Consider the following 452,783-nt stretch of genomic DNA (forward strand, 5'->3'; position numbering starts at 1 on the left):
CAGAAGTAGTCTTACACTCACCACAGATTACAACTGCAAAAAATATGTGAGGTTATCATTTTCAAAAACTGCATTAGAACATTTTACCTAAAGAAAGGGCACACCATTGGGAAGCCTTGTATATGGTTTAATTAAAAATAAGAAACAGGGAAAGGCTTGCAGAGGACAGGGAGCTGACACTCAGGATGAGGGCGCGGTCTTAGTGCAGGTAGTCTCCAGGCTCCATTGAATCCTGTGTAGCTCTTTTGCTGAAAGAGGGAGGGAGAAAAGGACAGGAGAGAGGGTTAAACATACCTTAATAGGCCTGGATGGGCTTCAATTATGGAACTTTGTTAGTTGTGTTAAGTTTGTTCTTATCATAGTGAATTACTCGCTTGGAAATAAGCTTTTGCTGTGCTAACCTCAGCATTTTTCTATTGTGTTTATATGAAAGGCCTACAAATATTGATCCTTTTTAAATAATTTATCAGACTTTGATCCTTTGTCAGCTTGCCCGTCCCTGTGTCCAAGCTTTTCCCTTTGTTTAAAAAGGTCTAGGCTACTTCATTGTTCTATGTCGTCACACTACTGTGAATATAAAGGAGTGATTTCAATACAAAATGTAAACCACTGCATGTGAATGCGTGAATTAGTCGGATCTACGCTCCAGAGGAGAGCCTTCATTAAGCTGTGTAATACTGCCCTCTACTGGATTTATACGTTAATAAACTGCATTAAACTAGAGCCTTCTGCGTTTTTATAACCCGCTTTGAAATAGTTCCTCAAGCACCCAGTACGCCTTTTCTAAGTTACCAATATACAATAACAAGATTACAACACCATAAAAAAATAACATAATACAGTAGTGTTACAGTGTCAGTGTTTAGAATAATTCCCCATTAAGCCTAGTCTGTTTTATTTTTCTAAATGATTTACCCTGTGATCTCATTCAAGTCTTTCAGCTTCCCTCCCTTTGCCATCAATGGAAAATCAGCTGAGCTGTAACATAAAAAAAAAAACCAAACAAATGGAGTCAACAGAATCACAAAGCTAAAAACATTCACCCTTAAATTACGTTTCCGTTTACAGTAATATTTTTTTTTACCTTCTGTCTAGATGTCTGAAATATGCACTCTTAATCCATATCAATACCTATGTACCACAAAATAGCACTCTGCTATCAAGCAGTTATCTCTAACAAAGCTGACATGTAACTCACAATGACCTGTAAAATAAATCACACAAGCCTTTTCTCCCCTTTAAATCCTTAATGTTAGATGAAATTACTCAAGAGCAGGACATTTTAAATTAACAGGCTGTTAGCGGCTAACAAAATGTGTTCAGTATATACAGTACATTGTACTAACATTAGCTTACTCTGTTGGCATATCTGTTATTGCTTCGTAAATCTACTAATTTAGTGGCAGATTATCCAATATCAGCCCTGCGATGGTCTTGCGAACTGTCCAGGGTGTTCCCCGCCTTCCGCCCAATGACAGCTGGGATTGGCTCCAGCCCCCCCGCGACCCTTAAGAGGACAAGCGGTTCCGGAAAATGACTGACTGACTGATTATCTAATATCATGCTTTAATGCACATTTTAATTAGCTAAGATATGCTGATAATATAAAGAACGACTCTTTTGACGTCTTACCCTGTTAAAGCCCATTACAGTCTTTTCTGCTGTAATTACTAAGCAATTAATGCTACTTCTGGGAACTATTGAGATGCTCCATGTTCCGCCATTGCTGTGAAAAAAACGGTCCATTGGAGCGAATGGAGATGACACCACTCTCTCTTAAAGGGCTCTGATTCTGACCAAGCAATCTGATTTGTCAACTAGACATTTAGAATTTGATCAAATCAGCATGACAGCACATCTTCCTCATCACCACAAATATTACTCCAGTATTTTATCCACTGCAGCGGTGGATAAAATCGATAATACATTTATATGGTGGGGAACATGGAGCAGGGCAGAGAAGTATCAGGCATTTCACGTCACATATATAAGAAGCTCAATAGATGAGTGCTTGACGAATAGCTTTGACTATTATATATATACAACCAACTCACTAATGTTGTAAACTATAAATTAACATAAAGATGATAGTAACTAGCATAAATCCTCATTTTCTGAACAGACACATTTTAAACAAAGACCAAAAGTGCCATTTGCGTTTTGGAACACTAAACAGTAAACATAACTGCAGCCTACAAAGTCCACCACAAGCCATAATAGGAAATGTGGACTTTGTTACAACACTTATAAAGGCTAACTGATTGTGACCACCATGAAAAAAATGTTTTGTGTCATCAAATATGGATTGAAGCAGAATATTTCATTAGGTAATATGTTGTAAATTAATTTTAAATTTTGGACTCCACCATGCTCTTGAGTTATTGGAAATGTTTGGCATGCGTTGGCATCCTCGATCTGTGCCAGTGACATGGCACTACTAGCTTCAAAATACGGGTAAGGTCTACAGATATAATACCTAAATCTGGACACTGAAAATTTATTTTTTTCAGCAGATATCTTAGTTATAACAAGACTAAGCTAGCAAGGCAATTTGGTGTTTAAATCTGGTGTATTTATTCAGTTTGGGAAACCCCACAATCTCTACAAAGTGTAAGCTCAAATTGGCCGGCACTCTCAACCAAGACTAGAAAATGTGTCGGTAGGATATTACTAAGGTTCTACCTACTTGCTGGAGTAGTAAAATTGATGTCATTGCATATAAGATTCTACTGGTGTAATTGATTGTAACCCTTGTAATTCACATTTTTGCATGGAGTCTGAGACGACAGTCGCAAAAAACCTTTTATTCTGAGATCCATTAATATCAATACATTTTTTTTACGTTTTATGTTTTATTTTGTTGGTAATAGTTATATCATCACAATATTACACTCACAGGTGTGCTTTACCATCATCTGTGGCACGTCAGTGATGCTTACGGACATCGGTGCTGACCACATCACTGTTGTGCTACAAATGATGTTAAAGCGCACCCTTTTGTATATCATTTATGCTAAATTATATTATATTGTGTGATGTGCGATTGTTGTTGAATGGAAGTTGAGATAGACAGATGTAGGAAGTGCATTACTTATGTTTTCTGAACTTAAATGCATCACATAATGTTTAATACTGGGCCTTGTTTCAAAGCAGCATCATAAAGTATCTTAGAAATGATCATAGATTAACTAGTGACTCCTTGACTTTGTGAGAGGCTAAGAGTGTCGTAGGAAGCTTCCAGACCTGCAGGAGTAACCAAAAACTATATGATGATATTTTTGTTTTTACTATTTTTGTTCATTTTTTAGTCTACACTTTTATTGTATCAAGCTATCTTGAAACTGCATGCTATCCATCTTATACATATCTCTTTGCTGCTGTAATAATGCAAATTAAAGCTGCAAGCAGCGATGAACTGGCCCTCACACCCCCACATATGTTGGGGTACTGGTGGGACTCCAGCTGAAGCGGTTGTTTATTTCTGTGAAAGTCGGATAATGTACAGAGAGAGTTTGGACCCTGGAATTAGCTATATCCCATGGTGTAATACTTGCAGCGGTGGCAGTGGAAAGGACCGAAATTCCATGTTACCTTTGTGGACATCAATTGTAGACCAAACCATGTAAATCTCATGTAAATCCAAAGATCATTATCCTTCAAGACTTACTGGCTCTTGCCAGTAGGGGGCACTATTACAAATAGTGAATATTGTCGTACAGACAATTCAGGGTGGGACCCATATAAATGTTTGATGATAACTTTCAATTGGGAAGGTCTTAAGACCATTCAGACAGAATTTCAACTAGATCCTATTAATTGTGCAGGCCGAGTTCATAAAAGTATAAATAATCGATATTTCCTGTGGCCACTAGGTGGTGCTATCACGACTAGCGAATATTGTCATACTGATGTGTTCAGGGCGGGACCCTTACTAAACTTATGAAGTTTCAGGCAGATTGGACAATGTACCTCAAAGTTACAACAATTTCCTTTTTTATGGCGAGACATCAAAATTCTATGCCACATAAGGGGAAAACCATAAAAGTTTTGCGCAGACCTGTGACAATTTTTAATCATGAAGGGGTTGAGAATGGACACACCACAACTGAAGTTGATCGGATGAATCCTGTAGGACAAGATGGCAAAAGCTTGGGGCCCGAAATCGCCAAAAAAGAGCACAAAATTCAAAACCCCCGACTTCTTGTTAGGTTTGGGGGGTGAGTCCAAGAGGCTTTTTTGTGCATCTGGGCATGATACATAAGTGTACTGAATTTCATAATTGTAGGTGAAATCTGCCAGTGGGGCTATACGTTAGGGGGCACTGTGGAGCCATTTTGCCACCCTCATTTCCAAAACCACCAAAATATGAAATTCTTCACCAGGCCTGACGTGTGTACCAACTTAAATGAGTTTTTGATCATGTTTAGACATCCAAAAATGCAATTAATTTGATGGAAAAATAATAATAATTCCTTGCATTCGAAGAGGGTCCTTGCATTCCAAGAGGGTCCTTGCAGTCGTAGGTGCTCGAGCACTAATTACCCCACTGAGGGACTAATAAATGCCTTTGATGAAAATAGCAAGAACAAGACAGGGCCACGGCTACAAGAACACTGAGGTCATGTTTTCCGTATTTTTATTTGTTTTTTGTCAGAGTTTTAGTTTGACATCTAAGATTAATTTTACAAGGAGTTTAACAACTCCTCAAAAATAACACTAATAATAACAGACAAGCCTCACACACACACACACACACACACACACTCACAGAGCTGTACATCTCAAACCTGACCATGGACGTAGACAACAGGCACTGATGAATTATTTATCAAAACACTGTTGGTTTTTTATCTCTACAGGGTATCCTGGGTGCTCAGGTCAGAGGGATGCATTCCCCAGCAACCAGTGTCCAGCTACATTCAGTCAGCCTGTGTGTGAGGACTAGTGGTCCATGCTTAGGGACAGGCCTCTTTATTTGATTTTTACAAATCAAACAAAGACCATGCAAATTAATGTTTGCATATTTTCCCAACAAGGACCCTTGTGGATGTGCAAGTGGAGGACTCTTATAAATTCAGATTTTACAGATTTCCGACAACGCCACCTAGAGGAAATTTCACTCCCAGGAAATTTAGACAATCTAGTAATCAACAGCTCTAATAAACGTGAAAGGTCACACAGGTTGGAAAAATCCCTGAGCAAAGACGTCGTTCCAAAAATACGCAATAATTTATGAACAGCTTTTTCTTAAAAAATTTTTTTTTTTTAAATTAGACAATGAATAGTAAAATGCCTACATGCTGAAATATGAATAGGAAGCGTAGGGCACAGCCTGTTTGTAATATCAACCACCAGGAGCAGGGCTGTTGGCTGACCGATGAGAAGGGCTAGCTGAGGGAGAGGAGGAGGGGTCCTGATGCTACACATGACACATGAAAAACCGCACCATCTGGACAACACCTTAATGCACTATTGCAAAGGGAAGCGAAGGGACCACCACTGAAGGGAACAACCAGCACCTTGCTCGGTCCAACAGCTCTTGTCCAATGAGAGAAGAGACGTGTGGTTAGTGATAGCTAGTAGTGTGGGGGGCACACAATGAAGATGCTGATGACATAACCAAAACGTCACCCTAACACCACGCTTGCACTGAGCCCAATGCTACCATGATTACTGTGCCCAAAATGTCTTCTTACACACACACACACACACAACAATTTGCTAAATTACACTAGAAAACACACCATTTCGCAACTGCACAGACAGCGCGTAAGCAGTACAATCCTGATGACCTGTTTTTTCAAATTAACCGACCCTCCAGATATGTCCCTTTAATGACTGGGATGCTTAATTCATATTATCATCTGGGCTGGATAAACGTGGTCCAGCCGCGATGTAGGTGATTCACCAGCCAAACCTTACAGAGCAGTGTGTGCCTGGAGGAAAACATCATATGAGGACAAAAGAGCGGAGACAGAACAGCAGAAGACAGATCGGAGGCTGGGCTTGACAATGAGCCTCGTGCCGCTATGTGTAGCCTGTCTTCAAGTGGAGGCACAGGTTCCCAGTTAACAGGAGGAGAGACAGAGAGAGAGTGAGGGATGCAGCAACTTAATGGCTCAGCAAAGCAGTGCCGTATGTCACGCATGGATTGTTACACCCAGGCTCCAAGCTTCCACCTCAGCACTCCAGCTGGCCAACCTGCCTGCGCTGCTGCAAAGCAAGAGAGCACATGCCGGCATAATGCCAACAACGTCATATAAACCCACTGCCACTGCTACATGATTGTCGGAGTTTATCTTTCAAATTACTAAAGAAACACAATCCAGGGCCCACAGCGTCTGTAACAGCCATGCCTACCATGGACCCGCCAACCGCGCCAAACATAGGCCACGCTGCTGACACGTAAACCAAGCTTCCACACGAGGAAGAGGAGAATGCACATCTGAGGCAGTGGACACCTACCTAGATATAACTTTGCGCAGCGCTGCCCCGTAATCAGGATTAACATCCAGAGGAGAAAAAGAGGCATCTTGCCATACAAGCTTATCTACTTGTACAGTATATCTTGTACCACAGAAGAAAGTAGACATTATAAAAGTGTAGACAATATCAACTTTCCTGCAATCTAGTGTAATTCTCTACAGCAGAGGGAAGATCACACTTAAGTTAATCAAGTAAAGTTAATCAACGTGCTTACTCCCATATATGAAGACACTAATGTGATGTTGTCATGTCTTGAATTAAACATCATAAATACTATGTGACAACACCCCTGGATGGTATACATAGTGTCAGTGTCTAACAGCAGCTGTTGTGATGTCAAGTCAAGTCAATTTTATTTATAAAACTCATAATCGTAAATTTAAATTTTTAAATAAATTTTTCGGCGTCTGTTTGAGACAGGATAATTTTTACAATGTTACGCAAGTGAAAGAAAGCAGTCCTTGAAGTTTGTTTTATATAGAAGGCAAAAGATACATCTTGATCCAATATAACTCCAAGGTAATGCCATCTAAAGAAATTATATCCTAAGAAAATGAGTTTCTGAGCTGTTTGGGGCAAAGAACAATAACTTCAGTTTTGTCTGTATTTAACATAAGGAAATTGTGGCTCATCCAGGATTTTATGTCCTTAAGACGTGCTCGTAGTCTAGGTAACTGATCAGTTTCATCTGACTTCATAAACAGATACAAGTTACAATGTCATTGTGCTGTCAGTTTGTTTAGTGACCATATGATGTTGCAAGACCCCAGTAGTTTACAGCTGGAATCACCAATACTTATATGTTACAAAAAGTCATTTCATGTCAGTTAAACCTATTTTTCATCATGTGATGCTGCATGACATTGTCATATGGTAAATTCAATTAATTAGTTTTGCAGTAGATATCGCTGCAATACAATACATTGGCATTTCGGACATGACATCAAAAATGTGATTTCTTCACACTGTACTGATAGGGTTAGTTAATTTTTTTATGTTTTAAGTTAAAATTTTGCCCAGATCTTGCACTTTTAACCATGGCTCTGTTAAGATGTGCACAGAGCAGTCTCTGATTTTCCGTTGCTGAGTGAGCCTCAATCACATTGCATCCACTTGATCCTCCTGTGAACAGACATTAGCCAGAAGAAGGCTTGATAGAGGAACAGCTCTCAGTCCAAGTCAGGTCAGCCTTGCCCTGATGCTGGCTCTCCTCCCTCTCATCCGGCAATTTTGGTGTCTTTTCTCCCCTCTGGTCTGACTGGCCGTTTGGTGTATGCCGTTTGGATCCTCACGCTGTCTGCAGCATTCAGTCCAAGCCCCACACAATTTTCCCTGAAGTTGATAAGTGCTTCTCTATCATGGAAAAGTCGTGCTTCCGCAGATGCGGCCAAGGTGTCAAAAAAATAGCTGATGCTTGTTATTTTTTTATTTTGGACAATTAATAAATAATAATCATAGGTAAACCCATGAATATTAGTACCCAAGACTATTATAAATATAATTTTTTTTTTGTTACATCCTCTCCTTAAGATACACTGAGACATTGTAATCATTTCTGTCTGCTCATAGAGGAATTTCAGCTTCCTGAACCTGTCTGTTATGATGCCCCGACTCATGACTGCACTGATGATGGCTGCTTTGTCAACAGAGGTCTACACCATCAGCCTTTTGAAATCCACCTACCACAGTGAAGGTACAGTCAGAGCTCTGGAGGCTTTAAAATAATTCTGCAAATGAAGAACACATAAAAACTTGGGTTACACAGTTGCAGTTAGTCATCAGTGTCTACACTGACTGTCTCCAGATACTGGTGCCACAGCCAGTGTTGACAGTTGCTGTGGGTAAAGTAGAAGTGTAAGGATCAGAACTGGACATGCTGTCCGACCAGTTGAGAGGTGTTTTCAGTTGTTTCACACAGCCACACTCATAGCAAGATGAGGCTAATTGTCATAGAGAGAGGGGAGATGCAATATACAACATAGTTCAAATGTAGGAGTACATTTTTGGTCTCCCCTCAAAGGCATTGACATAGAATAAAAATATTTAAATGCAATATTTTTGTTTTTGCTTCCATTTTTCATAGGTGTAAGTTAAATATCTAAGACTTTTTATATGCACTCATGGCTATATGTCTCTTAAATACTGGTTGCAAATCTGACATAACACCACTGTAAACATAGGCCACAATGTTGGCAGTAGCCAACTACTCGCCCACAAAACAGTTGATGTCTGCCAAGTACAGAGTAAACTGGGATTCATTTGTGAAAAGAACACTTCTCTCAAGTGCCAGATGCTATCAAAGGAGAGCAGTTGCCCACTCAAGTCAGTTAAGACAATGCTCAGGTCAAGAGCCTGGTGAAAATGATGAGCAAACAGGTGTGCTTCTCTGAGATGGTTTCTGATGGTTGGCACAGAATTTCTTCAGTTGTGCATCCGATTATTGCATTAGCTGTTTGGATGACTGCTCTCAGCCAATCTTACAGGCGAAGTGCTGGATATGGTGCTGTGGTTTGGTTCACAGTTGCATGCATTATAAGGTATTATGAACATACTTATAATGCACTATAATGCCTCTCAGTGTTATATAATCATAGTTATAAGCACTCATGATAATTTATAATGCTTTATAAAAATTATCGAAACTCAGCAACTCTACATTGCTAAGACTTACAGGCCAATGTGTGATTTAACATTACAGATTCTAAAGCTCGGTACATCTCATACATCGCCAGGTGTATGATGCCCAACATGTTTGTTTTGTGGACAAACAGCAGATAGGATAAAACACAAGTGCAAACTTTGACTGAATTCACACTAAATCCGGCAGTAAGGCAGCTTCATAGAATTATTTTTGTGCTCTAGAATTTTAGAATTTTACTGTTGAGATACAGTAAGAAAACACAGTCTTCAGAGTTTTGCCTCTGAATCAAAGTTAAATAATACAGAAGACACTCTTCTGACACACTCTCCAAATTGAGACAATGAATGTTGTTTGGGATGTTCATCATCACAAAGTTTATACTGTATGTTAGTTCCTGTTCAAAACAATACATTTTACAGAATATTATGGGCTGTTCTTGCATTGACTCAATCTTATTCTTTGTCACTTTATTTAAGGCTACTTAAAGTGATTTATAATCACAGGGATTTCATTACTTTACTTACTTTAGCATTACTTTAGCACCCAGTGACCACTTACAATGTGTTATACTCACATTATAATACATTATAATAGGGATTATAATGTATTAAAAAAATATGCACCACAGCTGTGAGAATTTTAATACATTTTAAGCTTTGCAAATACAGTGAGCGAAGATCAAATATGTAGTATGGACACCTGACCTGTTTTAGTCATTTTATAATGATTTATAGTGTGATGACTATTGTTAAAAAGTATTCTAAATATGTGTTAATAAGTAAGTATTATATGAATTTATAATTCATTCAAGACATTGGTATAATGACGACTGTAATGACATACAGCAATATAAAGGCATTATAACACATCATAAGCATGTTCATAATGTGTTACAATGCATTTTAGACGTGGGCTTCATAAAACGTGTTACCAAATTTTTGTGTGGTGAAAGTGACAGACAAAGATCTTAACCATTATAGCTGTAGCGGCAACTTTGTGTTCAAGTCCTTTCTTGGCCAACACAATGTAGCTTCATTGCCAAAAAACACAAGCAGCAGCAAACAGGTTTTGGGCTTCATAAGCCTGAGAAAAGTGGCTTCAACTGGTTTAATTTTGTCTCATGAAGGGGTGAGACCAAAAACACACCTGTGTTATCATAACAATGTATGCAGTGACTGCACACTCAAAGGCCTGCCCTTTGGTCCTAGGCAACCTGAGTTATGGCCAATTTCCTGATAAGCCCTCATCTCTGTGAAGGGTTTTGATTGATGGCTTCCATAACCCTTTTTTACCAATATTGCTCATTTGTAGAGTGATTGTATCTTAGTCTCACAATGCTGTAAATTAAATTTGTTGTTGAAAAGTAAAATAAAAAAAGTGTAATGTTTTTTTCAAATTCTGCAAATTACAAAAGAATATATTATGTTTTTAATACAAGGTCGCATCATGGGGACTTTCTGTGGCCTTGACTGTAAAAGAGATGTTTCTGTGGAGCACCCTGACATTAAGATTTGTGTTAAATTTCAAGTTAGGTTTGGTGTTTGATTTGGTGTCAAGGGCATGGCCGGTTAAAGTTTTTACTCTTTTGGCTGAATATGGCATTACCCTCAGGTTGATTGAGATCAAAGAGATTTAAAGCACTTAGACATCACTTTCAGTTATGGTGCCAAGTTTTTAGTCTCTAGGTTATTACAAATCTCGTCTCATCATGACCACATGCACCAATCATTATGACACTTCAGATCTTGGTTAAAACCAAATATGATGAAAATCTGTCTGCCACATTTTGAGGTACACATTTGTGGCTTTTGTGGTGTTTGCTATTGGTTAAACTCAAAATGCTTTAGTGCATCAGTATAAGGCATCCAAAACCACTGGTTCCTTAACTTCTTGTCATGCAATTTGATAGTCTTTTATGAAACTAACCAAGTAAGGTCGCATCATGGGGACTTTCTGTCAGAGTCCAAATCTCCAGTTTGAAACAGATTATCTGTGACAGTGTTCACGCCTTAGGTATGAAAACTCTGATTACATTGCTTCGGCATCATCAGGTTTATTTAGTCAGACTTGACCAAGCTCTCCCAGAGCCATAGAAGACATTCTACATTTTTTTACAGGCTGTAGTACAGGCTCTTGTGCACTAATGGGGAAACAGGGAAAATAGGACACTGGGAAAATAGGGCCCATAAAATGCTAAAGTTATCCTTACAGTAAAACTTTGGAATATTTTAACCTGGACCCTATTTTCCCATGCATGCCTTCCCATGTGTCTAAGAGACTGATGTGAACAAGAATTTCTAAAACTGGTCCAGTATTGAGCGACAGGGCAGCAGCCGGCAGCTGTGAAACAGGTTGCAATGTAAGCATATGGGTCAATTTAACACCGTCATTCTATCTCTATTAGAAAATGTTTGTTTTTTTGTCACAGGCAGGCCAGATTGTTATAAGTTTCTAAAGTCTCTTTACCTTCACTCGATCCTTTCTGTTTGCTGTTGTCTCTGCAAATGGATGCCTTATTATAAAATCTCACTTGTTGCAGAAAGACAACAGTAGAAAGAGTTTAGAGTCATCTTAATAAATTAAATGTCATAGATGATTATTAACCTAATTTCAACGATGTGGATGAGGAGGATCACGCAGCGTATTCAAAGTCCCTGCCACACTAAAGGTCTCACATTGGATCTTGTATGCTCCACTGGCATTACTCCCCTTCAGCTACAACGCCTTGACCTCACTGTCTCTGATCATCATGCTGTCCTCCTCAGTTTTCCTTGTCAGAAGCTACCACACCTACCACCACTTTTGAAGAAAGCTTGCAAGAATAGCTAAATTAGATCTAAGTTTGAGTTGAGTCTTCAGAGGTGTTTCCCACAACACTACCCACCTGGCCTCTAAACCCCTCATGACTACGGTGGACGCCCTGGCAGCTTATTACAACATTGCACTGTCCTTAGCTTCAACTCTCTGCCCCTCTTAAAACCCGCTCTGTCTCCCTCACCTGTCCAGCTCCTGAACTCTGCTCCATGAAAGCCTCTGGTCATCAGCTGGAGAGACTATGAAAAATCTGGCCTCTCCATACACCTGCAGGCCTACAAAGACAATGTGAACTCCTACAAGGAAGCTCTCTCTAAAACCAAGACCCAGTGCTACTGTACTCTCATCGATAACCAACAAAACCATCCCAGAATGCTGTTTTCAACCATCAACCGCCTACTTTGTCCCATTGAAGTAGCGTCTCCAGAAAAGGGCGGAGAGTCCCCAGAATCTCCAAAAGAGTATAAAAGCGAGCATTTGGAAAGTGTTATTTCAGTCTAATCCCGGGGTTGACTCGAGTTTGTTGTTGTGTATTGAAGACCTCAATAAAGCTCTTCTTTGCAACTGACTTTGCTCATCTCCAGTGCTCCTTGGCAGAGGTTTCCACACCTACCACCACTTTTGAAGAAAGCTTGCAAGAACAGCTAAATTAGATCTTAGAGGTGTTTTCCACATTTCCTGGTGAGCCAGCCAGGAGAGTGACGTGAAGGTACCAGAGTGACCACGGTGGACCTGAAGCTGTATCTCAGAAAAAAGGTGATCAACAGAAAAAGTCCAAAGACATGCATGTCAGGTTAATTGGTGACTCTAAAACTGCCCGTAGGTGTGCATGTGAGCGTGACTAGTTGTTGACTGCAGAAAAGTTTGGGAGGAAGAAAAAAGGAACAGTTATGCATTAATCGCTGTACATGTAGCTGTAAATATTGCTAACTGAGCTTATATGTATTGTGTAAATACAGGGAAATAAAAAGGTTGTGTAAGAAGGCAAAATATTAAGGGAAATATAGTCATTAAAATAACTCTTAAGATAAATGATTAATGTAGAAGGTGACAATCGTGAGGACAAGTGACTTACACCAGAACATATAGCTGAAGGAGGTGATGTATGCAATAAGGACACATTTTTCGTTACAGCGAACATACATTGACAAGGAAGGTGTGGAGCAGTGGCAAGACCAGCAACTGATTAATTACAAATTGTGGCAATTAACAAAATTCCTTAATTTGAAAGACAAGAAAGAACAGTTTCCGCACATATGATTGTATAGGCTGCTGCATGAGATCTGGTGGCAAAAGATAGCTCACTGGTTGGAGCCATTGTCCAAATCACCCAATGAAGAAATTGTAATCCCTCTACATCCATTTATAGAAGTGAGAGGAGAAAAAGGAGAGAATTTACAGCCATGGCTGTGCGTGTTCATCGTTCCCAGGAGAATGAATTGGGAAACAGGCAAATTAGCTATCTAGTAAAAGAAAAATACAGTGACGGATGGGATAACTATAAACTGAATCCCTCCAGAGAGAAACAATACAAAGACTAAAACTGATTTAAAAAAATATATATAATTATAAAAACTAATTGTATTAAGGGTGGCACGGTGGCGTTGTAGTTAGCACTATTGCCTTACAGCAAGAGGGTCCCTGGTTCGAAACCCAGTTGGAACGGGGGTTCGATCCATGTTTGCATGTTCTCCCCATGTCTGCATGGGTTCTCTCCGGTCTTCTCCGGCTTCTTCCCACAGTCCAAAGACATGCTGCTCAGGTTGATTGGTGGCTTAAAATTGGCTTGAGTGTGTATGGTTGTCTGTCTATGTGTCAGCCTTGCGATAGTCTGGCAACCTGTCCAGGGTGTCCCCGCCTTCCGCCCGATGACAGCTGGGATTGGCTCCAGCCCCCCCGCAACCCTTACGAAGACAAGTGGTTACAGAAAATGACTGACTGACTAATTGTATTAATATGAACAGGACCAGATCACGCTGAAATTCCTAGAATAACCAGTGCCAGACAAGTCTACATGGGGGCTGCAGTGAGCAGAAAGTGTGGTGATGGTGCAAGGCCAGTCAAGCGGATTATGCAACAACATCCGGATCATGCTCCGAATGCTCCGGATCGAGCATTGCATGCGAATGTAGCAGTATGGCTGTAGCTGTGCGGTGCCTTAATTAATGCCGCAGGATCAGCATGTCTCTGCTGGGGGCGCAGTCTATAAAGGTGGGTGGTTGTGCCCTGGGAGCTCTCTTGCCTCGAAGCTTCCAGGTGCTCCGCTTCCACCAGTAGCTTCACCTGATCACCTCACGGCCGGATCGCTCAGCTCGCCGATCCCGCGTATGTGCAGTGCTGCATGGTTCTGTGTGCTTTTCATAAAGTTTCGCGGTCATCATCAACATTGGCTTTTGTCTCTCATACAGTGCCTGAACTTGGGTCTTCCTCTCCCTTGTCGGCGTTAATCGCCGGGCGGTGAGTGTCTCTCCCCTGCACCTCATCTCATGTGCTGCAGCATGGGAGAGTGATCTGCGGTCTGCCACGTTTGTAATTATGCTGCTGTGGCGCAGAGTGCTTCTCTTCCTCACTTTGTCATGCTCATTCAACTCCTGATGGTATGTAGACATCGTGATGCCAAGTTACCGGCATAGTTAATTTTTAGATCCTAAAATATGTCTTTCAATGGCAGGGTACATGTGTGTGCGACCCTTTCCACCAGCTCTAACTCTGCCTCCCTCGCACGCCGCATCGGCTGGCTGCTGTTTTGCGTGCCTGTTTGTGTGGCGATTGTTTATTTCCATTCATCCGACTTTACATCTCCAACCATGCTGTTGCTGGCACTCATTAAGGTGATTGCTGTCCCTACCCTGGGCTGTGCATATCTCAACCTTTTCCTAAGCATGGACTGAAGTTTATTAGTAATAGTTTCTTTTTCTTTACTATTGTGTTGCATGTGTACTGGGGTTTAGTTACTTTTGATAGTTGTTATTTTATTTCTTTGCTTATTGTTTGGGTTGTTTTGCATGTTTGTTTTGGCTTACTTATTCCTGATTATTTTTCTTTGGTTGCCTTGCATGTTTATTTGGGTTTATCAGTTTTGATGAATTCAAGATTATTTCTGATTATCTTTATTTGCTTTGGGTTGTTTGACAGTTTTCTTTTGCTTGCATGTGTTGGGTTTTGTTAAGCTATGTGGGTTCATTAATTTAACCCTGATGTAAAACCCAATTTAGTTATTTGTCCCTTCTTTGTGTATTTTGTGTGCGGTTTTGTTAATTTATATGTGGTTCATTAATTTAACCCTGATGTAAAACCTAATTTAATTATTTGTCTTTCTCTTTGTGTATTTTGTGGGATTTGTTTAGGGGTGAGTGCATGCGTGGTGTGTGTGTGTGTATAACGATTTTACTAAACTGTGTTAAGTAAAATAATATATTGTTAAATAAAATTAACTTAATTTTTTACGCTGGACCCGGTCTCAAGCTTTCATCAGTAAATGAACTTGTGTGCTTTAACTACTGTGGAAAGGGTTAGTACAATTCTCCAGGTGAAATTCCTGGGGTGGCGTTGTCGGTAACTGATAATTAATTTGTCAAATATTAATTCCTCTAATAGCGGTTTGGGTGTCTTTAAAAGAATTATTAAACTCTGTCCATTATTCATCCTAACACCCCACCCCCGTGTCGCAACACATAAATGGCACCAAAAAACAACAGGTAAGACTCATTGGCCCAAATAAGGCACCTTTGATATGGCATGTTGTGATGAGGTAGACAGATGGCTTTGCAGGGATGTGACACGACGTCAAAAAAACACATGAAAAAGAAGTGTGAACGTTTCAAAGAGAAAGAGGAGCTAGGATGGTTCAAGCAGGAAGGATATCGACAAATGATGAAACAAGAACAACCACAGACAACAGAGACGACAGTCATTCTCACATCCCCCACATGGAGACCAGAACCTCCCCCATACAATACAAACAAGACTGCTGAGGGGGCGGGCCTGTATCCAGTTCCGACAGCCACAGATGGGCTGGAACTGAAATGGAATGAGGAAGGCCAACTTCAAGGGAAGATCAAGCTAACATGAACACAGACAGAAGAAACTGAAGGTGATGGAGGTGAAGAGGATGTGAGAAGTGTAAACAGTAATACTCAACGAAGAAAAGACAAAGAACATGCAAAGAGAAGACAGGGAATTAAAGCTTATGTTCGACAAGAACAAAAGAGATATAAAGAAACAGGACATATAAGAAGTAGCTCTAAAAGTGAACAGGGAAGCGACTCAGACTGAGAAGACTTTGAGAGAAGTGATGCCTTAGGAAGAGAGGATATAAGGAAATACCAATACAAATCAGCCACAAAAGGAAAGAAACCAAAGATGCAGAAAAGGGCACTGCACTACAAAATTCAGCAACTGCTGAAACAACAGAGACGGGAAACAGAGGAGCTGGAAGCTGCCCATCAACAAGTGAGACAAGAGTCAGCAAAAAGAAGGATGGCGTTTGAAAGATCCCTCTCAATGCCGGACACATCCACTCCCCATCCATCCCATTCCACCTATCTGACAATTACTGAAGGAAAAGGGACCAGAGGTAGACAACACCCCTCATGCCTAAGCAAAGCACAAAGTCAAGTCAAGTCAATTTTATTTATAGAGTCCATTATCACAAAACATGGTTTGCCTCAGAGGGCTTTATAGTGTACGACATCCCTCTGCCCTTAGACCCTCACCTCACCCAAAGAAAAACTCCCGAAAAAGAAGCCCTGTAACGGGGAGAAACCTCAGGAAGAGCGGTAGAGGATGATGAGGGATCCCTCTTCCAGGACAGACAGATGTGCAATAGATGTCCTAATTAACAAATTAAATACAATCATGGCAAAAAAGGAAAGAGGAAGAGAGAGGGGAGGAGAGGGGGAGAGAGGTTGAGAGAGGGGGAGAGAGGCACAGTAATAGTAGAAACAGATGCATGTCCTATTACAATAACGATAGTTGTGAAATTATTAATTGCACTCTATGATGATGTTGAGGGTAATGATAAGAGTCTCATGCACAGGTTGATAGGTGTCCAAAGGCAAGATCACAGCATCGGCGCAGCCAGGACCAGACCACAATCAGGGCGAGCGGGGGGCACAGTATCAGTACAGCCACAGCACGAGCACAGCCAAAGGCAGGGTCGCAGCATCAGCACAGCTATCAGGCACAGTCAAGGTTACGGCCAGGATCCAGGAAAACTAGGAAACAAGGGAGTAGGAATGCTCCCGAGAGGCAACAGGGTTAGCGTAGTGCAGTTCAAAAGACCCAGGCTAAGCTAAACTACTGAGGCTAAGCTAAGCTTGCAAATGGCAAGGCAGTTAACAGACATGCATTTTCCAATGGCAGCATTGAGAGAAGGAAAACGAGCTCAGCGTATCATAGAAAGTCCCCCAGTAGGTTAAACCTATGTCAGCCTAACTATGGGCTGGTCCAGGCAATCTGAGCCAGCCCTAATTATAAGCTTTATCAAAGAGGAAGGACTTAAGTCTACCCTTAAAAGTTGAAACGGTGTCTGCCTCCCTGACCGAAACTGGAAGATGGTTCCATAGGAGAGGAGCGTGGTAGCTGAAGGTTCTGGTTCCTATCCTACTTTTGGAAACTTTGGGAACCACAAGTAACCCTGCATTTTCAGAGCGCAGTGATCTTGAGGGTTGGTAAGGAACTATGAGCTGTGACAGATAGGATGGAGCCTGACCATTTAGAGCTTTGTAAATTAGGTGGAGGATTTTAAATTCAATCCTGGATTTTACAGGGAGCCAGTGCAAAGAAACTAAAACAGGAGAAATATGATCCCTTGTTGCTTCCTGTTAGAACACGAGCAGTGGCGTTCTGCACCAGTTGGAGAGACCTAAGAGATTTGTTGGGGCAACCAAATAATAGGGAGTTACAGTAATCCAGCCTAGAGGTGACAAATGCATGTACTAAGTTTTCAGCATCTTTTTGGGACAGAATATGTCTAATTTTTGCGATGTTATGCAAGTGGAAGAAAGCCGTCCTTGAAGTTTGTTTTATATGGGAGGCAAAAGATAAATCTTGATCAAATAAAACTCAGAGGTTCCGTACAGTAGTGCTAGAGGCCAAGGTAATGCCAGCTAGAGAAATTACACTGTTGGAAAAGGAGCTTCTGAGGTGTTTGGGGCCAAGAACAATAACTTCAGTTTTGTCTGAATTCAACATCAGGAAATTACGGCTCATCCAGGCTTTTACATCCTTAAGACATGTTTGAAGTCTAGATAGCTGATCAGTTTCATCTGGTTTCATAGATAGATATAATTGCGTATCATCAGCATAACAATGAAAGTTTATAGAGTGTTTTCTAATTATGTTGCCTAGAGGAAGCATATATAAAGTAAAAAGGATTGGTCCAAGCAACGAACCTTGTGGCACTCCAAAGCAGACCTTAGTATGTGCAGAGGGTTGATCGTTGATGTGAACAAATTGGGAACCATCTGATAAGTATGACTTAAACCAGGCTAGTGACGTTCCTTTAAGGCCAATTAGGTTTTCCAGTCTGTGCAGTAAGATTTGATGGTCAATGGTGTCAGAAACCAGACCTGTATCAGAAGCGATAAATAAGTCATTATTAATTTTTGCAAGTGCCGTCTCTGTACTATGATGAACTCTGAAGCCTGACTGAAAGTCCTTGAATACACTATTATCTTGGAGAAAGTCACAGAGTTGATGAGCAACCACTCTCTCAAGGATTTTAGAAATAAAGGGGAGATTAGATATCGGTCTATAGTTAGCTAAAATCTCAGGATGGAGAGTGGGCTTCTTTAGAAGAGGTTTAATGACAGCTACTTTAAAAGACTGTGGTACGTAGCCTGTTAATAAAGACGCATTGATATCTAATAGATATTATTAGATAAGTTGTCTAATAAGGGCAAAACTTCCTTAAGGAGCTTAGTTGGGACGGGGTCTAGCAGGCATGTTGATGGCTTTGATGCAGAAATCAGAGTGTAGAGTCGATAAAGGTCAATGGGGGAGAAATGGTCCAAATAAATTTCAGGCCTTGCTGCCATATCCAGGCTATCTGTGTCTGGGTCCAAGTCAGGTAAGGGCAAGAGGTGATGGATTTTATCTCGAAAAGTTTTAATTTTATTATTAAAGAAAGTCATAAAGTCGTCACTGCTTTGGGCCGAAGGAATACAAGGATCTATGGAGCTGTGACTCTGAGTCAGCCTGGCTACAGTGCTGAAAAGAAACCTGGGATTGTTTTTGTTTTCCTCAATTAATGATGAGTAATAGTTTGCCCTGTCATGGTGGAGGGCCTTCTTATACACTTTAAGACTGTCCAGCCAGACTAAACGGGACTCTCCCAGTTTGGTTGAACGCCAGTGTCTTTCAGATTTTCGCGATGTTTGTTTCAATTTGCGGATCTGGAGGTTAAACCAAGGAGCCAATTTTCTTTGTTTCATTATTTTCTTCTTGAAGGGTGCAGCAGTGTCGAGAGCTGATCGCAGTGAGCCAGTAGCATTATTGACGAGACAGTCAATTTGAGAATGACTTAAGTTAGTAGGAGTATTGTCAGTCGCTGTAAGACATTGTAATGATGTCAATGCAGAAGGAATCAGTTTCTTAAATTTAGCCACTGCTGAATCAGATAGACAACTAGAATAGTAACTCTTACTGAGAGGCTTGTAGTCGAGTAATAAAAAATTGAAAGTTATTAAATAATGGTCTGACAGAGCAGGAATCTCAGGAAAGACTAATAAATCATCAATATCGATGCCGTATGCAAGGATTAGATCGAGGGTGTGATTGTAGCGGTGGGTGGGTTTATGTACACACTGACTGAAGCCAATTGAATCCAAAAGCGTGGAGAAAGCAGAACTAAGGCCATCATTATTAATATCCATGTGAATGTTAAAATCCCCAACAATAATAATTTTGTCTGATTTAAGCACTAAACTTGATATAAGCTCAGAGAATTCAGATAGAAATTCAGAGTAAGGGCCGGGGGGGGGGGGCGTACACTATGACAAATAGAATTGGCTAAAGAGTTTTCCAGGATGGGTGAGAAAGACTAAGAAAAAGGCTTTCAAATGAACTATAGTTTAGCTTAGCCTTAGTGTGATTGCTAAGCTTGGATCAAAGTAGCAGCGACTCCCCCTCCTCGGCCAGTGTCCCGCGCAACGTGACTATTTATATGACCAGGAGGAGTGGATTCATTCAAGCTAACGTACTCATCAGGATAAAGCCAGGTCTCAGTGAGGCATAATAAATCAATATGGTTATCCGATATTAAATCAGTGACTAAATGAGCCTTGGTTGATAAGGACCTAACGTTCAAGAGTCCGCATTTAATTCTCCTGTTATGATGCTGTTGACAGGAGATGATTTACTCTTTATGAGATTTTCTTGTACAACTCCTCTTTTGTTTATTTTAGCTTTAAACAAATGAAGTGGTCGGGGGACAGACACTGTTTTTTATAACATTTACATTATGGGTGTGTGACTGTGCTAGAGGAAGCTCAGAGAAGCGTGTAAGACTGCGACTCTGCACCCTGGTCCCAACTCTGGGATGTCATGGCTTTTGGGCCTCTAATAAACTTGGCCAGATTTCTAGAGAGTAGAGTAGCTCCATCCAAAGTGGGATGGATGCCGTCCCTCCGGATAAGACCAGGTTTCACCCAAAAGGAGTGCCAATTATTAACAAAGCCCACATCATTTGCTGGACACCACCACAACAACCAGCAGTTGAGTGATGACATGCGGCTAAACCTGTCATCACTGGTCACATTGGGGAGGGGTCCAAAGAAGATTACGGTGTCCGACATCTTCTTTGCATATTCACACACTGACTCTATGTTAATTTTAGTGACCTCCGATTGACGTAACCGGGTGTCATTGCCGCCGACGTGAATAACAATCTTACCATATTTACGTTTAGCCTTAGCCAGCAGCTTCAAATTTGACTCAACGTCGCCCGCTCTGGCCCCAGGGATACATTTGACTATGGCTGCTGGTGTCACTAACTTCACCTTTTTGCAAAATAGAGCTACCAATGACCAGGGTTGTGTCCTTGGTAGCTCCAAGGACACAACCCTGGTAGTCCTTGGGGGTGTCCTTGGTAGTCCTTGGGGGTGGGAGGTGTACCGTGGGCTTCAGCTTACTACTTCGCTCGGACAGTCACCTGGCTGCACGGGGTTGCCAGGGGATGGCTATCAGAGGCTATGCTATGTCGGTCCGCACTGGCTACAGTGGGCTTGCTAACTATCACAGCTAAAGAGGGATTATTCACGGTGCGGAGCCGTGCTTCCAGATCCCTAAGCCTCGCCTCCAGCGCAGCAAATAAACTACACTTGTTACAGGTACCACTATCACTAAAGGAGGCAGAGGAGTAACTAAACATCTGACACACTGAACAGGAGAGAGCAGAAGAGGGAGAGGAGCAGGGAGAAGCCATCGCTAACCAGAGCTAATGCTAAAGTAGCTAACGGGCTAACAGTGAGTGAGAGGGCTGTTTCAGAGCCGAGAACGGCCAAGGCAGGGTTCTAACCCAGAGGCATTGTTTACACTGGAGTCAGAGCTTGAGGACGGAACCATTGAAACATGCAATGGCCAGGAAATGCCAAGAAGAAAATGTAAAATGGGCAGAGGAAAGCAACTGGCACCTAGAAGAAGAAAAGACTGAGTTGGATAAGAGCACTGAGCCTGTAAGACAACTCACAATGCTTGAAAAAGAACATAACATGAGGCTTACAGGAACAACACGCTTGAGAAGAAGCTACAGGCCTCCAGAATCCCTTGTAGGCCAGAACCTCGTCACACAGACAGTGAGGATGTTGACCAGTCATATGATCTCACCCAATCAGATATCCAGTTACTAGCACAACTCAGGACAAGGACAAGACCGTTATGTCCCATTGTTATTTATGGTTATGGCTGGGCTGGCTGACAGACTGCCTGATCTCTCCGCTGGAGATAACAAATGGATCACAGCACTGGAAGAAAGTACGGCCAGCATCAGACTTGCGCTGAGACACATCAAGGTGCTCCTGAGGCACATAGCAGGAAAACATGTGACTGAAGAAGTTCTCACAAACGCAAGTCTGCATTAAAGGTCTGTGGATGATAAGGGATTTGGAGGACATCGAAATGCAGTTTGGCTGCAGTTGAGAAAACACTATCCAGAAAAAATGGACCCATCCACACTAGAAGGTAAACCACTGGGTGATGATGAAATTTCTATACACCTTCCAACACATGGAAAGAGGAAACTGGAAGTGTCTGGAATGCAAATGAGATGACACAAAGCCTTTTTAAACTAATGGTTAAAAAGGCTATGCCACTCGAGGTACAGTACCAACTTGACAACGTCATGGGACTGATGAAGATGGAGTGGTGTTGATCAAAGGTAAAAGCCCATACAACAGGCCCATATTTCCCATAAAAAAGCCACATTCACCAGAGTATTGACTAGTGTGTGACTTAAGAGCAATCAATGCTATTGTCAACTCAGAGACTGCGGTTGATCCAGATCCACACACTCTGCTTTCTAACATACCCCCAGAGGCCAAATGTTACACGTTGTTGTGTTTGATGATCTGTTGGTTTGCAGCTCCACCTGGGAGCAGTGTGAAAAAGACTTTGTCACTGTGCTGACAGCCCTTGCAAATGGGGGTCACATCACAGCTTGAGGTGATCACCAAAGCCCCACAACCGCAAACGATTGGGCAAATGTCTGTGATCATGCTTTGAAAACCGTTCCGTTGAGAGCTTTAATAGGGCAGCAGGACAGATCAATAACTCTGTGCAACTTTCCTGGACATAGGAGGCTGCTTGTGTGTTCCAGGCCTTAAAAAATGACATGCAATAAGCTCCAGCACTCTGCAATCCAGATTACACCAAGCCGTTCCATCTCTATGTAGCGGAAAAAATCAGGGTTTGCATGTGCAGGTCTAATGCATCTTTCGCATACCAAAAAGCTGCATCATTGACCATGGGTCATCCAGTAGTCTTGCACACATCACATCAGCTGCATGCCTTGTCACGAGCCCACGGTTTGTTCTGACACAGGCTTGACGGACGGGTTATGAAGTAATACTGTCTGCTCCAGAACTCACTATTCAAACATGTAATGTTCTGAATCCAGCTACCAAAGTGGTGTTGCTCACAGAAGGCATCCTGCATGATTGTGTGACTGAAACAGACAGGTTTAATGCGTGCTTGAGAAGATCTCCACAAACAGCCTATTCAAGCAGACCTTACCCTATTTCTTGATGGTTCATGTTTCCATGATGTTGCAGGTCTTCTTGCAGGGTATGATATTGTGCAATTGAATAATGATGGGCAAACCTTCACAACGATCCAGTTGCAAAGAATTGATCTACCATGTTCTGCACAATTGACAGAAATAAAAGCCTTTACAGCCGCGTGTAAACTATCACATGGTAAACAACTAAATGTATACACTGACTCAGTGTATACTCATGGTGTCTGCCACATTCATGCTAACACATGGAAACAAAGAGGTTTCCTGAGGGCTGACGGCACTCCTTTCACTCATGGAGAAGCCATGTCACAGTTGATATAGGCCCTACATCTTCCTACTGCCATCGCCATCATAAAATGTCCAGCTCATCAAAAAGAAAACACATTGGTAGCCAAAGGAAATAATCTAGTAGATGAAGCTGTGAAGAAGGCAGCGTTGGGTGAAATAATGGCTCCAATATTGACAATCCAAAATTGTGCCCCCCTTTCTACTCTAGACTCCCTCATAACAGCAGAAGATAGAGTAGAAGAAGCTGAAAAGCGCCTTTGGTTGCAAAGAGGAACGATATGCATCCAGCGTCAGGGTCTGGCAAATGGCTTATGGAAAAGTAGCCATGGACATTTTGTATTGCCACTTTCACTGTTGTATCGTGCCATCATCTGGGCACATGGAAGTGACCACTGTTCTAAGGGACAGATTTTGAAAAAACTCCAAGCAGTATGGTGGTCACCTTACATGGCAGCGACTGTAGATAGGGTGCTAAGTGAATGTGATGTGTGTGCTCACTATAATGTAAGAAAGACTCTCACACCCCCATTAGTGCACATCCCAATGCCGGACGGCCCCTTTCAAAATCTCATGATGGACTTCATTGATATAGGCACTGATTCTCGAGTGAGACAAATGAGATATGTTCTTGTTGTAATCTGTAGATTTAGCAGGTGGATTGAGGTGGTCCCATCAACTAAGGAATATCATCGCACAGCTGCGAAATTTTTGTGTTGGGAAGTTTTTCCCAGATTTGGCATACCAGATACCATCTTATCAGACAGTAGTTCAGCCTTTGTCACATGTATTGAGAGAGACAATTATACAGGTTGGCGTCAAACAGAGGTTTGGGTGTGTGTACAGCCCCATCACATGGTGTTGTTGAGAGCGCAAATGGCATCATGAAAACCAAACTAGCCAAGTTCATAGCTGACAGTCAGGGAAAGCTTACTTGGTTGGACACTCTGCCACTAGCACTGATGTCTATCAGATCACAAAATAACAAAATAACATCTAACCCCGCATGAAATACTCACGGGTTGACTGTTGCCGCTTCCTTATCTCAGAGGTCCAAGTGAGGGACCTAGCTTTGAGCAGTTGGAAAGAGAAATAGGTGAATACTTGAGACAGCTAACCCGAATACACAAAACAATTTTCCAACAGGTGAAAGGTGCCACTGAGGACAGGGAGGAGCAAATACCTGACGAGGTACAAAGGGTACAACTGGGTTATCTGGTATACGTCAAATTGTTTAAAAAGAAGTGGCATCAACCAAGCAGAGAGGGTCCTTTTAAGGTTGTGTTGGCTACTAGAATTGCACTCAAAGTTGATGGTAAGGACGTTTGGTTTCATCTCAACCACTGCAGAAGGGCTAACGGCCAGAGGGACCTGCACCTCGCCAGAGAGCTGGGTGTCGGGTGATTTCCACTGGGCCGATAAGGGACGGTGAGGCCGCCCCAAGAGGACCAACACAACGTGACGGGGCATGTAATACCGCACCACAGGGACAGACACCATGAAGATCAAAGTGGGTGGCAGACAGACAAGTGGACAGAACAGAAGAGGCGGAGCTAGAAAGTGACAGTACCCCAGGCAGCACCCCCAGCAGCCACTCCACTGAGCAGTCACCAGAACAACCAGCGATTGCTAAGTCCCATAGCACTGGAACCAACCTTAAGTACTGGTTCCAACCCCAGCCTTACTGATTCCAACAGAAGCTCAGGCTCCAGCCCATCAAACTCTAGTCCAGCTACAGAGGCAACACCCAGAGAAACAGAAACAGGGATAGAACAGCCAACAGGGGTGGAGACACTAAAATGACAGGATCCATCGTTAGAAACTAAAATGTGCCTACCACTCGAGTGGAGGCAGTCCCCAGCCAGGTGCAGGTAGGTTGAGAGGAGCTTCTGCAGTTGAAGACGAGGCAGAGGCAGGTACCGCTGATGCAGCTGAAGAAGGGAGGGAGGTTAACAGCCTTGTGAAGTTTGTCACTGAGTGCAAACCTGAAACTGACAGACCTTTTGATCCCTTTGACTTAGAGTTTCAACCAACATCCGGAGTCCAGACAACTCCGGTCAATAGAGCCATGGCTACCAAATGCCAAAAGTCTTCCAGAAATTAAAATGGGGCTAGATCCAATTTTGAATGAACTATCATATGGACCAATAACCCAAATCATCTCTAAGATATGGCTCCACTGTGTGAACTGGTCAGTCCAATCAGAACATCACCCCCTGCTTTCCCCACCCTGTGACATTTGAATGTTGACCATCCATTGTGATCAATGGCTCATAAAATCCTACATGCTGAGGAATGGACTGACCCTCGAATGGCGCACTATGTACCTTCGTTATGAGTATGACATGGTTACACCACCCGCAGACCAACGATCACCACTATGAAGTTGGGACAAGCTGTGTTGTTTTATACTCACAATACTCAATTGGCACGAGTACACAAGCATACCGTACTGGACAGAGCCCATGAGACCTGGACATTTTCCATGCACAGGGACAGTATAAGATTTATGGTGTCAACCCAACAGACATAGTGTCCACTGGTCCTGCGTAAATTGTCATTGTTTAGCTTCAAATCTCATGGTCCAGATATGAATGAATGGTCCAATTTTTTGAATGCACCTGTCAGGGCTAGTTTCTGGACCCAAATGCAGCACACAGGCAGGACAGAGTCTTTTAGGGGCTTTATTGGCACAAACGAAGATAATCTCAGTCTCAACAATGTCTACGGGAATGAAAGTCCACTTCGGTGATCCACCGAGCCGAACCTTAGAGCTGGCCGAACTGGTGACGTGGTTCGGGCAGGGAACCCACTGGAAGAACAGAGCAGGTGAGTCAAGCTGAGCAGTGGAATCAACCCCAACGATGGCGGATCTCACCAGAGAGCAGGCTTGCTGAATTCCTCCCCGTCTCAGGGAGCAGGAGGGAGGAAGGCGCAGATCAGACTTCAGACTTCAGTGTCAGGAATCGGAAGGCAGGTCGGATCACCGGGACAGAGACGAATCAGGTTAGTCGGGAATCGGAAGGCAGGTCGGATCACCGGGACAGAGACGAAGCAGGTTAGTCGGGGACGGACAGAGTCAGTCAGTCAGTCAGGAATGGTATGCTGGAAAGTCTCTCATCACGGAGAACAATCTGGCACTGAGAGTGAGACACAGGGCAGGTTATGTAGGCTGAGACAGGAAATAAGCAACAGGGGGAGGTGGTTACTGCTGACGAGGGTGCAGCCAGGCAGAGGGAGAGAGAGAGGGAAGCACTAAAGGTGGAAGAAATCAGGCTGATTAGGAGAGAGGTGAGTGAGGAGAGGCTGCAGAGGAGCAGACATGACAGCACCTTGGATAGCTGACCATGAAATGATGTTTCAATATCAGTTGTTTGATGGATACAGTTCTTTGAAGAGTTGGTAATAAGGTGCTTTAAATCCACAGTCATCCCTTCAGTAAAGCAGAAGGAGAACACAATGTTTAAAATGTTAAGCAACAAGAGCAACAAGTGCCAGTGCAAATCATCCTCCTCCACAAGCTTACCAAATATCAAAGGTATGTTTGTGATCAAACAAAGTGTTTGTGACGCAATCAACCCTATTCCATGTCCCGCACACAGTCGAGGTTAATATCTGTTGGACTGTTGAAAAGTATACACTCTATTTAACAAGCTTTCTTTTGAGATGAAATGTTTAATCAAATATCCAAATAGCAATTGGACCTCATATTGACCTACTCCTTCCAAAATATCATGCATGATGTCAACAGCATAATTTTCTGCAGTATTAAAATATTGCAATGTATTAAGTATGCTCTTTCACTTGATGCCAAATGAGGAGGTTAATGTCAGGTTATTTACAAACTAGTATAATGTTCGAAATTCAGAACTGCTGATCTTAGAGTTAAATGTGGGTCATCTTCTGAAAAAACTGACTGAGTTGAAGATTTATCAGTTAAACAAAATCTACAGAAATAATTTGCGCTAAATGACTCCAAGAAACCAAGAATGCCATGCAAACCCAAGTTATCACCAGTAATTTGTGCAAGAGTGCAAATTTGTACATAGTAATTGAATTTGTAGGGCAAACATCATATTCATATTTGTCAGTCTAAGTACATGTTTGCATCATCTCACAAATATTTTCATTCTTGAAAGTGAACTTGAGTGTTTTCAGTATGGATATATATATGAACTTGTCATTGATTGGAACTTGCTCATAGGTTCTAGTTTTGGCATTTTTTCTGGTATCATACCTCACTCCTAGATGCAGTCCAACTGGCTTTACTATATCCCATTTTTATCTGAAATTTTTCTTCCATTTGCTATCAGTATTCAACTGGCTAAAAGGGTTTTCCATACTTTTGAATAACTCTTCTATGGCTGATCTGGAGGGATTGCCACCTGGAAGTAATTTTAATACTTTGTCCTGAATATTAGACTGCAAATCTCCAACAAATTCCTCTAAATTCTCAATTGTAGGACTACAGTATTTGGTACACTGCTTCCCAAAAGTTTGGTAGTAATGAAGGCACACTTATCTTCCTGCTTCAACATTTAGTAGAAGGTGTTTCATCATTTAAGCACTGAGAATGACTGTGCTGTTGGGTGTCATGGTCATAAGTTTCATGATGCACACACGTGTTATCAGTGGTAGCATGTATCTTAATTAGATGTCTTCTAAATCCAGAATAACTTTTAACAGTTTCTTCTGTTGTACCCATGTCAATGTTATACAGAGTAGTCTGCAAAAATGTGTACAGACTGGACAGATCATCATCATATTTCACACTGAAAACAAAATGTGTCTTGAACAACCCTCCTTGACGTGCTGACATACTGCAGGTAAGCGTGTTACATCACTTCTGGTGCATCTTTGTCTGTGCCTCTGGTAGCGTCTCTGAACTGCTCCTACGAGCGATTCCCAGCTAATCTTATTACTTGTTCCTTACTTCGACTGCTTTTTATTTGTCTGTGACTGAAAACTCACATAAAATTTACTTAATCACTCACAGCTGTCTCCTCCTCTCCGCAGTTTTTCCCGTGTATTCACAGCCGCTCACTCACTGTTAGCCCGTTAGCTACTTTAGCATTAGCTCTGGTTAGCGATGGCTTCTCCCTGCTCCTCTCCCTCTTCTGCTCTCTCCTGCTCAGTGTGTCAGATGTTTAGTTACTCCTCTGCCTCCTTTAGTGATAGTGGTACCTGTAACAAGTGTAGTTTATTTGCTGCGCTGGAGGCGAGGCTTAGGGATCTGGAAGCACGGCTCCGCACCGTGAATAATCCCTCTTTAGCTGTGATAGCAAGCCCACTGTAGCCAGTGCGGACCGACATAGCATAGCCTCTGATAGCCATCCCCTGGCAACCCCGTGCAGCCAGGTGACTGTCCGAGCGAAGTAGTAAGCTGAAGCCCACGGTACACCACCCACCCCCCTTAACGTTTCAAATACTAGTACTCCTCGCTCAGCAACACACCAGCCAAGGACACAACCCTGGTCATTGGTAGCTCTATTTTGCAAAAAGGTGAAGTTAATGACACCAGCGGCCATAGTCAAATGTATCCCTGGGGCCAGAGCGGGTGACATCGAGTCAAATTTGAAGCTGCTGGCTAAGGCTAAATGTAAATACGGTAAGATTGTTATCCACGTCGGCGGCAATGACACCCAGTTACGCCAATCGGAGGTCACTAAAATTAACATAGAGTCGGTGTGTGAATATGCAAAGAAGCTGTCGGACACCGTAATCTTCTTTGGACCCCTCCCCAATGTGACCAGTGATGACAGGTTTAGCCGCATGTCATCACTCAACTGCTGGTTGTTGTGGTGGTGTCCAGCAAATGATGTGGGCTTTGTTAATAATTGGCACTCCTTTTGGGTGAAACCTGGTCTTATCCGGAGGGACGGCATCCATCCCACTTTGGATGGAGCTACTCTACTCTCTAGAAATCTGGCCAAGTTTATTAGAGGCCCAAAAGCCATGACAAACCAGAGTTGGGACCAGGGTTCAGAGTCGCAGTCTTACACGCTTCTCTGAGCTTCCTCTAGCACAGTCACACACCCATAATGTAAATGTCATAAAAATGGTATCTGTCCCCCGACCACTTCATTTGTTTAAAGCTAAAATAAACAAAAGGGGAGTTGTACATGAAAATCTCATAAAAAATAACTCATCTCCTGTCAAACAGCATCATAACAGAAGAATTAAATGTGGACTCTTGATCGTTAGACCGTTATCAACCAAAGCTCATTTAGTCACTGATTTAATATTGGATAACCATATTGATTTATTATGGCTTTTATTATGACCTGGCTTTGTCCTGATGAGTGATTAGCCTGAATGAATCCACTCCTCCTGGTCATATAAATAGTCACGTTACGTGGGACACTGGCCAAGGAGGGGATAGACCCTCTATCTAGTCCTTGCATACGGCATCGATATTGAAGATTTATTAGTCTTTCCTGAGATTCCTGCTTTGTCAGACCATTATTTAATAACTTTCAATTTTTTATTACTCGACTACAAGCCTCTCAGTAAGAGTTACTATTCCAGATGTCTATCTGATTCAGCAGTGGCTAAATTTAAGAAACGGATTCCTTCTGCTTTGACATCATTACCATGTCTTACAGCGACTGACAACACTTCTACTAACTTAAGTCATTCTCAAATTGACTCTCATCGATAATGCTACTGGCTCACTGCGATCAGCTATCGACACTGTTGCACCCTTGAAAAAGAAAATAATGAAACAAAGAAAATTAGCTCCATGGTTTAACCTCCAGATTCGCAAATTGAAACAAACATCGCAAAAATTTGAAAGACACTAGCGTTCAACCAAACTGGAAGAGTCCCGTTTAGTCTGGCTGGACAGTCTTAAAGTGTATAAGAAGGCCCTCCGCCATGCCAGGGCAAACTATTATTCATCATTAATTGAGGAAAACAAAAACAATCCCAGGTTCCTTTTAACACCATAGCCAGGCTGACTCAGAGTCACAGCTCCATAGAGCCTTGTATTCCTTCGGCCCTAAGCAGTGACGACTTTATGACTTTCTTTAATGATAAAATTATAACTATTCGAGATAAAATTCGTCCCCTCTTGCCCTTACCTGACTTGGACCCGGACACAGATAGCCTGAATATGGCAGCAAGGCCTGAAATTTATTTCGACCATTTCTCCCCCATTGACCTTTATGGACTCTAAACTTTGATGTGCTTTGATGTGCTAGACCCCATCCCAGCTAAGCTCCTTAAGGAAGTTTTGCCCTTATTAGACAACTTTTTATTAGATATAATCAATGCGTCTTTATTAACAGGCTATGTACCTCAGTCCTTTAAAGTAGCTGTCATTAAACCTCTTCTAAAGAAGCCCACTCTCGATCCTGAGATTTTAGCTAACTATAGACCGATATCTAATCTCCCCTTTATTTCTAAAATCCTTGAGAGAGTGGTTGCTCATCAACTCTGTGACTTTCTCCAAGATAACAGTTTATTTGACGACTTTCATTTAGGCTTCAGAGTTCATCATAGCACAGAGACGGCACTTGCAAAAATTAATAACGACTTATTTATCGCTTCTGACACAGGTCTGGTCTCTGTTTTAATCCTATTAGATCTCAGTGCAGCATTTGACACCATTGACCATCAAATCTTACTGTACAGACTGGAAAACTTAATTGGCCTTAACGGAATGTCAATAGCCTGGTTTAAGTCATACTTATCAGATCGTTCCCAATTTGTTCACATCAATGATCAACCCTCTGCACATGCTAAGGTCTGCTTTGGAGTGCCACAAGGTTCGGTGCTTGGACCAATCCTTTTTACTTTATATATGCTTCCTCTAGGCAACATAATTAGAAAACACTCTATAAATTTCCATTGTTATGCTGACGATACGCAATTATATATATCTATGAAACCAGATGAAACTGATCAGCTATCTAGACTTCAAACATGTCTTAAGGATGTAAAAGCCTGGATGAGCCATAATTTCCTGATGTTGAATTCAGACAAGACTGAAGTCATTGTTCTTGGCCCCAAACACCTCAGAAGCTCCTTTTCCAACAATGTAATTTCTCTAGATGGCATTACCTTGGCCTCTAGCACTACTGTACGGAACCTCTGAGTTTTATTTGATCAAGATTTATCTTTTGCCTCCCATATAAAACAAACTTCAAGGATGGCTTTCTTTCACTTGCGTAACATCGCAAAAATTAGACATGTCCTGTCCCAAAAAGATGCTGAAAAATTAGTACATGCATTTGTCACCTCTAGGCTGGACTACTATAACTCCCTATTATTTGGTTGCCCCAACAAATTTCTTAGGTCTCTCCAACGCCACTGCTCTTGTTTTAACGGGAAGCAAGAAAAGGGATCATATTTCTCCTGTTTTAGCTTTGTTGCACAGGCTCCCTGTGAAATCCAGGATGGAATTTAAAATCCTCCTCCTTACTTACAAAGCTCTAAATGGTCAGGCTCCATCCTATCTGTCGCAGCTCATAGTTCCTTACCATCCCTTAAGATCACTGCGCTCTGAAAATACAGGGTTACTTGTGGTTTCCAAAGTTTCCAAAAGTAGGATAGGAGCCAGAGCCTTTAGCTACCATGCTCCTCTTCTATGGAACCATCTTCCAGTTTCGGTTAGGGGGGCAGACACCGTTTCAACTTTTAAGGGTAGACTTAAGACCTTCCTCTTTGATAAAGCTTATAATTAGGGCTGGCTCAGGTTGCCTGGACCAGCCCATAGTTAGGCTGACATAGGTTTAACTTGCCGGGGGACTTCCTCTGATACGCTGAGCTCGTTTTCCTTCTCTCAGTGCCGCCATCGGAAAATCATGCATGTCTGTTAACTGCATTGCCATTTGCAAGCTTAGCTTAGCCTCAGTAGTTTAGCTTAGCCTTACATCTGTGATAGCCATGTGGTACTCTCACTACCTGGGGCTCACGATCACAGAGCCTGGGTCTGTTGAATTGCACTACGCTAATCCTGTTGCCTCTCAGGAGCATTCCTGCTCTCTTGTTTCCTAGTTGTCCTGGATCCTGGCCGTAACCTTGACTGTGCCTGACCGTGGTGATAGCTGTGCTGATGCTGCGACCCTGCCTTTGGTTGTGTTCGTGCTGTGGCTTGACTGATTCTGTGCCCCCTGCTCGCCCTGATTGTGGTCTGGTCCTGGTTGCACCTATGTTGTGATCTTGCCTTTGGACACCTCCCTATCAGCATATGCATGAGACTGTTATCATCACCCTCAACATCATCATAGAGTGCAATTAATAGTTTCACCCTTACTGTTATTGTAATATGACTTGCATCTGTTTCTATTATTGCTGTGCCTCTCCCCCCCTCTCTCTTTCTCTTTCCTTTTTTGCCATGATTGTATTTCATTTGTTATTTACGACATCTGTTCCTCGTCTGTCCGTCCTGGAAGAGGGATCCCTCATCATCCTCTACCGCTCTTCCTGAGGTTTCCTCCTTTTTTTTTCCCCATTTCAGGGGTTCTTTTTTGGGAGTTTTTCCTTGGGTGATGTGAGAGTCTAAGGGCAGAGGGATGTCGTACACTGTAAAGCCCTCTGAGGCAAACCATGTTTTGTGATAATGGGCTCTATAAATAAAATTGACTTGACTTGACTTGAACAACTCATCAAATGCACCAAAGGATGTACATGACTGACATGGAAGAAGCTTTCTATCCAATACTATGTAGAAGCTGAAAACCTGAGCTTTTGAATGGCCTGTGGCCAGAAGATATGGCTGGACGTTTCCGTCAATAGTCTTGAGGTGATCTTCAAGGCTGTGGCAGGACTGAAACACAAAGAAAAGCATCTCCACATAAGTCTTTTTTTTTTTTTTAAATATTGCATTAACCACAATATTTGGGATTGGATGGTATTGTCTTCACAAACCTTATGAAATTCCACAAGATGATCTGTTGCCTCTCCAACACTAATCTTCTTGGGCCGCTTCCTTCCAGCTGGTTGTGGAGTGAGAAGATACAGCAAGACAAGAAGAGGAGCAATGTTGGTGTTCAACTCTGAGTGGAAAGTAAATCAAGTAGTTTTAACAGATGTTTTTAAAATTCAAATGTGTTACCCACCAGTCCCTTAATGTCAAAGAAACAAGGAAACCTTTGAAGTATGCGACTGATTGCTGTGGATCATGGAGCATCTGTTGATGAAAGTGGAATGTTTCTCTCATCCTCTGGAAGACTAAGTCACAGTCAGTGGTATGGTGAAGGAGAGACACAGCCGCATGCATGTATCTCCTATTTGCTGGTCATCTGTGGGACCGTATGTTCTTGATGATGTGGGACCCCTTCTAGCTCCTTTCTGTTATGAGATGTAGATGTGGTTTTGGATAAATGCTGCATAGTCTTGACATGCCACTGAAGAAAGCCTTTGTTGCTCTGGCTGTCATAGAAATGATCCTGAAAATATAATATAAAAAAGAAAAAAAAAACATCTGGTTGGAGTGCAGACAACATCAAGTTTTTGATGGATTAAGTGCATATATTCTGCTTATACATAAATAATCAATGAACCAGTCTGTAACTGTCATCATTATTTCACACCACAGCAACAATGCAAACTCACATATCCCTTTCTTGAGTATGGGTCATTTAGAGATGGGAAGAGTGACACAATCCCAAGGGCATGAAACTCCTTTGTTGCTTTACTTACACCTCTCCTCCAAAAGCAAAAGAATTCTGTGTGTTAAAATTCATCTACAAATGAGAATGTCATGTCATTAACATCTAGCTTTTTGCTCTTCCTTTTCATGCATGTGAGCTACAATGATGTTCACCATTAATCGCCTTGTGGAATCTTTCAAACTCCCAGGCTCATCATACTCTTTGATAGCAGTCATCCCTGCTGGCACAGAAGTGAGAATCTGCTCCACTGTCTAGATACAAATGATATAATATACAAAACAACAATTACCAACAAAAATACAAATTTTAAACAAAACAACAATCTCCAGATCATCATTTACAATGCTTTTTCTATATAAATTGTTTAAAAATGGTTTTGAAGTCTGACCAACTGACAAAGAATGTGCAAAGTATGTAAGCAATAAAACTGCATTTCTTGCATGGGTGCTCTGCATGACAGGTTGAACCATTTGACATCCAGAATCACTTATGTCACTGCTTAGACAACGTATCTGTAAGACTTGAGGATGAAGTCCCTTCACCATCTTGCTGCAGGACAGTTAAATCTGAGGATCACAAATAAACATTGGGATAGAGGGCACAAGGTTCTAAAATCACTTGATCAGGAGAGATTTTTTGCACAAGCAAAATGTGGCAGGGACTTATTTTACCCACATATTAACTTCCCCATTAGAACAGATGGCTATTTTGTATTACATTATGAGCATAACCCTGCCCACCAAGTGTTACAAAGGATACATTACGCTAGCTAGTTTGACCTCTTAAGCTCAAAAAGTGAGGAAGCCAAATGGATTTGTATCTAATATTAAACTAACTTTATCTCTACAGTAAAACAATCAGCACTTCAAATTATTACTTCTCGTTTAATAACTTCGTAGATAACACACATTACTCACCTGCACTAATAAATTCTGAGAAGCTTGTTTCTTCCACCTTCACCCATTTCTTTATCTGTCCATAATTCACCTATAGCAACATCTTGACGACTGAAGAAAAATAGATCACTTTAACCAGTAATTAAACCAACATGTGGCCTGTCACTGTAACAAAATAGTCTTCATGGGTACCTTAGCTGTTGAATATATGTTAACATATAGCATAACCTTAGTCAAAATTAGCATGACATTGTCATAACCTTGTCAACATTGCTTTATTGCTGATCCCATGTTCCATTGTCATCATAGCGGTGTCTACCATTTCATCTAAAGGAACCAGCAGAGGTTCAGTTAATATGTTGATAGAACTACAAACAGAGTAAGCTAACGTTAACTAACTTACATACACACAAAAAGAGAAGTTATGATGAGTATAGGTGTAATTTTATGCATGAAGTGCCTGTAACTACAATGCGGGAAGCTGTCGAGCTATATTTAGCATGTTAAACAAGTTTGTGGCAAGCATTAACTTTAGCAGCTAGTTAGCAAGTTGGTCCAAGCAAAAAATTTACAAATGTAACATTATGACCCTGACAGAGAAACTAAGAAACTCACTCACCCTAAAAATGCCCTAATTTGAGAAGTAAAATGGTACTTTTACCTACCTTGGACGAAGTCTGAGTGAAGACTGATCTTCTTTGTTGCCGCGCCCACTAACCACCACCAGGTGAGGTCCTCATTCATATTCCTCAACACCCATGGAATGAACAGCAAAATATTACACCATCAAAGAGTATCCCTGAACACAAACAGGAGTTAATCTTACCAAATGAACTCCAGAAATCTAACTCTTTCACTCTTTTTTGTCTCACTCCAGATTTTTCAACTCCACAAATTTGCTGTGTACTCATTCTACTCGACCCTACTTCAGGCATCGACACAATCTCCCATACCATCCTCCTCAACCACCTGTCTCACCACCTTGCTGTCAACCTCTCAAACAGGAAACAGTTTGTCACCCCTCCCCTCAGTACATCCACAACTCTGCCTCCAGGGTTCTCATCTGCACCAAGTCCTTGGAGCACATCACCCTTACTCTCATCCACCTTCACTGGCTTCTGATCATGTTCAGCATTAACTACAAAATCCTCCTCCTTACCTACAAATCCCTCCATGGCTTTGCCCCTCAGTACCTCTCAGGCCTCCTTCTCCCATACACCCCATCCCAGAACATTCGGTCCTGAGACACAGGCCTGCTTTGCATTACCTCATCAGACTCCGTACTTTCGGAGACAGAGCCTTCAGTATCACAGCTCCGACCCTCTGGAACGTTCTCCAGACAGTTGTTTGCAACACCAGATCTCTGGACTTTAAAACAATCCTCAAACACCAACTCTCTACCACAGCCTCACTTACGTCACTTAATTCTGCCTCCCTGCCAGTCACTCATCTCGTACCTCTGTTCTGTTTGCTGTTTGTCCATTTTAGTTTAACATGTTCTCTTGTACTGTGTACAGCATCCTTGGGTATCATGAAAGGCACTATATAAATCTAAGATTATCATTATTTTTGTATTATTATTATAGAATAAGTGATATCAACAAGCCAATATTATCTATGCCAGTGTGTGTGATGTTTGTGCTTCGGTATTATACAAACTGTAAGACCAATTTTATGCCTAAAGTTGTCCTTCCTATATATGAGGAGATACCAAAGAGAAAACTACAAATTAATTAAGATGATAATGTTAGTTATTGTGAGAGCCCTTAAACATGATCTTTTCTAATAATAATAATAATAATAATAATAAAATAAATAATAATTTATTATTCCCATTGTGGTGGAAATTTGCTGTTACAGCAGCAGAGTATAGTACAACACAAGAAGCATCAGAAATATAAAAAATATGTGAACAGTAAAATAAAAGATTGAATGGCTGGCTTCATATTGCTGCACAAAGGAAATATTGATATTTGGGCATTGCAGCAGCAACTCTAAGTCCCAATTGTCCTATATTATCTACATCAGGTAAATAATCATCAGTGAATTAACACTATAACAGCTATATTCTCTGTACACCAACAAAACAAACTATTACCCTTGCTACTTTCTCCAAATCTTGCAAGGATTTTAAGACAAGACATCCTCATGAGGAGACAGTAACAAAAAGACGTGATCAGATGAAAGAGACACCTTGGATGCTTATAACAGTCTCAGGCTATGGAAGTCTGACAGTCTGTGGAAAAAAAGACCACTTTCAATGAAGATACAGTGATGGTGTCCAAATGTCCCATATGCTTACATCGTGGTTGTCTTGCAGCTGCTGGCTGCTGCCCTATCTCTCAATACTGGACCAATTTCATCTTGTTCACATCAGTATTAGACACATGGGAATATAAGGTCCAGATTAAAAATGCTTAAGTTTTCTTTTAAGTGCCAAAGCTTAAAGAAAAGTAAGGTTGAGTGGCTCATGCCATAAATAAACAAAAGCAAATGTTTTTGTTTTTTTTTTTAAAAAGCAAACCATTTCATGTATTTATCTTGCTGAATTACTTCTTTTGTGTTTTGAGTTTACATTTTGACTTATCAGCTTACAATCCTTGTCATATAAGCCTTTATGAATAAGATAATGAAGTCAAACAGGTTTGAAGTAAAAAATCTTTGTCTTGTATATTTTTCAGATCAGGAAGTCTTCAAAGCTCTCAGAGATGTAAGCCATGCATCAGTACCACCATCAGCAAAGAGTATGGGGTACTTACCTGCTGACAAGTTCCATTTAGCTGATGGAAAGTTTCCCAGGGCAGGATGGTGGATCTCAAAGGTGGTCTTCCCTCGGACAATTAAACAACGTCAAGATGTGTCCTCATACAACCTCAACTCCTTTGGTCTACGTTACGGAAAATGACAGAAAGCTTGATGTCTCTTGTTGTTCTGTTTTAGATCTGAAATATTCACTGATGTATTTTAATTTAGCTTTTACATCCAGAGAGGGGGAGGAGAAAATGTAACTGCAAAGGCTTAATACAAAAAAAAAAGATCAAATAAATCAATATCAATTAGAATGTGAGTGAATCAGTACATCTTTGTTTTTCAAATTCTTGTCAGAGAATTTTTTTAGCAAAAATTCCCAGGATTGGGAAAAATATACACCAATGTAGTATTTTGTATAATGAAGACAATAACAAATAATTATATTTGTAAGTGCTTACTCTGGGCTTCAAGGCAGCTTGGACAAAAATCTGATACATGAACAAATAAGTAAAATACATATATGGCTTTTATATACATGTATGCTTCACAAATAAATGCATATAGATGTGTATATATGTGATAAGTCACATATATACAGATGCCACATATATTTTGAAATATAGCAAAAATGGCTGATTTCAAGTATGTCTTATATATCTCCCACATATATAAGTATATTCGTAATCCATATATATTCATATATATGATATTTATGAAGTGCCAAAACATATCACAATAGGTGGTGAATAATGTAGACTAGAACTTTTTTTGTTTTTAAAGATTTTTTTTTTGGCTTTTGCCTTTATTTCAGACAGGACAGATATAGCGTGAAAGGGGGAGAGAGAGTAGGGGATGACTTGCAGCAAAGGGCCGAGGCTGGAAACGAACCTGCGACCACTGCAGTGAGGACACTGCCTCTGTACATGGGGCGCCCGCCCTAAGAACTAAGCTACTGGGCACCCCAGACTAGAGCTTTATTTTCATTATGCAAGCATAACAACATTTCATAGATGTCATTCTCAGTCGTGCATACTAGTAAGAAAGAAAGTAAAACCTCACATTTATTCACTTATAAAATAAGACACAAATGTAAGTGATAAATGCTGAGCATCCATATCTAAACAGCAGAGGAAAAATTAAAAGTAAAAAAAAGTTCAAGTGTGCAAACATCATCATCAGCAGCAAAGCTCACTAAGGTGAAGTATGTCAGGAATGAGGTGGTAACAGAACAATGATATGACAAGAGCAGAGTGCCCCTTTGGAGTGCCTTGACCTTGACCCTCCCCTGACCCTCTAGTCCCTAAAGAATTCTGTGAAAAGGGCAGATCTTCAAGCACCACATAAATTAATTTGGAAGGGATGTGACTAAAGGCACATGGCTCACATCAGAAAAAGCACCCATATACAACTCTCACATTATAATAGGTAATAAATTATATTGTATACTTGTATGATAAGGTCACAGTAATCACTTTACATAATTGTGTAAACAGGTGAGCTGAAAATATGTTATTACATATGTTAAAGAGTAAAAAATAAACAAAACAAAAAAGAAAGCTGTCCATAAAAAACATATTGGGGTTATTGAGAGCAAACAGATGTTGTCATTGACATAATTTTCTCAATCAAAGATATACATCAGAGTATTATTATTATTATTTTCTTATTTTTGCTTTCACCTTACCCTGCCACTCAAGGCCTCAGTTAATATCTTTTTTCAGGACAGGACAGCATAAAATACATCAGTAAATACCCCGCTTGCAAAAACTTTTATGTGTCTTAAAAAAGACAGTTGTTAACAAGTGGCTAAATAAAAAAGTGGCCAAATCATGCCGAACCTTGTAGTGGTGATGAAGCAACAGCAGTGTAGTTCGTTGTAGCCTAGCAATAGCTTCTTACTTCAGGCAACTGCATTTAGGCTTCATCAACCCTGAAAGTTGTATCCATTTAAGATTATCTTGCTGAACAAAACATATAAGTATCATACATTTTATTTACCACGGAGCTTATTTCCTGCAATCATCCAAAATCCATTGGAAAAACTCCATAGGCTTTTTGACAAGGGAACCAGAGACACTTTTGCAGGCCTAAAAAAAAAAAAAACATCATCCCTGGGCACTCTATGTTACATGACAGCATTGGAAGAAATGCAGACTAAGGGTACATTAATTACAATTAGTAAATGCAGTAATCAACCAATCAAACCATTAACTAACAATTAACTAATGTGTTAACTTATCATTAACTTATGGTGATCATGTTAACTGAGGTGTTAATTCATGCATTATTTAATAGTCTATTAACAGTTAACGATAACAAGGACACATCAACTAACATGAGTTAATGTAGTAATAACCCTCAACTGACAATTAATTTATGTGCCAAGCAGTCATTTATTAGTGATATTCATGTTAATTAAGGTGTTATTCCATACAGTAATAAATACTTTATTAATATTAACAGCGATAACAACTACACATTAATTAACGTAAATGGAGTAATAACCATTAACTAACAGTTAACTAGTGTGTAATGTTATCGTTGATTTTAATGGTGTTCATTTAAATTAAGGTGGTAATTTATACATAACCCAGTAATTTTGGTAAAAAACCATAACAAGGACACCTTAATTAATAATATGATGATATGAAAATGATGTACTGATAATTATACACTAATAGTTAACTGATGTGTCAAGTTATCATTTATTAAAAGTGTTCAAGTTAATTTAACTGGTAATGCATACATTTTTTAATAGTCTATTAACAGTAATGCCCATAAAAGGACACATTTATTAACAGCTGATCTTCTAGGCAACTATCAGGAGTAGAAGAATATCATCTTAATACACAAACACAAATCTATTCAACATATCTCTTAAGAGATCATTGATCAAGTCCTAAAAGACAGCAGGGGCATTAGTCAAACCAAAAGGCATTACTAGATACTCAAAATGTCCAAATTGTGTGTTGAAAGCTGTCTTCCACTTATCCCCCTCCTTTATTCGCAAATGTTAAGAGTTACGCAGGTCCAACTTGGAAAAAATGGTGGCTTCGTGGAGAGGGCCAAAAGCTGAATCAAGGAAGGGGAGAGGGTACCTGATTGTAATAGTGATGTCGTTAAGGCCCTTGTAGTCTATGCAGGGGCGCAGAGATCTGTACTTCTTTTCCACAAAGAAGAGGTGAGGAGAAGGGACCTGCTGCCAGAGAGTCTGTAATGTAGGTCTCCATAGCCTCTTTTTGAGGCTTGAAGATATTGTAGAGTCTGCTGGTTGGAAGTGGGGCACCAGGAAGTAGGTCATTACCATAGTCATACGGTCTATGAGGGGGGGAGTGACAGGGCTCCTTGTTGCAGACCTCTCCCAACTCATGGTACTTGGCAGGAACAGATGAGAGATCGACAGGCTTAGGAGGTTTAGTTTAATTTATTAATGGAATGCTCCTTGAGATGAGCCACCTCGCTTTCGAGGGGATCCATAAACACAGAAAACGTAAATTACAAAGAACAGAATACATACATAAGACAAAAAACACAAACCTTGACAATCACACAGACAAACTTGCTCCATATTTCCCATCTTCCCCAATCCTTCTCAAGCAGGGATCTTCAACCAACAGCTCGGTAGCAGCTAGAAGCTTTCAGCCTTTTATCCAAGCAGCTGCCAAAGGCTCTTCACATAGGCAGGAGGATTTTAAATTCAATTCTGGATTTTACAGGCTAAAACGAAAAGAAATTGCCATAAAACTGGAAGCACTTTTTGAGGGGCAAAGCATGCACCAAAACTCACCAAACGTGGCACACACATCAGAAGTCCTACTATGTGATGTCTGATATGATGTTTTTTGCACTGATGTGCCAAAATGGCTCTGTATTGCCCACTACAGATTTCAACGAAATTTTTTGATCTTCTGTTACAGATTTCATCCGACTGACTTTAAAATTTAAACATCCTCTCAGAAGGCCTGGGACATCAAAAGTTATTACATTTGTGAGTTTTTGTCACACTGTGTGGCCATTACTGGGCCAAACATTTCCATGTCTAGCCATTAACCAGGGTGTATTATATAACTCTGATGGACATTGTCCAATCTGTACCAAATGTCACATGTTTGATGACAGTCTTGCCCTGAACTCATCTACATGACAACCAAAGCATTACTTATAGCGCCCCCTACTGGCAATGTGAAATTTACATGTTTTGGTCTGTTACGGCTGGTACCAGGACCCAAAAGCAACACACGAATTGGACAAAGTCTTACAGAGTCTTTAATAAGAATGGCTGAATTAATCACAGTTCCAACACAGTCCACAGAGCTGTATGTCGGTGCCGATGATCCACCGGAACGATCCCCGAGCTGGGTCGGATTAACAAGGAGGTTCAGATAGGAAACCCTCCAAGGGGGCGGAGCAGGTAAGCCGCGGAGACCAGCCGATCTCACCCCAGCAATGGTGGATCTCACAGACAGGCAGGCTCACACAATTCCTCCTCTTCTCTGTGACCAAGGATCAGGAAAACACAGACCGAACTCAGAACCAGGAGACGGAAGGCAGGTCGGATCACCAGGACGGAGACAGAGCAGGTTGGTCAGGGACGAGCAGATTCAGCAACAGGAAGGCTGACAGGAAAGGAACGCTGGAGAGTCTTGCATGGCAAAGAAAAAAACTAAACAAACAAAAAAGCCTCTTGAACCCATACCCTAAACCCAAAAGGAAGTCAGCAATTTTGAATTGAATTAAATTACCTGTCCAACTTACTGCACTGCTCCTGGCAACAGGAAGTGTCTTTACTGTGTAAAGGAATTATCCTTTGATTTTACATAAAATTGCATGGTTTGGTTTAGAAATTATGTGCACTAAGATGAAGAAGAAATTTGGTGTCCATCCGTCCCACCTAGTGGCCACAATAAAAGTAATGCCTTGTACTTTATGTTTAGTACAGGCCCACAAGTAGTGATGGCGAAATTGAAGCTTTCTGAAGCACTGAAACACTTTGAGACAATTGGCCTGAAAACGACACTGCTTCGAAGCATTTGATTCAATCAGAAGAGTGAAATCTGCTCGATGTCTTTGAGAACTGCATCTGAGTGGACATCCTGATAAAGCTTTGTTGCTTCATGGCTGTAGTGGATTTCATCATTCCATCTTTCTCTTAGTCTTTAATAAAAGTTATTTTGTCAAAGGTGTGTCATTGTATTGGTCTGTAGCTAATATAATATATATAACATGTACAATATATTTTAAATATATATACAATATATAAATGAGTTTGCATAACAGGCAGTCTTGATAAGGCAAATATGTTTAATAGTTAGTGCACTTATTGTGGGCTAAATGTATTTGTATTGTGCAATCATACAATAAACTAAGCAGCAGCTGCTGCAGCAGCTGAAATTAGGTGTGGTATCTGGGTGTTTGGACCGCAGGTTTCGCAGCATGGAGGACATGTTGCTGCTGTACATCCACTCCTGGGCACAAATCAAGCACTTGACCTTTTTGGGGCTGATCAGTTCAAAGTGCTCCCAGGCATATGATCGTGCTGTTTTTGGCGCTTACTCTTCCTCCATATCCATTCCTCACTGCTTCACTCACTCACTCACCTTTCACCCACACACAATCTTATAGAGCTCTTTCAGTCACTCAACTCACTCTCTGACTTACCAATCTTTTACTAAACCTATTGTATTTCAATGTCTGTCCGGTGTGTGAATAAATGTGTGTTGTAAGCCTATGAATGTATGCTTGTGAGGTGTGTGTATGTGTCATTCAGTGTATGTAACTAAACTAAATATAAATGGCAATAATAACAATGTAGCAACAATCTCCTCAAAAATTCTCAAAAAAACCATGGTTTGAACAGAGATTCAGACCCCTTTTAAAGTCTTGACATATTCAAACCCGATTAAAACACCCAGCCCTGACAAAATTCCCGCAAAGCAGCTCAACACATGATGTGAGGTAACAAGGCAGCGGTCACGTGATTTGAGGCATGTAGAAGCAGGAATCGAAACACTGCTCAGTGACACTTCCGCTTCAAAATATCAATACTGTGTCGACCAGACGGGCTCAAGCATAACATCACTACCCACAAGTACTGCCATTTGTTAGACAATTAGTTGAGTTCAAATAATGTTTGCTTTCATGTTATTGTCAAAAAAAAAAATCAGCAGGACACTGCAGGATATTGAATCCAATCCCAGTAAACCAGGAGTACCATTACCAGTGCCTTTTGCTTTTTGTGGCTACATGGAAGGCAAAGCCAAACTTGCATTAGCAACAGCATTTCAGACTGTTGTATCATTGTAGTATGCTGTGGATGTCATCTGTTGATAGTTGTTTGATAAGACAATAAGGGGAGGGGAGAACTATGAAAACTATAACCATCAGGTTTTACCATTTCTAAAGAGAAAGCAGCATGTAGCCACATTTCTGTGACAGCAATACAGTTAGGCTGTAAAAGCGGTGTACACTTTGCTAAGAAGAAAATAATGAAACAAAGAAAATTAGCTCCATGGTTTAACCTCCAGATTCGCAAATTGAAACAAACATCGCGAAAATTTGAAAGACATTGGCGTTCGACCAAACTGGAAGAGTCCCGTTTAGTCTGGCTGGACAGTCTTAAAGTCTATAAGAAGGCCCTCCGCCATGCCAGGGCAAACTATTATTCATCATTAATTGAGGAAAACAAAAACAATCCCAGGTTTCTTTTCAACACTGTAGCCAGGTTGACTCAGAGTCACAGCTCCATAGAGCCCTGTATTCCTTCGGCCCTAAGCAGTGACGACTTTATGAATTTCTTTAATAATAAAATCATAACTATTCGAGATAAAATCCATCACCTCTTACCCTCAACTGACCTGACCCCGAACTCAGATAGCCTGGATATGGCAGCAAGGCCCGAAATTTATCTAGACCATTTCTCCCCCATTGACCTTCATCAACTCTATACTTTGGTTTCTGCATCTAAGCCATCAACATGCCTGCTAGACCCCATCCCAACTAAGCTCCTTAAGGAAGTTTTGCCTTTATTAGACAACTTTTTATTAGATATAATCAACGCGTCTTTGTTAACAGGTTATGTACCTCAGTCTTTTAAAGTAGCTGTCATTAAACCTCTTCTAAAGAAGCCCACTCTCGATCCTGAGATTTTAGCTAACTATAGACCGATATCTAATCTCCCCTTTATTTCTAAAATCCTTGAGAGAGTGGTTGCTCATCAGCTCTGTGACTTTCTCCAAGACAACAGTTTATTCGAGGACTTTCAGTCAGGCTTCAGAGTTCACCATAGTACAGAGACGGCACTAGTAAAAATTAATAACGACTTATTTATCGCTTCTGACACTGGTATGGTCTCTGTTTTAATCCTATTAGATCTCAGTGCTGCATTTGACACCATTGACCATCAAATCTTACTGCACAGACTTGAAACCTCAATTGGCCTTAAAGGAACGTCACTAGCCTGGTTTAAGTCATACTTATCAGATCGTTCCCAATTTGTTCACATCAATGATCAACCCTCCGCACATACAAAGGTCTGCTTTGGAGTGCCACAAAGTTCGGTGCTTGGACCAGTCCTTTTCACTTTATATATGCTTCCTCTAGGCAACATAATTAGAAAACATTCCTTAAATTTCCATTGTTATGCTGATGATACGCAATTATATCTATCTATGAAACCAGATGAAACTGATCAGCTATCTAGACTTCAAACATGTCTTAAGGATGTAAAAGCCTGGATGAGCCGTAATTTCCTGATGTTGAATTCAGACAAAACTGAAGTTATTGTTCTTGGCCCAAAACACCTCAGAAGCTCCTTTTCCAACAATGTAATTTCTCTAGATGGCATTACCTTGGCCTCTAGCACAACTGTAAGGAACCTCTGAGTTTATTTGACCAGGATTTATCCTTTGCCTCCCATATAAAACAAACTTCAAGGACGGCTTTCTTTCACTTGCGTAACATCGCAAAAATTAGACATATCCTTTCCCAAACAGATGCTGAAAAATTAGTACATGCATTTGTCACCTCTAGGCTGGATTACTGTAACTCCCTATTATTTGGTTGCCCCAACAAATCTCTTAGGTCTCTCCAACTGGTGCAGAACACTGCTGCTCGTGTTTTAACGGGAAGCAAGAAAAGGGATCATATTTCTCCTGTTTTAGCTTCTCTGCACTGGCTCCCTGTGAAATCCAGGATTGAATTTAAAATCCTCCTCCTTACTTACAAAGCTCTAAATGGTCAGGCTCCATCCTACCTGTCACAGCTCATAGTTCGTTACCAACCTTCAAGATCACTGCGCTCTGAAAACGCAGGGTTACTTGTGGTTCCCAAAATTTCCAAAAGTAGGTTAGGAACCAGAGCCTTCAGCTACCATGCTCCTCCCCTATGGAACCATCTTCCATTTTCGGTCAGGGAGGCAGACACCGTTTCAACTTTTAAGGGTAGACTTAAGACCTTCCTCTTTGATAAAGCTTATAATTAGGGCTGGCTCAGGCTGCCTGGACCAGCCCATAGTTAGGCTGACATAGGTTAACCTGCTGGGGGACTTCCTCTGATACACTGAGCTCCTTTTCCTTCTCTCAATGCCGCCATCAGAAATCATGCATGTCTGTTAACTGCATTGCCATTTGCAAGCTTAGCTTAGCTCTGTGATAGCCATGTGGTACTCTCACTACCTGGGGCTCGCGATTACAGAGCCTGGGTCTGTTGAACTGCACTACGCTAATCCTGTTGCCTCTCGGGAGCGTTCCTGCTCCCTTGTTTCCTAGTTTCCCTGGATCCTGGCCATAACCTTGACTGTGCCTGACCGTGGTGATAGCTGTGCTGATGCTGCGACCCTGCCTTTGGTTGTGCTTGTGCTGTGGCTTGACTGATACTGTGCCCCTCGCTCGCCCTGATTGTGGTCTGGTCCAGGTTGCGCCGATGCTGTGATCTTGCCTTTGGACAACTCACTTTCAACATATGCATGAGACTGTTATCATCTCTCTCAACATCATCATAGAGTGCAATTACTAATTTCACACCTACCATTATTGTAATATGACATGCATCTGTTTCTATTATTTCTGTGCCTGCCCCCCCAACTGACTTGACTTTGCTAAATCAGATAAGATCATATAAGTGTTGAGTCAAATTTTGCACATTAAGCAAAAACACAGTAAAAGTATTTGTATCGAATTTGTGCCGTCTTACATTTTCAATCAGGAATGGGAGCATTTTCTGAACTGCATCCTTTATATCATCCTTGCAATGTATGGACTTATCTTGGAAGTCTTGGATTATCAACCCAGACAAAGTTCTAACGTTGCAATCCACCTTTATGTGTTACTCTTTCTTCCTCTGGTCCAATAGCTGTGGACCCCATTAAATCTACTTTTTGAGGAGTTCTTAGTTCTTATTTTCTGTACTTACTATGTGTTACAGTACTACAAACACCATTAACTAAACCATCCATAACATCAACATTATTACACAACTTGACACGAGCATTTTGTCCCAATAACAGCTGTTCTGCCAAATGCTTCATAAGTTTTGCAATGAGATCCACTTTTCAATTTAAGTCTACTTGTTTTCTTATTATTTACAAAATCCTGAGCTTGTATCTCAACATAGTCAGGGCAAATCTTAAATAGCTGCTGAACATTGCGCTCATTTACTTGTCTATTTGTTGGATATGTAAAGCTGAGCTGGCGTCACCTGTTTCACAACGTTTCAGTTTTGCAATGTCACCTTGGGGTGCCTTTGGAACGTGTTCTTATCCTGTTCAACAGCTCTGCAAACACATTATCTTTCTGCCTAACTATGTCTTTCAATTCCACAACCCAAAACAAACTTGACCACAAATTCACACTGACATCATCTACATACAAGGATTTAACTTTTACTGGAGGCAACTGCAAGAAATCACCCACGGCAACCAGACTCACATTTCTGAATGGGGACCAGTCACCAGTCTATATAATTTGTCTTTATCTACCATGAATATAACAGTTTGTTATCAAGCAGGGATATTTCACAATGATTAATATCCGCAAATTGCTGTATTTAGCATGCAAAGAATTAAGCTTTTCTTCACCTAAAGGCGTGTAAGGTAACATCTTTTCCAATGCCAAATGTGCTGTGAATTGTGGATGCATGCAAGTTGTATGCTGCAATCCCTGTAGGAGCTGTTAACAAAACAGAAATGTTGTCCGGATGACGACATACAGTTGACAGTAACCTCACTGCCTCATATTGAATCGCTTTGATCAAATGACTTTTGCCTGTTCCTGCACCGCTTGTGATATACACATGTAAAGGATTGGGGATTTTCACTATGCCTAAGCACCATTGTCGAATCTGATATAACAGACAACTGTGTCTCATTTAGAGAGCTAATTAAAGCCAAACCCTTACTTCGACACATTATGTTATTTTTCTTTTCCAAATGTGCAACTTGCTGTGTGCTACCTACTACTAAATCTCGAATATTTTCCACATCTTGTTCCACAATCTGTTCCTTGTCTTTCCTTTCTTGTTCACACTGTAATCGCTCCAGCTCTTGCTCTGGGCACAGCTCACACCAGGCATCTTCCGTTACCCCATTACTGTCAATCATATTCTGAATATTATCCAATTCATGTGCTTCAATTTCAAACTTGCTTCTATTCAATCAACAACTGACTTCACACAGTGTCTTGAGCCATCGCTAAATCTCACATGACCATTCTTACAAAACTTAAAAAGTTTCACAATTTGAGGCTTAAGTTGCACATCTTCACGGTATGGAAGGAACAACTCCATGATACTTTGATAAAATGATTCTGGATTTTTTTGTCTCAGAAAAACACATGTAACGAACAACTGCAGGTTGTGTTTGTGTTCTTTTTGTGACAAAACCAGAATTACTGTTTAATGAAATCCTGCTCTTGCATTATTCATTCTTAATCAAGACACGATATTGAGATGCAAATGTTGCCATACACATATCATTGAAAACACTATCATTTGGTCTGTTCTTATACCTGTCAACAAAACTGGCCATCCACATGTCTTCTGTTTTAAGAACATTTGATGTTGCCTTTTGCCTCAACACATTTAAAGGCAAGCTCATTTTAACTTTAACTTTGAGATGCATATACATTAACCTGAGAACAGCCTCTTGAGCACTGACATCCGTTATGCAAATAAACAGTACCTAGATTTTTCAGAGCCTCTTTTGCACTAGCATTTTCATGTTTTGCTGCTTCTCTTTGGGCATTGCCCAACAACCATCCCATGTCCCTTTGTGCCTTTGAAATATAAGAAATTATGTATACTACACATGCATATGCATCAACTACATACTGGATGTCCATGTTTGCATTCCAACATTTTTATAATGGCTTGCTATACTGATTTACCCAAACTTCAATAACCTGCCTTTTCAACACAACATGGGTATTTTTACCAAAAGATTTTTATGCAGCCTCAAATGTCACTTGATTTATATCTAAGCTCTAAAATAAATGTTCAACACTATCATAACTAATGTTGTCATTGGAAAGAGCCTTCTTAAATGTTTGCATAATCTTGGTTGCATGTGTAGAATCTTTGTGACTATGATTTGCACATACACATTGTGGTGAATTATCTGAATTATGTACCTCAGACTTATAAAAGGCATATAAAAGCTTAGTGGATGCTGGCCTGTGAAAACTGAAATGACAAACAGTGTTCTTCTTTTTACAAGTCTTTGAATGTCGCTTTGAATGCTGCTGTTCTGATGTGACCATTTCCAATAATGTGTCATCATCTGATGGTAGTTCACATGTTACCAGAGGTGGAAAAAATACTGAAAAATTGTAATTGAGTAAAAGTATCTTTACTTTGCTTAAATCCTACTCAAAGTAAAAGTAAAAGTATCCATCTAAAAATTTACTCGAGTAAAAGTACAAAAGTACTTCATTTAAAATGTAATTTGAGTAAAAATTACTTAGTTACTTTCAGTTATTTAATGCAAAAAAAAGGATTCATGAAAGGAGTCATGAATCAAATCCAGCAAGTTGTTTTAATCAACTGTTGTTTTAATCAGGCATATTAAAGTGCACATCCACACTTGTAAAAGCTCACCTGAGCTCAGTAACATGATCCTCTTACTTCCTCACAATACAAGGACAACAAGGACAGTCACAACCTGTACTGTAAAGTGCAAACTATTTTCAGTCATATTGGTCAACCGACAACACTACAATAAGAATAAAGAAAATTAAACCAGAATCAAAGTATTCAAAACACAAAATGCACACAAAATAAAGTGCCCACAGGATCTCACAATTCAAAATGAAATGCCCGCAGGATCCTGCTATTCACAATAAACCAAAATAAAATGCCCACAGGATCCCACAATTCTGCCCACAATCTACAACTTTAGACTGGAAAAGCTCTTGTTTAATTTCAGCATCAGCTAATTTTCAAAGTTTTTTGCTGTAAGTCTTGCTCTCTTTGCTGTGAAGAGCAACCCGGCAGAACTAAAAAGCCTCTCGCAGGCGGCTGAGGCTGGAAGGCCTGTGTTGAGTTTCAGAGACAGTTTCTTAATGTTTGGGAAGGAGTTCAGCAGGTCCATGCTCTCTGACACACAGGCAAGGTACCCTTCCAATTCCCCAGAACCCTCTGACCTGCGGGACTTCATCGTGGAGAAGTAGTCCTCTTCGTCCGACGAATGCTGCTTGAGCGCGCCTTGCTCCACCTCAGCTTCAGCCATCTGGTCAAGGTGATGCCTCACATACAGTAGTCCTGTTTAATGACAGACAGCGTAGGGAAATTAAGTACTGAGCTATTTGTTCTTAAAGAGTACTATGGACAGTTAAGTCAGATGACATATTGCAGTATGCACTTTGGCACTATTGCACTTTAATACCCCAGCTCCCACTAACAAACACGCCTGCACAGTACAGATGGTTAACTGTAATTTCACCTCATGTTATGCTTTTTTAGTATTTCTATGCATGTGGCAAATAAATCTCCTTGTATTCTGTATTGAAATGTTGTTAATATGTATTTGTTGATAGAAAACAAATGAACAAGACTAAAATAAATTACTGATCGCTGTGATATTGAACAATGGAGTCATACCTGCTTCAATGACTTCAGCTTTGTCAGTCCAGCCCGTCTTAAATTTGGGTAGGAGGATTGCTGCTGAGATAAGCTCTCGGTCCTCCATCATGACTCTGAAGTGCATCTGGACCCCTTGCTGCAGTGCCGAGATGAGTGGGAGGCACATCTTGACCGGCGCTTCCTGCCTTCTCAGTTTGAACTGTAATTCAGAGATCACTGGGAGCAGCCACCCAAGGTGTGTGTTGCTCTCTGACTGAAGAATATTCAAGGCCTTTACCACTGGTCTCATCACACAGCAGAACTCATCCAGAAAGGCAATTTCTGGCTGACTCAACCCGCACAAGATAAATAAATGAAAAAACAATAATTAAGTTTTGTTTATTAACATAGAAGGATTTGGACTTTGTAACCATAAACAACAAAATAACATTTACATCATATAATATTGTATTGTATTATATATTGTGTATTTTATACTCTTGAATCAGCACTGTTTATTCATCATGAATTATGACAAATGTTAAGTTATATATGCTAATTAAATATTTTAAAATGTAAAAACAAAAACTCACATTTTCAGTTTCAGTTCTTCGCAGACACGCCTGATGGCATCCTCCCCTTGTTCTATTATGATGCGTAGGATTCTCTCCACAGCCATGTATGTTGAATTCCACCGTGTCTTGTTGGGTCGAATGAGCTGAAGACCACATTTGTCTTCCACAGCTTCTGCTGCAGTGCGCGAGCGACCTGACTTATTCCACAGACCTTGGCATTTGCCAAAGGCGGCACGTGAAAGCCTCTTGTAGGTGTCGTTCTTCAGTTCTTTGTTTTCAGCAAGGTCAGCATCTGTCGTGGCAACTAAGTTCAGTAGGTGGCATGCACATCTCTGGTGTTTGGGGAGCTGGTACTCCAGGCCGTTGTCTTGCTCTAGGATGCTGAATGTGTCTTGGAACTCAACATCATCATCCGATTCTGACCCTTCTTGGTCTGTATCTGATCCGGCATCCTCATCCTCCGATTGGCTCTGCTCACCAAACATAGAGAAGGCCTTCACAAAATTAGAGCCACTATCTGTGGTGGTTCTAACCACTTTCCCTCTTATTCTGTATTGGCAGTGGATATCATCCAGCACACCTGCAAGCACATCAAAGGTGTGTGACCCTTTTAACCTCTTGCATGCCAACACGACAGATCTTCTCTCGAAAGTCTCCCCATCAATCCAATGGCACGTGACACCTATGTAGCTTTTTTGGTGTGCAGACCAATAATCTGTGGTAGTAGCGACATGATTGATGTTACTAAGGTGTGATATCAACTTTGTCTTCATTTCAGCAGCAGCTTCTGCGATTCCTCTCTTAACTGTGGGCCTGGAGAGCATTTTGTATTGAGGATTGAGAGCAGCAGCAAACTCTTTGAATGCTGGCTGTTCCACCAAAGAGAAGGGGTGGTGACCTTCGCAAATAAGCCTGATGAGGAACTGGTCAACTGTCCCTTGAGACACATGGATGGCACCACCCACCGCAAGTTTGGCCTGGTTGTCTGGGAGCTTGCTCTGCTTACCTTTGCCTCCTTGTTCCTGTGGTGACTTCCGTGAACATGCACTAAAAGCAGCAAGCTTTGATGGATGCTTTCTCTGTGAATACACACAATACAAGAGGGTACAGAGTAGTTATGTATTCGTAGGCACACTCATATTTAGAAAATACTATTTAAGAACTAGAACATTTATTAAGCTAGAACAATCTCATCCTTATGAAAAAAATGTGTTGTACTGTCACTGTTATATTAAAAAAAATGCAGAATTTAATAGGCCTACTGTAGGATTGCTGCAGTTAGCTAGGCATTAAATTCATTAAATTATTAAATCCTTAAATTAAATACAGAAATTCTACTAAGAATCCCCCGCCCACTGTCCCCCAACGTCCGCGATCCGTACTACAACACCCCCACCCCCCCGTTTCTGGCAGCACTGTGTTATCTGGGATTTTTAAACCAAACAACAAAAAAAACGTTTGGGATGTAAGAGACAAAAACACATGCGCTAACTTACCACCACATGCTTTCGTAAATTAGATGTTGATGTCTTGAATGCTGAAAGCTCCGTTCTGCTGGGCAGGCACATTTTACACTGCATTATAATGTTGTTGCCTTTTGTGCGTTTGAACGCGAATAAGTCTTCCAAGTTTGGCCAAGGGTTTTTGTGGCTTTCCTCTTCAGAATTTCTATCTTCGTCGGGCCCTTCCTCCTCCATGATCTCCTTATCTTGGTCAGCAACAGCCATCTTCCAACGCGTAGATCCAATTATGAGACAGGGCGCGCACAAGGCAAGGTCACGCAATTGACTTTCACTTCCGGGACACAGGGGTGTTCTGCCTGCATTTAATTTTTTCACTATCAATATTGTACTCAGTAACATGAGGGGGTTCAAATGTAGCGAAGTAAAATACTTGGGTCAAAATGTACTAGAGTAAAAGTAAAAATGACATATTTCAAAAACTACTTAGAAAATTACAAATTACTCATAAAAAGTACTCAATTACAGTAATGTGAGTAAATGTAATTCATTACTTTCCACCCCTGCATGTTACATATTTATCTATGAAATGAACTACTTCCTCATCTGTGGTCCTATCAATTTGTGGAAATTTTCTATCCAAAACACACAACATGAGGTGAATCACGCCTCTGGAATTCCACTCCATAGAAGTAATTTTATTTTACCACCTGGATGTGATGAGGACACCAGTACTTCCCTCAAAAAACAATGCCAGCGAAAATCAAACATTCATGCTACAGTGACAGGGTTGTAATGCAACAAGTCACACCTTGAAACGGGTGGTGGTAGGACCCAGATGCAGTACAACAATAGCCTCTTGCAGTTGGTAATAACTTTTATTGTCACCAACACAGAAATAGCTCAGCTTACAGACAAAGAGTTCGTTCTTCGTGCCGGAAGCACTAGCAGTGTCTCTGGGATTGTCACTGAATGAAGAAACGAAGCTTGTACCCACAGTGGCTGGCGGGGAGGAAACCCCGTAGCTCCACGAGCCGTCTCCACGTGCTGGAACGCCGACTGGGATCGAGCTGAGGGATGGTCTGGAACAAGCAGGGGTTCGGTAACCGGGAAGTCCGTCCGCGGGAGCAACAGTACCGACAGGGATCAGGCAGGTGGATCGTCTTAGCTGAGCGAAGGAGTCTTTACCAGTGGAGCCGTCAGTTTTCCGGAACGCCGAAACTGGAAACGTGGTCGAGAACAAAGAGCAGGTAGGTCCGGGGGGAGTCAGGCGAGGAGGGCAGGTCAGGAACAGGCAGAGTCGGCAACGGGTGATCTGACGGAGAAACGCTGGAAAGACATGCATAATGCAGAGGAACAATCTGGCAATGTGTGTGTGTCCTGGAGTGTCTTAAATACTGCATTGATTGGTGATGAGCTGCAGCTGAGGGGAGAGCAGGCTGCAGCAGTGGGCGTGGTCAGCAGGTAGAGTGGAGCAGAGAGAGGGTGTGTGTGTGTGTGGAAAAGTACTGGCAGCAGGTAGGAGGAAACAGACAGCAGGTCCATGACAGAACCCCCCCCTCAAGGGACGGCCCCCGACGTCCCAAAACAGGAACACCCAAGCCGGGCGGGAGGAGGGGGTCAGGAGGAGGGACCGAAGTCCCCCGAAACACCGGAACCCACGTCGTCATCGTCGGAGGAAGGAACGACCAGCGGCTGTGAAGCAGGAACCCCCGAGCAGGATCTCAGCCCAGACGTCCCGGGAACAGGAGAGGAAGGGACCGGAACAGGAGCAGAGGAACGCCGTCTCCGGACGGCACGAGAGGGCTGATCAGGATGCAGGCGGTGGAAATCCCTCACCAGCTGGTCGTCCAGGATCTGACGAGCCGGCACCCACGACCTCTCCTCAGGACCGTACCCCTCCCAGTCCACCAGGTACTGGAGGCCCCTCCCCCGGCGTCGGGAACGGAGCAGACGACGTACGGTGTATGCTGGAGCCCCGTCGATGATCCAAGGAGGGGGAGGTGGCTGGGAAACGGGCTGGAGAGGACTGTCCTTAACCGGCTTGATCCGGGAGACGTGGAATGTGGGGTGAATCCGCATCGAACGGGGTAACCGGAGCCGGACCGCCATGGGGTTCACGATGTGATCGACCGGAAATGGACCCACATATTTGGGGGCCAATTTCCGGGAGTCCACCTGAAGGGGGAGGTCCTTGGTGGAGAGCCATACCTTCTGCCCCACCCGGTAGGATGGAGCTTGGGAGCGGCGGCGGTTGGCAGCAGCAGCATAGCGATCGGTGGCCCGGAGCAGAGCGGTTCTGGCCTGCGACCAGGTTTGGCGGCATCGCCGGATGAATGCCTCCACTGACGGGTACGCCGTGTCTTCTTCCTGTTCAGGAAACAGAGGGGGCTGGAAGCCATAAGCGCACTGGAAAGGGGAGAGTCCTGTGGCAGAGCTGACCAGGGTGTTATGCGCATATTCCACCCACATGAGCTGGGAGGACCAGGAGGCCGGATGAGAGGAGGCCATACACCGGAGAGCCGTCTCCATCTCCTGATTCATCCTCTCGGCTTGACCGTTGGATTGGGGATGATAACCCGAGGACAGACTGGTGGAGGCTCCCAGGAGACGGCAAAACTCCCTCCAAAACGCCGACGTGAATTGGGGACCACGATCAGACACCACGTCGGTGGGGAGTCCGTGGAGTCTGAAAACATGGTCGAGCAGTAAACTGGCGGTCTCTTTGGCGGAGGGGAGTTTTGGCAGAGGCACCAAATGTGCCATTTTACTGAAGCGATCTACCACTGTCAGGATGGCAGTGTTCCCTCCTGACAGTGGCAGACCGGTGACAAAGTCCAGAGCAATATGGGACCAAGGACGATGAGGAACAGGGAGGGGCCTCAGGAAGCCGGCCGGGGCTTGGCGAGGAGTCTTGTTCCGACTGCAGACTGGACAAGCGTTGACGAAACCCCTGGTATCCTCATCCAGGGTGGCCCACCAGAATCGTCGTTGTAGGACCTCCTTGGTCCGAGCTATCCCCGGGTGACAGGTAAGTCGAGAGTTGTGGGCCCACTGCAAAACCTCCGACCGGAACTCCCGAGGGACGAACAGGCGATCCTGAGGACATGAGCTGGGCCCCGGCTGATCCTCCAGAGCGGCCTTGATCCGCTCCTCGATCTCCCAGGTGAGTGTGGCCAGGAGACGAGATGAGGGAAGGATATTGTCCGTGTGAGGAGAGTCTTCCTCTCCCACCAGAAACTGTCGAGACAAGGCGTCTGGCTTGACATTTCGGGAACCGGGGCGATAGGAGAGCGTGAAGTTGAAGCGGGCGAAGAAGAGGGCCCACCGGGCTTGGCGAGTTCATTCGTTTGGCTGAGCGGATGTATTCGAGATTCTTATGATCAGTCCAGACGAGGAAGGGATCCCTGGTTCCCTCCAGCCAGTGTCGCCACTCTTCCAACGCTAGCTTGACAGCCAACAGTTCCCGGTTCCCGATGTCGTAATTCCTCTCTGCTGGAGACAGACGCCGGGAGAAGAAGGCACAGGGGTGCAGTTTCCCATCCTCAGCAGAGCGTTGTGACAGCACTGCCCCCACTCCCACATCAGAAGCATCCACCTCCACCACGAACTGCCGGTCTGGGTCAGGGATGAGCAGGATCGGAGCCGAACTGAATCGGTCCTTCAGGTGCTGGAAGGCCTCGCCCGCAGCTGTGGTCCAGCGGAACTGGATCTTGGAAGAGGTGAGGGCGGTGAGAGGAGCGGCTATCGTGCTGTAGCCTCTGATGAAACGCCTGTAGAAGTTGGCGAACCCCAGGAACCGCTGCAACTGCTTGCGGGAGTCAGGAACGGGCCAGGAGGACACAGCGGAAACCTTGGTGGGGTCCATCTCCATGTGGTTGTGGCTGATGATGTAACCCAGGAAGGCGACGGAAGAGGTGTGGAATTCACATTTTTCAGCCTTCACGAACAGAGAGTTTTCGAGGAGGCGCTGCAGAACCCTCTGTACATGGTGGATATGTTCAGGCATGGATCGGGAGAAGATCAGAATATCGTCAAGATAGACGAAAACGAATTTATTCAACATGTCTCTGAGCACGTCGTTGATGAGGCCCTGAAACACGGCGGGAGCGTTAGTTAGTCCAAAAGGCATCACCAGATACTCATAATGTCCTGTGGGGGTATTAAACGCCGTTTTCCATTCATCCCCCTCTCGGATGCGGACCAGGTGGTAGGCGTTGCGGAGATCAAGTTTCGTGAATACGGTAGAACCTTGCAATAGCTCGAAAGCAGAGGCGATGAGGGGAAGAGGATATCGGTTCTTTACCGTAATGTCATTCAGGCCTCTGTAGTCAATGCATGGCCTGAGTGATCCATCTTTCTTCCCCACGAAGAAGAATCCGGCCCCGGCAGGAGGCGAGGAGGGTCGGATGATTCCAGACGCCAGTGACTCGGAGATGTAGGTCTCCATGGCCTCCCTCTCCGGTGCAGATAGCGAGAAAAGACGGCCCTTGGGAGGAGCAGACCCAGGCAGGAGATCGATGGCGCAGTCATATGGTCTATGGGGTGGCAGAGATGTGGCCCTGGACTTGTTGAAGACCTCCCGAAAGTCGTGGTAATCTGATGGCACCCCAGAGAGGTCTGGAGGAGAACCGGCACTGGCAGGCGGTGTGGGCGTGATCTGTTGATGGAGGCAGATGTGCTGACAGGAAGGACTCCATGACAGAATCACCCCTGTGGCCCAGTCTATATGTGGATTGTGGCGCCTCAACCATGGATATCCAAGAATCAGCGGGACTTTGGGAGAATCCATAACGTGAAACTGGATGGTCTCACGATGTTCTCCAGCCAGGATCATGGAGACAGGAACGGTCTGATGGATGACCGTTCCCAGAAGATGTCCATCTAAGGCGTGTGCCGGAACGGGACGTGGAAGGGGAACCTGCTCGATCCCCAGCTGACGGGCGAGTTCTTGGTCGATGAGGTTGACGTCGGCCCCGGAGTCAACGAAGGTGGCGAGAGTGTGGGACCCTTCGTTAACCAGGAGCTGAACGTGGAACAGCGGACGAGGACGTGGGACAGAGTTCTGGGATCGGCTCAGCAGGATGCCCCTCTCGACTGCTGAGCCCTGCCTTTTACCGGACACTTGGTGACAAAATGGCCGGCCTGACCACAATACAGGCAGAGATTTCCTCGCCGGCGTCTCTCCCGCTCCTCCGAAGAAAGCCGGGTCTGGCCCACCTGCATGGGCTCTGGCCCCCCTGGAGCTGACACTGAAGGTGGCCCAGAACTCATTGGAAACCCGGGTTGACAAACCGGAACACGATGAGCCCCCTCCTCCTGGCGTCACTCCCTTTTCCTCGCCTGAATGCGTTTGTCAAGCCTCGTGGTGATCTCAATGAGTCCATCCAGGGAATGAGGTAGATCAAACGACACCAGTTCGTCTTTTATATATGGGGCTAGACCGTTGAGAAAGGCATCACATTGCGCGACCGAATTCCAGTCGCTCTGTCGAGCTTGAGTTCTGAATTCGATCGCGTAGTCTGCCACTGTCCTGTCCCCCTGCCGTTGATTCAGAAGACCCCCAGTAACATCGGGGCCCAAAGAGACGGGACCAAACACCTTGCGAAGCTCCTCAGAAAAGGCTTGAAACGACGCACAGGCTGGCGTGCCCCTCTCCCACTCCGCCGTTCCCCACAAGCGTGCTCTGCCCGTGAGGTGATTTATGGCGAAGGCGACCCGAGCCCCCTCCGTGGCGAACGTGCGAGGCTGCAGGGCAAACAGGATCGAACAGTTTGTGAGAAATGGGTTGCACCCCTCCGGATCCCCGGCATAGCGTTCTGGCGCTCCCACACGCGGTTCTGATGCCATGCTGGGTGGTGGGGTCGGAGGAGGAACAGGAGCGGCGTGCTGGGTCAGTGACGTAGCCATCTGTTGTACCTGGTTGGCTAGTAGAGTTAGCGCTCGCTCCAGGGCTGATGCGGACTGTCGTGCCTCTGCCGCGTTGGAGGTTAGCTTAGCCTCGTGTTGCTGAAGCATTCCCTCCACGCGGGTTAGGCGGGATTGCAGAGCATTGGAGTCTGCTGGGTCCATGTCTGGCCAGATTGTACTGAAACGGGTGGTGGTAGGACCCAGATGCAGTACAACAATAGCCTCTTGCAGTTGGTAATAACTTTTATTGTCACCAACACAGAAATAGCTCAGCTTACAGACAAAGAGTTCGTTCTTCGTGCCGGAAGCACTAGCAGTGTCTCTGGGATTGTCACTGAATGAAGAAACGAAGCTTGTACCCTCAGTGGCTGGCGGGGAGGAAACCCCGTAGCTCCACGAGCCGTCTCCACGTGCTGGAACGCCGACTGGGATCGAGCTGAGGGATGGTCTGGAACAAGCAGGGGTTCGGTAACCGGGAAGTCCGTCCGCGGGAGCAACAGTACCGACAGGGATCAGGCAGGTGGATCGTCTTAGCTGAGCGAAGGAGTCTTTACCAGTGGAGCCGTCAGTTTTCCGGAACGCCGAAACTGGAAACGTGGTCGAGAACAAAGAGCAGGTAGGTCCGGGGGGAGTCAGGCGAGGAGGGCAGGTCAGGAACAGGCAGAGTCGGCAACGGGTGATCTGACGGAGAAACGCTGGAAAGACATGCATAATGCAGAGGAACAATCTGGCAATGTGTGTGTGTCCTGGAGTGTCTTAAATACTGCATTGATTGGTGATGAGCTGCAGCTGAGGGGAGAGCAGGCTGCAGCAGTGGGCGTGGTCAGCAGGTAGAGTGGAGCAGAGAGAGGGTGTGTGTGTGTGTGTGGAAAAGTACTGGCAGCAGGTAGGAGGAAACAGACAGCAGGTCCATGACACACCTCTCTGCCCACTGTAAGTCTTCAACCGTTCTACCTTCTTGTTTTAAAATACTAGACAGAGGGTTTTGTCAACGCATATCAGTAGAAGAAAAACAACAGAACCAGGAAGGAATACCCAACTGACGAACACAAGCCAACAGTACTGGCCAACAGTAGGCTGTATCTAACCAATGACAAGGTTTTACACACTCTTTAAAACATTTGTGTAAATAAACTTCACTCATACATTTATCTGCAAATGAAGCCATTGCTTTACTCTTCTTATAATAATCTCTTATACAATTTAAAACCTGGTGTCTAAACAACAATCTCTGGCAGACACAACACATAAAATCAGGTCTACTTTTACTTTTTCCAAAAACTGTTTCATGACAAATTCAAACTGCCTAGATTTTTCTTTTTGTTGTTGCATCCTCAGTTGGTATCTTGCTTTAACACACCTTTTATGCTCATCATTACCATAATACTTCTGTGTACTTTACAGAATGTAGCTTTAACATTCTGCCTGTGCAATTTATTGTCACGGTATTTACTAATACTCAGGGCTTTGACATTCTGCCTATTTAAACCAAATAGCATTAGTGTATGTAAATATATCCACACACAAAATTGCTGTTACCTGAAATTCTTTTTCTGTGGCACAATTGTTAACAAGCTTCATCTGTGAAGTCTTAATATACTGTGACATTGAGGCATATCCTTTTTCTCTGTCTTTCTTCTGTCTCCTGTACACCATGATTCTCTATGTATTTTACAACAGCAAGTCTTATGTTACAATGATTCTTTTCAGTACCACATGCGCAACTGCTCTAAAAACAATTTTCAATTTTTTTCAAATTTTCAATTTTTTTTTAATTTAATATGTCTGACAAACAGCACCTAAAGATCCAGACACCAATGGTACTTCTACATCTTGTTTTACAAAATCTACATTACACTTTCTACATAGTGTTTTTGCAACTTCTGTGCATAAAGGAATAAATTTTTTTTTTTTTTTTTTTTTTTTTTTTAACCTGTCCTGTTCGGCAGCTTAGGCATGCAGTATGAGAGGTCTGGGTGCCTTGAGGTGCCATAACAGATTTGCTCTGCAAAGGAGGAGTCTGATATACTTCTTCCTGTTGCAGTCTGCACTGAGATTTATTGGCAAGGCTACCGGACAGTACAACGTTTGAGTGAATAGGGAGAGAGAAAAGAGAGAGGTTGGGGGACACAGAAGGAAGGGGAAGACACAAGAAACAGGAAAAACAACAACAACAACGACAATGAAAATGATGACAACAATGCTAACTACAATAATGATAGCTGCAAATATTTACAACAGTATTAACGGTGGAAGCAGGAAGAAAATGAATAAGTAAAAAAGAGAAAAAAATAAATTAATAAAAATAAAAAACAAACAAAAACAAACAAAAAAACAGATTGCATAAATATCCATCCATCCATCCATCCATTTTCTTCCGCTTATCCGGGGTCGGGTCGCGGATTGCATAAATACTTACCCAAAATAACCTTGACATGGATAACATCAACATTTGTAACTGTTGTACGTGTGTGATTGTATAACAGTTGTGTGCTGTGTGTGTGTGTGTGTGTGTGTGTGAGGGTTTGTCATTGGATGTGGTTTGTAGTTGACGGGGGGGCTGCAAAAACACCCCCCAAACTCCCAGGGGCAAGCAGGCCAAGTCCCAAGCCACCAGACCACCCACCAGCCCCCCAGAACATGACCATGATCCAGCGCCACGTGCCCCAGAGACAACCACACACACCACCCAAGGGAGAAGCAGAGGCAACATCCTCCCGGCCGGGGGAAGCCCACAGAGGGACAAGGGACAGGAAGCCCCCTGACCCAGCGCAAAGCCACCAACCCCAGCACGATCTGAGCCCACAGCCACAGGGCCCCACCAACCAGAGACCCTCCCAGAGCCCGCCACGCACCAGAGAGGCCAGAGCCCTCCCAACACCCAGCCCCAATGGGGCGGGCCACGGCCCACCACAACGACCCAGCCCACTGCCCCCGGGCCAAACCATATACCCTGTAGGGAAGATGGCAGGAGGCCGCAGCCCCCCACACACACACACACACACACACACACACACCAGGCCAGAGGCCAAACCCTCCACAGGCGCAGACAGAGCCCAGAGCTACCCAAACCACCGGCAGGGAGACCGCCACACAGCAGCAGGGTCCAAGCCACCACCCAGCCCAGTCCCGCACAGAAAGGCCGACCACCAACCCAGAGCCACCGGTGACACCCCCGCAGCGGAACTGACGCCTCTCCCCCAGAACACAGGGACAGAGGCAGTGGGAGACACCCAACATGCCCCCCCACCCCCATTCCCCTGAGTACCCGAGGGAATGCCTTTTCCACCGCCACAGCAGGCACCGACCTGCACCCCCAGGGCCGGGCCCAGACAGGCATGGCCCCCCTGCATGCGCACGACCCCCCCAACGGGGGACAGCACGGGCCCCAAGCCACCAGGGCCCAAAGCCCCAGACCCACCCGCACCAGCAAGGCAGCCCAGACAGGGCCCAAGGGCCACCAACCCCCCAACCACCCACAGCACCCCCCACACCGAGGGGGCAGAGCCCCTGCACCCCCGCCGACTTTGTAGAATTCTGCAGGAAAACCATCTGGTCCTGGGGCTTTCTTGTTGGGTATATGCTTGTAGATGTATTAAATTTCCAATGTCTAGATGGTGGTGTGACTGTTTTTTTAGTGATTGTCAGAGTGACTGGTGCGTGGTTGCGGATGGTGATAGGGTGAATCTGTGTGTCAGAGATGTCCATCATAATTGAGTTACTTGTTAAAAAGTAGTCTAAACGGGAATAAGAGTGGTGGAATGGTGAGAAGAAGGTGTATTCTTTGAGCGTGGGGTGACAAGAGCGCCAAGCATCGCAGAGACCACACTCACTCATGTATTGTTTTATTATATCACTTGATTGCCAGTGGCGATAACTACCTGCTCTGCTAAGTTTGTCAAATTCTGGATAGAATACCAAGTTGAAGTCCCCTCCCACTATAAACCGTAATGTGTTCATATCTAAACTAACTTATTGAGAATAAATTGTAATTTAAATAAGTAGAGGTGTGCGCGCGCATGTGTGTGTGTGTGTGTGTGTGTGTGTGTGTGTTTGATGTGTGCAGCTGCCTTTCTGAGGAACCTGCATAGACAAGTTGTTGTATATGTGTTTTCTTGTGTGTGTGCGTGTGTATGTCTGTGACAAGTGGATCCTTGTAAAATATGTGGTAGGACTGAACATCATTGAAACACAATAGATTTAAGCATAAGTGGTGACCCATTACAACAACTACAACAGGAAACAAAACAAACAGAACAGGTAACACAAATGCACAGATTAACAGTCTGGGAGGAAAACAGTACATTATGAGACGTGAACTGTGATTTTAGTTAATAAAGGCCCAAAAGGAAATTAGTGGAGAAATTGTTCTGTAACAATGTTCTGTATTACTTTATTTGGAGACTACCTTTAAGTGCGGGAGAAGACGTGCGTTCAGTAGAGCCAAGGAGTGACTACTGGATCACGGCACAGCTGTCCATTAATGTAGAGTTTGTCCACAGTGATGATAGCCTGGGATCCTCCGTCGATAAATTTTTTTCTGATTGGGAACAGGCATCTGCGGCGCTCCAGGATTTCCTTGGGGAATTGATCGTTCATGCTGAAGTCCTTTCCTCTCGGCTCCCTGCCTCGGCTCTTCACCAGCTCCTTTTGTTTGAAGTGTTCAAACTTCGCAACAATGGGTCTCGGGCGCCGGCCGTCCAGTCTCTTCCCTTCAAGGCGATGGATCCGATGGGAGGTGATGTTCTTCACAGTATCCGTTGGGAGTTTCAGTTGTTTCTGGAGAAGCTCCTTGATGGACGCTTCGGGATCTTTCTCTGCCTGCTCTGGGATCCCGGAGAAAACCAGGTTGTCTTGCATACTGCGCGCCTGAATATCGAGGATGGACTCCTTCATTCGTTTGTTATCCTCTGAAAGCTTCGTCATACGCTCGGTGAGCGATTTGACTGAGCCCATCAGGGTCTCGTTTTCAGCCGCTAGCGAGGCCACCTGTTGCTGGCTAAATTCCAGAGACTCACGTAGCGCCTGAAACTCTGTGATGGACTTCCACCAGAGCCAGTCGGGCGTCAAAGCTGCTTAGCTTTCTGTCTATTGAGTCTAGGATGTCTCCGTAGTCTCTTTTGGGCGATGAAGCGGCACTTGGAGATTTCTCCGAGTGGTTTCTCTTTGAGGAGGGAGTCGGCACGTTGGTTGTCTTCCCCATGACGAGTTTGTAATAGCACTCGTCGACGTAATCCTACAGGCTTTCCACGGTCTCCTCGTCCAGAATTTATCAGACAGATTTATTGCTGAAAGGGGAAAATGTGTAACAATAAGTTCAACTGAATTATTGGGCTTGAATAAGGTGGCGTTTGGGGTTGAGCTGAGCTGTTTACATTCTGAAGGGTGCTGCCATGTTGAATCACACACAAATCTCGCAACGTGTCACGCTAGCATCCTCCCGTCTCACGCTAGCATCCTCCCGTCTCACGCTAGGAAGGATTAAATTCTAATGTAATTTTACTTACATCACTTAACATTACAAGACAATGACTCTCCACAGCAGACAGTGTACCATGCTGCTGTTCTGTAATGTCATCAACATGCTCAATTACACAACTTTTAAGTGAAGTCACTGTTTCCAAATAAACACAACTGTCATCTTTACTTTGTTGTCTGCTATTGGACCTTTTGGCTAAAGAACTGTCCACTTTGCAGTAACGATAACAACTCTGCATTTGAGGCTGATGAACACAAACAACAGTTTCATAATGGTTACCGGTGCAATTTTCAAGATAGGTTCCCTAATTTGACAGTGGTTTATTGCATTTATATTCTAGCCATCATGTATCATGATATGTGAATATACTTTTTCCTAAACAATCTGCTGCTGCTTGAATCTCCACTTCTGTTGCCCAACTGCCAACACAGCACACTTTTGACCTGATGAGGTATTCTCTATTGATGAATACTGATTTCTTAAAAGACTCTCATATGCCACAATATTAGTTTCTATTTGCGACTATGGCTAGTCGAATTTTTCTAAAATGCTTCTGTGTACCAGACACAGCTTGACTGATTGCTCTAAAGAAACAGTTGCCATCATCAACTATTTTGTCATTCATACATTCATAGATGAGTCCTCAGCACACCAACTTTTGTGGACACAGCATCAGCTTTCTGTGATTCGACATTTAACTGTCTGCACAAAGCTCTTGCAACATCATTACTAAGAGGATTAAATTGCAAACATTTACTTGTGACCTCATTGACATAAAAAACATTAGAATTTACTGCATACACATCCCTTATTTTTGTCTTCTTTAATGTGCACATTTCTGTTGACATTTTACATTTAGCACCTCTTTGACTATTACTGCAGTTGAGTGCTGGCTGAACAGAGGTTTTCTGAAGTCAACTACAACCTTTACCAGTATCTTTACTTTGAAGACTCATTAAAATCAGGTGTTCTTTGATGTGTATTTCCTACAGATATCACCCAATTAACTTCAAAGTGGTCTATGACACCTTAAGACATGTGACATAAAAACTGATTTAAAAAATTGAGTTTTTGTCACACTATATGGGCGTGGCTTGGTTTCCATCTTTGATGTTTTGCCATGAAACAGGAAGTTGTTTTAACTCAGCCAAACATCATCTGATCTGCCCAAAACATACCTGCATGGCTAAGTTGAGTAATCATCAAAGTACCACCTACTGGAAAGAGGGAGTTATATGTTCTATATTTCGATGGGCATCTCCTTACAGGAGCTCAAACTTGGTAAGGAAAGCTTTGAGACCTTTGCGACCTCCTTGTGATTTTCACAGCTTTTTCATGAATATTGTTGTCATGACAACATGGTCTTCGCTGCCAAACAGGAAGTTGTTGTAACTTCACTTTGCATCAACCGATTGGTCCCAAATTTTACAGATGTGATCAAGGTGCAGCCCTGAACACATCAACATGTCAATTAAATAACATGTCAAATAAATAATAATAATATGATACTCTCAGTGCCACCAACTGGCAAAAGGAAGTAAGCCTCTTAACAACTATACTTTGATTTACATGACATTTACATGGTTTGGTTTACAAATGATGTAGACAAGGATGACTTACATTTTGTGTTGTCTCCAGTGCTACCTACTGGTCATAGGAAGTACTACATCTTGTGAAATATCTCACTCAATGACCCAAAATCTCTGCTTGCTCTCCCCGGCCTCCCTGGGGTCTCGTCCCTGTCCTTGTCCCTCTGTGGGCTCCCTTGGGTCGGGCGCATGGCTGTCTCTGGGGCACGTGGTGTTGGATCTGTCGTGTTCTGGGGGGCTGTTGGGTGCTCTGGTGGCTTGGGTCTTGGCCTGCTTGCCCCTGGGAGTTTGGGGCATGTTGTTGCGGCCCCCTCGTCAACTACAAACCATATCCAATGACAAACCCTCACACACACACACACACACACACACACACAGCACACAACTGTTATACAATCACACACGTACAACAGTTACAAATGTTGACATCATCCATGTCAAGGTTATTTTGGGTAAATATTTATGCAATCTGTTTTTTGTTTGTTTATTTACTCATTTTCTTCCTGCTTCCACCATTAATACTGTTGTAAATATTTGTAGCTATCATTATTGTAGTTAGCATTGTTGTCATCATTTTCATTGTTGTTGTTGTTGCTGTTGTTTTTGTTGTCTCTTGTGTCTTCCCCTCCCTTCTGTGTCCCCCAACCTCTCTCTTTTCTCTCTCCCTATCCACTCAAACGTTGTACTGTCTGGTAGCCTTGCCAATAAATCTCAGTGCAGACTGCAACAGGAAGAAGTATATCAGACTGGATGCCTTGAGGTGCCATAACAGATTTGCTCTGCAAAGGAGAGCAAATCTGTTATGGCACCTCAAGGCATCCAGACCTCTCATACTGCATGCCTAAGCTGCCAAATAGGACAGGTTAAAAAAAAAAAAAAAGGTATTCATGTGACAGAGGATAAAGATAAAGCTTAAAGATAACAGCTTGATGTCCTTTCAGCAACTTCAAGATGAATCTCCCTAAAAATCACTTCTTCGGATATTTACAACTGAGGCATTTTATTAAGTCACTTGTAAAGCCTACAGAAGACACCTCCATTTATAGTGAGGCAGAAAAGTTCATCCTTGCGCAGGACTTAAATCATGTAATATCCCTTTTCTACTCAATAATTTATGCACATGATAAAAATGACACAACCAAATTCACACGAAACTGGGAGGCTGACAGAGGTAATGATTACAATGAAGAGGACTGGAAAAAGACAGTATGTCTAGTTCAGTCAACCTACACTTGCAATAGACTTGCAGAAATTCAATACAAAATATTGCTCCATATAGCTTCTGTTACCCTTTGCAGAATATCTCAGACTGTCTCTCCCATTTGCCGAAAGTGTAAAACAGACCATGGGACCAAGCCCGGATCTACCATATGGGCAACCTGGGCAGTTGCCCAGGGGCCCTTGAGCCAAGAGGGGCCCTTTGCGATTGGGTATATATTTTTTTTTTTCCTCATGACTCAATCTAAACGCGAGTCACGGCGGCTGGCACTTCTCCTACAGCCCCTGAACACAGCACTCGTGCTCCTGCATCCAATCAGAATAAAATAAAAGTTGTTTACAATAAATGAGGTCTCATGATTGTCTGTTCTATATGTCATTGTGATGATTTCACAGGTAGTGATTGGCAGCCGATCACAATGCACTGCTGATTGGCTAAAAATAAATCGGGGCGGGACGATCAATATTATCGATTCCAGATCAGTTTTTCAACAGCGAATTACACAGTTTGTGTTTGTAACCGATCCATGATCAGATATGTTACGTGTTCGAGTAGAGCAGGGAAAATAATTTTAAACCAGCGTTAACAGAAAATGGAGAGCAGCAATAAGCCGAGTGGGGCCGCCAAGCGAAAGAAAAAAAAGGAAAAGGAGGAAAAAGAAGCGGCAGCCAAAAAAAAGGTACCGCTAATAAGCAGCTTTTTCAAAAAAGCTGAGAATAATGAAGAGGAAGAAGACGTTAGCTTTGAAGCATCGGCCGACCACAGTGAGCCTCACCTAACGGTAGCTAGCTCCGATGACAGAGACAGAGACACAGCAGCACAACCACAGCAAACAGAGGGAGAGCAAGGTGCCAGTTCCGGCTATGCGGCCGTGGCAGCGGCAAGTGCCGTCATCCCCGAAGACCCTGCGCTATGGGGATCCATAACAGAGAGCGCTCGGGAGGAAATTTTGTGCAAAGGACTTGCAGCCTTTCAGCATCGGGCGGCAAAGTATCCCGCTTCCCGCAGGGAGGAGAAGAAAGGAAACACACGGTCTCTGACCAACGATGCTCTGACCCGACACCTCGACAATGGTGAATGTGTACCATGAGAATGGATCATTTATTCACGGTCCACCGGGGAAATCTATTGCTTTGCATGTAAAGTTTTCTCAACACACCACGGCGCATTTATTGTCGGGTTTAGCGACTGGAAACACCCAGAGAGAATAACGGAGCATGAAATGAGTGGTGAGCACAGAAAATGCATGCTATCACTTACCTGTCGAAGTAAACATCTGGGCACTGTGGATGCTTCTCTTGGGAGACAGATCGCAGCAGAAGGTCAGTACTGGAAGGACGTTTTAAAGCGTGTAGTTGCTGTCATTAAGTTTCTCAGTGAAAGGGGGCTCCCTTTCCGGGGAGATAATGAACATTTGGGATCCCCACACAATGGTAATTACCTGGGAATTCTCGAGCTGCTTGCGCAATTTGATCCGTTTTTAATGGATCATTTTCAGAAGTACGGTCAAAAAGGTCGTGGCAGCACTTCTTATTTATCTTCAACTATCTGTGAAGAATTCATCTGCCTGATGGGTGAAAAAACAAAGCAAGCCATTGCTACAGAGACTCCACACCCGACATGTCACACGTGGACCAGCTAACTTTTGTATTCCGATTTGTGAGTGAGACAGGAAAAGTAGCTGAGCGCTTTATTGGATTTGAACCCATCCACAGTCACACTGGATCAAGTCTGGCTGACTGTGTGATCAAGATGATCAGCGATTTGGGACTGGATCTCTCCAACTGTCGTGGACAAGCGTACGACAATGCATCAAACATGTCAGGGAAATATAATGGGCTGCAAGCTCAACTCAAGAAAAACAACCCACTGATTCATTACATTCCATGCGCAGCACATTCTTTGAACTTGGTTGGTGTGAATTATGTGGAAAATTGCTGCCAGGAAGCAAGCCAGTTTTTTGACTTACTTCAAGCACTGTATGCCTTTTGCTCTGCTTCCACCCACAGATGGAATAAGGTGTTCATAGGTAACATCACACTGACACTGAAATAACTCTCCAGCACTAGATGGAGCTGCCGCGGAGACTCCACGAGAGCTCTTCGCGAAAAATTATGCTGAAATAAGAGGCGCTTTACAGATGTTAGCTTCCGACAATGAAGAGGCGCGAGGCTGCTGCGCTGTGTAACAAGCTTGGGAAGCTGGAGACTGCGCTCATGGCCGTATTTTGGGACACTGTGCTGCATAGATTCAAGCTTACAAGCAATGGTTTGCAACAGAGGGATATGGACTTAAAGACTGCTGTGTGCCTTTTGGAATCATTGCACACCTACATTGCATCGCTAAGAGGGCAATTTGCTGACTTTGAGACATCTGCCCGGGCTGTCACAGGTGTGACACAGACCTACCAGTCAGAGACCCACCGCACAAGTAAGAGAAAAGTCTTTGATGATGAAACAGGAGACAATGAAGTCGTTCTCACTGGGAGCAAAAAGTTCCAAGTTGAGACTTTCAATGTGATCATTGACAGTTTGCTGTCAGGACTGAACAGACGCCTTGATGCATACAGGGACATAAATGGCTGCTTTGGTGTCCTGTTTGACATGGTCTGTGATGACATTGATCTTCGCAAAAGGGCCAGTGCTCTCTCATCGTCATATCCAGGTGACTTGGATACTGCCTTAGCTGATGAGCTGATCCAGTTCAGGTCTTTTGTCAGCACTGAGCAAGATAAGACTCCTGCAAACTTGTTGCAGGTTGTGCTGAAGAATGGACTCCAGACAACATTCCCCAATGTTTTTGTGGCACTCAGGCTCTTTCTCACACTTCCTGTATCCAACTGTGAAGGTGAGAGGACATTTTCAAAACTGAAACAAATAAAAAATGAACTCAGGAGAACCATGGGTCAGACGAGGCTGACATCACTGTCCTTGATGGCCATTGAGTCGGACCTGGTGAGGGAGCTGGACTTTGAAGACTTGATCTTGGAGTTTGCAATGAAAAAGTCAAGAAAGAAGAACTTCTGAAGGTAAGAACTATGTTATTAGTGTATTTGGTTGGCTAGATCACACAATATACACACCATGTACATCACCAAAAACACAAATATCACACACATACGAAGAGAGGTCTGTATAACAGGTTACAGTGGGAGTTTGTTGAGTGCACTGATTGCAGAGGGGACGAAGCTCTTGCTGAATCGAGCAGAGTCCTGTACAGTATGTGCATCCTGATGGCAGCAGTGTGAAGTGTGGGTTGAGGGGGTGATCCAGGTCATTTGTTATTGGCTGTGTAAGGTGTGTGATAACTCTGTGATTGAGCTTCTGGAAGCTTTGATGTGGGATGGTTTGTGATTTTGGATTCATTCATTCATTTTATCATTGTCACTTGTATTATTGAGTGAGATGGTAATATTTGGTTTACTGAACTGGACAGAGATTTGCTCCGTCCTCAGCTGGACCAGTCATTCAGCTTTGGACCAATAGATGTGTAATTTGACATGCTCCTATAATTGAAGTCGGCTGTAGCACACTGTGTGTGTGTGTGTGTGTGTGTGTGTGTGTGTGTCAAGTCAAGTCAGTTTTATTTATATAGCCCATTATCACAAAACATGGTTTGCCTTAGAGGGCTTTACAGTGTACGACATCCCTCTGCCCTTAGACCCTAGAGAGAGATATAGGGGTACACTTCATGTCAAACTAATTTTGACAGGTGTGACGAATCGTCATCCAATGATATGTCGCCACGTCATCATGTCCCCTCCCCTTTCCCCGCCCCCTTTTCCCATTGGCCGTTCCTTTTTTTCCCACGCTTTCCCCGCCCATTTTTCCCACGGTACCCCCCTGCCATAACCTAACCAATGAGAAGCGAGTAAGCGCGTGAAGTTTTTGGAGAGACGAATAAATGGTGCGGCTTTGCGGTATTGCTGTGTACAGTGTACAGATCTTGAGAGAAAGAAAGGATTTGAAGAAAACAGGAAACTAAAAGCTGAAAAAAAAAAAAAAAAAAAAGGCGTATGAATTTATAAAAGCAGTTTTAACGAACATGTTGTGTAACTTGACGAAAGCGCAGTATAGCAACTTTTTGTTTTATCTTCTGGACGGATGAGCCTAAGGTTAGAAGAAACATGGTGGAGGATCTAGATCGTTTGCACATGGCCGAGTTCCTGATTACATTTTTTACTGATCGTGGGGCTATGGAGGTGGCTGCGCAGACGTTGAATGCGATCGGTTGCAACTATCAAGCGCAGCTGATTAGGATGGAAGATTTGAAGTGGAAAAGGAAGGAAGATGAGTGGACGCCCGGGGTGGAGAGTCAGATGCAGAGTAAATGGAAAGAGTAGGTATTTGTTCATTCAAACTCTTTAAGACGAACCAATGAGAGGGGAGGGGGTGGGGTTAAGGATGAGCCTATGAGAACAGTGGGGAGGTGTTTGGAGATGTTGAGAAGCGGTTAAAAAAGGGGTTTCTGTTCATTCTTTCATTTTACTTTGTACTCAGCATGGATCCGCAATTACTGGAATCGGTTCGAATGGACGACGCGGTTTCTAGACCGTTGGATGAAGATGAGGAGCAGCCTGCCAATTGGTCCTTGTCGTTGCTCAGTCATACGCCTGTAACGGTCTATCAAGACGTTACTGAGGTACCGGGCGCTCCAAAGAAGAAGAAGAGGTGTCTGATGTATCTGTGCCGTACTCAGATGCCTCCGTCAGGAGCTCTGCATGAAGAATGGTCTTTACGACCACGGATGTCTGGATCCTGGGGTTATGTGTTCAAGTACGAGGTGGGCGAGTTGTGTTTGTACCAGTTGGGTGACGGGGAAAGTCTGAGTCCTTCAACCAACATGACGGTGTTGACCGTCGAGGATTGGGCGGTGATGAAGACGATGTTAAGGATGGCGATTGCTACGAACAACAAAGATGTGAGTGTGGAGAAGCGTGATGAAGAGGATGCGTCTGATAAAGAGAACGTGGATGTTGATGCGCTGGGGGTGTCTGATAAAGAGAACGAGGATGTCGATGAGATGATGTCTGAGACAGGGTATGGTTCAGAGGAAGAGGAAGAGGAGGAGGAGGAGGAGGAAAAGGGGGAGGAAGAGGATGATGAAGATTTTTCAACGCGGGAGATGGGAAAGAGACTGCGTAGCGAGAGTGAGAGTGCCGGTGAGACTCCTGTTTGGGTAAAGCGTCCGAGGATGGGCATTCAGTTTAACGATAACGAACTGTCTAAGACGAAAATCATCTTGGGGTCATTGTGGCAATCCAAAACCACACTCTCGGGCAAATGGATGACTCATCCCAGTGTGCGTTCAGACAATCCTGAAGGGAGGAGATCGGCCGACATTTTTGTTTTGGAGAGATTTAATCCCGACTGCGGACTATTTCGCACCGTTTTAGTCATACCTGCGTCAGAATGGCTCGACAGGATGCTGGAGATAAAGGAGAGGATTTCAACCCTTTTTCAGAGTTGTCGCATTTGGAAAGAAGCGGTGGTGGTGAGAAAATCTCTAAAGTTTTGAGCCCTTTATTTTCTCTGAGAGAAAAAAACTCACACGAAACTCATACTTCCGAACCACGCCTTCCACTTTCAAGCCACACCCTCCTTCTGGTTTTATAAAGAACGCGGTCATTGCCGAGGCAGTGTTTGAGATGGACAGCACTGGACAGAAGCACTCCCTCCGTCCTCGCGTGCTCTTCCGTTCTTCTTCTTTTTCCGAATTTACTTACCTCGGCTCAATGGACTCTACGAGCATAAGTCTACAGACTTCTGACGAGGTCGGGAAGGACGATCAGACTTCTGACGAGGTCGGGAAGGACGAGCGGACTTCTGTGGAGGTTGGGAAGGACGAGCACATGATGCCTGAGACGCCCCCGTGTTCGGAGAAGGAGGAAGAGGAGGAGGACAAAATTGAGGAGGACAAAAACAATGAGGACGCTGTTGATGGATGGATGGCTGATTGGGTCGTTGATACCATCAACTCTGCCGTTTATCATTTGCTCAACCTGACTATTCGCAAGTACCGCATCGATCAGTGCTATGGGTGTATGATCAATCATCCTAGCCAGAGACAGCACAAATGCTTGGAGGTGTTGGAGGACGATTTTTTTCTGGAACACTATCACCATTTAAAGAAAAGACTCATCACCCCTCGCTTTATTCCTTCCATTCAACGTTTGCTGATGAACCAACAAGTCCACATGACTGATTTTAGAGTCCAGGCCGTGGCAGAGACTTTCCTGCATGAGTTGAGATCGGTCAAGAAGATCTACGCCACTTTCTCTGATATGTACGAAAATCTGACTAAAGAGGATCCAGCGAAAATCAATCAACTGCAGATCATCGGTGACTGTTTTTCCGGAGCTTGTTAAACCTAAATGAACTTTTGGAAACTTTAGGATTTTGGAAAACAAAAAAAAAAAAAACCTTAAAAAAAAAAATAATAATAATAATTTAATCATGTAATCAGTTTGTAACTTGATTTCTAGAGTTTGTAACTTTTTTTTATTTTTTTTTTTTAAAAAAGTTTTTTAATCATGTAATTGAGTGTTTTTTTAATCATGTAACCGAATGTTTTTTAATCATGTAATCCATTTGTAACTTCATTTCTAGAGTTTGTAACTTTGTTTTATTTAAAAAAAAAAAAAAAGTTTTTTAATCATGTAACCGAGTGGTTTTTTTTCAATCACGTAACCGAGTGTTTTTTCAATCATGTAACCGAGTGTTTTTTCAATCATGTAACCTAATGTTTTTAAAATCATGTAATCCGTTTGTCACTCGCGGACGTATTCGTAACGATTAAAAATAAAATACGTAAGTAAAACGTGTCTGTTTTATGTCTTTTTTTAAAGGTTTAAAAGTTAGCTCACACAGAGCATTAGAGCAGATGGTGTTTGAATGTTTTAGAAGACAGGATGGCTGAGGAAGAGGTGATGAAAAAATTGTATTACGACCCAGTTCACCCGGGTAGTTTTGGAGGGGTAGAACGACTTCGTAAGGGTGTAGAAGATGAAAGGGGTGAAAAAGTCAGTGTCGAGGATGTTAAAGATTTTTTATCAGAGCAGGACGCTTATACCCTGCATAAACCAGCCCGAGTACATTTCAAGAGAAACAGAGTCTTTGTAACAAAACCGTTAAAACAATTTCAAGCTGACCTGTGCGACATGCAATCCTTGGCTGAACATAATGACGGATTCAATTATTTATTGACCGTTATAGACGTATTTTCAAAAAAAGCCTATGCGCGCGTCTTGAAGAAGAAGACGGCTGCTGAAGTGGTTAAAGCTTTCGAATCTGTGTTACTAGAGAGTCAAATACCTGAAAAGCTACAAACAGACGCTGGCAAAGAATTTTTCAACAAGAGTTTTGAGGCTCTGATGCGGAAATACGGTATCGTACATTTTAAGACGGCGAGCGACTTAAAGGCCTCGGTGGTGGAGAGATTTAATCGTACGTTAAAAACGAGAATGTGGAGATATTTTACGGCCCACAACACCAGACGTTACCTCGAGGTCTTACCCGACCTGCTGAGCAGCTACAACAACAGTTACCATAAAAGTATAAAAATGACTCCTATGGAGGTGACCTTTGAGAATGCCGTTCAAGCGTTTCATAACCTGTACGGTACAATCTCCTCGCGTCATAAAATAAAGATGAAATTTAAGAAAGGGGATCTGGTCAGAATATCCAAGTTGAGAGGAGTGTTAAAATATGAACAGAGTTTTACGGATGAAGTGTTTACAGTGACGCGTAGCATTCCACGCACACCTCCTGTATACAAACTCCAAGATTATGACGGGGAACCTATCGAGGGCTCCTTTTATGAACCCGAGCTGCAGAAAGTAAAAATGAGAGGAGACAGATTGTTTCACGTGGAGAAAATCTTAAAACGACGCGTTGTCAGAGGCGAAAAACAGTTTTTTGTAAAATGGAAAAATTGGCCGGAGAAGTTCAACAGCTGGGTTAAAGCCTCAGAGGTGGTTGGTATATAAAAAAAAAAAACCTTATACAAAGCTCACGGGATCATTCAGACAAAATCATAATCACAAAAATTATCATGGAGCATACCTCGTCAGAGGGGTTTTACGTGACCCTACCTTCCAACGCTAGCAAGGAAATATTTAAAAATAATACCAGTAGTTGTTTCACAGTAGATTTAGCTAAACCTATTGAACTGAGTGGAGAATGGATGGTGGGTCTGTGTGAGTTCATTTATCCCCGAACCTGGTACAATTTACCCAAGGACTTGGGCTACGTTGAACTGAACCAAACGATCGACGAACCTCAACCCTTGGTGAGTGTTAAATTCGTTCGAGGAGGAGGGTATTACCAGCGTCCTAAAGATCTCCTGGATCAGTTGGTCCCGGCGGTCAAAAAGTACGACCCCTCCTTCGAAGCTTCTTTCAACAATTTGACCAAATGCCTGGATGTCAAAGGCGAAGGCCGATATAAAATCCGAGCCTATCCCCCTCTGGCTTATATGTTGGGAATAAAAGTCAACGAATGGTGGACTCTGTCAGGGCGCTCTAGTCCCTTCCCCTGCGACTTGAACGCCGGCACTTATAGCCTCTTCCTCTACACCGACTGCGTCCAGTTTCAAACGGTCGGTGATAGTTACTCACCCCTGCTGGGTGTAGTGAACGTGAAAGGAGAATTCGGAGACGTGGTCAGTCTCAGGTATAATAAGGTGCATTACCTGCCTGTTTCAAAAAACTACCTCAAAACCATCCACATTGAAATTAAAACGGATCGCAACAAGTACGTGGACTTTGTTTACGGGAAAACGATCGTCAAGCTGCACTTCAAACCCGTTCAGCGTTCTCTGCCGGTTCAATAAAAAGATGGCTACGCTACGCCTCAAAGAGGATCCTCATCGTTTTGTCAGATATTATGAAAGTCAAGCGGGAGGGTCTCTACCCGGTTTTTACGGAGCCCCGGTCATGTACGGGAGAGGTATAGGTTCTATCTTTTCAAAATTGTTTCGTTTCGTATCTCCTCTACTGAAGACGGGTTTTGCCGTGGCAAAACCTCATCTTAAAACAGCCGCCACAAACATAGCGGCCGACGCGGTCAAAAGAGTGATGGGAAAACTGACGGAACAGAAAAATCAAGAGGGCTCGGGAGGTATTATGGTCTTATCTCGTAGGACGAAGAAACGCCCGCCGGGCGATAGAGTTTTTTCCTCTAAAAAACGAGCAAAACGTAAAAGAGGCAAATCAGTCAAGGGTGACGGTGTCGAGAGAAGGAAGTCTGCTCAGAGCTCCGATATCTTTTAAGAACTTTTTAAGAAGGAAGAAAGAAAAACATGGCTCTTTTACACCAGAAATCACCCGAGTGCACCCTGGCTGAACTGGATCTATTTTCTGCTCCTATGACACAATTATCCATAGAGGATAAAAAATATCAAGAATGTCAACCCCTCTCAGCGCTGAGTGACAACTCTCCCATCGAATTCTTCATCCCCGGAGACGGTGAAAAGTATCTTGATCTGAACGATACCTTGCTACATCTCAGAGTGAAAATTACAGAGAAGGATGGAGCCGAGATCCCCGCTGATACGGCCGTAGGACTCATTAATTATCCTCTGAATACGATTTTCAGCCAATGCGACGTTATTCTGGGAGATAGATTGATTTCACAGTCCAGCTCCACACATCCTTACAGAGCCATGATCGAGACTCTGCTCAACTATTCTGAAGATACGTTAAAGAGTCAATTCAGCGCCGGTCTATTTTACAAAGACACTGCGGGTGCTATAGATTCGATAGTCACGTCAAACGGGCCTAATAGAGGTCTTACTCAGAGAGCCGTATTCACGGATCAGTCTAAAGAAGTGGATCTGCTGGGCCCCCTTCACGCCGACATATTTTTCTGCGAGAGACTTTTGCCAAACTCGGTAGATTTGAGAATTAAACTGATACGCAGCAACGATGCCTTCTGTCTGATGGGAACACGCATCTCAGAGTTTGCCCTGAAGATAATGGCCGCCTCCCTGTTTGTCAAAAAGGTCACAGTTTCTCCGGCCATCAGGTTGGGTCATGAGACAGCCCTGTTGAAAGGAAATGCCCTCTACCCCCTCTCACGCGTTACAGTGAAAACCTACTCCATCCCTGAGAATTCCAGGATCTGTAACCAAGAGAACCTCTTTCTCGGAGCGATCCCCAAATACGTCGTTCTCGGCATGGTTCACCACGACGCCTTCACAGGCAGGAGGGACCTGTCACCCTTTAATTTCAAACATTATGATGTGGAGTACCTGGCGCTCTGTCAGGACGGTCGACAGATTCCTGCTAAAGCCTTTCAACCCAAGTTTGATAGAGGGAATTCAGTCAGAGAGTTTTACCACATGTTTACAGCCACGGGGAGACACCTCAAAGATTTACCTCTGAGTATCGATCGCAGGGAATTTAACGAGGGGTATGCTCTGTTTGCTTTCAATCTCGAACCGACCGATGACACAGATGCCCTGTCTCCCGTTTCCAACGGAAATTTGAGGCTGGAGATGAGATTCAGGGTCCCCCTGCCTCAGACCACCACACTCATCGTCTATACTTGTTACAATTCCATTCTGGAGATCAATGCTAAAAGACAGGTGCTGGTGGATTATTATTAAAATAAAATAAACTGAAATGGATAATCGTCAGCTGGAACATCTTTTGCATCAACTGCTAGGAGATGTATTCTGCGGGGTGTGGGCTTCTGACCAGCTACCCTTACTGAATCCTGAGTTTCGAGCTCCCGCCTACTTCATCGTCAACACTCACCCCTCACACCTGCCTGGAGAACACTGGTTAGCTCTGACTCTGGAACAGGATGGCTCTGCCACCTTTTTTGACTCTTACGGACACCCCCCTGATTTTCCACACTACCCCTCCAGCATCTTGGAGTTTCTGGAAAATCGTTCAGAGAAAATACTGCACCATGACCGTCAGCTTCAACACCCTCTGTCCATCGTTTGCGGGCAGCATTGTGTTTTTTATCTCTGCCATAGGGCCTGCGGATTATCTTATAAAGAAATATTGTCTCTCTATGAGGACGACGTCTTAAGAAACGATCGTAAGGTATCTCATTTTGTGAATAATTATCGAAGCTGCCTGGCTCAACGTCAAAGAGGTCTGAATTTTCATCACGGGGCCTGCTCTTTACAAATGTTTAGAGATGTGTGTAAAACGCTTGTAAAACGCATGTAGAACGCATGTAAAAAAAAAAATCAAAGAACAATAAACATTTTAACGAAAAACATTTTTTATTTATTTATTCTGCAGAAACGTATACCACTGTGTGTGTGTGTGTGTGTGTGTGTGTGTGTGTGAAAATAAAACAATAAAAAAAATTTTTTTAAAATCAATCCAACGTCGTCCATCTGGGGGATAAAATTATTCTTCTCTTTGAACGTAGACGGGGTGTTTTTTCTCCAAATTCCTCTTCATCTTTATCTTCGATCGTTTTGAGACGCCTGTATTGCTCACGTGCAAAACGGTTACTCAGCATAGATAAGGGGATGTTTACTTCAGCCAAGGTATTTAGGAAACTTATCCATCCTTTTGGAGGAGATTGAGGTTTTTTATAAGTCTGCGAGAGGTTTTTGAATAAATCCATGATATGAGAACCTTTTACTACGTTCCCCCTATAAACAAATTCACCCCTCGAGGTCCAGTCCACATCGCCTTCCGATGATTTCTGCATAATGTACCGTGCATTTTTACGGGAGCGTGGGGGTAGATTTTTTATGACCTCGCTCGCCGCATCTCCTGATGATTCCAATACGGGATCCGGTGTCTGGGCAGATGCAGACACAGTCCTGTCAGGCCCGTCAGTCCCGTCAGATGTTTGGACGGATGTGGACGTAGATTCAGGAGGGTGATCAAGCGGGTGTTCATGCTGCAGACGCTGCAGACGCAGAGTAACCCTACGTTCATCATTCTGACCTTGTCTCATAAGAGTGAGATATCTGTGCAGCAAAGCTTCATACCTCTTCAGTTTTTCATAGGAACTTATCCCCTTCTCATTGAGTATCCTTCTCATTCTTTCATCCAAATCATCTTCAGCCGTCTGTCTGATGGAGGAGGAGGATTCTGTTCGGGTGAGCCTGTTCATCTCATGGGGTGAAATGAGAAACATTTTGTTCACCTTGGCCATCTTTTCTTTTCCTTCTATTTTCTCTGAATCAAGCCTCCTAAAAGATTCCCTATAAGAGGTACGGCTGCTGACAGCAGAGGAAAAATAAATCCCCCCGTCTGTTTCTTCAAAACCAGATGTTTGCGTTTCAAACTAGTTTTCTTATCGGCCAGCAGTCTGATGATTTTTTTTTGACGTTTCAGTTTTTTGTATTGAGAAGTAGAGAGGGGAATGTTCCCCTTTAAAAGATTTAAAGCAATCTCACACAACGCCTGGAGAAAGTCGGGGGAGCAGTGGGCTATGATATCTTTACGTTTCTGAGGCGTGGCGTGGTACAAAGCTTTTAGTAAGACGGCGTTCCTTTTTATACGCTGTGACATGATGACCTACTTGGCTTTAGGCAGGTAGACGACGGGCCACTGGTCAGGAAGTAAACCACTCCTCAGTCTGTATCTTTCTAGACAGGATGGTGTGAGATCCAGGATTAAATACCCGTAGGGTTCTTTGGTGGCATCTTCAAAACTTGCCAAGAAAAAAGCTTTTTGTGAAGGAAAAATTTGACGAGCTAGAATATTCATCTGTAATTTGTCTCTGGGGTTTTTAAACAACACCATATAATTGCTGTTTAAACTGATAGTACGGCTGTATTTACCCTGATGAAATACATTCTGAGTCAACATCATGACCGACATATTTTTATGATGTCGGTATTGTGTGAAAATTTTAACCACCTCAGGATGATCAGAGGCTTGAAAAATAACATCGTCCAGGATGACCAGAGTATCTTCAAATTCCTCAAAAGAATCAGGCAACCCTTCGATGAATTTAATCTTTTTATTCATTTTCCGCAGTTCATCGTACATAGGCTGGAATGAAGTAAAAATCCACACAATTTTCTGAGGTACAGTATTCATCACACGTTCACAGTTTTCCAGTACAGTTTTTACAAAATAACTTTTCCCACAGCTGCTGGGTCCCACTATAAGACATGAAAATGGCACTTTCAGTCTAGGATCAAATTCAACCTCCTCCATCATGGCATGGTGTGACATTTTTTCTTTTCTTTTTTTCTGTGAAAAAAATAAAAATAAAAATCTAATAACCAAAAGGCAGAGTCTTCCCGTCAGGGAAGAGACGTCTTTTATCATAAACCACTCGAAACTTTTTTTTCGAGTGGTTTTTCAACAGAAACCCTTTTTTATCCCTTCTAATGCTGTGCTGAGGGGTCTCAAGCACCGCCTCCCCCTTCATACCATCCAGGTACCCTTCCACCAACCCCCTCACACTGTCAAAGTTGATCTGTTCACAGCACTCCCTAGTTTGGGTTATACCTTTAATTTTCATTACACTGTAAAAAATTTAACTGTAAATTTACGGTAATTTACTGGCAGCAGAGTAGCCAGCTAATTGCTGTAAATTTACAGCAGTATTACTGTAAATATCATTTACAAAATAGTACTGTAATTTTAATTACAGTACTATTCTGTGATTTTCATTTCCATTTACAGCAATTTCATGTTAATATCTACTATTACTGTAATTTTAATTACAGTACTATTCTGTGAGTTTCATTTCCATTTACAGCAATTTCATGTTAATATCTACTATTACTGTAATTTTAATTACAGCACTTTTCTGTGATTTTATTTCCATTTACAGCAATTTCATATTGATATCTATTATTACTGTAATTTTTATTACACTACTATTCTGTGATTTTCATTTCCATTTACAGCCCTGTCTTGTAAATTTAATTCACAGTATTTGGCTTTCAATATAGCAATCTAATGGCAGCACTACATTTGATCTAGCTACTTAAAAACAGAGCAAATGCAATTTAGTATAAAACATTTTATTTGACTGACCAAACATTTTTTGAACAGACAATGTTCTAGCATTTTAGAACAAATGCAAAAAGGGATTTCAGCTGGGACATATGAAGACCAACAAAACATTCCTCACACTGCCGTCCCTCTCCTCCCTCTCTTCCCACTCCACCTTTTCCTGCTGCTCTGTCCCTTTTACTATAAAACATTATATTAGAACATATTAAGATATAATTATAAGATATCTTTCTCTCCATTTTCCTGCTCCTCCGCCCCTTTTAATATAAAACATTCTATTAGAACATTTTTAGACGAACTAAACATTCCTCACACCACCATCCCTTTCTTCTTTCTCTCCCCTTTCCTGCTCCTCTGTCCCTCTCACCTCCTTCCCTGTGTGTGTGTGTGTGTGTGTGTGTGTGTGTGTGTGTGAGAGGGGGCACGTGTTGACTAATTTACAAAGTCCCACTTGTAATCCATAAGCTTGCGCAGAAGTGTGGCAACGTGTGGATTGACATTGTGTGGCTTCTTTTGCACTTCTCTTCCAGTCTTCTTTGAGACCACTTTTCCTTGTTTGGCTCTCGTACCCCTCTCAGGATTTATATCGATGAACCGTCTGAAATTTTTAGATGGAAAACACAAAAAAATGCACTAAATAAATACATGCACTTAGCAATCCGATATCCTCTACTGCCTCTGACATTGTGTGTGTTATGAAGTTCCATACATATCAAAATGCGTGTACAACTATCAACTGAGCGTGTCACAAGTGCATGCTTTGACTGCGCAGAATGCCAGGGTTTGTTTTCCCAATTAAAGCTGGAGTCAGTAAGATGGAGAGGAGAGCGGACTTCGCCAGAAAATTTGAATGAGCACAACTGCCAGGTCCCTCCCACTCCCCCTCCGCTGCCAGTGACAGAGCATTTGCGGGGGAGCGGAGCTGCAAAGCGTCTGCACAAGCAATGATTGACAGTTGACGTTGATTCTCCTCTGGCTCTGATTGGTTGTTTGAGTCGGGAGCGGTGGATTTGCTGATGGTTTTCTGTATAAACCATCAGCAGCTTCACATTACAGTAGCGGAGTGATTAGGCTACCCCCACCCCCAGTCTCCCTGCAGGAGGAGATCCCTTAGTGCTGATGATTTTATTGCAGAGATCAGTTCATCTCTGCTTGTGGGTTTGGCCTCACAGCAAATGTGGCGATCGTATCATTCTTTAAAGTTATTTTTCTTCATACTATTATTTTTCTTTGGCTGCCTGTGTTCCACGAGCGCATATTCATAATTGATCTTTACATAATTTTATTATTTTTGATAAGTGTAGTACCTATATAAATTTTCACGCAGCTAGTGAAAGATCTTCTTCAGCTAAGAGTTACTCTTGGAAACACATTCTTCTTTCACATCGCTCTTAAGAGGCTCCTAAGAAGATATTAGCACTGACGGCGTGTACCCACCAAACGCGACGCGGCGTGTACCCACCAAATTTGGAGGCGCGATGAAATAATTTTCATCGCGCCTCAAATGAAATCGTGTCGCGCCGGACGCTCCAGTTTTGACGCTCGTACAAAAACCCCAAAATGAGCTCGACGCGCGATTTCGTCGCGCGTCGAGCCCGCCCAAAGAACAACATTTCTTCTGCCATTTCATTCTCTCGTTGACCATGCCTGAGATAACCACGATCGCTGCACTGTACCTGCTCTGGAGAAGTTCCCAGCGTTGTCTGCGGGAACACCAGGACGTCCATACGTCAGCACGTCGATGACGATCTCAACGCTGATAGGCTGTCGCGGCGCGTCTTCACGCGACAACGCCGCAAAAGTTCAATTATTTCAACACGAGCGTTGGACGCGACGCGAATTTCGCATCCAACGCGCCGCACAATCGCGTCCATCGCGTCGCCCGGCAAAATGACGCGTCAAATCGCGTCTTTGCATTGACTTTGTATGTAATCTTGAGGCGCGATCATTTTTCATCGCGTTTGGTGGGTACACGCCGTTAGGTGAATACACAGAGCAGAGGAGCAGAGAAATGAGAGGGCTGATACTTTGTGTATGCTTTTCGGGGGATTTTTCCGCTACGGCAGATAATTTTGTCAACTTGTAGAATCTGTAAAATTTTGATTTCAGGGGACAAGACATTTATTTGTGGGGCGCTGCCCCAACGTAGAGTGGCCTCGGCCGCGAGCGATTGCGTCAAACCGGAGCGGAAATCAAACAAAGAAACAACGTAAGAATCCGGTCAAATTTCATAATAAAACGACAGCTCCGAGCACTGACCTGGTGGAGCCAGAGAAAAATAATACCTTGAAAATAAAACAATTAAAAATCGTCACAGTGACACAGTGTTACATGATTCCGATCAAAGACAAGGGACGGGTGCTGACCGGTGCGTAACGAGTCAGGAATGACCCGGTGTGAAAAAAACGGTGTTCGTTGCCGTGCAGTTGAGAACAGCGGAGTTTCCTCCTGTGGTCAAGACGTACTGTACATAGCCAACTGTAAACTTGCCACCTTCTCATGGTGCATTTCATTATTATAAACTTCAACCTAAAGCTGTCTGTCCTCAGACTGTCCTGACCTGTCCGTCTACATCACACCGGGACATGGAGCTGCTTGTGTCATTGGTTACTGAGTTTTATTAATCAGGATGATTACATCAGGGTGCATCAAATCAGTTTATGTTATGTGATTTAAGAACAGTAGTTAAATAGCCTAGAGTTTACTACAGTACTGTATATTGTATGTCCTCCTGCTCACAGATACCACCTGGTGGCTGTTTGAGCACATTGCGGCTTCTCAGGAAAATGCAATTGAGCCTACACTAAAAAGGCACGGGATTCACAGGTGAATCTCCTGAGAGTCATGCATGAAACAGGCAACGTGGAAGTAGTACCATCTGTATGTAGGTGAAAGTGTGAGAGCTGCTGACCTTTGAATGAACTCCAGCGTACAAGCCGCCTCATCCTGGTACTGCAGGTTAAAATTGTAATATGACGCAAAAAGCACTGCAAGGCCAGACACAAATGTGGTCCCCTCACACACCACCTGGCCCTCAATGCTCAGCATCCAGTGCCGAGTATCACCTGAAACAAATAATTTAGGATTTCATATATTTCCAATAAAGAACAATGAAAGATTAATGGTTATGACTGGTAGCATTTGATACAATATACTTAGAGCACATACCAACCAGTATCAACCGAGGACTGGCAGGCAGGGTAAGTGCCTCTTCGACATCAGCAGCTGATGCACCTGCCTGCAGAAAAAAAACCCCAATTATTTGTGAATTCTTACCTTGCTCACAACATTGACCTAGTCTAGTAGAGATGGCTGTGGAATCCCACAAACTGACACATTTCCTACTGAACAGGAAAAGTCCATTCCATTTCATCAGCTTACAGATATAAACAAAACAATAACATGATACAAAAGTCAAAAAATAAAGAAATCTTCCCAACCTGATTTGACTAATTTGATGACCTGCCCGTTTGATAATGTTCCAATTACATTCAAAACAAAAACTGTCCTGCCCTAGGATTCCACAACCATTTCACCTGGACTTAAACGCAACAGACTCTTAAAAAAGCATGACACACATGCAAGATGTCAGCCACATGCATCCAGCATGTCTTTGGACTATTGCCTGTGTCTTGGCTGTGCATGTCCTAAGAAACGAACATGGTGAAGTAATTATTGATAATCACTGAGTACCTACAAGCAGAAATACACACAGGCAATGCAAGCAATGTCACACAACAAGCATTAATAAAAGACAAGTGCACTTAAGAGAAAGGAACTTACATCAGCTTGAAGGAGAAGTCCTTCCTTGTCCTCCTTGAAGTGGGCCAAGAGAAGTGGCACAGTGGAGGAGGCTACATCAGCTCCCTCTCCTGGCAGGGCAGACTGGACATCTTTGTTGCTTGCCTTCCGCTTCAACAACTCAACAAGTGGTGCACCCCACTCAGCGAGTGACTGCTCCAGCTGTCTGCGGGCATCTTTCTCCGTCAGAAGTTTGAAATGTGTCAGCATGCCGCTTGGAATGAAAAGAAAAGGCCAAGCTTTTTTCAAATCCCCAATGGTAGGGGCTGGGGTGGCATTTATCATGTGACGTTGCAGACTGTACGTTGACTTCATCAGTTGATTCACTTCTCCTCTTTCTCCACCGGCTACACCCTCTTGTAAGAAGAGCTCCACCATCCTGTTCCTTTCTTCTTCAAGATGCTCACGGGTATCACCAGGCGCTATATCTGGTTGCCACATTCTACAGCCGTACATGTCAGTGTACCCTCTCTTTCGTGTGCTACTTTCTGCTCTAGAAGAACGGCGGTGTGCCAAGTAGTTGCCCCTATTCAGGTGCTCTATGCGGCTTTTCAGCTGCGCCAGAAGTGATGCATACTTAACGCCTGATTCTTCTGTATCTGTATCTGTATCTTGAAAGCTCTTTGGATACTGCCTGACTATGTTACGACAGATTGATTGACACTGTGCTCTGGTGGGGTTGGCCTCAATCTTTCGTATTTCATCAGCAAGAATTCGAATCATTTGCCGGCGATGAGCAGGGAGTGGTCTCTGTTCCTTTTCAAGGGCCAATTGAAGTGCTTCTGGCATATTGCCCCACTGAACCTCAAATGTCTCTGACCAGGTGATGGATGCGAGAGACCTTGTGGTGGAACTTGATGTGGTGGAACGACTTGGGGTGGTTGAGGCTGAGGAGCTTGATAGTGAGCTGGAGTCATTGGCGGGGCTCAATGACAGGACAGACGGGTTTGGAGTGTGGTCCTCTGGCTCTGAAATACAAGGCACTAAGTACAGAAAAGTACACAAAATTTTAATAGGATAAAAATATCACGAGGCAAACCGACTCTCCAAAACATATCTAAGGATATATACTAGTACTAGTCCAAGTAGTTCTTGTTCAAACCTTAACCAACTGTATAATAGTTGGATAATAGGTGGATTTTGTGCAAAATTGTTACGCAGCAGATAAAAGAACCAAATTTGTTACACATGTCCATTAAGGGTGGTCAGAAAAGTGATCCCAAATGACTTAAAAAAAATAATAATAAAAAAAAGTTTGATTGAAAAGATTGAAATTGGCCTATGTTTTTTAAGCTACAGTGGCACACCTGAAGTACACAGTCCAACACCAGTCACATTTGTTAATATTTTAGTATGTCCTTTCATGGGAAAACACAAGAAATGACACTTTGGAACAATGTGAAGTGGTCAGTGTACAGTGTAACAGGGCAAATTTACTGTCCTGGAAAATAACTCAGAGCCACTGGCAACAAAAGCGAGTACACTAAAAAAGCTGCAGTGCGCCGATGGGTTACGACTAGCAGTGACTGTTTAAAAATGTATTTAATATGTTTAGTCAGTATACTCTCTAGCCGGTGTTGTCAAAAGTTTATTACTCTGTGGGGAAAATGCCACACCATGGCCTCCCTACTTAATACTCAGTTTTTTTTTCTTATATTTTCATTATTTTTGCTAGACTATTATCTTTTTGCACACACAGTATCACATTTTGGACTACATATTTTCGTGTACACTATAATTTGTTGTTTCCACTTGTTTTTTCTGCCACGTAACAATTGAGCTTTCTATCAAGGATAAGTCCCCTTCAATTAATGGCAACTAGCCTTTAGTCTGATCTTAGTGATCTGTCAGTGATCTGAGACATTAATGAACATCTTCCAAAGAGTCCATGTACTTAGACACATTACCTAATTTCCAAGCACTGAGGATTTTCCTGCACTGAATTGGCCTGAGCAATTCCGAGATGTCCTCCTCTCTTACATATTGTAGATCCTCTGTACTTTCCACACCACAGTGTTCTATTAGCCTCTTCAACAACTGGTCCACTGTCTCCCTGGGAAGATTTGGCAAAATCTGTAGAACATCTCCCCTGATCTGCTCCTCTACGCTGGACATTACTCTAGTGAGGGGAAAGAGTGGTGAAGAACCACGACAGTTAAGTCACACATGCAATACTCTGGTAAAGGGAAATAGTCTAATAGCTTGTCCTGACTAATGCAGAGGTATTTTTTTGTGGATTCCAGACAATAAACACCTTGATCAGGCAAGCACACTGATAGACATCGCTCTGTGATAAAATGCACTGCGGATTCCTGATGAACAAGAATCATCTTGATTCTACCAAACACAATACCCTCATGTACTCTTTCTATAGCGACAAACATGTTTTTCTTGTAACATGTACCTTTCACGGTGACGCTATGTGCCATGACTGTGTTCTCAGAATGAAAGTCAAAATGGGCAACTGACTCTCTGATTTCATCATTGTAATCAACTGAATAAAACACAGTCCCCCTTTCCACTACCACGTCTGGTGGGAAGAGGCTCCCCGCACCCAAGAAAGCTTGGAGGAGCTGATGTCTTTCTGCAAGAGTTAAGCACAAGTTTTTGAAGTTATGTAACTTTCTTGCACACTGTTTGAAATATGTGTGCTTGCTCTCAAACCTGAGCGTCCAGAGACAGATGAGGGGCCCACAGCAGACTATGAGTTCTGGATAGTGCATGATATAGTGATGCTTGGGTTTTAGTGGCTGGTCAGGAAAGGTCAACATTCTAATATGTAAATATTCCTCAATCAAGACCCTCAAGTAGGCTATCTGACCTGTGGTTATAGCTGGAGCGCAAATGAGCTCAACAATCTGGCGGAGTTGTAATACCAGTTGCCATACCTCATTCTCAGCTGGGCAATCAATTCTGTCTCCCACTAAAAGAGGCAAAACTCGAAGGAAACACCAGTTCTGTATAGCATGACCACTAAGCTTTTCACTACCAGGGTTAACCTCACAAGGTTTGTCATTTGCATCATTACCAAGGTATTTGAATTTATTTATCCTTCTGTTCAACTCTAAATAGCTGAAGTGCTTCTCCTTGGTGATGAGATGTTTTAGGTATAGCGCCAGGTCATAAGAAACAACACCCTCAAAAAGGTCATGACCGAGGCATGGTGGTAAGCCTGGCTGAGCAACATGAAAGTAAGTGAGGTCATTAAAGAGAGAGTCAAATTTGATTCCAAATTGTACATTTGATTCATCATCTTTGTTCTGTAAATGTTCATTGTAAGACTGTGGTGTCCTGGTCGGCGCTTTGGAAAGAGGTTCTGACTGAAAAGTCTGTCTATCAATTTCACAGAATCTGCAAAAGTGCACACTTCTGCTGAAATTTTCCACAAATCCCCCAATGTTGTGTGATCCAAGATTGTCACCGCAAATGGCACACAATGTTCCTTTACGCACCTGACCATCAGGCATTGTAACACCGTTGATCTCAAGGTCCTTCAAGTCATTGACCAGCCTGCCAAAGACCAAGTCTTGGCCAAAGTACTTGAAATCCTGCTCTCTACAAAGGAGCACAAGTTGCATTTGATCAGTCCTGGAGCGATTATGAGGCAACACATCTGCAAGGTTAAGATAGACTCCAAGGACTTTGTGTTTTCTCTTTCCAGATCCTAGTGGATTCACCACTTCAAATGCATCCTGATAGAGGATTAAGCCTAATGACGAGGTCTCCGCTTTGAACAATGGATTGTCTGAAACAGTCCGACCATCCCAAACATCCTGAATGATGTCTTTGTTTTGGACGCGGGCATGGACTTGTGCGTGCTGTTGCCTCACTGACTCAGAGTGGAAAAGAGAAACCAAAGTGTCTTTGATGGGAACATATTGAGCAAAGCATTCTTTACCAGACTCATTTTGTCCCAGACATATGGGCACTGGCTCTACATAGTTAAAGCTCCTCTTAAATAGAGTTTTTCGTCTCTGGTCGGTTTTCAAAGCATTAGTATTGGTTTCCCGAAATAGATCTTCATTTTTTAGCACATCAGTCACTTTCTTAACATCAGCTTCTGGTAACCCAAGAGTCACTAACTTTTCATTGAGTTTGTAAAGCAAGTGAGACTGATTGACATCATGTATGTCCTGAATATCTTCTATTATCATTTGAATGACAGAGGCTGGCAGAAGAAACTTTGCCTGCAACTTAAGGTAAAACAGTGACAGATTTTGCAAGAAAAGGGTTTCATCTGCAATCTCTGGGCAAACCTCTATTTCTTCAGCATCATCAAGAAAAGACTCAGATAAGCCACCAGAGGGCTGGTCCTTTTCATTGATCTGTTGGGAGCTGCCTGGATTCACAACAGGTGCCTCTATTATGGAACCAAGTAGATTCCCCTCAGTGCAGCTTTTATGATTTCTTGACAAATGTGATGTAAAAGTGGATTTCACCGTAAATGTCTTCTCACACAATCTAAATGGGCAAGTAACCATTGCACCCTCTGTGATATGAGTCTTCAAATGCCTGAAAAAACTACTCAAACCGTCACACTGGACATCACAAAAATCAACATGACATATTAAACTTATGTCAGAACACACACTTTGTCCTTTTTCTTTCTGTCTGTGATGTCTATAAACATGGGACTTCAAAACCGTAACCTGTTTGAAAGCACTCTTACAATCAGGAAAACCACATTTGTAAAGAGAGTTTGCAATGTTTCTGTGGAGTTTTATGTGCCTTAAAAATCCTGGAATATCATTGCTTACATGTGCACAAAACTGGCAGTGGAACATGTTGGTAAGATGTTTAATCTTGTCAATCAATCAATATGTTTAAGCACTCAAGAAAAACCAATACAGGAGCTTGGTTCCTTATCACAGAAAAAGTGCACTACACAGTGCACTTGTCATTGTGAGTGAGTGATGACCACAATGTCAGTACCATGTGTACTCACTCTGCCTCTAAAGTAGAGTCTGACACACTGAAACTGATGGGATGTTGGTGAACTTGCGCTCTCTGTTTGAAGTGTCTTGGATAGCTGCTCACACAGGATCCACTAGGCTCTGTGGGAAGACACAAACACAGAGAATAAAAACTTGACCAACATCACAGGACATTTACATAAGATTGGACAACACTGAACTGCAGTGTGTGTGTACTTACAGTCACTAAAAACACCACAGGCATTACATCCTGGGGAAAAAAAGGAACATGTTAATGAATGATCTGACAAAATCCAAAGATACCTAACCCCACTGAAATACATTGAAATAAGCAGACCCGGAAACGACCCGTATACAGTCATTTTAACAACATTATCAGCGTTTATTAACGTCGTATCTTGTTTACAAACATTGACACACTTCCGGTATGCTTTTCAAATTAAAAGCCCTCGCAAATACGGACTGAGTCGCTTCAATTGTTTCAACAAGGCTTTAAAATGTAGAAATATTTCCCGATATGTGTGCTGAATTCTTCGAAAGCTTCAAACAACAGCCATTTTATGGGTCTCATTTCATTTTAAGGGCAAATGCTATGAGGACCAATACCTTTCAGTGCTTCCCTGCCAACCCCACACTCTCTCCTGTCTCTCTCCTCTCTGTCTGTGTTTGTGTGTCTTGGTCACGTGACTACTTTGCCAGGGTCCGACAATTGTCCTCACTTGACAGACAGTTTAGGGATAGACGATACGAAACTCATTGTGGGGGTGCAAAATAATCCTGACGTCTGTGACCCACAAAATAAGTATAAAGATGCAAAGTAATTGTAATTATGTGTGGGTTTACTACACCCATTAAATGTCTAAATTAAATATAAATCACGGTTATAGTGATATATTATATAAATGTGGTGATTTTCAAGTGGAGACTTCAGTAAAAGGACCTGCTCTGCAGGCACAGCGCTTCTCTGCCACGCAGCTGAGACGCAGCTGAGACGCAGTATATGTGGACAGGAACACGCGCGAGAGACGCAGCAGCTCTGCAACGCCACGCACACGTTCTGCTCAAGCGGGCTGTGTTGCCCGGCATTACAGTATAACGAGACGCGACGTGAATGAAGCGTCGAAGCCACTAGAAAGTCTGTCGCGAGCGTAAAAGCGTTAGCATAAAGCGGGAAGTCGCGCTAGCCTTATGCTAATAACTAGCATAAGGCTAGCGGCTTCCTACATTCCCGAATGAACATAGCATAAGGCTCGCCTTTATGCTGGCTGTTGTCAACATTAGTCTGGTTCTTACCTGAATTGAAACTTCATTCGAGCAAGGAAGTGTCTCTGTCGGAGGTGAGCCAGGTTGGAGACCGAACGCCAAAGCAAAGGGGAGGAGGGAAATGCGTTCCTTGAGACTGGATTGGCTACACGGCTTTCAGCAGCTGTGACGTTGCAATTCATTACAGCATTCTGCTGTGGATTCAAATATCGGCGCGGTTGTCCACACAAGGCTCCCAGAATGCAATTTTCCTTGCAGCAAGTTGCTGTATTCCACAGAAACGGGAGTGGGCTGTAGAATTTCACCGTAAATATACAGCAATCGTTAACAGTGTACGACTTTTTTCTCTGTTTTGGTTTGGTAGGCATAACTTTTGGGACCCGCCGCTGCAAATTCCTGAATTGTGTCACCCCCCAACTCGTCCGTCAAATCCCCCAAATAATTACCCAACTCCAGAGGGGTCTCTCCATCTTTCAATGCATAGATCAGACTGTCTGTGTCAGTATATAATACGTTTTGTTGCAACCTTTCTAAATAATTGTACAACTTTAAACGTCCGTAGGCGGTGGTAAATGCAGCTATAAAGATGTTGTTTCACCTACCGGAGGGTACGACGCTGTGTTCGTTATAACTCCACTGAATCAGAGCTACATCAACCTCTTTTTTCGTCGGTAAGAAAGACACGTGTCTGAGATCATACTGACCCGAAAATGCATAGTTGAAAAACTGATCGGGGGTTCTGATGAGACTGGTTTGTACCAGATTGGTTCTCTGTGCAAACTTACCCCAGAAGCTGTTAAGACACAGCTTAGACACCTGCCTCTTGGCAGGGTTTACCTGAATTTTTTCAGGATCTAACCAAATGCCTTGACGCTTCTCGTACTCTGCGATGTATTGTTTTTTCTTTGCCTCATCATTCTGTACGTCGGGAGGGTATCCTGAAGCTTCCTGCTTACCTTTTAGAAAGGAGTGTATGTAGTCAACAAAGATGCCGCTGCTACTCTGCTCAAAATGCCACACCTCTGTGATTTTACCCAGCCTGTAACCCAGCTCTAAGGCTTTGTTTAACTCGACGGTCACCCAGACCCCCGTCAGAGCTCTGGCCTCTTCATCGTGAGTGCAAGAGCCGCTCTGATAATTGATTTCAGCGCAGGTTCGGCAGAGGGTAAACACTAATTTACCTCGAGATGTTTTATAAGGTAAAACGGGAAAAAAGAGCCCCCGAGGCGGATACACAGTGACGCGTATCAGACCAAAATACTTGCGGGGGTCATCAAAATCCTCGTGGATTATGACGGGGTGATGTAAAGGATAAGAACGGGTGGCATTGACATACGGATAGAGGGAGGTTACATCTAATGCACGCTTTCGTCGGGTTGTGTACTGTACCTTAACCTTATGGCTGAAGTTCGACCTCCGTAAAGAGCCGAGCGAGGGGAGAGGGGTTCGGGAGAAACGTAGCTCTTCATGAACGTTTTTACCGCCTCGTTTGATTTTTTCATTTCCGTCCACACGTGCTCCCTCATCACTGTTGTACGGACACCGTAAACGTTCCTCAACTCCTGCAATCTCGCCTCACTAGAGGCGTGCAGATCTCCAAAGGGAGCCTCTGTCAGAGGACAGATTTCATCGGGCCTGTAGCACGTGGGGCAGCCGTGAAAAAAGCACCCCTGGAACTCCCAGACCCATTGCTCATTATCTCTCAACGCATAACCGTCTACAAAGTACGGACCGATCTGACGTTCCCCCCGGTTTAAAGCATGATCGATGGAGATTTTTTGAGAATGCGCTACCCACTCCAACCACTGTATGGATGCGTTTGAGTATGTTTTGGATCGACGTCTGTAGTTGTCTGGCGAAGGTACGGCCAGAGTTTTTTCAGGCAGGAAATTGGTGAGAAACACCTTCATACACGCCGAGGCTATGGTAACGCAGCTAAAAGGATCGACACGCGTTTCACTGATAAATTGGTCTCTGAATTTCACGCAACCCTCCCTCAGAATATCAACGTCGTTTTGACAGTAGTACAGAGACTCCTTTTCAAAGTTAAAAACACCTTGAGAGACCTCTCTGTACCAATTGTAAAACTCTTCCTGCTCAGCAGAGGACATGCGTTTTACGTCGTAATCGGAGGGAGGCGGGTAAGGACCCGTGTAGTTTAACCTCTCCTGCGAGCTGAATTTGTGAGGAAAATGACCCTTGGATTTATCCTCAAAACCTAACGCCTTGGGCATAGCTCTGAGACGCATGGTGAGGAAAGACAGAGAGTCGATGAATCTTAACTGGAAATCAGATTCTGTGAAGCTGATAATTTTACTACCTTGCATGATTATAGTGGGAGTCATACCCTCTCCCACCAGGTAACTAAGAATCAAGTAACTGTCAAATCCTTTAGCATTGTGTGCTATAAACGTAGCCTCTCTGTATTTGACCCGCCTGAAATGTTTGACAAACTTTTCAACGCAGTCTAGACCATAGGCGTTCCACTCTTCACCGCCAAGCGATTTTGTACATACCAGATACAGTACATGTACACCTTGCGGGGAGACGTATGTTTCAAAATCGTAGAAGAATATAGCGTCTGTGTATTCTTCTTCAGCCTTCAGAGGTCGCATGTAACAGGTGCCTGCCTGAGGGAATTTCAGAGTCCTTGAGCTTCCCCCAGCAGGTTCTACATCTATCAGCTTTGCACTTGTGCTGCTCCTCGCGGCGTGAGATGAGATGTTTACAGCCGAGGCATTTGTACATCTGTCGGCACATACTGAGATTAGAATTAGAGAAAGGTCTAGGCTGTTTGTGTTTCAAGTAACAGGCTCGTGTACGACAAGTCCTGTTGCAGTCTGTGCAGAATACAGCGTCAGAATAATGAGTAGCGCAGTCGGGGTTGAGACAGAACGTTCGTGGGCTTGACTATCTGTAAAATTGGGATTTGTGAGATGAGCCAAATTGACGGCAAAGCAGAGACGGTCATTTTCATTGTTTACCACATACAGGTGAGATCGTTTCAGGTTTATGATTTCGCTATCTAACAGTTTATGCTGCTTTCGTCTAGCACCGCCTTGTGGATTTTGCATTATTTGAACTACTATTTCTAGACGGGAACCTTCGTTAATCTGACCGTTTGATTGTATCAACCTCGCTAACAAGCCTTCAAAAGCCGTCACTATGTTATTATCGTCTTGATCATTGTATTTAATGATAATGTGATCTCGCACGTTTTCACCGATTATCTCTAGCTGTATGATGTCATTACGTCTAACCTCGGGTCTGACTCTCTCTGCTAGATCTGTAAGGTTTTGCACAACGTCTAAATAAAATTGAGCAAGATCAGGTACATCTCCGAGGGGAGGAATGTTAAAGACGCTTCATATTTCCAAATTGTTAAAACCCTCGCGACGCGTTACAGTTTCATTCTGATTTTGTGAAGGATTTTGAAACTCTGTCCCTACCAGAGACCCCCCATTCTGATTTTGAGAATCTGACTCTAACAAAGGATCAGACTGCAGCAGCTGCTGCTGCTGCTGCTGCTGCTGCAGCTGTTGTTGTTGCTGTTGCTGTTGCTGTTGAAAAGACTCTGTCTCAACACTTTGACGGGTGTGATGAACGTAATGGAGAGCATCTTCTATAAGTCGGACTGGGTCAGGGATAGAGTTATGTTCATTTGGTTGTTCAACATGTTGTACAGCTTCACGCAATGCAAACGGAATTATACCTTGCTGTTCAGAGTCACGATTTAATTCATTAATAGCTTCAAGTAACTCTTCAGGAATACTGCGTTGGTCAGAGTCGTGATTTAATTCATTAATAGCTTCAAGTAACGCTTCAGGAATACTGCGTTGGTCAGAGTCGTGATTTAATTCATTAATAGCATCAAATAACACTTCTGGAATACTGTGCTGGTCAGACATGATTTTTTCCCACAGGAAAAAAAAGAAAAGAAAAGAGAAATGTCACACCTTACGTGTCTTGAGCTATTGTCACTCATGCCTGAATGGTTGCATTATACATATCAACGATTCCTTGAAGAAATAACTGCTTGCGGTCCTTGTTGTGGTCGTTGTTGTTTGCTCTAGACAGTCTCCTTCCCAGTCTCCTTCCCAGTCTCCTTTGATGTTGTTTGATCAACGACAATCTCTGACGACGTCTTCGTACTGCTTCTGTTGTAAAACAGAAAAAAAAAAAGAAAATATATATTAATATATATATAAATATATGTATAAATATATATAGCTAAAAATATTTAAAAGATGACTCATTAAAAAAATCACCTCCGGCTCTTCTATCAGGCTGATGTCCACGCACTGCTAGTTCAGGCTCTGCAATTCTTTCTAAAATTCTTTCTAAAAACAGAGAGAGAGAAAAAATAAGAAAAAACAAAACATTTTATTGTTAAAACCGCCGTTGTTTAAAACTTCTACTTCTTCTTCTCCTCCAACCCTTAAGGGGCGCTGTATCGTGGATGTATTACGGGTCTAGAAACGTCATATCCGGACTTTTAAAAATGACGGCGGTAGGACGAGACGTGATAAGACAAGATCATTTCTTTTATTTAATAGCATTTTATTTACCTTCACGTTCCTCCGTAGACGGTTCGGGATCCGTGGTTGGTATGAAAGAGGGGGTGCTTGAGGAATGTTTTTCCAGTGTTGAAGCAGACATCGATCGGATGTTTTCCTCGTACGGAGCCGTCGCGGCTTGAGGGATACTTTCACCGGCTGGAGCGACTGGAACCACCGCGGCTTGAGGGATACTTTCACGGGACAAAGCGGCTGGAACCACCGCGGGTTGAGGGATACTTTCACGGGACAAAGCGGCTGGAACCACCGCGGCTTGAGGGATACTTTCAGCGGCTGGACCGGCTGGAGCCACAGCAGTTTGGAACGTTACGTGAATTCGCTCAGGATTATTTTGTCCGTCTTCAGTGGCGTGAATTTCTCCTCCTGTTTCTTGACGTCTTGCAGGGAGAATGCCTCCCGCTACAGGGACCCTTTCTGCTTCATACGGCCCCTCCTCGGCGTCTGAAATGTCGCTGAAATCTCCAAAATACACGGCCGGGTTCCTGTTTTTGCTCTGATAATAGTTTGCGGAAGATTGGTCCATGGAATCTGTAAGTAAATAGTCTGTCAGTAAGTGTTTTACAAACGTAATGCTTTACTCAAACATACATCGACAAAAAAAAAACTACTTCAAAAGTCATGTCAGAATACTTCAATGGCTCTTTAACCGTACTTTAAAAAAGAAATAAATAAATAACGGTTTAAAAAACGTCAAAACATACCGTAGTCCGATTGTGTAAAATTTATGTCAGTAAATTCCTCCGGAGTAACTTGGGAGAAAGAGAGAGAGAGAAAGCATTAACAGAGTGTCATAAATATCATAAATATCATAATTAACTCTTACATTTAAAACTTTAAAATGTAAATAGAAATAAATATCATAAATACTTACCGGGGCACGCTGAGGGTTGTCCCGAGCGCACGAGCCGCTGGTGCTGCTGATGATGATTTGATTGCATAGTTCTCAACAGTAGTTACTAATCTCCAACTGTGAACCTCATGCTGTGTGCTTACACATAAACATGAAAAAAGCGGTATTTTGTTTTAAAATGATACCTCACACCTGTTGGAGACACGTCCGCGGTTGTACAAATTTTTGATTTATTTATTTTGCTTAAATGTATACCTCTGTGTGTGTGTGTGTGTGTGTGTGTGTGTGTGTGTCTGTCTGTGTGTGTGCGCGCACCCGCGGATGTGCGGATGTGCATGTGTGTGTGTGTGTGTGTGCGTGTGTGTGTGCACATATAGTTTGGACCCAATGACCTGTAGTGGACTGTGTCATGGAATGTAGTGGACTGTAGTGGACTGTAGTGGACTGAAAGGGTGTATGGACATCTGATACGGTAACCTCTCACATAAGATGTTTTACGATCCCCGCACCTGTACCTAAATGTTAAAAAAAAGAGTCTACAAACACTTCACGCGCTTACTCGCTTCTCATTGGTTACCGTGGGAAAATAGGCGGAAAAAAAAGGGAACGGCCAATGGGAAAAGGGGGCGGGGAAAGGGGAGGGGACATGATGACGTGGCGACATATCATTGGATGACGATTCGTCACACCTGTCAAAATTAGTTTGACATGAAGTGTACCCCTATATCTCTCTGACCCTCACATCACCCAAGGAAAAACTCCCCAAAAAGAACCCCTGTAACGGGGAAAAAAAAAGAGGAAGAAACCTCAGGAAGAGCGGTAGAGGATAGTGAGGGATCCCTCTTCCAGGACGGACAGACGAGCAATAGATGTCGTAAATAGCAAGTGAAATACAATCATGGCAAAAAAGGAAAGAGAAAGAGAGGGGAGAGGGGAGAGAGGAGGAGGGGGGGGCACAGAATAATAGAAACAGATGCATGTCATATTACAATAATGGTAGATGTGAAATTAGTAATTGCTCTCTATGATGATGTTGATAGAGATGATAACAGTCTCATGCATATGTGAAAGGGAGTTGTCCAAAGGCAAGATCACAGCATCGGCGCAACCAGGACCAGACCACGATCAGGGCGGCGGGGGCACAGAATCAGTACAGCCACAGCACGAGCACAACCAGAGGCAGGGTCGCGGCATCAGCACAGCTATCACCACGGTCAGGCACAGTCAAGGTTACGGCCAGGATCCAGGGAAACTAGGAAACAAGGGAGCAGGAACGCTCCCGAGAGGCAACAGGATTAGCGTAGTGCAGTTCAACAGACCCAGGCTCTGTAATCGCGAGCCCCAGGTAGTGAGAGTACCACATGGCTATCACAGAGCTAAGCTAAGCTTGCACATGGCAATGCAGTAAACAGACATGCATGATTTCTGATGGCGGCATTGAGAGAAGGAAAGGAGCTCAGCGTATCAGAGGAAGTCCCCCGGCAGGTTAAACCTATGTCAGCCTAACTATGGGCTGGTCCAGGCAGCCTGAGCCAGCCCTAATTATAAGCTTTATCAAAGAGGAAGGTCTTAAGTCTACCCTTAAAAGTTGAAACGGTGTCTGCCTCCCTGACCGAAAATGGAAGATGGTTCCATAGGAGAGGAGCATGGTAACTGAAGGCTCTGGTTCCTAACCTACTTTTGGAAATTTTGGGAATCACAAGTAACCCTGCGTTTTCAGAGCGCAGTGATCTTGAGGGTTGGTAAGGAACTATGAGCTGTGACAGATAGGATGGAGCCTGACCATTTAGAGCTTTGTAAGTAAGGAGGAGGATTTTAAATTCCATCCTGGATTTCACAGGGAGCCAGTGCAGAGAAGCTAAAACAGGAGAAATATGATCCCTTTTCTTGCTTCCCGTAAAAACACGAGCAGCAGCGTTCTGCACCAGTTGGAGAGACCTAAGAAATTTGTTTGGGCAACCAAATAATAGGGAATTACAGTAATCCAGCCTAGAGGTGACAAATGCATGTACTAATTTTTCAGCATCTGTTTGGGATAGGATATGTCTAATTTTTGCGATGTTACGCAAGTGAAAGAAAGCCGTCCTTGAAGTTTGTTTTATATGGGAGGCAAAGGATAAATCCTGGTCAAATAAAACTCCGAGGTTCCTTACAGTTGTGCTAGAGGCCAAGGTAATGCCATCTAGAGAAATTAAATTGTTGGAAAAGGAGCTTCTGAGGTGTTTCGGGCCAAGAACAATAACTTCAGTTTTGTCTGAATTCAACATCAGGAAATTACGGCTCATCCAGGCTTTTACATCCTTAAGACATGTTTGAAGTCTAGATAGCTGATCAGTTTCATCTGGTTTCATAGATAGATATAACTGCGTATCATCAGCATAACAATGGAAATTTAAGGAATGTTTTCTAATTATGTTGCCTAGAGGAAGCATATATAAAGTGAAAAGGACTGGTCCAAGCACCGAACCTTGTGGCACTCCAAAGCAGACCTTTGTATGTGCGGAGTGTGTGTGTGTGTGTGTAGTCAGCGTGTCTGGTGGTGGCTTGAGTTGCCTGGGTGTAAATGTGGCCTCCTTAACGGTGTGGATGTTGGTGGGGGGGCCCTCTGGGCTGACATGGCCCAGGGGCCCCTGGGGGTACTGATCCGGCCCTGCATGGGACTCATCCCCATTACTTTTGGGACTGCAATCTGATTTCTAGATACTGGAGGCACATAGCTCGCGAATTGTGCGGTATTTTTAAGACTGTGATAAGACAGGATCCAGGGCTATTCTTACTTGGCTTGCCTTCTAGGAAAGTTGCACTCTCCCATAACCATCATAAATTACAAGACAAACTATTGCTTCTTGCACGCAAATGCATATTGCTGAAATGGATCAAAGATACTCCACCCATAGTGACAGCTTGGTACAGGGAGATTTTAAGTGTCCTACCTCATGAAAGGATAAGTGCAGTACTTAGAGATAATGAGGACTCATTTCGCAAGATTTGGAGCCCTTTGCTTAATTATTTGCCATCTGAACTGAAAAGACCTATATTAAAACGTCAATATCCTTCAGATTGGAAGCAAACTACACCTCGGGCCACATGAGGTTTCCAAGACCATTTTCTTTGACACAGGCTGCTGATGTGGGTCAGATGACATTGTAACCTGTCTCTCAGGATACATTTTTTTTCAGTATTTTTATTTATTTAATTTTCATTTCCCTCTTTTTTTATAACATCCAAATTATTATCTAAACCATGTTTTTACATTCATATTTTGCCACTGTATATTATTTTACATCAAACGCCCTTAATATAATAATACTGTAAGCCTTTTGTTATGAAAATAATTAAAATGTTTATTAAAAAAAGAGGAACCATTTATTTATTTAGATATTATAATAGATAAAGCCTCGAGATCTAAACTGACCTTGGTTATATTACAAGAGAAACGTCAAAAGAGAGAAAGAATATCTGTTAATTTGTTTGTAGGGGAGGGTATGGGGTGGCTGTGGGAATGTATGCTTCTGTCTGTGTGTGGTTGTAATGTTAAAACCTGCAGTATGATGTCCTAAATTACAATGCTGATTGTATTGTAAAAAATAATCCGTACATTGTTAAAAAAAAGAAGATGATTGGCTTTAGTTTTATTATTACAGTAGCCCTGGAAAAAAAAAGGTGGCATCCGATTAATTAGGAAATGCTCCTGTCGATTGGATCATTCAAAAGAAAAATGCAAAGATATGTAAGTTGATCTTTTCTTTACTGTAGTCTGCTACAGGAAAGAAAATATCAGCACTTTTACCCCTCTTTGTTTTCAGCACACTTCTATATAAGAAATGCACAAACACAAATGTGCAAATGTCCTCTTTAGTCAGTCCTTACTACAGCAGCCATGCTCATTGTCTATATTTATTCTCTTGACCGCACAGCTGTTCAGTAAACCAATCCCTTATAAGTAGAGGAGGCAGCTGCCATTCCACAGATAGAGAGAGAGCTTAGTCAAACCATGAGAAAGAGACTGTGACAGAGACTACTGAGATAAGCTGATAAGGGGTAACAATGAGTGGACAGACCTAGACAAGACAATTTCTTCATTCTGAAAAAAATTTCAACAGACCTTTTTGGACCACCACCTCCCATTCAAAGTAAACTTGGTACAAATACCCTTCTGAAGCTGCAATGGCAGACAGCAGCAGTCTCCCATTGTCATCCTACATCATGGATGAGGAAACTCTGAAGAGAAAACAAAAAGAGAAGCTAAAGAAGTTGATGGCTACAGGAGGCAATCCAAGGCCTACACGCTCTCTCCTCTTCTTGACACTGAGGAATCCCTTTCGCAAGGCTTGCATCAGTATTGTGGAGTGGAAGTATCCTTCTGTAGTAAAGGGTTCTAAAGGGACTAGAGGGACAGCTGAATCAAACATAAGATAACATTTTATGTGGTTGTTTTTACGACAGACCATATTTGTTTCAGTAATTGTTAAATGTCATACATTCAGTGTTCTATTTGTGACACAGCTGTGTGTGTTTATCTGTGTCAAGGTGTTTGCAGTTTAATGTGTGACGTGGAAATATCTATATCTGAACTACTATGGTTGGTAGCTTCCTATAAATCACTTGCAGACCTTTTGAAATCATAATCTTACTGGCCATTTTTGCCAACTGTGTGGCTCTGGCTGTGTACTTGCCCATGCCTGAGGAAGACAGCAACAACACCAACAGCAACTTGGTGCGTCAGCATGTTTGTGTTTGTAAAAAAATTTTTAAAAAAATGATATTATAATATATACAGATGGTGGTTTAAAACAGTAATTCCAGGAGGTTGTGCTGCAGCATCTGATGACTTAAAGACAAGCCATATAATTGTTCACATTTGTCTACATGTTATGTTACATTGTAACATAATGTTACAATGTAATGCCTTCTAATGTAATGTTACGTTACACAAGTGAAGCTATATAGCAGAGTTTCAGGAGCAGGACCACACCTTTACCGCACCTCAACCGCGCCTCTTCCGGCTTAAATATCCTCCTAACCCGATCTCCCCCTTTCGTTCTTGTTATTCTGCACGAGCGCATAACGATACACCACGTAGCGTTCCGCTCTCAGTCGACTGCGGTTCGCTCACTCACCCCTATTATGGATTCTATCTCTCTGTCCCCGTCGGATGACGACCTGTTCGGTCAAAGCTGTGATGATGGCCCTCACCGTCTCCATCTGGCCGTGCAGGCGTCCTCAGGGTCCGACGCCGACAACTTCTCTGTCGCATCCGTGCCGGGGACGCCGACCTCGGCAGTGCAACCGACCGCCGGCCCCTCAGTTCCCTCCATGGTCCATGTTCCACCCGGCTCCTCTCTGCTCACCATCCAGATGTACGGCTTGGCCGATGGTTCCTCTGCATCTCCTGGTCCGCCACCCTCAGCGGAAAGAAGAGGACGCGGTAGCCCCAGTGCAGCCCTGTGCCGCCGCGGTTCTCCTACTCCATCGCCGCGGAGGATGGTGAAGGCCTCCCGCCGTTGTCTCCCCTGTCTGCCAGCTCGCCGTCAAGCGATGAGCGCTGGAGCACAGCGTCACCACGCTCCAGCAAGGTCTCCCAATTGCCGGCTGCCTTTGAAGACCGGGGAATACTGTTTCGCAGAACTGACAACAAAGCTTTTTGACATCCTGACATCTGAGTGCCGCTCTGTCAACATCAGCGCTCTTCCGGGTGACGTCATGGCGGCGGCTCCTGTCGTGCGCCATGACGTCAGCACCTCTGTTAAAGGGCCGGTTCGTCTTCAACCACTTCCGGCAGACCATGCTGAATGGGAAGCGGGGACATGCTGCCTCAGGCGAGTCAAGTCAAGTCTAGTCAAGTCAATTTTATTTCTTGAGCCTCAGTGGGCTGTACAGTTTACGACATCCCTCTGCCCTTAGACCCTCATGTCACCCAAGGAAAAACTCCCAAAAAAAAAAATAAAAAAGGAAGAAACCTTAGCAAGAGCGGGGTGCTAGGGCTGCGGCAGTCGCTTCACCTCAGTCCCGCTGGCCGCGGAGGTCAGGTTTGCCTGAGGCGTCAGATGTGTCGGTGGCGCCCTCCCACTCCCACCAGCTCACCTCACCTGGGATTCTTGACGCCGCATTGCCTGCACCCTCGACTGTTCTCCCTGCCGGCCACTTCCTGCTCTTCCTGGCTGTCCACAGCAGCTCTGTCCCCTTGGGGCACCTGGCACCGGGCTGCCGGTGCCCTCTACTGCTCAACCTCAGCAACTGCAGCATTCGTTTCATGATGGGATTTCTGGCACCGAGGTATCGGTGCCCCCGGCCGTGTATGATCAACAATCGCGCCACTTCACTCTCGCTGGGGCACCCTGCACCGGGATGCTGTTGTCCTCAGTCGTACACCCACAGCTTCCTGGTCAGTTGGGTTGTTGTCGCTCCCGGCCGTGCAATCCCAGCCACTGCACCAGTTCACTCTCGCTAGGGCATCTGGCACTGGGTTGTCAGTGCCCCCCACCGTGCCTCCGCACGACCCGCAGCAGCCAGCCTTGGTTGAGACTCCCGCCTACGCCTCCCAACCCATCAGGGCCAGGGTCGTTGGCACCGGGTTGCCACCAAATTTTCCCTCTCATCCTGTGCACCATGTCGTTCAGTCCCCTGCTTCTGGTCTCCTTTCTGATCATTTTCCGTCGCAGTGGCCTTTGCCTACTTTCACCCTGGCCATGGCTGATCCTCCCATCCGCCCTCCTGGCGCTTTCGTCTCTTGTCCATCTCCGGTTCCCCCCAATCTTCGTACCCAGATTCTTGACTGCACCATGTCTCCGGCGGCCATTTCTCCTAGGTCCCGTTGGCCACGGTGGTCAGGTTTGCCCGGGGTGCCAGCGATGTTGGCAGCACCCTCCAACTCCCACCAGCTTGCCTCACCCTGCAACCTCGGCAGCAGGATGCCTGTGCCCTCGACCATTCTCCCACCTCCATTTGAGTGGCCCGCTTGTGTTGGCTCATCTGGCACCGAGATGCTGGCCCCGCTTACTGCCCAACCGTTGCATCTGCGGCAGCTCACTCTCCTTGGGGCGTCAGGCACAAGGCTGCCGGTGCCGGGTGGGCATCTGGCAGTGGGATGCCGATCCCCCTGGCCATCCACTCAGCAACCACACCACTTCAACCCTTTGCCCTGGGGCTTTTGGCGCCAGGGTGCCGTTGCCCCCAGTTCACCTGCAACAGCCTTGACGTTTCACTCTCGTTGGGGCTTCTGGCACTGAAATGCCGGTGCCCCAGCTGTACGACCTCTTGAGGCATCCGGCACCGGGCTGCTAGTGCCTTCTACTGTCCATCATGATCTGCCTGCAGCAGATAGCTTTGCTGGGGAGTCCGGCATTGGGATGCCATTGCCCCCGGCTGTACACGCTCGGCAGCCGCACCACTTCACTCTCGCTGGGGCATCCGGCACCAGGATGTTGCTGCCCCCAGTTATACATCCACAGTGACCTCGACAGTTCGCTCCCTCTGGGGCATCTGGCACCGAGATGTCAGGGCCCCCGCTGAACAGCATCGGCTACTGCACCGGATCACTCTCCTTGGGGCATCTGATGCCAGACCGCCAGTGCCCTCTACTGCTTGACCTCCATGCCTGCAGTGGATAGCTTTTGCTGTGGAGTCTGGCATTGAGATGCCATTGCCCCCGGCTGTACACACTCGGCCACCGCGCCACTTCACTCTCACTGGGGCATCTGGCACCATGTTGCTGCTGCCCCCTGTTGTACATCCGCAGTGACCTCGACGGTTTGCTCTCGCTGGGGCATCTGGCACCGGGATGTCGGGGCATCTGGCACCGGGATGTCGGGGCCCCCAGCTGCATGACATCGGCTACTGCAGTGGTTCGCTTTCATTGGGGAGTCTGGCATAGGGATGCCATTGCTCCCTGGCCGTCCGCTCTCTGCAACTGCATCAATTCACCCCTCTCGCTGGGGCATCTGGCGCCGGGGTGCGGTTGCCCCCAGTTGTACACCCGCAGCAACCTTGACAGTTCGCTCTCGTTGGGGCTTCTGGCACCAAGAGGCCATGCCCCCGGCCGTACGACCTCGCCTACTGCGCTGTTTCTCTCTTCTTGAGGCATCTGGCACCGGGCTCCCAGTGCCCTCTATTGCTTAACATCGACGCCTGCAGCGGTTCGCTTTTGCTGGGGAGTCTGGCATTGGGATGCCATTGCCCCCGGCTGTGCCCGCTTGGCAACCGCACCACTTCGCTCTTGCTGGGGCATCTGGCACCAGGATGCTGCTGCCCCCAGTTGTATGTCCACAGTGACTTCGACAGTTCACTCTCGTTGGGGCTTCTGGCACCGAGATGACGTGCACCCGGCCGTATGACCTTGGCTACTGCACCGGTTCTCTCTTCTTGGGGCTTCTGGCACCAGGCTACCAGTGCCCCCTACTGCTTAACCTTGAAGCCTGCATCTGCATTGTTCCCCAGGGGCGGGCTTTCCTTTCTCACCTGTTGCCTGTCGCTTCTTCCGTCCTGTCGCTCATGACCTCCGTCTCTCTCGTTGCGCTGAGCCGTGCCGAGCTCTGGTTCTGGCTCTATCTGCTTGGCAATTGGAACGAATCTCCTTCTATTATGACGATCACCTGTCTCATCCTCAGGACATCAACCTTTTCGATGACGCGGCTCCATCAGCCGGTTTTGGGGTTTTTTTTACGATGGAAGATGGTTCGTAGGCAAATGGCCCCAAGAGTTGGAAGGAGATTGCCAGGTCATTTTATCTGCTCTCTTTGAGATCTACCCCATCATCGTCACCACCATGTTATGGGGCCATGAATGGAGTCGCTTATCTGTCCTCATCTACTCAGACAATCTCGTAGTAGTTTGACATCATAAATAAAGAAGTTCAGAAGCTTGGCTCCTTATGTAGACGCACACCCGACTCCGGTTCCTCCATATTCGGCCTTGCCTTTCAACATCTAAACCCAGCTTTCATGCCCCTGATCTGGAATCTCAGAACACCATCATCAATAGCCTGTCCCCTGCAACTCTCTCTCCATATTGGTCTGCTTGGAATTGTTTCCACAAATTTCACGACATGCATGCACGCCTCAACATAACTTTTCCTTTATTTGATCTCATCACCTTAACCTGCTTCATCACCCACACCCATTCTGTCTTGGGAATTTAAAACCCAGACAATCAAAGTCTACCTCAGCGGCATTTCGTTCATCTCTAAACTCCTAACTGGTAGTCATGGCCAGCTCATGGTCATCCCCAGATCACCTCACTGCTCAGAGGCCTCTCACGCTAAGAACCAGCCCAAAATCCTCGTAGACTCCCTTTAACCACGGATCTGCTGTCACGCTGTATCCACACCATCCACTCCAGATATAGCATACCTCGCGTCAACCAAACTCTAGAGGCAGTGTTCATTCTTGCCTTCTTCGGTTTCCTCAGATGCTCAGAATTCACTGCCTCGACCCTTCAATACGATCCACGTCGGCACGCCTGCCTCTCGGACCTTTCTTTTTCTCCGACACCATAGTTTATTATTTAAAAAGAACCAAAACCAACCAATCTAGCCAACCCACTCCCGTCTTCTACTTTAACATTCAATCAGTTCTAAACCCCTTCCTTATTCTCTCCAACTACTTACATTTCCAGACGTCACAAAGCAAATCCCAAGATGACCCTCTGTTTGCATCTGAATCCGGCTAGGTGGTTACCCGCTTCTGGTTCCACCAACACTTCCGTCAGGTCCTGTCATTGTCAGGCATCTCTCCCATGCATTACTCCGGACATTCTTTCAGAATTGGAGCTGCCACCTAGGCTTCCCGCAGCAGTATACCGGAACACTTTATTCAGATCATGGGCAGATGGTCCTCCCAAGCTTATCACCGACCTAAGAGATCTCAAATCGTCTTTTTCCTCTCTCATATAATGCACGCTTTTGGGGGTCTGTCGTGCCCGGGAGCCAGGGCGGATTCCCACCAAAGCTTCCCCACACCGCACTCAACCATCCATTCCAATAATTCAACATCAATGTTTATACCAAATCTACATTCACGTCAATAAATTGTTAAAATTAATTCCGATTGAGGTGTGGTCCTTGCTAGTGAAACATACCAAAATAGAAAGAGCAATAAATGTGGGTATGACCGCAAGTGGCAATTCAAGGGTTCTATTCAGCATGCATCAGTTAGGAGCTGAAAGCTGCTAAGAGTCAAGACCTTTGATATTTTACTTCACCCATATTAAAGATAACTTACAAGTTTTGTGATCATCAGATAGATGCACATTAACTTTTGTACAAATCTCTGCTGGACCTTGCTCTGTTGGTCAGTTGGAGGAACATTTTGGGAACATTCTTCAATATCTTAATTAAAACATCCACCAAGGTTGGTTATGTTTGGATAAACTGTTATTGATTATTTAATAATCATAAAGTTAATTAGTTACATCTTAAAAACACAAGATAACAAGATTTTGACACCTTTTGATGAGCCTGTTTCAATAACTTTCCACAGAAAACTTCAAAACTTCAAAATCAGACCTCAGTTAAGAAAGCAATGTCAGAATGGGTTTTACAAAAAAAATAAGATGGCATATTTAAAATGGCAATCCTCAATTCAGCAATTTCAAAACAGTTTTCCACGTGTAATTCAACTTTGTAATGAAACATATTCCACAAGTTTTGCAATGATTGGAGGAACATTTTTTAATTTTTTTTATTAATAGTCAGGTTTAGTATTTGTAGTGCCCCAAGTGGTTGATTTGAATAAACCCCTCAGACTATGTTTCATTTAGGTACTTTTATGAATATGTCCTGCAAATTGGGTGACGATTTGCCCAATGTTTGCAAACTAAGTTGGCTTTATTTGCTGAGCTAAATCCCCTTTAAGTGTTGGGTCGGTATCTGCACAATTAGATATCAAAAAGCTTTATTGATAGTTAGTCTTGATATGATCTACAGATATTTGGTACAAATCTGAGCTATGGTTTCAGAGATTTAAAAAAGCCCCCCCTTTTGCCTTTCCAAAATTGGATATTTGGCCCCTAATTTTGGTGAAATCATCAGGCCGATAGGGGGCATATTTCTTGAGCAGCATTTGTACACACCTTCCTCAAACAAACCCCCAAAAAACAGGTAACTCTGGGGTTCAAGCTACCATGGTCTGCTTAAAGTTGAAAGTTGCCAAGGAATAAGACCTTAAACCATTTATAACACCTGCAATATAAGATACAGAGCAAATTTGATCACAATCGGACATTCATGTACATCAAAATCTGTGTCTAAACATACTTTTCTTTGGCAACACTCCACCACCCCTGATTGGTCTGCAATAGAAACCTTTTGGGTACATGTCTCCCCTGCTTAATTAAAAAACTCATTGAAATTGGTGGTTTGGACTATCTGTCTCTAATTTGTGGCCAAATTTTGCAAAAGGCCAGTGCACTTGCTGGAAGCGATGGTGCCCCTTATGTAACAGTTTTTAAAAAAATGTTATACACATAGGTAAATGTTTCTATGGAACATATCCTGCAAGTTTTGGGCTCATTTGACAAACAATTTTTAATTTATAGTCTGATTTGTGTTATGCCACATCCAAGTCTTGCATTTGTAATGCTGTGTAGAAGTTGGTTTGACCAAAATGCAGACTCAGACACAATGGGGGAAATTAACAACCAGTCCTTTAATCGCAATACCAGGATTGTAAATAGGAGATCCCAAAAAAATCAGGCAGAAGTACAAAAACCAGCAGGCCAAAAGCAGAGTACAAAAGCAGAAATTGGTCTAAATCTCAAATGTACACAAAACTCACCAACCTGTTTTCAACTCACCAAATAGTGCCATTCTGTCAGTGTTTTCAGCATATGAATGTGATGCCAAAAGCCATCCTCTGTCATGTCATGCAATGCGCAAAATGTTATGAAGTTAGGTCTATTCACATGCAAAATCAGGCTCCCTCTATTGTTCATTGGTCAATAAGAGTTGACTTGGGAAAAAAATACAAGTTGCTTTGTGGCATCCCTATTAACTTTATTTCACACACATGGTTCAACATTATTGTTAAACATTTCCTGCAAGTTTGTTAATGACTGGTTTGATGATTTACAGTCTGATTTGTGTTATGCCACAACCATTTTTAAATTTGAATTTAAAAATTTTAAATTTGTAAATAAAAGTTCAGGATGTGTTGTACTTATGTAGACATTTCCTGCAAGTTTGTTTGATGATAGGCTCAAAGGTTATGGGGGTAGGCCTGTTTATGTGCTGAGCCACGCCCCATCTATTTTTCATTGATCATTATACAACATTTAGTTCCAACCAAGCAATTTTTGAATTTACATCAGAGTCTTGTGTCCTTATGGCTCCCATCAGGGTCTGCCCATCCAGTGCAATAGCTTGATGTTAGGGGTCAACCGTGTCTGTGTGCGCAGAGCAGTCTCTGATCTCCTGTTCTGAGTGAGCCTCAATCGCATCTCATCCATTTTATTCTCCTGTGACTGGACATCAGCCAGAAGAAAACTTCTCCTTCCTCTTTCTGGGCGGGTCTTTAGGTTTCATTTCTCCCCTCTGGTCTGACCAGCTGCTTGGTGTATGCCGTTGGTGGGGATCCTCTCATGGTCGACTGCATTCAGTCCAAAGCCCACACAACTTTTCCAGATGAAAAGTTGTGCTTTGGCAAAAGGGGCCATGGTGTAAAAAAAAAAAAAAAAAAAGCAAAATATAGAAAAAGAGTAGCAAGGATTTGAGGAACTACAGGCTGCTGCATCTACATGCTCTGCCATAAAAGCATACATACATAGCAATAAAATTTGATATCAATCAGATTTATGTGACAGCTTAAGTTGTTTTACAGATTCAGATTATTAATGCAAAATATATATAACCAATAAATTATGATGTATTATTAAAGATTCATCTACCCAGCAGTAGACCCATAAAAAATGAGATCCACTTTTACCAGCCTCTACATTAAACTGATGAACACATGAATGCATCAATAAATACAGTATAATATACAGGCTATATTACTCTCAAGTGGGCCATTCTTTAGAATAAATAACGTTATGTAAGAAATGTCTTCCAGTAGGTCTTAGTTTTGTTTATGATGCACACGTGGTTGGCATTAGTGGCAGTAATAAACCAATAAATGTAGTAAAAAATAGTAAGTAAGTAGTTAACATATTGTGAGATCAAGTGATCAATTGTTCAACAATTTGCAATTGTTTAATGCGGAGAAAAATGCACTCAACTCGTTTTTTAAGACATAAAGGATGCAAATGCTGAATGTAAACATCGCTCTATTTACAAAAAAGCTCCACAAAGCACCTTCAGAAATCCAGAGTTTACTTTCATCCTAGTTTTCAGCAAAACTCAAACTGCCACACTAATCATTAGTTTTTGCCTCATATAATGTGTTTCTTTTGTTTATCTAGCCTTTTATTTCTTTAAAATATGTTCAACATCTTTTGACAATAACTGAGCTGTCCTCACAGTTTAACAGAGCAACCTTGTCATTGCAGCATGCGCAGTTGAGTATGGCCAGGGTCGAGCCAAGGACCTTTGCTTCACTGAAATGGCTGCACTATTTCCTATCTAATATTATTTTTAGATTTTAGTCCTGGGTGGGGACAAAAGTCTGTAATGAAGAACCACGTTTCAGATTGTGGTGATTAGTAAATTTAAATTATTGAGATTAATTTTGAATAATATTTAAGAAATCAAGCAGAATTTTAGACTTACATATCAGTTTTATACTCCTGAAGGGCACAGTCTGTGCACTTAAAATAGACATTCACTGCATGCCTCTGCTGAAACGTGAGAGGGCATAAAACATTCCATTGGTGTGTGAGTTTGTCAGTGACATGAATAGACATAAGTAGATGAGTGTGATGTGTAAATTTAAACATTCATGAAGAAATGTGCATGGGTGGTGAATTTGCTCCTTAACTAAAAGCTGAGTGAAAAACAAACAAACCACAAAAACAAACAAAAAGGGACTGAGCCTTATTTTGATTTAAAAAAAACAAACTGTTATACATTTCCATAAAGCACATATACTACATGGCCGTAACTCGAGATCCTAATCACTTACCTAATCACACTTGAATAAAATGATACTAATAGTAATTATTTAAGGCTATTGTGCATGTATGAATAACAGATTCACACAAAAATCATTGCTGTCGTTTTACAGGAAAGCCTGGAGTACATTTTCCTCATCATCTTCTCTGTTGAGTGTTTCCTGAAGATTGTTGCCTATGGATTTCTTTTCCATGCAGATGCATACTTAAGGAATTGCTGGAACATTCTGGACTTTGTCTGTGTATCTGTTGGGTAAGTTGATAAGTTTTTAGTTGAATCAACTTATTTTGTCATTTAATATTCTGCCAAAAGGGTCAAAGTTAGATGCTTGGCCCTAGTCTATTCTCTCATGGATTTTGTATGTTCTTCCTGCATAGTTTCCTTGCAAGCGCTCCTGTTTTACCTGTCCTCTGATGAGGCCCAAACACAAAAATATAGGCTATATGATTTAAACAACAAGGTAATGAGGCAGGTTTAGGACATCATCTCAATAGGGTGTCCTCAGTGGTATTTAAATAGCGGTCTTACAGACATGGCATGCTGAAAGCAATATTTTAATTCAGCAGGAGCAGGTCACTGTTTATTGAGTGTAGATAACACATCAATTACATTTTAAAGCCCCCTTACAATGTATTTTTGTAATTTTATTACATTTCATATTTTTTACTGCCATTTCATAGTCAGAGGTGCATGGACTGGGGGGGGGCACTGCATGTTAATTGTAGTTTGATTGTATATGTGTGACCATGTCGCTTGTGGACTTAAGACTTGAGTGAGCTAACAATATGGCTGGAGTTAGCAAAGATCATGGATCTTTAGCCACTCTTCAACAAACATACGATGATGAAGATAATGCTCTGATAGAACTACAAGAAGGAGATGATGTAGAAGTGGCCTCGCAACCAGAAAGGCAACATACCCCGCTGAAGAGCCTGAACCTGAAGAAAGCAAAAAAAGTTATTGCTCAGGAGGAAATTTCCAATGGTATCCTATTCAACGCCATTTAAAATCTCACTCGTGAGGGTTGTCAATTTGGGGAATGTTGAGCAAGAATAATTTAGGTTATTTTGGGAAGGAGAAATCAGTGTGAGTTGGTGTAGAGAGGAATTGCTAAGAGGGTGATAGAATGCTGCCATATTGTATTTTGTGGTAGATGTAAGCTTTTCTAAGTCGGAGTGTTTTTTTTTTTTTTTTTTTTTTTTCAGAATCAGAATCAGAAAAAGATTTATTGCCAGGTATAGTTAACACAATACGAGGAATTTGTTCTGGTGGGTTGGTGCAACATAAATATAGAAAAGAAAACAGATAAAATAGAAGATACAAATATAAAATATAAAATATAAAATATAAAAAGTACGAGTCTTACAGTGCAAAACAAAACAAGTAACACAAGTAACAGTGCAAGAAACAGAACCATGGAATTAAAGTATATACAAGAATGGTTGGAGTGCAAGATATATATTGATATTTACATTGAAATTCACATTTATACAGGTTTGAGTGCAATTTTATGGTGTGGATGTGCCGCATGACCAGCAGCAGTGCCGGTGATGTGCATTAATGAACACGTTAATGTAATGTACAGTCTATGAGGAGAGTGCGTCAGTGGGGGACCTGGGCCTTGTTTATGAGGCCGGTGGCAGACGGGAAGAAACTGTTCTTGTGGCGTGAGGTTCTGGTCTTGATGGACCGAAGCCTCCTGCCAGAGGGGAGTGATTGAAAGAGTTTGTGTCCAGGGTGGGAGGGATCGGCCACAATCTTACCTGCACGCCTCACCTCCACATCATCGGTTCAGCCCCTTCTGAGGTTCAGGTGTACAGGTCCTGGAGGGAGGGCAGACTGCGGCCGATGACCTTTTCAGCAGAGCGGATGATACGCTGCAGCCTGCGCTTGTCCTTGGCAGTAGCTGCAGCGTACCAGATGGTGATGGAGGAGGTGAGGATGGACTCGATGATGGAGGTGTAGAAGAGCACCATCATCTTCACTGGCAGGTTGAACTTCCTCAGCTGCCGCAGGAAGTACATCCTCTGTTGGGCTTTTTTGGTCAGAGAGCTGATGTTCAGCTCCCACTTGAGGTCCTGGGTAATGATGGTGCCCAGGAAGCAGAAGGACTCCACCGTGACCACTGGAGAGTCTCTCAGGGTGATGGGGGTGAGTGGGGCTGTGTTCCTTCTGTAGTCTACTATCATCTCCACTGTCTTTAGAGCGTTGAGCTCCAGATTGTTCAAGCTGCACCAGGACACCAGACGGTCTGTCTCCCTCCTGTAGGCGGACTCATCTCCATCAGAGATGAGCCCAATGAGGGTCGTGTCGTCCATGAACTTCAGGAGCTTGACAGACTGGTGACTGGAGGTGCAGCTGTTGGTGTACAGGGAGAATAGCAGAGGGGAAAGAACACAGCCCTGAGGGGATCCAGTGCTGATAGTCCGGGAGTCAGAGATGTGTTTTCCCAGCTTTACATGCTGCCTCCTGTCAGACAGGAAGTCTGTGATCCACCTGCAAGTGGAGTCTGGCACGTTCAGCTGGGAGAGCTTGTCCTGCAGGAGAGCTGGGATGATTGTGTTGAAGGCAGAGCTGAAATCCACAAACAGGATCCTGGCATAGGATCCTGGGGAGTCCAGGTGCTGGAGGATGAAATGCAAGGCCAGGTTAACTGCATCATCTACAGACCTGTTGGCTCTGTAGGCAAACTGTAGGGGGTCCAGGTGTGAGTCAGTAATGTCTTTGATGTGTGGAAGCATGAGGCGCTCAAATGACTTCATAACCACAGAGGTCAAGGCGACGGGTCTGTAGTCATTGAGTCCTGTTGTCCTCAGCTTCTTGGGAACAGGGATGATTGTGGAGGCCTTGAAGCAGGCCGGTACGTGGCATGTCTCCAGTGAGGTGTTGAAAATGTCTGTGAACACTGGAGACAGCTGATCAGCATAGTGCTTCAGGGTGGATGGAGAGACAGAGTCCGGCCCACTTGCTTTGCGGGGGTTCTGCCTCTTGAACAGTCTGTTGACATCCTTCTCCTGGATGGAGAAAGGTGTCACTGGGGGGGAGGGGGAGGATGAGTTGGGAGCTTCTGAGGTGGGCAGCTGTGGTGAAGCTCCTGCTGAGATGGGGGAGGTGCAGGTGGAGGGTTGTGGCTGGTCAGAGGTGTGATGAGGGATGGAGTCAGGACTGTCCCATTGTGTTTTGTTTGGAGATTGTACCAGTGGCTGACTGATAGTTTTTTTCTGTCTTTCAAGTTGAGTAAAATTATTTTCTTTGCCACAGCTACTGCTATTAAGATGAATTTTTCGAGATGTTTGGGGATTGTGAGTGACGAAAGGTCACCTAACAGGGCTATGAAAGGGGAGAGTGGGATGCGGAGGTTGAGGATCTTGGATAGCTCTTTCCAACCAAAACAGTTCAACTGTCCTCCATGAACTCTGTGGTTGTCTATTGCAGTTGGACAGTGTGTGCAGGTGTTGTTGTCTGTCAGGCCCATGAGGTGCATTTTGTGAATGATGATGTGTGCTGTGTGGTACTTTATATTGAATTAGCTGGATTTTCGAGTCCGATGACATGGTGAATGTGTTATTGCATATGGTTTGCCAGTCGATGTCGGATTGATGCATATCCAAGTCTGATGTCCATTTGTCTGTTGGTACTGAAATAGTATTATCATGGTGAGAAAGGAGTTTGCATATCTGGGATGGCATTTTTTTGTGTGAGTTTAATTTTAATATTAAGGGAGGCGTGGAGTTGTGGAAGTTATAGAATCGATTACCTTTTTTATGGTCTCTTTCAACTGTAGGTACTGGAATTGACAATTGTGTGGTAGTTTGTATATTTGTTTCAGAAGGTCGAAAGTCATAAGAGAGCTTCTGCTAAAGAGGTGCCCCAGGTTGGTTACTAGCCTCTGTTTCCATGCAGGGAAATTGATGGTTTCCTTGATTTTTAACATGCCAGAGTGGGGTGAGATTAGAAGGCTAGTTTGAGGTTGAATATGTCATTAGCTTTCCACCATGCAGTGGGGGTAGTGTTTATTGTGCTAAATTTGAAGCAGTTGTGGGTTCTGTTTGACTTATCTATGAAAATAATGTGTTGAATGGGGAGATCTTTACAAATGGTTTGTTCACTATCTAGCCTATCTAGGTGGGATTGGAGTTGCTCGTTCATTGACAGATATACTGAATCTATTGAGAGAGATAATAAAGATAAAAGCTTGGTACATCAAGTCGGCCATAATGTTTGGGTTTTTGGAGTGTGGATAGAGAACCAGACCAGGGGGATAATTTATTTTTGGGAGAATGTTTCTTAAACAGCGGAAATGCAAGCAGTTAATGACATCGGGAGTTTGTTCCATGTTTGTGTCATTTAAATTCGATGAAATATGGATTCAAAGGTATTTGATGGGTTGACTTGTGTACTTATAGGGCAATTCCACAACCTGAGGAAGGGCAATAGGGCCCAAAACATCACACGTGTGAAGGTATACTAATAAACGTTCATAGGAGCATTTTCTAGTATTCCGACTTCATCTATTTTCTGATATCAATTCCCCAACCCCAGCATCCCAGTCAGAATTACTTGGAGGCAGAATCTTGGACTTAGACCAGTTGATGGAGTAGCCAGAAACCCTGCCAAAACTGTTTATCAGCTTATGGAGTGACGGAAGAGAGATAGATTGAGTTGTTAGATATAACAAAATGCATAGAAACTTATTTTATGATGATGTGAGTTGGTTTTCATCCCTGAAATGCTGTTGTTCTGTCGATGAGACAAGTATAGATGAGGCAAGTGCTGAAGTGCAGATGCTGAAGGTGTGTTATAAAGAATCTTTATCCAGTTCAATCTTATCCATTTTTCCTTTTTTTCAAGAGAAATCATCTCATTCCTGTTCCACCAACAGTCACTTAAAATTGATGGCCCTTTGCCTGTCAAGAATTTGGTGATTCAACCACGAGAGGACCATCACCAGGACTGCCTGGGTCAAGTATAGAAAGAGGAATTCCGGTTTGAGGCCTAAAATAAAATAAAATTAAATAAGATTAACATATAAAAATGACATTTAGTACAATTACTTTGTGATGCACCTTGTGTATACTGAGGGTCTAAGATGGTGGTGCCGGGAAGTTCGGCTGTAGAAAAGCGTTACGGTCAGACTGATCCCACCCTAAATATATATAAGTGGCACTTACGTTCTAAGGAGGGTCTAAGGACAAAGGGATGTTGTATGCTGTAAAGCCCTCTAAGGCAAATTGTGATTTGTGGTAATGGGCTTTACAAATAAAATTGACTTGACTTGACCCAATCCACTGCTCCAATCCCGACAGCTTCTATTAATGCTTGGCTCACCTTTCAATCAGCGTGGCAGGATTTCATGTGAACAGGCTGCCATGTTCATCGTTTTTGTTTAGATTGTTAGCTTGTGTTTGTGAAGCTATGAAGTACTAGATAACTGCTGTGCCTCTCATTAAGATGTTAGAAATCTACTGTTGTGAAATTGAACTGAGGGACTAGTTTGATTGTGAGATTGTTAGAAATGATTTTTTATGAAACATGAATGCAGCATTCGTAAAACTACCTGGGTCATAGTCTGATATAGTTTGTGGATGATTATTACACTGAGAAGCCCCCTGTTAGAAACAAGAGATGCAGTGGTGCATGCTTGTAATAATGGATATTTAACGTGGTTATCTCAAAGATTTACATTTAATTTTTTCTCGCAACATCTTATGGTGAAAGCAATCATCGCAGGCGTGTTTGTGGTCACTGATATTGCCAAACTGCCCCAAAAGTCTTGCTTGTATGACATTATCACTTACTGCTGATGCTTTTGACCATGCGCTGGCAGAAACTGGTGACAAATGGCATAAAGAAAGAAGGAGAGGAGCGACTCTGTTGCATTTTGATTTTTCTGCTAAAGTCAACTCAAGATTTTTCATCAGTGGACCAATGATAGATAGTGACTTAACACACATTTATTTAAAGAAAATCTCTAAGATTACAATGAACTTGAGCTTTCAATGCAAAAGCTTTTATCAAAACCTCTCCTGCATTTAGTCGTTTTGCCAATCAAACTCAGTGAAGTCACTGATAAAGGTAATCAAGTGGTGGGTCATGTCTGAGGTCTTCTGCTGCAACAGTCTCCCAGTTCTCTGGCTCATCTGCCCCTTGGCACTGCACTTGGAAGAATCAGAATAAAATTAATTAATTGTCACTAAAAACCTATAAAAATGAGAAAAGATGAAATAACAGAAAAGTGATTTTCAAAACTTACCGTCTGACTGTTCTAAAAGGTTTTCTGTACTTCGAAAAAAAGGAAAAAAATAGTAGACCTGTAACATTACTTTGTAGTAGCAGCCTATAATTTGATAAGTGATAAATCAAACTAAGTGGCTGCACCCATATTGGGCAGTGTGATCTGGTAGGATTAAATAATATTATTTAAATATAGTGCCCAACCTCCTACTTGTACCAAAATGGGAAAATCCACCCGCAGAGGCAGGAAATCATGCAGGAAATGCAGGTTTAGTGAGTGCACAACAATTTCTGATAATAATTAATACCTCTGAACAAACTCCAGCGTTATGGCTGCTTCCACCTGATATTCGATGTTGAACACATAGCAACAGGTGAAGAGAACGGCTAAGGCAGTGGTGACAGTGGTGTCAGTTAGGTGAGCAGCAGATAGGATTAAATCTCTCTCCTCGATCAACAGCATCCATTTAGTTGTACTCAGGGCTTTATCTCCTTGAGAAAGAGTCAGACATTGCAACAATTATATTTCATAAATCAGTGGTTGGAAACGTCCGGCCTGCAGGCCAACATTGGCCCTCCAGCAATAATATCTGGCCCGCCAGATTATTTTGATAATCAGATTTTTTTTTCAGACTGAGAGTCCCACAAATGTAGTGTCCAAAAAAAAAATCTACCCCCATCTGTCACGTCTGCTCCTCTGCAGCCTCTCCTCACACACCTCTCTCCTAATCAGCCTGATTTCTTCCACCTGCAGTGCTTCCCTCTCTCTCTCCCTCTGCCTGGCTGCATCCTCCTCAGCAGTAACCACCTCCACCTGTTGCTCTTTTCCTGTCTCAGCCTACATAACCTGCCCTGTGTCTCACCCTCAGTGTCAGATTGTTCTCCCTGATTAGAGACTTTCCAGCATTCTGTTCCTGCCTGCCTGCCTGTTGGCAACTCTGTCCGTCCCCGACTAACCTGCTCTGTCTCTGCCCCGGTGATCTGACCTGCCTTCTGATTCTCAACACCGAGTTTGATCCAGCCTTCCACCTTCCTTCTCCCTGAGGAAAAAAGGTACTCAGCGAGCCTGCTCTCCAGAGAGTTCCACAGGCAAAGGTGGCTTTCACCATCAACCACCTGACCAGACGGGCACGGCTGTGGGGAACCGCTGAGTGGGAACGATGTTCGCCTGCTTGCGCCTCCTTTCTGCTCTTCTCCGAGGAGATGCGCAAGGTCTTAGGCCAGGGAGCGCCACATTCTCAGACTGCTCGGGAATTGATCGCCATGCGGCAGGGAGATCGGAGAGTGGTGGACTACTCTATAGACTTTCGGACAAAAGCCTGTCTGAGTAACTGGAACACAGCCGCCCTGGTTGATGCTTTCATCCATGGGTTGGCTGATTATATAAAGGACGAGTTGGTGTCTCACGACGTGCCTGCGACCCTGGACGGGATCATTGAACTTGCCACCCGGATCGATCTCCGTGTCCAGGCTCGCAGGCGGGAGAGGCATTTGGAGGCATCCCGTTTTCCGCAGCAGACCCATTCCCGTGGGATGTCCAGCGCTCCGCACACCACCCAGCCCACTGAGGATCTGGTCCCTATGCAGCTGGACCGGGCATCGCTGACTCCTGAGGAGAGGGAACGTCGGAGAAGGGGTCGTCTGTGTATGTACTGTGGTGGAGCTGGTCACTTTGTGTCAGGGTGTCCGGTAAAAGCCAAAGCTCACTAGTAGCCGGAGAGATACCAGTGAGCGTGACCACCCTCCCTCTCCGCCCGATTGTTGCTGCAGACCCAACTCCTTCTCCAGAGTAGCTCCCATTCCCTCGCTGCTCTGGTGGATTCGGGAGCAGAGGCCAACATCGTCAGCGAGGACCTGGTTCGTCAGCTGGGGCTCGGGCGGGAGCACCTGCCTGTACCCGTTCCTGTCCGGGCCCTGGATGGCCACCGCCTGGGTACTATAACCCACCATACCCAACCTGTGTCCATGCTGCTGTCCGGCAACCACCATGAGACCATCCGCTTCCACATCTTAGCACACACCAACCTGCAGCTGATCCTGGGCCATCCTTGGCTCTGTCGTCATAACCCCCACATCAATTGGCAGACCGGTACCATCCATGAGTGGGGGCCAACCTGTCACCTCACCTGCTTCAGATATGCTGCGGTCCCGCAGCATCTCCCATCCACCGTTCCTGCACCTGACTGCAACAGTGCAGACTGCAAGGCTACCGGCAAGGCTACCGGACAGTACAACATTTGAGTGGATAGGGAGAGAGAAAAGAGAGAGGTTGGGGGACACAGAAGGGAGGGGAAGACACAAGAGACAACAAAAACAACAGCAACAACAATAACAACAACGACAATGAGAACGATGACAACGACGCTAACTACAATAATGATAGCTGCAAATATTTACAACAGTATTAACAGTGGCAGCAGGAAGAAAATGAGTAAGTAAAAAAGGAAAAGAAAAAAAAATAAATAAATTAATTTAAAAAAGTAAACAAAAATAAACAAACAAAAAACAGATTGCATAAATACTTACCCAAAATAACCTTGACATGGATAACATCAACATGTGTAACTGTTGTACATGTGTGATTGTATAACAGTTGTGTGCTGTGTGTGTGTGTGTGTGTGTGTGTGTGTGAGGGTTTGTCATTGGATGTGGACACCCCCCAAACTCCCAGGGGCAAGCAGGCCAAGACACAAGCCACCAGAGCACCCAACAGCCCCCCAAAACACGACAGACCCAGCACCACGTGCCCCAGAGACAGGCACGCACCCCACCCAAGTGAGAACAAGCAAGGGAGCACAGAGGCGACACCCCCGACCACCCCCAGACACCTAACATACCCCCCCACCCCCATCCCCCAGAGGAACGCCTGTTCCAAGACACCACAGCAGGCACCGCCCGGCCCCCCCGCATGCGCGCAACCCCCCCACGGGGGGACAGCACGGGCCCCAAGCCACCAGGGCCCAAAGCCCCAGACCCACCCACACCAGCGAGGCAGCCCAGACAGGGCCCAAGGGCCACCAACCCCCCCATCCCCCCAGAGCACCCCCCACACCGAGGGTGGAGGCAGGTATGGGGTGTCCTAGACGTGTCGATAGGTCTTCACAAATCTTTTGCCAAAATTTCTTGACCGGTGTACAAAGCCAAACATATGATATATATGATATATATGATATATAACATACATATATATAACTGTGTAATGAGCCACCCGTGCAGTTCTAACAGATGTTTCTACATGTAAGGCCCATTTTGAACATCCTTTGTCCTGTGTAGTGTGTTCTGTGAAGAACCTTGTACTGTATGAGTTGTAAGTTGGCATTTTGGGTCATTTTGAAGGTATTTGAACAAATTTGCATCCAAAAATTTGGGTCTGTGTTGATGGATAAATCTTTCTCCCATTTGGAGATTGGAGACTGTTAGATCTGTTTTAGACAATAATAAATTAATTTTGGAAAGTAATTTTGGAGGTGAAAGCTTTAGAAAATTTGTTATTATTGGTGGTAGCTCTAAGTCCAATTGGCTAAGGTTAAACCTTGTCTGAATTATGGATTTAAGCTGAAGATATTCCAGAAATTTGTTTTTGTTAATACCATGTAGTGCTACCAGCTCATTAAATGGAATGATGTTACTGCCTTGGAGGATATGCTCCAGATGTCTTATCCCTTTGTCGTACCAGGTTGTGAAGTTTATTGTTTTTTTATTTCGCAGGATATCAGAATTGTTCCAGATGGGTGTGTGTCTGCATGGCATGGGTGAAGACCTATTTATTTTAAGAAATTCCCACCAGGCTGTTAGGGAAGTGCTAATATTAATGCTCCTAAAGCAGCTATGTCTTTTGATAATGAGACTGATAAATGGCAGGTCAGGGATTTGGGTTTCTTCAAAATGTCTGTTCAATATCTAACCATGCTTGATCTAATGGACTATTTGTAATACATTTTAAGAGATATTGCAGTCTATTGGTAAGGTAGTTATTATAAAAATCTGGTAGCTCCAAACCACCATGGTCCTTCGCCTTTTGAAGAGTTTTTAAACTTACACGTGGTGGTTTAGTTTTCCATAGAAATTTGGAAATGCTTGAGTCTAATGAATCGAACCAAGTGAGGGGGGGTTGGGATGGAACCATTGAGAAAATATAATTTATTTTTGGCAGGACCATCATTTTAACTGTTGCCACTCTTCCCATAAGCGATATGGGCAGATTCCTCCACCGAGTGAGGTCATCCTCTATTGTTTTAAGTAGGGGAATGTGATTTAGCCGTGTCAGGTCCGACAGCCTGGCGGAGATGTTGATACCTAGGTATCTAATGTTTCCCGATTGTAGTGGGGTGGTTGACCTACTCTTGTAGTCAGAGTTTATAGGTAGGACTGTTGATTTGTTCCAATTAATAGAGTTGTCTGAAATAGAGGAGAATTTGTCTATAAGTGCTGTTGTCTCAGAGAGAGAAGCTTGTGCATTTTGAAGGAAAAGTAGTACATCATCAGCATAAAGGCTTATCTTATGGTTCACATTTGCTGTTTGAATCCCTTTGATATTATTATTTTGCCGAATTGCAGCTGCGAGTGGTTTGATAAATATGGCAAAAAGGGATGGAGAGTGTGGGCAACCCTGCCTGGTGCCCCTTTGGAGATTGAAGCTTGGAGAAGTCTGATCATTTGTTCTGACACAAGCACTGGGTGAACTGTATAATGTTTTGATCCAGAATAGAAAGTTATCCCCGAACCCAAATTTTTGTAATGCAGCAAAGAGAAATTTCCAATTCACCCGGTCAAAAGCTTTTTTCAGCATCTAGTGAGACTATTATGGCTTCCTTATTCTGAATATTACAGTAGTCTATCAAATTGATTAGTCTGCGTGTGTTATTTGTAGAGTGTCTGCCCTTGATAAATCCAGTTTGGTCAGGGTGTATTATGTGAGGTGTTATTTTTTCAAGTCCTTTAGCCAGCGCCTTGCAAATGATGATGATGAATGAATTTTAGATCTGCATTTATAAGTGATATTGGATGATAGCTAGATGGGAGTAATGGGTCTTTATCTGGTTTAAGGAGGAGACTAATGTTTGCACGGTTCATATTAGGAGGGAGTATGGAAGTTTCCTTAATTTCAGCAACCATTCTGTTGAATATTGGTGCGAGCATTGGCCAGAATTCTTTGTAGAATTCTGCAGAAAAACCATCGGGTCCTGGGGCTTTCTTGTTGGGCATATGCTGGAGAGCTTCATGAAGTTCCTCCATTGAAATAGGTGACTCCAAAACCATGATCTGTTCATTATTTAATTTTGGTAGTTCGATCATACTTAAAAATGCATCTATGCTAGAGTTTGATGGATTCATTTGTGATGAATACAAGTTTTTATAAAAAACCCTAAATGTATTATTTATTTCTTCTGGGATGTGGGTTGTTTTCCCAGCAGAGTTCTTTACTGAGGAAACTGTTACTTTTTCTTTATTCTGTTTTGATTGGTTTGTCAAGAGTCTACTGGATTTGTTGCTGTGTTCAAAGTTCTCCAGGCGTAATCTCTATAGCTGAAATTGTGTTTTTATGTCAAGTAATTCATTTAATTTCAGTTTTAATTTTCTCAATTCACTTAACAAATGTTTATCTTGGGAAGTGGCATGAGCTGTCTCCAAAGCTTTAATTTGCTGTTCTAATTCTATTTCAAGTGCTTTCTCCTTTTTTTTTTCTTGTATGCGGACTAAGAAATTATTTTACCTTGCATGCTTTTGCCGCCTCCCAAAGAACACAGGGGGAGATGTCAGGCAGGTCATTTGTTTCAGAGAATATTGTCCACTCTTTTTTAAAGAATTTAATAAAGTCTTGGTCCTTAAGCAACGATGTATTAAATTTCCAATGTCTAGATGGTGGTGTGACTGTTTTCTTAGTGACTGTCAGAGTGACTGCTGCGTGGTCACTGATGGTGATAGGGTGTGTGTGTGTGTGTGTGTGTGTGTGTGTGTGTGTGTTAGATGTGTGCAGCTGCCTTTCTGAAGAACCTGCACAAACAAGTTGTTGTATATGTGTTTTCTTGCGTGTGTGCGTGTATATGTCTGTGACAAGTGTATCCTTGTAAAATATGTGGTCGAACTGAACATCATTGAAACATGATAGATTTAAGCATAGGTGGTGACCCATTACAGCAACTACCACAGGAAACAAAACAAACAGAGCAGGTAACACAAATACACAGATTAACAGTCTAAAAGGAAAACAGTACATTATGAGACGTGCACTGTGATTTTAGTTAATAAAGGCCCAAAAGGAGGTTAGCTGAGTAATGTCCTCTGACTTTGAACCCCTCCAGGGGGCCACCATTTTCACAAAACTGGACCTCCGCAACGCTTATCACCTGGTCCGTGTCCGAGAGGGAGATGAATGGAAGATGGCTTTTAACACTCCCATCGGACATTATGAATAACTGGTAATGCCCTTTGGCCTTACCAACGCCCCAGCCGTCTTCCAGGCTCTCGTGAATGATGTTTTGAGGGACATGCTCAGTAAGTTTGTGTTTGTTTACCTAGATGACATCCTGATTTTTTCCCGGTCCCATGACGAACATGTGGGTCACGTCCAGTCTGTCCTTCAAAGGCTCCTAGAGAACTCGCTCTTCGTTAAAGCCGAGAAGTGCGAGTTTCATGTCTCCTCAGTGCCATTCCTTGGTTTTATTGTGGGTGAGGGCAGCCTTGAAATGGATCCATCCAAGGTTTCTGCTGTTGCCTCCTGGCCTGTCCCTGAGATCCGCAAACAGTTACAGTGGTTCCTGGGTTTCGCCAACTTTTACCGCCGGTTCATCAGGAACTACAGTTCTGTGGCTGCTCCCCTCTCCGCCTTTACCAGCTCCAAGGTCCCGTTACGGTGATCTTCTGCAGCCGGGGAGGCATTCTAGAACCTGAAGGCCAGGTTCACCTCTGCCCCCATCCTCCAGACTCCTGACCCAGACCGGCAGTTCGTGGTGGAGGTGGACGCCTCGGACACAGGGATTGGGGCCGTCCTCTCTCAACGGGCTGCGTTGGACCAAAAGCTCCATCCCTGTGCCTTCTTCTCTCGTCGCCTGTCCCCTGCCGAGAGAAACTACGACATTGGGAACCGCGAACTGCTGGCGGTGAAGGAGGCCTTGGAGGAGTGGCGTCACTGGCTGGAGGGAGCCAAGAAACCATTCCTGGTGTGGACAGACCACAAAAACCTAGAATACATCCGTTTTGCCAAGAGACTCAACTCCAGTCAGGCCCGCTGGGCCCTCTTCTTCACCCGGTTCTGCTTCACCCTCTCCTACTGCCCAAGCTCCCGCAAAGTCAAGCCCGACGCTCTGTCCCGACAATTCCAGAGAGAGGAAGAACCCGCCGATGGTCCTGCATCAATTCTTCCGTCCCCGTGTGTTGTCGGCTCCCTCACCTGGGACATCGAGGAGAGGGTGAAGTCAGCCGCTTGAGGCCCAGCCGGGCCCCAGTTCCTGCCCCTCCGACTGTCTGTACATCCCTGAAAACCTGTGGTCAGAGGTCCTCCAATGGTCCCATGCCTCCCGCTTCGCCTGTCACCCTGGCACCAGACGCACTCTGGATATTATCCGTCGGCGGTTCTGGTGGGCTTCTATGGAGGAGAACACTCGAGACTTTGTGAAAGCTTGTCAAGTCTGCAATCAACACAAGAGCTCCCACCAGGCCCCGGCGGGTCTCCTCCAGCCCCTTCCCATTCCGCACCGTCCTTGGTCCCATATTGCCCTGGACTTTGTCACTGGTCTACCCCCCTCTCTCGGCCATACCACCATCCTCACTGTTGTTGACCGTTTCAGCAAAATGGTCCACTTCATCCCGCTCCCCAAGTTACCCTTCGCCAAGGAAACAGCCCAGCTGGTACTCCTCCACATCTTTCACATCCATGGCATCCCTGTTGATGTGGTCTTGGACCAGAGACCACAATTCTCCTCAGTTTTCTGGAGGGAGTTCTGCCACCTTCTGGGGGCCTCTGGCAGTCTGTCTACCATCCCCAGTCCAACGGGCAGACAAAGAGGGCCAATCAGAACCTGGAGACGGCCCTTTGGTGCATGGCCTCACAGGATCCATCCTCCTGGTCACAGCAGCTCCCCTGGATCGAGTACGCCCACAACACTCTACCCAGCTCTGCCACAGGCCTCTCTCCATTCCAGTGTGCGCTTACAGCTACCAGCCCACCTTGTTTCCCACCTTGGAGAGGGAGTCTGCCTGCCTGTCTGTTCAGACCTTCATCCGCTGTTGCCGGCAAACCTGGGTATGAGCGCGTGCCGCCCTCCAACACTCTGTCCAGTGGTATGCCTCTGCTGCCAACCGTCGGCGATCCCCAGCTCCGGACTACCAGGTGGGCCAGAGGGTCTGGCTTTCGACCCAAGATCTTCCTCTCCGAGTCGACTCCCGAAAGCTGGCACCCAGGTTTGTCGGTCCATTCCCCATTCAACGGATCATCAGCCCGACTGCAGTCCATCTCTGACTTCCCCGCACCATGCGGATCCATCCCACCTTCCACATGTCCAAGCTCAAGCCAGTGCATGAAAGCCTGCTGTCCCCTGTGGTGCCACCTCCTTCTCCTCGCCTGGTCGACGGGTCCCCAGCGTACACAGTTCCTGGTCCGGTCTCAACGCCGTGGGAGGGGTCTCCAGTACCTTGTTGATTGGGAGGGATACGGCCCTGAGGAAAGGTCCTGGGTCCCTTCCCGTCACATCCTGGATCCGGACCTCATCGCTGACTTCCATCGGCGCCACCCTGACATGCCTGCTGCTCCGGCTGCTCCGCCACCGGGTCATCGCCCTCCTGCAGATGCTTTATCCCTGCCTGACGTTCCTGAGGGGGAGGTCGTCGATGACGCTTGTGCCGCCCCGGCGCCTGCCTTGGCCAGGTCGGACTCTCTGGGGTCCTGATCCCTCCGTCCTGTCTTTTCCCCTTGCTCCCGCCCAGCTTGGGTTTTTCTTCGCTTTGTTGTTGGTGGTGGTTTTGTTTTATGTTTTTTTTTCTCTCTCTCCTTTTGGGACGTCAGGGGCCATCCCTTGAGGGGCGGGTTCTGTCACGTCTGCTCCTCTGCAGCCTCTCCTCACACAACTCTCTCCAAATCAGCCTGATTTCTTCCACCTGCAGTGCTTCCCTCTCTCTCTCCCTCTGCCTGGCTGCATCCTCCTCAGCAGTAACCACCTCCACCTGTTGCTCATTTCCTGTTTCAGCCTACATAACCTGCCCTATGTCTCACCCTCAGTGCCAGATTGTTCTACCTGATGACAGACTTTCCAGCATTCTGTTCCTGCCTGCCTGCCTGTTGGCAACTCTGTGACTTGTTATTCTTAAGTTTAAGGATGGATTCTTTTATTTCTGTTTCTGTGATTGCCCTAACCTAACCAATTCAGCTGCCTTGTCAGTGGATAATTCAGTCATATTAAGGGGTCCCAAAAATTCTTGTATCTTTTCAGTCTTTTCATCTGATTATCATATAGGTTTGTAGAGTAAGCCACAAAGGCATCTGCAATTTCTTTAGGTTGTGAGACTAACTGGTTATGGGATGTCTAATCTTAGGAACCACTCAACTTGGCTGAACTTTACGTAATTGAAAGGCAAGCAACGTACTTGCTCTGTTGCCGAATTTATAACATTTTCTGCTTGTGAATATTCTGTCCTCAATGTGTGTGTGTCTTTACACAAATTACCAGATAGCTCACAAGCTTCACGAGAAAGTCAGAGGCTGGAGTAAAGCTGAATGCTATTAACTGCTGTCGTTATTCTCATGAAGGCGTTCGTTGTAAAACTGAAATAATACAGAAAAATAGCACCAATTAGTGCATGCTGTTTAAATGACAACATATATGCACACACATAAAATAATGCAAATGACAGCTATGTCATTATAACACAAAATACCACAGTCAAATGATGCACTATATGGTTTACATAACTTGTAAATATCTTGGAAATGATGTACATGAAATTCACCAGCAGAAAATGATTGCTTATACATGCAGCAAGAAAACCAAAATCAAAAAGCTGTCACAACAGCTTATGTCATACATACTCATAGCTACCATAACTTCAGCAGCATTCACGTGTAAATAAACCAAAATACATTATATGACATTACAATCAAATGTACAATGTACATTGAACTTACAAGCGGTGTTTTCCTGGACACAGCAATGAATGGAAAAGAAAAGAATTGGAGCTGCAAGCTGACCACATGTCACACATCAACTGAAGGACTTTCTGATTGGAATGACTGAACTATCACCTAAGTCACATGACTAAAACAACCAATAGAAACAACAGCAGCAATTAAAGAAAGACGAGGATGATTTACTCACAAAAGCCACAAGAGGGCAGAGTTCTCACAGAACATAACAGTGAATCTAAGTGCACCCTCTGCCTCATAGGTAAATAGCACATCTAAATCTTGTTTGGCTTCTTGGAGTAGTTTGTGTGTTGTTTTTATCCTGTCTTCCCATCTTCATTTATGCTCTTGTTGTAATTTATTAATTTTTGGGTCAAGGTTCTGTTGTTCCTCTGACCTTTGTTTCTTTATCCTGGAGGATATGGCTATCATCTTTACTCTCATCACAGCTTTAGCCCATTTAGAGTGACAGACACTCTCATTATTTAAAGACAAATAATCAGTCAGGTCCTTCTGCATTTCCTGTTGGAGCAAAAGGTCAGTCAGTAGTGAGACATTAAGTCTCTGATATTTAAAGTGCTCATATGATGCCAAGCATATTTTGAGAGTGACTGGATCATGATCTGAGATTGTGATAGGCTCTATTTTACTGTCCTCAACACTGTATAGATCTTTTTTTGAGATGCAGAAAAAAGTCTATTCTAGAATAGCTCCCATGTACATGAGACATAAATTCAAATTTTCTTTCTCTGGGGTGATGGGAGTACCTAACATCTACTAATCCCAATTCCTTCATCAACCACTCTACAAGCAGTCTGTCCAGTTTTCTGTCCAATATACAATTTAAATCTTCCCATATTAGGATTGTCCTTTACCTTTATCAGCCAGGAGAGAGGCAAGTTTCTTAAAAAAATTGAGTACAGTCTTCATTGGGAGCATATAGAATCAGCTCTTCATTATGGTAAACACTGATTTATTAAAAAGGATAGCAACCACTCTTTTTTCCCCATTTTTATATAAGGCAAATCCACCCACTCACCCTTTAGTTTTCAGTGTTCTTTCTCTGTTAAGTGTGTTTCTTGAACTAGAGCGACGGAACACTTTAGGCTATTAAACTGACTAAAGAGTTTTTCACTCTAGATGGGATTATTTATCTCATTTATATCATAGTTTACACAGTTTAAAATGACAATATTTGGTTCTGACCGTGTGCTTTTCACCCAGATTTTTTATTTAAGTTTAGTCAGTGACAACAACTTATTATCTATTTGCCTTTCTTTTACCAACTGTGTGCCCAGAACATCTGTCAAGGAGAAACAAACAAAGGAACTTAAAATGTTTAGCACAAAAACAAAGAGAACTTCCACATTACCAGCTGGTCTTACAGGACCAGTTCCCAATAACAACAGGGCAGGGACATGTGAAAGCCATAATTGCCATGACCCCTAAATGCCACCAAGTCCGTCAGTTGCATGTTATGGCCATGGCACAGCCTCTGGAGCCGATTAAGGACGTTCTAGTCAATGCTCACACAGAAAAAAACAAGAATAAACAATCGGAAGACGTGGTAAGAAACAAGATATAGTTGTGTAACTATGTTCCATAGTTTTGGAGTGTAGTCAACAAAAGCTGTGCTGCCTATTTTCTTGTGCGTATGATCGTGTGTAAATTTTAAGTCACATTTAATTTGACTAAAATATTACATCAACCACATCTGCTGCTTCTCTGTCCAGCAGCCCTCTGTATTCTGTCCAGAAGGAGAATTAATGCTCCTGATAACAGTAACTGTACATGAAATAGACAAAAAGTAAATCGTAATTAACAGCAGCACTATATTGTTATGATGCATTATAATGCCTCTGTGGTGCTGTGTAATAATAGTTTTAAACACTCATAGCTATTTATAATGCTTTATAAAAATAATCATAATTCATTATGATGTCATTGTCTATTATTATGAACATGGTGATCATGTGTTATAGAGTGCATATAGTTATTAGCATGTACAAATTATATATATATATATATATATATATATATATATATATATATATATATATATATATATATATATAAAGTATATAAAGTTGTGATGCACTATAATCATTTTATAATACATTATAATCCCTATTGTAATGTATTATAATGTGAGTATAACTCACTGTAGGTTAATTGGCTGCTTTCAGTACAGTAATTAAATCCCTATGATTATAAGTCATTATGAGTAGCCTTTGTTTGCCTTAAGTAAAGTGAGGAATAAGATTGGGTCAATGCAAGAACAGCACATGATATGCTATAAAATGTATCATTTTGAAAAGGAACTAACATACAGTACAAACTTTGTGATGATGAACAGTCTGAACAACACCTAAGTCTCAATTTGGAGATAATAATATAGAGATGAGCATGAAGGTGGATGATTGTCCTTTGTATTATTCAACTTTGATTTAGAGGCATAACTTCTCCCAAGCTCATAAAGGGAGACAGTGAGAAAGACAGGGGTTGAGCAGGCAGCAGAATGAATGAAGAGAGTGAACTGCGGTAATGTCAATTAAGCAGTTTTTTTCTGATTGTGTCACAGCAGTAAATCTCTAAAGCACACAAAAAATAATCCTGTTTGAAGCTGCCTTACTGCCTGATTTATAGTTGTGAGCTGGGGTCAAATACATGCTTTTCAGAATACAAGCTTGAATTTTTGGGATTTGGAAACATAAAAAACACTACTTTTAAGCTACAGAATTATGACAAGTATTGAGTATTCTGAATATGTATAAATGGTTATAACTATATATGCACACCATAACACATTAAAAATCCAAGATGGCAGCACATATGTGTGTGTGAGAGTGAAGTTTGATTTGTTTTTTAAGTTACAATCACCTGTGTGAACCAGTGGTACTCAAGTTTTATCTTCAGTCTTTACACTAGGCTGTTTTATTTACTCATGTTTATATCATCCAGAGGACAAATGGCTGTTCACCAGGTGCTGTGCAGTGTAGCAATGGGGTTCAGAGGCTGATCTGCTATAGTTTTTTTTTTCTGAGACTGTTTGGGTCAGTTTTGCTCTGATCGACCAATCCTGTGAATCCACTTCGGCATTCACTCCTTGTCGCTATACCGGTGTGGTGGATTGCTGTTGGCAGATGCCGGTAATAGCGAGACTCATCTTGGATCACCTGTCCCACTGGCGCTTGTGTTTCTCTGTTTGGATTTGCCTGACCAAACCCAACACCGGTGACGCCGGGCTTCTCTCAGTGAGTAGACTCACTGTGGATCCTTGGGTCTCCTGCTTCCGACAGACATTAGTCTAAGTCTTCAGGAATGCTTTTTCTGTGTTGGATTTTCCTTGGATATCCCTGTCATGCTGCTCACGGTACTGTGTTTTTTAACTTTGCAGTATTTTACGGACTGTCCTCCTGAATTCTGGTAACCCTCAGGCACATGCGGTGCTACTGCAGGACGTGCTACAGTGTGGTGGGACTGGGAGTACTTCATTTGTCAATTTAACCCTCTCACATATTCGTATGAGTGTTACCTGTACTCCTCTCTACCAGGTTGTATATTATTGACAGTGAATGTTTCCAAATGGCTGCTCAATGGCGAGGAGTCACTTCACTCTTATTGTCTTCTTATTTTAAAAAATCATTTTATATTTTCTACTGCTCCTGCAGTCAACACATTCTCCACCGTGATGACAATCAACTTAAAAAAACAATAACATCAAGCACTAAGTTTAATAATGTTGCTATTATTGCTCTAAGGGAATGTGGAATCTAATCCAGGACCAGACATTCCTGCAAAATTTCTTACTCCTGCTGATTTTAAAGCAAGATCTGGTCTTGGAATTATACACATTAACGTCAGGAGTTAGCTCCCTAAAATGGATATGATAAAGATTTGGATAAACTCAACAAATGCTAAAATTGTTTTATCAGAGACATGGCAGACAAAAACTGTTCCAGATAAGGATATTTTCAATAATAAATCTAATGTGTATCGTTCAGACTGTCAAAGAAAAGGCAGTGGGGTGGCAATCTATGAAAAGTGCAATTTTGGTGTTAAACTATTGATCACTGAATCTTTAAGCAAGGAGCTTGAGTTTTTAGCCCTTGATGTGGAGGTATCCCAAAATCACAACATTTTGCTTGTTGGATGTTATAGGCCCCCATCAGCCCCTCATAGCTCATTGAGCACTCTGGTAAAACTCCTTTCCCAACTACAATTGAGTAAGTCTTGGTTGGTGACTTAAACTAGGACTGGCTATACCAGCTTCTGATGCACAGTGTGATTTTTTTAATCCTCACACAGTTAAGTAGTTTCCCTACTTGTCCTAATTTGAAATGTCAGTGATCATTGGGTGATAGCTGTTGTATGAGATACAAGGATACCTACGACTGTGGATCAGAGGTAGAGTGGCTGTCCGCTAATTGGAAGGTCAATGGTTCAATCCCTGGCTCCTTATGTTGAAGTATCCTTGGGCAAGATACTGAATCCCAATTTGCTCCCTGCCGCTTCATCGGAGTGTGCATGCGTATGAATGATTACTACCTAGTAAGTGGCACCTTGTACGGTAGCCTCTGCTAGTACTGTGTTAATGTGTGTGTGAATGGGTAAATGTGTCGTGTCCTGTGGAAGCACTTAGAGTAGTCGAAAAGACTAGAAAAGCGCTATACAAGTACGGTCCATTTACCATTTTACCTAAAACTATGCCTCGCTTTGTTGAAAAAAGCAATATTAAATATTTTGTAGAGCAGGCTTTCTCACATGATCTAAACCATCTTGATTGGAATATAATCTCCTTATTTGACAATGTTGAACTTGCTTGGAAATTTTTCCACAAATCCTTTATTGACACTGTAAACAAACACGCTCCCATGTGTAAATTTAGAGTTAAAGGGTGTGATAACCCCTGGTTCTCAAGTGAACTCTCCGACTTGCTCCATGAGCGAAACTCAGCTTGGGCCAGAGCATGCAAAACCAGATTAGAGTCTGAATGGCTTTATTTTAGACAGCTGAGAAATAAATGAACCTCTCAAAAAGATGAATTTAAAAACAAAAGCTGAATTTTATCTGTAGTCAACAACTGAAAATTTAAAAGACCTGAAGAAATTTTGGCAAACAATCAAGTCACTATCTAACCACTGTAAATCTCTTCCACCTAACATTGTCATTAATGGTCACAGTGTAACAAATAACAGATAAATTCAACTCTTTTAATAATCACTTCATATCCTCAGGTTTTTGATTCAAGTCGAAGAAGCTCCCTCTGGTGTCTCCAGTTCTTGACAAGTCCAGACTTTTACCTTCTGTCCTTTTACTACACCAGATGTTTCTATGGCTCTGAAAAATCTCAATCTGAGATAACCGGCAGGCCCAGACAATTAAGAGCCCTTCTTTTCAAAGCTTGATGCGAATTTTATAGCTAAGCCACTGTGCCACATTTTTAACCTTGCTTTGACTTCAAATAAAATCCCTGAGGACTGGAAATCGGCCATTTTACTGGATTGCCTTAAAGTTGCTGGGTTTTCAGACCATGCTGTTGGATGGTTTGCCAACTATCTTTCTGGTAGAACCCAGGCTGTTCACTCAGAGTGTGTAATCTCTGAGGTACTACAAATTCAGAAGGGGTTACTGTTGTGGCAAAAACACCTCTGAAGACTTCTCTAAAATTAACTCAAACGCATATCTAATGTAACTATTCTTGCAGGCTTTCATCAAAAGTGATGATGGATGTTGTAGCTCCAGCGAAGGATCACTTGAGATGAGCAAAGTCAGTTGCAAAGTAGAGTTTTATTGTGGTCTATGACAACACAACAACAAACCCGAGCCAATCCCGGGATTAGACTAAACATGACTTTTGAAACACTCATTTTTATACTCATATGGAGATTCTGGGGTCTCTCCCCCCTCTTCTGAGGACCCAGGAAAATCCTCCTTCCTGCTTTCATCTTTTGGCTCTGATTTTAATAGTGTCAGCATTCACTGGGGTTCTAGGTACTTTGCCACACCCCAGACCTATCTCTCTCGTGACACCATTATTTCCAAGACCTTTAATACTTTATTTTTAAAAATAATGCAACTTAGTTTACTTATAATATCACACCCAGGTTACAGACTGGTTATTCATACAGAATAAATGTTCACCCTGTTTCAAACTACAGCATAATAGACCACTCAGTAGAAACACAAAATCAAGATTCAATTTACTGTTGTGGAAATCATATTCAGTTACTTTAAAAGAGTGTGTGTGTGTGTGTGTGTGTGTGTGTGTGTGTGTCGTTGAATGTTTAACCTCTGCTGTGTGTGCTGTTAAACTTTTCTCCTCCTGTTTTTTCTCACACAGCGGAGATGCAGCTGGTCAAGGCCTCATGCCAAAAAGTTACTATGACCTTGGACGACATCATTATACCTAATCATTATACCTTGGTTTTGCACTCTTCATTCGTTTTTCCCACCTTTCTTATCTTGCAGCTGCTCCTTTTGTCTTTCTCCCAGGCTACTGAACTTTTTACCCAATTCTCTGATTTTTATCACTAAAGTACCTCAAGGTTCAGTTTTAGGACCACTACTATTTACTTTGTATATTAATTGTCTCGGACAAAATATCCCAAATTCTTCTTTTCATTTTTATGCTGATGACTGCTGTGCACCTATGCCTGCACGACACAAGACTGTGTCGTATTTTTAATGCGTACTGTATGAGATTGTTTTTGTTGTTGTAACTATGTGTTGCTGCCACTTTTGGCCAGGTCTCTTGTGAAAAAGAGATCTTTGATCTCAATGGGATTAAATAAAGGCTAAGTAAAAAATAAATAAAAATGTTCATTATTAATTAAATACACTGGCATCATAATGAGTTATGATTAGTTTTACAAAGCATTTTAAATGACCATGAGTGCTTATAACTGTGTTATAAAGCACTAAAGAGGCATTGTGATGCATTATAAGTACGTTTTTATATTGCGTTATAATGCATTATAGACATGGGTTTCATACAAAGTGTGACCAAAATGAATATATAAACCATATATCAAAACTGTGCATGTCTGCAAACACATATGCACCTATTCATAGTTTTCAGTCACATGACTGGCATGGTGCCGGTGGCCAACAGTGGAAACTTCTTTGAGCTGCAGCACAAACCCACCAAATTTTCATGTCATGCAATAAATGTTTAGATTGCACCTCCAAAATAGAAAAACAAAGAGAGGGGGACGTGGGCATGTCATAGCACAAATCCACAATCTCTTCCTCTTTGGGTTTTCTTTCTCAGATGGAATTCTATTAGCGGCTTTTCTCTTCATCGGTTTGTGCACCTGATTTAACAGCAACTGTCTGGCATACTAGCAAAGCTAACCACAAACCTGCCAAAAACATACAGGCAGGCAGTGGCAGAAGGCATTGCCCTCATGTTCCTATAAGGATGTGACGTCACGTACACTTGCATAAAACCATGCATCTATTTAAAATGCATCATGTACTGACATACAACTATGCATACATATAAAACAGCCATTAAAACAGCAATATACAACACCACAACATGATACAGCCAAACAGCCCCAAATGCTTCAGCTATATTTTCTTTATTTGTGGTTACTGGAGCCAAGCAGGGGAAGAGCAGTGTAAGACCTGTTGAGGTTGGAACAATCCAATCCAGATTTGCCCCAGATTTGTCTTTAACAACCTTCATTTCTGGATGGAAATCATGAAATGAAGCAGGTAGTTTTTCTGCATTTCTTTCTCACACACATCCTCAGGAGGTAGAACATAGATCTGAGGATAATATGCACAATGATGGAAATGTGGATGCAGTTAAAGTGACTGAGCTTGACCAAGGGAGAAGCAGCAGTCATTAAGCATAGTCAGAAAGACTCTCACTGCTTTCAACTGTGTATTCCTAAAACTTTAAATGTGCTAAACAACCATTTGTTATTTCAGTTTTAGAAAAACATAATCTTCTCTTTTTTTTTTTTATCTCTCCAGGCTTTTCACTGTGGTTGTGGATGCCATTAATCACATCAGTGGGGTGGAGGCTCCAGTAGGAGAAAAAGGTGGTGGCTTTGACATGAAAGCTCTGCGGGCATTCAGAGTTCTCCGACCACTTAGACTGGTCTCTGGAGTACCCAGTGAGTAAATGGTCTGCCTTTGAATCAGATACTTTGTAAAACTGAATTATAGAACTTGCTCACGCTGTAACTGAATTTGATCTTGCTATCATTGTTATTTTATTATTAGTGTAATAAGTAACACTAATGCTAAAATTTGTATTGTTGGTATTCTTTGTATGAATATTTTATTAGTAGTAATGCAGGTTTATACCGGTGTTTACAGTCATGTACCAACATTAGGGGCATTTAATTTATTCAGTAACAATTACACACATACACATACACATACACACTGTGTTGTCAGATCATTTCTTAGGAATATTGGTTTGAATTATTCCTGTTTTCCCCCGTAGGCCTGCAAGTGGTGATGAACTCCATTCTAAAATCGATGCTTCCTCTTTTTCACATCACCCTACTGGTCCTTTTTATGGTCACCATCTACTCAATCATGGGATTGGAGCTTTTCAAATGCAAAATGCACAAAACCTGCTACTACATTGGCACAGGTACTGTTTTCAGCACAACAGAGTTACATATGGCAGTACTACTAGAGATGCACCAGTATGATTTGTGGATTTTGCCAGTAATGACCTAATTTATCAGTTACTGGCAAGAAATAGTCTTTGTCTTTCTATAGTGTGGTGTCTTTGCTGTCAATAACAGTTTATTTACTTTGCAACTCAACAGATTATTGACACAGCGGTAATCTTTCTTAATCTAAAATTATGTAATATTTGACAATGCAACTAGAGTTTGAGAAAAATCCATAAGTTAAAAAAAACACACAAGTTACATGGTTCGAAGAGGAGATGCAGAAACTTTTCACTCACCATGTAGCTCCTCTGTTGACATACAGAGAATGGGTTGGTCTGATCATTTTTACTCACTCCAGCACAGTGCTATTTGTGAGGTCTGTATTTTAACATAAACACTATTCATGCTATATCAGGAACTGTGAGTGTTAAATGAGATTTACAAGAACTGGCAATGTGTCTGCCATAAGGTCAGATGAGAAAAAGAAAAAAAGTAGTAATGGACTGTGGTAATGTAGTTAATTGAGCCGTAGTAGAAAAGGTACCTCTACTGGACTCTATGGATAATACTCTCCACCATCCATGAGCACACATTTGCCCAACGACATTTGCATAAATGTAGCTGGCCAATTAGGATGTGCCTATCCAAATGCATTTGGACTACACAGTATATGAGGCAGTACAATAAGCTGTCTGCCATCCCTTTTCTTTTAATCTACGATGATTTGCCAACTTAACAGTGTGCTCCATGGATGCATTCAAGAATATAATCAGTGCCTCAGCGCAGACCACTCAAAGAGTGGTGTTCAGCAGCAACCAGAATGCCACTGCCCAAGTTTAGATCCCAACAGTGTTAGCATCACTTTAGATGCGTCAACGTGATGCTTTGCTGCCATGACAGTGACAGTGACAGTTTTTTTTTTAATTTCAAGTACACCAAGGCTGGATGAAGTTTATGGTGGACACAACAGTTTTCATCACATCATTTAGCTTCAGGGATTGGGCACACAGACTCTCCTGATGTATGATACAGTGGCATGCAACTAAGTCACTTGGATTCAGACTCAGACGGCTCATTTCTTTCTTGACTAATGCAGTCAATCCTTTCTGTGCGCCAACCATCGCGAGGGCACCATCAGTGGCGATGCCACTCAACTTTTCAAATGGCAGTTCAAACTTCTTCATGGCCACAATGACTTCTTTAAACAAATCCTCGCCTTTGGTAGTGCCATGCATGGCTTGCAAAGACAGCAACTCCTCCTTCGTATCAAACTCGGCGGTAACCCCACGCACAAAAATGGCAAACTGTGCTGTGTTGGTGATGTCTGTTGTCTCATCACAGGCCAGAGAAAAATACACAAAGTCTTTTGCAGTGACTTTAAGTGTTTTTTTCAATATCTTGTGCCATATCTGTTATCCTGTCTGCAACGGTGCGTCGGGACAAACTGATGTTTTGAAACATTCTCACTTTGTCGGGCGCCAGCAGCTCGGCGGTGGCTACGAGGCACTCCTTCACAAACTCTCCCTCGGCATAAAGTTTCAGCTTTGTGGCTATTAATTCACTCACCACAAAACTTGCACGCACAATATTGTCCCTGTCAGTCTGTGGTCGTGCAAAAGCTGCTTGTTGAGCTTCCAAACTCCGACGAAGTGTGTTTATTTTATCCAACCGCACTTGTCCTCTCAACTCTTGGAGATGGGCATGTTTTGACGTGTAATGGCGTTCCAGATTGGCCTTTTTCATTACTGTCAGTGCCTCGGAACAAACCTTTCACTTCAACAAAGAAAAAATCATTTGTCCATTTTTCCTGAAATGTGCTGCATTCTGCATCCACTTTCCTTTTTTTGGCAGTTGCCATGATGCGGCATTTGTCATCAGTGTCGATCACTAGACTCGATCGCTAGACTTTTATCCTTGGGGTGGCCAGGGGGTGGCCAAGGCTATTTCAGGGGGTCCACAGACTATAAACAATGAATTTATTTCTCGACTTATCAATTGCAATCGGAGTGTCAAATGTTGAAATGCACATACTAAGCACACAGGAGATGAGATTTATGTATATATAATTTGCAGTTTATTAACAATGCAGAAAATGTAAAACATAACTTGGCAATTTTTCAATAATGCATTAATAATAACTCATTTTTACAAAAATGGTGAAAATGCACCAACACATTCATAGTTACTCACACAATATCTCTCTCTCCCTCCCTCCCTCCCACTCCCTCCCTCTCCCTCTCTCTCTCTCATCAATCTCTCTCTCTCACACACACACACACACACACACACACACACACACAGTGTGCAGGTTTTAACTATGACAAGGGGTTCTGTCTGACTCCCAAACTATCCTTGGTCTAAGTAGAACATAGTGAAGAGCTTAGTCATGACCAGAGACACTATCTTTCAGGTTCAGAAAAGCATAATCCTTCGGTTATGGTGAGAAGTCGCAAATTGTTTCACAAAGTCATCCATGTTGAGGGCACATGCCCTTCTTGACTCGATACTGAGAGTTCCAAGGTGACTTAACCTGCCATCAGCCATGGTGGTTCTGAGGTGAGTTTTAATCAGTTTTAAAGCAGAGAAGCTTCTCTCACAGGAAGCAGTGCTGACTGGAGTAACAACAGCAATCTTGCAAAGTCTGAATATCTCATGGAAAACCTCTTTGTAAGGCTCGAGAAACATAATGAAATCAAGCAAAGTAGATGGTCTGTCTAATCCACTTTTCACTCTCCTGTCTAGAAGTCGCTTGGTTTGGTGAACTTCATGTTTGAGGTCACTGAGGTCTGACTCAAAGGTCTGTGCAAAGGCAAATAGAGGCTCCTCACTTAAGAAAGTTGCACTCTTTGGGTTCAGGGACTGCACACCTTGCATGGTCTCACAACTTTTCTTTGAAAAGCGCCTCTTCAGCTCAGTTATGAGACAGTCAATCACTTGATAAAAGAGTGATCTGGGGAAGCCTTCATCATCACAGTTTCTCTGTCCTACAGTGCTCATCACCAGTGAGTCAAGAAATCTTGAGCTTATTCTAGAATGTCTTTTATAGTGTGTTTGTATACCGATTTTGCACTGCTCAGCAAGCTCCTCAACCTCTTTCCATAGTTCATCAAAGTAATTCTCAGTTCTGTAGTCCTGGAAAGTGTCTGTAAGGGCACCTACTAGATCCACAGCCCTTGCTAGATCAAGAGTGCTGGACTGGAGCATGTCAGAAAGACATTTGGCATCACCAAGCACTTTACAAAAGGTAACCAAAAGCCCTATGAACTGTAGATCTATCTGAGAAAGAAGACCCCTCGCCTCTACTGACCTTTCTCAGCGTCTTTCAAGTGCAAGATCCTGCAACAGTCTCAGAACTGCTGGAAGCCTGTCTCTCAGATTACGGCACGCTGTGTATCTGCAGGCCCACCTTGTGTCTGTAAGTGCATGTAGCTCCCTGGGCTGCTACGAGCCAGACACAAAGTTATACAGCTGCTGCAGAAGTGCAAAAAAGTCAACAACCTCAGGCACTGCTTTTGTAGCATCAACAAGAACTAAATTCAAACAATGCGCATTACAGTGAACGTAAAATGCAAATCTGACATTGTTTTGAATTCTTGCAGATACTCCAGAATGTTTACCGTTCATGACAGATGCACCGTCGTACCCTTGTCCTACAAGGTTATTTCTGTAGTCCAGACCATGCCTCTCTAGACAACTGACAATCAATTTACTGAGACCTGCTGCATCAAGGCTTTTAGCTGCCTGGAAGCACAGAAAACTTTCATGAATGGCACCTTTGTAATAATACCTTATAACTATAGACATTTGGTTTTTTTTTTGGAGGTCTTTTGTCTCGTCTGCAATCACACTGAAAACTTCATTTTCTTTTACTTCTTTGATAATTTCGGTCTAGACCATCTCAGTTAAACCCTGTTGGATTTCGTTTTGAATTTGGTGGCTTGTGTATTTTGCATTGCCACATGCATCGAGCCTCTTTTCAATGAATTTATCGTGTTTTGCTATTTCATCCAGTATGGCCAAAAAGTTCCCCTTATTGTGAGAGTCCTCAGACTCCCGATGGCCTCTCTGTGCAATGTTTTGAGTTGCCATTAACAGAAGAACATTTGCTATTGTTTTCACATACTGTTGATTTTCTTCCACTTTTTTTTGTCGGTTCATGTTCAAAGAGTTTAACATGGTTGTGTTCATCTCAGTAGCCTTTTTACACTGATTCCATGCGTACATTGCATTGACATGCATTTCTGATTTTGAGTGGAGTTTAAACCCAGCCTCCTTTGACAACGCTTTTTTCCAATTGGAGAAGCCTGACTCGGGCAAAGGCAGAGTCTGGTGCATTAGGCAAGGAGAAATGTCTACAGGCAAAGCAGTAGGAAGAGTCTTTAAGGATTGAGTATTCAAGCCAAGAATTGGCTCTGTACCAGGCACTGCAGAATGCTCTCTTCCTTGATCCGTGCTGGGTTCTGGGGAATTGTGTCAGACAAGGCTGAACTGGTCCCTCCTCTTTGCATCTTGAAATATCTGGAATACAAATAAAATAGTCATGAAAACACAGTTAAGGGATCCAGAAGATTATTAGACAATAACTGCAGCTAACTAGCAAGTTTCAGGTAAGTAGACCTACCACCGGGTCCTCTGGGTCTCTGGGTCTGGCTCTTGTTGCTCATTGACATCCTCATCCTCAGAGGCCTCCGTGTCCTCCTTCGATGGAACTACATTGTATAGTGTAATCAAAATAAAAATGCAACCACCATTAAAAAACAACACTCATCAGTAACCAACATTTCAAAATATCTAAAACTAAACTTTATTACTGAACTGAGCATGTGACTGTTTCTGTCTATGCTCTGACCTGGTGATGATGGGCTGTGCTGTGTTGTGCATTCTCTCTCCGGACTAGTCCCAGGAAGGGAGCTGCCACCTTTGTCTTCTGTGTCCTCCCTCAAGGGAACTACATTGTATAAAAATAAAAATATTAGTGTAAGCAAAATAAACATACAACCACCATTAAAAAAACAACACACATCAGTAACCAACACTTCAAAATATCCAAAAAAAAAACTTAAGGGTTCCTACACATTTAAAATTTCCAGACCCTAATTCCCAGACTTCTCAGTAACAAAGACAGAAATCTTTTTGTGACATTTGAGTAATAAGATGTGTATCATGTGAATAGATTATGAAATTCATCATGCAAATTATTTGTTATCATTATTCTGAATTTGTATGCCATTATGCCACTAAATTATTTCCAGGAGATTGTAGATAGGTAGTGTATGCAAAATAATTAACCCATACATCTTAAGATAACCCAGATAAGTATTAAGATAAATATATTTCCATACAATTGTTTCCATTTTCCATACTACTACAGACCTGGAAATGTAGAAAATCAAATTCCATACTTTCCATACTAGCGTAGGAAACTTAAAATTACTACTGAAGTGAGCATGTGACTGCTTCTATGCTCTGACCTGGTGATGATGGGCTGTGTGCATCAGATTCTCTCTCCTCCTGACTCGTCCCAGGATGGGAGCTGCTAGCAGACCTGAATTCTGGCTGTCTGCCTGCCTCATCTTTTCCTGACTTGGTTCTCTTTAAAAAGAGGTCATAAATCTTCTCCCCCTGCCTTTTCATTCTCAACTGACCCTATGAAAAAATAAGCCAGTCTTGTTAACGTTACTCCTAGCATCACTTATAATCACACAATGTTATTAAATCCCTACTTCAAGCCTAAAAAATGTCAGGGCAAATAAACCACCATAGACGAAAGTTTAATATCCAGACTTTTCAGCTAGTTGACAGCAGGCTAACTACCGTGTTCACATTACGTTTCATTTAAGGCAACAGAGCATGAAACAGGTAGCTGGCTAATTCTCCAGTTTCATACCTCTAGAATCATTGGAGAAACACGTATATAAATAGCGACCCAAATGAATTAAATGTAGACGTTAATATTGAGCGGCTGTTGGAAGCTAGACGCCATGAGATGTAACGTTAACGTTTGCTTGATGCCGTGGCTCTCTGCTTGTAGCAACAACAAAAAAAAATCTCCTATCTACAAAAGTTATTTTAAACAGTGACTCATTAGGACACCAGCGTAAAACTTACTTTACGACGAGGAGTTCACTGTCCATGAAGGGTATCCTTCGTCTCCTTCTTTTTCGTCACTTTGTTGATCTCCTGTCTCCAGCAATGATAACCGACTCCAGTTCAAATCAGATTCAAATCTTCCTCTGCTTCAGTGGCGATTCTTCTTCTTCTCCTAATGAACGTGGATTGCAACGCTTTGTGGTACATAGCGCCAACTACTGTACAGGAGGGACTTAGCAGTCAATAGGCTTCACTGATTTAAAAATGCAACTGGCTCCTTCCGACAAGACGTGCGGTGCCGCGATATGTCAATCATCTGGGGTGGCACCTGGGGGGTCCAATCAGATTTCAGGGGGGTCCAGTGCTACCCTGGCCTCCCCTCTAGCTCCGCCTCTGACTCCAGCCAACTGACTGCAGCACGTGCTGCTCACTGACCTGACGGAAAACTACTGTAATTTCTGGGCAATTATTGCACACTGCATCCGTGTTTTTTTGTTTTTTTTTATTGAACTCATACTGTGACAATTGCACACTGTCTCTGAAACTTTTGTACAAAAAAAAATTTTTTTTTGCTTTTTTCACATCTGAGCATTTCTGACCAATCAATGGAGGAGAGGCGGTGACAGACACAGCGCTGCAGCGCAGCACCAGCAGTGGAAGGGAGCGGAGGTGGAGATAATGGATAAATTATACAATATCCTCGAGGTCTGTGTGTGTGTCTTAATACATTCTTCCATGGTTAGACAACAGAGCAGCATCCGGGGACAGCAACTTCACAGAGAGGCTCTGAGCCACGGAGCGGGGAAGCAGCCCGGAGCCGAGCCTCGGGGAATCGGATCTCTCTGTGATGTCTCTCTGTGATGTCGCTGTCCCCGGCTGCTGCTCCGCACCAGGGCAAACCCTCGTCCGCTCCTGGCCCCCTCCGACCGGGCGCAAAGACATCGCTGAGACAAGGGCCGCAAGCGGCTCCCCGTCTCCGCGCTGCGCTGGAGCAGGACACAGTTTCACTTTGACGTTGCGTGGTGCGCGGCCCCGAGACTGCACGGCCACTCTGGCATCTGCCCAAATTCTGCCCAGTCCGTGTCCACGGGCCAGTCAAAACGGCTCCGCGGGCCGTATCCGGCCCGGAGGCCGGAGGTTCCCCATCCCTGCACTAGAGCATGGAAAGGATGGTTAGACTGGTCTATAGGCCGAATAACCGTGATGTCATGCTAACAACAAAAGCTACTTCCGGGTAGATAACTGGTTTCTGTTTTAAATTTTGGAGATATGTTAATTTGGCAAACTTGTTTGTGTCTTTTGTCATTTTTCAGTCAGATCTGTGTTATACATAGATATAGGGTTTAACACAATGGTGCGAACTAATTAATGTTTCTGTTGTGCATATTTTATGAACAGCGTTGCTTTTCTAAGGTTTTTGATAAACTTAATCCACAGGTGTTGTGTCAACATGTTTTCCCCTATGGAACAGTGTTTTCCACCTTTTAATGCAAGTGCCACCCTCAGTGGTTAGGGACTGTTCATTACTTATGAGGAGAGAAATAACTGAACACTGTTGTTATTTATAGGTATAGTCCTGTATAGGATTTGGGCTATGTTTAGGAAAGAATACATGTTCATTGGGAAACAGTCTTTAACCAGCAAGCTGAGCAATGTACTGCTATGGACAGGGTTGCAGCAAAACATATTTTAGCCACCTAAAAAAAACCAAAAATCTAGATCAGTTTAAGTGTACACTATATGAATATTTGCTCCACTGACTTCACTGTTCGGTGGAGTATAATGACAAATTTTCACGATGGAGTCTGGTGTTTTTGACATAATGACTTAAAGTCCTCAATGGTAAGGGATATGTTACAGCAAGGTAAGGCTGTGATAATATTCTAACTATATCATATACTCAACTGCACATTTATTTTTCAATGTGGGACTTTTCTCAGGTGACCTAAAACTAATTAGTTAAGTTTGCTCAGCACCATATGATTGTATTTAGGTGATGCAGTGGTTTTCTACCAGGAGGTTATTGTAAATAAACATTGTGATTGAGACAGAAATAAGGGATTTTACTTCACATACTTTCTAGTTCCAAAGGCGACCGGAGGGTTCAGATCCTTTTCGGGTCTCTGCAACCCAAACCAATACGTTGCCCACAAGATGTTACAGATGTTCCAGTAAATGCTAACCTTCTAGCATTTACTGGAACTGGTCCAGCGAGGAGACTGGTTCACCACCTTCGATTTAAAGGGTGCATTCTCTAACAATGCATTCTTCACCAACAGGTGAAATATCTGAGGGATGTGCTCAATGCAAGCAGGCACACAGAATAAAGACAGACATCAGTTTGCAAACTGTGGCTTCTTGCAATGGTGACAACATTGACCAGCAGGTGCTTGGGTTAATGGCAACTGGTGCTACGGTTGGGGCTGCTGCATATGCATCACCTACGGAATTGGTTTACTATCCTTCACTTTGATGCTAAGAAGCACGAGCAAAACTTGTCACCATTGGTTACCATTCCCCATTCAGCTTAGGACAACCTAAGACAATGGGGGTTCCCACAAAATCTGCTGTAGGAGTATCTCTCGGATGAGTGACCTCTTACATCACAGTGTTTATGGATGCATCCCCAGTGGTGTGGTGAGGGACCTGTCGGGGTAGAAGGTAGATTTATTAGGCATTTTTTATACAAAGTTTATAAAACAAAGTTACATTTGTCCTTGATCCTGCCACATCCTTGGAGCTGAAGGTTGAGTTGATTAAAATCAGCAGCTACTATGCAGATTCCATCCGATTGCTCGGGTATGTTGTTGCTAATAGCATTATTTAATTCCTGCAGTGCAATTTTTGAATTTGCATTGGAGTCTTGTGTCCTTGTGGCTCCCAACAAGGTCCGCCCATCCAGTGCAATAGCTTAATCCGGGATGTTAGGGGTATTCATGTCCTGACTGGTTGGCTACATCTATGGAAATCTCAGTGGGCTAATACTTGCTGATTACTGGAGGAGAGTATTACCCATAGAGTCAAGTAGAGGACTCCACCTGAGCTAACAGAATAGGGTTACAATAACCTTCGTTATCCTTCTCTGACCCTCAGACATTATTGCGACAGTGGAGAATGAGAAGCCGGCTCCATGTGCTCAAGCGGGGAATGGTCGGCGTTGTACCATCAATGGCACAGAGTGTCGAGCTGGCTGGCCAGGCCCTAACCATGGAATCACCCATTTTGACAACCTGGGCTTTTCAATGTTGACCGTCTACCAGTGTATCACCACACAGGGGTGGACAGATGTCCTTTACTGGGTAAGCTATTAGTCTAATCTAAAAGCAAACCAGTTTGTGCTTATAGCATGTTTTTGAAGTTGTCTTCCTTAATTCTTATTTACTTAGTCAAGTTAGGATTAAATTAAACTGAATTAAATGTAATACACACAGACACACACATGCATATTTCTACATCACTATGTAGCAATATGCTTTCACTGCACCTCTAGTCTCAGATTTGAAGTCAATGCAAGGTAGAAATATGAAACTTTTACTTTGATATATCTCTAAATTGGTTGAGTAAAGTATGATCAGATTTTGGTTTTGTGCCTGTATGTAGTCAGAGATGCTCAGTCACTCATTGTCTGTAACCACTTGTCACTTCGGTCGTGGGGGGCTGGAGTCTATCTCAGCTGTCATTGGGCGAGAGGCAGGATACACCCTGGACAGGTTGCCAGACTATTGCAGGGCTGACACATAGTCAGGGTTGCTATAGTGTGCATATAATTATAAGCATTTATAAATTGTCAGAGTACTTACAACAGTCATCATACACTATAATTCATTTTATAATGACTTAACAGGTCAGGTGTCCATACTACATATTTGCTCTCCACTCACTATATTTGCTCAAAGTGTATTAAAGTTCTCATAGCTGTGATACATAATGATATTTTATAATACATTATAATCCCTATTATATTGTATTATAATGTGAGTATAACTCACTGTAAGTGGTCATCAGGTGATTTAAGTAACGTAATGAAATCCCTGTGATTATAAGTCAGTCTTTGTTCGCCCTAAGTAAAGTGACAAAGAACAGGATTGAGTCATTGCAAGAACGGTAACACTTTGTCATGTCAAGGAAGTTGTGTTAAGTTGTTTTTTTGTCTTGTGTCCATGTTGTCTTGTGATTTCCTGTTTTATTTTGAAATCCTAACTCTCCTCTTGTTTCAGGTCACCTTACTTCCTCCCTTTGTGTGTTTTCCCGCTGTTGTGATTGTCGGCCCCACCCTGATTGTCTCCACCTGTTTCCCCTTACCTTGTGTATATATAGTCTGCGTCTCCTTTTGTCCTGTGCCAGTTCGTCTTGTCTCGTTAGCCAGTGAACCAGCGCCGTATTCATGCCAAGTCTTGTTGTTGCTCAAGCTTTTGTATTGTTCAGGTTTGAAACCTATTTTTATTTTGATACTTTGTTGGACTCAAGTTTTCCATTACCTTGTAAAAGTGAATTTTTGTTGATACTTTGTTGATCTCTAGTTTTCCTGCAACCTCATTTGAGTGAATTTTGTTTTGAAACTATCATAAATAAAATTTAATTCTCTCCTAAATGGAGAGTGTTGCACCTTTTACTTTAACGAGTGCAAAATCCAAATTCTAACGTAGTTATTGATAACCGCTACCTTTTGGTCTTGTAATGATAGGACAGCACTCATTTTTTCATGCCTGTCTTTTACTGGACTAATAGGCCTTGACATAGGCCTGCTCTCCATTCCCCACACCAAGACTCCGTACTCTTGGACACAGAGTTTTAGTGTCACAGCCCCCACCCTCTGGAACACACTCCCAATAAATATCAAAAACCCCTGATCTCTGGACATGTTCAAAAAACTCCTCAAACACCATCTGTTCACCACAGCCTACAACCTTATTTGCTTGTTTGTGTTACATTTTTATTTAATTGTGCAGTGTCCTTAGGTTATCTGAAAGGTAACCTAAGCAGTGTCCTTAGGTTATCTGAAAGGTGCTATATAAATCTAAGTTATTATTATCATTATTATTATTATTATTATTTTATTATTATTATTATTGCTGTAATGTGTTTATGTAATTTCTGTTCACTTTATTGTTCAGACCACTCCATGTTGTCTGATGATTTTATTTTGCTGTTGGTTCTATAAGAAGTGTCAGGTTGTTTGATATGTGCATCTCAATATTGCTTTTTGCACCTGTTGCCAGTGTTCACTGAGGTTTTATTAATTGTCAGTCATTTTCATCTGAGTTTTGCTTCTTTTCTAGTTAACTCTAGTAAGGCTGAACTGATTAATAATCAGTAGTATAAACAGGCTGCAAAGGGCTGTCTATAGAAATTTAATTTACTGTTGATTTTGACATTGAGGCTCATGTTGCTTTTTTTAAACTGTTACTTAAATAAATCTTATTTAAAGTTATTTAAAGTACTTTCACTTATACTCTAGTCACATTTCTAGTAAGTAATAATAAGTAAGTAATATTACTTGTACTTGACTACAATATTCTAGTACTCTTTTCAAAGTACAAGGCATATTTATTAGTCATTTTTTTAAACTTAGTTTTAATAGAAATGATATTGAAATTAGTCACAAAATCCTGCTACATCTTTTGGCATTGAGGGAGGGGTTTATGATTCTCACAGTCTGGGGAAAGAAGCTGTTCTGTAGTCTGGTGGTACAGCAGCAGATACTGCTGTATCTTTTCTCAGATGATAGCGGGGTGAACAGACTGTGGCTGGGGTGGGTGCTATCTTTCAGTATCCTTTGGGCTCTGTGCAGACACCTCACTTCACCAAGGTCACTAATGCTCTGGAGATGGGTACTAGCAATGCTCTGGGCAGTTCATGATGTTTCTAGTCAGTATGCTTTCTATTGCTCCTCTGTTGAAGTTAACCAGGATCTTGCTCTAGAATTTAGCCTTCCTGAGTTTCCGTAGGAGGTAGAGTATTTTCTGTGCATTTTTAACCTGGGTGGTGATGTGTGATGACCAAGATAGGCTGTCAGTGATGGCAATTCAAAGTAACCTATAGCTGTTCACCTGCTCTACCTCGGCTCCATTGATGTAGACAGGGGTGTGTGTCTTTGCCTCCTTCTTTCTAAAATCAACAATCAGCTCCTTTGTTTTACTGACGTTGAGCAGTAGGTTGCTCTCTGTGCACCACTCTGCAAGACTGTTGATTTTCTCCCAGTATGAACTTTGATCGTTGTTTATAATATGGCCTATGATGGTGGTGTCATCTGGGAGTGCAGTCATGGGTGTACAGTGTGAACAGGATGGCGCTGAGTACCCAGCCCTGGGGGGCCACAGTGGCCGGTCCTCTGGAGGGGTCCAGAGGACCGCCCACTGTGAAAAAACTCAAAGTAAAATAAAGTAAATATAAACAAAGCGCCACCATCATATGTGAGGCAACACTGCCGGACGAGCTGAACACATTTTATGCTGGCTTTGACCTCCTCAAAAAAGACTCAGCTGTGAAGTTGACTCCCCAGTCGGACGCCATGATGAGTACAATCTATGCATGGCTGGACAACCCAGTGAAGTTTGAGAAGTCTCACAGCGTCAACAACACCCTGGACACCGAGATCGTCCCAAAGTCTGACCATGAGGAAGAGGAAACTCACATCCTTATTGTGGAGGGCTTTCTGCTTTACACCTATGGACCTTTGATCGACGTGCTGAACCAACGTTACTTTATTTCCATCCCATATGAAGAATGCAAAAAGAGGAGGTGCTCTAGGAACTACGCGATGCCAGACCCCCCCGGTCTGTTCGATGGCCATGTCTGGCCCATGTATTTGAAACACAAGAACATCAGTCGCCAGTCAGTCCCCAGTCGACTTCACAGCTGAGTCTTTTTTGAGGAGGTCAAAGCCAGCATAAAATGTGTTCAGCTCGTCCGGCAGTGTTGCCTCACATATGATGGTGGCGCTTTTGTAGCCTGTGACATTTTGAATTGCCTGCCACCTATCTTTAGTGCTGTTGCTGTTGAGGTCTCTCTCCAGTTTCTGATGGTGTCTCCTCTTAGCTTCCTTGATGCTAGCTCTCAGTCATGATCTGGCAGTGATGTATGCCTCCATTTCACCTGACGGAAAGGCAGCTTTTTTTGCTTTGAAAAGAACCTTCACCTTCCCATTCATCCAGGCTTTCTGGTTGGGGAATAATTTCACTGTCTTTGTGATCACGACATCACCAACACATTTGCTGATGTATGATGTCACAGAAGATGTATATTCTTCAAGACTGATCTTGTTATCTTGAGTGACAGCATCTTTAAACATTTGCCAATCTGAGCACTCAAAACAGTCCTGTAGAGCTGCTGTGGCTTCATTTGTCCACACTTTAACAGTTTTATCTGTTGGATTGACCCTTTTTATCAGCAAGCAATATGATGGCAGAAGAAACAGAGAGATATGATCTGAAAGGCCAAAGTGAGGTCATGGGAGGGCTTTGTCCAGGGTATTTCTTCCTCAGGTGGGGATCTGGACATGCTGGTAGAATTTCGGTAAGACAGATGTGAGGTCTGTTTGTCAAAAATCACCAGCTACTATGAAAATTCCATCAAGGTGCTTGGTGATGTTGCTGTTGATAAAATTATACAATTTCTGCAGTGCATTGTTTTGTATTTGGATCTGGGGGGATGTACACAACAACAATAAAAATGCTGGTGCATTCTCTGAGCAGATAAGATGGACGACATCTTAGCACTATGACCCGATATCTTAAACAAGTGCCATTAACTTAAAACTAGCAAACAGTATATTAAACACATTCAATAGTTGCCATCTTGAATTTCTTTCTCTCTTCTCAGCAGTGTTGCCAGATTGGAAATTTTAAATTATTTTACCGGTGGATCAAAATCATCGCATTTCGAGAAAAATTATCATACAGTCACAATCACAAGAACAAATACGTTAAATTTATAACATCAGTAAACGTGTATTTAAACGACTTTTTGATACATCTACAAATCTACCCATGCATATGAGGGGCCGTGTGGAACATTATTCATAATTACCTCTCACATTCACATATGAACCAGTCTCATTCAAATTCAATTCAATTTCAATTTCAATTTTATTTATAAAGCCCATTATCACAAAACACAGTTTGCCTCAGATGGCTTTACAGCATATGACATCCCTCTGCTCTTACACCCTCACATCGTCTAAGGAAAAACTCCCCACAAAAAAACCTGTAATGGGGAAAAAAATGATAGAAACCTCAGGAGGAGTGACTGAGGAAGGATAGTTGTTCCAGGATGGACAGATGTGCAAAAGATGTTGTAAATATTAATTAAATTACAGTAATGACAAAATGGATCGAGAAAGAGAGGGGGAGAGAGGGGGAGAGAAGCACAGCAATAATGGTAACAATAGCATTGTATAACAATAGTGATAGACGTAAAATGACTAAATGCACTCTATGATAGCATGTAATATTACGTGCAAAAATCATAGGTGTTAACAAGAGCCCCATGCATACATTAATACTAGAGGCATGATGCATAATAATGGCAGTAGATGGTCGGGTCCAGCAGGATCACGGCATCTGTACAACCAAAGCCCACAACAAAGGCACAGCCTCAGACAGGACCACAGCAACAGTACAACCAAGACCACGATCAAGGCAAGCTGGAGGTACAGCATCAGTGCAGCCACAGCACGAGCATGGCCAAAGGCATGGTCACAGCATCAGCACAGCCATCACCACAATCCAGGCGCAGCCAAGATTGCAGCCAAGTTTCAGGAAAACTACAAAAAAAGGGAGCACGTATGCTCCGGAGAGGTAACCAAGTTAGTGTAATACAGTACAAAGACAACAGTGTTTGCAGATGGAAGGAACAAGAGAAGGAAAAAGGAGCTCAGTGTATCCTAGAAAGTACAAGCAGACTAAACCTATGTCAGCCTAACTAGGGGCTGGTCAAGGCAACCTGAGCCAGCCCTAATTATAAGCTGTATCAAAGAGGAAGGCCTTAAGTCTACCCTTAAAAGTGTAGGCGGTGTCTGCCTCCCTGACTGAAACTGAAAGATGGTTCCATAAAAGGGGAGCGTGAAACTGAAGGCTCTGGCTCCCATTCTACATTTGGAGACTTTGGGAACTACTTTAAATACAATTCTGGATTTTACAAGGAGTCAGTGCAAAGAAGCTAAAACAGGAAGAATATGATCCCTTTTTTTGGTACCCGATAGGACACGTGCAGCAGTGCTCTGCACCAGTTGGAGAGACTTCAGAGACTTGTTGGGGCAACTGGATAATAAGGAGTTACTGTAATCTGCGCACACACAGTACTGAAATGCCCTCGCAAGACATACTGAAATCCACACACACACACACACACACACACACACACACACACACACTATTTGTATAAAATAATGAAATGTGTTCACAAACACTGGTGAAATGCTAAACACAACTGAAAATTTCAGTAGAAACAGAAATAATTTCAGTTGAAACAATTGTTCATGGAGGAAAGCCAGAACGGCTCTTATTTCTTCATTTGCCTCACGGGTTGTCCACTCAACAGCCTATAAGTAATCTAGCCAAAGCTGCAATGTTGCTTAATGGCATTTTGGTGGAGATTATTAGAACACTGTCAAATGCCACAGCAGCCATGCAACAATCCATGGAGCTGGACGCGCTGGATAGCCACTTAACATCGCTTGTCCCTTCACGCCAGCAAAACAACATGCTGCTGCCAGCTGCAGCTCCAGACACACCACAATGTCCTGTTTGGACATGAGCGTCAGACATTATGCTGCATCGTGTTACATCAAACACTCTCTGTTGACACTGCATCCATAAAAATGGACCTCTGTCATGTCACGTAGCCTAAACATTCCTTTATAGATCAGTGTTTTTTCCATCAAATTTCCATATTAATTTCACAATAAAAATAAAAAATAAACCATGTAAAGGCTGGCCCCCATAACCTTTTAATTGTGGCTGTTTAAGCTGGGATTGAAGCAATGTGTTTTGAGGAATAGTGGGACACACAAACACAAGCATACACTGTCCAGTTATAGTAGTAGGATATTTATATTCTGATCTATCTCTGTGTATACAGGCAATACAAGTGTGTTTCACTTGTTGGTAAACATTTTGTAGGCCTTAGCACAAGGCAGATGTTGCTGTTTCAAAATATAAGTTACATGTTCTTATTTCTTTAATAAAGACAAAAATGTGTGCTTTGTTTGACAGGTAAACGATGCTATAGGAATGGAATGGCCATGGATCTATTTTACCACACTCATCCTGGTTGGCTCCTTCTTCGTACTGAACCTTGTTTTGGGTGTGCTCAGTGGGTAGGAATATCCTAAATATAAATATTACTCCTCCATACATTTTTTGAGATGTTTTTTTTGGCATAATCATGATTTACTCTTTGCTCTGTCCGCTTACCCTACAATCTTTTGTGTCTGCAGTTCACATTATCTCTAAGAGTGCTTCAGATTTGTTGTCTTGCTTCATTTCAAGCGAGTTCACAAAAGAGCGGGAGAAGGCCAAGTCTCGTGGAGAGTTTCAGAAGCTGAGGGAAACCCAGCAGCTGGATGAAGACCTCAAGGGCTATATGGAGTGGATTACTCAGGCTGAGGTCATGGACAATGACCAGGAGGGACAGAGTAAGACACAAGACACAGAATACTTGTTCAATGGAACACTACAGTGGTCTCATTTATAAAAAGATTAATACTACTAGTAACAGAAATTGGTGTGCTTCCATAATTCAGATTTTCAAAACTGAATATTCAGATTTATAAAACTGTGCGTACGTCTTTAAGTCCGTGATTTCCTTTATTAAACCTAAAATCAACTTGGAATTGTCCAAGGTGGATCTGCCTCATATCTGCGAAAGCGGATCTATAAGTAACGTGTAATTTGTGGCGAAATTAACCTTTATTTCACCACTGCAACATCGTTTTACGACAGGTGTGCACATTCTCCCATCAAGTTTGTTTTTATTAATCACAAACTTTGCATGGAAAGTGGTGAACACCTCTCTCAGACTTGTTGATGTGCATATGCAGTGTTTAGAAATGAGATGCCACCTGCAGCAATATTATACAGTGCAGTTCTGATCTCCTAATATAGGTTAGTGCTAAAACTGAAAGTAAAAACAATTAATCTATGCTGATGTCACTCTAACGCACCAAAAGAAGGCAATGGAGGAGGCTAACATAGTGAAACACACGAGAAACAGTCACGAAAAACATCAAAATTTCACTTTTTTACTTTTCTTCCCACTTTCCTTAAAATGTCGTAAGACCAGACTGGATCCTGAAGATTTGCTGGGAGAGCAAACATCGTTGGACTTAGACTAGTCATGTTTTGACTCTGGAAGCATTTTTCAAGCAGCCATGAGTGACTTTCCATCAAACTCAGATCCCATCATACCCCATTTCAGCACTCTAAAACAAACAAAACAGATTCTTTCCCATTCTCAGTTGGACGACCACTGACCACTGATTACTATAACAGTCCATGCTGTATCATGTATCAACACATACATTACCATTGTATGTGTTAAGTAAAGTCAGATACATACTTATGATGAATCAATGATGAATTCACACCCAATGACATGAAAGATGTATAATGTGTATTTTCAGGAGTCCAATAGAGATTAAATATTAGATTATTTTAGGCAGGGTATATGTGGGTAGTGTGTGCATGTGTGTGCATGTTTTGATGTTTGTATGTTTCAGATTTTTCAAATTTTGTTCCTTTTTGTGGGGGGCTGCTTCCTAGGCACTAGGACTCTCTTATTATTCCAGCATCAAGGAGCTCTCTAAGGTAGTGTTTTACAGTCCCCCTGTCACTGGGGTGTTCACCTTGATAGCTCTTTAAAAGGCATCTCACAGCAGTTGTTTGTGTCAGTGGGCACAGACTGTGAGGAGTTAAGGGACATTACACTCTTAGCAGCAGATACTTCACCAATGACGTGTTGGAGGAGCAATTCAACGACGTCTGACCTTCTCAGGAAGGTCGGCCTGTCACAATCTATCCCACGTTGGTAGAGCTGCAGCAAAACATTTGTGCCAACCGACAGTAGAATTCTGCTATTAAACTGGCATCTCGGAACAACAAGGGCTAGAGCAGTCAACTTCTCCTCTGCCCCAGTAACACTCTCAGGGAAAGTTAGAACAACAAAGCCCAGATAGTGCACAGGCTGACCCCCAGCCCCTTCAACCTCGAGCAGATGATGGAAATGCTGAATGGGGAGGGATGGCAGATATCTGCAATAGTAAATCTCTGAGATGGTCATGACCTGAGATCCGGTATCGAGAATCACACCTTGTTTCTCCTGTAAAGAGACTGTAGAAATGTAGCGGGGGCCCACAACTCCAGGAGGTAGGGTGTGGCTGAGTCCATCAGTGTCTTCAGGGGCTCTGTCTCCTCTTCCACATTGTGGGTCATTGTTATGGGAATTATCCGATCGACGTCCTCAGCTCCTGGTCGTACCACAGCAGGAGCCTCTCCAAGTTTAAAGATGCTTTGCGGGCTCCGTGCTCCCAGAATCTGTCACTTTTGTCTCAGAGGGTCAGGGTTAGGTCCATTTGTGTAGTTTGCTGCAATGTGGCCGTGGTCTCCACACTTAAAGCAAAACCATGGTCTTGGTGGAATGGGAGTCCGGGATGTCTAAGGATTTGTGACACGGGCTGCTATATTTTCACTTTGCAAGGGTGTTTCCTTCCTTGTAGAGTTGCTTGGATCCTCTTGATGTTTAGACTCCTTTCCTTCTTTGTGTATTAATTGTGCCACTTGTTTCCAAAGTTAGGCAACTTCAACAGGTTCCTGGCAACAGGTTCCTCTTCAAACACTGACATGTGCAAGACTCAGTGAACATTCGTTGCATGCCGGCCGGTCCTCTTCTGTTCTGAAAAGGAAAAATAATTCTGGGAAAGATGGGGGATCAGCTTTCTGGTGCTCAAGTTGAAGACCAATGATCAAGCTCTGTTCCCAGCACCCCCAGCAGAATTGCCGGAGTAAGTACATGTCGGACTCTTCAGGTGAAACTGCCCCTATGGAGATGGCTTTAATAAGGAGAGCTTGAAGGTGCTTCTCCCAGGACATCTGGTTTGAACCCAAGAAAGTTGCAAATAGCTCCTCACCATCCTCTCCAAATGCTGATTCAAGCTGAGTGAGGTAAGCCTCAAGGGGTGCATTTGTTCCAAGCAGCTTGACAATGTCAGCAAATGGGCTGAGCAGGCTCTCTATGATTATTTCCACTTTTTTAGAGTCAGACAGGGTAGCATCGTTGAGAAGTAGGTCCACCTGGGTGTGCCAGGTGTCATCATTGACCTTGCCATTAAGCTTTTGCAGTTGTCCTCAGAAGGTTCTTACTCTGCTCTGGCTGTGACTGGATGGTGTTGCATCATTACAAATGAAATGTTCAATGATGACTTTCTGGACTTGAGGTGGCTTTATTGTGATCTCATTAAGGAAAGGGGGACTTACAGGAGCATTGGGAGGAAGAATGCTAGCAGCTGAATAAGATGATGAAAATGGATGAAGGATGGATGGATGGATTTTTTTCCCTAACACCTACCCATGTGCCTCCTTTCCCTAAACATAACCATCTGTGACTGTCACCTAAACCTGACCATCCCGTGTTAGCATGTGTATGTCAACGTCCTTCTGTTGTTTGCCATGTAGTGTTGCTGCCTAAACATAACCATGTACAGCATCATCACTTCATGTGCATTTGTTGACATCATGGTAGCAGAATATTGGAACGTAAAGAGCAGAGGCAGAAGGATAACAATAAGTTTCAAATTAAAGTATCCCAAGATGGTGCAACGGATGGCCGCCTTGGTTCTTCGTTCTCTTGTATTTTTGTTTGTTTTTTTCTGTCTTTGGCTCCCCCTCTCTGGTCACATGCACCAGAGAGGAACTCCTAAATATTGGAAGGCTCTCTGCTGGAACGTTTTCACCAGTTTTTACTGAAATGGAAAGTTTCTCAGAGATTTCGGAGGAGCATCAGCGGCTCTCTTTGGGATTTGCCAGAGACGCAGATGGAGGATGTGACCAGGAGTGCTCATCAAGCTGAGGCAGCGGAGATTTCGTACTCCTCTCCCATCCATTCACCTGGTGAATGTCCACTCCCTGGTAAATAAGATGGATAAATTGCTGCTTCTCGATTCAAAAAACTTTTTTTTTTTTTTTAAATTTTTGCAGTTCTAACACCCTGTGCTTCACTGAAACCTGGCTCGGTGAACACGTCCTGAACAGTGCACTACAGCTGCCAGGATTCCAGCTCTTCTGAGTGGACCACGTCACGGAGCTCTCGGGGAAGATGAGGAGAGGCGGAACATACATAAACACATGTTGGTGTACAGATGTCACAGTGCTGAAGAAATCATGCAGCCCTCACTTTGAGACGTTTTTCATAAACGTCAAATGTTTTCCTTCACCCCAGCTCAGATCTCAACTCTACTGACACTGTGACGTCTTACATCACTTTTTGTGAGGGCATGTGCATGTATACCAAGACCTTCACATTCAACAACAACAAATCCTGTTCACACCAAAGCTAAGGAAGCTGCGTCAGGCCAAGGAAGAGGCCTACAGAAGTGGGGAACGGGCCAGAAATCTGACAAAGGCGATGAGAGTGGCTAAGAGGAGCTACACTGAAAAGCTACAAAACAGCTTCTTAGCCAACAGCCCTGTATCAGTTTACCTGCAGGACATCACCAACGACAGGAGACCATCCCCCCTTCCCATGGGAAACCGCCAACTGGCAGATGACCTGAACAGCTTCTACACCAGGTTTAAAAAAAGGACTCTTTCACACCAGCCTCCCAATTAATAGAACAATCTGCCCCCCCTGCCACCCCCTCCCCTCGGATTCCCCTCCTGCACTACTGATCTGCAAAGAGTACGTGCGACAGCCCTTTCAGAGACAGAAGACCAGGAAGGCTCCAGGACCTGATGGTGTCCCCCCCTCCTGCCTGAGAGCCTGTGCTGACCAGCTGACCTCCATCTCCATCCAGATCTTCAACCAATTCCTGGAATTGTGTGAAGTACCTCTCTGCTTCAAACGCTCCACCATCTTCCCAGTCCCCAAGAAGCCCTCCATGGATCACCAGCTTCCTGACTGACAGGAGGCAGCAGGTTAGGCTGGGGAGCATCAAAAAACTCCTGAAGTTTGCAGATGACACCACAGTCACTGGTGTCATCCGTGACAATGATGAGTCTGCATACAGGCAGGAGGTAGAACAGCTAGTCCTCTGGTGGAGCTGAACCTGCTCAAGACTGTGGAGATAAGAGTGGATTTCAGTAGTAGATTTCACCCCCTCACAATTCTGAACAGCACAGTGTCTACTTTGGATACCTTCAAGTTTCTGGGATCTACAATCTCTCACACACATAGACTCTGTCTGGAAAAAGGCCCAGCAGAGGCTATAATTCCTACAACAGCTCAGGAAGTTCAACCTGCTTGAGGAGCTGCTGATCATGTTCTACACCGCCATCATTCAGTCTGTTCTCTGCACTTGCATCTCTGTCTGGTTTGGATCTGCCACTAAACAGGACCGGAACAGACTACAAAGGACATTCAGGTCTGCAGAGCAGATTATCGGGACCGAGCTCCCCACCATCCAGGACTTATTCTGGTCCAGGGTCAGGAAACGGGTAGCTAACATCGCTGCAGACCCCAAACACCCTGGACACAAACTTTTCAAACTCCACCCATCTGGTAGAACATACAGATCACTGCACACCAAAATAACCAAACACAGAAACAGTTTCTTCCCCCAGACTGTCACTTTGATGAACTCTTACCGGTCACAGTGTTGGAATAATCACTAATGCACAATTTACATTCTTTTTATCTTGCTTTTAACCATATGACCTTTTGCATTTTTTTTTATATACATCACACATTTGTTATCTTGTTTAAGCTTATGTCAGATTCTTTACACTCCTTGAAACTGCACTACGATGCACACAGACTTGTATATATTAGCTAAAATTGTTTAATTAGGGCTTGTACATACATAAATTTAAAACTATAAATTTTTGTTTCTATCTGTTTTAATTTTTTTATATTTAATGTTTAATTCCTGTACATTGAGAGCAAAGCTAACCGGAGTCAAATTCCTCGTCTGTGTAAGCATATGTGGCCAATAAGGCTGATTCTGATTCTGACAACTAAAATTTAATATTTGGAAGCAAAAGTCCACTGCAAAGCTGCAATATGTGACAATTTGGGATGGGAACATGTTAGTGTGTGGGGTAGGAAGTGCTTAAATATCACCAGAAGAAAATTAAGTAGTGATCATGATAATAAAGAGCTGCCACTTCATCCAAAGCCACTTACAATAAATGCATTTAACCATGTGGATACAACCACCCTTATGTATTACTAACTAAACAATGACTGAATCAAACTATTGGTGATTTTATTTATTGGCCACTAACTAAGCATCTCAGCATTTAAGGAGTGAAGGTCAGTTTGCAGGCCTAACGAATCTGCACACTGCAGATGTAAATAAAAATTAATTTAGCCGATCCAAATCTTATTCAGATCTGATTGGTTTATCTTTTGTAACATCATGTGACAAAAATAACACAAAATATGAACGCTGATTCCTAACAATGATAAAACTGTGATATCTCTGTGTGTGTGTGTGTGTGTGTGTGTGTGTGTGTGTGTGTGTGTGTGTGCGTGGGTGTGTTCTTTTCCATCAGGTCTGCTCAACACTGAAAATGGAGGATCAGAGACTGGAACTGTCAGCAAAATGGACACAACTCAGTTGATCATCTTTTACTAGTCAGTAGTGTGCTTATCATCTTTGCATAATACCTTTTTTGGACGATTTAAGTTTATCAGATATTTATGTATTCACCTAGTTAAAAGAGCATGCAGACTAAATACATACCCCAATTCCAATTAAGTTGGGACATAGTGTAAAACATAAATAAAAACAGCATACAATGATTTGCAAATCCTTTTCAACCTACATTCAATTGAATACACTACATAGACAAGTTATGTAATGTTCAAACTGATAAACTTTTTTTTTTTTTTTTTGCAAATATTCACTCATTTTGAATTTGATGCCTGCAACACATTCCAAAAAAGCTGGGACACGGGAATGTTTACCACTGTGTTACATCACCTTTTTCTTTTAACAACACTCAATAAGCATTTGGGAACTGAGGACACTAATTGTTGAAGCTTTGAAGGTGGAATTCTCTCCCATTCTTGCTTGAGGTACGACTTCAGTTGCTCAGGAGTCCGGGGTCTCCCTTGTCGTCTTTTGCGCTTCATAATGCACCACTCAGGCAGGCCAGTCTAGTACCCGCACTCTTTTACTACAAAGCCAAGCTGTTGTAACGACCTTAAAAAAGACGTTGCTTGGATGGTAGCATATGTTGCTCAAAAACCTGTATGTACCTTTCAGCATTAATGATGCCTTCACAGATGTGCAAGTTACTCATGCCATGGGCTCTAACACACCACCATACCATCACAGATGCTGGCTTTTGAACTTCTGCGCTGATAACAGTCTGGATGGTCTTTTTCCTCTTTGGCCCGGAGGACACATGGTCCATGATTTCCAAAGACAATGTGAAATGTGGACTCGTCAGACCACAGCACACTTTTCCACTTTGTGTCAGCATTTCTGGGTGTTGTTGATATGTGGCTTTCACTTTGCATGGTAGAGTTTTAACTTCCACTTGTAGATGTTGCGACGAACTGTGTTAACTGACAATGGTTTTCTGAACTTTTCCGTGTTCCTGAGCCCACATGGTAATATCCCTTATAAGATAATCAGTTTATAGCTGTTTGTCAACAGCAGAGGAAACATTTTATCAGCCACTTGTGTATCTACAATAGAGTGTATTAGAAACTAAGTAAAAGTGGAGCGCGGGTAAAAAATAAAATCCACCATATGGTTCAACAGTTACTCGGATAACTGTTTACTCACCACAATATCCGGATTCAGAATCTAACATGTAAGCCTGTGTCTTGAAGGTCATAATGCCCAAGTAACAACAACAAACTACATTAGTTTCTCCGTTTACTGTTTGCAAACAGAATTTCTGAATCGACATATGCCTCAGGTAGTTTTGGAAAGCCGACCAATCAGCAGAGTGGGCAGAGCGGGAGGCGGGCACAGAGCAGCACGGAGGAGGAGGAAGCTGAAACCCACCATCTCAGAGCCATGGATCTATTATAAATCTGGATACAGCTGTGGGGGCGGGGCCTCATTCATTCGTATGAGAGCTGCTCAGTGGTGCATGAAGCAGAGAAAACTCTTTTTATGGGTTTAGAAAAAGAATTACCCAGATCTACTGGCCCACAGAGCATGCGTAGAAGTTATAAACGGCAACCGAACACGGCAGAGTGTGGCCGAGTTTACCGGAGCATTGACTCTGACTCACTGGCTTGCTCACGCAAGTTACCCTAGTTGAGTGCTCAAAGCGAACAGTGCTCATTCACAAGCATTCCTCTCATAGTAGCTTTGCTTATTAGCAACAGCAGCTAATCGGCAGTATAACGAAAGCTGTGCTGTCAGTTTTTTATATTTACGTGATAATCAGATAATGATATATTAATCTCTCTCTACACACACACAAACTCACGCACACACACACACAGAAATATATATACACTTATCAGGGAATCATATCGTAATCACGACCGGAGAAATGAAATTAACAGAAGCAAAATGTATTTTGCCCACAGAAATATAATAAAAGGACGTGCCTTGTAATATTGCCTTGTGCATTATTACACAGCTCAACTTTAAGTAACTACTACTTTCAGTACCGTTTAGTAATTGTCACTAGTAGTAAAAGAAAATGCTGATGTGAAAAAAATGTCCCCTTGCCAAATTTGTAGAAATCGACCTATACATTAGTACTAGTACTAGTAGCTGCTCACTGATAACCGGTAGTTTGAATACTGACCGTAGACTGTACATATGGTCTCTGATACAGCCACGGTAAGACGTCCATATTACAGGCTTTACAGCCAACAGCAGATGGATGTGTTGTAAAATGGTAAAAATTATGAATTATCATTCAAAAATATCCATCACTATGGCTGGCACGAAGCCTGTGCTGTATCAGGGACTCCAAGAGTTACATGTGCGTTCAATTCCAAATCTTCATTCGGAAAATGGCGCATTTTACATCTTTAGGACTCAATGCTTTTGGCTATTAAAAAATACGTTCTAAAAGTCAACTTGTCTCAAAAAAATTATCCAGTGGTTTAAGGGGGTCTCTTTCCCAATGTTAAGCACATGGGGAAAAGTCTTTCTGGGCCAGTGTGCATCACGTGACGCTGTAGTGCCACTATGTAAATTTTGCTTCAGAGGGTGGTGCACTTCCTGGGGCCTGCTCAGAGCTCTGCTGAAAACAGGGCTATGATAGACGATTTCAGATACAGTTTTCTGAAGATCTGGAGAGTTTTTGGATAGTGAATGATACAAAGCTGCTCCACTGGAGTTCGAGATCTGAAAATGTGCACAATATGTCCTGTTTAAGAATTAGTATGGATAAATGATGAAACAGTGAATACGGCAAAGACACAAAGTCAATTCAATGACTAATTGAACAACAAACTAATAAATGAAGCAACAATAAAAATCATGGGATGAAAACCAGTGAGGAACTGAAAAAGATGTGACATCTGGACTTGATCAGGTGCACGGAAATAGTGCAAGATGATCAAGCAGATGAAGAACCATCTATGTTAAGCATTAGTCAACAGCAGAGATGCAACCTATCCCATAAAACATTGAAGGAAAAGATAAAGAAGAGGCCTGATTACTTAGGTCTATCACTTGCTATGTCTCCCCATCATTTAAGAGCATCAACCCCATAAAAGCACAGGAAAGATCGTTTCACCTTCATCAGCAGTTTCGATGCCAGGGAAAATGTTCACTCTGGAAAGTTGCAGTGTTGCCTTTGTGAGGACACTTTACGGGTAGCTCAGTTACACTCGGCTTGCTGTTCCCAATGAACAGCTGGATCATCTTCTGACATCTCATGGCTGAGATGAGATCATCATGACAGCTTATCAGGCTTTGTTGCATTCAAATTGTCTCACTGTCTCATGCAAAGTCCTTTGGTTCTAAGTCATCATTTAGAACACATGGAGCATGGGCTGTTTTAAAAATTTCTCTCTTTCAAGTTAGATTAACAGCTGCTTGCTGCAGCACAAGCAAACCAAGCAAAGTCCTGGGTTTATAACTCCTGTGACAAAGGGGTGTGACATCAACAAACCTTTTCAAGGTTTCTTGCATCTGGTTAGAGTCCACGGTTGAAAGCTACATGTTCAAGGACAGACACTTGTGTTTGTACAAGCTGGCACTTTCTGGTTTTAAACTTGAAACTAGCAGTGCAAAAACCTCTTGAACACTTCTTCCAGGCTCTGTAAAAAAGCAACTGAACATAAGGACATCATCCAGGTAAATCAAGCGTTCCTTTTGGTGCAGGCCATAGAGCACAAGCTCCATAAACCTTTGAAAAGTTGGTGGGGCATTTGTCAAGCCCATGGGCATCTATTTGAAGTGGTACAGAGCACCACCAGTGCTGAAGCTGTTTTTCCCCTGTCATTTGGTTCAACCTCAACCTACCAATGTCCACTGGGTAAGTCCATTGTGCTCAACCAGCATGCACCTGAAAGTCTGTCAAGGGCTTCTGTAGGGTATGAGTCTTTAATTGTGGGTGCATTCACCTTCCTGTAGTCATATCTGTAGCCACCATCTTTTTGTCTTACCAGAACAACAAGGTAACACCAGGGGCAAAAGCTTTCCTCTATGATTTCTTATGCAAGGAGCAGCTGAACCTGCCTGTTTATCTCTGCTCTGGTGTTGGGTGCAGCTCTGTATTCTCTCTGTTTGATAGGTGAAGCATCTGCTGTCATCAAGCTTGATGCTGTGTCTGACTGCGTCAGTGTGTTCCTGCAGTGACGATCTGCTGTGGTGGTTACTGCGGCTACACTACCTATCATTACAGAGTAGTCATTGTCAATATTTTTACCTTAGCATTTGTCGAGTTCATTACTCTGACATAAGTCAGCCCTGCCTGTCCAGGAGCAAGTGTGCATATTGCTGTCAGACCTTGAGAACTAGGTGGACCCAGCTCAAGGACACCTCTTTAGTCAGTTTTGAGTTCAGTCACACCACTAGTAGGCTAAACTGTAGTCAAAACATTCATTTGTCACATGTCAGGTACAGCAACAGGACATAAGGTGACAGCAATACAGCTTAGGGGAGCAGTTTCACTTGCACCTAGGACAGAGAGTCTAGTGCGGTTCCCTACTTAAAAATCGCCTTCCTTCAAGTCCAACACTACATCATTTGCAATTAAAAAGTCCCAACCGACAATTACTGGCTGTGTGATGTTTCTGATAACCGAAATAGTGTTTGCGAAAACCTAATTACAGAACCTGATGGTAACAGGCTGCCTAGACTGCCTAGACAGTCATCAATCACTGCTCTAGCATAGAGTTCAGAGAGAACATTGCATAGCTTTTGTTCTTAGAATCAGAATCAGAATCAGATAAAACCAGATAAAATAGAAGATACACATATAAGATATAAAAATTACGAGTCTAGCAGTGCAAAACAAAACAAGCAACACAAGTAAAACAAGTAACACAAGTAACAAGTAACTTAGAAATGGAATAGTCATTCTAAAGACCTATATCCCTGAATGTGTGTCTAGGAAGACTTTGGAATGTTCTCAATGACATCAATCACATAGAGTGTGGCTTTTTTGTGTGGGGGTGGAAGAACCAGTTGTGGGGCCTCATCATTAGTAGCAGTTGGCCCTCGACAGCTGCTACAACTCTCTCGTTGTCCTTGACATCATCCAATGAAAGCTGTGACATGCTGGAAAGTACTGTCCAACCCTGGCCGAAAAAGTTTTCAGTCTACTTTGCCCTTTAAAAACTGTCTGGAGAACAGTTTAACAGTCTAACATGCTAAAACAAACTTACAGTGCACTTGAAGACTGCAGCCAATTTGTTGGCATGTATGAGCTTAATGTCTTAGCTAATTAATTCAAAGGTGAAGAAAAAAACACTGTTGTAACCCTTATGTCTTGTTTGGTAGCATTCTTCTGTCCTCCTGGAGTGTGGGTAATAGTGGGGGACAAATTATCCCAATTTAGTTTTGTTTAACTGACATCAATACAGCAAGAAAGCGAACATCCAGCCTCTCTGTTCACAGCACATGCCATCTCAGTCTAAAACACTCATACCTGTCTCTGCAAACAATAGCAGGTATGAACTTATGGCAACTAAAAGATACTCATGAAAATTTATAAATAAAACAATAATTCAAGTGTGATTAATGATAACGTAATAATTGCTGCATGTAATAATAGAAATTAACTCTATAAGTCAAAAATAACGATTTAAAATTAAAGCTGCAAGCAGCGATGAAAGGGCCCTCGCACCACCACATATGTTCGGGGTACTGGTGGGACTCCAGCTAAAGCGGTCATTCATTTCTGTGAAAGTCGGATAATGTACACAAAGAATTCCAGAAGTGAGCTATTTTACATGGTTCAGTAATTCTAGTGGCCATTAGGTGGCAGCAGGGGGGACACAAATTACATGTCATTTTTGTGTACATCATTTGTAGACCAAACCATGTACATATCATGTAAATCCAATGATAATTGTCCCTCAAGGCTTACTTTCTGTTGCCAGTAGGTGGCACTATTACAACTTGTGAATATTGTCATATAGATGTGTTCAGGGCAGGACCCTTATCGAACCTATGACATTTAACCTTGACTTTAACTGGATCCAATAAATTGTGAAGGCCAAGTTGATAAAAGTATAAAAAAAAGTTTTTACTTTTGGCCACTAAGTGGCGCTATCGCGACTAGAGAATATTGTTATACAGATGTGTTCAGGATGGGACCCCTTATCAAACCTAAGACGTTTCAGGCAGATCAGACAATATACACCAAAGTTACACCAATTTCCTGTTGTATGCCGAGACATCAAAAATGTACGCCACATAACACGAAAACCGTAAAAGTTATGCGCGGACCTTTGATAACTTTTCATCTCCAAGGAGTTGAGAATGCACACATTGATTCTGAAGTCAATCGAATGAATCCTATAGGACAAGATAGCAAAAGTATGCTATCTTGAAATCGCCAAAAACCAGCACATAATTCAGAATGGCCGACTTTCTGCTGGGTTTGGGGGGTGGGTCTTAGAGGGTTTGTTGTACGTCTGGGCATGATACATATGTGTGCCGAATTTTGTATTTGTAGTTTAAACCAGCCATTGGGGCTACATAGGGGGGAACTGTGGAATCATTTTGCCATGCCCGTTTGTGAAACCATAAAAATATGAATTTCTCGCCAGGCTGGATGAGCGTACCAACTTTCATGAGTTTTCATGCAGAAAGTTTGGACCATTGACACCCTTCACATGATGTAGTACTTCCTAAAACCACTAGGTGGCGCTGGAGATAACACAAAGTCATCCTGGTCTACATCATGTGTAGACCAAACCATGTAAATTGCATGTAAATCAAATGATGATATTGTTACACGACATACTTCCTGTTGCCAGTAAGTAGTGCATTGAGTATCACATGTTGACGTGTTCAGGGCCACAACCTGATCACACCTGTAAAATTTGGGCCCAATCAGTTATTACAAACTGAAGTTACAGAAACTTCCTGTTTGGTGGCGAATACTGCATTGCCACGGCAACGGCATTCATTGAAAACATATGATCTTCACAGGGAGGCATCATGAAGGTCTTACAACAGCTTTTGTTACCAAGTTTGTGTTGAATGTGGTCAATCTATAAGGAGATGCAACTAAAAATATAAATCATGTAAATTCCTGTTTCCAGTAGGTGGCAGTATGCCAATAAGTCAAGTGAGCCATGCTGATGAGTTCAACTCTGTACTCTTATCAAGTATGAGACATTTGGGGCAGGTTGGACTATGTCTGGCTGAGTTACGACAACTTCCTGTTTCATGGCGAAACATTGAAGTTGAAAACCTAGCGACGCCCACATGGTGTGACGAAAACTCAGAAATTGAATAAGTTTTGATGTCCCATGATTTTTCATTTCAGTGAAAGTCTGAACAAGCAGGCAGAGAGTTTCTATCCTTCAGTTAAATATTACATGTGGGGTAATACTTCCTGTGGCCACTAGGTGGCACTGGGGACCACACAATGCATGTCATCTTGATCTACATCATTTGTAGACCAAATCATGTAATTTCATTTAAATCACAGTATAGATTGGTGGTGCTGTGATTATCATGCTTAATTGACATGCTGATGTGTTCAGGGCTGCACCTTGCGGCAAAGACCATGTTGCCATGGCAACGATATTCATGAAAAACCTCTGAAATCACAAGCAGGCATTGTCAAGATCTCAACACTTTTATTACCAAGTGTAGTGGTTATTAATAACTACATTAGAATTTGGATTTTGCACTCGTTAAAGTAAAAGGGGCACCATTCTCCATTCAGGAGAAAATTAAATCTTAAATTGTGACAGTGTTAAGACATGTCATTACTTTAATCAATCTCACAGTCTGTACCGTTTATCCTGTATACATTGATCTTGTTTCTCTCATGAAATAATATCCACAGACAACGACTTGGTGATAAATGAGAATATTTTATTTAGGCTAATAAAATGATGAGTAAATAGAGGAAATAGTATGACATATAAGGGACAGTGAACAAATGAAAGGGAACCTAAGTGATGTTCAGATGATGCAAATGATTAATTATGGATGATAGTGGGTGGAAATATGTGACCGTCTAAAGCGTGGATGCACGGTGAATTAGAATTTAGAAATTTGGCATTAAAGCTTCGCTATACGACATCAACTCTGATCACTAGAAAATGTTATTCTGCCCACTTTTGCCGACTTGATTAGACTTCTCCGGGGAGGTCCAGGTGCTCGCGTCACTCCAGTGGAGAGCTGCGGCACTTCTTTCAGACGAGGTGACCCGCTGAAAGGCGGCGGCGGCCGGGCAGGTGGAGTCGGTGTGCGGCGGTCTTTAACTGGCCTCGGTGTTCGCCTCAGCAAACCGGTAAAAGACTTTAAACAAAGTCCTTAAGGGCAGGCAACGGATGCTGATAGTTTGTGCAGCAGGTGTTGCTTCTAGATCCGTGGCAGAGTTGATGACGAATCGCGGAGTGTCCTTCTCAATTATAACTCGCAGAAATAATCAAAAGTAGTCCCATTGGTCTGAGGGAGTCACTTTAAATTATTAATTTGAGTTTACTTAAAACGAATTACCAAAAGTGTCTTTACTGACCAAAAACTGGTATAAAGAAAAGTGTCAGAGATTTAAAAAGAAAATGGCTTCAAAAGTAAAGTTCAGCAAAGCTATGGTGAGCTGTTGCGGCTCCATTTATCAAATTGAAGAAAAGAAAAAGTTGCGAGCGCGGATGCATGAGACGCACCGCGGTAAAAAGGAGCGAAAAGAAGCCTGAAGAGGCTTGAAGAAAAACTTGAGAAGAGAGAAGGAGAAAAGCCTTGAAAATAGCGAAAACTTGAGAGCAAGAGCTTGAGAAGCTCACTCAGTTTTTATCTTTCGATTTGGGGATGCGGATGGAAGGCGGAGTTAGCGAACTTTTGCACCGAGCGATCTCACATCTGGAATTAGTTTCTAAAAGACCTAATGTAATTTAGGAGACATTTATGTCTCTGAACTTTATGATGAATTACGTGATCTAACCCGTCGTGTATACATTCACGAATCTCATTACCACTATAGTCTCATCACAGTAACTTCAAATACATGTTAGGAGACCTAAAGGCAATTTATAACGTAACACATGATTCTGAAGATCCTTTGCTCAATTCTGTTAAATGACCACACATAACATAACATTGTACCATGGATCCTAACAAACTTGGTGATTACTTAGATACAGGATTACATTTTAACATTATACAATGAATGCAAAATAAGATGTAACTATAAAGTTGGTTACGAGATTAATGATAATTAAGGTCACTTAGATGGCAATAGAGCTCCATCACAAAAAGGGAATAAAACATGCTTTCACCTAAATCATTCAAATTAAATGATTAAAGAATGGGAGTTGGTCCTACTTCTTCATCAAAGTACATAGACAAACTCTTACCTACAAAGAGAAGGATTAGAGAATTAAGTTAAACTTTAACTCACAACCTAGGTCCAAGCGATTCTATCAGATGTTAGTCTCAACACAAGGATTTATAATGACTTTACAACATGTTCTGCCTTTTGTCATCTCAGCAGAGGGGGCAATGAATGATTGTTGCTTCATGTGCCTGAGTGACCCCAGGAGGTCATTCAGATGTCTTACATCCTGTGGTAAGCTGGATGTGGCCTCAAGAATGCCTATCTCCCACGCATCTTGTGATGGAAAGGGCCAAGTACTTGTACAAGTACTGACACTTTCTGTGGCTTAAACGTAGAATGTGTTTGCAGATGCCTACATGGAGTATCAGTTAAGTTAATTAACAACCCTCTGTTGGATGTTTTGGGTTGTAAAACAGTGTCTCTTGACTTGTCCCCCACTTGCCCAGGGGACGTTGAGCTCTGGAGTTCCTTAGAGGAAAAATGTAATGACCACGCCAAGGCAGTCCACTACATTCCCCCACTCGATTCCATGCGAGATTTCCAGGAGCTTTGGATCGCTAAGGTGCAGGCAGTCCTTGGCTAGGAAGAACAGGTGGCATAACAACAATCCCCATGATCAGAGTTGATGTCTTTGTGATATAGTGTTTCCTATACCATTGATCAGTGTTTATTCTGGTGGATAATGGAATCTACTTGGTGAATAAAAAAAAAAACATGATGAATAGTAACAGGAAAAATATAAAAGGTCAATGAGCCTCATTTGTCCTCATTTGAACAATTGTTGTTTACACTAATTGATTACCAAAGGTTTTTGGCATAACACCTTGCATGGACAGAGACACGTCAGAGCTTTTAAGGTTATGAAAAGGATAGTTCGTTGTGGAACAGTGAAATTTGCATGTCGTACAGTTACGTGTTTCAAATAATTTAAATAAAAGCACACCAATCTAAGATAAAGCAAATTTACTAATCTGCTTAAAAAAAACAACAACAAAAAAAAAAACAAACAGCTAAACCGTTATAGGTTAGACCACATGAACTTGTCACCAGTGGGTGCTGAACCACCCCCACTTGTAAACAAATCAACCCAAGAAACTTTAGATCAATTTCAGACAACAGACGATGGAAAAAGTATCAAAGAAATACCAGACTCTCACAATATCTGCCACAACTGACCTTACAGAACAAGAACAAAACTTCCTCTGTTTTGCTAACAAACAACTATAGAAGTCTGCTTTTCTTAGGACTGTATTTGGATGCTGCTATGTCCTTCAAGTCCCATGGGACATTTGTGTGGTTTGATCTGATTGGGATTAACCCATTTAAGACTTGATTTTCCCTGTCCTTTGGTAACCTTGATTTGGTATACCACAGGTGAGAGTTCGCCTGTGATCAAATAAGGATCAGCCCAATGAGGAAGGAACTTGCGTGTAACTCTTCCAGGGCCTTGGTGGACCTTTCCAATAGGGTGGACGAGAGTGTAGTACCACACCTTGTCCCCTACTTGGAGTACACCATGGGATGCTTTTTGGTCTTTGGAATTTTTGTGAGCTTTAGTCACATACTTTTTCAATGTGTTGACAACTGTTTGCTTTGTCCATTCCACCCAGCCAGAAGCCTGGGGGTGGTAGCAAATGTGTACGTCGGCTTTCACACCCAGTAAGTGCCATAGATGTTGCATAACATCAGCTGTGAAATGTGTTCCTCCATCTGAATTGACCCGACTTGGCAGACCACCCCAGTCAATTTGAAGGTCTGACATGGGAGAGGAGGTGCCTCTTTGTTGCAAGAGGGCTCTGTGGAGCAGGTTTGACAGTTGGAACTGGCAGCAGACTGAGCAGCCTTTGATGTTGTCGGCTACGTCTTTTTGCATGTGTGGCAAACAGGTCAGCTGGACAAGTACTCTGAGTGTGGCTTTGGTTTGTTTTTGGCCTGTGCACGGAGAGTCATGGGCATGCATCAACATCACCCCCCTGTGGTTCTGAGGACCCACGAGCACAAGTGAAGTGAGGTCGTCAGAGACATACACAGAAGGCCTGTCACGAGGTGCAGAGGAGAATGGACACAGAATAAACATGCCAAGCTAGCAATGGGATCAAGATCTGCGGCAGAGACATCATCGTCCAAGGCACTGGAGAGCCAGGGGACGAGCACGTGAATAGCTGGATCAAGACATTGGAGGGAGATAAGGTCAGAACTTAAGATAGCAGGGGTGACCGAGGGAGGACCAGGGCCGAAAAAAGAAGCCATAAGTTGGGCGGCAGCTGGAGCTGGAGTGACGACACAGACAGTCGGGGAGGGTGGGTGGATGAGAAAGTCCGAGTCGAAGTGCCAAAGCGTTCCATTGAGGGCGGCCTGTTTGGCCAAAGTGCCAGTTTGGTGATTGAACCCTTTGTCCTGACCAGGAGCGCTAGAGTGACCTATGACCTTATTCCAGTCCGGTTTTCTACCTGAGCTGATGAAACCGCTGCGTGTCCACATAGGCAGGTGGTCTGTTTCAACGCTCATCTTTTGACCTGAAATTTTTGTCGCCTTGGTCTCAAGGAAGCAGCACTGAGCAACAGTATTTTTGGGATGAAGAATTGGCAGAGGTTGATGAACCTGTGCCCAGAGTTCCAAGCGTTGGAAGTCAATCAGTGGTTCAAAACAGTTAAGGAGATCCTTGCCGATGAGAAGGGGAACTGCATTAAGCGAAGACACGTACACGGAATGGATGAAACTCATTGAGCCAATGGTCAGTTTTACCATGGTCATGGATGTCAGTGTAGTACCCGTGGGAGCATACGGCTGGATATTCAGAGAGCAGGACTGGAGTCTTAAGTCCCTGCTGGACTGAAATACTGTCATTAACAGTGTATCAAACAGTGCTGATGACATCAAGGTTATGTCTGCAGCTGTATCAAGGAGAGCTTCATACACGAAAGTGTCTTCAAGTATCATGGGCAAGTAAAGTTTTCATGCAGCGCCTTGCTCAGTGAGACAGCACAAGAACTGTTGATAAGGAGGTTCAACCTGTATAGCTGATGCATCTTCATCAAGGGACTCATCTTTCGAGTCAAGCTGAACTGTCAAGACTGCGCCAGGAGGGATTGATTTCTCACCTCCCTTTTCATTCCTTTCCATTAGCTGGAGCTACTGGTGTTTGGCCCTGTGAGGAGGTGGGCTCAGGTTCACCAGGGTCCAAATAAAGCTCTTCGACCACCATGTCAGGCTGGTCTGCAAGGCGATCTGACTGAAGAGGCGTAGGGGCTACTGCCGTTATGGGGAGAAGATTAGCTTTCCTGCTTTTCTCCCTTTTCCTCTCGTCGATAAGATGCAGGATGGCTTTAAGATCTTCTGGACTACATTGAGATGTTTTAAACTTACCTCCGGTGTTGTTACTCTTCCATTGGGAGGTTTCTTTGTTGTCACCATTTGTGGATTTCTGACGTTTCGACCTCTGATTAGTTTGGAGAGGGCGTGCAGCTGCGTTATGCTCTCCACCACTGGGGGCATCTTCCAGCTCCAAAGAGTCCCTGTCTATACTCGAGTAGTGACTCTGCCTGTTTAGCATGGAATTGCTTTTGTCTTGCAAATCCCAGCGCAGCAAGGCTGCGTAGTTGCTGGATGGTTGCAGTGCGCGGGTTCGCCAAGACACCTAGTTGATTACGAGTATTTGGATGGAGATTCTGGACAAAGAGGGTTTTGAAGTTCATGTCCTCCTCCATCCCAGGTTCGTTTCGAGAACCAAAGTATGCCTGTAAGAGGCGATAATAGTATTGTTGGGGAGATTCTTGCCTCCCCTGCTTAACTGCAATGGCAGCGGCCAAGCCGGTCTGCGCTATTGGATCCGAAAATTCTTTTTCTAAGGCGTTACAGAACAACCTATAGTTAGCTCAAACCTGGAAGGGTTGCCGCTCAATGAACTTGCTGACGTTGCGACTGGAAGTCACCTTGATCAGGTACAGCATGTCTTCTATCGTAGCGTTGGGGAATTTTCGCAAGTAGAAGTCGATGTCATTCAAGTAAGTTGTGGTATCATGAGAGCCACCAGGCAGAGGTGGGACCAAGTCATTGCTTTGCAAGTCCCAAGTAAGTCTCAAGTCTTTGCCCTCAAGTCCCGAGTCAAGTCCCAAGTCGAGACAGGCAAGTCCCAAGTAAGTCTCAAGTCTTTGCCCTCAAGTCCCGAGTCAAGTCCCAAGTCGAGACAGGCAAGTCCCAAGTCAAGTCCCAAGTCGAGACAGGCAAGTCCCGAGTCAAGTCGCAAGTCCTACACTTTGAGTTTCGAGTCCTTTCGAGTCATTTTAACAACAAAGTAATAATATATTAAATGTAAACAGATCATGTATGCTTTTAAAATCTATATTTATTTATCAAAACAAATTTGATAAACAAGTGCATTGAACATTTACAAGAAAACTAGTGCTGACATTGCACTTTTATATTGTACTATTAACCAGTACCATTTAACATTTGACTCATATTCTGCAAGAATATTTTTCCTTTTAAACAATTTCTGCACAGAATAAACATTTGATAGTGCAACTGAAATTATTTGTAAAAACAAAAGTACAAAAATGTGCTGATATTATATTTCCATAACATATTGCACTAGAACTAGCACCACAGCAGTTGACCACTGAATGCACTTTTTAAAAAAAAAAAAAAAAAGACTCTAAACGATTACTCGATTATCAAAACAATTGGTAATTAATCCAAAAATCGATTAATCATCGATTATTCATTACGGGTCTAGAGGTAATATTGTATATTGAGGAACATTTAGGTTATCCTTAAAGGACAAACACAAATAGGGTTTTGTGTTTGAGAGAGGGAGAAACATAACAAATACATGAACATAACACTTAACAGGGTTGTGAGTTTTCTGTTATTTCAGGGCTCTATGCTGCATTGCATTTGCAAAAGACCAAATTGGCCAAAAGTCTGTCAGTCATTTGTGCACGATGGGGCCGTAGAAAGATGCCACCATGGCTGAAAACTCGCTCCACTGGAGCACTGGAGGCAGGCACTGCCAACACTCTGATGGCCACTCGGAAGAGTGAAGGAAGAGTCTTCATGTTCATTGCCCAGAACAGAAGAGCATTCTGTCCTTCGGCTATGTCAAGGTAGTGACTTAGCTGTAGTGCTGGAGTGGTCCCCACATCCTTCTTCTGCCTTTTATGATATGCAGCAAACAGCCCTTCTCCTTGTCCAAGCTCCTCTCGCTCTTCTTCATCAACAAGAGGCGCAGGTTGATCTGCCTGTGCTGCATCTTGCAGGATCAGTTCTGGCAATTATCAGAAACAAAAGAGCCCTTATTACAATTAGAATGGGAAATCAAGTGTGTTAGACTTAACACATTATTGTTGTAGTCAAATAGATCAGATTATGAGAAAAAAAGTTAAATTAAACTCAATGATATTAAACTTTAACTCGTTGTGCCACCTCTGCCTTGACGTCACGATTGACCAGCACATGGGGCTCCACCCAAAACAGAGAAAAGGCTGGATCCAAGGCAGCTGTTTTGAGGTAGACTGGATCTGCAAAGGGAGCAGTGACCCCATCTTGTGTCCTGGCCATTTTCACATTGATGAAGATTCCAAGAAATCTTTTGTTGAGGGATACCTGGACACTTCTGACCATGCTGCTCAGGAAACGGACTTGAGGCTTCAGCTTCTCAAGGTGGTGATTGAGGGCCAAGACAGATGGAACAACAGCACTGATTGTGACTACCTTCTCCCCCTGTGTCAAGTCAGTTGCTTCACCAAACGGCTTCAAGATGTCCACCAACTCCTTCAACAGACTCCACTCCCGTGCTGTTAATGACAACTCCTTGTGGCCAGACTTTTTCAGAACAGCACAGAGCTTTAGATGATCATACTGGAGAACTGCCTTCACTTGCCTCAGTGTTGAGTTCCATCTTGTGTTGACAGCAGCAGGAATGCTTTTCTGTTCCCCAAATTCAGCTTCGAACACATCTTTGAACGTCGTGCTTGTGTGCAGCAGTGAGCTGAGTTTTGATAACTTTGAAAAAGAAGGAGATGCCACTTTTGTTTCTTTCAAGCTGTCTCCCACCACCAACTGAAGAGTATGCGCAAAACACTGCAAGCGCTGTTTCTTTGCCATAGCAGCATCTACTGTTTGCTGGTCTTCCAGGGTTAAGTCATGCCAGAGCTCTGGGTCATCAAGATGATCCCCGTCATCATCATCTTCTTGTTCAGTGGGGAAGCACACAGTGAATGCTTTGCGCATGTTAGCAGCATTGTCACTAATAATGTAGTCCAGTTTATCTGTTGTATTCATCACATATTACCTCAAACTGGTCACATATTCTTTCAGCTGTGTGTGAGCCTTGGAAGCGGTTGCAGGCCAAGAGATTGGACTTCAGCTGTATCCTCTCTGCCTCTTTCTCTATCCAATGCACAGTGACTCCAAGGAACCCCCTCATCTTTCGGTCAGACCAAATGTCCACAGTGATTGAAACATGGTCAGTGCTGCTCAGTTGAGTTTTTAATTTCGAACGTCTCTCTGCAGCAAGGTTCTCAGTTTTTGATGTCAACGTTCTGCGACACACTGGGCTGTACTTACTGTCAACTACTGTCAGAAAATGCCGAAAGCTCTTTTCCACAATAGACAGGGGCAAGTTGCAATCAATAATCAAGTCGGACAGTATTGCATTGGTGATGGCCTTTTGTTGTGGATGGCTCATACTGTAATGCCCTACACGAATGTCCAGGAATTGGGCGATTGTAGGCTGTTGTGGTTCCCTGGTAATGCTTTTGGTCGTCTGGTATTCTTCATATCTGTAAGATGCAAGCATATTAAACAGATGTCAGAAAATCCATTATAGCCACACATAAGATAAGATAAGAAGGAGAAAGTGACAGTAGGATACTTATAAAATTAAGTTAAAAAAACAGAAAATGTGTATATACCTATCAGAATTTAAAAATATACAAATATAACAAAATATAAAATGTTAAGTACTAAATAGGCAGGGCTATACACACAAGACTATGTACAGTATATACACCTTTAACTTGTACAGATATGGATTTATGGGCATATACATATACTGGTGGCTGTGCAGGATAATTGTGCACAGAGTTGTAAAATACACACATGGTGTGTAGCATTAAAAATACTAAGCAATGTAAACTATGTTGCCTTGCAAAGGCAAATTGTGCACAGAGTTGTTAAATACACACATGGTGTGTAGTATAAAAAAAAACTAAGCAATATAAGCATGTGAATTATGTTTACATTTACAGATTGCACAGAGTAGTAGCAGCAGAGATTTTTACAATGCGATACACAGTGTGGAATAAATATTGCACAGAGATAAAAAAAACCAAAAAAAAAAAACAAAGACAATGCAACCATACAGTAATGCATAAGGTAGGGAAGTGAATGAGTTATATAGCAGACAAAGCAGTGCTACATTAAGTAGTGCTGTTAAAGAGTCTGACAGCTGATGCGATGAAGGACCTGCAGTAGTATTCACATGAATTACATTTTAAACTATGAGTCAGGGAGTGAACCCACAGTGGACGCAACAGATCATCATCGTGTTTGCAGTGTAACGTTAAGTTTACAGCCTCATTAACTACACAGCTAGCACAGTTACTTAGCCGATAAGCTAACGTTATCTGAGCATTAGCTCACCAGCTCTACTTACCGCTCTTTGTGCAGTTTTAGATGTCGAACGAAGTTCGAAGTTGTTGCCTCTCCATCTGTAATCTTCGACCCGCATGTTTTGCACACTGCAATCCGTTTTTTGTTGACCACTTCGTAACTTTTGTACCCAAACGACACTATCCTTGGTATCATTTTCAACTGGCCCATTGAATGAGTACTATTTCTTCTTCGTTGTTTGTTGTCCTACAATTTGATTGGATGCTGTCGGATCAAAACAACGTGGATCTAATTTGATTGGATGCTGTGCCTGCAGCTCACGCACACACACAAATGCGCACAGAGGGAGAGAGAGAGAGAGATGCAGAGCGTTCGTTTCTAACATATATTTTAATCTTTGTGTTCTGGTGAAAGTAGCAAGTCTTTTCAAGTCAAAAGGCTCAAGTCCAAGTGAAGTCACGAGTCATTGCTCTTCAAGTCCAAGTCGAGTTGCAAGTCTGGTAACATTTTGTCAAGTCGAGTCTAAAGTCATCAAATTCATGACTCTAGTCTGACTCGAGTCCAAGTCATGTGACTCGAGTCCACACCTCTGCCACCAGGACAAGGTTCAAAGCGTGGTATGTTTCGAGCAATCTTATGTAGGTCTTGATCTGAAAGACTCAAAGAGGTTTGCCTGTTTGGAGGCAGGTAAGATTGTGGAGGCGGAGTTACTCCTGACATGGGAGGAGCCACTCTAGGCTCTAGCCTTCTTGAGCTCCCTTGGTGAGTAGCTTGTCTTTCTTCTCTTCCTGCAAAGCTTCATCAAGATTTGTCCGTCGGTTCCGACATATAGCAAGAGAATATCCCAGTTCTCTTTTAAGGGTTTCTAGCTCTCCTTCTGTACTTGCTTGTTGTTGGCGGGCCTGCTTAACCACATCCTCGGCTTTGGTCAGTTGCTGCTGCATGAGCTGCATCTCCCTTTTGTCAGCTTCAGAGTGCAAGCAGTAGGCCCTGTTTTGAGCTTTGAGGTCTTCCATGTGCTCTATTGCACGCTGGAGCTGATGGTTTGACTCATCACAGGCTTGATTTACCTTTTCGAGCTGATGTTGTGTCTTAGCTAGCTCCCATTCCTTTTTGTGGAGTGACAGTTCCAGCTCGTGAATCTCATCTTTCAATTTGATCTTCTTTTCCTCTGGTGTGTCACGCTGAGCCTTCAAGTCATCTACATGTGCCTCTGCTTCTGCTGAAGCTCGTTGGGGTGCTCCAAGTTGCCATTGGAAGAGCCTTGATCCCCTCTGCAGTTGTGCAGTTTGTTGTACACATGATTTCAGCTTACCTGCTGATTGCTCGAGCAGTTGTTGTGTATGTTTGAGCCGTGCAGTCAACACTGAGGCCAAGCTACCCAACACTTTGGTCAGTGTTTTTCCCTTTAATGGGTGAGTCAGGGCCTCCGTCGTTAATTCAAGAAACATTGTTTCGAGTTTTGCAGGCAATCAGGTTATATTTTGTGTTATTTTATTTTATTATAGGTGTTTGATTAGTAGTGATTAAAAATACAAACAGAATTCAATGTATTCTTTGTTCAATGAGGTACCAGGTTGCTGTAATATTAACCAAAAGAGGTTAGTTGTTTATAGTGTAAGTGCTAGAGGCAATGCAGACTTAAGAGAAGATACACATCTGGGGGCAGCCACCTTGAGGACAAAGTTAAACCAAATTATAAAGGGGAGATTTAACTTTAACTCAGTCAGTTAAATTAGTCATTTGTTAAATTTTTGATCAATTACATTAAATTGATCATAAATCAAACACGAAATTTAAGAAAAGTGAATGAGGTGTATACACTTGACTTAATTTGTAACTGTGTTTTAAGAATATAATACAAAGTCAAAAGTGTTATAACTTTAAGACTCAGATTAAGAAAGAGGAAAGTGAATTAGCATAGGATTAGCACACTAATATAAGTGAGTGAATGGCAAGGGTAAATTCTGCAATTTACTTTGCAAAGTTTGCAGTGTTGAACTTCAGTTAAGTGAAAATTCATCACCAGTCGGTTATATGCATGCACAGTTTGAATAATCACTCTTCAAGTTTCAGTTAACCAAAACGATGTCGCGATTGCGGTCCTATTCACTCTTTCCAGAAGGAGCTGTGGCGTCCAGGGGAGGATTACGTCAGCCGTGATGACTCCCGGCACCGCCCACATGAACGCCCTCACCTGCTCAGGCGAGAAGCACACAGTTTCGCTCAGGACACTGAGCAGACAACTTGTCAACACAGCCAGCTATGAGATAAACAGCCAGTTCAACTACTGGGCTACTGAACCACATGGGTTTCAACAAAGTTTGAGCCGCTTCAAACCACACAGAGGTCCGCTCTGGGACATTCAGAACAAGCAGACTAAGCTTACTCGTTTGAACAGTGAGGGTATTTATACCCCGACGCGGTCTCAAGCACCGCTGAAAACACCTCTACTACAAGCGATTTGGCAGTTGCTAACGGTTAGGTAGCTAAGCTAACAAGCTAGCGCCGAGGGGCTGAGGCAGGGAAAATTAGCCAGAACGCGCGGCGTAATATCCCCGAGCTCAGAGCAGGATGTTCGGCTTCTGGAACACGCAGTCACCGTCACCTACCAAAAGGCCTTAAATCTGAGCGCACAAATGCGCCGTTGCATGCAAATTACAAATAGCACAAAGCTATACAGAAGCTTCAACACAGCGTTTTTCCACTGTTTGAGATTCGGCATACCCGGTTATTGTACATGGGTGTGGAGGTATAAGTTAAATAATAAATATGAGTAGAGCGACTCGGTGTATTGCATAACATATTGCACAGTATGTGAAGTATATTGCACAGATAGAAATATATTGCACAGGAAATATATTGCACATGGGTAGATAATTAGGGTGTGCACCGGGTGGATTGAGGTAGGGATGTGATGTATAATGTCTATTGTCTGTTGTGATGTCCGGGGTGGTTATTTGTGAGAGTTCACGGTGGTGATGGCTCTCGGAAAGAAACTGTTTCTCAGTCCGTTTGTCCTTGCCTTGATGCACCTGTAGCGCCTGCCTGAGGGCAACAGGTCAAACAGCTGAGCGCCAGGGTGTGAGCTGTCCTTGATCATGTTATGTGCTCTGCTGAGGCACCGGGTGGTGTATATGTCCTCCAGGGAGGGGAGAGGGCAGCCAATGATCTTCTGGGCTGTTCTGACTGTCCTCCGTAGCCTCTCCCTGTCTGCCTCGGTGCAGCTCCCGTGCCAGGTGGTGATGCAGTAAGTCAGCAGGCTCTTGATGGACGAGCGGTAGAACGCCAGCAGCAGCTTCCTGTCCAGGTTGTTCTTCCTGAGGATTCTCAGGAAGTGTAGTCGCTGCTGAGCCTTCTTGATGACCGCTGTGGTGTTGTCGGTCCAGGAGAGGTCGTCGGAGATCTGGACTCCCAGGAACCTGAATGTGTGGACCCTCTCCACGCATTCACCGTTGATGTAGAGGGGGGGCGGGTCGGTTCTGTTCCTCCTGAAGTCCATAATGATCTCCTTTGTTTTTGTGGTATTTAGTGCCAGGTTGTTGTCTGAGCACCAGGTCGTCAGCTTCTGGACCTCCTCTCTGTAGGCTGTCTCATCTTCCCGTGAAATTAGTCCGACCACAGTGGTATCATCGACAAATTTTACGATGATGTTGGTACTGTTGGTCGGACTGCAGTCTGAAAGCAGAATGTGTTTGCAGATGCCTACATGGAGTATCAGTTAAGTTAATTAACAACCCTCTGTTGGATGTTTTGGGTTGTAAAACAGTGTCTCTTGACGTGTCCCCCACTTGCCCAGGGGACGTTGAGCTCTGGAGTTCCTCAGAGGAAAAATGTAATGACCACACCAAGGCAGTCCACTACACAAGTTTGAGCTGTAAAACGTAAAACATATAACTCCCTGTCTCCAGTAGGTGGCGCTATGATGATAACTCATTTGAGCCATGCAGATGTGTTCAGGCCGGCACTCTTATCAAGCATGACAAGTTTTGGGCAAATCAGTTGATGTGTTGCTTATGTTGCTGTGTTACAACAACTTCCTGTGTCATGGCAAAACATCAAAGTTGGAAACCAAGCCACACCCACATGGTGTGATGAAAACTCAGTTTTTTAAATTAGTAGTTATGTCACAGGTCTTAAGGTGCATATTAAAGCCCTCTAAAAGCAAATTCATTTTAAGGAATAACAATAATTAAAGCTGCAAGCAGCGATGAACAGGCCCTTGCACCCCAGCACAAGTCAAGGCTACTGGCAGGACTCTGAGTGATGCAATCATTCATTTCAGTAAAAGTCTGAAAAGTATACAGAGAGTTTGGACCCTTAAGTGAGATATTTCACAAAGTGAATTACTTCCTTTGGACACACAAAATCTACGCCATCTTGGTCTACATCATTTGTGCACCAAAACAAGTAGATTTCATGAAAAAGATAGTTGTGGTACGAGGCTTACTTCCTGGCGCCAATAGGTGGCTCGGTGAGTATCATATTAAAGGACATGTTGATTTGTTAAGGGCTGCAGCCTGACCACAACTGTGAAATCTGGAGCCAATTGGTCAATGTAAAGTGAAGTTACAACAACTTCCTTTTTGGCGGCCACCACTGGGTCTCCATGGCAACAGTGTTCATGGAAAACCTATACTTCAGAGGGAGGCATCATTAAGGTCTTAAAGGTTTTGTCACCAGAATTAAAGTCAATGGTATACAACCTGTAGGAGCATTCCATCAAAGAAGAAAGCATGTCATTTCCATGAAATTTCATGTTGCCAGTAGGGGGCGCTAAAAGTAATGGTAATGGTTGTCATGTAGATGTGTTCAGGGCAAGACATCATCATCAAACGTGTGAAGTTTGGTGAAGATTGGACCATGTCCTTCAGAGTTATAAAATACTTCCTGGTTAATAGTGAGACATAGAAATAATTGGCCCAGTAACAACCACACGATGTGAAGAAAACTCACAAATGTAATAACTTTTGATGTCCCAGGCTGTCTGAGAGGATTTTTAAATTTTGAAGTCAATCGGATGAAATCTGTAGGAGAAGATCGAAAAATTGCAAGCCCTGAAAATGTCCAAAAATACGCCAAAATTGCGCATTCAATTCAAAATGGCCGACTTCCTGTTGGGTTAAAGGTCTATGATAGATCTAAGAGACTTTTTTGTAGGTCTTGGGCTGTTACACATGCCTCCCAAGTTTTGTAGCTCTAGGTGAAATGTACTGCAGGGGCTGCTTTGTTGAAATCTGTCGGGAGTGCTACAGAGCCATTTTGCCACATCAGTGGAAAAGAAAACATATCAAATATCACATTTTAGGTCTTCTGATGTGTGTGCTAAGTTTGGCGAGTTTTGGTGCACTCCTTGCCTCTCAAAAAGTGCTTCCAGTTTTATGGCGATTAATGCGTAATTTTGGCAATATGGTTTGATGAAAACTCAAAAGTTTAATTTCTGTGCATCATGAAGGTCTTTATAGGATTAGTTAACTTGTTACAGGGGAAAAATCACAGAGTAAAAAAAGTAACTTCCTGCTACCAATAGGTGGCGCTATGACTAGATTTAAAATTGCACTGCAGATGTCTTCAGGTGTGGATTCTTATCAAATCTGTGAAATTTTAAAAAGATTTGACCATCTGAGGCGATGTTACGACAGTTTTTTATGTCATGTTGAAACATAGAAAATGTCCACCCCACAGTGGGAATGCCTTTCAATGAAAACTCTTAATATTCATTTTCAAGCACCTTTAACATCTTAAGGATTTTTTGAAAACATTTTGAAATTAATCAAGTCAACCTGCTAGGAGCTGGACATCTTACTGTAAAACTTTGCCTTTCTTGTGCCAATAGGTGGCGCTCTCATTATCACTTAAAACTCCTATCAATTGTGAAGTTTGGGTCATATTGGACCATTCACAGCAGAGTTACATACCATTTCCTGTTTACTTCCTGGTTCATGGCAGAACATGCAAATTAGATGCCTTATACAGATCACACGGTGTGATGAAAACTCATGATTTGAATAACTTTTGCTGTCAAAGGTCTTATGAAGGTAGCCATAACATATGGAGTCAATCTGATGAAAGCTCTAGGATAAGGACGAAACCCTGAAAATGGCCAAAAATACACCAAAATTCCAACTTCAAATCAAAATGGCTGACTTCCTGTTGGTTTTACAGTATGGCCCCATGAGACTTTTTGGTAGGTAATGGCGTGTTGCACAGGCCTCCAAAGTTTCACAGCTCTAGGTAAAACGTGCTGCGGGGGCTGCTTCATTGAAAATCAGTAGGGGGCGCAACTAGTACATTTCCTACCACCCACGCACAAGACCATTAAAATATCAAATTTTCCACCAGACCTGATAAATCTGGAAAGTTTCATGACTTTTTGAATATGTGAAAGCCCTCAAAAAGGCAATTCATTTGAGAGGAAAAAAAAATTACAATAATAATAATAATAATAATAATAATAATAATAATAATTCCTTCAGTTTCAAGAGGGTCCTTGCACCATTCGGTGCTTGGGCCCTAATAATAATCGTAAGGGTGCTTGTGCCCTAATAATTCCTTGCATTCCAAAAAACAGTTTTGACCCTGGAGTAAGCTATTTCGCATGGTGTAGTACTTCCAGCAGCCAATAGGTGGCAGCTGGGGAGGGACCAATTCCATGTCACCTTTGTGTACATAATTTGTTATACAAACCATGTAAATATCATGTATATCCAATGATAATCCATCAAGGCCTTCCTCCTGTTACCAGTAGGTGGCACTATTATTACATACAGGGTGATGGTATATCCGCTTGGCCTTAAGCCTGGCGCACCTCCAACGGTGCCAAAGGAGGACTTGTGCATGGCAGGGGCGTCCGCTTCCCTGAGCCAGGCCTAAACCTGACCGCATACCAAGGAACAGGTTGAGCTGCAGGGTCTTCAGCTGGGGACCACTGCTCACTGACGTTTCGCCCCTTAACCCAGAACATCTCCCAATGGTGGGGCAGTGTACAGGGACGTCTCCCTAACACCCCCTGCAGCTCAACCTATGTTGATGTTCCCCCCCCAAGACTTGTCTCGTCGTCTCAGCCAGAGCCAGTGGCTTGCTTTCTCTCCTCCCTCCGACAGTTCTTTGGTGGCTTTGCTCAGCCTTGCTCCCCGTAGTCCCACGTCTCTAAGCAAGCGTGGCGTGGAGCTGCCAATAAAGCCCCTGACTCCCACCTCCACCAGGTACGTCCTTGCTTGCCATCCACTTTCTCTGCACTCTGCGACCAGGTCTGCGTATTTCGCCATCTTCCTCTCATAGGCAGCTTCCAGTCCCTCCTCCCATGGCACTGTCAACTCTGTCAGCAGTACTGACTTCACAGCTGCGGACCACAGTACCACGTCGGGGCTTAGGGTGGTGGAACAGATTTCCTGTGGGAACTGGAGCTGTGGACCAAGGTCCACTTTCATCTTCCACTCCGCCCCTGGTGTTAACAGCTTGGAGGATGGTGCACTCTTGCTGGGGTTATCTGCGGGTTCCGCCTGCCTGTGGAAGTGGATCCTCTGTTGGCTCCTTGATGGAATCTGGATATTCGCCTCCTGCCGACTTTTCTCCAGCACCTCTGCCAGCTTCCTGAGCACCTGGTCATGCCGCCATGTGAATCGACCTTGAGTCAGTGCTGTTTTACATCCTGACAGGACATGCTGGAGTGATGCATTGATGGTCCCGCAGAGGTCACAGGATTGCTCTGTTCCAAACCACTGCTGGAGATTTAGAGGGCTCGGGAGCGTGTCGTAGGTCGCTCTAATGAGGAAACTGAGTTGAGCTTGTGGCAGTTTCCAAAAGTCTGCCCAGTTGATTGCTCGGCTTACGACACCCTCCCAGGTAGTCCACCGCCCCTGCTGCCCCTGTGCCACAGACTTCACTCTGAGTTCTTCCTGTGCCACTCTCGTGACCTCTGCAACAACAAGGTCTTTCCTCTCCTTCTTGTTTGCCTTGGACCATAACCTGGGTGGATCACTCCATCCAAGGCCTGCCCGCCCTGTTTGGACCCTGCCCACAACCTCCTGGTGGTGCAGCCTACCAATCAGCTTCTGCACCTCCTCCTCAGCCCTCCATTTCCTTCCAGTTGCAACTCTGACATCTGCTCCTGCTACAGTCTTGTCGGCAGAGTCCCTTAGTTCCATCACCAGTCGCAGTCGGGCCTTCTCCTGCCTATAGCCCAGGGTGATGGATTTCAGGGGTAACTGTAGTGAGTTTCAACTGTAGAGGCCAGCTGCTGAGAAACACCTTGGTAGCCCGAGCCATTTGTGGATGAAGGTGTTGGCTTTTGCCTCCATCTTGTTTACGGCTGATGAGGTGACTTCACACAGTTTTAGAGGCCACATCACCCTTGGGTACAGGGTGAAGTGATAGCACCACACCTTGTGCTTTCCGGGTAACTGGCTTGTGTCGATCTTTGCCAGGCCTTCTGACAACTGCTGAAGGATGGTTTTTCCCCATATCCTTGTCTGAGAGACCAGATGTATATAGCCTTCCCAGGCTTCGGATGGGCTGGTCCACGATGAGGGGGATGTCTTCGCCGCCGATGGTAAAGGTGACTCTGTCATTCCTCTCCCCTTTCCGCAGCGACAGGCTCCTGGACTTCTGAGGCTTGAACCTCATCCTTGCCCAGCCAATTAGCTCGTCCAGCCTCTTCAGAAGTCTGGATGTGCATGGGGCAGTTCGTAGCAGGCAGGTGATGTCATCCATATAGCTCCTTAGGGGGGGAAGCCTCTGACCTGCAGGCAACCGGACACCTCCCACCACCTGCCTGGCCCCGATCAGGATAACCTCAAAGGCTGCTATAAAGAGGATGGGAGAGATGGAGCATCCCATTGCAATCTCGACTTCTAGTTGTTGCCAACCAGTGATGAACTTCTTCAGTGCAAAGCACATGTGCATGTCCTGGAAGTAATTCATGATCATGGTCTTGATGTTATCCGGGATGTAGAAGAAGTCTAGGGCGTATGTTATGAGCTGGTGTGGCACTGACCCGTATGCATTGGCTAAGTCCAGCCATACAACATGCAGGTCTTTCTTCTTCTCCCTCTTGGTGGTCTGAATCTGGTCCCAAATCAACGAAGCATGTTCCACGCACCCAGGGAAACCCGGAACTCCGGCTTTCTGGCAGCTGGTGTCTACGTAGTTGTTGTCCATCAGATAGGTGGTCATCCTTCTTGCCATGACGGAGAAAAATATTTTCCCCTCCACATTTAGTAGGGCTATGCTCCTGAACTGCCCGATGGTCTTGGCATTTTTTTGCTTGGGAATATACACAGCCACTGCCCTTTTCCACTCAGATGGTATGCTCTGCTTGGTCCAGATGACTCTTAACAGGGTCCATAAGAGCCTCAGCACTCCCGGGCAGTTCCTATAGAACTTGTACGGTATCCCATTTGGGCCTGGTGCTGATGCAGATCTTGCCCTCTGGACCACCTGCGTGACCTCACAGAGTTTGGGTGGTGATGTATCGAAAAGGGCTGATGGTTCTGGAGGCCTGGGCACATACCCTGGTGAGCCTAGGGGCTTGTTCCTTGCCGGGTCACTGTATTGAGCACGGATGTATTCCTCCAGTTCTTCTTTGGAGACATCCAGGGTTCCACTCGTCTTCTCCTCAAGGAGTCCTCGCGCATGCTGGAATGGATTCCTGAAGAAACTTGATCTTTCCTTTTCTTTCCTTTTCCTCCGTCTTCAGATGCGCTCTGCCCTCCGTAGGTGGGCAAGAAGTGTTCTGATCTCATCCCAGAGAACTTTCAAGCCCTCCCTCTCAAACTCCTCTGCTTTCCTCCAACGCTTGCGGAGCTGCCTTCTATTTGCCACCAGGTCATCGATCTCTGTCTCTCTCCTCCCCTTTGTCCTTGGGGCTGCTTCTCTGATGGTCACCTCGCCATACCTGTTGCTGCATTCTTCATACACGATCTCCCCAAACAGGTTTAACTTGGCTTCCACTGACCCACGTAGCGCTCTTTGCAGCAGCCTGCTCAGGTGTTCATCCAGCTTTCTCCACTCCTCAGTTTCGTTGGCCTTTGGCCACTTGATCTTGTTCCTTCGGAGTGGGCTTTTGAGGCTCCTGGTTGTTTGACGTGACTCAGTTCTTGGGTCAATCGTGGGTGCGATAGAGATCACTTCATGGGGTCCATCATCATCCCTTTCTTCCTCTGCTCTCCTTTCCTCCTGCCCTGCCTCTGCAACGTTGGGCCCAATGGCACTGTGGTTTTCTACCTGGCCTTGGATCCCATTTGTCTGATCTGCCCTTTCCAGGGCAGTGCAAGGTTGCTTCTGGCTCCCACTTCCGCACTTCTTCTTTCCCATGTGGATGTGAAGTCCCCTCAGAGTTGTTGTTTTTTCCAACCGCACGCACACCTCCTGGGAATCTTCTCTTTTGCCGTTGTCCTCGCGTTCGTTACCGTTTGGTCCGTCCTTGTAGGCCCTTCTTCCATCCCGCCTCTCGGAGGGCCTTCGGGCTGTTTCCTCTGTTTCGTTTTCGTAGTAAGGTTAGGGTGTCTCCTTTAGGAAACTAGAGGGTAGGGTTACTAGCTCGCCTCTCCCGGTGCAGTCTATCCTGCCGCCACCAGTCTCTCCTGGTTGTCCTCCAGTCTTCCCTGGACTCCACCTGCTCTATTCACAGGAGTCACTGTCTCCAGAGGTGCATTATTACATACAGGGTGATGGTATATCCGCTTGGCGGTGCCAAAGGAGGACTTGTGCATGGCAGGGGCGTCCGCTTCCCTGAGCCAGGCCTAAACCTGACCGCATACCAAGGAACAGGTTGAGCTGCAGGGTCTTCAGCTGGGGACCACTGCTCACTGACGTTTCGCCCCTTAACCCAGAACATCTCCCAATGGTGGGGCAGTGTACAGGGACGTCTCCCTAACACCCCCTGCAGCTCAACCTATGTTGATGTTCCCCCCCCAAGACTTGTCTCGTCGTCTCAGCCAGAGCCAGTGGCTTGCTTTCTCTGCTCCCTCCGACAGTTCTTTGGTGGCTTTGCTCAGCCTTGCTCCCCGTAGTCCCACGTCTCTAAGCAAGCGTGGCGTGGAGCTGCCAATAAAGCCCCTGACTCCCACCTCCACCAGGTACGTCCTTGCTTGCCATCCGCTTTCTCTGCACTCTGCGACCAGGTCTGCGTATTTCGCCATCTTCCTCTCATAGGCAGCTTCCAGTCCCTCCTCCCATGGCACTGTCAACTCTATCAGCAATACAGACTTCACAGCTGCGGACCACAGTACCACGTCGGGTCTTAGGGTGGTGGAACAGATTTCCTGTGGGAACTGGAGCTGTGGGCTAAGGTCCACTTTCATCTTCCACTCCGCCCCTGGTGTTAACAGCTTGGAGGATGGTGCACTCTTGCTGGGGTTATCTGCGGGTCCCCCCTGCCTGTGGAAGTGGATCCTCTGTTGGCTCCTTGATGGAATCTGGATATTTGCCTCCTGCCGACTTTTCTCCAGCACCTCTGCCAGCTTCCTGAGCACTTGGTCATGCCGCCATGTGAATCGACCTTGAGTCAGTGCTGTTTTACATCCTGACAGGACATGCTGGAGTGATGCATTGATGGTCCCGCAGAGGTCACAGGATTGGCTTATGACTAGTGAATATTGTCATATAGATGTGTTCAGGGTGGGACCTTAGTGAAACCTATGAGGTTTCCGGCAGATCGGACAAAGTACCCCGAAGTTACAACAATTTCCTGTTGTATGACGAGACATCAAAATTGTACACCACATAACAGGAAAACCGTAAAAGTTTTGTGCGGACCATTGATAACTTTCAATCGGGAAGGTCTTACATACAGACAGGATTTAAAATGGATCCAATTAATTCTGTAGGCCAAGTTGATAAAAGTATATTAAAAAAAATATTTCCTGTGGCCACTAGGTTGGGTTGTCATGACTAGTGAATATTGTTATACAGATGTGTCAAGGTGAGACCATTATCAAACCTTTAAAGTTTTAGGCAGATCTGACAATGTACAAAGTTACTACAACAATTTCTCTTGTATGGCGAGACATCAAAATTGTACGCCACATAACTGGAAAACCCTAAAAGTTTTGTGCAGTCCTGTGATACCTTTTCAAAAAGTACAAGGCCCAAAATGGCCAAAAATCAGCTCACAATTCCAAATGGCCGACTTCCTGTTGTTTTTGGGGGGGTGGGTCCAAGATTCTTTTTTGTGCGTCTGGGCATGATACATACATGTGCCGAATTTCATAATTTTAGGTGAAACTTCATGTGAACTAGGGGGCGCTGTGGAGCCATTTTGCCATGTGTGTTTTATGAAAACACCAAAATACAATTTTTTTTGCCATGCCAGACAAGTGTACCAACTTTCATGAGTTGACCTCCAAAAATTTAATTTATTAAAAAAAAAATATATATATTCCTTGCATTCCAAGAGGGTTCTCACGCTGCCAGGTGCTTGGGCCCTAATAATGCCCTGCATTCCAAGAGGGTCCTCAACGACCTGCGGTCGCTGCTTGGGCCCTAATTATTCCTGCTAAAATATTCATCCTTTCACATTGACCTGTTACATCTAAATTAATATGGTGACTTAAGTGACTAAAATAACCCATAAACATAATTTATCCAGTGACTAGTGACATGGATATAGTGGGATTTGTACTTCAGTGCTTCTGGAAAACACTAGAAGCTTGGATTTAATGGATCAGAAAAAAAGGTGGAATAATAACATAGGTCATCAGCATCATTGAAAAGTTATGATATCTTATGTGAGGACCACTGTGATTCATTTTTTAAGTAAACTTCTCTTTCTTTCTTTTTCTTTTGCAGTAAACTGGCTCGCAAGTGGAATCGTTGGTTACGGCGTAAATGTAGAGTGTATGTGAAGTCCAGACTGTTCTACTGGTGGGTGATAATGCTTGTCTTCCTAAATACACTGGCCATCGCAACAGAACACCACAAACAATCTCAGAGACTCACAAACTGGCAAGGTCAGAGCATTATACACATTACACTCATTTCAACCTGTGTTTATTGCATGGCAGCTGTTATTTATCAGCTTCCTTTTGGTGGGAGCAAAAGAAACACAAAATACTGAAGTTGTCTGTTTTTGATGGAAGAATCATAACTCTTTTATAATCTGGACTACACATGTAATCAAATACAGAGATTTCTAAAAGCAATACATTAATAATTGTCATTTATATATTTTGATATGGGAAAAAATGAACCATCCAGTGTATAGTTGAACACTTTTTTCAGTGCTTAATAAAGAACTAAACTAATTAGTCAGTGATTGGAAAAGAAGTTTTAAAAATGATGCAATGAAACAGTTGCAAAGCACAGGTAACACTTTCTATGAATTTCCATGTCTATATGCATTATAACGCATTATGAACATACTTAAATGCATTAAAATGCCTTATTATAATGTTCTATAAAAATAGTCATAACTCATTATGATGCCAATGTCTATAATGAATTGAGATAACACTTATAATGTGTTTAAGTGTGCATATAGTTGTAGGCATATATAAATATTTAGAATACTTTCTGACAACAGTCATCATTCTGTTGCTTAAAAGTAGTGCAAAAAAATCAAGGTGTTATTCTGAAAACTCTTTCCAAGGTGAAATGACGCAGGGTTTCTGGATGATGACTTTGACCCCAGCTCGTAGCTCTGAATCCAGCAGTATGGCAGCTTAATATAGACTGTTTTTGTACTGTTTGACTGTTGTTTAAGCAGTTTAGCTTAATTAACATTATCGCCATTCACTTTATAGGGACGTGGGAATTCCACATATGATTTGTTCATTTGGACACTTGTCACATGTCCTGTGACAAGTGTCCAAATAAACAAATCATATGTGATCTGTTGTCTTCTTTGTTCCTTAAACAATCGTCCTTAATCATCCCAGATTGCCTCATGGCTTTCCCTCCCAAACCTCATCCGAGGAAGGCTGCAGGTCTGGAAGACCTGCGCTACCCTTCCCCCTTCCACACCTAAGCCCTCAGCAGTAGATGCAGCCTTGTCTCAGCTCTACTTTCCAAGTTTCAAGAGACTTTGCAGAAGTTAGAAAGCCAACGCTAACTTCTCAAGCGAAAAGGAGAACAGAACCAAGATAGCACTTAACTGCTATATTTGTAAGGACACCAAGACCAGCCAGCCTCCTCCTGGATCCTTGGAACTGCACAGAAGTGACTGAACCAGAACTTCCTTTCTTCAGCCAACAACCCACAGAACTCATGTACCACTCCTGGATTGGCAAGTAACATCTGGTTATAGCATTATCAGATATGTACAGGCTGGGCAAGACTGTAACATATAATGATGTTAATGCTTTCAAATGAGTCGTTGTTCTGATCTCTTTGTTATAATGTTATTGGTTAGTCTGCAATTTAGTTTGTTAATGCCTCACAGACAGGGTCTTGCATGCAACTAAACACCCTTTTTACTAACCAACACACCTTATATACATATTAGACCACATATATCATGCCCACACCAACACACACCTTCTCTTTGTCTTTCTCTCTCTCTCACACACACACATTTGCACATCCGCAGCTGTCTATATACTTATATATATATATATATATATATATATATATATATATATATATATATATATATATATATATATATATATATATATATATATATGTATGTATGTATGTATGTATGTATATATGTGTATGTACATGTATATGTATATATTAGCAGTTAGGATATATTGTCTGTTTTGTTTAGCATTGCTAAATAAAGAGTTAAGCTGAGTAAATCACCAACTACTGTGATAAGAGCACCAAAATCATTCACTCTTTACTATCAGTATGGTAATTTTGCTTATAATTATTAATTTAGTTATTGATCAGAGTTCCAAATTGATAATTTAGTGTATTTTATAAGACTGTTTATATTGATCAGCTATCATTTTTACCTTTCCGGGAATGGTGCCCCACAAGGTGATTTAATGTAAATTAAGTCACATTATTTGATATTATTAATAATTATTTTTAATAATCATTAATTATTTCTGATAACCATACTTTAACAATTGGTGACCTTTGCGTGAGGCGTAATCACAGAAAGGGTTGCGCTGTGTTAAAGCCAAATCCCTACATATTTTAGGGCCCTGCCGCAAGGCGCAGTACTTTTGGCATTCATTCATATGTGTGCAATATTAATATCAGCAGTATTTTTGGTTGACACCAAAAAATGATTGATTCCATTTAACACTAGCAAAAGCCTTCACATTTACACCATCAGTCTGCCACAGCAGTAGACATCCAGCTATACTTACAAGCAAGTATATGTGGTGCCCCCTGCAGTGAAGGTCACCACATTGTTTTGTTAGAAGAGTGTACTGACCAAGTCAGCCTTCAACATAATGTTCTCGCCTTGAAGAGCTTGAGTTTTTAGTGAAGTACAGTCCCAGCCTCCCAGGGTCAGAAATGATTACACAGAGCTTTGTCGAGCACTGGTAAAGAATTTTCTTCTTCTGCTGCAGTGTCACACAGGCCTTCTGCCCCAAAACACCACCCTCACAACAGCTCGAAGGGGGGTGTGAAAAGACAGCAGGGAGACAAAAGGCGTAGCCGCCATGTCCTCCAACTGCCATGAGATAGGCATTCACAGAACAGAAGCTGTAGAAGGCCTTACTCAGAGATTCTGGCCCAGGAGTGTGACCTGCCGACTAATCTGTCAGATTATGACCGCAGCATCTCTGACATCTCTGAGCACAGTTTTGAGCATAATCAAAATTTCTCAGACAGTGACAGTCCTCTGAATTCTACTCTATCTCTGACTACATGAAGCATTACAGCCCTGAGCCCAGAGTGAAGCACAGAAGGTCCAGAGCTCACTTCTCACCCTGCCCAAATTAGTACTGACAGTTAGACAGATGTTAATGTAGAGTGCCTTGCTCTTCCTGCAGAGTTTCCAGCAACAGCAGCAAACTCAGTAATTCTGAACGTATATAGCCAGACACTCTGCTGTTTGTTTAGAAAACCTAAATTCTGATTGGACTCAGACACCACTGTCCAACTTTCCAAGTACACCTGGATTGATTTTTGTTAGCATTTTGTTAGTAAGACCACTAGTTGCAACACTAGTCAGGATACACCACATTATGACTTTGCCAACCTAGTCATACACGTCCTTGTCATTGTGTGCCATTCCTTGTGGATCTCACCAAACACATTTACATAACTAACATTCCTGTTCTCACTAACACCTACTGAGAAACACAGGTTAGTTATTTCACACCATGTCAGTGTTGTTGTTCATCTGGAATAATTTTGTAACCTTAAGGTTTTGTTTGTTAACTTGTTTACCAGTTTTGCTTAGCCAGATAGATAGTGCCAACAAATGCCCAGTTGACTGACAAACTGCTCAGATGTTACAGCTTCAAATGGACTGACAAATTAACTTTTTCAAATGTGGACCAAACATGGTTATGCCTTCACACACCGGGTGCTATCCTGATGCCACAGGGGTGATGTAGGGACCTGGGAATTCTAAATATGGTTTGATAATTTGGACACTTGACACTGGACATGTGTCACATATCCTGTGAGTTTCTTCTTCAAAATGGCTACTTTTGTCTTCTTTGTTCCTCAAACAAAGAACAGCCATTTGAAATCAACGTCTCAGAGTGCCTTGTGGTCTGACACGTAAGTGTTAGATTCTCCCACAGATCCATCTTCAGACATGATTGGTCTACCACTGCTACCCCCGAGGATGTCACACAGCCAAGAAGAGACGCATCTGCTGATCTTCTGGCTCTCCCTCCCAAACCTCCTGTGAGGAAGGCTGCAGGTCTGGAGGACCTGCGCTACCCTTCCCCCTTCCACATCTAACCTCTCAGCAGGAGCTGCAGCCTTGTCTCAGCTCTACTTTCCAAGTTTCAAGAGACTTTGCAGAAATTAGAAAGCCACAGCTAACTTCTCAAGCCAAAAGGAGAACAGAACCGAGACTGCACTTAAGTGCTATCTCTGTAAGGACACCAGGGCCGGCCAGCCTCCTCGTGGATCCTTGGAACTGCACAGAAGTGACTAAACCGAAACCTCTTTTCTTCAGCCAACAACCCAAAGAACTCTTCTACCACTCTTGGATTGGCAAGTAACATCTGGGCATGGCCTTAGAACATACGTACAGGCTGGGTACGAGTGTTGACTTTGTCCTTTGTCATATTATGTGTAACATGTAAAAGTGGTAATGCTATCAAATGAGTTGTTGTTCTGATCTCTTCGTAATTGGATTATTGGTTAGTCTGGAATTTAGTTCATTAATGCCTCACATAGACAGGGTCTTGCATGCAACTAAACACCCTTTTTACTAACCAAGGCACATCATGTACATATTAGATCACATACATGCACTCAGAAATTGCCACTCAACAGAAGCATGCAGAGAAGGAACTTAAAGTTCCTGCCTTTTCTTTGTACCTGACCACCCACATTGTCAGCTAAGGCCTTCTCCACTCTGCGGCCATCTTTGATCCAGCATCTTTGAATCTGGCATCTCATTGTAGCTTCTGTTGTTAGTCAATACACCTCTGCCTCTTGGTGTGTTCATACTCACACCAAGACACACCTTCTCTTTGTCTCTCTCCCTCTCTCTCTCTCTCTCTCTCTCACACACACACACACTTTCACATCCACACTTGTATATATACTTGTATATATTAGCAGTTAAGATATATCGTTTGTTTTGTTTAGCAATGCTTTTCTTTTTGAATAAATCATACTTGCTGTGTGCTTAATGTTGTACAAGAATGTGTAAATGGTCAACTACTGTGTCAAGAGCTCAGAAATCCTTCCCTCTTTACTATGAGTATGGTAAATTCAGTTATAATTATTAATTTAATTATTGATCAGAGTTCCAAATTGATAATTTAGTGTATTTTATGAGACTATCATTTTCCTTTTCCGGGAATGGTGCTTCACGACGAGGTGATTTAATACAAATTAAGTCACATTATTTAACATAATTAATAATTATTTTTAATAATAATTAATTATTTCTGATAATTATACTTGGTGGCACTCACGTGAGGCTGATCACAGAAAGGGTTGCCCCATGTTAAAGCCAAATCCCTACACACAATCTTCATTCATTCTGCTTCTCGCTCACCCCGTCTCTCCATATTCCTTGCTGAGCTGAGAACTTATGCCTCTGAATCATAACTGAATAATACAGAAAACAATCTTCCATCTTCATGCTCATATCTGTATTATTATCTCCAAATTGAGCCAGTAAGTGCCACGAATGTTCATCATCACAAAGTTTGTACTGTATGTTAGTTCCTGTTCAAAGCTATACATTTCACAGCATATTATGTGCTGTTCTTGCATTAACTTAATCTTATTTTTTTTATCACTTTACTTAAGGCAAACAAAGACTACTTATAGTTACCTTTAACTATATGCATTCATTTTAGACATTGGCATCATAATGAGTTATGATTATTTTTATGAAGCATTATAAATAATTATGGGTGTTTATAACTATGATTATACAGCACTATAGAGGCATTATAATGCATTATAAGTATGTTCATAATGCGTTATAATGAATTATAGACATGGACTTCATAGAAAGTGTTACTGAAAGGTTTTATGCAAATGAAAGTTGATTGACAGATAAATTCCTTCCATTGATGGTGTTGTTTGATTAGAAGAGAGACAGAGCCAGTAAGCTACCAGCCAGTAAGTAAACTGCATCAGGTATGCCTATGGTATAATTAATCATGTCACAGTTTAAGATATTGTTGTTTAAGTACCAAGCTATCATATACAAATATGACTTTATAACTTGAAACATCTATCTTTCCCTCTGTGTCTTGCCCTCTTCTTTGTACTTTTGGCCCCAACCATCAACAGACAGTGCCAATAAGCTACTGCTGTCTATGTTTGCCCTTGAGATGTTCATGAAGATGTATGCTCTGGGCTTGCCCTCTTACTTCATGTCTCTCTTCAATCGCTTTGACTGCTTTGTGGTGTCAACTGGCATTATGGAGCTCATCCTTGTCCACATGGGTGTTATGTCAGTAATGGGTATTTCTGTGCTGCGCTGCATACGCCTGCTCCGCTTGCTCAAAGTCACCAGGTGAGATAGTTTTGATCAAGCAGAGCTATTATGTGCAAATTTGCATGTGTATATGTGAGTTGCTCACTATATGCATTTGGCTTATGTAAAACCTAACAAAGCTCTAACTTTTAAACTGCTTTTACTGACTGTTGACCGTAAATTAAAACTGATGTGAAAAACAAGAGAGGGCATGCTGTGTTAAATATTACCATGGGGGTAGCAACAAAAATGTAATACAAGAAAACCAATACATTATAAACTAAATTCAGGGTTGCACTAAATAATAAAGGGTAAATGAATAGCTACAAATGCAAAAGAAGACTTAAATTTCCAGAATAGTTCTTTCTCCCATATGTTTTTTTATTTCACATTCAAAAAACTAGCTGTTGTCCATCAAAGGAGAACAGTTTAGTCTGACTGAATTTTGACATTAAATAGTACAGAGTTGTTTCTTTTTACTTTTATACACTATTTAAAACAAGGTTTAAAACTATCTTCTGTCTTAAAAGTTTGTTTCAGTTGATTAAAAGGTTAAGAGTACTATATTTATGATTATATATTTTTTAAATGGTGTTGACTGCTTTTAGGCTCTCCCTTGTGTTTTAGGTGTTTTAAAGTCTTCTTTACAAAGAGCTATATGTATGAGGACTTTGCAAAAAATAGGTGCAAATAGTTTAATATTTTGCAGCTGCAGAACAAATTAGGTTCAGCCAGACTGACAACTGAAATGGCAAAAAGACAAAGACAAAGAACAATAGGAATATAAGAACTTGGTAAAAGAAACTGGACGGATCAAACTGTGTGTTGATTTAACAAGGGACAGGAATTATCTAACATTTAATGGAAAATGTCTCCGTCCTGTTCTCCTTATTTAGGGCCTCATTTATAACCATTGCACACACAAAAAAATGGGCTTGAAATGTGCAGACACCACTTTCTAAGCATAAATTGGGAAGTATTTAAAAAAAAAATCTTGATGGGAAATAGTGTATACATTTGGGGTAACTCTGACTCATGCATACCCGCATTTAGAAACAGGGAAAATGGCTCCCCGATGATGAGGTGGTAAATTGAAGCCTGATTGTAGAAATTAAATGTGAATTAATCATTTTAGGTGTAATGATGTCTCTTACACATTTAATTTCACCTCATATCATACCTTGCTTAGATCCACTTTATCATTAACATTCAAACCAGCAGTGTTATTTGTGTTAGTGAGCCATACATTTACCATTTTGATTGCAAAAGATATAAATGAACCCAAATCTAAAATCAAAACCCCACTCACCATAACCCCACTCAACACTATAACAGCTCCCTCTTACCTTCACATTCCCCCACCGCTGGAACCATAGACTGTATATAAAGATCCCCCAAAGTGAGGTTATTCAATCTGGATTGCCCCATCATGTCTGTCTGCAGTACAGGTCCTGTTTGAGTGGTCATAGGCCAAACTAAAAACTCAAAGTACATGCCAAATAATTTTTAGTTTAGTTCTCATCAGCCTGATGTTTGTTCAAGTGTTTGTTTTCATGATAAATCCGGTTTTAATGAGTTATTAAATTATACAAAAGGGGGCTTTTCCGCCATGATTTACAGCCATGACAGCCAATCCGTGTGCTCGTATTCAATGGAGCTGCTCATGATTGGTCGGACTGGTGTTTCGGTAGGAACCCCCCCCACCACCACGGACATCGCTACTGTGCACATGCAGGGCTTCCAATGACATCACCCTCACAAGATGGCAGCGCTCATATCTGGGATAGGTGGGGGTGCATCGTCCATCTTTATTTACAGTCTATGGCCTGAACGTGAAAGAGGATCAAGGCTGGACTGCATGCTGCTGACACTTGTGGTCAGCTGTGGTACGCAGCATGTGCAACTGGATGAAGGCAGGCTGTGACAGGTTTAGCTTGTTTTTCAACTTTAGTTTAATAAGAACATATAAATTGGAAGTATATTAGATTACACTTATTTTGGCTACATAGATTTGAAGCTTCTACAGTAAGTGTAGGCCTGTGTGAAGATAACAAAGAGTGTCAAGTGTCAGAGTGGTAGTGAAGTAATGCCTGTGGTTGGGTGATGTAATCTTTTAGTTAAGTCTCTCTCATCTCTTGGATATCCTGAAGGCCATGGTGGGGATGGGGAGGAGGTGAATTGCACAATACTAAGTGTAAAATACGCAATGACAAAATTGGTTGTAGGGTTTTAAAAATGTGGGCAGAGAGGTGATAAGACTAAAATAGTGAATTGTAAATGCAGTGTGTTGAAGCAAAGGTGAAAAAAAATAGCCTAGGAAAATATATAAGACTAAGGAATGAATCTGTGAAAAATGGCATTATATTAAGGAAATATATTCCTTAATAATCATTTCCCACAATTGTATGTAGTTTATGTGATAGACAGGCACTGAATCAAAAACCAGATGTAGCAGGAAAATAATGGCCCTATGCTTTAAAGAGCAAGGGTCACCATGACAGTCCCAGATAACTGTTACATACTGTACCTGTAGTTAAGTGTAGGATGCAGGCTTTGCACTTATGCACTGCAGGAATTGTATGAGGCCACCAGTACCAACATGCCCAAGGAAGTGGATGGAATCTTCATTGTAGCTGCTGATTTTAATCAACTCGTCCTTCAACTCAAAAGATGTAGGCTAGTAGGATCAAGGACAAAAGTAATTGCATTTTTTAAACTTGGTTGAAAAAAGTGACCAATAAATCTACCTTCTGCCTTCTACCTTCTTTGTATCATCTCTTCTTGCATGTGAAATTTGTGTGGCTGTGATCACTGGTTTCCTTGCTGCTCCAATTTCTATGTAAAGCTTCTAAACTATATATCCAAACACAGCTTTCTATATGATTTCTTTCAAATGTTGTGTTAGTGAGCCATACATTTACCATTTTGATTGCAAAATTTCAATTTCTCCAATTTCTCCAATTTCACGTTCTCCAATTGAAGGTAAGAGGGAGCTGTTAGAGTGTTGAGTGGGGTTATGGTGAGTGGGGTTTTGATTTTAGATTTGGGTTCATTTATATCTTTTGCAATCAAAATGGTAAATGTATGGCTCACTAACACAACATTTGAAAGAAATCATATAGAAAGCTGTGTTTGGATATATAGTTTAGAAGCTTTACATAGAAATTGCTCCAATTTCTATGTAAAGCTTCTAAACTATATATCCAAACACAGCTTTCTATATGATTTCTTTCAAATTTAATTCTTCTGTTTCCTTGTTTTCTCTTCTGGAGCTCTGGGTTTAGTCAATAAAAGTGGTTGTAAGCATAGCCTGACCAATATTTATTTTTTATTGGAGCACAAAGAAATTCTAAATTTTGTAATATTAAATAGTTGTGACCAAGACATAATGTGTCACATTTTACAGCTGGAAAATGTTCCATTGAAATATAATCTCAAATATAACATACAAATTCTGTGTTGAAACACAACTGTATGACTGAATACTGGGGAATAACTAATGACTTGTTTAAATAATGTTTTGCAGATACTGGACATCTCTTAGTAATCTGGTGGCCTCTCTCTTGAACTCAGTCCGTTCCATTGCCTGCTTGCTGCTGCTCCTCTTCCTTTTCATCGTTATCTTCTCCCTGCTGGGTATGCAGGTGTTTGGGGGGAAGTTTAACTTTCCCAATCAACTCAAACCCCGCAGCACCTTTGACAGTTTTCCTCAGGCCCTCATCACTGTGTTCCAGGTACAATCAAAACCACTATCCATAAATTCATGAAACAATGTGATCTCCTAATAAAGTTGAAATATATTTGAAACATTTCCCAGTTATTTTCATTAACATAAATCTTTAGTAATGTTAAATTATAAGTGTTTCAGATCCTGACAGGTGAGGACTGGAATGCTGTCATGTACGATGGCATCATGGCTCATGGAGGACCCAGCATGCCTGGAATCCTAGTTAGCATCTACTTCATCATCCTATTTGTCTGTGGAAATTGTATCCTTACAGAGAGTATGTGTGGATTTTGTTTATATGTATGTCTCTGTTCCACAGTTCAGTGCAAATCATTGTCATAATCTTTGACCCCCCTGTCATTAAGTCATCCTCCTAAATGTCTTCCTGGCCATTGCTGTTGATAATTTGGCAGAGGCTGAGTCTCTGACTTTGGCACAGAAAGAGAAAGCAGAGGAGAAAAAACGCAAGAAAGCTCTCAGGTAAGTTTTCGTAAGTGTTAAAAATTAAACATATTTATTTCATCAAAACCCATCTTTTCATATTTTATACTGACTTCTAATCTCATGTACAACTATGAATCAAACACCCATGATTTCATGTTATGGTACAAAGTGACATATTGTGGTGGGCAATTATTTTTTTTAACACTTCCTAGCAAAAAGTATGTGGAAAAAACTGAAAACTGAAATTACAGCAATATGTAGTGATTCAACATGTCATTCCAACACCAGGTTAATATAAGACCTCTTATATATAAAACCTAGGAGAAACAGATCAGAATTTAGTAATCTGCAAGTAGGAAGCTGATATAAATCTGAGAGACAAAGAAAAGACAATTGTGAGCAGCAACATTTTCTTTTGCAATAACAGCCTCAACTCTTTGAAGGCGCCTTCCAGCAGATCTTGGAACATGGCTACAGGGATTTGAAACACCAAAAGTATTAGTGAGATTGGCTACTAATGTTGAGTAGCAAGGCCTGGTTAATGCTTTGTGTTCAAATTTATCCCAAATGTTTGGATGGGGTTGACGTCAGGGTTTTCTGCTGGTCAGTCAAGTTCTTCAAACTGCTGATGCTTTGTCCATCCATCCATCCATTTTCTTCTGCTTATCCGGGGTAGGGTCGTTGGGGCAGCAGCTGAAGCAGGGAAGCCCAGACTTCCTCTCTCTGGCCACTTTTTCCAGCTCTTCCTGAGTGATCCGGAGGCACTCCCAGGCTAGCTGAGAGACATCTCTCGTCTCTCCAGCGTGTCCTGGGTCTTCCCCGGGGCCTCCTACCGGTGGGACGTGCCCTGAACACCTCACCAGGGAGGCGTCCTGGAGGCATCCTAATTAGATGCCCGAGCCACCTCATCTGGCTCTTCTGAACGCGGAGGAGCAGCGGCTCTACTCCGAGCTCCTCCCAGATGACCGAGCTTCTCACCCTATCTCTAAGGGAGATCCCAGCCACCCTACAGAGGAAACTCATTTCGGCTGCTTGTACCCGCAATCTTGTTCTCTCAGTCACTACCCAAAGCTTGTGACCATAGGTGAGGGTAGGAACAAAGATCGACCGGTGAATTGAGAGCTTTGCCTTTTGGCTCAGCTCCCTCTTCACCACGACAGATTGGTGCAGAGTCCGCATTACTGCAGATGCTGCACCGATCCGCCTGTCGATCTCCCGTTCCATCCTTCTCTCACTTGTGAACAAGACCCCGAGGTACTTAAACTCTTCCACTTGAGGCAGGACTTCGTCCCCGATCCGGAGGGGGCACTCCACCCTTTTCCGGCTGAGAACCATGGCCTCGGATTTGGAGGTGCTGATTCTCATCCTGGCTGCTTCACACTGCGAACCAATCCAGTGAGAGCTGAAGGTCATGGCCTGATGAAGCCAACAGGACCATATCATCTGCAAAGAGCAAAGACCCAATCCTGAGGTCACCAAACCGGACCCCCTCAACACCCTGGCTGCGCCTAGAAATTCTGTCCATAAAAGTTATGAACTGAATCGGTGACAAAGGGCAGCCTTGGTGAAGTCCAACCCTCACTGAAAACGAGTTCAACTTACTGCCGGCGATGCGGACCAAGCTCTGGCATCGGTCATACAGGGAACAGATAGTCTGTATTAGGGGGTCCGAAACCCCATATTCTCGGAGAACCCCCCACAGGACTCCCCGAGGGACACGGTCGATTGCCTTCTCCAAGTCCACAAAGCACATATGGACTGGTTGGGCAAACTCCCATGCACCCTTAAGGACCCTGCCAAGGGTCCAGAGCTGGTCCACAGTTCCACGACCAGGGTGAAAACCGCATTGCTCCTCCTGAATTCGGGGTTCGACTATCCGGCGGGCCCTCCTCTCCAGTACCCCTGAATAGACCTTACCAGGGAGGCTGAGGAGTGTGATCCCCCTGTAGTTGGAACACAACCTCCGGTCCCCCTTCTTAAAAAGAGGGACCGCCACCCCAGTCTGCCAGTCCAAGGGCATTGCCCCCGATGTCCACGCAATGTTGCAGAGTTGTGTCAGCCATGACAGCCCCACAACATCCAGGGCCTTGAGGACTCCAGGCGGACCTCATCCACCCCCGGGGCCCTGCCACCGAGTAGCTTTTTGACCACTTCGGCAACCTCAGCACCAAACATAGAGGAGCCCGAGTCCCCAGGCCCTGCTTCCTCACCGGAAGGTGTGTCGGTGGGATTGAGGAGGTCTTCGAAGTATTCCTTCCACCGATCCACAACATCCTGAGTCGAGGTCAGCAGCGCCCCGTTCCCACCATACACAGTGTTGACAAAGCACTGCTTCCCCTTCCTGAGGCGCCGGATGATGGTCCAGAACCTCTTCGAAGCCGTCCAGAAGTTGTTTTCCATGGCCTCACCGAACTCCTCCCATGCCCAGGTTTTCGCCTCAGCGACCGCCGCCGCTGCATTCCGCTTGGCCTGTCAGTACCTGTCTGCTGCCTCCGGAGTCCCACAGGCCAAGAAGGCCCAATAGGACTCCTTCTTCAGCTTGACGGCACCCCTTACCGCCGGTGTCCACCAGCGGGTTTGGGTGTTGCCGCCCCGACAGGCACAGACCACCTTACAGCCACAGCACAGGTCGGCCACCTCAGCAATGGAGGCATGGAACATGGCCCACTTGGACTCAATGTCCCCCGCCTCCCCCGGGACATGGTCGAAGCTCTCCCGGAGGTGGGAGTTGAAGCTCTTTCTGACGGAAGACTCTGCCAGACGTTCCCAGCAGACCCTCACAATGTGTTTGGATCTGCCAGGTCTGGCCACCTCAGCAATGGAGGCATGGAACATGGCCCACTTGGACTCAATGTCCCCCGCCTCCCCCGGGACATGGTCGAAGCTCTCCCGGAGGTGGGAGTTGAAGCTCTTTCTGACGGGAGACTCTGCCAGACGTTCCCAGCAGACCCTCACGATGCGTTTGGACTGCCAGGTCTGGCCACCTCAGCAATGGAGGCATGGAACATGGCCCACTTGGACTCAATGTCACCTGCCTCCCCCGGGACATGGTCGAAGCTCTCCCGGAGGTGGGAGTTGAAGCTCTTTCTGACGGGAGACTCTGCCAGACGTTCCCAGCAGACCCTCACAATGCGTTTGGATCTGCCAGGTCTGACCGGCGTCCTCCCCCGCCATCAGAGCCAACTCACCACGGCTTTGCCCCTCTCTTCACCCGAGTGTCCAAGACATACGGCTGCAATTCCAATGATATGACATCGATCATTGAACTGCAGCCTAGGGTGTCCTGATGCCAAGTGCACATATGGGCACCCTTATGCTTGAACATGGTGTTCGTTATGGACAATCTGGGTTCAATTGGGTTCAGATCGGGGGGGGCCATTCCTCCCTATCACACCCTTCCAGGTCTCACTGTCATTGCCAATGTGAGCGTTGAAGTCCCCCAGCAGAACGAGGGAGTCCCCAGAGGGAGCACTTTCCAGCACCCCCTCTAAGGACTCCAAAAAGGGTGGATACTCTGAACTGCCGTTTGGACCATAGACACAAACAACAGTCAGGATCCATCCCCCAACCCGAAGGCGGAGGGAGGCCACCCTCTCATTCACTGGGGTAAACTCCAACATACAGGCACCGAGCCGGGGGGTAATAAGTATTGCCACCTCTGCCCGGCGCCTCTCACCAGTGGCAACTCCAGAGTGGAAGAGAGTCCATCCCCTCTCAAGAAGACTGGTTCCGGAGCCCATGCTGTGCATCGAGGTGAGGCCGACTATATCTAGTCGGAACTTCTCAACCTCGCGCACCAGCTCAGGCTCCTTCCCCACCAGAGAGGTGACATTCCACGTCCCCAGAGCTAGCTTCTGCAGCCGAGAATCGGACCGCCAAGGTCCCCGCCTTCGGCTGCCGCCCAACTCACATGGCACCCGGCCCCTATGGCCCCTCCTACGGGTGGTGAGCCCATGGGCAGGAGGTCCCATGTCACCTCTTTGGGCTGTGACCAGCCGGGCCCCATGGGTAAAGGCCTGGCTACCAGGCGCTCACCATCGAGCCCCACCCCCAGGCCTGGCTCCGGGGGGGGGGGGGGCAGTGACCCGCATCTGGGCGAGGGAAACTCTGGACTATTTGTTGTCTTCATCATAAGGGTCTTGTGAGCTACACTTTGTCTGGTCCCTCCCCTAGGACCTGTTTGCCGTGGGTGACCCTACCAGTGACATAAAGCCCCCGACAACTGAGCTCCTAGGATCACTGGGACACGCAAACCCCTCCACCACGATAAGGTGGTACCTCAGGGAGGGGCTGATGCTTTGTGCAAAATAAAAAACATCTCAGATCATCATTTATAGATAAGGGCACGTGTAGCTCAGGCATGTGGCATACTCCTGGCCTCTGCCATATAGGAAAATTAACCAACAAATCTCCAGACCACAATTTTGTATTGCTCCATAATCCATTGGTTGTTTGTTTTTTGTTTTACACCACCCCAGCTTCTCTTTTGAGAACAAATGATTTTTTGTTTATTGGATAGTGACAGTAAAGGTAAAAACAGAAAACATTTACTGGGAAAGAGGGCTGACATGCAACAGAGGTCACTAGCTGGGATCAAACAATGCAAGTTGCGGTAACATTGTATGTACCTTACCCACAAGCTCTCAAAGTTTCCTCAGAAGAAATGATATTGTTGCAGGGCACAGTAGTGTACTGGTGGGGCAGTTATGTACAAGGTAGAGTCTTGTGTCCTTATGGCTCCCAACAAGGCCAGGACTAGGACCAGTGCAACAGCTTGATCCAGGATGATGGGGGTTAACCATGTCTCTGTAAAGATGTGCGCAGAGTAATCTCTGATTTCCCGTTGCTTAGTGAGCCTCAATCACATCTCATCCACTTTATTCTCTTGCAACCTGACATTAGCCAAAAGAAGGCTTGGTAGAGGAACAGCTCCCGGTCCAAGTCGGGTCAGCCTCGCTTCCCGTCATGTATTTAGAGAATCTGGCTGCACTTCTCTGCGGCTCTGTGATGATGCGACGGGATGTTATTAATGGGGTCTGCTGTGATCAAACTACAATGTTCACATCATAGATATAATGGCTATGGTTCAGATGATGGACTACAAGAAGCACATCCTCACTGTTTGGCTTTTATGCAGAAAAATGTTTTTTGTAATTGTTTTGTTTATTAATTATTTAAAAAACATTATTTGCCGCCTTCTTAAAGCCCTTTGTAATGTGGATCTTAAAAAGTGCGCCATAAATTCTGAGTATTAAAATTCTGATCATTTATAATAATTATTATTATTAATGTTATTATTGTTATCGTTATTATCTTAATCATGCCTATCTTGCCCCGTGCCTACTCATCACATTGTTTCATGCATGTTATAAAGGAGGACAACGTGGTAAAAAATAGCCTATTACATCATTACCAAGGTGAGAATTAAAATACAGAGTAATATAGGCTCCCGGTCACAAAAGTGACCGGGAGCACACTTGCATTAGAGCAGGGGATGAGGCATTTCATCCTGCAACATGTATAAAATCTCATTTGAAGATTCTTAAAATATGTTGCTTGAGGACTGTCATGATCCTAAGCCTCTGGGATCATTATGGACATTTTTGTCCAAATAGATCATTTTTCATTTGTTTTTTGCAATCTTTTTGGCTGTGCTGGTGCATATGACATTTTTTTTGTAAGAAGGTTTCTTTCTTGATAAATTTTGAAATTCCAATTTCAATTTTTGAACTGGGTCTATAATACACTGTGAATAAATGTACTACCCTTCAAGGACATTAAGAACAAAACACTGTATAAGATTAAAGCTGCAAGCGGGGCTATTGCTGGACTCCGAATGATGTGGCCGTGTCTCTCTTAGAAAGGGCAACACTGCTTAGGCTGGTGATGAGCTAAGTCACTTTAGAAGGTGCGTGTGTGTGTGTGTGTGTGTGTGTGTGTGTGTGTGTGTGTTGTGTTGTGTGTGTGCTTTGTGATCTACCACTTAGAGCGCTTTTGTGGACTTACTCACAGCAACAAACATGGGAAAAAATGACAGTATATTTCTCCTTTTTCCTGATGATCTAAATAAGTCTAAATTTGTCTCTCGTTGCTGCTTTAAAATAACACTGCTAAGAGGGTCTGAAAAATTGCTAAATACAATAAAGTCAGCTGTTTGGTAGTTCTCTCCTCCTGTACCCTGGTACCCTGGTTTCCAAAAAAAAAAGGGGGGTGTGCGGCACTTCTTCTGCCACTAGACGGCAATACCTGTGACCAATCACACCTGAAGCACTTTTTGCACTTACTAAGGGTTTTTTCCTTAAGTCTAAATTCTTGCTTGTGTTGTACGTCGCTTTGGATAAAGCGTCTGCTAAATGAAATTGTAAAATTGTAGAATTGTAGAATCTTGTTTGTTTGCAGAAAGATGAGGCCATTGTTTTTTAACATAACAATATGTATTTCAATGTTGCTTACCCTAAAAACACTCTGACTGACTGCACCACCGTCCACTATTCTGCAACGCTCTCTGTCACAATGTCCTTGAGTGCTGAAAGTAGTTGAACAATGGAGTAAGAGTGCACTCTGACTCCGTCTCTCTCTGACTCTCTCTCTCTGTGTGTGTGTGTGTGTGTGTGTGTGTGTGTGTGTGAGGTAGAGTCAAAGCTGCAGCTGCTAGAGGTGTGAAACAGGGAAGCAGCCAGCTTGTGTGATTGGCTGTATTTGCGCTAATCTGCTGCTTTTAAAGTGCTGAGATGATGGTAAACAATGGAGTAAGAGCTCTATCTCCTGGACAAACCATAAAATGCAACTATTTCTGAAACACCTGAGCATCATTTCCTGAATTATATGGTCTGTGAACAGAGTTTTTGTATCAGCACATATGGGACAAAATATGAGCCAAGGCTGATTTGCTCCATTTTGTCTGTATAAGGCTTATATCAAGTGATAATAAATGTATATTGAACAATCAGTCGGGCTGTAGCAGAAATTGAAAAAAAAATAATTTAAATAAAATTAAAATTGGCAGACTTTCTGTTGTGTTAAGGGCATGGGTCAAAGAGGCCTTTTTGTAAGTCTTGGGCTTTTGCATAAGTTTTCGTAGCTTTAGGTTAAACGGTTTGCGGGGCACTCAAGAACCATTTTTTCACATTAATGCAAAAAAAACCCTCATCAGATATCACAATTTAGGACTTTTGATGTCTGTGTCACTTTTGGTGAGTATTGGTGCATGCCTTGGCCCTCAAAAAGTGCTTCCTGTTTTGTGGCGAATAGTGCGTAATTATGGCAACAGTGTTTGATGAAAACTCAAAAGTTTTTTTTCTGTGCATCATGAAAGTCTGCAGTATTATGAAAGCATTTGAGGTTGCTCGGGTGAACCTGCCACAGGACACACATTAAAGTGTAAAAAAAGTAACATTATTTTACCACTAGGTGGCACTATGACTGTGAAAATAAAATCAAATTTGTGCTACAGATGTGTTCAGGCCAAGACTCTTATCAAATGTGTGAAATTGTGTTAAGATCTGACCAGCTTGGGTCAAGTTATGACAGTTTTTGATGTCATGTTGCAACATCAAAATTCGCTGTGGCGTCACGAGAACGCCATTCAACAGAATATTCATTTTCAAGCATCACCAACATCTTAATGATTTTTGTGACAATTTTGATATCAATCGTGTAAACCTGCTAGGAGCTGGACCTCTTTGTGTAAAACTTTGTCTTTCCTGTGTCAATAGGTGGTGCTCTCACTATCATGTGAAACTGTCATATGTGTTCAGGGCAGAACTTTCATCAAACGTGAAGTTTGGGGCAGATTGGATCATGTACAACTCAGTTAAAAACAACTTCCTGTTTGGTGGCGAAACATGTAAATTCTTGGCCCCATAACTTCCACACTGTTGATCAAAAACCAAAACTGGTTGCAATCTAGGGTTGTCCACATCTGAAGGTGCGATTTCCAAATTTTGAAGACAATCCGTTGAAATCTGTAGGACTATTGTTTCAAATTCCAACACCATGAAATCGCAAAGAATTGAAAATGCCAGACTTCCTCTGGGTTTAGAGTATGGCTCCAAGAGGCTTTTTTGTTCATCTTGGGATGATCTTTGACATTTCTCAATTTTCATCCCTTTACATGAAATGATTTGCTGGGGCTGGCATTTTGGTGGGTGCTACTGAGCTCATTTTTTGACACCTATACATGACACCTATAAAAAAAACAAAAATTTTCACCAGTCCCCATAAGCATGCCAAGTTTCATGAGTTATCGAGTATGATAAAGCCCTCAAAAAAGCAATTCATTTGATGAAATAATGAATGTGCCCTCTCACCCCCACACAAGTCAAGGCTACTGTAGGGACTCAGAGTGATGCAATCATCCATTTCAGTGAAACTTGGAAAAAGTATGTAGAGACTTTGGACCCTTGAAGGAGATATTTCACATGGTGAATTACTTCCTTTGGACACACAAAATCTGTTGCATCTTGGTCTACATCATTTGTCAAACAAAACATGTAAACTTCATGAAAATCAAAGGATAGTTGTGGTACGAGGTGAGTGAGTATCATATTAAAGGACATGTTGAGGTGTTAAGGGCTGCAGCCTTACCACAACTGTGAAATCTAGGGCCAATTGGTTGATGTAAAGTGAAGTTACAGTAACTTCCTTTTTGGTGGCCACCACTGGGTCTCCATGGCAACAGTGTTCATGGAAAATCGATACTTCAGAAGGAGGCATCATTGAGGTCTTAAAGGTTTTGTCACCAGATTTGAAGTCAATCCTATGCAATCTGTAGGAGCATTCCATCAAAGAAGAAAGCATGTAATTTCCATGAAATTTCATGTTGCCAGTAGGGAGCACTAAAAGTAATGATAATGGTTGTCATGTAGATGTGTTCAGGACAAGACAGTCATCAAACGTGAAGTTTGGTGAAGATTGGTGCATGCCTTGCCTCTCAAAAAGTGCTCCTATTTTATGGCGAATAATGTGTTACTTTGGCAACAGCGTTTGATGATGACGCAAAAGTGTAATTTCTGTGCATCATGAAGGTCTTTACAGTATTCTAATTGAAAATTAGGTCAATTAAGTTAACCTGCTACAGGGGAAAAATCAAAGAGTAAAAAAAGTAACTTCCTGCTACAAATTGGTGGCACTATGAGTAAGATTCAAAATTGCACTGCAGATGTCTTCAGGCCTGGACTCTTTTCAGATAAAATTTTGTAAAGATCTGACCATCTGGGGTGAAGTTGCAACAGTTTTTGATGTCATGTCGAAACATTGAAATCGTCCACCCGACTTCGGTAACGCCTTTCGCAAAGATGCAAAGACTTTTCTGTAGGTACTGGGGTGTTGCACAGGCCTCCAAAGTTTCATAATTCTAGGTAAAACGTGCTGCTGGGGGGGCTGCTTTATTGAAAATCAGTTGGTAGCGCAACTGATTTCCTACCACCCACACACGAGACCAAAGTTTCATGACTTTTTGAATATGTTAAAGCCCTCAAAAAGGCAATTCATTTGAGAGAAAAAAATAAAAATAAAATAATAATAATAATAATAATAATAATTCCTTCAGTTTTAAGAGGGTCCTCGCACCGTTTGGTGCTCAGGTCCTAATAAGAATTCCTTCAGTTTCAAGAGGGTCCTCGCACCGTTCGGTGCTTGGGCCCTAATTAAAGCTGCAAGCAGCGATGAACGGGCTCTTGCACCCCAATGCAAGTCGAGGCTACTGACAGGTCTCTGAGTGATGCAATCATCCATTTAATTAAAAGTCTGAAAAAGTATTCAGAGACTTTGGACCCTTGAGTGAGATATTTCACATGGCGAATGACTTCCTCTGGACACACAAAATCTATGTCATAGTGGTCTACATCATTTGTAGACCAAAACATGTACATTTCATGAAAATCAAAGGATAGTTGTGGTACGAGGGGTACTTCCTGTTGGAAGAAGGTGGCGCAGTGAGTATCATAGTTCAGTGACATGTTGATGTGTTCAGGGCTGCAGCCTGATCACAACTGTGGAATTTGTGGCCAAACAGTTGATGCAAAGTGAAGTCACAACAGCTTCCTCTTTGGCTGTAACCACTAGGTCTTCATGGCAACAGCGTTCATGGTAAACTTATACCTCAGAGGGAGGCATCATTAAGTTTTTTTTAAGAAGGTATCCATAACATTCTAAGTCAATCTGATAAAAGCTTTAGGACAAGTTCTCAAGTTTATGACCCCTGAAAATGGCCAAAAATACACCAAAATTACAACTTCAAATCAAAATGGCTGACTTCCTGTTGGTTTTACGGGAGACTTTTTTGTAGGTTCTGGGGTGTTGCACAGGCCTCCAAAGTCAGTAGGAGGCGCAACTGCTACATTTCCTCCCACCCACACACTAGACCATTAAAATATCAAATTTTTCACCAGACCTGATGAGTCTTCAAAGTTTCATGACTTTGTGAATATGTTAAAGCCCTCACAAAAAGGCAATTCATTTGGGAGAAAAATAATAATAATAATGAGAATTCCATCAGTTTCAAGAGGGTGCTCGCACCGTTTGATGCTCGGGCCCTAATAATAAGAAGAATTCCTTCAGTTTCAAGAGGGTCCTCGCACCGTTTGGTGCTGGAGCCCTAATAATAATTCCTTCAGTTTCAAGAGGGTCCTCGCACCGTTCAGTGCTTGGGCCCTAATAATAATAATTCCTTCAGTTTCAAGAGAGTTCTCGCACTGTTTGGTGCTCGGGCCCTAATAATAATTCCTTCAGTTTTAAGAGGGTTCTCACACCGTTCAGTGCGAGGGCCCTAGTAATAAGAATTCCTTCAGTTTCAAGAGGGTCCTCGGACCGTTCGGTGCTCGGGCCCCATGGCTCCAAGAGGCTTTTTTTGTAGGTCTTGGGCTTTTACACAAGTTTTTTTAAGTTTTGTAGCTCTAGGTTAAATGGTTTGCAGGGGCTGCTTCATTGAAAATTAGTAGGTGGCGCTAGAGAGTACATTTTGGCACATCACAGCAAAAAAAAAATCATATCAAATAACACATCATAAGACTATTGATGTGTCTGCCAGTTTTTGTGAGTTTTTAAGCATCTTTAGCCCCTCAAACATAACTTTCTTTCGTTGAAATTTTCTAGGTAGCGCTCAAGAGCCATTTTTGCACATCAATGCGAAAAAATCATATCAGATATTACAATTTAGGATTGCTGATGGTTCTAGACATATTTGGTAGCCCCTCACAAAGTGCTTTCTGTTTTATGGCGAATAGTTTGTTAACATGCCAACAGTGTGTGATGGAAACTCAAGTTTTGTTTTCCTTGTATCATGAAAGTCTTTGCAGTATTAATACTGAATATGAGGTCACTGGGGTTAAGTTGCTCTTGGGGAAGACTCAAAGTGTAAAAAAAAGTAACTTCCTGTTACCACTAGGAGGCGCTATGACTGTGGTTCAAAATTGCAGATGTCTTCAGGCCTGGATTCTCATCAAATGTGTGAAATTTTATTAAGATTTGACCATCTGGAGTCAAGTTATGACAGTTTTTGATGTCATGCCACAACATCAGAATTTGCTGTGGTGTCACAGGAACATAGTTCAACAAAAATGGACAATATTAAATTTCAGTAGGGTCCTCGCACCACTCTGTGCTTTAGCCCTAATAATTCATTCAGTTTTAAGAGGGTCCTCACAGCTTTCGATGCTCGGGCCACCCTAATAATAAGAAGAATTCCTTCAGTTTCAAGAGGGTCCTTGCACCATTCAGTGCTTGGGCCCTAATAATTCCTTGCATTTCAAGAGGGTCCTCGCATCACTCAGTGGTAAAAAGAAGAAAATATAGACATGATGTATATATATATCAACATACATTTGCTATATACATATTCACGTGTGCAATATCGTGCAGTATGGTGAGTGCAAAAAAGCAGTTTTTTTTTTCATTTGTATGAGGTAATGTGTTATATACAACACAGCAGCAGAAACAGAGTTTATAGTGAAGTAGTTTTTTGTGCAATTTTATGAGACAGGAAGTCGCAGCATCATTTAAAGGTGATTGTTCTTTTGTGTGTTTGACAAGGGTTGGGAGGGAGTTCAGAGTCCAGAGTTTTGGGGGCAGAGAGGGGAGGTGGAAGACAAGAGAGAGAGTTCAGCTTCCTGCCAGCCCGATGGATGAAGCTGTTCATGAGTCTGGTGGAGCGGGCACGGAGGCTTCGCTACCTTCTCCCCGAAGGCAAGAGGCTGAAGTGGCTATGTGAGGGGTGGCTGGAGTCACCGGCAATGCTGTTTGCTTTGAAGGTGAGGCGGATGTTATTGATGTCTCGGAGAGACCATGTAGTCCATGCAGCTCTTGTACCAAACAGTGATGACGTCTTGTTCACGTTTAAGAGGAGGTTGTTATCCCAACACCATGTGGCTAGAAGGCTGACCTCTTTTCTGTAGTCTGTCTGTCTCATCAAACTTATTACAGTTGTGTCATCCGCAAACTTTACTACGTGGTTGGTGCTGAAGGTTGGCGTGCAGTCATGGGTCAGCAGGCTGAAGAGCAGGGGACTGAGCACACAACCGTTGGTTCCTGTGCTCAGTGTGATGGTGCTCGAGATGTTGTTGCTGACCCATACTACTTCTGGCCTCTCAGTGAGGAAGTCCAGCAACCACCTTGATAGGGAGGGGTTGAGCCCCAGCGGGTCCAGTTTCCAGATGAACAGCAGAACAGATGACATCCTTGGTTAAGCGGTTGGCTCGGTATGCAAACTGGAATGGGTCCAGGGTGGAGGTTGGGGGTGGATTTAATATGTGACATGACTAGCCATTCAAAGCACTTAATGATTCAGAGAGGTGTTGAAGATGTCCATGAAGACATCCTTGAGCTCCTCTGCACAATCCTTTAGCACTCGACCAGGAATGTTATTTGGTCCTGCAACTTTTTGGGTGTTGATTGTTGATAGTGTTCTCTTCACACTGGCACAGAGCCTTGTTTTGGGGAGGGGGTGGAAACATCTGTGGAAGTGTGTTGTTCTGTGCTTCAAACTGTGCAAAGAAGCTGTTAAGATAATTGAGTAGAGAGATGTTGCTGTCACAGATCTGTGGTGAGGGTTTGTAGTCCCTGATGGTCTGGATTCCCTCCCACAGACTTTGTGTGTTTCTGCTATCTTTGAAATGACAAGTTTGCTTCTTTGTGTGCTTTCGCTTTGGTTTCCTGATGCTGTTGTTGGCTGTTGTTGTTCTCAGACGAGTTGGGTAACCAGCTCTGAAGGCAGCATTCCTGGCCCTCAGCAGCCTGTAGACCTCTCCTGTCAGCCATGGCTTCTGGTTTGGTTGGGTGATGATGGTTCTTGTGTGTGTTCTTGCATCATCGATGCATTTGTTGATGTGAGAAGTAAGAGTATCTGTGTACTCCTCAATGTCTGTATTGTTGTTGTAAGGAGGACCATAGTGGGCAGTGAGTGTTGGATCAGCTGACTTACAGATCCATTTCTGCTTTCCCGATGCAAATCCAGTTCTGGCTCACCATCTTGGGGTGTAGCCTCCACTTGTCCTGTAGGGAACTACTCCTCGACATGAGATTAGCAACCTTTTTCCAATTACCAAAAGTACACTCACTAGAGAATGCTCCCTTGGACTTGTCTAAAAAAGGGCCTAGGCCAAAACGGCACACGTGGAGGTAATTTACTAAATGTTCATGGGAGCAGGGAGGGTAGTAACCAAGCATTGCTTGTGCTTCTTGACATCTGAGCAATGGCTGGCAAATCACCTCTGCAGGTGCTGCATGTGCCCTGACAGAACCACTGGGTGGACTGCTGCCATTACCCAAGTGCCTGCATGACTGTCTACAGCATCACCATCACAGCAAGCCAGTTTGCAAACTGCTTGCCATAGGTCTGCCATTTTTGTTCCAACAGAGTGGCCTGCAGGCTGCTGCAGGGTCTAGCATAACTCTCAGATACTCCACCCTTTGGTGTGGCAGGGGCTGCTCTTCTTCCAGTTGATGGCAGTCTATTTTACTCAGACTTTCCTCTGGCAGGCAAACACAAGAATTCCCTGTGTTTCAGATCCACCTGGACCTAATGTGTCAAATCAAAAATGGGTCAGAACTACAAGAGTTTAAGTTTATTAATTGTCATTCCATCCATATCTGTGAGAACACATATAGTGGAGCGTAAGTACGTTCCTCTGGACCAGTGAGCAAAAAAAAAAAAAAAAAAGAAAACAGCTAAAGACAGTGAAAAGACACTGAACAACGTTTAGGAGTATTGCACTTTAAGAGTGCAATACTCTTAAAGTGCAAACAGGTGCCTGATTTAAAAGTTGAAATGCCTGACAAAAAACTCAAAAAAGGGTAAGATATTTAATGCTTGTGCAGGTCACAGAGAGTTCAGCAGTCATATGGCCCGTGGCAGGAAGCTGTTGCACATTCTGGCTCTCTTAGAATGTATGGGGCGGTATATCTTCTGCCAGATGGCAGGAGATCAAACAGTCCATGAAAGGGATGGGAGGGGTCATTCACGATGCAGAGGGCTTTCATTCTGCATCTCTCTTTGAAAGTGTTCTCAATGGATTGGAGTGGGACCCCAATGACCTCAGCCATCCTCACTACACGTTGTAGAGCCTCTCTGTCAGCCACACTGCAGCTGCTGTAACAGGACCTGATGCAGCTTGCTTGATTCTCTTCCACTTCAGCCTCCTGAGGAGGTGCTGTGCTCTCTTAACCAGGTGTGTGTGGTGTTGATGGTCCAGGGCAGATCCTCGGTGATGTGGACACCCGGGAATTTAGTGCTGCTGACTTCTCCACTGGGGAGCCGCTGATGTGCAGCAGGGAGTGCTCAGCCTTTGACCTGAAGTCCACAATTATCTCTTTAGTCTTATTGACATTAAGAGACTGGTTCTTCTCTGACAACCAACTGACCCGCTGTCCCACTTACTGTCTGTAAGATGTTTCATTATCATTTCTGATGAGTCCCACTACGCCTGTGTCATCAGTGAATTTGATGAACGTGACATCCTGGTGCCAACATGGAAAGTCTGTGGTCTTTCTGACAAGAAGTCCAAAATCCAGTTGCAGAGAGAGGTGTTCTGACCAAGCAGAGAGAGCTTCTCTACTTGCTGCTGTGGGATGATGGTGTTAAAGGAACTGCAAGGGATCCAGTTAGGGTGGGAAGCTGGCGTTGATGTGACTCATGATCAATCTTTCAAAGCATTTCATTATGACAACGGTCAATGCTACAGGCCGATAGTCATTGAGGCAGGGTACAGATGATGTTTTGGGTTTGCACAGGGATGATGGTGGAAGTTTTGAACTTTGTGGGTACAACAGACTGCTTAAGAGACATGTTAAAAATGTCTGTGGGGACACCGACCAGTCCAGCAGCATAGTCTTTAAGCATCTGACCAGGGATGTTGTTGGGTCCAGCAGCTTTACATGGGTTGACTCAGTGGGGGTGATTTTTTTCTCCCTGGTATGGGATTCAATGCCTCAAACCTGGCGTAGAAATCATTCAGCCAGTCGGGGTGGGAGGTGTCGGCGACCACAGCTTGTGGTGTTGTTTTGTAGTTTGTTATAGCTTGAATCCCCTGCCACTTGTCTCTTGAGTCATAAAAATGACCTTTTATCTTGTCACTATATGCCTACTTTGCCTTCTTGATGGCTTGGGAAAGGTCAGTTCTTGTAGACCTGAGGGCTACACTGTCACCTGATCTGAAGGCAGCATCCCTGATTTTCAGCTTTTTTCAGACTTCAGCCGTCATCCATGGCGTCTGATTCGCCTGAATTGTGATGGACTTGATAACTGTGACATCACCAATACAGTTTTCAATGTAGCTGGTCGCAGTCTTAGTTTATTCCTCTACATCACCATAAGGATCCCCTGTAGCTGCCTCGTTATACATTCTCCAATCAGTACATTCAAAACAGTTCTGGAGTGCTGATGTTGAGCCCTCTGGCCAGACTCTGATCTCCTTCCTTACAGTCTTACAGCATTTTATCTGTACACTGGAAAAAGCATAACAGATATATGATCTGAGTCTCCAGGGTGGGGGCGGGGGGTTACTTTATATCTTGTGATGTCTGTGGGTCAGGATTTTTTAAAACCCGCCTCAATTTGGCCTGCTATGAGAGCAAACCCATCCCATCCAACCCGGAAACACATGTATTAATCAGTGACCTGAAAACGATCTGTCAACCCGCAAATCGCAACTGCAATTCACTTTTAATAAGCTACTTGTTGTTGGCTCTATTGAAAGTCATTTCCAGTATTGATCACTATATAAAACATGTGTCTTCTGTTTATAAGGTACAAATTTAATTCTAAACCTTTGCTCAGATTTGTACCATATTTTCTGTGAATTATTACTTGATCAAGCTTGTCAAAAGTTATGAAAAGCTTGTTGATATGTCATTGATTTTCTAAGGTATTGACAAATGAACTTCAAAAGGGGTGTAGCTGTAAATCAACCTAACTCCACAACACTTGGGCTGATAATTAAGGAAATGTCCATCCAAGTACCTAAAACATACAGTAAATGTTTCATTCAAAATTACCACTAGTGAGGGCTATAAATGAAAAAAAGAACGTATTTGGCAAAACACAAATCACACTTTGAATAGGCAATTGTTTGACCAATCATTAAAAAACTTGCAGTATAAGGTCCATAACAATGTTGAACCACGTGTGTTAAATTATTTTGAAACTGCTCAAAAGGGGATGCCACTAGTTCTAAAGAAATACGTTGGCCTGGTATAAAATTTAACCATTCAGACCAAACATAACCAACTCAGTGGATATTTTTATGTAAACTATTGAAGCATGTCCCCAAATGTTTCTGCAATTGACCAAAAGAGGGTGACAATGTTGCCAAAGAAGGGTGTGGCTCCAAAAGATTTAGATGTAATGAGCCTTTGTCAGATTGTCATAGAACTTGTTGGTTGTTCTTTGTGCAGATATTGTAAATAGTCAAAGGTCTTGAGCCTTTGCAGCTTTCAACTGTTAATAATCCATGCTCACTTGAAACTCAATTTCTGCTTGTGGCCATATTGAAGGGTTAGAGCCTGAATGGCTGAAACCTAATTGATCTTGTGCTGATTTATTATTAGGGATTCAAGCCATAAGGGCTAAATCCCTATTGTGATTTTATTTTATTTTTTTCTTCTTTTTCTTCAGACATGTTTTCACAGATTCACTTTTTTTTATTTTTGTTTTTTTTAACAATGATTTGAGGTTGTGTGCAAATGCAAATATGATGCCAATTGGCCATATGGGGCAAAACTTATGCTGAAAAAATCAGTATTTGAAAAGCCATGTCTTTCACACCAGAAGTCCGATTGACATGAAATTAGACAAACAAATCCAACTCTATGCACTCATTGAAAAAGCTATAAGAACTCTCAATGTCCCCTGAAAGAGTTTCTGCCATTTTTAAGTCTTTGAAAAACATGTTTTTGACACTTCCTAAACTGTAGGTCAGATTTGTACTACATTTTCGGTGGTAATCATTTGATAAAGGTTATCACAAGTTATCAATTGCATGGTGATAATTTTGAAAATACTGACCAATGAAATTTAAGAGGGAGGGGGGCGTGGCTCAGTACATGAATAGACACAACTCTATAACCATTGCGCCAATCATCACAAAACAGAGTCGTAACATTTAATTCAATTCAACCGCTAGGGGGCACCACAGATGAAAAAAAATGGGCATGGCAAAGCACAAATCAGACTATAAATCAAAATTGTTTTTCCAGTCATCACAAAACTTGCAGGATATGTTTTGAAAATGTTAAACCTCATGTGAAAAATTATTATAAAATTGCTTAACAGGGGTGTCACAAGTTTGAAACAAGTGAAATGGCCTTTTTTCAAGTTTGGTTATAAATCAATGACAGTTTGTCCATATATTAGCAAATTCACTTGATATTGTTGACTAAGCCATTGAAACTTGTCTCCAAAAGGTTTCTGCAATTGACCATAGTAACAGTGTTGTGACTGAAGTGTGTGGCCCAGCACAGATTTGGACTTAAGTCAGTGAGCATCTCTCCAATGAATGTAAATTAATTAGCACCTATCCAATTAATGTAAATGAATGAGCATCTGTCCAATGAATGTATATTATTGAGCACCCGTCCAATGAATGTTAAAATGTGTTGGTTATTTTTAGTGTAGTAACAGTAGGTAACAGTTGGTTCTCCTGTCTTAAAAACAGAAATGCTCTTGTTTTAGTCAGAACACGATGTTTATAGTTTGTTATGTTGTTTGAAACTTTACTGTGGGTCTGAATTTAAAAGCCCAACTAGGGACAAAAGATGAAAATTAGCAATAGCTATAAACTTTCTGTGAAATACATCAACCTCATACTCTGTATTAGAACTATGTTGTTTTGTATCTACCCTATCAAGGTAACGCATTTAAATTAAAGTCAAGGTTTAAAGAACTGCAATTTGTTTTCACAACACAAACAAACAACACTTCTGTTGATATTCTGTATTCTATATGATGTATAGGGCCAACATGCCTGGCAAGATGTCAGAAGAGAAAGCAAATCTGGCAAAGAAGTTGGCTGAGCAAAGAGCCAAAGGTGTAGAGGGCATCCCTACAACTGCCAAGGTGAGACATCCAAAGACTTCATCAACCATGTAAATTCAACAATATAACAGCTTTTTCTTTCTCTTTACTACCTTTAAACTACTTGATTTTAAAATTTGCAGCTCAAAATTGACGAGTTTGAGTCCAATGTCAATGAGATCAAAGACCCTTTTCCTCCAGCAGACTTTCCTGGTAAATCCCAATGCCCCTATTAGGTATTGTTAATCATACTTCCCGAATCTCAGAGGGAAGGTCTCTACTAATTATTTACTCTTTCTGTTGGCTAGGTGATGATGAGGAGGAAGATCCTGAGATCCCAGAAAGCCCTAGACCTCGTCCAATGGCAGATCTGCAGTTAAAGGAGGAAGCAGTGCCAATGCCAGAGGCCAGCTCGTTTTTTATCTTTGGACCTCAGAACAAGTATGATACTGGTTGGGGTTGATAGTGATGAAGACATAGTGGTATTCAGGATTGGAGTTATGTGTTATCATTTTGGATGATTTAGCTGGTCCTACCAGCACATGATGGTCACTCTTGCTGGTTTGTCTGTTGAACTTCCTGTAAAGTTGAAACCAAATCCATGCCTTTGAGTATGGAGAACTAACAGTGTCATGAGGAGGAAGAATGAAAAACGAAGGGCATAAATCAGTTATGTCTTCTGTCATGTGGTATGCATAAAGATAAATGATGGGAGACATATCAAAACTCACAAGTCAAAGTGAATTACACCGAAAAATGCAAGGTATTAACATTAAAAGTCTTACAAATCAGAGAGATAGATAGAGAACATAACTGACCACAGTGCATTCCTTAAGGCCAGCCCATATACAATACTGCACCACTTTGCTATAATTTAACCAAGTATTTTATAGTCTGTTACACACACACACACACACACATATAAATATATATATGTGTGTGTGTGTGTATGTATAAAGCCTTAAAATAAATACAGTCAATATCAGACTGGAGTTATTGAGTTTAAAGTTAAACTCTATATCCATAGAAGTGATTAGCTTTGCCCCGTGATTTAATTTAATTCCAATAAAAAAACCTAAATAAGGGATCAGCTGGCTGGAAAAAGTTCACCTGGAAGGTTTCTGTCTAATGACCATCGATGATAACAACCTCCTGCCGTATTGTTTGTCATTTTCTGTAGATATCACAATATAACCCTTGTTTTCTGTTTGAAAATATAAATGTGGAAAGATAGCAAGTACTTGCCCATCTTTGAAGGGTTATGTCTCTAGTTGAGCATACAGCTGATAGGCAGCCTTCAATATTTGTCTACATGATGTAACAGAGGTGTATCATTAACAAAGTCAGTGTGGACAGAAAGATACTCACGTGTTGTTAGGACACAGACTAAAATTCATATGAGACACAAATATCCCACGTAGTATGTGCAGAGCACCTGCCACACAATGGCAAAGGACATGCACAACCAGGACACTGTTCTAAGTTTTCCACTTGAGGATAGACAAATTATCTCAGCAATACAATTTTGAAGTATTCCAAAAGTAATCCATATCTATAGAATCTGTTAGTTTAACATGATCTGATGGAAAATGTTACAAATTACATTTTAAGGCATGTATTCAGTAAGCTGTAGTGGAATTACATTTTTTTTAAAATAATCCTACCGTGATAATTCATAATGAAACTGAGGATACTAGTGGAATAAATATGGGTTTTTTTCATCAATCAGGAAAAAAAAGCAAGAAATGATTAGTTTATTCAATGTCAAGTTATATTTACTACTGACATTTAAATTACATAATACTACCATGACACTATCAGAGGACAGATGCCCTAAAATTAGTGTGAACGCCCCCTGGCTCTGCCACAGCCTTTGCCAGTCCATCTAGGATGCATTTAAGATGAGCCATCCCAATTTCTTCCCTCTCACTCTCCATCACTGACTTTGGACCTTACACCACATCCCCTATTTCATTTAGTTTGGTTTGGTTGCATTATCTTTGCAACCACATGTGGCAAGGCAGGTAGGGTTAAATTTGATTTTGACTGAAATTGGAACTGATTTCGTTATTTGAACAACATATAGATTTGTGGGCGAAACATCATGTTATTATTTTAATTCAATTCATATGCTTCTTGTTGAATTCAATTTTTTGTATCTAGTCTAGTCAAAGTGTAGTTTACATTAGTCAAACAATTTAAAACATCATAATTTAACCTTGTTGTATGAACTACTATAGGTCTTGCCTGTTATGATTATGTCAGTCTTTTTGAATTAACTCATATAGGATTTGTCTGTTATGCTAAAGTAAATCTTGTTGGTTCAATTAGTGTTGTGTTCACTAATATTAATTAATTCAATTAACAAAACATACAAAAAAAAAAAAAATACGACAAAGTGCCAGTACATTTTATATTTGATTTAACAATTTAACAGTGTTAAAGGAGTGCAATGATGGACCAATGGACTGAAAACCTGGTGCCTTCATCATTCATATTTGGAGTGAATGTTAAACACTGTACCGACAAAATAATAATAATACATTTTATTTGTGGGCGCCTTTCAGAGCACTCAAGGATACCTTACAGGAACACAACGTAAAAACTACAAAAAAGTTACAAAGAACAAAAGTGAAATGAGGCAATTAACAGCTAAATTACAGCAATTAAAATATAACAGTGTAAATTAGAGTGAGTGAGCGTTGCTGAAGAGGTGAGTTTTGAGCCTGGATTTAAATATAGAGAGGGTGTAAATGGCGCGGATGTCAGGTGGGAGAGAGTTCCAAAGGATGGGAGCAGAGCGACTGAAGGCTCTAGCCCTCATGGAGGACAAAAGGGCAGGAGGGATGGAGATGAGGTTGGCAGAGGAGGAGCGCAGTGATCGGGAGGGAGTGTATGGTTGTAGGAGGTCGGTCAGGTATAGAGGAGTGATGTTGTGAAGGGCTTTGAAAGTCAGGAGGAGGATATTGTAGAAAGCACTGGTAGACCAGGAGCCAGTGGAGTTGTCCGAGGATGGGTGTGATGTGTCCAGAAGAGGGGGTTCTGGTAAGAATACAAGCAGTAGTGTTCTGGACCAATTGAAGTTTATGGATGTTTTTTTGAGCCAGGCCAAACTGAAGGGAATTGCAGTAGTCTAACCGGGAAGTAACTAGTGCATGAATGAGGGTGGCAGTACTTTGGGGAGTTAGTGAAGGGCGGAGTCGATTAATATTGCGCAGGTGGAAATAGGCAGACCGGGTGACATTGGCGATATGAGCAGAGTAGGAGAGGGTAGTTGTCTGGGTGTCATCAATGATGACACCCAGACAAGGTAGTAAATGATGAAGAGAGTGGGCTAAGGACTGAGCCCTGGGGAACACCAGAGTTGACGGGGAGGAATAGGATGAGTGATTGTGGAGCTGGACGAATTGAGAGTGGGTGGAAATGAATGAGTTGAACCAGGTGTACACTGTACTGGAGACACCATTTGAAGTTAAACGATTAATGAGTATGGGGTGTGATATGGTATCAAATGCAACAGTTACGTCTAGGAGGATGAGAATTGTCAGGAGTCCAGCATCAGCAGCTATCAGAAGATCATTGGTGATTTTGGTGAGGGCAGTCTCTGTGCTGTGCAAAGGGCGGAAACCAGACCGGAACTGTTTGTACAGGTTATTGTTTTGGAGATGATTGTGGACCTGAGCTGCAACTGACTTTTCCAGAATTTTTCAGAGAAATGGTAAGTTTGAAATGGAACGAAATTTGTTGAAGTTAGAGGGATCAAGACCGGGCTTTTTGAGAACAGGAGTAATGATGGCTGTTTTTAAGAGCAGAAGGGACCAAACCTGAGGAAAAGGGACAAGTGAATAATGTTGATAATGAGGCTACATATGGATGAGGCGTAACAGATGTGGCCTTTAGAGTGCATGGGAAAATTGATATATTTCTTTAAACCAAAACTGTCCAGCAGTGAATAAAAATCATTTGTAAGAGAGTTGCTTGAATTGTCCATGTGTATGTTAAAATCACCCAGCGGAATGATGTTGGGAGACATGGGACACATAGTGGCAAGAAAAGCAGAAAAATCATTTAGAAACTCTGGGTTGCGTTTCGGTGGTCGATAAATTGTAGATAAAATGGTGGGAATAGCACCTGAGATATTACGTGTGATGGATTCAAATGAGCCAAAAGTTGTAGTGGAGACAGAGGAAACCTTGAATGCAGAGTTGTGGAGAACATCGATGCCTCTGCCCCGCCCACCAGCGTGAGGCTGACAGGTGTAAACAAAATCAGCTGGGACTGTCTGGTTGAGATCGGCGAAATCATTCGGTTGCCTCCATGTCTCCGTCAGGCAAAATCAAGCTTGTTATCTTTTATGAGATCACAGACCAGAGATCCCTTGTTGGTTAATGACTGGATGTTAAGCAGGCCCAGAGAGATGGTGCCAGGATCCGCTCCAATAGCATTAGCCACAGGTAGAACAGTCAACGCACTGCGGCTAGCAGTGGCACATCCCCCTGGAGTTCGCGGTGAACGGCGACGGATGGACAAGAAGGACCTGATTGAGCTTCCCCAATCAACGCACAAACTGCGCCTGGAACCACAGTTGATGTATTTCCTGCGAGGGAGAAGGGCGATGTCCAGGTGGTTGCGAAGCACGGAGGGAAGCTCAACGGGACGGTTATGGCGGAGTAACAAAAGTTCGGCAGCTGTGTACTGTAGCAAAAATAACATGGACTGAGGCACAGACAGAAGCGTGATCCACAGCAGGGGAATCCAAGCAAGCCAGGTATTGACCCTCATACTAACAGCAGGTAAGTGAGTGGTAGCACCAACAGCACAGCGAGCAGAAGGAATTCTCAAATGATGTTTAAAAATAAGTGTGTACATCTACTTCAGCGACAATCAACCGTGTAGTAATAATAATAATAATAATAATAATAATAATAATAATAATAAATTGATTTTATAAAGCGCTTTTCATCAAATTCAAAGATGCTTTACAAACAAACACCACATGAACAGGTGAAATGGTTGATGGAGGTTAATGGAGGTTAAATGCGTGTTGAAAGAGGTAGATTTTTAACAGCTTTTTAAATGCTAGAGGTGAGTCAGAGGCACAGATCTGTGGGTGGAGAGAGTTCCAGAGGGTGGGCGTGGCTATAGCGAAGGCCCTGTCCCCCAAGGTACGGTGCTTGGATTTAGCGGTGGGAGTGAGGAGGTTGGAGTCAGAGGATCAGAGATGGCAGGAGGAGCGGTAGTGCTGCAGAAGGTCAGTGAGGTATGGAGTGGCCAGGTTATTGAGGGATTTGTAGGTGATGAGCAGGATCTTGAATTGGATGCACTGTTGTATGGGGAGCCAGTGGAGCTGTTGGAGGACAGGGGTGATGTGGTCTCTGGAGCGGGTGTGAGTGAGTAACCGGGCAGCTGAGTTCTGTACATATTGGAGTTTTTGAAGGTGAGTGGAGGGAAGACCATAAAGGAGGCTATTGCAATAATCATGTCTGGAGGAAATAAAGGCATGGATTTCAGCGGCAGATTTTGAAAGGGGTCGTACAAAGGCGGGCGATGTTGTGGAGGTGGAAGAAGGCTGTTTTGGTGATTTGATGAATGTGGGGTTGGAAGGAGAGGGTGGGGTCAAAAATGAATCTAAGGTTTCTGATCTGTGGGGAGAGGGTGAGTGTGTGACCATCAATGGAGAGCGTGTAAACTCAGTATAGATGTGTGTTCAAAGACACTGGTACATCTGATCAAGCAACACGGGAATATAATAGGTAGTAGACTTTTTAACCGCTGAGACAATGATTCTCAGTCCATACAGCAAACTTAACAGTCCTTTTGAACATCTGTATGACGTCTAATTTTGAACTTTCAAAGTGAACCAAAAATATCTGCATGGCATGCAGAGATACTGTATGGGCAAATACTAGCATTCTTTTAGTATTCATCAAGCTTATTTACTTCAGAAGCTTGTGCTTTAGAAACCTTGGATGACAACCTCTGTCCATCAAGATTCAGAAGAATCTTCTGAAGGACTTCAAAAGTTGGCCATTTTATACTTAAGGCTAATCTTCCACCCGTAACAGCCACTGAAGGATCCCTGCTGCCACAGACAAGGATGCTTTTTCAAAAGAGCTTTGGCAGCATCATTTAGATCGTTGTCTGTTGGATAGGCTTTCAACTTAATAATTTCCTCAGACAGTCATTCCAAAATGTGAGATTCCAGTTTTAGTGAGTGGCTTAAGTAGGTTCATTGGTCTTTTCCAGTTGCAGTTCATCCTCATAGCTGAAAGGGGGGTCTATGAAGACACTTGGCCAGACCCAGTGCCTTGTAGATGGCGATGAACCAGAAGATAAAGTAGGCTCTGTATCATCCGTGTCATCAAAGGAGATTGATGAGTAATCAGTGAAGCTTCGGACTGCTTGGGGCTGAAGTGTCCCTGCATCATCGCTTGAAGAATTTTGCAAGCAGACCACCTGCCTCCAAGTTGCTTTGTCATGTATTTCGGAGATCACAGACAAGTTTTTGAACTTGTTGCCAAATTCCTTGCATTTTCATCTCAGGAGATATTTTTCCTCTAATTTCCTTTAAGTTTTCTAACTGATGGAGATCCATCAGGGCAACAGAGAAATTATATCCCTAACATGTTATACTCCAATGCCCCAGCTCGTTGGACAGAATGTACTTCATCATTCGCCTCGTTGCATCATCTACACTTGTGCCCCCTATATATGCCACCATGGCAACCTAGGGATGAGGGCCAAAAGGAGAAAGAAGAAGAAAGGCTTACATTAACTGCTGAATCAATAAGCTTCAAAGATTTAAAAATTCAGCAGCAAAGTTAACTAAACATTTGAAGTAACACAGGTTCTGACGTTAAGGTTATTTCCTGCTTGCCCTGCCAGGCAAATACTTCGCAAATCTACTTGCCCCATGTAAATTCTTACTTGCCCTGCCATTACAAGATCAGGATTTTTGGGGGCCGATCACTGATTAGTGAGTTCAAAGTAAACAGATAACCAATGACGATCCAATCACTTGAGGGAGAAATATGTCTACTTAAATAACTTCTTTATTTACTGTTATGTCCTGTTTACTGAATATCAACAAAAGTAAAAGTGTACAGTAAAACTCTTTCTGTGCTGCCAATTAGATTCAATTACGATTATTGAAGTCTCAGTTTGATTACCAACTGCTTATTAATGATTATCGATTCGATTTTAGATTATTGCTGATTACTGATTTGCCATTAAAGTAACAGTATCCAAAATACACCACAAACTTAGGCTTGCACCATTAAAAACAGTCAGCTGCTGAATTACTTAACTTCTCTTTTATTTAGTTAGTTAATTAGTTACCTCAATTATCTTTTTAATTAGGCTCATTTATTTTTGTTTTAGATGAAGACTAGAGAAAAAAAAGACAATGTCCAGACTTGCAAAAAATTCTTTTGGAGTTTTTTGCCTGCAGAGCAAAGCCTCAGCTTTGGAACTTAAAAAATTACCGCAGTAAAATCATCATTTGTAAACATTAGTCACACATTATCTGTCCTAAAGCTAAAGCTGGCGTGACGCTATGGATGGAGAGAAAATAGCCAAGGGGACGGAGATGGAAACATTTTATAATAGCCTACAACGCATCTGCTCTATGAAGGAGTTTTTCTCTTGGTTGCTGCAAGTAGAAAAAAAAACTCTCACCCTCCCAGGGTGAGTGCTATGTTCAGAATTCTTAAAAGCAACTCAATAAACAGTAAATAAGTGAATGTCCACACAGAATTTAGAATTTTAAGTTCAAACCTTTTAGTGAATCTTTTCAAGCAAGTAATGAGCAGTTACAGAGCTCTGGATCAGAAATGCCTCTCCCTAGCCAACAACATCAGCTAGTCAGCCTGCATTGTGACAACCTGTCTTTCCCTGATCCAGTATTTTATACTATTTACAATGAGGAAATGTGAATGAAGGTAGAGTCATCTTCTGGTTGGTTCCCCTCATTATCTGGCTCCCCTTTCAGCATGGCATCATCTTAGGATTGGTCAACTTCAAGGACAATCCCTTATTAGAAATTGTTTTTCTCTTCTAGGTGTCCTGTTGAACAAAATTATAGACACCACACATCCATTCCCTTTTGACTCCCATCCATTCCACACATCTCCTCCTCTTATCTCCATATTTCAAGCTCTCTTCACGTCATGCTCCCACTCTCACTCTCACAACTGACCCCCAAGGTTAGACTATCATCCAGGACACTGATTTATGCAGCAATATATCTTGTCTCTTATAAGGAGTGAACATGAACACTGAATCATATACTTACTCCAACATCTACAAGAGAACAAACTAAATTAAAAATCACGGAGTAATTAGAACAGCAAATCAACCTCATTGAGGCAAAGTGATCCGTTGTTTACGTTTGGCTATGTCTCACTATGCAAGGTGTAGGTGCGTGTAGTTCCCCATGATGCTGCTCTGACCTCCGGAGACGGAGCGGAGAGGTGTCATGGGCTATTTGATGCGTCAGTTGGAGCTGAGCGGCCATGGAGACGAATGAAAAGGAGGTGAGTGTGTGTGCCGACAATGTGCAACTGTTCTCATGTTTAGAACTCCTTCAAGGACAGAAACAGGAAAGGAAATACAAGAACGGGGGAAAAAAGAAAAAAAGAATCTGATTCGGCGCTTGCCTGATCAGGAATGTCCACGCAGGTTCTGCTTGCCTAAAGACTTTTCTTACTTGCCCCAGGCAGTCAGGCAACTGTTAATGTCGGACCCTGCTGTAGCCTTTATGTAATTTACTGTAATGTGATAAATGTTTTTATTTTGTAGGCTAATGAAAATCAATTTGGAAAAACAAAACTTTAAAAAAGACAAACAAACAAAAAAACTTACAACAGCAGACATTAGACTGCGGTCCCCCAGTTTCTCCTCGAGAGCCTCAATATCTGCTTGAGTTTGCAGCGGGAAGACCACGTCATCAGGAACCTCAGTCATTGATGCATCTTGCTTCTTCAGCAGTACATTTAGCATCTTACCATGAACTTTCTGGGTCTCCTTAATTTCTTCAACAATTGTAAGAAGTTTAGAGAACATGGCTTCACAACTGGGGCTTCCAACCCTCTGGGCAGTGGAGCTGGTGCCACGTTGGGCAGTGGGGCTGGTGACCTGCTGGGCAGTCGAGCTGGTGCCTCGCTGGGCAATGGGGCTGGTGACCTGCTGGGCAGTGGAGCTGGTGCCTCGCTGGGCAGTGGGGCTGGTGATCCGGCTGGTCATTTTCTTTGCTGCTAGCCCAAGGAGATTTTTTGGGGGAGTTGGTGGAATTTCCTCCTCTGAATCAGAATGCTCACTTGATTCGAGTTGCTTGCTCTGACTCCGGAGGGTTCCCCTTACCCTAGATAGGTTAAAATGAGGATATATGAGGTAAACCATACCTACTGCCTCTATATTATGGAAATGACCTGTATTCTCCCACAAACACCAACTTTCTCTTTATCAAGCCATCTTCGGTGTCTGTCAGGTCTGATGTATACTCAGCCTGATGTAGCTTCACCCTGGCCTCTGCATAAGTGGCTGTAAAATACAATGACACAAAATAAAAGGAGTGAAACAGATATTAAAAAAGAACTAGATCATAGGAATTTAAAATAGTTGTCGTGTATCACAAAATTCACAATTTGGATGACATCACAGTTTTGAGTCACAATTCAGTTCATTTTTCTGATCAGCAAATGAGGAAAAAAGGATACATTAGAGTTGACTCGTAGCTGGACTTGCATTTGTCTTTCCTAGACAAATGCAAGTCTAGCTGCCTATGATTCAATTTGCCCAGAGAGAATATGACTTGGATAAATGAGAATATCCATAGACAGTTATTACGGTACTATGGTAAATAAAATATGATTATTTGAAAATTCATTAGAAGTCACGAGTAATAGCCAATCAACACAGATATACATGCACATACAGATGTCTAATCTGCGGAGCGATGGTGTGGTTGCAGGTATCCAACCAAACAGGAGAACACCCACAACTATCATGTGTGAGAACTGAAATCAACTGAATTGAATGAATTGAGTTTGGTGTGATCCTGCTTGTTTGGAATGACAATCTGCAGCTACACCAGCCCATGACAAATTAGCTCAGGGAAACCTATAGAGAAAAATTAACATGAGAAAAAGAATAAGTTGGGGACAAAGGCTTTAAATTAAGTAAAGCAAATAGAGCAGTAGTAAATGAGGAAAATTTAAGTTATCTGCATTTCCCAGCACACGCACATTACACAGGATCCAATTTTTCAGCTGGTGGTGTGCCCTCTTTCACAGCCTTGGTCACATTTAGTAATCCGGCTGGTGGCCACCAGCATAGTTTTCCATCAGTGCCCTTGAACCACTCCGATAGAATGATGTCCACCTGCTTGCAGCCATCATGATCAGTTTCGTCGACAAACTCCACCACACTGAATGAGGCCATCCTGCAATCATTTTATGTGCTGTGTAGCTGAGGCAAAGCCACAAACATTTTCTTAAGAGGCAATAATAGCAGTGGTTTTGTGAAGTCTGTTACTGGAGCACTGGCAAGCTGACCAGACAGTTTTGATTGTAAACAAACTCCAAGATGAAGAAAAAATGTGCCCCTGTCTCAAAAAGTTCATACACTATATGTGTTTCTGCACAGGAATGCACAATATTCCTCACAACTGCAACTCTTCCCCCTAGTTCAAAACAATTGGAATCACTGGAGTTGGTGATTATTGTGTCTTTGACTTTATACATCTAATATTGAACACCCTGATGCATGGAAAAATCGGTTGGCAGTGGCCCAGATGCATGGGGCTGTTTCAGTTCAACACCTTCGGCACATCTTTTGACATGTGAGGAAATAATTGCCTTTCGTAGACACGTCTGACAATTTGTTGCAGAGGACCTTGTGGTCTTCTCACCATTTTTTTCAACTGTCCCAAATAGTTCTCAGAAGGGAAACATGAAACTGAATCTAGAGGGCCATATTTTTCAGCATCATCTGCTAAATGTATAAGACTGTGTGTATTGTTAACCAGAAATTTCGTCCCATATATCTTAGCAAAGTCAGTAACAAATAATCTTAACAATTTTCTAGCATAACCACAGAACTCTTCACACAGAGGAGACAGAGGTATTCTCATAGCACATGACAAAACCAGGAAGTTTCTGTATTGTTGATTGGGCAATCTTTCAAAAAGCACAACTGGCCCTGTATATAATAAGAACTGTCAAAATTCTGTCTTTCCACTGGCTGTACTCAAACAATGATCTTGGCTTTCTGGAAAAGCTCCGGGGTAAGCTTTGTCTACGCAGTTTCAAGCGATCAGAGAAAGGGCAGAAGATGGAATCCGACACTGCCATGGCCCCTTGAACCACAGACCAATCAATTTGCGCACAATGCCCAGGCAAACTAAATGCATGTAGTCCAGAGGAAATGCAGAAACCATACCAATGCCTAGCCCTTGGAGAGGGGATTTAGAGTGATGGTGGTCTTCATCAGACATTTGTTCAAACTGAGTGTCTGTCCTCAGGCTGGAATCCATCTCTGGAAACACAACTCTACTGTCAACATAAATGCCATACTGTGTGCAACGCTCACAAGAACTATAGCCACCATGACCTTTGATACATTTGAAAAAAGCTCTTGCTGGAGTGTCACAGATAAAAGCATCAGGAAGTGCAACATTGTAGTGTTTCCCATTTAACATTACACCAGTTGTTGTGATGGCTTTTAAATCTTCAATAAAATCATGCATGTAGTCATTCACAGACTCAGGTTTACAGGGACCCGCATATACACCTATGATAAACACTTTTGTTTTTGGTAGTTCAACTATTTGACCTAAAATAGGCCACAGCTGCACATTAGAGCTTCTTGAAAATGTCAGCCCATCAACATTCACACGAATAGTCAATTTGTCTGTTGTCAGTTCATGCTCATTTGTCATTTTCAGTTCTGACAGTATTGCACTTGCAAGCCCAAAGTGGTAGTAACTTCCCTGTCCCATCTCTTTGACCTCACAGTCTTTCACTGTACCAAGGAGAGTTCTGGGATCCTTGGGTACATCCAGACCTAGCTCCAAGAGTATTGCCAGTAACTCTGACAGGGCAGAATGAGACACCTGACGGTTAGCTGCCCATTCGGCTAGTTTAATCTTCGCATCAGAGTGAGCTTCCTCGTCAGTAAAATCACAGGCAGGATCTTCTTCACAGTCACTATACACATACAAGTCATCAACATCACTGTCAACGTCCAACTGCAGATTTACAGTCTCATCAATACTGTTCTCCATATATTCCTCAACCTGCACATCCGGATCAATTGCCTGCATTTCTTGGTCCACCGCCTGCACTTCTTGATCCACTGGCTGCACTGCTTGGTCCACAGCCTGGTCTGCATGGTCTACACCCTGGTCTGCATGGTCCACTGCCTGGTCTGCCTGGTCCAGAGCCTCCATGGCAAGGGTCATTAAATGTTGCTGCACCCTACTTTTGATTCTCCTCCTCCTTGTCCTTGAATTGCCATGGAAGCAGGGGTGAAAGTAGTTTTAAATGCTTGCTGGTACTATTACCAAAACCTTCATCTCTCTCTCACGTCATGCATTTTAAAATAGCAAAGTCAAAACATGAACAAATAAAAACAATTCAATATTTTACTGTAGGTTACCTGTAGGCCCATGGAGTAGGCAGTAATTAAAAACACTTGACAATATGGTAAACTATTTCTTTTAATTGAAACATTGATAAACATCCAGAATACAAGTCTCTAAGAACAGATCATGAGGTCACGAGCAAAAACTCAAAGTGGAACTACCCCTCATCAGAACACATCACCTAAAAGATTTTCCACAGAGGCCTAAAGTAGTTATCCTCCTCTGAGTGGCGGTGAGCCATGCCACTTGTTGTGTGAGCTGCTCTTCTTCCTTTGCCCAGCCAGGTCTTCACATAAGGCATTGGGTCCCACTGCATGCATGGTGGTCCAACTGAGCTGACAAAGAGGAGGTTTGCAGCATTCTTTGCTGTCAGTTTGCTCCTGTACTCAGTGATGATGTTGTTCATTGTACTGAACCCCCACTCACAGTCTGCATTACTTGCTGACAATGTGTCCACTGCCATAAGCAACTTCCTTATCTTGTTAGGAATGCTTCTTCCTCCACTGGCCTGGTACTCAATGAAGCCAAGGTGTGCCTCTTGTTCATTCAGATGTAGGACATGGCACAAAGCCCTCACCTCATCTTCTCCATATCGAGGATTGTCATGGTCCCACTTGTCAGGGTTAAGGACTGCCATTTGATTTAGAAGCCTGTTGTAAGTCTCTTTTCTGTTAGCTGTGACACTGGCCTGTGCTTTGCTGGCTGTGGTTGTGAAGAGTCTGTCGTTCATACTCTCTGCAACTGCTTGACTAAACTGTGCAGAGTCAATGATGGGAGACTTGCCAACTCTTAACTGTTCTCCCTTAAATTTCATCTCTTCCTCTGCTTGGCTAGCTTCAACTGCATGTTGCCCTGGGTATGAACTGAGACTTTCAATGCGTTTGACATACATCGTCATCATCTCATGGGCCTTTGGGAGTGTGGTCTTCCTGTTCTGAAGAAACTCTGACAAGTTCTTCAGTTCAGTCAGGACATCTGCCATCAGTGCAAGACTTTTCAGGAAGTTTACAGAGCACAGCTTTGACAGCAGACCTTTGAATTTAGCCCTCTCTCTGCTGTCCCTTGTCTCATCCTCTGATGCCTCACGGAAATGTTGTGCCAGTGCTGGGTAAGAGTGCCAAACTGCAGTGACTGCCCTGTATGAAGAACACTCTGAACACTCTGAACACTCTTCCAATTCTTCTGAGTTGGATGTGTAAGTTGTGAGCACATTCACTTAGCTCTCGCATGTTTTTTGGTGACTGGCTATACAATGAATATAGGCTGTCAAGGAAGGCCTGGAAGTCTTTTGCTCCCCCTGTTGCCTCCAGTGCCTGGTCCACAGCCAGCTCCAGTCTGTGATTAAGGCAGTGCCACAGTACAATGCCTGGAAAGTCATTCTGGAGCAGCTTCCCAACACCTGACTTCACTCCCAGCATCACACTGGCCCCATCACTGCAAAATTCTATCAAAACTTCCTGCAGTAATTCAGTGGTGAAGCCACTCTTGAACAAGCAGTTCATAAGCTGTTCTTTGATGTGAGCAGCAGACAGGCTATCCAGCTCAATAAGGTCCAGTGGAAAAGCAATGGGCTCCATCCCTCCATCAACACTCGCTTTCAAAAACACAATTAATGTTGACTTGTGCCCCACAGTGGTTGACTCATCAGCTAGTACTGTGATTTTACTCCTATTTTCTATAATCTTCCCCAGGAGTTCCTTCTTCATCTGTGATGACACATGATCAATTATATCAACACAGACAGTTTTGCTGTGCAAAACACGACCTAAATCAGCAGAATTAGCTTGCTGCAGTTCAATCAGACTCTCAAAGTCAGTGAATGGCTTGTTGTTTTTGGCCACATAATATGCTGTCCTGAATACCCTGGCAGTGGACTCAAATGCAGACTCCTGACTGGTGGCGTTCATGTTCAGGAGAATGTCTTTCTTTGTTGTCTGAAGAATCTTAATTGCTTTATTGTGTGCTTGGGCGTTTCGGTGCTCATGAATTTTTTTGCGCAATGATAAAAGCTGGACATCTCTTGAGTTACCAAATGGGGTTATCTTTCCCTCAGCCCACTGACTGGCAATATTGACACCACGGGATGCCATGAGACCTAGATTTTTAACATCGTGGCATGGAGTGCATCCCAGTTTCCCATGTTGGGCATACAACCATTCATTTTTGCTTTTGAGCTGTCCATATTGATCCTTTGTCCAAATGGAAGGATAAGCAGGAGGCGTAGCATCATCATCACCTGTGCTTTTTTTCTGGTGGTCCTGCAGCTGCTTCTTTTCCCTGACATGGTGCCTCCTCACTCTGACTCTCAGCCTGCTCAAAATCTTCATCACTGGGCTTTTTTTGTGATTTTCTGTGGTAACCCATCTTCAGTGTCCCTGTCTTTTCTTTTGAACAAAGAAGTAATTTTTTTCTTTGCATTATTCCTTTAACATAAAAAAATGACTGTTTTGTAGTGTTTCTCTCCGTTTTTATTTAACCCTTGTGCTCTCCTCAAATTTACTACCCTCTGGACACCTTTGTGGCACATGACACGCACAGAAAAAATGCTATTAAATCATCATACATCAATATTTTTTTCTGCTTTTTTTTCAGAAATCACTTAAACAACTTAAGACTTGCTCAAAACTACCAAACATTCAATCATTTTCAGGATTTTTACCCTTTAAATGCCAGTTTAATTGTTTGAATTACTAATGATTTATTACAAAAAAAGCACAGAAAATTAATTTTTTCCCATATAATAAATAGTAGGGGGATGGGACTTTGGTGGTGATTAGAGTCTTGGATGTGTCAAAGATTACCAACAAAATTGATTTGATTGCATTAGTATTTTTTCTGTAGCACCAGATACTCCCTCTGGACACCTTCGTGGCCAAAAATGGCTCATTGACTTCCATTATAAACACATTTTTTAATCTCACTGCCATTACAGTATAAAATCATGCATTTTGTAATGTCAGCATTTCATTTTGAAGAAAAGTAGTGATATTTGACATTTTACTGTATTCCACCAGATTCAGCTGTTTTCCCATTGTAGGCTGATGCATGAAATTCTTGTATTTTTGCCATTAGATTACATTATATTATGGAACCATGTGACTACCAGGTGACCCTAAGAGTGATTTGTGTGTGTGTGTTTGTGAAATAAGTTTTAAATCATCATCTGATTCATCAGTGTGAACATTTATTGTGCAAACTACAACAACTTTGTAAACTTAAACAACAAAAGAGAACACAACAGAACATATGAAATATGAACATCAATTTGAAACAGAAACATCCAGGATCCAGAACATATGATGTATGTGTGTGTGTTTGACAGAAACAGATAAATGGATTGAGTGTGTGTGTGTGTGTGTGTGTGTGTGTGTGTGTGTGTGTTTTTAGTTTAGTTCATTTTCAGCAGGAGACCAGCAAGTGCTACAGCATGTCACTTGGTGCTCTCTGCAAATGTACTGGTTACATTTGGTGCAGGCGGTGGTGTTTGCACCTGGCTGTGAAAGCAGCCAAATATACACACTAAGAGTTGTTTTTGTTTTTGTTTACAGTACAGTACAGTACAGTACAGTACAGCAAAGGCAGGAGCACCTCTTCAAAGACACGACACACATCCCTCAAAAGATGCCCTTTTTTCACCCGTGAAATGATCAGTGTGTGTTTACAGATCCACACACACTCTCTCTCACATGCACGCTTGCACACCTGCCAGCCATCTGCGCGGGCGTGCACACACACACACACACACACGCGCACACACACAAACACACACACACACACACACAGACACACACACACCCCACTCTTGGGGTCACCTGGTAGACACATGGCTCCATAATATAATGTAATCTAATGGCAAAAATACAAGAATTTCATGTATCAGCCTACAATGGGAAAACAGCTGAATCTGGTGGAATACAGTAAAAATGTCAAATATCACTACTTTTCTTCAAAATGAAATGCTGACATTACAGAATGCATGATTTTATACTGTAATGGCAGTGAAATTAAAAAATGTGTTTATAATGGAAGTCAATGAGCCATTTTTGGCCATGAAGGTGTCCAGAGGGAGTATCTGGTACTACAGAAAAAATACTAATGCAATCAAATCAATTTTGTTGGTAATCTTTGACACATCCAAGACTCTAATCACCACCAAAGTCCCATCCCCCTACTATTTATTATATGGAAAAAAATTATTCTTTTGTGATTTTTTTGTAATAAATCATTAGTAATTCAAACAATTAAACTGGCATTTAAAGGGTTAAAATCCTGAAAATGATTGAATGTTTGGTAGTTTGAGCAAGTCTTAAGTTGTTTAAGTGATTTCTGAAAAAAAAAGCAGAAAAAAATATCGATGTATGATGATTTAATAGCATTTTTTCTGTGCGTGTCCATTTTTGCCACAAAGGTGTCCAGAGGGTGCAAAATGCGTCAAGGGCGAATGAAGGACATGTAAGAGTAAAAGACACTGGATTTAAAAAATTTTACACAAAAGAAAAGTTCTTACAAAAATTCATGCCACAAGCTGTAACACAGCCAAAATGATCACCAAATGAAAAAAAAAAAGTTGAGAAAAATGTACAAAAATGCCCGAGGAAGGCATAAGGGTTAAAATGATAACTGACAGATAAGATGATAACTGACAGATATTTAAATCATGCTCAAAGTGTTTCAGCCAACCACAAGAATGTTTGGAATTACGTTGGTGTCTTTTATTGTTCGTCCTGTCCCGGCGCCAGCGGCGTTTCTTGACGTCTGTGCACCAGTTGTGGAAAACGTCCCAGTACAATAAATCAAACAAACCCATCCCCATAGCAACCGCTGTGTTTCGGAAGTAGACGCGCATGCGCACTCACATACTGCTGAGTGAAATCTTCGGTCGTTAGCTCACAAGCAGTTTCTTTTCTGAGCTGTTCTGTATCGTTGAAATTGAATAAAATAACACGAAACACAACTGCTTACTCTCCTACTGATTTTAATTGAGACACATTGCAACGAACGTAAAGACATTAAACGTGTGGTACACGTTTCGAAGGCTAGGTGCAGAGGAGACCACCGGGCTCTCTCCGAGGGGAGGGGGAGAGAAGCAGGGCAAGAGCCTTGAGGAAGAGAGGGAGATGTCCGGCCAAGGCTCCGTCCAGCCAAGGCTCCGTCCAGCATGGACTAAAGCACAGCAAGGACAGTTCGGAAAAAATTCGGAATGAGTTAAAAGGAATTTTAAACAGACAAAGTAGTTTTCAAGACTGCATATTGCTAGCAGATCTATTTTCTGACCCAGAGTGCGGCCATGACTGGTTCTGAATGAGGGCTTTAACAGGCAGCCGCTCTACCATTTTCCTGGTACTGCGTACCGCCACTGAATCTTTTAGTGGTACACAGTACCGGACCGTACCGGCTTACTTTCACCCCTGCATGGAAGTAATCCATTTCACTAAAATACACAGGAGTGTTCCCACAGGTCACATGTAAAATGGCTTGTACTACATCACAGTGTTAATTTTGACAAGAACTTTTAATTTAATTTTAGTCTTAGTCACTCACCAAAGATTTAATTAAAGTTAGTCTTTAAGTTTTGATTTGTTTTAGTTAAAATCTAGTCTGTGGAAATCAGTTTTAGAAAACTGTTAGACAGTTTTATGATATGGTAATAGATTTTGCAAAAAGATATTTGTCATGGTGGTAAAATTAAATGCTTTTAAATGAATCATATAACTCTTGTATAATAAAAATGAATGTCTAAGGCTTGTTAGAAAAAGTGCAATACTGACAACAGACACATTGACTATTCGTGTGAATGTTGATGGGCTGCCTCTTTCAAGAAGCTCTAATATGCAGCTGTGGCCTATTTTAGATCAAATAGTTGAACTACCAAAAGCAAAAGTGTTTATCATAGGTATATATGCATGTCCCTGTAAACCTGAGTCTGTGAATGACTACATGCATGATTTTATTGAAGATTTACAAGCCATCACATCAACTGGTGTAATGTTAAACGGGAAACACTACAACATTGCACTTCCTGATGCTTTCATCTGTGCGTCCTCCTTTTCCCTCTGTTTGGAAGATGCATCGCTACTATCCTTCGCGGCCTTCCATTTCCCAAGATTCCTTGCGTGCCGGTTATTTTCTAAACTGATCATGGCGGCACAGAGCGGAGATCGGAGCGCAGATTTTACATTCAAATGTAAGTATTGGGTTTTAACCCATTTGAAAATTAAACGCCAGATATGTAAAACTTTGAGGGACCTTAAAACCTAGTAAAAAAATTTGCAACGCTAGTAATGCTAACATGTAGCCACCTAGCATAGTAGCTATGTACAGCCAGGTCGGCGCTGTAGCCCCGCTGTGCTGCCCGCAGCAGAGGAGAGCTCCGCCCGCTGAGCAAGGCTCTGCTGCCCGAGGCTCTGCTGCCCGTTTAGCTTGATGCCAGAATGTAGGCTTTAGATGTAAGCCTTAAAAGCTTCACTTTCAAATGTCAAACGTCCAGAGGTTGACTTAAAAGTTCTTGTGACTGTGGAGATGTTATTTATGCTTCATAACACTAGGTATATAAATGGATCAAGTTTGAGGTTTGAGTCCTGCTTTATTTAAACTGTGCAACTGTAGAGTCAAGTTAACTGTTTGGATTGAATATTAGATTAATTCAACATAATTAAAATAATATTAAGAATAATAAAAAATATTATTATTTCTGTGACATAAGAACTTTTATGTTTGTCATGCTTTACATTTCATCTTGCTTTAGGGAGCAAGGAGCAAACTGAAAGCTTCATAAAGCTGTGTGGTGAGAACGGCCATCTGTTCACAGGGGCCAAAAACACCGCCACTGTGGGATGGAGGTAAGGCAATAAAAAATAGCTCTTTTGTATTCTATAAATATTGAATGTTAAAGATACTTAAATTAACCCAAATCCTTTATAAAGTCTAAACTAAAATGATGATCTAAAGAACAAATTGCATCATGTAAATGTTTGAGAGATTTTGTGTCTATCCTGATGTGACCTTTATATGAATAATCTCTGCATCCCTGTTATTGTGATCAGGTGTTTGCCTTTTCTCTTTCTTTTGTCTGTGTTTAGAACAATCCTGGAAAAAATGGGCCTGGAGGGGAAGGTTGAGCCCCAACAGGCCAATAAAAAATGGGACAATCTTAAAAAAAAATACAAAGTATGTACAGGTTTGGATGATGATTTCAAAACTAAATTATATTTGTTTTATGCATTCAAGTTAATAAATACTCTGTTATGCTGTAAAGCCCTCCGAGGCAAACTGTGGTTTGTGATAATAGCCTTTTTTAATAAAACTGACTTGCTGAAAACTGCTGCTGTTGACATGATTGATTTCCTTTGCCTCAGGATTGCAAATATCCAGGGACAGGTGAGGGAGTCAGCGGGAAGCCCACTGCCGCAACTTGGCCCTGGTTTGTCCTCATGGATGAGATATTAGGACAGACGCCTTCCATGGCTCCCCCTGTCCTAATTGCCTCCATCCCTGAGGACACACCAGGGCCAAGTGCTGCGGGGGCTGATCACGAGGATGAAGGAGGAGAACCAGCCAGGGCCAGCAAGGAGAAGAAAGAGAGGGAGAGAGGATGAACTCCTTAATTTAATTAAGGAGGACATGAGGCAGCAGAGAGAGGCAGAGGAGAGGAGAGCTCAGGAGAGCAGAGAGAGGATGGAGAGGCTCTTCTTTCTACTTGAGAGAATGGTGGACAGGCGGTGATTTTTTTTTTTGTTTTTTGCTGAAAGTGTTTGAGTTCTGTTTTATATTGTTTATATTTTTTGAATTATTTTGTATAGTTCTTTCACATTTAAGATTTTATGTTGTATTTATTAAAATATTGTTACTTTATAACACGTGTATTCCATTTAGTATTTACAAATGTTTTCTTTTATTTACAAAAATCAGAACATTTCTAACTATTTACAAGGAGGCAGTCTTAAAATTTACAACTATTTACAAAAATACAACAGAAATTACTATTTACAAATTAAATCAAATTATTTACAATTTGCTGTTAAAAAAAATCTTGTGAAAATCAAATAAAATAGGCTGAGCAGGAGTCCCTGGCAGTGCTGCTGGACTGGATGGGATGCCACAATGAAGACCCTGGTGTCTTCTGTCTGTCCTTGGGACATCATCTGGGGTGGTCTCCAGAGTGTGTTTGGGGCTGCTTTTCTCCACTGTCCACCACATCGTCCATCAACTGGATTTGCAGGGCTGACTCAATCAACGGCTGCCATGTCACTAAGAATTTTTTAAGATAGAGGTGAGAATTAAACAAAGTGCAAACTCCTTTATAAAGACAAAATACATCCCACCACAAATTATTTCGACAAACAAAACACTTTAAAAGGGAATATCAGCTTTCAAATGATTTTACTTGCCGACTACAGATAGTCGTGGTCGGGGTGAGCCTCCTCCAGGGCAGACACCTCCGCAGACAGCTGGTCCCGCCACTGAGCACCACTGACAGCCTCCAACCCGTTCTCCCCCTCATCCTCCGGCATGTCGTCCTGCAGCTCATCCTGTGGGGCCATGATGTCTCCCGCCCCCAGGCAGATGTTGTGCAGGACGGCACATGTTGTTATGACCTGAAATGAAAAAAAAAAAATCATTAATTTTGATTTACTCTGCTTCACTATTAAAATGAAATCCTGTTGAGTGATGACGTACCTGAGGCACAAAGGTGTGGTGCACCTCCAGCGCTTGCAGGAAGATGGAGCGAAACCTGGTCTTCATCATTCCAAAGGCACGCTCAATGATAGCGCGTGCCCTGGAATGATGGTGGTTGAAGCACTGGGCTCCCACACCTTGTACTGGCCGCTTGTAAAGAGTGATGAGGGGGAGTGGCTGTTGGAGGCACGGGTACCCGCCGTCTGCGAGGATGAAGTGCCCTGGAGGAGGGTAGATGGCCCGCCTGTACAGTGGGCTGTGGAGTCGTGCACCGACCCCGGCCAGCCCACGTACGTGTCGATGAAACGGCCCTGATGGTCACAAACTGCCTGCAGATAACTGATGCAAACAGTTTCCTGTTCTTGTAACAGTGACCATCAGGGCCGCTTGGTGGCTTGATCCTCACATGGCAGCCGTCGATTGCTCCAGCAGCTTTTACAAAAGCTCTGTGTCTTGCCAGCCCTGCAAATCCACGAGTTACTGTCGCCAGGTCTTCTGCAGTCCTTGGGAGGCAGATGACCTTGTGGCGAATTGCCACCACCTCCTCAGTAACTCGGTGGACGATGCGGTGGACAGTGGAGCGAGGCATCCCAAACACTCTGGAGACCACCCTGTATGACGCCCCACTCGCCAGCCAGAAGAGGAACACCAAGGTCTCTATTGTGGCACCCCATCCGTGTCTCCGCTCCTGGTGGAGAAGGTCCAGCAGCACTGCCAGAGACTCTCTGCTCAGCCTGAAGTCCTGTCTGGTGTCACCCTGCCCAAAAAACCTGTCCAGCACAGGGACGGCCAGATTTATCCTGCAGTACAGGGGTCTGGTCTGAATTGGGAAAGGAGGAGAACGGGATAAAAATGATTATCTCAACAAAAGCTATTTAATTTGAGTTAATGAGATCTTTTAGTTAATAGCTTAGATAGATAATGCTTATTCTGTCTATCCACTTGAAAGAGAGTTAGTTGATCACTTGATCAAAGCAACTGTTTTCTTATGATCAACATCTGGTTATCAGTCACTTTATTAATTTGGAATATATTAATTATTAGAAATAAAATTAAACAAATACAGCACAATACATTGTAGAAAATAATGTACTGCACATTAACTAAATAATATTGGACATCAACGTACATTTGAACATTGTAGCCTGACATCTCAGCACTTCATTTAATGAACAAACAAATAAAAACCCTAATAAAAGACATCACAGTAGTTTCTATAATTAGCGTTAATGTCACTTCTTGGTAATAAATGTATACAGGTATGCTAGTTACTGCTAACTAGCATAACTGTTATCTAGCTAATGATAACATTACTTTGGGTTAAAATAACAGGTTTACCTCTCCATGGTCTGCTCTCAGCCGGAGATAAATCAGTCGCCGACGCTGGCGCTGACGGAGGCGCTTCACCTCTTCCTCCAGGAAAATAAAAATTAAAAATAATAAAATAAGTAGTTCAGGTTCCATAACTTCTTTCTTTTCTTTCTTCTTTGTTTTTTGACACAGCTTCTTTTGTCCCTCTTCTCTCTCTCCCGCGAGCGCGAACCCAGAACTCCTTTGTGACGTAGGGTAAGGGCGGGAACATCTTGTGACGTAACCAGGAAATCCTCCGAAGGCTAGACCGTCCCAATTAACAACCGTTGATGCAGCCTTCGGAGGTGCCTCCGAAGGAGTCGCCTCCGAAGGCCGCGTAGGCTGCAGCCTCCGAAGGATGCAGACCCTGAATTGGGACACAGCTACAGTATGGCATTTATGTTGACAGAAGAGTTGTGTTTCCAGAGATGGATTCCAGCCTGAGGACAGACACTCAGTTTGAACAAATGTCTGATGAAGACCACCATCACTCTAAATCCCCTCTCCAAGGGCTAGGTATTGGTATGGTTTCTACTACTACATGCATTTAGTTTGCCTGGGCATTGTGCGCAAATTGATTGGTCTGTGGTTCAAGGTGCCATTGCAGTGTCAGATTCCATCTTCTGTCCTTTCTGCCATCTCTGATCACTTGTGTATAATATGACAAACTATTAAATTTAAATTACTTACATGGCAAAGACGAACACTTTCCAACAACTGTGATCTGGACAAATCTAAATGTTACAGGAGGAGAAGGAGTCAAAAATAAGTTTTGTTTTTTCTCTCCAACCACAGCTTCCAACTAGACCAGTTCTGAGTTCAGTTTAGGTTTCATGAGTCCAGCCATTGTTACTATTACAATGATCGGAACTTCAGTCAGTACTAAATCTGCTTTATACATATATATATATATATATATACATATATATATATATATATATATATATACACACACAGGGCTCTCAAGTCTCACGCATTGAACGTGACAGTCACGCTTTTCGGTCTTTTGTCACGCACTCCCGCCACACATTGTATTTACTCTACCTCTTATTGGCTGGTGTTCGTTGCTGTGTCTGACTGTTGTCTAGCAACGAACACCAGCCAATCAGAGGCAGAGCAGGAATCGGGAGCAAGAAAACGGAGGAAGTACGGTATGACAGTGAATATTTAAAGTTTAGAGTTTCATGGGTTGGCTCTAAAGATGCCCAGCAGCCACAGTGTGTTATTTGCAAAGAGCTGCTCGCTAATGACAGTATGAGACCACACAAACTCCGGCGCACTTCTGTCTGTCTGTGGAGTCCGAGTCCCGCACCTCTACAAAAAGGCTGTCAAAGTGCTCATCCCCTTCACCTCCACCTACTTGGGTGAGTGTGGATTTTCCGCACTGACCATGATTAAAAGCAAGTACCACTCAAGTCTGCAAGTGGAGGATGATGTACATTTATTCCTCTCTGCAGTGCGTCCCTGCATCAGGCATCATTGCGCATCAAAAACACAGACACATTGTTCCCATTGAAGTAGAGGTGAGCAAAAGATTTGTCTGCTTAAAGCAGCGTCCTTAAGCTCCCCCAAACACTGTAGAAAGTCCCGTTAGTTAAAAATAGTAATCCGATGTTGAAATCCGTAGAATAAAATCACAGGCTAAAACTGTGATTAATCAGATTAAATTTTTTAATTGATTGACAGCACTAATAAAATATAAAAAGATGTTCAAAATGATAAAAAATCTCTGAAAAAAGCAAGCTAGCTGACCTCAGAGGTCAAACTGAGAATGCCTCCACATCTTAAATTAAAGCCTATGTCCTGAAGAACAAACTCTGAAAGTTTCATGCTTCTTTCACAAAAAGCACGATTGTCCATATTTTAAGAGCTTAACAGCCCCACTATATTACACATATCGAATCGGCTGATCAGCAGGTTTTTTCCTTTTCAGGCAGAGCGAGCAGGCTAATTAAAATTAAAATTTAAATCCTAATTTGTTATCACATTGCTGCTTTTCCTCTCCCGAGTTCCTCCAAATACACACACACATCTGCATATTTGTACGAATTTATGTGTCATTATCAGATAAGAGCCCCATCCCCACCCCAAAGAAACCCCTGCCGTTACCGCCAAAATCGCACTCTGAACTCAGTTCAAAACTTGAGAGCCCTGTACACATATATTATCTGAACCAATGTTGTCTTTTCCCTCTATTTTCCCCTCACAGCACACCAGAATGCCTCATTTATTATGTGTTAAAAATCATAAAATGTTTTTATGTAATGCCCTCCCAGCCGGGTCTCTGGTCCAGCGGCTCTTCCGCTCTGCACCTTGGGTTGTGCAGCAAGCAGAGCCAAGCTCAGCGGGCATCCACACCTCCAAGGTGGCTGCGGAGCGGGGCCACAGCACGGAGCCGCTAACGTTAGATAGCATGCTAGGTTGCTAACAACAATGCCGTCTTTACCTGGTCACATGGGTGCTGCTGTAATTCAGCTTGCATTTTTGCATTCGTAATTGTTCGTCACAGTACTTAGATAGTAATGGTTTAATACAGTTATTATACAGAGACAGATATGCCACTCACCAGTATCCAAAGCGCACTGCTGGACTGCTGCTGCTCTTGGCTGCTGCTGTCAGTGCTCTGTGCTGCTGTAGCCGCTGTTCTGAAAAAAATGAAATAAAAGCGCGCACTGTGACCGTTAGGTTACGTAGGCTACGTAGGCTACCTCACCTAAACTAAACAAGAGTACCTTCCAATTAAGATGGCCGACAGCATACATCCAACCCATGCCACAAGTCTCAAGCGGAAGTTAAATAATTGCCGCCAAAATAAAAGCTTACAATCCATGCTGGAAGTATCTAAAGCAGGGGTAGTCAATTAAAATTCACTGAGGTCCAATACTAAAAGTTCCTCCACATAAAAAGGTCCGAACCAAAGACCAACTTGTATTATTGTGTTTGTGGTTTCAATATTGTATTATCAGTTTTAATAAAGTACACTTCCATAGTCAAATAAATTTAAGGCTTTTATTTCAGATTAAAGGAAACAGAAACCTCAGAATAAATTAAGTGCAAAAAGAGCCTAATAACCCTGCTTTCTTTTAAATTAAGGAGGTCCCAGCCTAAAGGACTAAAGGCCTACACTTCAAGTAAAAAGGTCACAAAAAGTGTCTGCTTTAGGAACAGTGCAAACAGAGCATTGACTAAACAACCTTCTTTTTAAATTAAACAAGTCCATGCATAAAAAGAACTGAAGGCATACTTTTCAAGAGGTCAATAGGTCAACATGTTCAAAACAATAAAATGGCTCTTTTTAAAGAACAAACACCACCATTTGGTTCTTCTTTTTCTTTTTAACTTCTTTTAATGAGAAAAATGGGCATGTGACTGCCCTGCCAGTGACTTAAATCTTGGCTGGAATGGAGTTAGTGCCATTCTCATGCAGACATGTAAGTGTTCATTGGTGAGCCTCGAGCGGTACTTGTTTTTGATAATGTTCATGGTGGAAAAAGCAGACTCACAGCTGTAAGTCGATCCAAACATTGTCAAGGTGTGCAGGGCTACTTTGGTCAGACCAGGGAACACACTCTCAGGCACAGTTTGTAGCCAGAAGGTAGCAAGGTCAGTTGCCTCAAAATGCTCTCTTAATGCAGCATTTCCTTGCAGATCAATGAGCTCGAGCTGTAGAGATCCTGCATGTGCCCACTTGAATGTCTGTGTCACCTCCTTGGAAAATTCTCTGACTTCTCGGATGAGGAAAGGATTCTGGACTAGCAGGAGGAGCCTCTGGCCAAGGCAGAAGCTGTTGAACCTTTTGCTGAAGTTTACAATCAGCTTGTTTGTGAAATCAACATAGGGAGAAATGTCTCTCTCACCCTGGATTTGTTCCTTCAGTTTTGGGAAGTGTTCACACTATCCTTCAAGATCCTCTTTGAAAATGTCCAGCTTCCTCTGGAAAGAGCGAACAGCTGTCATCAAATCAGCAACTGAGTTGTTCTGACCCTGCAGCTTTAAGTTGAGCTCATTAAGATGTGATGTAATGTCAACCAAAAAAGCAACCACATCCATCTTGTGCTCATCTTGCAGAAAAAGTAAAAACTCTGTTGCTCTCTTACTCTTGACCTGCTTTAGGAAAGCTGTTATTTCTTTTCGAATAGACCAGAAACGTCCCAGTGAATTCCCTTTACTCAGCCACCTCACATTGTTGTGCAGTAGCAGATCATTGGCATTTGCCTCAACATCTTCCAGGAATTCCAGGAGACGATGCTGAAGGGATGAGGATGCCCTGAGAAAGTTGATGAGCTTCATCATTGTGTTCATTACTTCTGCAAACTGCTCTGATAAAGTGGCACACAAAACAGTCTGATGGATGAGACAGTGGTAAGCAACAAAGTCTGGGTTGTCTTCTTTCATTCGGGGCACAGCCCCCCGCTCTTTTCCCACCATGGCAGGGGCACCGTCTGTTGTGACAGACACAATCTGCTCCGGATCTATACCCCTCTTTCTCAGCATTTCTTTCATTGCTGCATATATGTCCTCTCCTCGTGTGTGTGTTTCAAGTGGCATTACACCCAGCAGGTCCTCACAGAGCTCCTTTTTATCTTTGTTAAAAAATCTCACATACACCAAAAGCTGGGCATTATCAGTCACATCTGTGGACTCATCAATGGCCAATGATATGCATGGTGCACTCTGAATAACTGCATCAAGCTGCGCCAGAACATCCTCGGCTAATATTTCTGATTTTCTGGTTGCCGTTGAAGCTGACATGGGGATTTGTTCGATTTTTTCACAGACTTCGTCTTTTTGTTTTCCTTCAAACAATGTCTCTGCCACCGCATGCAGACACTCTTTCACAACTGTCCCATCACTGAATGTTTTTTTATGTTGCCCCAAAATCCACGCTACCTTTAACGAACACTCATTTGCACGTTGCTGGGCTGTAAATGTGTGCGTGATGAGTCGTTTAGACCTGTCATACTGGGCTCGGAGCTCGGATATTTTGCGTGCTCTCAGCTCGGACTTCAGGGGATAACTTCGCTCAAAAGAGCCATGCCTCGTTTCATAGTGCCGCTTCACGTTGCCGCTTTTAATTAATGCAACGGTTTCGGAGCATATGAGGCACACTGGTTTTGAGCTGTCTGCTGGAAGAATGAACATAAATTTCTCCGTCCATTCATCATTAAAACTACGGTTTTCCGCGTCGACCTTCCTCATTTTGGAGCACGCCATGCTCTCCCCACTGTCTCTTCCTCTCTGCTTTTGGGTGCGCTGGCTGTGCAGGGTAAACAAAGGATTTGATTGGCTCAACTGAGTCGGCGCTATTAGCGTATTAACTGGAGTAGCAGCGCCCACTACCGTCAGCAAAATGCTCCATGTAAAATTTTGTACATAGATTGATTGAGATTCGTGGGTCCGGTCAGACCAATCACTCGGTCCGGACCCGGACCGCGGTCCGCCATTTGGTGATGCCTGTTATACAGAGTGTTAACTGAAAGTGATCATAGGAAATAACACAAAATGCAAAAATCAACTTATTCAAATTACAGTGTAAACACAAGCAGTCATGTAAAGACACCATTTCCAAACCATATTCAATTGTGAGCAGAACATTAGTTAGGAAATTATTAATTATAGGCTATCGAGTAGTTTGACTGTAATAAACTGCATGAGCAGTAGCCTAAGTCTCAAACCAGTGGGCAGTCAGTCAGTCAAAAAAAATAATTGAGGCACATTTCACCTTGTTACAGCACAGCACACCTGACAGCTGCTTTCATGTAGTCACAGAGTTATTAGGAAGAAATATAGAGCCTGTAGATTTTAATCAGGGTCTTATTCATAATCAGAATGTTTCACTTGTCTTATCATGTCTGTATTAATGTTAATTATGAAAGTTAGTCCACCATTGTTTAACTGGGATTTTGATAGTAGGATGAAACAATAAACGGAACGCATTTAAAAACAAACAAACAAACAAACAAAAACACAGCAAATGCTGTCTAACCTATACATAATTCTTCCCCACAGTCATGACTTTCTGATTAAACTGGGGCCCATGTTACTGAAGCAACATGGGCCCCAGATATTATTACCATGTTCCACCCCATTACATCCCTTTTTGGGCCCATACAGTAGGCCCACATGGGTTTACTATGTAGGACCCATGTTACCAGAGGTGTGGACTTGAGTCACATGACTTGGACTCGAGTCAGACTCGAGTCATGAATTTGATGACTTTAGACTCAACTTGACAAAATGTTACAAGACTTGCAACTCGACTTGGGCTTGAAGAGCAATGACTCGTGACTTCACTTGGACTTGAGCCTTTTGACTTGAAAAGACTTGCTACTTTCACCAGAACACAAAGATTAAAATATATGTTAGAAACGAACGCTCTGCATCTCTCTCTCTCTCTCTCTGTGCGCATTTGTGTGTGTGCGTGAGCTGCAGGCACAGCATCCAATCAAATTAGATCCACGTTGTTTTGATCCGACAGCATCCAATCAAATTGTAGGACAACAAACAACGAAGAAGAAATAGTACTCATTCAATGGGCCAGTTGAAAATGATACCAAGGATAGTGTCGTTTGGGTACAAAAGTTACAAAGTGGTCAACAAAAAACGGATTGCAGTGTGCAAAACATGCGGGTCGAAGATTACAGACGGAGAGGCAACAACTTCGAACTTAGTTCGACATCTAAAACTGCACAAAGAGCGGTAAGTAGAGCTGGTGAGCTAATGCTCAGATAACGTTAGCTTATCGGCTAAGTAACTGTGCTAGCTGTGTAGTTAATGAGGCTGTAAACTTAACGTTACACTGCAAACACGATGATGATCTGTTGCGTCCACTGTGGGTTCATTCCCTGACTCATAGATTAAAATGTAATTCATGTGAATGCTACTGCAGGTCCTTCATCCCATCAGCTGTCAGACTCTTTAACAGCACTACTTAATGTAGCACTGCTTTGTCTGCTATATAACTCATTCACTTCCCTACCTTATGCATTACTGTATGGTTGCATTGTCTTTGTTTTTTTTTGTTTTTTTTTTATCTCTGTGCAATATTTATTCCACACTGTGTATCGCATTGTAAAAATCTCTGCTGCTACTACTCTGTGCAATCTGTAAATGTAAACATAATTCACATGCTTATATTGCTTAGTTTTTTTTTATACTACACACCATGTGTGTATTTAACAACTCTGTGCACAATTATCCTGCACAGCCACCAGTATATGTATATGCCCATAAATCCATATCTGTACAAGTTAAAGGTGTATATACTGTACATAGTCTTGTGTGTATAGCCCTGCCTATTTAGTACTTAACATTTTATATTTTGTTATATTTGTATATTTTTAAATTCTGATAGGTATATACACATTTTCTGTTTTTTTAACTTAATTTTATAAGTATCCTACTGTCACTTTCTCCTTCTTATCTTATCTTATGTGTGGCTATAATGGATTTTCTGACATCTGTTTAATATGCTTGCATCTTACAGATATGAAGAATACCAGACGACCAAAAGCATTACCAGGGAACCACAACAGCCTACAATCGCCCAATTCCTGGACATTCGTGTAGGGCATTACAGTATGAGCCATCCACAACAAAAGGCCATCACCAATGCAATACTGTCCAACTTGATTATTGATTGCAACTTGCCCCTGTCTATTGTGGAAAACAAGAGCTTTCGGCATTTTCTGACAGTAGTTGACAGTAAGTACAGCCCAGTGTGTCGCAGAACGTTGACATCAAAAACTGAGAACCTTGCTGCAGAGAGACGGTCGAAATTAAAAACTCAACTGAGCAGCACTGACCATGTTTCAGTCACTGTGGACATTTGGTCTGACCGAAAGATGAGGGGGTTCCTTGGAGTCACTGTGCATTGGATAGAGAAAGAGGCAGAGAGGATACAGTTGAAGTCCAATCTCTTGGCCTGCAACCGCTTCCAAGGCTCACACACAGCTGAAAGAATATGTGACCAGTTTGAGGTAATATGTGATGAATACAACATTAAAGATAAACTGGACTACATTATTAGTGACAATGCTGCTGATGATGATGACGGGGATCATCTTGATGACCCAGAGCTCTGGCATGACTTAACCCTGGAAGACCAGCAAACAGTAGATGCTGCTATGGCAAAGAAACAGCGCTTGCAGTGTTTTGCGCATACTCTTCAGTTGGTGGTGGGAGATGGCTTGAAAGAAACAAAAGTGGCATCTCCTTCTTTTTCAAAGTTATCAAAACTCAGCTCACTGCTGCACACAAGCACGATGTTCAAAGATGTGTTCGAAGCTGAATTTGGGGAACAGAAAAGCATTCCTGCTGCTGTCAACACAAGATGGAACTCAACACTGAGGCAAGTGAAGGCAGTTCTCCAGTGTGATCATCTAAAGCTCTGTGCTGTTCTGGAAAAGTCTGGCCACAAGGAGTTGTCATTCACAGCACGGGAGTGGAGTCTGTTGAAGGAGTTGGTGGACATCTTGAAGCCGTTTGGTGAAGCAACTGACTTGACACAGGGGGAGAAGGTAGTCACAATCAGTGCTGTTGTCTGTCTTGGCCCTCAATCACCACCTTAAGAAGCTGAAGCCTCAAGTCCGTTTCCTGAGCAGCATGGTCAGAAGTCTCCAGGTATCCCTCAACAAAAGATTTCTTGGAATCTTCATCAATGTGAAAATGGCCAGGACACAAGATGGGTTCACTGCTCCCTTTGCAGACCCAGTCTACCTCAAAGCAGCTGCCTTGGATCCAGCCTTTTCTCTGTTTTGGGTGGAGCCCCATGTGTTGGTCAATCGTGATGTCAAGGCAGAGGTGGCACAACGAGTGATCTATTTGACTGCAACAATAATGTGTTAAGTCTAACACACTTGATTTCCCATTCTAATTGTAATAAGGGCTCTTTTGTTTCTGATAATTGCCAGAACTGATCCTGCAAGATGCAGCACAGGCAGATCAACCTGCGCCTCTTGTTGATGAAGAAGAGCGAGAGGAGAATGATTTCAATTGCACTTTATCAAATGTTTATTCTGTGCAGAAATAGTTTAAAAGGAAAAATATTCTTGCAGAATATGAGTCAAATGTTAAATGGTACTGGTTAATAATGCAATATAAAAGTGCAATGTCAGCACTAATTTTCTTGTAAATGTTCAATGCACTTGTTTATCAAATTTGTTTTGATAAATAAATATAGATTTTAAAAGCATACATGATCTGTTAACATTTAATATATTATTACTTTGTTGTTAAAATGACTCGAAAGGACTCGAAACTCAAAGTGTAGGACTTGCGACTTGACTCGGGACTTGCCTGTCTCGACTTGGGACTTGACTTGGGACTTGCCTGTCTCGACTTGGGACTTGACTCGGGACTTGAGGGCAAAGACTTGAGACTTACTTGTGACTTGCAAAGCAATGACTTGGTCCCACCTCTGCATGTTACTGAAGCAACATGGGTTCCAGATAGTGTTACCAAGTTCCATCCCATGTTTAACTTGCCCACTTACATACCTTATGGGGCCCATAGAGTAGGCCCACATGGGCATACCATGTAGGACCCATGTTACGGACACAACATGCGTCTCGTATAGTATTACCAAGTTCCATCCCATGTTTAACTTGCCCACTTACATACCTTATGGGGCCTATAGAGTAGGCCCACATGGGCATACCATGTTGAGCCCATGTTACTGAAGCAACATGGGTCCCAGATAGTGTTACCAAGTTCCACCCCATGCCTACTTTGCCCACTTACATCACTTATGGGACCCATAGAGTGGACCCACATTGCCTTACCATTTTGGACCCATGTTACTGAAGTAACATGGTTCCCAGATGGTGTTACCAAGTTCCATCCCATGTTTACTTTGCCCACTTACATCACTTATGGGACCCATAGAGTGGACCCACATTGCCTTACCATTTTGGACCCATGTTACTGAAGTAACATGGTTCCCAGATGGTGTTACCAAGTTCCATCCCATGTTTACTTTGCCCCATTATATCCCTTATGGGGCCCATAGACTAGGCCCACATGGGCTAACCATCTGGGCCACATGTTACAAAAACCACATTGGGCCCACACAACCTGTCTAACTCCAGCCAATGCCCACTTAGCCCACTCCCATCACTTGCAGGGCCCACATGGTTATCCCACAAGGGCTTCCCATATGGGCCAAAGTTGAAGGAACCATATGGGGACCAAGAAACTATACACAATTCCACCCCATGCCCACTCTACCCACTTATATCCCTTATGGGGCCTTTTGAGTTGGCCCACATGGGCTTTCCCATGTTATGTGGGTCCCATATGGGTCACATAACATGTGCCCCATATGGGACCCACATAACTTGCCTACTTCTATCCCATGCCCACTTAGCCGACTCATATTCCCTATGGGACCCATATGGGCTGACCATGTAGGCTTCCTATATAGGACCCATGTTACTGAAACCATGTGGGGCCCAGACAATTTGCCCAGTTCAAGCCCATACCCACTTGGTACCCATGTTGCCCCTTTACAACCCATATGATGTTTTAAAGGTTATCCACTGGGTTGTCATGAAACTGCATGCACATTTCGAGGCTAAGTGTTTGTTAACAAGGGAATTTCATTCACCTACATGGCATGACAAAGTCTGGTAAAAATGTTTTGCCACAATTTCCTAAGCCCACTTAAATTTTGATTGAACTTTTTTAAGAAATGTATTCCTGTCTGATAGAGGAATTTCACATGTTCTTCCATCATTTGTCTTTTAACCATTACAGGTTCCGGAAGCTCTGCCATCGTATTATCAATGCAACTACTTTCACCAACATCATCCTCCTCTTCATCCTACTTTCATCTATTTCATTAGCTGCTGAGGATCCCATCGACCCCATGTCCTTTAGGAATCAGGTAACAATTGCATGATTGTACCATTGTCAATTTAAATGTTCAAGTTGAAAAGTTGCAGCATTGATTTACAGCCAGCATTTTGTAAAGATATTATATCATTATTGATAACACAAATAATGTGACACTTTTAGGTGTTGGCCTATGCTGATATAGTCTTCACTTCGGTGTTCACAGCGGAAATTGTGCTCAAGGTAATAACAGACACCACAGTTAATATTGTAGATAGAGATGGGTACAAACCAAAGAAAAACTTGAAGAGGTTCAGAAAAAACACTGTGAATCCTGATTCATCCATAGAGGTTTTAAAGGCTCACTTAATCGTTTGATTTTGGTGCACACCTTCGTGACTGGTCAGTAAATATGAGTAAAATACAGATGTTGCTTATCCCCGTGCAATTGCACTGTGTGAAACACAGATGGGGGGAGGCTAATTTCTAAATTACATGAGGTCCCCAGGTAATACTAGTCCCAAGTGAATAGAGCTCTGTCTCAGTTAGATGCGTTGTGTTTGCAGTCATGACGGGCAGGGTAAGTCGGCTGTCAGTCACAAATATGGGGTAAATTCAGCACCCGTGAATTCATGGAGGACTGGTGACATCATTAGTAACATCACGGTTCATAAGCTGGTGAAGTCATCTGCTTCAGTTTGGAGTGGATGTGAATCTGCAGTTTAAAGGTAAACTGTGGCAAATATATCACAGACAAAACCAGGAAATGAATAAGCATTTCCGTTTCCCTCGTCTTAAAGTCAATGTTTTTTTGTTTTTTTTTCATTGGGCACTCAATATCAAGGACTCAGGGGGAGTTAATGTGGGGTGTAAAACTACTACTGAAACACAGCGATTAATATAGCTTGTTTTTTGCTGTCCCCAATGAACAGCTATTAACAATACAATTTTAAATTGAGCTTTTCCACTACAGGTACCGGATCTACTCTACTCTACTCTGACCGGGTACTAAGAGGTACTAAAAGGTGACATGGACACACTGCAGACCACTGATTGGTCAGAGAGAATCGTCATTAATGTGTCATCAATGCATGGAATACCCTGAACAGCGCAAACAGCCAAGCTATTATAGCAGCCACAGTTTTGTATCATCTTTTTTCTTCCCAAAAAGGCAACCAGAAAGATCCCACCTTGGTTGCTCGAGGAGGTGCAAACGTTCCTCACCTTGCTGGCCGACGAGCGTATCCAGCGAGTGATAGTGCGTGTGTGTGCATGGTTTGAATTACAGGGGAGCTAAGGGGAGCTTGGATATCCTGAAAACCTCCCTTGAGACTTTCAGGGGGAGGTCTAAAAAATTGTTCACTTTTGTATTACAGATTATATATTTTATGCACAAAAAGGTTCCTGAAATCATAAAAGTAATATGTCAATTTTGTGCGTTTACTTGCTCATTACATTCCCTTTCCGAACATCTGCCTCCATTTTATAACTTCTGTGTCTATCCCTGCTGCGGCGATCTGTGCATGAAGCAGTGCTGCGGTCAACTTCCTACATTTATGTCACCTGAACTCCTCATCATCTGACAGAAGGGACAGAGGGAGAGAGAGAAACTGGCGGAGTTAACTGCTTACATTGGTATAAGTAGAATATTTTTTCACTTATTGACCGCGCGCTGTCGTACACTTTATGAATGTTAAATGTTGTAGTAGTGGTGCGGACCAGAAAATGGGGCTTCCCCGAAAGCCACCATGTAATTCCAACCCTGTGCGTATGTGTGTGTAGCCATGGACCGCGGAACGCATCTGGACAGCGGGGCGCACACACACTCACACGCACACACGCACACATGTATCCAACAACAAAACAAGCGCAGCTGCGCAAAAGTTACCAGCACAACAACTTACATTACATTACATTAGGCCTACATGACTCACATTAGTGGTTCTTGAACTTGCCGAAAAACAGTCTGTGTCGCTCATTTTGCTGGATGAATTCCTTGGCAATAGCCGTCAGGTCCACTTGTGCCAGAACATCCCTGTGTATGTGGCTGCACATCAAGTCATTAAGCCTTCTCTGTGTCATAGTTGAACGCAGGTATGTTTTGATGCAGCGAAGTGTTGAGAACGATCTTTCAGCTGATGCTGTAGTGACAGGGATCGTGAAAAACAGTTTCAACAGTTTGTGCACTTCTGACTGTAGTTCTTTGGCCACAGGGACAGCATTCATTGCTTCACTTATAAGCCTTACTGATGTTTTTTCAGACTTGGTTTGAATCCCTGATGTCTTTATGGTGTCTGGCAACATGCTCAACTGTGCACGCAGACTGTCAAAGTCAAAATCCTCTGCATATAAGGACGTTACAGAAGACGGGAGTGTCACCGCAGAGACCGCTGCGACAAGCAGCTTTTCCATATCCATCACAACCCCGAAGTCGCTCTGATCAAAACGACGATTCAGTTCATTATTGAGCAAGTCCAACACCTCAAAGTATTGTTTTCTGTAATATCCTGATGGGCTCTCAAATGCGTGCTCAGTACCCCCGCCCCCAAGCCGTTTAGGGAGTCTGCGTTGTCGGGGCAACTGTGGTCCTTCTGTCAAATCTTTGGAGGCTTCAATCACTGACTTGAAGAAGCTCTCAAATGCTTCATCTGACCTCTGTCGCTGAATAAAGGCTTGCATTACAGTGACTGCGCTCTGGGCGTCTTGTAGCATTGTGTTAGTGGCTTGTAATGTCTTGGACAGCTGTTCAGTTGGATGGAAAACCAGATAAGCGAGGCGCAGACCAAAATAAGTGCTGAATTTCTCAAGCATGGCTAAAATGCCTCCAGCTTTTCTACCGCATTCATCATGGGATTCTTCTGAAAACTCTTCCATTGCAGTGGTGAGCACAGAGTAGTTGTCAATAACTGACTTTAAAGCGCCAGTTCTCACTGTCCATCGTGTGGGGCAAAGTGTCCGCAGGTTTTGTGTGTCGGGTTTCATTTCGTTTTTCAGTGACTGAAATGCATGATTTCGTTTGGGAGATTGCTTTATTAGGTGTGCCACGTCATGCACAATATCCAGTGCATCTCGTATAACTGTGCATTTTTTTCCAGCGTCTTGCAGGCACAAGTTTAGGCAGTGTGCCAAACAATGCACAAATATAGCTGCAGGATTTTGCACTTTAAAGCTCGCAGCGACTCTCTTCAAGTGACCTGACATGTTGGCAGCGCCGTCATAAGCCTGCCCTCTGCACAACTCTGGCAATATGTTGCACCGTCTCAAAATGTCATTTAGCACAGTGAAAATTGTGTGTGCATCTGTTTTCGGCAAATCAAAAAGACCCACAAAATCTTCACGCACTGTGTATGTGTCATCCACCCAGTTACAAGCTGTTCTTTGTTAGCAATGTCTCTGGTTTCATCCGCGAGTATTGCGTAATATCCATCCCGAATAGGTAACAAAACCTTCCGTAAAACATCAAGTGAAGTCAGATGGATCATCTCATTAACAATGTCATGACACGTGTAATTCTTCTCCTTGAGCCACCGTTTGATATCGGGACAGTCCTCAGATCTCAGCTGCATCAACTTATACAGGTTACTGCACTGTGGGTCGTTACCGTCTATGGCTAAACCTTGGCCGGCCAAAAAACTCAGAGAAGTTAGTTGTTTGAGTAGCATCTCTCTGTTGAACCTCTGGTTCTCTTGTAACTGGGTATCCAGCTGTGTGGCCACACTGGGCTGCTGTGACACAAACACCTGAAATTGAGCCACACACTCTCTGTGATGTTTGCTGCTGGCATGCTCCTTAAATGTAGGTGTAGCATTTTTCCAGTTTTGAAAACCATGAATGGTGAAAGCGGGCTCTGTTTTTTCGTTAATCACCAAGCCTTTACTTGTGCAGCAGCGACACTGCGTGCAGTATAGTTTCCCGCTTGTTTCGCATAATGTGAGCCAGTTAAAATCTTTGAACCACTGATACTGAACGGATCGTGTTCGCTGTGATGACCCAGTCCCCTGTACCTTTTTGGTCTTTATCAGCACAGCAGGGTCGTGTGGTTGGTGTGGCTTAGTCAAATCCCTGCAGCACTCACTTGTGCAGCAGTGGCTCTCAGGAGCTTGTGATGAAGCAGCCGGAGGAGAGCAGCTAGCTGCGGGAAGGCAGGGCGGCGGGGTCCGTGGTGGACTTTGAGGAGAGGATGGAGGTGGACGCTCTGGGTCTGTTGGGGCCAGTGCCACAGAAGCTGTAGTTTGATGAACATTCTGTTTTCTCTGTTTATTTGAAAAAAAATCAGCTATGGATTTTTGTCTCTTCATTTCTGTAGAAGCAGCCAGCGGTTTGGCAGGTGCCGGCAGCCGTTAGCTGAGGACACTCACGCATGATGTAACGATAAACAATTCATTTAATAGGCTCACGAATACAAATCAAAATGCAGCGTCTCGGTGACAGTTTTTTTTTATCGGCAGCAGTGAAGGTGTGTGGTGACTTTGCTCTTAAAAACACAGATACAACTTTTTTACTACAGCTTTTAATCAAGTCAGAGCACCAAAGTTACCCGGGCCATGGCCCCCCTGGCCCCCCCGGTTCCGCGGTGTATGTGTGTAGCATTGAAACTGATGGCAGTGTCCCACGGCATCGCTATCACGAGGCAGTACTATCTTCTAATGAAAAACGACCCCCAGAAAAGTACCTGATACCAAAGACGAGTAGACTAGAGTAGAGTAGAGCCAGTACAATGTAATGGAAATGCACCAAATTTTTTTTAGGAATACAATGGTTTTTTTTAGAAAGGGGGAAGTGAGCTTGTGGACTGGCCTTCAATATGTCTTCTGAAGTTACTTAAATTTTTTGTGCATTGCTCAGACTATGATGTCTCACTTAAATTTTTTTCTGGGTGAAATTTTGGTGCCCCCCAACGCAACGCTGAATCATCACCATGCCAGCTACTACAATAAATCTCCCACACATTAAAAGGTTGGAGAAATGGACATCAAGGTAGATCTACATCCATGTCAGCATACCATGTAAACATTACGCTCCCAGTCGTCTTTTGACAGAATGTTTTTATTTTTATTTTATTAGTCATTTAAAGACATTTAAAAGTTTATTTCAAATTGTTGTAAAAACATGACTAATTTTGTGAAAGCTGTTAATAGACAATTAAGGTTTGGCTGGTTGAATAATGACATTTCTTTTTTAGTTAGCCTATTGTTTTGTACTTTTTCTTTCTTCAATTTCAGTTGAAAATTTAACACTTAATCCTTTATCAAGTTATTAGTTTTAATATTTTTTTGTGTGTTTGTCATTCTGCATTTTATGTTTGTTTGTTTTTAGGCATATGTTATGCCTACAGCTTAATTATGACACCACAACTGTGTCATAACGGATAACAGCTTTTTGTTTTTTTTAGATGACAACATATGGCGCTATTCTTCACAAAGGCTCTTTCTGTCGGAACTCTTTTAACATCTTGGATCTTCTGGTGGTCAGTGTATCTCTCCTCTCAATGGGCATGGAGTAAGTGGAGTCTAGAGCTGTACCACATGACATCTTGCTGACTGATCTCTCTCGTGCAACTTATGAATTTAATAAAGCAATGCCATGTGCCATCAGACCATTAGACTAAACAACAGCATATTGCCATTTAGTAAAGCGATACAACCGTTAAAATGGTGTGCCTTTATCTTTATTATCTAGATCCAGCGCCATCTCAGTGGTCAAGATTCTCAGAGTGTTGAGGGTACTCCGGCCCCTAAGGGCCATTAACAGAGCCAAGGGACTCAAGGTATGAGATGTCTGTTAATATACTGGCAGTTTTAATGGCACAAAACTTTCCTGATTCATCTTCTGTAATTTATGTGTCTGTGTAGCATGTTGTCCAATGTGTGTTTGTTGCTGTCAAGACCATTGGAAATATTGTACTGGTCACCATGCTACTGGACTTCATGTTTGCCTGCATTGGAGTTCAACTTTTCAAAGTGAGAAAAATAAATACAATACATACTGTTGCTTGGTACTACAGTTATGTTATGTTGCTTGTACTGTTTACAGTAATGTAAACTTTTGTCTAGCTGTCTTCTCATGACACTTTTGTTGCCTTTCCAGGGCAAGTTCTATACTTGCACAGATCCTGACAAAATGACTGAGGAAACATGCAAGTAAGGAATTTGTACTGAAAACTAAAACAGTGATGCTGCATATTATTGTTTTAGGATTATATATATATATATATATATATATATATATATATATATATATATATATATATATATATATATATATTTATATATATTGAGGTCCACTTACTAGCTTTTTCCAGAGCTTTTAATCACATCAGTTGTTATCATATGACTGAAGCCCAAGATGGAATTGGTGTTCCATCAGGCATGCAACTGTGGACCTCAGGCACAGAGGACACAACTCCCTACCCTTTGATGTGCATACGTGGACAACCTAAAGCCTCAGTTATGCTCGTGGCATAGATGGTCGCAAGGACATGAGCTGACACAGCATCATGAAAAGGAAATATTTGCATATTTAATGTTCCATGCAGGTTTCCCTTCATGATAAGCCTGTAGGAGGCAGTGTTTGACAAACCCACATCTAGTCAAGTGAAGTCAAATCAATTTTATTTATAAAGTCAGTTATTTATAAAGGGCTTTTGCAGCATAAGACATCTCTCTGTCCTTAGACCCTCACATCGACTTCGAAAAAACTTTCCCACAAAAACCCTATAATGGGGGAAGAATGGTAGAAACCTCAGGTAGAGCGACTGAGGAGGGATCCCTCTTCCAGGACAGACAGACATGCAATAGATGTTGTAAAAAAACAAATTACAGTAGACGACAAAATGATAAATAGGAACGAGGGAGAGAGAAGAGAGCAGAGGGAGGAAGAGATAGGGAGAAAGAGGAAAAGATGCACAGTAACTATAATGGTAACAATAATATAACATGTAACAATTGTAATAGACATGAAAATAATAAATGTAATTTGTGATAGCATGCAAATATTGCAGTTTTATGTAAGTGGTGATAACAGTCATCTACAGCATGCTTTCTCCATCTTCACCCATATGAATCCAGCCAGTTAAAAAATGTTGGATGTGCACGAACAGGTTAAAACCTGTCTTTTGGGACCCCTGCACTGGGGCATGTCTAATGGTGTGACATCACTTTGGCCATGCAGACATTTGCAAGAGTCATGGATGCATCAATAACAATTTAGCATAAGAGAGAGAGCACACCTCCCTGACCTTCTGTGTGTAGGTGGAAAGCCTAAGGCAGGGAAAAGGCAAAAACATCAGCACTTACATGGAAGTGCCGAGCTGGAGGGGCTAGCTGAGGAACTTTGTAGGAAAAGCCAATTAGGCCAGTAACTTGTGTTGAGGCCAACAGAATTACATAAAAATGCTAGATGATGTAACATAGCTACCAAGTTAATAAAGAATGCCCCAACAGATACACTATGTTTATTGAAGTGCCAGCAATTCACAGAGCTTGTTTTTTTTCATCAAGAATAGCTTTAGCCGGATGAAAAATGTAGTGAAATGACTTCCTCTAAGAAAACCGTAATTAAGCTGATAGGAAAAATGTTTCTATTAGCAACTCTAATAAATACTCTTAATACCAAAGCCATCCCTTAAAAGTGTGATCACCTTTTGCACAAATAGGATAATGAAAGGAAGAATATCAGTGCCATGTGGTTTCTCCCAATAAGACCATACAGCATTAGATGAATAGATGGTTTTCTTGCCGACTGTTGGTGGATGGACCCAAATAGCACAGTTGGAATCTTTTACCGGCATCAAGTACTTCAGTGGAAGAATGCTGCATTTTGTGGGTTTCATAACAGTGAACTATAAAGGCACTGATGGAAATATGACAAAAATAGCCAACAGACAAGGTAACGCAAAAGAACATGAAGTCATAGTCCAAACAAATTCATTATCCCTGCATTCCAATACCCATACTACCATAGTATTTAGTATGGCTGAAAATGATTTAGTATGTCCCAATGCGAAGCATGTGAAATGCAGTATGCCAGAAATACCTTGATGTCCTACTACATCCGACCGCATTTTGCAGTATGCAAGCCAGCATGCTTTTCTGGCTATTCTTACCCACAATGCTCTGCATGGCTGCAGCGTCCTTACATCTTGACAGCTGGGTAACAGCTGACAGCAGTTGCAATGAGGAATGATAGTAAAGCCATGCCCTAAACCCAAGAGAAGTTCTGCCATTTCTAATTTTAATTAAATTTTTGGCCAAATTTTTGGACAGAGTCAGGGTCAATTCCTGAATGTTGTTAACCAAGTCTTAACAGCTCTCACTGGGCTGTGAATAAGTGGTGAATCTGTTACACGATGTAGCTTATTTGGACTATGGACATTACTATGGCCAGGGCCCTAATGCACACATTTTACCAAGGCCAGTGCCATCCATGGCAGCCACCATTGAAAATACCATCATAATGGTAAGGGCATCCTGTCCCATTAACCACAAAATTAAACAATTATAGACCAATTTCTAAATTATGTATTTTAGCTAAATTGCTTGAGATCATCAGCCATCAGCTAAAGGAATTTTTAGAATTAAATAATATTTTATCTCCATTCCAATCTGGTTTTAGAAGACAGCACAACACTGTTACAGCTGTTCTAAAGGTCCTAAATGATTTAATTGAGGCTCTGGACAGCAAAACATATTGTGTTGCTCTTTTTATTGATTTGTCAAAAGCATTTGACACAGTAGACCATAGCCTGCTGATACAAGCCCTACATCACATAGGCTTATCTAAGAATGCAGCTGCCTGGTTCGCCAACTACCCGTCCAACAGAACTCAATGTGTTCAGGTGGCCTGAACTACCTCTTCTTTTCTGGACATTACCAAACGGGTTCCCTCAAGGTTCAGTGCTGGGACCCATTTTATTTTTAGTCTACATAAACAATCTCTGTAACAACTGGTCAAATGCAATGTATCATTTTTATGCTGACGACACCATTATTTATTGCTGTACAACCTCACTCACTCAGGCTTTTGAGTTTTTACAAGCTGCTTTTAATGTTATCCAGTCTCGCTTAAATTATCTCAAATTGGTTTTAAACACAGATAAAACCAAGCTCATGGTTTTCTCTCATTCAAATGTGTTAACACAGAACATTACAAATATTATGACATCTAAAGGAACATCTATAGTGCAGGTTTTAAATTACAAGTATTTGGGTTTTATCCTAGCTTTCATTAAAAGCGCATATAAATAATCTGGTCACTAAACTCTGGGTGAAGCTTGGGTTCTTTTTCAGAAATAGAACCTGCTTCTCTCTCAAGGTCAGAGAAAAACAAGTGACAGTAACCTTCTTGTACATTCTTGACTATGAGGATGTGCTTTTTTTGGATGTGCATCCAAATGTCTTCAGTCCTTGGACACTGTTTTTCATTCAGCACTGACATTTGTCACTGGATGCAGTTGTCTCACCCACCATTGTGATTTGTACATGAAATCAAACTTGCCCTATGTGTTTGCAGATACACATATTGGCTCAATCTAATTTATAAGGCTCTTTTAGGCTTGTTTCCCCCTTATTTGTGTGCTTTATTGCAGAAAACAAGCAGTTGCTATGCCTTGCATTCTTGTGCAACTCTTCTTTTATCTGTTCCACCAAATTCTGTCCTTATCCAATTTTGCTGCCCCCTCTGCGTGAAACACTAAATTGAAACTCTCTGAACTTATTCCACTCAGGGCTTCCCGTTCTATCCTGAGGGACAGACAGTGTGAGACCATTGAACAGTGCCTGTGTTTTAAATCTTAATTTTTTTATTTGCTGTTGTGTTTTAGCACCCGCACATCTTACTGAAAACAGTATTGCATCTACAACCAAAACTGTATGTATTAATCTGTACTGTCAGCTCTATGTTACTGTTTATGACGTGCTGCCGACCTCTTGGCCAGGTCACCCTGATCCTGATGTCAGTGGTTTTTTTTTATATGGTTAAATAAAGATTATATGCATCAGCTGACCAATCAATAAACAGACTGCAAATAAAGGGTTGTGTGATAACAACAAAAACAACAACAACAAAATCTATTATCCTATATATTCCACTCAGTGCACCTCCGGGAGTCCCCTCTCTCCCTGTCTCTTCTGCTCACACTCCTGGGACAGGAGCGGAAGGATAGAGGGCATAATTTGAAGAGTGGAAAACCCCATCTTTGAACAGAGAGAGGGTTACCATTCCCCTCCTAAAGCCTGCGATATGTGATTAAAAGCTATGAAAAAAGAAAGTGGACCTTGAGTAGGATTTACCAGATACTCTTTTTAGCAAAAGCAAGGCCCTTGCTGATTGTTTGGATGTCATTAACAAGGACAGGTCCTGACAAGTACTAAAAAGGATTGTCATTGTCTCCCATGCAGCAAATGAGACACAACAATATAGGTCCTAACTTATGTCACAACTGCTAGCTACAGAAGCTAGAAAGCTCATTGTTTCATAGGTTGTCAGTTTTAGTAAAGGTGATAATAAAGATGATACTGTCTGTCTGTCTTTCCCTTCCACTTGGTGGTTCAGAGGCTGGTACATAAAGTACCAAGAAGGAGCACTTCATGAAGTGGAGATCCACAAGAGGGAGTGGACCAACTCAGAACTAAACTTTGACAACATCCTTAATGGCATGCTGGCTCTTTTCACCATTTCTACCTTTGAAGGATGGCCAAAGTGAGTTGTGATCTGTTCTGTGCCAAGCACCTTCTATATAGTTTAGTCAGCGGAATGAGAAAGATATATATATACACTCTTTTTTTGATTTGGGGTTTTGTCTTGATATTGCATGTGTGTGGCCTTCGCCATAACCACCCCCCATCCTCTGGAACTCCTTCCCCCCGTGCAACCGTGCCTCTGACTCACCTCTAGCATTCAAAAACCTGTTAAACACCTACATCTTTCAACAAGCATTTAACCTCCATTAACCTCCATCAACCATTTCACCTGTTCATTTGGTTTTTGTTTGTCTTATGTGTTTGTAAGACAGAGTTTGATGAAAAGCGCTATGTAAAATCGATTTATTATTATTATTATTTGTTTGTGACTGTTTGCTTTTTACCTAGGTTACTATATAAAGCCATTGATTCAAACTTGGAGGACAAAGGCCCAGTGTACAACAACCGAGTGGCCATCTCAATCTACTTTATCATTTACCTCATCCTTATCGCCTTCTTCATGATGAATATATTTGTGGGCTTCGTCATCGTCACCTTCCAGGAGCAAGGAGAGCAGGAGTATAAGAATTGCGAGCTGGACAAAAACCAGGTATGTTAAAAGTGACTGGAAAGAAAATTAAAAACGCTTGTGCAAAAGGGCAAGGTCAAGGCTGAGCACAGACACACATACATGTACATAAACACTTAGCAATTTAACTTGAGGATAGAAGCCACACCAGTGAGAATGACACAGTCTAACATGAGCAGATTTTCCTCTAGTTGTAAGACATTGCTTGTTGCTTCAAGTGCAGTAAAACCCTTGTATGTAAAGGTGACAGTACAAGCAGTTATTGAAAAACTGTAAGTGCTGTATATTTCATAGGGATGCAATGATTTATTAGCTGAATTACTGTCATTTGCGTAGCAATTCAGATGACATTCACCAGTGGCACTGACAATTTAATTTGTTATTATGGAGGTAAATCTGTTCCATCTGATTTTGAAATTAAAAAGACACTGAATTTGTAGCACTGAATATTTATGTATTGAAAATATGTATCTGAATTTCTTTTTTTTTTTTTAATTCTTCAGATTTCCAATTACACATTTTCACTCTTATTTTCAATGTTCACAAATTCAGAACCAAAACTTTACATTTTAAAAAGTTCAAATATATTCAAGATGCTGATATTCAACAGGCCAAATTCAAATGCAAAATACAAGGTGTAAAATTCAATTAATATATTTTCAAGTTGCTCAAATTCAATAGGCCAAATTCAGAGGGCCAAATATGAGGTATACCATTCAGAGTAACATCTGGGAACCCAAGGATTAGCAGTCGATTCTAGATTGGGTCAAACCAACATCCAATCAAACAAGCTACGCTCCATTGGTTACGTGATGCCAATGCCAGAAAATTGTCAGCTGATGTTGCAGCTATGGCAACAGCCCCAGCAATGGTGCTTCAGTGAGTGTATAAGCTCTTCTATTTGTCAGTTTTGGTGTTTGTTTTTGTACGATTTGGAATAGATAATAACTTGACACTTACACCATAACAGAATTTATTGGACAAATTCTACGCAGAACTTTTAATTATGTGACATTTGATGAAATTGTGTTAGCACTGTTAACATTATACATTATATTATGTGGTTACTGGCAGTGCTACTACCTGACACTGTCCTAGTTTCATGCTCATTTTGACTGGTCCTGTTTTCACGCAACCCTGCCTGTGCGAGTTGTAACTGGATGCGCCAAGTGACAGTCTGCAGTCTGTGACTTCTGTCCAAGTGCGTTCTCATCTGACGCTGTCCAGCTACGTTCCAGTTGGATGCAAAAGGTGGCTTTTTGTTTTGAAGAGTTCGGAGTGGGAAAGGGCAGGCTGTCCTGGCTCTGATCCAACACCCATCACTTGGTCAGCTCACTCTCCGTGGTCAGACACAGCTTTGCTTCAGCACTCTGTTCACAGATCATTTGAGGACATTAAAACACACAAACACTAACTTCAAACAAAACTTTACAGGGAAACAAGGAACCTCTACCATTCTTCCTCGTGGATCTGGGAAAAATCTCTCACAGCCAACTTTATCTGAATCATCTCTCTTAATTACTTTTGCAGACTGCCATTTAAACTAACACAGCTGCTTAACCTAGGTAAGACCAACCAACCTAGCCTAAAGCCATGCAGGACAGCCATGCAGGACAGGATGCTGTGACCCCTGTCAAAAATCCAACCAAAATGCTTTAAATCTTATTTAATTTTCTTTAATAGCCTGCAATTTGAATCTAGCTGCTGCTAATAGGCGATGTCTCGTTTCTCCAGGTGGCCGTGACCAACACCAAAACATAAACTTGAGCCCATATCATGGTCAGGGTGAAATAGAGCTAAATTTTAAATCATTTGACATATCATTGTTAAACTTTGTGGTTACAATTTCTATGAAGACCACAACTATGTTGCATTATGAAGGCATTGACAATTATAATGCTTTATGGCTACACTCATAAACACACGATGCTCACTGATACACTATATCAACAGTCATTAAACACTATAGGAGTGACTTATAATAATTTATGAGTGCCAAGGGTCTTATGGATGCACTTGACTATTTATAAACTAGAGGTTGACCGATAGTGCTTATAATGCATTATAAGCTCACGTATAGGCACATCAACAATCAACTGTAGCAAGGACTCATAGTATGCTATGCAGTATCAAGTTATTATTGTATGTGTTAAATGACGCGAGGTACATATTGATGCATTTAAAATAATTCACGCTTTATCGTAATGTTTCATTGTTGGTGTTAAGTGCAGGGCATAATTTTCATCTATAAGAGTATAGATTGTTTTCATTATAGATCAGTTTAATCATTTTCATGCATTTATAAGAATAAGTGTTTTAGGTAACACTTTCTATGAAGACCACATCTGTAATGCATTATGAGGGCATCCATAGTGAATAATGCATTTATAAAGCTTTATGACAACACTCATAAACACACATAGTACTTACTGATGCACTATATCAACAGTCATAAAACATGATGTGACTCATAGAGATTTATAAGTGGCAACTGTCTGATGGATGCTCTTGAGCAAGAAACTAGAGGCTGACTGATGGGGCTTTTAATGCATTTTAAATACCTATACTCACCTATACACACATCAGCAATCAACTGTAGTAATTATAGTATGCTATAACAGTCCACTCAGTATTGTAAGTTATCATTGTATGTGTTAAATAAAGTGATATATTTAAAATAATTTATGCTTTATTATAATGTTTCATTGTAGATGTTAAGTAAAGAGTAACATACATTTACAAGAAGCTATACTGCATCATAAGTATTACTTACCATACACTAGAATACTGTGGAAAATACATTCAAAAGGCTGAAGTCCGACACTCTCAGACATCTAAAGACAATGGTTAGCCTACAAGCTAACCGTATGTTTAAGCTAAAGATTGCATAGGTTAAAAAAATACATGATTATGTGATATATGAATTCTGAATCTAGCAATCTTAAGCTGAACCATACGCTTAGCTTGCATGCTAAAAGCAAAAAATCAAAATAAATGATAAATAATTAATTAATAAATATAATCAAAATTACCATACTAATAGTAAAGGTTGAAGAATTTTGGAGCTCTTGACACAGTAGATGGCAATTCGTTCACTCTCATGCAATATGAAGCAGACAGCAGGTATGATTCCAAAGGAAAAAATTTTAAAAAATAAAAGAAAGTAAAGCAAAACAAAACACTCAAGGATGTGTAATTTTGTGAGTGTGTGTGTGTGTGTGTGTGTGTGTGTGTGTGTGTGTGAAGAGACAAGAGTGAATTGGCTAACAACATATGCTACAAGATGCCAGATCAAAGATGATCTCAGAGAGGGCACAGGCCTTGCCTAACCACAAAAAGTAGCAAAGAAAAAAAAAGAAATGTAAGTTCCTCCTCTGTGTGCTTATGTTGAGAGCCAATTTGTGAGTATGTGAGTATGTTTATAGGATCTAAAGTGTATGAACGGTGCCTTGGTTAGCAAAAACAGTGTGTGGTTGCATGCAAAATATTTTCTGTGTGAAGCATTAGCAAACAAAAATTCGACCAACCGATAACTGAATTACAAATAGATCCCAACAATTACATATTCAAAAGCATAAAATCAATACATAATACACATGACACGACACGACAAAAGACAAAGTAACAGTCTTGGTTAGCCCGCACTTATGTCCTAAGGCTATGCCCAGGTGTTACGTGCCAATCCAGAGTTTGGATAGAAGAGTTCTTTGAGGAAGGAAGTTCAAGTTCAGCCCTCGCTATGCTGTTCCAATGATACAGGAGGAGGCTGGCTATTACTACAGGGCCGGCTCTACCCAATTTGGTGTCCTTGCCCCCCACAAAACAATTCAATGACAACAGCCAACTGAGCAATCACGACAGTTTAATTTTAGCAACAACAAACTCAACAGTAACACTCAACAATAACAACAGTTACTTTGTCCAGTGTATCTTTCAACAAAAGACTAAAAGTTTACACGTCTGGACTTCCTGGCAGCAAAGGCATCTATGGTGTCATCAAATGACACATGCCTAGACATCTTGCGGTTTATACTCATCAGGGCAAGTCCATTTAAACGCTCCTGAGACATGGTGGATCTCAGGTACGTTTTGATGAGCTTCAATTTGGAGAAGCTCCTCTCTGCAGCAGCAACTGTCATGGGAATGGTGACAGCAATCCTCAGGGCGACCCACATATTGGGGTAAACTTCTTTCAAATTCTTCTCCTGTAGGAAGCTGAGAAATTCAAAAGTTGTCATTTTGGCTTTTTCCAGGGCTGACTGCCCACCACAGCTTAGGGGGTTGCTGAGTGTCTGACGTTGTCTTAGCTCCTCATTGGGCAGGTCAGGGAAGTTGACAAGTATGCCAAACTTCTTCTCAACTTCACCCAATGTCCCAAATCTTTCCTGCAGTGACACAATGGAGACATCCACCACCACATTGAGGAAGGAAATTTCCATTATCTTTAGGGCGTCTGTCATTTCCTGGTCAGGAACCTCATAGGAGAACTGTTTCTTTGTTTTTCGCAATCTCTTCTGCTTAAGGACAGCCTCTACATTCATCTTCTCGCACATCTCCTTGGCACACACTAATGCAGAAGAAAACCCACTGTCTCTGTAGGCTACAAGGGAGGCTTTAGTTCTTCTCAGAAGGTCAACTGCAACATGCATTTGCATTGTGACTGGCTGCAATAATTTGCTGACATGTTGAATCTTAGTCAGGATGTCATGCCACACCACACCACCACAGATTGAGAATCTGTAAGATCCAACCTCTTCAGCCCGAGTTTGTGCCTTGATTTTTATTGTTGGGTCTGTGGCGTTGTCCCTCACCTCTATAAGTGCATCTTGGACTTCTGCAGCCTGGTATCTCACAGCCTCTACGCTGTTGATTCGACTCACCCATCTTGTATCTGACCAGGATTTCAGGGTTTTGGTCACATGTTTTTTTTAAATGGAGGCCTAAAACAGTGTGAACATCTTCTGCAGGTAGCCAAAGTAGCAAGTGGCATCAGGAGAGCTTTTTGCTGCATCAGCTACCACCAGATTCACTGTGTGTGCTCCGCATGGCACAAATAAAGCCCTTGGGTTTTTTTCTAGAAGCCTGGCTTGGACTCCTTTCCTCTTCCCTTTCATATTTGCTCCATTATCATAAGACTGCCCTCTACAGTCTTCAAATGGGATGCTGAGCTCTTCAAGTCTATTGAGAATGAGGGTGAAAGGCTTTCTCCAGTGGACTCCTTTGCCTCAAGGAACCCCATAAAATATTAAATCTTTTATTTGTGGGGTGTCCTCAACTGCAACATGTCGAATGATGACAGAAAGTTGCTCTTTATGGCTCAAATCAGGGGTGCAATCCGAAATGATTGAGAAGTACTCGTTTTGTCGAATTTCTTTGACCATTGCCTCCACAATCTTTCCACCAATGCAATCAATGAGTTCATTTTGAATATTTTTTCCCAAATAGGATGCATGGCTAAAGCGTGTTTCCACGTCAGCAACATGCTGCTTCAATACAGGATCAAACTTTGCCATGAGCTCTACTTCTTTCAGGAAGTTGCCGTTATTTGGTTCATGAAGTATGTCTGTGGTTCCAATATTTTGCTCTGCCAGTGACTGTATGATGGCCACCAACCTGGTTAGGACTTCACGCCACCTCCTCCTTTCAGCTTCTATTAGTGCCATCTCAGCTCTGTCTATTGTTTAGCCCTTGTGAGTTTCAAGTTCTTTCCATGAGGCCGTGTGCTTCAAATGATCTGGACTGTTCTCATGAGATTTTAGAATGTCGCTGCAATTTTTCCAGTCATTTAGTCCATCACTGATTAGTTTGTATGTTTTCTATGAGAAGAGCTTACAACAGAAGCAGTATAAACTGTTGGTTTTAATGGAATATATCGTCCAACTCCTCTTGATCCTTTCTCCATTGATTAATTGTCTATAGAAGTAGTTGTGATGGCAACTTCTCCCATCTTCTCTTTTTGGAAAGTCAGAGTCTGATGTTAGCTGATATGGGCCTCTGTGAACTAACTCCACCCTCACCTTATCAGACAGGGATGGCCAGTCAGCAGGGTCTAAAGGTGCTGCCTTGAGAGACTCGTCGTGTACTTCAAGTTGTGTTGACATTGTGTCCTCAGACTGTTGAACAGTGTATACAGTGCTTGTTCCTTCACCTGCAAGAAAATCAAACACACATGCAAATTTAAATATTAGTCCTTCAGCATCACATAACGATTTACAAATTACAGGGCATCAGGCAAGAAACACATCTGAAGCATAAATTATGAATAACAGTATTGTTCAGTAATGTGACTGCAGCTGTAACATGTAATTACAGAACTCACCTGCTTCAAGCTGACTTTCAGAGGTGGGTGGTGTGGTAAAGCTTGATGCAATAGTGCTGCTGATGCTGCTGCATGGCACCTGACATGTAGCTGTATTCAAACGTAGAGAAGACATCCATACTGTAACACCACTGCATTAAGTTTGCTGTGTCGTTCTACTTCATTTAATAAACACACTTTATTTTATTTGACTAGTAACTTCATTACTGTAATTACCATTTACATTAACAATAATAACATCAACAACAACATAGCAGTGTGTCAGAGACCACAAACAATAAACTCACATGCTTCAGGGATCGGTGTTTGTGTGGATGTTTCATCAAAAGGCACCTCTCCAGCAGCTGTTTGGAGCATCTGTAAATATTTTCTGAGTGCATCTAGACAGATATAGAGTAGATATATTTATGACTGTACAAGCAAAAAACAAAAAAAAACAAACAAAAAAACCCAGCAGCTGCTGCAGCTTGCATTTTCATCACCTGGCTACTGAATTTCAGCAATCATTCAGCACAATATCAAACGTAATAAGTACAGTAGGAGGGGAGGAGGAGAGCTAAGCAGCAGCAACAGTGACACTGTGCACACAGTTGTTAATAATAGTAATGGTAAAATTAATTTTCAATTTTATAATGACGTGATGAAACTGTAATGCAATATCAGACTGGACACACAGGCAGGGATAATAACTGTGTAAAAAACTATCCTATAATGGATGGAATAAACTAACTTTTACATTCTTCTCATCACAGACATAAACAGCGCAGATGCAGTGCATTTCACATTAAACATCACAGAGTACAGCCAGCAGAAAGCTGTGTTTTATTATATTTTAAAAAAGAAAGCCAGATATACGAGTGAACTGATCATAGTCGGCCCATCCTCAGCTGACTGGTGGCGCATGCGGGTGATTTGGCCTCTATTTTGATCCCTCTCATAATTTATCAATCCTTCTTAGTCGCTATCAGTGTGTGTCATTATTTTTTTAGCATGTGAAGTCAGCATTGCCCATGCCCAAAGTCCTTCTCTGGCGCTGTTAAACATTACTTCAACATAGCTAGCTCAAATAAAATGTCTTCACACAAAACAGCATAAAAAAAGAGAAGGCATAATGTTACCTTTATATTGCGACTTCTTCTTCTCCTCCTCTTTTCTTCTCTTTCGGTTCTGCGCACCGGATTTACAAATCCATCACTTGAACGTGACCGTCTTTCAATTGACCTACCCTGACCTGACCTCTGACCCGCACCTCCACACCCAATAACGACACATCACGTGCTCACACATAATTTACGAACATGTCACTGTTTATTTATTTGTAATGTTAATGTATATATATTTTTTTTCTAGACAGAAAACACTAAGTGAGGGCACCAGTGGGCATAGAAAATTATTTTATTTAAATTTATTTTACTTTGCAGGTTTTTAACATATTTTCGCGTTCTGGAGAGTTGAGTTAAGACAAGGTTGTAGTTACTGCTGAAACATAGGTGTGAGAGTGTGGTAAGGGCATAGCAGGTCCTCCAGACCTACAACCTTCCTCTGTGGAGGTTCAGGAGCAAGAGAGGGAAGAAAGCAGAAGTTTCTCCTTTTGGTTTGGTAACATGCCGAGGGGTCACAGTAGTAAACCAGTCATTTTTTAAGTAATGATGGGTATTGTTGGGATTTTATTAATACCAATAGGCCTACCGATACTGCTTATCAATACAGATAATTATTGTTACTCTTTTTGATACTACTAATTGATACTAACTACTTGATACACTAATTTAGTGCAGAAATGAAAAAAATGACATGTAAACCTGTGAAAAAAGTTATTTTGTTTTTGCCACAAACTGGGCAACTCAGTGATTTTTACAACGTCTTATTTGATACTTGCTATTCAAATTTCCTTTGACAAACTATTTACACAAACTGACATCACCTGTTAGGTTTATCCCCTTTCCTGTATGACTAATCATGCAGCTTTTTCTTTAACTGACCCTACCTCCACGAACTGCAAAGTTTCATCACAACATAACTTCTTCATGTAAATTTTCAGTTTCCTTTGAGTAAGGAAACATCTGTCCTTGTTCATTAATGTTTATTGTTATTAGGGCAAATTTAATTCTTAGCATACCTATCAGCAGTTATTCAGCTTACCTAAACTAGCTTCACTTCACTGAAGTGATGGGCACTCTTTCACGATAAACTCGCCAGCAGCCCTTTGTAATTCTGTTGTTTTTTCCTGTGTCATTTCCCCTCATTCTGTGATGGTAAATGGGACATGGGTGTCTGACTTCCATCTACTGAGAACGAAGCGGAGGCTGCTGCTTTTCTGAAATCATCTATGGGATTGAATAAATAAACCAGAACATAATGTGTTAACATCTGTTACCTGTTTTTTTAGTTTTGTTACTCCTCTTAACATTGCCTTCAGAGCCACTGGCGCTTGGAGGCTTCACCACTTGACTAATGTTAGCATTAGCTGCTTTACTAAAGCTATCAAAGATGCTGCACTGCTACATATTGATGGTATGCTGCATTTGCAGATACCTTTTGACAAGTTTGCATTAAGCTGCACCATTGTGACTTTTAGAGAAGTGAGCTCACAATCTCGACTGCTTGGACTTGTCCAGTGTTCACCTTACTACCACCACTACAAGCAGAGCAGCCAGCAGCAGCACAACAATAAATGTCATATGTCATCCCCTGATACCAGCAGCTCTGTCACCATGAGGCACAGGTTGCTAGATATGTTAGAATAAGGTTAAAACGGTCAGTACACAGTTTATGTTATGAATACTGATAGAAGCACTGTTTGTCATGGAGCTTATCGGTACTTACTTAACAACCCCAATCATGTACTGGTACCAATTAAGACCAGTTCTCGCTACCCATCCCTAGTTTGAAGATGGGTCCATGGGAAGGGATCCACCCTGAAGTGCCAAAGGTAAGGCACCTTGGGGGCTGGGGGTAAAGGGCACATGGCTGTCATTTTTGTTCCAGAGAACAAAGAACATGCAGTTTCAATCACTGTCCTCTAAATGTAGCTGAACTTACAGAAGATGTCCTCACATGTACAGTTAAAGTTTCTGAAATCATCTGTGCTGTCGAATCCCAACAGCTGGCTAAGTTACAGCATATAGCATCCTTAAGAGTGACTTCAGGAGCTGCAGCAATCTCTGTTCATGTCATAGAAGCATTCTTTGTCACTGCTGATATCCGCTGCTTTTTCCACAGCACAAGAGAACCAAGACAGTGTTTAGATTTGTTTTTTTTTATTTTTGGGGGGGCATGTTTTGTATGGTCCAGCCCCACTGTGCTGTGATTGTCTGAGTTAATGATTCTAGTACTACTATGCTGTAATTGGGTAGTAGACCAGTGCTAATGATTGGCTACTGCATTTTTTTTGACTCTTTGGACTCTTGAAAAGAGTAGTAGAGGAGGAGCTTCACATTTCTACCATGATAGAGTGGTGGAGAAAGAAATGGACAGAGATTGTTGCAGCTCGCAAAAGCTTTGCTAGGTATGCTGTATGCTGTAAAATACCCATTTAAGGGTCTACGTGTGAAATAACATAGGCTACCGGATTGTTTGCTATTAGCCTGCAAACTCATTGTATGTTTCATCTGAAAATCGCTTGAAATATATCATCATAAAACCATATATGGGTGATTTTTCAGCTGCAGCAATTTTTGCATCTCTGGTAAAATTAAGAAAAACAAAAACATGTTTCTTATTTTTTATTTGACTTTGAAAAAATAAATTATATATCAGTCATTATTTTTAGGCCTTGTATGTTGGAGTTATATTACACCTCCTTTGTCCCAGAGTCCAGTTTTGGTCATTCAACCCTACTTAATTATGAATTTTGATGTTGATCTTACATTAAATTCAAATACAAATTAAAGCTGCAAACAGCGATGAATGGGCCCTCGCACCCCAACGCAAGTCAAGGCTACTGGCAGGACTCTGAATGACGCAATCATCCATTTCAGTGAAAGTCTGAAAAAGTATACAGAGACTTTGGACCCTTAAGGGAGATATTTCACATGGTGAATTACTTCCTTTGGACACACAAAATCTGTGGCATCTTGGTCTATATCATTTGTTGAACAAAACATGTAAACTTCATGACAATCAAAGGATAGCTGTGGTACGAGGCATCCCTCCTGTTGACAGTCGGTGGCTCAGTGAGTATCATATTAAAGGACATGTTGATGTGTTAAGGGCTGCAGCCTCATCAAAAGTGTGAAATCTGGGGCCAATTGGTCGATGTAAAGTGAAGTTACAACAGCTTCCTTTTTGGCGGCCACCACTGGGTCTCCATGGCAACAGCGTTCATGGAAAGCCTATACTTCAGAGGGAGGCATCATTAAGGTCTTAAGGTTTTGTCACCAGATTTGAAGCCAATCGTATACAATCTGTAGGTGCATTTCATCAAAGAAGAAGGCATGTAATTTCCATGACATTTCATGTTGCCAGTAGGGGGCGCTAAAAGTAATGGTAATGGTTATCATGTAGATATGTTCAGGGCAAGACAGTCATCAAACATGTGAAGTTTGGGGAAGATTGGACCATGTCCCTCAGAGTTATAAAATACTTCCTGGTTAATAGTGAGACATGGAAATAATTGGCCCAGTAACAACCACACGATGTGAAGAAAACTCACAAATGTAATAGCTTTTTATGTCTAAGGCCTTCAAAGCCATTTTGGCACATCAGTGCAGCGAAGTTTGGTGAATAATATGTAAGTTTGGCAACAGCGTTTGATGAAAACTCAAAAGTGTAATTTCTGTGCATCTTTACAGTATTCTAATTTAATATGAGGTTAATTGAGTTAACCTGCTACAGGGGAAAAATCAAAGAGTAAAAAAAGTAACTTCCTGCTACCAACAGGTGGTGCTATGAGTATGATTCAAAATTGCACTGCAGATGTCTTCAGGCCTGGACTCTTATCAAATCTGTAAAATTTTGTAAAGATCTGACCATCGGGGGCGATGTTTTTGATGTCATGTCAAAACATCAAAATTGTCCACCCGACTTCGGTAACGCTTTTCAATGAAAACTCTCAATATTCATTTTCAAGTATCATCAACGTCTTAAAGATTTTTTGAGACCATTTTGAGATCAATTGAGTCAAACTGCTAGGAGCTGGACATCTTATTGTAAAACTTTGCTTTTCTTGTGCCAATTGGTGAAACTCTCATTATCACTTAAAATTGTCATACAGATGTGTTCGAGGCGGAACGCCCATTAAACATGTTAAGTTTGGGTCATATTGGACCATTTACAGCAGAGTTATATACCACTTCCTGTTTACTTCCTGGTTCATGGCAGAGCATGCAAATTAGATGCCTCATACAGTTCGCACGGTGTGATAAAAACTCATGATTTGAATAACTTTTGCTGTCAAACAGCATTTTAAGACCCCTGAAAATGGCCAAAAATACACCAAAATTACAACTTCAAATCAAAATGGCTGACATCCTGTTGGTTTTACGGTATGCCTCCAAGAGACTTTTTTGTAGGTAATGGGGTGTTTCACAGGCCTCCAAAGTTTCACAGCTCTAGGTAAACCGCGACACAGGAGCTGCTTCATTGAAAATCAGTAGGGGGCGCAACTAATACATTTCCTCCCACCCACACACTAGTCCACCAGACCTGATAAGACTGCAAAGTTTCATGACTTTTTGAATATGTTAAAGCCCTCAAAAAGGCAATTCATTTGAGAGAGAAAATAAATAAAAAAAATAAAATAAAAATAAAAATAAAAATAAAAATAATAATAATAATTCTTTCAGTTTCAAGAGGGTACTCACACCATTCGGTGCTCCGGCCTTAATAACATATAACTTTCCATTTATCAGTTATATTAATGTCTTTTTTCCACAAAAAGAACGCCTGTTCCTTGGGGTCACTGTCATTTCCACCACATGGTACAAATTGTGAATCAAGAAAGTTTCCGTAGGATTTGTATACTTGACCACAGGAAAAGTCAGTTAAACAAGAGGACATGGTTGGAGGAGAGTGTTAGCAACATGGCACTAACTGAAATAAAATATCAAGGTAATTGTTTGTGAAATCAAAAATATGTTTATTGGCTGTCATTTCCAAACAGCTTATACTTCATTTGAAATTACAAACAATCAGAAAAATAACACTTTATATACAGTATACTTAATGGTAACTCTAAAATTACCATTACAGGTTAAACTAAGCTACTATTTTTTTGTGTTATTTTGATTACTTGGTTTAATGTGATGGAAAAGACAAATTGTGATGGAAATGATGGCCAGTGTTAAAAATGCCTTTCAGTTGGCTTATATCACTGCAAAAAGTGCATGTTAAATTGAACAAAAAAACTTAATAAGCTAATTCATATTCTAAGTTAAAAATGTGCAAATAGTATTTGATAACTACAGTAGAATGGATGTCAAAATGTGAAACCTTTGTTTTTTCTTTAGATGGTATGCAAGACCACAATAGAGAGATCAAAAGCATACAGGGAAAGCATTAAATCAGATCCAGTAACATACCAGGAGTTCCTCAGAAAAGACAGAGAAAGATACCTGGAAAAAAAAGGAAAAAGTTATTGTTAAACCTGTGTCAGAACTGTCAGTGAGAGAGAAAAGAAAAATAAGACGACAATAGTGGACATCTCAACACAACAGATGCAAAAAGTTGAAAGCAGTAGCTACATTTGGGAGATTTATACACACAAGATAAGGCAATGGCTTTTGATTAGAAGAACTCTGTTGTTTTACAACTAAAAAAAAAGAAAAAGAAATATCAAAATATGCACACTGGTAAAGATAGACAAGTCATCGCTAGTTATTGTTTCAGTTTGCTCTGCCTCATCTAGACTATACAAACTGGACGGTTGAGTATTACCCTTACTCACAGGTCTTCCTCTCCAATTAAATGATAGCAGAATATTTTTGTGTCAACTCCTTAAACACTATTCATGTTCAAAAATACAACATATATTCTGGATATAAAGTGCAAACTTAACCATAACTTTCAAACACTTAAATTATAATATTTATATAGTGTAGCTTTTCAGAAACAAATGAAATTACAGTATGAAAGTATGAAAATCCAGGAACACCCCCCCCCCCTTTTTTTTTCACTTCACATTATAGAACATAATATATTATATATATTGTGTTCTACTGTATATATATATTTCCTTTAACATTTTCTACACATTATAAAGCATATATTTTCTTTAACATTTTCTCCATTCTCTTTAATTTGCATCCACATTTTTTTTTTCATGTCACTGTCCCCTCATTTACTCACAAAGTCATTCAAGTATCTAGGTTTCTGAACTACTCGTCCAAACCTTGTAGTAACACTGTAATGGTTACCAGTCTCTCCTGTATCCACAGGCCTTATTGGGGTCAGATCAACTGTCTCAGTGTCCATGGCCCGCCGGAGGTAACAGTGATTCCGTCACAGGACACTGCCTGAGTCCAGTTCCATATTGTAGGATCGATGACTCAATGGGGTCATCACGGTTGCTTTCTTTCAGGTTGTGTTTGGCACTAGTGGCTGAACTCGCACACAGTCTCCAGCTCTTAGTGTGTCCATGCCCTTTGCTGTACGATTGTAGTACTTTGCTTGTCTTTGTTGGTTATGTATGAGTGCTGCTTTAATGTCCATCACCTTTGGCCTCAAAAGACTCTCTGATAGGCAGCAGAGTCCCCGTCCTTCTACTTAAGAGCCTCCGTGCTGGACTTGCATTCAGCCCTTGTGTTGGGGTGTTCCTATGATCCAGTATGGATCGGACAGGTATGGATCCTGTCCGACATTTTTGCCTTTTTTATCAGCCGCTTGGCTGTCTTCACAGCTGATTCTGCCTTCCCGTTATGTTGCGGGTAGCCAGGTCAGGACGTAATGTGAGTGAATTCCCAATTTTGGCTGAATTTTTTTAACTCTCTGGACGAATACTGGGGCCCATTGTCAGAAATGAAAACATCTGGAATCCCCTGTCTGGCAAAGTATGCTTTTAACTTCCTGATAACTGTGCTGGACATTTTGTCTGGGAGGTAATCAATTTCCCAAAAGTTGGAAAAGTAGTCCACTGTTATCAGATAGTCTCTGCCTTCAAAACTAAAGAGGTCAGTACCCAATTTAGCCCATGGTCTGTCTGTGATCTTGTGCGGCTGAAGTGTCTCTTTCTGCTGCTTACGATCTACTGACCTGCATATGTCACACTTTGTCACAAATGTTTTTATGTGTTCATTCATGCCTGGCCAATAGATGCATCCTCTTGCCCTTCTCAAGAATCCCTCAATCCCCAGATGTGATGAGTGAATCTGTTGAATAATGTCCGCCTGTAGTGATTCAGGGATGACAACTCTCTCTCCCCTGAAAACAAGTCCATCCTGGATGCCCAGTTCATCCTGAAAGGAGAAGTAATGCATTATGCCAACAGGTACATCTTTCTTGTTTTGTTCCCACCCTTTCTGTATGGTGTTGATCAGGGTCTGCAGATTTCTGTCTGTCTGTGTTGCAGCACATATCTCACTCAGCCTCTCTACTGAGATTGATACAAATGCCACCATGTTGACAACCTCAATCTCCAAGTCTCTCTGGCTCTTGTGACTGTCTTTCAGATACGCTCTGCTCAATGTGTCGGCCAGTAGCACTGTCACGACCTGGAACATAGGTGACATTTAGGTCATATTTTTGCAGTCTCAACAACATTCTCTGAAGTCGTTTCGGTGCATTCCACAGTGGTTTTTTGATGATATTTTCAAGTGGTTTGTGGTCTGATTCTACATTAACAGGTCGGCCATATGTATACTGATGGAACTTTTCCATTCCAAATACTATAGCGAGGCACTCTTTTCAATCTGGGCATAACCCCTTTCCGTCAGTGTTAGTGCCCTGCTCTCATATGCCACACGCCTGCCATTTTGTGTCAAAGCTGCTCCCAGCCCGGTTTCACTGGCGTTGCACTGCAGTGTCAAGTCAAGTCGAGCCCATTTTATTTATAGAGCCCATTATCACAAAACATGATTTGCCTCAGAGGGCTTTACAGTGTACGACATCCCTCTGCCCTTAGACCCTCACATCACCCAAGGAAAAACTCCTGAAAAAGAACGGGGACGGGAAAAAAAAAAGGAAGGAACCTCAGGAAGAGCGGTAGAGGATGATGAGGGATCCCTCTTCCAGGACGGACAGACGAGCAATAGATGTCGTAAATAACAGTGTCAGCTCCATCTCTGGCTCATAGTATTTTAAGATCGGTACCTGTGTTATTTTGTCTTTTAGTCTCTTGAATGCACTCTCCTGCACATCAGACCACTCCCACAGACTTTCCTTGTGTGTGAGCTGCCTCAGTATCTCACAGTCATCTGAGAGGTGTTCATAAAACTTGGCTAAATAGTTCACCATTCCAACCAGTTTCTGGACACCTTTAACATCTGTAGGTGGTGACATGTCTGTGATGGCTCGAACCTTCTCAGGATCGACTTTCAAACCCTGGGCAGTGAGAAGGTGTCCGATATAAGGCACCTCCTGCTTTCTGAGCTTGAATGCTTTCTGCATTCAACTTGATGTTCCTCTCTCTGCATCTCTGAAGGAACTGTCTGAGTTTGCTGTCATTGTTTACCCTTCTTCTGTGAAAACATCATCCGCTATGATGTGGATGCCTGGCAAGCCTTCCAGTGCTTGCATCAGCTTGCGTTGAAAAACCTCTGGCGCTGGGCTGATACTCATTGGCATCCTGAGCCATCTAAATCGCCCAAGAGGTGTGGCAAAAGTAGTAAGGTAGCTTGATTCTGCTGCTAGCATTACGTGTGAGAATCCATGTTTTACATCACAGATAGTGAAAATGTTTGCCCTTGACATGTGTGGCAAAATGTCATCTATAGTAGGCAGTGGGAAATGGTTTAGTTTCAGAGCCCTGTTTAACAGTCTTGGGTTGATGCAGATTCTGGGCTTTCCATTTGGTTTCTGCACAGATACCATGCCACTTATCTAATTAGTACCGCAGTCAACTGGTGCAATAATCTCTCTGTCCACAAGACTCTGTCATTCCTCCCGTAGGGGTTTCATCATCACTTCAGGAACTCTTCGCTTTGGGAGTTTCACAGGTTTGACAGTGGAGTCAATATCTATCCCCCTGTGAACACATCCTTGAATTCAGTCTGTATCTCATCTAAAAGTCCATGTAGACTCATTGTTGTCTACAGTTGTGGACACAATGCTGTCAGTGGCAAATATGTTCTCATATTGTACTTTGATGAGTTTCATGGCTTCACTAGCCTTCCTGCCAATCAGGGGTGTTTTACAGTCCTCCCCCACAACTTGAAACTCCAGCTTGTACAATTTCTGGTTTCTGGGATTTCTCACTTTGACCTTGCATTTGCCAACTGGGCGCAACTTGGACATGTTGTACATCACTAGTACTTCATCCGTGTTTTCAATCTGTGTGTCTGGATTTAGCATGTGTACTAGTATAACATTGCATGTCGCTCCACAGTTTAAAAGTTCACCAGGTTGCTGTTACTCATCATTCCAGCGAACAATTGCTGCGTTTCATTTTGTGTCATTCTCATGTCCTTTATGTGACTCATAGCCTCCATCTCCTGTGTAACTGCTGTGACTGTCATTATATCCTCACAGGAATCCGAGTCCTGTTCTGCAACAGCGTGCACTTTCTTGTGCTGTTCTCTGTGACTCACTTTGCTCCTGCAGGTCACTGCGAAGTAGTTTTCAAAAAGCAGGACATTTTTTTTGTCTTTCATGCATTCTGCCACAAAATTTGCATGATATTTCTGTACTTTTGTCTGTGTTTATTCTCCGCTGGAAAGCATGAACTTCCTCCACAACTTGTCCCTCTATAGTCTTGCTGTGCTCACGGGAGATTTCCATAGCTCTACACACCTGTAGGCATTTATCCAGAGTCAAATCATCCTCTCTGAGTAGTCTTTCTTTCCAACTTGTGTGTGGGGCGGCTGTGGCTCAGAGGTAGAGTGGGTCGTCCTCTAATCGGAAGGTCAGCGGTTCAATCCACAGCTCCTCTGGACAAGATGTCAAAGTATCCTTGGGCAAGATACTGAACCCCAAATTGCTCCTGATGCGGCATCATCAGAGTGTGAGTGTGTGTGAATGATATATATATATATATATATATATATACAATTTAATCACAACCACTTTTTCCACCAGGAAATGTTACTATATAAGATACTGATCCAAAAAATATCAATAGATTTTTTAGAAGTTTGTGTTAGATTTAAAAACTAAAAAAGAATCACAGTGGAGTAAGCAATCTTAAACTGAAATGTACAGTTAGCTTGAGGTCTAATAGCAAACATTCCAGTGGCTAACTTAGTTTACAAATAGCCTGTTTGGGATGGGGACAGTGGTTAGCTAGCTAGCCAGCTAGCTTCAGCATATAGCATGCTAACTGCAGATTTTGAGGGCTGCAACATTTTCGTACCTCTTTTTTCCCTTTTTGAAGCTACGAATCGTGCAAATATTGACCCTAAAAGTCTTTGCAAAATCTGATTCTGAGGCTAAAAACTATGACCTCGTCCTGCAGCATAGATTCTTATAAGTAATCGCTTATTATGCAGCAGAGATTCTTATAAATGCATGAACATGATTACATCATACTCAACATCAACAATGAAACATTATGGTGAAGCACACAATATAAATGCATTGTTAAGTTATTATAAAAGCATCAATATGTACCTCACTTTACTTAACACATACAGTAAAAACTTGTGATACTGGACTGTTATAGAACACTATGAGTAACTACTACAGTTGCTTGTTGATGTGTGTAGAGGTGAGTGTAGATATTTGTAATGCATCATAAGCCCTATAAGTCACCCTCTAGAACAAGTCAAGAGTATCCATAAGACAGTTGCCACTTACAAATTGTTATAAGTCACATCCATCATGTTTTCTAACTGTCGATATAGTGCATCAGTAAGCACTATGTGTATTTTTGAGTGTAGTCATAAAGCATTATAATTCACTGTGGATGTGGTCTTTATGTGAAGTGTTACCAACTTTTAGTCTGAACTGTCTTTGGTTGTCATTGCCATTGCTTTGTCTAAAACCTCTACCTTCTCTTTCTTTTTAACCTCTCCAGCGCCAGTGTGTGCAGTATGCTCTCAAGGCCCGACCGCTGCGATGTTATATTCCCAAAAACCCTTACCAGTATCAGGTGTGGTACATTGTCACCTCCTGCTACTTTGAGTACCTAATGTTCCTCCTTATTATGCTCAACACCATGTGTCTGGGAATGCAGGTATGAATACAGCACAAGCATAAAACACACTGTGTGTCTGTCTGTGTGCCTTTGCGACTGTCTGTATTATGGTGAGGAAAAAAAATATTTAGTGTTGCTCATAGAGTTTGATGTTGTTATGGCAACGGCGGCACATGCAGATGCAACAGCCAGCAGCTCCTCAGATCCTTTCTACTTGCTATATATATATATATTTATTTTTTTTTTCAACACCATGGCCCCCTCTGCTGAAGCATGGTTTTTCTATGATAGAGAAGCACTTTTCAACATCAGGAAAAGTTGTGTGGGGTTTGGACTGAATGCAGCAGACCACAAGAGGATCTCCACCAATGGCATATGCCGAGCTGCCAGTCAGACGAGAGGGGTCTGAAAGAGCCATACAAAGAGAGGGAGGAGAGCTGGCATCAGGGCAAGGTGGACCCGACTTGGACTAAGAGCTGTTCCTCTACCAAGCCTTCTTCTGGCTAAAGTCCAGTCGCAGGAGATAAAAATGGATGAAATGCAACTGAGGCTAACTAAGCAATAGGGCATTAGAGATTGCTCTGCGCACATCTTCACAGAGACATGGTAAACCCCTTACATCCCCGATCAAGCTATTGCACTGGACTGGCGGCCTTGTTTACAGCAGACAGGTCACAAGACTCCAGTAAGACGAGAGGAGGAGGGCTTTGTGTCTGTAAAAATAATGCTTGGTGCTCAAACGCAGTTAAAATGGAGGGACAGTGCTCACCACATGTTGAGTTCTTGGTGCTAAGATGTCATCCATATCATCTGCCCAGAGAATTCATCAGTGTTTTTATTTATTCACTTTTTAAATTTTATATTTAACACTTTTTTTTCCCATTGAGAAAAGAGAAACATTATCCACCTCCTCCTGTCACTCTCCACACATGTAGGGGAGAGAGGGAAAGAGAAAAAATAAGGAGAAAAACACCAAGAAAAAAAAAACACCCAGCGTACTCTGCTAAGTATGTTTCTGTGGTCATCCTATGATAAAATGCATTACATTATGAAAAATACATTAAGACAAGAAAGTTAAAGTCAGTGAGGTGCCATGAGGGCCCTCGCAGTGCTGTGGTATAATCAAGGAAGGGTTGCCAAAGAGGGTTGCACTGACCTCAGCAACAAGAATGCTTGATGATCTGCCCTATTAGTGCACTCCAGTCACTTGCTGCCATGTGGTGACTGCAGTGGATTGTTTTGTGAGTGTGTCTCCCAAGCCTGCAGGCAGGAAGGCATGGACTCTCACTGTGGTCCATGCACGCTCCACATGTGCTATGGCAGTGTCTGTAACCTTGTTCAGCAGGGTGAATGTCAAGAACTTTTATGCGACAGTGTCTGGGTCTATGCCTTGCCTGATCATATGGTTCAATCTCTTGCAAATGTCAGGCTTCTTTTCAGGGTCTGTGCTCACTGGAACAAAACACGACCAGTGAAACGGGCTGGATGTATGTGAGCTGTGTTGGATCTGATTCCCCTTGCTACATGATACCCCAGCATGTGTCCGTGCTCTTTGATAAATTGTGGTTAGGGAGGGCTCTGCCTTTGTGAGAATAAACAAAGGTTACAATATTGTAAGCCTAGTTCTTTTAGCATAGGCACCTCTGTATGTCTGACAGTGGGAATACACCACTGTCAGCTGCTGCTCTAAGTACACAAATACATGTACATCAACAGCCTAGACATGATGTACTACATGTCTTGCTGGCTCTCAGCTTGTAAAAATTACATGTACAACAGCAGCAAACTAGACATATAGGACTACTATAAGTCTTGCCTGTTGCTGTACTTAATGTTTAGTCTGTTACTGTACTACACTGATTTTGTACTTCATGTGTGTCTGTCTGTGATTGTGCATGACAGGTGCTGGGGAGGAAGTCTGCAGCAGTTGGCAAGGGTAGTAGTAAAGAGTTTAGTTATCTCATTCACAACTCAGGAGGCTGCCATATATTATGAAAGGTAAAATAGCAGCCTGGCATCTCAAGTCATGATTCAAAATGCTAAAGTTTTACCTTCAACTCAACTTTGTCATAGCACCTTAAGCTTGAATGGGTATGCTACCTGGACTGCAACACATTGCTCAGGAAATAAACTTCATTGTTCCCTTGTACTGACACATGCTTCTGGCAACAAAGAATGAAAACACTTTCTATGAAGACCACATCTAATGCTTTATGACTACACTCATAAACACACATAATGCTTTCTGATGCACTATTTCAACAGTCATTAAAAATTATAGATGTAACTTAGAATGATTTATAAGTGGCAAGGGTCGTATGGATGGTCTTGACTTGTTATAAACTAGAGGTTGACTGCTGGGGCTTATATTGCATTATAAATACCTATACTCAGTCATTAGCTAGCTAGCTAATGACAAACATGTCTGCTGTAGGTTAGCAAGTTTATCACTGTAGGCTCTACATACAAGCTAACATTAGCTCCTGGATTGTTTGCTATTGCCTGCAAGATAACCGTATGTTTCAACTTAAGATTGCTTACTTTAAAATTCATATATCACCTAATTATGTATGTTTGAACCAATTCATGCGTTTGGCTTTGGGCTAATAGCAGACATTCCAGTGGCTAACTTGGCTATCAAATACCCTGCTTGGGATTGGGACAGTGGTTACCTAGTTAACTAGCTACAACATATAGCATACTCACAGTGGATTTCAAGGGCTGCAACAGTTTCTGTCCACTTCTGACACTGCAAGATTCTCAGTCTTTGTGAAATCTGATTCTGTGGCTAAAAACTCACTGACACATTAATAGACTTCAGTCATTGGATTTTTTTTTTTTTTTAAATCTAGTATATGATAGTCAGTAATCACTTATGACACGGCATAGATTCTTATAAATGCATTAAAATTATTACACTTTACTTAACACCAACAATGAAACATCATGATGAATCAGAAATTATTATAAAAGCATCAATATTTACCTCACCTTACTTAACACATACAATAATAACTCATGATTCAGCATGGACAGTTATAGAACTCTGTGAATCCTTTCTACATTTGATTTTTGATGTATGAATAAATGAGAATAAATATTTATAATGCATTCCAGCAGTCAACCTCTAGTTTATAACAAGTCAAGAGCATCCATAAGTCCCTTGGCACTTATAAATCATTTTAAGTAGCATCCATAATGTTTTTTGACTGTTGATATAGTGCATCAGCAAGCATTAAGTGTATTTATGTGTGTCTTCATAAAGCATTATGAATGCATTATAATTCACGATGAATGCCTTCAAAATGCATTATAGATCTGGTCTTCGTTGAAAGTATTACCGAAAGAACATACTACCTGAGGTGTATGAACAGGGTATAACAGACTTTGGGAAAGCTATTAGTCAGTCATATGGTAGGCTACTGAAGCTTTTATCAGATCACTTCTATGTTCAAGTACAATTTTTACAAGCTGAGAGCCAACATACAATCACTCCGATTACTTTATATTAATGCAGCTGTCAATCTCTTTAACCCCCAGCACTGTAACCAGTCAGACCACGTTACACACTTGTCTGACATGCTGAACGTGATTTTCACTGTGCTCTTCACTGTGGAGATGATCCTGAAACTCATGGCCTTCAAAGCCAAGGTTGGTCAAAATTCAACAAATGATTGCATTTTCCAGATTAATCTCACAAGGAATGCATATTGCATATGCATATTTTTTTGAGTGTACCTCTTTTCATATAAAAGTACAAACGGACACACAAGTGTGTTTGTGATGTAGCGGTTATTAATAACTTCGTTAGAATTTGGATTTTGCACTCGTTAAAGTAAAAGGGGCACCACTCTCCATTTAGGAGAGAATTAAATTTTAAATTATGACAGTTTCAAAACATGTCATCAGTTTAATCAATCTCACAATCTGTACCGTTTATCCTGTATACATTGATCTTGTTTCTTCCATGAAATAATAACAGACAATGACTTGGCGAGAAGTAGTATGACATATAAAGGACAGTGAACAAATGAAAGGGAACCTAAGTGATGTATGTTCAGGTAATGTAAATGATTAATTATGGATGACAGTGGGTAGAAATACATGACCGTCTAAAGCGTGTATGCGCACTGAACAGTAAATTAGAATTTAGAAATTTGGCATTAAAGCTTTGCTATACGACATCAGTGTATATCAGTGTCTGATATTCATCTAGTCTTTATAATGACAGCACCACCCATTCTGATGCTGTAACATGTTATTTATGTTATTGTATTATTATTTGTATTATTTGTGTTAGTATTATTTGTATGTTTTGAATGTAATGCTCTTTAAGGGTATTGTGACTACATCACATTAGGACAGTTTTACGACAGGTCACGAGATTTATGATAGTGCGCCCCTAATGAGCATCGCAGGTTAATGCTGCCACATGTGTGTGTCGCCGTCTGCTCATTTCATTGGGTTATGTCATGTTTCCCTGCTAGTTTCCCTGCTAGTTTGCTGTTAAAGACTGCCACTGACTTCCTGTGGCTGTAAAGGAGGATATTTGCCAGCTGCCATCTCTGCGTCCCCTGCTTGCTCATCTCAGGCAAACACTCACACATACCCCCCCCACCTCCACCCGTCATTGTTAAGTGTAGAAACTAAATGTGCAGAAGCTGATAGATGCATGCCGAGGCACCTCATATACCATGAGGCGCCTCTGATTTAAACATATTTGCTTGCTCAAAGGTATTGTATTAAAATAGTTAATTTTATATGTTTCAAGATTATTCCAAAACTGTTGCAAGAATTAAGGGTAACCCTTCCCTTTATGGTCCCCTAATTACTAAGTATTTACCTGGTAATTATTTGGAGGAAGGAGGAGCTGAGACAGTCCAACACCATTTTTATGTTGATGACTATGTAAAGTCAGTGGCCACCAAAAGCTAGCAAAAGACCTCATTTATTATGCAGCAACTGTGGGTGTCATGAAATGGTAAATTAAGTCAGATAGTAGATTTCAACAAAGACAGCCTTCCTTTTGAAAGAGTACTGGGACTACAGTGGTGTGTGGATTTTGACGGTTTCGTTCAACATCCATCTCACACAGAAGCCACATACCTCAAGAGGAATATTTGCTCTTGTGAGTTTAGTATTTCGATCCACTCAGCCTTCTATCTCCTCTCATTCTCCCAGCCAAGCAGTTGCTCAAAGAGATCTGCCAGAGAGGTTTTGGATCGGATGAACCTTTGCCTCAGGCTGTATTAGATCAGTGGATGGAATGGACAGAGAGGATAGAAAGCATTAAAAGCTTCACAGAGAGATTCGGGGTGCATGACAGAAAGAGAGGAAAGAGAGTACAGGTAGGCAAGTCTAGAAGGCAAAGAGAAATAGAGAGGGTAGTTAAGAAAAGGAGACAGTTAAGAAAACAGTGGAAAAAGTCTACAGACGAAGAGAGGGAGGGAATCAGTGTTTTGCAAGAGGAGTTAAGAGGCAGGCTAGCAGCACTTAGAAGGGCAAAGCATTTTAGGAAAAAGACAAAGAAAGAATATGCAAGGACAGCTTTTTTAAGGTACCGCTTTAAATTTGTGAAAGGGTTGTTTAATCAGGAAAAAGGGGGGGAACTTAAGGCAACAAGGCTAGAGATTGAAGAATATTTGAGAAAGACTTATTCAGACTGAGAGAAAAATAGGAGTGGAGGTCTTCCACCTGATACGCCTTAAGGCATCCATTAGGAGAGATGAGTCAGAAGTTGGATGTTAGGCCATCTAGGTGGAAAGAAGTTCAGGAAGTGATCAGGTGTGCAAAGGCTTCTTTCGGCCCCGGGGCCTAATGGAGTCCCCTACCAGGTTTACAAAAGTGCACCTGACATTCTTAAGTTTTTGTGGAAAAATCTAAAAATAGTTTGGGAGAAACAAATTATCTCAAGAGCATGGCTCAGGGCAGGGGGTATCTTCATCCCTAAGGAGAAGGAGTCCTCAGATCTTGGCCAGTTCCGGATGATCTCTCTCCTGAATGTAGAGGGGAAGATTTTCTTCAGTGTAGTAGCGCAGAGATTAGCTGGGTACTTAGAAAGGAATGGGTTAATAGACTCGACGGTGCAGAAGGCGGGGATACCAAGTTTTCATTAGGGAAAAGTCAATGAAGAGCCTAGGTAGGTGGTACAATGTGGATTTGAATGATGTTGAGCAAGTTGTGCAATTTAGAAAAGATGTCGCTGAAGGACTAGATAGAATAGATGAGTCAGGGCTCCCAGGAAAGTTAAAGTTGTGGTGTTTGCAGTTTGGGTTATTTCCTAGGTTAATGTGGCCACTGTCAATCTATGAAGTCCCAGTATCTGTTGTGGAGAGAATGGAAAGGGTGGTTAGCTAATATATTAGGAAGAGGTTAGGCGCTCCCAGATGTCTAAGCAGTGTGGCATTGTATGGGGAAAGGGATACTTCAGCTGCCAGTATCCAGCTTAACAGAGGAGTGTAAGTGCACCAAGGTCAGGGCAGAGTTGTTGTTAGCTGGGAGTAAGGATGTAATAATTGGGAGTGTGGTTCCACATCCTTCCAAGGGGAGAAAATGGAACCCAAGAGTGGCAGTTCAGGACGCAGAGGCTGCTCTTCGGCATGCAGAGATAGTAGGTAATGTTCAGTTTGGCCGGGGAGGCTTGGGGCTTGGGCCAGGCAAACCGGTGTGGAATACAGTAGGCCCCAAGGATAGAAGAAAACTGGTGGTGGAACAGGAACGTAGGCAGGAGGAGACTGTAAGGGGGGCCAAGTCAGTGGCTCAGGCTAAGCAGGGTCAGTGGTTGAATTGGGAAAGTGTAGAGAGGAGGAAGCTTAGCTGGAGGGACCTGTGTAGTATGGAGGAGAGCCACATTAGATTTCTGATAGGGGCTACATATGATGTGTTGCCAATCCCCCAGAACCTGAAGCTCTGGGTAAATAACGACCCAGCATACCCATTGTGTTCAAGTACTGCAACGTTAAGACATATTTTGTCAAGCTGCAAAATTAGTTTATCACAAGGCCTGATATAGTGCTGTGGTCGGTGACTCAATGGATCGTTTACAGGTCCTTGGGAAGCTTCAGTGGAAGAAGCCTATGAAAGGAAGAAACTGAGGTACACAGACTTACAGGCAGAAGCTGAGCAGAAAGGATGGAAAGCCAGGGTTCGCCCAGTTGAAGTGGGATGTAGGGGATTTGTAGCTCGATCAGCTATCTCTCTCCTGGGGGGACTGGGAGTAAGGGGACAAAGTTTGAGGAAGACAATGAGGGAAATGTCAGATGAGGCACTTAAATCCAGTCAGTGGGTTTGAATTAGGAGAAACAATGGTAGTTGGGGACCAGCAGGGGGATCCACTGAACGGACAACTCCTTGAGATCAGGTGGAGATCAGTCCTCTCAGGAGAAAATCCAGGAAGTGTGAGGGTATTTTGGAGTGGGAGTGGCCTGGTTGAGTCTCTTTGTGTGAGACCATGCTGCCATCCAAGTAAGTGAATTGGCTGATCCAATTCACCCTTATTTCCCTTAGCTTGAGTCTTGTATGTGAGTTTTAGTATATTGGCAATTGTGATGCATGTGCTAGAGAATGTAGCATCAGCACAGTCACTACCTGGAGTCTGCATAAATAGAGCCTGGGTCTGTTGAGGGTAGTATTGCTGTTTTGTCTGTGATAGCCATGTAATTGCCAGCCTAGCTAGCTTAGTTAGCTCAGTTTAGCCTCCTGGGGGATAGCCATGTGTTAGCTTAGCTTAGCTTTGTATCTGTGATAGCCTGTTGTATCTGTCTGTAGGCTGTGATAGCCATGTGATAACTAGCCTAGCTAGCGTGGCTAGCATAGCTTAGCCTTAGCCTTGTATCTGTGATAGCCATGTTATAGTGTAGCTTAGCCTTGTAACTGTGATAGTTTTATAGTAGTTTAGCTTGCAACTGTGAGAGCTTTGTAGTAGTTAAGCTTAGCCTTGTATCTGTGATAGCCAGGTGGTACTGCCACTACCTGGAGCTTGCATAAATGGAGCCTGGGTCTGCTGAAGGTGGCAGGGCTGTTTGGGCTGTATAGGAGCAGTGAGGGCTGGCACGAAGGGAGTTGCATAAATGGAGCCTGGGTCTGCTGAAGGTGGCAGGGCTGTTTGGGCTGTATAGGAGCAGTGAGGGCTGGCACGAAGGGAGTTGCTTTGGGACACCAGAGTTCACTGTGTAGCCTCCTGGAGGTGTTGTGGGACCAACTAGGTGAAAAACTAATGAAAGGAGGTTCCCACCTGATGACCCCAAAGATGTGTTAGTCTTCACTGCTCTCTGACCCTTGGTGACCCTAGTTTCTTTAGTGTGTATATTCCTGGAGCACAAGTTTCTTGTGCTCAGTTGAAATCCCCATCCGTGTGACGGGGAGGAGGGGGAGGTGGCAGAGCTTTCAGTCAATCCAGCGAGGGTGGTCCGTTCAGACCTGCCACCCTGGCTCTGCTTCCTCTTTCCCTTTTTCTTTTGTTTTTCTCTTTCTTTTTCACTTTCTTTTTCTATTACTGCTCTCTGGCATTCATATTTTAGTCATAATTGCTGATCAGTGACCCTAGGATCCTCATTTAGTGCTTATCCTTTTCTGGAGCACAACTTTATTGTGTTTTAGTTGAATTCAATGTTGTATGAAACCTAAGAACTATGGAACACCAAAATGTGAACAACTACATCACTTTGCTGATGCCAGTTAAAATTAGGCTAGGAATGAGTGAGTTACATGAGGTAGATGTTTCAGGACTTTGTGTGTTACCTTTGTTATTGAAAAATCCATATTCCATCCATCCATCCATCCATTTTCTTCCGCTTATCCGGGGTCGGGTCGCGGGGGCAGCAGCCTAAGCAGGGAAACCCAGACTTCCCTCTCCCCGGCCACTTCATCCAGCTCTTCCCGGGGGACCCCGAGGCGTTCCCAGGCCAGCTGAGAGACGTAGTCTCTCCAGCGTGTCCTGGGTCTTCCCCGGGGCCTCCTACCGGTGGGACGTGCCCTGAACACCTCACCAGGGAGGCGTCCTGGAGGCATCCTAATTAGATGCCCGAGCCACCTCATCTGGCTCTTCTCAATGCGGAGGAGCAGCGGCTCTACTCCGAGCTCCTCCCGGATGACCGAGCTTCTCACCCTATCTCTAAGGGAGAGCCCGGCCACCCTACGGAGGAAACTCATTTCGGTCACTACCCAAAGCTCGTGACCATAGGTGAGGGTAGGAACGAAGATCGACTGGTAAATCGAGAGCTTTGCCTTTCGGCTCAGCTCCCTCTTCACCAAGACAGACCGGTGCAGAGTCCGCATTACTGCAGACGCCGCACCGATCCGCCTGTCGATCTCCCGTTCCATCCTTCCCTCACTCGTGAACAAGACCCCGAGGTACTTAAACTCCTCCACTTGGGGCAGGACTTCATCCCCGATCCGGAGGGGGCACGCCACCCTTTTCCGGCTGAGAACCATGGTCTCGGATTTGGAGGTGCTGATTTTCATTCCAGCCGCTTCACACTCGGCTGCGAACCGATCCAGTGAGAGCTGAAGGTCGCGGCCCGATGAAGCCAACAGGACCACATCATCTGCAAAGAGCAGAGACCTAATCCTGAGGTCACCAAACCGGACCCCCTCAACACCCTGGCTGCGCCTAGAAATTCTGTCCATAAAAGTTATGAACAGAATCGGTGACAAAGGGCAGCCCTGGCGGAGTCCAACTCTAACAGTAAACGAGTTCGACTTACTGCCGGCAATGCAGACCAAGCTCCGGCACCGGTCATACAGGGAATGGACAGCCCGTATCAGGAGTCCGAAACCCCATATTCCCGGAGAACCCCCCATGGGAGCCCCCGAGGGACACGGTCGAATGCCTTCTCCAAGTCCACAAAGCACATGTGGACTGGTTGGGCAAACTCCCAAGCACCCTCAAGGATCCTGCCAAGGGTCCAGAGCTGGTCCACAGTTCCACGACCGGGGCGAAAACCGCATTGCTCCTCCTGAATCCGGGGTTCGACTATCCGGCGGACCCTCCTCTCTAGTACCCCCGAATAGACCTTACCAGGGAGGCTGAGGAGTGTGATCCCCCTGTAGTTGGAACACACCCTCCGGTCCCCCTTCTTGAAAAGAGGGACCACCACCCCAGTCTGCCAGTCCAAGGGCACTGCCCCCGATGTCCACGCAATGTTGCAGAGTCGTGTCAGCCACGACAGCCCCACAACATCCAGGGCCTTGAGGAACTCTGGGCGGACCTTGTCCACCCCCGGGGCCCTGCCACCGAGGAGCTTTTTGACCACCTCGGTAACCTCAGCCCCAGAGATAGAGGAGCCCACCCCCGGGTCCCCAGGCCCTGCTTCCCCAACGGAAGGCGTGTCGGTGGGATTGAGGAGGTCTTCGAAGTATTCCTTCCACCGATCCTAGCGTCCCGAGTCGAGGTCAGCAGTGCCCCGTCGCCACCATACACAGTGTTGACGGAGCACTGCTTCCCCCTCCTGAGACGCCGGATGGTGGTCCAGAACCTCTTCGAAGCCGTCCGGAAGTCGTTTTCCATGGCCTCGCCGAACTCCTCCCATGCCCGGGTTTTCGCCTCGGCGACCGCCGCCGCCGCACTCCGCTTGGCCTGTCGGTACCTGTCTGCTGCCTCCGGAGTCCCACAGGCCAAGAAGGCCCGATAGGACTCCTTCTTCAGCTTGACGGCACCCCTTACCGCCGGTGTCCACCAGCGGGTTCGGGTGTTGCCGCCCCGACAGGCACCAACCACCTTACGGCCACAGCACCGGTCGGCCGCCTCAGCAATGGAGGCACGGAACACGGCCCACTCGGACTCAATGTCCCCAGCCTCCCCCGGGACATGGTCGAAGCTCTTCCGGAGGTGGGAGTTGAAGCTCCTTCTGACGGGAGACTCTGCCAGACGTTCCCAGCAGACCCTCACTATGCGTTTGGGTCTGCCAGGTCTGACCGGCGTCCTCCCCCACCATCGGAGCCAACTCACCACCAGATGGTGATCGGTTGACAGCTCCGCCCCTCTCTTCACCCGAGTGTCCAAGACATACGGCCGCAAGTCCAACGATACGACTACAAAGTCGATCATTGAACTGCGGCCTAGGGTGTCCTGATGCCAAGTGCGCATATGGACACCCTTATGCTTGAACATGGTGTTCGTTATGGACAATCCGTGGCGAGCACAGAAGTCCAATAACAAAACACCACTCAGGTTCAGATCGGGGGGGCCATTCCTCCCGATCACGCCCCTCCAGGTCTCACTGTCGTTGCCAACGTGAGCGTTGAAGTCCCCCAGCAGAACGAGGGAGTCCCCAGAAGGAGCACTCTCCAGCACCCCCTCTAAGGACTCCAAAAAGGGTGGATACTCTGAACTGCTGTTTGGACCATAGGCACAAACAACAGTCAGGATCCGTCCCCCAACCCGAAGGCGGAGGGAGGCTACCCTCTCATTCACCGGCGTAAACTCCAACGTGCAGGCACCGAGCTGGGGGGCAATAAGTACTGCCACCCCTGCCCGGCGCCTCTCACCAGTGGCAACTCCAGAGTGGAAGAGAGTCCATCCCCTCTCAAGAAGACTGGTTCCGGAGCCCAAGCCATGCGTCGAGGTGAGGCCGACTATATCTAGTCGGAACTTCTCAACCTCGCGCACCAGCTCAGGCTCCTTCCCCACCAGAGAGGTGACATTCCACGTCCCCAGAGCTAGCTTCTGCAGCCGAGGATCGGACCGCCAAGGTCCCCGCCTTCGGCTGCCGCCCAGCTCACATTGCACCCGACCCCTACGGCCCCTCCTATGGGTGGTGAGCCCACGGGAAGGAGGTCCCATGTCACCTCTTCGGGCTGTGCCCGGCCGGGCCCCATGGGTAAAGGCCCGGCCACCAGGCGCTCGCCATCGAGCCCCACCCCCAGGCCTGGCTCCAGGGGGGGGCCCCGGTGACCCGCGTCCGGGCGAGGGGAACTCTGGACCATCGGTTGATGTCATCATAGGGGTCTTGTGAGCTACGCTTTGTCTGGTCCCTCCCCTAGGACCTGTTTGCCATGGGTAACCCTACCAGGGGCATGAAGCCCCCGACAACTGAGCTCCTAGGATCACTGGGACACGCAAACCCCTCCACCACGATAAGGTGGTAGCTCAGGGAGGGGAAAATCCATATTCCTTTCCTTTAAATCAGAACACAGTTCCCCTGCTGGAGCTGAAAGGTGCAGCACTGTTGGTGCAAGTACACAAAATGCTGAGGAAACAATTACTCCTTTACTTAGAGGTGCAATTTGTAAGATCTGGGCAAATTTGCGCATTAAAACATTCAAAAAAAATGAACTAACCGTATCAACAGAGAGTGAAGAAGTCACACTGTTGACATTCATGCCTATTTATTGTATTGCAGAGATATATACTGCCAAGTAGCCCACGACAGACCTGAAGGGCGACAGTGAGTCACTGTTGCCTCTCAGGACTTCCCTTTTGTAATAACAAATTTTGGACTGAGGGCTGTACTGCAGGAGAGGACAAAGAAGTTGATCCGAGAGAGAAAGAGGGAGAAAAAAGAAAAACTTCATGAAGCATAGGTAGATTTTACTGTCTCTGTGAGGACCATTTCCAAAACATTTAGCTCTTGGAAAAGGATCACTCTGCAACAAAGAAAAGAAGCATTGGAAGAAGAAGAAAAAACTAGAGTAAATATCTATGTGGCTTTCCAACACTGGAGACAGCTCTTGGAGAGTTAAAAGATGCAGTTTGTTGCTGAAATCACAATGTTTCTTTTAGACTGCTAAGTAACATCTAACGATAACTATTTACTGAAACATATCTTTAGTTTAACTAATGACAACACAATCTGTGGGCTTACAGTTCTCCATAAAATTTTTAAATGGCGTGATGTGACGGCTTTCTTGTTGATGTGGCATTGCTAAAACTGAGCTAAGTAAATTAAGCTAAGCTAAAAAGCTATAAAGTAAATTATACACAAATGCCACACATGAAGATGTTTTGTCCAGCTGTATTCTTGCTCTTCTGTAAGTTACGAGTTGCCTTCATTTATGACTGATGACTGTACATTTTCATTTCATTTTGTATGGACACAGAAATAGACCGACTGAAATAATATCAACCAGCTCACCCTAGTGTAACCACTTTGCGTGACTGTCATGAGATAAGGCAAGATTAAAAGTGTGGAAACTTTTCTACTCTTGAGGGCATTACACGTTTTTTATGAGTTTGTTTTTTTAAAAAAAACATTTACACTATCAAACAGTATCATTGCTGCAGTTAGTAAATCATGAAATTTTTGCTATGGGTATAAGTGAGGGCCAGCTCCAGCTTCTACCCCCAAGAGTCGAGCAAGGCCTGCAGAGCTGGAAGATCAGTAACAGTGATAAAAAGCCCCCCAGAGGAAATCACTCACTATACACTACAGTAGCTGGCATCTTTGACCATCATCATAGCACATTTCATCAATATTGTGATAATATTTTGGTCACGTCCCATGATGTATAGCATTGTCTGTACAGCTTTGTAATTTCAACAAAACACCTGTATTGTACATACTTACTATACTATTTTATATAGTATTTATTTATATATAGTTTATGTTGTCAACTACTGCTGTATTTAGCCTTCACTTGATATGCACCAAACAACAAAGGAAATGTCAGCATTTGTGTTTATCTCATGTTTCCTTGTAATAAGTCGCAAAACATGAAAGGCTCGTGTTGACAATAACTGAAATTACACATTCAGACTTGCTGAAAAGATCTCCATAGGAATCTCAGTTGTAACATTGAGAATGGGTGAATACCACCCCCCATTAATTTTGACTTAGTGGCTGGTAATTACAAATAGGTCATTTAAAGGGTGAAATAATGCCCCCCATTCTGTTGGTCTGGGTGGCTGGAAATTACAGATTGCACCTTTAAAACCCTCCATCAACTAAACAGAGCTCAAGTACTTTTGAAGCAACCACACTAGGTTTCAGACCTATGTAGCCAACAAAGTCTCATTGATTCGTGACAACATAGATCTGTCCCAGTGGAGATACTTAAGCAGCAAGGACAACCCCCAGATTAGATAAGGCTACTTAAAGCAGTGGCATTGTATCAGAAACTTAAGAAGGCTTCGTTGTTGTTTATAAAAGGTGAGCGGAGCAGGTCATATTAATACCTACTCACGCAGCCAAAATTTTAGCACTGAACTCGGCACATTATGGACCAAGAATGGCTGACACTTCCTTACGGTGGAAGCTCTCTAACAGGGAGAAAGGTCAGTCATTGCCTATGTGCAGAGGCAAACATTCACAGTTGAAATGGCAACACTGGAAATTACTGAATCTGGAGTACAAAAGAGTGTGGGATCTGTAAGCCTTATCCTATGTTGGACAAAGGCATCATAAGAGCAGTTTCACACATTTAAAGGTGTGTTGGGATGCTAAGCCAGTCAGCAGAAGGTAGAAACTTTTTGACGGAGAAACATATTTTGATTTAACACCAGAATTATTACCAAGGTCAAAATAGAGTGAATTCCCTGGATGATAGCGAGTTTACTGCCTTCTTTTATTTTGAGGGCTTCCTCTTTTCGTCCCAAGCACTTTTTTTCTGTTGCCATAGTAAGATGGAACATTATTAGACATAGGGGTGTGCCATATCATATCATTCATCATGGCACTGGTAGACATTCTGGTGTGATAAATATTTACCAGGCTATGACTGTGTACATGACTGAAAGCAAAGGTAATGTTTCTATCTGCTTCCCTGTGGAGTTAGTTCTAAAGATGGCACGACCTGGAAATGTGGAAGTGGTTTGATAACATTAACTAACCTCAAAGAAAAAGAGCATAAGCTCTGCACGACACAATAAAGACCTAATACTTAGTGAACAAGCAACTCTACTTACAGACATGAATCCCATTAGGATTTAATTTTGCTTCTGTGACAATGATTTCAGGGCATACTTTTATTAGAAAAGAGGTACACAAATGAATGTGGATGTGTATGCATAATAATGGGTACAATATCATGCCGAGTGACATCCCAGGACACACACATTAACACTTATCTTGTTTTCTCAAAGGGTTATTTTGGAGACCCATGGAATGTCTTTGACTTTGTCATCGTCATTGGAAGTGTTGTTGACGTGATGCTGAGTGAAATTGATGTGAGTACCATTGCCTTGCTCTCTCTCTCTTTTGTGTTTGTCTGTCTCTCTCTCTCTCCCTCTCTCTCTCTCTCACACACACACACACACACACACACACACACAAATAACATAATCTAACAAACATGTTCACATATCTAAAAACACATAAAATTATCATGCATTTTCGGTCATTGCATTGATTTATTGATGATTTACTGGTTGCTTAGTCAAATCTAACTTTAACAATGAACTGTATAAATATAAACCCTTTTTAACAAGCTTTTTTATGCTGAGTACAACAGCAGTAAGCCATCCTAGTTGTTAATTATTCCAAAAATGTTCCCTAAATGTGACCTGTAACAGAAACACTTAACTCAATAATATGTAAACACATTTTCATTAGTCGTGGTGGCCTGCAGATGTTGTAGCAATCATTTTGAAACTTTGGTTGGATTCTGAAAGATCAGTGGTCGATCGTAACAGCTGTTTGTAAGTTTAAACTTAGCTTAGTTCTAACATATTGCAGGGGCTTAGTAAGAGGCACTAATTGTGGTGATTGAACCAACTGACAAAACTTACATTAGCTTGTATATGACATGAAATGTCTGCATTTTAAAGATTTCATAATTGAGTTTTACTAATTTAACATAATATACCTCAAATTATGAGCCTGATTAGATATCTCCCACCCCATTCTAAACAGTATGAATACTACTTACTGTGAAAGACATTTTTTTAGATATTTTTTCCTTGTATGCACACAAATTAAGGTAATGACAAAAAATGTTCATGTGCATCCAAAATGGTTTATTCTAGATTCATACTACCTTGTAATGTTGCAGTGACTTTCTGTCCTGTTTGATTGCACAGTGCTTCTGAATTTCTCCGGTATAATGAATCTTTTCATGATAAATGGCTTAGACTGATCACATTCATCAAGGATTAAGATCTGGTGTTAGGTCAGATGAAAGCAGTACTTCAATTAATGATCTCATTGTTCCTCTAATACATGTGGACTTTTTAAGAGATTTCACTTTGTATTAATTTTATAGATAAGGACTTGAGCAAAATAGGGCTTCTTTTTTATTGCTCTTGACTGAAAACTCAAAAATCTAAAAACTACTGGATATGTGCCATTACATTCCTTGCAGACATTTATGTCCCCAGAGCATGAATCCTTTGGTCTGGTTTTAGACTTCAAAATGCTGCTATTTTGGCTTTAAATCACACTGTGACATTTCCTCAGTATCTCAGGCTTCAAAGTGCGTGATGTTAGTATATTGTCAGTACGAGTCAAATTCTGGTCCATAACAACAAACCAATGTATATAAAACAATCAATGCAGAGTTCATCTCTTGCATGTTGTTCTTAATGTGTACATGTGCTTTGTGTAAAAACCTTGTAGATATGGGGACCCTTGACGATAAAACACATACTAAAACAAAAGCTCAAACATTGAAGAAATTTGCCACATATGAATTATGTAATATATTGTTTGACAGTTTGTAGCAAATATATGCTTCAAACTGTAAAACAAAAAGAAAAACTAAATAACAAATAGTTCATCTGAACACCTGCTTGATATCACAGCTGCTGATCAAAGCGGCAGCAGGCCCCTTTGGGGAAATGTTCCTGCAGGTACGCAGTTGTAAGTGTGGTTACTTTATGGCAGTGTGAAAGAAGCTTTATAGTTAGATATTGTCCTTTAATTTGCACCTTTACATTAACTCTATATCAGTTATTTGGTGTTAATTCATATTCAGGATGACATAGAACACTGAAAACCTGCTCATTCATATCCTTGTATGATTCCAAAATTTGTTGAAAACTCGTTAGAATTTTACATTATAAAACATACATGAAAACTTGCTGCAAGCTAGATATGTGTGACAGCTAAGTAGCTCTGCTCGAAGAGAAAATTAATTTCTCTTTGTATAATATTTGCATGGTTTTCAATTGTATTTTCAAAAAAAAAAAACCACCACTACTCTGTGTAAGCTCTTTTTCTGTCCTCTCTGACATCACTGACTGACTTTGTGTTTCTTTCCCACAGGCAGCACTGGCCTCCTCTGGAGGAATTTACTGTCTCCATGGCTGCACAGTAACTATTCAATTGATTAAGTTTTGCATGGTGTTTATGTGATGCATGGAATTTTTCTGAACAAGGATTAGACTTACAAAGGAGTTTAAAAGCAGGGCTCCCTTTCCCAATAGCATGAGAGGGATAAGATGGACATAAAATTTATCTTATGAACACTCTTAAGCTTATGAGGTGCTGCAAAAGCTGACTTCGACCATTACTTTTCCAAGAACAGGGGCAAACAAGAATTGCCTCAAAATAACACAATTATGCTGGCAAGCACTGACTGTAGAACAAGGACCTGTTAAATATATTGACCAAACAAAACACAGATATAATTTAATGACTAAAGGAGCAGCACAGTACCTGTGCAAAGAGTGTGTGTGTGTGTGTGTGTGTGTGTGCGTGCGTGTGCGTGCGCGTGTGTGTGTTGTGTGTGTGTGTGTGTGTGTGGAGGTAAGAGGTGAGTGGTGTACGTGTGTGCGTGGCTGTGTGTGCATGATATAGGAGTGTGGCTTTGCAAATGGATACTTGCACAGACCCCATGGCCATACAGCTGGGTGTAGACTGAACAGGGTCACCATGGATCCTTCAAAAGGAAAGAGGCAATACATTTACATTTTAAACATATCTAGGGCAGAATGAATAAGCTTGTCTTTATTTTATGTCCCGAAATAATGACCATATTTGTTTGTGCCCCTTTATGTGTTGAGCTAAATAAATTCTTGAGAAACTGTTTTGGAACTGTTGCAGCATAACAAAAGAAACAATTTCATACTGAACAATTTTGCCCTTTACAACCCACTCCGTCTTAAGCATGACTTAGACAATTCAGCATGCAAAGTCACATGTGTGTTCAGAATCATCTTCAGACAGCAGAAGTTAAGAAGCTGTGTTAAGATTGAATTTCATAGTAATTTCATAGAAATGTTCTTAGACAACACCCTTAACTTTAAGGTAGAGGAAATGGGGCCCAGCAATGTTATCTACAGTAAGGGAAATAATTATTTGATCCCCTGCCGATTTTGTAAGTTTGCCCACTGACAAAGAAATGAACGGTCTCTAATTTTAATGGCAGTTGATTTAATGGTAATTGATTTGAATTTGATTGAGTGAAATAAGTATACGTTTACATTATTGCTGTGCCACAATTGTATTTCATTTGTTATTTACGACATCTATTTACGACGTCTGTCCGTCCTGGAAGAGGGATCCCTCATCATCCTCTGCCGCTCTTCCTGAGGTTTCTTCCTTTTTGGAGTTTTTCCTTGGGGTGATATGAGGGTCTAAAGGCAGAGGGATGTTGTACACTGTAAAGCCCTCTGAGGTAAACCATGTTTTGTGATAATGGGCTCTATAAATAAAATTGACTTGACTTGACTTGACTTGACTTGACTTGAATATTTGATCCCCTCGCAAAACTTGATGTAGTACTTGGTAGAGAAGCCCTTGTTGGCAAGCACAGAGGTCAGACGTTTCTTGTGGTTGGTCACCAGGTCTGAGCACATCTCAGGTGGGATTTTGGTCCACTTCCCTTTGCAGATCCTCTTCAAATCTTCAAGATTTCGAGGCTATTGCTTGTCAACTTGAGGCTTCAGCTCCCTCCACAAATTTCTATGGGGTTAAGGTCTGGAGACTGGCAAGGCCACTCCCATGACCTTAATGTGCTTCTTCTTGAGTCATTTCTTTGTTGCCTTTGGCGTATATTTTGGGTCATTTCTGTGCTGGAAGACCCATCCACGACCCATTCTGCTTGAAGGAAGGAGGTTGTCACCCAAGATTTCATATCACATACCCTCGTCCAGAGCATAATGTTTCCACCTCCATGCTTGACAGTGGGGATGGTGTTCTTGGGGTCCTAGTCACCATTTCTCTTCCTCCAAACATTGCGAGTTGAGTTGATGCCAAAGAGCTTGATTTTGGTCTCATTTGTACACATCACATTCTCCCAACCCTTCTCTGAATCATTCAGGTGCTCACTGGCAAACTTCAGATGGGCCTGTGCATGTGCCTTCTTGAGCAGGGGGACCTTGCGGGTGCTACAGGATTTCTGTCCATTAGTGTGTTACCAAAGGTCTTCTTGGTGACTGTGGTCCCAGCTGATCATAATTAACAAGCTCCTCCCATGCAGTTCTGGGGTGATCCCTCACCTTTCTCTCGATCATCGATACCCCATGGTGAAATCTTGCGTGAAGCCCCAGCCTGAGGGCAATAGATTGTTATTTTGTGTTTCTTCCATTTTTAAATAATTGCACCGACAGTTGTCTCCTTTTCATCAAAGTCAAGTCAAGTCAAGTCAGTTTTATTTATATAGCCCATTATCACAAAACATGGTTTGCCTCAGAGGGCTTTACAGTGTACGACATCCCTCTGCCCTTAGACCCTCACATCACCCAAGGAAAAACTCCCCAAAAAGAACCCCTGTAACGGGGAAAAAAAAGAGGACGAAACCTCAGGAAGAGCGGTAGAGGATAGTGAGGGATCCCTCTTCCAGGACGGACAGACGAGCAATAGATGTCGTAAATAGCAAGTGAAATACAATCATGGCAAAAAAGGAAAGAGAAAGAGAGGGGGGGAGAGGGGGCAGAGATGAGGGGGAGGGGGGGGCACAGCAATAATAGAAACAGATGCATGTCACATTACAATAATGGTAGGTGTGAAATTAGTAATTGCTCTCTATGATGATGTTGATAGAGATGATAACAGTCTCATGCATATGTGAAAGGGAGTTGTCCAAAGGCAAGATCACAGCATCGGCGCAACCAGGACCAGACCACGATCAGGGCGAGCGGGGGGCACAGAATCAGTACAGCCACAGCACGAGCACAACCAAAGGCAGGGTCGCGGCATCAGCACAGCTATCACCACGGTCAGGCACAGTCAAGGTTACGGCCAGGATCCAGGGAAACTAGGAAACAAGGGAGCAGGAACGCTCCCGAGAGGCAACAGGATTAGCGTGGTGCATTTCAACAGACCCAGGCTCTGTAATCGCGAGCCCCAGGTAGTGAGAGTACCACATGGCTATCACAGAGCTAAGCTAAGCTTGCACATGGCAATGCAGTAAACAGACATGCATGATTTCTGATGGCGGCATTGAGAGAAGGAAAGGAGCTCAGCGTATCAGAGGAAGTCCCCCGGCAGGTTAAACCTATGTCAGCCTAACTATGGGCTGGTCCAGGCAGCCTGAGCCAGCCCTAATTATAAGCTTTATCAAAGAGGAAGGTCTTAAGTCTACCCTTAAAAGTTGAAACGGTGTCTGCCTCCCTGACCGAAAATGGAAGATGGTTCCATAGGAGAGGAGCATGGTAGCTGAAGGCTCTGGTTCCTAACCTAATTTTGGAAATTTTGGGAACCACAAGTAACCCTGCGTTTTCAGAGCGCAGTGATCTTGAGGGTTGGTAAGGAACTATGAGCTGTGACAGATAGGATGGAGCCTGACCATTTAGAGCTTTGTAAGTAAGGAGGAGGATTTTAAATTCAATCCTGGATTTCACAGGGAGCCAGTGCAGAGAAGCTAAAACAGGAGAAATATGATCCCTTTTCTTGCTTCCCGTTAAAACACGAGCAGCAGCGTTCTGCACCAGTTGGAGAGACTGGTGCAGAAGCTGCTGAGATCTGATATTTTGCTGTGATTTTGTGTTTTGTAATGCTTGGTGTTGGAAGAATGGCAACAACATGTACCGTATACCAATACAGAATGCAAACTTCTGACATCTTTATATGAATGAAAACGATACCAGCATTTTAAGTCTTCATTCTTGTTGGCTTAACAGATTGCTGAGTTAAAATCCTAATGAACTGAATCTTATCAAATAATTTCAGATTCAGATTTAATGATAACAGTAAATATAAGGCCCATAAAATAGCAAAATTATACATCAGTGTAGCCCTACTGTGGCAGAATTTTGCATGAACTACACTGTGTTATTCTTCAACTGACCGGACACTGGACCTAATTAATTTAAGCACTAACGATACCTGCATGCTGACTATTTTCTTTTGTTTTACAAGCTCCTCTATCCTTTATGAAATGATCAGATGGGGGTGTTTTGACACCAAGTTTACAAAGTGAGAAACAATTATAAACTTTGGATGTACATACCAAAAGTGTGTTTGTTGAAGCAGTTGATCAGAGGGCAGCAGTGGAAAATATTTATTTGTTTTTTCAGGCAGTGGATCCCATGCAAGCAATTGCGGTGAGCTGCTTTAGTTTTTCTTGAATTCAAGTTTTGTGGAATTTAAATGTTGGCACTATGCAATGTTTAATTTGTCCTCTCTCCCTGAGAAGTCCTCTGAGAACATGAGCGTATCAGTCACATTCTTCAGACTATTTCGAGTCATGCGTCTAGTGAAACTTTTGAATCGTTCTGAAGGAATCCGTAATCTTCTGTGGACCTTCATCAAATCCCTTCAGGTCAGTATCATCTCTCAGCATCATTCAGTCTCTTCTTTAAAATTAGCCTAATGAGTCTGCCTGACAATGTCATTGGTCATTGTGTTGCAGGCTCTTCCCTACGTGGCCCTGCTCATTCTCATGCTCTTCTTTATATATGCTGTGGTTGGAATGCAGGTACATACAGACCACAAATTATTTAACTATCTTCACATGAGATTGCTGTTGTAAATGACAAAGACTGGCACTTGCTACTCAAAGTGCTTTTATGCTAGAGAGTCAAAGCCACCCATTCACACACTGGTTGCTGAGACAACACTAGGTGCCATCTGCTACTCAGGTTAATCACATATACATACCCTAAATTGCTCCTGATGGCATCAGGAATATCAGCGCAAATGTGATTAGGTCGGCACAATGCTTTAGTTTCACCAGTTTCACTTGTCAAATGTGTACTGTTAAAGCAGACAACATAAATTCTGACAATCAGAAACTATACTTCACATACATTTTATATTTTATGATTTTTTTATGAACATAAAAATAATAATTAATAAAAAACAGTTGTAATTGTAAATTTAGACATTTATTTTATTTATATATTCATGAAATATGACATTTTCTTGACAATGCTCACGATATGAGCATGATAATGCCCTCCAAGTTTGAACATTTCATGATTGTAATGGATCATGCAGAAGCTAAGACTGCTCAATGCAAAAAAGCTACACAATGTGGGTACTTTTCCTAACATGCCTTCATTTGTCTACAGATATTTGGTAAAATTGCATTGGTTGACGGCACATACATCAACAGGAATAACAACTTCCAGACATTCCCGCAGGCTGTACTACTGTTATTCAGGTTGGTGGTCTGTCTTCCTCTGATAAGAATTTTAAAAAATCCATCAAACAACCCTTGCACAATAGCTGGTTTAGAAAACATATGTTATTTGTTTTTACCTTTGAATCAGAGGTTTTCTGCAAAAATCACCATTTTTAATCCAAAATAGTTCATTTATGTGACTCGTGATGGGTTTTGATGAGTGGAGGAGGGTAGGGGTCAACGAGGACAAAGTCACGGGTTGAATGAGGTCAGGCTGCTGAAATAAGAATACTTTGCTATAAACTATCATCACTACATCACGTATACTGATTGACCATTCTTTGACCAAACCTTACTGTCCACTGTCGCTCGGTCTATCAAGCTTGTGGTTCAGTTTGATTATTAGTGGCTTTGGTAGGGTGCAATGGAGAATTTTTCACTCACTGCAAAGACAGCCTGCGAGTATATGGCTGCGTATCGCAAGGAAATCCACATGATGAAAATTTGTTAAAAAGTGTATCTTATCTGAGAGTGGTGCTTCTCAGAAAAGAGGATGAGGAGAGACTGTAAGCAGCGCCAGTACACTGAGCTGCAGTGTGTGTCGCAGGTAATTCACAAATAGGTAGTGGTGATATTCAGACCCTTTACTGTAGTTAAAGTGCTAATAAAACCACACTGTGAAAATACTCTGTAACACTTTCTATGAAGTGTATGTTTATACTGCATTATAACACATTACAAACATACTTATAATAAACTATAATGCCTCAACAGTTCTGTATGATCATAGTTATAAGCACTCATAGTTATTTATAATGTTTTATAAAAATAAACATAACTCTTTATGATGCCAATGAATTATGAACACACACTTATAATGTGTTATAGTGTGCATATAGTTATAAGCATTTAGAAATATTCAGAATACTTTATGACAATAGTCATCACACACAAGTCATTTTATAATGACTTATAAGGTCAGGTGTCCATACTACATATTTGCTCTCCACTCACTGTATTTGCAAAGCTCAAAGTTTATTAAAATTCTCACAGCTGTGATGCATAATGATCATTTTATACTACATTATAATCCCGATTATAATGTATTATAATGTAAGTATAACTCACTGTAAGTGGTAATTGGGTGCCTTAATATCACAGGGATTTAATTTAAAATCCCTGTGATTATATGTCACTTTAAGTAGTCTTTGTTTGCCTTAAGTAAAGTGACAAAGAATAAGACTGTGTAAGAACTATGCTGAACAGGTACTAACATACAATATAAACTCTGTGGCGATTAAAATTCCAAACAACATTTAATGTCTCAATTTGGAGATAATATTAAAAATATGAGCATGAAGGTGGAAGATTGTCTTCTGTATTATTCAACAATGATTCAGAGGCAGAACTGCCTCAACCAGGGAGAAAGAGAAAGACAGGGGGCAAATGGGCAGAAAAATGAATGTGGAGAGCAAATTACGGTAAAGTCAATTAACAAAACTGTGTTTTCTGATTGTGTCACAATGGTTAAACTCTAGAGCACAAAAACAGTCCTGTATGAAGCAGCCTTACTGACGGATTTAGTGTGAATTCAGTTGAGGTTTACACCTGTGTTTCATCCTGTCTGCTGTTTGTCCACTCCCCTGCAAAGGCATCGAACTGGTGGTGTATGAGACGTTGAAGAACAGTTAATAGTTACATCACACTAAAATCAATGTTGCTAGTTGTTGTGTGTGTTTGTGTGTGTTTGTGTTCCCTAATTCATGACGGAAAATTTGTGTTTTACATAATGTGTACGTGGTCCTTAAGATAATACGTGTCCATTTGTCTATGAGTGTCTGTTCTGCTGTCTGTGTCCATGTCTGTGTATGCGTACCTGAGTGCAGAATCAGTAATGAATGACAGCAGGTTTTGTTTTGTCTCAGCCAGTGTTTGAACTTTCTATTTAATGTTGGCGTTCCAAAAAGTGTCCCTTTTACAGAAAAAGATAGCTGACCAAAAGTAGTTTTGTTCTGTGTAACTCTGCAGTTGCTATTTGCTTATCCCCTAGTTGTGATTCTGATTCTGTTTTTGTAACATATGGACATAGTACAGCTGGTGCAAGATTATTCACACATTTAAATTATTATTTTAGTAAAAGAAAACTAAATAAAGCTAAACAAAGCTAAGCTATTTATATATATTTCAGAATTGTACAATGATGCCATTTTATGGGTTTTTGGTCCATTATTTTCAGTGCTTGTCTAAAAAAAATGAACTGACAGGTTTGATAGATGACTGTGAGGCCTGGCCCCAAATAGTAACACAGTGTGATGTATGGGAAAATATCATGGTATGGATGAACAGTTGGCTGCAGTTCAGATTTGTCTTAACTGTCTTTCACAGCTTTTTAACATGCTTATCAAAAATAAGTCAAGAATGAAACTGAAAAAATTAAAATCACTGATTACTCAGGTCTTTACCTTTTCTTCTAATGGAAAAAAAAAACACTGATACTGTCTGTTTGGGATTTAAAGTGAGATGATTTTTTTTAGCTACTGAGATACACCCTCCATTTTGTTAAAATCTCATCTGCTGCGTTGGTGGTTTTAGCCGATACATTAATGACTGTATCATCAGCGCACATTTGACAACCAGCTAATTTACAACACTCTGAACTGTGAGACAGATGAGGTCACACTGACCTTAAACTTTGACCTATGATCATCAAAGTCTAATCTATTCATTCTTCAGTCCAAGTGGACATTAATGGTAAATTAGAAGAAATTTCTTTTAAGTGTTGAGATATTGTGTTCATTAGAATGGGGCAATGGATAACCCAAATCCATAAGGCCTCGACCCTCGGCTATTGCTGGCATGGAGACATTAAAATCATACTGATAACAATTTTATCACAGAGTGGAATGTTTGTTTATTGTATACTTAAATTTAGATTAGCTACTATTTCATGAAAAGTAACTTAAGAACAGTAGATGGTTACATTATTTAAACTATACTGGCAGGATGATTATTATGGGGATTTTTGACTAACTTCCTGTGTACAATTGACATTAATGTTGTGTGTTAATGTGTTGATATCGACTCAGTTTTCCTGAAAATTACATCAGAACAGCCAGTTGTCAGTGAAAAATTAACACCTTATCTCTGTTGTGCAGATGTGCTACGGGGGAGGCATGGCATGAAGTAATGCTGGCGTGTATGTATGGGAAGAAGTGTGACCCCAAGTCGGACTACCTGCCTGGGGAAGAGTACACTTGTGGATCCAACTTTGCCATCATCTACTTCATGAGTTTCTACATGCTATGTGCCTTTTTGGTAAAACAACACACATATTCACACACTCTAAACACACATTCAACCAGAACACAAGAAACTTGTGCTCCAGAAAAGGATAAGCACTCAATGAGGATCTTAGAGTCACTGATTAGCAAGTATGACTTAAATATGAATGCCAGAGGAAAGAAAGGAAAGAAAGAGGAAGTTGAGCCAGGGTGGCAGGTCTAAATGGACTAAAAACCAGCCCCGCCGGATCAGGCTGAAAGCTCTGCCCCTCCTCCCCGTCACATGGACATTTATTGACACCTGTACATGACACCTATAAGATACAAAAATTTTCACCAGTCCCCATAAACATGCCAATTTTCATGAGTTTTTGAGTATGATAAAACCCTCAAAAAAGCAATTCATTTGACGAAAAAATAGTAATAATAATAATAATAAACGGACCAATTTCAATAGGGTCTTTGCACCCTTTCATTGCTCAGGCTCTAATAATAATAAGAATAATAATTCCTTCAGTTTCAAGAGGGTCCTCGCACCATTCGGTGTTGGGCCCTAATAAGAATCCCTTCAGTTTCAAGAGGGTCCTTCCACCGTTCGGTGCTTGGGCCCTAATTAAAGCTGCAAGGGTAATTTCCATGACATTTCATGTTGACAGTCGGGGGCGCTATAAGTAATGATAACGGTTGTCATGTAGATATGTTCAGGGCAGGACTGTCATCAAACATGTGGAATTTGGTGCAGATTGGACCATGTCCCTCATATGAACTACTCCGTTCGGTGCTTGGGCCCGAATTATTCCTTCAGTTTCAAGAGGGTCCTCGCACTGTTTGGTGCTCGAGCCCGAATAATAATAATTCCTTCAGTTCATATAAATTCCTTCATAATAATAATAATAATAATAATGATAATAGTAATAATAATAATAACAAGAAAGGGGCTTCACACTGTTCAACGCTCGGGCCCTCATAATTATTCCTTGCATTCCTAGAGGGTCCTCGCACCATTCGGTGCGAGAGCCCTAATAATCCCTTGGATTTCAATAGCATCCTCGTACCCGTTCGGTGCTTGGGCCCTAAAAATAATAATAATTCCTTCAGTTTCCTGAGGGTCCTCGCGCCATTTGGTGCTCGGGTCCTAATAATGCCAAGGATTTCAACAGGGTCCTCACACTGTTCGGTGCTCTGGCCCTAATAATAATAATTACAATAACTTGCATTCAAAGAGGGTCCTCACACCGTGATGACCCCAGTTCACAAATCTAAGTCCAGCAGTAAAACATACAGGTCTTCATACAGGATTACTTTGTGCTTTAGAGTTTTACCATTATGACACAATCAGAAAACACTGTTTTGTACCTCTAATTAACTGCTTAATCGACATTAACGCCATTCACTCTTTTCATTCATTCTGCTGCTCGCTCTACCCCTCTCTCTCTCTATCTCCCTTGTTGATCTTGGGAGAAGTTATGCCCCTGAATCAAAGCTGAATAATACAGACGAAATCATCCATCTTCATGCTCATATCTGTTATCTCCAAATTGAGACAATAAGTGTTGGAATGTTCATCATCACAAAGTTTGTACTCTATGTTAGTTCCTGTTCAAAACAATATGTTTTACAGCATATTATGTGCTGTTCTTGCATTGACTCAATCTTATTCTTTGTCACTTTACTTAAGGCAAGACTAATTATAGTGACTTATAACTATATGCACACTATAACACATTCTAAGTATGTTCATAATTCATTATAGACATTGAGCTCTGCTTGAGCAGAGTTCAAACGCACACTAATCAGCTGTATATGAAACTGTTTGGACTGAATGGCGTGACTTGTGACAGAGCGCATCTCAGCGTGTGACCCGAGGCAGTCTACCTGACTTTCTCTTTTAGTTTGCACTTAATACTTTTTTTTAACATCTTGTGTGTGGGGAGTTTTTATGTAAGAGACTCAGTATGTGGACTTTGGGCTCCTTAATAAAGTTCTATGCAATTTTATTAATGTTAATGCTATCATTGGCATTCATCAGTCAAGACTTGGAGGTACTCCATGGCAGCTAAGCAGTCGAGTCTCTCTCAGCTGCAAGCTTCTTCTGAAAGAAGTGGACCTCAACCAACGGTGATGTGCTGGTGGGAATACCAACTAGGCTGTACACGACACAGCCCGAAAAAATATTGTCGGACTCAACGTTGGATGACACATATTATTCTGCAGTTGTGTGAAAGTTTGTAAATGAATGCTTTATACTGACTCTCTTTATTCCAATTCATGATGAATGGTTGCCTTTTTGGATTTACCATTCACTGTGGAGGCATGTAAGAAAAGTAAAGCTTTATACAGGCGGCACGGTGGCGTCGTGGTTAGCACTGTTGCCTCACAGCAAGAGGGTCCCTGGTTCGAAACCCGGTTGGTTCGGTCCGGGCTTCTGTGCGAAGTTTGCATGTTCTCCTAGTGTCTGCGTGTCTCTCCGGGGTCTCCAGCTTCCTCCCACAGTCCAAAGACATGCAGCTCACGTTGATTGGTGACTCTAAATTGCCCTTAGGTGTGACTGTGAGCGTGTATGGTTGTCTGTCTATATGTGTCAGCCCTGTGATAGTCTGGCAACCGGTCCAGGGTGTACCCCGTCTTCCGCCCGATGACAGCTGGGATTGGCTCCAGCATCCTTACGAGGACAAGCAGTTACAGAAAATGACATACTTTATACATAATTTTTGATTATCTGACATAAAAATAGTGCAGAGAAGGTGTTCCTTTAAAAGGAATCATTTACAAGGGACATTTTTGTCATCTCAATCCAGTTTCACACAGTGCCACAAACATAACCACAAACAGACAGTAACAACAAATAACCTTTGTCATTGACAGATCATCAACCTATTTGTGGCTGTCATCATGGATAACTTTGACTACCTGACACGTGATTGGTCTATCCTTGGTCCCCAGCATTTGGATGAGTTCAAGAAAATATGGGCAGAATATGATCCTGAGGCCACGTAAGTGTGTGTGTGCATCACAGAGGTGTTTATCTTTGTGACCTGTGGCCAAAACGATTACATTTCACTGCCGTTATCTGGATGAACACCTATACATGCTTATGTAGTTGGCCAAGGCTTACTTGCTTTATGTGTGCATGCACAAATTGAAACCCGTGCTTTCCAGCAGCAGCAGCCTCTGCAGAAAACAGTCCAGACAAGTTTCAAGGTCTAGTTCCAAGTGAACCTTATGAACTTCATTTCTTCCCCCTGACCATGTTAGCTTTATAGGGATGGTGTTTAGCGACTGGAATTGACTCACAGAAGAAGGCTTTTAACCACAAATAGGAAGGGTAAGACACAATCTGTGGTAAATGTAAGACGGGGAGTTTGTCTGTTGCTCCATCCATGTTGTACAGTGATAGAAGTTACACTCCTGGAATGGTTGGCTTCAGAAGATTAATTTGAGGTGTCGTTTGTGTGGATAGTGTAAAGTAAAAGTCATAGGCAGTGGTGTTATGCAATCATGCACAGTATTTTGAGAGAGCATGCTTGTTGCCTATATGCTTACTAGGTTGAGAACAGTATGATTGTAATGTGGTTTGGGTAAACATGTAAACATAATTTTTTATTTTTTTTTATCTTGACCCTCCCTGTAGCTTAAAATGTTTTTCTGAATCAATCACCCTCCCCCCACAATAAATAATGTTTATTGATGAAAGATGGGAAAAAAAATCGCACCCCAGCCAACCTCTGATAAATAGAGTACAGTCCATTAGCAGCTGTAGAGATGGTCCCTCAGTCAGCGGCAGTAGCAGTTTGAATACAGCCAGCACAGATCTCATCTCCCCGGGTTAAACCCAGCATTGCCGTCTGTGACAGCCCTTGCTGTGTGAGCAGGTTAGCTCTGAGTTCAGCTGCTACAGCTAGTCTGTCTGCACATCTCCCGAGGTGCAGGCTGCTCTCCTCACTACAAAAGTTTCTCACACAAGCTAGGAGTGAAGAAGAGTTGAACTGGAACGTAAAAATTAATTATTTTAATTTTCTCCTTTCAACACGAAAATCTGTCAGTGACCATGTACGCAGAACATCAATACATCAAGCTCTTATTTTGGTACCTCTGCCAAGCACCAATGTGAATTTGCATATTCGCTAAATATTTAGAATCGTGACGTGAAGATTTAAGATTTCGATTTAATATATAACATTTAGATTTAATATTTATCATTTATATATAATGTTAAATATTTTTATTTTACAGTGACATTATCTTGAACATATTAATTGAGGAAAAAATAAATCTGAGAAAGTTCACAATTATTACCTTAAATGTGATTAAAAAGTGACTTTAAAAATTTCATGCCTCTTTTTAAGCCCAGGGTAAGGGAAGTGGACAGAGGTCATATCTCCCAAGGGCTTTGAGTTAGGAGGCGGAGATAAATAGAGCTTGTACCATGGGGATCAAGGAGCATGCACTGCTAATTTCAGCCTCCTAACTCAAAGCCCTGGGAAGAAATGGTGTCTGTCCACTTTCCCTACCCCAGACCTAATATCAAGGATTTGGAAGTGGACTCTGTCAAGACCTTAGGCCTAACAATAAAGTATTGACTGTTTGTCTACTGCCAATACCTTACTGTCAGGCCTAGGGTATAGACAGTGGACAAGGATTATTAGTTGTAGCTGTTCAATATTATTTGACCATTAGCTTTGTTTTTACTTTTAAAGTTTTACAGTTTGAACAGGCTCAGTGGGATGTTCAGTGTGACAGCAGCATTCACGTTATGAAACTCCTTCAGAACCCTACCTCTGATACTTTTAGGCCCAGCTGTTTCTTCTGAGGTGATCTTTTGGTTTTACAAACCTCCTCAGCTGTTATGACTGTGGGCTGGCCACAGTCAAGTCGTTGCTTATTTAAGTTGCATTCAGCAGAGATAAGTCGGCAGGCTGAGGAGGCAGGAGGCTGGCTGGCTTCCCAGTGGTCTTCGGAGATGCCGACGTGAAGAGCAAACAAAGGAGAAAGCAGGCTGACACAGGAAAACTACTTTGAGGCCGTGAAGAACATCTAACACATAGTAGGTGTAGTACTCTGGTGAGGAATAGGTCTGAGACAGCAGCTTAAATACTCCACCAGTTCATCAGGAGATTGCCTGCACCTGGCCCAGCCTGCAGGGAAAGACCACGCCCACACTCACACACACCCACTGAGTGCTTTCCAACACGATAACCCAACTGCAAGCATCCTCCACTAGGCTCCTCTCCTCACGTCTTAGTCCCTCCCACAGAGGATGTTGGCGGAGGAGTCGAAGAGGAGACGCGAGGAGAGAGGAGGGGAAGCTGCGAATTGGGAAATCCTCGGTCCCACAGCATCTGCCCAAAGCGACGTCGGTAACGATGATGTGATGATCAGCTGATCAGCTGTCAGACTGTCAGGGAGAGAAGAATCCTTTCAAATTAAATTCATATAGGGATTAGAGTTATAGTTATATATATATATATATAGTTATAAAGTGACAGAGCAGGATTCAGAGTAATTTATTAATAATTATATATACACAACAACAATATTGTGCCACCTCCACCTCCAGCCGCAGCTTCATCATCAGCTGCTGGGCTTTGTTATTCTGCATCTGAGCAGGAACATCTTTTCAAGTCCTACATATTCAGATTCATTTCTCCGGTCATGATGTCCAGCAGACATATTTCCCTCTCCACATACGAAGGTCTAACAGCGTGTTTTAATATCAAGGAAGCGTTTCTATGTCCACACTGAGTAGGCAATATTAAATATACACATAGACAAACCTCTGTAGGATATCAGCTGTGCACACGAGATCATACTGGAGATGTAATCACACAAAAGACAGTGATAAGTTGTTGTCATCGTGCAGATGTACTGTGTAGACACACATAGCTTCAGTGTGTGCGGTTCGGGTTCTGTAACGGGTGTGTTTAGGACCCAGATGCAGCACACGAAAACGCTCTGGCAGTCGGTAATAACTTTTATTAATACCAACACAAGTAATGTTCAGCTTACAGACTGTGAGTTCGTTCTTCGGGCGGTGAGCCCTAGCAATGTCTCTGGGTTTCCCACAAAGCGAAGAAACGAAGCCTGTACCCACTGTGGCTAGTGAAGAGGAAGCCCCGTAGCACCACGAGCCGACAACACGTGTTGGAGCGTTGTCGAGGGTCGAGCTGAAGAATGGTCGGGAGCAGGCAAGGGTTCGGTCACCAGGAAGTCCGTCCGCGGAGGTAACAGCACCGACAGGGATCAGGCAGAAGAAATGTCAAACCGAACAGAAAAGTCTTTACCAGCAGAGCCATCAGTTTTCCGGAACGCCGAAACAGAGCACATGTTCGGGGACAGAAGGCAGGTATGTTCATGGGGAGTCAGGCGAGGAGACCAGGTCGGGAACAGGCAGAGTCGGCAACGGATGATCTGGCAGGTAAGCGCTGGAAAGACGTGCATAATGCAGAGGACGATCTGGCAATGAGTGAACGGGCTGGAGTGTCTTAAATACTGGGTAGATTGGTGATGAGCTGCAGCTGTGGGGAGAGCAGGCTGCAGCAGTGGGCGTGGTTTGCAGGTAGAGCAGAGCAGAGGAAGGTGAGTGGAAAACTACTGGCAGCGGGGGGAGGAGGAAGAATGCAGGAACCATGACAGGTTCAGGTCATTGATTAATGCACGTAAACAGGTCTGCCAGTAGACTAGTTCCAATAAAGGGCGGCCTGACCCACACATCATTTATTGCCCTGACAAAGAATGCCTAAGTGAAATAAGCTGCTGATTTGCGTGATGCCAAAACACTTAGAATTAAAATATCCAAAAACTTCTTCTCTGTTCGTTTTATCACACAGTTAAACGGCGCATTAAATCAGGCCTACATTTCGTCATGTGACATGTTCTACGATATTATAGATCTCTTTAGTGACTCCGCAGAATGCGCGCTGAGAGAATAAACTGTGAGAGTAAATAAGATGCGTGAGGAGGTGCATCAAATATATGACACAATGCAAATGAGGAATCTCCGTGACCCTTGGCAAGCTCCCTAGTCTCGCCACTCGATGAAGGACTTCTATGTGGGATACACCAGTGTATCCTCTCTCTGGGCTCCTCCACCAATCTGCCATAAAATGATGCTGTAATTTATGCCCAAAGACAAGATTTTGGAATGTCCAATTGAAATTAAATTTAGCACATGTGTCCAGCTCAATGTGCTCCACAATAAATTCTCCCGGACCATATAAGTTTGCTGTAATTTTGCTAGTAATTTAAAAAAAAAACCAGTATGTGATATCTACTTTTTCTATTCAGACTCGATCAGTATCAAATTTGTTATACAACACTGTGGGCCTGAGACACATTTCTCTTAAAAATCATAAGATTGTTTAAAAAACACAGTGGCCATTGATCAAAGATGATTTGCAAAGGTCAGGGCTTAGCAGGAAAAAGCCATATCTCATTTTGTCTTATTCAATTTATCTTGCGAGCAATCCTGATTAAACTCAGACATCCAGCGGTGAAGTGTGTGATTGGCCTCACTCCTTCAGACAATTTTTAACATGCTATTAAAAAGACATGCAACACAAAAAACAAAACAAAAAAACAAAACTTTAACACTGTTGAAATCCTCACATAATGCTCTTAATCTTAACTATTTCAAATACATGTGTAGCCAAACCTAATACAATTGTGTAAATAATTAAGCACTGCTACCTTAAAAAGGTGATGTAATAATTGTTAGCCTGGTCCTGTTGATAAACACATCTAATTAACCTGTGGTAGGGTTTTACATCGGGATAATGTGCTTGTTTCTTACATTACTTCAATACAAATGTATATTAAGATAATTTTCTTAATATGAGAAATATCCTCTATCCATAAAGCCTTTATTTTGTGTTCTTTCTTACAGGGGACGTATTAAGCATCTTGATGTGGTGACACTCCTGCGAAGGATTCCTCCTCCCCTGGGTTTTGGAAAATTTTGTCCTCATCGTGTCGCCTGCAAGGTAAGATGTTCAGCCTGATTTCTGGTGACCGACAGCAATCCTAATGTAACCAAGTATTTTGCACTTCAGTTAGATGATTGTAAATTAGGAAAAAGCCTCTATGGTATGTGGTTCTCCCAGTTCAGTTGTTCATGGTGAAATTTCAATGCAGTACTCTCCATAGTGTTCTGAGTGCAAGATTAAATTACATAGTAGACAGGCCTTTGTGTTTTAAAGATGGAGCGATTATTAAAAAAGGCAGTGTTTTGCATTGCTTTCAAAAAATCTGTATTTATTTTAGTATGTTAGAAAATACTAAAAGCATATTAACAATCTACATACTTGACAGCGCACACACGCGCATACACACACACACAAACACACACACACACACACACACACACACACACACACACACGCCCACCAGTACTGGGAATCTTTGTGCACAGGAATACTGAAAAACATGTTTGCCAAATCAGTGATGGGAAACACTGAGTGGATTTGAAATGAACTAGATCTGGATGAACAGAGACATTAACTGCCGTAAATGTTGGACAAAACGCCACTGCGTTGTCTGGCCTGTATCATGAATTTTCTTTAGCAGAAATGGGTGATTGCACAGGGTAGCCATCACAGGGAACAATAACTCCAGCCTGTAACAGAGAATCATAAATAGGTCAAATACGTTTGAGCGCTTTGCATTTAAATGGCTATTGTTTCATGCATGAATCAGACTTTGGGTGAATCACCAGGGGTGTCGCACATTTCATCAGGTCAACATCATATCTACAGTAATTCAGACGGCACCTCAAAAGATTCAGCCATGTCGACCATTATTTCCTGAACCATGGTGTGTTTCGTATTCACAATAGGAATGAGCTCAGTTGTTCTCTTAACTAAGGCAGTGAATACGTCACCCCTTTTTGCTGTGTAGCATTGTGTGATCCCAATCTGTGGGACTGAAGTCAGTCAGCTGCATCTGATTGTGGAGCCATATTTCAAAAACCTTTCACTGCCATCCAGCAGGCTTGGCCAGCAACACATGTTTGAGCTTTGAAAAAACAGGACAACATACAGGTCCGGATTTTAATTTATTTTTTTTTTAAAGTATGTCTCTTTTATCCTCACTCAACCCTCCACAGGGATCCCTCTTTACTTCTTCAGTTGAACACATCACTTTCTCAGTCACAGAAAATTTGATTTTTTAAATTTCATAGTCTAATTTACATGTTTTTATTCCAAGAGAAATTGACAGTGTTAAATAAGGTCTTAATAAGGTCCTGTCTAGGGGGACTTAGGGGCAGTCCAGAGGACTTTCAGTTTGCACTCTCTGTAGCTTGTTGAGTCCATTGACCACACAAATGACCAACTTGATTACCTAACCCAGATAATCCAGCTGCTGTTAAGAAGGTAGGTCATCCTTTATTTTCTCAGCTAACCCCTGATGATAGGCAGAGAGAAAGGAAGCAGCTGCTCTCTGACAAAGTGGATGCTGAATAACACTTGTCCTCTCACCAATGAATTTGGATGGACTCATGCTGATTTTTTTTTTCTGCAAGTCTCCTCACCATAGTAAGGTTGACAAAGACACACCGTCACCCAGTGAACAACCCATATTCTTTTTGTTGGTTTGACAAGATACTTTACAATCACACAATTTTCCTAGGACATTGTACCGACTCTACCGCAACAATGGAAACTCGGACATTGATTAAGTTTTTGATAATAACAACCAGCTAGCTGTGTGCTAAGCAATTTACCATCTTTAATACTCTAACCTGCAAAATTAACACTACAACAGCAAAACAACATGGGAAAGCTTTGAGCTTTTGAGCTTGTTCTTTGAGTATAGTCAGCTACATTGTTTTCATACAACGTGTTGAAGCTCTGATGATGACCAAGTTAAACTGTTACCAATTAAGACACAGTTGTACAGTTTCACCATTTACTGTCACATATCCTCACTAAACTTCTGGTAATAACTTACAAAAGACAATTCAACAATATTCAACATGTCTTCTCAACTCAGTATCACAATGTGCATAGTTTTAAATATGAATTGCTTTACGTATTAATTATTATTACTTTATTGCACTGCAGCCTGTGTACACTAGCCTTCACTCAAACACAATTGTAAATAAACCTGTTTTTTTTTTAAAACTATAACATACTTTTTTACCAAATCGTCTGTAATATATGATATTTAAGATAAATAAGTGAACTTAGGTTATTGCCTTCATGATGCTTCCTACAGTGCATGCAACTGTCTGTGTTGTTTTTCTGCCATTAACTAAAACATTCATATTCTCTCCAGGGATAATGGGAATTCATCGTTGGGGTTGAGAGTAAGTTACTGGCCCTAGCAGAGGAGTTTAAATATCTTTTTATTAGTGTGGTTATTAAAAAGCGCAAGATGGACAGGCAGATGTGTGTGGCATAAGCAGCCCTTGGGTGTTGTGCTGGTTTGTTGTGTTGGAAGAGGAGCTGAGCCACAAAGCAAAATTCTCGTTTTACTAGTTAACCTACATTCTGACCCTCCCCCATTGTGAAGAGCTTTGGGTGGTGACCAAAAGAATGATATTGTGGATGCAAGCGCTCAAAATGAGTTTCCTACACTGGCTGACCAAAGCCCCAGAGTTAACTTGAGAAGCTCAGATATTAGAAAACTGAGGAAAACAGAGGGCTGCTTCTCTATTACATTAAAAGGGGCCAGCAAAGATAGTTTGGGCAATTAATGTGGATCCTTTCTGAGCATATCCAATTCGAGGGAGGCATGGGGTAGACCTGGGACATACTGTAGGAATTATATCCCATCTCCATTTCAAAATGGCTTTTTATGGTTTTATTTATTTATTTTGTGTACCATTGGTGCACACACAGTATTGTGTGTTGCCTAAATGAGTTTTTCAGTGCTGACAAATAAATTCCCTATTGGGGATTAATAAGGTTTTCTTATTTAAACTGGCTAGGGAATGCCTGGGGATACCCCAGTAGGAGCTGGAAAATATTGATGGGGAGACAGTCTTTAAGAATATCTTGCTTTACCTGCTGCCCGTGAGACCCTGCACCATGTGGATAGTGATGGATGGATGGATGGATGAATGAATGAAAAAAAAATCAGATTGGAATTGTCCAAATTCACAGATCTGTGGATAGGTTTATTACTTTTCAAGTCTGTCATGGTCAGATGCCCATGTGAACATTGAATCATGTTCTGTTTCTGTTCATGATGACCATTAAAAGGATGTCGCGTACTTTCAGTGTAAGTGATAGACTTAAAAAATTGAAGCCCTGTCCTTAAAAGATGAAAATTTTAAGAGAAATTGGATGCAGAATATTTTGTAAAAACTGAAAAAAGGAAAATAACTTTAAACTGAAAATAAGAAAATGCATATATAAATTTAAGTATTTATTTGACATTGCTTTTGTTGGTAAGTCATTTATAAAACCGGATATGATTAATATTTCCACAATGTCTTGCATGTGTGTGTTTGTTTTTACAGAGGTTGGTCTCCATGAACATGCCTCTCAACAGTGATGGAACAGTCACCTTCAACGCTACATTGTTTGCCCTGGTTAGAACTGCACTGAAAATAAAGACAGAAGGTTTGTGTTATAAACATTGTAGCATATTTACAGTATGTTTAAATTCAATTAGATACAAAGACCCAGGGACAATGTCAAAAAACAACTGCCTATGCTTTACACGCTGATAAAATCAAATATAGATGTTAGACCTCTTTTCATTGACTGCCATTACGGTGATGAAATGCACGTGATGGGATGACTTCATGATGGGATGATTTCATGATGGGATGATGCAGACTGTTATCATGTTATCAACAAGTGCGCATGTGGTGGGATAAAGCACGGTCCCTACATTTACACAACAGACTGTCACAATGATTGGGATTAGGCAACAAAGTCACAGATGATTAGGTTTAGGCAAAAGAGGCACATGGTAAGGTGTAGAAAAAACACACATCCACACAGGAAACAAATTCTGAACTCCTGCAAATAGTAAATGGCAAATGGACTATACTTGTATAGCCCTTTTTTTGTCTTATTGACCACTCAAAGCGCTTTAACACTACATGTCACATTCACCCATTCACACACACATTCACACTCTGGTGGAGGCTACCTTACAAGGTGCCACCTGCTACTCAGTAATCATTCACACACACTCACACTCCGATGATGCAGTATTGGGAGCAATTTGGGGTTCAGTATCTTGCTCAAGGTGGAGCTGGGAATCGAACCGCTGACCTTCTGGTTAGAGGACAGCCTGCTCTACCTCTGAGCCACAGCCACGAGAAAGTTGGTTGTTTGTTTGCGCCCTATGAGCGCTCAAGCTCCCTATATTATGTGGTTAACGGCAGCGTTATTACCTGACACTGTCCTTCAGCATTTCAGTTGCACATGACTGGTTTTGTCTGGTCACGTTGTAAAGTCTGTGTGTGTTGCATGTAGACATGCTGCCATCCAGCTATCCGCCAGCATAGAATAACAGCGCCACAGTTCTGTTCTACCGCATTATCATGTGACCCGCCCGAACATGTTGCATGTGAATGCAAAAGCTGGCTTTGCCGTCACACTTGTACACCAAAAGTACTGACAGAGCGGTGCTATTTGACAAGTTTGAAGTGAGAATGGGTTGGACTTTTTAACTAGTACAGGGTTTTTTACAGACTGACAAGTGTCCCTGCTTAGACAGAATCAACCTGGCCTGTCCCACGCCAAAACACCCATCACATGTATTGTGGGATATGAAGAGCAAGTGTAATGATTTTTTTTTTCATGAAACCTGATGTATCTCAACCAAATCAACCAACCCAATTCTCAGGTTCATCCATAAAATGTGTGAAAAGCTCTGCAGACTGGAATTTCTAAATGTAATTAACATATTTAATGACTCATATGAACAACCCACGGGGTTTGGTCCGTGGGCGGGGGCCCTTCTGTGCGGATTTTGCATGTTTTCCCCATGTCTGCATGGGTTCTCTCCGGGGTCTCCTGCTTCTTCCCACATTCCAAAGACATGCAGATCAGGTTGACTGTGAGCGTAAAAGGTTGTCTGTCCAGATGTGTTGCTGACGAGGAGGCCCGACACAGGGGCCACAAGTTCCTCTGATTCACTCGTTCGCGGAGACAAGGAGAGCAGGGTCTGCGGTGATTGAACACGACATTTGAGCCCGCAACCGGTTCCAAATAGGCAGCAACAGGGTCCTGGGAATGTCGAGAGACACACAGGCAAGGCCCAGCTCCATATCCACCACAATCAAGATGTACCAACCAGGCCCTCAGCCTCACAAGACAGCCGCTACGCTTTCCCCGGCGTCAGTGCCATTTTCGCCGCAGGAGTCGCGCTGGAGTGCGGCGCAGTTAAACCTTACGCTTCTGCTTGCAGGTGTTGAGATATTAACTCCTCCACTGCTGCTCACTTCTCGGCTGCTTTCGGACAGATCTGTGTCATTCCTGAATCAGTGTATGAGGATATAGAGGCCCTCAACTCATGGTTTCTTGACACCTGTCAAACTGCCATAGACCTTGCGGCTCCATTAAAAACCAGACTGCATAAAACTATGTCAGAGCCCTGGCTAAATAAAACAACCCGTGCTGCCAGACAGGAATGTAGAAGAGCTGAGTGAAAGTGGAAAAAGGATGAATTGCAAGTGTCTTTTCAAATGTTGAGGGATTGCTGGCATCACTACCAGTACATTGTAAAAGAGGCTAAAAGAAGATATTTTTCTGATATTGTTCTGCTGAACTGCCACAAGCCCCGTGTGTTGTTTAAAGTTATCAACTCTGCTCTAAATGCACCACAGACTGTTGGAATTGAGGCCTCCCCTGCTGTGTGTGAAAATTTCACTTTTTCATTGATAAAGTCTCTTTTTACCAGAGCACTTATTTCACCTCCTGCCATTGACCCTTCAGTCTCTGTCCCCTGCTCTACTAAATTGGACACATTTGAACCTTTGACCCTGCCCTTCGTTCGGGAGATTGTTGACCATTTGAAGCTCTGAGGTTCTCCTGATGATACTATCCCTCCCCGACTTTTTAAGGAGGTTTTCCAGACTGTTGGTCCATTTTTTCTTGCAGTTATTAATAGCAGTCCTCTGTCCGCTGGAGTGGTCCCTATTAATTTTAAACATGCCGTTGTGCAACCTTTGTCAAAGAAACCTGGGCTGGATCCTACTTTTATGACAAATTTCAGGGCTATCTCTAAACTGCCGTTCCTTTCTGAAATCTAAGAAAAAATTGTCTATTCTCAGCTCATGGACTTTTTAAATGAACAAATTATTCTTGAGATTTTCCAATCTGGTTTTAAAACACTGCACAACACCAAATCAGCGCTTTTAAGAGTTTTTAATGACAACTATTTAGTTACCGGCTCTGGTCTCTGTCCTTGCACTTTTAGTGCATGACTGCAGTGTTTGCAGGCGGCATGGTGGCGTCGTGGTTAGCACTGTTGCCTGGTTCGAAACCCAGTTGGAACGGGGTTCAGTCCATGGGCGGGGGCCCTTCTGTGCGGAGTTTGCATGTTCTCCCTGTGCGTGGGTTCTCTCCGGGGTCTCCGGCTTCCTCCCACAGTCCAAAGACATGCAGCTCAGGTTAATTGGTGACTCTAAATTGCCCTTAGGTGTGACTGTGAGCGTGTATGGTTGTCTGTCTATGTGTGTCGGCCCTGCGATAGTCTTGCGACCTGTCCAGGGTGTACCCCGCCTTCTGCCTGATGACAGCTGGGATTGGCTCCAGCCCCTCCACGACCCTTATGAAGACAAGCAGTTAAGGGAAAATGACTGACTGCAGCGTTTGATTCTGTGGACCATTAAATCCTGATTGCTCGTTTGGAGCAGTGGGTGGGCATCAGTGGCACAGCACTTGATGACTCTGTGTCTTCCACTGCTTCCCTCTCATGTGGGGTACCACAGGGCTATGTGCTTGGCCCTTTTTTATTTTCCCTCTATCTACTCCCACTTGGTTCAATTCTCAGTAAACACGGCATCCCTTTTCATTGCTATGCTGATGAGTCAAGTCAAGTCAAGTCAGTTTTATTTATATAGCCCATTATCACAAAACATGGTTTGCCTCAGAGGGCTTTACAGTGTACGACATCCCTCTGCCCTTAGACCCTCACATCACCCAAGGAAAAACTCCCCAAAAAGAACCCCTGTAACGGGGAAAAAAAAGAGGACGAAACCTCAGGAAGAGCGGTAGAGGATAGTGAGGGATCCCTCTTCCAGGACGGACAGATGAGCAATAGATGTCGTAAATAGCAAATGAAATACAATCATGGCAAAAAAGGAAAGAGAAAGAGAGAGGGGGAGAGCGGGTGGGGGGGCACAGCAATAATAGAAACAGATGCATGTCATATTACAAATTCATCCATTCACTGAGCAGAGGACCAGCAACTGTTCACACTCCACAGTGTGACAGTGATGACAGTCATATCTATGGTCCCCCTATGTCAGACTCCTGTGTCAAGCAACTCCTAGAGTGTCTACATGACATTAAAGCCTGGATGTCTCTAAATTTTCTGAATTTTAATGAAAAAAAGACAGAAGTCATGGTCTTTGGTGGCACGTCTGTGCCCCCCCTAGTTAATCTGGGTTCCTTGGCACAGTATCAAAAGCCAGTTGTGAACAATCTTGGGGTTAAAGTGGATGCAATACTTAAATTTGACAGCCAAATTAAAGCTGTGGTGAGGTCAAGCTTTTTCCTGTTGAGGCAGCTGGCAAAAATTAAACCAGTCCTTCAGAGACAGCAGTTTGAGACAGTGATCCACGCTTTTGTGACCACTTACTGCAACACACTTTATATGGGGGTTAGTGGGTCCTCCATTGCTCGTCTTCATCTAGTTCAAAATGCTGCTGCACGTCTTTTAACTGGCACAAGAAAGTATGAGCACATTTCACCTATTTTAGATTCACTCCACTGGTTGCCCGTCCATTTTAGGATTCATTTTAAAATTATTTTATTTGCTTTTAAGCCGTGAATGGCCTTGCTCCACCCTATCTCTCTGAGCTGCTGCACCCCTACACTCCTAGCTGCTCTCTCAGGTCAGCTGACCAGCTGCTCCTGACAGTGCCTAAAGCTAGGCTTAAGCTCAGAGGGGAGCGAGCATTTGCTGTTGCAGCTCCAAAACTGTGAAACGGATTGCCACTGCATATTACACAGACCTCCTTTCTGTCTCATTTAAATCTCTTCTTAAAACCCACCTATTTTTATTATTATCTTGTGCGGGCAGTGCACTTTATTTATTTTATTTTATTTTTATGTATTTTATGTGATTTTATTTGTGTTTTTAGCTTATTTTATTTGATTTTGTCTGATTTTATTTTATCCTATTGTGTTTTTATTGTGCTTTTTACCTTGCTGTGCAGCACTTTGAAAATCTTGTGTTTGTTAAAATCATGCTATATAAATAAAGTGGATTGGATTGGATAGGATACCCCGCCTTCCGCCCGATGACAACTGGGATTTGCTCCAGCCCCGACACGACCCTTGCGAGGACAAAAATGTAAAATGAATGAATACATGAATGAATGAATGAATGAATGAATGAAGGAATGAATGAATGAACAACCCAGTGCTACCACAGTCTTTATTTAGGATCCTTGTGGTCTGAGGTTAGAAGCTTTTCATGAGCCTCGCAGTCCTGGCCTGGGATATCCAGTACCTCCTTCCTGATCTGAACACAGAGAAAAGGAAAGTATCCAAGTGGTTTCTTTTTTTTGGGATTAGAGATGTGACAGCTCAAGCGTGAAAGAGGGAGATAGAGAAGTGATGACATGCAAAAATAGGCCACAGGTGGCAGTCATACCTGCAGCCACTGTGGTGAGGACACAGGCTCTGTACATCGGGCATGTGCCAAACCAGGTAAAGTACTGAGCAGCCAAGTGGTTGGAATCTGTAATAATTCTCCTGGACTTTTTTATGGATCATATGGTGTAAACATCCTTTATGCAGGGTAAAGCAGCACCTGTAATGTGTTCAGCTGAACAAACCACTGTTTGCACAGCCCTGAAGTCATTTTAGCGCTGTATCAGTATTTGTCAGTGATGTTCCCATCCGGACTCTCAGGAGAGCAAATTCCTTAGTATTTGAGGTGAATACCAAAAATTTTTAGGTGTCTAAGATAAATTGTGTTTTATAGATAGAATTGAATATGATATTGCCAGTCTGCCATTTTCTCCTCTGCTCAAAAAATTCTCAAGCCCCTTTAAAGTCCTCCACCCTACTCCTAAAAGTTGTTCACCATAGAAGGTCTCTTCAGATGACTCTGCAGGAGTCATGGGCATTTATGAGCTTCGGCTACGATTGACTTTGATGGCAAAACAACATTTTTTTAAACAAAGTTTACAAAACAAAATTACATTTGTCCTTTATCCTGCTACATCTTTGAAGTTGAAAGATGAGTTAATTAAAATCAGTAGCTGCTATGAAAATTCCATCTGTTTAATTGGGCATGTTGCTGCTGGTGGTGGCATCATTCAATTCCTGCAGTGATTTATCTTGAATTTCAGTGATGCATTTTGTCTTATTGTATTTTTTTCCTTTGGTTAGGTAATTTTGAACAAGCCAACGAGGAACTGAGAGGAATTATCAAGAAGATTTGGAAGCGTACCAGTATGAAACTTCTGGATCAAGTCATCCCACCTATAGGAGGTCAGCTTTCATGAGGCCTATGAAAAAAAAGACAATCATCAGAAGGCACATACACAGCCATTAATTTGCAAATGTTTGGCAATAATAATATGCACAAACATGACAAAATAAACCTGCACAGTTCCTGTGCTTCTCAGGGTTCTAAACTATCAGAAACTGCAACTCCACAACAGTTTCAGGCAGTTTCCTGAAGCTGTCTGTGTTGCCTTCAAAGTGCTGTGAACAGTCATTTACCTGAACCTCCACTGCATTTTACAGTGTTTTTATGAACAAAAAAAACCCACTTTCATGCAGTGTCAGATCATGTCACTCAGTACTTTTGTCATTAATGTTGTAAGGAATGCTTGGAGGAAATACTCATGGGGGGACTTTTTCATTTCCGAAAATACTGTGAACCAGCAAGACTTGATAGAAACTCTGTTTACAGTATGTAAGACCGAGCACAATTTACTTAATCAATGCCTCCTAAGGATTCTTTTTTTTTTCTTTTTTGTCCCAATGTTTTATGTATGGAAAATCATTTGTTGTCAAAACGTAAAGTTCATACAGCATTAGATCAGTTTCCTTAGACTGGGACAGAAGACTTAGAACAACAAATATGAAACACGAAATCTCTGTGCTGTTTTCTCTTCTCTAGATCCATCTATGGATGAGTTACATTTAGATATGTGATCCTTGCGGATGCTATGATAAAACAGTTCACAAGTTATGATCAATTCAGTTGGCCCTTGTTGTTATTAAGTTTTCCTAGTATGAGATTGGGAAATTTAGCCTATTTAAATAGTATAAAAATATAAGTCACACAGCTAGAAATGGAATTGACTCTCTCTATACTGTAGGCTTATATCCAAGGAGTGAGGCTTGATGTGCCTAGTCTGGAAAACAATAAGCAAAAAAAAAAAAAAAATGTGAGAATGGGAAAGTTTATTTATCACTTCAACCATCCAGCATGAAGGGTTAAATACTGTGGATTCAAACATTTTATATTGATAAAATCAGCATGCATTTCTCTATCATTGTTTTGTTCTTTTTATTGTTGGTACTCTCCATGATGATTCTATTTGATTTTTAAATGAGCAGCTGTACTTAAACTCTTTTAGACCCCAGGTGGTTCAGTATGTTCTGTGTTGTCTTTTAATTATAATTATCAGTTCTGGATTTCTAGATTGGTTTAGAATTCACAATTGTCATTTGGGTTGAAGAAAGAGCTTTCATTTCCTATGAATAATACAACGCTGCTGAATAATATGCTCCTTAGTTTCTCACCCTTCATTATATGCAGTCAATGTATAAAACCAGTGATTCAAATTCAGTTTTTTCACTCAGATTGAAATAGTTTCAATTTGCACAGATGACTCATTGCAGTTGCAAATGTCTTTCTTTGTTTTTCATTGACATGTAGTATAATTGTGCCCAATATGATGTAGTGGATGATGAGAACAACTCTTGATAAGCAGATATTCAAATGCCTACCCAAAACTGAAATTTCTTTTGGATACTCCATAGATGACCCTCAAGGTCAGCTAATGGATCTAAATTATGACAGATTTTATTGCCCATTCGACACTTTGAGTTAATTTACGACTCATTTTGGGCGAGGAGCTGTCAACTGAGGTCCTACAAAGACTCAAGGAGACATGAGGAGATCCATACATCATAGAAACTGACAATTTCTGCTTTTGTTGCGCAACTAACACGTGACATACCCACACATCTCCAGACTGTAATAGCACCACATAAACTGATTTTCGTAATCATTTCATTTCATTTCATTTCGTCACCCTCTGCCAGCAGCATGCTACACACTGAATGGAAAGACTCTTAATACAGACTTGCATTTTGATATGCATCTCCTTTATCTGTACCTTAATTATCCTTCCTTTACACTGTTGTGTGCAGATGCTATACAGTTTTGTAATCATGTGAATTGTGATTTGTGTAATTATGGGTTTTGTTGACAGTCCTTTGGTCATATTAAGTAATTTCATACTTTGTTATATTTCGATGCTAGTACTTGTATACCTTTACTGCAATAGGATCTTTAATAGCCTTTAATTATATATATGTTTCGACACCATAGTATTATACTTACTTATTTTTACATATATTTGTTATGTTTGTTAAAAGTGGTTGATACTGTTTTATGTAGTTAATGATCTGCCAAAGAATTATTTGGTTTTCTCATCAGTGTTTGATATCAATCAGCAGAGGAGACTGTCATGGTTTCAAATATTGAAGATTTGGCTCATAGTGAACTTTATCAACACTTTAGGAAGAAATTAGATCTAGACAGTTAAAACAGTGAGACTGGTAAAAGGGAGAAGTGCATTTTTCCTGCTTTGATGGTCAAGCACCACACCCCTTTGTCACAGGAGTTATAACCCCCGTGAAGTCAAAGGACTTTTGGCTTTTTGGGTTTTGTGTTTTTGGGCTTTTTAGGTTTTTGCTTTTACCTTTCTGAGCTTTTGCTTCTTCTCACCCTAACTAATTGTTGATTAATTAATGAATCCCCTATTTAAACTGCTACAATGAAATTTATCACACCTAGCACACCTCAGTAACTTGAGGTAGAGCTTGAAGAGTCAGAGGTGTTCTAAAATTGCCAGTGTACAGCAGATTTAACCCTTTTAAATGCTCATCTTATTTGAAAGCATTCTATGCGTCACATGCTTTTCTTTGTTTTAACAGATGATGAAGTGACAGTGGGAAAATTCTATGCCACTTTCCTGATCCAGGATTATTTCAGGAAATTGAAGAAGAGACAAGAGGAGTACTATGGTTACCGGCTCACCAAGAAAAGTGCTACCAATGAGATACAGGTGAGTAGTTATTTGTATGTGCAGTGAATTGATCTTTGTCAATCTAATTTATTTGATTCATGTGACTGCCATTCAAAATAGTAAGTAAGGATAATGCTAATGCATTTGTTTAACATGAGATACTGATTTTACTTTTTAAATGTTTTTCAAGTGGTATTATAAGTTTAAAAACTTCTTGCCAGATTTGCATATGGATGAGAACATTTAAATATCCAGTTAAATACTAACTGCTTTATGTTGTATAATTTGTGGGAAAATAAGGGGATGGAGGACAGATTTATCGAGTTAGCACTGAGTTTCCCAACTTCAACATCTAAGACCAACATTAAAACCAAAACATAAACATCAAAGAACATGAGAAAGGTATGTGGGGTAAGACCTTGTCCTGAAAAACATTCACCAGATCCACTGAAAACAACCACTGACACCTGTAATGGCATATGGCTGAGACATTATAGAAACATTCACCAGAGACTGCTGCTGCTCCTTTAAAAAGCAGAGTTCAGAGTTGACTGAAGGGGATTCTGGGAGATGGAGTATGTGGGCTTGGTTGTAGTCTTTCTGCTGGTGGACTGTGGCTGCGTTCCAAAAGTCATTCAACATGCCCTTCTTCACGTCCTCTCAGCACTTGCCCTCGGGGGAATCCCCTCTGCCATTTTAAGGGCCGTTCCAGTAGTCTAAAAAATTGAAGTGCTGCATTGCAGCTATGAATGTGATGCAAAAAAATACATCCATGGTTAGGGGGCAGTAATAAATACAATTAAGGTTGCACCACAGAAGAAAGATAGGATGAATAAATAGGTAAATAAATTTAAAAAAAATATAGTTAAATACAGGTACGTTCACCATCTGATGCTTTTCAGTTTCACTTCTAATATATCTCATAGGCCTGTATAGGTCGGCTTACACATATAAAAATCCACTCAGATAGTTGCTTATTGAAAAATGTCATGTAATTAATTGCAGTTAGGCTAATATGTATGTATATTTGTTATGTTCAGCTTGTGTAATTTCTTTATTTCCAACATTATCTGTAAATGCATGTGAAAATGCTGTTTTTCAAGATATCATAACCCCATTAACAATAATAGTTATGATAATCATGATACAGACCACACTCAAAAATGATTATTTCAAAAAGTCATGCAGCTGATTGCCAATGTGTGTGTGTACTGTGTATATATATATATATATATATATATATATATATATATATATATATATATATATATATATATATATATATATATATATATATATATTTCTGATTATTAAAAAATAAATTCAGTAATTAAGTAAACCAGGGCAGGCATGTTTTGATTTCAGTCCCCTGCCAACCCTTGGCTTTCCAAGTGGCCTCTGTGTGATGTCAGCTGTTACGTAACACCAAGGGCTGAGGGGGAAGTGAAGTGAAGTCAAGTCAAGTCAGTTTTATTTATATAGCCCAGCAATAATAGAAACAGATGCATGTCATATTACAATAATGGTAGGTGTGAAATTAGTAATTGCTCTCTATGATGATGTTGATAGAGATGATAACAGTCTCATGCATATGTGAAAGGGAGTGAAAGGCAAGATCACAGCATCGGCGCAACCAGGACCAGACCACGATCAGGGCGAGCGGGGGGCACAGAATCAGTACAGCCACAGCACGAGCACAACCAAAGGCAGGGTCGCAGCATCAGCACAGCTATCACCACGGTCAGGCACAGTCAAGGTTACGGCCAGGATCCAGGGAAACTAGGAAACAAGGGAGCAGGAACGCTCCCGAGAGGCAACAGGATTAGCGTAGTGCAGTTCAACAGACCCAGGCTCTGTAATCGTGAGCCCCAGGTAGTGAGAGTACCACATGGCTATCACAGAGCTAAGCTAAGCTTGCACATGGCAATGCAGTAAACAGACATGCATGATTTCTGATGGCGGCATTGAGAGAAGGAAAGGAGCTCAGCGTATCAGAGGAAGTCCCCCGGCAGGTTAAACCTATGTCAGCCTAACTATGGGCTGGTCCAGGCAGCCTGAGCCAGCCCTAATTATAAGCTTTATCAAAGAGGAAGGTCTTAAGTCTACCCTTAAAAGTTGAAACGGTGTCTGCCTCCCTGACCGAAAATGGAAGATGGTTCCATAAGAGAGGAGCATGGTAGCTGAAGGCTCTGGTTCCTAACCTACTTTTGGAAATTTTGGGAACCACAAGTAACCCTGCGTTTTCAGAGCGCAGTGATCTTGAGGGTTGGTAAGGAACTATGAGCTGTGACAGATAGGATGGAGCCTGACCATTTAGAGCTTTGTAAGTAAGGAGGAGGATTTTAAATTCAATCCTGGATTTCACAGGGAGCCAGTGCAGAGAAGCTAAAACAGGAGAAATATGATCCCTTTTCTTGCTTCCCGTTAAAACACGAGCAGCAGCGTTCTGCACCAGTTGGAGAGACCTAAGAGATTTGTTGGGGCAACCAAATAATAGGGAATTACAGTAATCCAGCCTAGAAGTGACAAATGCATGTACTAATTTTTCAGCATCTGTTTGGGATAGGATATGTCTAATTTTTGCGATGTTAAGCAAGTGAAAGAAAGCCGTCCTTGAAGTTTGTTTTATTATGGGAGGCAAAGGATAAATCCTGGTCAAATAAAACTCCGAGGTTCCTTACAGTTGTGCTAGAGGCCAAGGTAATGCCATCTAGAGAAATTAAATTGTTGGAAAAGGAGCTTCTGAGGTGTTTTGGGCCAAGAACAATAACTTCAGTTTTGTCTGAATTCAACATCAGGAAATTACGGCTCATCCAGGCTTTTACATCCTTAAGACATGTTTGAAGTCTAGATAGCTGATCTGTTTCATCTGGTTTCATAGATAGATATAATTGCATATCATCAGCATAACAATGGAAATTTAAGGAATGTTTTCTAATTATGTTGCCTAGAGGAAGCATATATAAAGTGAAAAGGATTGGTCCAACCGAACCTTGTGGCACTCCAAAGCAGACCTTTGTATGTGCGGAGGGTTGATCATTGATGTGAACAAATTGGGAACGATCTGATAAGTATGACTTAAACCAGGCTAGTGATGTTCCTTTAAGGCCAATTGAGGTTTCAAGTCTGTAGGAGGGCAAATGGAATAACTTTTTGAATAGCAGCGTGTGATTTTGTCCTGAGCATGCGTTGTTGCTGTTTTGAAGTGAGAGTATACAGACTTGCCTTGACTTAGTCTCTTTTTCTCATCATTCCTTCACTCCCACAGTTTCTTCCAGCCAGTCGGCTAGTTGTTCTGCTGCTATATGTATAAACTCTATCAAAATAAAGCACTTCCATGTTTAAAGGGAAAAATGATTGGGGTAATTTACAGCTGAACTTAAAATTTCCCTGAAGGTCCAATTTATAAGATGAAGGATCATCTTTTGGCAGAAATGGAATACAGTATTCATAACTATATTTTCATTAGTTTAAAATCACAACAAAAAAAAAGAAAATAATTGTTTTGGGTTTTTTTTTTTACCTTCAGCTGTGACGTTTACTAATGGAGTGGGTCCTCTTCCACAGTACCACAGTGTTGTTCTACTGTAGCCCCAAACAAACAAACTAAACTCTGACTTTACAATAAGACCATTTGTATTTTTGAGACTCTCAGTATGTTTATATGTTAGAAAAAGGGTTTTTTTTTTGGTAAATCCAACTGAAACTGGACTTTTAAAATACATGTAAACATGTTAGTCCAACTGAAATCGGACCTAAATTGATTGGAAGTTCACATTTGTGTGCTGTTTTTTTTAATGTTGGGTATTGTTGCCTGTGTATTGCACTAAAACTTGGTCATTTGTGTTTCGATGTCCCTTGCGAAAAACAAACAAACAAAAAAGTCATCAAATAAAAAATAGTATGGACCCTTCAAAAAAAGGAACTTTAAATAATTAATAATGGAGGAGAAAGTGAAAATTCAAAGTAAAATCCACATGATGTAAAACAACTAAAGTTTATTCTAAAGTGTTATGCAAGCTGATTTTTTACTCTTATAACAATAAAAATCATCTAATAGTAACAACCATTGTAATATGTGCAAATTATTTTGTACACGATTTTTCCCAGCCCAGTATTTCGTTATTGACCTGCTGATGCTTTTAAAAATGCACACATGCATTTAATGGGAATTTGATTCTTCTTTTCTTTATGAACCAAATATTTTTCTGTGTCCATCAGGCAGGGCTGAGGAACATCGAGGAAGAGGCCGCTCCAGAGCTTCATAGAGCCATCTCTGGAGACCTTGTGACTGAAGAAGAAAGAGAACGAGCTATTGACGAAGCTGCAGTGGAGGGCATCTTCAGGGTAACAGAACAGAGTGAATGGATGAATGGATAGGTGGAGGGAGTAAGGTAAAGAAGTTTGGAAGTCATTATATGGGCTAGGCTCTTTACTGTCTTAAACAGTGGTCTATAGAAAACAATGACACACTATCCTCTCAAAACTGAAAAGCACCTCCAATTTCCCACTAACTCAATTGTAATATTTTAAACTGCAAATTTTGTTGTTTCAAAAGTAAATTAAATTCAGCAAGTTGTGTGCCCTTCACCTTGTACACTAAGTGCCTCCTTCACCCTAATCCTAACCATCCATGCCAGCATGTGCTTGTTTTGTCTAAATGTAACCTTGTGCAGCGACATCCCACCATGTGCTTCTGTTGACATCACAGGATACATGAAACACAATTTGTAGATGTGGAAGTCCACTGCATAGTGGCAACATGTGATGAGTTGGGATGAGAATGTGTCGAGTGTTATAATTCTTGACAAATTAAAAACAAGGGAATGAATAAACAAAAAAGAGAGCACGATTTAAACATACCATACTGACCATCTGGTGTGTAATGTTTTTGTATTAACTTGTATCCACATTTGTATTAAGCATGTGTCCATGATGACTATAGCCCTCTGTGCTATCTTTTCCGAAACAGAGACAAGGTAGTCTCTTTGGAAACCACTCGGACCCTTTTTCTGTGGAAAGTGAGTTAGGCAATGCCAGCCAGCCCACGAGCCAGAGGCCTCTTCAAATGGCAGAAGGACTCATCAACAATATAAATATCACCAACAGCAACAAGAGTCACAGGTATTTGTGATCATGCTTACATTTGGATCCATTCACTTTGTTTTGCTCAACCTGAAGTATACTGCATTATTAGCACATTATTTTTTCACTATTTGTTCCTTTGAGATGTACTACTGTACATTGTTTCACAAAATTAGACAATACAGTACAGTATTGCTGTTGTTACAACTGAGCACAGCACTCCTTTTGTGGCAGGTTTTCCAACTATCATGTTGTCATGAAACACTTAAAGCCTCTCCTTGATGTAATAAGAGAAGAGGATATTTAAAAACATTGTTATTAATTACTCTTAGGGTCTTCAAATTTTGTGTTATTTTTCAGTTTAGAGGGTATTTATCAAACTAAAGTGCAAGTGGGCCAATATCATCTGATTTACATTAAGTGACTCTATAATAATAAGTAATATCTGCTGCCACACTCTTGATGCTTTTCCATTGCATAAAAATGCCAAATGTTTACTTTTTTATTTTTTGCAGCGAAAAATGAGCTAAAGAGAGCCTCTCTGATCATTCCATCTGGAAACAAAATATAAGTGTTACTGGTTTGACTAGCCTGACCTATAAGATGTCAATGCAAGAGCCAGTCTGCAAATTACTTAAGAAAAATTAATGTAATCAATTATTTTGAGATTTTACAATGAAACTTCATGAAAGAAACAGTAATAGTTACTTCCCATATTTTAGAAATTTTAAGACTTTTGAAAGATTGATTCAAGACTTTTTATCACCAATTAAAGCCTAAGTTAATTAGTTTTAGAGGTCCTGGACAGTCTGTTTTTCATTCTTAACACAGTACTGAAAATGCTCTGCTCAGAATCCCATATGATATTATGTGCGCTGATGCTGGGGATGTAAGTCCTTTTGCTGCTTGACCTAAGTGCAGCTTTTGACACTGTTGACCAAGGCGGGTATAACAGGGACACCCCTTGACTGGTTTGCCTCCTATTTGTCTGACAGGATTTTTCCTGTGGCCCTTGAATATTATGTACCCTCATCTGCTCAGCTAATATGTGGTGTACCCCAGGGTTCAATCCTTGGCCCTGATATGTTCTCAATGTACATGCTCCCCTTGGTTTCTTCATCAGTTACTTTATGCTGACAATGCACAGCTGTAGGCTACCTCTCTTTCACACCAAATTACCTATGTATATATATATATATATATATATATATATATATGTTTAAATTTCCCTCTCTCCCTTTGGGCAGTTTCTTCCTTCAAAATTCGGGTCCTCAACCAGAGGCCTGGTAGCTCAAGGGTCCTGCACAGTATCTTAGCTGTTCCTAGGACTGCTCTCTCTCTTTCTCTCTCTCTCTCTCTATATATATATATATATACATATATGTATGTATTTGTAGAAACACTTACCATATGTATGTGTATATATATGTATGTGTATGTATGTATGTGTGTGTGTGTGTGTGTATATGTATATATATGTGTGTGCAGTGCTCAGCATAAATGAGTACACCCTAACTGATTTGTCAAAAAAACACATATCTCCCCTTAGAATAAATACCTTCTGTGGGATACTATTGATAGGATCATTTACTGTGATGACTTCTCAAAGATGGAGACACAGGTTGATACTCCAGGTTTAATACGAGTACTTGCATTGATACAGAAATGACAGAAACATCATACAAATACATACTAACACCTATACACTAAAATGTGTGCACAAATCTGGTTTATTGGTTTTAAATGAGATTGCTCAGTAATAACTAATTGGAAGTTTTCTAACAAAAAATTAGTTAAGACCATGGTGCAAAAATGAGTACACCCCAATGATTGTCATAGGAATACAATCTGGTAAAATTATAATTAACAGGGATCTAGAGTCTAATCAACCATCACATCACACACATACACAAACACACACACACACACACACACACACACACACACACACACACACACACACACACACACACACACAGGTGGCCACCAGGTAATTGACAATTTAGGGTGGTATTTAAGAGAGAGAATCCACTCCCATGCTGACAAACCACGTGGAAGAGAAATGTCATAAGACTTAAAAAAGAAGATAATTTCTTAACATAAAAAAGGCCAAGGCTACAAGAAAATTAGTAAAGTATTGCTAATAAGTCAGAATGAAATAGAAAAAAACAATCAAAAAATTCCAAAAGGATTGACTTGTGGGAAGCTCGCTGAAAACGTCCACGGAATTTAACACCTTGATACGAGCGTCTTATGATTCTCATCACAAGACATTGAAGAAAAATCGGCATGCAAGTTCATCACAGTTCACCAAAGCATTAGAGTCAAACCAGGGTAAGTGTTTCCCATGACACAATACGCCATACACTGCAGAGGAGTGGCATGCATGGGTGTCATCCACAAAGGAAACCACTGCTGAAACCCATGCACAAAAAAGCCCGTCTAGCATTTGCCAGGGCCCATGTTGACAAAGACATGGACTAATGGGACTCTATACTTTAGAGTGATGAGACAAAGATAAATCTTTTTGGCACTGATAGGTTCCAAACTGTATGGCGTCACAAGAGCAAGGAGCACAATCATTATGTAATTATGCATGAGGGGTTAAATAGTGTTTAAGTGCACGGGAGTTTCTTTGCTCACATTTACAGTTTAGCCAAATAATCTGGTAACTGGGCCTCTCTGCACCCTAGAGTGATATTGTCTTCATTTATCATTTTATGCACTTTCAAAATATTAGTAGACTTCTTACCAATTCACTTCCCATGCTAAGCTATTTTACAGACCCTTGGAGGTATTAATACTTGGTATCCTAACTGAGAGTTGTGTAGAAGGGCTACACGTGGGGACTTGTTGTGTAGGTGAGCATAGCATTTAAAAACAGCTAATGCTAAATTTGTTGCCTTTAACCCTGATTATTGTTAAAAAATATTTCTGTTAAAAAACAACAACAAAAAAAAAAAAATCAAGGTTAAGTGTGAAAACTAAGTACAACATGGAGTCTGAGCAGATAACTGAGTGGTGTGAGATAAAAGACATTGATGTGAAAAAAGTGCATTGGTCCTAATTAATGTATCTGTTAATGTCACTGATGATGTAATCTATACAGAACTAGATGGGGAAAAGACTTTTTGTCACTATAAAACAAGAGGGAGATGTTTAGCCAACACTGACAAAAAGCAACTGATTTTAGTTGAGACATATCTTCAGCTGACGTACCTGTACAGTTGCTACCCACAGGTGGTATAGAACCATGGCTGGTTAGTGTTACTGAGACTCAAAGATCCCTTCATGAACCAGATGACTTCCAGACCAAGTCAATGACATTCCTAGCTAATGAAGGTAAGATCTTAGCTGATGTCACAGGTTTGCACACATCTGCTCCACCCACTCGTCAAGACCTGAACACAGACCTTGTGAGTGCCATCTCCTCCTTTGCTGACGTGTTAAGGCATGCCTGCAGATGGACAAGGTTACCGCAAGCTGCGCATATTCTCAGGTGTAAAACCAACTCCTCATGGAGAAGAGGAGTACGACGCCTGGGCTGAACAAACACCACACGTTAAAGGAGTGGCAGTGTCCCGACACAATTAGTGAGTGAATGTCAGCATACTTACTCAGACTTGATAAACTGTTGCATGCGGTCCATTGTCAAGGTGGAATTGAGGTAGCTGACATGAATCGAGCTCGCATCAAACAAGTTGCAAGAGGACCTCTGTCTCATGTTCTAGTTGCACTGCGCATAAGAATGACATACAAACTCAAGCCTCCTCCAAGCTTCACTGAGCTGCTGCGTAATGTTAGAGAAGAGGAATACATGATCCTTGAAAGACAAAATGTAAAGAACGCAACTTCTACTTCCAGTTAAGCCTGTTGAGTGTGCTAGTGCACCCATCATCCCTGTCCAACCAGAAATGACAATGATAGCTTCCATTCCTGAGAATGATGCTGCAATAGAAAACCTTAAAAGAGAGTTTCAAAGCCTTAAAAGTGATGTTACAGGCCCGATCTATGCTTCAGTAGTGGCCTCTGAAGGTAATATACAGCAGCAAACACCAAACTACAAATGGAGAAATACTGCAAACCCACCTGCATGCAACAAAGAGAGAGCACCAGACCCTATATATTGTGCTGATGTCTTTTGCTATAGGTGTGGTGAAGATGGCCATTTCAGGCGTGAATGTCAAAATCCAGAAAATCTCAGAAAAGTCAACATGGGTCTCCTTAAAGCAAAACAGCCTGCGGGAAACTTCCCAGGGGCTCAGTAGAGGGACGACTTGAGGCCCCAGAGAAGATACGTTCTACCAAAGGTCCAGATGGTCTAATTGGACCAAGCTCTGTTGTCTCTGTACAAATTGAGGATGTCCATAGAAAAGTATCACTTGGTAGCTGGTCTCAAGTCACTCTGCCTTATCGTTCCTTTTACAAAAAGCATCTGAAGCACCTGCCCCTGATTCCTATTGAATGCTTAGAGCCATACCTCCATCCTGAGGTATGTCAAAAACATGAGACGTGAGTGAGCTTCAAGCTGCCTATCAGTTGGCTGAGAGTAAGGCAGACATCAAAAACACAGGAAATAAGAAATGCTATGATCAGAGAGTCAATTTCTGTCGACTTGCTGCCAGAGACAGGGTCCTAATCAGAAACCTTGGGCTGTGCTACACTGCAACCACATTCTGCCTATTGGACAGGAAGTGCAACTGCAAAAAGGAAAAAACAAAGAAACACAAAACCCGAAAATGAGAGTCAGCAAATGAACAGAAATCAAAAAGAACTGAAAACTGCTGCTCCATTTCTGAACACGTTGACAAACTTTCTGAATCTGACTCAGAAGAGGAAGAAATTGGTGTATGGTACAGTTGTTATGTACCACAACATTCATGTTATCCATAACTTCAAAACAGGCAACGCTCCGAACCCTTTGGCCTGGATTTGGACATCAGGCCTGCAGTTTCAGGAAGCTCAGACCTGGAAAACGACGTGTCTGCAGAGCCTTCAGCATCACATTAAGCTGCAGTGCAAAAGTCCACAGATGAGACTGAAATGACTCTTGAAAGTACTGTTGATCAGACTGTCAATCAAACTGTTGTGACTGAGAGTCACACTGCAGTGCAGATAACTGATGAAACACCAACACTAGGTGACACAGTTGAAAGACCAGACAATGACACAGTTTTGGAAAAAACTTTAAGACCTCAAAGGCAGATTAAAGTACCACACTGAATGACCTATGACATGTCGTTGCACCAGTAGAGGTCTATATTACTCATTATGATGTGTCACTTTCTTCTGTTAAAAGTTCTTTGTTCAAGTGCATAGGCTAAGATTGCTAATGTTGTAATATGTGAAACCTCAGTCATGAGGACATGACCATTTTCATGAGGGAAGAGTGTAGTACCCTGGTTACACATGTCTATAAATATTTTTTTATATTTTCCTTAATTGCATATAAGGGTTTAAAATGCTTTATTTTGGGAGAAAACACGTTATAAATTGTGTTTCTTTTTTTATATGTCTCATTTAACTCAGCAAACATTAGCAGCTGTGAAGTGTAAACACTCAGAGTTGTTGACAGGAGTAGACGGGGTGTCAATCAAAAGGGAAAAGTCCATCGCTGTGTTCCTACCTATCGTTTTTGCAGGGAGGGACAAGAGAAAAAAAATGGGAGAGAAGAAGGACACGTGTGAACCAAGCCCCAGGAAGTGCGCTATGTGTTGAAGCAAAATTTACATAGTGGCCAAAAGTGTAATTACACCGTTTGAGTCGGTCACATGATGACACTGGCCCAGTAAGACTTTTCCCCATTTGCTAACATGGGGAAAGAGACGTCTGCAAATCAGTAAATAATTTTTTGTGTGTCAAAACCCCCGTGAAACGTCTTCTATCCCTGTTTGGATGTAAACCATCGGGTTCGATAACATTTGGAAAGTCTAAAAGAGCTGCAAGATTAAATTTTTTAGACCGCCATTCAGTGCCGAAGCACTAATCCGGACATTGATCGCTCCGCCAGAGGGAGTTAGGTGCAGAGGACGCTGTCTCTCCAGGTGTGTGCGTGTGGACCCAGTCAATCATCTTTGCTGGGCTGCTTCGGACAGAGAAACACAGGAGATATCCCTGCTCAGGAGGAGTTGTTTCCATTCAACTTAAAGGAGGTATAGTTTATCTTCTCTGCCTCTTCTCTTGAGCTCCAACAAGCGTTGCAACGTTGGTACCAACAAACTAAACTATAAAATCCTGGGTATTATTATTATTTATCAGGTATAAGAAAAGGGGTCAAACTTGATGTCTGTTCAAATATTCACTCATTCAATAAATGAGTTGTTATAAATGTTGAACTGTGTGATTTCATATCTGATTTATGTTTATTATGCATGAGGTGTTAAAGTGTGTTTAAGTGCATGGGAGTTTCTTTGCTCACATTTACAGTTTAGCTAAATAATCTGCTAACTGGGCCTCTCTGCACCCTAGACAGCGCTAGACTTCTCACCAACTCACCTCCTATGCTAAGCTATTTTACAGAGTCATCAGAGGTATTAGTACTTTGTAACCTAACTGAAAGTTGTGTAGGAGGGCTACACATGGTACCCACAGTAAAGCAGGGTGGTGGCAGTGTTCTTCTGTGGGGTTGCAAGAGTACTGCAGGTAATGGGGAGATGCATTTCACTGATGATATCATGAATTCACAAATCTACACGAAATACTTAAAGAGAAGATGCTACCATCCCTCTGTGTACTGGGTCACCGGGCACTCTTCCAACATAATAATGACACAAAACATACATCTAAGGTCACTATTTCATTTCTGAGGCAGAACAGGGTGAAAGTGATTCAGTGACCAAGCACATCACAAGGTCTCAACCCAATAGAGCACTTATGGGGAGTTCTGAAAAGGCAAGTTGAACGTCATTCTCCATCCAGAATGGAGAAAGATAGATGAAGCAGTACGTTGCCAACTTGTTAATTCAATGTCTAGAAGAGTTGGTGCTGTTCTTAAAAATCAAGGAGGCCATCCAAAGTATTGATGTAGTAGGATTTGTAGGGATTTAGTAGGGTGTAATCATTTTTGCAACACCTCAATTTAGTTAACCACACTTGATATGATAGATGAAGCGCAGCAAATTGTACTCATAGTCACTCAGCAATGGATACAAATTTTGATTTTCAAAGGGGGTGTACTCATTTATGCTGGGCACTGTATTTATGTATATATATCTATATATATGTGTGTGTGTGTGTGTGTGTGTGTGTGTGCGTGTGTGTGTGAATGTGACTAAAGTGCAAAAGCATGTTGAGTTAAAAAAAAAAAACAAAACAAAACAAAGAAAATCTATATGTGGTGGTTTATGTATATATTGTTGTGTGTCCAGTAGGCAACTTGTTAATTTTAATCTGGGGGAACGAGCTGTGAACACTTCTCAGTCACACACTGGTCCTACTCAGCACCACATCTTCCCTCTCTCATATGAATGAAAAGACGCATATTAACAAGGCAAGATCCGGGACATTTCAAGTTAATATAGTCTTTTAGAGTATTAAAACCTCTCAAAACCCAGCAGGTCTCCACCGAAAACCTACTTAGGCTAGTTCTAATGGATAGCATTGCACATTAGAAATAAATTCAAGGTTTAACTTCTATCAATATGAACAAGGTACACACTGTTAGCTTGGTTATATTCTTACCATTTCATTTGCTGAATTTTACAGAAACCATGATCATCAAAGCATAATTTAATTAGATTTAACAGCATGGTAAAAAAAAAAGAAACAGAACAAAAGTGCTGACTCCCTACCTTTAAGGCATTCAGAAGGTCCAGATATGTGTCTAAATCCTTGGTCATTTATATTCCTTTAGTCTGTAAGGGTCCACCAATCAAAAGCATCAAAAGGGTTTTTCCTAAAATCAATCATGTGAGGTCCATTGCAAATGGTTTACTAACTGTTTTCAACAAATGGACTACAGTTCAATATCTTCTTGTCTGTACCTTGTTGTTGGTTATGTTTTGTTTTTTTGTTTTTTTAAATACTTTGCTCGCTACAAAATAGAAGTATTCCAGAGCCTTTCTGTGTATTTTGACCCCAGAACCCCTTGAGCCCTGTCATGTATCTTTGTAGCCATGGTAGTCTACTGCTAGCTTCCAAGGCCTTTTTTCTTAGAATCATGGCTCAGTGACAGTATTTATGTTATATAATTTGGAATTTTACATGGATTGCCATTCAGGAATTTCTGCACTTGTCCACAAAACAAAATATATGCTTTGTTTCTGGAAAGTTTGCCTTGCACCCTTCTCTGATGAACACATTTCCACATACAATCTGAAAAGACATAACAAGAGAAGACTACTTTCATATGTCCCGCATGTTACATAACTCTCTCTTAATGCAATGACAGGCTTACTTCCACCAGACAGCTGAGACAAATAATGAACTGGCAAATCAAACTGACAAGTGAAATGGGAGGACTGAATAAAGATTATATAAGATCCCATTCAAGAGGTGATGATGTCATCAAATTCAGATTCAGATTCAGACCAATTATCCCTATGCCTTTTATTCTTTGTGCATGGATTGTACACTCTTAGGTAATATAGAAACAGGCAGATAATGATAGATAAGAGAAAGTTATATGGCATGCAACAAATTTCGAACAAGGGACACTGCAACTCTGTGGTTGCAGTTAACCACTCAGCCATCCCCACACCACATATGCACTGTTCATTATTGAAATGATAACTTATGCTGGTTTGAATGTTTACATGATCGTTTCATTTTTGTCCCCTGTTTTAACAGCTTCTATTGACAGTAAGTTGGAAGAACTGGCCTCCAACAGTTGATGGCTGCCAGAGTACTTCAACACCATGACCTTTGACTGTGGCAAACACAGAAATGCCAGGAGCCTCAACAGATACAAAGACAGATTATGATGAAAGAGACTGCCAAGGCTGCCAACCCACCATATATATATATATATATATATATATATATATATATATATATATATATATATATATATATATATATATTAAAGTTGGAATAGTTGGCAAAATCATTCGATCTGTCTTTAATGTAGAAATATTAATGAATAGAGATTTATTACACTGAAAAAGCAATGAATTGACTTGAAGAATTGAAGATTGTCTGCCTAGGTAATGTAGTAGTTTTTCTCATTTTGTGTGGTGTTTTAGTGTGTTTGATCCATGTGTGATTAAAGTCTAAATGCAATAGCATCTGCACCTGTGGTGATGTCATATGAAAAGATGAAGGGCCACAAAACACATAGTTAAAGATTATGTCATCTTCCTTCAAGGGGTAGGGTACAAAGCACAATACAGTTTGGTTGCCAGTGGTATGCAGCCACCATCAGGGGCAAACTTAGTGAAGAGATGTAATAAAGATGTTGTAATCATGCAGTTGTTATCAGGACCCTTAATGCAGACACAGGAGACAGGTGGTTATTTTCACAATTTAATGGTCTGTTTGGGTTAATAATAAATCCGGATGATAGAAGAATGAGTAATGGGTGGTTTTGTATAGCAACCCAATTATCCTTTAAAGGGAAGATGATGTCTCTTTAAAGTTGAATATATGCTCCTGTCTGTAATGGTGCACTCGCATTGCAAAATCATCCTCAGAAAAACAAAATTTCCATTTACACCACTGTAATAATCCCGTGTACAATGCACAAAAGATGCAGATGGCATAAGTTATAGAAGTGTCATCTTTGTGCATTAACACATCATGCTTGTTATCCCAACCACTGCCAAGCAGCCAGGGACAAGTCGTCCCTTCAGTAATAAGACATACTAGCCTGAGAGGCGACAGTGAGTCACTGTCACCTCTAGTTGGCTGTAGCAGAGGAGGAAGAAGAAAAAAAAAGAGGAAAAAAAATAACAAAAGTCAATTGATACAGCATAGAAGTTATAGTCTCAGTGATGACTGTTATCCTCAAAACAAGCAGCTCCCAGAAAGAAGCAATGCTCTGTGGCAAAGAAAAAAAAAACGATGTACAAAGAAGCAAAAGTAGAGAAAATTTCTGTGTGGCTTTCCAACATTGGTGACAGCTCATTGGGAGTAAAGAAATGCAGTTTGATGCTGAACTCGCAACCTTTTGTTAGACTGGTAAGTAACATCTTACGTTGACCAAAACATGTCGACTGAAACATATCTTAAGTGTAACTAATGACAACACAAACTGAAGGCTTACAGTTCGCCTTAAACTTTTCAAATGGCGTAAGTTAAGTAAGCTAAAAAGCTACAAAGTAACCTGTAGACAAACACCACACATGAAGATCATAAGATAGCAGCCTGATTTCGACTAAAGTCTTGCTCTGCTGTCACCTATGAGTTGTCTTCATTATGACTGATGACTGTAAATTACAGTTGTATGGACAGTGTAGCAGACCAACTGAAATAATGTTGATCAGCTCACCTTATTGTAACCATTCAGAAGAAGATTAAAAGTTTGGAAACTTTGCTATCCTTATATGAGGACATTACAGATTTTTTTAACAATATTTTTTTTTTTGGACTGAATAACAATGACAAAAAGCAAGAAATCATTCACTATAAACTACAGTAGCTGACATCTTTAAAGAGTAGTTACTAAGGACCTAATTAGGGAACGAATAACCAACATACTATTAGTTGATGGTCAGTTCTTGAGTGACTCCCAAACAAATGTTATACAGTAGCTTATCATTAGTTAACCATTAGTTAACACTTAATTAGTGAACAGGAACCAAGGTTATTTTTTTTTAATTTTATAAAAAACATTGATACCAAAATCAGCGCAAAAAAAGCAGAATCTTATGTAAATGACATGATGCAACTATCTGACGAACAGCCCATTATTGTTAAAATGCAAACTACATACAGTGGGTTATAAAAAGTCTACATACCCCTGATTTAATGCCATGTTTTGTGGTGTAAAATAATTAAATCAATATCAATAATTTCAGAATTCTTTCCACCTTTAATGTGACCGATATACCCTGCACAATGCAAGTGAAAAACAAACTGAAATCCTTTAGGTGGATAAAATTAAAAACTAATATAATGTGGTTGCATAAGTATGCACACCTTCTCAAAATTGGGGATGTGGCTGTGTTCAGAATTAACCAAATATATTGAAACTAATTTGAAATAGTAGTCAGTACACACCTGCCGTCAACTGAAGTGACTCTGATTAGCCCTAAATAAAATCCAGCTGTTAAAGTAGCACTTTCCTGACATTTGCTTAGTTGTAACTCACAGCAAAAGCCATTGTCTGCAAGGCGCAGACAAAGCATGAAAGGGATCACATTGTTGAAAGGAACCAGTCAGGCGAAGGGTACAAAAGAATTTCCAAGACATTAAATATGCCATGGAACACAGTGAAGACCATCATCAACACGTGGAGAAAATATGGCACAAAAGTGACATTACCAAGAACTGGACGTCCCTCCAAAATTGATGAAAAGATGAGAAGAAAACTGGTCAGTGAGGCTGCCAAGAAGCCACAGCAACATTAAATGAACTGCAGGAATTTCTGGCAAGTACTGGTTGTGTAGTACATGTCATGAACTGTGGCGCAGGAAGGTAGGACCCAAATGCAAAACTCAGACCAGGTAAGAGCAGCGAAACAAGGTTTATTCCCAGCAGAGGAGTCCAGAGCAAGAGGCAAAAAAGCAAGGTCAAAAAACAAGCGAGGTTCAAACACAAAAAGAGCTACTGACAAGGCTGCGGACCAAAGCTGTTACGTGGATGAGGAGGATCAACGAACTGGTGACGAGACAAGACACAAAGGGGGAATATATGCGGGACTAATGGGGCGGGATGAGAAACAGGTGCGGGAAACACAATCAGGGATGAGTGATACCAAAATAAAACAGTAAGACAAGACATGAAACATGAGGGAGAAAATAAAACACTAAACAGATCGCAGACCATGACAGTACATGCAACAACAATCTCCTATTGGGTAGGGTGGCAAAACGGAAGCCTTTTCTCACCAAGAAAAACATCTAAGCCCAGCTACATTTTGCAAAGAAAATATATCAAGTTCCCCAAAGGCATGTGGGAAAATGTGTTATGGTCAGATGAGACCAAGGCTGAACTATTTGGCCATAATTCCAAAAGGTGTGTTTGGCACAATAAGAACACTGCACATTACCAAAAGAACACAAAGCATGGTGGTGGCAGCGTCATGCTTTGGGGCTGTTTCTCTTCAGCTGGAACTGGGACTTTGGTCAAGGTGGAGGGAATCATGAACAGTTCCAAATACCAGTCAGTTTTGGCACAAAACCTTTAGGTATCTGCCAAAAAGCTAAGGATGAAGAGGAATTTCACCTTTCAGCATGACAACGACCCAAAGCCTACATCCAAATCAACAAAAGAATGGCTTCACCAGAGGAAGATTAAAGTTTTGGGATGGCCCAGCCAGAGCCCAAACCTGAATTCAATAGAAAATCTGTGGGGTGACCTGAAGAGGGCTGTACACAGGAGATGTCCTCACAATCTGAAAGACTTGGAGCTCTATTGCAAGGAAGAGTGGGCAAATATTGTCAAGTCAAGATGTGCCATGCTGGTAGACTCCTACCTGAAAAGACTCAATGCTGTAATAACATCAAAAGGTACTTCAACAATGTATTAGTTTTAGGGTGTGCACGCTTATGCAACCACATTATTTTAGTTCTTGGTTGTTCTTCTACATCTTAATTATTTTTATTGTTATTTTTCTTAAGCCCACTTTTATGGCACTTCATAACTTCAGCATACTTCAACCTACAAACACCATTCAAACCTCAAAATATTCAACTTAATTAGGAGAAATATTTCAACTTCTTCATATCATTCATACTTTGCAAAATATTCAGCATTTTACGGGCATTTTTCCCCATTCATTCAAATGGGCGGAATGTTCAAACTGGCAAAAAGTTCAACTTTCTTCAAGCATTTTCAAAACCCTTCTCCTCCTTCATACATTCACTCAGCAAATTCATTCCACCTTTAAAATATTCTGCATCATGTCAATATTCAAACATATCCTTCAGATTTCAAATATCTTTCATACTTTTTGAAATATTTAAACTTGTTTGAAACTTAGTCAAAATGCCAATTTCAACATTTAACATTGATATCTATGGGAAAGAATGTTCAACCTTGAAACACATGACCTTATTTGAATCATCTTAAAAACACTTCTCCTCCTTCATACTTACATGTAAAAAGTTCATTCCACCTTCAAAATATTTCACATCATGTCAGTATTAAAACTTGTCTTTCAGATTTCAAATATCTTTCATAGTTTCTGAAATATTCAACTTTGTCAAAGTGCCAAAATCAAGATTTAACATTGATCCTTAAGGCAAAGAATGCTCACATCTAGAGTGAGGGACATGTTTCTATTTTTTTGACTCCATTACCCCTTTTGCTGAAGCACAACATTGGGAAAAGTTGTGTGGAGTTTGGACTGAATGCAGCAGACCGCGAGAGGATCCCCACCGGTGGCATGTGCTGAGCGGCCAGTCAGACTATAGGGGAGAAACAAAACCAAAAGCACCAGATGAAGAGAGGGAGGGGAGCAGGCATCAGGGCAAGGCTGACCCGACTGGGACTGAGAGCTGTTCCCCTTGCAAGCCGTCTTCTGGCTAATGTCCAGTCACAGGAGAATAAAGTGGATGAGATGCGATTGAGGCTCACTCAGCAACGGGAGAATGGGGACTGCTCTACGCATATCTTCACAGAGACATGGCCCAAAGGACTGGATGGAATCTTCATAGTAGCTGCCGATTTTAATCAACTTATCTTTCAACTCTGAAGATGTAGTGGGATCAAGGACAAATGTACTAAATCTTCTTCTACCCTTCTGCGCCACTGAGCAGCTCTCATAGAAACGAATTGTATCAATCATGGCTATATCAAGACATCCCTATAATACATCCATGAGAGGAGCCCCATGTTTAGATAGATAGATAGATAGATATACTTTATTGATCTCAAAACTGAGAAATTGGGGTGTAGCAGCGCCATACAGTAAGAACAAAGAGAATAAAGAGCAAACAATAGAATATAAAAGGAATACGCTTAAAAAACTAAAAACTAAGAGACTATACATATATACATATATACAAGTGTAAAGTGCGGAACAGTATCTGAATAAATAAAATAAAGTCATTAGTGTAAAGTGACATGGAGCTAAGACCAGAGTTTAAAGAGCAGACAGAGGTGAGTTATTGTACAGATGAATGGCTTGTGGCAGGAAAGATTTCCTGTCTCTGTCCTTTCGACAGCAAAGCTGAATCAGTCTGTTGGAGAAGGTGCTCCGCTGTCGGTCCAGTGTGCGGTGGAGGGGGTGCTCAGCATTGTTCATGGTGGCGAGCAGTTTTTTAAGTGTCCTCCTCTCCACCACAGTCTCCACGGTCTCCAGCCTTAAACCCACCACAGAGCCAGCTTTCTTAATGATTTTATTAAGTCTGTTGGTGTCACTGGCTCTGATGCTGCTACCCCAACAAACAGCAGCGAAGAAGATGGCACTGGAAACAACAGACTGGTAGAAGATCTCCAACATCTTGCTGCACACGTTGATTGCTGCATGAGTCAGAAACAAGATCAAAGTAATATACTGGGCAGAATCAGAGACGGCATTTGTGAAGTGGAAGAAGTGTACCAGGACCTGTGTGCCAGGAATTTATCACTATTGGCAGCATCTTTATGAGTTTAGCTGAGTTGAGCTACCATGGAGGCGAAGTACTTAGGGAGTGTTGTCTGTAGACACAAGGCACTGCGGAAAGCCTCTGTTTTCTTCACTGAGCTGCACATTATCCTTACTGCTATGATATTACATGATAAAGCTCTAGTTAAAGCTGCACATTTATGCACTGATAACCTGATTGAAATCATTACATTCAAGTTGCATGCTAATAATTTATAGTGTTTTTTTAAAAAAAGAAACCTGAATATGTGCACTTAAAACTACCTTGAATATAAGAATGTGATGTGATATGAACAAGATACATGATGTTGGTGCTGTTATTCAGACTATGATTTAAAGGAAACACATCCGTTTCATTGTTAAAATGTTAAATAATCATAATTCATGGTTGAAATTATCATTAAATGTTTAAATGATCATGAGTCGTGGTTCAAATATTAAATGATCATATTTTGTGGTTAAAAAGCTAAAAATCTCCCATGACTGATATAAAAGGGATTAAATATTCCACACAAGAGATGCTGTGTATTTAAAAAAAACAACAACAAAAAAACAACAATTTTTTGATCACTATTGTGTAACAGTAGTGTTTGAGAATATTGATTTGATATTCTGTATGGCCACAGAGGATTTAGATGTCATGAATCAAAGGAGTAAGAGCCTTGTTTTTACATAAACTAGGTTTTGAGACAACCCAGAGACATTGTAAGATTTTGGATTTTGAACTCTTCTTCACGAATGAGATGGCGAGCCACCGTTGAACCTGCCCAATTCCTTATCCAGAGGAGCTGGAGATTATCTTGCTGGAGGAAGGAACCACCCATTCATCCCACTGGCAGGACCGTCAAAGCTTACATTTGTCGTTTTGACTAAAAACAGAGACAAGTGAAACTGAAACTGACTTGACACCACCCTTTCTGTCTGAAACTATCTGAACTGACTGCAACAAAGGACCAAAGTTGAACTTAAGGAAAGGAAACAGGAACCCTTAACTCTCTGGCACTCAGAGAATTTTCTTTCCTTGCAATTTAGTTCGGTCAAACAACTAGTTAAAGGGGATTTATGTTATGTGTTCAGGTTGTAAAACACTGTTAAAACAGTTATTGATGTACTGAATAAATTTATATGGTATCCACTGCTTTATTGGTACTAGAATACGTGTTTGAGAGAGAACCTTATTTATGCTTTTTTCCTTGGTTAAAGAGGGGCCCTCTGATTTTGTTTTATGCCTACATTTTAATATACTGTGTGAAACGCACCCTGTGACTCCAGTTGCTAATTGTGTCTGTCATTCTCTTTCAACCCCACCTAAGAATCTAGATGTTATGGGTCTCAAAGGTTGGTACCACAATAAATGATTTTGGTTTGATGTATCTCAGTTCCTTAAAAATACAGGTGAACATTTCAGAATAATATGAATCATGCATTTCTCTTCCCAAATTTCATCTGATTTATTACAACATTTAAAAAACATGATACAAATGTGAAAAACTGTCCCTTTTGCAAGAGTGTCTTTTTGTTTAAATGCTGTAGCGGTTATTAATAACTACGTTAAAATTTGGATTTTGCACTCGTTAAAGTAAAAGGGGCACCATTCTCCATTCAGGAGAAAATTAAATCTTAAATTGTGACAGTGTTAAGACATGTCATTACTTTAATCAATCTCATAATCTGTACCGTTTATTCTGTATACATTGATCTTGTTTCTCTCATGAAATAATATCCACAGACAACGGCTTGGCGATAAATGAGAATAATTTATTTAGACTAATAAAGTGATAAGTAAATAGATGAAATAGTATGACATATAAAAGGACAGAGAACACATAAAAGGGAACCTACGTGATGTATGTTCAGGTGATGTAAATAATTAATTATGGATGATAGTGGAGGAAATACGTGACCGTCTAAAGCGTGGATGCGCACTATACGGTGACGTAGAATTTAGAAGTTTGGCATTAAAGCTTCGCTATACGACATCAACTCTGATCACTAGAAAATGTTATTCTGCCTACTTTTGTCGACTTGATTAGACTTCTCCGGGGAGGTCCAGGTCCTCGCGTCACTCCAGGGGAGAGCTGCGGCGCGTCTTCCAGACGAGGTGACCCGCTGAAAGGCGGCGGCGGCCGAGCAGATGGAGTCGGTGTGCGGCGGTCTTTAACTGGCCTCGGTGTTCGCCTCAGCGAACCGGTAAAAGTCTTTAAACAAAGTCCTTAAGGGCAGGCAACGGATGCTGATAGTTTGTGCAGCAGGTGTTGCTTCTAGATCCGTGGCAGAGTTGATGGCGAATTGCGGAGTGTCCTTCTCAATTAAAACTCGCAGAAATAATCAAAGTAATCCCACTGGTCTGAGGGAGTCACTTTAAATTATTAATTTGATTTTACTTAAAAACGAATTACCAAAAGTGTCTTTACTGACCAAAAACTGGTATAAAGAAAAGCGTCAAAGAGATTTAAAAGAAAATGGCTTCAAAAGTTAAAGTTCAGCAAAGCTCTGGTGAGCTGTTGCGGCTCCGCTTATAAAATTGAAGAAAAGAAAAAGTTGCGAGCGCGGATGCACGAGACGCACCGCGGTAAAAAGGAGCGAAGAAAAACTTCAGAAGAGAGAAGAGGAGAAGCCTTGAGAAGAGAGCTCAGAGAGAGAGCGAGAGAGAGAGAGACAGAGAGAGAGAGAGTCAGTCACGCACTCAGTTTTTATCTTTCGATTGGGGGGTGCAGATGGAAGGCGGAGTTAGCGAACTTTTGCACCGAGCGATCGCACATCTGGACTAAGTTTCTAAAAGACCTAATGTAATTTAGGAGACATTTATGTCTCTGAACTTTATGACGAATTACGCGATCTAACCCGTGGTGTATAAATTCACGTATCTCCTCACCACTATAGTCTCATCACAGTAACTTCAAATGCATGTTAGGAGACCTAAAGGTAATTTATAACGTAACACATGATTCTGAAGATCCCTTGCTCAATTCTGTGAAATGACCACACATAACACAACATTGTACCATGGATCCTAAGAAACTTGGTGATTACTTAGATATAGGATTATTTTTAACATTATACAATGAATTCAAAATACGATGTAACTACAAAGTTAGTTACGAGCTTACTAATAACTAAGACCACTAGATGGCAGTATAGCTCCATTATAACAAAGGGGAATAAAACGTACTTTACCTAACTCATTCAAATTACATGAGATGAGAAGAATGGGAGGTGCTCCTATCTGTTCACTGAAGCACGGAGACAACCTCACCCCCAGTCACAGAGGTTAAGGAAAAGGGGAAATTTTTAACTTACAACCTTGGTCCAAGTCATTCTGTCAGACGTTAATCACAACACAGGGTCATATAATGGCTTTACGCAATGTTCGACCAGTTGGTTATCTCAGCAGGGGAGGCAATATGATGGTTGTTTGGTATTGCCTGGGTGATCCCAGGAGGTCATTCAGACGCCTTACATCCTGTGGTATGCTGATGGGGCCTTCGGAGTGCTTTACCTTCCACCATATGTCAGGATGGAGGTTGTCAGATACTGACCCCTTTCCTGTTGCTTAAAAAGGCAGAGCATGTTTGCAGACATCCCCAGGGAGTATTAGTTAAGTTAATTAACAACCCCCTGTTGGATGTTTTGGGTTCGTAAAACAGTGTTTCTTGACGTGTCCCCCACTTGCCCAGGGGACATTGAGCTCTGGAGTTCCTCAGAGGGACAAATGTAATGACCACGCCAAGGCAGTCCACTACAATGCCCATTGCTTAATTCACAGTTACTGTGTTGTTTTGATTAGGTTCATTTTGCTGATCGCCAATTGCACCACACTCTAAAAACCAAATGAGCATTAATAGTTGTCCAAGTGCATCTTTTCTGCATCAATATTGTGTCAGTGGTGAAGTGATGATCTATCTATTACTGCCATCTAATCTTGGTCATCACACATCATCACCCAGGTTAAAAAAATCACAGAAAAGGCTCTACTTCTGACGGAAACTTAGGAAAGCTAAATTCCAGAGCAAGATCCTGGTTAACTTCTACAGAGGAGCAATAAAGCATACTGACTGGAAACACATCACTGTTTCCCATCTACAGAGCATCAGTGACCTCAGTGAAGTGAAGTGTCTGCACAGAGCCCCAAGGATACTAAAGGCTGCAGCCACCCCAGCCACAGTCTGTTCCCCAGGCTGTGAGGCTCCTCAACTCCTCCTTCGACACCAAGATGTAGCAGGATTGAGGGTCAACTTTAATTGCATTTTTTTTAAACCATGTTAAGAGACCGGCCGGCCGGCGCCCGAGACCCATTGTTGCGAAGTTTGAACACTTCAAACAAAAGGAGCTGGTGAAGAGCCGAGGCAGGGAGCTGAGAGGAACGGACTTCATCGTGAACGATCAATTCCCCAAGGAAATCCTGGAGTGCCGCAGATACCTGTTCCCAATCAGAAAAAAATTTATCGACGGAGGATCCCGGGCTATCATCACTGTGGACAAACTCTACGTTAATGGACAGCTGTGCCGTGATCCAGAGTTCACTCCTTGGCTCTACTGAATGCACGTCCTCTCCCGCACTTAAAGGTAGTCTCCGAATAAGGTAATACAGAACATTGTTACAGAACAATTTCTCCACTAATTTCCTTTGGGTCCTTTATTAACTAAAATCACAGTTCACGTCTCATAATGTACTGTTTTCCTCCCAGACTGTTAATCTGTGCATTTGTGTTACCTGTTCTGTTTGTTTTGTTTCCTGTTGTAGTTGTTGTAATGGGTCACCACTTATGCTTAAATCTATTGTGTTTCAATGATGTTCAGTCCTACCACATATTTTACAAGGATACACTTGTCACAGACATACACACGCACGCACACAAGAAAACACATATACAACAACTTGTTTATGCAGGCTCTTCAGAAAGGCAGCTGCACACATCTAACACACACACACACACATACACACATGCACACCTCCACTTATTTAAATTACAATTTATACTCCATAAGTTAGTTTAGATATGAACACGTTACGGTTTGTCACTTGGAATGTGCGTGGAATTGGATCACATGAAAAAAGACTCAAAATTTTTGAACACCTTAATAACCTTCAAGCAGACATTGTTATTGCAGGAGACTCACACATCCAAAGTAGGACATCATAAACTTAGTTCATCACAGTTTCCTCACACATACTTAGCTAGCTATAATACCAAACAAAGAGGCGTAGCTATTTTAATTAGTAAAAAAATAAATTTCACTTGCAATAACACTATCACAGACCCAGAAGGAAGAATTATAATAATCAATATATCGACACATAATACAGAGTTATGCATTGCCAATATATATGGTCCAAATGTTGATGACCCCTCCTTCTTCTACAGTTTTTTCACTGCACTTTCGGCACACTCAGACACAACACTTATAGTGGGAGGGGACTTCTACTTGGTACTCAATCCAGAATTTGACAGACTTAACAGAGCAGGTAGTTATCGTAACTGGCAATCAAGTGATATAATAAAACAATACATGAGTGATTATGGTCTCTGCGATGCTTGGCGCTCTTGTCAGCCCACACTCAAAGAATACACCTTCTTCTCATCAGTCCACCACTCTTATTCCTGTTTAGACTACTTTAACGTCATAAAAAAGAAAAAAAAAATGTATGCAATCCTAGGTCTCTTTAACATGTTCTGAATGTTGCAGTTCAAACATTCAATTCAGTTCAATTTAATTTTATTTAGACGCCCATTATCACAAATCACAATTTTGCCTCAGAGGGCTTCACAGCACAACATTCCTTTGTCCTTAGAGCCTCACAGCAACCAAAGGAATAGCCTAAACCTAACCCACCGACAACAGAAAAAAATAATAATAATAAATGGTAGAAACCTCAGAAAGAGCACTAAGAAGGAATCCCTCTACCAGGATGGAGAGACATGCAATAGACGTCATTAAAAAAATTTAAAATACAATAGATAACATTAAAGCTGCAAGCAGCGATGAACGGGCCATCGCACCTCCGTGCACGTCCAGCTACTTGCTGGATGCCAACTGATGCTGCCGCTTCTTCTTGAGAAAGGGCAACACTGCACGTAGCAGTGAATTTATGTTTCCTCCATGTAGTGGCGGAGTCTGGATACTTGTGAAGTTTCTTTAGGAGGGTGACTCTATCTCTCTCTCTATGTGTGTGTGTGTGTGTGTGTGTGTGTGTGAGGGTCAGCTAAAGCTGCAGCTGTGATACATTTGAAAAGGGATCCAGCCTGTGTGATTGTGGTAGAGCCATATGTGGTCTAATATGCTGCTTTAACAGTGCTGAGAGTAGTGTAAACAATGGAGTAAGACCGCACTCTGCTGGACAAACTATAGAATGCAACCATTTGAAAACCATACGAGCATCATTTTCTGCATTATATGGTTTTCCCACCAGTGCATTTGGGAAAAAATATGTGCAGAGGCTGATTTGCTCTTATGTCTGTAAAAGTCTCCTATCAACTGATAATATAGGTTTATTGAAAATCAGTCAGACTCTAGCAGAAATGGCAAAAACTTGGGCATGGCTCCAAGAGACTTTTTTGTAGGTCTTGGGCTTTTACATATGTCTCTATCTAGGTTTAACGCTTCACAGGGGCTGCTTCTTTGAAAATTAGTAGGTGGCGCTACAGAGCACATTTTGGCACATCACAAACCAAAAAAAATCATATAAAATAACACATCCTAGGACTATTGATGTGTATGCCATGTTTCAAGGTTTTTAAGCATCTTTTACGGTGTTTGATGAATTGTAAAATGGCTCGCAATTTATCATCACCGACTTAAAGAAATACTGGCTTCCAGTTGTGAAATCGATCTGATGAAATCAGTAGGACAAGTGTTTAATGAAACAGAGGCTAAAATTACAAAAAATATGAAAATTCAAATTAAAATGGTGCACTTCCTGATTCCTGGGTTTAGGGCATGTTTCCAAGGGGCTTTTTTGTAGGTCTTGGTATTCTAAATATGTTTCTCAAGTTTTGTAGCTCTAGGTTAAACAGTCCGTGGGGGCTGCATTGTTGACATTTTCTAGGGGGCGCTCAACAGCCATTTTTGCACATCAATACAAAAAAATCATATCAAATATCACAGTTCAGGACTTTTGATGTCTGTGCCACGTTTGGCCAGTTTTCGTGCATGTCTTGGCCCTGAAAAAGCCCTTCCTGTTTTATGGCGAGTAGTTTGTTACCGTGGCAACAGCGTTTCATGTATCATGAAAGTATTTGCAGTATTATGACATAATATAAGGTCGCTGGGGTTAACCTTCTCTCGGGGAAACATTAACGTGTAAAAAACTTGTCACCTGTTAACTAACCCTGTTACCACTAGGTGGCGCTATGACTGTGATTCAAAATTGCACTGCAGGTGTCTTCAGGCGTGGACTCTCATCAAATGTGTGAAATTTTGTGAAGATCTGATGTTGCAACATCAAAATTCGCCATGGCGTTACGGAAACGCCATTCAACAAAACCGTTTCCATCATCCATCATTTCCATCATCACGAACATGTTAATGATTTCTTGACACTATTTTGACATCAATCAAGTCAACCTGCTAGGAGCAGGACCTTTTAGTGTAAAACTTTGTCTTTCCTGTGCCAATTGGTGGCGCTCTCACAATCGCATACAGTTGTCATATAAATGTAACGTTTGATGCAGATTGGATCATGTACAACTGAGATAAAAACTACTTCCTGTTTGGTGGCGAGACATGAAACTTCTTGGCCCCATAGCTTCCACACCATTTAACGAAATCAAAAATGGGTCGCAAACTAAACTTGCCCCCACCTGAAGATAGGATTTTTTATATTTTGAAGTCAGTCTGGCAAAAACTGTTGGACTAATTGGATCTGGAAAACATCAGAAAATTGCCGTTTTTTAATTTAAAATGGCCGACTTCCTGTTGGGTTTAGAGAATGGCTCCAACTGACTTTTTTGTTTGTCTTGTGATGCTGCATAATTCTACCAATTTTCATTCCCTAGGTGGAAAACAGTCTAGGGGCTGCTCTGTTGAAATTTTGTAGGTGGCGCTACTGAGTCATTTTTTCACACCCAACCAGGAAACCAGTAAAATATAAAATATTTCACCAGTCCTGATAACTTTGCAAATTTTCATGAGTTTTCGAGTATGATAAAGCCCTTGAAAAAGCAATTCATTTGCTGTAATAATAATAATTAAAGCTGCAAGCAGCGATGAACGGGCCCTCGCACTTCCGCGCACCTTTGGGCTACTTGCTGGACGCCGAATGATGCTGGTCCGTGTCTCTCTGAGAAACAGCAACACTGCGCACAGCAGTGAATTAGTGTTTCCTCCATCTAGTGCTAAGGCTGGAGATGAGCTAACTCACTTTAGCAGGTGTGTGTGTGTTTTGTGTGTGTGCGTTGTGATTTGGCACTTACTGCGCTGTTGTGGGCTTACTCACAGCAACAAACATGGGAAAAAAATGACAGTATATTTTTCCTTTTTTTCTGAAAATCTAAATAGGTCCCTAAATATGTCTCTTGTTGCTGCTTTAATATAACGTCGCTAAGAGGGTCTGAAAAATTGCTAAATACAATAAAGTCAGTTGGTTGGTAGTGCTCTCCTCCTGTACCCTGGAACCTGAGGAAATATGAGTGAATATGATAAATATAATATAATTATAATATAATATAATTGCAGAAATATGAGGCCATTGTTTAAACATAACAGTATGTATTTCAATGTTGCTTGCTGTAAAAACACTCTGACTGACTGCACCACCATCCATTATTCTGCAATACACTCTGTCGCAATGGAGTGGTAGCGCACTCTGACTCTGTCTCTCTCTGACTCTCGTCGGGGCTACTCACTGGAAGCTGACTGATGCGGCCGTGTCTCTCTGAGAAAGGGCAACACTGTGTGCAGCAGTGAATTAGTACTTCCTCCATGTAGTGCTAAGGCTAGAGATTACCTAAGTCACTTTAGCAGGTGTGTGTGTGTGTGTGTATGTGTGTGTATGTGTGTGTTGCGTGTGTGTGCATCTACCTCTTACAGTGCTGTTATGGGCTAACTCACAGCAACAAACATGGGAAAAAATTACAGTATATTTCTCCTATTTCCTGATAATGCAAGTAAGTCCCTAAATGTTTCTTTCGTTGCTGCTTAAATATAATGCTGCTAAGAGGGCCTGGAAAATTGCTAAATACAATAAAGTTAGCTGGTTGGTCCTCTCCCCCTGTACTCTGGGACCTTAGATCATCTTGTTTGTTTACAGAAAGAATAGGCCATTGTTTTTTTGCATAACAGTATGTATTTCAATGTTGGTTACCATAAAAACATTCTGACTGACCACTGTCCACTATTCTGCAACAATCATAGGATTTATAAATTTTGAAGTCAATCCAGCAAAAACTGTAGGACTTGTTGGATCCGATAAATATCAGAAAATTCCTGACAAATCATTTTTCAACTTAAAATGCCAGTCTTCCTGTTGGGTTTAGAGTGTGCTTCAACTGACTTTTTTGTTTGTCTTGTGATGCTCTATATACTGGCCAATTTTTGTATGTCTACATGAAACGGGCCGGAGGGGCTCCTTCATTGAAATCTGTTAGGTGGTGCTCTTAGTGATTTTTTTAAGCCCATACAGGTAACCCATAAAATATACAATTTTTCACCAGTCCTGATAACTATGCAAATTTTCAGAACTTTTTGAATATGTTGAAGCCTTAAAAAAAGCTTTTTTTATGCTTATAATTAAACCTGCAAGCAGCGATGAACGGGCCCTCGCACCTCCGTGCACATCAGGGCTACTCTCTGGATGCCAACTGATGAAAGGGCAACACTGCACGCAGCAGTTAATTAGTGTTTCCTCACTGTAGCGCCAAGGCTGGAGCTGCCTGTTTCCTGTTGTGTAAAGGTGGAACTATAGCCAAGTATTGACATGTAAATGTCTTCAGGCTGTGACACTCAGAGATGGAAGATGTGAAGTTTGAGATGGATTGGACCATGCAGAGTTAACCGAAAGCAGCTTCCTGTGTTATAAGGGAATATTAAAATTTGCAGTCAGAGTCCACAATTAACTTTTTGATTAACCATCCAGTTTGGCTGGAAGAAAAAATCTACTAGCCAGGCATATTTATTACCAGACAAAATAATAAATAGCCTTTTTTTTCCTCACATATACATTCATTTCAATAAATGTAAGTATATATAGTATAGTGTAATTGAGTATAGTATGCAAACTTAAAGAAGAGGGCGGAGCAAAATATGAAGTAAAAGTATTAAATATTATAAACATCTCATCACCATAGCCTCTGTGTGAAAATGAGTTCCCTCTGGCAAGGTGTGATGCTATGTATCCACCCAGGGCTTTTATTGTGGAAGGTAGGAACGGAAGTTTGCAGTGTTGGCTGAAACTACAGGGCCTCTGTCTTAATATCTCTTTTATCAATATGCACGCAGCGTTAGCTCCCCACAGACAGCTGATGGTGATAATTTAGAGATCAGCTGATGTTTCGTGCTGGAAACAGAGCCGCAGAGTGAGTAGCGCTCGAGATGGCTTTCGCCGCACAAGCGCAGGTGACACAGAGACATCAGGACACCGGCGCAGATCAAGAAAGCCACGCGCTCCTAAAAACGCACTGGAGACTCTGAACAGAGTTTAATATGTGACTATTTAGGCACAAATATTTACTTGCCAGTGTAATGAATAACCTCCTTAGATTTGATCACATTTGGTGCGCGGTGGGTGTTTTTTTAGACCCTGTGGTTAGTTTTCACCATGATTTCAACACACGGTGATAACTCACATTTATCATGACAAATAAAATTGGTATTATTGTATCTGTTACTAACCCTCTCAGTAGGGACAGAGAAAGGTGGAGGAGTATTCTGTTTGTTTTATAGTTTAACTGCAGACTGGAACATTACCCAAAATGTCAGTTGCACCATAAAAGGAGGAACAGGCCCCCACCCTCTCCTGTCTGCATCAGTGGGACTGATGTGGAAATTGTCACATCATACAAGTACCTGGGCGTCCTTCTGGACAACAAACTGGAGTGGTCCACCAACACTGTGGTAGCCTACAAGAAGGGCCTGAGTCGGCTTTACTTCCTGAGGAGACTCAGGTCCTTCAATGTCTGCAACAGGATGCTCCTGATGTTTTATCAGTCTGTTGTTGCGAGCACCATCTTCTTTGCTGTGGTGTGCTGGGGGGCAGGCATCAAGGCAAAGGATGCAAACAGACTGAACAAACTGATCAGGAAGGCAGAGTCTGTTGTTGGCTCTAAGCTTGTCTCCCTGGAGGAGGTGGCTGAGGACAGAATGCTGGCAAAACTGCTGGCAATAATGGACAATGTCACCCATCCCCTCCATAAGACACTGGACAAGCTGAAGAGTAGCTTCAGCAACAGACTCCTCCAACCCCGCTGTCTGAGGGAGCGATACAGGAAATCATTCCTGCCTGCTGCCATCAGACTGTTCAACACATCCACCTCTGTCAGACCTGTGGTGACTGTCACTGAACTGGACTAAACTCCGTCACTCCACATCCAACAGTACATACTGCAGTATGTGTGTATGCATATCATGTATATATATGTACAAATATATAACATCGGATCGTCGCCTGCATTGTATTATAAATATTATATTATACATCTTTATATGTATATATATGTATATATATATATAATTATTATTATTATTATTATTATCATTATTATTCTATCATTATTATTATATTATATTATACATAACATAGGTCATCAGACATAAAAATGTCAAGTGCTAATGTCATGATGCTGATACTATTATTAATATTAATATGGATATTATTACTACTATTATTACTATTATTATTACTACTATTATTAATACTATTACTACTATTATGTGTGCGATGCCTTCAAACTGATGTTATTACCATTATTAGTATTATATGTACACCTCTACATATTCCCCTTATTCTGCTGTCATCATTACCATGCTCATGTGTATCCTTACCATCATCAGATTGCACCTTACCACTGCATTTGCACTACCTCAGTATTCTTTTGCACTACCTCAGCATTCTATTTATTCTATTTTTATATATTTATGTCTATTTTTATCTTCTATTATTCTTCTTATTTTCCTATGTATGTCTCTGTATGTCTTACGTGCCAAGCTGCTGTGACAACTAAATTTCCCCCCGGGATCAATAAAGTCGTCTAAGTCTAAGTCTAAGTCTAAGTCTAAAATACAGAACAGTCCCTTAGTAAGCACAATGGCTCTGTTATGATCTGCTTCATACAGAGCTGCACCGCGTTTAGTGAGCGCAGCAGGCACGGGAATAAACAATAGTATATTTCCTCCTTATTCCCTGCTGATATAAATACGTTGCTAAATGTGTGTGCCAAGAGGGTCCAAATAATCACTAAATAGAGATGACGTCAGCACATCAGTATCAGAATCAGAATCAGAATCAGAATGCTCTTTATTGTCATTATACAGTGTATAACGAGATTGGAGAGCTTCTCCATTCCTTCAGTGCAAAGTACAAAAGCTTTTTACAGAATTAAGTACGAGATAGAAATAAAAAAAATAAAAATAGACTTATATACAGCTATGTACATGGGTGTGGAGGTATAAGTTAAATAATAAATATGAGTAGAGCGACTCGGTGTATTGCATGACATATTGCACAGTATGTGAAGTATATTGCACAGATAGAAATATATTGCACAGGAAATATATTGCACATGGAAGATAATTAGGGTGTGCACCGGGTGGATTGAGGTAGGGATGTGATGTATAATGTCTATTGTCTGTTGTGGTGTCCGGGGTGGTTATTTGTGAGAGTTCACGGTGGTGATGGCTCTCGGAAAGAAACTGTTTCTCAGTCTGTTTGTCCTTGCCTTGATGCACCTGTAGCGCCTGCCTGAGGGCATCAGGTCAAACAGCTGAGCGCCAGGGTGAGTAGTGAGTAGTAGCAGTAGTCCTCTCCTCACATCACACTGGCACCATAGATCGTCTTGCCTGTGTACAAAATGATGGAGCCATTGTTTAATCATATAACAGTATGGATTTCAATGTGTCTTACCACGAAAACAACCCTTGACAGACAACATCAGCATCCGGTATGTTCTCCTGCTCTCTGCCACTCATGTGCTTACAGAGAGAATGTAAACAATGGACTAAGGCCTCCCCTGCTGGACAACCTTGCCATAAATTTGCCTGAAAATTTAAATAAAATAAACAAATTGTGGGCTTTCTGTTGGGTTTAGGGCATGACCCCAAGAGGCTTTTTGGTAGGTTTTGGAGTGTTACAAATGCCCTCAAAGATTCATAGCTGTAGGTTAAACAGTCCACGTGGGCTGCCTTTTTAAAATTTGTAGGTGGCGCTAAAGAGCACATTTTGACACATCAAAGCAAAAATGATCATATCAAATATCGCAATTTAGGACCTTCGATGTGTATGCCACATTTTGGTGAGTTTTTAACCATCCTTAGCACCTCAAACACAACTTCCTGTTTTATGGCGAAGAACGGGGGAGAACGGCAACAGGATTTGATGAAATCAAAAACTGGTTGCAATATAACATCACCAACTTTGGGGAAATACTATGGTCCGGATGTGAAGTCGATTAAAAGAAATCTGTAGGACTAAATTGTTTTTGAACATAGGCTAAAATTACAAAAAATATGAAAATGTAAATTAAAATGGCAGACTTCCTGTTGGGTTTTGGGCATGGCTCCAAGAAGCATTTTTGTAGGTCTTGGTCTTTTACACATATTTCCCAAGTTTCATTGCTCTAGGTTTAACGGTCCACAGGGGTGGCTTCGTTTACATTTTCTAGGGGGCACTCAAGAACCATTTTGGTACATCACTTCAAAAAAGTCATATCAGATATCACATTTTAGGATTTCTGATGGATCTAAAAAAATTGGGTACATTTTCATGCATACCTTGCCCCTCAGAAAGTGCTTTCTAAATTATGACGAATAGTGCGTTACCATGGCATCAGCGTGGGATGAAATCACAAGTATTGTTTCACTGTGTCATGAAAGTCTTTGCAGTATTGTGACTGAATATGAGGTTGCTGGGGTTAACCTGCTCTCAGGGAAACATCAAAGTGTAAAAACAAGTAACTTCCTTTGACCACTAGGTGGCGCTGTGATTGTAATTCCAAATTGCACTGCAGGTGTCTTCAGGCATGTACTCTCATTAAATGTGTGAAATTTTGTACAGATCTGACAGATCTGGGGTCAAGCTATGACAGTTTTTGTTGTCACGTTGCAACATCAAAATTCGCCGTGGTGTCACAGAAACGCCATTCAACAAAACTGCTCAATATTCATTTGCATCATCACCAACATCTTAATGATTTTTTGACATCAATCAAGTCAACCTGCTAGGAGCTGGACCTCTTAGTGTAAATCTTTGTCTTTCCTGCGCCAATAGGTGGCACTCTCACAAGCGCATAAAAGTGTCATATAGATGTATTCAGGGCGGGACTCTCATCAAACATGTGAAGTTTGATGCAGATTGGATCATGTACAACTGAGATAAAAACTACTTCCTGTTTGGTGGCGAGACATGAAACTTCGTGGCCCCATGACTTCCACACCGTTAAACGAAATCTCACACGGGTCGGAAACTAAACTTGCCCCCACCTGATGATAGGATTAATAAATTTTGAAGTTAATCTGGCAAAAACTGTAGGACTAGTTGGATCAGAAAAACATCAGAAAATTCCTGACAAATCATTTTTCAACTTAAAATGGCGGACTTCCTGTTGGGTTTAGAGTATGGCTCTTACTGACTTTTTTGTTTGTCTTGTGATGCTCTATACACCGATTACACCAATTTTTGTATGTCTACATGAAACGGGCCGGATGGGCTCCTTCATTGAAATCTGTTAGGTGGCGCTCTTAGTGATTTTTTTAAGCCCATACAGGCAACACATAAAATAGCTAATTTTTCACCAGTCCTGATAACTATGCAAATTTTCATGACTTTTTGAATATGTGAAAGCCCTCAAAAAAAGCAATTTATTTGCTGTAATAATAATAATAATAATAATAATGATAATAATAATAATAATAATAATAATAATGCTTCGCATTTCAATAGGGTTCTCGCACCCTTCGGTACTCTGGCCCTAATAAAAATTCAAGCTGCAAGCAGCGATGAACGGACCCTCACACCTCTGCACACTGGGCTACTCGCTGGATGCTGACTGATGCGGCCGTGTGTCTCTGAGAAAGGGTGAGCAGCAGCAGTGAATTAGTACTTCCTCCATGTAGTGCTAAGGCTGGAGATGACCTAAGTCACTTTAGCAGGTGTATGTGTCTGTGTGTGTTGCAGTTGTGGACATTGTGATATGCCACTTACAATGCTGTCTTGGGCTAACTCACAGCAACAAAAATGGGAAAAAATTACAGTGTATTTCTCCTATTTCCTGATAATCTAAGTCCCTAAATGTGTCTTTCGTTGCTGCTTAAATATAATGCTGCTAAGAGGGTCTGGAAAATTGTTAAATATAATGAAGTCAGCTGGTTGGTAGTCCTCTCCTGTTGTACCCTGGAACCGTAGATCATCTGATAACACCACCGTCCATTGTTCTGCAACGCTCTCTGTCACAATGTCCTTGAGTGTTTAGAGGAGTTTAACAATGAAGTAAGAGAGCACTTTGACTTTCTCTCTCTCTCTCTCTTTCTGTGTGTGTATGTGTGTGTGTGTGGTAGGGTCAAACAATGGGTGAACAATGGAGTAAGAGCTCTATCTAGTGGACAGCTATAGAAAGCAACTATTTCTAAAAACCCCCAGCATCATTTCCTGCATTATATGGTCTGTGAACAGAGTTTTCCTATCCGTGCATTTGGAAAAAATATGAGCCGAGACTGATTTGCTCCATTTTTTCTGTGAGTCTTGTATCAGGTGATAATATGGGTGTACTGAAAAGTCAGTCAGGCTCTAGCAGAAATTGCAAAAATTGGCCAAAAAATGTAATTAAAATTAAAATTTGTGGACTTTCTGTTGTGTTTAGGTCATGACTCCAAGAGGCTTTTTTGTAGGTCTTGGGCTTAAGTTTCTTAAATTTTGTAGCTCTAGATTAAACGGTTCACGGGGCTGCTTATCTGAAAATTAGTAGGTGGCGCTTCAGAGCACATTTTGTCACATCACAGCAAAAAGAACCATATCAAATAACACATCATAGGACTATTGATGTGTATGTCACGTTTTGTGAGTTTTTAAGCATCTTTAGCCCCTTAAACACAACTTCCTGTTTTGTGGCGAAGAGCGCAGCAGAATGTGAAATAAAAAACGGCAAGCAATTTAACATCACCAACTTTAGGAAATACTGGTGTCCAGACTTTTTTTAATGATAAAATTACAACTATTCGAGATAAAATACATCACCTCTTGCCCTCACCTGACCTGACCCCGGACACAGATAGCCTGGATATGGCAGCAAGGCCTGAAATTTATTTGGACCGTTTCTCCCCCATTGACCGTCATCGACTCTACACTTTGATTTCTGCATCTAAGCCATCAACATACCTGCTTGACCCCATCCCAACTAAGCTACTTAAGGAAGTTTTGCTCTTATTAGACAACTCTTATTTAGATATAATCAATGCGTCTTTATTAACAGGTTATGTACCACAGTCCTTTAAAGTAGCTGTCATTAAACCTCAATCCTGAGATTTTAGCTAACTATAGACCGATATCTAATCTCTCCTTTATTTCTAAAATCCTTGAGAGAGTGGTTGTTCATGAACCCTGTGACATTCTCCAAAATAATAGTTTATTCAAGGACTTTCAGTCAGGCTTCAGAGTTCATCACAGTACAGAGACAGCACTTGCAAAAATTAATAATGACTTGAATGAATGAATTTATCGCTTCTGACACAGGTCTGGTCTCTGTTTTAATCCTATTAGATCTCAGTGCTGCATTTGACACCATTGACCATCAAATCTTAGTGCACAGACTGGAAAACTTAATTGGCCTTAAAGGAATGGCACTAGCCTGGTTTAAGTCATACTTGTCAGATCGTTCCCAATTTGTTCACATCAACGATCAACCCTCTGCACATACAAAGGTCTGCTTCGGAGTGCCACAGGGTTCTGTGCTTGGACCAATCCTTTTTACTTTATATATGCTTCTCTAGGCAAAATAATTAGAAAACACTCTACAAATTTCCATTGTTATGCTGATTATACGCAATTATATCTATCTATGATACCAGATGAAACTGATCAGCTATCTAGACTTTAAACGTGTCTTAAGGATGTAAAAGCTTGGATGAGCCGTAATTTCCTGATGTTGAATTCAGGCAAAACTATTATTGTTATTGTTATTGTTCTTGGCCCCAAACACCTCAGAAGCTCCTTTTCCAACAATGTAATTTCTCTAGATGGCATTACCTTGGCCTCTAGCACAACTGTAAGGAACCTCAGAGAGGTTCTCTTTCCTTTTTGCCATAATTGTATTTCATTTGTTATTTACGACTATTCTATCTATTCTATTTATTCTTCTATCTATTGCACGTCTGTCCATCCTGGAAGAGGGATCCCTCATCATCCTCTACCGCTCTTCCTGAGGTTTCTTCCTTTTTTCCCCCTTTACAGTCTAAGGGTCTAAGGGCAGAGGGATGTCATACATTGTAAAGTCCTCTGAGGCAAACCATGTTTTGTGATAATGGGCTCTATAAATAAAATTGACTTGACTTGACTTGACCTCCTGTTATCACTAGGTGGCGCTATGACTGTGATTCAAAATTGTGCTGCAGATGTCTTCAGGCCTGGACTGTCATCAAATGTGTGACATTTTGTTAAAATCTGACCATCTGGGGTGAAGTTATGACAGTTTTTGATGTCATGTCGCAACATCGAAATTTGCCGTGGTGTCACGGGAACACCGATCAACAAAAATGAACAATATTCATTTTCCATCATCACCAACATCTTAATGATTTTTTGACACAAGTTTAAGATCAATCAAGTCAACCTGCTAGGAGCTGGACCTCTTAGTCTAAAACTTCGTCTTTCTTGTGTCAATAGGTGGCGCTCTCAGTATAGATGAAAATTGTCATATAGATGTGTGCAGGGTGGGAGTCTTATCAAGCATGTGAAGTTGGGGCAGATTTGACCATGTACAACTGAGTTAAAAAGTACTTCTTGTTTGGTGGCGAAACATGCTACTTCTTGGCCCCGTTACTTCCACACCGTTGACCAAAAACCAAAACTGCTCGCAAACTAAGGTTGCTCACATCTGAAGGTGGGATTGCTTAATTTTTAAGTCAATCCATTGAAATCTGTAGGACTATTGTTTCAAATTGCATCACCATGAAATCGCAAAAAATGACATTTCAATTCAAAATTGTTAACTTCCTGTTGGATTTAGAGTATGGCTCCATGAGGATTTTTTGTCCATCCTGACATGTTCTATGTACCTCTAAATTTTCGTACCTCTACATGAAATGGTTTGCCAGGGCTGAGATTTAGGGGGCGCTACTGAGCTCATTTTTTGACATCTATACATGACACCTATAAAATACAAAATTTTTCACCAGTCCCCATAAGTGTGCAAAGTTTCATGAGATTTTGAGCATGATAAAGCCCTCAAAAAAGCAATTCATTCTGCGAAATAATAATAAGAAAAACGGGAGCAATTACAATAGAGTCCTAACACCCTTGGTGCTCAGGCCCTAAATATGCCCTAAATTACAATATGGCCCTAATAATAATAATAATAATAATTCCTTCAGTTTCAAGAGGGTCCTCGGGCCCTAACAATAACAATAATAATAATAATAATAATAATAATGATAATAATGATGATGATGATGATGATGATAATAATAATAATAATAATAATAATAATATTGACGATGATAATAATAATAATAATAATAATAATAATAATAATAATTCCTTCAGTTTCCATAGGGTCCTCGCACCATTCGGTGCTCAGGACCTAGTAATAATCCCTTCAGTTTCAATAGGCTCCTCGCACCCTTCGGTTCTCGGGCCCTTAAACTAATTCCTTCAGTTTCAAGAGGGTCCTCGCACCGTTTGGTGCTTGGGCCCTAATAACAATAATAATAAGAAGAAGAATTCCTTCCATTTCAAGAGGGTCCTCGCACCGTGGGTCCTAATAACAATACTGATAATAATAATAATAATAATAATAATAATAATAATAAATTCCTTCATTTTCAAGACGGTCCTCACACCGTTCGGTGCTTGGGCCCTACTAATGATAATAATAAGAAGAATTTCTTCAGTTTCAAGAGGGTCCTTGCTACGTTCGGTGCTTGGGCCCTAATAATAATAAGAATTCCTTCAGTTTCAAGAGGGTCCTCACACCATTCGGTGCTCAGGCCCTAAAAAAAACAGCCCAATTACAATAGGGTCCTTGCACCGTTCAGTGCTCGGGCCCTAAAAAACAGACAAATTACAATAGGGCCCTAATAACAATAATAATAATTCCTTCAGTTTCCATAGGGTCCTTGCACCATTTGGTGCTCGGGACCTAATAATAATCCCTTCAGTTTCAATAGGCTCCTCGCACCCTTCGGTTCTCGGGCCCTTATACTAATTCCTTCAGTTTCAAGAGGGTCCTCGCACCGTTCGGTGCTTGGGCCCTAATAATAAAAAGAAGAAGAAGAAAAAGAAGAAGAAAAAGAAGAAGAAGAAGAATTCCTTCAGTTTCAAGAGGGTCCACGCACCGTTTGGTGCTCGGGCCCTAATGATAATAAGAATTCCTACAGTTTCAAGAGGGTCCTCGCACCGTTCGGTGCCTGGGTCCTAATAATAATAATAATAATAATAAAAACAATAATAATAATAATCCCTTCAGTTTCAACAGGGTCCTTGCACCCTTCGGTGCTCAGGCCCTAATACTAATTCCTTCATTTTCAAGAGGGTTCTCACACCGTTTGGTGCTTGGGCCCTAATAATAATAAGAAGAAGAAGAAAAAGAAGAAGAAGAATTCCTTCAGTTTCAAGAGGGTCCTCGCACCGTTCAGTGCTTGGGCCCTAATAATAATAAGAATTCCTTCAGTTTCAAGAGGGTCCTCGCACCGTTCGGTGCCTGGGTCCTAATAATAATAATAATAATAAAAACAATAATAATAATAATCCCTTCAGTTTCAATAGGGTCCTTGCACCCTTCGGTGCTCAGGCCCTTATAATAATTCCTTCAGTTTCAAGAGGGTCCTCAAACTGTTCGGTGCTTGGGCCCTAATAATCCCTACAGTTACAACAGGGTCCACACACCCTTCGGTGCTAATTCCTTCAGTTTCAAGAGGGTCCTCACACCGTTCAGTGCTCGGGCCCTAATAATAATCAGAATTCCTTCAGTTTCAAGAGGGTGCTCGCACCGTTTGGTGCTTGGGCCCTAATAATAATAATAATAATAATAATTCCTTCAGTTTCCATAGGGTCCTCGCACCATTCGGTGTTCGGGACCTAATAATAATCCCTCCAGTTTCAATAGGCTCCTCGCACCGTTCGGTGCTCGGGCCCTAAGAATAATAATAATAATAATAATAATAATAAGAAGAAGAAGAAGAAGAAGAAGAAGAAGAATTTCTTCAGTTTCAAGAGGGTCCTCACACCGTTCCGTGCTTGGGCCATAATAAGAATTCTTTCAGTTTCAAGAGGGTGCTCGCACCATTCGGTGCTTGGGCCCTAATAATAATAATAATAATAATAATAATAATGATAATAATAATTACTTGATTTTCAAGAGGGTCCTTGTACCGTTCAATGCTCAGGCCCTAATAATCCCTACAGTTACAATAGGGTCCTCGCACCGTTTGGTGCTCGGGCTTTAATAATAATCCGTTCAGTTTCAAGAGGGTCCTCAAACCATTCAATGCTCGAGCCCTAATAATTCCTTCAGTTTCAAGAGGGTCCTCGCACCCTTTGGTGTACGGGCCCTAATAATCCTTTGCATTTCAATAGGGTCCTCGCACCCTTCGGGCTTGAGCCCTAATAATCCTTTGGATGACAACAGGGTCCTGCACCCTCTGTGCTTGGGCCCTAATAATAATCCTTTGGATTACTATAGGGTCATCGCACCGTTCAGTGCTTGGGCCCTAATAAAAGTGGACCAATTATATTAGGGTCCTTGCACCGTACGGTGCTCGGGCTCTAATAATAATATTTATATATATATATATATATATATATATATATATATATATATATATATATGACAGAGGAGAAGAAAGTGAAATAGAGTGGGAGAGAGGTGGAGTGGGGGAGAAGTGTGATGTGTCTTTTGCCCTTACAAGAGCAACGTTTGAAATGGTCTTTGGCCATTACATTAAATCATTTTCTAAAACACAATTGAATCATTCATGGGTTTGAGAAAAACTAAATGTGTAGTGTTGCCACACTGCCGTATAGCCTTCTTACATACATTACAGTTTTACCCCTAAATTCCACAGTCCGTCAGCAGTGGCTCAGCATTGGCTCAGTGAAAACAGCGCTGCAGCCATAACGCTCTGGACATGCTGCTGGTGGAATCCTGGGGTTACTGTGTTTTCATCTACAGCCATGAAGTAATACCAACATTAGTATTGATATCTTTATTGTGTGTGTATGCGTGTGCACATATGGGGCGGGGCGTATTTGTGTGCACATAGAGGCGTTTATATATATTTATATAAGGCTATTAATTGGCTCCTCATTAAAATTGGTCCAATAATCTGACGTTTTTTCATGAAATCACAGACAAACATTTGTAGAACTTCATACATGAAACTGAGAGAGAGGAGATGCAGACAATACACTTTTAACAATCAATTATTTTCTGCAGAATGGTGAATGAAACATTGTTATTTTCTGAAAAGTAATATCTTTGCCCTTCTGTCAAGAAGCTTTATTTCCTGTCCAGTGGGCTTTCTAGAGCTAAGGACACTCTTCTAATAGCCCAGCATGCTGTTGTCTGATGAACACTAACATTGGAGGACAGTCACCTCACTAATCTTCAGCCCTCCCTCTGCTTTTCCAACATGCTCAGTGGGCCATGGCTCTCCTCTTGCCCTTATGAGCAAGCCTTTGACCCAAGCTTTGCTGCTCCCCCACTAGGGAACCAGAGGGACATGTGTGGATGATGTGGAGGTATAAATTTAATCCAATCATAAATGTATGAAGAGGAGTGAATGGCCATACATATGTAACATTATGCAAAACAGCAGATATACAACCTTAGAATATAGTTAAGATAGATAAATAAATGCCACTACTTAAATGTTTACTGTTACTATGGCAACAAGTGCCGACTTACATGAGCCTATATTAGTTTATCAGGTTATTCTTTCAAGCAGCTTAATTTAACCTAGCACTCAATTTACTTACATGTTTTTAGTTGTTCGGTTCATCTGTTTATTTTGTTGTGTTCAAATTATTGTGCTTTGTTACATTGCTTGAGTAAATGACAGTGCTGTGATAGTGATATAGTCCTCTATAACAGGTGGAGATTTGTTTAAAAGAAGAAAAGGAGATTTGTTACTGCAGGTGTCAGTATGACCTGACTTGAAGATCTTCTGCATGAATGTCACCATATGTAATTTCATCTCTGGCCTTTTTTCCAACATGCAGCATAAGGTTGTGAAGTGCTTGACCACTTGTGGCCTGTTGTTGGGGAGCTTGCACCTTAGTTCCCTGAAAGGTAGCGGTGCACCCAGCTGTTTGAGTCATCCATGAAGACCTCCCTGTCTATATTTCCAGAAGGATTTTATCATGCACAGATAAGGCAAGCTTGTCATTATGAGGCGTTGGCACTGGAAAACTCCTTTGCCAAGGCTGTCTGTTTCCTCAAATATATGTCATTCATCTCAATAGCTCTTGAAATATGATGGTGACACACTGGGGCATCAACTTTGTCTTTGATGTGGAGACTATTAGCGCAGGGATCAAAGAGAGACGTGCGGCCATTACCTAGCATGTTTGTTCGGTAAAAACACTGACGTTGTCTGGCTTATGTGCTCTCCCAAGACACACTTCTCCAATGATCACACATCCAAGGTCAAGATGTTGGGCATAGGTTGCATCTTGGGGCCCATTGTATTGTTCTCGAAATTTGTGTGCTTTTGGCATGTCTCTGCCAAGCAGAATTAGAATGGCTGCATCAGGATTTAGAGCTGGGATTTTTTCCACTACCTGCTCCAGATGCGCATAGTATTCGGCGATCTCTGGTGTGGGGCTTTCAGACTTGTCATCTGGGAGCACATCACATTTAATTACACTGTAAAAGAAAAAAAAAAGTTGAGCCAACTTAAATTCTAAGAATTTTGAGTAAGGGAATTAAACTTAATCTTTTAAGTTTTGCATTTGAGTTTATTCAACTTACTATTCTAAGTTTTGTTAACTCAAGTCTGAGTTGCACTAATTTATAATTTTATGTTGTGACAACTCTGAATCCTAACTTCAGTCAACTCAACTGAGTTGCACACTTATAATTTTACATTTTAACACCTTTGAATTTTAACCTTTGTTAATGCAAATCTAAGTTGCTCTAAATTATAATTTTACAATTTGACAACTTTGAAATTTAACTTCTGTTAACTCAACTCGAAGTTGCACTAACTTATAATTTAACATTTTGACAACTTCAGTTTGAGTTATAATCAAACACACACTTTAGGAAAACATAACACTCTATACTAAGCTGGCAGAATAAATTATTTTAAAACAAAATACTCCGTTGCAGGCCCGTTTCACTTGAGTACGCTGAAATCAAAACTCAGTCGTTCTGCACTCCAAATGAGCAAGCGAGACAAAGGTCTGGGCAGTTCCTTTTAAGAGATGTGTAGTCCATCAATCAACCTCGGTTTAGGAGCAAGGAAGCAGAATACAGGTGGAGTCCTGATGTCCAGCAGGTATCCAGCGTTAGCAGAGGATCTGTGAGCATCCAGGGTGGCTCAGAGCACTATCTGGTGGATGTGTCTTGTTTTCAGGCTGAAAACGATCCAACAAAGTCTTAAACAATCCAGACAAAGCCACGAGGATGAGCTGTGTTACTGTCCGTCTCTGTTTACTCTCTGCTCTCTTGTCCAACGAGCAGCTAATAAAGTCCAAAACACGTCAAAACATTGAGTTAAAGCTCTGATTATGTCCTCTTGCAGATTACCTTGCAAAAAAAATCCATTGACCGAGATAATACACAAACTACAGTGAGCAATTTCGCAAAACTGCTCAGACAGAAAACCCCTGCATGCTCCGTTTTATTTCTCCTCCTCTCGTCTGTCACTACGCACATGCGCACATGCCCTCACTGCATGCACAACACATGAACCAATTAACACAAAGTCAACTGCATCTATGACCAGGTACATTCCTCCAGAAAGATAGCTCTCAAAGATTTTACAGTTTTTAAACAAAATAAATGAAATAAAATACATTTAAACATTTTTAAACATTCTTATGAACTTTACATTTTACAACACACATTTTTAACACATACAAAAATCTGTATTTTAATCACTCTTTTTTAAAAATAAACATTTAAACATTCATTTATTTATTAACCTATTTCTCATTAACAAAAATATCTCATGAATCTGAGGCTTTGGCTTATCTTTCTTCTTGGATGTACAAGCTCTTGTCTTTGCTCTTATGGGTGGTTCACACTCCATCTCAGTTTTTGGTAGTCACACAAGTTCTCTAATAGGCAAAATATGATCTCTGTGAATTGTTTTTGTGCGTCCTCTTCCATCTTCCTGAATGACCTTGACCAAAGGTAGATCAGACATTCTTCCAACTACAAAGCAGGGAACAGGACTCCATTTGGTTTGCAACATGTGTTTGCCTTTCAGTCCCAAATTCTTGAGCAACACTCTGTCACCAATTTCAAGGGACTGGAAACCTATTCTCCTATCATAAGCTCTTTAGCTCTTTTGATGAGACTTGTTAGCTGCTTCAGAGGCCAGATGATAAGCCTTCTGAAGGTACTCTTTCACCTTCTGCACATACTTTGAATGGTTTTTTGTCTTCTCATCTGGTGATGTTCCAAAGCACACATCAAAAGGGAGTTGGCTTCCCTTCCAAACATGAGGAAGTAAGGGTAGTACCTTGTGGAATCACACTTAGTGCTGTTGTATGCATGAACAAGATATCCTAAATGTTGACTCCACTGACATTTCTTTTCATGACTCAGGACTCATCTTCAAAAGATCTCGGATAAACTTGCTCTCAAAATCCCTCCCCTGATCAGAATGGATTCCGGCGGGCAATCCATAGTGCAAAAATAACTTGTCAACCAGGACTTTTGCCACAGTCTGAGCCTTCTGATTCTTTGTAGGGTAAGCCTGTTCATAGCGAGTGAAGTGATCGGTCACAACTAAGACATCACTGATGCTCTTTTAGTGTGGTTCCATGGACAGGTAATCTATACATACAAGTCAAGTCAGTTTTATTTATATAGCCCATTATCACAAAACATGGTTTGCCTCAGAGGGCTTTACAGAATAATAGAAACAGATGCAAGTCAAATACGAGATCTATTGGTCCGCTGCTCATGATCTGATGCAGTGGAGCTGCTCTTTAACCTGGTGTCTTGCGCACTACGCACAATCCGCAATTCTTGTCATGCTGCTCAGCATCCCTAGCCACTTTGGGCCAGAAGAAACTACTTCTCAGCAGATCAGTAGTTTTCTGTAGTCAGTAGCTCTTTCGATACCAAGGTGTCCCAAGTCATCATGCAAGGATTTAAGCGCAGCTTCACAAAACTCTTTGGGAAGGACTGTAGCACCCAATAATGTAATAATTTACTGAAAATGTAATAATGCCTGAAAATGTAATAACATTTGCACTTAACTCAATCGAAAATGCAATAAAACCCAATAATGCAATAACTTGACCAATAATGTAATAAAATATTCTGACTGATATTGTAATAACATTGTTACCGGTAATGTAATACCTTATTACATTATTGGAGATTTATTACATTTTCAGGTGGGTCATTTTTAAAAAAAAATGATAATGTAAAACTTGACAGATAATGTAATATAGAGTTCTACATTTTGTGTTTTGAGAATCCAAGACTGTTATATAGCCTACACTGGATTTGAAACAACAGAATGACTGAATTGCAGACCTATACCATACAGCTATATGCACATGCAGATACTCAGGGACATCCTGGTCCTGCTGAGTGTGTGATGGACTTACCTCCTTTGGTGACCAGAATTCTGGTATAGTTTTTGAGCAGCACTGGAGACCCCAGGTAACTTCCCTAAATGTACCTCTTCACTTCACAGTTTTCCAACATATCATTACCTCATGAAAACAAGTCAGTGACACTTCATTTGTGAAGATATAACATAAGCATTCTTAACACCCACATACACATTACGTGACACCTGACATAAATATAGGCCTCACTCATTAATGGTCTCATGAATGGTCTCACTTTTAATCAGTAAGATGTCAAGTGACAAAGTGGTCAGTCATAAAGTATATTATAAGATTTACCTGTAGGCTTTAAATAAAGATTAAATAATCTTGAAAACTGAGCGGGCACTGCTATATTAAGTGTAAAGTCAACAGGTGATTGCACAGGACAAACAATTCTATAAATAGTCTAGTAACATACTAAGGTGAACAGATTTCTTAAGTGCCCTGCTCACAGACCCATAGTATAAAATTCAAAAAATCGAACCAAGATATCTTTTTTCAGGCAATCTCCATTTATTAACAAACACGTTAATGATGTAAACAACAGTGAATATAATAGCCTATAACATATAACATATAACCAATCCTGAAACAGTCATTTAACAGGGTGTTTCCATCAAAGGACCCAAGAAAAGATGAAAGTGCAGCTTCACAAAAAAAAAAAAAACTGACAAGAGACAGTGAAAGAGACGGACGAAACATCACAACAGTCAAACATTCCAACATCTTAACGGCTTCAGTGGGTTGCCATTGTCCTGACCACAGAGAGTATCTGACACAACAAGCCACAGGACAAATGATAGACTGGAGCAAGACCCATATTGATAGTCCTTTTGTGAACATTTAGTGTCCTTCTGTGTTTATTTTGTGTCCCTCTCTGGTCATTTTATGTCCGTTTTTGCTGCTTTTGTGTCCTTCTGGTCATATAGTTTTAATAATGTTGCCTTCATGGTTGTTTCATGGTCCTGTTTGTGTCATCTTTATTTTTTTTGTCCCTCTCATTCTTGTTTTTGTCCCTATATGCTGATAATTTGTTCTTGAAGTAAATTTGTGTCCCTTTTTGCTAGGTTTGTGTCCCTCTTCAGCCATTTTCTGTCCCTTTGTGCATTTTTTGTCCCTATGTTTTGTGTCCCTTAATGTTGTTTGACTTTAGAGTTATTCTTCTCGGTTGTTCCTTTTGATCACTTTGTGTTCCATCTATTTCCAGTATATATCTTTCACTTGATATCTACCAAAACTCAGATTTTTAAGCACAAGCCATGCTTTCATCCAATCTGCGCATGTGGAGAAGAGCTCTTTCAGTCGAAGTGACAAGCCGCTGAAGCGACCAGATGATTTTTACAGTTTCATCACACTGATAGTTGGTTCATTTTGCTGGTCCAATTTCAGACTGGCAGCCAATGCATCTCACACATAGATCTCAGGTAGGAAAGATTTGCACAGATCTCTGAACAGATGAGAAACCCTATTGAGTGTTCCTAACATGCTCATATCCATCTCAAGAGTGAACTTAATGATTAATTCCAGAATTTCCGGGGGCAGGACAGGGGATACAATGTTAGAAGTTGGCACACTGACAGGAGATTTAGGGGAACTAACTAAAGGAATGTCAAGAGTAGAACCGCCATTAACTTCCACTTCACATGCCCGCGTTGGTGCGGTGTGTCTTGCTGGGATCCTTAGCATTTCCTCTTCCTGAACACTCTCTATGTAGGAGTTGATAGGACCACTAAGGCTGACATAGTGATCCCCATGCCCTTCTGCAATGTGACCAAGAACCAATGTGGGCATTTCCTCATTGTATCCTTCAGTGGATGCAACAATTGAGGTCGCATCTATGCCAAGAGTTGAAACAACTAGAAACTGAGTGTGGAACATTTGAGCAGCTCGTTGGAGAGTGATGTGATCTCCAAAAGTCCCAGCGTAGTTACGTAGTCATCCCAATTACCATCTACAAAGGAAGACAATGGTGTACCATCAACGGCAAAAGGACTTGCAGCCAAATCTGACATAATCTCCTGCCTTAAAGTTGCTGGTGAAAGGAAGATTCCCAGGTTTCCGTCTGGGAGAGGATCAAGCTGGACTGTCATTCCAGAAGAAATAAAGGATTCAGCGTGGTCTTGGTGGGTATTGGAAATGAGAAAGTTTTTTCTTGTCTTCTTCTCATGGCTGTTAAACTGAAAATATTTCTGTCTACGTTTTTCCCCACTACGTTTGATTCTGGTAATGTCAGCCACTGAAAACCATCTCTCTTGGAAGCCATCTGGTGTTTGATATTGAACCTTGTACTTGGACAACTTCAAATTTCTTTTCACAATGGTGCCAGGCACAACAGCATGCTTCTTGGTGACATGATGTTTAGTGTCCTTAATTTTTACCAAGATCTCTTCATTGACACGGTATATTGACACTGGTGTGGATCCCGAGCTTTTGAGGAATAGTCTCTCCATGCATTTTTTGTTTGCTTGACGTGCTCTTTGCCTAATCATTGATCATCTCTGGTCAAATAATTTCCGCTGTCTCCTGGTAGGTAAAGTGCTTCTGAAATCACCTGGATGGGTTTCTCTTTCCACCTCCGAAAGATCACAGTCCAGAGGTTGCATGACATTATTGCTTTTTCTGCCATAGTAGACCTGAAAAGGTGAAGCCCAGTGCAGTGTCTTCTTTGGGTCTTCATTCAGTACTCTGGCATAGACTGGTAAATGGCTTACCCAATTCACTCCTTCACGCTCTAGGTTTAGCAGGTCGTACAATATCTTTTTACGCAATGATCGATGCATGCGCTCTTCCTTTCCTTGACTCTGTGGGTGGTAAGGGGAGCTTTGAATGATCTTCACTTTAAGGGATTGCATGAGTTTCCTCACAGCACAATGGAACTCTTTACCTTGGTCATGTTGTATTGTTTTCGGAGGCCCATGTTCACTGTAGATCGAATTCAAGTGGTTTGCTATTTCACTGCTACTTTTCCCCTTCAGTGGCTTAAGCCAGACATATCTACTGAAGACATCTTGCACCGTTAGAATGTATCTGTATGTGGCTTTGCCATACCATACTTTCCATTTTTTCATATCCACAAGATCAATCTGGTGTCTGGTCTGTACCTCTTTGGCCTTTATTGGCTTCAGGATAGGTTTGTTCAAAAATCTGACCTGAAGGTGTTGGTAGCATTTGGATGCATCTAGAACACCTCAAATCCTGTCCTCACTAATGCCCGTGTAGTGCTCTCTAAGCCGTACCTTGAGTTTTCTTGCCCCAGAGCCTTTTGTTTCCTCTAAGCCTTTCATCACAAGTGTTGGGATAGAGCCTTTCTGAACAACAACCTTCCCATTGAAAAGGACAGTGAGGCCATCTTCATCCAAGGAAAACTTGTCTCTGTTCCTCCAAAACCTGATGATCGCATTCCGTTGTACTCTTGTTCGACTTGCAACTGGAACATTGAACTCTCCTTTCAGCAGTTTTAGAATGACGTCATAGCTCTCCTCATCCATTGGTTGTTGACCATGGCCCATGCACATGGGCAAGAAGGCCAGGAGCAAAAAAACCCCAAGCCTCATTGCAATAATTCTGTGAAATGAATGTTTTATGTCAATATGTTTAATCTCTTGTGTCTCAATGCAAACTTGTTTTAAAAATGTCTCATGTTTTAAAATCTGAATTAAACAATGTACATTTGTGCAGCTTTAATCTTATTTATTACACCTTACTCTTTTATCAAACCACTTTAACCTTTATGAACTTTTCCTTTCATCTTTTTAAAACAATTTTAGTAACAATTTTAACCAAATATGAACTTTCTTAAACCATAAATTATTCACTATTTATTTAATAAGAAAGGATTCTTAACAGGGTTACACTGACATAACACATAATAATTATTAATCAATGATAAGACTATTGCTGCACTTAATGTCTAATTAGCATGTAACATGTGGTCAATAACAAAAATCTAGCATTTAGTCTACCACTTTATCATCATATTCTATCAAACTATTTTCTGATAGACATCTTATGTCCCGTTTACACGTACACGGTTATTTTTAGAAACGGAGAAATATTCCTGCGTTTCCATCCTTCGTTTACACACAAACGGAGAATTCGCCTCTGAAAACGATGCTTTTTAAAAACTCCAGCCAGGGTGGAGATCTTGGAAAACGCCGGATGCCCGTTTGCGTGTAAATGGAGCAAAATGGAGAAAACGCAGGCAGTAGACGTCACAGTATGCGACAGAACTTGCACTCGCGTCAAAAGTGCGACCTATGTTTACATGTTGCTATGGTAACCATGGATCCCCTCAGAGTAGTGTGGTGTATTATTCCTTGTTTCTTTAGGTTCCTATTTTGGTTAGGCAACGAGGTCAAAGGTCTAGGGACGGTTAGACCTTGAAGCCACACGTACAAAATACCGGCCCCAGGTTAAAAGTAACATGGAATGAGGCTCCTTCCAAATAAGGACATATTTGTGGGGTCTTGTGATTGATCACAACAGGTGAAAAGTTGTTTACTGACAAATTTATCGATGCCTGTACCTATATAAGAGACTTGCATGAGCTGTAAGATAGAGAGATTCGCATTGGTCCCGAATCCTCTCCCAGGCAGACCATGGGGCCTGGTGGATGCTGAACTTTGTTGTAATAAATTGATTATTATGCAACCAAGTCAGTGTCCGCGAAGGTTTCTTCATCTTCCACACATCATTGCTACTTAAGAAACAACGACAGATTTGGCGTCACGAACAGGATCTGTTGTGTCCTGCAGCATTGCCAACAGCTTCAATGCACTTGCTCCCATATCAAGTCGACTGATAGGGTGAGTATTTCCTCACAAATTAACACGTTGGTTTGTTCGTTGAGGCTGGGGGATTTTTTGCTGCTGGGTCACACTGTAAAGAGCCTTTGTGCAGGAGTACTATGATGTGTTGATGTTGAAGTGGCTTTCGTGTCTAAATTTTGCTTTTGCATCATAAGTGTTGCAAAAAAGGGGGATATAGGTATAAATAGAAGAAATAAGAGATAAAAGAACTATAGTAAAGAGAAATAAAGAGAAATAAAGAGAAATAAGGAAAAAGAGAATAGAAATAGAATCAAGTAATAGAGAAGAAGAATAAATAAGAGAAGAAGTAGATTCAAATTAAAGCTAAAGTGTAGAATAAGTGTAATTATTACGTTTGTGAGCTAAATAACCATGCAAGATTAATGAAGTCAGGGCCCACGACTCTTAACGGTAAGACGTGTAAATTAGTGACTGCGTGATAGTTGACTTTGAGGAATAGTCGAATTGGAGTAAAGGTTTAACAAATAGTTAAAACAGAAGACCTGGTGCCAGGCTAAAATTGGAAAGATGAAGTCAAGATAAGATAAAAGAGGTAAAAGAGTAAAGAGAAAAGAGATATAGGAATAAAAGTAAAGATGAGTGAAAAATAGAAGTAATAAAAGAGAAATTAGAAGTTGAAGTTTGAGTAAGACAAGATGAAAAAGGGGCTGAATGAGCCTAAGAGTAAAAAGCGTGCACGCATTATGAGGAAACTTGTTAACTGATGAATTGTTTTTGAAAAGCTTGCTCTAAGTGAGAAGTTTTTTGGAAAAATAAGATAAAATAAACAAGTGAGAGAACTGAGTTAGGAATAAGTTTTGACTTTAAAAGTCTAAGATTCAGTGTTGTTCGTGTCTTTGGAAATGTTGTCAGTGGGGTCTCTGTCTGATAGATGGTTGGTCTGTGTTTGTGTCTGTACCCGGGGGTGTGTGTATGAGGTTTGGTTGTGTGTAGAAGGTTGTGGGATATCCGTGACTATGTGTAATTGATATATAGAAAGTAGAGTTTATATTAAATAGATATATATAGATATATATGGAGGTTGAATAGAGGAGATCTAGTAACTTATAAGGAGAGACGTTTGTCCCTTCAGTGTTAAAAATTACTTGAGCCCTTGTCTTGATAGGAGGACTTTATAAGTTAATGGATAAAATATATGAGCCCTTTTTAAGGGGACATTAGTAGATTTGATAAAATATATAAGCCTCAAAAGGGACTTTCTACATATTTGATAAATCATATGAGCCTCGGCTTAGTGGAGAAGATCAGTGAGGACTTTGTGTTTACACAAGCACGAACAAAAAACTCAAGAAGGGAAAGTATAAAGAGAGAAAGAAAATCTTTTGATGGAGTTTATTAGTATTGGAATTGGATTCTTATTTCCATGTGAGGTTGGTTTAGCCCTGAGTCATGTATGATAGCTGAGTTAGATGTTCACTCTGATGGTCAGTGCATACTGGAAGCTCCTGCTAATTTTAGAGGTGAAGCAGGGGGGTAGAGTCCCTCGCAGAAGACCAAGGAGTTTGTTTTCCCAGATGAGAGGAGCGGCGAGGGTGTCCCCCTCCCCTCTCTTCATGTGAGATACAGAGACAGAGAAAATAGATGATCGTACTTCTGTTTAAGAAACAGTTGAATAATAATATCTAAAGATATTTGAGTTAGTTTTAACTAAACCTAAAAGCCAAAATTTGAACTTAAAATTAGGACGTAGCAGGAGAGTAAAATGATTGATTATAATAAATTTGTGTCAGTTAGAAATTGTAGTTTAGGAAAGACCTTGGGGAAAAATAAATAAATAAATAAATACAAAACTCGTTGTGGCAAATTAAGTTGGCTCTTGTAATGGTAGATAATGTGTGTAATTGTAATTGTCTGAAATTGGATCCCCCAAATAGCAGACAAAATGACCTCTGACCTTGCTTTACACAGGCTGGGGTCTGCTGATGACAGAGTGTCTAGAGTCGACATCCAGTTTGACCAAGGCCAGTGTAATTTTATCTGCAAACTCTTTACACAAATTCCTGCATTTACATATATGCGCACACACATAGTTATAGATTTGGTATATAAATACTGATATTAGTGATACATGTTTAGCTTGCTTTTCATATAGGCTCCTAGTGTTTCTTTTGATCTATTGTGATACGAGTCTGGGGTAAATAGAGTACACCCGTCTGTTCATTTATACATAAAATATTATATGTTGCAGTTATATAGCAGAGAATTTTGGCAGCGGACTGACCAACTGAAGCATTTATCCAATTAGTGGAGTTGACTTATTGAGTCTTTATTTCTATACAGGATTGTAAATTATTTGAAATTTGACAAGGAGTGTTAAAGCAATATTATATTAGGGCTTAGTGCGGTGTCCTTGCCTGTATCGATAAATCTCTGGTTTCTTCTGAGGTTGGCGGATTTATTCAGCTTTTGAATGGTTGAGATAGTACAGTGCCCTTTTAGATAATTCTTAATTAGTTTGTTTTGATCTAAAATACAACAGTATAAGGGAATTGTTGTAATGTCAAGAATGGATACTAAAATTAAGAAGGCGATTTCTCCTGTTGAGGTAGTACAGAAGAATAATCCTTTTGTTAAAGGTATTGCAGAAAATTTTGGAAAAATGGAGTAACCGATGGCCTGACATTGATCAGCCTTGGCCAGTGGAAGGGACCCTTAACCCAGAAAACAATGCAGGTACTTGTGGCCACATACAATGTGGGCCAAAAAGAAAGGGAAAAAGGGACAAAAACGTAAAGCGAAAAGAGAAATAGAGTTTGGTATTTTAAGGAGGTACAGTATACTGATGTTTATTCCCAGCTGCCAGTGATCAGTCAGGAGGGTAATTATCATATTATAGATGAGAATGAGTGAATCATAGAGATGGGAAAGGCTAAAACAACCACAGAAATGTACCCCATCTCCAAAACTAAAAAGAAGAAGGTACTTCTGAAAGGTCATTGTGGACAAAGGTCTAAAAAGAAGACAGTAAAAGATCATAGTTGAAGTGATTCGGATGAGGTTTTTGGAGGGTATGACTCTGCAGTGAGACGGATGCTGGCTAAAGCAGAGAAAAAAGAGGAACCAAGACACTGAGGAAAATGGATCCAGGAAAGGACAGCACAACTGAGAGTGAGAATGGAGGTAGTGACTCTGAGGATCAGCAGTTCATAAAGATCATGATTTCAGCTCAAGGACAGAGACGATCACAAACGGTGCAGATGACACTCGAGTCAATTTTCAGTGCGAAGTTGGACTCAGACCCAACGAGAGAGGAAATGTTGAAACAGGTTCCAGAGTGTCTGTGGTCTCAGCCTCTGGTGTCATTGGTAAAGGACCAAGGATGTCTCACAGTAGGTTGTTTGCCAGGCTGCTTTGGCAGCAGAGTGGAGTCAGACACTGCTATACAGGAACAAGACAAACCTCTGCATCAGTAAGAACACGAAGGTCATCTGCCAAGGTCTCACAGGGAGATAAAGCTGCTGACGAGGCTGCAAAAGCAGTTATAGGAGCAGATGGATTGGGAAAGGTCTTTTTGGTTCATTAGTATAAGCATTGTTCAAAATCTAAGTGATCAACATCTCCATGATCCTTGCAGAAGCCATCCATAGAACTCATAACGGCAAGTCTGTGTCGTATCTGTTCAGTCACGTCCCCATGTAACAACTGATATTTAGCGTCTAGTGTGTGCTGTTTCACCGAAAAAAAAAAAAAAAGAAGAGGGAAATCCCCAAGCCAAACACAACCATGAGCAAAGATGTTCAGCTAACTAACCATGAAAGCCTCCTTGAGCAGTGTCCTGTCATGTCTGGGCACCAAAGAAATTGCAAGCTACTAAGTTAGGCTACCATTTGTCTGAAAAATAATGTTTGGAGAGGTATAATGGGTTCCCTCTGGTTACCTTCCGACTCCAAGAGGTCCTATGCGAGAATTGGTAGTTGATTTTGTTGATCAAACCAGTAGAAGGGAAAAGATATATGTTAGTTGTTGTGGACAGATTTTGACGGTGGCCTGAGGATGCCAACTCCTTGTTTGCAAACAAGTGGAAAGCGACCAAGTTTGGCCCTTTTGGAAGATGAAATGCGAGCATATGTAACATATATGGCAACTCTTCATAAAAAGATATCCACATATGTTTCCGACAAGCAGAGACAGGAAGAGGTGCAGGAGAACCTTGGTGAGCAAAAGAGAAACACAGTGCAACCAGGAGACAAGGTGTTTGTAAAGGTATTTAGAAGAAAGTGGTATAACGAACGCCGTGAAGGACCATTTGAAGTTGTTCGCAGTATTGGAACCGCGGTCCAGATTAAAGGGTCTCCAACTTTATATAATTTATCACACTGTGTAAAAGTACGGAGGGAGGAAAGGTCATTCCCTTAGAGTCAAAATGATGAGGTTACGCATGTTTTTGACAATGCCGCAGGAAACAAGTCAGATGATGGACAGGGAGAGCAATGTAATAGCATGGACTTTCAACATGTTTCAGTAACAGCAGGATCCACTGCAGTTGACTGTGAATTGGAGATCACAGAGGCCGCTGTGATGATACGCAAGAACAATCTGAAATCACAGGTAGACAAAGGAGCCCAAGACCAGTCTGGAAAAGAGTTAAGCCTAAACGTCACGAAGAGTGAAGTTGAAGTGGTTGAGAAATATCCATTTTGAACATTTGCTTACATGAAGTCTGGACGTTTATTTTCAATATTATTCTGTTATCTTATAATATTTTACTGATATCTCTCAACATAAGTGATTTCTTTTGGTTTATCTTGGATAAGATTTTGATACACTGTCTTAGTAATAGTGGAGTCATCTACACGTGTGCAGTTGAGACTCTAAATGGGAGTTGATATGGTTAAAGGGGGGAAATGGAAAACTTGGTGAAATTAACATTTACATTTGTGTGTTTCTGCACTAACATTTTGCAAAATACTGGCTGATGTGTTCTTTCTTCCCAGGACAGTATCTAGGAGATCAACATGGGGGTTAAGGGTTATTCAGGAATCCCTACTTTCTAAATGGACTCAGATACTCAAAATGGACAGTAAAAAGGATGGAAGGCCCCGAACAGAGACAGAATACGACATCCTGACGTTGATCTACCACATCAGAAGTCAAGAGTTACAATACCCAATTGTGTTTTGTTGAAATTGGTGATACTGATAAAAAGGAAATGTTTTGGCAATAATGTTCTCTGTTATGATGTAAATGCACTGGGACCTCAAGTGTTTTTTTAATTTCTCGATGCGCAGGGAAGTTGATGGTAGGCAGGGAAAGGTCCACTGGAAGGTACGATGGGTCGACCAGCCTGACTTTGGACGTTGTTTTGATTTGTTTCTGAGGTTTCCATATGTATTTGCTCATATGTTGATCTTACACAATTTTAGGAAAGTCAAATAACTTGGCCTGGAGTACTATATGTGGTCGCCTGAGGCAGAGGGACCGTGAGAGAATTTTCCTGTCTAGATTGTTTGATGGGCAAATTGTAAAGAAAGCTGCCAGGCAGGTTTTTCGCTCTCACACTCCACCAATTTCTAATATTGTTAAAGGAATGTTATGTGAATATGGTACCTTTCTCTTTTCCGAGACTCTGTGGAGTCTCGAAGGGGGGAATATGTGGTGTATTATGCTTTGTTTCTTTAGGTTCCTATTTTGGTTAGGCAATGAGGTCAAAGGTCTAGGGACGGTTAGACCTTGAAGCCACGCGTACAAAATACCAGCCCCAGGTTAAAAGTAACATGGAATGAGGCTCCTTCCAAATAAGGACATATTTGTGGGGTCTTGTGATTGATCACAACAGGTGAAAAGTTGTTTACTGACAAATTTATCGATGCCTGTACCTATATAAGAGACTTGCATGAGCTGTAAGATAGAGAGATTCGCATTGGTCCTGAATCCTCTCCCAGGCAGACCATGGGGCCTGGTGGATGCTGAACTTTGTTGTAATAAATTGATTATTATGCAACCAAGTCAGTGTCCGCGGAGGTTTCTTCATCTTCCACACATCATTGCTACTTAAGAAACAACGACAGTAGCAGCCGTATTTATGTTGGTGCAAGCCCTCTTCTCATGCTTACATTTACAACTACAGCTGATTTATTACATGGAGGAGCAAAGACGGATGAGTGTTCGGAGGACAGCAATTTTGCAACAACTTCTCCTCCCTCCACACGAATGATGATCCCGGCGCCATTTTTCTGTAAACAAGAAAGAGGAAGTGACTCGTTGCTGTTGTTGCTATTTTCGGGATTCTGATTGGCTAACGTGGGCTTCAGCTTCTCGTTACACTGCCACCTACAGTTTTGAAATGTCCTGGCAGCAGACATACACGGGTTCGTGTAAACGCAAAGTTTTCTGAAAACGGATACGTGTGCACGGAATTATTTTTGAAAACGGAGAGGGTGAAATGTCCGTTTCTAAAAATAACCGTGTACGTGTAAATGGGGCATTAAGCCAGCAGTTCCCAAACACCAAGACTGGTAGGCCTACCAAGGGTGCTACAAGCTGCAGAGAGAAAATGAAAAAAAATATATAATTTGTTTTGTCTAATTTAAACTTCTGGTAGCTTTATTTTGGAAAGTTTGCCCTGCTTATCTGAAACCCCACCATTCCAAAAATAGACTTCCAACGGGATTTCCCATTTTTCTAAAGACACCGGTCGGCTACTCAATTGGGGAAATCCCTCCATGTCGAAATCTCCCCACCCTGAATGGACAGACGGACACAACTGGAGAGGAAACAGCTGAACAGCTGTGCACCCTCAACATCTGCTGCTGTCTGTAAATACTGAAACACATCAAAAGAGCAGCCTGTCTGGTTTTATTTGACATTTTTCTGTCCAAAACACAACAATAAAAATAATTGGCAATAAATCACTACTCCCCCGTTGCCATGGAGACTCAAAACACAGCAGAGAGCTGCACCAGGTAAAGCGGACTCAAGCCTGGGGAGCGGAGCGGGAGGAGGAAAAAGGTTCATGTTGGTTCAGCACCTGGACAGCTCCCTGACTGTGGGAATCTGATGCTTTTGGAACAGTGACATATTTATAATATAGTTTTTGAACTGGTGAGATGCAGCTTTTTTTTTTGAAAAGTTTGGTGTGTTTTACAGCGGTGTAGCTATTCAACAGTGAAATACAGAGAGGTTGGATCTGCATAGGATTATGATTAGGCTATAAGTATGTAAAATGCTACCCACAACAAGAATAACAACTATTTTAATAATTATGAAGATAATTATTAACCAAACAGCGGTGCCAGGCGCGCACGCGCTCCAGCTGTGTCTGCAGCAGCTGATGAAAATAGAGGAGTTACTGTTGTGTGTTGGACAGAACAGACAAATATAAAATAAAACCACGCGTGTTCAGCAGTGTCTGCTGTTTCAATGTGTTTCCATATTTACAGACAACAGCAGATGTTGAGGCGCGGTGCGTAAAAGCGTACGGGCGCATAACGTCAGTCCGACTTCCCATTTCTCTGACCATGCATTTCTATAATTTTTCCGTCAATTAGTCCGACCTCTCAATTCTCCGACTTCCTAACCCTCTGCCTAACCCTAACTCTAACCATAATCATAACCCTCTGGTCAGAGAAATGGGCAGTTAGACTGACGTAGGCCTGTGCTCCTCAAAGCTCACGTCTGATCAGTGATCAGCTGTGCGCGTCCTGACAGACACACAGTGAGCAGTGAGATATCTTCATACTATTTTTCCACAATCCATGTAAAAATCAACCTTACAGAGTCATCGTGGTTGTTTGGTACCCAATTAATCTTTTATGAAATTGTGTCATCATCTGTAGGCCTACTGTGAATACAGTGCAAATCCTATGGCGGCTGTTAAAAAAAAAAAAAGCCGACCCGCTGATCACTAATAGGCGTATATGTTTGATGTAGGAAGATGGACTTAAAAATCAATATCTGAGTTTCGGAGTGGCGGTGCGTCGGAGCAGCGGGGTGTTGGAATGGGGGGGGTTCGGAATAGATGGGCGTCCCGTGGCGGTTCAACTTAAGCACTGGAGCTCGGTGGAAAAGGGGCGCTACAGCCTCGTCTCCCTATTTGTCTCAGCGGAGCCAAATTAGTGATTAAATAAACAAAGAACCTAGGGCTGGGCGGTATGACCCAAAATTCATATCACAGTATAAATTGAATCTCTTCATGGTAACGGTATATATCGCGGTATAAATGTTGCGGTGTAAAACTTATAATGGAAGTGTTTCTGAATGGGTTTTGTAGTCCCTTAGCAAAACTAAATTGATTTAAAAAAACAACAACAATAAAAAAAAGCAAAGATATAATGTAATTTTTTGAGCATTTCCTGTGCAGAAGAACAACAGAAGTAAGGATAGTGCCTCAGAAGTACAAAAATTCTTACAAAAATAAAGTGGATATTGTAAACAGTACTTCAAGTAAGAGAGGTTTTCTATAAGGCAAATGGCAAAAACAGTGAAAAGGTTCTGTAATCCTGTAAAAATCTGTAAAAAATACCTAAGTAAAGAATGTGAGTATTTTTTCCATCACAGCAGGTCAGTGATCAGTGTTTCAGTGACTCTCTGTGGGTCAGTGAATAGTGTTTTATTTATGGGGCCTGCCACATTAAAAACATCGACACCACGACATGATTTTCTATTTTTGGAGCTGCGCACCTTTTTCGGTCGTGTCTAGAAGGTAACTCTTTATTTGCACAACTCTCGCGAGATTTGTGTTCGTTATTTCTACTAAAATAATCAAACTTGCACGATCTTTTGCAGGTCTAGGGTTCCCTTCTAGACACAACCCTCTCTGTCTCTGTCAAACTAATAACAGCAGACTGTCTGTAAACAGCACGATGTTTCACTCTGCAGTGTTTCACACAAAGACTTTATTTGTGTGGACACCCAGGTTTGGTTTGTCACCAATTTTGTCATTTTTATTTTTTAATCAGTCCGAGAGGACGACGGTATTAGTGATTGATTAGTGATCAGTCTGCCCTCCTCTCCTCCCTCACCTGTTCACTCTGCTGTGAGAAGGTCTGAAAGTTTCTCACAGAGAAACACAGATTCTCCTGTTTTATGAATAGGTCTCCTTATACAGTTGTTTAATTTTATAAGTGCATCTGGTTGGTGTCGATGTCATTAACCATCACGTTAGTTTCTGTTGTAATAAACTCCGTCATTAACAACAGTCTCCTCCACACACAGCTTCTCTGCAATTGGTCTGTGCATTTCCTGATCAGCTAAACCAGCGCCGGAAAGACTAGAAAAGTTGCGCCAGTTAAAATAGAAGCGTCCCTTAAAAAAATAAAATCTATTAATAATTTATTGGTTATAGGTCCGGGTCCGTATAGGACGGCGTCTGGGTCCGGACTCGGACCGTGGTCCGCCAGTTAGGGACCCCTGTCGTAGACTGAGCCGGTGTTTGAGCCGAGTGCAGGCTCTGGCTCTCTGCATACTCGAGCACGTTTTGATTTCAAATGGGAAAATAAATTGCTCGTGTTAGCTTTGTTGGCGGTCACAGTTACTCCACACATCTTGCAGATGACATTTTTCTGCTCAACATCCGACTTTTTAAACCCGAACCACGTCCAAATCGCGGATGTAGCACCGTTTTTTTTTTTTTACCAGCCCCTCCTTCTCCGCCGTTACTGTGCTTGCGGCCATTTTCACACAGACGCAGGTGCGATGACGTCATCGACAGTATGACAGCAGAGCACAAATCTCTACCATGGCCAAATTTATATCGTTTCTACCGCCATACTGTGTATACCGCGCAGCCCTAAAAGAACCCCCCCACCCAACCCCCCGGTCGGACAGTACCCACCGCCAGAGATGCAACGGTTACAAGACGGCCACTCTACCCACTGAACCATGCCACCCCGTCATTCAAAGTGATATAATAACCATTTATGAGAGGATATATTTATGTCAAATTTTAAATAATGTGTTGGTGTTATGAATACTTATGCATACCCTCGTCAAATGAAGTGTTACTTAAATTTGTTTTATTGGTTTGTGGTTGTTTTCACGAGGTAGTGATTCGTTGGAAAACTGTGGAGAGCGAAGAATGTTTAGGGAAGCAATAGTTCTCGTTTCAAAGTCAGTGTATTTAACAGTCTTAGATTCTCAAAACACAAAATATAGACCTCTATATTACATTATCTGTCAAGATAATTTTTTTTTAAAAAAAGACCCACCTGAAAATGTAATAAATCTCCAATAATGTAATAAGGTATTACATTATTGGTAAAAATGTTATTACAATATCAGTCAGAATATTTTATTACATTATTGGTCAAGTTATTGCATTATTGGGTTTTATTACATTTTCGATTGAGTTAAGTACAAATTGTATTACATTTTCAGGCATTATTACATTTTCAGTAAATTATTACATTATTGGGTGCTACAACTACCTGTGTGAACGCTTCAACTGACGGTCGCTTGCTGACACGATGAAGCAAACCCTCCTCCATGATAAGTTTGTCTTTTTCTCATTTCAGTTGAGAGAGTTTTGAATTGTTGTCAATGTATTCAGGTGATTTTTGATGTTGAACTTCCTGCATAGCTAGTCCAATGCCTTGATCTTTCTTTTCAGCAGATACCAGTTCTGGGTTTGACATGTGCTCCAAGACTTCAGCTCCATTTGAGTTGGAAATGTGTAGAGGTCAGGAACAGCCTCAGAAGAAGCTCCCAACTGCTCCACATACCTTATGGAACTGTCTGAAGGTCTGGTGAGGGAGACATGTTGACTGATGTACTTTACACTACTCTGGGGTATAGTCTTCCATCCTGCGGTGTCTTCATTCTCAGGGAAGTTTCTTGAGAGAAGGTTAGCATCGATGTTGTGCTTGCCTGCTCGGTACTTTACATCAAAGTCATACGTGGATAAGGCAGCAAGCCATCGGTGCCCAACAGCATTTAGCTTTGCTATTAAGAGCACATAGGTCAAGGGGTTATTGTCAGTGCGTACTGGAAATGAGCTCAATAAAGATAATCATGGAACTACAACAGCCCACTTGAGTGACAAGAACTCCACCTGATGTATGGGTTATTACTTCTCTGACTGGCTCAGCTTCCTGCTAGCAAATGCAACTGGTCTTAAGCCTTCATGATACTCCTGATAGACGACTGCTCCAAGTCCCTTTAAGCTTGCATCCCTGTGTAAGAAGTAGGGCTTGTCAGGGTTGGCGAATGCAAGCACTGGTGCATGAGTCAGACAGTAGATGACCTGATGGAATGCATGACGGGTCCCATCTATCTCCAAAGGGCTCTGATTCTTTCAGATAGCTTTTAGTTGGGTCTTTTTTATGTTTCCGGATTTTTTGAGTTGGAGCATAGCCTTTGGTTAACTGTGTCAGTGGCCGAATTATGGCAGCATAGTTAGCAATGAACCTGTGATAGTACCCACAAAAGCCCAGGAAGGATTTAAGGGTCTTGAGGTCAATAGGCTGAGGCCAGGTTGGGACAGCCTCCGCTTTGCAACACCATCTGCAGAGACAATGTGTCCCAGATATTTCACCTTTGGCTGGCAGAACTGACACTTGTCGAGGGAGATTTTAAGCCCAGCCTCCCCAAGGCGGTCAAGGACTTTGACAAGCCTCTCTTCATGTTCTTCCAGTGACTTTACAAAGACAATAAGATCGTCAGGGTAGACAATGACTCGGATGAGATTCATGTCACCAATTGTCTTCTCCGTTAATCTCTGGAATGTCACAGGGGCTCCGGTTATTTCCTGAGGAATCCTTTCAGACTGGGTGTTTCCTTACATTGTCAATGTCTGCAGGTGTCAAGCGGCGTGAGCGCTGTCGAAAAGGAGTCAGACAGACGGATATGTGCTAAACATCTTTGGCTAATCCATCCCAATCTGTCAAAGAGAAGACAGTGGATCTTTCAGACAATTTCTGCTTAATTGTCCTTCCACTTTGATGGCACAGGTGAGTCTCCAAAGTTAATCAGGTTAGCATCAAAAGCTTCTGCTGTTGGTTTGTCAAGAGCTAAAGAAGTAACACTTTCAGTTAGATACATGTGTCCCATGATTGTTCACTCTTTAGGGGACTGGTTCTGTACCAAAATTTGGAAACTGTTGGCATTGACTGCATCCCCTGGTACTACCATGGGCTGTAATAGCAAGCTGCTTGGGAGTGGTGACAAGTGGGATGAGTCAAACATCAATATCTCTTGACCAACAGGCTGCAAGAGGTCAACCTTGCAGACAATTTGCAGGTCTTCCCCAGGAGGTAAAGTTAGAGGACCTGGGCCTTGCCATGTCACCAAGCCGGCATCATCCTCTTGATCACAGGTGGGTGATGCAAAGTCAGTGGGTGCATAGGCATTCACATCATCAGCTTGTATGCCTAGGGTTTGTTTAATGTCAACGCCACTCTCTCTTGATTGTTTCACCAGACTTCTGACATGTCTAGTGTTTGTACCAACAGTGACAGGGTTCTGCTCAGGTGTTTGGGGACTGGGGCAAATAAGGGCAAGAACTGTTATAATCTGACAGGTTCCAGTAACCTCAGCTGGGTACTCCAGATCCACCTCAATGTAGCCACGGTAAGGGTAGCTAACATTAGACTTGCTCCAACCCACCAGAGGTTGAGACCAGACACAGGCTGTAGGGGGACATCAGGTAAGTACTTTTGATACTCAAATGATAAGACTCAAAAATGATGGTAACTTGAGAGCCACTGTCAAAAAGTGTATCACAAGAGTGACCATTCACTTTTAACTTTACGATGCTGGGTGGGCCAATCAAACCCTCAGGGATAGTAGTAGCTGCTGGTGAAGTTATAAGGCTTTTCTTGACAGCACAATTCACTTTGGGTGCAGTAGTACTTGTGGAAGTCTTGATGTCTTTGAAAAGTCTTGAAGCTTGAATCAGTTTTTTAATTACTTTGCTATGATTTTCTTCATTGTGGCATTTTGTTGCAAAATGTCCATTCTCTCCACACCTGTTGCAGAACTGCTCCTCAGCGGGTCTTGAAGGTCTGGTGGGGGAGTTGACAACTTTAGTGGTAGCTTCCTAAAAAGGAGAGAGGGCTTCTCCGGGAATTTAGCTGGTTTAGAGTGGCAAGGCATAGTAGGAGAGTGGTGTTCCCATTAAAGAACAGGAATACAGATGTCCTGTCTAAGATTGATTTATTTGGCTGTGGTCTGTAATAGCAATACAAAATAACAATCAGTATAGCATACACCATACATAATACGTAACATAATAAGATAACTAACGTAACAAAGGACTGTATTCGTTACTCAAGTATAACATATGGATCATATAACTTAAACAAATCACCTCACATACATACAGCATGAATTAGCTTTTTAGCTTTGACCATGCACCAGCATAAGATAACATTATCTTATATGCACAGCTAAACGAATACACATTAACACAATGTTAGCATTCAACTTCTACAGTGTAATGTCACTAGACTCACCTTCTGGCATTTACACACAGCAATAAATCAGCAGGCTACAAGTGAATGATGGTACAGGCAAAGGAAAATACCAGCTATCCGTCGTTGTATTAGGAAAGAAACTAAACTTCAGGGCACCGCATTTCACACACAGGTGTGGTGCATTCAATAGCGTCAGAACAACCATGGTGCGCTCAAGAGGATGGGACATATGACAACTTACAGAGAAACAAACTAGTAGTGAATGAAACTTAATTCAATAAACAAGTCAACAACACATTAACAGTGTGGGCTTTCTAACACAGCCGCCCCCAACTGTCTGCATAGACAGTCGAATCCAAGGTAGAAAGACCACTCAGGTAGGTGGATCTTCATCTGCGTCTTCAAGCTTAGGGAGCTGGACAAGACGAGCTGCTGGTCGAATGTATGTCCGATCCTTGACCTTAATGGCAGCAGTCCAGATGCGTCCATCAGCTCCACGGTAAGTAGCTGTCACTTTCCCAACCGGCCATAAAGCTCGTGGGAGCTGAGCATCCACAATGAGCACCACTTGATTCGGACCAAAAGTGGTCGACGAGTACTTGGCTGTGCCGCCATCTGTGACTCCCAAGGGTGTTACTAGGGTCATGGCCTGAGGAAGTGATGTGTCATAGCGTCCCATCAGTAGGATGCTAGGTGTGATAGGATCTGGATCAGCAACGTCTGATGAGACGTAGCCGACTTAGCATTCAGGATGCCCTCCACTTCCACAAGAACTGTGCGAAGCACTGTCTCAGGCATGGACTGCTCCTTAAGTACGACCTTGAGAGCAGTCTTCACAGACTTCACTTCTCCCACGCTCCACCAAAGTGAGGAGCACTGGGGGGATTAAAACAGAACTCAATCTGCTGTTCTGCCAACTGCTCCTTCAAGTGAGGAGCCATGGCCTCAAAGGCCTCACATAGCTCTCGAGCCCCACCGACAAAATTTGTTCCGTTATTGGACAGGAGCTTGAAAGGTTTGCCTCTTCTGGCGATGAAACGCCTTAGAGACATCAGAAAGGTGTCAGCATCGAGGCTCTTAAGGAGGTCTAGATGTACACAATGGGTTGTCATGCACTTGAAGATAATGCCCCAACGTTTCTCTGTTCAACGGCCAATCTTCACTGTGAAGGGGCCAAAACAATCGACTCCAGTCGAATAAAAGGGTGGTTTATAGAGACATAGAAGACAAGGCGGCAAATCCGCCATCTTAGGGACAGAAGGATTGGCATGCCATGCCTGGCACTGCATGCAGTGACTCTGATACCTCTTGACTGCTTCCCTCCCCCGCAGGATCCAAAACCGACGACGCAGCTCTGCCAGAAGTCTTTCAGGTCCAGGATGCAGGAGGGTCGCATCAAAGTCCTAGATGATAAGGTTGGTCAGAGGATGCTTTGGATCTAGCAAGACCAGTGGATGGTGTCTGGCTCTAGCTGCTCCACTCTAGCTGCTCCACTAACCTCCCGCCAACTCTGAGGAGTCCTGTGTCCCTATCGTACTCTGGAGATAGGGAGCTCAAACAACTGTTCTTGAAGAGTTCGCAGGTAGGTGAGACTGTGAACAGGCACTGCTGCTCAGAAGCAGGAACTTGGTCAATACTGATGGGACCTTGAAGTGACCAACTGAGCTTGGTGTGGACTGCGACAGGTCCCCCTAGTGGGCCCAGCTGCACCGGCTCTATGGGTGTCAGAAGATGAGGCATGTCTGATCCAATGAGCAGCATGGGTTGAGCGTTGTCTACAAGAGGCAAAGGTAGGTTGTGGAGGTGCTTATATCTCCGTTGAAGAGCTCTCACAGGATAGGAATGTTCTGATAGTCCCAGGTTGTCAGTGTTGAATGCCTGACGTATGTGATACTTCTCTTCAGGTTTAGGCAGGGAAGACACGAAAAAGGTGACTGAAGCACCATGAAACTGCACTACATCTTGGTGAACAGTTTGTGACTAACACTAACTACTAACAAACTAGTAGTGAATAAAACTTAATTCAATAAACAAGTCAACAACACATTAACAGTGTGGGCTTTCTAACACTTCCACTGTAAAGTCTTTGTTAGTGTTGGCTGCATTATCAGACACCGTCACTGTCTTATTCAATTTTTGTTGTAATCTTTTTACTTGTTTCTTTAAAGCTGTAAGCTCAAAGTCTTGCTGTTTTTCACATGGGTGCGATGTGATTGCAGGTGCAGGACTGGAATATTCCTCTGCAGTTACAGCTGCCATCGCCCCTTACAAAGGCAACTATAGACTTGAGCTTTTTGATTTCAGCTTTAAGACTTTGAATTTCTGTCTGTTTTACCTGTCTGTTGTACTTGATACACTGAGGTGTTAAATTTCATTCTTGAAGCCTTATATTGCTTTTCAATTCGAATCTCACTGAGCAGGTGGAGAAAAGTTAGGGGCTGAGCCTTTCTTTCTCTGAGACATAGCTGTATTAGCATCAGGTCTGAGGAAACTGCACCTCTCAGTAACTGCTCCACATGGGGCTCTATCCTTACAGCTCGAAGGTAGGCCATCTCTCTATATACCTTTAGACAGAGAGCGTTCAAGTCGTCTGAGAAAGTCTGACAGTTTCTCTCCTTGTTGCATCAGTCTGAATGCAAAATACATATCATCAGCTGATTCTGCAGTTCCATATGGATGATGATTATTGAGGGCCTCAGGTTTAATTTGCATAAATGTTCTCCACAAGCTCAAAAGAGCTGAAATGTTCGAGGTACTAAGATGTGAACTTTTTTCCAACAAGGCCACTTTTTCAGAGTTTACTACCATGGTCACTATTTTGTAGAAGTCTGGCAGTCCACTGCATTGTTCAGCTGAAACAAATCATACCCACTGCATATCGGGTGCCATGCAAATAAATGTCTTTAGAGAGGGACCATCAGTTGGTTGGTCTGTTATTTGAATTAGCAACACTGACTTCCGTGACTGGTGACCGAAAATCTCTCAGTGTATGGTGTTTATGTTTCCGTGATATGTGACCAGTAAAGCCATTAAGGCGGTTGGTTTCAAAGCTGCATCCTAAAAACTGTCTCTCTGTGTCTCAGATGATGATGCAGATGAATTAAGATTTTTTTTTTTTTACAGCCAATGTCTTTGAAGTCACACAACTAGCAATGAAATGTTGTGTTTTCTTACCTTTGTACAATCTTGTGAAATCTTGAAAGGTGTGATTTCAATGCACCAATGGTTCTGAAAGTACACAAGCAGTTTGTATGGATGCAAGGTCGGTTTGCCCCCTTTGTGATGAAGGCAGTAGTGTTTCAGGAGATCTGCTTCATTGCCATGGTTGAACAGAATCTGCACTGCATTCATATCAATCTGAAAAACAAAAGTAACAATTTGACAGAGATTAGCAATGCGAGGAGTGGAAGAATATTATAATTATTTGTTAATTTTGCTCAAATGAACAGTTTCTTGATATGTTTTGACATTTATCAATTAAATCTCATTGTAAACAACCTCAGATATTAATCCAATGTGTTTCAAGCAAAAACAGTAAACGTAATGTAAGTGTGTCCCTCTGACAGGTTGCCTGTCCCTACCTGCTCCACAATTCAACACATGGTTAATATTTTACCAGTTGATTGTAGAGTTTGAAATATCGATCCAGCCACGTCGGTTTTAAAGCAGTGACAGGCTGGCATATCCAAAATAAGACAGTTCGGACTAACCTGTCGGAAAAAAAAAGACGTGCATGCCCTATATGAGTGGTACTTGCCCAGGCAAGCATTGCTAGCATCAGCTAGCCGCAAGCATTTGCTAATTTAGCAAACATTATTTGTATTCGACTGTTTAACTGTTGTTGATGACAATGTATACAGTATCAATTCTTTTATCACACCGTATAACACTCAATGATCCTATTTTATAACTTAATTAAATGAAGTCCAGTTCAAAACTTACCTGTGTGGTCAGCTCTTATCAGCTCCAGCACAACACAGCCAGCCTGGAGGTCCGAGTAGTTCAAGTGACAAACACCAACTTGTAAGATTAGCTTTCCAGCATTTCACAACAAAGACTTGCCTCTTATTACAAAACATAACCAAAAGATATAAGTTGTAATAACTTCTTCAGTCCCTTTAAGGGACACAACTAATTGAGTTTGCTCGACTGACTTAAATTACAGCCTCATATGTTATTAACTTATATTCATATTAAGTTTGAACAACTTAAAATACTTTTTTATGCCAACAAATTCAAGTTGGCTTTTTTACAATGTAGAGTGGGGAGTGGAATACAGGTTTTACCATCCAATGACTCCATGATAAAATTGTTAGCTGTCTGCCCTTTGGTTTCAATAACTCTTCAAGGTGTATGATGCACTGCTTTCCCTGATGCCGACGAGCTCAAAAAACTCAGTTCTTGCCATGGACTTATTACTTTGCTCGTCAAGGACAGCACAAGTCTTGACAGCTTTCTCTTTCTGCCCAGCGGGATTAACTCTAATGAGACAGATTTTAGCACATGATCTTGACCTGAATGGAGACCCACAGATGTCAGTACATTTTGATGTAACTGCCAAAGGAGTACTTGCTTTTTGCTCCCAGCCTTGATCTCTCGCAGCTACAGAGGCTTCAGTTATCCATGGAGCTGGTCCTGAATGTAGTGCAGTTGGGTGGCTGTCACTCTTGCCTCCTCTGCAGAGAATGCTTTTGCTGCAATCTCTGGCAAGGTGAATGGATAATGCGCAGCACTTCTAGCAAATGTTCATCTCCTTAAGACACACTTTTCTCTCATCCTAGGATTTACTCCTGAAACCACAGCAGTTTCTAAGCGGGTGTGGTTTGTGATGTAGAGGACATTGTTTGTCTGGATGTTTTCTGTGGGATTGTCATGGTTACCATCAGAGTTGGAGACCTCAGTCTTCCTAGCAGAAACCAGTGTTTTAGTGCTGTGTTTAAAGTGTTTGTCTGTCTTAATTGCACTTGAAGCACCAGTGACTAAGGCACAGCTCAGATCATTCAGGATCTTGGCTTGATCACGAACAAACTTTGCAAATAACGAGAATGGTGGGTAGAATGCTCTGTGATTTTCTTTGTAATGAGATGGTTGAAAGACCCATTTGTCATGCAGAGCATATGGCAGCTTCTGGACGATTGGATTGATCTCACAAGATGTGCTCAGGTACTTGAGACCAGGTAGAAATCCATCTGCTTTGGCAGCTTCAAGCTCCAGAAGAAGGTCTCCTAGCTCTTTGAGCCTGTGATTTTCTCTGTTAGTATGTCAGACCCAAGCCTTCTATAGTACTGTAAAAGGATGCTTTTCAGGCCCAATAGTTTTCAGGTTGGTCGTCAAACTTTAATAACCCGGAGTTTACCATTTCATAGCATACTAAATATTTAGCCAAAATTGTTGTAGCTGATGGACCAGACTCAGTGGCCCTGGAAATAACACCTGGATGTGACTGAGTCAGCTTTGAGCATGAATGTAACTGAGATTTGTAACACCTTCCTGCTGTTGAAATTTGTGAGCGGGTAATTTCCTGAAATTCGTGCTCGCTGATCTCACTGGACTGCTCCTGGTGCACTGGTGTTGATTAGGGTTCTGGTGGCTTGGAGTCTTCATAAGTGTCAGGTACTGGATTCACTGAATACTTATGCTCAACAGGTTTACTTTAAAGGCTTGCATGATCTTCGTCCCCAAATTTGTTCTCAGCAGCTGCTTCCAGAACTTCTGCTTCAGCGATAGCAGCTGCCCCAGTGCCTTCTAGCCATAGTGTGTGCAGATTAACCTCTAGCTCGGTTTTCTTCTTTTGCTTTTAGCGGCCTCTGCTTTTGCACATGCTCTGGCTGCCATAACACTAGCTGAGGACAGCCGACTTGAACGTGAGGCGCTGGAGCATTGTGATTGTGTTTCAAGTGCGTTCTCATTTTATCCATCTTGGTGACTGCAGCTTTAATGGCGGAAGACTGTCGTGTGTTAGGATCCACTTCTCTGTATGTAATCCACCAGGCGTGTCTTTTCACTATTCTGCCCTTACTAGAACATGGGCGTGATTGTCTAGCTTGGCAGATAGCTAACAAGACCTCCAGGAGACAGTAGGCAGTTTAGGATGTTAATCAGGTCTTATTTGTGAAACTGAAATATGGAAACATAACAGAAATATTACAACTGTGATGAGTGTAACTACCCTCCACTCAACAACAAGAAAGATATCACGAACAAGCTCCAGAAACACAAATACACACCATCATGTCTCTGAACTACCACCAATCAAAGGGGACAGCTGTCTAACGATTAGCATGAATGCTAATTTAACATTAAAAATGCCATAGACAAGCTAACGCAATTAGCATCACCATTAACATCAACTGTTTCACACAAATAAAAGCCTCTCCCTATAAGTATAGCAGGTAAGTGTCATAAAGACAGTAAGTATGTAAATCGAAAATTAAACATTACTTACAGACATATAGTCTTCGGTGAGGGAGAAGGGAAAAAACAGTAGCTACACACTTTCTCTGTGTAAACAATGAGATGTCCACATGGCCAGGCAGTGCTGCACAGTGAATCTCTTAAAGGGGGCAGAACACCTGAACAGTCAAGAGTCTTAAAGATGCAATTTCTGTTAAAAGTGTAGCACACCTGCAGTAACAAATCTCTTTTTAAAGGGGCAGCACACTCCCCACCTGGTATAGAGGACCATATTACTATGTCCCTTTGAGAAGAAGAATAACTTCTGAGGCAGGCCTTTGACTACCCTGACCTCCACCTTATGGACCCTGTTGTCTTGCCTAGGACAGGTGTTCACCGCAAGTCCTGTAGGCCATTCATTCCTTTTAGCCTGGCTGTCCTTTGGAAGAACATTTTCAACTTGCAGCTTCTCTCCACAACTACAGCAGGTAAGTGTCATAAGGACACTAAGTATGTAAATCTAAAATCAAACATTACTTACAGACATATATTCTTCAGGGTTACCAAAGAAAAGTGAGGGAGAAGGGAAAAAAACAGCAGCTACACACTTTCTTAGTGCTGCACAGTAAATCTCTTAAAGGGAGCGGAACACCTGAACAGTCAAGAGTCTTAAAGGGGCAGGTCTTTTAAAGGTGCAGCACAAATTCACTAATGAATCCCCTTTTAAAGCTGCAGCACAAAGAGTCATCCTCTTTTTTTGTGTAAAATGGCAAACAAACATGAAAATTCTAATGATGCATGGGTGGAAAAGAAGTAAAAGCACATAGAAAGCTCTCCCATTTCTCATATATATTAATAATTATATTATTATTATGATTACTATGGGTTCTCATTCTATATTCAATGTAGTGTGGGGATTTGGTGTTAACACAGGGCAACCTTTTATGTGATCAGGCCTCATGAAAAATTAATTATGCTAAATAATGTGACTTAATTTTAATTAAATAACCTTGTGGAGCCTCATTCACGGACAGGGAAAATGATAGCTGATCAAAAAAATCAGTCTCTTAAAATGCACTTAACTATCAATTTGGGACTCTGATTAATGATTAAATTAATAATTATAACCAATATTACCACATTAATAGTAATGGGTGAAGGATATCTGAGCTCTTGACACAGTAGTTGACGATTTACTCACTTTTGTACAATATTAAGCAGACAGCAAGTATGATCCCAAAAACATTTATTCAAAAAGAAAAACAATGAAAAACAAACACAAAATATATCGTAATTACTAATATATATAAGTATATACAAGTGTGGATGTTTAAACGTGTGTGTGTGTGTGTGTGAGAGAGAGAGAGAGAGAGAGAGAAAGAGAAGGTGTGTGTTGGTGTGGGCATGAACACATCAAGAGGCAGAGGTGAACTGACTCACAACAGAAGCACAACGAAGATGCGAGATTCAAGATGCTGGATCAAAGATGGCTGCAGAGCAGGGAGACCTTAGCTGACCATTTGGTTGATCAGACAATGGAACAAAGAAAAGGCGGGAACTTTAAGTTTCTTCTTTGTGTACTTCTGTTGAGAGCCAATTTATAAGTGTGTATGGATTATGTATATAAGGTACCTTGGTTAGTAAAATGGTGATGCATGCAAGACCCTGTCTGTTATGAACAAACAAAATCCAACAAACCAATAATCTAATAACAAAGAGATCACAACAACAACTCATTTAATAGCACTACATCAATACATTGTACAAACACTATAATGAAAGACAAAGTAAACAGTCTTGCTCAGCCTGTACTTATGTCCTAATGCTTTGCCCAGATGTTACTTGCCAATCCAGGAGTGGGAAAAGAGTTCTTTGGGTTGCCGGCTGAAGAAAGGGGGTTCCGGTTCCAGTTCCAATGATGCAGGAGGAAGTTGGCTGGTCCTACTGTTCTCCTTTTGGCTTGAGAAGTTAGCTGTGGCTTTTCTAACTTCTGTAAAGTCTCTTGAGACTTGGTAAGTAGATCTGAGACAAGGCTGCAGCTCCTGCTGAGAGCTTAGGTGTGGAAAGGGGAAGGGCAGCGCAGGTCCTCCAGACCTGCAACCTTCCTCTGAGGAGGTTTGGGAGTGAGAGCCAGAAGATCAGCAGATGCGTCTCTTCTTGGCTGTGTGACATCCTTAGGGGGTCACAGTGGTGGACCAATCATGTGTGAAGATGGATCTGTGGGAGAATCTAACATCAGAACATGACGCACTGAGTTCAAATGGCTGTTCTTTGTTTGAGGAACAAAGAAGACAGCAGCAGCCATTTTGAAGAAGGTACTCACAGGACATGTGACACATTGTGACAGTGTCAAGTGTCCAAATGAACGAATCATATGTGGAGTTCACAGGTCCCTAAAGTAGCTTATCATATCCATATTTACTTGATGGCACTCTCTGTCTGAATGTTTACTGTTTCTTTGGCAACAGGCACCAGCTGATGTACTGTACCACCAACACCAACAGTGGTACCCCCTCAACCATTGTGTTGTCAAAGGATACACTGTCAAAATTAGGAAAGTAAAAGCTGAAATTCCCAATGAGCTTCCAGCATCAAACAGCTTGACCAGCCTAAGATGTGTAAGATGGCTGACCAATTTGTTTGACCAGCTTAAGGTATGTTTTTGCATAATTTTTGATGGTTTAGCTGGTTATACCAGCTTGTTATGATAAATTCTTTTGGCTTTTATTTTGATGTATTTACTTGTATATTCATGTCACCCGTCTTCCATTTTTCATTCTGTCAAATAATAATAATAATAATAAAAACTAATATTGCACCGTTCCTTAATTTGGAACACAACTCCCTTTAAAGAATGTGCGGTTCTATAAAGACCAAGGTACTTTTAAATAGTTTGATTTTTTTTAGAACTGACCCAGTTAGAAACCAGAAATAGATCATTTTTTCTTTTTTTCAGATTTTGGGGGAAACCAAAAATGAAAATTCAGCTTGTTTTTTCGATTTTGGGCAGAAAAAAAAAAAAGAAATTCGACTCAAATTTTTGTTTTCTGTTCTTACTGAGGAAACAAATTTACCACTCAATGTTTTGTTTTCATTGTTGGGTGGTGCTTCATCGCCCCCTTGTTCTGATTGGCTCATGTTTGTGCCATAATCTTCAAAATAAAGGTCTACTCTTCAAAATAAAGGTCCAGCTCAACACAATATAGGCCTACCTCTGTGTCTGACAGCTACTGCTGCCACTGCTACCTCCTGTCAGTACCGTCAATATTGCAAATATCCTATTTAGTTAGTTTAGTTAGTTATTACCATCATACACACATGCTTACATGCTTACTCTGCACGAACTTTTTGGCACTTTCTGTTAGATGCTCAATTACATTTTGTTAGCTGCTGACATGTCAAAAGCAGTTCCAAAAAATGACCAGCAGGTCACTCACTTTGTAAACCTCCTCATCAGACATGTATGTTTGTACACTGAGGGGCTGATTTACTAAAGGTTTGCATAAGTTAAAACGTGCAAACTTGATATCACACACAAACAAATGTGCAAACTGATCCACTAAAGGCGCACACTAAGGACTGTGTCTTTTATTGAGCAAGACAGCTCGTCATCTTGTTATAATGTAATAAACAGAAATGTGGATATGGTGACAGCTGCACACAAAAAAACACAACACAATAAACATGCATTTACAGGTGTTTCTGCAGTGAATAGTGTACAGAGACAGTGAGCATATGTGTCAATTAGTGTACAGTAAATCTGTTTGGGACACAGCCTCCATCAGCTGTGATCCCTTGAATAACACTCTGTGTAGTCCTGCAGACTGGTTGGAGATTCACCCTACCTAATATGAAATAAAACCAAGTTTTTATGTCTACTCAAGTAGACTGACTACATTTGTAGGCTACTTAACAAAATCCCTAAGTAAATTAAAAAAGGGCATTAGACCTTTGTAGACCATTTAGCATCATTTAGCAATATTGTGTCTGCAGCTGTTATCCATCCAGATCTTACTGATGTGACACTTAAATTCAGCAAAGTTAAATAAACAACTAGGCATGTGTAGGTAGTGTTCTGTACCTTTGCCTGTGTTTGACCACATATCTAAATATACAAGTGACACACATATTCAAGTAGTATATTTCAATAACATGGTTATACACAACATTGTAAAAAAAACTTTTACAATGTATTATCATGAACACTTGGCATCCAAAAGTAACAGATGCTATAGGAAACAAATACAGATCTCTTGCCCCCTCTAGGCACAGACCTCAACACAGAACACTAACTCATCAAACACACTAAACTCAGTTGTTGTCCTCTTTAGGGCAGTGACCTTAAGAAGGCCAGTGCTTTAGACAGCCCGGGCCACCTCTGTGTACACAGGCTGTTCATCCCTGCACTTGACACAGATGTGTTCCTCCACTCTTTAACACAGACCTGACATCCCGCCAGGCTTCGGTAGCAATATGAAAACATGGGCTGAGTCATTGTATCTTTAAAAAAGATATGCAAATGGGAAATATATTGATATTGTGGACTGTATTTCTGACGCATACATTAAAGATAAACACTACAGAGTCCACATCATAAATAATATAGAAAAGATTACATTTGTATATGAAACTCATTTACAGGGGTCTAGAAAAACATATTAGTAGGAGAGTGGTTCTTTTAAGCAATATTTGTTCAAGAATTTTGATTTTCATTATGTATTGTCCAAAAACACAAGTCTGTTTATTTTTTCCCACATTACTTCCTTAAAATGAAATGATTACATCCACTGTAACAATGTCAAGAAACCTAATAAAATCTATGAGGTTTCAGGCAGATCAGACAATGTTTACTAAAGTTACAACAATTTTCAATTTTATGACGAGACATCAAAATTGTACGCCACATAACAGGAAAACGGTAAAAGTGAAAGTCTGAAACTGCATGCAGAGAGTTTGGTCCATTAAGTGGGATACTTCAAACGGTGTAATATTACCCAATGACCACTAGGTGGCACTAGAAACAATAACAAAAAAGTCAGCCTGGTCTACATCATTTGTTGACCAAAGCTTGTAAATTTAATGTAAATCAAAGGATAACTGTGCTACAAGGTATACTTCCTGTTGCCAGTAGGTGGCACATTGTGTATCATGGTTAACTTATATGTTGATGTGTTCAGGGCTGGCATCTGATCACACATAAAATTTGGGGAAAATCGGTTAATACAAAGTAAAGTTACATTAGCTTCCTGTTTGGTGGCAAAAACAGCATTGCCACAGCAACAGTATTCATTGAAAAAATATGATCTTCACAAGGAGGCGCTGTTCGGTGCTCGGGCCCTAACTATAATTCCAAGGATTTCAGGAGGGTCCTCACACCATTTGGTGCTCGGACCCTAATAATTCCAAGGATTTCAATAGGGTCCTCACACCCGTTTGTGCTCGGATGTGCTCATTTGTGCTCATCTCTTGAGGCTTGGTGCTCATTTTATTTAAGAACATTTAAAAACTGCTATTGTATTCCTATTTTTCTCTCCATGAAGCAAATTGTCTCACCACACAATTTCTGCTCTTTCCACAGGTCAGCCACTTACACTTATAAAGACTTGCCTTTGCATCATTCACCACCTCCACTGCACTCCTGTTTTATTTTTACATTTGTCATAGTTAAATACCTGTATATTACACTCACCTCCTTTATTTGTCTTCCCAATAAAATTTTAAAATATAGCAAAATTGTCATTATTTATAAATTTTAAGCATCTTAGATACCAGTTTTGAGAAGTTGCATGTCAAGTATTGTTGGATGTTTTGTGGTCACATAAAATGTTACCCTGTTATATTTTTTGTTTAATTTATGCAAGTAGAAACAAATCACTTTAGAAAACACACGTTATTATAAAACAAAAATAAGGGCAAGTATTTCAACAATTTTTAAATATAAAAATTTAAATATTTACAGTATATTGCACACCTCTCTGAAATGTTTACGTGGTTCGAGGGTAAGTAAGGGGATTATCCTCCTCGGAATAAAGCCCCTGTAATGTCCTTGTGGATCTGGAATTCTGTCACGAATTGTCCATACACAACAGCTTGGGATAACAACCCAGTGACCATCACCCAGAACCCCATACTGCCATGCTACAAACTGTCTGTAAGCTGCATGGTGAAATTGTCTTCTCCTTCATCTGTAACGTCAGCAAGGTAATTCAAGATTCTCCTGGCAAGGCGCAAGACCCCCCCCACCTGCAAAATATAGGCCTCCATGTGTGGCAACCTTGAAATACACCTCTCCGTTGGTTGGTTGCAACATTTCCTCTCGACCATGGTGGCCATGTCACTGCACCTATGACAGACACACCATGAGGGTGTCCCTGGGGCAGGACTGGCAGGCCCAGGAACAGCAGGTAAAAATTGGCTCATGACGCCATACAACAGGCTGGGATCCCGTTCCAAACAGTTCTCTAAAATATGGCATGCTTGTTGCAGATCTAACAGTTGGATGTGTTCCTAATGGTAAACTATAACTATACTGTAAACAGCTAGGATTTAACTACTATCTCAGTGGGTACAACAGTATTTTTTTTATGTTAACAAACAATTACTGCAGTGGCTACTTCAACGTTCATATGCAATCCTCTGCACTCTTAAATTGTGTATGCTTGCAATATCATCAAGGTCAAGGTCCTGGGGTCCCAAAGGATGCCCCCTTCCACGTTGTCCTCGTCCCCTGCCTGAGGCACCTCTCACACGGCTCCCTTGTCTCCCCATCTGTGGCAGCAGGGGGGGAGAATTCCTCCTCGAATTCAATGGTTACGCTTTCAAAACTCTAACCATATAAACAAATATAAAAATATTAATCATCCTGCAAAGAGACAAATCTAAATAATAATCAGCACATTTTTTTCAGTCTGTTTTCAGTCTAACACACAATGTTATTTGTGCTGTTTGTATCACTTGTTGCACATGTTGTTGACTCCTTACTGGTGTACAATCGTCAAACGTTGCTAAATCTGAGAGTCTTCGCTGAAGATCCTGTCATCTTGCAACGTTTTGGACAGAAATCTCTGCCTCCTTTCCTTACGGAAATCCCGACATACCTTTGCCGCACGTCAGCGTCATCCTCTTGGCGAAAACGCCGCCGCCGCCGCCGTAGGAACCGGGGCGGGTGCCTGGTGAGGCTGAAGGCCAAGTGGCTGTGCACTGGTCGTGGCGGATGTGGAGCGGAATCTCGCCTTTATGTCTCTCGACGCTGGCTGGATCCTATCGCCGTCTACTTGGTCCCGGTGGCCGGCTCGGATGATGTGTTTTTACCCCGCGATTCCTGCCCTCCTTGCCCCCGACAGCGCGGAGTGGATCCTGGGAACCTGCGTCCTCTCCTTAGGGACCCTCAGTCAGCTGCTCGCCCAGACCCGCTGGCTTCTGCCAGGTTTGGCCTGGTTAACGCAAGATCGCTTGCGAATAAAACATTCATCCTGAAGGATTTCTTCGCATCTCGAGAACTGGACTTCCTCTTTGTCACAGAGACCTGGCTGCGTGCTGGTGAGTCCAGTGCCTTCACAGAACTTTTACCTGATGAGTGCTGCTATTTTAATTCTCCGCGGACATCTGGTCGAGGAGGAGGAATTGCGACTATTTTTAAAAACGATTTTAAATGTAAACTGACTTCCCCATCATCCGCCTTCACCAGCTTTGAATTAAGTTTGTTTGAGCTAGGTAGTTCTCACATAGTGCTGTGTGCGGTGGTTTACCGGCCTCCTAAATATAACAAAGACTTTCTAGCTGACTTTTCTGGGTTCTTGGCTGATATTATGCCGAGATATGACCGGGTTCTGATTGTCGGGGATTGTAATATTCATGTATGTTGTCCGGAAACCCCCTTGGCCAGGGATTTCTTAAACATAATTGATTCTTTTAATCTTGTACAGTCTGTACTGGACCCGACACACGTTCGTGGTCACACGCTTGATCTTGTTTTATCATATGGGCTGCCTGTTTTTAACCTGGAGATCTGTGAAGCGTTCTTCTCTGATCATATGCCTGTACTGTTTGAAGCTACTGTATGCGCCAACACAGTTAAACCTCGCGCTGCTGCTGGCACACGGCGGGTTATTAACTCTTCCACTGCTGCTCGCTTCTCAGCCGCTTTCAGTCAGAACTGCGTCACTCCCGACCCTGTGTGCGATGACACAGAGGCTCTTTGCTCTAAGTTTGTTGGCACCTGTCAAACTGCCATTGATGCTGCGGCCCCGCTAAAGAGCAAGCAGCATAAAGTGATAACTGAGCCTTGGTTGAATGAAACAACCCGCACTGCCAGACGGGAATGTCGCAGAGCTGAGCGGAGGTGGAAAAGAGATAAACTGCAGGTATCTTTTCAAATGTTGAGGGATTGTTGGCGTTTTTACCAGTCCACTGTGAAAGAGGCTAAAAGAAGTTATTTCTCTGACATTATTGTCTCAAACTGTCACAAACCTTGCGTGTTGTTTAAGGTGATAAACTCTGCTCTGAATGCTCCACAGACGGTGGGAATGGATTCCTCCCCTACTGTGTGTGAAAGCTTTCTGCACTTTTTCATTGCTAAAGTCACTTCTACCAGAGCACTTATTTCACCTCCTGATTACGACCCTTCAGTGTTGGTCCCCTGTTCTGCTGTTTTTGACTCATTTGAGCCTGTGTCTTTGTCTATCGTGCAGGAGACTGTGGATCATTTAAAGCCTTCAGGCTCACCCAGTGACCCTGTTCCTCCTCGTTTATATAAGGAGGTGTTCCCCACTGTTGGTCCACATTTACACAGCATCATTAACAGCAGTCTGTCCTCTGGAGTGGTCCCTGTGAATTTTAAACACGCTTTTGTGCAACCCCTGATTAAAAAACCTGGACTGGATCCTGCTGTTATGGGTAATTTTAGGCCCATTTCTAAATTGTCCTTCCTCACCAAAATCTTAGAGAAGATCGTCTACTCTCAGCTCATGGACTTTTTAAGTGAACATAATGTTCTTGAGATCTTCCAATCTGGTTTTAAAAGTCTGCATAGCACAGAGTCGGCCCTTTTAAAAGTTTTTAATGACATTTTCTTAGCTACTGACTCTGGTAACTGCGTTATCCTGGTGCTCTTGGATCTAACTGCAGCATTCGATACAGTGGACCATGACATACTGATTGCTCGTCTGGAGCAGTGGGTGGGAATCAGTGGCACGGCTCTGGAATGGTTCAGGTCCTACCTGTCCCATCGGACATTCTGTGTTAGTCTTGGTGACTCTGTGTCCTCCACTGCTCCTCTCTCATGTGGGGTCCCACAGGGTTCGGTCCTGGGCCCTCTGTTATTTTCTTTATACCTCCTCTCACTTGGCTCTATCCTCAGTTGCTTTCCATTGTTATGCTGACGACAGTCAGATCTATTTCCCCCTCAAAAAGGCTGATTCATTCTCTCTTCAGCCTCTTTTAAATTGCCTGGATGACCTCAAGGCCTGGATGGCTCTAAACTTTCTGAGTTTTAATGAGAGAAAAACTGAAGTGTTGGTCTTTGGTGGCACTTCTGTGACCCCCCCAATTGATCTAGGTCCCTTGGCACACACGCCAAACCCATCGTTAATGATCTGGGGATTATAGTGGACGCAGATCTTAAATTTGACAGCCAGATCAAAGCTGTGGTGAAATCAAGTTTCTTCCAGTTAAGGCAGCTGGCTAAAATAAAACCATTTGTTCACAGACAGCACTTTGAAACAGTGATCCACGCCTTTGTAACTAATAGACTGGATTACTGCAATGCTCTGTATTTGGGGGTTAGTGGGTCCTCCATTGCTCGTCTCCAGTTGGTGCAGAATGCCGCTGCACGTCTTTTAACAGGCACAAGAAAGTTTGATCACATTTCACCGATTTTAGCTTCACTTCACTGGCTGCCCATCCATTTTAGAATTCATTTTAAGATTCTTTTATTTGTTTTTAAATCTTTAAATGGTCTTGCCCCACCATACCTCTCAGAGCTTCTGCACCCCTATACACCCAGCCGGTCTCTCAGGTCAGCTGACCAGCTGCTCCTGAGGGTGCCCAAGACAAGGCTGAAGCTCAGAGGGGATCGAGCGTTTTCTGTTGCGGCTCCAAAACTTTGGAATGAGCTGCCGCTGCACATTAGACAGGCCTCCTCACTGTCTGATTTTAAAACCCTTCTTAAAACCCATCTGTTTTCTTTAGCTTTTAACATCACGTAGGGTTGTTGCTTCACATGTGCATAGATACGACGGGCAATACACTTTTAGCCTATTTATTAATTATGTTTTATTGTTTATGCTGTTTTTAGTTCTATTATTTTATTGTCCTTTATTATTTTTATTATTTTTATTTTTATTGTCTTTGTACAGCACCTTGGTCGACTCTGGTTGTTTTAAAAGTGCTTTATAAATAAATCTGATTGATTGATTGATTGAATGTGTCTCTCACGCATCCCGGTCATTGTTGGCAACCGGAAAAGATGCACAGTCTGCCATACACGCAATCCGCAAAACCTGTCCGCTCTCCCAGAAAGTGGTCCCAGCCCACACTCAGTTACCTTTGGTCTTTGGAACTGTCAGTCCGCAGTTAACAAGACAGAATTCATCAGTTCACTGGTGAAACTCTCAGACATTCAGGTCCTAGCCCTGACTGAGACATGGATCCGCCCAGAAAACTCAGCTACACCAGCTGCACTCTCCGAGTCCGCTACGCTAAGCCACACCCCTCGCTCCACTGGACGAGGAGGCGGTGCTGGTGTGCTCATTCCTGACAACTGGTCTTTTTCCACACTGCGCCCGTTGAGCAGCAACACAACATTTGAATATCATGCTCTAAATGTCACTGCTCCCATCAAAGCATATATTCTGGTTGTGTACCGCCCACCAGGGGGTAATCTGGATGGCTTTGTCTCTGAAATGGACATGTTACACTCTGACATCCCTGATGATGGCACACCACTGATTGTCATGGGAGACATGAACATTCACATTGACAGTACTCCGGCAAACAACTTTCTGGCACTCCTCTCCTCCTTTGCACTTGTACTAGCTCCTTCTCCTCCCACCCACAAAGCTGGTAAAGTCCTTGACTTGGTGCTGACTCGTAACTGCTCCATAGCAGATGTGACACTTACCCCTCTACACCTGTCAGACCATTTCTTGGTAAAATTTGCAGCTGCCTTTCCGCAATTGCAGACACCCACTCACAATTTCCCTCCGCAGAAACCATAAGTCCCTCACAGCAGCACAGCTGTCTGATGAGGTGAGCTCTGCCATGCCTGACCACTCACACTTCTCCTCACTTTCTGTTAATGAGGCTACAGAAACACTCTGTTCCTCTCTGGCATCCTCTCTGGACAAACTCTGCCCCCTGGTGTCCAAACCAGCCAAGAAAAAACAACCAAGTCCATGGCTCTCTGAAGTTTTGAGAGAACAAAGAACTGGACTCAGGGCAGCAGAAAGAAAGTGGCATAAATCCCAAGAACCCACTGATTTGTCCTCATACAAACAGAAACTTGCTTCCTTTACCTCTTCCTTGCAGTCCGCTAAGAAAGCCTTCTATCAGAACAAGATCTGTGCTGCTACTGATTCCAGAAAACTGTTTATGGTGTCCTGCAGACCATCCTGCCCACTGTCAAACCTGCAGTCACACACATTGTCAATTCCTCCCTAAAAACTGGCACTTTTCCTGCTACTTTTAAGCAAGCCCGTGTCACCCCACTGCTCAAAAAGCTTAATCTCAACCCCGCCCAGGTTGAAAACCACAGGCCAGTCTCACTTCTACCATTTCTGTCGAAAATACTGGAGCGCGCAGTATTTAACCAGGTCTCTAAACACTTGCGGAACAACAACCTACTTGACTCCTTTCAGTCTGGCTTCAGGTGTGACCATTCCACTGAGACTCCTGTCAGTCACTGAGTCACTGAGGCTGGCTCGAGCTGCTGGTCAATCCTCTGTCCTACTGCTGCTGGACCTGTCTGCTGCCTTTGACACGGTGAACCATCAAATCCTCCTCTCCACACTCTCTGAGCTCGGCATCTCAGGTTCTGTCCTATTGTGGTTCAAGTCCTACCTCACAGGCAGATCCTTCAGAGTGTCATGGCGAGGAGAGGTGTCTAGGTCACATGGCCTATCGACAGGGGTTCCTCAGGGGTCGGTGCTTGGTCCCCTACTCTTCTCTCTGTACACCACCTCACTCGGTGCAGTGATCCGCTCCCATGGTTTCTCCTACCACTGCTATGCTGATGACACTCAGCTCTTCCTCTCCTTTCCACCTGATGACAGAACGGTCTCAGCTCGGATATCAGCGTGTCTGGCTGATATCTCCACATGGATGAAGGAACGTCACCTTCAGCTAAATCTGTCTAAGACCGAACTCATGGTCTTTCCAGCTTGTCCATCTGTTCAGCCTCAGATCAGTGTCCAACTAGACTCGAGCCTACTTGTGCCCACAAACTCAGCCAGAAACCTGGGTGTCATGATTGATGACCAGCTGACCTTTAAGGTTCATGTGGCCTCAGTTTCTCGGTCTTGTCGTTATGCCCTCTACAACATCAGGAAGATCAGACCCTTCCTGACCCAACAGGCCACACAGCTTCTGGTTCAGGCTCTTGTGACCTCACGCATTGACTACTGCAACTCTCTTCTGGCAGGTCTCCTTGCATGCTCATTCAAACCTCTTCAGATGATCCAGAATGCAGCAGCACGTCTGGTCTTCAACCAGCCCAAAAGAGCACGTCACCCCGCTGCTAATTTCTCTTCACTGGCTTCCAGTGGCAGCCAGAATCAAATTCAAAGCACTTCTCTTGGCTTACAAAACAATCACAAGAACTGCTCCAGCCTACCTGGAATCCCTGATACAGGTCTACTCTCCTTCTCGCCCACTACGCTCTGCATGCGAAAGACGCCTGGTGCTTCCAGCCCAGCACGGCTCTAAATCTCTAGCTAGACTCTTCTCTTCTGTTGTTCCCAAATGGTGGAACAAACTTCCAAACTCTGTGCGTTCTGCTGAGTCCCTTTCTACTTTTAAGAGACAATTGAAAAATTGTTCCGAGAACACCTAGGCACTTAACCTGACTCTTCTCCTCTTTGCCCTTTGGGGTAGATTAAGTCAGATGGTCCAAAACCCAGCACTTAATGATTATCTAGCACTGACAAAGTTGTGTGATGTTGTATGTTGATTGTCATCGTAAGTCGTGATACTGAGATTGCTGAATCTCAGATGCTGAGATCGCTACTGGTTATTACTTTGGTTTCCAAAAAAAAGGGGGTGCGGCACTTCTTCTGCTACTAGACGGCAATACCTGTGACCAATCACACCTGAAGCACTTTACTTAGGGTTTTTTTCCTTAAGTCTAAATTCTTGCTTGTGTTGTACGTTGCTTTGGATAAAAGCGTCTGCTAAATGAAATTGTAGAATTGTAGAACATTTATCTTTTATCTTGCTGTAGTAGCTAATGTGCTAGCTAAGGTTAGCTAAGAAAACAATGCAGTATGACCGTAATGTAACTGTTCGTTCGGTAACATTAAGTTACTATTAACCTAACAAAAAGAGAACTGAGTCTCTAGCTTAAATATAGCTAGTTACTGTAAAAAATGTAGCAGTTACTGTAAAACATGCTTTATAGATTTATAGCTTTTGTATCTTGTACTTACCGGTGTGCCCTCCATCACGTTTCCCTGGCCACCTCAGCCTGTGTATGCATGACGGCCTCCTCTGCAGGGGAGGGGCTGTGGAGGCGGTTTGAGGGCAGGGCTGAGGAGCAGTAGAGAAGGAGGAGGAGGGATCTGCAGGCAGTTCTCTTTCAAAATTTCAGGCAAAGTCTCTCTCCTGGAAGTCACCAACTGCAGCTTTAATATTTGCATTGTGTAGCCTATTGAACCATTGGCAGTGCATATACGGGAAAATATCAGGGGTAGAAATTACAAATACACAGCACCAATTACCATCATATGCTGATGATATTATACTAGACTTAATATATAATACATATATATAAATTAAATGTGCAAAACTGTGAAGCTATGACCATGGGAAGCCCTATCTCCACAGAACTAAAAAAATGAATATCCATGGAAATTAAATAAAGGCAAGGTTAAATGCCTGGTTATAGAAATCCCTAGGTGTTAGTATGTAATTTTAAGATTATGCATCCTTTAAAGTTAGTTTGAGACTCTATGTCTACCTCAAGTAAAGAGCTACCCATATATAGTGAAGCCTTAGTGCCTGCAAGTTGACCATAGATGCCTGAGATGGACCAGTTGGACAATTTCAGATCTCCATCCTCATACAGTTTTGGGTTAAAAACTACAAATGTGAGAATATCAAACATCAAATCTCAGCACTGTATAAAATTTTAGAAAATAATAAGAGACCAGAAGAATTAAGAGAAAAGTCAGATGGCAAGAGAAACTTGACACAAATGTATCAAATTCTGATTGGGTACATACACAGAAAATTTTGAAGAGTAAATTTTACTCAATTTGAGTAAAATTTTACTCCCAAAAAGATAGTATTTGGTCCCAGTCCAAAAAGAGTAAAATTTACTCTCGTCAAAGAGTTAAATTTTCAGTTATTTCTGCTCTATCTAGAGTTCATATTTTCTCCACAAGATTAAAATTTACTCAATTTAGCATAAAGTGAGAACAACTCCAACACCATTTCACTCAATACAGAGTTGTATTTTACTCTGTTCAGAGTAGTAACTGCCTCATAAGAGTTCTATTTCTACTATTAATAGAGTTGTATTTTACTCTGTTCAGAGTAATAACTGCCTCATAAATAGAGTTCTATTTCTACTATTAATAAAGTTGTATTTTACTCTGTACAGAGTAGTAACTGCCTCAAAACAGAGGTCTAATTCTACTATGAATAGAGTTCTATTTCACTCAATAAAGAGTTGTATTTTACTCAATATTGATTATAATAATGATAACTCTGGATTAAAATGTTTGAAATAAAAAAGACCAGAAATGAATATTCAATGTACTTGTATTTTTCTTAAATGCATAACACATGCACTGAGCACCCATAATATATATGTCAATACTGTTTGGCCTTTGTAATATGACAGCATTGTATAATACATGCAACAAAAATCTCCATGAATAAGGCTCCACGGGCAGAGTAATCAATGAGGGAAAAAATAGTCTTTCAGGATGACACATCCCTATAATTTCATAATAAAAACAAACAGAATATTGCAAACAGGTATGCACACTATCACCACACCATCAGTAGCTGCAGATAAGTCTGTAAATTTTTGCAATAGCCATCAGCCCAGCCAAAACATTCACACCCAATTGGTGGGCCATCACAATTTGGACACAATGTGCTCTTTGAAATTGGGTGGATTGGATGTATCAGATAAAAGAGGAGAAAATAAAAATAAATTAGAATTTGAGTTATGGGCAAAGAAATTCTGAAATCCATTGTTCATCCCTAGTGCAATAGTTAGAGCTTAGTGATTCTTTTATCACAGGAAACAGTATGGAACAATAAATGAACTTGAATCATCATTACTGTATGACATTTGCATATTGAATGCTTTGTAACACAAAAGCTCTTTGACGTCAACAACATGAGGTCCATCTGCAGTACACACAACTTTAAATGCATAAAAATGCTCATCCATACACACTGTTTGTAGTGCAAATGTAACCAACAGTAACCTCCCATCTTTAAGAACAACATGGTGTATTTTGTGAAAAACTGGCATCTCATTAAGCACTTTCAGACAAACAACTAAACCTGGACGATACATATTTCCATGGTGTTTGGCCCATCTAACATCTAACACCTTAGTGTCAATTGCTACCTGAAGAGCCTCTGCTATCTCACAGCCCCTGTCCATCACGTTTAAAGCTACCATTTTACTTGGACCAAGCACCAGTCTGTCAGGCTCACATATCTGCCAACTATATGCTACTTGACTTTGGTGTTTCTTTGCCAATGTTTTACTTATATTTTTGAAGCTTTTTAGTTGCTTTTTAAAGAAATTGTGCTTCGCTTCAAAGCGCATGCACCAGGTATGCAAAAGTGGTCCAATTTTACAAATACATGTAGGATAATGCACCATAAAATGATGCTTTGGTAGTAGCTTCTTTTTGGGAAACAAATGCTTGAATAACCCATGGTGCTCTGAAATCAAATGTATCAAATAAATGGTAATGCCAGTTGATAACACAGGAGAAAATACAATATCTGCTATCTGAAGCAACAACAGAAGCAAATACCAGTGTTGATCATCTCGACAAACCAAGTCTCCAAATATAAGTGGTAGATTGCGAGGTAAACACCAAGATTGGATCGCATTTAAACCCAAGTCATTTGAGTCCTCTATTAACTTCAGTGCAGGTGGCTTGTTGTTTTGTTCCATGTAGCCATAGTTAAAGTTCTTAATTCTTCTGTCTATTTCCTTTGATGTTGTGTAATTTTTGATCAAGTGTAGTATTAGCAGCTTCATTTCATATTGTGCCACGCCCTCCAAGATATCGTGCATAATATCTACAGAGAAGTTTTCACATGTATTGAAATATTGCAAGGAATTTAGAACACAAGAACGTTTAACACCCATCACATAGGGAGTGGGACCCGAATTCCTTTAGTCTCCAGCTCTTTAATGTCTTTTACAATTGGATCAAGTATTTTAGAAAAGCCATATGTTTTAATGTCTTGGGCATGGAATAAAGCAACCAAATGAATATTAAGCAGCATTGAGTTGTGCTTAGGAGAAAGATTACGTAAGGTGAAATAGATTGCTCCAAATTTATGAATTCCCTTTTTACTGCCCAATGGATTTGCGCATTCAAAATCATCATAGAAAAGTTGCAACTGAATTGCATGCTTCTGTTTTGAAAATAAAGGATGACTCTTGAAAAGATCTCCATTACAAAAGTCATTAAGAAGATCTTCTCTTGAACTGGAACTTGAACTGACTCTGCATCATCTCTTTTATCTTCGGGTGTTTGTAAATTAAGTCTAATGTTCAAAATTGGGATATAAACAAATGGGTTCATGTAAAGATAGACACTGCTTCACAGATTCTTTTGCTTGATTATGGATATCATCAACAATCTCTTCCATTGAAGTAACCAAAGAGTTAATGATTGTTTTGCCTACACCTGCCACTTTAAGTTCAGCCACTGTTGCAGCACAGTTGTCTACAAGACTCTTATTAAGAAGGACTGGGTCAGAAGGGGCACTGTTTGATGGAAAGTCATCAACAAAACTTCCAGCTAAATCTTCAGTTGTAGAGGGGCCTTCACCAGGATCATCACAAGGTTCATGTGCTTTAAGATGCTTTCGAAACCCAGAAAAAGTACCAAAAAAATGAGAACAATCAGGTTGACCACATTTCAGACGAAGTGTCTTTCCTGAACAAAGTCCGTGGATCAACTTTAAGTGCTTAATTAGTGAATTGGCATTTGCCTGAGGGCCTTTGCAAATAAAACAAAACATCTCAATCACAATCAGTACAGCATCAGAGTCCTCAAAATAGATCTTTGCAGTATAGCATCAGAACCCTCCAAACCAAAGCATCAAAATCAGTGCAGCATCCGAACTCTCATCTCTTTGACCCTGGGATTCACCTTGGTGGTAGCAGCATCAATCTGGTAAACAGCGGTTTGCAAGAATTGGTAGACATTGGCCAGATCCCTGTTGTATGAGGTAGCGAAGACAAAAAGAGCTTTAAAAGCTCGTCAAAAGAGGCAAGAGAATCTGGTGACTGACACGGGATTGCATGTTTGTCAATCACAATGAAATATTTATGTATGGCGCTCCTCTTGGTCCCCACAGCCAGTAGATAGGGTTGACGGCTCTCTGTGATGCTGTCCAGATGCCCCTCAACACTGGTCCCAGTCTGTGACAAGAAAACTTAATTAGTCTTGCTGTCAAAATTAATCTGTTGCAGTTAAGGGCCCCATCATCACCACCAAAATCACTTATTGAAACAAAACGCAAGATGAACCATAACATTTTCAGCCTTATATTTTTTATTCTGCTAAATGTAAAAGAAATAAACTTATTCATATCAGCGTATCTCAGGCTGATGATAGATCTGTGGGGAGCCAAATCAGATAAATATCACAGGGCCCTCACTGATTACAGATGAGTATGGTCATCACATGATTTCACAAGAGTATAGTTTCAAGGTTTAATATTATGGACAGAACAGTGAGCCTTCTTAAACTTCAATTAAACTAACATTACCTTGATAAATTTCACAAGGTGTCAATGGCTTGTCTGGCAGAGAGCTTTCCTGGTCTCTTGTTGCGGCCATGAGGTGATGGTAGCTTGAGGTGGATAAGGAGCAAGATGTCCCATCCTGAAAATACAAGAAAATTTGGAAAGACATTTTTACTAAAATGTTTATATTTTTGTTTCAAAACTATTTCCCTCATCCATTATTATTATTTCTTTAATTCAAGTGTACCATCTTCCAGTTCTTCTGTTGTGGATTCAGCGTTATGTAGGAGATCTTCAAGGTCGCTTGTCTGGGTGAGGCCACGGCTTTGTTCAAGGACTTTCTGCCTGTAGTGAGTAGGCCACTTCTCCAGGAACTTAGCAGAGATGTCATCACCAAACATCAGACTGAAATCCTGCTCTATCTGAAGACAAGATGGAATACAGAAAACAACATGGCATACATTGTTAATAGGTGCACCAGGGATGACCAGGGATGTGATCTGTTTAAAGTCATTTTTCATTTCAGCTCGATTTTAATGCAAGGCAGTTTAGGAGCGACATACCATTCCTGTGATGTCAAGAAATCTTGGAAAGGTGGTGAATACTTCAGAGGACTTCACTGGGTCATGAACCATTGCTTGGCGATGGGTGAGGGTCTGTTTCATCTTCTCCTTGATGATTGCTTCATCAGTTGTATGCTGCATGAGTGCGATGGCCTCAGGACACTGGGTTTCAGTGGTTAGCTGGTTTTCCTTACTGAAGGGGGTTCTGTCACCAGAATGTGGACCACCTGTAACAGTGATCAGTGAACCTGAAGTTAGACCCACAGCTGTAGCTGTATGACACAAGTGAGCGCAACACTGTTCTTTCTCTTTCTCTCTCTCTCTGTCTTTTTTTTTTTGTTTTTTTAAGTTTCACAATCCTTGCAGGTGATGCAGGCGCAGATGTCTGTACATTAGTTGATCTGATCTTTCATCACGGACTATGGTGCATCAGCTGTGGGTCTAACCTCAGCTTGTCACTTCTCTGTCCCTCCTCTCTCTCTCAGCCCGTTCTAACCCCAGCTGACAAAGTGAGGCTTCTGTATATTCAGGTTCATAAAGGCATCACTTGTGTCATAGTCAGACATGTTAACGTTAACTATCCGAGCAGTAAACACTGTGAACAGGTGACAGAAACCTGCACAGCTGTCCACAAGTGGCAGTGCGCAGTGATATGAACAGAGAGAAAATAGCGCCGGGCGATTTTGAGGTCTGACTTTTTTGAGGACAACAGTGTTGTGATGCAAATATATCACTCTTCTGAACGCATATTGTTTTGAGAAGCAAAACGCTTTATTTTCATGACCCCAGACAACTAGCCGGACTACCTTCGTCAACACCAAAACCAGGCCGGAACTCCACTCACAGGACGCAGTCGGGGGTAAGTCACTGTTGATGCACTACACTGCTGATGAGGATGCCATACAGATTCATGTCAAAAGACCCGAACTATCCCTTTAATATTTAGTTGAAATCTCACTCGGTTTTTGGATCAATACTAGAAGTAATGGGTAAAAAAAAAAAAGGTAAAAAAGTTTAGACTTGTTTTATGTACTTACATAGCCCAAAGTGCCCTGGGGATCGGCCAGGTATGGAAACAAGGCAGTGATGCCCTTTGCGTAGTCCTCTTTAACACGCCTTGAAGGGCTCGTCCTACAGTGCGCGTACACACACACACACACACACACACACACACGTATGAGATCCAAACAAAAGTACTGCTATGCCGATGCCTTCTGCACCAAATAAAATCATAAATGTTAGGGTTGGATGTTAATTACATGACAACATACCCATGTTCACTCGCCATGTGTGCAACCAATATCTTAACCATGTCACGTCTTCTGGAATCTGTTAGGCTTTTTTTCCGAGCATACTCTGTAAGGATCCTCTCTCCTCCAGGTTTCTCCCTCAGAATGTTTTCAATGATCTAATTGTGTGGGGGAAAAAGAGGGAAGGGACACAGGGATTTTGTGGCCAATTACATTTACAGTGATAATAATGTTAACCATGCCCCGTATTTCTCTGCAACTTTACTTCAGTGTTTAAATCATCATAGACTTTTAAGTCCAAGGTAGGAATTTCAAATTTCTTGGAAACTGTGAAGACAAAACAATATTGCATAAGACTGATATTCTGTTGTGCAATTAATCTTATTTTTATTAAAAGGTCACACATCAGCGTCACTTTAGATCTGAACCACTTAACAACGATCTTATACTCCAAAAATAGCAGATCTGCAAGCTCATACTGTAGCACGAGTGCAACGCTGAGCTTGTAGATCTGCATTTTATTTTTTTTTAAATCATGAAGATTTTTCTAACTCAAATCATTCTTTTTCTCAGGGTACACGAAACAACATTTAGAGATTCCAAAATCAAATACATATACTTCTAAGGGTCCTTGACAATAATAATAATAATAAGACAGCACCACTAATTTACACATGAGGTTGTGCAATTTTTTTCACTCACCACACTCCAAAAATGATTTGAAGGTCAGTTGCCCTTCATAACAAATGTATTTCTGGCGGTCTCGGTACAGTACTAAGATGATATCGAGCACAACATTTCATGCATTGAATGCTACAATTAGCTTAAGTACTACAAAAGCCCCATCTACAGGTAGGCTCGATACCACTCTGCATTTGCATCTAATTAAATGCTGTTTGAAAGCTGGGTAAAATAATTATTTTTCTCATTGGGTGCTTCGAATGTGTTAACATGCGTTTCAATTCACATTCCTAATGTTATGGTGCTGCTGCGCCAGCACACACCACAACATCCTATCTCTGAGCTGCTATTGAAAGAATCGTTGGGGAACCAGTTTCATTTGAGTTCACCACGTAAACCTCGCATAATTCCATTCCACTCATTGCTACGCGGGGAAATCCACAACTTATTTGTGTTTGTGTAATGGAGGAGTGTTCCTCACAGCCAGTGTCTCCATTTGTGTCTTACATACACACACACAAAAAAAGCTTGCTAACCGAAGAGCAGGTAAAACCGTAACGTTAGGTTAAAGTTACATGACTCAATTCAGAGTAAAATACACGTGCTTGCTAACCAAACAGCAGGTGAAAATGGTCCAAAAAAAAAAAAAAAAAATAGCTAACCAAAGACCAATTAAAACGGTTGGTGTAAATGCTTCAATTCAGAGTAAAATACACGTGCTTGCTAACCAAACAGCAGGTGAAAATGGTCCACAAAAAAAAAAAAAATAGCTAACCAAAGACCAATTAAAACGGTTGGTGTAAATGCTTCAATTCAGAGTAAAATACACGTGCTTGCTAGCGGTCCACATGTAGGTTAGCTAACCGAAGAGCAATTAAAACGGTCGGTGTAAATGCCTCAATTCAGAGTAAAATACACATGCTTGCTAACTGTCCACACACAAAACTCCACTTACTAACCAAAGAACAAGTCCGGTAAAACATCATGACTCAACTCAGAGTAAAACACGCGTGCTTGCTAACCAAACAGCAGACAAAACAGTCCACACATACAAGACTGGCCCATAAAATAATTAAATTTAAACACACTTACTAACTGAGGGCACAACTCAAACCTTCTTCAATAAAATGGTCAGTAAACAGTAAGCTCAGTAAAAACACGTGGTAAATTAAACTAACGCGGGTGAGGCTTGGTTTAAATTCACATCTAACATTATAATTTGTACTGAAGCTAACGTTAGCATCGACATTGGCAGTTATGCTGTGTGTGAGACCCACAAACTCGCCAGCTGCAATGTTACTCACAAGCATTACCTTTCAAACAAGTCAACAAAAATTCTGCTGACATTTTATCTTAAATAAAACCGATTTTAGTAAGCTACTTTGCTGACTTACCTGGCTTACCGCCGTCCACCGCTTTACCTCCACCCCCCACTGCAGGGATAAAAGATGGCGGCAGAAACAAAACCTAAGAAACATTAGTGGGCGTGCTCTTGATATTACTCCAGTAGGATTTTCTCTATTTTTTTCCTCCTACTCTAGTGGCCACTGGATATAATTACAATCCAAAATTAATAAAAAATACTCTTTTAGAGGAAAACAATGGTAACTCTGAAAAAATTACTCTCTCATTTTTCCTGCGTATAAGCCTATCATCACATAAGACAACAGCATCTCAGTTTTGGTGAGAGTTTGCAAGGAATTTTCAGATGAGATTCTTTTTAACCCCAGGTCAGCAAGCTAAATTTCAACTTTCAGTAACACCAAAATGCTAGAGGGACTGTGGACAACACCATGCTGAATACAGCCATATATTCTGGTCTTGTCCCATATCGAAAAAATACTGGGAGAATATATGTACAGAAATCTCTCATATTCCGGAAAAAAAACAGCAAAATTGATCATGAGTTTATCCTGTTTTTTTCCAGGGAAAGTGCCAAAGGGGATGGAAAGAACTGAAGATGAGAACCTTGCCAGAAAATTAAGGATAACGGCTCTTAAACTTATAACTAAAAACTGGCTTCAGAAAATAAGCCCCAGTGTGGGGAAGTGGAGGGATTTAATTGAAAAAGTGAAATTAATGGAGCTGTTGATAAAAGCTCCTGAAACAAGTTACTCAAAGTGGAAGAAATGGGGTATCTATGTGGAAAGTAGAGGTGAAATGTCACATAATAATAAAAAAACAACAACAACAACAATAAAAACAACAAAAAACATATCCACCTCAGCTCAACGAGGATAAACAAAAATCGTTTGAAATCATATGCACAGTTAATGGAATAATCAAATCAAATCAAATCAAATCTTTATTTGTATGGCACTTTTCATACAAAGAGTAACACAAAGTGCCTCACAGAGATTAAAAACAATAACAGAAATTAAAAACATCAATGAAAATCAAGAAAAATACAGACAGCCTGACCCTCCCACCCCCACATAAACGTACGCAACAACACACACACAATCATGTAGATATTCCCACACATATTCGCAAAGGCACCCGAACATCCACCCTTACCACCCACACACACGCACACATACACCAACACACACCAATTGTTACTAAAGAGACATGGCTAGGCACTGAGACCTGAGACCTGAGACCTAATGGCTATATTTTATTGAGAAGTTCAACAACAAAATACGCAACCTTTTTTTCGTATCCCCTTTTTATTTTTATTTTATTCTATTATTAGGGCCCGAGCACCGTGTGGTGTGAGGACCCCATTGAAATCCAAGGCATTGTCATTTGGACCTGAGCACACTTTGGAATTATTATTAGGGCCCAAGCACCGAATGGTGCGAGGACCCTCCTGAAATCCTTGAAATTATAATTAGGGCCCGAGCACCAAACGGTGCCAGGACCCTTTTGAAACTGAAGGAATTCGTCTTATTATTAAGCCCGAGCACCGAATGGTGCAAAGACCCTCTTGAAACTAAAGGAACTGTTAGGGCCCAAGCAGCGAACGGGTGCACGGACCCTATTGAAATCCAAAGAATTTTTCTTCTTTTTCTTCTTCTTCTTCCTTTACATAAAATTCCTTTTTGGAGACTTGAAAATGGTCTCAAAAAATCCTTATGACATTGATGATGCTTGAACATGAATATTGTGAGTTTTTCTGTGAAAGGCGTTGGTGGACAATTACGATGTTTCGACATGACATCAAAAACTGTTGTAACTTCGCCCCAGATGATCAGATCTTTACAAAATTTCACATATTTGATAAGAGTCCAGGCCTGAAGCTATCTGCGGTGTAATTTTGAATCATAGTCATAGCGCCACCCATTGGTAGCAGGGAGTTACTTTTTTTTTACTCTTTGATTCTTCCCCTGTAGCGGGTTAACTCAAATAACCTCATATTCAATTAGAATACTGTAACGACCTTCAGAATGCAGAGAAATTAAACTTTTGAGTTTTCATGAAACGCTGTTGCATACACCAAAACTCACCAAACATGGCACATACTGTGCATCGAAAGTCCTAAAATGTGATATCTGGTCACAATTTTTCGATCTTCACCTACAGATTTCATCCGATTGACTTCAAAATTAAAACATCCTCTCAGAAGGCCTGGGAGATCAAAACATTATTACATTCGTGAATTTTCGTCACACCGTGTGGCCTTTACTGGGCCAAACATTTCCATGTCTTGCCATTGACCAGGAAGTAGTTTATAACTCTGAGGGACATGGTCCAATCTGCACCAAACTCCACATGTTTTAATGACAGTCTTGCCCTGAACACATCTACATGACAACCACTGCCATTACTTATAGCACTCCCTACGGGCAACATGAAATGGAAAGATGGCGTCAGTGTGTCAGGTGGGCCGTCAGCCGCACCAACTGTTACCACTCACCACTTGGTGTATGATCATCAAACTGCTTGATCTGAGAATCATCACCAGTAATCTTGTCAAATTTGATCATTACAGACAAAAAACTGAGCCTCATTTCCTACCGGATATCCCCACATACCTCCGCCACACTCAAGCACCACTCCCACGGCGAAAACGGCATCGACGCCAGGGAAAGCGTAGCAGCTGTCTTGTGAGGCTGAGGGCCGGGTTATTACGTCTTGATCGTGATGGATATGGAGCTGGGCCTCGCCTGTGTGTCTCTCAACGTTCCCAGGACCCTGTTGCTACCTATTTGGTACCAGTTGCGGGCTGAGATGTCATGTTCAGTCACTGCGGACCCTGCTCTCCTTGTCTTCACTGGCGCGGGGTGAATCTGGGGAACTTGCGACCCCTGTGTCGGGCCTCCACGTCAGCTGCCTGTCCTGCTAGTGCCTGCTAAATTTGGCATGGTTAGCGCCAGATCTCTTGGGAATAAATCATTCATCCTTAAGTATTTCTTCATATCCCGGGAACTGGATTTCCTCTTTATCGTCAAGACTTGGCTGAGTGTTGGTGAGTCCAGTGTCTTCACCGAACTTTCACCTGACAAGTGCTGTTATTTGAACTCTCCTTGGACATCTGGTCAAGGATCTGGTCTGTTTTTAAGAGTGACTTTAAATGTAAACAGATATAGCTGTCATCCTCCTTCACCAGCATTGAACAGAGTCTGTTTGAGCTGGGGCATCCTCACACGGTGTTGTGTGCTGTGGTTTATCGGCCTCCTAAATATAATGAGACTTTTTAACAGATTTTTCTATGTTTTTGGCTGACACCATGCCTAAATTGCCTTATTGTTGGAGATTTTAATAATCATATGCGTTGCCCTGAAAAGCCATTGGCACTGTATTTTTTTTTAAATATTACTGACTCTTTTAATCTTGTGCAGTTTGTACTTGGGCCTACACATGAACATGGTCAGACACTCAATCTTGTTTTATCTCATGGTTTGCCTGTTTTTAACCTGGAGATCTGTGACGCTTTCTTCTCGGATCATATGCCTGTACTGTTTGAAGCTGCTGTTTGGTGTCACACAGTTTAACCTTGCACTTCTGCTGGCAGGTGTCGAGTTATTAACCCCTCCACTGTTGCTCACTTCTCGGCTGCTTTCGGGCAGAGCTGTGTCAGTCCTGAATCTGTCTATGAGGATACGGAGGCTCTGAACTCATGGTTTCTCGACACCTTTCAAACTGCCATAGACAATGCTCCATTAAAGACCCGACTGCATAAAACTATATCGGCGCCCTGGCTTAATGAAACAACCTGTGCTGCCAGACAGGAATATAGATGAGCTGAGCAAAAGTGTCAAAAGGATGAATTGCAAGTGTCTTTTCAAATGCTGGGATTGCTGGTGTCACTACCAGTACATTGTAAAAGAGGCTAAAAGAAGATATTTTTCTGATATTGTTCTGCTGAGCTGCCACAAGCCCCATGTGTTTAAAGTTATCAACTCTGCTCTGAATGCATCACAGACTGTTGGAATTGAGGCCTCCCCTGCTGTGTGTGAAAATGTCCTTCTCTTTTTGATTGAGAAAGGCTCTTCTACCAGAGCACTTATTTCACCTCCTGCCATTGACCCTTCAGTCTCTGTCCCCTGCTCTACTAAATTGGTCACATTTGAACCTTTGACCCTGCCCTTCGTTTAGGAGATTGTTAACCGTTTGAAGCCCTCAGGTTCTCCTGATGATACTATCCCTCCCCGACTTTTTAAGGAGGTTTTCCAGACTGTTGGTCCATTTTTTCTTGCAGTTATTAATAGCAGTCTGTCCTCTGGAGTGGTCCCTATTAATTTTAAACATGCCGTTGTGCAACGTTTGTTAAAGAAACCTGGGCTGGATCCTACTGTTATGACAAATTTCAGATCTATCTCTAAACTGCCTTTCCTTTCCAAAATCTTAGAAACAAATGTCTATTGTCAGCTCATGGACTTTTTTTCTTTTTTTATTTATATGTTTATTGCTTTTTATGATGAGAAAAAACACAGAACAAACATGAGAAAAGAGAGAAAAGAAAGAGAAAAGAAAAAAAAAGGGCAAAAAGGCCCTCCCCCCACCCCCTAAGTAAACAATAAACAAGTAGAACACGAACATGATCAGCTCATCACACAGAGAAGTAACAAAGACCACAGTCATGACAACAAATTAGACATACATGTTTTAAAGAAAAACTGCAAAGTGAACGGTGAATGGTATAATAAGGAATATGCACAGCAAGGCGTTTCACAGTGGTGGACACAGTAGTCCTATCGTTGAAGTAGTTGCAGCACCGGATCCCACATCTTTTTAAATATATCTCCCCTGTCTTCATTCAAAAATCTCAGTCTTTCCAGGTGAAGCATATTTGCCATTTCTCCCAGCCACAAGTCATACGAGGGTGCAAAGTCTGACCTCCATGCCCGGAGAATTAACTTCTTTGCAATCATAGTTCCAAATAGGATAGCCTTCTTCTCATATTTCTTCTCAGAGAATAGGGGAGTAGTTGCCCCGAGGATGGCCACAAGCAGATTAGGCTCCCAACATTTCCCAAAAGCCATAGAAAAGCAATGAAAAATACTCTTCCAATATGTATATAATTTGCTGCAAAACCAAAAAGAGTGTATTAAATTACCAGTCATTGACTTACATCTGTTGCAAATGGGTGAAACATCGGGAAAGAAATTGTGCAATCTTTCTTTAGAGTAATACAGTCGATGTAATGTCTTAAACTGTATAAGGCAAAGCCTGACATTCACAGAGCAGTTATGGATACTTTTTAAGCATTCATCCCATACATCATCTTCCAATTCTGCACCCAGTTCATCTTTCCATGCCTGCCTAATGTTTGCTGTGTTCAAATGAATATTCTTGTGCAAAATCTGGTAGAAGAAGGAGACTGCCCCTTTAGTAGCAAGGTCAAACTTATTTATTGCCTCAAGGACCCCGTGTTCTTCCAGAATTTCAGAGTTAGATAAGTGGGTCCTGACAAAATTTCGAATTTGAAAGTATCGAAAAAGGCCAGTTTTGGGAATGTCATATTTAGCTACAAGTTGTGGGTATGAGGCAAAAATGCCTTGAATATATAAATCACCTATATTGCAAATGCCTTTCCGCTTCCAGGGGAGAAAAACACTATCAGACAGACCTGGCAAAAAAGAATGATTTTCACATATTGGGGTGTCCGAGTAGATTTTTGGAGCCTTAATGTAATGTTTTATCTGCTTCCAGATTTTTATGGTGTTGCCAATTACAAAACTTGTCACGATCCCTGCCTTCTCCTCCCTCCAGTATTTTTCCACTCACTCTCCCTCTGCTCACTCTACCTGCTGGCCACACCCACCTACTCTGCCTGCTCTGCTCTCTCACCTCACAGCTGCAGCTCATCAGTAATCAACCCAGGATATAAGCCTCCTCCACACACACACTCATCGCCAAATTGTTCTTCAGCGTTATGCCAGACTTTCCAGCGTTATCCCGCCTGATCTTCCAAAGCCGACCCTGCCTGTCCCCGACCTGCTCTCTTCGCCTGATCCCCGGAAAACCTACCTGCCTTCTGTCCCAGACCACGTGTTCTGATTCAGCGTTCCTGATCTGCTCCGCTGGTAAAGACTTCTCCGCCTGGCTCCGACGATTCTGCTGTTTAATCCCCACTGGTACCGCTGCATTCTCGGACTGCTCCTCTGGCTTCGAAACCTCCGCCTGTCCCCGACCACTCTTCCGCCATCTCCTCGACAGTACCTCCACACGTGCTGTCAAGCCGTCGGACTACGGGGTTTCCTCCTCACCCACGCCGAGTGCAGTAAGCTTCGTCTCTTCGCATCATTCGCCCTCCATAGACTTTGTTTGGGGTTCCGACCCGAAGAACGAACTTTGTGCTGAACTGCTTCTCCTTGCTGCGTGTTTGATTTGTGCTGGGTTTAATAAACGTCATTACCAACTACTCCAGTTTACCGGTGTACTGCATCTGGGTCCACACAGCACCCGTTACAAAACTGCTGTTAAAGCATTCCTTTTTAACAGTAATAGGGCTGTTAAGAAGAGCAGATAGTGAAGTTTTTTTGCAAAACATTCTTTCTATACACAACCATGCAGGGCAGATGTCTGCCTCCGAGGGAGGGCCCTTCTTCCACCATGCAAGAATAGATAAGTGCGCTGCCCAATAATACAACTTAAAATTCGGCAAAGCGAAACCTCCCATATCCTTTGGTTTTGATAGGTGTTTTTTAGAGATTCTAACAGTTTTATAACTCCAAACAAAAGGTATAATAATCGAGTCTAACTGCTTGAAATAAGATTGCGCAATAAAACATGGAATGGACTGGAAAAGGTGGAGGAAGCGGGGCAATACAATCATCTTGATTGCATTCATCCTCCCAACCACAGATATCGGGAGGGTTCTCCAAAGCTCGATATTAGTTTTGACTTGCTCAATTTTGTTTTGCCAGTTTAACCGGAGGAGATCATTTGGATTTTTGGTGACAATCACTCCTAAATATGGAAAAGTTTTGTAGGATTTTTTAAATGGAATGGATTGCAAGTATGTCTTGTTAACTGTTGCGGAGACGGGCATAAGTTCACTTTTCTCCCAGTTAGTCGAAAATCCTGAGAGGCCACCAAATTTATCAATGAGAGTCAGGAGAGGAGGTATTGATGCTTGTGGCTGAAAAATGTACAGGAGGACGTCGTCTGCATATAATGAAAGATGATGTTTATAGCCAAACATGTTAATGGGGGAGATTAAAGGACTCTGTCTGATACTTGCAGCGAGCGGTTCGATGATAATTGCGAACAAAAAGGGGGAGAGGGGGCAACCTTGACGGGTCCCACGGTGAACTGCAAATGGAGGGGAGATATTCTGATTTGTAATAACTGATGCAGTCGGTCGTAAGTAAATTATTTCAATCCATTTCATGAAAGAGGGTCCAAATCCAAATTTTTTGAGCACAGACATCATGTAAGGCCACTCTACTTGATCAAACGTGCGTTGCGCATCCAGTGAAATAACAACCGCCTCTCCTGAATGCTTGGCATATAGTATATTGAAAAGGCGGCGTAAATTAAAATACATATGTCGACCGGGCATAAAGCCAGTTTGATCTGGATGTATGATGGAGCATATGCATTCTTTAAGTCTATTAGCAAGAATTTTTCCAAGAATTTTGGTTTCGATGGATAATAGCGAAATCGGGCGATATGATGATACCATCTGAGGGTCACGGCCTGGCTTTGGGATTAGTGAAATATTAGCTTTATATAAGGTAGGCGGCAAAGCCGAGGATAACTTTGTGTGATTGAACATTCGTAAGAGCAGCGGGGACACCTTAGAGCCAAATTTTTTGAAAAACTCTACATTAAAACCATCTGGACCAGGTGCTTTGTTATTTGGAAAGGAAGAGATAACCTGGGTAATCTCATCTAGATTAATGGCTCTGTCTAACATATCAGCTAAGTCCAATGATAATTTAGGTAAATCCAGACTCTCAAAGAATGCATTAAAGGCTTGAAGGTCTAGGCCGCCCTGTGACTTGTAGACATTAGCATAGAAATCTGCAAAACATTCATTGATCTTCACTGGGTCAGTATGCAAGGTTCCTTTTTCGGATTTGATACAATGTATGGCTCTAGAAGCCTGTATTTGCCTTAGCTGGTGGGCTAATAGCTTGTGTGGCTTGTCGCCAAGCTCAAAATATCTCTGTCTGACTTGTACTAGTAATTTTGATACATTTTTTGACATTGTAGAGTTATATTCATACCGTAGAGCTGTTATTTTATTAAGTACTTCTAGTTTACGCTCAGTTTTGTATGAGGTTTCTAGTTTGGTCAATTGATCATCGATTTCAGTTAATCTTTCCTTTGATTTTTTTTTCTCTATTGCCTCATATGATATTATATGGCCTCTAAGGACAGCCTTCATGGCCTCCCACAGAGTGGAATCATCCACATCGCCCGTATCGTTGCTGCTTAAATATAGTTCTGTTTTATCAGAGAGATAAGTACAGAAATTTTCATCTTTTAATAGTGCATTATTCAAACGCCAGCTATATTCACCTCTCTTGTGGTTCAAGTCAAGACTTAATGAAACAGGAGCGTGGTCTGATATTAGTATATTATGGTAAGTGCAGTCAACAACTGACTGTAGTAGCTTAGAATCAATCAAAAAGTAGTCAATCCTGGAATAGGATTTATGTACTGCGGAAAAATAAGAAAAATCCCTCACGGTGGGATGGAGAAGCCTCCAGATATCCACCAAATTATAAGATTGCATAAGATTGTTGAGCATGCCACTGTTTCTAAATACAGCAGTGTGGGAGTGCTGTCGATCGAGAACAGGGTCTAAGACGTAGTTGAAATCCCCACCCATGATTACATTTGAATCGGACAGATTTGGCAGGGTATTGTAAAGGTTCTGAAAGAAAATTGGGTCATCAAAATTGGGCCCGTAAACATTTACTAGAATTAATGGCGTGGAGTTCAGAGTCCCACAAACTATCACATACCTGCCCCTATGGTCCGAAATTGTTTGAGAATGGATAAATGGTATATTTTTACTTATCATAATTGCAACACCCCTAGATTTTGTACTGAAGTCGGATTGATAGACCTGAGAAGCCCATGAGGGACATAGTATTTTTTCTGCTGTTTTTTTAATGTGTGTCTCCTGGAGAAAATATATGTCTGATTTAAGTGCTCGTAAATGAGCATACACCTTTCCCCTTTTCAGTGGGCTGTTCATCCCTCTTACATTCCAGCTAGTTATTTTAATTTTACCATTGCTGCGTCCATGAGAATCAGCTAACATACTGAGTATCTACTGTATATATAAAAATGAAAACATTTTCCATGACTGTGATAAGTTAATTAATTCAAACAGACAGATGTGCTGAGTAATCACCCCATAACAAACACAAAACCCTTCCGTGTGAACACAGGAGTAGTACTTCCATACCCCTAACTTAAAGTTAAAACTAGACCTGCTGGTGGTCCAGACTAGCAGTATAACTATCCATCTTCCTCCAGCCTTGGGAGAACAGGCACCCCACTTCACAGACTAGTATTGAGAAAACAATAAAACTTAATAGTCCTCACGCAAACTGAACATGAGCATATCTTATGAACTGGCAATCTTTGTTAAACAACATAACTTACGTCATCCTTTAGTACCGCAGCATTTATCATATAATGTGTCCAGGATATCAGTCTGCCCCCCGGCTTACAGTAGCACTGGCGGCAGCGTCCCATCCCTCAGCCTCGCGGCTCAGGAACTCTTCAGCTTCAGCCGGGGTGGTAAACGTGGCAGTGTTGTTGTTTACCGTGACCATGAACCGTGCTGGATGCCGGAATCCACACCGGATCGACTTAGCCCTGCACTTCTCCCTGATAGCTTGGAATGCCTGTTGCTTCTTCATTGTGGCTGAAGTGAAATCCGGAAAGATGTACACCGGGCGCCCATCGTATCGTAGAGGAGCCTTCTCTCTTGCGAGCCGCAGCACAAGCTCTTTCACCTGGTAATAGTGTATCCTGCCGATGATGGCTCTCGCCTTGCCGTCTGTAGCCGGAGCCAAGCTGCGGTGTGCCCGGTCTACTTCTATTGGAAGGTTGAAATGCTCCTCTCCGAGCAGTATAGGAAGCAGCTTAGATACAAACTCTGTAGGCTGGCCATTTTCTGTCTTCTCCTTGATTCCGACGATACGAATATTCTGCCTGCGGGAGCGAGCTTCAAGATCATCTAGCTTGACTTGCTGCTGCTTGTACTGAGACGCTAATGTGTCACATCGCTTCTCCAGCCCCTCTAGTCGCCTCTAGAGTGTGACTCGGTGGCGGCCTCCGTATTTGACACCCGCTCGCTTACTTCGGTTAGATCAGCTTTAAAATCCGAGATGACTCCGTTGAGCTCAGCGAACCTCATGTCGACCTTGCTGTCCAGCGTTTTTATGGCTGTCAGGATGTCTTCAATGGTAGAAGGAGCCGGGGAGCTAGCTACGTTGGAGTTAGCTTCACATGCGTCTGTTAGCATGGCTCCGTGGTCGCCAGAGTCGTCCTCACCGGGACATTTTTCTTGCTTGTTTCCTTTACCGGTTTTCGTCATCTTAACTAAAATGTTGTAGTTCACTTCTGGCTCATGAAATAATGATTAAATGTTTTATGCACGAGGCAAATGGTGAAGTCGAGATGGAGCTCCCCTAACACATGTCTACTCCATTCAGAACCCCTCCTTACTCATCCAGCTCATGGACTTTTTACATGAACAAAATATTCTTGAGATTTTCCAGTTCGGTTTTAAAACATTGCACAGCACCGAATCAGCACTTTTAAGAGTTTTTAATGACATCTTTTTAGCCACTGACCCTGGTCACTGTGTTGTCCTTGTACTTCTAGATTTGACTGCAGCGTTTAATACTGTGGACCATGAAATCCTGATTGCTCGTTTGGAGCAGTGGGTGGGCATCAGTGGCACAGAACTTGAATGGATCATGTCCTACCTGTCACATCGAACCTTCGGTGTCAGCCTTAATGACTCTGTGTCCTCCACTGCTCCCCTCTCATGTGGGAGTACCGCAGGGCTCTGTGCTTGGCCCTCTTTTGTTTTCCCTCTATCTACTCCTACTTGGTTCAATTCTCAGGAAACATGGCATCTCTTTTCATTGCTATGCGGTAGACAGTCAGATCTATGTCCCCCTTAAAAAGTCAGACTCCTGTGTCAAGCCACTCCTAGAGCGTCTACATGACATTAAAGCCTGGATGTCTCTAAATTTTCTGAATTTTAATGAAAAAAAGACAGAAGTCATGGTCTTTGGTGGCACTTCTGTGACCCCCCCTAATTAATCTGGGTTCCTTGGCAGTATCACAAGCCAATTGTGAACAATCCTGGGGTTAAAGTGGACGCAGCCACTTTAACCCCAGCCAAATTAAAGCTGTGGTGAGGTCAAGCTTTTTCCTGTTGAGGCAGCTGGCAAAAATTAAACCAGTCCTTCAGAGACAGCAGTTTGAGACAGTGGTCCACGCTTTTGTGACCACTTACTGCAACACACTTTATATGGGGGTTAGTGGGTCCTCCATTGCTCGTCTTCGACTAGTTCTAAATGCTGCTGCACGTCTTTTAACTGGCACAAGAAAGTATGAGCACATTTCACCTATTTTAGCTTCACTCCACTGGCTGCCCATCCATTTTAGGATTCATTTTAAAATTATTTTATTTGCTTTTAAGCCGTGAATGGCCTTGCTCCACCCTGCCTCTCTAAGCTGCTGCACCCCTACACTCCTAGCTGCTCTCTCAGGTCAGCTGACCAGCTGCTCCTGACAGTGCCTAAAGCTAGGCTTAAGCAAAGAGGGGAGCGAGCATTTGCTGTTGCAGCTCCAAAACTGTGGAACGGATTGCCACTGCACATTAGACAGGCCTCCTCACTGTCTCATTTTAAATCTCTTCTTAAAACCACCTCTTTTCTTTGGCATTTGACACCATCTAGCATGTTGATTTTATGACTTTATGTGTATGTGCATATTTTTATATTTTTATTATTATCTTGTGTGGGCAGTGCACTTTATTTATTTTATTTGATTTTATTTATTTCATGTGATTATTTGATTTGGTTTATCTGATTTTATTTTATCCTATTGTGTATTGTGTATTTATTGTGCTTTTTACCTTGCTGTGCAGCACTTTAGAAACGTTGTGTTTGTTAAAATTGTGCTATATAAATAAAGTGGATTGGATTGATTGAACAGCCCAAGACCTACAAAAAAGCCTCTAGTACCCATACCCTGAACCCAACAGGAAGTCGGCCATTTGAACTGAATGTGCAATTTTGGTGTATTTTTGGCCATTTTCAGGGGTTTCAATTTTTCAATCTTCTCCTACAAATAACATACTTTCTTCTTTAATGGACTGCTCCTACAGAGCATCGAACGGTGCACCGAATGGTGTGAGGACCCTCTTGAAACTGAAGGAATTCTTATTAGGGCCGAGCACCGAACAGTGCGAGGACCCTCTTGAAACTGAAGGAATCAATATTATTAGGGCCCGAGCACTGAGTTTTTTTTTTTTTTTAATTTATTTTTTAATTTATTTTTTATTTATTTTTCTCAAATGAATTGCCTTCGAGGGCATTAACATATTCAAAAAGTCATGAAACTTTGCAGACTTATCAGGTCTGGTGAAACATTTGATATTTTGATGGTCTTGTGTGTGGGTGGGAGGAAATGTATCAGTTGTGCCCCCTACTGATTTCCAACGAAGGAGCCCCCGCAGCATGTTTTACCTAGAGCTGTGAAACTTTGGAGGCCTGTGCAACACGCCATTACCTACACAAAAGTCTCTTGGGGCCATACCATGAAACCAACAGGAAGTCAGCCATTTTGATTTGAAGTTGTAGTTTTGGTGTATTTTGGCCATTTTTAGGGGTCGTAATCTTGTCCTAGAGCTTTCCTCAGATTGACTTCAAATGTTATGGCTACCTTCATAAGACCTTTGACAGCAAAAGTTCAAATCATGAGTTTTCATCACACCGTGTGGTTTGTATGAGCCATCTAATTTGCATGTTCTGCCATGAACCACGAAGTAAATAGAAGGTGGTATGTAACTCTGCTGTAAATGGTCCAATATGACCCAAACTTCACGTTTGATAGGAGTCCCGTCCTGAACACATCTATATGGCAATGCAAGCAAGAGTGCAATGAGATTGCCACCTATTGGCAAAAGGAAGGCAAAGTTTTACAGTAAGATGTCCAGCTCCTAGCAGGTTGACTCGATTGATCTCAAAATAGTCTCATAAAATCTTAAGATGTTAATGATGCTTGAAAATAAATATGAAAGTCGGGTGGACAATTTTGATATTTCGACATTACATCAAAAACTGTTGTAACATCGCTCCAGATGGTCAGATCTTTACGAAATTTCACAGATTTGATAATAGCCCAAGCCTGAAGACATCTGCAGTGCAATCTTGAATCTTACTCATAGCACCATCTATTGGTAGCAGGAAGTTACTTTTTTTATTCTTTGATTTTTCCCCTGTAGCAGGTTAACTTAATTGACCTTATATCAAATTAGAATACTGTAAAGACCTTCATGATGCACAGAAATTACACTTTTGTGTTTACATCAAAGTTACGCATTATTCACCATAAAAATGGAAGTACTTCTTCAGAGGCAAGGCATGCACCACAGCTCACCAAACTTAGCACACACATCAGAAGTCCTAAAATGTGATATTTGATATGATTTTTTTTGCACTGATGTGCCAAAATGGCTCTGTAGCACGCCCTACAGATTTCAACGAAGCAGCCCCTGGAGTACATTTCACCTAGAGCTACAAATCTTGGGAGGCATGTGTAACAGCCCAAGACCTACAAAAATGCCTCTTGGACCCATACCCTAAACCCAACAGGAAGTCGGCCATTTTGAATTGAATGTGCAATTTTGGTGTATTTTTGGCCATTTTCAGGGGACGCAATTTTTCAATCTTCTACAGATTTCATCCGATTGACTTCAAAATTACAACATCATCTCAGAAGGCCTAGGACATCAGAAGTTATTACATTTGTGAGTTTTCGTCACACCATGTGGCCCTTACTTGGCCAAACATTCCCATGTCTCACCATTAACCAGGAAGCAGTTTATAACTCTGGAGGACATGGTCCAATCTTCACCAAACTTCACATGTTTTATAACAGTCTTGCCTTGAACACATCTACATGACAACTGTTACCTTTCTTCTTTAATGGACTGCTCCTACAGATTGTATACGATTGGCTTCATATCTGGTGACAAAAGCTTTAAGACCTTAATGATGCTTCCCTCTGTACTATAGGTTTTCCATGAACGCCGTCACCATAATGCCCAGTGGTTGGTGACAAACAGGGAGTTGTTGTAACTTCACTTTGCATAGACTGGTTGGCCCCAGATTTCACAGTTGAGGTCAAGCTGCAGCCCTGCACACATCAACATGTAATTTAACTATGATACTCACTGTGCTTCTTGCTGGCAACAGGAAGTAAGCCTCGTAACACAACTATCCTTTGATTTACATGAAATTTTCATGGTTTGGTCCACAAATTATTTACAAGTTTAGGTTTTCCACGAACGCTGCTGCCATGGAGACCCAGTAGTTGCCACCAAAAAGGAAGTTGTTGTAACTTCACTTTGCATCAACTGATTAGACCCAAATTTCACAGTTGTGATCAGTCTGCAGCCTTGAACACATCAACTTGTCATTGGACTATGACACTCACTGCACAACCTACTCCCAACAGGAAGTATGGCTTTCGCACAATTATCCTTTCATTGACATTAATTTTTACATGGTTTAGTAAAATGTAGACCAAGATGATGTAGATTTTGTGTAGCCTCCAGGAAGAACTACACCATTTGAAATGTCTCATACAAGGGTCCAAACTCTCTGTGTGCATTTTCCAACTTTAAATTATATTAAATTAAAGATTGATCCAATCGAAGTCACGCCAGTAACCCCAGATTGTGTGGGAGTCCGAGGGCCCATTCATCGTTGCTTGCAGCTTTAATTATTATTATTTTTCTTTCCCAAGAAACACATTTTTGAAGGTCTGAACATACTCAAAAACTCATTAAAGTTGGTACACTTGTCTGGCCTGGCGAAAATGTTATTTTTGTGGTTTCACAAATGGGCGTTGCAAAACCCAACAGGAAGTCGGCCATTTTGAATTTTGTTCTGATATTTGGCGATTTTAGGGCCTTGTACTTTTGCTATCTTGTCCTACAGGATTCATCTGATTGACCTCAGAATTGGTGTGTCCATTGTCAACTCCTTGGTGATGAAAGGTTTTCACAGGTCCACGCAAAACTTTTACGGTTTTCCCATTATGAGGCTTACAATTTTGATGTCTCGCCATTCAACAGGAAATTGTTGTAACTTTAGTGTGCACTGTCCGATTTTCCTGAAATTTCAATTGTTTGATAAGGGTCCTGCCCTGAACACATCTGTATGACAATATTCACTAGTCGTGATAGCACCACCAAGTGGCCACAGGAAAAAACGTTTTTTACACTTTTATTAACTTGGCCAACAGAATTAATCAGATCCAGTTTAAATTCTGTCTGTATCATCTTAAGACCTTCCCGATAGAAAGATATCAATGGTCCACGCAAACCTTTTTTGGTTTTCCTGTTATGCGGCCTACAATTTTGATGTCTCACCACACAACAGGAAATTGTTGTAAATTTGGTGTTTATTGTCCAATGTGCCTGAAATCTGATAGGTTTCATTAGGATCCCACCCTGAACACATCTGTATGACAATATTCACTAGTCATAATAGCGCCACCTACTGGCAACAAGAAGTAAGCCTTGAGTGACAGTAATCTTTGAATTTACATGATAGTTGTACAACAAATGTGGTTTGTACAACAAATGATGTACACGAAGATGACATGGAATTTGTGTCTCCTCTGCTGCTACCTAGTGGCCACCGGAAGTACTACACTATGTGAAATAGCTTACTCCAGGTTCCAAACTCTTTGCGTAAATTATCCGAATTTCACAGAAATTAAGGACCACTTAAGCTGGAGTATACTTGGGGGTGCGAGGGCCCATTCATTGCTGCTTGCAGCTTTAATTACCTTTGAAGCTCTAGTATGTAAATGTAGTCATTTTCCTCCTTTATTGCATACAAGTGCCACTTCCTTGACTTCTTGTTGTAAAGTTTGCGATATCTGAAACCAGGGATAAGAAAAAAGTCCTAGGTAAGTTTTATAGTTATTGTCTTATTATTTTAATTCCAGTAAAATTTGAACCTTGTATACATATTTGTAAGTGCCACATTATTATTTTTTAGTCATCAAACATTTGTCAGCAAAAAAGTATATATATGGATTTCGGGAACGGAGCCAGCCCATTCAACATCACGTAGATGCTTATAGTGGATCAGTCGTTGAGCCCACGGTGGGGCCTGATCGCAACATAACTGTAATATGCAACCTGTGTGTTGTACTGTGTTATGGCTTGTTTGAAACGCAGTCTGATTTGGTTGCTGCCATGAGCAAAAGTTGTGTGTTGTTGTCGTCCGGGCATCAGGTTGCTGCTGCGTTCGTTTTCACATGACTGTGAGGCGGAAGGCCTAGGTTGTTGTGTGTGGTTTGGGCTCAGCGCGTGCTGGATGTGGAAATGTGCTTGCACTGCGCGCTTTGGCTTTGTTTGTTGACTTCATATTGGAGTCTTTTGTGACAGTCATTTCTATGTGCATTCAAAATGAGTGGATCGCATGCTGGTTCAACTGGTGGAAAACCTGGAAAGGAAAAAAGGACAATCATTCTGACTAAAAAAGGCTCTGAAATGCAAAATCGAGACAATACACAAGGAATGAAAAATGGAGGTGAACAAAATAAAGAGTCAAATGTCGTCTCTCAAAGAGCTCATGAAAGATGATGATGAAGTTTCACAAGTTAAAGCACAGTTGTATGTTTTGGTGCAGTTGCTTGAAAATGCCACTGCATCGCACACATTTCTGTTACCTTTAATTCCAGCTGATGAACAGGAAGGAACAGAAACTGGGAAACTGCAATGCAAACCTCTGCCAGTAGAGGGAGACAGAGCTCAAGTGTATGTGACTGAGGAAAAGAAGCCTTAAACATTTTAACAGGATGAAAAGGATGGGATATTGTCATGTGAGAGCATATCACACATAAGCAGCAAAAAACACAGGTCAAAATCCAGTGTTTTCGCAACCTCATCTGCACATCAGAGCAGAAGCTGAAATGGCTGCCTTGCTTGCTCGTGAAAAACTACTGAAAAAAACATGCTCTTGAAGAAGAAGAAGAGCAATTAAGAAAACTGAAGGAACAGCTGCAGCTTGAGTCTGATATAGCCGCATCTGTGGCGAAAGTGAAGGTTTCTAGATCCGGTGTTGGCAGTACTGCCTCCCGACAAACCGAATATATGGATTCATATTTTGAGAAAAGTGGAAAAGCGACTGAACCTCTGAATGTTGAAGCTGAGACTTCTGTCCCTCATAAACATCTAAAAGAGAGGGAAACAGTAACTGGAAATACCTAGTCACATTTGAGGAACGCATGACAGACTACTACCATGCATCTCCAATAGGGCCTTCAGAGCCCATAAGACAGAGCACAGTTCCCAATGCAACAGCGCCTCCCGTAGCACATCATAGGAATATCCTTAAACCCTTTTCTATGAACAGTAGCAGTGATCGGAGTAACATACTGTACATAATGGAAAATGAAATCACCACAATAATGGTTCATCAATTGTGTCTTGCATCATTGCGAAGGAGAGAGATCCAGATATTTGATGGCAATCCCCTACAGTTCAACACCTTCATGCAAGCATTTGAATAGATAATTGAAACCAAAAGTGATACTCCTGAAGATTGCCTGCACTTCCTGGAGCAGTACACCAGGGGGCAGCCCAAAGAACTGATCCGAAGCTGTCAACACATGACTGATGGCCCTGGATATGTGAAGGTAAAGACTTTACTGCACAAACACTTTGGGAATGAACATCTTATCTCATCTGCATATTTGGAGAAAGTCTCTTCGTGGCCCTCAATAGGAAAAGATTTGTCTCTACTGCAAGGGTTGGATACATGCTTGAGTGGTGCCCTCTATTGGAAAAGAGAGCTCACAGTGAGAAGATTGATTTCCTGAAAAAGAATGGAATTTGTTTTGGCTGTTTGTGCACAGGGCACATCAGTAAGGAGTGCAGGAAAAGTCTCACTTGCAAAACGTGTGGTTTAAAACATCTTAACATGCTTCACATCAAGGACAAGAAAGCAGAATCAGATAAAGGCAAGAGCAACTCAGAACTCAAAAGGTTTAGTAGACAGTTCTCTGGTTGCATTTCAAACCAGAGGTTATCTCCGGGGCCGGTGAACGAAACTGCAAGCTTGCCATCGTACCAGTGAAGGTAAAATTAAAGAAAGGTCAAAGGACAGTGGAAACCTTTGCCTTTTTGGACCAAGGGAGCTCAGCATCTGCACTACAGGCTTGATAGATAAACTGAGTCTCTCTGGGAGAAAAACACAAATTCATATCAGACTGCAGTCACCATCAACAGGATATCTGCTGCGACTTTGGATGAACTTTGGAAATCACAGTTCAAGTCTGACTTCCCAGAATGCAGTCAGGACAAACAGCCAGGACTTTCAAGAGATGACTGTAAGTACCTGGAAATGGTTAACAAGTCTGTGAAACTTATGGACAGCCATTACCAAATCGCATTATCTCTGAAGAACGGGAACATCAGCATGCCCAACAACCGCAAGATTGTTGAGCAACGTGCCATTCATCTGAGAGGACATTTATGAGAGATGCATCCTTCCACAAGGAGTCAGTAACTTCAGGTATGACCTCATATCCAGTGGATATGCAGAGAAAGTGCCAGCTACAGACCTGGAACACAGAGATCGCAAGGTTTGGTATGTCCCACATCAAGAAGTATACCATCCTACAAAAGGAACGGTTCATGTTGTTTTTAAATGTGAAGCATCATACCAGGGTGCATCACTTAACATGATGTTAGACCAGCACAAGTGGCACAATAGTGGATGAACTGGTTGCAAGAGCTACATCTGTTGGAAGCCGCTTCCATCTGTTGGCAGCGGCTATGTAGCAGCTCCACAGAGCCTTGTATTCCTCCGGCCCTAAGCATTGATGACTTTATGAGTTTCTTTAATGATAAAATTATAACTATTCGAGATAGAATCCATCACCTTGCTCTTAACTGACCTGACCCCGGACTCAGGTGGCTTGGATATGGCAGTAAGGCCTGGAATTTTTTTGGACCGTTTTTCCCCCATTGACCTTCGCCAACTCTCTACTCTGATTTCTGCATCCAAGACATCAACATGCCTGCTAGACCCCATCCCCTAGGCTACTTAAGGAAGCTTTACCCTGATTAGACAATTCTTTATTTGATATAAACAATGCGTCTTTATTAATGGGCCATTAATGTACCACAGTCCTTTAAAGTAGCTGTCATTAAACCTCATCTAAAGAAGCCCACTCCCGATCCTGAGATTTTAGCAAACTATAGACAATATCTAATCTCCCCTTTATTTCTAAAATCCTTGAGGAAGTGGTTGCTCATCTACTCTGTGACTTTCTCCAAGATAATAGTTTATTCGAGGACTTTCAGTTAGGCTTTAGACATCATCATAGTACAGAGACAGCACTGGTAAAAATTAATAACGACTTATTGATTGCTTCTGATTCAGGTCTGGTCTCTGTTTTAATCCTTTTAGATCTCAGTGCCGCTTTTGACACCACTGACCATCAAATCTGGCTGCTCAGAATGGAACAGTTGGCCTTAAAGGAACGGCACTAACCTGGTTTAAATCTTACTTATCAGATCGTTCCCAATTTGTTAACATCAGTGATCAATCCTCCGCGCATACTAAGGTCTGCTTTGGAGTGCCACAAAGTTCTCTGCTTGGACCAATCCTTTTCACTTTATATATGCTTCCTCTAGGTAACATTATTAGAAAACACAAATTTTCATTGTTATGCTGACGATACGCAAATGTATCTATCTATGAAACCAGATGAAAATGATCAGTTATCTAGACTTCAAACATGTCTTAAGGATGTAAAAGTCTGGATGAGCCATAATTTCTTGATGTTGAATTCAGACAAAACTGAAGTTAGTGTTCTTGACCCCAAACACCTCAGAAATTCCCTTTCTAACAATATAATTTCTCTAGATGGCATTACCTTGGCCTGTAGCACATCTGTAAGGAACCTCGGAGTTATATTTGATCAAGATTTATCTTTTGCCTCCCATATAAAACAAACTTCAAGGACTGCTTTCTTTCACTTGCGTAACATCGCAAAAATTAGACATATCCTATCCCAGACAGATGCTGAATATATCTATATATATATAATATAGAGTGCTCATGCAGAATTTGAATAATAAGAGATGCATGTTGTGTTCGAGAGGAGGAACAAAAGGTTCTTTTACCGGGTGGGGGAGAGGAGACTGAGAGGCTGGAGCAGAGGGAGTACTCATGGAGCTGGACACCCCGGTACCTGAAGTCTGAGTGGACAGCTGAGCGAGCTCAGTGGAAATGCTGGAAATGTGACCATTGAGGTTCTGTAGAGATTCCATAACCTCGCATAGCATATCCTTATGGTGTCCGATGAGAGCTCCTTGGCTGGAGAGCGCGTCCTTAATGGAGTCCGGGTTTGCTGAGTCCATTGTTGGCCAGATTATTCTGTGGTAGTATGGGATTTGTGGAAGGGGGAGGACCTACAAGCAAACACCTGGACAGGATTAAGGAATAACAAAGAATTTTTTTATTAGAATAATGTAATGGAGGGGAAAGGTAGTGGGGGAAGGGCACCGGCAACTATGTGGGCATGGATGGCAGTTGAGGCTGGTGATAGTGCAGGCAGCGATGGCAGGTAAAGTTGGTGAGGTGGAAGATGGTGAAGATCCCGAGGTGTTGACTGAACAAAGGAAGGCGAGGGAGTGGGTGGTGAGCTTGGAGACGAGAGGCACTGGAAAAAACACAAAAAGGCAGAGTGAGCAAAAATCCAAAAAGCACAAAAGCGAATCAAAAAAGCATAAAGAGAATCTCAAACTGAGACTGTCAATCAACCACTTGAGAAGCTGGCAATAATCTGGCACCGAGGAGAGGTGAAGTCGGCGTATTTAAGCTGTGAGGAGATGCTTGCAGATGAGGTGCAGGTGTGAGGGTGTACTCGGAAGCCACGCACAGCCCCTGGAACACAGAAAGACAGACAGACAACCCAAGCATACACACAAACAGTCCCAAACACTTACAGTCACAATTATCACAAACACCACAATATCATGCAGTTCTAACCAGAGCCCTTTAAGAGAGAGTCACGTCATCTCTGTTCACTCCAATGGACCGTTTTTTCACAGCAATGGCGGAATGTGGAGCATCTCAATAGTTCCCGGAAGCAGCATTAATTGCTCGCGGCGCAGTGGAGTTGCAGCAGAGAAGACCATTTGTGATGGGCTTTAACAATGTAAGATGACTAAAGAATCGTTGTGTATATTATCAGCATATTTTAGCTAAATTAACGTTATTAACATTTTATCTGCCACTAAATTAGATTTACGAAGCAATAACAGACATGCTAACAGAACAAGCTAATGTTAGTACACTGTACTGTATATACTGAACACATATCGATAGCTACTAACAGCCTGTTAGTTTAAAATGGCCTGCTCTTGAATACATTTGTCTTAGACTGGGGAGTTAAAGTGGAGAAACGGCTTTTGTAATTTATTTTACAGGTCAGTGTGAGTTACATGTCATGTTAAATACAATATGGTGCTTAGTAGCAAAGTGCTATTTTATGATATATTAGTATTTATATGGATTAAGAGTGCAGATTTGAGACTAAGAAAAAAATGTAAAAACATTACTGTAAACAGAAACATAATTTAAGGGTGAGCATTTCTAGCTTTGTGATTCTGTTGACTCCATTTGTCTATATTATGTTACAGCTCAGCTGATTTTCCATTGATGGCAAAGGGAGGGAAGCTGAAAGACCTGAATGAGATCACAGGGTAAGTCATTTAGAAAAATGAAACATACTAGGTTTAAGAGGAAATTATTCTAAACACTGAAATTGTATTATATTTTTTTTATTATGGTATAATATATGTAATCTTGTTATTGTATATTGGTTACTTACAATAGGAACACTGGGTGCTGGAGGAACTATTTTGAAGCGGGTTATAAAAACGCAGTAGAGGGCAGTATCACACAGCCTGATGAAGGCTCTCCTCTGGAGCACAAATCTGACTAATTCATGCATTCACATGCAGTGGTTTACTCTTTGTTTTAAAATCACTCTCTTATATTAACATTAGTGTGATGACATAGAACAATGAAGAAGCCTGGACCTTTTTTAACAAGGGAAAAAGCTTGGACACAGGGACGGGCAGGTTGACAAAGGATCAAAGTCTGATAAATTATTAAAAAAGGATCAATACAGGGCGTCAGGTGGCTCAGTGGATAAAGCAGGTGCCCCATAAATGAAGGTAATGTCCTTGCTGCAGTGGCTGCAGGTTTGATTGCAGCTTGCCTGTCTAATTAAGGCAAAAATGCCAAAAAATAGTCTTAAAAAAAAGGATCAATATTTGTAGGCCTTTCATATAAGACACTATAGACAAATGCTGAGGTTAGCACAGCAAAAGCTAATTTGCAAGCGAGTAATTCACTGTGATAACACAACTAACAAAGTTTCACCACTGAAGTTGGGGAACAAACATGCCTTGTCTCCCAAAGTGGTTTCCCTCCCAGCCCTATAAAAGTATGTCTAACCCTCTATCCTTTCCTTTTCCCCCTCTCTCTTTCAGCAAAAGAGCTACACGGGATTCAATGGAGCCTGGAGACCCCCGGCACTAAGACAGCACCCTCATCCTGAGTGTCAGCTCCCTGTCCTCTGCAAACCTTTCTCTGTTCCTTATTTTTATTACAGGGTTTATATAGCAATCCTTAAGTTAAATTTGATACCTTTTAATACCTTTTTCACTACCTTCAGATTTTTTAAAAAAACTGTCACGACACTAAGTGTCAAGCGTTAATCAGCAACATGTATGGCCTGGCTTTGTTGATCCTGTTGACAAGCTGTTTTTTGAAAAACGGCGCTAATCCAAACTTGACCACGTACACGGTTTTACCACAGGTAAACGTCTTCACAATGTCGGAGTCGGGAAACATTGCTTTGAATAGATCCGCAACTCCTTCATTCGAGTGGAAGGAGTGGTGTTTGACAGCTGTGTTCAGACACCACAGAGCCTCCGCGCGCAATGTTGGTGTGGTGCCCATAGTCACCTGGAGGTCAGACGAAGTTGCAGGAGGAGCAGTAATGCTGGCTTGACCCGTGGCACAAGCTTGTGATGGTTGTGGTGGTGGTGCAGCAGCACACAAAGTTGAAACATCCAGAGTTGACTGCTGTTGCTGACCGCACATTGCATTTGTGTGTTTCGATGATTGCTTGTGTGACCTAAGTGCGTTAACTCCCATCCAATAGTTTATTGTTTTTTTTTCAAACTGAACAATAAGCTTGCCGGTTATTTCCAAGAACAGGCCTCAGCCATTCCTTAAATGTTGGGTCTTGCATCTAGCAAATTTGCATTTCCCCATCACGACGACAAGGTTTTCTGGCCGTTGAAGTAAAAAGCGTGAGCCAGTCCACCCTTGCTGGTGAGCTGAGTGCACGCGGAGTGAATCGACCACAGAATATGCCGTCAGTATCAAACATACAAAGTAGAAGATCTTTGATTATGTGCTGAAGCCCACTCTAACACGAACTTTAACGGAAAGAATTTCAATCAAAATAGGACACATCATAGTCTGAAAAAAATAATACCTATTTTTTTTTTAAAATAATACCTCTAAAACTAAATTTAACACTTTTAATGGCCTTAAATTTGGCAATTTTAATTTATCACTTTTTAATACTTTTTAAACCTCCACAGAAACCCTGTATTAAACCATATACAAGGCTTCCCAATAGTGTGCTCTCTGTTTGGGTAAAATGCTCTGAGTTTTTTTTCTACAGTTTTTGAAAATTATAACCTCACATATTTTTTGTAGTTGTAATCTGTGGTGAGTGTAAGACTACTTCTGCTGGCATTACTCAACAATATTTTCCTCGTCTGCATGTCAGTGTGCCTTTCTCTACACGCCTGGATTGTTCCCGTGCAGCACAGCAAAACATGGTGGAGACTATCTGAGAGGACACCACAAGAGAAGGACATATACCAACTGCTTGATGTTTCTGAGTTTATTAGATATTAATTAAATTAATTAATTTCAGTAAGTAAGTCAGTAGAAAGGCAGAGATAAATAAAATACACGTTTAACGATATAAGCAATAAACATCAAGCTGCTCCTTTACCATGGTAAGGTAATTCTAAAACAAAACAAAACAACCTCCTGAATCTCCTGAGTGTGAAATTAATCAGTCTAATCTAACCATAGCTGTTAACATTAATCTTCAAATACAAGCATGTTTTACTTTGAAAAACAATATAATAATGAAACTAAAAACAATGTGCTCCGTGTATATTTTAAATCAATCAATAAAGTTTAGTTCCTCCGTATAATGTATTCAAATGGCCAGCCAATGACTCGCCATTTTTGGCCTGCCAATGACTCGCCATTTTTTTACGCATTACACTCGCGTTTCTTGACTCTATACCACTTTATACTGCAGTTTAAAGTGTCTCTTTGTCACAGAGATGAGGAAATACAAAGATGTTTCTTTACCTCAACTTCCTTGCTTCCCTTTCAAAACAAAAGCCCTCAGTTGTGCAGGAGCTTGCACGACTTCATAAATGGAATGAGTGGAATAAGTGCTTATAAATATGAAAATACAGCACTTGTATCAGCAGCCAGCGAGATGCCTTAAGGCCCAGTCAAGGCTGGACTATTTTGATGCAGAAAGAATGAACTAGTTATAATTATTTCTGGAAAAAAAAAGTTATAGTGTTTTTCAAATTGCACTAATTTACTGTAAGATGTTTTGTTGGACTGCTAGATATGAGGTTTGTTACTGTAACAAAGAGTAACTGTTTTGTTAAGTGACCTGAATTTTACATTGTTTTATTTATTTTGCTGTTTGATTGCTAAATGTAGATTGCACTACATTCCTTTTACTTGAATGGAACAAGCTCTTGCATTAATTTTATTTTGGAGAGACTTTATATCTGTAGTGGACTGCCTTGGTGTGGTCTTTACATTTTCCCTCCAGACTCCAGAGCTCAACTTTCCCTGTATGAATGGGGGACACGTCAAGAGAAACTGTTTTATGAACCCAGAGTTAATAGAGGGTTCTAAATTAGCTTTGTTGAGACTCTCGAGTTGACATCTGCACACAGGTTCTGCTTTTAAGCCACAAAAAAATGTCACCTTGTTTGTCACCTGTCTTTGACATAAGGACTGAAGTTTGGTGTAGAGGACTGGATACACAATCCTACCAAGAATTTGAGAAGGGCCCACAAGATTAAATGATGATCCTCATTCTGAAATTTAATCCTCTGTCTACTTCTCTCTCTCTTTCTTTGTTGTCTCAGTCCACACATACACCGACACACAAACACGTTCTCCCCTCTCATGTCCTCTTCCCCCCTGCTGAGATGACAGAGGCAGGACATGTTGTAAACTCATTCTACATTCTTTTGTGAAGACCAGCATTTAACATGACCACTTGGACAAAATTCTGAATTAAGTTAAACCTAGTTCCCTTATCTTTCTCCTAGCAGATCAAAGTTAATCTGTGTTTTAATGAGTAAGTAGAACCAACTCCCATGTCTTTACCATGTCTTTATTATTTAATTTGAGGGAGTTGGGTAAAATCATATTTTATTCCCTTTTTGTGATGGAGCCATACTGCCACCTAGTGGCCATAGTTATGCATAATTTTGTAATCAACTTTATAGTTCTTTGTGTTTTGCATTTATTGTCTTAGTAATTACTAAGTTCTTTATAGTCCACTGGATAACGTTATGTTATGTGTGATTACTTAATAAGGTCAAACCAAGGATCTTCAAAGCTGTGTGTTACATTCATATTTGCCTTTAGGTCTCCTAGCATGTGTTTGTAATTACTGCAATAAGACCATAGTGGTGATGAGATATGTGACTTTATATGTAACAGGTCAAATTAAGTTATTCATCACGAAGTAGCTACGAGAAATAAATATCTCCTAAATCACGTTAGGTCCTCTAAAACTAAACGCCAGCTGTGCGGTCACTGGGCACGAAAGTTCGATACCCCGCCTCCCATTCGCACCCCAAAATTTATAGATTAAAACTTAGTGAGCTCTCAGCTCAGTGCTTCTTTCTACTTTCCCTTTCACCACAGCATTTCTCGTGTGTCCTTGCTCGTTCCTTTTTCTTTTCTTAAATTTTAAGAAGAGGAGCTCACCAGACAACAGCTCACCAGAGCTTTGCTGAACTTTAACTTTTGAAACCATTTTCTTTTTATATCTCTTCGTCGCTTTTTTTATACCAGTTTTTGGTCAGTAAAGGCACTCTTGCATTTCGTTTTAAGCAAACTCAAATTAATAACTTAAAGTGACTTTGTCAGACCAACAGGACTACTTTTGATTATTTCTGCGAGTTTTAATTGAGAAGGATACGCCGCGATCCACCGTCAACTCTGCCACGGATCTAGAAACAACACCTGCTGGACAAACTATCAGCATCTGTTGCCTGCCCTTAAAGACTTTGTTTAAAGACTTTTACCGGTTCGCAGAGGCAGACACCGAGGCCAGTTTAAAACTGCTGCACACCGACTCCACCTGCCCTGCTGCCACCGCCTTTCAGCGGGTCACCTCATCTGGAAGATGCGCAGCAGCTCTCAAGGCGGCAAAAAAAGGTAGAATAACATCTTCTAGTGATCAGAGTGACAACAGATGTCATATAGCTAAGCTAAGCTAAACCAAATTTCGAAATTCTAATTTACCGTTCAGCGCACATCCACGCCTTAGACGGTCACATATTTCTACCCACTATCATCCATAATTAATCATTTACATCATCTGAACATACATCACTTAGGTTCCCTTTCATTTGTTCAATGTCTGTTATATGTCATACTACTTCCTCTATTTACTCATCATTTTATTAGCCTAAATAAAATATTTCATTTATCGTCGTTGTCTGTAGGTTTTGTTTCATGAGAGAAACAAAATCAATGTATACAGGATAAACAGTACAGATTGTGAGATTGATTAAAGTGATGACATGTTTTGCAACTGTTATAATTTAAAATTTAATTTTCTCCTAAATGGAGAACGGTGCCTCTTTTACTTTAACGAGTGCAAAATCCAAATTCTAACAGCTACATATCAGACTGTAAAACACAGATTACCAGCTAAGAGTGGACTATTTTTTTGTTGGGGAATGATGCCCTGCAGTGTATGACAAGTTTTAAAATGTCATTTTTGGTAAATTTGTTGTTATATTAATCGAGTGATAAAAAAAATCATAGTTAGATCAATAAAAAAAATAACCAATAGATTAATCAATTAATCGAAAAATTAAGATTAATCGATAAAAAAATAATCATTAGTTGCAACCCTAGTTCTAACTGTGCACTTCACTACCATCAATGTTACTGAAAAACTTTTCAAAGATAAAATGTATATCTACAATGTTTCCTTTGTATGTAGGGCGGGTTTTGCAGAATATGCTTTATGTTATGTCCTCAAACGGCACTTCAATACTTACAGCCTCTTTTCCCGTGTCTTTCGAATGTGATCCTCATCATGTTCCTCTGCTGTCTGAAGGTCAGTGTGGGTTTCTGTTTGAGAAAATTTCAAATGAGCAGTTTTGTAATTTGCTGTAAAAAGAAAAACAAATTACATTTAGATTTTTTAATCAGTGAACCCTAACCATAAATATGTGGTCTACATACCAGCAGAATACAAAATTCGGACACTAAGGCCTCCCACATGTGTACAGGCAGCTCCTCACTTCATATGGCCTTTACCAATTCATCCACTTTATACTGAGCTGGCCACTGTAACCCACAGTGCTGAAACGACTTCAGCCTCTCCAAAATTCCATGATGTAAAACGTGGCCTAGAACAAAAAAAGGCACAAACTAGTTTTAAGAGTGTAAACATAGTAACCTTTTCTTTAACAGCAAAAAAATAAAAAAATAAGAAGTTTGTTTATCAAATGCTTTTAAGAGGAAATGGCTTAAAGGTAAAAATATTTTTCCTAAAAAATAAATAATATCCTATTCTAAATAGTCTCTATCACATCACGTATGAGCCACAAGAAGTGAGTGGCAGTATCTGCATCCTTCCCCTCTACTGGATTTTTAAAAATTTTGCACAGTTTGGGACATTTCTGGGGATAACAACTTTAAGCAGTGGTTTATGTAAAACATAATTTCCGAGGTCCTGGGTGAAGCTGGCGACAAATTGTGAACTGAAGTTAGATTAGGCATGAATTTGGTTATGGTTAAGGTTAGGATCTGGGTTAGGGTTAGGCTGTCTAAAACGAATGGAAGTTAATGTAATATCCAAGCTCAATTGTGTATTTATATGTATATGAGAGAGAGAGACAGAGAGAGCTGGCAATGTTTATATTGCCTAAATAGATAGGAAATCAATTTTCTTAATTTCTCAAATACTGCCAGCAGAACTGGTAGTGTCAGTACTACTACAATATAATACTACAGTCTTAAATACATAATTTAGCCCCGGGGCCGATTTAATAGTTTAAATATAGGATATGCACCTACATAGAAAATCAAAGGCAGGCTGGACACTGTCACCGATGTCTAAATTGAATCCGCTTAGATTGCAGTTTAGGATGGATCAGCATGAAGAAGTGGAATAACAAAAAAAAAAAAAAAAAACAGCCTCTAAAGGTAACTGGACACACTTCTGCACATTGGTATCTTACTTAAAGCACATCAGATTTGGTAACAGATCTGACAGAAAACAAATTCCCAAAGCTGGGGAGTCAATGGAATAGTCAGAAAACAGACAATATATTCCTCACCCTCAAATACAATTATATTCAGAACCAAGAGTATCTTATCGTTTACATTGACACATCTATCCCTCTCTGATGCGTTGATGACAAGCTTATCTATTGCCACTTCTTTGAACTGGGAGACAGGTCCAGTAAAGCCTTGTGGAACAGGTCCATCTGAGTAAAGCATTTTAATTTTTTGTGGGCTTTCAAAGTTTCCTCATTTTTCAAACTTGTTGAATAAAGCTTGGAAATTCTGCATATACCTTGCTGCAGTGGTGAGCTAGGCTTTCTAAACATTCCTTTATTTTTTTTCTTTAAAGTAGTTTTCAGAAGGAAACCCTGACATTAAATCTAAGTGGCCATGCATCTTTACAGCATCACTGAGATAAGTCAAACCATGTATGGTGTAAACTATAACCTCCTGACCATAGAGTTCCCCAAAATGTTTAAAAAACGATTTAAGTAGTGTGTAAGCAAAGTCATTTAACAGCAAACAAAATGTTGGACTTCCCAAAATGTATATACTCACTGACAACAGCATACAGTTTTAATATACCTCAGTAGACAGCACATCCCTCAAAACAACTGGACTGTGTAAAGTAAGAACTGCCTAAGTTCTGTTGCCTTCCAGCGTAATCTCTCACCAAGAGCCCTTGGCCTTCTTACAAATTATGAGGGAATGTAACCCCTGAGAGCAAGCAATTTGCCTAAAATAACTGAGACTTGCTTGGATGAAATACAGACATGCAACTTGCTACAAGTGCCCATCCACAAATCAAACAGACGACGCATTACACCTAAACATACTAAAAGCATATAGTCATGGAAATCTACTGACCATAGGAACAGATGTTTTACAAAATGGGGACTGTTGTACATGGTGGTCTTCATCCTCTGCATTTGAAAAAGATACATCAGTTCTTGCTCTAGCATTAACTTCTGGGAATGTCATGCGGCGATTCATGTAAATGCCTGACTATACACATTGATCACAGCCACTGTATCCATTGAAAGACTTAACACCTTAACAAAGGCCCTCACAGGAGCATCACAGGTTGCTGAGCCAACAGTTAGACAGAAGGTCTTACCATTAACAGCAAATCCACTGCTCATGAATTTCAACTCACAGACCAGATCCTTCAGATATTCAGACAATAACTGAGGCTTTGAGTTCCCACAGAAACGAGCAATCAGTACAGGTTTTCTTCTATACCCCTGGAGCATTCCCAAAACAGGCCAAAACAGTAAAGCTAAACTTTTAAAAATTGGAAGACCACCAATGTTTGATTGTAATTTGAAACTGTGATGACTCGGGACAACTGATGAAAATTTCTGAAATATTTGGCTTAACATATTTTGTATGCCAAAATAATGGGATGAGCCACCATGGAAGCAACACTATGGCAAGTCTGTGTTTTGAGTAATGTTCTTGCATATTTTGGCAAAGAAGGGTGATGGGATTTCAGTACACATAAAACAGCAGACAACGCGATCAATGAAACACCAAATCAGGCTGCCCGGTCTCTCAAACAACCCGCTAAAACCATCTTTAGGAAACCTCAGCCCTTGCTTCAGCATGACTATCTTCATCACTTGTTAATTCACTTTTCCCATTACTCTCTGATCCACAGTTTGGTGGCAAATCAGAGGTTGAAGGGCCTGCTCCATGTTCAACAAGATATACCTCTTCGCTTTTATCCTGAACAGTATCCTCATCATTCAAAGTTTCAAACAGCCGGCTGACTCTTTTCACAGCACTTTTACTGAAATTGCTTCGAGTGTTACGCCACTCTTCCCTCTCCATGAGTTAGCAAATATAGCAAACAATTTGTCTTTGAGAATTACCTAACTGTATGGGTTGTCAAAAGCCAGTCAATCTGAAAAAGAAAGAAGAACCAACATTTTACAATGATGTCTCATAATATTTTGGAGCAAAGCATAACATGAAAGCAGCTTACCTTAATGGTGTACTTGCCAGCAAATACTTGCCAGATGCACAATGACTGTATCATCACTCAAAATATTACATGACAAGAATATAATGTAAGACAAGCACTTTTTTCAAAGTTATATTATATTTTTTTGTGATGAACTCATAAAAGTAGTAGTAAATAATGTTCATATTACTGATATCGTGCACTGTACATATTTTTGGACATATAGTTTGATGCTTTTCAACATTAAACTTGAAAAGTAAAAACATTTCTGCTAATAAAGCGACATTGAACAGATGGAGTACGGCACAAGCGCAGCTTCATACAATTATAATCAGTGTAGCAACTTGGACAGGTGATCTGTTGTCTGTAAAGTTGGACTGTTATATTTTTACAGTCCTGTTGTAATGCTGCCAATAACAACCAGAGAGACACCCATAAAAAGCAACAAAACAGGACATAAAAGTGACAAATCGCTGCCTAAACGTGCACCTTGCATTTCCAAGATTTCATAAATTCATAAAAACGAGGCACTAGTAAACTTCACTGTGATCTGCGGGGCACGTGTGCTGATAAATACGGTTATGTTCCGACAATACAATTTAATAGAATCACTGGTTTCATCAGGATAAAATATTATATCGATACTTTAGACAACAATAAGATATTTCCAGATATCACAAAGTCTACCAAGATACGATTTCGATTCAACATTATTTAAGGGCCTACGATCGTAGGCCCTTAAATAAAGCTGGCTTACTCTGTTGGCTTACTCTGTTTGAAAACGCTTTCTGGAAAACATGTTGTCACTTTAATTCAAACCATGATCTTTTTCCTAAAACTTCAGGGATTTCTTACTTGAAGACAAACTTCTCCCAAAATCCTCAAAACGTCAAGGATGTTTTCACCAAAGTATAAAACTCAATAATAACTGTCAAGGATCTTCGACAAACCAGCTGTCTTTGTAGGTCATAATTCCCCCACATATACAACATGCTAATGTTTTTAGCATAAGATTATGGCATTTTACAGTGCAGAAATTAGCTTAGCAGCTAGTGGACTTTTGCTCCATTCCTAACTTAACCACTTGAGTATAATTTATGCTTTCTCATTCTCACCACTGGTTTAAGTCCATACATCTCCCGACAGAACAGTGGGAATGACTTTCAGCCTACATGCACATTATTTCAGTCAACATTGTTGAAACAGAGCAGCTAAACCTAACGTTAGCGAAAAGTCAGTTTAGTGTCCTGGCAGGTATGTAATGTTTTCTCAGTACGGATTTTGTTTGCATGTGACGAGCGCAAGTCTAGTCTCTCAGAAAACAAAACATTTGCACACTGGTGATTTATTCCTACATAAACAGCATTATCTTCATCATATTTCTTTAAGCTGCTCCACATCATCTGCCTGACACTGTGTGACTTTCAAAATAAGGGCAGGCCTCAAATAGGATGATATGGATTGATATTTACACTTTGCATCTGTGTTACATGATTATTGCTCAATTAATCGGTATATCAATGTAGATCGATGGATTGTTACACCCCAACAATTTAATGTACCAATTCGGATCTTTAAAATGCTTCAGAATATTACAATGACGAGGTAAGTGAAATGGTAATTCCTCCACCTGCTCATTCCGCTGGATCACTGCCTTTTTTTTATCCATGTTGAAAGATTCAACAGAGGGTTCAGAGCAAGCCCCCAGGAAGTGGGCCACCCTCTGAAGCAAAATTTACATAGTGGCCAAAAGTGGAACTACAGCGTCACGTGATGCACACTGGCCCAGAAAGACTTTTTTCCATTTGTTAACATTGGGAAAGGGACCTCCTTAAATCACTGGATAATTTTTTTGAGACATGTTGACTTTTCAGGCGCTGTAGTTCCACTTTCGGCCACTATGTAAATTTTGCTTCAGAGGGTGGCGCACTTCCTGGGGGCTTGGTTCAGAGGGCTGCCTACTAGCTATGTGTTGCCTTCACGGGATGTCAGAAACAACAAGAAAGCATTGTCATGGTCCAACATGAAAGTAGCTTCGTCTGGTACCCAGGCACACGCAGTATTTGCTGACAGTGGAAGTGCAGGTGTATTACACTTAATGCTAACATTAACTTTTAATAAAACGATAAAAGAAAATGAATAAAAATTATAGACATTGCCTATGTCCATCCTAAATTTAAGACCTGAAGTATACAATAGCGGTCAAAAAACCTAGCTAGCATTAATCAATGTTAGCTAGTAGTTTCATTCCATGCCAATTTCTCTCCTGTAACATGGCAATAGTTGGACTGCTATAATGGTGAAGCTACTTACTCTTCAAAGGCAAATGTTCATGTTAGCACATTAAAAATTAGCTGTCTCGTGCTAGCTAAACCTAGCATTAATTAATATTAAAGTTATGTTAACGTCACTTATAAGTCATATAACTTATACGTTAATTGAGAACGTGACTTTTCCACAGACACTGACTCACTGTCTAAGCGCAAGCTTCAAGGCACAATTGTTCCAAATCAGATATGCTGCGTTCAAAACTGATTCTAAATTGTAAAACTCCAACCACTGACCTCCCTGTGTTACTCCCACAGCAAGATAAACTACAAATGCAATTTGGCTTGAAGGCACATGAAAAAAAATAAAATAAAAAGAATTTAAGAAAGTTAGAGTTATTCATTGTTGATAGAGGTTGATATTCTCATTTACATTTTATAAATGTAAATGAGAATAATAATCATACTATTACAAATCGTTATTAATGCCATATTTTATTGCAGTTTATTGTTCCAAGAAGAAATATGTGTTGCACACAAAATCTATACACTCATGTTTTCATGAGGAAATGCACCATACACACTGGTTCTCTTTGAGTGCACGTTCATTCACTGCCTCTAATGAATCTTACACAGTGAAATGGTTGAAATGGTCCACAAATCTCAATTTAACCCTTATATATGTGATATGATGCGTTTTTGATGAAGTTGAAGAAGGAGGAGATG

The 452,783-nt window shown here is 41.9% G+C and overlaps 6 protein-coding genes and 3 pseudogenes across 8 annotated transcripts; 5 read left to right on the forward strand and 4 right to left on the reverse strand.

The window, feature by feature from the left end:
- The first annotated feature begins 8,085 nt into the window (after nt 1–8,085).
- On the forward strand, nt 8,086–37,882 carry kiss1 (KiSS-1 metastasis suppressor). Its single transcript, XM_042511204.1, has 2 exons — nt 8,086–8,179; nt 37,659–37,882. The coding sequence occupies exons 1-2, from the start codon at nt 8,086–8,088 to the stop codon at nt 37,880–37,882; spliced, it is 318 nt and encodes a 105-aa protein (XP_042367138.1).
- A 12,267-nt stretch (nt 37,883–50,149) lies between these two features.
- Nucleotides 50,150–53,080, reverse strand: LOC148190106 (uncharacterized). The gene is made up of 4 exons (XM_088072150.1): nt 52,850–53,080; nt 51,372–52,432; nt 50,818–51,128; nt 50,150–50,478 (listed from the first exon to the last, which is right to left on the reverse strand). Exons 1-4 carry the CDS (start codon nt 53,078–53,080, stop codon nt 50,150–50,152), a joined length of 1,932 nt encoding a protein of 643 aa, XP_087928276.1.
- Nucleotides 53,081–75,846: 22,766 nt separating this feature from the next.
- LOC148190107 (uncharacterized protein F54H12.2-like) lies at nt 75,847–78,869 on the forward strand. The gene is made up of 4 exons (XM_088072159.1): nt 75,847–75,958; nt 76,432–77,597; nt 77,713–77,932; nt 78,793–78,869. Exons 1-4 carry the CDS (start codon nt 75,847–75,849, stop codon nt 78,867–78,869), a joined length of 1,575 nt encoding a protein of 524 aa, XP_087928285.1.
- A 21,504-nt stretch (nt 78,870–100,373) lies between these two features.
- On the forward strand, nt 100,374–340,648 carry LOC121951505 (dihydropyridine-sensitive L-type skeletal muscle calcium channel subunit alpha-1-like). 3 transcript variants are annotated; one of them, XM_088082423.1, is made up of 42 exons: nt 100,374–100,747; nt 101,004–101,109; nt 110,546–110,685; nt 134,768–134,910; nt 135,246–135,398; nt 144,610–144,815; nt 151,731–151,834; nt 152,007–152,152; nt 158,223–158,304; nt 188,031–188,191; nt 194,088–194,313; nt 197,801–198,008; nt 198,143–198,263; nt 198,367–198,481; nt 216,890–216,992; nt 217,094–217,163; nt 217,259–217,391; nt 250,375–250,504; nt 250,636–250,695; nt 255,845–255,951; nt 256,132–256,219; nt 256,305–256,412; nt 256,540–256,592; nt 261,004–261,150; nt 261,540–261,741; nt 280,146–280,304; nt 283,806–283,916; nt 295,285–295,368; nt 297,404–297,451; nt 301,600–301,626; nt 301,719–301,844; nt 301,935–302,000; nt 302,596–302,687; nt 305,804–305,963; nt 308,795–308,922; nt 313,812–313,908; nt 317,391–317,493; nt 323,458–323,559; nt 326,248–326,378; nt 330,561–330,686; nt 331,312–331,463; nt 340,212–340,648. In XM_088082423.1, exons 1-42 carry the CDS (start codon nt 100,560–100,562, stop codon nt 340,219–340,221), a joined length of 5,022 nt encoding a protein of 1,673 aa, XP_087938549.1. In that variant the 5' UTR covers nt 100,374–100,559; the 3' UTR covers nt 340,222–340,648. The 3 variants fall into 3 exon arrangements, with proteins under 3 accessions (XP_087938549.1, XP_087938552.1, XP_087938555.1); XM_088082426.1 differs by lacking the exon at nt 280,146–280,304; XM_088082429.1 differs by lacking the exons at nt 280,146–280,304; nt 283,806–283,916.
- LOC148190108 (uncharacterized) lies at nt 217,438–220,654 on the reverse strand (annotated as a pseudogene).
- On the reverse strand, nt 237,984–238,858 carry LOC148190109 (uncharacterized). Its single transcript, XM_088072112.1, is given in 4 exon segments — nt 237,984–238,187; nt 238,270–238,532; nt 238,535–238,606; nt 238,609–238,858. Coding segments are annotated over 4 exon segments (789 nt in total).
- Nucleotides 340,649–403,201: 62,553 nt separating the features above from the next.
- LOC121950173 (uncharacterized) lies at nt 403,202–407,259 on the forward strand. The gene is given in 5 exon segments (XM_088072169.1): nt 403,202–403,246; nt 403,901–404,381; nt 404,895–406,200; nt 406,202–406,354; nt 406,399–407,259. Coding segments are annotated over 5 exon segments (2,634 nt in total). The 3' UTR covers nt 407,048–407,259.
- Nucleotides 407,260–407,263: 4 nt separating this feature from the next.
- On the forward strand, nt 407,264–409,890 carry LOC121950204 (uncharacterized; annotated as a pseudogene).
- A 4,483-nt stretch (nt 409,891–414,373) lies between these two features.
- On the reverse strand, nt 414,374–416,145 carry LOC148190110 (uncharacterized; annotated as a pseudogene).
- Between the last annotated feature and the right edge of the window lie 36,638 nt (nt 416,146–452,783).

The sequence above is a fragment of the Plectropomus leopardus genome, chromosome 2, assembly GCF_026936395.1.
Source record: "Plectropomus leopardus strain MGB_pleo_1.0 chromosome 2, ASM2693639v1, whole genome shotgun sequence".
Taxonomy (NCBI): Eukaryota; Metazoa; Chordata; class Actinopteri; order Perciformes; family Serranidae; genus Plectropomus; species Plectropomus leopardus.

Excerpts from the sequence above, each read along its gene's own strand:
- LOC148190107 (XM_088072159.1), top strand. The coding sequence starts at position 75,847 with ATGGCTACGCTACGCCTCAAAGAGGATCCTCATCGTTTTGTCAGATAT. Across the intron at positions 75,959-76,431 it reads CCCGGTCATGTACGGGAGAG|CGCTGAGTGACAACTCTCCC; the intron begins GTATAGGTTCTA and ends AACCCCTCTCAG. Across the intron at positions 77,598-77,712 it reads AGATCAATGCTAAAAGACAG|CTACCCTTACTGAATCCTGA; the intron begins GTGCTGGTGGAT and ends GCTTCTGACCAG.
- LOC148190106 (XM_088072150.1), bottom strand. The coding sequence starts at position 53,080 with ATGGCTGTTGCTGACCAAGATAAGGAGATCATGGAGGAGGAAGGGCCC. Across the intron at positions 52,433-52,849 it reads ATTTACGAAAGCATGTGGTG|AGAAAGCATCCATCAAAGCT; the intron begins GTAAGTTAGCGC and ends GTGTATTCACAG. Across the intron at positions 50,479-50,817 it reads AGCTGAAGTCATTGAAGCAG|GACTACTGTATGTGAGGCAT; the intron begins GTATGACTCCAT and ends GTCATTAAACAG.
- kiss1 (XM_042511204.1), top strand. The coding sequence starts at position 8,086 with ATGATGCCCCGACTCATGACTGCACTGATGATGGCTGCTTTGTCAACA. Across the intron at positions 8,180-37,658 it reads ATCCACCTACCACAGTGAAG|ATCAGGAAGTCTTCAAAGCT; the intron begins GTACAGTCAGAG and ends TATATTTTTCAG.
- LOC121951505 (XM_088082423.1), top strand. The coding sequence starts at position 100,560 with ATGGCAGACAGCAGCAGTCTCCCATTGTCATCCTACATCATGGATGAG. Across the intron at positions 194,314-197,800 it reads CGCTTGCTCAAAGTCACCAG|ATACTGGACATCTCTTAGTA; the intron begins GTGAGATAGTTT and ends AATGTTTTGCAG. Across the intron at positions 198,264-198,366 it reads CCTATTTGTCTGTGGAAATT|TCATCCTCCTAAATGTCTTC; the intron begins GTATCCTTACAG and ends CCTGTCATTAAG.